General features: G+C 38.8%; 12 protein-coding genes, 1 long non-coding RNA gene and 1 other non-coding gene across 18 annotated transcripts; 11 read left to right on the top strand and 3 right to left on the bottom strand.

Moving 5' to 3' along the window:
* Positions 1-32697: 32697 nt before the first annotated feature.
* LOC134791369 (WASH complex subunit 1-like) lies at positions 32698-76276 on the top strand. Of its 2 annotated transcripts, none has more exons than XM_063762379.1 (6): positions 32698-32761; positions 37080-37482; positions 37650-37943; positions 38292-38653; positions 55774-55900; positions 76061-76276. In XM_063762379.1, exons 2-6 carry the CDS (start codon positions 37108-37110, stop codon positions 76238-76240), a joined length of 1338 nt encoding a protein of 445 aa, XP_063618449.1. In that variant the 5' UTR covers positions 32698-32761; positions 37080-37107; the 3' UTR covers positions 76241-76276. The 2 variants fall into 2 exon arrangements, with proteins under 2 accessions (XP_063618449.1, XP_063618448.1); XM_063762378.1 differs by lacking the exon at positions 32698-32761 and adding an exon at positions 36791-36931.
* On the top strand, positions 32771-36758 carry LOC134791368 (cytokine receptor). Its single transcript, XM_063762377.1, has one exon. The coding sequence runs from the start codon at positions 33069-33071 to the stop codon at positions 36756-36758; it is 3690 nt and encodes a 1229-aa protein (XP_063618447.1). The 5' UTR covers positions 32771-33068.
* Positions 76277-84125: 7849 nt separating the features above from the next.
* On the top strand, positions 84126-87085 carry LOC134791366 (uncharacterized). Its single transcript, XR_010144294.1, has 2 exons — positions 84126-84892; positions 85090-87085. It is a non-coding gene; the product is annotated as an uncharacterized LOC134791366 (long non-coding RNA).
* Positions 87086-91726: 4641 nt separating this feature from the next.
* On the top strand, positions 91727-110606 carry LOC134791365 (WD repeat-containing protein 13-like). The gene is made up of 11 exons (XM_063762374.1): positions 91727-91929; positions 92073-92128; positions 93080-93199; positions 93616-93726; positions 94828-94981; positions 97269-97435; positions 98345-98405; positions 98979-99061; positions 101120-101283; positions 103113-103312; positions 109780-110606. The coding sequence occupies exons 1-11, from the start codon at positions 91848-91850 to the stop codon at positions 109878-109880; spliced, it is 1299 nt and encodes a 432-aa protein (XP_063618444.1). The 5' UTR covers positions 91727-91847; the 3' UTR covers positions 109881-110606.
* Positions 110607-113154: 2548 nt separating this feature from the next.
* LOC134791367 (uncharacterized) lies at positions 113155-219419 on the bottom strand. Of its 4 annotated transcripts, XM_063762376.1 has the most exons (19): positions 219035-219160; positions 216333-216466; positions 145999-146022; positions 143505-143784; positions 142776-142843; positions 141988-142194; positions 141183-141313; positions 140517-140628; positions 139609-139715; positions 135526-139501; positions 135062-135221; positions 134280-134430; positions 132171-134161; positions 131073-131230; positions 129368-129418; positions 127956-128123; positions 114876-114999; positions 114339-114449; positions 113155-114128 (listed from the first exon to the last, which is right to left on the bottom strand). In XM_063762376.1, the coding sequence occupies exons 1-19, from the start codon at positions 219132-219134 to the stop codon at positions 113338-113340; spliced, it is 8844 nt and encodes a 2947-aa protein (XP_063618446.1). In that variant the 5' UTR covers positions 219135-219160; the 3' UTR covers positions 113155-113337. The 4 variants fall into 4 exon arrangements, 1 of the variants encoding a protein (XP_063618446.1); XR_010144295.1 differs by lacking the exon at positions 113155-114128 and having other exon boundaries at positions 114766-114999; positions 219035-219419; XR_010144297.1 differs by lacking the exons at positions 113155-114128; positions 129368-129418 and having other exon boundaries at positions 114766-114999; positions 219035-219419.
* Positions 219420-219707: 288 nt separating this feature from the next.
* Positions 219708-253827, top strand: LOC134791370 (ribonuclease Z, mitochondrial). Its single transcript, XM_063762381.1, has 18 exons — positions 219708-220148; positions 220940-221126; positions 221371-221492; positions 222490-222704; positions 223866-223937; positions 226128-226195; positions 227117-227282; positions 227632-227767; positions 229450-229594; positions 238569-238664; positions 244596-244750; positions 245351-245569; positions 246058-246200; positions 249231-249400; positions 250036-250213; positions 251288-251418; positions 251615-251713; positions 253379-253827. The coding sequence occupies exons 1-18, from the start codon at positions 219889-219891 to the stop codon at positions 253667-253669; spliced, it is 2853 nt and encodes a 950-aa protein (XP_063618451.1). The 5' UTR covers positions 219708-219888; the 3' UTR covers positions 253670-253827.
* Positions 253828-256064: 2237 nt separating this feature from the next.
* LOC134791607 (uncharacterized) lies at positions 256065-309476 on the top strand. The gene is made up of 18 exons (XM_063762656.1): positions 256065-256116; positions 257939-258031; positions 259118-259228; positions 260448-260513; positions 261191-261295; positions 263259-263372; positions 264971-265093; positions 265871-265990; positions 280665-280742; positions 281793-281912; positions 283481-283600; positions 296490-296600; positions 296737-296841; positions 299723-299758; positions 300580-300672; positions 300956-301072; positions 306434-306532; positions 309296-309476. The coding sequence occupies exons 1-18, from the start codon at positions 256065-256067 to the stop codon at positions 309340-309342; spliced, it is 1710 nt and encodes a 569-aa protein (XP_063618726.1). The 3' UTR covers positions 309343-309476.
* Trnas-cga (transfer RNA serine (anticodon CGA)) lies at positions 295488-295562 on the top strand. The gene has a single exon. It is a non-coding gene; the product is annotated as a tRNA-Ser (tRNA).
* LOC134791362 (26S proteasome non-ATPase regulatory subunit 4) lies at positions 309349-310641 on the bottom strand. Its single transcript, XM_063762372.1, has one exon. The coding sequence runs from the start codon at positions 310547-310549 to the stop codon at positions 309461-309463; it is 1089 nt and encodes a 362-aa protein (XP_063618442.1). The 5' UTR covers positions 310550-310641; the 3' UTR covers positions 309349-309460.
* Positions 310642-314229: 3588 nt separating this feature from the next.
* LOC134791852 (putative ATP synthase subunit f, mitochondrial) lies at positions 314230-315911 on the top strand. The gene is made up of 4 exons (XM_063762983.1): positions 314230-314390; positions 314466-314564; positions 314726-314842; positions 315744-315911. The coding sequence occupies exons 1-4, from the start codon at positions 314312-314314 to the stop codon at positions 315770-315772; spliced, it is 324 nt and encodes a 107-aa protein (XP_063619053.1). The 5' UTR covers positions 314230-314311; the 3' UTR covers positions 315773-315911.
* Positions 315912-324602: 8691 nt separating this feature from the next.
* LOC134791851 (putative ATP synthase subunit f, mitochondrial) lies at positions 324603-328464 on the top strand. Its single transcript, XM_063762982.1, has 4 exons — positions 324603-324739; positions 326254-326352; positions 327131-327247; positions 328335-328464. Exons 1-4 carry the CDS (start codon positions 324661-324663, stop codon positions 328361-328363), a joined length of 324 nt encoding a protein of 107 aa, XP_063619052.1. The 5' UTR covers positions 324603-324660; the 3' UTR covers positions 328364-328464.
* Positions 328465-329469: 1005 nt separating this feature from the next.
* On the bottom strand, positions 329470-331445 carry LOC134791361 (mesencephalic astrocyte-derived neurotrophic factor homolog). Its single transcript, XM_063762371.1, has 2 exons — positions 330821-331445; positions 329470-329628 (listed from the first exon to the last, which is right to left on the bottom strand). The coding sequence occupies exon 1, from the start codon at positions 331360-331362 to the stop codon at positions 330835-330837; it is 528 nt and encodes a 175-aa protein (XP_063618441.1). The 5' UTR covers positions 331363-331445; the 3' UTR covers positions 329470-329628; positions 330821-330834.
* A 297-nt stretch (positions 331446-331742) lies between these two features.
* LOC134791363 (dynein axonemal assembly factor 5) lies at positions 331743-344757 on the top strand. The gene is made up of 12 exons (XM_063762373.1): positions 331743-332512; positions 332830-333013; positions 333431-333648; positions 335061-335218; positions 338504-338704; positions 339385-339535; positions 339783-339947; positions 340804-340995; positions 341627-341784; positions 342703-342895; positions 343146-343337; positions 343947-344757. The coding sequence occupies exons 1-12, from the start codon at positions 331873-331875 to the stop codon at positions 344078-344080; spliced, it is 2586 nt and encodes an 861-aa protein (XP_063618443.1). The 5' UTR covers positions 331743-331872; the 3' UTR covers positions 344081-344757.
* Positions 344758-345361: 604 nt separating this feature from the next.
* Positions 345362-394277, top strand: LOC134791360 (poly(A)-specific ribonuclease PARN-like). Its single transcript, XM_063762370.1, has 14 exons — positions 345362-345513; positions 345586-345936; positions 346668-346800; positions 349562-349717; positions 350186-350318; positions 351223-351344; positions 351719-351837; positions 352291-352527; positions 353416-353502; positions 354459-354742; positions 355623-355663; positions 392150-392178; positions 393266-393408; positions 394039-394277. The coding sequence occupies exons 1-14, from the start codon at positions 345495-345497 to the stop codon at positions 394252-394254; spliced, it is 2070 nt and encodes a 689-aa protein (XP_063618440.1). The 5' UTR covers positions 345362-345494; the 3' UTR covers positions 394255-394277.
* Positions 394278-418023: the final 23746 nt, after the last annotated feature.

The following is a 418023-nucleotide window of genomic DNA, read 5'->3' as shown; positions in this document are numbered from 1 at the left end:
TATATATATATATATATATATATGATTTTTTGAATGTGGCGACATTATTATCTATTGATTTGTTTTTTGACACATACTTCCGAGCATAGAGTAACTTATATATACTGAGATAGAGTATACACTCAGCGTTGAGACACTACGCCATCTAGCGAAATATGTCAAAATAACTTGCACTAGGGTAATTTTTTAGGGAAATTTTAATTCTGTTCATGGTTGATTAGGGTAATAAAACTATTCTTTGTACGGTTAAATTAATATAATAAATAGTTTGATTACCCTAAAAACTAAAGGCATCCTGTTAATCATTAAGTAAAACAACTTTAAAAATGGTTAAATTACTTTATTTACCAAATTTTATAACATTTAACAGCAATTTTAAACAAATCCACTAACAAAGTTATAGCAACACAACAATAAGTACTATAAAAATCTTTTAACAATTTAAAATACAATAATTACTCGTCATATCTTGACGAGTAAGCAAGTTATCGTAAGCCCCCGGATGACCCGGATCTAGGACCTATGATCACCTAGGTACTACTAATGGAGGCTTTGACAATCGAACTGGAAATACAAATTCTTTATTGCAGTAACTAATAATACATTGCAGTCGATACCTAAGCATATTCCAATTATGGTACATTATAATTGTAGTTTGGCAAACCAATATGTCAGTAGGAAAAGCGTAAATTGATATTTGCCGTTTGTACTGGTCTGGTGGTGGTGTTTGTAAAGGTACCTACAAGTCGCGCGAGTGTCTAAAAATACCTACGTTAAACATTATAAGCTTAGTGGTCTGCCTGATTATAAAAAAAATATATAATTATCAGGTAGTCAGTTTATATTGCCTACTACCTATATTTTACAATATTCTACATAATTCACAGATAGTAAACGGGTACAAAAACGGGCGCTGAGGCTCTAGGATATAGTCACAAATAAATAACTAGATTATGCTATTCTGTCTAAAAAAAATGTGAGGAGTGAGATCGTCGGAGGAATCTTCTGGCTAAGGATTATACCTTTTCTGCTACCGGATACTTTCTGCTAACTTGCTACTAAGAGCTGTCTCTCACAGCAGAAATTATCCTGTTACACTTGTGAGAGGATAGATTTAGCCCTTCTATTTCTATTAAGGAGATCACCATAAAGGATGACTCACGCTATTAGACAGGGCTGAGACCGAGCCGGAGCTCCAGCGCTTCGTTTTATATGGAAAGCACCACGTGAACACCGATCAGCCGTCATAGAAAATTACGTGTCGAACGCCTCGGCTCGGATCCCGCGCGGTCTAGCGTGAGTCATCCTTAATTTTTACTTAAAATGTAACATTACGTTAGCTATGTTTGTACGGACGTCAATCCTGTTTACAGAAGTTGTTGGAAGTTACAGAACCGACCTCTAGCTGACAATATTCGTTACCATACATGTACCACACACTCTCAAAAGACACAAAGGAGACTGGCGAAGCCACGTCACAACTAGTAAAAAAAAATGGGTGGATCAACTATTCCTTGACGTTATGTACATTATAAGCGCTTATTACACTTCCACACCGTCGGGCCTTAATACGATCGTGGCCGACGGTGCGCCCGAGCAAGATCGTTTTGCATTTCACGAAATATAAGAGCATCGTCAACAATATTTGACATGTAACATATACTTTGTCTCGAATTGGCAATCATGGTTGATATTTTTGTAGTTGAACTATTTTTTACACCAAGAAATATTGTGAACGATGTGACAATATTTCATGAAACCACATGAAACGTAAAACGATCCTTGCCCGATATCGGGGCCGACGTCGCGGCTCATCGTTAGCCGTCTGAAGGCAGGATAAGTGTAATAAGCCCTATTGTGTCCAGGGACTGTCTCATATCAAACATAAAGTGTCGTTCTATGGAACTTGCTAACTATGTAAACATACAACTACGTAAACATATTGAAATTGTCTCTGAATGATGAACTTACTTCTGACTTTTGTTTACATAAGTAGTTAGCAAGTTCCATAGAATTACACTTTAGACAAATAATCTTTCAGAAAGAGTCTTTGTAGTGTTACGCTGATACTAGCACCCAAAAGAAAGGGATGAGTACCCATTGTTTTGTAGTTCAGAAAACCATAACTATGGCAATAAGTGGTAAAACAAGTTGATTCACCCACTTATACATATGTAGTGGCCACATGTATCCAAATACAGGTACAAATCTAATATCGCCTGGCAAACCAAGCATTTAGTTGCGAAATTCAAATTTCATATGGGAGATAGAATTTTCCCGCCAATTTTTTTTCAATTTGCTGCCTTTTCTTCTAACAAATTTGGTTTGCCAGACCATATACCTAACGTTACATTGTTAACTTAGGTATTTGCTAATTTTAAATAAACTAGGTAAACTACTTACCTGTACTTAATCTATAGTTTGGGAAGAGTCGTTTTTCAGTGGAGCATTTTAAGCAGAAAGAACAGAGAGGCTATTGCAAAAACCGAAATTCGCAAATTGCGGGGATCTTTCTCTTTTACTGCAATGAAAAATTATATGCCTTCATTGGAGTAAAAGAGAAAGATCCCCGCCATTTGCGAACTTTTCATTTTCGCGGTTATAGCTCAGTACTCTCTTTTTCGTAACAGTTTTTTACTGACAATTACTTGTTTACCAAACTATAAAATTACAGATTTCAATACCTTTCATGTTAATATATATTACTGTGTCAACTTTTAAAAAGGCTGCCCCGCTCTCGCTCGGCACTTTTTCACACTTTTGAGGCATATCACACGCGAACTGATTTTTTAAAATAGAAGTTTTCTTTTTCTCCGGGAATCTAATATATGGTCACTACTGTCACTAGTTAAGTAGTAGAATACAACTAACATTGGAAGGAAAAATTGATGGCAAGAGAGGAAGGGGAAGGAGGGTCACCTGGCTTGACAACGTAAAAAAGTGGACGAACATGGATAACGCAGCCACACTGGTAAGAATGGCTAAGAGCAGGAGAGAGATGGCAAAGGCGGTCGCCGACTTCCGTTAGGGCATGTCAAATGAAGAAGAAAAAGTAGTAGAATTAAGTAATACGCTTCATACCCTATTAATAAATTTAGTACCGTGACTAGGTATACATATTTTTTTTACTAATCGCTTATAGCTTATATCGCTTTTTATTACATTAAACCATTGCCGGGCAATTTCGAAAGGGCGGGTGTACAGTCAACGGTAAAAATATGGGTGTACAAATCATTTCAAGAATATGTCCCATAACTCTTATGTCAGTGAATTAAGAACTATGGGACATATTTTTGTGTAAGTTGTCTACACCCATATTTTTACCGTTGACTGTACCATGGATTTCCGATGGTCGATTGTGGCCTCGGCAGCAATTAGAGGGCGTGGTTACTTTTTGTTTAGTTTAAGACATCTATTTCAATTCATAATTTACTAGCTTTTGCCCGCGACTTCGTTTGCGTGGAATTAGTAATTTAGGTAGCTATTATTTTATCCATACTGCGTTTTGTTGATTCCCCATACAAACTTCGACGCCCCTTTTCACCCCCTTAAAGGGTGATTTATTGAATGAAACCTATCCTTTCTCCTTCCCCGGGACTCAAACTATCTCTATACCAAATTTCAACTAAATCGTACACCAGCGCCGGTGCTACACCTCGCGGGCGGTATAGTTCCTATTGACAAAGTTTGTTATGCAGTTGTTGTTAAGTCCCCATACAAAATTTCACCTCTTTCAGGGATGATTTATGGGTTAAAAACTATCCTATGTCCTTCCTCGGGACTCGGACAATCTAAATACCAAATTTCATCTAAATCGGTTCAGCGATTTAAGCGAGAAGAGGTAACAGACAGACAGATAGAGTTCCTTTTATAATATTAAATATTAAATTATATTATATTCAAAAAGTATGGATATGGTAGCTCAAACCAATTTGTCAGTAAATAAGAACAATAAAACTATATTTTGCTTTTGGATGCTATCTTTAGATACTATGATTCTCTCTGTCTATGTTTGAAATTAGACAGTCCTTTGACATACTATACTTAGGTACAAATAGGTGTGTAGTAAAATAATTAGATTTATTTCAATCTCTATTCGAAAATAAACTCGTCTAGTTTCACATAATTAATACGTATCGCCCGACGCGTAAACAATACGTAGAGTAGAAGTGAAACGCTGATATCACTATCGATAACTATAACGTATAGCTGCGCCCCTTCCGTCAGTTAAGTAGGTACACAATAAGTATAGTACATTATTGTCGAGGCTCGGAAGTAGCTACTTGCAGGCTGAGGATTCGTTTTAAACGGACGACCTTGGGAGTCCGTTTAATTGAATCCGAAGCCAGCAAGTAGCCTTCCAGCCGAGTCATATATAGTGCTTTTCTCAAAAATGGTGTAAGAAATATAAATATCATAGAAATATTTTACAAAAGCAACTTTCCTACGTATATATTTTCACAGAAAAGAGTAGAAACAATTGAAAAAATTAGCTTTGCCGCCTTTTTATTTTTTTAATAAAAAAGAAGTGTATTTTTCTGCCGAAAATACGCCAACCTATTTGAGACAGCTAAATAGTCGCGGTACTAATCATCTGTTTGACTGTTTAATGGGCCTGTGCCTTCATTTGATATGGCCATTTCAACTTTTAAAAAGTTTGGAACTCGACAAATAATGGAATTTGTATGCAACATTGCAGTCCCAAAATCGAGACTGCAATGTTTTTAACATTTAATTTTTGACTGACCATAAACTACGCGCTTCGCAACCTATTTTTTAAACGGCAAAGTCGACTTTGCCGTCCATTTTTGAGAAAAGGTATGTGAATTGCTTTAGTATGCTTTGTTATAACTGTATCCAAGAAATATTTTTCGGAAATAAACAATTTATTTTTTTATTTTATGACCGACTTATATCGGGCTTTTATTACTCGTAACAGTCGTAATGTAATTTACAGCTAGACTTTTGGCGCGCGAATGATATCTGAGGGTCTACTACAGCCAACATCACAAAATCGAAAAACGTTATTCTACCTGTCTACCGGCACCACAGCCGGTAGCAGTATTGGCTTAGGTACAAACAGCAATACTCTTAACTATCCATCGGTGGACCTTATGCTTTTTGTAATAAGGTTTAGAACATGGTTTCATAAAGTGTGCACGCATTGTGACCCCGGGTTCGAATCCCACCTAGGGTGAACTTTTTGTTTATTATTATTTTTATTTTTTTCCGTTACTTTTCCGTTTCACAAAATATCAGAAGATTGTTTACAATATTTTAAAATAAAAAAAAATATTTGCCTTGTAGACATTAATCGACTAATAATTCTGGAAAACTGCTTTTAGCATGCTTACTAACTAGGGTGGCAGAGTAAGACCAAGGTAACGCTGCAGTGTTTTTCAAAGCAAAGACTTGCAAAGTGTTATTTTAAAGTCATAATGTCATAGCTGTTTGACATTTAAAATATAACACTTGCATGTCTGGTCTGAATCTAGCAAGCAGCTTAGGTATGTTTGACTTAGCACAAAGTATTCGCTTGTGACTTGGGTTCTATTCCCGCCATCGGTCAACTTTTTCGTTTTTTTTTTTACTTTTTGCGCTGAGTTTCTCCTTTCAGAAAACCGGCTTAGGTACAAACAGCAATACTCTTAACTATCCATCGGTGGACCTTATGCTTTTTGTAATAAGGTTTAGAACATGGTTTCATAAAGTGTGCACGCATTGTGACCCCGGGTTCGAATCCCACCTAGGGTGAACTTTTTGTTTATTATTATTTTTATTTTTTTCCGTTACTTTTCCGTTTCACAAAATATCAGAAGATTGTTTACAATATTTTAAAATAAAAAAAAATATTTGCCTTGTAGACATTAATCGACTAATAATTCTGGAAAACTGCTTTTAGCATGCTTACTAACTAGGGTGGCAGAGTAAGACCAAGGTAACGCTGCAGTGTTTTTCAAAGCAAAGACTTGCAAAGTGTTATTTTAAAGTCATAATGTCATAGCTGTTTGACATTTAAAATATAACACTTGCATGTCTGGTCTGAATCTAGCTAGCAGCTTAGGTATGTTTGACTTAGCACAAAGTGTTCGCTTGTGACTTGGGTTCTATTCCCGCCATCGGTCAACTTTTTCGTTTTTTTTTTACTTTTTGCGCTGAGTTTCTCCTTTCAGAAAACCGGCTTAGGTACAAACAGCAATACTCTTAACTATCCATCGGTGGACCTTATGCTTTTTGTAATAAGGTTTAGAACATGGTTTCATAAAGTGTGCACGCATTGTGACCCCGGGTTCGAATCCCACCTAGGGTGAACTTTTTGTTTATTATTATTTTTATTTTTTTCCGTTACTTTTCCGTTTCACAAAATATCAGAAGATTGTTTACAATATTTTAAAATAAAAAAAAATATTTGCCTTGTAGACATTAATCGACTAATAATTCTGGAAAACTGCTTTTAGCATGCTTACTAACTAGGGTGGCAGAGTAAGACCAAGGTAACGCTGCAGTGTTTTTCAAAGCAAAGACATGCAAAGTGTTATTTTAAAGTCATAATGTCATAGCTGTTTGACATTTAAAATATAACACTTGCATGTCTGGTCTGAATCTAGCAAGCAGCTTAGGTATGTTTGACTTAGCACAAAGTATTCGCTTGTGACTTGGGTTCTATTCCCGCCATCGGTCAACTTTTTCGTTTTTTTTTTTACTTTTTGCGCTGAGTTTCTCCTTTCAGAAAACCGGCTTAGGTACAAACAGCAATACTCTTAACTATCCATCGGTGGACCTTATGCTTTTTGTAATAAGGTTTAGAACATGGTTTCATAAAGTGTGCACGCATTGTGACCCCGGGTTCGAATCCCACCTAGGGTGAACTTTTTGTTTATTATTATTTTTATTTTTTTCCGTTACTTTTCCGTTTCACAAAATATCAGAAGATTGTTTACAATATTTTAAAATAAAAAAAAATATTTGCCTTGTAGACATTAATCGACTAATAATTCTGGAAAACTGCTTTTAGCATGCTTACTAACTAGGGTGGCAGAGTAAGACCAAGGTAACGCTGCAGTGTTTTTCAAAGCAAAGACTTGCAAAGTGTTATTTTAAAGTCATAATGTCATAGCTGTTTGACATTTAAAATATAACACTTGCATGTCTGGTCTGAATCTAGCTAGCAGCTTAGGTATGTTTGACTTAGCACAAAGTGTTCGCTTGTGACTTGGGTTCTATTCCCGCCATCGGTCAACTTTTTCGTTTTTTTTTTACTTTTTGCGCTGAGTTTCTCCTTTCAGAAAACCGGCTTAGGTACAAACAGCAATACTCTTAACTATCCATCGGTGGACCTTATGCTTTTTGTAATAAGGTTTAGAACATGGTTTCATAAAGTGTGCACGCATTGTGACCCCGGGTTCGAATCCCACCTAGGGTGAACTTTTTGTTTATTATTATTTTTATTTTTTTCCGTTACTTTTCCGTTTCACAAAATATCAGAAGATTGTTTACAATATTTTAAAATAAAAAAAAATATTTGCCTTGTAGACATTAATCGACTAATAATTCTGGAAAACTGCTTTTAGCATGCTTACTAACTAGGGTGGCAGAGTAAGACCAAGGTAACGCTGCAGTGTTTTTCAAAGCAAAGACTTGCAAAGTGTTATTTTAAAGTCATAATGTCATAGCTGTTTGACATTTAAAATATAACACTTGCATGTCTGGTCTGAATCTAGCAAGCAGCTTAGGTATGTTTGACTTAGCACAAAGTATTCGCTTGTGACTTGGGTTCTATTCCCGCCATCGGTGAATTTTTTCCTTTTTTTTTTACTTTTTGCGCTGAATTTTTCCTTTCAGACAACCGGCTTAGGTAGAAACAGCAATACTCTTAACTATCCATCGGTGGACCTTATGCTTTTTGTAATAAGGTTTAGAACATGGTTTCATAAAGTGTGCACGCATTGTGACCCCGGGTTCGAATCCCACCTAGGGTGAACTTTTTGTTTATTATTATTTTTATTTTTTTCCGTTACTTTTCCGTTTCACAAAATATCAGAAGATTGTTTACAATATTTTAAAATAAAAAAAAAAATTGCCTTGTAGACATTAATCGACTAATAATTCTGGAAAACTGCTTTTAGCATGCTTACTAACTAGGGTGGCAGAGTAAGACCAAGGTAACGCTGCAGTGTTTTTCAAAGCAAAGACTTGCAAAGTGTTATTTTAAAGTCATAATGTCATAGCTGTTTGACATTTAAAATATAACACTTGCATGTCTGGTCTGAATCTAGCAAGCAGCTTAGGTATGTTTGACTTAGCACAAAGTATTCGCTTGTGACTTGGGTTCTATTCCCGCCATCGGTCAACTTTTTCGTTTTTTTTTTTACTTTTTGCGCTGAGTTTCTCCTTTCAGAAAACCGGCTTAGGTACAAACAGCAATACTCTTAACTATCCATCGGTGGACCTTATGCTTTTTGTAATAAGGTTTAGAACATGGTTTCATAAAGTGTGCACGCATTGTGACCCCGGGTTCGAATCCCACCTAGGGTGAACTTTTTGTTTATTATTATTTTTATTTTTTTCCGTTACTTTTCCGTTTCACAAAATATCAGAAGATTGTTTACAATATTTTAAAATAAAAAAAAATATTTGCCTTGTAGACATTAATCGACTAATAATTCTGGAAAACTGCTTTTAGCATGCTTACTAACTAGGGTGGCAGAGTAAGACCAAGGTAACGCTGCAGTGTTTTTCAAAGCAAAGACTTGCAAAGTGTTATTTTAAAGTCATAATGTCATAGCTGTTTGACATTTAAAATATAACACTTGCATGTCTGGTCTGAATCTAGCTAGCAGCTTAGGTATGTTTGACTTAGCACAAAGTGTTCGCTTGTGACTTGGGTTCTATTCCCGCCATCGGTCAACTTTTTCGTTTTTTTTTTACTTTTTGCGCTGAGTTTCTCCTTTCAGAAAACCGGCTTAGGTACAAACAGCAATACTCTTAACTATCCATCGGTGGACCTTATGCTTTTTGTAATAAGGTTTAGAACATGGTTTCATAAAGTGTGCACGCATTGTGACCCCGGGTTCGAATCCCACCTAGGGTGAACTTTTTGTTTATTATTATTTTTATTTTTTCCGTTACTTTTCCGTTTCACAAAATATCAGAAGATCGTTAACAATGTTTTAAAACTAAAAAATTGTTTTATCTTGATTTGCTAAAAACGTTAAATGAATGTAGTTCATTTTTATAGAATAAAAGTGGATGACAGGATAGATTTATCTCTGGATAGATGGACATATATTTCAATTTATAACTAACATTATTAAAGATATTTTGTTAATCGACTACTATGAAAATCTCTGCAGAGTTATCTTGGTCTTAATCTAGCAAGCAGATCTATGTATGCTTGGCCCAACGCAAAGTGTTCGCTTGTGACCTGGGTTCAATTCCCGCCACGGGAGAACTTTTTGTTTTTTTTTTTACATTTTGGGCTGTTACCCTTTCACAAAATATCAAAAGATCGTTAACAATAACTATTTGAAAAGTCGACCGGCGCAAAATCACCTTTCATAACAAATCATCTATTTCAATTTATAATTTATAATATTTTTACACAATTTGATGTCAAGTAGGTACATATCAATCACAGACATGCCGCATCGTTTTATTTTTTGAATTTATTGAGCTATAGCTTATAGGGACCGAACGCGTTGGAGGGTCTGCCACCAGTCAGCTGCAGAGAAAAATGTCATACGTAGAGGCATAGCTAAGTAATAATAGTTAATAAGAATAATAAGTATAAATTAAATTATGTAAAAATAATTTTCCATAATGTCAATATCCTGAGAGCAAAATGGGGACTACGTTTGTTTGAAGCGGCTGTCCTATTTCCTCTTAAAATTTCGTATGCCTTGTCCCGTGTACGTGGTAGTACGTACCACACAATTTGGACTGTAATTTACAATTTTCATTCATATCAGTAGGTTATTAAATCAGTAGCAAATGTTTAACAAAGGCATACGAAGGGTTACGTATTATTAGATATTAAGTATAACGGAAAACTGCTGTAAGAATGCTTACTAGGATGGTATAGCAACCGTTGACCGGCCTTCCTACAAAGAGTGCCCTGGGCCCCGGGTAGATGTAATAACCGGTATTATACAAAAAGACAGGTGCCATTTGACTATTAGGTACTGATTCAGGTAGTGTGTGATGTGCCTTAAATAGTCGTCGAGTGAAAAATTTACTCATTGACTTTCGGTCCCTCCTGCTCGCTGCTTCTTGGACTTTAGTGAGAGGCCTAACTGAGGCGATTGGTAAGAAGTTACTAACTGACCCAGTCCGTAGGCTGCCTGGATCAAGGTCATTTTTATTATGTTCACTGAGAAAAGTATAATATTTTTGAATTAGTTTTAGTCCCAAAGTTCAGTTGCCTTCTATTAGGAAACTACCGCACAAGTTCTTTACCAACCGCCTGAGATTGGAGTCACAGCCCGTTACATTGTTCTGCAGCTTTTGGAACTAAGTACCTTCTTTTCGTAACTATTTATAAATCGTCCGCTGTTTAAGTGCACTCCTGCAGCCTTGAGACTCTTCTTGTGTTCTGAAAAAAAAAAGCAACAAAGAAAATTTTATTGGGTTTTAAAACATTATGTAACTATTGTAATAACCTAAAAATTCTAAAAACAACTTGATTAATTTACAGTCATATTGCTGGCATTTTGCTTCGGAAGAAAGTGTGAACGCATATGACCTGAGTTCGATTCCCAGGAAAGGTGAACTTTTTGTGTTTATTTTAAAATATATTTATTTCAAAATTAATAAGTAAACCCGCGCTATTGTAGATGGATGGATTATCTTTCAAAATGTCAAATGTATAGAAGTTTTGGGGGTTTCAAGCTTTTAATTATCGCTTTTTTCACTCCTTATTCATTTAATTATCGCTTTTTTCACTCCTTATTCATAATTGTGATAAATCTTTGATTGTAATCATGGTAAACCATAGCTATAGCTCAATAAATATTAGTGGTACTTATAAAAAAAGTGCCAACTAAAATACTTATATGCATTTAGAAAAATAAGCATGTAAAAATTTGATATCTTCTGTTTTTCTGGACCACCATCTACAGTGGCGCCAACTGGTGAGCAAAGAAACGCTAGCCCTCATTTACAGTCATATTGCTGGCATTTTGCTTTGTCAGAAAGTGTGATCGCATAAGTGACTTGAGTTCGATTCCCAGGAAAGGTGAACTTGTTGTGTTTAATTTTTATTTGTAATTTTGATTGCAATTTGTATCCTTTTTTAGTTTTAACAAGATTAAAAAAATATGCTTCAGCTAAATAAATAATGTTCTTTACTAATTGTTATAGTTCGTTTTTTTAGCATTAGAAAGAACTTGAAAGAAGGTAAGCGATCTTGACATGTCTTTTAATTGAAAAGCGCGTTTTAAAAATCAGTAACTATTTTGCTATTACTTATGAAAGCAGAAGAATATAAATGATCGTATTAGATTCATAATTGTTACATACTTGCCGTAACTTATTTTTAAATTCTCCATCATCAGATCAGCTCGATGGTACCATAATATTGCATTGTCATCCGATTTATACATGCATGAAAAATTTCAGCTCAATCGGACACCGGGAAGTGGAGATCAAATTTAACTTGCAAGATTTGATTACAGACAACGGGACAGGTGAAACTAAATAAAAGCTTGTAAAAGATTTCAAAATTAATAACTAAACCCGTGTCGTACGTTCGATCCCCGACCGCGATGTAAATTATGTATTTACAAAAAAAATATAGAAATTAATGGGCGGTATCTTATCTTATCTTATTTTATACCTTTAAACGAGCAATTCTTGTTATTTATTTCGGAAACGGCTCTAACGATTTCGATGAAATTTGCTATATGGGGGTTTTCGGGGGCGAAAAGTCGATCTAGCTACTATTAGGTCTTATATCTGGGAAAACGCGGATTTTTGAGATTATTATATATTTTCCGAGCTAAGCTTGGTCTCCCAGATATTTTAAACATAAATTTACACACGAGTGTGTATTGAATGGCTTAAGAGCCAACAGGAGTGGTCATTTCTCCATACAAACGTACTCGACTGTTTCCTCCATGGGTTTTGATGCTAGAGCAATGATTTTTTCAACACAGATTAATATTGTCAATATCTGTGTCGGACCGTTTTGCTTTTTTTGATATTTTTGTTTTCTAAGGCGCTAGAGCCCTTCAAAAATGGCCTCATTGACTATGCCGCAATGAGAGGCCTAGTATTCAAAACTGACATCAATTAGCCAAAAAAGCAAAACGGTCCAACACAGATAATTTCATAATTATTTAGATTTCCAAATTTGGTTACGATTGGTTAAGTTTTGGAGGAGGAAACAGTAGAGTACGAAACCTCAATTTTTGAGATTTTTACGCAGGATTTTTCGCCTTGTCCTTATCGCACTAGTTTAATTAAGGAGCCGCTTCTATATTTACCTAAAATATTTAAAACTCAGCTCCTGTTTCGTCTTAATTAACACAAGTTCGCAATTCCTGTACCTATCGCTGTTATATTGCGGTGCATGAATAGATATACCTATTTTGTTGACTGTAATCAAACACTCAAGCAGATTTTACTTCACATAGCTCAAAGTGGAAAAATAAAGCTATCTAATGAAAAATATATTTCAAGACGTAGGACGACTAATGCATGGATTATAAATTATCTACTTAAAACGATATTTAAATCAGCGCTGGGGGTCTACCGCGAACACCGAAGTTTGCAAATTGCGGGCATCTTTCTCGTTTACTCCCATTACGGCGTATTTAGAGTGACAAATTCATAATTCTCTTTAATTGAATTTAGCTGACCTGCTAGATATCCAATAGTAGTACTTGTGTAGCCTGCAGTCTCTTTCGTTTGTCTTGTTGGTTGGAAACATGGGGCTCACCTGTAATTTTAAAAGTCCATCATACAAAAAGAATACAGGTACAGAGCTATGTACCTACCAGGTAGTGATCGGTAGATTTTTAGGGTATACACTCAAAGTTAAGTATTGTCGAGGCTCGCGAAGGCCGAAGGCCGAGTTCCGCGTAGGGTTGAAGGCCCGAAGCGTCACACGAGAGGGGGAAGTTGGAGCTTAAACACGACCCAATAGGAAAAGTGTCTTGACAACCTCACGTCGGGCCTACGGCCTTATGTACAATAACAAAAATAAATTACAATTGAATATAAATAGGTATCTTATATATAAATTACAATTGAAAGTTGAACAAATATCCGTACATTTAGATAAGTTTACACGTAGATGTCGGTGTTTCGTGCAGTCAAAATTCTGCTTCGCGTAATCATGGTTTTTAACTTTTTATTTACTGGGAATGGAGCTCACGGCCAGGCTGTGCTATTACAAATTGGAATTTAGACAAATTGCAATTACAAATTGGGATTCTCCTGTATTTCTTCGATTTTTCTTGGGATAATGATGACCATCAGTCCCATTATTACTTATAATGTCTACCGTGGAGTCAACATCATAATCTGCCACTTTTTCGGTTTAGCTTAGAGGTACGATCGAGCGTATGTTTTGGCTTGGCACTAATTGTTCGCAAAGTATCTGAGTTCGATCCCCGAGACTTTTAATTTTAATACGTATACTCGTATAGTACAGAGACGAATTGTTTCATTATTTTCCAAAACGTACTATTCTATTTTCTTTCCTCAGCAGCCTAGTGACGTCTGGATGATGTCTGTGTTATGTTATAATGTTGGGTGGCTGATGGTGATGGATGAGATGGCCCTACATATTTCTTAAAAAATATTTTACTATAATAGCCTATAATTATGTCGGACTACTTACCTGCCGCCCACAACTTCGTTTGCGTGGAATTAAATAAATAAATTTTCGTTGAATTGTGTGTAAAAAATCTAAAAAGTACGTACTTATAGATCTTGATAGCAAAGTTACGTACACTTATCACCAAACATCGGATTCTAGGGGGCAAATTGTATGGCGGATAGGGATCCCGTCATACAATTTGCCCCCTAGAATCCGATGTATGCTTATCACTGTGATCGTTCGATTCGCCAGCACGGCCTGAAATGACGGCCACGGTTCCTTTAAACAGTTCCAGTTCCATCGTCAGGGTTTAAAATCACATCAGTACAATGGTTTACGATCTCTTCGATAAGGAATAACTTAATAGTAAGAAAACTTAACTTATCGCAATAATGCATATTTGTTCCTGAGTTATGGATGTTTCTATGTAAGTATATAAGTATTTATATAGGTATATATTTGTGTATATTATATATATCGTGGTCTAGTACCCACAACACAAGCCTCATTGAGCTTACTGTGGAACTATGTCGATCTGTGTAATTATTGTCATATAATATTTATTATTTAATCCTTTGGATTAGGCTGATCAAACAACAGTCCACCTACCCTGCCTATGTACAGTCAGCCAAGAAAGTGGTAGATCACTTTCTTGGTTGACCGTACCTACAGATTCGATGAAGGTGTTATGGAGCTAGAAGAGCCTAGAAATTAAACCAAAGTCAAGTCTTAAAGTGTAACTAGTAGTCGCTCCCTGAGATCTTTCTAGCATTTTTGAAAGTTGGATATTGTGTATTGTGTAAAAGTTATTTTGTAATTTTCAGTTTTAGTTTCTTAATTTTATTACTTGTTTTATTATTAGGTATTAGCCAATTGATGTGACCTGGTTAAAAAGAGTGGCACGTTCTCTGCACGGCGCGGCGGCGGCGCTGTGGTGGAGTGTGCGCGTAGGTACCTGGCGGGACGTCACAGGCGCCGCGTCCCAGGACGGCCAGGATCAGCAGGGCAGTACTGTGTGCTCTCCGGAGCCACAGGTGGACTGGCGTCGGTAGTATTACTCCCTCTGGAATTTGCAGGTTTACACATTTAGTCAAATGTTGGATTTCACGTTACTACCTGCGACATTTGGCCGATCGTTGATAAAATCCAAGGCGAAAGTGCAGCCAGCCGTGTGGCCCGTGAGTTCCAAGTTGAATGTAAGAACTTTGCTTTGCTTTGCTCGGTCGATCGAAAAGGGCTATAGGCTATATATAAACGAAACTAAATAAAGGAATTGTGAACCTCTATATAACTATTATCGGATTTGACGCAGAAGAGCCACGTTACAAAATTCGACAAGTTTACTGGATTAGTAGTCTTCCTATGATTATTTTCGTAAAATTTTGTGACCATCTGGTCATGTCACGCCATGACAATATAGTTTTTGTTTATCGATCCAAATTTTGGAAATTTTTATAATGCGGAAATTGGCATAAAGGACTTAAAGCTCGACCACGTCATTGAGCGATTGGCGACGGCGGCAGCGACAACCATAGATGGAAACGAAAGGTCCGATCGCTGTGTCTCGCTTCAACCTATTTATATAAATACATACTTAATTTGAAAAAGACGGGTAGTCTTGTCTCGCGAGCGAGGCGAGATGCTGTTGTCGTATCCGTCCTGTGCTAGGCCTAGGTACTAATATATTATGATCTCAATTTGACTTAATTGCATTCTACTATAAGTATAACAAAGCTGGTTTACCTGAGTATATTTAGGTAACTAATGACCCATGTAAGGCCCATAGTGCCTTACTTAGCCCACTTTTTAAATACTAGATCCTTTTTACAAAAACTGTTACAGTTAATATAAAACACTGTTTTCTAACACGGAAGGGTACCCAACTGGTCAGCTCAAATTTGATTAATTTTTATATATGTTATAGAGTAGGTAGTCTAAAATAACGGACACGTGTTTTGTTTAGCTGCCCATACTCAACTTCCTGGGAGAAATTGGCCTCCAAAGTACTGAAAAGTGACAAAACGCTCTAACTTCTGTAGAGAGTTTTATTCAAGCAAATTTCAAGTTAATTACTGGTTTGCATATACGTTACAGAACATGAAAAAATACTGGACACGTGTTTTGTTATTTCGACTCAAACTCATATTTTACAAAAAAAAAACACACTTCAAAGTTTCATAATTCTTATCCTTTCACTCGAACTTCACGTTAGTTATCTTTTCGTTTTTTTTATCATGAAAACTAAAAACTTCCCGGTAGTGAAGAAAATGTTATCAATGTTATCATGGTTGTAAACCGGTTTGGACATTAAGTCCTAGCATATTTTGAAACATCAAAGATCCTAAAAGTGTACATTTGAAATATTTGAATATTTGTTAGGCGCGCGGCAACGTGTTGGCGGCGCCGGGCGGGCGACGTGAACACACGGTATTTGAAGTGAAGCGCGTGAAACGATGACAAGTATGACATTTTGAAGTGTGTTTTTTTTTGTAAAATATGAATTTGAGCCCAAATAGCAAAACACGTGTCCATTATACTATACTACATATACATATACATACTACAATAATAATTATGACGATGATTCGTACATGATTCGGAACTGTTCCCTGCTGATTTCGCCGTACTGCCGTACTGCGTCCCGACCGGTCGGTGTCGGCGTCCTCCTGTCCGCCCACTCGCCTTTTGAAGACTCTAGATATGCTGGACTGCGGTGCGCCACCTAAATACGAAATGGTTTGTGCTCAACCATAGACTAGGAATTCTCTAGACCGAGTTCAGAGCAATTATTTCATGCAACCGATGATGCCAAGGAAGTCGGTTAAAAATGCGGGGGTGCGCGGGACGAGGGAGCAAAGTCCCGTGCCGTGATTGGTCCGTTCAAAGACACTTTCGACTCGAACATGGAGTAAAATTACCGTATGCGTGGCAGAGGGGGTAGCGCGACTATGCTAAGTCTGGAGGATGTTTTGTCTGTGTGCTCAACTAACTAAAACTAACCCATATGAACATACCTCAGACACTGAAGTCAGAGTTTGATAGTTCATAATGTAAAATAATAATAATAAGCACTCTAGTTAATAATGTAAAACATGGAATAGGGTAGGTGTGTTAGTTTTCGTCCAGATCTAGTTTTCGACCACTTGATGAAATTTGAATATAAACCTACATTAGTGCACAAATTTGTACGTATTGCAATCCTTAATGTCAAAACAATATATCTGTCTACATAAAAATGATATTTCGCATTTAGAAAATTAAAAATCAAATACAGTGAAACCTGGATAAGTGAGACTTCAAGGGACGAGCAGATTTGTCTCACTTAAAGAGGTATTCCACTTACCCAGGCTCTCAGTTAGCCAGGTACAAATAAATTTCTGTCTCATTTACAGAGGGCCCCATTAATAGAGGTGAGAATAGAGGATATATTTCAGTTATAGAGGTGGTTAATAAGGTATTTTGTAATTATCTTTAAAAATAAATAAGGTAAAATAGGATTATTTAGTCCCTAAATATTTTTTAAGTCTGTTAATTATTTCTTTAAATTTATTTTGAATGATTTTATCTTCAAATGATAGTTTTTTTTTTCAATTAGATTTGATACGGACTTCATTGCCTCTTAGAAAATTATTAACTGAAAATGTGTTTATTCGTGTTACTTATCAAGATTTCAGCTTTCGTTTTGATAGTTTTAACTACATAAAGTACCTAACTAAATGAAACTTGAAGTCTTTTAGACACAATTAAGCAAATGCGGAATTTATGGATAGACTAAGAGTTACTTAGTAAGAATACGGAAACTGATCAATAGAGTCCAAGTTAGAGAGGTCATAGACTGACTTTATCTCAGATACACAGGCCAATATTTATAAAATTCTAAAAAAACAATTAGGAAAATGTAATCTTATAAATATAGTCTCAGTAAAAGAGGTAAAATATACTCTCTGTCTCAATTATAGAGGTAAATCTGACTATAAATCACAACGACTAATCTCAGTTATAGAGGTTCATTTTATCTCACTAACAGAGGTAATTCAGTGCTAAAGTGCCGGGACCGCACCATGAGTCCCAGCTATAGAGGTTTCTCACTTATCCAGGTCCCACTTAACCAGGTTTCACTGTACATATATATTATTATTTGCTTTTCTGTCAAGTGGACGAAAACTAGAGCACGGACGGAAACTAGCGCAATGACCCTATATTTCCATTAGTTGAAATTTCCCGCAGTTGAAATTGCCCCCCTGCACTTATCGCACTTTCTTGATTTTCTTATGTTCCCATCGTGGGCCAACATTACACCATTAAGATTAACTGGAAAGATCCCTGAAAGAGATATACGAGTATGTTCGCATTTGTACAAATGATGTGTGTTTTTTTTTGTTTTATGTTACTTTTTGTACAATAATAAAAATCACTAAATGTAAGCCTATAATATTTAAAGAGTTCCCTCATTTCCTCATCGATCCCATCATCAAAAATGGATTTTGACAAACTGTATACTTTATACTTTACCTCCGTGATCGTTAGTGCTAGAAAGCTGCAATAATGGCATGGATTTGGATATGCACGCCATCATAAATCATGCATGAACATCAGGACCGGCTGGAATGCATACAGCGGGCCTCGTACGCCCGACGCTAATATGAGCTGAGTATGAGGGCGCCGAAGGCGCCCGGCTTTGGCTCGGCTTTTGGCTTTGGCTTTGGCTTTGGTCTAGCGTGTCACGTACGTCAGGTCATCACTCAGGTCCTGGAACTTCATAGTGTTCAAGTACCTATACCTACCTACTGTTAATATAGACCGGTAGTAACGAAATATCACTGAACGATCACGTGAACCGCGGTTCCTTTAAAGATTTCCAGTTTCATTATCACATTTTGGGACAGGGATATTTACGATCTGATCATCTTCGATGAGGAAAAATATCGTAAAAAAATCTTATCACAATAAAGCCTAGATTTCTTTCTGAAGTTAAACTTCCGATGGCAGTTCCTTTCTTATAAATAGCGCCTGTACTTATACCAATACTTGTGGTGTTATAAATGTGATTGCAATAAACTTAACTATAAATAAAACTAAACCTAAGCTAACCCATAATAACTATTGAACTTTATAACCCAACTCGCATCGTTACCTACTTACCTATTAGCTGTATCTACCTAAGTTAACTTAATTAACAAAATTGTATGAATGACATAGGGCATCCGATAGCTGGCGCAGGTAGTAATGTATGTAAAGTATGAGCATGAGCGTTATGTGAGCATCTACTTAAAGGTTCCGTCACACAGGCGCGTTTTCCGGGCGGGGCGTGAGCGCGGCGTGAGCGTTTTATATTTAAAAAATTGGCAAAAAAATCACTATTGTTGTATGGGAGCCCTACATAAATATTTATTTTATTTTGTTTTTGGTATTTGTTGTTATAGCGGCGACAGAAATACATTATCTGACAATTTTAACTGTCTAGCTATCACGGTTCATGAGTTATTGCCTGTTGACAGACAGATAGACAGACAGACAGACAGACAGACAGACAGACAGACAGACAGACAGACAGACAGACAGACAGACAGACAAGCAAACAGACAGATAGCCAGACAGACAGACGGACAGAAGGACGGACAGCGGAGTCTTAGTAATAGAGTCCCGTTTTTACCCTTTGGGTACAGAACACAAATTAAAAAAATTGTGAACCTCTTACTTGAAGAATTATAATTTTTTTCTTGCTCATCAAGTCATCACACATAACAGCGAAATGCCCAGGGTGCCAAGATCACAATAGTTGATAGAAAACGCCAATCGAAACTTAAATAGTGCGTGTCTTTTCGCAGCATCTATCACCCCGATACATTTCTTTTTATCGTTTGGCGTTTGTCGATTAAAGATTTGAGTCTAATTAAATATACCTATACAAATGTCCCGTCTTTTTACGAGGAACAATCTATAAGCGCCATCGGGATCTATAGCACTTACGACCTTCTTCGGGAAAACAGTCTTACAGGGTAAGCAAAAATTTATTAATAAGTACAACTAAGTTCTAATTCAAAATACACGTTGTGTAAACAAACACAATTTGCTTTAGTAGGTAACTAGGTACCTACCTACCTACCTATCTACTATAGCAAATTCAACGCATTCACACATTGATACTACACACTGTTTTGTACAAGTAAGTACACATAGGCTATATTAGACCCAAACCAAACGGACGACTGGGATCATATATCTCTATCTCTCTCACCCCACCTTCAATCATGCGAGCGTGTATGAGAAGTTTTACGACCCCGGTCGTCCGTTTGGTTTGAGTCAACTATAGATATAGATTATTTGTTGTACCTTGACCGTTAAATTGGTTCTCATCCGGTTCCAGGTCATTGGAGTCAGGTGAGGTGTATCTGGTTGCTCTGCTGTTAGGCCTGAACCCCTGGAGCAGGGCTCCCGCTGCCGGATGCTTTGTCATTGGAACGCGTCGCGGGTTGGGGTTTGGAGAGCCCTGGATTAGAGCATAGATGATCTTAATATATTATGATGTGCTATACGCGTGCGTCCGTGAGGGACAGAACATAAGCAATGCGAATTGGTTTGTTGCCCACCATAAAGCATACCAAATTTACGCTGGGGAATAAAAATGTGATACTGCGACAAGGACAAACAATTAGCGCTTTCTCTGCTACTCCTACTGAAAGATACATAAAACTCTCCCATTCGGTCATTTCCCCCACTCCTCATGCCTGATCCAGTTATAGGTACTTTATTCTTATTCTTTATTCTTTATTCAGGTAAACACTAAGTATAAGTTTACAGCTCCAGCCAAGGCACTTATACTGTTAATATGTATATGTTGTCATATCATAAAAGTAGTAGGTACACTTATTGTATTACACACTTATCTTTAGAATTAAACATACATATTATGTATTACTAAGTTACATAGAGATAAAAAAATAATAATCTGATATTAAATAACATAGTGGTAGAAGAGCCGGCCGCAAAATTTCTAACCGACTTGATACCACGATGAAATGCACAATGGTTTCCCAGAAAAGTTATGCTAAGTCCGAATTCGATAGTCTGCCACGGCGGAACTTGCCGAAAGTACGAAAAAGAAGGCCACTTCCGGTGCGAAAAAAGGGGCTGATTTAACCCATCTGATACCGAGATAGTAGTTATGGCAGCAGTTAGAAATTTACATGTAGACACAGAAAAGCGAAGTCTGCCACTATTTTTTTTGCCGGAAGTGCTTGGCAGACGCTCTCAAAGGTGACCATCGGGACCCCTAAATTAACCCATCTGATACCACCATGAAACCAATGCCAGTCGGTAGGTATGAACTCTCATGTCAGGAATATATAAGTCTGCCAAGGCTTTTCCTGCCGAAACACCATGGCAGACGAGATTATGTAAGCAAGGTCGCCATCGGTTACCCTACACTAACCCATCTGATACCACCATGAAACCAATTCCATTCGGTAGGTATGAACCCCCATTTTAGGAATATATAAGTCTGCCAAGGTTTTTCCTGCCGAAACACCTTGGCAGACGAGATTATAAGCAAGATGACCATCGGTTACCGTACACTAACCCATCTGATACCGCCATGAAACCAATTCCAGTCGGTAGGTATGAACCCTCATTTCATGAATATATAAGTCTGCCAAGGCTTTTCCTGCCGAAACACCTTGGCAGACGAGATTATGTTAGCAAGGTGTACATCAGTTACCCTACATTAACCCATCTGATACCTCCATGAAACCAATTCCAGTCGGTAGGTATGAACCCTCATTTCGGAAATTTTTAAGTCTGCCAAGGCCTTTCCTGCCGAAACTCCTTGACAGACGAGATTATGTAAGCAACATCCGCATCCGTGGGACCGGTATACGTGATTACTGTAGGCTTATTTATTACTTTATGCTTTTACATATTTGTATATTATTATGTTATTAATGAAATATATTTATAATTTATTAAACCTATACCTAATACATTGGGAATTCATTACCTGCTTACGGCAGTAGTAGGGAGTAGTGGGTGAGTTCTGGCTCACTTAGCCAGGCCAACAGTCCCTCCCCCTTTTTTTCCCTTGTTGAGGCCCTGCAACCTTACCTTGAACCCAACCTAATGTCATTGTAGCTCGAATCTAACCTAATCTATTTTTATTGCTTTTAGAAAATATTCTAATAACAATTATCTACTTTTGCAAAGTTAAATGTTGAATTCTTTATTTCGCAAAATGGAATTTTAATGTGACTATAATGTATGTGCAATCTACTTAGAAACTGGGTTTAGAAATATAAAAACACACATTTTATATAGGATAATAAGTTTATTCAAGTAATATTCTGAACATATGAGATATAGTAACATCATTACTTATTCTGTGTACAGTGGAGAAAACATGCAAGTTGACATTTTTCGTTTTAAAATAAAGATAAACTAAACAGTATTTGCCACAAACCGATGTAAAAAAAACTTTGCAGTTGTTGATTACAATACCATATCTTAAGGCCCCAGTACACAATGGCCCATCGCCGGCCATTCCAAGGGACGCATTTATGCGTTAGAGGGAGCAAATGATATTGCTATCTCATTCTACCGCATGGCTGCGTCCCTTGGAGTGGCCGGCAATGGCCCATTGTGTACTGGGGCCTTTACAATTTCTCTCCATGAACATTTTATGATACCCAACCAACCTTCCGGTTTTCGCCCGAATGAATTAAAATATTCACCAACACCATTGACATCAATATAAATGGCTATCCGATGTCAGCCAGGTTTAAAATCCGGATCTAAATTGATAATAAGCAATTTAAACAGGTGAACAGGTAGCTGAACAAACATTGGCATTTTGTTTGCTGCAAATACATTCGATTCCACGCCTATATTTATTTTACTCATATAGTGTTACACAGAACTCATTTGCTGTCAAGAATTACCGACAATTGTCGTGTTTCTTGTGACAATTGTCATTAGCTTCGCAAAATAAGTACTTAGTATTTGGCGATATAATGGAGTTTTTATTTTATTAACATGTTGGTGGCAAACAAGCACACCGCCCGTCTGATGGTAAGCGGTTACCGTAGCCTATGGAGGCCTGTAACGTCAGTACCAACTGTGATGTCGACAAGTGTCGCACCTGCCACCGTAGTGAAATAGAGGCCAGGCCCCAATTTCACATCGGTGACAGGTGCGACGAATTGTAAAATCACTATCGCTGACGTCACAGGCATCCATGGGCTACGATTACCACTTACCATCGGGCGGGCCGTATTCCTGTTTGCCACCATCATTGTATTATTAAAAAAAAACTTTATTATATCGGAAAAAACAGATATTTCTCCTGTGAAGTTTCTGACAATTGTCAAAGATCTAGAAGAATTGTAGGTAATTCTTGACAGGTAATGAGTTATATGTCGGAATTTCGTGACAATTGCAGTGTTTCTGTGACAATTGTCATAAACTTAGCAAGAGAAATATCTGTTTTTTTTCCGATATCATAAAGTTTTTTTTAATAATACAATGATGGTGGCAAACAGGAATACGGCCTGCCCGATGGTAAGCGGTAACCGTAGTTCATGGATGCCTGTGACGTCAGCAACAGTGATTTTACAATTCGTCGCACCTGTCACGTTGGTGAAACAGGGGCCAGGAGTTAAGTCAAAAGCTAGTAAACAGTAATCTCCTCCATAGTCCTCTCTAACTTTCAGGCAGTTTTATTAACTTCTTATGGTATCAATGTGGAGTATAAATAGTCTACTATACATATATCCCAAAAACTTTAACGTTTACGTTTTTAAATACAGGGTGACCTTAGCCATTGGACAAACCCTGAAATCCCACATAGGGTTACTTCTCAGAAATGCTCTAACGGTAATTTCTTTTTAATTAGAACAAAAGATAAAACATTAAATTATCAAACAAAAGTTAATTCCAATAATCGACAACAAAAAGAAACATACTGTATTAATCATTGGCAGTGCTTTTGACAATTTGTTTGAAAATGTGCGGCAATGATGACATTTGTCAAAAGTCAGAATCTTATTAATGTCATAAATAAAAAAGATAATCAAAACGGTCGAAGAAAGTTTTAATTAATTTAATTTAATTTAATAATTAATAATTAATCTTATTTAAAGCTGCAACACGACTGATTAATTGACATGATTGTTCTCCCAGAAGGAGGTTCGTGGGGTGTTAGACTTTGGTACGGTCGTATAGAGGGCGGTCTCGTGACTTCAGAAAATTCCGACTTTTGGCCTACCGCTTCCGTTCAGTTTTTGACGCCGCCATTTTTTTTCAAAATGGCTGACTTTTTTTTTTTAATTTTTTCAAGTTTGTCCTAGCGCGCTGAAATTTTGGTCACGGAATCTCGGGGTCCTCTAGATTCGTATGGGAAAAAAAATTTCGAAAAAATCCAAGATGGCGGAAAAAATGGCCCCTTTTATTTTGTATGGCAACTTTTAAACGGTGCGAGATAGGTGGGGGGTGCTCGACCAAATGTCATAGAGGGCCCCGAGACAAAATAAACTGCATTTAAAAATTTTCAAACGGGCCGACTTTTTTTTTTTTCAAGTTGGTCCGAGCGCGCTGAGATTGGCATGGCGAGAGATAGAAGCCTCTAGATTCCTATGAAAAAAAAAATTTTGGAAAAAATCCAAGATGGCGGAAATAATGGTCATTTTAATTTTGTATGGCAACTTTTAAACGGTGCGAGGTAGGTGGGGGGTGCTCGACCAAATGTCATAGAGGGCCCCGAAACACAGCAAACTGCATTTAAAAAATTTCAAAATGGCCGACTTTTTTTTTTAATTCTTCAAGTTGGTCCGAGTGCGCTGAGATTTGGCATGCGGCGAGCTAGGGGGCCCAGCATTACCATGTAAAAAAAATTTTTGGAAAAATGCAAAATGGCGGGCGACAAGGGCAAAATGCAAATTTCCAAGTAGGTTAAGCGAGCCCGAAGGGCGAGCTTCAGGCCGTCAGGCCCGGAGCTTCACCCCGAATATCCAAGCGTGCCCCGCCCCCAGTAATTTTGGGCGAGGCCGAAGGCCGAGCTGCGGGAATGACGAACAAAGCAAAATTCTATACAAAAAGTGTGTTAAGCGAGCCCGAAGGGCGAGCTTCAGGCCGGGAGGCCGAAGGCCGACCCCGGCGGAGGGCCGAAGGCCCGGAGCCTCCACCCCGACTCCCAAAACGCGAGGCCGAAGGCCGAGCTGCGTGAATGCAGTTCCCCCAAGCGTTCTACAAAGTCAACTGTCTTGATAAGCGAAGCCGGCGGGCCGAAGGCCCGACGGCGAAGCGTCGAGGCTCGCGAAGGCCGAAGGCCGAGCTCCGCGTAGGGCCGAAGGCCCGAAGCGTCACACGAGAGGGGGAAGTTGGCCTACGGCCTTCGGCCTTCGGCCCGCCGTTTCGCTTGACTAAGACACTTTTCCTATTGGGTCGTGTTTAAGCTCCAACTTCCCGCTTAAGCCCCGAAGCAAAACCGACCCTCCCAACTGTTTTAATAAGTGAAGCGGCGGGTCGAAGGCCCGACGCTGAGCTTCGAAACCCAGCGAAGGACGAAGGCCGAGCTCCGCGTAGGGCCGAAGGCCCGGAGCGTCCCTTACGAGTTCCCAAGCACGCGAGGCCAGGCCGAGCTGCGGGAATGTAGTGCTTTCACGCGGATCTTTTCGTCCTAGCAAAAGTACAACTTTATTTATTTTTCCCTTTGGAAAACAAACTACTACTACTACTACTACAACAAAAACAACAGCACCAACAACAAACTACAAGAAGACCGCGGGGCCCTCGGGCCCCGCGCACAGGGCAAAATCTAGTCATACTATTTATTACCTCAGGAGCTACTAACACATACAGGTTGCTCCAAAGTAAAAAAATCGTAATTTGTTATGATACTTTGTATACTGGTTCTAAATACCATTGACGTGTAAAATTGTATTGATTTTATGAATAAATTATTGAATATTGAATATAAATACCCTAATGCATGGACACCCTGTATATCAACTTGAAAGAAAATGTTCAATATTTCTTTATAGTGCGACTCCTTAGCTCGATTTAGTATGGAGGTAGAGTCTGGCTAATAAAAGATGAACCTGCAAAAATGCGGTCCTGGTCTGACCCATCCTAAATCCTGTCCCATCCGGCAGAAAGCACGAAACTTGGCATGCAAACTTCAAACTTCAACATTTATTCAGCAAATAGGCTGCAACTGCTGCAAGGGCACTATTACACGCCGCTAAAGAAATTTTCACTTCAAAAAGTTTTGAGATGTAATGTGAAACCAAGTCGGTTATTTTAATCAGTGCCAGGGGGTGTTAAAACAGTATCAATAAGATATCTTTAATTTGTAATTTTTAGCGAGTTTTAGCGGTGGGCAAAGTAATCCGGTGATTTGGCATCCATTCCAACATTGCCCACTACCAAAAACGGATTAGGGTTGTCACTTTCATCTAATTTACCCAACTTCACATGTAAAATAAGGTTATGTTTGTACACTAAAGTAAGTTTATAAATATATACTGTATTAAATTTGTCTTATTATCCTTTACTTAGATGTTTTATCCCGTTAACTAATGAAAACACAGCAAAAATCATATTTTTGGCCATTAAACTATTGTAACAGATTTTCTCAAAAGTGACAACCCTAGCCTTTGTAAAATGCTTAGGCGAGCCTTATATGGAAATGAGCAAAAACGGGTAGGCAACATTGCCCAGCAAATTTATTTAAAAGTTTTTACACTTATCGCTAAGTTATTAACAGGGAATGGTAGGATTGCCCAAAACCAGTGATCCTTAGACATCATCATCATAAGAGCTGTATTTGAATACCAAATTGACGTGGGCAATGTTGGCGAAAACTCCGGATATCTTTGCCCACCCTCTAAAACGCAAAAAAAATGGGTAAAAACACGATAAAAATATTTTTTCTTCAAATAAACTGATGCGTTTGATCACAATGGACGTGCTGAGCAAAAAAAGTAATTACGATTTGTTTTTTTTTTGAGAAATTCGTGTTTTTTTTTAAATGCGGGCAAAGTTGGTGATAATGACCGGTACCTACTCTTCGAAGGCCGCAAAAATATATGACATGCTCTTATGGTTCTACAAATAAGATCGTGTCAGATATTTTTGCGGCCTTCGTTGTGTGTTGTGTAACATAAATTGCAGGTGACTGTATATTAGGAATAATTATTTTATTTAGTTTCAACGAAAGTTTCAAGTTTAGTACGAAAATACTTCAGATATACAATATGCACAAAATGTAGACCTAATCGAAATAAAACATTGCTTTTTATAGTATTTTTTTTTTAAAAACATTCGATACATAGGTATACATAACAATAACCAGGCCACAGCGGTATTGGCCTGTAAGCTTTATCTCGGTCTCCAAAGCCGCAAAAACTCGCTAGTACTTCGTGCTGGTCTAGCCGTTGTTTTTTCTTGAAGATTTTCAGAGAACAGCACGTACACGCATTATACATATAGACGGAACGAACGGCATAATCATAATCATTTATTCGTCGCAATCCATGGTATTACAGATCTAGGTACAAGACTTTCAGGTATTACTTATACGAATTACATAACGCTTCCTGTTAATAGGCAATATTTTAAGATAACAGTTCTATAATATATTACAAGATTACAATTGTCATCAAAATTTATTTATTTAAGCGTATGGCGTATTAATATTGTAGGCAATATAATCATGCTACTAGTATAACTAATTATAAGTCGACATCCAGGCTACGCAGCCAATCGATCGCATCAGGTGTCAGATTGGTGTAGAGGTCCTCCGGGCTGCCCTGAAAACGTCTCTTTGGGCACCGTTCTACAATGTGCTGGGTAGTTTGATCTTCAACGCCGCAGTCACACAACGGGCTCACTTTCCATCCCCATTTGTGTCGCATATGATTGCACCTGCCATGACCTGTGCGGATTCTGTTGAGGCGGCACCAGTATTTTCTCTGCAGTGAGAAACCCTTCGGCTTCTGAGTAGGGTTTTGGGTACTTATGTGGTGACGAGCCGCCTCCGCCCATTCTTCTTTCCACGCCTGCTCCAGCTGAAATCCGCCAGTCCTCAGTTTTCTACCTGCTTCGCTTGTAGGTCGGCGCGATTTAAGTCGCTGCGGCGGTGGGTTAGTGAACTCTTGGTAGACAGGTAGATCGGACCGGGCATATATTTTTTCAGCTTCTCTCATCAAAATTAATTGACGTACAGAAGTCAAATACGTTTTTAAAATGACGCAAAATGAAAATTAATCCCAATCAGTAAAGGATCAGTCTTTAAACTTTTTTCATTTTAAGCGAGTTTTGATTTGAAGGAACATAATACTTAAATTCGACTGTAATCGTATTGTTTTAAGATAGTTTACTGAGGTTTTCAACCATTATGACCCGTAAATAACAGCAAATCAAATTTAAAGGAGACGCGAGCTGATATTTATGTACCCTATTTTTTGAAATACAATTTATCTACTGGTATACTTTCTCGTGTGCGTATATGATTTAATGTCAAATCAAGCTGTCATTTTTATTTGAAGAATTATACGTGTGCTCCGGTGCAGCCCCAGCGGGCATCTGACTTGAAGAAGAATTTTGAGTGGTGTCGTCAATGTATGGAAATTGTTCGAAGGTTTACATTTGAGATTGAATTTCTGTGTTGTCTTTGTGAGTAAAAATATAAATCTTGAATTGTCTAGCTTTCAAAATCACACAATAATTCAATTACTGTCAAAGACAAAATTGTTTTGCTTCTTTCTCAAACGGAACTCCATATTTTGATATTTTGATACTTTTAGTGTCGATTTGTAGAGAATAACAGCAAATTAAAAATATAATGGCATGAAGAGTCGGTACACGGTTTCTTCGTGAACAAATTTACGTGTAATAATAATAATTATAATATAATATATATTATAGTGGTTTTCCGGGTCAAGGTCCGGGTCCGAGTCCGGGTCCGAGTCTGAGTCCGAGTCCGGGTCCGAATCCGTGTCCGAGTCCGTGTCCGGGGCCGAGTCCGAGTCCGGTTCCGAGTCCGGGTCCGAGTCCGAGTCCGGGTCCTAGTCCGAGTCCGTGTCCGAGTCCGAGTCCGGGTCCGAGTTCGATTCCAAGTCCGGGTCCGAGTCCGGGTCCGAACCGGATCCGGGTATGAGTCCGGTTCTGGGTCCGAGTCCGGGTCGCAGTCCAAGTCAAAATCGAAATTAGAAATCACCAAACGTGTACTATGCGTCGTTGAAGAGTTTTGTTCTGGTCATCATCAGCAGTTCCACTTCATCAAATGCGACAGTTTTTAATGTAAATGCTTGATTTTATGATGAAAATACAAAAAAAATCTATACTTATGCCTTTAATATTTGAGGAGTTCCCTCGATTCCTTATGGATCCCATCATTAGAACTCGAGCTTGACAAAAATGTGGCTTTAAAACTTGACTTGCTTAACAAACATAACGAAGAGGAAAAATCGCCAAACGTGAACTATGCGTGGTTGAAGAGTTCTGTTCTGGTCATCATCAGCAGTTCCACTTCATCAAATGCGCCAGTTTTTAATGAAAATCCTTGATTTTCTGATGAAAATACAAAAATGTCTATACGCATGCCTTTAAGATTTGAGGAGTTCCCTCGATTCCTCATGGATCCCATCATCAGAACTCGAGCTTGACAAAAATGTGGCTTAAAAACTTGACTTGCTTAACAAACATAACGAAGACGACAAATCGCCAAACGTGAACTATGCGTCGTTGAAGAGTTCCGTTCTGATCATCATCAGCAGTTGCACTTCATCAAATGTCACTTTTTTGAATGTGTATGCTTAATTTGATGATAAAAACCCAAAAATCACTATATGTATGCGTTTAAAATTTGAGGAGTTCCCTCGATTCCTCATGGCTCCCATCATCAGAACTGGGTTTTGACAAAAACGGAACCAATCTGTATGCATATACATACAATCAAAAAACTAATTTTCAAAATCGGTCCAGGAATGACGGAGATATAGAGTAACAAACATAAAAAAAATAAAAAATAAAAAAAACATACAACCGAATTGATAAGCTCCTTCTTTGAGATTTGGAAGTCGGTTAACAAACTAATATTAGCCCAAAATCTAAAATAATTGAAGTACCGATCACATAAAAAGTAAAAAATTAAAATAAGTAAATAAAAACAGGAAGGTATCATAAAATGTTAATGAAGAGAAATTGTAAGAGATGGTATTATGCCAACCAACAACTGCAAAGTTTTTTAACATCGATTTGTGGCAAATACTGTTTAGTTTATCTTTATTTTAAAACGAAAAATGTCAACTTGCATGTTTTCTCCACTGTACACAGAATAAGTAATGATGTTACTATATCTCATATGTTCAGAATATTACTTGAATAAACTTATTATCCTATATAAAATGTGTGTTTTTATATTTCTAAACCCAGTTTCTAAGTAGATTGCACATACATTATAGTCACATTAAAATTCCATTTTGCGAAATAAAGAATTCAACATTTAACTTTGCAAAAGTAGATAATTGTTATTAGAATATTTTCTAAAAGCAATAAAAATGAGAAGATTAGGTTAGATTCGAGCTACAATGACATTAGGTTGGGTTCAAGGTAAGGTTGCAGGGCCTCAACAAGGGAAAAAAGGGGGAGGGACTGTTGGCCTGGCTAAGTGAGCCAGAACTCACCCACTACTCCCTACTACTGCCGTAAGCAGTTAATGAATTCCCAATGTATTAGGTATAGGTTTAATAAATTATAAATATATTTCATTAATAACATAATAATATACAAATATGTAAAAGCATAAAGTAATAAATAAGCCTACAGTAATCACGTATACCGGTCCCACGGATGCGGATGTTGCTTACATAATCTCGTCTGTCAAGGAGTTTCGGCAGGAAAGGCCTTGGCAGACTTATATATTCATGAAATGAGGGCTCATACCTACCGATTGGAATTGGTTTCATGGCGGTATCAGATGGGTTAGTGTACGGTAACCGATGGTCATCTTGCTTATAATCTCGTCTGCCAAGGTGTTTCGGCAGGAAAAACCTTGGCAGACTTATATATTCCTAAAATGGGGGTTCATACCTACCGAATGGAATTGGTTTCATGGTGGTATCAGATGGGTTAGTGTAGGGTAACCGATGGCGACCTTGCTTACATAATCTCGTCTGCCATGGTGTTTCGGCAGGAAAAGCCTTGGCAGACTTATATATTCCTGACATGAGAGTTCATACCTACCGACTGGCATTGGTTTCATGGTGGTATCAGATGGGTTAATTTAGGGGTCCCGATGGTCACCTTTGAGAGCGTCTGCCAAGCACTTCCGGCAAAAAAAATAGTGGCAGACTTCGCTTTTCTGTGTCTACATGTAAATTTCTAACTGCTGCCATAACTACTATCTCGGTATCAGATGGGTTAAATCAGCCCCTTTTTTCGCACCGGAAGTGGCCTTCTTTTTCGTACTTTCGGCAAGTTCCGCCGTGGCAGACTATCGAATTCGGACTTAGCATAACTTTTCTGGGAAACCATTGTGCATTTCATCGTGGTATCAAGTCGGTTAAAAATTTTGCAGCCGGCTCTTCTACTATAGGTTGAATTTAAAAAAAATCTTGATACTACGTTGTAGGGACGGCTACTTGTCTGCGAATATGTCTGCGTTTTGGACTGTAGCTATGAAGTTATTTAGTAATTCTATTGCTCGGTACGTGGGTGCGTTTGAACCGTGATAGGTGCGAACATTTGGATATGCGAAAAGGTTTCTGGCTCTACGTGCGCTACGCCCTACTGCAGCTATGTAGTTGTCTGGGGTAAAAATACGCATAGGCTCCAGAACGGATGGGTTGTCAATACGATTTCTTAAAAGCAGACAATAGTGTAAGGCAAGCGTTTGCTTACTAGATTCATGGTTTAGACTTGAGTGTAAAGTTAGACCTAAGAAAAGTCTGCAACGATTTACATAGCACACGCTGTGCAAGTGTTATTTTAAACGTCAAACTTGCACTGCGAGTGCTATCAAAATCGTTGCAGACTTCTTTTGGTCTAACTCTAGTAGTGTTTTAGGCAAAACTAACCGGAAAATAGCATGAATTATAAATATTATATCATGTTATGATGACAATTCTTTGACATGTATTATAGCTTACATATTAAAAATACGCTTTAGAATCCATTTCGTATGTACTAATCAGCGTGAGCGATTATTATACATCGATAGTTTACAAATAAATACAGAAAAACACATCATGGTCGCACGTCGGGCCGGTACAGGCCGGTTAGCACTATTATTTTAAATGTTCCCGCTCGATATTTTACTTACGAGAGTTGCTGCATCCCCGAACGCAGCAAAGTTTTTCAGATGCGGCCATTATCTACGCCGCCGAGTTGGCCGTAAAACTAAAAATCAAGACACGAGTCACGATATTCAGAAATGTTTGTTTTGAAAATCAGGTTACCTAGTAAAAAGTCAAAAAGACAATTGAAAGACAGTTTAGGTATTTTTTTATTTCATTGCAGTGACATTATGCCAGTACAATATGATTTTATGTAGCAAAAATAACAAAAGTATAGCCGGTCAAACAACTGTGTCAGTAGAAAAAGACGCGAAATTCTGATTGTCTATGGGACGATAACCCATCGCGCTTATATTTTTTAAATTTTCCGCGTTTTACAGACCATAAATACTGATAGCCGTAACAGACTACCGCACCGCTTTTTTTCTGCGTATAACTAAACGCTGAGCACCGTGAAATGTTGCACCAGGAAATAAAACAAGTGGGTGAGGGGTAAAATTGTTGCCGTTACCGGCGACATCTCTAGATACATTGACAAGACATACGCCCCCATACTTCATATTGGTAGTTCTAAGTGAAACAGCCCTGCTTCCGAGACTGAAGTGAAGTTGGCGATTCCAAGAATATACTAAAGTGTTTCTTTCTATTTTATGTAAGTACTTACTAATAGGGGAACTAAAATTTCATTTAAACCTTCTTAATTCAGGGCTAATTAGTGTAGAACCATGCCCCGACAAGAAACTTTAGAACTGTGAGAGTGGCGCGCGACGGTGTTGTGTTGTAGCTTCATTCGAGTGGTCTGTGTTCAGTTCAGTCTGTGTCATCGCGCCGCGAGTGTAGGCAGTGCGCCATTTATCTTGAGATAAAAAACAAGGAATGCGTACATCGCTGGGCTCGATTTAGTCCAGACGACTCTGTGCTGTGTATCGTGATGGTCTGACTAGTACAAAACATTCGTTATGGAAAGAAGAACTAAAAACAGTGGTTTGCGCAAGGGCCCACACTTGAGCTCTTGGATATGGTGTATGTTTATCAAAGTTTTCTGCTTGCCGTGTATATTTTCGGAATGTTTCGGAAACAATATCACGTTATCTGTGCAGCCGCCTGGGGACAGGAGGATATTTTACGGGAATCCTTTGGAAATTTTCTGTGTAGCTGAAGGTGGGGATCTTGCTAAAGATCTAGAGTTGTTGGTGAATCATGTTCCACTGAATACTACTATAGTGAATGAGACTACTATCAGATGGTATGAGGAGAGACCAGAAAAACAGAGTACAACCTTTTATTGCAACAATAAAAGAACAAATAAAAAATGTTCCAGCAAGGTGGTTGTGGACGGATACCCGCAGGAGGTAGAAGAGTTCACATGTCTGTCCAAGAACCTTAATGAGCTCAATTGTTCGTGGGTACCGCCTAAAGGTAATCAGTTGGTAGTTAACTACAACTTAACCTTCTTGGTAAATGATAGAGCAGTGTTACCATGCAAAGTGCATGATGAAGTAAATGTGAGCTGGTGTGTGTGGACAACGAAAACTGGACCAGGAGTGCCCCTTTACAGGCAACAGCTAGATATGTACTATTTCAACTTGACCTCCTACAATAGTTTTGGAAGCATTTCCCAAAACTTTGCAGTTGACCACTTCTCAATAGTGAAACCTGACCCTCCTACAGCCTTAGAGGTTGTACACAATGAGTCTTGCTGCTCTCACAGTGCGACCATACAGTGGAAAATACCGAATAATATGGTGGATTTGTTAAAGGGAGGGGTAGACCACCGAATTGAATATCAGATATCTGAAATAGATAATACAACATACTTTCACAAGGTTGATGCCTCTGACTTGCCACCTAAAAATAGGACATACATATATGAATTAAGTTTGCCATTTGCACATTGGGAGTATGAAGTGAGAATCTACATTAAGCCCAAGAAAGCTAAACTGGACCAATACTGGTCTGACTATGCATTTATAATGATCAATACAACTAGTGAGAAACCACCCCGCCCACCTAAAATAGCTGCAGGCTCTTTCCACCAGCAGCCATATTTAAATCACCGCCTCCTAAAAATCTATTGGTCCCAGTTGTCAGATGTTGAAGAAGCCGGTGCAAATTTTACATATAGAGTGGTTGTCTGGCAAGGAAACAAACATCAAACTTTATCTCCTGATAACAAGAGTTTGAGCTATGTCAGCCTTAACGCATCTGATGATCCCCTGCAGGTGATGGTGTGGTCAGAGAATGATAAGGGGCTCTCTGAAGACTACAGCTCTCTTTACATTCCTTCAGAGGATAACACTCAAGATTTGCATGTAGAATCATTCACCAAACTAACACATGAAAATGGCACTAATGAGTTGTCTTGGCAAAAAATAAATCATAACAAAATTGACAACTACACTCTATTTTGGTGTGAGCTGAAGACTACACAAACTTGTACTGGACGAATGAACTTCACAACTTTATCACCATACATCAGCAAACATTCAATAAATTTGCCCTCAACATTATACCAATTTGCCATCTCTGCTAACAAAGGCTTCAAGAGTAGTGGTATGACATGGGCCTACTGTGATATCCCTAAAAAAGGAATGGAGTGGTATCAGATTCCTGTGTCATTGTCACATGATAGTACATCAGTGCATACCACACATATTAACCTGACTTGGGCGGTTCAGTGCACATTCTCTGCTGGCTTTTTAAGAGGATACATCATCTATTACTGTCCAGTTATTGAGACTAGTACATCCTGCTATGATAATAGAAATTATACTCAACATATTGATAATCCAGACCAAAAAAGTGTCTTAGTAGAAAACCTCTTGCCTTACACAACTTATCAGTTTACTATTGCCCTTGACACGGCTTCTGGTATCAGGCAACATAACAATACAGACCGTGTGACCACTTTAGAAGACACCCCATCAAGCCCTACAAATATCAGGATAAAGGACATCACACATGATTCTGTGAATATCACGTGGGATCCGCCAGAGCACAAGAATGGAAAAAGTATTTATTACAATATTACAAAAACATTGTCTGATGGGACCACAGATTATGTGATAGTGGATACCTTCACACATCGTCAGATCACTGGGCTGCAAGGACTCACTAATTATACATTTGCAGTGAAAGCCTGCAACTATGCTATAAATCGCTGCTCCAGTATTGTTCCGAAAGATGGGATTCATGTAAGAACAAGAATCGGGCCTCCAGGGAGAATAAACAGTGCACCCCTTTATAATTACTCTTTGGGAACCATTAATTGGTTTGCTCCAGGCCATGTTGATCTGTATCAAGTCATGATACTGAAAAATAAAAAAGAATATGAGATTAGTAACACAACAGATCTGTACATTGATACAGTTGCTTGTCAAGGCAATGAAATGTCTTATCAAGTAAGAGCAATAAATTATGATGCAGATGAATATCATGGAGTGATGGGTGATCCGGATTATGTAGAACTACCTGTAAGAACTGCCAAAGGTATTGATGAATATGTAGGTGAATGGAGTCAAACATACAACATGCCTTGTGGCCAATCGGGAGGACTCACATTGACACTCATAATTCTGGGAGTATTTTTAGTTGTCGGCGTTGGCTATGGATCATTGAAACTCTATAAGAAAATGAAACAAATGGAAGACATAAAACCCGTATTCCCCAACGGCTTAAATGTCCCCGAAAAAGATTTAACGAAATACGGTTTCGGCGGCTGGACCCAAACCAACAAAGACGAGAAACCATCGTCAGATGAAATGCTGCTTCTTCCTAATAGTAAAAGTAGCATATCTCCCGTATCGCCCAATGTCAAACAGAGTATCGACAACTGCGATTCAAGCGATCATACGGATAGTACCGCACTATCCAATAATTCTGAAGGCCATATCGACAGACAGTCCTCAATATCAGATACCGCCTCGGATTCTTCATTACAAGACATAGAACACGGGAGGGATGAAAACGCGAGCCAAGGGGAGGCTTCCGCGTCGGAAACTGAAAGCTCGCGCGAGAGTTCTCCGTACTTGAACGACCTGGCGTTCAAGAAGAACCCAAACAGTGGGTACGTGCAGTCTGTAATGAATCCAAATACCGATCTAAGTTCACCAATCAAGAGTCCGCAGGAGCCAGTGAAGTCGCCCGTGGCAGCGAGCTCGAGCTACGTAATGGCGGGCCTGCCGCCGCCGATCTTCACGACGGGTCTGTTGCCGTCGAGCCCGCCACCCGCGGGCTACGTGCGCGCGGACGACCCGCAGGCTAGGCTAATGAACTTGCCAAAGCTCGGCCCGTCGCCGACGAAACTCTTCGGTCCGGAGAGCTTGCCGACACTACCCTTGCCTTCACCTAAAAAAGGCGAAGATTCTAGCTATATTCAACTGCAGTGCTTAGAGTCGCTGCCGAACTTAAAGGTCCACGAGCAGCCAAAGCCGGCGGCGAGCGGATACGTGAGCCCAGAAGATGCCGTGCTCAACAAGCACCTAACCAACATGATGGCGGCGCGCGCGCCCGTGCCGGACACGCCTATTCTGCTCGATCCAGACATGAGTCCCGATGCTTACTGCCGCTTTTCCTGGAGCAAAGACCCTTCCATTGACAATTTTAATTCAATACTCGTTGATTCAAGTTTGACCACTCCCAAAAACTGAGTGCACGTAGTGACTGATTTAATAGACTGAGTGACCGAACTGTAGATATTATTGAATGTGCTATAGGATTATTGAACATTGTCCGTTTAAAAAATCTAGTTGTGTTGTTTAGTGATAATTGTCGTGCCTTATTAATTTATTTTAGAATTTTTAAAAAGGAGATTACATAGTCGGTAAGGATAAATTCAATCTTACATTTAACGCTAATTAACGCCTAATTATTATAGGTATTAACGATCGCTTGATTGCATAAATATAAACCATTTAGAAATGCGACTTTAATTAACAGAATAAATACGATATCGGTTTCCATTGTTTCAGATTAGCTTAGTGGGCTTATTCAGTTAAAATGGAGGGCTTATATAAAATTAATTTGGTACCGTGCGATCTGAGTACAGAAGAGACGGTACTGCAAATAGCAGACACCCTTGACAATCTGAACGGGATAGTCGAAGATGTGTTCGCGCGTCTGAATCTCAGAATAGAACAGAATAAAGAAAAAGCGTTGAAGCTTTCGCAGAGAGTAGAATCATCAAAAGCTAAGGTTGAGAAATTGACGGGCATTCAGACGGCGATCAAAGTGTTCTCGAGCGCCAAGTATCCCGCGTCAATCACGCATGAACACTACCAATCCATATTTGACCTGAACGGATACAAGCATAAGCCTCAAAAGGTTACTCTGAGCAGGAAATCTCAGGGGATGGCCAATGACAAACAAGCACAGGTAAGTTTTGTAACTTGCGCGTCAAAAAACTTTATTTCATTCAGTAGCTTCCTAAAGGTGTTTATTCAATAATTCAATACTAAATAATTCATTCAACAGTCAATTATACTTAATACACCCTTATATAACGATGTATTCAGATAACTACATATCATTATTTATTTCAGGAAAGGCTCCACTTCTTCCACGTCAAAGTGGGCAAGCCTAAAAACCCTGAACCGAAACCGGATTTCGATTTGAAAACCGTAGTCGATACTTTATCTACCGTGGGCGAGTTACTCGTCTTCAACACAGATGAGAGCCCCTACCTCGGCAGTAAAACCAAGGCGCCGGCATACGTGCCGAATGTTGCCACTGCCGAAAATAGGAGTTTGTTGGAAGAAGCGCCTTCCTCTATCATGAAAAGAGAGCATTTGAAGAGAGAAATCGATGAATACATGTACGCGCCCGGAATGGGGATGGTAAGTTTCAATGACTTGAATTAGTGATTCGTATAGCAAAATGATGGAGACACCGGTAAATTTACTTAAATGCGAGTTCGTAAAACATAACACACACTTTGGAGATTCAATTTCACCCAGTAATAAACGCCTACTGTTTTATTGTCGCAATATAAAATACCAGTTTTCTACAAGTTCAATTCATCCATTTTATTGACAGCTGTAAATTTTCATGACACCCGGTCATTTAATACACCTCGTTAATGGGGATTGAAATTAGGGAGACCAGCGGATTCCAAATCGGCAAATTAATAGCCTTAAGGTCTTTTGTCAATTTCCTAAAGATCTCACACAACTCTGTTCACACAGGTCCCTGAACTGGAAATGCCAACAGATCTACCGGATCTACCGGGCATAGCTGGCGATGTCCAATTCTCCATAGCCCAAGACGGGTCTATAGCACCTTCCGCCGTTACCTCCCCAGTGGCTCCCGTTAAAGAAATAATAGATCCTGATCTACCAAATCTAGATCTACCGGATGTGAAAGATCTGCCTGACATAAAGGATCTGCCGGATATAAAAGATTTGCCTGATGTGGATCTGCCGGATGTGTCAGTGCCGAATGTGCCGGCGGTGGAGTTGGGTGCGAGAGACTTGCCGCCTCCGCCTCCGCCGCCTCCTCCGCCGCCGCCGATGGAACCGCCGACACCGAAGGAGACTCCTAGCAAAAGGTTGGTACCTTTTTTTTATATAAAATAGTGGGGTCTTTAAACAATATTTCTTGATAAAGTGAATCATGTCGGAAATAATCGTTTAGAAAGAAAAAAAAGAAGGTGTTTCCTTCTAACTTTTGAACCATCTGTCCAAAAAATATGGAAAAAATCATAATAATAATGCTTAAAAAACTCAATCAAATAAAATTAAAACAAACTTGATCAGTTAAGCCGTTTATGAGTTATCGCTAAAAGTCTTCCCTTCTTATTTTAATTAAAAGCCTGGCAACCCTTATTTGTGACCGGATTTTCGCAGGCAACCCTATATCATTGTATTTGCATTTTGATGTATAATTCAAGCGTCAAGACAGATGAGTGCAATTATTGATATAAAATCACCTCTTTAAACACGGCAACCACACAATAGTGACCGGAAAAAGATAGGCAACCTAGTGTATTTATGTTGTACAAGTTGTATACTTTCCATTGAAACTTATTTCGTTCGTCAGACAAATCGGTGAAATTTGCCGAAAAAAAATAAAAATTTTTTTTATTAAAAATAGCCTTGACCATATTTCTTTAGGCAACCCTATTGATTTATGTTCAGGAACATATTTTTTTTCATATTTTCATAGTTTCATCCGTCAGACAGATTGGTGAAGGTCGACCATATGTGGGATCTCCTACTATAACAGAATAATATTTCATGTTACATTATTTCATAAAAATATAAAGCAAATTAATTCGTAAGAGCCCTAACGCGGTAATTTCATTAGATAGCACGCAAACGTGGCCACGCGTGGGTTAAACTCGTATCCAGAATTAAATAGAGCAAACTGACAGTTGCGCGCGTGTATTTCATGAGATTATGCGGATACTTACATTTATAATTTTATACATACATTTTTGTCCCAAATTGGAATTTCGCATTTATTCCACCCAGAATGAAGAGCTCTTCAAACGAGCTTTGGCTCTATATATATCCAAATCGAACGGAAAAAATCTACATCAAAATAAAAAATCGGACCATAAATAAGGCCTTATTTATAGTGGTTTATACTGAACCAATGCTTAGCTTTTACAACTGTCCGCCGACTTAAGCCGCGCTTAGTAGGATTTATACCTCGTTTATCCTGATTAATATGCCGCGCCCGCCAGCCGTAACTCTCTGGACTTCAAGGAAGCTACAGCACGACCAATTAGGATTCCGGAGTCGTCTATACGGTAGATTGTTTACTTGTTTACTAGGATGCTTTGTAGTTGAGGCAGGTTTTCAGTGTTTACTTTATAATGGGGAAATGGGAGGTTTTTATTTTTCATTAAAAATATGACGGATTGATGGTAGCCCTAAAAATAGTTTTATACTAATTTTATATTTCGTGGAACTAACTAACCAATATAACGTAGAAAATTGGGTTTAGCTTACATGCACTGACGTAGGTATGTCAGATGAATTATCGTACTATAGCGCAATAATAGATGTCGGTAGCAAAATGACTCGCAATATTCTCATAAAAAAACCTGTGGTAGCACTACTCACTATACAAAAATAATGGAGTGACTGCGGTAGGTCCTTTATTTTATTATACAAACGCATTCCTTTTCATTAGCTTAATTAAGAGAGCTGAGAGTTGCGGTGTTCTCATAGCGAGTCGGGACTTTTGTCTGTTGTGTACTAAAATATTTGATTTATTATTGATTTTGACTCATTTCTTCCTTATTTTCTCGCCTATCCCTCATAAGAAGTACTTAAAATATAAACACAGATTTTCAACACATAACTAACTTCTGCATAAAAATAAACTTATGAAGAACCCTTGTTTTACAAAATAACAGCGGACGTTTCGGCTGTGAATATAACTCCCCAGTCTAGTGGTCTTAGTGGACTATATATAGGAGTTCAAGAAAGGAGTGTATTAGACAATGTCCCTTTCTCCGTAACTAATTGTAAGTCAATCCACAAGAATGTTTGGCTTGAACAACACGCCACGAGTCAGCTGAACCAATAGATAACCGCGCGACCATAACAAAAAACTTGACGCATATGGCGACTTGTTGTTCATAAAAAATCAGGTAGGGCTCCGATAACATTTAAAGGTCAACGCGTGGAAATAAACTTTCTTTTTGTTTGCAATAGATTAAGTCACCAAGTAGTGAGTGATAGGTGCACTATATGTATAACTTATCATAATAAACGCATGATAATCCTGACCTTTATGATCATTTCTTGAAAAAGTACAAACACTTTCAGGATTCCGTACTTCAAAAAGAAAAAACGGAACCCTTATAGGATCACTTTGTTGTCCGTCTGTCTGTCAAGACCCTTTATCTCTGAAACGCGTGGAGGCATCGAGTTGTTGGCTCAGGTTTACAGTCCGTTGAAGCTGCGAAAAAATCAAACTAAAGTTACCTTAAAAAAATACGGCCGTTTATGCTGCAAAAATTATATGTTTCGACACTCAAGGGAATCGAAATTTATAGGGTACTTTGCGTTGACCTATCTTATATTACAAGTACAGGAAAGAATCTGAAAACTATAATAATTTGTAGAGTTAAATTTGTACGGAACCCTCGATGGCAATCGTGGGTATAATACCCTGTATTATTTCTTTGATTCCAGTAAAAAGGGGTACAAGTCTCGCGCAGCTCAGGTGAAAGGGTGTAAGATGATGTAACCAATATTCCTTTCTTTTCGCACAATAAAGTGTTTACTTACTTACTTATAATACTTGTACCCCTTTTCACTAGAGCCACAACATTATTTGGCCCAATCTTGATTGTAGTATGTAGGTACTTGTAACGAAAACGTTTCAAGAGGCAGTCAAGCAACACTTTGTTTTCACGCATGTTTCTAGTTAGCCGAGTACGGGGAAGCCGGGGTTTGTAAACATATACTCTACTTCGCAAACAGAGCCTCTTAGCATTCATTCTTTCGCTCTGTAGGTACGCTGAAACAAGCTAGTGATAGTGGTTGTCGGAGGATTCGCTTGAATTGTACCTCTTTTATAATGATGTTTCCAAAATAATGTCTTTAATTTGTTAAAACAGCGGTTGTATTTTTCTAATCATATGATAGCATAAGATGAAACAGTGATCAAGGCCTGTGCCCGAGCCTGATAACTGATAACATTTTCAGCATTCGCGGCTGACGCCAAGCCTTTTAGCCCTAGGCATCAAAACAATTTGATTATGTCCATAGTTGAATCATGTACACGTTTATTTCATGGTTAAATTGTTATTTCCGAAATTTGTTATTACTTTTCAAAAATAATTGTGATATTGATGTCTTCAATTACCGTGATAGTTATTCTATATTCATATAATCTGTTAAATAGTTTCATTTCATAAATATGATATTTTAGTACATTTCTACAATACTATAGTATGTTTTAATTTGTAAAGTAGTTACAAATAATAATTTAAACGTTAGCTAAAGTTGAAACTTCCCATTTTAGCATTAATCTTTCGCATTTAGGCGACACCATGCCTTGCGATCTTTGATTTGTTTTTAATTAATTACTCCATTAATATATCTAACTCATTAAAATAACACCTGCGCAATCTTTCTACTAATTCAACTAATTAGCAGTACCATTAACCATTACTAATCGTTAACCTTAACAATTTAGTAAATTACCCATTTTCTGTGTAACAGCTATTTGATTTTCATTTCTTCACGATACGTAGAACCTCTCATAGATTCTGTTCTCACTGTTCTCAGTAACGCGAGCCCACTATTATTCTAACATAACCTGTAATTATTGCCTTCGTATTTTCCTAGTGCCAAAGTGTTTTGAACCTTCTTGAAAACGTTTATCATGTCATCGGACACGGAAGTGGCTTTGTAATACGATCATTTGTGCCGATTATAATAACTTAAGTACCTGTACCAACATACAGTCGACGTCAAAGATATGTTTACACTTTTGCACCTTATTCCTTTGTAACAAGGCGAAAAATGTAAACATATCTTTGACGTCGACTGTACATCTATATGCCTTGACCACGAGCCCTAATAACATGGTGTAAGAGCTAGCTACGGAAATAGGTTTGCAATAGAAATAGCTAGCTCTCCGTCCAATATGTGACCAGGCGGCTTAGCAAGGTCGCGTTTTTATCCCTTGTCACCATGCCTGTCACGTTCTAACAAGTATGTAAGTGCGAAAGGGACGCGCATAGTGATAGTCGATAAAAATGGAACCGTGCTGAGCCCGCTGTCAAATTCTTAATCGGTTATTCCTAAGAGCTTACTTAGCAACGTAGCACATATACTATATTATACTTATTTATTTTGCTGGGTTGTACCGCAAAGATAGAGTTGTATGACTTGTATGTGAGTCGCTTAACTTCAAATTCGGGTAAATCCATCTGTCAGATTATGCGATTTTGGTATTAAGAATAGGGAAGGAATAAAAAGGTAATAGGGTAGATATTTGCTGAGAGGGTCGAATGGATTTACCCGAGTTTGGAGTTAAGCAACACATGTGTATATTCTTTACGCGTTCTAGAGTTACTACTTTAGCATCGCAAGCGACAAGCGCCACCCGTTTTTGTACAATCCATAAACTTAACCAAAACTGTAACTACAAGAAAACCTCCGATCAAAACTCAACTTTATTTTAATAACCATACGGTTGGAATTATAAAAAGGCTCGTTTTGTAAACCGTCGCTCGTGCGAAACTATTGTTTCAATTCGAAATTCGACTCTCCAAATATGGCGCCCGACATTCGTCATACAAGGTAACAACATGAGATTCGACATTCATTTGTTTTAATTGAGGTGTTTAAAATTTCGAATACTAACCTCGCTATCCTTATTCAGAGAAGAGATTATTTTTACAGAAAAACTTTTTCCTGGAATGGTCGTTAACGTTATACTTGGCGTTTATAGAGAATGGTTGATGTTATTTTTGCATGTTTGACTGAGAGAAACGTACTTACTGTGTTTTTTTCGGGTTCTTCGGCGTATTGTTGTAGACACGTACGTAGTGTATAGGAATTATGAATGAACGTTGTTTTGGGCCTGACTGTTCTACCGTGGAACACAACATAAGAAGCAGTAAGGTCTGGGCGGGTGTTTATTTTCATGCTTTATAAAGCCTATTGCTAACAAGTACTTAAACAAATGAACGACTGTTTATCGACAATTGACGATTGACGCCGGTTTCTTCGAAGGGTCGGTTCCGGCGAACGTTCGTGGTCTGTACCGCGTATCGATAGATTGAAAATAATACCGGTGACCCGCGTGTATCAGAAGTAATTTGATTGTCGTGTTTATATCATTTATCGCTAACGATAAAACACTGTTTGCATAACTATCAGAACATGTATTTAGAAACAGTACAAATCGTACGGTGGTTTGTGATCTTACCAATTATATCATTCTGAGGTAGACCGACCGTGTTCACTATTGGAGTCAAAATTAAATATTGTAATAAGGCTGTAAGTTATAAGTATACAGCGTTGTTTTTTTTAATTGGCTAGTGAGTACAGCTACCAGATCGTCTTAACTTCTTAAGAAACCTCCCCTACTCAATAGATATTGATATATCAAGTTACAAATAATACAATTGATATATATGTAGTTAGTTAATAAGATTAATAAAACAATACATCATTTACACATGCTGGCGCTTATTATATATCAAAAGACTAATGTCTAACAATACGTTACAATTAGCATATAGGTGATACATACACATATTTAATTTATGCAAATTGATGTATTGTCCTGCCGACCGGCTGAGGGCGATTCCTTTTGCGGTGTGCATGAAAATTGACCTTGCCATATAAAGGAATACATAATTCGGACTGCAACGCAAAATAAACTAAGAATAGGTACGGAGTTGAATATGAAACCTAAAAAAAACTTCAAACATGTATTTTAGGTACATGAAGTCGTTTACAGGGTTGTTAAGCAAACAAAATCTTTAATTAAATAAAGTTGAGGTTGACAATATGTAGTATGTAGGAAAATTTAAAATTCAGGTTGCTCTGGCTCCTACACTACACTAGGATCAGCCTGTATTGTGGGTAACCCAATAAATATTTAAATGTTTATCAGTAACACGTAAAATACCTATTTATTATTATAAGTTATGTACATAAGAACCAAATCAGCATATTTTGTTTTGATCATGATTTCAGTAAGGTAGACTTGTAATTGAAGAAAAAAAATGGTAATATAGCATACGTAGTTTTATATCATGGAGCCTGAGGACCTTCCGCGAAAAAATACAAAAATGATATTTCTACATCTGCCTCTCTATCGCTCTTGGCCTCTTGCATATTCGAGCGATAGACCGGCTAATGTAGAATATCAATTTTTCTCGGTAGGAGGCGGCCTCATCTGGTCTCTTATCTTTATTTATTAAACTTATTAAAATAGCACAGACTAGATTGCACTGGATTGCATTGAGTGACCCACGAGGTGGATAATTGTATGCGTAATGGGTTTTAGCTGTGAGTCAACACAATTTATAATAATAAACAGAACATGTAAAGGCTTATTTAAATGCAGAAACAGTATCAGTTATGTCCTTTTGGCAATAAAAATACAGATACAGAGTGGTTCTTGTTTAAATTAAACTTTGCATTTTAATTTGACAAACCACTGTTCTTCCAATTTTTTTTCTTATACGTATTAAATGAAAAAAATATTGTCATATAATAAACGAGTCAATCCGCGATACAGGAGAAATTCATAACAGTCATATTTGAGAAACATTTTGTTGGGAACACTTAAAAAACATGCTCTAGCTCTACAGTCTACAGTGTACAGCCGTTTGCACAGCTGGCTTCAATTTTTTCAATCTTTTATTGAATCTGTCAGTAAGTTGGGTCAAATTATGCAAGTCACCGACTGCATTAACGCAAGTAATTTGATTCCTTTTGCTTTCCACGTATCGCTTGTAGCTGCGATGATGTGCAATAAAAATACCGTTAGCAAAAAATGTCTTACTAATGTGATAAAATATAGGTCGTTAAGGTGAACCTTGCCCTCCTTGTTTAACCAAGAAGATCTAGTTGTCGTATTATCATTTCTCGTATACATTTCAAAGGTTGTTCGTCATCTAAACTTCATATATGATTTTGATTATTGTAAACCAGTACTCTAAGGTGGTTTGTTTAAATAATTAAAGCATTTAATAGAATTTAAAAGTGTTGCTAGCTGAGTTGTCCCATTCCCGAAAACGTTCTGCGTCCTCGAGAAAATTTCTCTATTGGGAAAATTTCCCATTGTAACGGAGGGCATTGAAAATCTATACTCTCCGAAAAATGTCACGTTATACCTGCTTAAATTTTAATTATTTTAATTATATTAATTACTACGGTTTACTGTAGTAATTAATATAATTAAATAATTAGCTGTCTATGTATAAAAATTATTAACATATAAGGCACCAAGTAAGTGTTCAGTTCAGAATAACCTAATTAAGTTACTTACTAAGCAAACTCCCAACTTCGCTTCACAAACATCGAGGAAACAGTTTGGTCCCGCCCTCACTTCGAGGAACACAAGCCATGCGATGCTTTGTTACTTTCTTTACAAAACGGCAATTGGATAAAAGGAATACTTGGGACTTGAAGAATATAAATGATACTTGATGAACCAGAAATTAAAGACACGGAATACTTATGGTCGAATTTATGTTGTATTTGGTAATTTAGTTTTACCTTGCAAGCCAGACAAAAACAGTTCAGGATATAACCTGATAGCTAACGGGTGGACTGTATAATGGGATGAGATGATGGAAACACTTATTAAAGGTTAATTGTTGTTTTAATATTATCAATACGAAAATACAGCACAATATTTTAACGGTGTCAAAGGCAGACGGACTGTCACATGGAATTCGAATCAAAAGTATAAAAATTAAAGATAGAAAAGAGGTCGCACGCCAGCTAGTCGCCAGACATAACCTATGAAATGAACAAATAATAGAAAATCTCTAACACAGGGTAATGATAATTATGGATGTTAATATGTATGGTTAGATGGATGGCAGAGCTACATATTGCCGCATGTATGTACTTTAGGTAGGTTTAGCACATAACTAAAGGTCTATAATAAACCCACGAGCCACGAGGCATTTATTGTTAATTTTGTGGTGTAGTGCAATTTAGCACGTACCGGCTATTAATAAACTGGTATGTTTTGTAAGTATAGAAAATATAACAATCATGCCGTGTTATGTAAAGAAACTATTTTCGATCATTTGTTTTCGTTGAGCGAAATAACATTAGGTACAATGTTATAAGTCCCATCCACAAACCTATAACTAATTCAAACTTTGTATACCTAACATCGCTAAAAAAACTTACCTGTACGGATAAATTATTTATTATACTCCTATGACGGATAATCAGACTCCTAAGTAAGCTAATATTTATTCATGTTTGTCATAGGCATAGGCATTTTACATAGTGTGTTTGGTGTGCCATAAGCATCAACTCTTGGACGATGACATTATCAGTTATTCGATTACATTCTGGTCCGAGTCAAAGAGTCCTTTTGCAGATAAATAAGCCTTAAAGCATTGCAATCCCCGCGTCCCTTTTTTGTTTGCCCTGCAACGTCATATATGGCCATGGTCGGCGGCCGCGCGTAGTGACGCATCGGATAACTGAATGGCATGACTTATGCCGGAGTAGTGACGAAGGATAGGTGCGTGTACGCATCACTTTCTTGTCAGTGGCATAAAATAGCTGATTTAATCTATGTTTTAAGGAAAATAAGCAAGAGGTAAATGAAAGTTAGAAATGGCAATCTGCAATATTTATTTAGAGCATCTTCCAGTCGCCTGGCGCAGTCTTAGGTACGTCACGCGGTATACCCAAACACATTATAGTTACCATGGTCTAATAAAACATGGTCTTCTATTCCCAGAGTGACACGGGCCTACGTCACAATAACATTGCTACTTTATTTCAACATAACATGTTACATGGGTACATTATAGCTAAGTTAAAATATTTCTTTATAATTTTATAATTTTCATTTATAATGTATTTTATCTTAAATTTTACAATAACACGTCATTTTTAATTATTCGTTAGCAATATCTTCCGATTCACGAAAGAAATTTCAGACGTTCGGGTAATTCTGTTTACATTACTGGCAACACAGGATAGCGCTGTCACATTTGACAATTCGGATCTAGATAACTTCATGCCCTGACCGTCATCCTTGTCGAACGCGTGTTAATTGTTATTTCCTTCTCGCTCAGTGTCAGCAGTCGCAGTGTTTTCCAAACTTTTCACGTCGTAAGCTTGGTAATTAATGTGTAACTGTGAATTAGTTTTTTAAACGTTTGTCTTGTATAGATAAATAAAGTTTAATTTAATACATTAGATTTGTTTTATTTTACTATGTTTCTACATGAATAACTTAAAATTAATGCCGTTAAAATAATTTTCACCGTTCTCCCACATTTTAAAGTTTGAGAACCTGTAAACAGCATGATGACGTAGGCCCGTGTCAGTTAGGTCATACGCGAATCTCGGAATAGAGTACCAGGCGGAGTATATTATTATACCATGATTGTTACCTAGAAACGCATCGTTAATATTTCAGTAGGGGTTTCCCGCGAACATCTGTCGTTTCGTTGTACAGGCGTCGGCCAATTCGTTTCTATGAGGCGAATTCGAACTTACATTGTGACATCTAAATGATATCAGTCGCCCGTGCGTCTTGCTTGCGCGAATAGGTACATAGACAAGTACAAGTACGAGCGAAATTCACGTGCGACTGATATCATTTATAGATAGTTTCGGTTTCACAAACGTAAGTTTGAATTGCCTCTTATCTTTATTTATAAATATTATCTCATTGATCGTAACATATCTAGATCTACGTCTCTTTCTGCGCTTCAGGTCAAGCCTCAAGGCCAGTTACCCTTTTAGTTAGGTCTCCGCCCAGCCAATTGATATTTAGGACACTGGCCGTAGTGGCCGTGTGTAACACTAATAAACAATGACTAATGCCATTACAGTCGACTAATGCCATTCGTTATAATTATAATGGCTACAGCTTGTAATGGTTTTGAGTATACTACATTTGTATACAAGAATGATTTCGTTCAATAATTTGTTTGATATTTTTCTTTCAAAAATTTCCCTTGTCCTGTACCTAAGTGTCGAAAAGAAAATGTACTGTATAAATTTGTTTGATTTACCATATTTTAAGTTATTTGTTGAGAGTCTCTAATGTTAGATAAGTAGACATTTGTTGCAAAATTTGATAATCCTTAACAACTTTTCAATACCCCGCGCGCGTTTCTTCATATGAAAACCTGAAAGGTAGGTAAGTCTCCCAATAATTTAAACCTTCAGTTACTTTCAGCTCCAACCTACATATAATCCAAACTTTGACATTCAATCCATAACCCATCCAGATTCAAACGCCCAATAATAATTTCTCCGTCGTACAACAGAACGAATAACCGTTACCCAGATTCATAGCTGTATCGATCGCGTCTGCAGCGCTGCACAAACTTAGCTCATGCATACTCATAGTACGTAATAACATATAAACATATGCAATATATGCATTTTATAGGAAAGTAGCCATTGGCCTATATACAGTGGGATAATTCTTACTTTTCATAGTCTACTTTATTTTAGGGGTGATCATTTTGAAATCTTGTTAAGAGAAAGAGAAAAATAATGTATGTTACAAAACTGTTTTTTTTCTACTTATCAAACCAAAACGCTTTGGATAGCCATGTGTCCTAATAATAAGTACTGGCAGAGTACATAAACTACTACTCGTTTAGTAGGTTGAAATGTTTTTCGATTTCAAAAACAACGCAAAATTAACCAAACCGGTCCCCTACCAAGTACCAACCATGAAGTTATCTGCTTCATCGACAAAAAGGAGTTTTATCCGCATCTTCTCAGAACTTATTCTAGTTACAGGCTATCCTTTGCCAGTTTAATTAAGTAGATACACTCATGTCCTTGTGCAAGGATGAACGTAACTTGCGGGGAGCGAAAGTCGACTCCACTTTTATTACGGAGAATTTTGACCGCGGCCCGTCATGCGCAGTTTCAAGGTTGGAATACTGCGTCAGCATTTATTTATTTCGTTAGACTTATTACCCAATAATTGGCAGGTAGAAATGGCACTTAAGAAAAGCTTTTTAAAAGATTCAGTGTGATTTAACTTATGTAGGTACTATATTTAGGCGAAATGTGTACTAAAACTTGTATTTTTTTAATTTAATGGTTGTGGCACCATTGAGAGCGAAGGTGGCCATAGGACCTTTGTAATAAAAGTAATAAAACAATGTATTTTTTATTGAGTTTAGGACTTGTTCAAGGTGTATTGATGAAAAGAAGACGTTCCTTAACAAAAACTTGTTTCTAAAATCCCTTAAGGCACCGCAGCGTTTATTTTGATACCTATGCTATTTTGAGTTCCTGCGCAACTATTTCCTTATTCGCGTGCCACGCGCTTTCTTGAGTAATACTGAAACGCAAAACAGTTCGGATTATTCGTCAGTGAAAGAAACGTAAACATTTCCTTAGGGAAATATTTACGTATATTGGGGCATTTGACCAAAAGGCAATATGGCAGCTACTCGTACCTTAATAAATTGCACAAATCTGTAGAGACTGATGTAGAATATACCTGCTGTTGAATTGAAAGCTAAGATATCATGCCATATAATATAAGACTGCCAGTCTTAGCTTTATATATGAAAAAAATAGAGTCATATATGTAACTCCTGTACCAGAACTATCTGACTTAATAACTGATGTAGTATGGCCATGACAAGTTGTATATAACAGCAATTGTGTACCTAGTATGCATGTAGAACTTTTTCATTTCTCATGCTCTGAAAGAGGGTCATTGTTGTTCTAAAAGGCGTGCAGAACATGATACGTTTCTGCACTAGAGCATTTTAGGTTCCAAGTACGATTTAATTAATTTGTTTACGATAAGCAATTGAAATTTTGGTATAAATGGAATATTTATACAAATTACATTCTGATATTTGACTCCCCATTCCATAAATAACGATACTTTTGCCTAATTGTTAATCGAAAGTACCCTCAAAAAATACTATAAAAATGTACACTTAGTCATGTTTTTAAAAAAACACATGCATTTTACTTTCCTCGTATTCGAAATGAAAAGTAGAGTGTTTAACTCGGGCGAAAAGCATCATTTCAGCCACGGACTATTGGCGCTCTCACTGCGTTCTGCGTTCGAGCGCCAAACTACCTCGGCAGAAGTGAGTGCCTTTCATCCCTTGGTTAACAATCTACTATTGTGTACGGGCTCTGTGGAAATGTAATATCAATTAACGAAATGAAGGACATAATAGAAGCTTTAATAAAATAAAGTAATCAAAATTGGGCATAAAGAGTAAGTAAGAAAATCTATGTTCTCTGTGTATCCCTCTGGGAAACAGGCCTGATCTGGTACCATATTTGCAACATTGTTGTTGGAACAGCCCTATCTGGCTCGCATGTCTGGCGACGGATCGATAGTAAAGGTCGACCGAAGCTAATTTAGCTTTCGCTGTACCTAGCTACAGCACGTATGCTATACAATAACAGCTGTAATTGCAAACGGGCCGCCCAGGTCGGTTACGCGGGCTTACCTTATCGCCCACACGAGTTATCGATCGAGTTGGTATTACACCTGTAACCGGTAAATGTGGACGATAATGTACTTCTTCTTCAAAAATAGCAGCGGTGGTCGTTCAGCTTACATTGATTACTAGACTTGTATATTTAGTCAAAACTAGTCTATCTATCATATTAGTGTAATAAAAAAATACTCTTCGATTAAGCACGTAGTTGAACCTTCAGAGTAACTTTATCATAAGTTTCTAGATATTTCCTGAAGCACTGAAACATAATCGACTCATTCGGAAGTAAAAATAATGATTACTTTGCATCACATTCTCACATTATAGAAGGATCTGCGGGCATATAATGGTCGCATATATTAAAGGTCTTTTTCAATTGGACGCCGTAAAAAGTATAATTTACTCTTTCACGTTGATAACCCACAAGTCCCAAAACAGGTGTTGCTTTGCCATGTCCATTTCTAGATCCACTTAAGGTACAAGGGGACAGTTTTGACTGCGTGGTAATTTGAACTAATAGAAATATCTTCCATGCTTTACATTATTAACTAGAGTGCCATATATGTCAGATAGCGAAAAAGATGTGTTGTGTGTGAGTCTAGTTAATAATGTAAAACATATTTCGATTTGTTTAAATTACCCCGCAGTCTAAATTGCTCCCCTACACCTTACATTAAAGCTTTTAAAAAATATTACTAGCTCTTAATGCATTTCCACGGTCGGGATACATAATTTACTCTACCGAATAAATGGTATTCGTTGACCGCGTGGGCGGAAACGACTCGGGTACCCAGAACTCGCAGAAGCGATCCGGCGTTGTAGGAAAAAGCTTCCTGTTTTATGTAATACCGAATAATACTCTTTGTTGTTACATAACACTAATATCTTATGCGTAATATCCTTCTTAAGTAACATTACACACTACTTAATAAAAGTGCTTATTGCGAGTAATGACCTTCTTTGAAACACCTGTTCAATTGTGGACATAATTAATTAGAAAGACAATCGATTGATACTACATTTAGTATCAACTATTGAACTTGAATTGCCTATTGAATTGAATAGGCCGGTAGCTTGAACATGTCATGCTCGCTTAAAAGTCTTTGCTTACGGTGGCGTCGTTGATCGGGTCGCCACTTTCCCGAATGAAGGTTGAGGGAGGCGATGGCTGAGATACGCGTCATACTCGTGAACGGGTGCTGTTTGTGGAGACTGGTCTGTTTAAGCTTACACGAGCTATTATACTTAGTAACTTTATTTTTATTTATTAATTACAGTGAGACGCCTCATTCTGCTCTCGTATGTTTCTTTTCTCTTAATGAATGTGTTAATTATACAGGATATTGACTCTTGGAGACCCTATACATCTCTAAGGATAATTTGATAAACTATATAATCTTATAGTTCTGACACCTAGAGACATTTACACCTCTAAATATTATAGTTTTTTTTTGTGTTTTGTATCTCTATTTTTTTTATGTAATTCGACATTAAGATACCATATACATCTCTAAGTAATTGTAATACGTTAGTTTGAATTGTTAGTTGTATTTTATAAAATTGTTAATGTCTTGTTATTATTTTTGCTTGTATGTAAATTCAATGTTGACGTGTAAAAGTGCCCTTGTGGCCTATTTGCTGAATAAATGTTGATAGTTGATATTTGAACCAGATTACTACATTAATTGTAAATAAAGGCCATGTTCCTTTTAGCCCTTCTGCGTATTGAAATGATTGGAAGATTGTGAATGATGAATATGCTTACGTTTTTGTCAGCCAGTCCTGACCTGAGGTTATATCAAAGTTAATATTTGTATAAAGCCTGATCAATAATATATGATTACTGTCAATAGAGCGCTGTTATTCTCATGTATACGGTGACAGTTCAGTATATAGTATGAAAATATTAGTTTCAGTGAAATTCCGCAACATGGCGCGTGATCATATATTCCTGGTCAGGCTTTACAAGTCGCGATATTTTAATCTTTTTTTAAACTATCTCCTTCGTCTCACCTTTAGCTCCATTTACTTAAGTAGGCGAGTCCCGACAAGAGAACCGTTTAATTTCGCAAAATAGTACATCATTTGCTGGCTCGTAAGTCCTACGTTGTATCTTAGCCTCTGAGGGCCTACCGGGAAACACGTTCGACGTGTTGCCTCCCTGTCACGCTTACTCACGAATTAACATGTGCGACAGAGAGGCAACACGTCGAACGTGGTTCGCGGTAGGCCTTCTGCACACTAAGGTATGGTAAGGTATGGTCGGACCGGATCGATACAGCGATTGCGAGCACGATGTTTGTTTTATGTATTAAATAATCTTAGTTGTAAATAGTAGTTATGTTGTAACTTCTTGCTGTGTAACTTTTATTTTTTATTTTTTTTTTTCTTATTTGACTATTTGTTTACTGTATGTTATTTCTATGTCTTTTTTCTTCTTGTCTGTTACCTCCCGTGATTCTTCTCACTTGATGGTCTCATCGGAAGATCAGCGCTGGAAGCCACCAGCAACATGCTGAGATGGGACCATTTCGTGGCACTTTAATCTTATTTTATGTTTTCTTTTATATAATGTAATGTATTGTACCGATTGTTTGTGCTTATGAATAAATTAATTCTATTCTATTCTAAGATAATAGCCCAGAACGGAATATAACTTTCTAGTAGTGATGTACCGACTATTGATTTGGCCGACTAGCCGACTAATCGGCGCTCGAATGGCCGATTAGGCTGCCGACTAGTCGGCTAGTCGGCCAGATCATTAGTTTCGTATAATTTCAGGTGAAAAACAATCGTTTTGCTACTTTGGTTGCGCTATTCATCATATTAGCTTATTAGCTAAAAGGTGTTCTCTACAGGTTCAAAGAAATATCACAAGAATCCTCGTTCAATTTCTGTCTTTCTTTTATTTTGCGGACCTGAGCAGACCGTCAGTACAACTTGTAGGAGGTATTTCCAAGGCTCTATTTCCTGTACGTATAGTCCCCAGTTAAGAACCTATCCCCTGTGGTCAGTGTCTTTACGAGCAACGTGCCCTGTTTATAAGTCTCTAAATTTTGCAATAACATTAACAGTTCCCCATGGCTCCACCATTAAACAAAAAACAAAAACTGAATAATAATAAAATCATTTAACTATAGAACTTGGCCATGAAATTACACGAGAATCAGTTGAGCTTGAGATCGTCCTGTAGAGAAAATCACCAGCCTGTTCAACATACGATAACGATCAAACGGTCAATTATATGAACAAAAGTTTTCGTCTGCACCCTGAATAGGTATTTTCGTAAAATAGACATAAAACATATGGCAAATATTGACTGTTGATTTCTTTTTTTTCTGTTTTCTTTCACTAATAAAGTGCCGACTAATCGGCCATTTTTGCCGACTAATCGCCGACTACAAATGTGGCCGGATAGTCGGCTTTCCCGACTAGTCGGCGACTAGTCGGTACATCCCTACTTTCTAGGCTATTTTAACACATACACATTAATCTCTTTCTTATGTTATGACGGTAAATACTCGTAAAAGATGGTTGCTTCTCTCTACTTATACCGGCCATCGCCTAGCGTTTTCGGCTAACTCGTTGAAGGTACCTACAATTCCTTCTATGTAACTAATTGGCATGAAGTGGCGCAGAATAGGGCAGACTGGCGTTCTTTTGTGTCAGAGGCAAGATCCTTTTTGGGTCACTGAGCCAGTGAAGTATAACTAAGTAGGAATTAGTACTCGCTCCACACTGTATATGAACGTATATGATATACTCCGACTGTTCAAAAGAATCCTCGTCTTGAACCATTCCTCGAATTTGTCGACCGCCATAAATAAACCTTTATGATGTTTCGTGTAATTAGCTTTATAACTCTTTAGAGAGGCCTGTTAATTGATTGCTAGTAATAAACCGATACCAGCCGTAAACATAACAACGCGGGAGTTGTTCTGATGCTTTGAATAAAACTTATCGGCGGATATCGGAATATGAGCTACTCGTAAAATAATATACTTGAACCTACAAAAATAGGTCAATAGTTAGTTGGTCCATATTGTTATTCTTGCGGCAAATGATATATTCTTTTTATTACAAAACAACCGGCCAAGTGAGTGTCGGGTCACGCGTAATGGAGGGTTAATAAAGCCATACACCCAAAAGAGCGTACCTTCCCGGCACTTACGTCCTTATAATAAAAAGGGAATATTTTTGACAAAAAAACGCATTAGTGGCTCAAACGATGATAACCGATCATGTTCAAAACAATATTCCAAAAAAATATTTGACATTCGTACAAATAAAACAGAATATATTTAAACGCTATATTCTGTTTTATTTGTTCAAATGTTTTGCATGTCATTATTGGCTTTGTATTTCAGCGATATACACCTATCTTTAAAGAGTTGATACTCAGCAACTGAGCTCTTTTGGTATGCAATGTAACTGACCACCGCCCAGCGCCCACTTAACACCCTGACATCTTAGCTTAGGTACGAAGTATGTAAATGAGTGTAATATAACGTGAATCTATTTTGTCCAAACAGGTCTGAAGCCAGAGAAGCCCCTGCGCCAGCTGGGGATGCCCACTCGAACCTGATGGCCGCTATACGACAGGCCGGGGGCGCAGGTCGAGCAAAGCTGCGGCCGGCTGATTCTTCCACTCCTTCCAAGGTAAGAATTCATTGCTATCTCACAAATTACTGTATAGTGTGACCTGAACTTACGACCAACCAAAAGAGAGCTGTATCTCGGAGACCGTAAATAGGTTTATAAAGTGTATTTCTATTGCTGCAGAACAAATTGTAATAAAGACCCATACAAAAACTTGACCCGGCCTATACAGAATGTATTTAGCAACTTAGAGGAAAGATACCGTAGTCACTTGTGTCTACTGTCTCGTAATTCCAGGTAACGCCGATACATACTCGCAAAAATTGTGTTGAACCGATTTGCGCACCAGTCACGTAGTCTAATAGTGACGAAGATACAAACTATGGCGCGATGTGTGCGTGATGTGACAATAGATACACCAGACTGCTTGTCTGTGGCGCTTTCGCTATAACTTAAGTTCGATAATGTAGTCATTCGATAATAATCAGGATAATGAGCTAAGCTAATGTGCGCGAAAATCGTACATTTTGCTTGAACGAATTAATGACTACGTTGTGACATAGAAATAGATTCTGTGGATATTAAAAAATTCAGATCAATACAATTTATACAATTAGGTACTACAGTTAAGGGTTTAACAGTTGCAGAATATATTTTAACTACAACTTTACTATATCTTCGTAAGGATCTTTCTACATCGAATAAGCGCCGCAACTGCTAAGAGCAGCACCCTCGTGATGGATTGCACGACCAGACGAGGGTATGTCTTAATCATCATAAGGGGGGGTGTGTGGAATCTGTTTGTTTGCGAGGGTTATGTTGTTTTTCGTTTAAGTCGGAAGATATTGATGGGTTTTTTCGAATTGGTAATTTGCGATGTGTCATTGCTGGTTGGTCGGCTTATATTACATTACAGTGGAACCTGGATAATTGCAATCTCAAGGGACCGGCCATTTTTTGTCAATTAACCAGGTTTTTCATTTAAGCAGGTCGTGTCAATTAACGAGGTTCAAAAAATCGTTGTGTCAATTATAGAGGTTTTCATTAATAGAGGTTGCGTTCTGACAAATTTCTTTTATGGAGGTGCAAATAACCATTGAAAGTAGATTTACACGCTTACGTTCTGGGTTTCTGGTCTATATATTGCTTCTGTCTATACTTGCACTTTTACACTACATTAATTACTACTTTATTTTCTTATCATTTGGGTTTAAAAAATTCCCTTGAATTGTAGAAGAAAGTTTTATTAGAATGTAAAAAGCATATACCTACTTTACTTTGTTTCTGATTTAATCAAAACTATTTCACCTACTACAGGCTGTGATAGATACCCAATAAATAAATTGAATTCTGGATGAAGATAAAAATAAAATGATCACTGCTATTAAAATATTGTTTCTGCTGTCTACAACTACATTACTTCAATTACAGAGGTAATAAGTAAGACTCATTTCAATAATAGAGGTAAAAAGAAGAGGAAAAATAACGGATTTTTTTTAGCACAGTGTCAATTATAGAGGTCTTAGTTGCGATGTGGTCAATTACGGAGGCAAAATTACGAAAAGCACTAAAATCTAAATTGCAATTATAGAGGTTCCAAAATTTCAATTATAGAGGCCTTTTGGTCTCAAGGGACCGGGACCGGACTTTTGGTTGCAATTATTGAGGTTTTTCATTTATCCAGGTGCCAATTAACCAGGTTTCACTGTATTTACATTCATACATAGTGGCTTTCTCGATGTCTGTTTTCTTTTGTGACAGTGAAACCAATGTCATTCTATTGTAAAAATGCTGATATTGTATGTTAGCTATGAAATGAACTATAATTATTTTAGCTTTGAAAATTATAGTTCCAATATTATTGGACCAATATTAAGGTGGTGTGAAATCGTAATTCCCAGAGCGAGATCTGTGAATACTTTGTTGTGCGTGATGATATCATTGTTTAGCGTCTAAAATAATTCACTCCTTGTTGGAGGTTATCATGACATTCATGAAATAGATTAAATAAGAAGTCATTACACAATTGTATAGTGATAATATTCCAGATTTAAAGAAAGCTTTCAATTATTTACATGTATTTTTAGCTATTATCGATACCAGAAATACCTACCAGTAATAGATATGAGCGCCGATAGGCATTTAGCCGGCGGCGGCGCGCCGGTCAAAATCGGTCGGCGGCGGCGGCGAATCGGCGGCGTGGCCTTGAAACTCTTGGATTAATGAAGAAATAATTTAAAGTAAAATTTTATCGAAAAAACAAGTTTTTGCTGTAAGAAAGTTATAAATTAAATAAGTGCATTTTTGAATATCATGGATAATTTATTGAATAAAGGTACGAAAATAGTTTTATATAGTATAAACGGTATCGCGCGGCATCAGAGGCGGTTTTAATCTTGGCGAGGCTCTGGCGGGAAGATCTTTGCGAGGGGCTTATCTTTTGTGCTAAGTAAAAAGTAGCGGATTGACTGTATCATCAGGGAAACAGTCATTGTTGTCAGTCCAAAGAGCCGAAATGAGGAAAATCAAGCTCCGTCATTAACCAAAATCGGTCCAACATAACCGATTTACGTCAAAAAGTGAGACCCGAGGGCAAGCTCCACCTAACACCGAAGACCTGATTCCGACGCCTTCCCATGCGAGGCCAGAGGCTGAGCTGCAAGTAATAATACAGCTTTGAATCGAACGCCAAGTGTGAGCTTGGGTGACGGCCGAATGCCTGGAGTGCCGATTGCGGCGCGCTTCTGTGCGAGGCCGAACGCCAAGCTGCAAGAAAGCAGAGCTTGGAATTGAACTAGTGGTCCAGTGTAAGCAAGGTCGATAAAGTCCGAGGCCATAGTGTTAAAGACCTGGAGCTTTCCTGCAGACGCATTCATGCGAGACCAAAGGCCGTGTTGCAGCGGAGCTAAGATCGGACAAAAACCAATAGGTTGATAGAGGCCGAAAGTTGAGCTCCAAACAGGGCCGAAAACTTGGAGGTTCAGATAGCGGTTTACTTCCATGCGAGCGATGCGAGGCCAAAGATTGAGCTGCGAGAGAGCAAAGCTTGAAATTTGAACAATGGCCAATTTTAAATGAGACCCGGTACAGTTTCCGACGCCCTTCCGTGCGAAGCCAACGGCCGGAACTTTGGACGTGAAAACGCTTAATATCTGAAACGAACCCCTTTTTGCACCTTTTAAAAACATTCAACCATGTTTGCAATGATTAATTTCGCTGTGAATGACGGATGAGCTAACCAGCTGGCAAAATTTGTAATTTCAATGCCCTAAAACTAGTAGCGCAATTAGCAGACAGAAGAATTTACCATCGATATTTTTGAATTATATGGACCTATAATATCTATGGAATGTATATAAGCTATTCGGAGTGGCGCCGTTAAAGATCTAAACTAGATAAAATATATATTATCTGATTCTGAAAGTAGTAGTATCTAACAAGGTCACGCCGATGCCACGCCGATAGCGCAGTGTCGGCGGCGGCGGCGCGAAAATTTGGTCGGCGGCGGCGGCGCGCCGGCGCGGCGCTCATATCTAACCAGTAATAAAATTAGTAGGCAAAGTATCCAGTTTTTCCACAACAGTTACGCTTCAGCTTTCAAAGGTTAAAATAAGGTTTAATGTTGAATATGCCATAATGTTAAGAATTGTCAACTATATTACGCTCCAAATATTACAACTTTGTATCTAACTAACCTTATTAAGCCTTTATAAGGCAGAGGGAATATATTCCCCACCTGATTTTGCACTTTATTCCAAAGTAATAGGGTTCAATTTTGCATAATTTCTGGCCTTATAAAGGGTTAATATAAAGACTTCAAAACCTCTAGGCTCCTACACGAAACCAGAATCGCACAAAGCGCCGTTATGTCTAGACGGGACCTAGGATATCGTAATGTGTAAAGGTGACCCGATGGAGAGGTTATGTAGAGGTTAAATCTGTGTTAATCTGTTAACTATACTTTTGTGTTAAAAGTAGCGTTACCCACGACTTTGTCCGTTCGTCCCACATTGATTCCCCATGTTATTCTCTTAGTCGGGAAATAATATTCGGTATTTATAAACAGCTATTACCTCTTATTATTTAATCCAGATTAGCTAATTCAACTTATCAGAATTTATAAAATAATATATAGGTACTTATTTGCCTAATTTCATAAAATCTAACTAAACAATAAAAACTTTATAATATTGGTAGAGTAATTATATTTGCTAGCTTTATTTAAAGTAAGTATAGCTAACAATCAAAACGTTAAGAAAAAATCTTTTTTATGTAACTTTATGCGCAAACAAAACATTGATTCCACCACGTTAAACATTCCACCGTTTCTGTCTATAGATGTTGGTACTTAAGAGCTAACTCTTATGTTAGATAGAAGGAGCGCCATTAAACATTGACAAATAAAAAGTTGCGAAAGATAAACATGCTACAGCGGATACTGGGAATCGAGGTTTTATGCCAACGGCTAATTCTGTGGTGATACGGCCGTATATTGCCACTTTAACTTGATTATCTGATGATGAGCTTAACGTGAGATACGTTAGTTTAAAAAGAATACCAAATGTGTTATATTATTATACCCAGATATGAAACCGACGGACTGTAACGGTTATTTCAATTTTTTTTAAACTAAATAGGTTTCGCCGACGTTTATCAATACGTTCCGTCGTAGGTACTTTCCTCTGCAAAGGATAATAGTAAAATATATGTAAGGTATAAGAATCCCGGGGCCCACAAAGTCAGCTAAAAATGGCATTGTACTCATAATTATATACTGTCCCATCATATATATAAAATTGAAAAACCAGAACGGGATAAAAAACGAGGGAAGAAGCGAGATGGCGCCTTACAAATTTCTAAAAAAGTTTTTGACACGTTTCTCGAATACGACGCACGTATGGTAAGAAAAACCTGTTCCAATCATTTGTCTACATATGGGAATAGAACTAGAGCATAAAAACTATCGCTTCCGATGCGTATTTAATTTACAATAAGGGAAAGAAATTTTCATAACAATCTTCATTTTACGACATCGGCCATTTCTCGGCAACTCTCGGTTGCTTTCGTTTGGCGGTGCTACAGATTAGACCAAATAATCCGTAAGTTAAAGTAAACTAAATTATGTTTGTCATGTTGGTATACAGGTATTTCTGAGTTTTTTTTACACGAAGTAAAATAAAAAGTGCTGTCAACCTCAACCTTAGTCCATACTCTATAGAGCCCATACGAGTGATTTATGTCATATATGACTTATCATTCTTATCAATCAAAGTAATTACTATATTATTATTATCAATTTGTATTTTGTTGTTTTAAATTTATTTTTGAGTTATATTATTCAGATTGACTTTCACGGCTTCGGCAAACATTGCCATTCGTCCGGGGAACGGGCTAAGAATGCTGAGATGGGCCAAAAATACAAAGTTGATAGTAAGTTATGTAGGTAGGTGCATGTTCAGATATTATTGAGCGACCTGATAAAAATAAGCAAATGTACAGTCAGCAGTCAGCCAAATATCGTAATATAATTTTGTTGCCATAGAAATAAGGATGTGGTCCGATATAGTGGCGAAATATTGAGAGACAAAAGCGGCTAAATTCAGTGGTGGCTCGGACACTTAGAGAGAATGGGAGAGGATCGTGCCGTGAAGAGAGCGCAGGTACTTGGGACAACAAAATGGGAGACGCCCGAGTGGACGTCCTAGGTACCGCTGAAACGACGTAGTTGCTCAAGACCTGCTCAACCTCGGCCATGCCGACTGGCGAGAGCTATCGCAAGACCGAGAGGACTAGACTACCTATGTTTGTATGAAAAGGCGATTCGTCGTCGGTCGTCCATATTCGTCTTAAGGAGAAAATTAATCTAATGAACGTTTTTGCAACTAGGCTTATAAGAACAAATAATAATTTTATCTTGAAACAAGTTTTAAATAAATACGTGTAGATGAAAAAATACAATCTTGCCTTTTATCAAATCACATCATTTTTTGACAAATTTGCGAATTGAGTTATCCAAATAACGGCTACAAATAAGAAATCCCTATCACAGTTTTAAACCATGGCAGGGTTGAATACATAATAATGTCGGTATTTAACTATACATAAGACGAACTCTTTATTTCATTTACGCGAGCGGAGCTGCGGGCCCGTCTAGTATTATTATGTTTTCTAATCACTGGATTGTCATACGTCAACTTTCGATACCCAAGTTACCCAATGTTACTATTCTTTGTTTGCTTTCTACGTCAGCTGTCAAATTCGAAGCCCGAATTGTCTTAGACGTACCTAAAATCAACGAATCTTTACCTCTGTGAATAAAAAACTTACGCTGTAAATAAAACCCTATAACCAATTAATTACCGCACAAAAAAGCAAATGGGTGAATCTTAATCCCTAAAGCCTGTTTCGAAGAAGGATTAACGACGCAATTAACGTTTTGCGCGCTAATGAGGCTCGACCGATGCGGCCGGTAATTGATATGTCAATTATCGACACGTGCCCGTATAGTCCGAGCGCGAATTCCGTACAATTTCGAGATGAGGAAGTGGAAGATGTGCGTTGCGCCATGTACTGAGCGCGGGATTGAAAGGGTAAACGGGAATCCCCTCTAATTCATCGGATCTCGTGCGTTACGGATATGTTTCTTGGTTTTCTGACGGTTCATAAGTAGTTACTGGCTTAGCAATCACTAGGTACAGCTATTCACAATCGGACGTCAAATCTGACCGTTAAGAGACGATTAAACCAACCTCACTGATAAATATAATAAATTAAGTAATAAAAAACCCTCCGTCTTAAATATAAGTTCAGGAAGGAAAAGTGTATAGCGCTTGAACTGTCTTACCCAGAGAAAACACTAAGTCACACGATATATTTCCATCATAAAAAGTGGCAATGAAAACAGATAGAATAAGGAGAAAACACCTTGCCTACCTATAGGTTCCGTGAAGTGCATTAGTAGAATTAAAATTAAAGCGAGAATTCGATTAAATTGTTTTTACTTCCTCAATTTCTTGGTACAGTTCTCTACGAGAACAATTGAACTTGAACTACTATTTTCTAATAATTAATTAACAATTGGAACGCAAGTTAGTGATGATTATGAACTTATGATTAATGATAATGACGAATAGGCCTGTTGCAAGTAACAAAGAATCATGGAAATAATGGTTTCAACGAAACATATATATTAATATGTTTCTAAAAAATGGCCCAATCTCAGTATAAACTGAAGGATTATTAATATATTCAATAAAATAAAAGTGCATAATTCTCCAATCGGCCATTTTTACTGAAACGCCAATCAGAAACGTTCCAAACAGTGACGTCATCAATCCATAACATATTTCTTAGAGCAACATAGACAACCTCATTGACCGAAATCTATACGTGGGCACCAAAGAGTTCGAAAGGTGCAAAAAAAATGTTATTTCGCCACTAAATCTTTATTACGTCCAAAAAATATTATTACACGATATAAAGTAGATATCTATTTGTTATTATTTAAATAAAATGCTAAATAATACGATATTTCAACAACAAACTTTTTTAATTATTTGGCGGAATGGAACTATCATTGCCATGTTGGCTGTCGTAACTAGAAAAAAATAAAAATTAAAAAGTAAAACCGGCGTTCGGTGATTTTCACTCAAAATTTACATGTATCTAAATAATTCATCTTAAACTGCAACCGTGTGAGAGTTTTTGTGTAAAATGAGTTATTGTGATAAATTTTTGTAATGTATTTATTATCCCTAATCGTAATATATGGTGCTGAATTAACAATATCATTCGGATTCAAGGGAAATTCGTAACTGTAAGTATGTAAACAATATCTACCACCCTACCACCAACTAAATGATGACGTCACAAATGGCATGCGAGGCGTTTTCGCGCGAAGTTTAAACTAGCTATAATAAAATGCAATTATCTATGTTAAATCTTATGAGTATAACTGAAATATAGTGTTTTTCGGAACTAATACAAGTGTACCGACGATATTAAAAGGGTTTTCAAAATTTGTCATCAGGCCTATTGTAAAAGTTCAAGTTTGCATGGCACGACCTTCCCTTAGATCACGCAATAGCCTGCGCCCACGAGAACTAAACTGTAACGTTGATCAATTAAGGTTCAATTCTCCTAATCTCCAATTAGTTGCATTGAATTATTCTGTACAAAAATGCAAGCGTAGTCTAATTTACGAGTAAATATTTATGGCGTTATTCATAAACGTCAGCAAATCAATAATGAGCCGTTGATAATGGTTTGTCCTTTTATCCATCATACTTCATCATTTGTGTTTATAGGAATGAAACAAAATTTGACATTGACAGAGGGGGGGTTATATTTCAAGCTACCGTGATCGTTTACTCAATTTAAGAAAGGCCTCCGGAGAGATCTAGGACCCGAGATAAGTCGCCAAGACTGATTTTATCTACTGAGCTAAATACACTCACTAGTACCCACACCAGTACCTAATGAATACGGGTCCCTTTTTCACAAAGCTGCCGTTTTCATGTAATTGCATATGAGTGTAATCTTGTAGGAACACTGAGAAAAAATAAAAAGAGGTAATTTTTCGGTAAAGGTGCCATTGAAAACAATATTGTTATCTGTGATAAGCAAATATTAATTTAAAAAAATTGAGGTATACGTAAATTATGTTATGGATGGACCATAATATGTACCTATGTATGTGCTTGCCAATTAGCACTAATTGCATTCTATTTAGCACTAAACATATAAGTACATATTCGCTGAAACAGGTGAGGTAATCGAATTAATTAAGCTAACGCTTAGCTTACTAATCAAGCTCAAAGCTAATTTTCTGTAACCCACTCGTTAAGTCGTTATTAAATCAAATACGTATGTATTTATAAAAGCCGGGCTTCTATCTTATTGTACAATGTATAAAATTGTTACCAACAATTGCTACCAACAATTTTATACATTGTACAATAAGAAAGTCGGCGACTAGTCAACTTTATGGCAACTGTGAGCTTAAGGACCCTTTAGGTAAGAAACACCACAAATTATTATTTTGTATAAATTGTCAACATTACCTACTCGTATCTGACCCGTGGAAATTAATTCAATTAAATTTCAAAAATTCAGTGTTAGAATGTGCGAGAAATCATTGTCTCAACTTTCAAATATTTTATTCATTTAGATATAAATACCGAGATATGTCCTTTCCAGCTTACAAATATTGCAGCAAGTTATAAATATGATATATTATCAAAGTTTAAATAAAAAAACTCGGCAGAACACGAACCTTAAGATGCCATCTTGGTTTTCCAGTAAATGCTAATCTAGTATGTAATTACTTAAAACTACGAAGAAGTTGGATGTTTATTTTGAAACTTGATAACGGCCTGCGTGGTACATTTTCTGATAAATTCTTAGAATGGTTAAATAAAAAGAAGCCTCGGTAAACTGGTTTGCCTTAAGTTTTTGTTTGTACTGATAATTTTATTATAGTAGTTTGAATTAATTAACGCAATATAAGTAGACACATTTTCTAAGAACGAGGTTGTACAAATATAGGTTTTACTGAAATTTTAATATCTTCCCGAAAATTTAGAAATCGCTGTGCACGCATTTTTGGTAGGCAATCGCAGTGCCGTTTAATTTGAACTATTCAAAACAAATATTATGAAATAGTTCAAACTGTGGTTATCTTTTTCAAAATCTTTATTCCTCTGAAATAGGGCTCGTAATTTCAAAGACTCTTTTATAGTTTCTAATAACCCCCACTTCCTCTTTTACATTTAATACCCTGTATAATTATGTTGCAGTGAGACCCAGTCTTAGGTTAGTGGCCTAACTATCCCTCCTCTTACACTACCTAGTTACACTTACTTCGGTATACCAACGGCGCGTTGACCATCAAGTGACATGTTAAATTTATCGTCATGATAATGCCTTCCGTATCCTCGAGCCGAGTAGTTGGAAGACAGGATGCTGTTATCCCAGCGATAAATAACTACAGTGGGATTATTCTCATTATTGATAAAACAAATGGTTTCTGACTTACAGAGATATCATCCGACTTCTCGCAAACACGCAACATACCGTATAAATGAATTTAGTTTTCTACACTTTTGAACATGTTTTCCTTTGGTACAGGTATTTTACGGGTATTAAGGCGTACTAGGGTGATGATGACGACTGATGATATCGTGTCTACGTCATGCCTTTTTTACCAAACAGTTTAGCAACCTTATTAGTCTTCTAAAAAAGTTTATTTTTGAATGTTAGTTATCTATACAGAAAATACAATACAGAATCGAATTCCATGGCTTTAAGCCCTCCTGTTGCACAATGTCGTTGTACAATAAAATGACAAATAAAGATTACGCAAGCTGAAAATGGACCAATGTCATAGTTACATGACCCCAGGTACCTGTCGGCAAAAAACTACCACAACCCCGACGACGGGTCGCTGACACACATTTAATGGATGAACCTTAATGGTCCGGAAACTATTAGTGCTAAATACCAGATTAACGTCCGAATGATAACGATTCCTTACCTGCCGTGAACCCTGCCGAAGCAGATGGCTTGAGACTTGTAAGGCAAGGAATATTTAACAAAACAGTCCGTTCAAATATCGATCTAAATGACTAAGTAAAAAGATTGAAATACTCTAAGCTTTGACTGTTTTTGGTCATTTCAAATAATTTCTACAATTTAGTTGTAGAGGCGTGTGAAATAAGAGATCTGAAAGGATGGATTTGTGAGATACATGAGATGTACTTACTTCAAATCCACAAAAACTTGCAAAAGAACATTGGACTAGTAGTGTTCCGGGTAACTATTGGATTCATTTTGTAACGGACTCTAAAAAATACTTAAAACGTAGTAGAGTTACTTATAGACATAGTTTTACGTTTGACTTGTAGTGTCAAACTCTTGTCATTTGTCGTAGGCTTTTGTCCCTTTAGCATAAGCAGAAGTTTGATTTATTAAGTTCCTTCAGTCCTGAATTTTATATCGTATTGGCTGAGAAGGTCGCCTTAACAAGTGAACTACTTTCTACTATTTATGTATCAGGTCTTAGGCGCTATAAATCATTAAAGATAGATCCCACTTCCGTCCAACGGTTCAACCCATCCGACATTGACGGGATCAGAGGCGGAGCAGCTTTAACCTAGCAATAGTTCCTACAACTATACTTATCGCGCATCTCCTACCTCAAGTGTATATAATTACATGCTCCGAGGAAATTGCGATAATTGACCGCTTCTAGGAAGGGCAATAATGGCCCTTGATAACGTAACAATGATAAATGGTATCAGCATTTCCCATTGTACAATTCGCGCCAGAAATATCTATTCATTACTCGCCCTATTACAATTGAATAAGGTGCAGGAGAGTAAACATAACTATGACGTCGTCTGTGCAAACTGCCCACGTGGACAGACGTTATTTTGCTTGTGTTTCAAAAGAGTTTATGTTAGTAAGAATATCTAGTCGCTTAGGACGTTGTGTTCAGAGGCGTTCCTTTCGTAAACAAAGTTGTTTATTAGGCATTATCCTTGTTTGTGTCTAGATATATAATTAGAAATTGCGATCGAAATTGACGTTACATTGTCGGATTATAGTTGACTCACATAGTTTTTGTAAATGGTAAGGAGGAAATTAGAAAGTTTCATAACTAACTTTCAAAAATGCCACAACACAGTCATTATTTTTTAGTTAAGATAAGTTTGCATATGCAGAGGCAGGCGTTTTTAAATGGCGCTTCATCAAGGGACAGCCTACTATGCATATTATTGTGTATGATCGTATACCATAAACAACGGAAGATAATGGTGTAGTAGACGTTGAATGTATAATTCGTGTGCGTTTTCCTTATTTGCCTGTAAGAGGCATTAAGCATTCGCTAGAAAATTATCTGAAGATAATTTTATGACTCAGTAGTGTAATCAGTTTACAACATTGTATAGAAAATCATTACTTGCTCCTGTAGAGTCCTTATAGGACTCTACAGTTCCCATTAGATTTTATGTATTTCATATACTTTGTACAATTTTTGCGATATTTTTGTTATAGTAGGTTTTGTTATCACAATTACTCGGGATGACATAAAGATTCCAACGATACCTATAACTATAAGTAACACCTAAATCGGTGCAGGCATTTAATTTATCTGTTACGGCAGAACAAAGAAACTTACACACCCACATACAAACATGAACCCTGAAAACAATACATTCCATTTTTTGGGGAGTCGTGTAAAATGGCGAACTTGGTATCTATTTTTTTTTTTCATTTGACTCTGCGAATATTAAATGTAATCATAAATATAATTTCTTGAAAGCCTGCCAAGTTAGGTTGTTAATACTTTTGTTTATGTCTAAAATACTCCGACGAGACCCATTTGTCCAGACGGCGTCTAGAGAAAGCCATTATGTTCCGAATGTATAATATGTTTGCTTCACACAGATACATTTGGAGACGATAAATTGAGAAATGTAATGTTATATTTAGGTTTTCGCTTGGCTATACAATCATACATTACAGTGCCGTCTGTTTCAAACCTCTTTGCTAGACCGAATTGTGATAGATATTACGTAAGTACCAAAAGTGTTACCAAAATTCCTACTCACTTGATATATGTAAGTATTATATTAAACTATACATATATTATATTGCCTAGGTAATAAAGGTGACGGCCGGTAACAACAGCTATTAAAAGCAATTTGTTTATAAATGGTATGATTTACATCTATTTAAATTCTGTACCTACGAGTATATATATACCTACTAATTTTCCTTTCAAATATTTACCACGATATTTCCCCGTGCTGTCGTAATAAATTTTCTTATGAATTAATTTTATTATAAGCGCCGTCTCGTTCTGCTTTTAAATAGCCCTTCAATGAAGATCATTGATTCTGGAGGTAAATAGCAGTCGTATATTATCCAAAGCCAAGAACTATCGCAATAGTATTTCGGAACACAATTTATAAAATAAACTGCCTCCACCGGCACGAATGTTAGGCCAGTCTTATTGTATCGGACAACAGTACACAATTTAGTGGGTGGGTAACAGTTAACATCCATGGAATTGTTCTTTGTTGGTTTTCTACGGAAGCTGTCCGTTCCAGGATATCGTGCCGGGGATAACAGTCAAATTGTAGTTGATCATGACTCATTACTGTTCAAATGGTGCTTTATTCAAACTGTTTACACCGTTTTGTCAGTAGCTACGGCAAATGCGCCGTACAAATAACTACATGTTAGATAGTACTTTGGGTTTTGCTTTTTTTTATGAAGATAACCCTTAAAATCACACGTGAATTTACTTCAATGAGCTCTAATGCCTTAAGACGAAACAGGAGCTGAGTTTTAAATATTTTAGGTAAATATACCCGTCTCGCTAACGGAAGCGGCACCTAAAAGTAGTGCGATAAGGACAAGGCGAAAAATCCTGCGTAAAAATCTCAAAAATCGAGGTTTCGTACTCCCCTGTTTCCTCCTCCAAAACTTAACCAATCGTAACCAAATTTGGAAATCTAAATGATTATGAAATTATCTGTGTCGGACCGTTTTGCTTTTTTGGCTAATTGATATCAGTTTTGAATGCCACGCCTCTCATTGCGGCATAGTCAATTAGGCCAATTTGGCCATTTTTGAAGGGCTCTAGCGCCTTAAAAAACAAAAATATCAAAAAAAGCAAAACGGTCCGACACAGATATTGACAATATTAATCTGTGTTGAAAAAATCATCGCTCTAGCTTCAAAAACCACGTAGGAAAACGAGGAGTACGTTTGTATGGAGAAATGACCACTCCCGTTGGCTCTTAATAAAGGTTTAAACTAAGTACTTGATTATTAAACTTAGTCGATAGTTCAAAACATCCAGTGTTTGAAGTATTTGACACGTTTTAAGTCACAAGTCATAACTCTTTTGCAAGACGAAATAGTTCGTGGAATTTTTCGATTGTGTTACACATATGATTAGGCCGGATTACTCAATTTGAGAGGAGCAAATGCCCTAGCTGCTCTGCTGATCAGTTGAAGGCCACCTCTTAATTATATTACATATTATGGTTTTCGTCCATGAACTTACAATGTGCAAGTTCATGGACGAAGACCATAATATGCAATATTTAATCTTTCCCTAGATACTTTTCCTGCGCTACGAGATGGTAAAATTCCCTGTTTTGCGTATTTGTCATTACCTGTACACATTATATAAATAACAATCAATCTTAAGTAATTCATACTTAATTACGTACACAAGCGTAACAAGCGATTTAACAGTTTTAATATTTATATATGTAGTCATTATTACTTAAATTTAAGGGTTGCAGGTGCCACAAGTGTTTATACAATTTGTAAGCTGCTTGAACTTTAAAGGCTCGGTTATTCCAATAGTCAAAATTATAGTCAGATATTTGCACCCCGCCCACACCGAGCGTAGACCTTTGATTGGCCCGCCTTTCATCTATTTTCCTCTTGTTCTTTAGGCACATTCAGCGTTGACAAAGGATGGAATTCCGTAGCCGTTCACGTCCCGCGGCGACTAAAGCTCGCCAGAACCGTGTCTAATCCCATTCTGTCACGAATCAATCCTATTCTCAAACTGACATAGAGTACTTTATTGCTATATTCAACCTTGTGGCACGCAAATAAAGAGTACATTTGTGTAAATAACAAAAGCGTGTCTAATTAAAGGTCTTTTACTGGCAATAGCCAGTGGTTTTTATCGAGTGTGTTATTGACCGATATTGTATCTTATCATTCCTTACGTACTTACACGTTTCCGCGTAAATATTTTGTAAAAAATAACTCTGACTTAACAAAGGGCAGGTTTTATATTACTATACTTCGTACAGTCGCCAACAGACATCGCGAGGCGTTAGAGTCCGTGTTCAGATCTTTTAGAGCATTTTGGCCGCTATATATCTGAAGGCGAGTGTACTTACGCAATATTTGCGATTTTTGACATTGCTTTAAAGTGACGATTATACAATATCATATGTACGTGTCAAGATTAAGTAACGCTTACGTTATTTGTTAACGTAATCACTGCATATTTTAACTTTGTGAAGTTCGGGTCAAACGCAAAATCGTCACCTTACCAACAACTTCAATAATCTTAAATGTCTTTATAATATGATGGAGAAAAGACTACTATAGTAGTAATTTCACCTAGGCTCGAGTTCACAAAGATTTGTAAGCATAGTTTTCGCCATTAACGGAGTATGTGCCTTCGGATTTAGATATTTATAGCTCAGGATTATTTCTATGGCGATTGTACTGTCCGGCATAAAAGGAATGTCTTTAGCGCTGAGTTATCTCAATGGCGATTGTGATGTCTACCATAAAAACGGCCAGGTTTCGTTTCAAATTGTCAGATAGTCGAGCAATAAGAAGTATGGCCAACTCCCAGTGTCAGTGAATAGTTAAGGCACTTTAGGAGCCATAAGCGCACTTATGAATAATTACCATTCAATAAACACTTTGGTGTACAAATATGTTTATGGTTAAACAAAGCAAGTCACTATTTTTTTTTTATTATCTCCAAGTGTATTCACAGCTATTTTAGACCAGCGGTCGGCAACCGGCGGCCCGCGGGCCGAATTGCGGCCCGCGAGCCACCCTGGATATTTTCTATGTAATATTGACAAACGACAATGTCTGATAAAGTCATAAATATTAAAGTTAAAGTGCGGCCCGGGACAACTTCGTTAACTACTATGTGGCCCTTGGCTGCTAAAAGGTTGCCGCCCGCTGCTTTAGACAATGCACGTTTATCTTAAGCACAATAAAGAGGAATCGAGGAGGAAACGTTCATTGGCAGCTAGAGGGTGCTTGAGGCGGCAAATGACTTGAAATTACTTTAACATCCGGCCCTGATTGGATAATAAGCTGACAAGAGATAATATAGACACACAAAAGCGCATTATTTGCACGGCTGTGGCTGTTCACTCGACTTTTGCACACATATTATTTGGCAACTTGTACGAATCGGAATATTTTATATCATATATAGAACAGTTCAAGCTACTGCACAGAAGATCCACGATTCCCGTGTTCCCCTGACATATAAATCTTTCTCTTTCGGTCTGCCGTTTATTACCGGTTCTTCATGCAAAAAACTAAATTTACTCTGCTTGCCCACGTGAATATTTGTAACACAGAAGTCAATTCTTTCATACTGTCTAGTCCTAATGTTGGTAATTTTTGGTACTTATAAGTACAGTTGGATAGTTGACAGGGAACGGTGTTAAACTCACGCAATATAGGTACGCTATGTGTGAGTAGAACTAGTTTCTGCAAGTGGGGAATATTAGAAACAGCGAAACGAAGCTCTAATCGTCCAAAAGCAGAGCGATCATCAAATTTGCAACTACAAATACAAATCCTCCGTAGACCGCCATAAACACAGGCACGACCTTCACAAGGGCGATCAATTTGCTTGATTAACACGTGAATAATAATTTAATGGAACACAATGCGGTACGAACGATACCTATATGCATGGCGTGATGCCTGATGCCAGTGATGCCCCAAAGTATAAGTATATATTTAATTTGCAATGTTAATGAGCCTTTAATTTTAAAATCTGACCATGGAACCATAACCAGTTACCATAAATTACAAATACATACATAGAATATTGGAGTATACTAGGTAGGTAGGTATCGACCGTACGTTTTCCTGATGGACACTTTCGCTTCCATGTTTGAAACGTACATCCTTATTTATGGCTTTAAGTTTCTGGGCTTTGTTTTTAGTTATATGTAAAAATTAGTGTCCGACCGAAGGTTCGGTTTCGGTTTCGGTTTCGGCCAGTTTCGGCCAAAAAAACATGTTTCGGCTGGAGTTTCGGTTTCGGCCAAAAACCGGCCGAACCTTTCGGCCGGGCCGAAACTTACGAAATGGTTGGGGAATAAGTATGACAATATTAATACCATACATATACTGATACTGATTCATGTATAGGTACAGAAATTAATTGGTTTATTATAAAATACAATTCCACTAATGAGGGCGCCACTGGACGGTCGGCGCAGTCTTAAGAGGCTGTCAATACCTATAACGCGCACACTGTCTAATTGTATCGGAGTGAATGAGATAGCACTGTCGCATGTTACTGGGCCCTGGGCAAGAGAATAATAAGAAAACTCATCATCTTCCTCGCGTGATACCGGAATTTTTGCCGAGCCGTGGCAATGGGAATGGGAGCCTGGGGTCCAATTGACAACTAATCCCAAGAATTGGCGTAAGCACTAGTTTTTACGAAAGCGACTGCCATCAGATTGATATTCTAACCCAGAGAGTAAACTAGGCCTTATCGGGACTAGTCCGGCTTCCTCACGACATTAGAACCGTTTAATGGTGATTTTAAGCAGGGCCGGATTAAGCATGTCGGGGCCCCCAGTATCAGGTCGGCCCGAGTGGAACGATGTCTTTTTCGCTCTTATTCATTCACTTATTCAGTTATTTTCCTACATACCTCTAATGGCAAATTTTAAGCGAGGCTAAAGGCTACGCTCAACTAGTGCCGCAAAGTTGATTTTCTCAATAGTTTATATTTTGCGAGGCTGAACAGCTGATAATTGATTAAAACGAAGAAAAAGCTCTTAAAAGTGTCCCCAGTACAGTTTATCATACGAATGCTCGACCTTAGCCTCACTTTTTACCTCAATTTACCATTGGTTTGTGTTCCAAATGTCCTCTACATCAGCTTAGCCTTTGGCCTCGCTGCGCCATGCTCGGCCTGCGGTCTCGCTTTTTAATACAATGGACATTGGTTGGAGTCTGTGCTCAACTACTTATCCTGAAGCCTGAAGCACGGCTTTAACTTCGCATGAAAGTTCACCTCACTGGGGAACTTCGGACGTTTATGCCCAGTTGAAGATCGGTACCCGGCTTTGCGATATTTGTCAACAAAAAATTTCGCGCTGCTGCGCTCGCATTTATGGTTGGTTTTTTAGTTGACCCTATATCTACATGTTAGCTTGACTGGTGAATGAATAGAGTTAGATCAAGAAAATTCTACAATGATTTTGATAGCAATGCAACTAGTGCAAATGTTATTTATACGTCATAATTTCATAAAAGTTTTGACGTTTAAAATAACACTTTCACTGCGTGTGTTATCAAAATCGATGCAAAATTATCTTGGTCTAACTCTAGTAATTTTCTTAAAAAACTGCTTAAGTAACATCAATTTCAAGGACATTGGGTGTTGACAGCCCCATAATATGTGTGTAAAAGCGGTTTTATGACATTTTTTCAACGATTTTAACAAATCTACAAAAGGTTCGGTTTCGGTTTCGGTTTCGGCCGAAACTAGAGCCACGGCCGAACATTCGGTTTCGGTTTCGGTTTCGGCAAAAAAACATGTTTCGGTCGGACACTAGTAAAAATGCCCAACCATCTCATTTATCCCTTGATATTTTATGAGTCTTTTAAGCTCTTGCTTGGCTTTTTATGCTATTCCCATAGGCATTAATTTGATTGTATTTTAAAGCTAGTTATGTTTCAGTATACATGTGTAAGTGACAGATAACCTTAGTCGTCGGATGCGTACAGACGAATCATAAACATCTTTATTAATACTTTACGACTGTGGACTTGATAAGCGGAGCGCCGTTTATCGTCCAAGGCGTCACAAATGTCTTGCACAACCATAGTAAACATATTAAATGAAGTACATATATATTTATTTTTCAGACTTTCTAAAAGATTTTCATCCTGTTAGGTACAAGTAGGAAAAAAGTTAGCTCACACAGATCTAGAAATTAAGAACTCAGCGCCGTTGAAACGTTAACTATTTATTATAGTCGATGACGAGATCTTTATTGAATATTCGCATTTTGCAGACAGGCAAAGTTTGCACGATGCATCCTCGGAGAGTTGTTAATGAATGAGCAACTTGTCTGTTCGTAATTCTACAAGACGTTTACAAGCACATATGTAGATAAGCGTTATTCTAACTTATTATAAATAGTGCCCAAGTCGGGCCTTAATTCAGGACAGTGAGCAATGGATCAACACCAACAGCCCTTCTTCGTAAATGTCCCTCCCTTCCGAGGTTTTCCCGAGGGTATACAGTATGGGGTTCTTCAAAAAGTATAGGTTTTTAAAAGGTCGGCAACGCGCATGTAACACCTCTGGAGTTGCAGGCGTCCATAGGCTATGGTGACTGCTTACCATCAGGCGGGACGTATGCCTGTTTGCCACCGATGTGGTATTAAAAAAATGTCCTTTAGCACAGCGATCCCTTCCTGTATATCTCTGGACTATGGTAAAGTAGAATATTTCGTTACTTTAATTTATTTACAGTATGTGCTGGTACGATATAAAAACTTCTTTACGTAGACGAGTTTTTCAAAGATTGTACGGTATCGTCTTGGGTCGTCCCATTAGTTTTTCGTCAAGTTCTTAAATTAGTCACTCATTCTACATTCGTCACAATCGTCGGTGGCTTTCAATGTAGAATGAGTGACGAAAGCAGAATAGGACTAATTTAAGAACTTGACGAAAAACGAATGGTACGACCCAAGACGATACCGATTGTACAAGATAGAATACTGTTTCTGTTGACTGCAGTATCTCAATGCGTCCACGCAGCGAGCAGCAACACTAATAAAATAAATCACGTCACCTCATGCCAATGATCTCTGACTGCACTATAAAGAGACGTAATTAAATGTTCCCTCTACAAGGTCCATTATCTATTAGGAGATAGCCCGTTTTCGATAATTCCAAGTAATCTGATGTTAGGATCGAGCTTTCCAAACGGGTTTTAGATTCTGAGTAAAACCAATATTTATAAGTAATGGAAAAAGTCCTCGATTCGACCGGTTGGCCCCGTCTTTGCGTTGTTTAACTACCTATAAATCGTGATGGTTTTAGTACTTATCAGAATTATTTAATTACTTGCTTCTTTTTATTGTCGTAAATTGATTATTAATTACGCTCTAACTGTAATTACTTTACTTAAACTGTTAAACTTGTTAAAATTACTAAACGCTTTGAGTTAGCTATACCTACATTCGTATTAGTACGTAACTATAAGCGTGTATTTTTACTTTCATTTACTAATAACCCAGCACTCGGGTAAAAAGATAGAGGTTTTAATGCAACCACCACTCTTTGCATTTAATCGAAGCATCGTTGTCAAACAAATAATTAATTATAGGTAGATACAAATGTTGATGTATGCCATCTAAATAGTTGATCTTGTTACAGTCTGCTGCATCCGGCGGTGACCTGATGGCCGACCTCCACGCCAAGCTCTCCATGCGCCGGCGCGGCATCTCCGGCGCCGAGCGGCACGGGGGCTCCGTGCTCCACACGTTGGCTAGCGTCATCCCTGAGCCCGGCGAGTCCACGCCGCAGGCCTCTTCCAGCGGCGACGAGTGGGAGTAAGACAACAATCGTTACAGCGTCAAGGCGACGAGTGGGAGCGAGACAACAATACTTACATCAGGGGGGCTCGCTTATGCACATGCTGGCTAGAAACTGCTGTGCAAGCGACATGACGTGACGGTTCTCTTCCGAAAACCAACGAATCAACACAGCAAGCCTCAGTCATGAGTGGAACGAGCGATACTATAGCTTTGTCACCAAATCCTTATCTCATATGCTTGGTTTATGCTATTGCTAGACTACTGGTAGTAAGGATCATTAGCGCGCGCAGTTCCATCAAAATTAATTTACCTAAGAATTTATGTGACACGCTCGAATATAGTCCTCTAATCGAACCACGTCACAGACTTCTCATCGTAGGTCGAATCTTTCAGTCTTTCTGGTTTAGTGTTTTCCAATTATCAATAACTTCAGATCGACAGCTGCCTTGAGATTTGTACTACGATGTAGAGTCTGACAATTTTGTCACAGACATTCAGCGCCTCTGGCGCCAGCTTTTATAAATGGCGTGGTACATTTAAAGTTTTTTGACACGTTCGCTCCCAAATTGCGACACCATGCGTGCGTTTTGATGCGTTGCGTATATCTAAACATTCCGGCGCCAGAATTAAATCTGTATTATCATTCTTCCAAAGATTCTGTCACGTATTTATCAAAAGTCGTAAATTTTTAATTCGTTTTCATTGAAGCGTTGGTATTCAATAAAATTGGTAGGTACCTACATACTTACCTGCACGCGTGTTCGTGCAGTAACATTAATACACGCAATTTTAAGTGAAATGATAAATTACACAAAATTACATATTTATCTATCACTACGCTTCAAGAAAAACGGTTAAATTGTTAATTATAGATCTGAAATATGACCCATCATATAAGTATAAATCAAACCGACAAAATAAGTATTTGTATTGTTAATGTAAAAAAAAAACATATAAAGTGGTCAATGGGAGCTTTGGAGAGCAAATTCTATCGTCTCTTCTTGTGCTAATAACTCAAGCAAAATTCAGTGTTTCTTTGGAATTCGCGGAAAATAGCGGTCATATGCAAATATTGTATACAATCGAATTCGAAATAATATTTGCGTAAATCTCAGATCCGAGGCCTCGCGTCAGTTCGGCAAACATTCCAATTTCCGCTGCCATCACGTAGTTGCTCGGTGGATACCCGGCTATTAGAAGCACCAACCAATTTCTCTGCTTAATTTACTTTATGGGTTTTTCCTGCGGTCATACGCTCATGGTTACGCGAGTGCGAGTAATTAAGTTTTAAGGCGCCAGTGTATCGTGACCCATCGGGGAGGATATCGATCCTTGACAACTTTTAAGTAATGAGAGATCACCGAGGAATGACACCACATGTTTTTTCTCTCGGATACCAGTATGCCTTGTTACGTATCTCGGGGACTCTCATACACTCGCTTATTCCTTCGTAGATGACGCAGAAATCAATCTTGTGACGAGTATAGATTACAATCAATCATGAGTCATGAGACTTGCATAATTTAATCAACTGATTAGTTGTTACATATTCAAAGGACAACTCTCCATCGCGTTCTTTTTAACACGAAGACTAGCTGAAACTGCAAATCTATTTCCACTGCGTTCCACGTATTCGTAGAAGCGACTATTTTATGAATTGACGCAAGATTTATTGAGTATTTACTATGATATACTGAGAAACGTGTGTAACGTAATGAGCTGGTTCATAACTTATTAGTTATTTGTTCAAGATAATAAGGTCGCTGGGATATACGTCGTGAGACAGGATTTCCAATCATAGTTAGATAAAGAAAGACGATTTTTTAGTCGAGGTAAATACCAGTTCCCATCGGATTATCGTTTTATGATGTTTTTATCGCCTTTATTGTTTATTATTTATAAATCAGAAGGTCATATTAAGACTAAGGATGTTGCCTTGCCAACACACAAAACCAATAATTGATCAATCGTATGAATGAACCATTAGGTATAATGTCAAGAAATTTGATTTCTGACCCGATTACACATTCTCAGTGACAATATGAGATCCATAATGGCTTTCATATTGATTGCCAATGTGACAGCGTTCGAAGTGCCACAAAAATCAAATTCCGTAACTGTTCGTTAATTAGGTACTATACGTTAGGGAAAGCAGATATATTTGAAGTTATCCAATAGAGCTACTACCAACAGAGCTTTGTATATCATACAAGCCCTCACGATCCAGATTTGGTACCGGTGCGGTGCAGTGGTGACGTCTGTTTACTCACGAACGCGTCACTAACCAAACATCGCGCTCGTGCGTGTGCGTTCCAACTGATAGCGTGTATTTGTTTTTGTTTAAAGCTAAATTTAAACGGGTAGAGGGTTATTCTGGCATCCATCGGGAACGTTTTTTTAGACTTTTTAGTAGAGTTCAACCCGTAAAAAACATATTAACTAGAAATAAACTCCACACGATAATGTCCGAAACTCATTATCGCGCTCAGTTGGTTGCCAGTTTTTTCACCGAACCCTATAAAACATGCGTGTAGGGATCGCGGTGCTATTATTATTACCGAATTAATTTCTTCAGGGCTCTCCACACTGCGGCCTGTGAGCCGGAACAATTTGGTCCACGAAAGGAGACAAAACAATTCAATCCGGCCCGCGAAAAACTACTACATAACTATAAAAACCGGCGTGCAAAAACGAAGTGGAGGCCTTGTTGTGGCCCTTAGGTCAAAAAGTTTGGAAACCCCTGCTTTAGGTTAACTAGACCAGAGCCAGTTCTGCCCTGTTACAGCAAAACAGCTTGTCTTATTACATATTTCCAATCCTGATACGCTGTTTTGCCTTAATAGGGCAGAGTTTAAATCTGACTTCGAGATTTGTATTTGTAACAACTGTGTTATCGGAGATCTACTTATACAGCATTATCAGAGCGATCGGGAACAACTGGTTTCCCGTATAAAAGGTGGCAACGACGCGAGTTTCACATCACCATAACCCGGGAGTAAAGAACGTATAAGAGTACAGTTTAAGACAAACGTTTTGGAGACTATTAAGTTACTAAACACCCGCGTCTGTTTGCGTGCTCTTAGTTGCTCGTTTCACGAAGCTACACGTTACAATTTTATAAATCTAAACGAGTAGCATTCTTCAAAAAAATTCCTTCATTATAGTCTGCTCCATCCCCTCAGTGTTGCCGTTTTAGGCTTGTAAAATTGTCGCTCGTGTACATGACAAACGGTCAGCGAAAAAGCATAGTCGCAAACTATTTTTTTAAATGTATAGTATAAGTGCGCGGTGATAAATAAATAACAGCATTTAAAGACGGCGTTATAATTGACTATTACCAGGCGTGGCCCACTCCGCGATTTCGTCGCTTTGCTACAGGTAGCTAAAAGTACATCCGTTCCACACAAATTTTGGTGGCTAGCCATAAGCCGCGCGTGACGCTGTCGCCACCTAACGGCCATATCTGTCCTGATCGTAACAGACGCATTTTGTTAGAGAGTGAGTCTTCTGTACCTAGTACTATTATTTATTCTGTGCTTTTACTAAGTTCTTTATACACCACGTTCGTATTAACTCGTTACTCTGTTCCGTTCGTGTACTCCCTTGCCTTTCCCCGTGTTAATGCAAGTATAATGGCGTAAGCTTCCCCGAAGTTGCGCGCGCACATAAATCCGCCCAGCTGATATCGGAAAAGGCTCCGTATTAGAATAATCACATTTCTCACTAAGGGGCTATCTCTTTTTTAATTCCGAGAAGGGACGCGAACTATCGCGGCGGACGATTAGTGATTACATACAAAAACCAAGGTTTATTTAGTTAGAGACTCGTAAACAACGTAGACTTGAGGTTGACGTCGTTTTTTTATTCGTCCGAAGCCATTTGCCTCAATACGTAAAGCGTAAAGTGCTAAGGCGGGTGGTAAACCGGTCCTTATGGCCCTTCAGAAGTTGTTCGACTCCGTCTTACTCGAAGGGAGAACGCCTAAGGCATGAAACAGAGGTGTGGTGGTGTTGTTCTTCAAAAAGGGTGACAATGCCCTACTCAAGAACTACCGACCCATCTCACTTCTGAGCCATGTCTATAAACTGTTTTCAAGAGTCATTACGAACCGTCTCGCACGCAGGCTAGATGACTTCCAGCCTCCTGATCAAGCCGGTTTCCGAAGAGGCTTTAGTACCGTAGACCACATCCATACGCTCCGTCAGGTAATACAGAAGACTGAGGAGTATAACCTGCCTCTCTGCTTAGCGTTTGTGGACTACGAGAAAGCCTTCGATTCGATCGAAACCTGGGCTGTACTACAATCTCTCCAAAGGTGCCAAGTGGATTACCGCTATATCGAAGTGCTGAAGTGTTTGTACGAGAACGCCACTATGCCAGTCCGACTCCAGGACCGGAACTCGAAACCTATTCCGCTGCAGCGGGGAGTCAGGCAAGGGGATGTTATTTCTCCTAAACTGTTTACCGCTGCATTGGAGGATGTTTTCAAGACTTTGGACTGGACAAAGGGTTGGCATCAACATAAACGGCGAGTACATCACTCACCTTCGGTTTGCGGACGATATAGTAATCTTGGCTGAGACTACGGAGGATTTGAGTATGATGCTCGATGACCTCAGTAAAGCTTCCGAGCGAGTTGGTCTGAGGATGAACATGGACAAGACGAAGATCATGTCAAATGCCCGTGTAGAACCAACTCCTGTTACAATCGGAGACTTTACACTTGAAGTTGTAGACTATTATATATACCTAGGACTGTCCAGTTAGGTAGGTCCAACTTCGAGAAAGAGGTTAATCGACGAATCCGACTCGGTTGGGCAGCGTTTGCGAAGCTACGGCACATCTTTTTGTCCAATATTCCGCAGTGTCTCAAGACGAAAGTCTTCGACCAGTGTGTGTTGCCAGTGATGACATATGGAACTGAAACGTGGCCGCTTACTGTGTGCCTCATAAGAAGGCTCAAAGTCACCCAAAGGGCAATGGAGAGGGCTATGCTTGGAGTCTCTCTGCGTGATCGCATCAGAAATGAGGCCATCCGCAGCAGAACCAAAGTAACCGATATAGCCCTCCGAATCGCTAAGTGGCAGTGGGCGGGGCACATTGCCCGTAGAACCGATGGCCGTTGGGGCGGAAAGGTTCTCGAGTGGCGACCACATACCGGAAGGCGCAACGTGGGTAGACCCCCCACAAGGTGGACTGACGACCTGGTAAAGGTCGCGGGAGTCCGCTGGATGCGGGTGGCGCAAGACCGGTCATTGTGGCACTCTTTGGGGGAGGCCTATGTCCAGCAGTGGACGTCCTCTGGCTGATATGATGATGATGATGATGATGAAAGTGCTACAAGACAAGAGTGAAAAAGCTGTTGGTTACATTTTCAGCTCGGCAATTTCCATCACTCCTATCAGGGGAAATTAGGAGTCGCAATTGTTATTCAGTTTGTAATTCAAATGGCTCCTTGATGTCTTATTACTGTTGTGGATGGCTCGTTTGCTCAGTTCTAGATCAAAATATACAATATTATGTATACTTCGCCATTTATTCTGATGAATAAATGTATCAGTTTCTAATCTAACTCATTAGTGACCTAGCAAATGGAAGTCTTCAAACTCCCACTCAAAATATTTCAGGAGGATACCCTCGCTCAGTGAGGCCCTGTGTCGACGCTACTGTGGAGAGATTGGCAGTCTATTTTATACATGTCTTTTGTTTAGAAATTTACTACACAGCGCAATACATATTTTGTCCACGATTATAGTTAATGTGAATGTTTTAAGTGCCTACGCTAATTCCGAGTAAGCTTAACGAGGGGATCTGAGAAGTTGACTTAATTATAATTTATACATGCTTATTGATTATGTCGTCATTTGCGAAAATTTACTTTGTATTCGCATTTTTTTTTTGCGCTATTTCTTACTTTATTTTACTAATTTCAATGTAAGAATATAATCGATACTTTACAAAAATTACCATTATGTAGGTATATATCAATTTCAAGAACCATTTTGTGTAGGTAAGTTTAAATAGATCTGCTAAATTAATTTTGAATATATATTTTATGAAATCGAATGGTAAGACTTTAGGAGTGAATGAATCGTTAAACACATAGGTTTGCTTGTTTACGAGTAAGCGAGTCGTAAACATGTATGTATACATATTACCATCTTGTTTCAATTCAATAACATAAATAAAGGTAGACAACGCATATATGTTAAGTTTATGACTCACAACCACTATGTTTATGTACGAGTATATATATGACGGCTCTTGCGGTGCTATAAAGCTTATAATTACCCGGCCGTGTTGCTTGCATTTTGTTATAAATAAACTATAAATTTATTTAATCAATTATTATAAAGGCCTGCGCAGTTTATTTAAAAAGTAGTTCACGGTCTTAAGTTGAAGCCTTATATCTATTTCTATTTATGTTTCTAACATAAACTTATTTACATTAGATTCATCGATAGGAATGAAGTCATAGGTACATTTGATTTAACTTTAACACAAGATTTGGCGTTACGTATATAAATACACAAACTTTTAATTACATAGGTACTTAAATATGGCCACCCACTTATGCAAATTATATTTTTAAATTTTCGCCAAAACGGACGCTGTGCCGCTTTTCGGAATCCAAGGGAAACCAGTTCAATAACAGTTACATCCTGCTGGGATTCCGAGAAATCGATGTTAGATATAATACGCAAATCGTACACATCTTTATATGCTGACATAACAGTTGTTTAAGAATTTACACCACAGAATTCGCAATGAGGTTAAAAACCTACATATTATATAAATGCTTCCAGTTGTCAGGAACCGAACATTCTGTGGTTTATATTTCTTTGTTGACATGTTTTTATATGAACGATTGCAGGGCCAGTTGTGTTATTCATGCTGCACATTTATCATCAATAATGCTCATGGAGTGAAGATCCGCTAGAAATATAATAAGTTTCGGGAAACCTATGATGGTAAACTACTTGTAGGATTACAATTGATAAAATAAACTTGAGTTTAGGTTTAAAGGTTAATTTTCCTGTAGCAAGCGGCTTAATGATCAAACAGGAAATCTTATTACAATAATAACTTGTACCTATACTAAGCATACATAACTAAATCTTATTACATGTGTTTTAAATAAATATTAGCATTACATTTGACGGAAAACAAAGTGAACAGTGAATTAGTTTTCAAATATAGCATCGGCATGTAATTAGGAGTCTCTACTCTAGTATATTGTGGTAAAATGCTATTTTGCTCTACGCTGTGATAGCCGGAATGCCGGCTATGTGATTTCCCGTTCGTATCTAATTAATTACGAACATACTATTATTTATTATTGTATAGTCTACTTACGCAAAAGAAGAAACCCGATACACTAATTAGGTATATACTTACAAATATTATAATCATGTGCTCGAGATTTACTGAGTTCGTTCATTAAAAAAAGTCTTGTTTACTTCATTTGAAATCTTAGATAATACTGATAGTACATACATCTTATTTTAATGCTTTTGGGCGTGACATTGCTTGTGCCTAACGCACATTTGCTAAATTCGTTCCAGATACGTTTAACACCAAATAAAAACTAATTTCACTATTCAAACATGTGCAAACGCTTCTCCACACGTGCTCACCAAATCACCACGCAACCCCGGCTTTGCACCCCACTAAGAAAAATATTATTTTAACTCCCCAAGCGGTCCCGAAACAGGCCCATTTCTAGTAAATCACAAAAAGCGGGAGATGCCCAATTTGTCTAATACATTTATTATTAACCTTTTAACTGTGCGGGGATCCACAGAGAATCCTCCATATTGTAAATGTAATGGATAAAGGAATAATCTATTTTTTGTTATGGATAGGGAAACTTAATTCAAACTTAAAGTTATATTGTCAAGGGGCCCACTGATTAACAGTCCGCCGGACGGTATCGGCCTGTCAGTTGTTCGGAACTGTCAACTTTTTGTTCTAACTGACAGGCCGATTCCGTCCGGCGGACTGTTAATCAGTGGGCCCCTTCAAACTTAACATTAAGCTCGCCTTCAATTGTTTTCGATTTGAATAATATACAGGGAGCTTGATTTCTATTAGAATACCAAAATCCGCCAATCTAAAAAGATCATAATGTTACCGAAAGCGGTTAATAAGGGCGTTCACAGTATTCAAACTATACGCTTGACAATGCACCGATGTAATACATGAGTACAGTAAATAGGCAACTAAACCGACATATTATAATAACTGACAGAACCTCCCTGCATTACCAATTAGTGACGGCTTAGCTTAAAGGTCCCGGCCTTAAACGTGATGGGGTTAGTCTATAGGCGTATTAGTCAAATCCCCGGCAGCGGTGCCTTTACTGCGTACTATTTTGTTTGTTTCTAAGCTTATACCTTGCATAGTTTGGCCTTAAAATTAGTTATAACAGCACGGTAATAGAGGTCAGATGTATACTACCATTAAACTGGACGGTAGTACATTTGTATTCGGGTGCGGCGCGTGCGCACAGTTACGTTCCGACGAATAGCTGTGCGCGGGTTAACAGAAACGTGGATTAGTAACGTGAGACTTTATTCCGAATTCTGAGCGCGGTTGGTGCTTGGGATACTTAAAAGTCACTTGTTTCTTATTTGAAGTTCTACTAAGCATTACCACAGAATAAATAACAGTACTAGGTACAGAAGACTCACTCTCTAACAAAACGCGTCTGTTACGATCAGGACAGATATGCGCTAGGTGGCGACAGCGCCACGCGCGGTTCATGGCTAGCCACCAAAATTGGTGTGGAACGGATGTACTTTTAGCTACCTGTAGCAAAGCGACGAAATCGCGGAGTGTCGAGTGAGCCACGCCATTACATTAAAGAAATTGCTAGGCTTTACCGTCAAAGAAGATCTTGTAATAATAATGTTTATTTCTGTGTTTTTCGGTCAACGTAAAATCTACGATTATTAAGACCTTGCACCATAAATCATAATTCACTGAAATAAGACGGATAAATCAATGCCATTTGAGCGCCCAGAGTATTAAATCACCTAAAATAAAGGCTGTAAATTATGCTTGTTACAATTTGCAGTAGTTATTTGCCAACGAGATAAAAAAAAGTACGATAATGTAGTACGCAACTCACTTGTTTACTTTACGTCAATTTTCCTTGACGCTAATTAAGGATAAACGTAAATTACTATAATGCCAGTTATGTATACAATTTAGTTCATGGTTACGTTTGTATAATCTCAAAACCGTACGTAAAAAAGTGTAAGTTTCTGATAGAAAACTTTGGCTGTTTCAAAAATTACCTTAATTGCCGCAAATTAATTCTGTTGGTGGTAATAAAGTAGATGAAATTAAACAACTCGAAGGAAACTACATAAAATATGAGCTTCATAATATTAATCTCCTTTCGCCATCGTAGTTGTTTGCCTCGGCACAGCCAACTCTTGCCCGCAGCTGTATCATAAAACTACTTTTTACTACGAATATTAAACAGTTCCAGAGAGCCCCGTTTAACGACACCAAATAACAGGTCACAGTGAAATTACATATTTTGTACTGATGCTTAAATGCCTGTCGTGGGCATACAACCGTCCTTCTAAAACCGGTCTCATGCGAAAGGGATGCAAGTTCTGCGTTAGACGCCCGGACAGGGGTTCCCAACCGTTTGAGCATCGGGCGCCTCTTGGTGACAATGACAACAATCTTTGAAGACCCACTAAAGTGGTTGGAAAAATAAAGGAAAATCTTCGTACTTTGGAGACGTAAAGTCTTTTTTTCGGTTTTAACCCTAAAACTAGTGTTTAAAGTAGGTCTTTAATCATGTCACTCGGGGTTAGAACATATTAAATTACACCTAATGCAGCTTTTTAAATTTTAACAGATTTTAAATAACATATTAATTACTCTAAATATAGTTGGACAACAGAAAACTGTGTCAAGTTTTCGTGTTTCCACCGGTCAAACATTTGATGTTAATGCCATAAGGAACAACAAATATGTCTCCCACCTTAATCACTCTTATTGGGTATCTAATTAAATGTATTAATTTGCTCTAAAGTAGGTACTTTCCCCTACTATGTACTATGTAGGATTAAAATAACATCGGTTGTTTCGAAAACAGCCCAGACATTTGTTTCTGAAGCGACCGATATAATTTGTGGTTCGCTTTTGATGGTTCTACATAAATGTAGACATAGTTTAATCTAGATCTTTCAAACTATGAATTCCAAATATTTTCCGAAGTGGTGGAGGGTTGGAATTAACATTGTGATAAAATTGCGCGTCCTGGTTTCATTCTATTTTATACGATTAGAACGGACGACGTTAGATTTTATGCGAGTTAACCCTTTAGCAGTTCAACTTTTCTGTCATTTGACAAGAAAGCTTATACTTTAAATATAATTGTGCTTTAAATGAAAAAACGTCGCGGTTGTCCATTGCAGGGGATAGATTGCGTTAAGAAATTTTATGTAAAATGGAATTGAAAGGTTAGAAACCAATATTGGCTGGTAGAGCTTATTAAGTGCAGGGTGCATAAATATTTGGAGTTTTTAGACTTGTTGATATTATATTGAATTTAATATTAAATTATGTATATAAAGTAGCAATAAGTATGATAATACGCTGTAAAATATAATCTGTACGTATTTTAAATTAAGTTTTATCAATTAGGGATACTTGCCTTTGTAGAATTTGATTAAGTTTTGACTGTTTGATTTAAATGAACTACTGTAATAGTTAATAATCAATGCATTTCCTATTTGAGTCAATGCAATATTTTGACGTAATGTATGTACAAGAATATGTAGTCAAATACGTCATATAGTAATATAATCAAGGAGGGGTAATTATACAGAAGTTTTTTTTAATACAAATATACATACAACGAAATACCTACCTACATAAGTGTACATAAAGTTTTTATTTTGGGAACAATAAACATGTGTGTAGATTTTTTTGATCTTCGTCTAAGCCTTCGCCGTACCGACGTATAGTCTGACAGAAGAGTAGAAATTAAAAAGTGGCAATACTGTATTGTCGTTCCTTCCAAATATATATATATATATAAGAAAAGGACGACACTACTGTATTGCCACTTTTTAATTTCTACTCTTTTTTGTCAGACTGTAACATTTCTTCTGGAAACTTACTCCTCCATTCATTAGAGCCAGGTTAGTTATTATTTATCAATATATCAATAGATTGCTAAACAAACTTGAGAGAGATCACTTAAGTTTCCTGTCGGCCTGGGAGCTCAATAATATCTACACAAACTCTTACTAATTACTTTAAACAGTGTAAAGATATTTTGAGCACCTCGTCTGTTTAAATACATGTTTCAGTGATAAATTGAAAACTATAAAGGTACAATGGTAACTTAACCCTTTGAACACCATGCCTATTATATATAATACGCCATCGTAAACTTATTTGGAATGCATGAAGGTCTATATATTACACTGTACCTAATTTTGCGCGTCTTTAGAAGTCTTTGGTGGTCAAAGCGTTAAGTGCGTCTTCGTGCGCGGGAAAATGGAAACCTGATTCTCTATAAGATCAAGGATGTTAATCAAAATGGTAAGCAATCTCATTACATATTTGTCAATTTGACAGGGTTCAGACTCGCTTGTTTTTAGTCACTCGCGCGACATGTTTCGGAGAGCCTAGGCCGTCGTGAACGCTGCTCGCACTGTTAGTGCTTGAGAAAGGAGACCTAGGCTCTCCGAAACATGTCGCGCGAGTGACTAAAAACAAGTGAGTCTAAACCGTAAAATTATTCAATGTTAGTATGTCTCACAACAGTTTAAATTCGATTGACAGGGTTCTTTTGCGAGTCCTAGGTTTCCATTTTGCTGTCATCCGTCTGAAGGCAGATATTTAAATGATCGCAAATGTAATAGCAAACTACTTATCTCATGTAATTCCTAACTTAAACCTCGTAAGTTAAGCTAATCCGTCTGGTAGTTTTATTTAAATTATGTAAATATTCAGGTGCCCATTTTAATGTTTTGATCATGTTAATATAGTATTGTATACCAACGTTGTATGAACGGTTTTAAATGTTATGTATGATGTATGTAATATACCTATGTCATTAATTAAAATGAGATTCTAAATACGAACGCAGTGTTTCTATCTTTATACCTACAAATTTATAAGTAATAATGTACGAAAGTTTGCCCTCATGATTAACCTTTTCGACGCCGTGTCAAACACAAAAGCTGTCACTCGGACACCACTTCACCGTAATGTCAAAACTGAAATTGAACTTTATATGCATAGGCACGTAGGTCTGTGTTGCTCTGTGGTCTGTGACCGATTAATCCGTCTTTGGCGTTGAACCTGCGGTGCGGATATATCGGTCATTGGCGTCCAAAAGGTTAAGGTAGGTATTTAGTTTGCTGGGGAGTTGAAACTTATAGGTCAATATCGAGTATAACGACAGATGTAACTGCAAAATTCTCTCACATAGTATACATCGCCCAGACGTTCGTAAACCATATTACAAAAGGCATAAAGTCCACCGATGGACAGTTAGGAGTGTTACTGTTTGTACCTAATGTCACAGTTAAAACACCCTTTTTAGGGTACCGTACCCAAAGGGTAAAACGGGACCCTATTACTAAGACTCCGCTGTCCGTCCGTCCGTCTGTCACCAGGCTGTATCTCACGAACCGTGATAGCTAGACAGTTGAAATTTTCACAGATGATGTATTTCTGTTGCCGCTATAACAACAACAGAATAAAATAAAGATTTGAGTGAAGCTCCCATACAACAAACGTGATTTTTGAACGAAGTTAAGCAACGTCGGGCGGGGTCAGTACTTGGATGGGTGACCGTTTTTTTTTTGCCGTTTTTTGCATTATGGTACGGAACCCTACGTGCGCGAGTCCGACTCGCACTTGCCCGGTTTTTTTAATAACGAACACGGTGAATAGATCGTGTTCCTAGTTCTTCGAAGATAGAAAGTACCTACCATGTTTTTAATATGTATAATTCCAAGTGATTGATCTGACAGCCAAGGAATTGGTTATTATAAGAAGCGTATAAGTTGATGCCTATAACGATCGTTTCAAATTTCAATCTACAAGTGTGTTTCCATGAAAAATATAATAGTCCCTTCAGAAACAGAAATAAGCGCTTCCCGGTAGAATAAATACGGATTGTGTCGTAATTGGGGGTCACCGACTTCTCTTTACGCATTCTGATTATTTATAACGACTCGCTAGCGCGGGTTTACGTCCCAGAATAACGCCTCGGAACTTCTCGGTATCACAGCGCCGCCGATTCCGAATCGGAAATAAGGATTCCGGGAAACTGCCGGCCTCTCGTCTCTCGCGCACGCGAGTGACAAGGACGCAGCAAGCTTTTTGTGGCCCAATGATAAATGGCTTTTGCACGGGCCGTGTAAGGTGCTTCAGTTATCTGGAAATGTTTAATGCGACCTTTGACACTGACTTTTATTGGAAACTCGTTCTTGGGATTGTCTTCGGTTTTATTACTTTTCCGTGTGGATGATATGTATTGAAAGGTGTTCCGCGGGTTTAATGGGTAGGTTGGTAATAAAACGGTTCACAGTATAAACCCACAGCAGAATCGAGTCTGGGCTCAGAATAAAAAGTTTCGTAGATAAGCACGCAGGTATTTCGTCTGTAAAAAGAAAAGTTTCAAAAACATTAGGTAGGTACATCTAACTCGATGTGACATTCAAATAAGGAGGGCCCTCGTCTTTTTGTACATACTCTGCCCCAGCAGAGCGGTCTTCTGATGAGCTACAATTAAACTTGTAGGTAGTTTAGATGTTTTGGAAAATGCTCTATGACATGACACAGGTCTGCATTTCTATATTTTCTATCAACAGAGCTCCCAAAACAAAATCGGGTGGTACTTGCAGCAAGCAGTGCAGCAAGGAAGAAATAGTTATTTGTTTACAAGGGGGCAAAGTTGTTGTTTAACCGCTCGTGCTAATACCCGAATAACCCGAAACCCGAGCATCGAAAGATTCCAAAAATTCGTAAAATGGAATCTTGAGCGTCGCGAGGGTTTTAAAGCACGAGGGTTAAACAAAATTTGCCCCCGAGTGAAACACAAAATTTTTCACCACACCAAACCGAAGCAAATATTAAATGTAAAATATCAAACCAAATCAAATCCAGATGAATGTTATTAAATATTTATCATCCAAAATCATCATTTAAAATTCAATTCTACCAGCAAACATAAGAAAACAACTCAAAATTTGCATTTGATTACTTTGCCTCACATGTGAATTACTGATAGCAAAGTGCAAGTTTGCTATCCGTTTTTGAAGTGCAAAGTAAGCCTTTCCGAGCTGGTGTGGTGAAAAATAAATTTAATGTAAGGTTTACTCGGGTAATTCCGAATGTCGAAAACTGTCGGATAATTCCGAAAAGAGACTTTTATTATGATGGAATTAAGGGTGATTTTCATCTGAATTTCGGAATTATCCGACATTCGGTAATACCCGAATACACCTTACAGTCCGACAAAAAAGAATAGAAATTAAAAAGTGGCAATACAGTAGTGTCATCCCGTTTTCTTATATATATTGATTCGAAAGGGACGACACTACAGTATTGTCACTTTTTATTTCTACTCTTTTTTGTCAGACATAAAGATCTCATATACCGGGTGATTCAGGAGACGTGAGCAGGACTAACACTGCGCATATCGTTCATTATAAGCAACTGTTTCGTATCAGTATTAGTGAGGTTCATGGTCTATTAAAACATGGTCTTCTATTCCCAGAGTGACACATCAGGCCTACGTCACAATAACATGGCCGCTATATATAGCGCTATCGCATATTATCATATAGCGCTGTCGCATGATGACGTAGGCTTGTGTCAGTTAGGTGACCTAGAAAAGACGGGAATGGAGTACCAGGCGGAGTATATTATTATACCATGGTGAGGTTAACGTTAATTTTCTAGTCGTGTTGAAAAAAAAAAGTTATTGATTTTTTTACGACATGCATGGTCACCCTGAAATTAGAATACTAAACTACCGATATTCTGTGTCAAATTGATTGTCATTACTGTCATCACGGTCTGGTTACTTTTGAAAACTCGTATCTCACTCAAGTTTGACAGTTTATTTTCTTCGTAATCAAAATGTTACGGTTAAAGAGGTTTTATGTTTATTAATTAGGTCCTACAGGACCCTACAGGGTGACCATGATTGTTGAGAATTAAATTTGCCCTCACCAAAAAGTAAAAAAAATAGGAAAAAGTGTTGTTGTTTCTCCTAAATACGACGGTGATCGATCAATTATCAGTTACTGAGTGTGCAGGATTAGTCATGCTCACGTCTCATGAATCATCCTGTATATTATACTACTCTTTGCATAAAGACCAGTGAAAAAATTCCCGTGGGTAAGCGGGTGGACTGTTTCAGATATATTTAAAATCGCTACTAATTTGACTAAAATGATGTTGTCACTGCCGTCCCAGTGACGGCGCTGTCAAAAGAACACAAATGTCATTATTTACTGTGTTGTGTCTCTGATTTCGATTTGTTTTTATTTATTTTCACAACTTATTTAGGAATTAAATCATTATATTCAGGTTTAATAATATTAACAATTTAACATTATGGATTAAACATGGCAGCAGCCTTTCAACAACAAATATTTGCTTTAGACGCTCGCTTCAATGCTTACAGGGCTCCGAATAATCCCAACTTCAGTAAGATCCATTTATTAATTATTAACACTGTACTAATAATTCCGTAATATTACATATATGTGAAGACTTACTTGCGTATGATAGATATTGGAACAGTACAACAGGTAGCTTTGTTCCATTCTTTGTTCTTGTTATGTTTACAGAAACCTTGTACATACGAAGACGCAGTCAATTGCTGAGAGAGAATGCTAAATTCAAAGTAAGTTACTTACATAAAGAGTCTGGGGCCACTTGGTAACTTCATCCCTAGTATTGGTACAGGCACAACTTTTTACAAAAAGATTGACTCTTCAAATTAAGAAGAAACTAGGCCTAATTGGTTTTAATCTGAATTTCACACAATGTATTTCTTCTTCATTATATCTATTCATATTAAATTATTATTATTTAATATGTAAGTTCTAAGAAACATTATTAGTAGCCATTTTTTAATCAAATAACCTCATATTCTCAGACTCAGATTCTCAGGACTTTCCGAGAACCGAAGGTGGCTTTTTATTTATTTATGCTGAATTAGTTAATTCACACTATAACAAAGTTATATGTACGTACAAATAAGAACTTCAAGGAAAACAGACTTGACAAAGCATTTTCCATACAAACATTCTTGGAATTTATTTGAAAACAGATAATGCACAATGCAGGCTGTTATCAAGACACAAACAACAGAACTTTTAGTTTGAAGTAATTGAAAACTAGATAAGCATTTACTGGGAAATCAAGATGGCATTTCAAGTTCATATTAATTGTTTTTGTTCAAATACTATAATAAGAATTATCTTGCTAGAGTACTTACTGAATCCCGGAATGTGCTAGCTTTATGCATAAGTATTTGGTTTTACTGTTTACTCCATTCAAAATTAAGTATATTTATTTATTTTACTTTTTTTTCGGCAAACTTTTGTACATAATCCATAAAAGACATCTAAAAACACATTTTCAAGTGCATTATAGACCTATGTTTGTGATTTTTTTTTGAGCGAAAGTCAAAAAATCAGGGTTCAAATCAATGAAGTCACAAGAGAAAATCCTTAAGATTGCTTAAATTTTTGCAACCATATTGTGATCTAAAAAAGCAGTACGATTTTGCAACAACTTCTGAACCTATGACACCTTAACTGTGTATATCTGTTTATGTGTTGTATCGTAGGACATAGAGACCATAAAGAAGTATCTCCATATCCGGAGCCAGCTGCTGCAGCGCCGCTATGGTGTCCAAGACAATATATCAATCAGCTCGGCTTCCTCGCGCCAAAGATCTAGCAGTAAGGTACAGTGTGTCATAAACCACAAAAGAAAAATAATATGTGAACAATACTCTATGAGTGGAGTAAATAATCATAATTTTAACACATTCACTGCTAAATCACGCTAGTGGAACACAAATGGTGCACTGGAAGTGTTAACCTTCAGCCACCTAATGTGCATAATAATTTACACTATTTTCCAATGAAAGTTCAACCTATCATAACTAGCAGCATTTCTATTTTTTATATTAGGGGACATCTCATTAAAATTTTATCACAAATTAAATTCAACCCAATTAATAATATAAATAGATTCAAACTTCCCTAGCAGATTTTATTTTAAACAGTAAATATATGACTTTATAAATATATTAAACTTAACTCTTCTTCTTTCTTATTAAACATATTTTTAAATATTATTCTGTGAAAAATTCTCCAGGCAAGTCTGGCGCTTGATGACTTCCCTCAGAGCTCCAACAACAAGAAGAAAAATGAAATGTCAATATCAGAGAACTATGCATTCACTGGGGTACACCATATTTTTGACCAGGTCAGAAAAGAAAAACACAGTAACTTTTTTTGATAATTATGATTCAATGCCAGGCGTGGCTCACTCCGCGATTTAGTCGCTTTGCAACAGGTAGCTACAAGTACATCTGTTCCACACCAATTTTGGTGGCTAGCCATAAGCTGCGCGTGTCGCTGTCGCCACCTAGCGGCCATATCTGTCCTGATCGTAAGGCTCTCGACTGACAGCAGATGACGGCCAACAGGCCGCCGGCCGACTATCTGATAATGTGTGTGTAAATTGGCCTGCAGGCACGGACTGTCCGGCAGATATCTGTCGACGCTGACCGGAATCGACGAGCCGTAGTCCGAATAGCCATAGTTAATGTGTGGCCTGCTGCGATTAACTGACAAGCTAATATCGTCCGGCGGACTGTCAATTTGTAGGGACCTGTCAAAATTATATCAGACTATTGCCGGCGGGCGGCCGTACGGTGGGAAACTGAAGACTCTCAATAGCTAGTCTGTAGTCTCAGAGGTGGCAGCAGACCAATGCCGGCAGGCAATAATCGCTTATGTGAGTGGACGTTATTGGTCTAGGACGGCAGGCCGCCCGATAAGGCCAGAGACTGCAGGCGGACTGGTAATCAGCAGTGGGCCCCTTAACAGACGCGTTTTGTTAGAGAGTGAGTCTTCTGTACCTAGTACTATTATTTATTCTGTGTCATTGCTTAAACAAGTTACACATAAATATGTATTTATAGCAGCCTTTATAAACTACCTGATTGTTACCTTGTTGAAATCTTTTGACTGCCATAATCACTCATGTTGAACCCTTTATAGACCACACAGAGATTTTATATAGTAAAATGACCACCCTATAACATCATCTTTTTGTATTTTTAAGCTTATGCAGTATTTTTAGGACTTGAAGGAGGCGATGCGGCTTGAATCGTGTATTTTTTTATCTTGACCGTTACCTTTAACAGTCAAGATTAATAAAAAGTGAACCTTGATGCATTTCAATAAGGTTTACAATTGCGTGCTATATAAAATAGTCGTGGCCATCACCATCCACCTTTCGGTAAAATACCTTTTGATACATGAAATCAATTTCAATAACCAATAATTATTTAAATTTCAGCACTCAGAGCAAGTGAGCGTAGTGAAGTTTGCCAACAACGACCGTTCTAAATTAGCTTGTGCGTCACACGACGGCTCGGTGTCCATCTGCGACGTGACGGCGACCCCGCCGCGCGTCAGCTTCGTGTTGGAGGGACACACGCAGCCCGTCACAGGTAGCCACGTGTGACTAGATATACCCTGACACAGCTGGCGTGTCACACGACGGCTCCGTGTCCATCTGCGACGTGACGGCGACCCCGCCGCGCGTCAGCTTCGTGCTGGAGGGACACACGCAGCCCGTCACAGGTAGCCACATGTGACTAGATATACCCTGACACAGCTGGCGTGTCACACGACGGCTCCGTGTCCATCTGCGACGTGACGGCTACCCCGCCGCGCGTCAGCTTCGTGCTGGAGGGACACACGCAGCCCGTCACAGGTAGCCACATGTGACTAGATATACCCTGACACAGCTGACGTGTCACACGACGGCTCCGTGTCCATCTGCGACGTGACGGCGACCCCGCCGCGCGTCAGCTTCGTGCTGGAGGGAGACACGCAGCCCGTCACAGGTAGCCACATGTGACTAGATATACCCTGACACAGCTGGCGTGTCACACGACGGCTCCGTGTCCACCTGCGACGTGACGGCGACCCCGCCGCGCGTCAGCTTCGTGGGAGGGACACACGCAGCCCGTCACAGGTAGCCACATGTGACTAGATATACCCTGACACAGCTGGCGTGTCACACGACGGCTCCGTGTCCATCTGCGACGTGACGGCGACCCCGCCGCGCGTCAGCTTCGTGCTGGAGGGACACACGCAGCCCGTCACAGGTAGCCACATGTGACTAGATATACCCTGACACAGCTGGCGTGCAACACGACGGCTCCGTGTCCATCTGCGACGTGACGGCTACCCCGCCGCGTGTCAGCTTCGTGCTGGAGGGACACACGCAGCCCGTCACAGGTAGCCACATGTGACTAGATATACCCTGACACAGCTGGCGTGCAACACGACGGCTCCGTGTCCATCTGCGACGTGACGGCTACCCCGCCGCGCGTCAGCTTCGTGCTGGAGGGACACACGCAGCCCGTCACAGGTAGCCACATGTGACTAGATATACCCTGACACAGCTGGCGTGTCACACGACGGCTCCGTGTCTATCTGCGACGTGACGGCTACCCCGCCGCGCGTCAGCTTCGTGCTGGAGGGACACACGCAGCCCGTCACAGGTAGCCACATGTGACTAGATATACCCTGACACAGCTGGCGTGTCAAACGACGGCTCCGTGTCCATCTGCGACGTGACGGCTACCCCGCCGCGCGTCAGCTTCGTATGAGGGACACACGCAGCCCGTCACAGGTAGCCACATGTGACTAGATATACCCTGACACAGGTGACGTGTCACACGACGGCTCCGTGTCCATCTGCGACGTGACGGCGACCCCGCCGCGCGTCAGCTTCGTGCTGGAGGGAGACACGCAGCCCGTCACAGGTAGCCACATGTGACTAGATATACCCTGACACAGCTGGCGTGTCACACGACGGCTCCGTGTCCACCTGCGACGTGACGGCGACCCCGCCGCGCGTCAGCTTCGTGGGAGGGACACACGCAGCCCGTCACAGGTAGCCACATGTGACTAGATATACCCTGACACAGCTGACGTGTCACACGACGGCTCCGTGTCCATCTGCGACGTGACGGCAACCCCGCCGCGCGTCAGCTTCGTGCTGGATAGACACACGCAGCCCGTCACAGGTAGCCACATGTGACTAGATATACCCTGACACAGCTGGCGTGCAACACGACGGCTCCGTGTCCATCTGCGACGTGACGGCTACCCCGCCGCGCGTCAGCTTCGTGCAGGAGGGACACACGCAGCCCGTCACAGGTAGCCACATGTGACTAGATATACCCTGACACAGGTGACGTGTCACACGACGGCTCCGTGTCCATCTGCGACGTGACGGCGACCCCGCCGCGCGTCAGCTTCGTGCTGGAGGGCCACACGCAGCACGTCACAGGTAGCCACATGTGACTAGATATACCCTGACACAGCTGGCGTGTCACACGACGGCTCCGTGTCCATTTGCGACGTGACGCTGGCAAAAGAAACAGTGTAAAGTGTCTCGTTTACACGCCGTATGTATACAACGCAGGAACAACTAGCCAGCTTGGAACGCCAAAACTGGAATAACTGATGTAGCTGAAACTGCCGCCAAGGTCAAATGGGACTGAGCAGGACACGTATGCCGGATGACCTGTGGGCCAAAACAGCCACCCGTCGAGTCCCACAAATTGGAGATGGCGGAACGAGCTTGACGCCTTTGACAGAGACGTGGGAGACTTCCGAGGATAGGGATGCGTGGAAGGATAAGAGGGAGGCCTTTGCCCAACAGTGGGACAATATGGCTTAATAAAAAATAATAAATAAATAAAATGTATTACTACTCAGGCTGCGACTGGTCGGCGTCGAACGAGCTGGTGGTGTCGGTGGGGCTGGACGGGCTGCTGGTGGTGTGGGACGTGGCGCGGCGCGTGCGCCTGCGCGCCGTGCAGGACCAGCTGCGCGCGCCGCTGCTCGCCGTCGCCTTCCAGCCCGCCAACAACAACATGGTCATTGTATCCTTTTGTGCACATACCCAAGTTTTCAACTTTGCATTTAATTACTTTGCTGATTAAGTATAAACGATCCTAGAGTCCCACAGCTGAGCAAAGGCCTCCCTGCTTCCTTTCTACGTATCCGATCCCAGTCATTTATATTGGGACCGTGCACGACTGTCACGCCACCTAGGGCACCTAGCATCCACAAATCTAGGGTAAAAAGCCAAATCACATCTAAGAAAACAACTCGCAAACTCAAAAACCACTGAACGGATTTTCATACGGTTTTCACCTATCAATAGAGTGATTCTTGAGGAAGGTTAAAGGTGTATAACTTGTTAAGGTTTTGTGTAAATTAGTTGAAATATGACGATGTTTGCTAATGATGTCGGAAAAAATCACGCTGTCTAGGAGCTTTAATCGAAAACACTGCCGTTAAAGTTATAACAACACATTCTATGCTAGGTTTTGTCTCTCTTTCATTGGTCTACAAAAAAGGCCACGATGGTTATGTCGATCTTTTAAAGATACCCTACTATACCCATATTTATCTTCTACTTACAAAAAGATCACATAATATGTGGTATTTGCAAATCTATTTACACGGATACAGTATTAATAATTATCAAATTAAATACGTTCGTTATAAAGCATTTCATACAGATTACAATGGTCCCTTACAGTCCTTACACCATACAATTTAAATTAATATCTCAGGAGTAATCATAAATTAAAGTTCCATTTCGAGCCATATAACTTGTATGAAATGTTAAAGAGTTTAAAGGCGTCCGTTAGTGCCAATTTTTGCCACCACATGCGCTGCGATCTCTTTACTTACCCCCACCATGCACTTCGGATGGTGCCAATAAATCGTACTTAATGTGAATGTGTGCTTACCTTTGTAATCCCTTAATCCCAAGTAACCAGGCAGGAAATGCGAAGGGGATGGTGGAAGTGTTGAACGTGTCCACAGGAATATACCCGAGAGGTGAGACTAACTGTTATAAATATCATCATTTTACAGATACATTAATTTTAATTTAATAGTTATGAACTGATTTGATGAAGCTTGAAATTATTTGGTGTGGTCGGATTATATTTTACGTAATAATGTTTTCACCACACCGGCTTGGAAAGGCTTACTTTCTTCAAAAACTGATAGCAAAGTTGCATTTTATTCACATCTGAGGCAAAGTAATCAAATGAAAATTTTGAGTTGTTTTCTTATGTTTGCTGGAATAAATGACTTTTAAATGATGATTTTGGATGATAAATATTTAATAACATTCATTTGGATTTGATTTGGCTTGATTTTGTTTGATATTTTACATTTAATATTTGCTTCGGGTTGGTGTGGTGACAAATTTTGTGATTCACTCGGGGGCAAATTTTGTTTAACCCTCGTGCTTTGAAACCCTCGCAACGCTCAAGATTCCATTTTTCGAACCACTCGCTACGCTCGTGGTTCAATTTTGGAATCTTTCGCTTGCTCGGGTATCAATATTAGCACGAGCGGTTAAACAACAACTTTGCCCCCTTGTAAAACAAATAACTATTTCAGGCGGGAGCAGCATTCTGGGCGGACGAGTTCTTTCGATAGCCTGCGAATCGAGCGGACGAATGTTTTGGGCTGCTAACGACAAGGTACGTCAAGTCACACAGATTATATTATTGTATATTGATAAGTACCTACAATAAGTACTAAGCAGTACAATTATGTAAATGGAAGAAGTGTATAATATGTAGTGTCCGACCGAAACATGTTTTTTTGCCGAAACCGAAACCGAATGTTCGGCTTTGGCTCTAGTTTCGGCCGAAACCGAAACCGAAACCGAACCTTTTGTAGACTTGTTAACACTTTCGCAACCGGGCAAAAAACGGCGCACTACCCCAGAAACCGGTCGTCTATATCTGCGTACAAAACAACCCGCTGGGCGGGTTGTCCGGCATCTGAGTAAAGTTTACGAGTGCCCGAGAGTCGGGTACGCGGTGTCGAATGTGTTAAAATCGTTTAAAAAATGTCATAAAACCGCTTTTACACACATATTATGGAGCTGTCAACACCCAGTGTCCTTGAAATTGATGTTACTTAAGCAGTTTTTTAAGAAAATTACTAGAGTTAGACCAAGGTAATTTTGCAACGATTTTGATAACACACGCAGTGCAAGTGTTATTTTAAACGTCAAAACTTCTATGAAATTATGACGTATAAATAACATTTGCACTAGTTGCACTGCGTATGCTATCAAAATCATTGCAGAATTTTCTTAGTCTAACTCTATTCATTCACCAGTCAAACTAACATGTACATACAGGGTCAACCAAAAACGCGAGCGCAGCGAGCGCGAAAATTTTTGTTAAAATATCGCAAGGCCGGGTACCGATCTTCACCTGGGCCTAAAAGTCCGAAGTGCCCCAGTGAGGCGAACTTTCATGCGAAGTCAAAGCCGTGCTTCAGGCTTCAGGATAAGTAGTTGAGCACAAACTCCAACCAATGTCCATTGTATTAAAAAGCGAGATATTTCCTTGAGCGCTGGTGGCCTAGCGGTAAGAGCGTGCGACTTTCAATCCGAAGGTCGCAGGTACAAACCCCGGCTCGAATCCAATGAGTTTTTCGGAACTTATAGGTATACGAAATATCATTTGATATTTACTATTTGCTTTTCGGTGAAGGAAAAACATCGTGAGGAAGCCGGACTAGTCCCGTTAAGTCCTAGTTTACTCTCTGGGTTCGAAGGTCAGTCTGATGGCAGTCGCTTTCGTAAAAACTAGCGCCTACGCCAATTCTTGGGATTAGTTGTCAATTGGACCCCAGGCTCCCATGAGCCGTGGCTAAAATTCCGGGATTACACGAGGAAGATGATGAGTTTTCTTATTATTCCTTTGCCCAGGCCCAGTAACATGCGACAGTGCTATCTCATTTACTCCGATACAATTAGACAGTGTGCGCGTTATAGGTATTAACAGTCTCTTAAGACTGCGTCTAGTGGCGCCCTCATTAGTGGAATTGTGTTTTGATAATAAACCAGTTAATTACTGTACCTATACATGAATCAGTATATGTAGGTACATATTAATATTGTTGTCCTACTTATTCCCCAACTTTTGGTCTTTGTCACATAGTTTAGTTTCATAGTACGAAGTACCATTTCGTAAGTTTCGGCCCGGCCGAAAGGTTCGGCCGTTTTTTGGCCGAAACCGAAACTACAGCCGAAACATGATTTTTTGGCCGAAACTGGCCGAAACCGAAACCGAAACCGAACCTTCGGTCGGACACTAATAATATGTTACGACGCTCTTATTTAGGTACTTAACAATAATGTTGTGTTTTGTTAATTTTGAAAACTTCTCTCCTGCTTAGCAACTTTTTTGTAACTAATCGACTAGCCTTACGGTTAGTTTGCATTAGAATTGCACTTGGCCGTGTTTGTCAAATGTCAGTAATGCATCTAAAAGCCTCTATACATATAAAAGCAGAATACACCGGAGAATTGGAACATAACAATCAAATCGTAAATCGATTTACTTAATTACTTAACTTAGTTGCATTAAGGCTGATTTAGACGGCGCTCGAACTCGCATGCGATTTTAGCTACATTGCGGACTGTCGGTTACGTTCAATTCAACCGACCGATCAAAACCCGCAATGTAATGAAACTCGCATGCGAGTTTTCGCATCGTCTCAATGAGCCCTTATTCCAGGGTGTGATAGTGAGCTACCGGCTGGAGGGGTGCGGGGGCGCGCTGAGCAAGCTGCGGCGCTGCTGCGTGGACGGCGCCGTGTCGTGCCTGAGCTGGAGCCCCTGGCTGGCGCGCCACCCCGCGCTGCTCGCCAGCGTCGCCACCGACACGCTCTACCTGTTCAGGTGGGTTTTAAAGGTAGTAAGGTAGGGAGCCCTGAACAAGTTGAATGGAGCGGTCTTTTGAAAGCTGGTAGCGTGGGCGTCGAACCGTTGTGCCCGGTCAGACACAGCACTCCACCGCGAGACTCTATACCCGACTCGCATTCTTCACTTCAAACTTCATTAGTTGTTTGATCAAACGATTCACTGTCACAATAAGGTTGTCGACACATGTTGAATTTTATAACTAAATCTAATTAAATAGTTAGAAAATGAGCAATTATGATAACAATAAATTTGAAACTTAAGAAATATATGGGTATAATAAAAAAATGCAAGACAGAAGTTAAAAAAAAATATTTTTTTTTCATTTTCGAAATAGGAAAAAAATAATGGTACCATTCGATTCCTTATACTTATTTTATTAAAAAAAATATTGTATGCCCACAATATACATAAACCTTCGAGCAACACCGGCTTCCGACACATCGGAAGGGAGGGGCCCAAGCGATATCTCACCGTACAAATCTTTCTGCCATTTTTCGCGGGGGGAAAGGTGCACACAGTCGCACTTCTCACACACTTACATACAAAATCCAATCTGTAATGACGACACAAATACATAGAAAATGACACACGTCAAAGACAAATCTTGCAAACCTCGATCTCTTTTTGTGTACGGACGAGTGACAAGTGTCACAACACGCACACTAACACATTTTCGTTGAAGTATGTTATTGTATTCTGAGAGATGAGAAGTCGGATTTGTCGCTCGACCGATCCGCAATTTGTACTGAGCGAGCAAAATCGATAAATCCAACAATTACATGAGACTAAAATATAATAATTGTGTTTGAATGTAATTAAACGTATGATATGTAAAAAAAAAATATTACATGTGAAATGTAACACTTTCTTTTTGTAAATTTGATGTCCCCGACCTCTTTTTATAACAAAAAACCGAGCAAACAGGCATTTTTGTGCAGCAGTGTTCACGCGCGCGTCTGGACTCGGTCTAGTGAAAAATCCAAGTGCAACTAGTTTTATTACCCGCGCTAGATTAGATTGACGCGCTAATCTTGTACCTCGGCAGAGGGGAAATAGTGCGAATGCCGCCTCCCTTCCGTGTTGCTCGAAGACATAAACGCAATATTTCACCGACAAAATCGCAATTTCCTTGTTTTCCATACATCGAAACGGCTTCTAACGTTACATGGTGACGTCACGATGTATTGCCATTTTGTTAGAAGCGTTTCGTCAGTAAAGTGCGGGTGCCAGACTTTGACCATAATTTGTGACTTTTGTATTGCTTTAAGACAATGAGTCCCATACAGACATTTCATCCTCAAAACAACCCTGATCGATTGATAACATTTATTTAAAAAAAACCGGGCAAGTGCGAGTCGGACTCGCGCACGAAGGGTTCCGTACCCTAATGCAAAAAACGGCAAACAAAAAAACGGTCACCCATCCAAGTACTGTCCCCGCCGGACGTTGCTTAACTTCGGTCAAAAATCACGTTTGTTGTATGGGAGCCCCACTTAAATCTTTATTTTATTCTGTTTTTAGTATTTGTTGTTATAGCGGCAACAGAAATACATCATCTGTGAACATTTCAACTGTCTAGCTGTCACGGTTCGTGAGATACAGCCTGGTGACAGACGGACGGACGGACGGACGGGCGGACGGACAGTGGAGTCTTAGTAATAGGGTCCCGTTTTACCCTTTGGGTACGGAACCCTAAAAATGTCAAATACCCTATACAAAACACTACGAAAATATGAACTTGTGACTCTTACCATGCGTTCATCTACATGAATTATCTATTATTATTAACAAGAAATCACTATTAGGATCGCGGACCGCGACGGCACCCTGGCCCTGAAGAAGCGGTTCTCCACCATGCACCGCGAGCACAGCGTCAAGTCCACGTTCTGCCCCATCATGTCGTTCCGGCGCGGCGTGTGCGTGGTGACGGGCAGCGAGGATGCCACCGTATACTTCCTGGACATTGAGGGCACTTCTAATCAGCCTGTAGTTAATAAGCTGCAAGGTTAGTACCAAGCCTGTATATAATGTTTACACGTACAAACGCAACACTCCTAACTTTACATCAGTGGACCTTAGGGGTCATCCATTAATTACGTCACACGAATTTCTTGGTTTTTTTACCCCTCCCCCCCTCCTTGTCACACTTGGTCACATTTGGCAAACCCCTCCCCCCTGGTGTGACGTCACATTTCTTCAAAGAAATCGGGAAATATTTATTTAATATTTTATCGAAATATTTTTGATAAAAGAAATATTAGTAATTTTATAACCCAAAACTGATTAAGAAATGAAATTAAACGAATAAAAACGATTATCGTTTCAAAAACTTTTTATTTAACTGTATAGCGAATAAAATAATTTAAATAAATTTTCGATTATTGATGAAGTTAAAGTGACGTCACAAAGTTTGTGACTCCCCCCATATAACCATTCCAGTCGCAGAATCACAAAGTGGTAACTAAATGTCAGATGTGTCGTAACAGAGTCCACACAATGTGTCTAGAATTGTTTCGAAACAAAGTGTCGTCGCCGTGTCTACACTTTTCCGTAACAAGGTGTCGACACATTTGTGTGCACTTTGCGTGCGGTTTGCGACTAAATCTGACAGCAAATTTGTGACAGCAAATGTCAATATAAAATACCTCTTGAAAACCAAGGTTTGTCAAACTACTATTAGTGTCTCGTGTGGTCGTAATTCTAGTAAGTCATCATGGGCAATGCAAATGATAATAATCGACCGAAACCATATAAACACCCAACACCCGTCAACCTTTTACAGAAAAGTTTTTAAAGAAATTCAATAAGCTACTTAGGTCAGGCAACGAATGCTCCAAAAGTTGTAGAGGGAAATGCTCGGAACACAATTTTTGACTCCGTAACTCGGTTTGACAAGTTAGGAGGTGAACATATCAAAAGTCCCCGGCCGTAGCCCTTGAGCGGGGGGGAGAGAGGGGGCTTTGAAGGTCCCATTTTCCCGTTTTTCGATTATATCTCGGAAACTATGCATCTCAGCGACATGGCCACTTATACAAAATGAAAGTTAATTTAATTTGTTACAAGTTTATTCAGTCAATTTTTTCGATATGTTGAATAGTTTTTGAGATATCCGCTCTTGAAAGTTTATTTAGGGCTCTCAATTTTATCTTGATATATCTATATCAGTGAAGGTGCTAGGCTGTGTTTGGTATAGTTTTCGTATAAATCTGGGGTGCTGAATCCATTTAAGATATCACATTGACACCATTCCACAAAATAAAAATAAATCTTTTTAGGGTTCCGTACCTCAAAAGGAAAAAACGGAACCCTTATAGGATCACTCGTGCGTCTGTATGTATGTCCGTCTGAATACACAAAATAGTTCTTTACCTATAGATGACAGGAAAACCTATTAGAAATGTGCAGTCAAGCGCGAGTCGGACTTAATGTACGGAACCCTTAATACGCGAGTCCGACTCGCACTTGGCCGGTTTTTTTGAAACTCTTCTTGACGCTTAACCGCTGAACCGATTTCGTTGAAATTTGGTATAGAAATAGTTTGCGTCCCGGAACAGGACATAGGATAGATCTTATAACCAAAATCATCTTATGAAGGTGTGAAAAGTGGCGTGGAAATTTGTACGGGAAATCAATAACCGCTGAACCGATTTATATGAAATTTGGGATGGTCTACATCTTTGATTTAGTTAAAAATGATGAAAAAACATGACTTCAAACCTAAACTTAAACAGTATTAACTTCAAGAAGTCAATTCTGAATTCCCCCCTACACCTCATTTCACACCTTTAAAGGATGATTTTTGAGATAACTTATTATATCCTGTCTCGGGACTCAAAATATATGTGTACCAAATTTAAATTAAAACTGTTCAGCAGTTTAAGCGTGAAGAGGAGTTTAAAAGAAAGTATTTTAATAAGTTTATATGTTTTTACTTCGGAATGGTGTCAATGTGATACCTTAACTAAATTTGGTACTGCGAATTTATACGAAAACGATACCAAACATGGCCTCGTAGCTTTACTGTTGTAGAAGTCAAAATAAAATTGAGAGCCCTAAATTCTTATTACTTGGCCAAACTTGTGTAGAAGGAAAAGGTAAAATAAAAGTCTTCAGCAGGAATATAAGACACAAATATATTTTTTTTTGCGTTACTATTTCATTCATCAAATATAAACATACCTTGATTATACTATTCTAGTGAGATCCTCATAGATAAACAAAAACATTTACTTAAAAAATTACAAGGTCGAAATGTCACGGAACTTGTGAGAGTAATATGTGAAAAATATAAACTTTTATGACAAAAAAAATCTGGACACAATTTAAGAATCACCCAATTGCGTCGAGGAATCATCTGTATATTTGCTTGTTTCATTACCTCCTCGCTTCTTTTTTGTCCTTTGTATTCTGTAGCAATTTGTTAGATCTGAAAATAAAGATAACTTGCGTCGTCACGGATGTCGATTTATAGGTTTTAGGGAGTGCAGAATTCGATAACGATGATCATTTTATAATCCAAGATGGCGGCTACGTATTTTGTCATAATAGTGGAATCCAAAATGGTTATCATTTTCTAAATCTGCGCCCCCCAAAACCTATAAAACGACACCCATGACGACTTTTATGACATAGTGCATGGCCGCCATTTTGGATTTCAAAATGGTCATCATTTTCGAAATCTGCGCCCCCTAAAACCTATAAAACGACATCCATGACGACTTTTATGACATAGTGCATGGCCGCCATCTTGGAATCCAAAATGGTCATCATTTTCGAAATCTGCGCCCCCTAAAACCTATAAAACGACAACCATGACGACTTTTATGGCATAGTGCATGGCCGCCATTTTGGATTTCAAAATGGTCATCATTTTCTAAATCGGGGCCCCCTAAAACCTATAAAACGACATCCATGACGACTTTTATGACATAGTGCATGGCCGCCATCTTGGAATCCAAAATGGTCATCATTTTCGAAATCTGCGCCCCCTAAAACCTACAAAACGACAGCCATGACGACTTTTATGGCATAGTGCATGGCCGCCATTTTGGATTCCAAAATAGTCATCATTTTCAAAATTGGGGCCCCCTAAAACGTATAAAACGACATCCATGACGACTTTTATGACACAGTGCATGGCCGCCATTTCGGATTCCAAAATGGTCATTATTTTCGAAATCGGCACTCCCTAAAACCTATATATCGACACCCATCTCGACTTTTATGACAAAGTGTTTTGCTACCATCTGCATGCAAGACATTTCTATTATTTTTACGTACAAAAATGGCCCCCTGTCAACTTTCAATCGAGATTTAATCGATAATTTATTCGATTAATATTCAGATTAATTCAATTTCAATCTATGTTAGGTCGACTAAACTAATCGCGATTAAAATTTGAGAATTAACTTTTTTTATTCCATTAATTAGTCGAATAAACAGTTAATCGATTAATGCCCATCTCTGACCACGGAATTTTTACACTTTGAGAATATCTAAAACAAATCAACACAAGGAGCCATTTTGCAAATCCAGTAACATACCAGTAACTTTGTTATTACTTTTGACAGCGCGTGTCATGTGTCAACACAGTGTCGACACAAAGTCGAAACATTGCAACTACTTTGTGACTGCAATATTTCTCAGCCTTAAACCATATTTATACATCATAATTAACAAGTTTCGTAGTATGTAAAGCGTTATTTCTGTTATTTAAGTATAGTATACGCATCGAAGTACTAAAAATGCTTCAAATAATATAGTTATGAACACAGGCACTGAGAAGTAAACAATTTCATTTCCGGCTAAACTAAAACAATGTGGTGGCGCGTTGATTATATTACACTTAGTTTATCAAATCACTCGAGCAGTTTAATTCCCCATAATAATTTAAGTCCTATTGTAATATAAATGCAAACAATATATAATTACGTCTTGTAATCCGTTTTAGAGATGGCGTATTAATGTCACTTATTTTTATTTAAGTATTTTTCCATCTGACAGTTTCCATTTGACAGGAACAAAATGAACGAATGAACGAATGATTTTGGCATAAAGTAGTCGCAAACCCGAAACAATGTGTGCACACGGCGACCACACTTTATGTCACTTTGTGTCATGTGTCGACCCTTCCCCATTTCTGGTAACTGTGTCGACACGGCGACGACTCTGCGACTGGAATTGTGACCGAAACAGACGGTGTCGACACAAGATGTGTCAACACCGCGTCGTAACGGCGACTGGAAATGGTTGTATGGGCCTCCTCCCCCTAGTCACAACATGTCACATTTTCTTGACCCCCTCCCTCCCCCTAAACGTGTGATGTAATTAATGGATGACCCCTTATTACAAAAGGCATAAGGTCCACCGTTATCGTTATCGGTTATCGGACAGTTAACAATGTGGGCGATGGTATGTCACGTGCAGAATTCCTACTGTATAATATTTGGAAGGTGAGTTCATGATTTCCTTTCGTCTCTCATGGTTATTCGCCTCCGTTTACGATTAGGTACCACTCCTCCACATTGTCATACCATGATACCAGTAGGTATGATTATCCTTTTCGACGCCGTGTCAAACACAAAAGGTGAGAGTCAGGATGGCGGGTGTACCCAAATAAAAATAAACAAAAAGCATACCATATTTTAGTACCTAATTTGTACTATTTGGTACCTCCTTTAAAAAAATTAGTACCTCACGGTATTTAAAGTTATTACCAAAAAACATTACACCCGCCATTCTGACAGGCAGAATGGCGGGTGTATTTTATTACGCAATGATCCCGCGATTGCGCTGTCACGCGGACGCCACGTCACCGAAGTGTCAAAACTGAAATTGAACTTTATGCATATGCACGTAGGTCTATGTTGGTCTGTGGTCTGTGACCGATTAATCCGTTTTTGGCGTTGAACCTGCGGTGCGGATATATCGGTAATTGGCGTCCAAAAGATTAAGTACATAAGCTTAGGTCTTCGAGCAACACCGGCTTCCGACACATCGGAAGGGAGGGGCCCAAGCGATATCTCACCGTACAAATCTTTCTGCCATTTTTCGCGGGGGGAAAGGTGCACACAGTCGCACTTCTCACACACTTACATACAAAATCCAATCTGTAATGACGACACAAATACATAGAAAATGACACACGTCAAAGACAAATCTTGCAAACCTCGATCTCTTTTTGTGTACGGACGAGTGACAAGTGTCACAACACGCACACTAACACATTTTCGTTGAAGTATGTTATTGTATTCTGAGAGATCAGAAGTCGGATTTGTCGCTCGACCGATCCGCAATTTGTACTGAGCGAGCAAAATCGATAAATCCAACAATTACATGAGACTAAAATATAATAATTGTGTTTGAATGTAATTAAACGTATGATATGTAAAAAAAAATATTACGTGTGAAATGTAACACTTTCTTTTTGTAAATTTGATGTCCCCGACCTCTTTTTATAACAAAAAAACCGAGCAAACAGGCATTTTTGTGCAGCAGTGTTCACGCGCGCGTCTGGACTCGGTCTAGTGAAAAATTCAAGTGCAACTAGTTTTATTACCCGCGCTAGATTAGATTGACGCGCTAATCTTGTACCTCGGCAGAGGGGAAATAGTGCGAATGCCGCCTCCCTTCCGTGTTGCTCGAAGGCTTAGGTACGAGAATCGTTATTGTAGGATTCGCAAAACAATGTGTTTTACTTAGAGCCAAGGAATTTGAACCTTCTTTACACAAGTTAGATTGCATATTCAAACGGCGACGTCAATGCACGGCGCGATGCGAGCATGGTTCAAATATTTATGACTGAATACCATACCTTTGATGTGAATCGTATACAATGGTATTGGCCGGTCGAAGTATTTAGCAGATGGCGCCGGCATAGCTTGCCCTGTCAATCCACACAATTGTGTCAATTTTTTTTTTTATTGAAATTGATGCCCTAGATGCCAGCCCTTTAAGCCAAATCTCATAGAAAAAGGGGCAAACTATGATGGCACCATCGCCATCTATGCAAATCTTTGACAGTGGCCAACCCCCTTGTTTTGGTCATACCACGATTACCACGGCAAGAGTAACGCGAGTCACCATTTTATTGATAATACTCTAATTAAGTATTTACTTATTTCTACTATTTCTAGGTTGACACTTACGGTTACCTATACCACTAATAAAAGATAGGCAATGGAATCGTGACTCACGTGGCATTTCCATGAAATAACCGTTATAGCACAGAATAAATATAGTACTAGGTACAGAAGACTCGCTCTCTAACAAAACGCGTCTGTTACGATCAGCACAGATGTGGCCGCTAGGTGGCGACAGCGCCACGCGCGGCTTATGGCTTTCCCCAAAATTGGGGCGGAACGGATGTACTTTTAGCTACCTGTAGCAAAGCGACGAAATCGCGGAGTGAGCCACGCCTGTCGTGGCATTTCCGTGAAATAACCATTATCGTAACGGGTGCTCGTGTTGCAGGGCACGCGTCGCCGGTGCTGGGCGTGAGCTTCAGCTACGACGAGAGCCTGCTGGCCACCAGCGACGCCTCCGGCCTCGTCATCATCTGGCGGCGACCCTGACTTCATACCGACACAATGCCCATGGCCACGCTGCTCCACCACGAGCAACAACTGAGTGTCTAGCCTAGATGACTATTGTTTATCGATAAGTAAAAACTGGATGACAGATGAATTTCCATACATTACTCAAGTTTGGTTTACTATTGTCACTTGGCCTCATTAATTGTTCACTTGTCTCGTGCAATAAATTTAAAACTCATACTTTTAAACATTTTTTTTTCAATGTTGGTTGTTGTGAACTAAATATCGGCCTCTCCCACAATTTACTTTGGAAATTGCTGGGTAAGAAGAAAAAGCCTTTGCTTGACTAGTCAGTAATCTCCGGCCTTAAGAGGGCCAACATTAGGCATTATATTTAATGTTCTAAAAGACCGAAATGAATAATGTATAATGTAAGTCATTGATTGGAATATTAGCTAAATATTGTCTTAACACATGATTATTTAGAAGACTATATATTTAACATTCCTGATTTATTAGAAATTGAATCTCGAAAATGTATTAATTAGGTTGACATTATTTAATGTAGTTAAGTAAGAGAAGATATGTATTGTTTTAAGTAAAAGGCATATATTGAGTTACGAGTTTTATTCATTATTTTTTTCTCCATAGAAATACTTTTAAAAGACAAGACAAAGTCACAATATGAAAACCTTCAACGTTCACATTCACGAAATACTGCGGACAGTTCATACAAATCAATAACAACTTACAAACAATAAATACCATAATTATTGGACAATTCATTCAATCAAATAATTCCTTGTTCTTCAGCGACGTAGTGTAATGGAATCTGTCTAGAGATTTCGATTGAAGCGTTCAGAACGAATTACTTTGACGCGAAACCTCCACTACATCATAACAAAATGGACTCCTACTGTATTTACAACTGTACATTAACGAAAACATTCTAAAACTGTAAAAATAATGTTCAGAACAATAAACGTGTCGTACAATACATATAAGCAATAAAATTTCATATTAAAAATTTTCCTTGGATCATTAAATTATATTTACATTGAGTAACTAAATAACTAAAACACCATGATATGGAAATGAGAAGAATTGCACATTAGGTTCACACTTGGACGTATTGCATATTATATTGATGTGTTGTGGGACCGGCGCGGGCGAGGCCTGTGCTCAGCGCGTACAGGACAGCACAAGGTAGCTACGTAGACCATGCTCGGAATACCTTATTGCTTTAACAATAGAGACCATTTTAACACTGCATAACTAAGCTACATTTGTTGCTGCTTGCACCGGTATCGTCTTGGGTCGTCCCATTCGTTTTTCGTCAAGTTCTTAAATTAGTCCTATTCTGCTTTCGTCACTCATTCTACATTGAAAGCCACAGACGATTGTGACGAATGTAGAATGAGTGACGAAAGCAGAATAGGACTAATTTAAGAACTTGACGAAAAACGAATGCTGCCCTGCTTATCGTACGTGCAGTACTTGCATGAAAAACATCGTTTAAATAAAGAACTTATTCAAAGAGAACAAGATAAACAATTGCATGACTTTTCAACTGCGATTACTGCATATGTTGTTAGCACGGCAGAATGGGACGACCCAAGACGATACCCTTGTACCAACTAAAACACACTTATCTAACCTCTCGCAAATAGGTGTCGAAAGTTGGCCATTCATTTTTAACCTCAAGAAAAACAATAGGTTCTAATACTCAGCACTAGCCGGTATCTGAGCATACGCAGGTGTTAGTGACTGGATGAATAACATGTTGTATTAGTACACTAGATACATACGGCCAGTCCGCCGGCGCCGAATACGCAATAATCACCACAACTCTTTACATCTACTCCTACCTTATCTAATATAAATTTTCACTTAACTAAGAATTGGCTTTGTAACCTCAATTTAATACCGATATATTTAATTTAGATTTCGTAATGTCGAGGTTCGATAGATGGAAGATGCGAATTCACTTGTGCGTATGTGAAATCACTGTAAATGAAATAATTTAGACATTGAATAACTTAAGTCGCGTTTGGGTCTGCGCCCTAGATTCTAATGAGATTCTAACTCCATCCAAGTGGACAGAAATCGAGTAAAATATAGGTAGTTTATATTGTTCCAACTTTATTATTTGGTTATTAAAAGAACGTCTTTAAATATACCTATATTTTACACTTCAGCAACACATTATCTACAATTCTACACGAACGAAGCGCCTTCAAAGACACCATTATATTGTCATGAGATTAAGAGCCAGATATTTTTGAAATTTCGTCCGTGTAGAAATAGTTTCTGATTTTCCTAGCGTTCTCTTTACGTACCAAACGCAACTCTACACTATGTTATAAATTAGAGTAACACTTTACGTATGAAAAATCTAGCAAGTATAAGAGTGGGCTAAAACTTTACAAAAATGGATAGGCCATCGTACTACAGTATTAAAATTAGGCTGCTTCATCATGGGACTGTAAACGTATCAAAGCACTTATATTAGATACTGTCGGTTATTTGTACCTTACATCTGTAGTCTGCCTAAAATATTGTTGGTACACATTTAGCATTCATAGGAAATGCTAGTGGACGTAGCTTTAGATTGGCTAAATTACAGATATATATCGTTAAATTCTACACAGTGGTAATATCAGATGAGTTAAATTGACATTCCAAGTTCATTGTTTCGGCGAATGTCAAGTAAAACTATTCATAATGAAGTTTTATATCTCTATATTGCATAAATTGGCATTATTTAATGGTGTTATAAAGAAAATAACAATATGCCATTTCGACTAAACGGTAATGCAAATGGCATAAAATAACGCGTTCTTCGATATGTATTCAGAGAGAAACTAAACATTTGCGGGCGTTGTGTTCGCTTTCCCGTAGAAAACATCTACTTCAATACAAACGGTTAAGGGAGAGATAATCTCATGTACCTATTATAAAAGACTGTTAAGTGACCTTACTATCTGAAACATTCAAATGAGTTGAACTCTCCTAATGTTAAATTAAATGTTTCCTCATTATGTTTGAGTTGACAATGACGAGAGGGTAATGTTTTTCTACGAAATACCGTTATATGCGTCGAGTTAACCTAGTGTTGGTAATACTATCAGCTAAAGTAACGATCGGACCATAGGCCTCGGAGCTATAACAATCTACGCCAGTGGCGCGGCGTAATCAATGTATGGAACCCGATTCTTGCTAGGATGTTACAAAATCATTTTAGGTTTCTTATTTACAAGTTCATCCGAATCCAATCTTACAAAGCTGTAAGTCTCAGCAATAGTATACAGTGGATACAAAACAATTGGCCGTATATGTTAGAGTGAGGCAGACTGCTAGGTCACCCCGCTCAGTTTTTTATTATGTCGTGCTTGCGACAAGACGAGCCACTTTCGCAGGTTTTAAAGCAAGTGAGAGAAATTTCGTCACGATCTAGGAACAATTTTGACGCCACGCCACCACTACGATATTATATCTAAGAAACGTTGGGGGTTTTTCGCTCCAGCGTGGTTTTAGCGCTGCTCTCTATGCCGGAATCCTCGTCTCCGCTGTCCAGCACTGTGCCCTCCCCGCGGACGGGCTCCTTCACGGGACTGGCCGCCTTTTCTCCATCGTCGGTCAGTATAATCTTCTGCTCCGGGTCGGCTCGAGGGACGGTCTTGCCGAAGGTGGAGAAGGTGGGTTCCGGGACGGGGACGTCCTCGCAGTCGGGCACGGGGAGGGAGCCGGTCACGAGCGGGGTCTCGTCGGTCATGACGAGGGGAGTCGTGCCGACGTCTGACCGGTCGTCGGCCGCGCGCCTCTTCGGCTTGTCGAGAACAAAGTTGAACACCCTGTTGTGCCTGGGCGAGGGTATGTGCGGGCTGGGCGGGAGGTCGAGCTTGAGCTTGTCGCGCGTGTGGCGCAGGCCGCCGAGGGCCTCGCCGCCGGGGGAGCTCGGGCTGACGGACTCGCTGGAGCTGCCACTGTCTATGCTCCGCCACGGAGTGACGTCCTCGAGCTTCTTGGTTTTGAAGTCTTCGTCCGTGGACGTGGAGCCGGGGGTGATGTCCTCGACGCCGGAGTCCGGGGTGGTGAAGTCCAGCGAGGGCGTGCGCGTCTGCGGGAGGGGCGCGAGCGGGGAGGGCGGCGGGGGAAAGTCGTCGTCGGCGGGGAGGTCGAGGGGCTTGAGCCGCATGCCGGGGAAGAACTGGCTGGTGGTGGACATCACGCCGAGGCTCTCGAACGGACGGGCCGATGACGATATGAAGAAATCCTCATCGTAATCTGAAACAATAATCATATTAAGAAATATTTCTTCCAGATACGCGCGTTGAATTCAGACTGAATCCGAAGAATCCTGCGCATTGCCAAGGATTCGATTATTATAATAGCGAAAGAGATGAAGATAGTTGTGACTAGGCTTCCCTTTTGAACAGATCAGCTTACGGAACTAGGTTTCTAAGCTATAATATTCTTAAATACTATGATAGTGACCTGCGCCAAAGGCGATGGTCCCGCGCAGCGGGTACAGGTCGAGCGGCGAGGCCGCGCCGAACAGCTGCCCGTAGCCCAGCTCCGCCTCCTCCGCGCTGCCGGGGTCCCATTCTGAAATACCAGTGATCGTTTAGATCATTTCATTGACAGTGTTTATGTCACAGTATCTTTTACCACAATCGGGAAAAAATATCCTAATCCCAAAGACTGATATTAAAACGTATTCCGGTCAATCCGGTCTAGGGTACCTAATATCGCGAATGTAGAGTCAATTCTTTTATAGATAAACGGTTGTGACGTTCTTTTATGTACGCTCTTATACCAGTTGCAGATAATAAATGATTTTTTTTCAAGAAAATTGTTCTTGCTTGTGAAGACTCAGCATTTTATCGATGTCGAATTGTCGATAACTAAGCTGTCGACTAACCTGAGTATGTGGACAGGTCGGGCAGGTAGGCGGGCGAGTCGGCGTCCACGGTGGCTAGCTCGCGCGGGTACTCGTACACGCAGTGGTACTGTCTGAACATGTTGGTGTACCTGAGTATGTGGACAGGTCGGGTAGGTAGGCGGGCGAGTCGGCGTCCACGGTGGCTAGCTCGCGCGGGTACTCGTACACGCAGTGGTACTTCTGCCGCTTGAACACAACGCGCTTCTTGTTATCCTGCGTACAAACCATATACGTGTAATTGAATTGATCCATTGTCCAGAAACTGGTAGTCTAATCTATAATTCTTTGAACACAAATATGACATGTATTTTTTGAATAATTTAAAACAAAAAAAATATTTTAATGAATAGAACTTAATTCAACAAGAATCAGGTTTCGGTAGGTATCTCTTAAATTTAGATATTATAATTTCATAGGAATTTTCATTTTAAGTTGCAGGTACGGTTGAATATCACTTTTATAAATGTCTCTGAATTTAACGACGAAACGTACCAACGCGGTTGTCGTTTCATGACACCTAAAGTTATATGCATATAAATCTTAGAGCATTTAGTAACTGGAGACGTCATGGCTGTCATTTTCTGTACGAAACAGGCTGCCGATTTTTGCGGGGGAGGGGACGTCAAATGTATTGCTTTTTTCACATGATTTGTACGTAACGTACAAATAGCCATGTCAGTCCATACAAAAGTTTGCATAATTGTGCAAGTTTTTCGGCAGAGGGGTAAGCTCTTGAAGGCGACTCCAGTTATTAAATGCTCTAAGATATAAATAAGCTCATAGTGGACTCATAATGTGCCTGTAAGTATATAAATAGTCGCAGAAGTAAACATGTTTTTAATTATTATTGTTTATTCATACTATAGGTTTTCCCAAGTTCCTGACATCGCGGTAAAATAGGAGACGTTATCAATTATGCTAGGTACAACTATAGTTATACTTAAGTCGCTAAATATACTTATAAATACATATTTACATACCTACAATTCATAATAAGGTTGCATCCATTACTTTGACCACAATACTTAAGTTACAATGAGTTCAGGCTCTTCTCTGAACGCAGTTCGCTGAGTACTGAACGGACGGCCGCACAGGATTGCGGATATCATTGTTATTCAATTGTTATTTTTAGTTATTTCTAACAAAAAAGAGTAATCGTTGAGTTCGATCAAAAAAAATATTACGGATTTTTAAAAGCATTTTTCAAACTCTTGTGCAAAAATTTACAGTTTTAATGGTGCGTTTTAGGCCTATGTCCGTGATTTGTTTGCATCGGACGAAAGTTGTTTAATCAGGTTTCGAATCGATGAAGTTTCTAGAGAAAGGCCTCAAGATTGCTTATATTTTTTGAACTGTATTATTATCTAAAAAAGCGCTACGATTTTTCAAACCCTGCATGCTGACCCACGGCACCTTAAATTAATAAGGATATATAATAATATATGTGTATGTTCTTTTAATTATGCATTGAACACAGAAAACCCGAGTATTGACTTATAATTTAAAAACCTTATTACAATGAAATTAGGTCCAACATCTGAACAGTGAACTGTGTGTAATGTGTAATAATTGTAATAAAGAACAAAGTTGCCAGTAGAGTAGGTTACTACGTATATCTATTTGTAATAATTAATAAAATAAATGCTGCAAGAATCCTACTTCAAGGAAAATACTGCACCGACGTGTTTCTACAAATTGTAACACAAGGAAGCTGGTCTGTCACTGCCAGTGTGATAAATAAGGTGTTTCTGAGAGGACGTCGAGGTAAGTCTGTCAGTGTTAAATTCTTAATACAGACACCAAACCAAGCGTTCGTTTCACAAAAGCGTGTTACTTCCAAAAGAAGCGGATGTTCTTTTCTACATATTTTTCTTTAGACGCGTAAAGTATGTTGATAGTTTGGATGAATCGACGTAGATATATTATGATTAATGACACACGATTATATAAAGGTACCTAGCTATTGCATGAGCGCTACTTCAATTGATTCACTCCTTTTTAACCTCAAATTCCATATTCGAGGAAATTCAATCAACAGTCAACGCTGCGGTTAAGTATTGGATACTAATGTTTATAATATTGCGATGGTTTTTTGAAGCAGCAAGTTTTCAGAACCTATCAGCTAACTGAATTCTCCCAGTATTATTAAGCCATATGTAATCCAAGTTACTTTGTACGGCGTTCCAAAGTAAATATATCATAGCACCTAACTAATAAATATTAAGTTGGATTTTTTTACAATAGCAAGGACTCTAGGTTTACTAACGAATGGGCCAAAAACGTTTCCCAAAGTATCACATCCCAAAGTATGTTTCCCAAATTATCATTTCCCAAAAAAATGTTTGGCAAAACAACTTATCGCAATTTTTCAGTTAGCAATAGTCTTTTTTGGCAAGTTATTGCTTAGCAAATAATTACTTGGACAAGTTTCATTTTACCAAGTATTATTTAGTCAAATGTATCATTATTATCATTAAGCATAACATATTGCATGGCATACAATTTACATACCAATGGATATTTATTTTTGCTTTTATTTGAAATACTTAATCCCGACCTTGGTTTTTTTATCATTTTGGTTATGTTTTACGCATACGGATGTGATTAGTTGAACCATAAACATTATAATTTTTAAGAAAAAAACCGATTTCTATGGGGGCCGGTGAAAGATTATTGTAGATGGTGCACTAGGTATGTAGAAAAAGAGGTAAAACCACCCACTTTTTTAGTAGCATTTCGTTTCTGTAAAGGTCGTAGTTCTAGCCTAACCTAACCCACTTCTCTGATAGCAGTTCGGTTCTGAGAGGATCGCAGTTCTAACCTAATCAAACCCACTTTTCTAGTAGCAATTCGTTTCTGTAAGGCTCGCAGTTCTAACCTAACCTAACCCACTTTTGTTCGGTTCTGTGAGGATCGCAGTTCAAACCTAACCTAACCCACTTAACGGCTTTTTTGGAATATAAATATTAGCCAATAAAAAACGTTTGCTAAATATTTTTTTGTCCTAACAACATTTGACAAAGTAAAATCATGCCAAGTGATAATTTGACCAAATAAATTATATGCGAAGTGTAACATTGCTAAAGGTTCCTTTGGGAAATGAAACTATTGCGATAAGTTTGTTGGGAAGTGAAATTTGGCGAAAGGTATTTGGCCCAAACGAAAGTACACCAGGACTCTATTGACCACGGTCACGGCCACGGTTGGAGCCACGATCCTACCTGTAACGAGTCTCAATTGTTTCCCATAATGTTTTAAGTCATAATGTTTGGTTTTTCTCAGAAACGCGTAACTTTTCAGGATTGCCATAAAACAAACCTAACCTAACCTATCTATAGGATAACCCTACGAAAATCCTGAAAAGTTAACGGTTTTAGAATTATAACTAATGATAATCTGACAATCATTACATTATGACTTTCAATAATAGGCCTGATGACAAATTTTGAAAACCCTTTTAATATCGTCGGTACACTTGTATTAGTTCCGAAAAACACTATATTTCAGTTATACTCATAAGATTTAACATAGATAATTGCATTTTATTATAGCTAGTTTAAACTTCGCGCGAAAACGCCTCGCATGCCATTTGTGACGTCATTATTTAGTTGGTGGTAGGGTGATAGATATTGTTTACATACTTACAGTTACGAATTTCCCTTGAATCCGAATGATATTGTTAATTCAGCACCATATATTACGATTAGGGATGATAAATACAGTGGAAACTGGATAAGTGGAATCGCAAGGGACCGGCTGTTTAATTCCCCTTATCCAGGTTTTCCATTTATCCAGTTTTCCACTTAACCAGGTTCAAATAAAACGTTTTCTCACTTACAGAGGCTCTCGCTAACAGAGGTTGTGGATGCTAGTAATGTCGCTTATAGAGGTCACGTATAGTATGGTCAAATATAAGATCAAGACTTAAATAATCATCTTTTATTAAATATGTATGTAGATATGTATGTATTAACAAAAAATAGGTATGTAATCCTGACTTTAAAAAAAGCAATACTGTAAATAATCCACAGTACTCGTATACAATTTTCAAAATTTCAAAAACAAGATCAATTAAACAAAATCACTCCTAATATTTATTTATGCAAGAGAAACCAGTATGGTTAAATATAAATACGTAGTTAAAACACGAACCATATTGTTAACAAAACAAACTACCCTCCTTGTGACGGTTTATTAAAACTACAAATTTTATAACGCCAAGCTATTCCACTCATAGAGGTTTCAGAGACGGCTGCTTCCAGTTACAGAGGTAAAAATAAGAAATTTTCGAAAAAATGGATTCCGCTTATAGAGGTCCCAAAATTCCACTTATAGAGGTAATTCGTTGCCAAGGGACTGGAACCAAGAACTTGGGTCCACTTAAAGAGGTTTTCCACTCACCCAGGTTCCACTTATCCAGTTTCCACTGTACATTACAAAAATTTATCACAATAACTCATTTTACACAAAAACTCTCACACGGTTGCAGTTTAAGATGAATTATTTAGATACATGTACATTTTGAGCAGTGATGCCAGGGCTCTGCAGTCATAAGTTACGTTTCGTTTCCCTAAAAGTCACGTTTTTGCTGCTCAAGTCACGTTTTTATATGATTGTATTGTATGGGTAGGTAAATCGATTTTGTTAGAAGAAATTCAGAAAATAATATGTTTCACAAAAAATCTACTTACCTTATATGATTTTTAGGGTTCCGTTCCTCAAAAGGAAAAAACGGAACCTTTATAGGATCACTCGTGCGTCTGTCTGTCTGTCTGTCCGTCTGTCACAGCCTATTTTCACGGAAACTACTGGACCAATTAAGTTGAAATTTGGTACACATATGTAAATTAGTGACCCAAAGACGGACATGTAAGCCATGTAACGTAAACAAATTAATTTTAAGCATGGGGGCTACTTTTGGGGGGTCAATAAGAAAGTTAAAAAATTAAGTTTTTCAATAACCCAAGCAAATTAGAAAAATCTGCGGAAATTATTCGTGTAGTTTTGAAAATTGGTACAGGTAGACCTTGTGGTTAGGGCATGCTCCCGGGAATTCCCGGTTCTCATATTCCCGGGAATTCCCGGGAATTTTATAGTGTCAAAAGAACCGGTACTGAAGATCCGGTACCGGTACTTCCCGGTTCTCATCATACGACTATTTATTCCCATTTCAATAGTAGTAATGTTTTAGTACTTTAGCTCGGGACATTATATAACATTTAATAGTGGTGCTATGAAACGGGGGACCCAAATAACCCGACAAACTAACCTAGTAAAGTAGGCATTCGTGCAGGCAGGCCGTGCCGTCATAGTGCTGAGTGCATCGACTACGCTACGGCCGTGTGGCTCGGCCCAGGCAGGCAAAGGGTGTCGGTTAATTTCGTAAAATAGGTTGGAACGCCAATAAGTGTTTGTTTTTAATAAAATAAGTCATTTATTAATTCTCATGCATTTATTTTTATATGAAAATAAGTCATTCATAAAGATTGTACGCTAACACAAACAATTTCTTAAAAGTAATCAAAATATGCCTTGAGAACCGGGAAGAACCGGGAATTCCGGTTCCGGCCATGCCCAGAACCGGGAAATGAAATTCTTGGTACCGGAACCGGTTCTGCATGCCCTACTTGTGGTGTCCAGATAAACATACTAAAAGTCCTCGAGGGTAGGGGGTGTGCTGAGGGTGCAGGGGGGGGGGGGGGGGGGGGGGGGGGGGTTGAGGGTACCTTTTTTCATATTTTTGCTCATATCTCGAGTATCTGTACAAATAGCATTAATTATAATTACTTCGGACAAAAGTTTTATTATAAAATTTCCTATTATTTTGCTTATTTTTATTTTTACTCTACGATCAATACTTTAGGAGCTTCAGGCTGATAATTTAAATTAGAGATAAAAAATAGACGATTTAAGAAAACGTCGTTTTTTCGTAATTCTTCATCATAAATAAAAATTTTAGTTTGGAGTAAGCAAGCTAAGTGACCTGCTGATAAAATATAAAAAAAAAACCGGCCAAGAGCATGTCGGGCCATGCTCAGTGTAGGGTTCCGTAGCTACCCGTCTGTCAAAATAGACTATTCGCAAAAACTCAAAAACAGCTATACCGATTAGGTTCGCTATATTTTTCCTTGAAAGTCTTTACTAAGCTGTTTTTATGTTTTTTTTTTCATATTTTTTAGACCCATGGTTCAAAAGTTAGGGGAACTAAAGGGGAAAACACAACTTTTTTTCTTTCAGACCGATTATTTCCGAAAATTTTAAGTTGATCAAAAAATGGTTCCTGAAGACCCGTATTCGTTTTAAAAGACCTATCTAACGACACCCCACACTAAAGGGTGGAAGCGAAAAAAAATTCATCCCCACTTTAATGTAGGGCAGCCACCATAAAAAATATTTTTTCTAGTTTCTATTATTAAATTTGGCACGAATAAATAAATTAGTTACACTGACAAAGTCGTAAAATATAAACTAGAAAAAATATTTTTTTAGGGTGGCTCCCCTACATTAAGTGGGGATGAATTTTTCACTTCAACCCTATAGTGTGGGGTGTCGTTAGATAGGTCTTTTAAAATGAATAAGGGTCTTTAAGGACCATTTTTTGATCAACTTAATATTTTCGGAAATAATCAATCTGAAAGAAAAAAAGTTGTGTTTTCCACTTTAGTTCCCCTAACATTTTAACCATGGGTCCAAATAATATTTAAAAAAAATCGTGACAGTAAAACTTACTAAAGACTTTCAAGGAAAAATATAGCGAACCTAATCGGTTTAGCAGTTTTTGAGTTTTTGCAAATAGTCTATTTTGACGGACGGGTAACTACGAAACCCTACACTGAGCATGGCCCGATATGCTCTTGGCCGGTTTTTTATAATATTATATCAGCAGGTCGCTTAGCTTGCTTATTCTAAACATTTTATTTTATTTATGATGAACAATTACGAAAAAACTACGTTTTCTTAAACCGTCTATTTTGTATTTAACTTTAACAAAGTATTGATCGCAGAGTAAAAATGAACATAACCAAATTTGTAGAAAATTTTATAAGTAATAAAACTTGTCCGAAGTAATTATATTATAATGCTATTCGTACAGATATTCGAGATATGAGGCTAAAAGAAATGAATCATTACACTAAAAAAAATAACTACTACTATCAAACTAAATGACACCGTCATGTCAAGGTAACAAGTCTCATCTTGCCACGACTATTATAATAAACATGATGGTGGATGTAACGTCAAGGTGTCAGTGCAAATGTCAACTTGGGTGCGTTCACCGCGTTCCTAAATAATACGAATTGCAGAACTAAACTTGTCCAAAATTCGACTAGCTTAAAAGTCACAAAAATTACCTCAAGATCGTAAGTCACGCACATGTCACACGAGAAGGCGAAAAGTCACGAAAAATGTGACTTTTGTGACCATCTGGCAACACTGATTTTGAGTGAAAATCACCGAACGCCGGTTTTACTTTTTAATTTTTCATTTTTTCTAGTTACGACAGCCAACATGGCAATGATAGTTCCATTCAGCCAAATAATTAAAAATGTTTGTTGTTGAAATATCGTATTATTTAGCATTTTATTTAAGTAATAACAAATAGATATCTACTTTATATCGTGTAATAATATTTTTTGGACGTAATAAATGTTTAGTGGCGAAATAACATTTTTTTTGCACCTTTCGAACTCTTTGGTGCCCACGTATAGATTTCGGTCAATGAGGTTGTCTATGTTGCTCTAAGAAATATGTTATGGATTGATGACGTCACTGTTTGGAACGTTTCTGATTGGCGTTTCAGTAAAAATGGCCGATTGGAGAATTTTGCACTTTTATTTTATTGAATATATTAATAATCCTTCAGTTTATACTGAGATTGGGCCATTTTTTAGAATCATATTAACATATATGTTTCGTTGAAACCATTATTTCCATGATTCTTTGTTACTTGCAACAGGCCTATTATGTCAAACAAAGGGACCCCACATGTAACCACAGAGAACTAAGTAACTTATTTCTCTATGCTATAATAGAAATTACGATTGTTACAGCTGTTAGGCTATGTGGGGCAATACTCTGATATTTTGTTTATATCTACAGTGAACAACAATGTATTGGCTGCCAAAGATTCTGCTGACTGCGACCCTGGCCGCCGCACTTGCTTCTCCAGTTGATGTCCGAACCCCGGAAACACACATATCTACCGGATCCCTGGTACCCAAAAGATCTTTTGACATACCACCCTCAAAAAAAGGCCCAGTCATTGCATGCATTACGTGCGGAGTTAGTCACTGCCCGGCTGGTACGACACCTGTTTGGGCTGGATTTTTAATATGCAAGAAGAAAAGAAGTGGAATCAATGCAGAGGTGTTAAGTTAAACGATATAAGATTTGGTAACGCTTTTGATTCGGGAGCGCGCCCGCCGCCCCGCTCATGCTGCGTTAGTGTCTCGCTACAACGTAGCCAAGCCTTAAGGGCTGATTTAGACGGCGCGCGAACTCGCATGCGATTTTAGTTACATTGCGGGCTGTTGGTTACGTCCAATTCAACCGACCTATCAAAAACCACAATTTAATGAAATTCGCATGCGAGTTCTCGCACCGTCTAAATGAGCCCTAAAGCTCAAATTGCCTAGTTATTCGTATGAGTTGTAGGTATATACTGATTCTAATAAAAAGTTGTATTAAAATACATTGTTTTATTTCTAATAAGGAAAAAATACTAGGATGTATTTGTTAATTTCATATCAGAGGGAATTCCGGAATTACATTAAATGCAGCAGAATAATAAAGGCGTAAACTTCTTTGTACACGATTAAAAGGTAAATCGCGTAGGTGCTTAACATTCAGTACTAATATAAAATAAATGTATATAATCGTTTGAAGTTTCCAGAAACAATACACATTTTATATGAAAAAAAAATATTTTATTTTCAATTCACCCTTAAATTTATAAGATCACATACGACTGATCCTATAAGTAACCCTAAAATTGAAATTGTTATGATCTATTGTGTATTTTTATTTATAGGCTATGAATAAAACAATGAAATAAAGAAAAATAATGACCAATGAAAATTACCGTTATGATGCGTTAAATAACCACTGTAGGAACCGCAACGTATAAATTCAGGTATTTAATACGGTTGATATGTAGTTTTATCAGTAAGGTGCTTCTAAAAGGACGTCCTATGGTGAGCTATGAAATATTTGGTATCAGTTACATGAATATGTGTACCTATTTATTTTTACAATAAACGGCGATTTAAGTTTTTGGCTAAATAACTGTCTATATGCACATTTTTTTAATTTACTTGTATCCAAATCGAAAGAGTGATCTGACATATATTTTATTTATTTTATTTTATGAGATTGAAAATACAAAAATCCTAATTTATACATTTTATCATTTACAGTTACTTTTATTTGCGTGGCAATATACGAGTAGGTGCTGAATCAGTTTACTGTTCCTTGATCTGGATATTTGTGCATCACTACTGCACACGACTGATCTGATTAAAATAAAAAAAATATTTTTAACAGGAAAACTTGGTAAAGACTGCCAGAAGACGCTGTAGTACAAAAAATAAGGGTTATGTATAGTTAAAATTCATAGACAACCTAACATTATATAATGTTTGTATTTTAATAATTTGTAGTTTGATATCCACAAATTATTTAAAAAAAGTGCTGCTTGAAAATTCACATTCATTTTAAATATTTGCATATTATGCATGACCCCTTTTTATCGTGGACAGTCTTTAATTACCTATGCTTAATTTAGACTAGCAGTTTATATAAGGCGATATGTTCGCATTCGCACTTATCGACGCCATAAAATATTTTCCTAGCACGGGTTAGCCCAGTCGATCCAATTCGTTCGCATTCATTGAGTCGGAATGAGTGCCAGTTAAGGCAAAGCCTACCTGTATGATATAGTATTTATATTTTCAGAACAATGTGTCAGTGTTCGCTGCTGGTGTGTCTGCTGGCACTGGGCTGGACGGCCGCACAGCCCGTAGACGATGAAACCCCTCTTCACCCCGCCTCACTCAATCTAAGCGCCGGTGCCCCTGCTAGACGCCACGACACTCCCGATGGCATTACCGATCCTTTACCGAAATGTCCGAACGACAAAATCACGGTGTCCGATGGACGGGGTGGATTCATGAGCAATGACAAGAAACATAATAATACCAGCGACAGCGCCGAATTAAACAATGTCAATTATATTCAACGACGTGAAATCGTCTTCCCACCTTTACATAAATGTCCTTCTGACAAGATACCGATACGTCTTCCGGACGGAGCGTTAATTTGCAAGGAAAGACATCAAAATACAATTGCTAGCGGTAACTTCGACAAATATCCATCTGGTAAGATTCTGGTACCCCTCGCGAATGGAAGATTTATATGCGAGGACAATAATAAAAAAGGCACCGGTAACTACTACGGCGAAATAAACAATATCCGTATTAGGCGACGTCGTCGTGGCGGTCTCATCTGTTCTACCTGTTTAATGTCGAAATGTCCGTCTGACAAGATTAAGAAACTCCTTCCAGGTGGAGGATTTATTTGCCAGGACAAGAGACACAAACGCGGAGCCGGTTTTTATTCCACCGACCTTGCACCCAAATGTCCGTCTGGCAAGATTCTAGAATCCATCCCGAACGGAAGTTTTATATGCAAGACCAAGACAAAAGAAGAAATTAATTCTCTACCTTTACCGGAAAATGATAGCTTTGGACCTTTACATAAATGCCCATCCGATAAGGTGCCAGTATATCTCGGCAACGGAGTTTGGACATGTAAGGACAAGAAACATAACTAATAATCGTATATGTAATGACGGAGAACAAGTCAAGAAAAAAGTTTATACGGTAATACGCTTTCACAAATAAATCATGTCATTGGGACTACGCCACTACGGTCAATGTACCTTGTTACATGGACTAAAATTTGTCGAAAAAAAGCTCACAGCAAACACTACTGCGACAAGTTTCTATCTATACAAGCGACCTGGCATGATTGTAGAGTATTAAGTTTATTCTATCCGGTATTATTAAATTTAAATTATGTGTAGCATTACATTTATTTATACTTAATTGCAAACACATTTATTCAATTAGTATTTCTTTTATCCAATCCTACAACCACAACACACATATGTCATCAATCTGCTAGTGTCGCAGCCTTATAGGTTTAGCGACGTCTAAATCAAGTTTGGTATCATTTTCAACTTGAAAATGACTTCAAAGAACAAATACAATTAATAAACCGCGATTGATGCAAGTCATATGACAGGCATTAAACCGTCCCTGTTACTCTGTACGAAATAAAGAGTCAGGTATTGTGTGAGACATCATGGATGTCTGGATCAATTCATTTGTAACCCTAATGCGTAGATTGGTGATATCATCAGACGGTTTAAGTAGCTGACTGTACACTGTGTGTGTTATATTTTCTTCCGTAAGCTGCTTTAAAGAGGACGTGCCGGTAAGTCTTTGTTTTGCTTCATATTGACTATTGTGTGAAGTGCGAGTAGGGGGAAATTAAGCCACGGCGTGGGAAAAACGTGAAATTTCAAAGGACGACTCTTCGTACGATTTGACAGCTGACAACAGATAACTAATATGCCCCATATCCTCCCCTCCTCCTCTTTTGTAAAGTTTGGTGCTGCTCAAGTAGTAGTTCGACGCCCTTTTTAAGGGGTGTGAGGGGGCTCTTCCGCATCCCTGCTGCTGAGCCTGTATCGTGTCGCGCCTGTCGTTCGCGCGTCGTTTTGGGGACGGCTGTGTGTCTCGTGTGGGCAAGCTTTTTGGTTGCATTCAATTATTTATTTAAACTTTATCGCACGAAGATATACAATCATATACAAATGGCGAACTTAATCGTCACTTTCAAACTTGTTATTCGGCAAAATGGTTAATAATCAAGTAAAAAACAGAACACCAATATGGTAGTTTAATACCCAAACACTTAGATGAGACGAAAACAGCGTCATTTTACCGTACCTACGAGTAGTTATGTGACGCAAAGAGATGACTGTTTTACCCCAAATGACTAATAAGTATAATGAATCTTTATGATTGACTCAGGGTGTATATATATTTAATTGTCATATTTGATATTCCAATATTTTACAGAGAAATGTGTCGGTGTTCGCTGTTGGTGTTACTGCTCGGACTCGGCTGGGTTGTCGCACGATCCACACATAACGATGACATCAATGCTAGCATTGAACAGTCGTACAGACCCCCAGTCTTGTCAAAAGACATTGCCTACGAGTACGGAAGCGAAGGGATGGAGTCTTTATCAAGGCAGCATCGTAGTCTATGGCCGGCTAGTCCTATATATAAATGTCCGACCGACCGACGCATGGTAGATATTGGGAATGGTCACTTCATATGTCAGCCGAGACGAAAGCATGTTAGAAGAAATTGGTAAAAAATGTAGAGATGTCAAACATATGTAATGGATACGATTAGTGCATTTTTTTAACGAAGCTGGTTCACATCCAGCCACGGGCACAAACATTGGAGGCTTTTATCACTTTATAAGTAAACGAAGTTATCGGACCTTTGTTTTGTAGTAATATAGCAGTTTGAAATTATATACATGATAAAAAATACATATGTGAATTTGAAAATATATTGTTATTCTAAATTAAAATGTTATACCTAATCTAGCCGTGTTCTTTACTTTTGGATAGAAGGCTAATTTAAATCTATCCTAAAAGTGCAGCATTGATATATAGAGAAGGGGTGAAAAATATCTCAAAAAATAAAACAAGTGACCTATGTTCTCATGGATGCTTAAACTTTTTCAAAGTTGTTTTGGAGTTATAATTACGTGTATGTTAAAAATACGTGAGTGATTCGATTTAATATATTTAATACATGTGTCTCACGGAAGTTTTGTTTTTAAAATATCCGATTTTTGGTTGGGATGACCTTCATAGGGCAAAAACTCTTGTATTTGTTTACGTACACTTTGCTCACATAGTCAGAAAGGAAGAGCTACGCTCCTTCTGCTCTACGGACCTTCTGTAAATGGAGTATGTGTACAATAAGAAGAGTTAGAAGCGACAAAAGAGCTTGTAGGCGGTCTTCCCCACATTGACTTTACCCGTAAGACTTTTGAATATCACAATAAAAGAGAAAACTAACCTGTGAAACGGGCAGGCTGCGAAGCGAGGACTTGGCGGGCTCGGCGCGGCAGTCCCACGACGACGGCACGAACTCCACCTCGTCGCCCTCCGAGCCCGAGCCCGAGCCCGAGCCCGAGGCGCTGCCCGAGCCCGGCGCCGCGCGGCCCGCGGACCCGTTCGAGCCGCGCTGTCAAAACGTCCAGACAGTTGTAATGTCGAAATGAACCCTTAACCTTTTTTGAGTTCCATGAGCCGTTTCAAAGACGACCTTGAATTTTAAATTTGGATTTAAATTTTGATTGTCAGTGCCAACCAGATATGGCGCTCGAACTCAATAGGTTAATTATAGATAAAGACTTTTAGACCGCGGGCCAGGAGCAAATATCGTCAGTCATCGCCTCCCGCTTGATACTTTGTCAAGTGATAGTTTAGATGCTATCATGAATTAAAAAACCGGACAAGTGCGAGTCGGACTCGCCCACCGAGGGTTCCGTACTTTTTAGTATTTGTTGTTATAGCGGCAACAGAAATACATCATCTGTGAAAATTTCAACTGCCTAGCTATCACGGTTCATGAGATACAGCCTGGTGACAGACGGACGGACGGACGGACAGCGGAGTCTTAGTAATAGGGTCCCGTTTTTACCCTTTGGGTACGGAACCCTAAAAAATAGTCAGCCGGTTGTATCGCGGTGGAAAGACCGTCAGTTGATCATGTCCGCAAATCCATAAGGCGTTTGTTGAAATGCCTGATGAAATCCTACATGCAAAATTTCATGATTTAGTTATTACTATAATAAAAAGGTACAGCGCTTATTTTTTCATGTTTATGCAAGTAGCTGACGGTCTTTCCACCGCTATACAACCGGCTGACGGTTGTTTTTTTATTTATAATAATATCTAAACTATCTTCTGACAAAGTATCAAACGGGAGGCGATGACAAAATTTATTTTATTTTTTTACATGTTTCGGTGGCTGCCAATACTCAACCCACCAACGGAGCGCCAGCTGACGTCCATGAGGGATCATCATACATAGCCGTTAACCAATATACGAGTTATCGCCCGGGAGGCGATTGGTCATGAAATCTGTTCGTGGCTCGCGGTCCATTTCGGGCACAACGTGTGATTTTCTTTTATAAACGACGATTTCTTCAAATCTAGACAACTAACAAATGAAAACAGTTTTGGAAATAGCACCTCGATCGGAATCTCCCCGATAGATAACTTTTGCCAAGCAGGAGCATACACTAGACTTTAAGTAAATAAATAAATACAAAAGTCACAGCTTCACAAAGTTAGTCATGTTAGTCATGTTTGATATTTTATTAAGTATCTAATTGTGGAAGGGGAATTGCATTACTAATAATATAACTGTACAAATATATTAGTATATATTATAGGGTAGTATATACTTATATAAACACTTACATGGTCGAAATGCGTGGTTGGAACGACGGACGTCTCTTGCCCGTCGCCGCCCTAGCACGCACACATACACAATATTATTCACACGCATGCAAACCACAACCAGTATATTATGGCGTTATTCGACGTGGACAGTTGTCAATATATTTAATAGATTATAAACTGAAATAAATGTCATATACTAAGAAAAAGTGTACAAGGCCTCCAGTGCCCCAGGCTGGAATCGAACCAGCGTCCTCTGCTATCGCAGCAGGTGCCTGTGCCATTCGGCCACCGGGCCACAGCGGCATAAGTCGAATTTCTCCAAGTATATGCACTGCTTACTGAAGGCGCCCCCATTATTATTTTCTAAAAATAATTTAATGTGTACTAATACTTCTAATAGTATATTTAATAGAATTGAATGAATGAATTACGAACTTACTAAATTGTAAAATAACAGGCATATCACGGGGACAAAAATCTTACAGGTTCTTGTTTTATTTTGCGCTTATGATTATAGATTCAGCAAATAGTTGTTATACATTCGATTTTAAATCTAAACACTAACAAAATAAAGTTGATATTAAAATACTCGCCGATTATGATTCATTCTTATAATATAGATTTTATCATAACATAACCGTCATAAGATAGAACATCAGATGATTTGCAGTGAAGAGTAAAATTGTGAAATCATTATATTGACTAACTGTCCACATATGTAAATATATAATCAATAAAAATGGATATAAGGTAAACCAAAACTTTGTTGTGAAAGTGAAAATGTTCCTTCTTTGAGAAATTGTGTTATAACCCCCTTATTCATAAAACTTTACGGACCTGATTTAGTAAAATTATGTTTTATCGCTTTCGTGCAAATACATAAATCAAAATGACAGATAAAGACACGATTATTAGCTAATTGAGCTTTGTAGCGCGTTTAGGAAGAAGGGGGTAAGTGATTACAAGCACATTGATAAAGTAAAGCATTTTCACTTTAACCTCCTGAGACTAAATGTACATTACAATGTACATATTCGTGCAATCTAATTTGAACCTTTCATGAACCAAATAAAGTAGCATTTCTTTTGTTTCATTGCTTTTTAAAACAAACGAAATTCGTTTTGATTTAAAAATAAAGTTCAAATAAATAAAAAAACTTTATATGGTGGGTCTTAGGAGGATAAACTAAATCTTGGTATAGTACTAGGGAGGTCATATAAAGCATGGGATTGTCAGTCGTTATTTATATAGAGACTAGCGACCCGCCCCGGCATCGCACGGGTTAACAAATTATACACCTAAACCTTCCTCAAGAATCACTCTATTGATAGGTGAAAACCGCATGAAAATCCGTTCCGTAGTTTTTGAGTTTCTCGCGAACATACAAACACACAAATAGACAGACGCGGCGGGGGACTTTGTTTTATAAAATGTAGTGATACTACATAATGTTGCTATGTAAATGTTATTAGTAATATGTAAATAGAAGAAATAATTTATCACTTAAGCACTCGAATAGAGAACGGAATCATAAAAGCTAATTAAAGTTGTATCTTTAAATTATCAATAGATGAGTATATATTACACAAATATATGTTACAATATGGCACGTAAGTAGATTTGATTAAACTTGTTTAGCAATAAAGGTATTATTTAGGGATAAAAATTAAAAAACTCACACACAAAAGACACCACACTAAAAGTCCCAAAAGCACACACTCACCTTCCAAATAAATTCGCCACTCGACGAATTGCTGGAGTGCGAGTCGGTGTCGCTGTCCCACTCCTTCACGTCGCCGGGCTTGTTGCCTTCTCCCTCTGGCGTGGGCTCCGTCGGTGAGTCTTGCGTGAAGGATGTGCTCATGATCTCGGAAGCTGGTCCTATGATTGGTTTAGAATTTAGTGTTAACAGTATCAAATTGAATTGACGACCCTCTCATAGAAAATAGACCAGCCAAAATGTATGAAACGGCCAAATTTTATTCGCGATTTCGAGGTTGGTCCCATAGTAAAAGTAAAATCGTTAAAAATCGATGACGTAATTTATGGACAGCCCCCAACGGGAATGCACTTATTTTTTAGCCAGCCTGTATAATCGAAGTATGACTCACTATATTTTAAATAAATGGTCGGGAAGGTATGTCATTACCTGAACAATTTCTGATAATTGTTCATCATGTTTTTAACAGCTTCTATATGTAAAGCATTTAAAAATGATCACCATGCATTGACAAAGGCAGTGTAAGAAGTATTATCCATCCATTAATAATCAATCAATTTACAAATTACGTTTGTATCTCTGAAACAACCCGCTGTAAATTTTTTTTGTTTAGCAGTTTTACACCAGTCATCAGATTAAAAACTAAAGCTCATTACAAAACACGCTAAGTGCACCAGGTTCAATTATAGCATAGTGGCAAGTATTTGATGTTGCATAGTCGCGCGTTGGGGTGGTATTCCACCTATCCAATTTCTTTTTCCAATGTGTATTGCGTCTCACATTTTGCTTCATGAGAGAGTGAGACGCAATGACATTGGACAGGTGGAATACCATCCTTAGACACGTAAAGACATCTATTCATCTATTGACAGCATTACAGATAAAGAAACTTTTGTGCATTAGTCCAATGGTAACTCAATACCGGAAATTTGCCACTGAAATTTGAACCTAAAGTGCAGAGAAAAGAGTTGCTTTTATTTTGTTTGAAATTTTAACGAAACAAAGCAAATTCAACTCAGCATATAACTTAAATTTCATCGAACGGAATAAGTTCTATAGGTAGGACCTCGGGCCTTAGGAGGTTATATTAAAACAACATACCTGTGAATCTAATATCACTCAGGAGCGGCAGGTAAACGTCAAGCTGGCAGAACTTCTTCTCATTCTGTAAAAAATCCTCCGTGACAGCCACCATTTTCTCTTCCACTCCATTCACTTGTTCAGGCACAAGCTTCACCGGGCTATCTTTTAAAGGGAGTGTCTTATCTACTTCAGAATCTTCTAAAATTTCATCATCGTTTTTAGTCTCTTTGCAGTCCCCATCGTCGACATTGCTTTCAACAAGTTCCTCAAAAGATTCGCTTATAAAGTTGACTGTTGCAAATTTCTCGCTATTACCATTGCACTTTATTTCATAACAATTATTGACTTTTGAAACTGTGCCGTTTGGGATGTCTTTAAGGGTGTCAACATTATTTATAGTTTCTTTATGCTTTGTTTCTTCAGTTTTTGTTTCGGGTGATTTGACTTCAGTTTGATCCATATCATGGCTGTCATCATTTGTTCCATTTATTGTTATTTCTTTGGAATTGTCACTGTTGCTCTCTTTTAGTGCGCCATCCATTTGTTTCCTGCTCATGTGAGAGTCGTAAGTATGATTCAATTCGACTATGTGAGAATCAAACGTCCTATTAGGACTGTCCTTTTCTTTGGAAATTTCAGCGATAATAATCGAATGAGGTTGCTCCGTCTCATCCTCTTCTAAGTCTGTAATTATAACTGTATTCTTACCTACGTGAGATTCTTTAAAATTCGTAATACTAGGCGGACTTAAAACTAGAGTTCTCGGTTGACTAGGCCTGGTCGAGTCTTCTGTAGGAGCTTCTTTCTCATGGGAAAGGTCCTGAGGGCGTGTTTTCAATGAGTTTTCGAATCGCTCGAAGTCGCCTGAACCGTTTTGACTAGAGTGCAAGCGCGACGTTTCCTGGGGTTTAGAAGTAGCTGCGTGCATGAACTCGATGAAAGACGGCGTCGCCTCCGATCCAAGTCGGCTCTCCTCGGACACCTCGGACTCGTAAGGGAAGGTATGTACATCTGTCTCTTGTTGCCGCAGCTCCGCTGACAGCATAAACGACTGGTAGTTGGGTACAATGTTCGGTAGATTTTCTGGCGTCCTCATGTCTACTGCCAAAGTCGAAGGTGTGCTCTCTTCCGAAGGAATCTCCGTAAGAGGCGTGCTCGTCACACCGGCCCCCATATCGTAGTGACAGTGAGGGCTGCCATGGGTTTCATCGCGTTTCGGGCTCTCGTTGTTTAATAAATTATCTTCCAGGCAAGTTATTTCAACGCTGTCCATTTTTTTGACACAAGGCTCACTTTTTAATTTCGGGCTATCGACTTCTTCGCACTCTTTGGGTGTCGGAGCGGAGATATCGACATTAAAATCTATGGGGGAGCGTCGAACTAGCTCCGGTTGGGGTAACATCCAAGCATTATCGGCAGACAAGATTTCTGTTGTGCAGTTAGAGTACGGTCCTGTCATCGTCCCGTACGCTAAGTCCTTCGTCTTCGAGCCTTCAGACTTGGTCGGCGAGGCTCTCGCTTTCGTATACGTATGGTTGTCATTATCGTTCGCTGTGATGGAGTCGGGCGAGAACCGGTCGTCGTCCGACTTGCTGTCGTGGACGATGTAGGTGGATATGTGGCTGAGCTCTTTCTCGTCGTCGAGGGTGAGTGTGTCGCTTTCGCTGTTGTCGTCCTTTTCTGGATCAAAGTCTGGAGGGAGATCTTGATCGGAGGCTATGTCATCGAAAGCCTCTTCTACGTTGTATAGCGTGTCGTTGGAACACCAGGAATCGATGCTGGTAGCTTTAGAGAGCGTTTCTGAAGGTTTGATATCAGTCGGTTGCGTGGTCTTGGACAGTGTGGAAACGCCCGTGACCGCGGTGGCGGAGGAGTCGGTGGTGGGGCTGAGCACGAAAGGGGAGACCTGGGAGATGCGCTCGCAGCGGCCCTCGTCCACGGTGAACGTTCGGTCGTCTATCCCGGTTTTCGCCGGACTGGCGTTTAGACTATCGGCACTCATTGTTATCCTGGAAGCAATATAAATAAATTAGTTTTTGTTGTTTACTTTAAATATAATCTGGTTTCAAATCTAAATATTTCAAAGTTGAATTAAAACATGGATTGGTAGTTTTTAGGGATACTCACTCCCTGCTACTAGTCTGAGGTTGGGTGCAGGATTGCCGGCCGGGCAGCGTGTAGGTGTCTTGGCCTGTCGGCGGCTCCGTCGGTTCCTCCGTAGAGTTGTTGCATGGAGACGGATAGCTTTCTGAGGATTCCGTGCGGAGAGACGCGTTCCCTGTACCATTAAAGCAGGTTCATATATGCTGTGATACTTTTAGAAAAAACCTTTTAAGATATATAATCTTTTTGAACACTATTTTAACAAGCTTCAACTCAAAGTGATCACCAGCCGTATTCGAACAATGAGATACGTCAAATACTAGATATTGAAACGATATGGATTGAATAAGTCAGTGTCAAACAAGTGTCAAAAGTGACGTTTTTGTTTGAAGAAACTAAATAATAACATAAATTACGTCATCGATTTTACAGATTTTGACCCCCCCCCCCTTAAAATCATGCTTCGAATGACCCCGTTTCCTCCTACGTCATGCGATGTCCAGACCTCCCCCCCCCCTAATTTGAAATGGCGTAGTTTAATTTGACGTATCTCATTGTTCGAATACGGCTGTCCGTTGTTTTTATAGATAGTTTGCATGGCATTATCAGCTAAGTTACTTAGGTATTATAAATTTCAGTCGTGATGGATAAGTTGTTAATAAACTATCATTAAACATCGGGAAACGCCGTATTTCATAGCTCTTGGTATTCGCTGTATTGGCACAGCCGGTAGGATGCCGGCGCATTACATAGCAAGTTCTTCTCTCGCACTTGTCGCTCTCACTAAGTATATCTCATTAGCTTACACAGCACGTCGTTCTCGTAGGCGGACAGCTGCGGGCCGGTCTCCTCGGCGATGGGGCTGAGCGCGCCCGGGTAGCTCACCACCAGCTCGGGCGGCGGCGGCAGCTCCGACCACGACGCGCTAGAGCTCTCGCTCTCGCACGAGGGCTCTATCGCTGCCACCTGCGAGAAGACAAGGATAGTTATAGTTAATTCTCTTACTCAGGTACGTTGCTAAAGATGCTCCGAATTAAGATCATGTTAACCATTTTGAATACTTGTCTAATTTTTACATGATTCAGAATCTTACTGGGGTATGTGTGAGCTCGCGGTATGAAAGAGGTGAATTCTGAATATTAATGTTAAAGAGTAAGAACACACATAAGAACAGCATAGCAACTAATTCAATTGGAGAGCCTTTAACCTTGGGTAAGTAATTTGTTAAAAAAAAATCAAAAAATAGAATCAACCAAAATTAAAATCGTACCTGTGCAAGAGGCAGCTTCAGTTCCAGCTCGTTCCTCAACGCGTTGACGCAGTCTTCATCCAGCGTGAACATCTCCCGTATATCGTCAATGTTCCCCCCGTTCCCCGCTAGAAACGTCTCCGGCGCCGATTCCTCCTCCCTCACCAGATCATTCTGCACTAAACCTTCCACAGTCAACGGCCCTGAGTATTCAATATTCAAATTATTTTCGTTCTCGGCCATAGCCAATTTCGAAGTGATTTGAAGCTCAATTTGATTCAACTCGATTTCTTTATGCAGTGAACTTAAACCCGAATCTGATTCCACGGGAGCGGGCTCCGTTGCTGGGTTCAAATCTATATCTACTAGATATTTCTGCTGAGACGTAGAGGCTAGAAAGTACCCAGGAGAGTTGGGAGGCGTCGACGGTGAAACTTTTTTCTCAGCAACAGACTGATCAGTGACGTCGCTGGCGTCGGTCTTCGAGTCTGCTTCATCGTTGGGATCACTGATTATATCCAGGAAATTATCATCGTTGACTATATCCGGCACTTCATTCAAAAAGTTACCATCGCGGAGTGGCGAGGGAGTTTCGAGATTAATTTCACTGAAATTTGAAGAGAAGAACATCTCTTCTTTCGGGATGTCGCCTAGATCTTCACCAGATTTAATGCCTTTAAAAAGTTCCATAGTGCAGTTCTCAAAAGGGCCTAGGACTACTGAGCTGTTTTCATCGTAGGTGTCAGTTGGGTGACTTTTGGTCGGAGAATCAAAAGGGCTTAGAAAATCTGGGACACATTGTTGTTCCAATTTTGTTAGCGTTACTCCGGGTCCATAGTCAGGGACTTTTGTTTCTGTTAATACGTCAGACTTTTCTTCTGTTGAGTTTGGAGTGTCATCCACTAAGCTTTTAGGTGTACTTGAACATAGAGGATCTTTCTCGTCCACTTGGCTGCTAAGTTGCCTTTCTGCGTGTAAAAACTCATCCACATCCCTCACAACAGTGGGCAGATCTAAGTACTCTGTGGATTCCAACTTGACTAGTGAACAGCTATCATTTCCAGGAGTCTCTAAGCAAGAGTTAATTACATCTTTAATGTTATCATCCATAGGGTTTTGTTCTACAATTTCAGCTTTCACACTATCAGTCAGATCCATATAAGCTGTGCTGTCATCTGATGGTACACGCCCATTTTCTACAGCAGTAGTATTAGACTTGGGAATAGCATTTTGTTCTATAATATTGTCTTTTGCAATTGTTTCTTCTGCAACCACTGCAATTACTTCCGTTTCATTCTGACTTGGTAACTTAGATGTTGGTTTCAAAGTGTCATCAGCGCATAAACTTTCTGTTACTCTTTTTTCAGAATCAAGAAATGTATTTATCACAGTTTCCATGTTAACTTCCGGTTCCACAATTTCTCGTACTGGCTCATCTAGTAAAATGTCTACAGGACTTTCGGATACAATTTTGGATTTTTCTTTCAGTGTGTCTTTAATGAGAAAAGTACTTTGTGAAGAATCTGCACTTGCTGTCGATTCAAGATCAAGAGATATCTGAGGGACCACTGACTGTGATCCAATTTGCGTATTAGTATTTTCCTTATCACGATGCACCTGTTTATCAATCGGTTGATCTATGGAGTGCGTAACATCCCGTACAACATCCGGAAGAGATTCGATTTCAGGGGCTTTCGTTTCACATTCTCGTAAATAAGCATCAGAAGTGGGTGTCACTTTTAAATTATTATCGTGAAAAAAATCCAGTGATTCTACTTTTTGCATAACTTTAGGTACTTCGTGCATTGCATCTAGCAAAATTTCTTTTGTAATATTATCTAAATTGCTGGATGAAGGTAATTTTACCTCCTCTTTAAGAAAATTATGTTGACTATCTTGTGAGGATGTTTGTTTTTGTAAAATGTCTTGGCCAGCTCCAGTATCATGAGTAATATTATATGCAGTAGAGTTATTCAAGGATTTTATTTCAGTGTTAAGAAATATTTCTACCATTTCATTTTTAGGAATATTTAATGGTTCAGGTACTAATGTTTTAGCTCGAGCTGTTTCAATACAATTCAAAGCAGCTGTCTCAGCTTCCTTTATTATTTTGTCAATAAATTCCTCAGGAAGTTTATCTATTGAGAGTTGTTTGTCTTCTTGTGCTTCCGACAAAATCAACGTAGGTGTAGTAACATTAATTGGAGCATTTGTTACCACAACTTCTTTTTCCACCAATGTCACAAGTTCTTCCTCTGTGTTTTTAGAAACATCTGTTTCAGTAATTGACTTAAGATCTACTTCAACATCGCCTTTATTATGACTTCCAGTTAAAAAGCTCTCAATAACTGGAACGGCGGATATAATTTGTACTGATTCAGGCACATCTGATTCCCCTTTTTCTTCATAAGTTGGTAAAGGCGAATCGCCTTGTTGACTTTCTTCTAATCTATGAGGAGATTCAAACGCTATTTGACTAACATTGTCTAAGTTTTCTACTTTTACAGACGAACTTTCTTCCAGGGCTATCATATGAAATGGTGTTATTTTACTATCGGTTGTACTTTCTGCAGGTGAAATGAGATCATTATTTATTTCTTTTTGACTATTTATGTTAGTCGTTTCGAGTCGTAGGTCAGTCGCATGTTTTTCTTCTAGTGGGGCATTTGGTAACAGATCTGTAGCCTTATCATTTTGAACTACCTCAGGAAATACCGGCAAGACCTCTTTATCTTCTACATTCACTGGCACGTTTTGTTCTAAACTTTGAACAGTCTTAATTATTACTTCTTCCGCGTTATTACAAACTGGGTTATTACCGCTAACTTCACTTATTGACTTAGCTTGCACTGTTTCCTTATCATGCAATATATCAGTTAACTTATTATCACTCGGGGTTTGGCAGTCTTCACTCACATACACATTCTTATCTTCATTAACACTATGCATTGGCGTTATACATATATTAGTTTTTACACTATCACTATTATCTACTTCACTTTCTTTTGGCAATACTGCTTCAACTTGTACATCCTCAGATATTTCAATTGCATGCAGTTTATTTTGTAAATCAGCATTCGTCTTTTCAAACGGTAACTCCATGTCTTTTATAGGCGTATCAGGAGTTAAATTTTCTAAGGTGTGTTGGCTGGTGGTATCGCTATGCCGCTCGAACGAGTGACTGAGCGTGCCTATTGTATCTCTATCTTCATCCTCATCCTGTTTCTTTTCGGGCGATTTGTCTTCAAGTCCGACTTCCTGTATAATATTCTGGAAGTTTGTAATGCCAGGCGATTTAACCATACTAGATTGCATCGGGTAATCTTTTTTACAGTCTAAGCTCAAATTGTCCCTCGACGGACTCGCCTGGTGGCTCGACTCCGAGCTGGACGTCTTTTCCGAATTGAGAATATTATCGAGATTCTTTATGACGTCGCTGACATCTTTGTAGTAGCTGACGTCGTCCTGGCTGCCAGCGATGATCTCCTTGAGCCACGGGTCTACCGAGGCGTCCGAGCGATCGTCGTCGCGGTCCTCGATAGTGTTGGCCTGGTGGCACTCGAGGACGGCCTGCTCGTTATGCGTGAGATAAATGTTGCGGACGTCCTCGAGCGAGCCGTGGAGGTTCGTGAGGCTCTCGGACTTGATCTGCACGGATAGCGGGTCTTTGTCCGACATGATGCTGCTGGACCTGGAAACGGCGGTGTCCATGTCGACGCTGAGACAGTGGGCGGACAACTCCTCGGAGCCGGTGAAGTGTGAGGTGACGGAGGTGGAGGGGGCGTGCACGAGGGCGCGGTGCTCGTCCAGCTTGGGGATGGTGTTGGGCTTGAGGCGCTGCCAGCGCTCCTCGAAGTCAGAGCTGCCGTAGCCGTCGTCACGGGTTTCGCTGCAGCGCATGTGCGTAGAGTGGAGGTGCTCGAGAAGCGCCTGCACCTGGGCGGCGCCGGGCCGAGAGTCAGGGTTCTCGTGCCAGCATAGCTGCATCACTTGGTGTCTGTGGGGAAATACGTGACGTTGTTTTAAATCGGATCTTCTACTGCAATATGGCTATAAAGTCTCGCTAAGCGGATTGTTGAATATTTTCGGCTAGGGGTAACTTACAGATGTTCTCGGTAGGGGCAGTCGGGCTGCGCGGGCGGCGGCGCGGCGGCCCAGGAGCAGATGTCGCGCAGCACGTAGCCCAAGGACGACACGTCGCCGGCCTGCGACTACAATCACCATTTGTTCAGTTAACTGTGCACTAAACCCCTAAACCGACGAGCGTGTATGAGGAATGTTATGAAAGTGAAGGAAGCGAAAGAGGTATGTCAGGATCGTAGCAAGTGGAAATCCGTGGTCTCTGCCTACCCCTCCGGGAAATAGGCGTGATTATATGTATGTATGTATGTATGTAACTATGCACTATAAAACTAAGCATGAATGATTATTTAATAATACCAAAACTAGTGCTTTTTTGACACGCCCTTTTATTGTCTCCTGTCACTTGCACATACATCATCTCCTCGCAACCTTCCGTATGAATACAAACTGGAGACTAAGCTGAATACTAAATAAAGCAGTCTGTACTCTGTAATGGTCGTTGATGTATCTCCTGACATGGCGCAGTTGGTAGGATCGGGTCAGTTGCACCTTGCAACTGCATCATAACACCAAGTTTATTTTAGCAGTATATTATTGCAATTTTGTCGAAATTACGGAAGTACCCGGAACCTATCAGCTCAATTAGAAACAGGAGCTAGGTTTAATTTAAATACTAATCGTCCACGACTTAGACACCTTCATTAATAACTGGCCGGAAAAAGCTCAACAACGGGAGTCGTGGAAATCAAGGGGAGCATTTGCCCAGCAGTATAACACGCTATTAAAAAAAACATCCATAGACGGAACAGATACATGCAGATATTTTACAAATATTCGAAGTGAGGCTAATTACAAGAATTTAAAAACTATAAGTCACTTAGTCTTTTGTCGTTGTGATTTAGTTGTTTTATTTACTATGTATTATTTACCATATGCTGAATATTGTCTACATTCGGCCGCGGGTCCAAGCCATAATGGCCCAGCACGGCGCGCGCCGCCTCTTCTGAACCACGAATAAGAACGTTCTGCGTGCACAGCTCACTGCAAAGCACATTTAGATGATACTGTAATAAAGCTAAAAATATGCAAGAAGTACAAGATTTTGCATTCGTCACTAAAGAAACTCAAAATCTCATAAATTTATCAGCGCTCTACTTAAACGTCTTACAACAGAATCTGCATATGTGCTCGTTTCGGAAGGTTTGTAAGCTTTTGGAAGTAGACACTACTTAAATACCTTCACAAGAAATAAAGGAAGAACCCATTTTGGAAAGAACAATTGTTAGAAGTATCCAAGATCTTTCCTTGTGAAAAATTTTGCATTCACGGAAACTTCTTCGACCCATTCCAACTACTGGGAAATCACCGAAATGTACTGATATTAGCTTTGTAATTGTTTCTCCTGCATGTCAATATCCAGACAGCGCGAATAATTGATTACAATTTCTTGAATGATTCTATTTAGCCACTTTATATTCAACAGGCATTTGGCAAACATATTTGAGCAATTTTTGCCCGATTCTAGACGATTTACCGAATGTGATGACCTGATGACTGATCCATACAAGGATAAGATATAAAAAATTACAACGTACCCATATGTATATCCCCTAGAGTGAAGGTAGGAGAGAGCGGAAGTGACGTCACACATGAGACGCAGCGGGACGCCGCTCTCGTTCAGCGCCGCCATCATTGGACGGTTCGCTGTCAGATAGTTCTGGAGATCCTGGAAAATAAGCACGGTCAAATATAATCAGAGACAACATTCCGTGTCCAGCTATACGGCCGTTTATCGAGATACTTGAACTTGTGGCGTCGGGTCGTCACACAGGCCCTTAACCATAAAATGTAAATGTTGGCTGCATTGATCCGGTCTTCAAGCGAAGATCGCATCCTCTCGTGAATGATGGATGTATTTAAACGCAAGTGCCATTCGCTCTAGCTCTCTTTTCACTGTCATCGAGACTGAATACGCACGTATAATCTACGTACTTATTCGGCATCAAGAACGAACGACAACCATGTAAGTTCATGTAACATAACCACACCATTGTCTCAATATATCGTAGACAAGAACATGCGTATTATTATGGTATCCCGCAACTCCCGATAGGATCCCGCATCCCAAAAACTAATTAGGTGTGTTCGTCGCATACAGTCATGGGGTTTGTAGGAATTTAAGTAAATCTTAAATAGTTAAAAGCTTACACTACTACGAGTATGTATATTCATGGAAAACTAAGTTAGTTTAGCGTGCTCACTCCATACATCAGTTTCCTTACTTAATAAATAATAAGTTGTATGGGAGGTATGGTGAAACGTATTATTAATAAGTTTTAAACTCGCTACTGTACTTATATTTAACTTTTACGATGACATACAAGATTGAGTATTACTTACTGTGGAGCACAGCTCAAATATAAGAATCCAGGGGTCTTCCTGCAGACAGCTGGCCACGAAGGCGAGCACGTTCTCGTGACTCGCGTCGCGGTAGAGGCGCGCTTCGTCCAGGAACCGAGCTTTGTCTTCTAGACTCGCGTTCTGGTTCAGTATTTTGACTGCTACTGTCGTTGTTGTGCCTTCGTCTTCGATTTCGCCTTCCACTACCTGCGATATGTTGGAAATCAATATATTAAATGGACAATTAATTTTATACGCTCGGTTTAATACTTAATGCCTCTATTAAATCACCGCTTATGGTCTTTATTAAATCACCGAAGTGCGAAACTATTATATACCTGATGCAAATTGTATTAGGTTCTGCGTCGAGAGCAATTGCATTTGGACGAAATGGTACGAAATCTTCTAACTGCGATTGCCATGCGTTTCCATTTCGGAGCAGAAAAAAACAAGTTTTTTTAGTGACCACGAAACAAAACGATAATTAAACCGTTTAAAAAACTAACTGGGCAAATTATATAGACAAAAATTCGTTATATTTAATTGCTATTGATTGACTTGAATAGTTGAAATAGGTGTAGTAAAATGTTGTATAAGAAAGCAATACGAACACACTGTTTAAGTAAATACTCATTGATTACAAAAAGTGAACATATTTCAACAACATGTTTTGTTGGATTGATCGGCTTTTCTTAACTGTGTCAAATTATTGGTTCACTTGTGCAAATAACTGTTACTTCCCTCGTGTAAACAGAGGAAAATCGAAACGAATCTCGTTGTAGACTCACCCTGCCGAACCACCCCCGTCCGATCTCGCGTAGATATTGCAATCTATTCCTCGGGAAATCCTCGTCGCCTGAAAAGAAAATATAAACGAGTTTTATCACCACAATAGTGAACTCCTTTGTTGTTTATATTGTGTGAAAAGTTGTCTCTATCGTTAAAGTTTATGATGAATTTTTGAAATTGACTTTGCGTATAGTCCCTGCCCTGCCGATAGTGCTGGGTTCGATAGCGGAAAATATTCGACGAATTTGAAATTATTCGACGTCGGACAGAAATACATGCCGTGACAAGTTATGTCATACTTATGACGAGGGTTCCATTAACGCGATCAGAATGGAAATGGACTGTCAATTCATAAATAAATAATACGAGTACGACGGAAATATATGGAAAATGTCGATTTCATTTCATTCCTACTCTGACTGCGACAAGATAATTTCGGGTTTATAACGGCTCTTTTTAAACGAATGTAATTTTGGCTCCCCGTTACTGGTATTAGAAATTGATTGCTCAATATGACACTATTGTTCTACCTAAAAATGTTGTGAGGTTCTAGATGTTAGGATACTTGTCGATTATATCGTTTGCGTTAGATAAGTTGCTAATTCTAGCTCATTGGTAGCGGACTCAACCGGTCTTCGTTTTTCCTAACATTGTTGTTAGCGATGCTGCCGACGTCACAGTGATATAAAGTTATCTCTAGACTAATGCTTAGATGGTAGTTAACTCACCGAACCAATCCACGCATCTCTCCAACGGATCAGCGACCCTGATGCCCGTGGGCAGCGGCTCAAACTCAACAACAGACTCGCGGCTGACTCTGTTCCGCTCCTCGTTCTCGCTAACAATGTATGCTGTCGCATTGTTGTTGGCGATGTTTTGCATCTCCCGCAGCGATATGGGGCCATTGTTGTTGTCCTCGCTGATGTTGTTGTTGGCGGGTTCTGAGAAGCCGGAGTCGGGCGGGTGCGAGCGCCGCTCGTGCAGGTGTGTGGCGCTGGCAGTGAACAGCTGGTAGAAAATAAATTATTAGTGAACGCTGTAGCATAAGGATAAAGAACTGGCAGCACCGCATGTTGTATTTCTGTATTTCAGAATAACTTTAATGCCTCAAGCATAAATACTCCATATAGCTTTAATTTAGTACATTGAAACAAATTTAAATATGTATTCTACAGTCGAGCGTCAAGGGCTCTTTCTTAACTTTAAAAAAGTTATTTGTCCAATAGACACTTGAACAGCTTTTAAATAATTTATGATTGGAGGGAAATATATCTAACCGTATAAACAAAAAAATAACAGTTAACTTTTAAGTTTAAGACTTCGAGAAACGAATGGAAAACATGACAGTTGACATGCTAATTTTTCGCACGCCTGTCTCCTAAGAGGCGAGTCACGACGAAGTGCGTTCCAGTAGTTTGTTGTATCGAAAACTTTCCGTACATACGTGTAAGTCTAAACTATGAAAGTACAAACAAAAACGAGAGAAGAAAAGGTACTCGGACATAAAGCATAGGTCGATCCACATAGTAAGTAGATTTAGTTTACATAGTACACAAAACCTCACGTGATTAGGACGAATGATTATTAAAACCACGAAACTAAAATTAACTTCAATACATAAGTAGATAACAAACAGGCAAAGTATTTAAATTAAACAATGGATCGCGTGTTGAAGTAAATAAGGTACGGGCTACTAGCAAGGTGGAGTCGGCAAAAACTAAACGGGCGCTTATGAAAGATTTACGAGTTCGTCGGCTCTAATGAATTAAGGATTTCGCTTGAAAGGAATCAATGGGATTAAGGTCAAGCGTTTCCAGGCAACGCGGCGGCCGGCTCAAAGTCACAAGTCACATTAATTCTGACGGTGTCGATAGATCCATCAATCAGGAAGGCTGAGGCTACCGCAAGTTATATTATGATAGCCTTTTGAGTGACAAGCGAGAATTATATTTTGCCATAGGTACAGTCACAGAATAAAAAATAGTACTAGGTACAGAAGATTCACTCTCTAACAAAACGCGTCTGTTACGATTAGGACAGATATGACCGTTAGGTGGCGCAAGCGCCATGCGCGGCCTATGGCAAGCCACCAAAATTGGTGTGGGACGGATGTACTTGTAGCTACTTGTTGCGACGCGACGAAATCGCGGAGTGAGCCACGCCTGATACAGTGTACTTTGACTAATTAGGAAGATGACAAACATAATACATAATTATTTGGTACAAAAATCGCAGCTATAAAGCACCCAGCATACAGTTGGACGCTTTTCGATTAACACAAAACACAACTCTCTCTACTTCATATCTTCTTAAAGCTAGGTATTTTATGAAATGAGATGCTATATTGCTAGTAACTAAGTTGCTTTTGTAATTAACAAAACAATCAATAAGAAATGAGGTTGATACAATATACATAAGTACGTTGTTTTACCGCAAGCCTTATAGGGCCGGTATGAATGACAAATAGACTAAACCACAGGCAATTTAAGAATAAAACGTATTACCCACTGATACCCAACAATACACAACAATACAGTCAGCGGCGGTATGATTATTTACACAAATCAAGAGCCCAATAGGCCAATAGTTATAATTATTTTCAAAGCAAGGCTCGAAAACCGGTTAAATTTCCAAACCGTTATCATGCACTTGGCATAAAACCTTTTAATTTCGTTTTCGCTCGAAAAACCGGAAAAGCCAACATTTCCATAAAGTTCTTGTCATAATAACCGGTTTAGAACAATATAAACCGGTTTCTTCCTACGTCGGTGTCTATGTTTAAGTGGCACTGGCATACCACCACTCACCAGGCTGGCCGGGCGTCTTGTCGAATAAACCGGTTTATTTAGGTTACAATAAAGTTCTTAAAACGTTCGCGTTCTTATGAAAGTTCCGAACTTGAGAAACCGAAATAAGCCGGTAAATACCGGTATTTTTATAAACCGGTTCCGAGCCTTGTTTCTAAGTTGTTGTTAACACCTCGTGCTAATATTGATACCTCAAGCGAATGATTCCAAAATTTTTCCACGAGCGTAGCTCAATGGTTCGAAAAGTGGAATCTGGAGCGTTTCGAGGACTTCAAGGCACGAGGGTTAAACATGCCACGACGTATATTAAATTATATAAAATGCCACTACCAACAAAACGTACATGAATCAGACAACACAATTAATGGACTAAATGAACACAAAACAACACATAAATTATCTGAAATTAATCTACCTGGTTGTCCGCTCCTTCGTTTTGCTGGAGACAAGAGAAAACAATACATTAATTATATGCAATTACCAGTGTGTACATTACTTATCATTTGCAATGAAATAATGCGCAGCATTTATACGTTTATGACATACACTAGACACCATATTATTGCATAAAAGACGATATAGAAACGCGCAAATAACCACTTGGACTTTATTAAGGTCCACTCGGGATGTATGTTTGCGATGCTACTGAACTGATTGAGATCCAAGCTTTATATACCTTATTGGACTTGAAGTAATAGCCTACATCTACAATAACGAACATTGGCCAGAGTCAGAGACTATCTGTTCTAATAGAAAATTCAAAATCTGTCCAATCGTTCATATTCTCCAATTTATTGTACCTAAATAAATACACTATAAAGAAAATAAGGCTCAGTTTGTATTTCATGTATAAAAACATTGACACAAAAACATTTTAAATTGTCAAACATTTGAATTGTTTTAACCTTCAAACAACAATTTTAAACATTTCATAAGGGCAATTTTTCAGATTCAAACGAAATTTACCCTTAGACTATGTGTGCCAATAAAGAGTAAGACGCGCCTTTTTTGATTGATACTACTATAAATACTACCACAATCAATGCAACAGTCGATGGCAAAAAAATCATTGAATATTCAAATCAATCTACCGTACTAAACGGAAGCACAGTCAGTCAGCCGCAGTGAGGATGTACCCCGTCTATTTACAAAAAAAAAACACTGCTAGCTTAGCTCCATCGTAACTTGACCCTTCTATTCTTAACAAGTTTGCGTAATTGGATATGAGAATTATACTAGTCTGTTTCTGTTGTGAATATCAACCCCGTTGATTATTCCTCGACTGTGCTTTGACCTTCATTGGAATTCAATTCACGTACAGACGTTGAATGGTGAAGGAATTCAATGGACGTGAACGGCTAATCCGACAGGCAGACATTTGAATGATCACATTTTAATGTGACTTTGAACTCTTTGAAGTAGTACATATCGTTTTGCATTACCCATTCCCATGTATGTCCAATTAGATAATTCATCATAAAGATGAGTGCCACACTAACAGTGTGCCCAGTAGCCTTAGTGTAAATTTCATTCGATAGCGTGACGTGCGTTCGCGTTATGTCTATTTTCGTATGGGATTTTGAACAGCGCACCAAGCGGGACGTTTTGTAAACTCAAAATCCCATACAAAATGACACTTAAGACAAACGCGTACGTCACGTCACGCTATCGAATGAAATTTACAGTAAGAGGTACAGAAAAGTTTAAACACCATCGTAGTAGTTAATGTTAAAAAAGTAATGTTAAGATAACGTCAAAGACAATTATAACGGTTTTCTAAGATCTATTAATTAAGGGGGTTTATTCTCTGTTTAAATCCTGTACTTCCTCTAGCGCAATCTGCTTCTATCTGCGGTGGCATGAGCTGTAACTACCAAAGTTTGCATAGGTGTCACGCGAGCTCGTTTGTGCATTGCGGCGTATATTCAGAATTCGGCGAAACTTGCGTTACACTCGCTTGTTGGTTTGTATCACTTCTTTATAGAACGAACTGAGCAGCAAACGTAAACTAATTAGTGCTGCAAGGTGTAACTACTAAAGTTTGCATGTGTTTGTCGCTCCGTCGTGTGTATTGCGCTGCAGTTACTGAGTTCGGAGAACTTTCGTTGTAGTACCCTTGTTATTTGTTTTATTACTCCTTTATGTTAGCTTATTACAGCTTCGTATCATTGATATTTATAGTAGATGATACTATTTCTAGTAATGTTATAAATACGAATACCTCTACATGGCATGTTAAGAAGATCTTAAGGTGGCCATGCACTGACGAGCCTTCCAACAGTCCAAATAGCGTGGCTGCAATCCAAAATCGGTCCGTGAATGTCAAAAACGTACAATGTTTAATATTAGGATGCCGTCCATTTGGATGAATCCATTTTAACGGCATCCATTTGGAAGGCTCGTCAGTGGCCTGCTTTAGAATACCTAAGTAAAGCCACTTAATTAAATTTGGAGGAACATCATCCCCCGAGTTGAAATAGCGGGTTAAGGGTTGTCACTGTGGGGTTTAGCTGCGACTTGTAAAAGATTTAAAAGTTTTATATTTCTACAATTACAATTCAAGTTATTTCATCTGAATAACACTAGTAAAAAATGCTACTTCGTGCACAAGACCAAGAAATTCGCTCGTAAATAGAAAATACTTTCTCTTACCATTTAGTACGCATGACATTACTAGTTCCTTTCCTAATACCACACCACACCACATACCAATTTGTAAAATTGCATACATGTTACCATTAAGACGCACGATAAGGGCACACAGTACCTTATGTTAGATACATTTGAAAATGAGCTTTATTATTTACTGCCTAAGGTAAAATTTATGGTTTCTAGCGGTTGTAGCAAGTGCGATAATTAGTGTAATTTGCAGATAGATGAAGCTAGGAAATCAGGTCAGCTAATTTTAAAGAGATAATTTGTGGAATTCACTGCACGCGAGCAAAGAGGAGCGATCCGTTGGTCGCCGGAATCACTATCCCCCTTATTCATAAACGTTTACTAAAGTTGACAAGCCGATAATAATCGTTTGTCCCTTTCCGACGTATGGGTATGATGGAAAGGGACAAACGATTATTATCGGCTTGTCAACTTTAGTAAACGTTTATGAATAAGGCAGTATTTCTTTATGCACGATAAGTATATTTTGTTTAATTTATTTCCAAAAGTTGAACGCACTCTAAAGTCCGTGACGGTCCTTGAGGCGTGTTAAGATATTTGTGAGCACCATAGGCGCTCTGATGTATCTGATGGCGACTGTACATTAGTAATGGTGCCATATAACATATAACCCACACATATTTTTATAGATACATATTATTTATTGTAATGTGTATCCTTAGGAAAGTGACGAGTGATACTCAAAATCCATATGTAATTAATGTAATTATGTATAAACCAGTTTTGTAATGTAGTATTAAAATATCACAATCAGTTGAATTCAGTTGTCTAAGGACTTCTGTGGTCACACCTAAAAACCAATCATGGTCCTCTTGTTCTTAAATTTTAAGAGCGCCTACGTATTTTTTTTTATTGTAACACCATTTTATTTATATTACGTGTTTAACTGTCAGAATCAGAAAGAACAAATAATTCTAATATATGGGTAATGTATGTACCTGCCTGTCTGTGTTTCTAACTAAAGCATGTACCCAATGGAAAAGAATAGATAATACAAAACACCTGGTAAATATAGCTGATCGAAACGTCAGTAGAATAAAATGGATTGACATTAATAATTTTTTCTCAAACATGCAATGAAATATTGATGTTATGTTCCTTATAATAGGCTGCGAAGTATGACGTTTCAGGTGCGGCTAGGACAAAAGGTCGTTAATGGAATTTCATACACATCTTGCAGGCCTAGGCCGGCAAAGTCCTCTTTTTAATTTTCATTTCACAGATATTTGTGACACAGCATCGTGGCATTCATCCATTAAAAAAAACTAGAGGCAGTATTTGCTTTATGGTTCGTAATGACACTCTGCCACTACGCCTATAAAAAAAAAACAAAAAACAATGTTTGCTATAATTTGCAGTTTTATTTGTATAAAATCAACATGAACTTAATAAATAATACATTCTATAATTTTATAATTTTAAATTATAAATTTAACTACACAAATAAAAACATTTAAAATATTTCATCTAAACGTTAGCGGTAAAAAGGTCTACTCAAACACGCGTAGTTATATTTTTTAAATTGTTATGGAGGTAAAGTTGAATAATATTCATTCTGTTTTATTGGATTTATGGTGCGTTGTTGATTTTTTGACTTTAATATGAGTTTCGACGAAATAATGAAATTAATATTAATTGTAATCGTAGGTGTTGGGATTGGCAGCGTAAGCAGAATTGATTTTAATAACTTGCTGCCTCTACCGCCAAGTCAAAGACGAAGTATGTATATGGTTGCTTATGGCAATTTTATTATTTGAGAAACTAAGAAAAATGGCTTACAGTTTATTAGAAACAGTTTTGTGCCATATTTTAAATGAATGTAACTACAAATTCGTCAACACTGTGGAAATTATACTTATTTACTCCATGCATAAAGCAACGATGTATGTGAAACATGATATCAACATGAAAGACTATGTAAACTTATGTGACGAAAACGACAGTCAGACGGATACAAGGCGAAAAAATCAAAGATACATGAAAATATACGGGTAGTAAAAATACACGACTCGTGTAAAACATACGCGTGATAATGATATAGGTACATGTTGGTTATATTTTGGGTGTAGTTTACTTTTAGTTTTTTCTATAAATAAAACTTGGGTTTCGTGGATTTTTTATTTTATTTATTTCATTGCATGTTTGAGAAAAGCACTATACATACCTCGACGGGAAATGGGATTGCCCGCGCTCAGACCTATCCGGGGCCTCGCTTCGCTCGGCCGTCTATATGTCTTCGGCCGGCAACCCCTTTCGTCCCGGCCTCTGTAGTAATGTACTAATAATTTACCGGTTTACTTGCGTACTGTAAGTGTAATCGATTACTTAAACTATTTGTTTCTTTTAATACCATGTTGTAACACAACAATACTAATGCTATGCAACTCCGTGTGAACGGGGACGAACTGAACATAATAGTAGGTAGTATAATAGTAGGTAGTATTATGTACTTGTATGGATGTAGTACTAGTACCGATAGTGTAGGTACTCGGCAAGTAACGGAAAGTCCAGGTATAACGCTCTATGAAACCCCTACTTGAAACGAGCTTGAAACGCTTTTAATGCCTTTTTCTACTCAAGAGATCACACCCATAGTTAGGTGCAGCTACGAGTGTAGTTGATTATAAGTGATGACGTAATGATATGACATACGGATGCGAATCAGCCGATTGTAAAGCCGGTGGGTGTGCGTGAGAAGCGCCATTATGTATTTAAGTATGCTAGATTAGAGTGGGTTAGATTGTAATCAATATTTAGAACGTGTATGTACATTTAGAATGGGGTATTTGTATGAATGTATTTATTGGATTATTCTAAGTAGCTCTGTAACTGTACTCTGTGTGTGTGTAACGACGTCGAGGATAGGGCGAAGTGGAAGCGAAAGACACGGAAAGCTGACCCCATCACCATGTGGGATATATAGCTCGCGGAAGAGAGAGATTCTAAGTAGCTCTGTAGACGGAACATTGCGTTCTTTAGAGACAAATGAAGTTCATACTAGGTTCGTAATTAACACATTCGGTATGAACACACACAAGTAGGAGGACAATGCGCAGCTGTAATTAATTTGCGGAGAAAACCGCCACATTACAAAAAGGTCTTTGTGAGTTCTTGCCTCGTATTCCAATTGCTTATCTTATACCAAAGCGCAACCGACCTGAACGCACAAGCAAACCAGTGATACGGTGGCACCGAAATTCTTAACCATTATATAATATATAGTAGAGAGAAAAAGTAATCAGCATGTGCTTGGTAAGCGATTGGAGTAGCAACCCTTGTTCGAATTTAGGAGAAAATGCTCGCAAATTTTACGGGAAGACTTTCTGGAGGAATAATAGCGTTCGGTAATACTTCGCTTTTCGCTGAATATAAAAAGCTCTCTTTATGTTTTTTTCCGTTTCAAGTTGTTATGGTTGTTAAAATATGGTTATGAGTGGCAAAATGATTCAGCGAAATGATACTTCAAGTTGGTTAAAAATTAACATAATATTTAAGATAACTTGAAAATACTATCTCGTTACCTATACCTCGTATGAACAGTAGAAAAGTTAATTAGTTGATTCTGGTGAACACGAGGACAAGACTAGACTTTATAGCGGAGATATAGGACAAAGACATAAAATAGAAGAGCTTTATTGGAAAGAGCTCCGCTGGAGGCATTGTCCACTTTTATATTCTTACAGAATCAACTAATGAAAAGTGCGCTATTAAAAATGTAGGGTATTATGATTATATTTAGTTCACATTGCAAATTATAGTGGAAAAGGATAGGAACTCTTCTGTTAAACCATTTTTGGCTTTTAGATAAGTAACCGTCTATCTCTCATGTGGGTATAGGTAAATGTCAGATTCCTGCAAAGTCTTCATAAAAAACAAAAGAAAACGAGATCACGATTCTGTTATCGTGAGCTTTTCATTGTATGTTCGATTCAAAGTTTAAACATGCAAGTAATTATAGATTACGTATACGAGTAGGTATCAGTGTCACGTAAAGGGTCGATAAGCGTAGCCGTGTTTGCATCTTAATTATTTGTGATACAGTTCATATAGGTAACTTATTCGTTCGTATTTGTCTCAAATGTACAATCGAAGAGGTGTATGATTATGAAAGCCGTTGGCACATGTTACATTTTAGGAATGTACAATAATACAATAGGCAACAGAAGTGACAGAACACGACAAACCGAACAATGGCGTCGTAAAACATTTTACAACTTTACCTATAAATGCGACATTGGATTGGATTATGTGATGAGCCACTGAAGAAAAGTGAACGCTGTTATGCTAGTTGTAATATAGAGCCATGTACGAGACTCAATGCAAATCCGTACCTACGGATTTGCACGACATTTTTTTTTTATTTCCACACATACAATTCGTCAACAACAATCAACTGTACAATCGGTGCCCTAACAATTAACATAAGTATCCACTACTTATGTTAGGGTACCTAGTATGACATCGTGGATCGTGGATACTTAAATTGGGGTACTTACTGTATAAGTAGAAATTCAACATTGAAAACCGGATCCGGAAATCCGGTTTAAATCTAAAGATTTTCTTTCCCGAAATGTTCGACATCTATCATAGTTGCACACTTGCACGCTATGTTTTTGTGCAACACTCTTACACAAAATAAGTACCATAAAGGCTCGCGTCTGTTCGACCTTAGGGCGATGCCGATGGATTGTTGCTGGAAAGCAAATTGGTTGCCGGAAGCGGTCGCGTACTCGAAGGGAAGAATTAGAGGAAGTGCGCGACGGACGTCGACGTTTAACGGGAAAGGGCGTCCGGCAAGTAAAGAAAAAAAAATGGCACCTTAACGTGAGACTGTTGGCCCAGAAGGATTTGTTTAGTACGGAGTACTATTATTACAAATTGATCAATTAGTTCAAGATAATCAAATACCAATCATATCAACGAGGAAGCAAGATAAATACTAAGCAAAGGCTTTGATTCCAAGTGTTGAGCTCAAGAATTCGATCAAGGACTAATTTGTAGCAGTGCTTCGATATTGAGTCCACAACTTTGTTTTATTTAATGAAGTACCATTTCTCAATTTACTTTGTAATATCTGGGAGACCGATACTTAGCTCTGAAAACATATAAAAACTCAAAAATGCGCGTTTTCCCAGAGATAAGACCTGTACGGCTACCACCAGTTTTGACATTGACATAACGCTCACGTTTACGTAACTTACTTTCTATGCATCTCGCTCGTACTCGCATATGCGAGCAATAGTGGAAGCGAGATGTACAGAAAGTAAATTACGTAGACGTGAGCGTTATGTCAATGTTAAAACTGATGGTAGAGGCTCAGGCTAGATCGATTTATCGCCCGGAAAACCCCCATATAGCAAATTTCATCGATCTCGTTAAAGCCGTTTCCGAGATCCCCGAAATATATAAATAAACAAGAATTGCTCGTTAAAAGGTATTAGATGAATAGAATTCTTAAATTATTCTCTTCTACGTTTATTAGTCTTATGGTTATTCCGGTATTTGCTAAGCTAGCTGATCCCTAATTTGACGTGAAAATTAGTTAGTTGTTTTGAAAAGGTTCCCCTTAAACTGAATGATAAATATCATAAAAATATCACATTTCGTGCCTGAGTCCGCCTACCTTTTTGGCATGTTTGATAAACGTGAACCTGAACCACTTAGCTACCAAAAAAAAAGCGTTTAATCACAAGCTTACTTACATCTAAATACATTACATTCTTCTGCCAAACCACAGAGCGGTTTGTTGGCAGACGACGCTCCTATTAGTTTATGTAAGTATTAGGTAGTTTATTTATACATATGTAGCTTAAACTTAAATGACTAAATTTAATGACCCTTACCCATTCTCTATTCGTTAATCTACGTTCAATTGTCTCTCCGCAGCGGCGTCGTGCTCGATTAAATCAGTCGTAATTTGTTGATGGTATCGGATCGTATTCTGTCTTAGAGAATATAACCAACGGAGACGCCATGTCTAAAATTTTCGGTACAAAATAGTCTGCCGTTTTTTGCGGGGGAGGGGCACATCAAATGTATAGGTACGTCATGACAGATAAACGTCAGTCCATACATATGGTTGACATGTGGTTGACCATTGGCCGCCTATTTTCGACAGAGGGGAACGCCTGTTAATGGCGGCTCCATTGTTAATTACTCCGAGTATTCTGTAGAAGACAATACATCATCGATCACAGCAAATTATCTGTGTTCATACAATGATTATCTTATTAAAGAGCTAGCCACTTATGGATAAGTACCTAGCTCAAGTCCACGTGATTAGATTAGCGCAATAATATAATGACAACCAGTATCAGAACGTCATCCATATTTTAAACCGTTAAGCTTAAAAAACGCATGTTAAGGACACCGAAATTTGGTACGGACCATTAAAGATATTCTGTATGTTTATTGCCTTACGTTTATCGTAATTTTCGTAGTCAGCGTACTGCGAATGACTTGTATTGTGCTATTTGTATTGCAACGTGTGAATTGATGATGTTATGCGAATCATCATAACGATGTTATCGTGTTGTTCACATAAGTCGTCAATTTTACAAGACAATTATACGGAAATCTACTTGAGAAGTTTATAAGTACGGTAGTTGCGGGAATTAAATACAATGTTAAATAAGTATAGGTTCAGACTAGTGATGTGCCGTTCCCGGGAAAATTCCTTTGAAGGGAAAGTAGGGGAATTTTGAAATGGCGCATAGATATACTATTTTATTATCAGAAATTCAGTCAACACTTAGCATCTTAAACATTATTTAAAAAACATTATACTAAACTGTATCTCATCCGCCTACGAAAATTCCCTATACTCCCGGAAAATTTCCCATTCTTCCCGGGAAATTTCCCATAGTTGCTGGGAATGATTTCTCGGCCAAATTTTTTTTTTACAATAATACGCCATTATTCAACAAAATCGATACAAATCATCACAGTTTAATCAGGGTCAAAATAAGTTAGGTACTAATAAGAATAGTGGAGTTCCGTAAGCTTTTTACCAAGATATTCTTCTACATACGAGTGTTAAGGACGGGTTCTTGTGAATGTTTTTGCATTATGTTATCAAAATATCTAATAATAAAAAATCTGTAGCCATAATTTTTTGGAGATTAATAATTTTTTTTTTATAATTATCTATTTGTATGGAGAAAATTTCGAAATGATCTGACTTCGCATTCAGGTACATCGGGGGCTTAAAGTGATGCCATATATTTTTTTGAAACGTCCAAAGTGTCGAATGTTGTAAGCAAATCCACTTTCCAAGTTTTTTTTGGTAAGCCGCTTTGCATTTTACGGTTTTTGGCTACTTTATTTTACTAAACGCAGTTACTTGTCGTTATAGCTAGCTTTAATTAAAATTGTAATACACTTAATCTGTTTCAATATTCCCCTGTTTGGGGAATTTTCCCGGGAACACCGGGAAATTTCCCAGGAATTTCCCATATGGGAATATTCCTTGTTCCCGGGAAATTCCCACGGCACATCACTAGTTCAAACAGATATAAAATGTTTTTTTTTTTCCGTAATTTTATTTGTTCACCATCTAGAGCAGGGGTCTCAAAACTTTTTTACCTGAGGGCCATATTGCAACTTTCGCCGAGAGGTGGTATCTAGTTGCTGCTGTTAGGGTTGAATCCCTGATCTAGAGAACACGTCGACTAGAGATAGATGTCTCTATTGCCCTTTATTAAAGAATATGTCAGTAAGGTTATCGCTTCCCTCATCTATTGTCTCCAATCGAAAACTATGCAAAACTATGAAAATTATTGAGGCACTATTTTTTCATATGTAGATAACTAGGTATAGAATAATACACCTCTTACGACTTGTGCGTGTTTGTGATTCATAGTGTTTATATTATAGTTATAGTACAGGGGATGAGGAAAACAGCCTTTATCTCTAGTCACTGTGCAAAGATAATGTTTCTTAGCAAATTTCGCGGTAAATATATTGAATCAGCAAATCATTTCCAGGGAATGTTTTTACCATGCATGCTAAGGTCATAACATAAGCCACTGAAGTGCAATAAGTAATAGGAAGGAAATGTTTCTGATGCCTACGAGATGGACATATTCGAACATCTTTAAAAATCGTGACTCTATAACACTTTAACACATTCACTGCCCCCAACGCACATGTGCGTCCACCGTCATACAAGTTTGTTCCTAGGCCACGCCCCCTGGCAGTGAATGCATTAAACTCTCGCGTTTTGTACACATACTTAATCACACAAATGGGTATACCGCGATATAATTTCATTGTTTTTACCTTAAATTCCGACGTTTCAAATTATATCGCAGTAGACCCGTTTGTGTAATTAAATATGTAATCGTGACTCTGTTTTTATTCCATCAAAACGTAATCAAGCTAAATAAACACAACTGCGAAAATGATTATGTAGTTTGTATGCTTTCATGACTCATCATTTAAATATTATGGCACGTTCTGGATTCATTTATTTCAATATCACGCAACAGACTATGGCGTCTCATAATATATACGTCATAACATAGGTAACATAACCTTATCAGTATCACAACAATACATATAGTTACTGAGTCACCAGCTCAAAATTATCAAAGCTTTAGAGCGACAAAGTGGTAGGTATTTAAACGATAACGATTGCTAATAGAAATGCGATGATTTGCAATAATTGTAATTTCACCAGACTTTCTTTCACATTTGACGTACGTTGGGAATTCCGAGCGAAAATAGATGGCAAATGTATGATGCGGTCGTGCTGCCAAATAATTGGAATATCGGTGTGGGCATTGACATTCTTTATTCAAACAAAAAACTACCAAGACGAAAGATTTACAAGCGTCCTTCAATGTCGGTCATTGTTGAATTACGTTGTATTATTAAAAAAAAGCTTTAATCATATTCATTTTCATTATCGTTGGTTGTAGGTTTTAATGGCACGGTAGCGCTATAGTTTAAACGTAATTGAAGCTTTACCCAGAAAGAAATATTGCAAGGTTTTTTTGACCGTACCGTGGTCATCACTTCCTGAAAAGTCGTTTCTACACATTAAAACGGGATACCGTAAACTTACCAAATTTCACGAATGTTCTCGAAATTTCAACTTTTGCCCTACTTCGATTGCATAATAATATAATTTCAAATTTTGTAAGATAGAATTACCAGAGGCATTCGATATTTAAATCGAAACAACACCTTAATCTCCGCAAAAACTAGATGATCTAAGCTTGCTTAAAAACTTTCCAAAAAGAGCAACTATGTATTTAATGGATAAAAGTCCGCAAGAGACAGTATGTCTATCAGTCTGTCTGATAAAATATAATGTTGTAATTTCTTGATTCAATGCTACTTCTGTTTACTGTAGCTTAAAAGATGAAGGAATATCTTTATGATGCTTTTATCTACGATTACTACGATAACGCTCGGCAGGACATAGTGTGTTTTTGTATTAGAAGGATGCGTTGATAAAGCTCTCTTCAAGGCAAACACGTGTTGTAAGTACATTGCAATTAGCGCATACGTGACTCATCAATGATTCGTGCACAATATGCTATCTGTGTTATCTTGGCAGCGGGAGTTCGCTATATAAAACGAAGATTAAATGATCATTAGTCGACTTTATGACATTGTAATAAGGTTGTACATTGTGCAAAGGGTTTGCGTAGTAGCAGGAAATCGTTCGTACGTTACGTCTTTTTGAAGCTGTTGATATGTGTCGCAGAAAAATTTAAGACTGTTTTTATTAGTCCGGCGTCTATTGGCGATCTCGAGCAGTTACTTTTAGATTCATTTTCGCTGTCTTAGACGTGTGAAGTATAAGTATGAGTAAATAGTTTTAAACGTAAATCAAATTACATATCCACATATAAGTACATATGTATGTGATCGCATTTAATCTTCAACATTGTACGCCCATTTCAGGGGAAGTCGAGCAAAGGAGAAGGATTAAATTGGTTCAAATTTAATTTAAAATTGGTTTCATTTCGACTGCGTTAAGATTAAATCGTCCGATCCCTGAAGAATCAAGCATTTACAAAGTCTGCCTAATGCATATGGATAGAAAAACTCCGGATCCAATTCAATATACGAGGCGTGAAATTGTAGCTCGGAGATAAAGTATCAGCAATCATTAGCGGGATGATGATTAACGGGATGGAGCCCCCGCAGTGAGGATAAACAAACGGAAGGTTAATTGAAGCAATTACGCAGGTACTTACGTTAAAAATAAAAACATGGCCGACAGAAAACTTGATAAGTAGCTCGGCCTTACCTTATTTTCGGCCAGTAAACTTGAATTTGAAACCAGAATGTCTTTATTTGTAATTTGTATGTTGATCTTGCCGAATGAGAATTATTTGTCTTAACTGCTATACTGCCGCAAACAGGGCCTGGGAGGCTAAATCTAGATTATGAATTTAGAACAGTACCAAAATCGTAAGCATTGGATTGTCCCATGTCCTTTGGGAACACGTGAGAGAAGTTGGCTTCTTATCTCTGAATGAGCCACGCCTCAATCACCATATCTATAGAAATTCCAAATTGCTACATAGGTACGTTATAATATTTGAGGGGTTCTATAGATTGTGCCTAAGTATACTTTGTTAGATATCAATTTTAATAAAAAGGAACCATACAAATGGGATAAAGCTCTATTGAAAAAACTGGTTCTGAAACCATCGAATAGATGAGATGACCGATGATTTAAAATATTATATTAGGTATTATGTTCAGTAACCTGCAGAGTTAAGCGACCCCCTGCAAACAAATTTCTATGCAGGGGGGTTAACTCTGCAGCTTACTGTACCTATATTAGAATTGTGAATCCTTTGGCTTTAGAAGTAAGAAGATGAAGTCGTCAACCAGCTCGACTGTCTAAATTGCTCGCGGTCCTAAAATATTACGGAGACTATAAATTATTCGGTTCACCGAAGAGGCATCCAACAATAACAAAAGGTGCGATAAAAGATATATGATAGGACGACATTCTTATTAATAGGTATTGCGGGGAAATAAACGTAGAAGTCATTAATGCACTTATTTATAGATAGTTAATTACAAAGTATCATATCATAAGAGTAAGATTTCCAACGGGTAAAGGATATCGTGGGTTGTTTAATTAGCGTTAGCGTCCTCACTGATAACTATGGATAGAGCGACACAAAGAACAAATCATGGAACATAGTGCAGCTATAAAGGACATAGGTATCTTTATTCTAAAAACTTTGTGATTTTCTCCTGACCTTGCGTCTTACTTTACATGTAGGTATGTATTCGCGTATGATTTTCGCTGACAGGTTCTCATGGGATATCAGTAAAATTAGGTAATTATTCAATCAATAATCACGATAATGGTAGCTTTCAGTCACTGTTACATTCACTGTGTACATTCTTGTTAAATCGTTTACATTATATGTAGTGTCTTTGAATGTGTGTGGGTGTTGCTGCTGTATAAAGGGCCATATAAACAATAAATGATTGCAAGACATCATTGCAGTTTATTTCTACATATCGTCGTTGCGCTTTTCAAAGCTGATATGTGTTCGATTTTTGATTGACAAATAGTTACCTAGCAACAAAATACATAAGGTGTTAATTCATTTGATTAAGATCTCGCACATATAAGATTTGGTTAGCGCAACGACGATATTCTGCATGACATGTACAACAGAAGGGGCAGGAGCTCAAACTCGGGCTTTATGCCAAGTTGAAGCGCCACTGCATCTCACGTCGACTATTCCACATTTGCCGTCGGATAATCCTTATCACGACCAGATAATGTACATTTTAAAAGTTTCTAACGGTATGAGTAACATAGTTGTCGCGTAGTGTGAATGTCTCGCGCGTAGTCTAGGGTTTTTAATGTGAAGCATCTCAAAGTCCACCTCGCAGGAATTCGCGCGAAGTTGTAGTGCCGTATCGTGGGAAATAATGTATTTTTAGTTTCCTCCTATCCTGCGGGAGTTTGCGAGAATGTGACACAGTGTTGTGTTACGAATAATGGGTGTGAGGTGAATTAATACCTCTTATGATTATGCTTTTGGCGTTCTTGGAATTGCATTTGAGAAATATAGTTGAGCATTATTTATACGATTGTGATCGCCAATGTACGAGCAAATCATTTGATCTGCTCTGCTCTAACTGTATTAGAAACTGCATGGTAATATTAGTAGTATCATGTAAAGTCGTGTTTTAATAAATAAATTAAGGCACGAGGACCACCTGTGTTAATATTGAGCAAGTAACCGCGCAAAAACATCTGACCCAAACTTATTTCAAGAGCCATAAAGAGCGTCATATGTTTTTGCGCGCTCCGTGCATCGATTGAAATTGTACTTATCAATCGTACTTCAATCAGGATTATCAATACCTAAATACCTATGTATATTAAACGTAGGTACAGTTATTGAAAAGGTTAAGCTTGTATTCAACACAAACAAACGCGAAAAATGTGATTTATTTGTTAACACATTCACTGCCCCCGACGCACATGTGCGTTCACCGCCATACAAGTTTGTTCCTAGGCCACGCCCTCTGGCAGTGAATGCCTTAAGAACATATATGTACTTTTTTGCACGTCATTGTGGATCAAGCGCAGGTGGCTGTACGTCTCATTGACAATCGCGATGTATCGTCTCGACGACGTCTAAGGGCACAGTACCATCTTAGGATCGTATTAAAACGACTGATTCATCTGTGTTGACCTGTGGACTACTGCTCTACGTCTGGTATTCACGGCTACTTTAATGATTCAGTTTAAACACTTGGACACGCTGGCGGTGCCAACAATGCAACTAGATTGTTCTCTGAGAGTGTGACGTCTTTAGGTAAGGAACTGGTGCTAATTTCCTTATTGCTGACAATTCTGACGGAATGGTTGCAAAAGGTTTCTCCTACTACTGCTGCGATCTTCAGTCCAATGGAAAGTCTGTGACTTCGGCATCTGTGGTTCTTCGGACACCTCGGACGGTATCCTTTGCGTCGTCTATCCACGTATCTGTCACCATATTGTCAATTATTATTGGTACTTTTATGTTGCCATTTACTCATGATCTGTTATTGTGTTATTTGTTATTTAACTTATTTACTACTCTGAGAGAAAAGGATAACAAAAACACACTTAGAATTACAAAAAAAAACTTAATCCGGGGACAAGGAGAGTCAACTAGTAGGAACAAATTGACTTTTGCAATTTCTATTAGTTCTTGCAATTTCTATTATCTGTTTGTTGAAATTAGATTTAGGATTACTGAGCTGTGTGTAGAAATAAATAAACTTTACAGAAATAGTTAAACTTCCATAATTATTACTAAACTTCATTTTTTCCCCCAGTACAGAACTGTTTTTTAATTCCTGGTGATGATTTTTCTCTCAGTGTATTCATACTGAATAATGGTATCGTATTTCAACGTAATCCTACTCCAGTTTCAACATAACTTTTGTCAAAGCAGTATCTGTGCTGGAGTTAGAGCGATTTTGAACTCCGTAAGTGTTGTAGTTGGTAGTGTAGACTACGATACAATATCATGACCTTCGGCGACCTTGACCTGAACTGCAATTATCGACTATAATATTAATTGGGATGGCTTTATAAACGTTGTACGTACAGGATATTGAACCCTAATTCTCGTCATAGCTCAAATTTCGAATAAAATTATCAACGTGTGTACGTTTCGCAAGTACATTTGTTTTTTATTTCTAGTAAACATAAAAAAAAAATATGTGCGTATGATATGAGTCAGTCCCGCCCACCTGCGCACGATGAGACAATGTACGCAAGCGCTAAATGCGTAGGCACGAAACTGCAAGCATATTGCAGTCCTGTCACGGTGAAAATATATAGTATTTGAAGTAATTTATATTTACCCGGCACATGTATCACTAAGACTCCTGTGTCTGTCCATCGGTCCGTCTCTTTCAAAATGGCAGCCATTTTTTACAATGTTTGACTACGAATTCGTATTAAGGTACTTTTCGGATCCTCTGCAGACATAATTTTTTATCATGATTAGAGTAAATTTTCCGTCAGAGGTACCGTTTTTGAACTACAAGCAAAAAACTGAAAAAGAGCAAATTTTTTTCCACAATGACGATTTTCAGCTTGCTGGGAATTAATTCCTGGAAAAAATCTAATTTGACTTGCACTGGGATAGTTGTTTGTCAACAAACTACAGTGATGATTGATGAATGAACATTGTCGGCGGATCGACGCGATTACGAGGGATGACTCAGTACACACTGGGCCTTTATCAATGTAAACAAGAAATTGTTATTAGCGATGTCATTACCATGTATAGTTAAAATTTTTTGAACTGATCTTGTTCACTTACCTGTACTAACAATGGCATGCTCGTGAAGTTGACCACCCCATATCGTTTGCCCGCAAATGGCATAGCTATATCGTTTGTTCATCGTTAGTTCACGTTTGTTCAGTAGGTAAAATCGTAAGGACCCGATTCTAACATCATTTTTTTTAAAAAACAAAAGGGGGTGGCTGTCTTCACGCTAGCCACCCCAAACCACTTTTTGTAATTTTTTTTGATCTAGATAGCAAGATATTCGTTAGTTCACGTTTGTTCAGGCATTAAAATCGTTAGGACCCGATTCCTTCATTTTTTTTTATTTTTTCAAAGTGGGGTGGCTGTCTTCACGCTAGCCACCCCACCCCGAAATCAGCCAAACTAACCATGTGAAGTCATCGAGCGACGTTAGTTCACGTTTGTTCAGGCATTAAAATCGTTAGGATCTCATTAGATTTGCCATAAAAAAATAAAATCGAAAAATTCATATATATGGGACAGCGGAGCCAAGTAATGTGGTCTAGCAAGCAATCGACGCGGATACTAACGATTCTTTAGCTTGAATAAACTTATATGGACGATATTTAAGCGATAAATTATAGTGCCTTGCGGGCGTTCAAAACATAATAAGAGATATCCGTCGTTTTATATTTTTTTATACTATGGGGGTGGCTGTCTTCACGCTCGCCACCCCAAATCACTTTTTGTAATTTTTATTGGTCTAGATAGCAAGACATTCGTTAGTTCACGTTTGTTCAGGCATTTAAATCGTTAGGACCCGATTCCTTCATTTTTTTTTATTTTTTCAAAGTGGGGTGGCTGTCTTCACGCTAGCCACCCCACCCCGAAATCAGCTAAACTAACCATGTGAACTCATCGAGCGACGTTAGTTCACGTTTGTTCAGGCATTAAAATCGTTAGGATCTCATTAGATTTGCCATAAAAAAATAAAATCGAAAAATTCATATATATGGGCCAGCCGAGGCATGTAATGTGCCTAAGTCGACGGCTGAAAAAAATACTCAGAATCGGGTCCTTACGATGCCACTTGCAGGACAACGTCAGCAGACTATACTGATTCAAGATAGATAGGTCATTTGCGGGCGTTCGAAACAGATTTGCTGGAAAAAATTAAAACTTGAAAATCTGAATAACTCAACTTACGCTCCTAAGTCGACGGCTGAAAAAAATAGTCAGAATCGGGTCCTTACGATGCCACTTGCAGGACAACGTCAGTAGACCAACCTGATTCAAGATAGATAGGTCATTTGCGGGCGTTCAAAACAGATTTGCCGGAAAAAATTAAAACATGAAAATCTGTTACTCAAATTATGCTCCTAGGTCGACGGCTGAAAAAAATACTTAGAATCGGGTCCTTACGATGCCACTTGCAGGACAATGTCAGCAGACCATACTGATTCAAGACAGATAGGTCATTTGCGGGCGTTCGAAACAGATTGGCCGGTAAAAAGTAAAACTTGAAAATCTGATAACTCAACTTACGATCCTAAGTCGACGGCTGAAAAAAATATTCACAATCGGGTCCTTACGATGCTACTTACAAGACAACGTCAGCAGACTATACTGATTCAAGACAGATAGGTCATTTGCGGGCGTTCGAAACAGATTTACCAGAAAAAAATAAAACTTGAAAATCTGAATTACTCGAATTATGCTACTAAGTCGACGGCTGAAAAAACTACACAGAATCGGGTCATTACGATGCCACTTGCAGGACAACGTCAGCAGACTATACTAATTCAAGATAGATAGGTCATTTGCGGGCGTTCAAAACAGATTTGCCGGAAAAAATTAATACATGAAAATCTGAATAACTCAACTTACGCTCCTAAGTCGACGGCTGACAAAAATACTCAGAATCGGGTCCTTACGATGCCACTTGCAGGACAATATCAGCAAACCATACTGATTCAAGACAGATAGGTCAATTGTGGGCGTTCGAAACAGATTTGCTGGAAAAAATTAAAACTTGAAAATCTGAATAACTCAACTTACGCTCCTAAGTCGACGGCTAAAAAAAATACTCAGAATCGGGTCCTTACGATGCCACTTGCAGGACAACGTCAGTAGACCAACCTGATTCAAGATAGATAGGTCATTTGTTGGCGATCAAAACAGATTTACCGGAAAAAAATTAAACTTGTAATTCTGAATTACCCAAATTATGCTCCTAGGTCGACGGCTGAAAAAAATACTTAGAATCGGGTCCTTACGATGCCACTTGCAGGACAATGTCAACAGACCATATTGATTCAAGACAGATAGGTCATTTGCGGGCGTTCGAAACAGATTTGCCGGAAAAAAGTAAAACTTGCAAATCTAAGTCGACAGCTGAAAAAAATATTCAGAATCGGGTCCTTACGATGCCACTTGTAACACAACGTCACCAGACTATACTGATTCAAGACATATAGGTCATTTGCGGGCGTTCGAAACAGATTTACCAGAAAAAAATAAAACTTGAAAATCTGAATTACTCTAATTATGCTACTAAGTCGACGGCTGAAAAAAATACTCAGAATCGGGTCCTTACGATGCCACTTGCAGAACAATGTCAGCAGACTTTACCAATTCAAGATAGATAGGTCATTTGCGGGCGTTCAAAACAGATTTGCCGGAAAAAATTAAAACATGAAAATCTGAATAACTCAACTTACGCTCCTAAGTCGACGGCTGAAAAAAATACTCAGAATCGGGTCCTTACGATGCCACTTGCAGGACAATCTCAGCAGACCATACTGATTCAAGATAGATAGGTCATTTGCGGGCGTTCGAAACAGATTTGCCGGAAAAAATTAAAACTTGAAAATCTGGATTACTCCACTTAAGCTCCTAAGTCGAACGCTGAAAAAAATACTCATAATCGGGTCCTTACGATGCCACTTGCAGGACAACGTCAGTAGACCGACCTGATTCAAGATAGATAGGTCATTTGTGGGCGATCAAAACAGATTTACCGGAAAAAAATAAAACTTGAAACTCTGAATTACTCAAATTATGCTCCTAGGTTGACGGCTGAAAAAAATACTCAGAATCGGGTCCTTACGATGCCACTTGCAGGACAACGTCAGCAGACTCTACTGATTCAAGATAGATAGGTCCTTTGCGGGCGTTCAAAACAGATTTGCCGGAAAAAATTAAAACTTGAAAATCTGAATAACTCAACTTACGCTCCTAAGTCGACGGCTGAAAAAAATACTCAGAATCGGGTCATTACGATGCCACTTGCAGGACAACGTCAGCAGACCATACTGATTCAAGACACATAGGTCATTTGCGGGCGTTCGAAACAGATTTGCCGGAAAAAATTAAAACTTGAAAATCTGAATAACTCAACTTACGCTCCTAAGTCGACGGCTGAAAAAAATACTCAGAATCGGGTCCTTACGATGCCACTTGCAGAACAATGTCAGCAGACTTTACCAATTCAAGATAGATAGGTCATTTGCGGGCGTTCAAAACAGATTTGCCGGAAAAAATTAAAACATGAAAATCTGAATAACTCAACTTACGCTCCTAAGTCGACGGCTGAAAAAAATACCCAGAATCGGGTCCTTACGATGCCACTTGCAGGACAATCTCAGCAGACCATACTGATTCAAGATAGTTAGGTCATTTGCGGGCGTTCGAAACAGATTTGCCGGATTAAATTAAAACTTGAAAATCTGGATAACTCCACTTAAGCTCCCAAGTCGAACGCTGAAAAAAATACTCAGAATCGGGTCCTTACGATGCCACTTGCAGGACAACGTCAGCAGACCATACTGATTCAAGACACATAGGTCATTTGCGGGCGTTCGAAACAGATTTGCCGGAAAAAATTAAAACTTGAAAATCTGAATAACTCAACTTACGCTCCTAAGTCGACGGCTGAGAAAAATACTCAGAATCGGGTCCTTACGATGCCACTTGCAGAACAATGTCAGCAGACTTTACCAATTCAAGATAGATAGGTCATTTGCGGGCGTTCAAAACAGATTTGCCGGAAAAAATTAAAACATGAAAATCTGAATAACTCAACTTACGCTCCTAAGTCGACGGCTGAAAAAAATACTCAGAATCGGGTCCTTACGATGCCACTTGCAGAACAATGTCAGCAGACTTTACCAATTCAAGATAGATAGGTCATTTGCGGGCGTTCAAAACAGATTTGCCGGAAAAAATTAAAACATGAAAATCTGAATAACTCAACTTACGCTCCTAAGTCGACGGCTGAAAAAAATACCCAGAATCGGGTCCTTACGATGCCACTTGCAGGACAATCTCAGCAGACCATACTGATTCAAGATAGTTAGGTCATTTGCGGGCGTTCGAAACAGATTTGCCGGAAAAAATTAAAACTTGAAAATCTGGATAACTCCACTTAAGCTCCTAAGTCGAACGCTGAAAAAAATACTCAGAATCGGGTCCTTACGATGCCACTTGCAGGACAACGTCAGCAGACCATACTGATTCAAGACACATAGGTCATTTGCGGGCGTTCGAAACAGATTTGCCGGAAAAAATTAAAACTTGAAAATCTGGATTACTCCACTTAAGCTCCTAAGTCGAACGCTGAAAAAAATACTCATAATCGGGTCCTTACGAAGCCACTTGCAGGACAACGTCAGTAGACCGACCTGATTCAAGATAGATAGGTCATTTGTGGGCGATCAAAACAGATTTACCGGAAAAAAATAAAACTTGAAACTCTGAATTACTCAAATTATGCTCCTAGGTTGACGGCTGAAAAAAATACTCAGAATCGGGTCCTTACGATGCTACTTGCAGGACAACGTCAGCAGACTATACTGATTCAAGATAGATAGGTCCTTTGCGGGCGTTCAAAACAGATTTGCCGGAAAAAATTAAAACTTGAAAATCTGAATAACTCAACTTACGCTCCTAAGTCGACGGCTGAAAAAAATACTCAGAATCGGGTCATTACGATGCCACTTGCAGGACAACGTCAGCAGACCATACTGATTCAAGACACATAGGTCATTTGCGGGCGTTCGAAACAGATTTGCCGGAAAAAATTAAAACTTGAAAATCTGAATAACTCAACTTACGCTCCTAAGTCGACGGCTGAAAAAAATACTCAGAATCGGGTCCTTACGATGCCACTTGCGGAACAATGTCAGCAGACTTTACCAATTCAAGATAGATAGGTCATTTGCGGGCGTTCAAAACAGATTTGCCGGAAAAAATTAAAACATGAAAATCTGAATAACTCAACTTACGCTCCTAAGTCGACGGCTGAAAAAAATACCCAGAATCGGGTCCTTACGATGCCACTTGCAGGACAATCTCAGCAGACCATACTGATTCAAGATAGTTAGGTCATTTGCGGGCGTTCGAAACAGATTTGCCGGAAAAAATTAAAACTTGAAAATCTGGATTACTCCACTTAAGCTCCTAAGTCGAACGCTGAAAAAAATACTCAGAATACGGTCCTTACGATGCCACTTGCAGGACAACGTCAGCAGACCATACTGATTCAAGACACATAGGTCATTTGCGGGCGTTCGAAACAGATTTGCCGGAAAAAATTAAAACTTGAAAATCTGAATAACTCAACTTACGCTCCTAAGTCGACGGCTGAGAAAAATACTCAGAATCGGGTCCTTACGATGCCACTTGCAGAACAATGTCAGCAGACTTTACCAATTCAAGATAGATAGGTCATTTGCGGGCGTTCAAAACAGATTTGCCGGAAAAAATTAAAACATGAAAATCTGAATAACTCAACTTACGCTCCTAAGTCGACGGCTGAAAAAAATACTCAGAATCGGGTCCTTACGATGCCACTTGCAGAACAATGTCAGCAGACTTTACCAATTCAAGATAGATAGGTCATTTGCGGGCGTTCAAAACAGATTTGCCGGAAAAAATTAAAACATGAAAATCTGAATAACTCAACTTACGCTCCTAAGTCGACGGCTGAAAAAAATACCCAGAATCGGGTCCTTACGATGCCACTTGCAGGACAATCTCAGCAGACCATACTGATTCAAGATAGTTAGGTCATTTGCGGGCGTTCGAAACAGATTTGCCGGAAAAAATTAAAACTTGAAAATCTGGATTACTCCACTTAAGCTCCTAAGTCGAACGCTGAAAAAAATACTCATAATCGGGTCCTTACGATGCCACTTGCAGGACAACGTCAGTAGACCGACCTGATTCAAGATAGATAGGTCATTTGCGGGCGATCAAAACAGATTTACCGGAAAAAAATAAAACTTGAAACTCTGAATTACTCAAATTATGCTCCTAGGTTGACGGCTGAAAAAAATACTCAGAATCGGGTCCTTACGATGCTACTTGCAGGACAACGTCAGCAGACTATACTGATTCAAGATAGATAGGTCCTTTGCGGGCGTTCAAAACAGATTTGCCGGAAAAAATTAAAACTTGAAAATCTGAATAACTCAACTTACGCTCCTAAGTCGACGGCTGAAAAAAATACTCAGAATCGGGTCCTTACGATGCCACTTGCAGGACAACGTCAGCAGACCATACTGATTCAAGACACATAGGTCATTTGCGGGCGTTCGAAACAGATTTGCCGGAAAAAATTAAAACTTGAAAATCTGAATAACTCAACTTACGCTCCTAAGTCGACGGCTGAAAAAAATACTCAGAATCGGGTCTTTACGATGCCACTTGCAGAACAATGTCAGCAGACTTTACCAATTCAAGATAGATAGGTCATTTGCGGGCGTTCAAAACAGATTTGCCGGAAAAAATTAAAACATGAAAATCTGAATAACTCAACTTACGCTCCTAAGTCGACGGCTGAAAAAAATACCCAGAATCGGGTCCTTACGATGCCACTTGCAGGACAATCTCAGCAGACCATACTGATTCAAGATAGTTAGGTCATTTGCGGGCGTTCGAAACAGATTTGCCGGAAAAAATTAAAACTTGAAAATCTGGATTACTCCACTTAAGCTCCTAAGTCGAACGCTGAAAAAAATACTCAGAATACGGTCCTTACGATGCCACTTGCAGGACAACGTCAGCAGACCATACTGATTCAAGACACATAGGTCATTTGCGGGCGTTCGAAACAGATTTGCCGGAAAAAATTAAAACTTGAAAAGCTGAATAACTCAACTTACGCTCCTAAGTCGACGGCTGAAAAAAATACTCAGAATCGGATCTGTACGATGCCACTTGCAGAACAATGTCAGCAGACTTTACCAATTCAAGATAGATAGGTCATTTGCGGGCGTTCAAAACAGATTTGCCGGAAAAACATAAAACATGAAAATCTGAATAACTCAACTTACGCTCCTAAGTCGACGGCTGAAAAAAATACCCAGAATCGGGTCCTTACGATGCCACTTGCAGGACAATCTCAGCAGACCATACTGATTCAAGATAGTTAGGTCATTTGCGGGCGTTCGAAACAGATTTGCCGGAAAAAATTAAAACTTGAAAATCTGGATTACTCCACTTAAGCTCCTAAGTCGAACGCTGAAAAAAATACTCATAATCGGGTCCTTACGATGCCACTTGCAGGACAACGTCAGTAGACCGACCTGATTCAAGATAGATAGGTCATTTGCGGGCGAGCAAAACAGATTTACCGGAAAAAAATAAAACTTGAAACTCTGAATTACTCAAATTATGCTCCTAGGTTGACGGCTGAAAAAAATACTCAGAATCGGGTCCTTACGATGCTACTTGCAGGACAACGTCAGCAGACTATACTGATTCAAGATAGATAGGTCCTTTGCGGGCGTTCAAAACAGATTTGCCGGAAAAAATTAAAACTTGAAAATCTGAATAACTCAACTTACGCTCCTAAGTCGACGGCTGAAAAAAATACTCAGAATCGGGTCCTTACGATGCCACTTGCAGGACAACGTCAGCAGACCATACTGATTCAAGACACATAGGTCATTTGCGGGCGTTCGAAACAGATTTGCCGGAAAAAATTAAAACTTGAAAATCTGAATAACTCAACTTACGCTCCTAAGTCGACGGCTGAAAAAAATACTCAGAATCGGGTCCTTACGATGCCACTTGCAGAACAATGTCAGCAGACTTTACCAATTCAAGATAGATAGGTCATTTGCGGGCGTTCAAAACAGATTTGCCGGAAAAAATTAAAACATGAAAATCTGAATAACTCAACTTACGCTCCTAAGTCGACGGCTGAAAAAAATACCCAGAATCGGGTCCTTACGATGCCACTTGCAGGACAATCTCAGCAGACCATACTGATTCAAGATAGTTAGGTCATTTGCGGGCGTTCGAAACAGATTTGCCGGAAAAAATTAAAACTTGAAAATCTGGATTACTCCACTTAAGCTCCTAAGTCGAACGCTGAAAAAAATACTCAGAATACGGTCCTTACGATGCCACTTGCAGGACAACGTCAGCAGACCATACTGATTCAAGACACATAGGTCATTTGCGGGCGTTCGAAACAGATTTGCCGGAAAAAATTAAAACTTGAAAAGCTGAATAACTCAACTTACGCTCCTAAGTCGACGGCTGAAAAAAATACTCAGAATCGGATCTGTACGATGCCACTTGCAGAACAATGTCAGCAGACTATACCAATTCAAGATAGATAGGTCATTTGCGGGCATTCAAAACAGATTTGCCGGAAAAACATAAAACATGAAAATCTGAATAACTCAACTTACGCTCCTAAGTCGACGGCTGAAAAAAATACTCAGAATCGGGTCCTTACGATGCCACTTGCAGGACAATCTCAGCAGACCATACTGATTCAAGATAGATAGGTCATTTGCGGGCGTTCGAAACAGATTTGCCGGAAAAAATTAAAACTTGAAAATCTGGATTACTCCACTTAAGCTCCTAAGTCGAACGCTGAAAAAAATACTCAGAATCGGGTCCTTACGATGCCTCTTGCAGGACAACGTCAGTAGACCGACCTGATTCAAGATAGATAGGTCATTTGCGGGCGATCAAAACAGATTTACCGGAAAAAAATAAAACTTGAAACTCTGAATTACTCAAATTATGCTCCTAGGTTGACGGCTGAAAAAAATACTCAGAATCGGGTCCTTACGATGCCACTTGCAGGACAACGTCAGCAGACTATACTGATTCAAGATAGATAGGTCCTTTGCGGGCGTTCAAAACAGATTTGCCGGAAAAAATTAAAACTTGAAAATCTGAATAACTCAACTTACGCTCCTAAGTCGACGGCTGAAAAAAATACTCAGAATCGGGTCCTTACGATGCCACTTGCAGGACAACGTCAGCAGACCATACTGATTCAAGACACAAAGGTCATTTGCGGGCGTTCGAATCAGATTTGCCGGAAAAAATTAAAACTTGAAAATCTGAATAACTCAACTTACGCTCCTCAGTCGACGGCTGAAAAAAATACTCAGAATCGGGTCCTTACGATGCCACTCGCAGGACAATCTCAGCAGACCATACAGATTCAAGATAGATAGGTCATTTGCGGGCGTTCAAAACAGATTTGCCGGAAAAAATTAAAACATGAAAATCTGAATAACTCAACTTACGCTCCTAAGTCGAACGCTGAAAAAAATACTCAGAATCGGGTCCTTACGATGCCACTTGCAGGACAACGTCAGTAGACGAACCTGATTCAAGATAGATAGGTCATTTGCGGGCGATCAAAACAGATTTACCGGAAAAAAATAAAACTTGAAATTCTGAATTACTCAAATTATGCTCCTAGGTCGACAGCTGAAAAAAATAGTAAAAATACTTAGAATCGGGTCCTTACGATGCCACTTGCAGGACAATGTCAGCAGACCATACTGATTCAAGACAGATAGGTCATTTGCGGGCGTTCGAAACAGATTTAACGGAAAAAAAATAAAACTTGAAAATCTGGATTACTCAACTTACGCTCCTAAGTCGAACGCTGAAAAAAATACTCAGAATCGGGTCCTTACGATGCCACTTGCAGGACAATGTCAGCAGACCATACCAATTCAAGATAGTTAGGTCATTTGCGGGCGTTCGAAACAGATTTACCAGAAAAAAATAAAACTTGAAAATCTGAATTACTCAAATTATGCTACTAAGTCGACGGCTGAAAAAAATACACAGAATCGGGTCCTTACGATGCCACTTGCAGGACAACGTCAGCAGACTATACTGATTCAAGATAGATAGGTCATTTGCGGGCGTTCAAAACAGATTTGCCGGAAAAAATTAAAACATGAAAATCTGAATAACTCAACTTACGCTCCTAAGTCGACGGCTGACAAAAATACTCAGAATCGGGTCCTTACGATGCCACTTGCAGGACAATATCAGCAAACCATACTGATTCAAGATAGATAGGCCATTTGCGGGCGTTCGAAACAGATTTGCTGGAAAAAATTAAAACTTGAAAATCTGAATAACTCAACTTACGCTCCTAAGTCGATGGCTGAAAAAAATAGTCAGAATCGGGTCCTTACGATGCCACTTGCAGGACAATCTCACCAGACCATACTGATTCAAGATAGATAGGTCATTTGCGGGCGATCAAAACAGATTTACCGGAAAAAAATAAAACTTGAAAATCTGAATAACTCAACTTACGCTCCTAAGTCGACGGCTGTAAAAAAATACTCAGAATCGGGTCCTTACGATGCCACTTGCAGAACAATCTCAGCAGACCATACTGATTCAAGAAAGATAGGTCATTTGCGGGCGTTCTAAACCTCGGAGTAAATATCTATGGAGTAGAGACGCGCACTAATTTCTATCTGAAAAAGTCTGTCGTTTTTGGCGCGGGGGACGAGGTAACGCACACAAATAATGTTAACACTAATGCATTTTTAGCATGCGTCGCTACACACGCACACGACAAAATTATCAAACACTAGCAAAAACTATATTCACACAAGTACAAGAACAAACACAGACAACCCTGTCCGTGAACGAGATGACGTCAGTTCTAAGTAAACCTAGATAGTGCGAGGGACGCGCCGATAATATTGTCGATAAAATTGACAATGAATTTTAATTTCTGATTTTATCAATTATAATAATAATACAATATCAAGTCTTTGTACCAGCATTTTACTAACTTATGATGATTTAGATGTTATTTCTAATAGTTTGTCAATTTGTTTAGGGCGAATCTTGCAAGCTGATATAGAATGATTTTTTATTATCAGTTCATTAGTTAATATTTTACATGTTGGTTTACTTCTGAAAGCAATGCAATATACTATCGAGCATGCAGATCTGATGACAGAGATGAAACGCGGCCATAGGATGTCATTTAAGGGATATTGAGTAGGGGATAATTAGTATATATATCGCCGGTAGATCGTAAAATCGGGCATATCGAGATATTCCTAGGCATATCATGAAACGCCGCCATTTAATAATCTGCCTTTTGCATTTTTTGCCACGGCTAGTGCTGCATTCTATGTGGCATTTGGAGCAGAATGCGTAGGTACTAGGTAGGTACTAAAATCATACGCTACCCAAACACGTACTATAAGTAGGCTGTCAAGCCATTTCAATGGTTATCATTTGCTAAAATTAGGACATCCTACTTATTCGATATGCCTAAATGTTGAGGTTTGAACGGTATGGCTGGTGGTCACTAGTCAGATCATGACATGCCGGCGTTTCACGATCTGCTTAGGAATATCACACCTTGAAGTTAGCACGATATGGCTGGTGGTCATTAGGCAGATCATCATCTGCCTAGGAATATCACTCCTTGAGGTTTGTACGATATGGCTGGTGTTCGCTAGGCATCATGACCATCTGTATATTATTCATTATGTTTATATCGATTTTACCGATATTGGTTTTTATGGTGTCCCATCACTAATATTGGTACGGTGATACCAGAGTAATAAATTAAAAGTGCCTATTTATGGAAAGTGACAGCCGTAAATACCTTAAATTAATAAAATATTTGACATGTTAAATAAAAATATATAGCTGGTCAAGTAAATCTTGTCAGTAAAAAAGGCGCGAAATTGTAATTTTCTATGGGACGATATCCCTTCCCGCCTACATTTTTCAAATTTGCCGCCTTTTTCTACTGACAAGATCTGCTTGACCAGCTATATGTAGAAACTAAAGGAAAAATTAATTAAAAAAAAGAGTCTATCGGTAATTTTACGTTATTTAGGGGTTGTGCACAAATCACGCGAGATGTTTTCGACTACTTTTTGATCCCCCGTCCCCCTTTTCTTTATTCTTATAGATCTATTTATTTGATTAAATAGATTAGGTTGATATGAAACTAAGGTGTTATATAAAAATAATGTGTTACATAAATTATATGTGACGTCCCACGGGTAAAGGTACCTTATGGGGGTTGGCGCTTACGCTTATTAACACCGCTCCAATATTATTGCGGCGCCATGCGAAATAAGCGCCGGCCGCCATTAGGTACCTTTTTCCATAGAACGTCACATATAACAAAAAGCAACGCAAATAGGGCATATTACTGCAATGTTCTGCCGCCAGAGTGTAGCACTAAGCTAGCTAGTAAATTTTCTCTTTTCTCTTTATCGCTCAAATATGCAATAGTGATAGAGAGGTTAGATAACGAAATTTAAATTTTCTTGTTCCGCGGCGGACCCCCAGATTGTGATGGATTGTGGTAGTCGCGCCCCCTACGCAGAGTTTCGCATAATATTTCCTATTTGAAATTCTACTCGTACCTAATTAATATTTAGAAAGTCTTCTTTAGAATTACCCTAAAATAGATCTAATATCATATCACTGGTATCACTGTCAGATTGACAATGTTTTTTAGTTATTTGCAAAATTAATGCACTATTTGATAATATTTAGATGTAATAGTACTTACATATGATAAGAAACGTGTTCTTTTTGTAGACTAGACGTTTCCGATCTCATTTTGCACGAGAAAACGCTGCAATTCGGCATTTTCGGCTCCTATCATTCCGCTTAGACTGACGTTTGCTGAATGGCGTATGACGTGTGGCAACTAGTTTTATATAACCTCCTTGACCGGCGGCCGCGATCTTTTTGCAGAGGGGAACGCCTGTTAATGGCCGCTCCATAGATATTTACTCCGAGTTCTAAACAGATTTGCTGGAAAAAATTAAAACTTGAAAATCTGAATAACTCAACTTACGCTCCTAAGTCGACGGCTGAAAAAAATATTCAGAATCGGGTCCTTACGATGCCACTTGCAGGACAACGTCAGTAGACGAACCTGATTCAAGATAGATAGGTCATTTGCGGGCCATCAAAACAGATTTACCGGAAAAAAATAAAACTTGAAATTCTGAATTACTCAAATTATGCTCCTAGGTCGACAGCTGAAAAAAATAGTAAAAATACTTAGAATCGGGTCCTTACGATGCCACTTGCAGGACAACGTCAGCAGACTATACTGATTCAAGATAGATAGGTCATTTGCGGGCGATCAAAACAGATTTACCGGAAAAAATAAAACTTGAAATTCTGAATTACTCAAATTATGCTCCTAGGTCGACGGCTGAAAAAAATACTTAGAATCGGGTCCTTACGATGCCACTTGCAGGACAATGTCAGCAGACCATACTGATTCAAGACAGATAGGTCATTTGCGGGCGTTCGAAACAGATTTAACGGAAAAAAAATAAAACTTGAAAATCTGGCTTACTCAACTTACGCTCCTAAGTCGAACGCTGAAAAAAATACTCAGAATCGGGTCCTTACGATGCCACTTGCAGGACAATGTCAGCAGACCATACCAATTCAAGATAGTTAGGTCATTTGCGGGCGTTCGAAACAGATTTACCAGAAAAAAATAAAACTTGAAAATCTGAATTACTCAAATTATGCTACTAAGTCGACGGCTGAAAAAAATACACAGAATCGGGTCCTTACGATGCCACTTGCAGGACAACGTCAGCAGACTATACTGATTCAAGATAGATAGGTCATTTGCGGGCGTTCAAAACAGATTTGCCGAAAAAAAATTAAAACATGAAAATCTGAATAACTCAACTTACGCTCCTAAGTCGACGGCTGACAAAAATACTCAGAATCGGGTCCTTACGATGCCACTTGCAGGACAATATCAGCAAACCATACTGATTCAAGATAGATAGGCCATTTGCGGGCGTTCGAAACAGATTTGCTGGAAAAAATTAAAACTTGAAAATCTGAATAACTCAACTTACGCTCCTAAGTCGATGGCTGAAAAAAATAGTCAGAATCGGGTCCTTACGATGCCACTTGCAGGACAATCTCACCAGACCATACTGATTCAAGATAGATAGGTCATTTGCGGGCGATCAAAACAGATTTGCCGGAAAAAATTAAAACTTGAAAATCTGAATTACTCAAATTATGCTACTAAGTCGCAGGCTGAAAAAAATACTCAGAATCGGGTCCTTACGATGCCACTTGCAGGACAACGTCAGCAGACTATACTGATTCAAGATAGATAGGTCATTTGCAGGCGATCAAAACAGATTTACCGGAAAAATAAAACTTGAAATTTTGAATTACTCAAATTATGCTCCTAGGTCGACAGCTGAAAAAAATACTTAGAATCGGGTCCTTACGATGCCACTTGCAGGACAACGTCAGCAGACTATACTGATTCAAGATAGATAGGTCATTTGCGGGCGTTCGAAACAGATTTACCAGAAAAAAATAAAACTTGAAAATCTGAATTACTCAAATTATGCTTCTAAGTCGCAGGCTGAAAAAAATACTCAGAATCGGGTCCTTACGATGCCACTTGCAGGACAACGTCAACAGACTATACTGATTTAAGATAGATAGGTCATTTGCGGGCGTGCATCCAGGCTGTATATGTGTGCGTAATAACGTGTATGTGTGCTCTTTTAGGGATGTAAAAAGTCGATTTTTTAATCATGTTATATATGTTGAAGCTTCAATATCTTCGTTAAACATAAACATAATTGAAATGCTAATGGATAATGAATATATTAGTATATAATAAAATAAGTTGATTATTCCGGAACACATATTTTAGTAGGTATTTATGTATTTTTATTAAATATCTGGGGGCCTACCGCGAACCACGTTCGACGTGTTGCCTCCTTGTCAAACTTACATACCAATTTACAAGTGCGGCAGAGAGGCAACACATCGAACGTGGTTCGTGGTAAGCCCTTTGAACTTTCCCTTCGTTTCCTGCTGGAGTGTGACGATAAAATTGTCATCTGATAACCACAATAAAGAATAAAAGCGTTTTGGTTCATTTTAGGTATCGTTAAACATTTTAAAAAAACACAAATTTAAAATTGCTAGTAATGTCGATAGTTTATCGATATGACTTTATCGACATGGCTATAGCAAGGTGGTGTAACATTGTTAATCGTACACTACACAAAAGTGGTTACAGTGACAGCTCGCTTAGACGTAATCTTTAAGTATATAATGTCTATGAAAATTACCGTATCCGTATCCAGACGGGACTGACGAAATCAGTCGATTTGTTCAGGAAAATAATTGGTCAATCTCATTTAGCGTCCACACGCACACAAATTAAATCACCAATTTGCATTTTACTATGAAAATTGGCATTTTTGTGTCCGCACCTGCTGATGTGATGGGGGAATTGAATTGGTATTTGCATCCGCACGGCCCTGTGCGATCAGAGAATTTCATCAGATTGCCGAAAAATTGTCTCATCTGGATACAAATTATGCGTGGCAGAGGTGGTAGACTACGCTCAGTCTGGAGGATGTTTTGCGTGCACGATCACAGATTAAGATAATGACTTGGAATTTTCACAACCCTAAATGGCTGAAAGGAATAGTGCCATACATTAGAAAGGGACAGAATGATTCGTCCGGTAGTGACCCTGCCTATGAAGCCGATGGTCCCGGGTTCGAATCCTGGTAAGAGCATTTATTTGTATGATTGATGATACAGATATTTGTTCCTGAGTCATGGTTGCATTTTATGTATTTAAGTATTTATACATTATATATATCGTTGTCTGAGTACTCACAACACAAGCTTTCTTGAGCTTACCGTGGGGCTTAGTCAATTTTAATTTTTTCCGGTAAATCTGTTTTGATCGCCCGCAAATGACCTATCTATCTTGAATCAGTATAGTCTGCTGACGTTGTCCTGCAAGTGGCATCGTAAGGACCCGATTCTGAGTATTTTTTTCAGCCTGCGACTTAGGAGCGTAAGTTGAGTTATTCATATTTTCAAGTTTTATTTTTTTCCGTTAAATCTGTTTTGATCGCCCGCAAATGACCTTATCTATCTTGAATCAGCATAATCATCTGACGTCGTCCTGCAAAGGGCATCGTAAGGACCCGATTCTGAGTATTTTTTTCAGCTGTCGACCTAGAAGCATAGTTTGAGTAATTCAGAATTTCAAGTTTTATTCTTTTCCGCTAAATCTGTTTTGATCGCCCGCAAATGACCTATCTATCTTGAATCAGGTTGTTCTACTGACGTTTTTCTGCAAGTGGCATCGTAAGGACCCGATTCTGACTATTTTTTTCAGCCGTCGACTTAGGAGCGCAAGTTGAGTAATTTTGATTTTCAAATTTTATTTTTTTCTGGTAAATCTGTTTCGAACGCCCGCAAATGACCTATCTATCTTGAATCAGTATGGTCTGCTGAGATTGTCCTGCAAGTGGCATCGTAAGGACCCGATTCTGAGTATTTTTCAGCCGTCGACTAAGGAGCATAATTTGAGTAATTCAGAATTTCAAGTTAAATTTTTTTCCGGTAAATCTGTTTTGATCGCCCGCAAATGACCTATATATCTTGAATCAGGTTGGTATACTGACGTTGTCCTGCAAGCGGCATCGTAAGGACCCGATTCTGAATATTTTTTTCACCCGTCGATTTAGGAGCGTAAGTTGAGTTATTCAGATTTTCAAGTTTTAATTTTTTCCAGCAAATCTGTTTTGAACGCCCGAAAATGACCTATCTACCTTGAATCAGTATGGTCTGCTGAGATTGTCCTGCAAGTGGCATCGTAAGGACCCGATTCTGACTATTTTTTTCAGCCGTCGACTTAGGAGCGTAAGTTGAGTTATTCAGGTTTTCAAGTTTTAATTTTTTCCAGCAAATCTGTTTCGAACGCCTGCAAATGACCTATCTATCTTGAATCAGTATGGTCTGCTGAGATTGTCCTACAAGTGGCATCGTAAGGACCTGATTTTGAATATTTTTTTCAGCCGTCGACTTAGGAGCGTAAGTTGAGTTATTCAGATTTTCAAGTTTTAATTTTTTCCAGCAAATCTGTTTCGAACGCCCGCAAATGACCTATCTATCTTGAATCAGTATGGTCTGCTGAGATTGTCCTGCAAGTGGCATCGTAAGGACCCGATTCTGACTATTTTTTTCAGCCGTCGACTTAGGAGCGTAAGTTGAGTTATTCAGATTTTCAAGTTTTAATTTTTTCCAGCAAATCTGTTTCGAACGCCCGCAAATGACCTATCTATCTTGAATCAGTATGGTCTGCTGAGATTGTCCTGCAAGTGGCATCGTAAGGACCCGATTCTGAATATTTTTTTCAGCCGTCGACTTAGGAGCGTAAGTTGAGTAATTTTGATTTTCAAATTTTATTTTTTTCTGGTAAATCTGTTTCGAACGCCCGCAAATGACCTATCTATCTTGAATCAGTATGGTCTGCTGAGATTGTCCTGCAAGTGGCATCGTAAGGACCCGATTCTGAGTATTTTTCAGCCGTCGACTAAGGAGCATAATTTGAGTAATTCAGAATTTCAAGTTAAATTTTTTTCCGGTAAATCTGTTTTGATCGCCCGCAAATGACCTATATATCTTGAATCAGGTTGGTATACTGACGTTGTCCTGCAAGCGGCATCGTAAGGACCCGATTCTGAATATTTTTTTCACCCGTCGATTTAGGAGCGTAAGTTGAGTTATTCAGATTTTCAAGTTTTAATTTTTTCCAGCAAATCTGTTTTGAACGCCCGAAAATGACCTATCTACCTTGAATCAGTATGGTCTGCTGAGATTGTCCTGCAAGTGGCATCGTAAGGACCCGATTCTGACTATTTTTTTCAGCCGTCGACTTAGGAGCGTAAGTTGAGTTATTCAGGTTTTCAAGTTTTAATTTTTTCCAGCAAATCTGTTTCGAACGCCTGCAAATGACCTATCTATCTTGAATCAGTATGGTCTGCTGAGATTGTCCTACAAGTGGCATCGTAAGGACCTGATTTTGAATATTTTTTTCAGCCGTCGACTTAGGAGCGTAAGTTGAGTTATTCAGATTTTCAAGTTTTAATTTTTTCCAGCAAATCTGTTTCAAACGCCCGCAAATGACCTATCTATCTTGAATCAGTATGGTCTGCTGAGATTGTCCTGCAAGTGGCATCGTAAGGACCCGATTCTGACTATTTTTTTCAGCCGTCGACTTAGGAGCGTAAGTTGAGTTATTCAGATTTTCAAGTTTTAATTTTTTCCAGCAAATCTGTTTCGAACGCCCGCAAATGACCTATCTATCTTGAATCAGTATGGTCTGCTGAGATTGTCCTGCAAGTGGCATCGTAAGGACCCGATTCTGAATATTTTTTTCAGCCGTCGACTTAGGAGCGTAAGTTGAGTAATTTTGATTTTCAAATTTTATTTTTTTCTGGTAAATCTGTTTCGAACGCCCGCAAATGACCTATCTATCTTGAATCAGTATGGTCTGCTGAGATTGTCCTGCAAGTGGCATCGTAAGGACCCGATTCTGAGTATTTTTCAGCCGTCGACTAAGGAGCGTAAGTTGAGTTATTCAGATTTTCATGTTTTAATTTTTTCCGGCAAATCTGTTTCGAACGCCCGCAAATGACCTATCTGTCTTGAATAAGTATGGTCTGCTGACATTGTCCTGCAAGTGGCATCGTAAGGACCCGATTCTGAATATTTTTTTCAGCCGTCCACTTAGGAGCGTAAGTTGAGTTATTCAGATTTTCAAGTTTTAAGTTTTTTTAGCAAATCTGTTTCGAACGCCCGCAAATGACCTATCTATCTTGAATCAGTATGGTCTGCTGACATTGTCCTGCAAGTGGCATCGTAAGGACCCGATTCTAAGTATTTTTTTCAGCTGTCGACCTAGGAGCATAATTTGAGTAATTCAGAATTTCAAGTTAAATTTTTTTCCGGTAAATCTGTTTTGATCGCCCGCAAATGACCTATATATCTTGAATCAGGTTGGTATACTGACGTTGTCCTGCAAGCGGCATCGTAAGGACCCGATTCTGAATATTTTTTTCACCCGTCGATTTAGGAGCGTAAGTTGAGTTATTCAGATTTTCAAGTTTTAATTTTTTCCAGCAAATCTATTTCGAACGCCCGCAAATGACCTATCTATCTTGAATCAGTATAGTCCGCTGAGATTGTCCTGCAAGTGGCATCGTAAGGACCCGATTCTGACTATTTTTTTCAGCCGTCGACTTAGGAGCGTAAGTTGAGTTATTCAGATTTTCAGGTTTTAATTTTTTCCGGCAAATCTGTTTCGAAAGCCCGCAAATGACCTATCTATCTTGAATCAGTATAGTCTGCTGACGTTGTCCTGCAAGTGGCATCGTAAGGACCCGATTCTGTGTAGTTTTTTCAGCCGTCGACTTAGTAGCATAATTTGAGTAATTCAGATTTTCAAGTTTTATTTTTTTCTGGTAAATCTGTTTCGAACGCCCGCAAATGACCTATCTGTCTTGAATCAGTATAGTCTGCTGACGTTGTCTTGCAAGTAGCATCGTAAGGACCCGATTGTGAATATTTTTTTCAGCCGTCGACTTAGGATCGTAAGTTGAGTTATTCAGATTTTCAAGTTTTACTTTTTTCCGGCCAATCTGTTTCGAACGCCCGAAAATGACCTATCTGTTTTGAATCAGTATGGTCTTCTGACATTGTCCTGCAAGTGGCATCGTAAGGACCCGATTCTAAGTATTTTTTTCAGCCGTAGTCCTAGGAGCATAATTTGAGTAATTCAGAATTTCAAGTTTTATTTTTTTCCGGTAAATCTGTTTTGATTGCCCGCAAATAACCTATCTATCTTGAATCAGGTTGGTCTACTGACGTTTTCCTGCAAGTGGCATCGTAAGGACCCGATTCTGACTATTTTTTTCAGCCGTCGACTTAGGAGCGTAAGTTGAGTTATTCAGATTTTCAAGTTTTAATTTTTTCCAGCAAATCTGTTTCGAACGCCCGCAAATGACCTATCTATCTTGAATCAGTATGGTCTGCTGAGATTGTCCTGCAAGTGGCATCGTAAGGACCCGATTCTGAGTATTTTTTTCAGCCGTCGACTTATGAGCGTAAGTTGAGTTATTCAGATTTTCAAGTTTTAATTTTTTCCAGCAAATCTGTTTCGAACGCCCGCAAATGACCTATCTATCTTGAATCAGTATGGTCTGCTGAGATTGTCCTGAAAGTGGCATCGTAAGGACCCGATTCTGACTATTTTTTTCAGCCGTCGACTTAGGAGCGTAAGTTGAGTAATCCAGATTTTCAAGTTTTATTTTTTCCGTTAAATCTGTTTGATCGCCCGCAAATTACCTATCTGTCTTGAATCAGTATGGTCTGCTGACATTGTCCTGCAAGTGGCATCGTAAGGACCCGATTATAAGTATTTTTTTCAGGCGTCGACCTAGGAGCATAATTTGAGTAATTCAGAATTTCAAGTTTTATTTTTTCCGGTAAATCTGTTTTGATCGCCCGCAAATGACCTATCTGTCTTGAATCAGGTTGGTCTACTGACGTTGTCCTGCAAGTGGCATCGTAAGGACCCGATTCTGACTATTTTTTTCAGCCGTCGACTTAGGAGCGTAAGTTGAGTTATTCAGATTTTCATGTTTTAATTTTTTCCGGCAAATCTGTTCTGAACGCCCGCAAATGACCTATCTATCTTGAATCAGGTTGGTCTACTGACGTTGTCCTGCAAGTGGCATCGTAAGGACCCGATTCTGAATATTTTTTTCACCCGTCGATTTAGGAGCGTAAGTTGAGTTATTCAGATTTTCAAGTTTTAATTTTTTCCAGCAAATCTATTTCGAACGCCCGCAAATGACCTATCTATCTTGAATCAGTATAGTCCGCTGAGATTGTCCTGCAAGTGGCATCGTAAGGACCCGATTCTGACTATTTTTTTCAGCCGTCGACTTAGGAGCGTAAGTTGAGTTATTCAGATTTTCAAGTTTTACTTTTTTCCGGCCAATCTGTTTCGAACGCCCGAAAATGACCTATCTGTTTTGAATCAGTATGGTCTTCTGACATTGTCCTGCAAGTGGCATCGTAAGGACCCGATTCTAAGTATTTTTTTCAGCCGTCGTCCTAGGAGCATAATTTGAGTAATTCAGAATTTCAAGTTTTATTTTTTTCCGGTAAATCTGTTTTGATTGCCCGCAAATGACCTATCTATCTTGAATCAGGTTGGTCTACTGACGTTTTCCTGCAAGTGGCATCGTAAGGACCCGATTCTGACTATTTTTTCAGCCGTCGACTTAGGAGCGTAAGTTGAGTTATTCAGATTTTCAAGTTATAATTTTTTCCGGCAAATCTGTTTTGAACGCCCGCAAATGACCTATCTATCTTGAATCAGGTTGGTCTACTGACGTTGTCCTGCAAGTGGCATCGTAAGGACCCGATTCTGAATATTTTTTTCAGCCGTCGACTTAGGAGCGTAAGTTGAGTTATTCAGATTTTCAAGTTTTAATTTTTTCCAGCAAATCTGTTTCGAACGCCCGCAAATGACCTATCTATCTTGAATCAGTATGGTCTGCTGAGATTGTCCTGCAAGTGGCATCGTAAGGACCCGATTCTGACTATTTTTTTCAGCCGTCGACTTAGGAGCGTAAGTTGAGTTATTCAGATTTTCAAGTTATAATTTTTTCCGGCAAATCTGTTTTGAACACCCGCAAATGACCTATCTATCTTGAATCAGGTTGGTCTACTGACGTTGTCCTGCAAGTGGCATCGTAAGGACCCGATTCTGACTATTTTTTTCAGCCGTCGACTTAGGAGCGTAAGTTGAGTTATTCAGATTTTCAAGTTATTAAAATCTCTTAATCGGCGTTTGAATGCTTGATCACACAGTTCATTTCTTCTTCTTTTCCCGTGGAACGGACGATTATACCCTCAACGTGAACCCGTTTAAATTCTGATATATTGTTTCTCACGTACATTATGATTTCAAAAAGATATAGTGAAAAATGCGTCATAATTTTTTCCGGCAAATCTGTTTTGAACGCCCGCAAATGACCTATCTATCTTGAATCAGGTTGGTCTACTGACGTTGTCCTGCAAGTGGCATCGTAAGGACCCGATTCTGACTATTTTTTTCAGCCGTCGACTTAGGAGCGTAAGTTGAGTTATTCAGATTTTCATGTTTTAATTTTTTCCGGCAAATCTGTTCTGAACGCCCGCAAATGACCTATCTATCTTGAATCAGGTTGGTCTACTGACGTTGTCCTGCAAGTGGCATCGTAAGGACCCGATTCTGACTATTTTTTTCAGCCGTCGACTTAGGAGCGTAAGTTGAGTTATTCAGATTTTCAAGTTTTAATTTTTTCCAGCAAATCTGTTTCGAACGCCCGCAAATGACCTATCTATCTTGAATCAGTATGGTCTGCTGAGATTGTCCTGCAAGTGGCATCGTAAGGACCCGATTCTGACTATTTTTTTCAGCCGTCGACTTAGGAGCGTAAGTTGAGTTATTCAGATTTTCAAGTTATAATTTTTTCCGGCAAATGTGTTTTGAACGCCCGCAAATGACCTATCTATCTTGAATCAGGTTGGTCTACTGACGTTGTCCTGCAAGTGGCATCGTAAGGACCCGATTCTGACTATTTTTTTCAGCCGTCGACTTAGGAGCGTAAGTTGAGTTATTCAGATTTTCATGTTTTAATTTTTTCCGGCAAATCTGTTCTGAACGCCCGCAAATGACCTATCTATCTTGAATCAGGTTGGTCTACTGACGTTGTCCTGCAAGTGGCATCGTAAGGACCCGATTCTGACTATTTTTTTCAGCCGTCGACTTAGGAGCGTAAGTTGAGTTATTCAGATTTTCAAGTTTTAATTTTTTCCAGCAAATCTGTTTCGAACGCCTGCAAATGACCTATCTATCTTGAATCAGTATGGTCTGCTGAGATTGTCCTGCAAGTGGCATCGTAAGGACCCGATTCTGAGTATTTTTTTCAGCCGTCGACCTAGGAGCATAATTTGAGTAATTCAGAATTTCAAGTTTTATTTTTTTCCGGTAAATCTGTTTTGATCGCCCGCAAATGACCTATCTATCTTGAATCAGTATGGTCTGCTGAGATTGTCCTGCAAGTGGCATCGTAAGGACCCGATTCTGAGTATTTTTTTCAGCCGTCGACTTAGGAGCGTAAGTTGAGTTATTCAGGTTTTCAAGTTTTAATTTTTTCCGGCAAATCTGTTTCGAACGCCCGCAAATGACCTATCTATCTTGAATCAGTATGGTCTGCTGACGTTGTCCTGCAAGTGGCATCGTAAGGACCCGATTCTGAGTATTTTTTTCAGCGTGCGACTTAGGAGCATATTTTGAGTAATTCAGATTTTCTAGTTTTATTTTTTTCTGGTAAATCTGTTTCGAACGCCCGCATACGACCTATCTATCTTGAATCAGTATAGTCTGCTTACGTTGTCCTGCAAAGGGCATCGTAAGGACCCGATTCTGAGTATTTTTTTCGGCCGTCAACTTAGGAGCATAATTTGAGTAATTCCGATTTACATGTTTTATTTTTTTCCGGTAAATCTGTTTTGATCGCCCGCAAATGACCTGTCTATCTTGAATCAGCATAATCATCTGACGTCGTCCTGCAAGTGGCATCGTAAGGACCCGATTCTGAGTATTTTTTTCAGCCTGCGACTTAGGAGCGTAAGTTGAGTTATTCATATTTTCAAGTTTTATTTTTTTCCGTTAAATCTGTTTCGAACGCCCGCAAATGACCTATCTGTCTTGAATCAGTATGGTCTGCTGACATTGTCCTGCAAGTGGCATCGTAAGGACCCGAATTTAAGTATTTTTTTCAGCTGTCGACCTAGGAGCATAATTTGAGTAATTCAGAATTTCAATTTTTATTTTTTTCCGGTAAATCTGTTTTGATCGCCCGCAAATGACCTATCTATCTTGAATCAGGTCGGTCTTCTGACGTTGTCCTGCAAGTGGCATCGTAAGGACCCGATTCTGAATATTTTTTTCAGCCGTCGACTTAGGAGCGTAAGTTGAGTTATTCAGATTTTCAAGTTTTAATTTTTTCCAGCAAATCTGTTTCGAACGCCCGCAAATGACCTATCTATCTTGAATCAGTATGGTCTGCTGAGATTGTCCTGCAAGTGGCATCGTAAGGACCCGATTCTGACTATTTTTTTCAGCCGTCGACTTAGGAGCGTAAGTTGAGTTATTCAGATTTTCAAGTTATAATTTTTTCCGGCAAATCTGTTTTGAACACCCGCAAATGACCTATCTATCTTGAATCAGGTTGGTCTACTGACGTTGTCCTGCAAGTGGCATCGTAAGGACCCGATTCTGACTATTTTTTTCAGCCGTCGACTTAGGAGCGTAAGTTGAGTTATTCAGATTTTCAAGTTATTAAAATCTCTTAATCGGCGTTTGAATGCTTGATCACACAGTTCATTTCTTCTTCTTTTCCCGTGGAACGGACGATTATACCCTCAACGTGAACCCGTTTAAATTCTGATATATTGTTTCTCACGTACATTATGATTTCAAAAAGATATAGTGAAAAATGCGTCATAATTTTTTCCGGCAAATCTGTTTTGAACGCCCGCAAATGACCTATCTATCTTGAATCAGGTTGGTCTACTGACGTTGTCCTGCAAGTGGCATCGTAAGGACCCGATTCTGACTATTTTTTTCAGCCGTCGACTTAGGAGCGTAAGTTGAGTTATTCAGATTTTCATGTTTTAATTTTTTCCGGCAAATCTGTTCTGAACGCCCGCAAATGACCTATCTATCTTGAATCAGGTTGGTCTACTGACGTTGTCCTGCAAGTGGCATCGTAAGGACCCGATTCTGACTATTTTTTTCAGCCGTCGACTTAGGAGCGTAAGTTGAGTTATTCAGATTTTCAAGTTTTAATTTTTTCCAGCAAATCTGTTTCGAACGCCCGCAAATGACCTATCTATCTTGAATCAGTATGGTCTGCTGAGATTGTCCTGCAAGTGGCATCGTAAGGACCCGATTCTGACTATTTTTTTCAGCCGTCGACTTAGGAGCGTAAGTTGAGTTATTCAGATTTTCAAGTTATAATTTTTTCCGGCAAATGTGTTTTGAACGCCCGCAAATGACCTATCTATCTTGAATCAGGTTGGTCTACTGACGTTGTCCTGCAAGTGGCATCGTAAGGACCCGATTCTGACTATTTTTTTCAGCCGTCGACTTAGGAGCGTAAGTTGAGTTATTCAGATTTTCATGTTTTAATTTTTTCCGGCAAATCTGTTCTGAACGCCCGCAAATGACCTATCTATCTTGAATCAGGTTGGTCTACTGACGTTGTCCTGCAAGTGGCATCGTAAGGACCCGATTCTGACTATTTTTTTCAGCCGTCGACTTAGGAGCGTAAGTTGAGTTATTCAGATTTTCAAGTTTTAATTTTTTCCAGCAAATCTGTTTCGAACGCCTGCAAATGACCTATCTATCTTGAATCAGTATGGTCTGCTGAGATTGTCCTGCAAGTGGCATCGTAAGGACCCGATTCTGAGTATTTTTTTCAGCCGTCGACCTAGGAGCATAATTTGAGTAATTCAGAATTTCAAGTTTTATTTTTTTCCGGTAAATCTGTTTTGATCGCCCGCAAATGACCTATCTATCTTGAATCAGTATGGTCTGCTGAGATTGTCCTGCAAGTGGCATCGTAAGGACCCGATTCTGAGTATTTTTTTCAGCCGTCGACTTAGGAGCGTAAGTTGAGTTATTCAGGTTTTCAAGTTTTAATTTTTTCCGGCAAATCTGTTTCGAACGCCCGCAAATGACCTATCTATCTTGAATCAGTATGGTCTGCTGACGTTGTCCTGCAAGTGGCATCGTAAGGACCCGATTCTGAGTATTTTTTTCAGCGTGCGACTTAGGAGCATATTTTGAGTAATTCAGATTTTCTAGTTTTATTTTTTTCTGGTAAATCTGTTTCGAACGCCCGCATACGACCTATCTATCTTGAATCAGTATAGTCTGCTTACGTTGTCCTGCAAAGGGCATCGTAAGGACCCGATTCTGAGTATTTTTTTCGGCCGTCAACTTAGGAGCATAATTTGAGTAATTCCGATTTACATGTTTTATTTTTTTCCGGTAAATCTGTTTTGATCGCCCGCAAATGACCTGTCTATCTTGAATCAGCATAATCATCTGACGTCGTCCTGCAAGTGGCATCGTAAGGACCCGATTCTGAGTATTTTTTTCAGCCTGCGACTTAGGAGCGTAAGTTGAGTTATTCATATTTTCAAGTTTTATTTTTTTCCGTTAAATCTGTTTCGAACGCCCGCAAATGACCTATCTGTCTTGAATCAGTATGGTCTGCTGACATTGTCCTGCAAGTGGCATCGTAAGGACCCGAATTTAAGTATTTTTTTCAGCTGTCGACCTAGGAGCATAATTTGAGTAATTCAGAATTTCAATTTTTATTTTTTTCCGGTAAATCTGTTTTGATCGCCCGCAAATGACCTATCTATCTTGAATCAGGTCGGTCTTCTGACGTTGTCCTGCAAGTGGCATCGTAAGGACCCGATTCTGAATATTTTTTTCAGCCGTCGACTTAGGAGCGTAAGTTGAGTAATTTTGATTTTCAAGTTTTATTTTTTTCTGGTAAATCTGTTTCGAACGCCCGCAAATGACCTATCTATCTTGAATCAGTATGGTCTGCTGAGATTGTCCTGCAAGTGGCATCGTAAGGACCCAATTCTGAGTATTTTTCAGCCGTCGACTAAGGAGCGTAAGTTGAGTTATTCAGATTTTCATGTTTTAATTTTTTCCGGCAAATCTGTTTCGAACGCCCGCAAATGACCTATCTGTCTTGAATCAGTATGGTCTGCTGACATTGTCCTGCAAGTGGCATCGTAAGGACCCGATTCTGAATATTTTTTTCAGCCGTCTACTTAGGAGCGTAAGTTGAGTTATTCAGATTTTCAAGTTTTAAGTTTTTTTAGCAAATCTGTTTCGAACGCCCGCAAATGACCTATCTATCTTGAATCAGTATGGTCTGCTGACATTGTCCTGCAAGTGGCATCGTAAGGACCCGATTCTAAGTATTTTTTTCAGCTGTCGACCTAGGAGCATAATTTGAGTAATTCAGAATTTCAAGTTAAATTTTTTTCCGGTAAATCTGTTTTGATCGCCCGCAAATGACCTATATATCTTGAATCAGGTTGGTATACTGACGTTGTCCTGCAAGCGGCATCGTAAGGACCCGATTCTGAATATTTTTTTCACCCGTCGATTTAGGAGCGTAAGTTGAGTTATTCAGATTTTCAAGTTTTAATTTTTTCCAGCAAATCTGTTTCGAACGCCCGCAAATGACCTATCTATCTTGAATCAGTATAGTCCGCTGAGATTGTCCTGCAAGTGGCATCGTAAGGACCCGATTCTGACTATTTTTTTCAGCCGTCGACTTAGGAGCGTAAGTTGAGTTATTCAGATTTTCAAGTTTTAATTTTTTCCGGCAAATCTGTTTCGAAAGCCCGCAAATGTCCTATCTATCTTGAATCAGTATAGTCTGCTGACGTTGTCCTGCAAGTGGCATCGTAAGGACCCGATTCTGTGTAGTTTTTTCAGCCGTCGACTTAGTAGCATAATTTGAGTAATTCAGATTTTCAAGTTTTATTTTTTTCTGGTAAATCTGTTTCGAACGCCCGCAAATGACCTATCTGTCTTGAATCAGTATAGTCTGCTGACGTTGTCTTGCAAGTAGCATCGTAAGGACCCGATTGTGAATTTTTTTTTCAGCCGTCGACTTAGGATCGTAAGTTGAGTTATTCAGATTTTCAAATTTTACTTTTTTCCGGCCAATCTGTTTCGAACGCCCGAAAATGACCTATCTATCTTGAATCAGTATGGTCTGCTGAGATTGTCCTGAAAGTGGCATCGTAAGGACCCGATTCTGACTATTTTTTTCAGCCGTCGACTTAGGAGCGTAAGTTGAGTAATCCAGATTTTCAAGTTTTATTTTTTTCCGTTAAATCTGTTTGATCGCCCGCAAATTACCTATCTATCTTGAATCGGGTTGGTCTACTGACGTTTTCCTGCAAGTGGCATCGTAAGGACCCGATTCTGACTATTTTTTTCAGCCGTCGACTTAGGAGCGTAAGTTGAGTTATTCAGATTTTCAAGTTTTAATTTTTTCCAGCAAATCTGTTTCGAACGCCCGCAAATGACCTATCTATCTTGAATCAGTATGGTCTGCTGAGATTGTCCTGCAAGTGGCATCGTAAGGACCCGATTCTGAGTATTTTTGTCAGCCGTCGACTTAGGAGCGTAAGTTGAGTTATTCAGATTTTCATGTTTTAATTTTTTCCGGCAAATCTGTTTTGAACGCCCGCAAATGACCTATCTATCTTGAATCAGGTTGGTCTACTGACGTTGTCCTGCAAGTGGCATCGTAAGGACCCGATTCTGACTATTTTTTTCAGCCGTCGACTTAGGAGCGTAAGTTGAGTTATTCAGATTTTCATGTTTTAATTTTTTCCGGCAAATCTGTTTTGAACGCCCGCAAATGACCTATCTATCTTGAATCAGGTTGGTCTACTGACGTTGTCCTGCAAGTGGCATCGTAAAGACCCGATTCTGACTATTTTTTTCAGCCGTCGACTTAGGAGCGTAAGTTGAGTTATTCAGATTTTCAAGTTTTAATTTTTTCCAGCAAATCTGTTTCGAGCGCCCGCAAATGACCTATCTATCTTGAATCAGTATAGTCTGCTGACGTTGTTCTGCAAGTGGCATCGTAAGGACCCGATTCTGAGTATTTTTTTCAGCCGTCGACTTAGGCACATTACATGCCTCGGCTGGCCCATATATATGAATTTTTCGATTTTATTTTTTTATGGCAAATCTAATGAGATCCTAACGATTTTAATGCCTGAACAAACGTGAACTAACGTCGCTCGATGAGTTCACATGGTTAGTTTGGCTGATTTCGGGGTGGGGTGGCTAGCGTGAAGACAGCCACCCCACTTTGAAAAAATAAAAAAAAATGAAGGAATCGGGTCCTAACGATTTAAATGCCTGAACAAACGTGAACTAACGAATGTCTTGCTATCTAGACCAATAAAAATTACAAAAAGTGATTTGGGGTGGCGAGCGTGAAGACAGCCACCCCCATAGTATAAAAAAATATAAAACGACGGATATCTCTTATTATGTTTTGAACGCCCGCAAGACACTATAATTTATCGCTTAAATATCGTCCATATAAGTTTATTCAAGCTAAAGAATCGTTAGTATCCGCGTCGATTGCTTGCTAGACCACATTACTTGGCTCCGCTGTCCCATATATATGAATTTTTCGATTTTATTTTTTTTATGGCAAATCTAATGAGATCCTAACGATTTTAATGCCTGAACAAACGTGAACTAACGTCGCTCGATGAGTTCACATGGTTAGTTTGGCTGATTTCGATGTGGGGTGGCTAGCGTGAAGACAGCCACCCCACTTTGAAAAAATAAAAATAAATTAAGGAATCGGGTCCTAACGATTTTAATGCCTGAACAAACGTGAACTAACGAATATCTTGCTATCTAGACCAAAAAAAATTACAAAAAGTGATTTGGGGTGGCTAGCGTGAAGACAGCCACCCCCTTTTGTTTTTTAAAAAAAATGATGTTAGAATCGGGTCCTTACGATTTTACCTACTGAACAAACGTGAACTAACGATGAACAAACGATATAGCTATGCCATTTGCGGGCAAACGATATGGGGTGGTCAACTTCACGAGCATAACAATGGCATTGTTCTATTACAATCCTATTATCTGCTTTTGTTCTTGTAGGCGCCAACCAATTTACTTACAAAATAAGTTAGAAGTACAATGCATGTATATTGAATTCTAAACCTTATTTCTTGTTGAATGGGGTTAAAATGGTCTAAAAAGATAATATCATATTCAATCTTTTGGAAAGTCACATGCACCTTAGCCACGACAGGGACGTATTCGGTGTTAAATAAAATACGTAGAAAGATAAAAATGTTTATTTATTATACATATTAGTTAACAAAAATAATCACATTTAATCAAAATCAACAAGTTCTTATACAAATATATATCAATCTTCAATCTGCAAAATATTTTACATACTACTAGAGCCAAAAAAAGATACATAAGTGTATATATAAAAAAATAATCCCATGTATCCAAAACCAACAGATTCTTATATAAAAACATGCCTATAATCTTAAAACTATAAAATATTTTACATACGTGATATACATATTAAATAAAATATGCAGAAAGATAAAAAAAGTATAATTATTATACATATTAGTTAACAAAAATAATCAAATATAAGCAAAATCAACAAATTCTTATACAAATATATGTAAATCTACAATCTGCAAAATGTTTTACATACTACTATAGCCAAAAAAAGTTACATAAGTGTATATATAAAAAATAATCTCATGTATCCAAAATCAACAGATTCTTATACAAAAATATGCCTATAATCTTAATAAGTACTACAAAATATTTAACATGCGACTAGAACCACAAAATAGTATAAATAATGAGATGTTATGTGTATGTGTACCTATAAAAAAATCACATGCAAAATCTACATATTCTTATAAAAATAATATATAATCTCTAATATATAATCTAAATATCTGTTTATCATTCGGATTCGGTTTCATCAGACTCTTCAGTCACGTTTATAATTAATGGAGGGTGACTATAATTGCGTTTCATTTTTTTTTCTAAATTGACAACATGCCTACAACAATTCCTCCAATGGGAGTTTGTCGCGTTTATCACATTTCGGATAAGATTTAATACCCCTTCACTAAATTTCGGTTCTGTATTTTTCTTTCTTATATTTGCTTTCACGTCACTCCACATCAACTCTATGGGATTTAGTGTACAGTAGTAAGGGGGTAATCTTAACACTTCGCAACCCCTTTCTTTAGCTTTTTCATCCACGTGATAACTTTTTTTGAATGTCTTGCTTTTTACAATTTTTAGCAAGATTTCTTTCGTGGCCTTAATTTTGATTAAATGTGATTATTTTTGTTAACTAATATGTATAATAAATAAACATTTTTATCTTTCTACGTATTTTATTTAACACCGAATACGTCCCTGTCGTGGCTAAGGTGCATGTGACTTTCCAAAAGATTGAATATGATATTATCTTTTTAGACCATTTTAACCCCATTCAACAAGAAATAAGGTTTAGAATTCAATATACATGCATTGTACTTCTAACTTATTTTGTAAGTAAATTGGTTGGCGCCTACAAGAACAAAAGCAGATAATAGGATTGTAATAGAACAATGCCATTGTTAGTACAGGTAAGTGAACAAGATCAGTTCAAAAAATTTTAACTATATAATTTTAACTATATATGTATATCGTATAATAAACAACAATAAGTGTTTGGCAAAAATTTCATTTACTCATCGAGACAATTCTAAAAACCCCTAACACAATTAGGTTGCGTTGTTTCATCACGGAGTTCCTATGGCCACCTCCTGTCTCCATCATCAGATCAGTTCGACAGTACCATATTATTGTATTGTCATCAGAACTACATACAGCTGCCAATTTACATGACGCTACGATCCTTGGAAGATGGTTAAATTAGTTACCTTAGATTCCATTACATAGTTAGTTACATACAGGTCGACCTAATTAAAGCTTGTTAAAAATGGGACGTGTGTGTTCATATAATTAGCAAGGGCCGCCGATGGCCTTCGGCTGAAGCTTAGGTTTTCTTATTCTTCAAATAAACAAAACGGTTTCACCAAATCAAAAGGTAGGCGGCAGGCATTAACATTATCTTATTATGTATTTAAAAGGATATACATAGTTAATTGAGTATTACATTTTTAGGGTTCCGTACCCAAAGGGTAAGAACGGGATCCTATTACTAAGACTCCGCTGTCCGTCTTCTGTCCGTCTGTATGTCTGTCACCAGGCTGTATTCCATGAACCGTGATAGCTAGGCAGTTGAAATGTTCACAGATGATGTATTTCTGTTGCCGCTATAACAACAAATACTAAAAACAGAATATAATAAATATTTAAGTGGGGCTCCCATAGACCCATACAACAAACGTGATTTTTTTTGCCGTTTTTTGCGTAATGGTACGGAACCCTCCGTGCGCGAGTCTGACTCGCACTTGGCCGGTTTTTATTAACATAAAAGTTAGCTACTCATATGGTTATTAACCTAAGTAACAGTCCATAGTTTAAACGACAGCGTGATTACTGATAAACATAAAGGTGTAGTTTCAATCACGCGATTAACGCAGTGATTGTTCCAAGAACACACGCGTTGGCGCCGCCGCGTGTCCGATTCTATACTCACTATGGACACTAATGTTGTTTGTACGGTGAACTTCAAGCCATTTACAATGAAATTATAGTTGAACGCTATCGTAAGAAACGCTGACAACTTAAACGATTTCTTTTAAGAACCAGTTATAACAAGATAGGTAATATAATTAAACACTGTTTATTACGATAATCATCAATCATTATTGTTGCGTTTTAACCGCGCAGCATACGCGATTAATGGCTGCTGATTTAGACGGCGCGCGAACTCGCATGCGATTTTAGTTACATTGCGGACTGTTGGTTACGTCCAATTCAAACGACCAATCAAAACCCGCAATGGTATGATACTCGCATCGTCTAAATCGGGCTTAACGCACAAAGGAACCGCCAGCCTATCACCTACTTAAGAACAAAGCGGCAGTTAATTACTGTAAGTGCTAAGATAATAATAGTAAGTGCCAAGCTGCCAAGATAGAGGCGCTTTGACCTCACAATATCAATAATACCGTTCTGTATCGGTCTGTGTGTTTATTTCTAGTATAATTTGAGCCCTAGATCATGTTTGAAATAGGTAACAAAAATATTAATGTTTAATGCCTACAAGCACAGGGAAATATGTTTCTCTCTTACGTGTAGCGGCTTTACTAAAGATCCCAGTCATAATATTGTTCCTACAAACGTATACATTTTGTCGCAGAATCTTTCATAGCAAACCCTTATACATGGTGGCCAAAAAATAAGTGCATTCCCTTGCCAGAGAGGTTTTGGGATTATACTGAGCAACTTTTACTAATGGGACCAAAATTAGGCTGTTTCATAATACATATTGACTTGTCCATTTTCTATGGGAGGGTAAATTTTTTTTAACGCGATTTCGGTGTTGGTCCTATAGTAAAAGTTGCTCAGTATTATCCCATAACCGTCCTGGCAACGGGAATGCACTTATTTTTTGGGCACCGTGTATACTTATTAAAATCTGTATAACAAAAACTGTCAAACATGTCTACTTAAAGTGAAGCCAGACTAATAGTGGTCGACTTAAGAGAAGTGGTCTGTAAGTCTTGCGAATTGGCTCGCCCATTCATTCGATTTATAAAGCAGAAAACAAACTAAGAGGCAGTTACCCTTTGAGTTGCGATTGTTTTGTTTAGTGACGTCACTGTAGTGGGTTGGTAACTTCGCGACGCGACGAAAACAATTGAACGTTTTATAAAGAACTAGCGACCCGGCTTCGCGCAGGTTAACAAATTATACACCTAAACCTTCCTCAAGAACTCTATTGATAGGTGAAAACCGCATGAAAATCCGTAAGTAGTTTTTGAGTTTATCGCGCACATACAAACACAAACAGACAGAAGCGGCGCGGGGCCTTTGTTTTATAAGGTGTAAAAAATGGCGACGGGATAACTGGTCGGATCTGAGCGAAAAAAGTGCTCACATAATATGGGGCATTATCTATGAAAAGGGACCTTATTGTCGATGGCGCTTACGACGCACAGCGTCGCGCGGCGTTGTATTTATATCGGAGCATCGTAAATAATGGCGTAAGCGCCATCGACAATAAGGTCCCTTTTCATAGATAACGTCACATATTTCTAAACACGACTGATTGATTTAATCGCGTTCAAAATGATTGAGTAGCGCCGGTTAAGGCTGCAAGCAATGTAAAAAACAAAACGAGATTAGCTCCGGACCGCGAAAAGTGGCGACAAGAGGCTATTATTAGCATTTTATATTCTGTACTAGTTTATATTATATAGTATTATTCCAAGCTTAACAACGCAACGGCTTAATAAAACAATATGGCTAATACAGTGTACCAACGTACGATGATTGTAATATTAGTTCTAATGACAGTGCGTAGGGCTGATATATGTTATCTGTGACTCTTAGCTTTTGCCTGTCAACTTGTGAAGTAAGGCGGCTTAATGAGAAACTTGCTTTGTAAAACGAATATTAATTATAAACCTGTCAAGAAGAACATCGTCTTTATATTTGAAAGCAGCATAATAATCCCCAGAACAAGGCTCACAGGGTGGGCTTTCAATTCAGAAGCCGGGATATGTTGGAGCAGCTTGCTTTGAAACCGACGCCCGCTAGTTGGAAAAGACGCTATTTCTATAAATTGGGAGCCAGAGGTCTGATAATTCCAATTATTTTCATCTGTTTTCACCGTGTTTTGGCAGTCAGAGAAGTGATTATTCACTAACAAATCTGGGAGTTGGAGAAAGTGATATCCGTTTAAGGAAAACTAACCTATTTGAACTTTACACTACTTACTGACGTCCACATAATAAAAGAATAAGATAACATAGCGTGTTTTGTGTCGTGAATGTACTAACAAGAGCATGTTTCATGTGTTTATCTTTTGTTCGTGTGCGTAATTTCTTTTTTTTTTGTTATTGAAATGCTTACAGTAACTCCAATAGCTGTAATAGTACCAAGCGATTAATAGTATGTGTTTGGCTTCTCGTGAGCGTATTGATTGTGAATGGAAATCAGTTTTAAGGAAATTCTGGTACATAATTGTTACTTTTGAATTTCACTCTGAATTACTGGTTGTAACTATCATGTTATGTGTATGTGGATTTGTTTTCATATTGTCAGTTTAAACAGTAAAAGTGAAAAATGGGAAGATTCCATGGTTGTAGTAGAAAGTGTGACAGAAAAAGTAAGGAAAAGTCAAGTGCAAGGCAAGGCAGTACTATATCAAATATCAGTATGCACCATAATATAGACAAGTGAGTAGTAGGTCTCTGGATATGGATTGTTGTAATAGTCATTCATCTCATTCACATAGATGGTAGCGAGGCCTGCCATCAGATATTTTCACACGGCATAGAAAATTATTATCATGATAAAATGGCATTAGGTAATAAGTGAGATAAAAATAAGAATAAGAATAAATTTTATTATCAATAAAAACACACAACAGAATATGTCAGGGGTCTCCAGGTCTCCACACAAGGCTACGCCTGTATCGAGGGGAACCAGTTACAGTTAAAATTATTGAACTAGTTACACCATAAAGTTACAATTACAAATAACAAACTTAAAGAGAAGCATGAAGCTGCTATGTGATATGCAATAAACGATTTCAATTTCACTTAAATACAAGTAAGAGAAAATATACAATCTTATTGCAAGGTATGGAAACTAAACTTAAAGTATTTTAACTACAATATCTTCTGTCTCGGCATAAGTAAGTGAATGTAAAAATTTAAATAAGAGTATTTTAGCTTCTATAATGGTAAATATTTAAGGTTGCAGTGTTTAAGCAAAGCGTTGTAAGTAGTCACTCTGACTCTTTCCCCAAAAAGTTTCCCAAAGGCGGAACGGACTTCTGGAATTGGTAAGTTAAAGATGCGTTTATTAATTAAAGAACTATAGCAAGGCAACAATTTTGAGAATTTGTGTGTGTGTAAAGAGATTTTCATTAAAAATAGCTGACATACAGTTAAGACCTTGGCTTCGGCGTAGAGATCTATGGTTGGAAATCAAAAGGGTTTTATAAGCATCAATTTTAAAACAGAGTGTTGAGCCCTTTCAATTTCCAGCATAGAGGTCTTTTGCCGCACTTCCCCAAACTGTGAACTGTGATGCAGTAGCTAATCACAGACCGACAGAGCGCGGTGTAAACTAATTTAAGCACAGAATCATCGGCAGTGTTACGAAGCTTTTTAAAAATAAATATGGATTTTCTTATTCTAGCAGAGAGTTTGTGAATGTGGTTTTTGAAATTCAGTTTTTCATCTACTAATAGACCAAGATATTTTATTACATCAGTATTCTGTATTGAATCACAGTTACAGGAGTTGGAAATAGGGTAGTCTTTGCATGAATGGAATTTTATAATGGGGTGAAAAGTAAGCACTTAAATGTCAAAACACTTTGGTCACAGAATAGTTAATAGTAGTACCATACAGAAAGGAAACTTCCTACAAAACCGAAGTTTGACAGCGTTTCAGGGTCGAATCATGCCGTCCCTTTCTAATATATGGCACTATCCCTTTCGGCTATTTAGGTTTGTCAAAAATCAAGTGATTATCTTATCTGTGGTCGTGTACGCAAAAGGAAGTCAAGTGGTGCCAACCCTAATAATTGCTCGGAGCAATGCTGAGCCGAGCGGAGCCGAGTTTGACCGAAGTCAGGAGTTTCGCACCCCTGCTTTGGTTCAGAAATCACAAGTTTCGGCAAGTTTATACCACAAATATCACGGGATTCACTATAACTAGTGGCTCTGTGAGCTGTAGACCTCGCGAGCAGAGCTTTAAATAACATGGTACTATAAGAGCTTTAAATATAGTAAATTAAAAAAAAAAACAATACGAAATGTATGTGTAAAAAAATACAAAAAGTTATAATAATATCCCAGCATACAATTACTGAGGATCGAACCCAGACCCTCTGTGCAAACAGAAAAAGCGAACGTTTACAAACTGAGCCAAATAGTTCTTAGATGGGTTGACGAAATTTAGCTACTCCTTCTCAAATTAAAATTAGTTAAAATTAAATATCTCCATACCTTCGAAACTAGGGCTTGCATTCCGGAATTCCGGAATTTCGAAATTCCGGAATCTCGGACAAATTTTCCTATATTACAATTCCGGAATTGATACCACTCAATATCGAAAATACCGGAATTGGATTTAAGTACTTTTAGTAGGATTAATACGTTTATTATTAAAAATTGTTAAGAAACTACACTGTACGGGTGTTTTTTGTCGTTATTAAGTGCTTCTTAGTCATTCAGTGAACTATAGTGTAGGTATATTTTACTTTTCCGTTTGCTAAAGCAGTGGGACAATATGGGCTCATAATAAAAAAAATAAAAATACAATAAAGCAGAGCGATTTACTTGCTTAGAATAGTCAGGATAGTCTGAATCCTACATAACCGAATTTGTAGAATTGAAATTTAAAGATATTTGGACTTTTTATCTTGTTTTCAGAGAGAAAAAGGTTTGCTCTATTAACGATTTCGAATCCTGTAGAAGCACATAATATAGAGTCAGACCAAGAATAGTCTGCAACGGATTTGTTAGCCCACGCAGTGAAAGTGTTATTTTAAACGTCAAACTTCTATGAAAATGTGACGTATAAATGACACTTGCACTGCGTGGGCTATCAAATCCGCTGCAGACTTTTTTTGGTCCGACTCTATGACATTCTGAATCATAATTATATTTTTATATAATATGTATGCTAGTTTTAAGGTATTTATGTATGGGCCATTAGTTGCCTGAAATAAAGATTTTCATTCATTCATTCATTCATAATTAGGAACTAGGAAGGAAAAAGCCAAACGCTTCAACTTCTTAAACAACACCACTACCTACTAGGTTAGGAAGAGTAGGAAGCTATTATATTTAACTATTTTATAAAATTATGCATCGAATGGTTTGCTAGCAACTATAGTTTCCCCAAATAAATACCCCGTATCATAGAAGTGAATAAAAATAACCATTTTAATAAGGTGGTAAAATGGGTGGTAAAAAAAACGTACGTACTTCCAATTAAATTTCTCTTAAACAAAGTTATTAGTAACTTGAATAAACGTAAAGTTTAAGAATTTCACATTTTTTGTTGTTTTTTACAAAAAAAAATAGAATAAAAATATGAAAATCTCTAATTCCGGAACCAGTTCCGGAATTCCGGGATTGGAATCCAATATCGAAAATCAGTTCCGGAATTGGAAACCATCCGATATTGCAAGCCCTATTCGAAACCAGCGAAATAAATTTTCTGAATTTTTGGCCATTTAATCTATAAACATATCTCAAAAAGAAAACACTCGTATGGTACCGATACCACTATTTGTTTAGGCGCGAGCTATCACAACTCCGCCATTTAAAAAAAAATCAAAAAACCGGACGGACAAAAAAATTTTATTTAGACATAGAATCCAGTCACAAAATTTCACGAGATTCGGTTAAGAATTACGACCTGTAGAGGAGAACATCCGGACATACAAAAGCAAAATGCTCCAGTCGAAACGTAGACCTTCGCTACGCTCCGGTCAATAACACTTGTGCATAAAGTTTGTTTGATAATAATTCACTGACGTTGATATTTCTTGATCGAAACATTGTAGTTTTTTTTATATCAAAGTAAAAATGCGAGACGTAATTTTGGATGATGGCGGTAGCAGAGCCACCTAGCGAAAAAAAAGATATTCAGTAAAAAGGCTGGTTCAGGTAACATATATAAAAAAAAAATAGGTAATAATTTCAAGTAAATTTATATTAGCAGGGTACAATACCAGGCATAAGTTGATTTTGAAAGCCTGAGCTACCAAGCATCCTGAGAGAAAGAGAGAGAGAACTGATGTTTGAAATTTACTCATGGACCCGGTCAGTCCATGTCACCTTAATAACTTTATTGTGGGGTTTATGCAATTTGTTAGTTAATCATGTAGGTAGGAAAGTAGTGACCATAGAAGTAGACAATGTCAGAATGATAATTTAAGTTTTATTTATTACTGTAGTATGTTATAGAATGTCGTTAAAATTATTGATGACTTACGTTTGTATGAAATTAGTAAAAATGTTTTCTTGTTCAAGTCCTGTAATGTTTATGTATAGACTGCAGTGTTGTACACGGTTACCCCTGATGGATTATGTACAATAGGGATGTTTACTGTACTTAAAATAAATTATTTCAAACCGTGCATGAAATAAAGCACCAGATTCCGGAACTGGTTCCGGAATTCCGGGATTGGAATCCAATATCGAAAATCAGTTCCGGAATTGGAAACCATCCGATATTGCAAGCCCTATTCGAAACCAGCGAAATAAATTTTCTGAATTTTTGGCCATTTAATCTATAAACATATCTCAAAAAGAAAACACTCGTATGGTACCGATACCACTATTTGTTTAGGCGCGAGCTATCACAACTCCGCCATTTAAAAAAAAATCAAAAAACCGGACGGACAAAAAAATTTTATTTAGACATAGAATCCAGTCACAAAATTTCACGAGATTCGGTTAAGAATTACGACCTGTAGAGGAGAACATCCGGACATACAAAAGCAAAATGCTCCAGTCGAAACGTAGACCTTCGCTACGCTCCGGTCAATAACACTTGTGCATAAAGTTTGTTTGATAATAATTCACTGACGTTGATATTTCTTGATCGAAACATTGTAGTTTTTTTTATATCAAAGTAAAAATGCGAGACGTAATTTTGGATGATGGCGGTAGCAGAGCCACCTAGCGAAAAAAAAGATATTCAGTAAAAAGGCTGGTTCAGGTAACATATATAAAAAAAAAATAGGTAATAATTTCAAGTAAATTTATATTAGCAGGGTACAATACCAGGCATAAGTTGATTTTGAAAGCCTGAGCTACCAAGCATCCTGAGAGAAAGAGAGAGAGAACTGATGTTTGAAATTTACTCATGGACCCGGTCAGTCCATGTCACCTTAATAACTTTATTGTGGGGTTTATGCAATTTGTTAGTTAATCATGTAGGTAGGAAAGTAGTGACCATAGAAGTAGACAATGTCAGAATGATAATTTAAGTTTTATTTATTACTGTAGTATGTTATAGAATGTCGTTAAAATTATTGATGACTTACGTTTGTATGAAATTAGTAAAAATGTTTTCTTGTTCAAGTCCTGTAATGTTTATGTATAGACTGCAGTGTTGTACACGGTTACCCCTGATGGATTATGTACAATAGGGATGTTTACTGTACTTAAAATAAATTATTTCAAACCGTGCATGAAATAAAGCACCAGATAATTATTAGAAAAACATAGATAACAGCTATTTTTAAACACAATTTGTATTTCATAAATCGGATTGAAATATAAAAAGTAGGTGAGTTTACCGTGACGTCACTATATTTGTTTTCATATAAATTCCATATTAAAAAAATCGTTTTGACAGTTCTAAAAAAAGAAGCTGATTTGACTAGTAGGAATGTAGCCTATTCATTGGGCTCACAAGCTATTGCAGACACTTTAGTGGCAGTCAGTTAGCGCCTTATGAAAGTAAATTATACTCTACAAATTATTAAAACACTGACTGTTGTGTACTCTATGTGTATGTGTCCTTTAGGATGATTTAGGAATATATAAACTTTGCTAGACCCTTAAAGTAATAAATGGTTGAATTGCCATTTGCAGCACAGTTAGTAAATATGATTTCATACCTAGAGTTGCGCAATGATATAATTTTATGTCCGGTACAAGTTGATGTAGAACTTAATAGAGAGGGTACTAAACTAATAAACAAGGTGTTAAGGCTTAAAAGAATTTTTTTGTGGGAGATAAGTATACTAGTATACATACATAGTGATTCAGAGTGAAAGCAGAGGGTAAATATGTTTACTATCACAACAATTGATATATGTTAATAATGTTAAAGATGTTATTAAATAAAAGATAATATTGATATATATGAAAAGTAAGCTTGAGTCAGTCATTAACTATAGGAACTAAAAGACCGAAATAGTTCTTTTGACCGAGAGCAGAGCACTCTCTGTAGTGAATGAGCAGGCACAAGCCTAGTGAAAAGGTGTGATCATGATCAATTTGAGGTTTATTAATCATAATTTAAAATAAAGTAGTATTCATAGCTGTTGCAAAATGGAAATGCTTAGCAAACTAATATTTGTGATAATAACTTGGAATTTGGAATACAAGAGAGTCAAGAGACTTAAAAACTTAAATTATGCATGTGACTGTTTAAAATATTACCTATTTATCTTTGTGTTGAAATTGTGATGAGATCACTACAAGAGTAACAGTAATATGAATATAATGAAATTGTGAAAGATATATTCAATTCAATACAACTGGTTATGAAGTGAAACAGAGAAACTTATATTATTAAGAGATAGTTAAGTACCTGACCAGTGAAGATGTTCCCTAATATTTATTTATTTTATATATAGGTACTTATCCATGATCATTAAAAAAAAAAGTGAGTTAGAGAATTTTATGACCTTAAAGAGAAAACGTATTGTATAATAATTTGTAACACAAGAGTAATTATTATAAGAGCGAATTTTTAAAGAATAATACATTTTGTGACCTTAATGAGAAAACGTATTGTATAATAATTTGTAACACAAGAGTAATTATAAGAGCGAATTTATAAAGAATAATACATTTTGTGACGTTAAAGAGAAAAAGGTATTGTATAATAATTTGTAACACAGGAGTTATAAGAGCGAATTTATAAAGAATAATATAGCAATTTGGTAATATGTCAAACAATAAAGAGTGATTCAGTATAAAAGACATGCAATTATTAAATTTGAGTGAGCTATATATGGTACATACATTAACAGTGAGGCATTGCAGGTGGAGAGCTGCAATGATGTAGTAAATGAATAATAGTGAATCAATGATATGTAAATCCATTTATTTTTGTATTCAATGAGTAACAGTGAGGCAATGGCATGTATTATGTACCTATTGATATAGTAAATGAGTAACAGTGAAACCAATAACATATTAGTCCATGTATTGATGTAACGAGTGACAGTGAGTTAATGATATATGTGAATCCATGTATTTTTGTATAAAATGAGTAACAGTGAGTAACTGACATGAGTCCATGTATTGATATAGTAAATGAGTAACTGAGTCAATGACATGTAAGTCCATGTATTGATCTATTAAGTGAGTATCAGTGAGACAATGACATGTTAGTCCATGTATTGATGTAACAAATAACAGTGAGTCAATGATAAATGTGAATCCATGTATTTTGTATTAAATGAGTAACAGTGAGTCTATGTAATGATGCATTAAGTGATTAACAGTGAATGACATGTGAATCCATATAATGATGTATTAAGTATCAGTAAGTCAATGACTAGTGAACCCATGTATTGATGTATTATATGAGTAACAGTGAGTCCTTGTAATGATGTATTGATTTAAAGTGAGTCAATGACATGTGAGTCCATTTATTAAGTATCAGTGAGTCAATGACAAGTGAACCCATGTATTGATGTATTCAGTGAGTAACAGTGAGTCCATGTAATGATGCATTAAGTGATTTAAAGTGAGTCAATGACATGTGAATCCATGTATTAAGTATCAGTGAGTCATTAACATGTGAACCCATGTATCGATGTATTAAATGAGTAACAGTGAGTCAATGGCATGTGCATCTGAATCCATGTATTGATGTCGTTTATAAGTAACAGTGAGTCAATAACATGTGAATGTATGTATTGATGTAACAGTGAGTCAATGACATGTAAAAGCATGCATTGATGTAGTTTGTAAGAAACAGTGAGTCTAACATGTGAAGGCATGTATTGATGTAGTTTATAAGAGTGAGTCGTTGCAGGCATTTGAGGAATGCCTGTAGTGATATAGTTCATAAGTTGAGTAATATTGATTCTATTGTTCTGTTGTGCATTAAGTATGTATAATGTGGATTACTTATGTTTAACTCTTTAAAACGCAGAGACGCGTTGTACTCCAGGATTGACCGAATATTAGCATTTTATATTCTGTACTAGTTTATATTATATAGTATTATTCCAAGCTTAACAACGCAACGGCTTAATAAAACAATATGGCTAATACAGTGTACCAACGTACGATGATTGTAATATTAGTTCTAATGACAGTGCGTAGGGCTGATATATGTTATCTGTGACTCTTAGCTTTTGCCTGTCAACTTGTGAAGTATGGCGGCTTAATGAGAAACTTGCTTTGTAAAACGAATATTAATTATAAACCTGTCAAGAAGAACATCGTCTTTATATTTGAAAGCAGCATAATAATCCCCAGAACAAGGCTCACAGGGTGGGCTTTCACTATAGTGATGATGATAGTAGCATTGTGAAATGAGCACCACAGAACTATTTTCATTACTATCAACTTTACAATAGATAAAGCAACTCAATCCCCAAAACTCTATATTAATCCGCATTTCCTCGTATTAACTAATTTATCATAGCTATTTTCGCATCGACTTGATATTTAGTTTGTCCTTGATAGTGACGTAAGCAAGGGGTCGCTACGACCCTATTCGACCTCGGTAATGGGAGGTAGCTTGTGTAAGTGGTTTGGATGGAGATAACAAATGCGTGTAATGGGCTTGAAAATGGATGTTAGGCAACATATAGTATCTATTTTGGCAAGATACAGCGTGTAACATAGTGGAAATGTTCAATTATGACATTTATGACCCTAGGGCACTGTAGGTTAGGGGCAATTCATAAATTACGTCATTTCAAATTAGGGGGGGGGGGGGGTCTGGACATCGGATGACGGTAGCATGACGTAAGAGGAAACGGGGTCATTCGAAGCATGATTTTTGGATGATTTTAGGGGGGGGGGGGGGTCAAAAATCGTCGACGTAATTTATGGACAGACCCTTATGTCGGTGAATATTTAATAATTCACGTCTTCTTCTTCTTCAACCTAGCGTTTTCCCGGCCTAGCGCCAGGGTCCACTTTCCTGCTCAGTCTTCTCCACTTTGCCCGGTCTTCGGCAACCTCAGGTGTGAGATTGTTCTCTCGCATGTCCGCTGTCACGACGTCCAGCCAGCGCTTCTTAGGCCTACCGCGGCCGCGTGATCTATTTAATAATTTACGTAATACCTAAAATATAAAAGTAAGTGATGGTTGCCATCAAAACAATATTAATTAACAATGAGCCGATTTCTAAATCAACTGCGTAAAACTAACTTTCAGAGCAATTTTCCTAACTATCCCTACTTTCAATCGTGATTAAGAAGATAGCGAAAGGCCTATTGCAACATAATGACCGTGTTAGATTAATCAGATTTAAACTTTTCTAAATCCACAACAAAACGAATTTAACCTTAGCTGCCTTCTTCCCGAAGTCTGTTAGAGAACAGCATTTCTTACAGAAACTTTCCTCTTTGCCATTAAGTATTCGTAAAAGGACTGTAACAAGTAAGCAGGTCATGTCACTTGATTCCAACACAGCCTACACGGGGGCATAGAGAAATATAGTAGGAATAGAGTGCTCACTCCATACATCAGTTTTGGTACCAAAACGACTATTATTTTCGCAGTCGACATCTAGCATCGAGTAGCGGAATTATCAGTACCGCTACTCGATACTAGAATTCTCTAGTGTCGCGACTCACGAAAATTGTATTGAGCAACAATTTACAACTAATATTAAAAGCAGAAGTCGTTGAAAATAGTGTTCCGGTTAATCTGATTATAATATTATCTGAAAATTGTTGAGCTTTTCGGTCGGTGCTACATCTATTGTCAAGTAGCAGTTCTGATAATTCCGCTACTCGATGCTTCTTTTTGGTACTAAAACTGAAGTATGGAATTGTGCACTCTATGTATTATTTTCTCTATGACGGGGCTCTCAGAGAACAGCGGCACAATGGGCCCGCGAAGCATGCTCAGTTCGACGTGTAGTGCACTCGGCCTATTTATCCGAGCAAGGAGCTTTTGTAGCACGGGTTAAATACACGTTCGTATTTTTTTCGTCCGGACAGATTCGCACTCGTAGATCTCTTTAATCTCCCTGCATCTGTGTTATGTACTGGATACATCAGTATATTACACGGATCCAGGAAGATTCTGCGTCATTGATAAAGTATGAAACTGGGCCTTCCGAGCGATATACTCCATCGGACAGCGGTACATCTTTGTATGATCACAAGAGAGGTATTTGCAAGTGCTTATTAAATATCAAGTACGATGTATCTAGACAGATACGTGTAAAACTTACGGTACAAGATAAAACAAGCGTATAACTTCATAAATAAACATCATAATTATGCGATTACGACCTCATCCACGATACAATGTACGTATTTATTAGCTTTAATACGCTTCATCAATAACAGAGTAATTTAGGAGCGGTCAGTGCCACAGTTATTAATATTCCTGAATATGCCTGATGCATACTGCCGTTCTATTCTTAAATGATTACTCCTCAAGTCTCAATGGCCAAGGAAGTATAAAATATTCCAACCGTTTTGAAGTTGTTATCAAATTATTATCTTATAGACAAAAGGTCTTATATGACATATTCCGCAGCGCAAACCGCTAGCACTTCGACGAGTAATAGGCTACACCATTCGCAGGGGTGAAGCAAATGACGTTGCTCCTATACACTAATAGAGATAGTGCGATCTATGTGCTGTTGGACTAGGCTGGAGCGAGGGTATAGTACATTGTAGGAGAGGACGGAAAACCGCTAAAAGATAGACGAGTGCGTTTGAGGGCCGACACGTTAGTGGAGGACCTCAAATAATACGAGTCCATCTTTAGCGTTTCCGGCCGAGGCATTACATAATGCTTTTCACGACTACTGCGAGGAAATAAGAAAACATTTGCGTAACTATAAGCAGGGGTGCGAAACTCCTGAGATCGGCCAAACTCGGCTACGCTCGGCTCAGCATTGCTCCGAGCAATTATTAGGGTTGGCACCACTTGGACTTCCTTTTGCGTGCACGACCACAGATAAGATAATCACTTGAATTTTGACAACCCTAAATAGCCGAAAGGGATAGTACCATATATTAGAAAGGGATAGCATGATTCGACCCTGAACCGATGTCAAACTTCGGTTTTGTAGGAAGTTTCCTTTCTGTACGGTAGTACTATTATTTATTCTGTGCTATAAGTTAGTAGCCTGCGATTTCTCTGGTAGCAAATTACTAGCCACTGCCTGCATGTGCTGTCTCTTGAATTTCGGTAGGCGTCAGCGTAAGAATATCATTTTCTTAACTGGAAAAACTCATTTTTATAGCGAGCGTAGATACGTGTTTCTTGTGTTTTTTAGTCAAACACAATTTACACTATCCAATTCAGTAAGTATTTTCAGTTCCCGCCTTTTCTACTTTTTTTATCACTTTTAAGAGGCGTTTTTCTGTTATTTGCTTCAAACCGACCGTAAACTTAGAAGCGATTTTGGTAAAAAAAAACACAAACAGCTACAAAAGTAAAAAACGCCTTAACCGTGAACTGAATGGACAATCGTTTAAAAAAAATGACCTGAATGGTTTTGCATTTCTTTTCTTTTAAACAAGAAATTGGTCTTATAAATAACCTAATTTTATTTTTGAAGGAAAAAGTTGCGCTAAAAAAGACCTTTTATTGATATTTATGTTTTAAATGATACTCATTGCTGTAGCGAGCCGTCAAATGACGTCAATGACAGATGATGATAACAATGAAACATTGTAGTAGTGGTGGTCCAGGTGCTACAGCTATTGCCTACTTTCCAGCTTGGTTTTAGACCATCTATTGCCACATTTTCGAACAGTGGCGTGAAAATAAAAGTGTTGCCTTAAGATAGAGGGTGTGGCGAGACGAGAGCTTATGAACGCACCTTGCAGTCTTGCACCTTTGGTGGCTGCATTAGGACAAATTTTATTTTTATGAATAATTCGAGTATATTCGTTTATCGCATTACAATCGATAGATTGACGTCCGGTACAATCATTGAAGTAGAATCAGTAGACTAAACGAAATTATCATTTGATCGACAATCGATGTCGTTATCGCTATTACACCTATCACATACAAACGAAATCATCACGATATCGTGAGATTCGCGTTATTAAATCATTCACTCCCTATTGGTGGGTACAATTATGGAATTTGATTTATGTACCATTTCGTACCTTACCAAAGCCATTAGAGATCTCATTATTGTCACTGTGACAAGGAACGCAATGGTACATAAATCCAATTCCTTGACCGTACTCAGTTGCAACTACATACACTACTATGTACATACGTGTTATGAGCATTATTTGGAAGATTAGTTCACACACTATTAATAATATGAGCTGTGTTGCTATTGTTACTAATAGTATTGATGCATATCATTATACAGAGTCACGGGCAAGCATTTGTATGCATTGTATATTTTCCTTGGTTACTATGAGCTGGAATGCTATCGATTTTATGTACCTACCTTAATATCAATTTATAATAGGAAAAGTTTAAATAAACCTCAAATATGTTTGTTCCATTCATATTTCTACGGTTTGTTCAAACAAAAAGTAATACTTAACATGAAAACTACCGATACCATTTACATAAAACACAAACTAAGTCATCTTGTAAAATCAGGCATTTTGCAACTCTTCTGAAATCATTTGGGTCCCATTTGATTTTGACACTGAAAGAACATTAAGATGCAGAATTGCAGATCTTCAGAGCGAACCAGTCTCATGTTACTTTTATCTAACCTCCTACCACATTGAACTACCACAATAGGATCAAGCATAGAAAAGAATAGACGATATGCGAATAGACATGTCATCAATCTCAAACAGTTATAAGTTATAACACTTATAACCGTTATATTCAACTTGCTAGAAACAATGGAAAGTGACAAAATAATCGATGTACGATTTCCCACGCCCGCCGCTTAGAGACAGGCTGTCAATATTACCCAATGGCCTTAAATAGAAGTGCGTAGGTACAACTGTAGGTATGTATAAAACAGTCCCGTTATATAGGTAGATTCTGACGACAGACAATTAGCCTAAACTGATGGATACTATATAGGACCGTGAAATTAGAATCATATACACTACAAATGTTTTAGAGTTTCCCTAAGAAAGGATTTTAAGAAAAAAAAGGATATATACGTAATTTTTTCTAGGAAGTTAGTGCCTTCACAATCTACAAAGTAAACAATTAGAGCGGGAAGACAAGGGGCAGTGTCGCGCCTTTGTATATCATTCAGGCCTTTAACATCTTGACAGATGATTTATGCAGCGTCTGTAAGCGAGGAACAACGTCTCTCGTGGCTGTATAAGCCAATGCGGGACCGGCATTTGCGACCGCATTTATGGCAGCTGAAGCAGGGAGCCATGTCGGCACCATCAGGTGGATTGTGCCTCTTTGCGCGTTTTCGGGCAAGGTCTTGGAACCATGCGTTGTCGTGAATTTCGCGACCTTTCGCGATGGTACCCCTCCATCCATCGCGATCTGACGCGAGCTCCTCCCAAGTGTCCCTATCGATATCAAAAGCGACCATGTCGCGTTTCGCGCAGTCCTTAAAACGCAGCAAGGGACGTCCAATGCGGCGCTTTTTAAATGCTATCTGGCTCAACATAATCTGCCTAGGCAAACGAGTGCTATCCATACGCTGCACATGCCCAAGCCACCGCAAGCGCCTCTGTTTCAGCAGGGCGGTGATGCTAGGAAGCTGTGCAATTTCCAGGACTCTCTCGTTAGTGACCCTGTCCTTCCAAGTGATGTTGAGGATACTCCGAAGACAGCGCATGTGAAAGGTGTTTAGTCGACGTTCCTGATTAGCGTACGACGTCCAGGTTTCGGCTCCGTACAAGAGCGTGCTCAGGACGCAAGTTTGATAAACAATCATCTTGGTCCTGATAGTAAGATGTTTGTTATTCCACACTCTTGTACGCAGCCTGCCGAACGTCGTGGCCGCCCTGCCGATGCCTGCCTATATAGCCCTACCTATACCATAAACGGACCTGTTATGAACTCTATTACAATGAGCTAGTCTACGAAACTTCCGTGTGTTCATTTGTATGTGCATGGCATGTCCCCTTAACTCCCAATGATCCACTACGCACTAATGACTCATTAACGGCAGATGGGACAGCCCGCGACGGATTACTCATCAGCATCTGATACTTGGCAGCAATTGACGTTCTATTCTTTACGGTGATCTGTCGGCCGACGTCAGCGGATGTCGATTCTAAATGATTGGCGGTTTATTTTTGAGTTGGTCCTGGTATGATGTATAAAAACTTACTTTAGAGCAATTTGTCGTAGTCGTGATGCTTTGGCAGATTAACCCTGGCATTGAGTCGAGTTTTCAATACAATGTCGTGTCAATCAAATTGCTATGCCGAGTTTTCGACTGCCAAAACATTCTCTTCATTATTATTAATAATAACCAAAAAATTATAACTCCCCAAAAACACGCGTGGTGAAAATTCATCATGAACCATTAAAAAAATGTGAGGATGTCACGTCCTACCTAACCAGACTTGAAATCGAGGACTTTGGAAGCTACACACACCGCATACACGAAAAACTTTGGGCAACAATATATGAAAAACATTTTTCTCTCTCGGATTCCGTTGTACCTACATAACACATATAAGCTGTTGTTGGACCCATAACAGTACTCTACGGACCGCGAAATGAATAGGTATACCTACTCAACCTTTCCAAGAAAAATTGAAAGTTTCATACATTTCAACAATTTAGAACTCAAAGTCTTTTGTGTTTATTTTCTAAACCTTGTTTAATCGTAATCGTAAAATTTCGAGTGACGTGAATATTCATTCATCGTCTGGTTTATTAACGTTATGCACTGAGTGACAAGCGGCGGGATAGTAAATGGGTCATACGCGTGATAAGTCAGGGCGCGCCGGTCCGTCGACCCCGTCGGTTGATTACCAGTACTTGGGGAAGAGGGAGGTCCGTTGGCCGTTTAAAGGGCATAGTAAAGATAGCTAAAAACATCCATTTCTGACCAAATAAAGTCATGAATTAAGAATAAAGGTGCCTGTAGAAGTGTGTCAGCTTATTTTATTAGAAGCATTTAGTACAAGTTACATTTCTATACTCCAATCGGTTTCTAGTTTCTATGAGGAAATTTGAATTAATTCCTGAAGACGTTAAAGTGCATTTTATGTTCCTCCCTGGCATATAACAAGTTTTCTGTCGGCTCGTAATGTTAATCGCAAATTTGTCCCGGCGAGTATTAGAACTAGGTAGTACTATTAGTTATTCTGTGCTATTATTAGAGAATAACAATCGCTAGGATGCTGCAAGTATCTTATAAGCCCAATGTTCCCATATCGTTCAAGTTTCCGCTTCATGTGTTCGCATAAAATTTATCACGTTCCTGCGGCTCTGATATCAGCGAATAGCAGCGCCGTGCACTTGACTTATTTGGCATCCAATTTTGTAAAGCTTGCTTATTGGTTGGGGGCGTTGAGGCGAAATGCCATTGATCACATTTCTTTGGCCAATATTATCCGAAATCCGATCAGCTTTTTCTCTCCAATGGTGCGGTTGCCAGCACTTTGTAATACCTATTCGTCTTATTAGAATGTCGTGCAAATATCGTCGCGAAAACTCAAATTTCGAACCTGCTATAAATCATATTCACATTTCATGATAATTGTCACAATTAAATGACAAGTGGCAACCAATAGTGATAAATTCAACCCAGACTATACTCTGTATCTTTAGGTATTTAAATAAAAGTAAACAAAATCTACCCTCAAATGGCTCCTTAAGCCAGTTGAGGGTAGATGAAAACATTACATGATCAAATTATGTAGGTTAAAATCAGGCCGTTCAGTGACAGATCCAGGCGGTTGGTTTTATATTTGGTTGGTTAACCAATAAATGTTAGAACTACCCGAAAATGTACAAATTGTTTGTTTACTTTTATTTAAATACCTAAAGATACAAACTATAAATTTAATGTTGTTTTCATCTCACCATATTTTAAAATATGTCACCTAATTGAGAAAAGTGTAACCGCAAGGTGTAATTCTGCACGATTGCAGTTCCATATCACGTCACATTAGGAAAATAACTGTATCTCGTTGCTGCAGTAATTTGATATGAAATGCAGTAGAAAGTGCTGTCATGTAACAGCATTATGAAATTAATTCACAACTCTGAGATAGACATGTTTATGTCACGTTTGTAGGTCTTAATTAAAATTTAATGAATTCGCCAGTTTTGTACGTTTAACTATCTCTGTTCTGTAATTTTAGCTCAGCACATTTCTTTGTATTTAAGCATACTCTGCTAACACAAAGTAAATTGTCATGTCGCCCTCATTTAGGGTATAGTCTGTTCGGAAAGAGAAGAGTCGTGGAATGTATTGGGCCCCATACATTCCACGACTCTTCTCTTTCCGCACAAACTCTACGCCTGAACTCGTTGAAAAGGGGAAAGCCTTTGAGATGCTGGCTGGATGTTGCGAAGAATGACATCCATGCCTGTGGTCTTATAAAAAAAGAACACCGAAAATCGCACAAAGTGGAGGAGAAAATGTAGAAAAGGCGCATAGAGTTCTTTGGCCAATATTATTGACCGACAATTCTGCAACGAGTTTGATAGCATACGCAGTGCAAGTGTTATTATTTAAAAACGTCAAACTTCTATGAAATTATAACGTATAAATAACACTTGCACTGCGTGTGCTATCAAAATCGTTGCAGACTTGTCTTGGTCTAACTCTAACGGGTTCCAAAGTAGCATCTGAGATGCAACCGCGATAAACGCTAGGATGAGCGAGAGAGAAAGAGACATTATTATTTTAAAGACCGCACCTTCGTGAATGAATCTAAGGTGCTTCTAGCACTCTAGCAGTTCTTTAGCTGCTCGATTGATTTGTCAAGGACAAACCAACACTTCGCATTTGTAATATTAGGAATGGCTTGCATACTTAGAGCATTTAGTAACTGGAGACGTCATGGTTGTCATCAACCGACGAAAAAAAAAACGGAGGAGGTTCTCAAGTCGACGCGTATATTTTTTTCTGTATAAAACAGTCTGCCAATTTTTGCTATTTCTACATGATTTGTACGTAACGTACAAGTAGCCATGTCAGTCCAGTCCATACAAAAGTTTGCACAATTGTGCAAGGTTTTCAGCAGAGGGGTAAGCTCTTAAAGGCGACTCCAGTTATTAAATGCTCTAAGCTTGCGTATGACGTACGACATGATGTAATCAAAAACATACCCACTTTTTTATCAAAATAAAGCTACTTCCGCTTGTACGCTGCAGTCATCGCGGAAATGAATACGATTTCGTTTCAAGTGTTTATTGCAGTAAACGTATTTTACTAAAGTTTATGTAAATTATCATGTACAAAACCTTTTCCTTTTTTGAAGTTGTTTTAAAGTGTAGCCTGTCTCACCCGCCACCCGCAGTTTAAAATGAGCGATTGAATTCATATCTTATTCATGAGAAACGGCTCGCTAGCATCATAAGAATACGTATGCATGTACATGCAAATGCTGTTAAAAACATAACCCTTCATTTGGGCCGTAGTTGAGTTAAAAATACGGCGCTATGACTCGGAAATGCTTGGAATTATTCATTATTCAAGCAGTCCATGCTATGTTGACTCAATGTACATCAGTTTTGGTACCAAAACGACTATTATTTTCGTAGTAGACATTCAGCATCGAGTAGCGGAATTCTCAGAAATATACTTTAAACGCACAGAAAATTGCAACAATTTACAATAAACATAATAGTAACTAAAACCTTTCCTATAAATTGCAATGAACAAACGCAAACTTTGACAGTTACAGCATCGCCGTGCACAAAACGCATAGTCCATTACTATTTACAATAGATTCAATTTATTAGTTGTATTGTGTCGGTTGTTTATAACGACCTTTGGACCAGGATATAAAGCGTAGACTATTAATTAGAATCCTGCAATACTGGAAGGTAATCCATTAGCACTGCAGCGGTTACGATAATTTTCCCGTTTAAATGCGACTGTCTAGTACCAAAACTAGAGCCAAATTTTCAGTGTGAATTTTAATAAGTACTCCAAAAGTCCAAAGTTATATAGTTTACGAGTATAGCAGTGGAGTTAAATGCATAGTTGAAAATAACAACCGTGTAGTAAACAAAGCAGACCGGTTGACAAACGGACATTCAGCAATTAGTACCTGCTAATACGCCTACATTCGACGACGTAATAAAAAACTTTCAGTAGGTAGGTACCTATACGTGATAGATAACATGTTTCCCATACGTGATTTCGATTATCTTTGGGTATTGGGTATTTAACTATTTACAACAGCTTTCTTAAACCTACTCTCGTGTAGGTGCAATAGTAATAAATTAAAAGTTTAAAAAACACTATAAAAACACGCTTTACGTGACCTTTCTCACAAGTTGTGTGCCTATCTTCCGGCTTCATCATCAGATCAGTTCGACAGTACCATATATTGTATTGTCAACAGAACTACATACAGCTGCCAATATTCATGACGCTACGATCCTTGGAAGATGGTTAAATTAGTTACCTTAGATTCCATTACATAGTTACATACAGGTCGACCTAATAAAAGCGTGTTAAAAAGATAGTTTGTGATAGCACTGATAGGTCTACCCTACCGACAAAGTTTGTAAGTACGCGACTAACACCTTGGCGACGAAACGCACACTTCGAGCGTGCACCTTCGACTCTGAGGCCGACCACCTTACATTGGTTAGAACAGATGTATGGCGCTCGACGCCATCGCCGAGCGTACAGGCTCGAAGCGTGCGTTCCGTGGCCCTCAGGTAAGACAAGATTGATCTAGCAGTCAATCCTAGAATATAGGCACAATGTATGATGAACCATATATCCATGCAACAGAGTTTAATAGGAATAAAGTGTATGCCCTTACCTTACAGTCCTTGTGCCTGTAGCACCAGGTGCACCCGAACAGGAGCCCTACGGCCGTGACTATGAGCGCCAGCGCCGGCACAGCCGCGTACAGGCTGCCCCCCTTCCATCCTGCCGGGATTGACCCGTTTGTGTCTGAAACAAATAATAAACTCTAGTGTTCCATTCCATAGCATACCAGTGGCCCAACCCTGAACCGTTTCGTTCGTTGGTCTATTTGTCTCGTCGCTCGAATATGCAAGATTGCTATTCCCTAACTCCAACAATGAAATGTTTCGATTTTCGCGGTAGACACTCAGAATTTACACTAAAAGCCAACCAATTTCACGGCAAAACAAAACGATGACGTATAAATAATGGCATCAAAAATAATAAGAAAATAAATAATCTTTATCAAATCTCCGATTAAAACTTAAAGAATTTAAAGTATCTTCCCTCATGTGTTGGTAAGCTTCCAACAAATACCACTCTCAGTATGCAGCAACTGAATGGCATGCTGTAGACATACCAAGCATAGTTTTTGTAGGAAATCTACAGACTGTGATAATAACATAATTAACATAATTTTGACGAATGTAGCAAATTTATAGTGTAATTTTCATCTTGAAATAAAGAAATCTAATTGAGAAAGAGCTTGGTGTAATCTCTTGCTTTCCAGATAGACCCGCCTGTTGCTATCTCTATTGCACGCGCATAATTATATTGCTGTCCCGCCCATGACGCTGGTTATCAATGTCACTGTGCGAGTTATCTGCAAAGCGTCTCTTCTTTAGTATTAAGTTATAGTTTAGTCTGGTCAGTGGGGAGACACTCCTGACTTCCGGCAAACTCGGCTCCGTTCGGCTCAGCATTGCTCCAAGCTATTATTAGAGTTGACACAACTTGACGTCCGTTTGCGTGTCTTTATTATCTTATATGTGGTCGTGCGACCACATATAAGATAATTACTTGAATTTTGACAACCCTAAATAGTCGAAAGGGATAGTGCCATAAGTTAGAAAGGGATATCATGAATCAACCCTGAATTGCTGTCAAACTTGGGTTTTGTAGGAAGTGTCCTTTCTGAACGGTAGTAATATTACTTATTCTGTGGTCTGGTGTCAATATATAACTTTCTGGCGTAAAAAATAAATTTGATTGAAAAATGGTTCTAATAGTATACACTAATCCGGTTGGGCAAAAACTGGCCTCCGGATTATTATCATCAAAATTTTTATTGTATAATATTTTATTTATTTCATTTCATTATTTCAAATTACAATTTGCACCTTACAGCTATAGCTATTATCAAAGCGGTTCAAATTGAAATACATTTATAAAACGTCCCCTGCTGAGTCTTTCTTAGAATGACTTTATTTTCACATTTCAAAGTTGGCACCTCCTGTAACTGGACGTAATCTGACACGCCTACCCCATAAACTATCTATTATGATAAGGTATCAAATGTATCTTCCTTCCGTCTGTCAGTAAAATGAACATGGCACAGTAAAAGATCTTCTTACTAAACCTAATAGATTGCTGATCAACAACACCAGCTAACAGGTATCTTTAACTTTCAAAATTAAATAAATTTTTAAATATTAAATACATATTTGCAACCACAATGACGAAAAGAGATGGCAAGTATAAAAATTTATAACTTTTAAGCTCAATGTACAGTCCCAGCAAGCATGAAACTTGTCATGCATGTCATGCTTTGTAAGTTATGTATATAAGAATTTTTTTTAAGTGGAAACAACTTGTTAATGTCAAGTGGGTATTTCCCCACCTTTTTCACACTTCTGTGTCCCATTTTCCAGTTTATCGTTGCTGCAGCTGGTTGGTTAAAGCACAGATAAGTAATAGTACTACTGTACAGAAAGGAAACTTCCTACAAAATCAAAGTTTGACAGCGGGTCAGTGACACTTCATGCTGTCTCTTTCTTATGTATGGTACTATGGTCCCTTTCAGCTATTTAGGGACGTCATGTTGTATCAACCCTTATAATTGCTTGGAGCAATGCTGAGCCGAATGGAGCCGAGAATGCCCGAAAAGAAGTTTCGCATCCCTAGTTAAAGTAACAAAATTTACATCTTGTCTTCCGGATGGGACTATACTTTTTCTGGACAATTTAGGATTTCCTAACACAGAGGACAAACTAGACTTTATTAACTATTTATCTCTATGTTATTGACAAGTTATTGATCTTTTCTGATTATTTTATTAGAGTAGCATTCCTAGAATTAAGTATAATGTTGTTATTTAAAATATTAACTTAGCTACTTTTACAGTTCTTTAGTTTAACAATTACAAAAGTTTCAGAAGTTAGATTTTAGTGAATTCCAATAAGGATAGGAATAGATAATTTCCCAAAATGAGGGTATTCTGTTTTCGAATAATTGTGTGAATACCTGTTAATGTAATGTTCCAAAATAGAATTTGCAAATTACTATACAATTTAATAATGTAATGTTTAACAGTGATGTAGAAATGTAGAGTACAATCAATTTAGTGGTGGTGTTATCATTTATATACTGCCTACCATCAGGAATAAATGTTGGTATTCTTGGTGTTCAATTTACAATAGATTTATCTTATATGTTAATAGTACAATAGTTTGCAATGCCTTGTCATCTATCTGCGACTGGATTTAGCATATGAATACGTAGTTTTTACTAGTAAATTAGCAAAAACATGATAATATGAAGTGTAAATTGACTTACTGTGCGGGTAGCTGTGCGGCGTCGAACGCAGCGGCAATCCCTGCCCAAAGTGTGCGCCGGTCAAGGCCACTAACAACACCACCCATAACTTATCCATCATTGTAACATTATTTGCACAGCCGCATAATTTTTCGTTTCATTATTTATTATCTTCCGAACATCACCACAACACAAAAAATACACAGTCCATCACAGCTTTGTGAAACGAAAAAACACTAATTTATCCTACAATTCACAATGTAAATTTTACAAAACATTCACTTATTGTCTCACGATTATTTGTTGCACTTCAAACTTCGAATTTATTATAAATTTCATGCACATTTACATAAAAATTGCGCAACCCACAGCTGTACCAAACGCCATTTTTCTAATTCGATGTTGCCACACTATTCATTAAATTTCAATAAATTCCAACTCCAATGACGACTAATAATTTACGTATGGCAATGTCAAAATAAAAGTGGCCTAAACATGGCCTAAATTTTCCAAAATTTTACTCTCATCAACCAATTTCACATTTTTTTTTAATTCTTTGAAAAACAATATGAAATATCAATAAATGTGTGTCTAATAAAGACCAAGTAAATTATGAATATAATTGGTACATACGTGAGTAAATGCCTTAAGTAAACAACAGCTGTCATTGTCAGTTTCGTGACTGTCTGACTGTCAAAAAAAAACAGCAAAATAAAAGAAGAATTCGGAGATTTCTCAAAATGTTCTAAAGATCTAAAAATACTCTAAAAACGAATCAAAACTTAACATGGTTATATGGCGAAACGATCATTCAACTTCAGTTAATCTCAAATGCTTGTAAACATTGCTTCACAATAAATATAACCTTAAAACACATGTACGGTTCAAGTGTATTTAGATTAGCTAGAACAAGTAGCGTTCGTTATTTCAAGAACGGTAGTAATAAAAAACTGTTGGAATTTCTAGCCAACATGCCGAAGGCTAACACTGCGCGGATAGCGGAGGCGCAGCAGCAGCGACAGACCATCTCGAAGAAGGGCGAGAAATACGGCCCTAGCACCGTTTATTTACAAGTGCTGGGCTCTGGCGCTCGTGGCGTACCTAATACGCTCTATCTCTTCACTGATCAGAAACGGTAAGTGAATAACATTCAATATGCTACAAGCAGTAACACATGTACTGCATAGCTTGTAGAATAGCGTTTCTTTTTTTGTAATGGCATATGTTTAGCTTATTTTTAAATTAATCTTTTCGATGGTCATTTCTTTAAACAACTAGTTAAAATATTTTTAATGCACAATATGCCTTAAGATTGAAGGACTTTCTTCTTATTAAGAGTGTTATTACTTTAGTATTGCATCATAAATCAGTATGGTTTTGCAATCGTTTTAGGATGTTATATTTTGATATTTTATAGCTACCAGAGAACTGGTATTATTCCTCTGTATTCCATACCTACATTTTACAAACATGTTTGTTAAAAAATTAATTAAGTGGTCTTCTTTCAACCAATGTCCCACATTTTCATTGCATAAATTTATCCATTTGTAAGTCCATCTGTTGGGAAAAAACCTTCCTTAAGGACGTTCCTGATAAGTACATACTCCTGCCAGAATTCTGTGGGCCTACCACAAACCACATGTTGACTTTGACATGTTGCCTCTCTGTCGCACATGTAAATTCGTATGTAAGTGTGACAGGGAGGCAACATGTTGAATCTGGTTTGCGGTAGGCCCTCTGTTTCAAATGCATCCAAATTAAGAACAAATCTAATTAGGAACAGACACTTTATCATTATAGGCGTGAATCACTTTATAAGGTGTGAATTTAGGGAAGTTTGTAAGATCAAAGTTATTTGTACACAAATTAATGCAATCAAATAATCAACCAGTTTTGATGATGTAAAAATCTACATGTTCAATACAGGTACCTTTTCAACTGCGGAGAGTGCACCCAAAGATTGGCACATGAGCATAAAGTAAAACTGTCAAGATTGGAGCATGTGTTCATCACAAGTAAAACTTGGAAGAATATTGGAGGTCTGCCCGGACTGTCATTGACGCTGCAGGATGTTGGGGTCCCAAAGATCACACTCCATGGACCTGAGGGTTTGGTAAGAATATTGCTTTATTATCAAATTATGCAAGACCATATAGATAGGCCTAGTTAGTCATAGTTGTTGTCATTAAATTGTTTACAAGGAGCTTTCGTATTTGTCATGCTACTTCAGTCAACCTCAGTACTTTTTGTACCAAGACTGACTGAAATAGCAAGACACGTTCGTACATTCCCGTCAAAAAACGATGGAAAATAATTATGCACTACATCTGTATATGAATATTTACATACCTTTCCAGGACGACCTTTACAATGCGACAAAAAGATTCGTCATAATGAAAGAGATGCAGGTGACCATGGCTCCATGCAGCCCTACAGAAGACTTTGAGGACAGTGTTATGACCATCAAATACGTGCACCTGTAAGTCTTGTTTGACACCCTGTAAGTTTGACAGATAGTAAACTTACTCCTGACCTGTCAAATTGCTACTTTTAGTTTCCTTGTGTATCTTCAACTTCAACATTTATTCAGCAAATAGGCCACAAGGGCACTTTTACACGTCAACATTGAATTTAAATACAAGCAAAAATAATAACAATACATTAACAATTTTATAAAATACAACTAACTGCAACTACCAATTCAAACTAACGTATTACAATTACTTTTGACGTTCATAAGCGCATTGTAATATGCCTACTTGAATAAACTATTTTTTATCTTTTATCTTAATCTTTACTTAGAGATGTATACAGTATCAATGAAGCTTAACCTGATCCATTGTCATACACAATAATCATGGTCTAAAATAATGTTCAGCGTACGTATTTGGAATTTTCTAATTGGCATTACAGCATTACTTATTGAATTTGATTTATAAAACCATAGTACATACTGTACCATGACTTTAAAATATAATAGGCAGAAAAAAATCCCGGTTCTCGATATAGACATTCGCTATACTTAGTTCGTTTTTTTTAGCATTAGAAAAAAGGTAAACAATCTTGACATGTCTTTTAATTGAAAAACACGTTTTAAAAATAAGTCACGGCAAATATGTAACAATTATAAATCTGACCCCGGCTACACACATTAACTATAAATTGTAGCGATTAATCTGTGCAGTCCGATTTGCGCAGTTTTATCTACCATGTGTATGACAAATCGTTACGATAATCGACAACGATTTGTCATACACACGGTAGATAAAACTGCGCAAATCGAACTGCACAGTTTTATCGCTACGATTTATAGTTACGTGTGTAGCCGGCATAATACGATCATATATATTCTTCTGCTTTCATAAGTAATAGTTACTGATTTTTAAAAAGCGTTTTTCAATTAAAAGACATGTCAAGATCGCTTAGGTACCTTCTTTTATTAGAAAAAACGATCTATAAACCCTATTTGTCCCTAGACTGCCGCAACTGACTCTGCTGCCAGAGATACCCCCGCAGCCGCCCAAGCGCGCCAGGCTCGACGACGTCCCCACGCTCACGTACGACCAGTTCATACACGACAAAACGGATTACTATAAACGCGGGACGGTCGGTGAGGGCGAGGGGCAATCTAAACGCGGGACGGTGGGTGAGGGCGAGGGAAAATCGACACCAAGGTCGTCGAGGAGTCCAGGTATCTCTTCTTCTTCTTTCTTTTTAGCCATTTTCAATGTAGGCCTCCTTCAATTTTTTGAAGTGAAAACTTCTTTAGCGGCGCTGTGCACTTTTTGTGATGGGGAAAAAATGTTAAACTAGTGACAGGTCACGTGACCGTAAGATTCGTAAGACGTAAGATGGACACGTGACCTGATCGAAAAACTGTTACAATGTCATTGAGTTTTCACTTCTGCCGGCACTCCCGGAGTGCAACCCGTTGATTTTTTTTGTCCAGGTATAGTACACCGATGTTCTCAAAAAATTTTATTTTACAGGCAAAATATTCCTTAGAACTATTTAACTATCGGGTTATTCCCGCTAGTTACCACCAAGTTGTTAGCAGTGGTAACGCAAATTTTATATAAACCTGCCTTATAGTCGTATGGTTTCAAAGTGTCGTAATCCACTTAAGAGATTACCTGCCGATGAATGGCATTGTTACCTTTTGTTAAACCAAACCGCTAATTACCTGTGCAAAATTAAATGCAATAACAACAAAAGATTCCATAGGGATAACAACTTTACCGCTTGAATAACAACAGCTCGTAGGTACTCGATATAGGCCCTTTTGGAATTAGGAGGCATGGTCGCCCAGGTGTTTGTTTATGTTTTTATGTTTAATTTCCAAAAGGTCCTATATCAAGCACAATAGTATACTATTGTAATTTAACTCTATTCTTCAAGCGGTAAAGTTGTTATCTGTTTAGAATCTTTTGTTGTTATTGCATTTCATTTTGCACAGGTAATTAGTGGTTTGGTCTAACAAAAGATAACAATGCCATTCATCGGCAGGTAATCTCTTATGTGGATCCCGACATTTTAAAACCATACGATATATATATTGACGACCGGTCTGGCCTAGTGGATAGTGACCCTGCCTGCGAAGCCGATGGTCCTGGGTTCGAATCCCAGTAAGGGCATTTAGTTGTGTGATGAACACTAATATTTGTTCCTGAGTCATGGCTCTTTTCTATGTATATAAGTATGTATTTATCTATATAAGTATGTATATCGTCGCTTAGCACCCATAGTACAAGCTTTGCTTAGTTTGGGGCTAGGTTGATCTGTGTAAGATGTCCCCTAATATTTATTTATTTATTTTATTTATATAAACATATTTAAAATTCGAATGTAACAGATAAACGACAACGTAAACCACGCCCGCGGCTACAAGAAAGCGAGGCGTCCCTTATTAGCTATCGGAGTCGTGGTATATTATTTATTAATTATTATCAAAACAAGTAACAATCGACTCTCGTCACTAGTACCTTAGAGAGAGATTCATTACAAAGTTAAGGGTTCATTTCAAGCTCCTAAATTATTTGTGTAAATATTACTTATTTTGTTTTGGATCATACTATTATGTAAAGGCGTAAAGGTAAAAGTATTTAGTTGTAGATTCGTCACAGGTTCAAATAATTCGTTGCATCAGTTCGTTTACAACACTACAAGTAACATTTAAATATAGAGTATAGTTTTCACCACACCAGCTCGGAAAGGCTTACTTTGCACTTCAAAAACTGATAGCAAAGTTGCATTTTATTCACATGTGAGGCAAAGTAATCAAATGCAAAGTTTGAGTTGTTTTCTTATGTTTGCTGCCTGCTGGTAGAATTGACTTTTAAATGATGATTTTCGATGAATAAATATTTAATAACATTCATTTGGATTTGATTTTTTTTTGAAATTTTACATTTAATATTTGCTTCGGGTTGGTGTGGTGAAAAATGTTGTGTTTCACTCGGGGGCAAATTTTGTTTAACCCTCTTGTTTTAAAACCTCGCAACGGTCAAGATAGTCAAGTTTCCATTTTTCGACCCACTCGCTACGCTTGTGATAATTTTGGAATCTTTCGCTTGCTCGGGTATCAATATTAGCACGAGCGGTTAAACAACAACTTTGCCCCCTTGTAAAACAAATAACTATATTATTGCTACTGAAATGGCTCGTTGTGCTACTTTGAGCCACCTTCCGGCAGCCAACGTCTACAGTATAGCAGGCGTTTGTCATTAAGTCATTATTTGGATTCATTAGTTGTAGACTATTGTCTTTCAGCAAAGATTCATTCATTTTTTTCGTCTAAGAGCTTGTGCACAAAGCACGCGAGGTTCGAGAGGGGGGGTGGGGGTCATAAAAAAATCACGACAGATCACGTTGGGGGAGGGGGGGCATAAGAAAACCTCACGTGTATTTTTCTACAGTGAACGAAACTAAGAAAAAATACCTACCACATGAGTAGATACTTTTTCTCGGTTTCGTTAAACATAAATCTTCACTCCGTACTTCAAAATAGCGAGTCTATTTTACGAAATTTTGGAGCGCGTGGCCTTACCGATCGGATAGAAAAATTTCTAAAAAATACATGTGAGGTTATGGTGGGGGACGGGAGGTAGCCAAAAATCTCACCAAATATCACCAAGGGGGAGGGGGGGTCAAAAGGTAGCCGAAAACACCTCGCGTGATTTGTGCACAACCCCTAAGACAAATTCTTGCGTCGAATACGACAGCTGCGTTAGCTCAGGAGGCCTAGGGCCTAGGCAAGATGACTATCGTTCGCAGAAAGGCGAAACGAAACGCTATCTACCTCTATCCCACTAATATGGAAGAGTGACAGAGACAATACGCCTGAAACACAGGGAATCTAGTTCAGGCACATGTAAAACCATTACTATTTTTAAGTCTTTGTTTTATATTAATGTAACCATGAAATACGTGTTTTTAAATAAATTATGTTTATGTTCATGTTTAATAGCGTGTCATTTCGCTTTCTGCATAAGTTGACAAGCCGATAATAATCGTTTGTCCCTTTCCATCATACCAATACGTCGGAAAGGGACAAACGATTATTATCGGCTTGTCAACTTTAGTAAACGTTTATGAATAAGAGGGTTAGGCCCTAGGTCCTAGATCCCCTGGTTATCAAACAAAAGTTGACGTTTGAGAATCCAGTGACCGCAATACCTATGGATGGCATAGTACCAAGTTAGCACCATTTATCAAACTGCACTCCACCATTACCACCACCACCACCACCATTATAGCACCATTTATTTCAGCTGTCAAACTAGAGGGCACGATTTTTTCTTAGACTTTACAACTATTTAGAAATTAATTACCTATACAATTAATACCTTTGAATTTCACTAACTATGAGGTTTTGGATATCGCTGGCCCAATATTACAGGGTTCTAGGTTCTATGTTACATTTCCAAGATAGTTGAAATTCGACTTAATGTCACTATGACAATGTTCAAATTTCAGTTCGATAAAAGTGAAACATAGAACCCTGTCATATTGGGCCAGCGACATGTAAAACGTCGTTTAGCTTGCTTTAAATTAAGATAGGTTAAACAGTTTTGCATAAAGGCAAAATTATAATTTTTTATTATTTCTCTTTTAGATCGCCGTGACAAGAAAAAAGACGAATTTATGAACCTTCAAGTAGTTGCGTACATTTGTACATTAAAGGTGAGTACTCACTTCATAATTAAGGCAACGAACTAGAATTCAGGCAATGGGGTATTTGACTGGTACCAGTCAAATCAGTTTCTTTTTTCGAACTGTCGAAACGATTTTGCTACTTTGGCTTTGCTACTTTTGCTACTTTGGCTATTTATATGAAATACTAACATGTGACGTCACAAGTCACAATCAAATTATCTACTCTTTATAGTTTTATACGGGTTTTAAAATAGAAATTGTGTCAAAAAATAACTGCTGTCCACGTTTCTTTATTAATCTTCTGGTGCTTTATTTCATGCATGGTGTAAAATAATTTATCAAATACCCTATTAGCGTGGAGCAACGGGCATTTTTTCTTAGAAAAAGTGATCGCCGACGGTATAAAGAACCAAGCATTTATATCTTTTTTTAACAATATCCATATCTTCATGGTTTTTGCGCGACAAACTAGTTGATAATAGGTACCAACGTACAGATGTAGTGCATAATTGTTTTCCATCGTATTTTCTCGGAAACGTTCGTATTTGTCATTCTACTTCAGTCTACCTCAGTATTTTTACAATAATTACATTAATAATAATGAAATGACCTACCCTCTTTATCGAAAAATGATACAGCCTTATCTAGATATTCTTTGATTGTACTTCCGCCTAAATAAGAAGATTCACTTCAAAAACTTTATTAACAGTAGCATTCCATGAAATTGTCTACCGTTTGTCCCGTACAAACGCCAATTTTCTGAAGATTTGCAGGTATAAGAGTGTCCTTTTCTATGACAAATTGTCACAAATATGCACAGAAAAATTATCGCCTGCTTTAAATGCCGAAAAAAAAGTCGCAACACAGGAAATTAAATGCGTTTGTACGGGACAGCCCGTGGAATGCTCCAACAACATACACAAACAAAAACGACTCTATCTTTTCCAGAAACGTCTAGGCACGCTAGACTTAGCCAAGTGCGTCGAGAAGGGAGTTCGACCAGGACCTTTGCTGGGACAGCTGAAGAGCGGGATAGATGTAGTACTAGCCGATGGTACTTTAGTGTTGTCCAAAGACGTCAAGACGCCGGATGACCCTGGGCCTGTCTTTATAGGTAAGTGCAAACGAAAAACTTATCGACTAGGTATAAAATACGTAATGAAATAATAAATAATAAATAAATATTGGTGGACATCTTACACAGATCAACCTAGCCCCAAACTAAGCAAAGCTTGTACTATGGGTGCTAGGCGACGATATACATACTTATATATATAAATACATACTTATATACATAGAAAACACCCATGACTCAGAAACAAATATTAGTGTCCATCACACAAATAAATGCCCTTACTGGGATTCGAACCCAGGACCATCGGCTTCGCAGGCAGGGTCACTACCCACTAGGCCAGACCGGTCGTCGAAATGGTCTACATATTATTAAGACTCCATTTTTTCAGTTCTGGAAGTGCCAGAAATCGGCTACCTCTGCGAAGAACAGTTCGCGGCGCACTTCGACAACGGTAAAAACTTACCAGAAAGCATACCTTCACTCATCGTCCACTTGTCGCCACCTGAAGTGTTCCACCATAAGACGTAAGTTACGAATCTTGCTTTAGAAAAAATAAATACGTGTCGGCTGTGCACGCTCGTCGAGAGCCTCTCGCCGAGAGTCTCGGTACCGCTCCGATCCGGAGAAGCGCGAGACGAGACAAGGAAGAGCGAGACAAGAAGGGAGCAGCATGTACACACTCGTTCTCGGCTTGTCTCGGGGTCTCTCGACGAGTGTGTGTACAGCCCGCATTAAAGTTTTAATTTACAAATCATTTGGGATGCGTAAACCATAACGCGACTAGCTTGCCATATTATGTTCTATCTAGGTAAGTATCTTAATGCCGGCTGTACACGCTCGGCGAGAGCCTCTCGCCGAGAGTCTCGGGCGAGAAGCTGTCGACGAGAGCACACTATGTACACACTCGTTGAATCATTTAAACCGCGGATGCCCGCCACGATGGACATAGAAACTGTTGCTGCGATTTGCCTCTGTGCTGCTAGATACTACAATGATTTAGGCGTATATCATTAAAAAAAAATACTAAGCCATGGAGAAGAAGGAGGTGGTGGATGGTTACTATGCACCGCAAAAGAACCCAAATCAATTAGCTCACTTATTCGGACCCAAGCATCCTAGATATATTGCTTATCTTTATGTTTCACATCTTTTGGGTTCCAATAGGACTGGGTTCCATTTGGTAAAATTCTAAAAACTGCAATTCAGTCTTGTTGGACCACATTTTAACGGCTGATCACCAAAACGCGTCTTTACAGAAACACACCGGGTAATTATTGATAATAATATTTAGCATACGTGTGGTGGTAATTTGCATTTGTAACGTCTACTCCCAATTTGTTCATAGATTTTTGTCGGGTAGTTTACACAAATCTCTGTTTTAACAATGACTGTGTACATGCTGCCCTCGCGGGAGCAGCGAGACCCTTTGACTCGGCCACAAAAAACCGACCGCAATCGGGGAACGGCGAGACGAGACAAGGAAGACCGAGACAAGACGAGAGCAGTCTGTACACACTCGCTCTCGGCCTGTCTCGGGGTGTCTCGCCGAGAGTGTACAGCTGGCATATGAGTGATTTTTAGGTACAAATGTAGAAAACTTAAATATGACATTGACATTTGAAGCTAAAAAACAAGTGGTCCCTACAGTTCATGCCTGCTTCATTGCGAGTTGAAAGTTACGGCTCGGCCACGACATTGAGCGACTTGCGACGGCGGCAGCGATAACCACAGGTTGGAGCGAGACACAGCGATCTGACCTTTTGTTCCCACCTATGGTTGTCGCTGCCGCCGTCGCAAGTCGCTCAATGTCGTGGCCGAGCCGTTAAACTTCGCATAAGCACTTCGCACAAATAGGGGACGTGCATGAACTATAGGGGGCAGCATAGGAGCCGTCAGATTTTTGGCGCGAGGCGTAAATGTGACGTTTATGCTTCCGATGTAGCCCACAAGATGGCAGAACCTACTATGCACAAGGAAACGTACCTCCGAGACCGTAAATGTTACCACTTGCTTTGGCAATGTACATGTGCACATATGTTTCCGATTCAGGCCACAAGATGGCAGGCCCTCCAACGCGCACGGTCCCTATAAACATGTGGCTCCTGTGTTGTTATCTATAGTTCACGCTGGTTTACTATTGCAATCGTTTTCTTGTAGTTAAAATTAAGAACGTAACAAATACTTATATTGTTTCCTTTCTCCACAGCTACCAAGCTTTCATGACGAAATTCGGCCCAACAACACGTCACCTCATCCTGAACTCGCAGAACTCGTGTCTGGGCTCTGAAGCCGTCCACCGAACTCAGCACAAACTACATCTACTGGACCCTGAGGTTTTTCCACTACTCAAGGTAAGGCTCTATAACACGAAACTTATAAGTCCTACAGAAATTGCAAAACAAAAGTTGTATTGTATTATGGATAAATTCGGCCCATCAACACGCCACCTCATCCTCAACTCGCAGAACTCGTGTCTGGGTTCCGTAGCCGTCCATCGCACTCAGCACTAACTACATCTACTGGACCCTGAGGTTTTCCCATTACTCAAGGTAAGGCTCTATAACACGAAACTTATAAGTCCTACAGAAATTGCAAAACAAAAGTTGTTTGGCTCTATGGACAAATTCGGCCCAACAACACGTCACCTCATCCTGAACTCGCAGAACTCGTGTCTTGGTTCCGAAGCGGTCCACCGAACTCAGCACAAACTACATCTACTGGACCCTGAGGTTTTTCCACTACTCAAGGTAAGGCTCTATAACACGAAACTTATAAGTCCTACAGAAATTGCAAAACAGAAGTTGTATTGTATTATGGACAAATTCGGCCCAACAACACGCCACCTCATCCTCAACTCGCAGAACTCGTGTCTGGGTTCCGTAGCCGTCCATCGCACTCAACACTAACTACATCTACTGGACCCTGGGGGTTTCCCATTACTCAAGGTAAGGCTCTATAACACGAAACTTATACGTCCTACAGAAATTGCACAACAAAAGTTGTTTGGCTCTATGGACAAATTCGGCCCAAAAACACGTCACCTCATCCTGAACTCGCAGAACTCGTGTCTTGGTTCCGAAGCGGTCCACCGAACTCAGCACAAACTACATCTACTGGACCCTGAGGTTTTTCCACTACTCAAGATCAGGCTCTATAACACGAAACTTATAAGTCCTACAGAAATTGCAAGACAAAAGTTGTTTGGCTCTATGGACAAATTCGGCCCAACAACACGTCACCTCATCCTGAACTCGCAGAACTCGTGTCTTGGTTCCGTAGCCGTCCATCGCACTCAGCACAAACTACATCTACTGGACCCTGAGCTTTTCCACTACTCAAGGTAAGGCTCTATAACACGAAACTGAAGTCATACACAAATTGCGGAATAAAAGTTGTTTTGTCCTATGGACAACTTCGGCCCCACACACGCCATGGCGCCATCGCCACCTCATTCACAACCCGCAGAACTCGTGTCTGGGCTCTGAAGCCGTCCACCGAACTCAGCACAAACTACATCTACTGGACCCTGAGGTTTTTCCACTACTCAAGGTAAGGCTCTATAACACGAAACTGATGTCATACACAAATTGCGGAATAAAAGTTGTTTTGTCCTATGGACAACTTCGGCCCCACACACGCCATGGCGCCATCGCCACCTCATTCACAACTCGCAGGACTCGTGTCTGGGCTCTGAAGCCGTCCACCGAACTCAGCACAAACTACATCTACTGGACCCTGAGGTTTTTCCACTACTCAAGGTAAGGCTCTATAACACGAAACTTATAAGTCCTACAGAAATTGCAAAACAAAAGTTGTTTGGCTCTATGGACAAATTCGGCCCAACAACACGTCACCTCATCCTGAACTCGCAGAACTCGTGTCTTGGTTCCGAAGCGGTCCACCGAACTCAGCACAAACTACATCTACTGGACCCTGAGGTTTTTCCACTACTCAAGATAAGGCTCTATAACACGAAACTTATAAGTCCTACAGAAATTGCAAGACAAAAGTTGTTTGGCTCTATGGACAAATTCGGCCCAACAACACGTCACCTCATCCTGAACTCGCAGAACTCGTGTCTTGGTTCCGTAGCCGTCCATCGCACTCAGCACAAACTACATCTACTGGACCCTGAGGTTTTCCCATTACTCAAGGTAAGCTCAATAACACGAAACTTATAAGTCCTACAGAAATTGCAAAACAAAATATTGTATTATGGACAAATTCGGCTCCAAGTCCCGCCACTTCATCCTGAACTCACCGAACTCGTATCTGGGCTCTGAAGCCGTCCACCGAACTCAGCACAAACTACATCTACTGGACCCTGAGGTTTTCCCACTACTCAAGGTAAGGGGTCTATAACACGAAACTGAAGTCATACACAAATTGCGGAATAAAAGTTGTTTTGTCCTATGGACAACTTCGGCCCCACACACGCCATGGCGCCATCGCCACCTCATTCACAACCCGCAGAACTCGTGTCTGGGCTCTGAAGCCGTCCACCGAACTCAGCACAAACTACATCTACTGGACCCTGAGGTTTTTCCACTACTCAAGGTAAGGCTCTATAACACGAAACTGATGTCATACACAAATTGCGGAATAAAAGTTGTTTTGTCCTATGGACAACTTCGGCCCCACACACGCCATGGCGCCATCGCCACCTCATTCACAACTCGCAGAACTCGTGTCTGGGCTCTGAAGCCGTCCACCGAACTCAGCACAAACTACATCTACTGGACCCTGAGGTTTTCCCATTACTCAAGGTAAGGCTCTATAACACGAAACTTATAAGTCCTACAGAAATTGCAAAACAAAAGTTGTTTGGCTCTATGGACAAATTCGGCCCAACAACACGTCACCTCATCCTGAACTCGCAGAACTCGTGTCTTGGTTCCGAAGCGGTCCATCGCACTCAGCACAAACTACATCTACTGGACCCTGAGCTTTTCCACTACTCAAGGTAAGGCTCTATAACACGAAACTGAAGTCATACACAAATTGCGGAATAAAAGTTGTTTTGTCCTATGGACAACTTCGGCCCCACACACGCCATGGCGCCATCGCCACCTCATTCACAACCCGCAGAACTCGTGTCTGGGCTCTGAAGCCGTCCACCGAACTCAGCACAAACTACATCTACTGGACCCTGAGGTTTTTCCACTACTCAAGGTAAGGCTCTATAACACGAAACTGATGTCATACACAAATTGCGGAATAAAAGTTGTTTTGTCCTATGGACAACTTCGGCCCCACACACGCCATGGCGCCATCGCCACCTCATTCACAACTCGCAGGACTCGTGTCTGGGCTCTGAAGCCGTCCACCGAACTCAGCACAAACTACATCTACTGGACCCTGAGGTTTTTCCACTACTCAAGGTAAGGCTCTATAACACGAAACTTATAAGTCCTACAGAAATTGCAAAACAAAAGTTGTTTGGCTCTATGGACAAATTCGGCCCAACAACACGTCACCTCATCCTGAACTCGCAGAACTCGTGTCTTGGTTCCGAAGCGGTCCACCGAACTCAGCACAAACTACATCTACTGGACCCTGAGGTTTTTCCACTACTCAAGATAAGGCTCTATAACACGAAACTTATAAGTCCTACAGAAATTGCAAGACAAAAGTTGTTTGGCTCTATGGACAAATTCGGCCCAACAACACGTCACCTCATCCTGAACTCGCAGAACTCGTGTCTTGGTTCCGTAGCCGTCCATCGCACTCAGCACAAACTACATCTACTGGACCCTGAGGTTTTCCCATTACTCAAGGTAAGCTCAATAACACGAAACTTATAAGTCCTACAGAAATTGCAAAACAAAATATTGTATTATGGACAAATTCGGCTCCAAGTCCCGCCACTTCATCCTGAACTCACCGAACTCGTATCTGGGCTCTGAAGCCGTCCACCGAACTCAGCACAAACTACATCTACTGGACCCTGAGGTTTTCCCACTACTCAAGGTAAGGGGTCTATAACACGAAACTGAAGTCATACACAAATTGCGGAATAAAAGTTGTTTTGTCCTATGGACAACTTCGGCCCCACACACGCCATGGCGCCATCGCCACCTCATTCACAACCCGCAGAACTCGTGTCTGGGCTCTGAAGCCGTCCACCGAACTCAGCACAAACTACATCTACTGGACCCTGAGGTTTTTCCACTACTCAAGGTAAGGCTCTATAACACGAAACTGATGTCATACACAAATTGCGGAATAAAAGTTGTTTTGTCCTATGGACAACTTCGGCCCCACACACGCCATGGCGCCATCGCCACCTCATTCACAACTCGCAGAACTCGTGTCTGGGCTCTGAAGCCGTCCACCGAACTCAGCACAAACTACATCTACTGGACCCTGAGGTTTTCCCATTACTCAAGGTAAGGCTCTATAACACGAAACTTATAAGTCCTACAGAAATTGCAAAACAAAAGTTGTTTGGCTCTATGGACAAATTCGGCCCAACAACACGTCACCTCATCCTGAACTCGCAGAACTCGTGTCTTGGTTCCGAAGCGGTCCACCGAACTCAGCACAAACTACATCTACTGGACCCTGAGGTTTTTCCACTACTCAAGGTAAGGCTCTATAACACGAAACTTATAAGTCCTACAGAAATTGCAAAACAGAAGTTGTATTGTATTATGGACAAATTCGGCCCAACAACACGCCACCTCATCCTCAACTCGCAGAACTCGTGTCTGGGTTCCGTAGCCGTCCATCGCACTCAACACTAACTACATCTACTGGACCCTGGGGGTTTCCCATTACTCAAGGTAAGGCTCTAATATTGTATTATGGAAAAATTCGGCAAAACAAAATATTGTATTATGGACAAATTCGGCTCCAAGTCCCGCCACTTCATCCTGAACTCACCGAACTCGTATCTGGGCTCTGAAGCCGTCCACCGAACTCAGCACAAACTACATCTACTGGACCCTGAGGTTTTTCCACTACTCAAGATCAGGCTCTATAACACGAAACTTATAAGTCCTACAGAAATTGCAAGACAAAAGTTGTTTGGCTCTATGGACAAATTCGGCCCAACAACACGTCACCTCATCCTGAACTCGCAGAACTCGTGTCTTGGTTCCGTAGCCGTCCATCGCACTCAGCACAAACTACATCTACTGGACCCTGAGGTTTTTCCACTACTCAAGGTAAGGCTCTATAACACGAAACTGATGTCATACACAAATTGCGGAATAAAAGTTGTTTTGTCCTATGGACAACTTCGGCCCCACACACGCCATGGCGCCATCGCCACCTCATTCACAACTCGCAGAACTCGTGTCTGGGCTCTGAAGCCGTCCACCGAACTCAGCACAAACTACATCTACTGGACCCTGAGGTTTTTCCACTACTCAAGGTAAGGCTCTATAACACGAAACTTATAAGTCCTACAGAAATTGCAAAACAAAAGTTGTTTGGCTCTATGGACAAATTCGGCCCAACAACACGTCACCTCATCCTGAACTCGCAGAACTCGTGTCTTGGTTCCGAAGCGGTCCACCGAACTCAGCACAAACTACATCTACTGGACCCTGAGGTTTTTCCACTACTCAAGATAAGGCTCTATAACACGAAACTTATAAGTCCTACAGAAATTGCAAGACAAAAGTTGTTTGGCTCTATGGACAAATTCGGTCCAACAACACGTCACCTCATCCTGAACTCGCAGAACTCGTGTCTTGGTTCCGTAGCCGTCCATCGCACTCAGCACAAACTACATCTACTGGACCCTGAGGTTTTCCCATTACTCAAGGTAAGCTCAATAACACGAAACTTATAAGTCCTACAGAAATTGCAAAACAAAATATTGTATTATGGACAAATTCGGCTCCAAGTCCCGCCACTTCATCCTGAACTCACCGAACTCGTATCTGGGCTCTGAAGCCGTCCACCGAACTCAGCACAAACTACATCTACTGGACCCTGAGGTTTTCCCACTACTCAAGGTAAGGGGTCTATAACACGAAACTGAAGTCATACACAAATTGCGGAATAAAAGTTGTTTTGTCCTATGGACAAATTCGGCCCAACAACACGCCATGGCGCCATCACCACCTCATTCACAACTCGCAGAACTCGTGTCTGGGCTCTGAAGCCGTCCACCGAACTCAGCACAAACTACATCTACTGGACCCTGAGGTTTTTCCACTACTCAAGGTAAGGCTCTATAACACGAAACTGAAGTCATACACAAATTGCGGAATAAAAGTTGTTTTGTCCTATGGACAAATTCCGCCCAACAACACGCCATGGCGCCATCGCCACCTCATTCACAACTCGCAGAACTCGTGTCTGGGCTCTGAAGCCGTCCACCGAACTCAGCACAAACTACATCTACGGGACCCTGAGGTTTTTCCACTACTCGAGGTAAGGCTCTATAACACGAAACTTATAAGTCCTACAGAAATTGCAAAACAAAAGTTGTATTGTATTATGGACAAATTCGGCCCAACAACACGCCACCTCATCCTCAACTTGCAGAACTCGTGTCTGGGTTCCGTAGCCGTCCATCGCACTCAGCACTAACTACATCTACTGGACCCTGAGGTTTTCCCATTACTCAAGGTAAGGCTCTATAATACGAAACTTATAAGTCCTACAGAAATTGCACAACAAAAGTTGTTTGGCTCTATGGACAAATTCGGCCCAAAAACACGTCACCTTATCCTGAACTCGCAGAACTCGTGTCTTGGTTCCGAAGCGGTCCACCGAACTCAGCGCAAACTACATCTACTGGACCCTGAGCTTTTCCACTACTCAAGGTAAGGCTCTATAACACGAAACTGAAGTCAGACACAAATTGCGGAATAAAAGTTGTTTTGTCCAAATTCGGCCCCACACACGCCATGGCGCCATCGCTACCTCATTCACAACTCGCAGAACTCGTGTCTGGGCTCTGAAGCCGTCCACCGAACTCAGCACAAACTACATCTACTGGACCCTGAGGTTTTTCCACTACTCAAGGTAAGGCTCTATAACACGAAACTTATAAGTCCTACAGAAATTGCAAAACAAAAGTTGTTTGGCTCTATGGACAAATTCGGCCCAACAACACGTCACCTCATCCTGAACTCGCAGAACTCGTGTCTTGGTTCCGAAGCGGTCCACCGAACTCAGCACAAACTACATCTACTGGACCCTGAGGTTTTTCCACTACTCAAGATAAGGCTCTATAACACGAAACTTATAAGTCCTACAGAAATTGCAAAACAAAAGTTGTTTGGCTCTATGGACAAATTCGGCCCAACAACACGTCACCTCATCCTGAACTCGCAGAACTCGTGTCTGGGCTCTGAAGCCGTCCACCGAACTCAGCACAAACTACATCTACTGGACCCTGAGGTTTTTCCACTACTCAAGGTAAGGCTCTATAACACGAAACTTATAAGTCCTACAGAAATTGCAAAACAAAAGTTGTTTGGCTCTATGGACAAATTCGGCCCAACAACACGTCACCTCATCCTGAACTCGCAGAACTCGTGTCTTGGTTCCGAAGCGGTCCACCGAACTCAGCACAAACTACATCTACTGGACCCTGAGGTTTTTCCACTACTCAAGATAAGGCTCTATAACACGAAACTTATAAGTCCTACAGAAATTGCAAGACAAAAGTTGTTTGGCTCTATGGACAAATTCGGCCCAAAAACACGTCACCTTATCCTGAACTCGCAGAACTCGTGTCTTGGTTCCGAAGCGGTCCACCGAACTCAGCGCAAACTACATCTACTGGACCCTGAGCTTTTCCACTACTCAAGGTAAGGCTCTATAACACGAAACTGAAGTCATACACAAATTGCGGAATAAAAGTTGTTTTGTCCAAATTCGGCCCCACACACGCCATGGCGCCATCGCTACCTCATTCACAACTCGCAGAACTCGTGTCTGGGCTCTGAAGCCGTCCACCGAACTCAGCACAAACTACATCTACTGGACCCTGAGGTTTTTCCACTACTCAAGGTAAGGCTCTATAACACGAAACTTATAAGTCCTACAGAAATTGCAAGACAAAAGTTGTTTGGCTCTATGGACAAATTCGGCCCAACAACACGTCACCTCATCCTGAACTCGCAGAACTCGTGTCTTGGTTCCGTAGCCGTCCATCGCACTCAGCACAAACTACATCTACTGGACCCTGAGGTTTTCCCATTACTCAAGGCAAGCTCAATAACACGAAACTTATAAGTCCTACAGAAATTGCAAAACAAAAGTATTGTATTATGGACAAATTCGGCCCCAAGTCCCGCCACTTCATCCTGAACTCGCCGAACTCGTATCTGGGCTCTGAAGCCGTCCACCGAACTCAGCACAAACTACATCTACTGGACCCTGAGGTTTTCCCACTACTCAAGGTAAGGGCTCTATAACACGAAACTGAAGTCATACACAAATTGCGGAATAAAAGTTGTTTTGTCCTATGGACAAATTTGGCCCAACAACACGCCATGGCGCCATCACCACCTCATTCACAACTCGCAGAACTCGTGTCTGGGCTCTGAAGCCGTCCACCGAACTCAGCACAAACTACATCTACTGGACCCTGAGGTTTTTCCACTACTCAAGGTAAGGCTCTATAACAAGAAACTTATAAGTCCTACAGAAATTACAAATTATACAATTACATTTGTTAGACCCTGAGGTTTTCCCGCTTCTCAAGGTCGGACTCGCCCACCGAGAGTTCCGTACTTTTTAGTATTTGTTGTTTTAGCGGCAACAGAAATACGTCATCTGTGAAAATTTCAACTGTCTAGCTATCATGGTCCATGAGATACAGCCTGGTGACAGACAGACGGACGGACGGACGAACAGTGGAGTCTTAGTTTTTACCTTTTGGGTACGGAACCCTAAAAATCAGAGGCATGGAAATATGAGCTTGAATGACGTCACATACCGATTGTCAAATTTCTTTCTGGAGTTATTTTAGTAGTGGCTAAATAGCTGTCCCTTTGAAAACCAAGGGCTACAAAAGACACTAACAGGTGCAGGTCATCATTCAATAATCAAGGTCGTGTTTCTGTGCCTCATATTTTATTTATGTACAGTGTTTTTATAACCTAACCTAACTTTAATGCCCCAGTCGTCCAAATTTAACGAAAAAATGTGTGTAGAGAACAGTCAAATGCTATCGTTAATACGAACTCAACGCACTTTAGTTAAGAAACATCTAACTTTAAGTGTGAGAATATAAAACATGCGAAAGACTTTGCGCCAAGCTCATAATGTTAGAGTGAGACAGCCTGTGATAAAGGGGTGTAGCCATGTTCCTTACCAGCTTTATTTTTATGCTCTTGAATTTGATTATTTAAGGACCCGAGCATACCAGCCGACTGGGGAACCCATTCTCCCACGTACAGGACCAGCAGTCCCACCAAAATGAAGGGCATCGATGATCTGAAGAATAGGGTAAGTTGATCTTGATTAGTTGCTGGGTCAATAAAGTTTTACCCATCGGCTAATTGTCGCTGCATATTTGAGTAAGAATTTAAAGCTTTTAAGGTCTAAAGTGTTCCATGAAATGAAATTTGAAACAGTCTTAAAAGCCAAAATCGTTAAAGTCAATAGCAAAATCATAAAGTTTCTTGACTCTGTAAGCTTAAGTACTACCCGGTTACAATATCTGTACACCACGCCTCGTGACGTCATATCGGCGCTCTGGGTATAGTCGTTCGATTTGTAGCTGGCTTCGAACGGCTAATCCTTTGTCTATTGTTAAGTAAAACTGCACGTACTATACTTACCTGCGGCGTTGCATTACGATACTTTGACCGGATAGTAACTTAGTAGAAGCAGACTAGATTTATCTAATGGTGTAAGCGTTTAAAATAAAATAAACAGCCAGTATCACAATAAAAAAATTGCAAAAGTTCTTTGATGTATTATGCATCTTTAATACCACTGTCCACCATACCAGGCGTAGCTCACTCCGCGATTTCGTCGCATCGCTACAAGTACATGCGGCCCACACCAATTTTGGTGTTTAGCCATATTAGTTGCCGCGCACCGCTACGGAACGGACGCCTGCTCGCGCTTGCACTTGTAACTCTCGTAATAGACGCGTTTTGTTAGAGAGAGAACCTTCTGTGCCCAGTACTATAATTTATTCTGTGACCATACTGACTATTCCTTATTGTAAAGACGGTCCACTGACGATCTATGAAGAGATTGTTGCTAACACAAAGAACGTCAAAATGTTTATTATTATTTATTTATTATTTATTATAATGTCACTTACAGTATACACCAAACATGACACATAGGAATATAAGCATTAAATTGAATTATACATAACTATAATAATTAATAAATTATTAACGAAAAAAAAAAACAGTATGTCATAACTTAAATAATATTATTATCTAATCAGTACTAATGGTGCTCGGGGCGACTATAGCCTCGAGGTAGCGCCCGGCTGTGGCTAAGAATCTCGGTTCAGGAGTCGAAAATAAGTCCAATGAATCGTCTTGGGCCAATATGGCGTTAATAAGCTTTAGAGCTCGGTAGAGAGGTGAGTGGGAATTCGACTTGGTACTGGTGTTTGGGAGGTTTCGACTTGGTACTGGTGTTTGGGAGGTTGAGTAAGGGTAGTTTACGAGGACGGAGATTGTGCCTTGAAACAGGTGGAACGTTGAGAGATACCTGCGCTAAGAGGTAGCTGTTATTTGTCTGGCCTCGTAGTAAACGAATCAAGAATCGTACCAAGGCTACATTTCTTCGAGCTTCGAGTGTCTGGTATCCCACCATACCCAATACGTACGGGGTTGGATACAAATACGGATAGTAAAAATACATTTTCTTAAACAAGTATCTCGCGAAGGATTTTTGTACTTTTTCGACTGTTAGGACATATTTGTCTTCATGAGGGTTCCATACAATGGCGTTACAATCTAGTTTGCTTCTAACATATGAATAGTACAACAGATCCAGAGTCCGTCTACTTGAAAAGTGCTTGGTCTGCCGCTTAACAAAACCCATACGTTTTTGGGCCTCTTTGCAGGTTTGAAGAACCTGGTGATGAAATGTCATCTGTGGATCAAACCAAGTGCCCAAGTCTTTTACTAAGGCAGCTCGCCTTATCTTTTCACCCGCTATGTGATAATCATTGTGGTATGGAGATTTTGACCGTGTATATGAGATTATAGAGCACTTTGGAATGTTAAGCGCGAGACTATTTTTTATGCCCCATTGGTGTACTCGATTTATATCAACCTGAAGTGTAGCCGTATCCCGCAAGTCGTCAACAGGATAAGCCAGTTTTACATCATCGGCAAAGATTAGACAAAAGGAATGAGATATTTGTGCCGGAAGATCATTTATTAATATTAAAAATAATAAAGGCCCGAGATTGCTTCCTTGACCTATGCCAGATGTTACTTGATAATGTTTAGACTTGCATCCTTGATATTGCACAAATTGCATCCGTTTTGACATGTAGTCAGCCATGAAACCAAGAAGCTTCAACGACAGACCACATTGAGCCAGTTTGTTCAATAGTATTCCGTTATCAACCCGATCAAACGCCTTTTGAAAATCAAAGTACGCTACGTCAACCTGCTTGTGAACTTCCAGATTATTCGCTATAAATGTAGTGATATTCATTAGGTTGGACGTGGTTGACCTTTGTGGTAAAAAACCGTGTTGTTCATCACAAAATTCTCCCTTTAGCTGATTGAATAGCCTTGCATATATTACCGCTTCAAATACCTTGCCAAATACACACAAGACTGCCACTGGTCTATAGTTTTTTATTTCGGATTTAGAACCACTCTTATGAATGGGTATTACTTTTGAGGTTTTCCAAAGGGAAGGGTATTGCCCTTGTTTGATTGAGAGATTAAAAATATAATGAAGGGGTGCTGCAAAGATCTCGTGGCAGTCCTTGACAATAACCTGCGGGACACGGTCTGGTCCCTGAGTGAATTTGGACGCGAGTTTCTTCAAAACCGCGCGGACTTCACTTAAATGGATATGCTCAATATGCACATGGGTTGAGCCCACGGCAGCTTTATTAGAGGACTCCATCGCTTCTTTAGCGTCTAGGGTAGGCGGCTTATCGAGGAAGACGCTCTGAAAAAACTTAGCAAATGAGTCCGCCACTTGTCGCGGGGACAAGTCGCCGAATACAGCTGGCTCCTGACCCTCGCGATTCATCTTTACGTACGACCAAAAGGAACTCGGGTCGCGTGTGATGTTTGATTGTATAATATCTCGATAATTACTCATAGCTTCCTCAGACATTGTTTTAACAAGTTTCCTATAATAATAGAAAAATGCATAATATTGTTGATTCCTAGTAATTTTGTATAACTTATGGTAACTATTTTTCAAGTTGATGTAATAAATTAAATCAGCTGAAAACCATTTGGGGTACTTTGTGGCACTTGTATCTTTTCTCTTAAGGGGAACTGCTGTCTCAATTATATCATTTATCTTATTGTATAGAAAATCTACAGCCTCATCTAACTTATCTATAAGATATAGCCTTGACCAGTCTACCTGTGAAAGAAGGCAATAAAGAAGTGGATAGTTGGCTTTACGAAAATTTCTCACTGCTTCGCTATTATTGGTTTCCGAAGTATGCTTTATTTGAGTAGCGAAGCGTGACCTTATTTGTATAGATATATCAAGGGGCTTGTGATGCAGCTCTTCGGACACTAGGCCACTCATACTCTCTGATACCGAGATTGAAGCGACTGCCGGGGTTGCAAGTACCAGATCAAGTATACGCTGATTGCCATTAACAATATAATTCTCTTGGGATAAATTACATGCAGATACAAACATTTCATAATCTTTGCGTACAGAAGTATTTGTCGAATATAAATTAAAGTCACCTAGTATAATTATTGGTAAAGAGTATGAATTAACAATTTTTTCGATGCATTGAAATATAGAGTGATACCTGGAGTCCAAAATACGTGGGGGTAGATACACTACACAGCAGATGAAGCGCGTTGAACCAGCTGTAATATGAGCACAGACTATTTCATCCTCTTTATTGGCTCCACACTGTAACTGGCGGAGCACTAGCGGCGCACGCACAGCCAATAGTACGCCGCCGCCGCCGCGTCCCCATCGATCTCCGCGCAGCACTTGCCAGTTGCTTGGAAAGAGTTCGGAATCGAAAACCGAGTTGTCAAGACGTGTCTCTGTCAGTGCAATTACGTCAGCGTTGAACGAATGAAGTTCAGTTTTTACCGAGGTCACTTTACCTTTCAACCCTCGAACATTTTGATAGAATACGCTATATTTATGAGTCCTATGCTTGGATTTGGTTATTGGTACGAAAAAACGTTTTTCCCTGGTTTCGCTTTTTAACATTTGTAAACCATTCCTGCAAAGCCGTGTTCCGCGGCCAGACTGCTGGTGACATGAAGAACTCAAATTCTCGCGCTGAGACGCTTATTATGAAACAAGTATGTCGACTGTGTACTGGGCTGGGTTTCTTAACAGTATAGTTATCGCTGGGCATTTTTTTCTTCATATACGATATAATATTATCCTCTGTAGTGTCTCCGTGAAAATTCCAAGCATGGATATATTTACGTGGTTCCGTCACCTTTAAATCGGAGTCTTCTTCGCCGGTCGCTCTTATGACAGTTCGGCGAGACCGCGGTTTACTTGTCCGTCGTGGCGAGGTGCTACGGTTATTGATTGCATTTTCCCCGATTGCCCCGTCCTCCTTTGTGCACGTAGACAACCTTGGTATTCTTGTGGGCGTGTGTGTATCAGACGCCGTCTGTCTCAATGGCATCATAGGTTGTGCGGGGAGCTCCGGTTGAATATCGTGCGGTATGGTTGACAAAAAAGAGTTAGACAAATCGGGTTGCTTATTGGTCTGGGATATCGTTTCACTTACGCAGTTTACACTGTGCGGCGGGTTTGAGTTTCCCGAGGATGTAAACCGACCAACTGCTGTTGCTAAATCTTGTTTTATTATTGATACTTCCGATTCCGCCGCTAAGATGCGCTTATTATGGTCCTCAAACTCTAGGTGTAGTGTTTGATATTCATCAGTCGTCTCCTCCACGGTACTAGTGAGGTTGTTTATTTCTATTTTGAGAGCATCATATTTTTCATTTAGTACGTTCGTTGACAAAATTGTATTATGGTCCGCGGCTTCATTTATTTTATGCTGCAAGTGTTGAATGTCTTTCTTGAGTGCTTGGTTCGCTTGTTGTAGACCTAAGAGCTCATTTTGTACTTTATTAATTTCTGCTTTTCTAAGGTTATTTTCATTGAATAGAGTTTGAGTTTCTTGTTTTATTTCTTCTTTAAAGCTCATTATTGCGTTACTTATTTCATTTTGAAGTGTATTACGGAATTCTGCAAGCATCCACGTGTTATTATTTTTTAACTGTGCAGAGACCATCTCTGCCACATTTTCTAAAGTCAGCTCAGTCTGAGATCTCGAGGGAGTATTTGTTGGGTGGTCGCTGGTAGGGGGTTGCTGGGACTTCAAATATTGAATGTTTGTTTGTTGGATGTCGTGATACGGTCCACGGTTAAGCACCTGTGTTGATGTGCTTCCCACGACAATGTCTTCAAAACTTGTGACGTTACTATCATCTAATGACATATTTGTGTCTTCAAAATGTTGCTCCTTTTGTCGCAGGACCGACGGTGACGTTGCTGGTGTATTGTCATCCCGGCGCCGACGCGTGTTGTTGTCACACCGAGGGCATTTCCAAGTTTTTCGCAGCTCATTGCCATGCTCTTTATAATACGCTGCGGTCATGTTTACACAGCCATAGTGATAAGATCCGTTGCATTGTGGGCAGTTGAGTAATTCTCCTCTCTCAATCTTCCTGTCACACCCTAAGCAGATCATTGTAATTTCGTATTATTAATATACCTGTGATGGCCGTTTACTCCTATGCATATCATGTCCGTTTTACTCGTGCGCCAGTGTCCGCGCGCTGCAGCGGTCGTACTCTGCAGCGCTGCAGCGCTGCAGCGCACGTCGGGAACAGGTTACGTGTGACGTGTGACTCACCGCTCACCGCCGCGCTCGCGTGTTAGGAATATTAACCGTTGGGTGATAATTTATAAAATGTTTTTTGTCATAACTTTTAAAGTATTGCGTATTTTGGGAAGCGGTTTTTTTCACTATATTCCTCGTTTCACTATCTTCAAAACGATATAACACACAATTATAGTCAGCTGTTTTTTCGGGGATTTATGGATTAAAAATAACAGAGGTAGCAATAACGTGACTGCTTTGCACTAGCGGTACCGGACCCGATTTTAATGTATGTGTTTTCGGACATGTACCTCTATCTCTCTCTAAACGCACGCTTATCGCTTCTTGCTATGACGTCACTAAACCGCTTCTAGATCGCCATGGCCCAGTTCCAGAATATTATCAACGCGGACATTAAGGCCAGCCCGCCGAAAGTAACGGCTGAAGAGGAAGAGGGACAAAAATTGGAAACTTACTCTGCGAGGACGCTGACCATGTTCCATCTACGGCCCAAGAGGGAGATTGACAGGTGAGTAATAGTGACGCAACTATCCTTTAGTAGGAGACAGCAACAGCAGCCTTTAGTACTTTTAGTAGTAGCAAAGAGAATAGAGTGCACTGTAAATTTACTGCCATCTTTCGACAGAAAATAAAACTGTTAGAACGCTATTTATTTGGCTTAAATATTAATATTAACGCCATCTACTCGACTATTGGCCAATGGTATGGTGCAATCTTTTCGAGGGATGGCGCTATAACCTTAAGCCTATTCTCGAGTAGATGGCGTTAATATTAATATTTAACAAGTTAACACATATCGTGAAAGAATAATGATCAAAGTCAAATGGCTTTCTAAAAGTTTTAATCGTCTGTCGAAAGATGGCAGAAAATGTACTATATCTACATAATTAACCATGACAGTAACTCTCTATTTCAAATTCTCTTTGGTAGTAGTAACTTACTCTTAAAGGACGCTCAAAGCAATGGACAAGAAGCAGATTGATATGTGAATCTGATATTGACGCAGCTATCGGTTGGAGTGAAACAGTCGTGTTATACATGATTTCTGTATTTTAGTTCTTATATTGTGATTATTAAGGTCCCCTAATTATTAAATCCCTTTATTCAGATCGGCCGAGCCAAAGCTCCACGTCCAAGACTACTACCAGGAGACCATGGACGTGGAGGGCTTCGGCGCTAGCCTCGACAAGTTCCGAGAGGAAGTCCAACACTTGCGCTACTCGAATAACCACCCCAACAACGAGTATCCAAAGATCGTCTTCCTGGGTACCGGCAGCTGTATACCGAGCAAGACTAGAAATACGAGCGCAATTATTGTTCACGTTAAGTGAGTTTGATTTGATATTAACACATTCAGGGCCAAGAACCCGACAGTCAGGTACACTGTTCGTAGCGACTACGCGCTACATACAGCGAAAACGTGGCTACGCGCTACGAGCGTAACCATTAGCACTTAGTGGCAAAAAGGTGTTAAAATCTTACAGGATTTTGAATTATATGTTATGTTAATTCAAATAACTGACCCCCCCAACAAGTTTATGTGCAGGGGTCAGTTATAAAAGGACTGTGTTGTCTGTGTTTTATTGAAAAGTGGGACAGGACTGCTTTACGAGAAAAAGGACCTTAGCAATAGTTTACGGACTTTTTATAAATGTATAACCATTCATAACATGACTAGTTCCGAACGAATTACTGACATCACCAAATGGTTATACCTAGTTACACAATTACATCAATTCCACTCGGTAAAAAATAGAGTTGAAATTACCAATTATCGACCTGAGCATATTTCACATTAGTATGTTTTATTGCCAGTGACCAAAGCACCATACTTCTGGACTGTGGGGAAGGCACCTTCGGACAGCTGGTCCGGTTCTACGGGCCGAGGAGAGTGGACGAACTGCTTAGGACACTGAAATCTATTTACATATCACATCTACACGCCGACCATCACATAGGTGAGTGTAAGAAGCTATACATCGCGGGGCCTAATAATAACGTAACAATTTATTTCTTACAATAAAAGTACCTAAATAATGTTTCATTATTAATATAAAACCGATTTACCTGTTCTAATTAACCCTTTGACCGCCAAAAACGTCAACTGACGCGCGCGGCTACAACTCAATATCAACCTTCGTGCTTTCCAACAAGGTTTACAATGATGCGCCGCACACGAGAGGCGTGGCGTTCAATTTCGTTCAGCAGGTTTTTAGGTTTCCGTACCCAAAGGGTCAAAGCGGGACCCTATTACTATGACTCCGCTGTCCGTCTGTCTGTCCGTCCGTCTGTCTGTCTGTCACCAGGCTGTATCTCATGAACCGTGATAGCTAGGCAGTTGAAATAACAACAACTATAACAACTATACTATAACAACAAATACTAAAAACAATATATTTATTAAGTGGGGCTTCCATACAACAAACGTTTATGCGGTTTTTTGCGTAATGGTACGGAACCCTTCGTGCGCGAGTCCGACTAGCACTTGGCCGGTTTTTTGTAAACAGAGCAGTAGGCAGGTGTGTCTTGCCACCTAACTAGTTCTAATTCGCACCGCCCTTCGTATTTCGGCCGTGTTCGATATCTTTATAATTTCTTTCGCTGGTAAATTTGTGACTATAAGATTTTGCTTATTTTATATTTACATTATTTACAGTATTGTTGTGGTTACTAAGGGGGGTATTCCACCTGTCCAATTTCATTGCGTCTCACTCTCTCAATAAGAAAAATGTGAGACGCAATACACATTGGACAAAGAAATTGGACAGGGGGAATACCACCCTAAGCTAACATTTAAAACTAGAGATGCACCGGATATCCGGTTACTATCCGGTATCCGGGCTATCCGGCCCTCTTTTAACTAACCGGCCGGATACCGGATAGTGACCTACTATCCGGCCGGATACCGGATAGTAATTTTCCTTGATTTTGGAGTCAACAAATTGGATTTAAGAAACAGTGACGGTCATAATCGTACTCGTTTATTATTTTAAAACATTTTAAACATTCCGCTGTTGCACGCGCACTTATTTTCGAACCTAGAAATGAGTCCACGCAAACTTTCACTACGAAACAGATCAAAGCCTGCACAATGCGCACCGGAAAAACCGAAATGTAGGTATAATTTCGCCGGCCGAATATTCGGCGGCCGGATACCGGATATCCGGCCGATGATCAGGCCGAATATCCGGTATCCGGTATCCGGCCAAACAACTATCCGTTGCATCTCTATTTAAAACTTCAAAAAACTTCAACTTCTAAACTTCAACATTTATTCAGCAAATAGGCCACAAGGGCATTTTACACGTCAACATTGAATTTACATACAAGCCAAAATAGCGATAGCGGTACAACCTGAAATTCGGGAATCAGCTGCAAATGGTGTTAAAGGTATGAAAATCGGCACGATTAATCTTTAGGCCATTTGAATCAATTTGACCCGTAGCACCAAAAAAAAAACAAACGGAAAGGAGTTATGACGTCATCTTTTTTTTGTATGAAAAAAAAACAAATTTTTGTTCAGAAACCTATCGTGTGTGGTATTAAATGAAAGGGCATTTTGAGCCGGTTCTAAAAATATATCACATTATTATATTTACGTCACTTGCATTAAATTAAAATAAAAATAATTTTCAAAACATAGCAAGTTTAGTTTTAGTATTTTTTTCTTTATTTATTTTTCGTCTTAAGTTAGGGTTTTTATAATATGAATATGAAAGTAAAATATAAAAACACTTAAAAAACAATAAAAATACATATAAACACATTATAAAAAACCTAACCTAGGGTGCCGCCAGCAGCGTGGCAGGGCCCAAGCTACCGGTGGTCAGGACCGCAGAGAGAGGAACCGGCGGACTATCCGCGCCGTGTCCAAGATCACCGCCTTCTGCATCTGACCCTTGATCCAACCACCTAGCGAGAGTCTCTCAAGATGTTGGTCGAGACTCTTCGCTATTAGACCGTTCACTGAAACGACTATCGGGACAATGATCGTCGAATCAACATCCCACATGGCGGTTATCTCGTGAGCCAAGTCTAGGTACTTACTGGACTTGTCCTTCTCGGCTTTCACGAGATTCTCATCATGGGGGATGGTGATGTCAACGAGCACGGCCCGTCGTTGCGATCGATCTATTATCACGATGTCAGGCTTATTGGCTACAATAGTCCTGTCAGTGATGATAGATCGATCCCAATAGAGCGTGGCACGACCATTCTCGAGAACAGGCGCAGGTAAACGAAGGTAAGGCGAAGGTAAGGAACTTGTAGTACGGTACTTCGCGGTCCACAAGGCCGTACAGAAGAGCAAGTTGCTGGTGAATAATCCTGGCTACGAGATTATGTCTGTGCAAGTATTGTATTGTATTTTTTTTATTATTACAAAAACTAAATATTTTCGAAATTAATTGCTTGGGGTTAGATATGAGGATATTGGGTATATTACTTAGGAGGTATATTTTACAAAAAATAATTCAACGGTTTCGTATCTAGAGGAGCCCAAACTTGGTATGTTTTGAAAATTATTTTTATTTTAAGTGAATGCAAGTGACGGAAATATAATAATGTGATATATTTTTAGAACCGGCTCAAAATGCCCTTTCATTTAATACCACACACGATAGGTTTCTGAACAAAAATTTGTTTTTTTTCATACAAAAAAAAGATGACGTCATAACTCCTTTCCGTTTGTTTTTTTTTTTTGGTGCTACGGGTCAAATTAATTCAAATGGCCTAAAGATTAATCGTGCCGATTTTCATACCTTTAACACCATTTGCAGCTGATTTTGGTCAACCGCTAGTACTAAAAATAATAACCGTACATCAAAAATTTTATAAAATACAACTAACTGCAACTACCAATTCAAACTAACGTATTACAATTACTCTCTTAATGTCACACAATTGGTCTTACAATTGGTTTCTTAATGTCGAATTACATAAAAAAAAAATTTCGTGGTATACTCATTTTAAAATGTGATATAATCCAGGTTTGATAGGAGTATTGCAAGCCCGCGCGGCCGCCTTCGCCAACGCGCCAGAGAAGAATGCACCCCTACTGCTGCTCGCGCCTGGCCAAATTGTAACCTGGCTCACCGTGTACGATAAACAGTTCGAGAAAATTGCCGCCGAGTATACGCTCATACCTAATCAGAACATGGTAAGTGTAAGGGCTCATTTAGACGACGCGAGAACTCGCATGCGAGTTTCATTACATTGCGGGTTTTGATCGGTCGGTTGAATTGGACGTAACCAGCAGTCCGCAATGTAACTAAAATCGCATGAGAGTTCGCGCGCCGTCTAAATCAGCCCTAAGGGTGGTATTTTTATAATATCTTGGTCCAATGTCATTGCGTCTCACTCTCATTAAGCAAAATGTCAGACAAAATACACAATATACACATTGGACAAAGAAATTGGAGAGGTGTATTACCACTCTATGATACACGTATTAATATATTAACTAGTGACTCTCAGTGCTGTAGACCTTGCGAACGCCCGTGGCTCCGCCAACTTAAAAAAAAAAACATAATTGTGTCGTTTCCAAGCAAAAAAGTCGCACTTTATCGCTGGCCATAAGGACGCTTTGATAGGTTATTCGTATAAAGATACAAGCAAATCTCGTCCTTATGGTAAACGACAAAGTGGGATCTTTGACTAGACTTCGACACAATTATAACGTACTCACAAAAATTTTCAGTAATCGGTTGAGATACGCAACCTGTAAAGGAGAACAGCCGGACAGACATACAAACAATATATGTTTCATTTAATAGAGTATTTTGATACTTTTAGATGGACCCAAAAGAGCCAGGCTTAACACCCGCAGCGCTCGCCAGTATCGGACTAGACTCGGTACAAACTTGCCTCGTGCCGCACTGCCCTAACGCGTTCGGAGTCGCCATCACCGCCGCCGGGCACAAGATCACGTACAGTGGCGATACGCTGCCTACTGAGCAACTGGTCAAGATTGGTGAGTACTACAGGCTAATAGAGCCAGCTCTGACGTCAGCAACTGTGTCAGTATCGGGCTAGACTCGGTACTGACTTGCCTCGTACCGCACTGCCCCAACGCGATCAAAGTTGCTATTCCGATATGCCTCCTTTATATTTCTCAATAGAAACTAAGCAACATTGGTGTCTAAAGCTAGTGTTTTTTAAAGATCCATATCTTATGTCCGCGGATATCGCTATCGTCCCATACCCCTTTACTGAGATTTCGTGATTTGTTTTTTAAAATTGAACTTTATTCACACTTAATAAAATTCAGAATTAAACGTGAAATACGCTAACCATCTTTTCAGGGCTTATTTTGAATCTTATAGGCTTGAGACGTAGACTCACGAATCTTGATGACACGATAATATTTAAGATTGTTTTAATGTTTTCTTTACAAGTAATGTGTAGTGTTGCAATAATTCGCCTTTGAGTCGTGCAATCTTGCGAGTATTTGCGCTTGAAGACTAGCTCTTAAGCTTTGGATTCCTAGGAAAGCGGTGCCGTCATATAGCGGCCGTCATGTAGCGGACGCAAAAAGACGGCCGTCTTTACGGTGACGACATGTGGAAAGTTCCACGGCGTCATAACACACCGTCAGCCACCAAGGTCAAACGAAACGTATCCAGAGGAGAAAATGGACGACCTTGATTTAGCTTTAATAATTTACTTGGAGGATGAACTATCATCAGAAGAGGAAAATAATCGTAGTGCGGAAGATCATTTATTCAAATCTCGTGGTACAGAAGGTGCATTTGAGATTTTAGTAGAAATGGCTTCACCGCTATCAAATAAAACGTTCACGAAACTATCGACACCGTCAAGACGGCCGTCATGCAAATGGCGGCACCGCTTTATGACGTTACGATGTCAATCACCGCTCTCTAGGAAACCGCGCCATTTGGTTTACATAGGCAACGTTCTAGTGACGTCATTCCCCGCCGTATTACGGCCGCTATATGACGGCACCGCTTTCCGAGGAAACCAGAGCTTTAGTCACAACACAACACTACTTGACATACTTCTGTAATAATTTCCTGTTTGACTCCAGGTCAAGACTCGACCATCCTCATACACGAGGCGACGATGGAGGACGAGCTAGCGGACGAGGCGAGGGTCAAAATGCACTCGACGACGTCGCAAGCGATAGATATTGGACACAAAATGAACGCTAAGTACACGGTATGTGCAATGTATCTTACACAATTTTACACCCTCTTTGTGTATCAGGCGTAATTGAGACGTGAGAAATATTTGTAATTTGTATAGGTTTCTGACTTGCCTTGCATACAAGGCAAGGGAAAACAATATCACCTCTGTATCTCGAAATAATTTACTAGAAAACCTCTGTAACCCAAATAAAATAATATGTTTCCAGCTGCTGACGCATTTCAGCCAGAGATACGCGCGACTGCCGCGCCTCAACGCGCAAATACTCAACGAAAACAACGTTGGCATCGCGTTTGACAATATGCAGGTTAGTGACAAAACATTTGTAAAATCAGGTTTTTTACCGCGCTTGTTTAAAATCTTGAGTATCCATTACCCTTTATGGTCGATTTAGATGGAGACTATTTTGAGACGCCTAAATTACGGCGCCAGTGTCTACCTCCAGCACATCTTCAGACCATTTAGACAATGACTATTTTCAGCCGTCGAAATCTCGCCGCCAGTGACCAGCAAACCGACACTAGTCGTTTACACGGTGCCTTTTCAGTACCAGTCATTAGCACGCCGCCACAGCCGACGGTGCCAGTTTTTGCGCATCTCCTAGATCTCCTGAGTTATCTCCTGATAATCCAGGATATCAGGAGATCTGTAGTCTATCTCAGGATCTCCATTATTTAAAATGAATTCAGGAGCTCTGAAATTGAAAAAGTAAATCAAAAGCAAGAGGCGTACTAGCGACTGGCAACGACGTGTTTACACGAGTCCGAAAAATAGGCGCGGGGGCAGCGAGAGACGCGGGCGGGGGTCACTGGCGCCAAAAAATAGACTCGTGTTCTATAGTATGTTGTTATAGGGATGTTGACATGAATCACGAATATACAGTGTGGAAAGATAAGTCGGGCCCTGGAGGGAAACTACCTTAAATCCTTAAGCTGGCTCATTTTACTTAAAGGAGACATTCCTTTATGTTTAAAAAGAAACAAACTGCATTTAAAGATTTTTCTTTTTTTCTTCAACTTGTCTAAAAAAATCTTGAGTACTATAGAGAGTTCGTCTTTTTTAGCATTGCCACATTGGCTGTCGGAAAGAAAAAAAAATTCAAAAGCTATATCTGCGCCCGCTATATTTGTACTAAAAATTTTAGTTGTATCAAAATAATTCATCTTAAATTGTAACTGTAAGTGTTTTTGTGTGAAATCAGTTATTGTGATTCATTTTTGAAATGTATTTATCATCGCTGAACGTAATATGTATACATATAGTGCGCAATTAACAATATAATTCAAGTCAAAATTCGTAACTGCAACGTAAGTATCATGTAATAAATATTTGTTTTATACTCTAGGGTCTTGATTGTTGTTCTTTTACACATAGGTACTGCATAAGACATGTAAAACTTGTTATTCATTATTTTAGCTTATATATTTACGCAATACTTATCTTTTAGAAAGAGAAATAAATTAAATACTACAGGTTTTGATCTACGCTAGGACTGACATTTTGGCAGCAGTTTGTTTATTTATGTTGTCGTGACCTCACGTGACAGCTTGGAGCGTTTAGGCTCGAACTTTAAACACTAAACTAATTAGGCTCTATTTTGTATTTAAAATTAATGAATAAAATTTTCAAATATATTTTTTTGTAGTAATTACGTGTGTATAATTTAAGGATTAAATGTTTTAGGTTATTTTATATTTTGAAATGTTAATAAATAATGATCTTTCATTATTACGTGTCTATCTATAAAATGAATAGAGTTCTAAAAAATTGTCAACATCCGTATTCCGTGCCAGCGCTGGAATGCCGCGAAAAAATGGCACCGAAAGTGTTTATACGGCGCCTTTTTTAGGCGCCGTAATTTAGGCGGCTGAAAATAGTCTTCGTCTAAACTGACCTTTATGTTTGTGTATCCCAGATTCAGAAAGACTTGTTTAGAACTATTTTACTTAAAATAAAACATATTTTTTCACAGGTATCACTGAGCGACCTTCCCCTCCTCCCGCGCATGTACGCGCCTCTCCAACATATGTTCGCCGAGCACTGCGTGGACATGGAACTAAAGGCCGCCTCCCGCGTGAAGCGGAAGGAAAAACCCTCCAGCATCAGCCTCTCGGGTACTAGACAATTTTCCACTGGCAACACTGCTCACACCACAGATAATGTAACTAACGAACAGAGTAATGTAAAAGAGACTGTAGACTCGATAGCACAGATAGAGGATAACATTGAAAATGTTGCCATAGAGTCGAAAAAGCAAACGTAAAATAGTGTTGCTAGTTGTTGAATCTGGTTGGCTGTGTAAATTGTTGAATTGTTTGAGGCACTGTTTTTATTTATAATAGTAATATTTAGCCTTTATGGAATTGTGCCTCATATCATATAATGTAAAATTTAGATTTAATGTCACTTTAACTGCTTTGTTTTAGTCATTGTATGTATCTATTAGATAACTACTAGCTTGTAATAAAAAAAGATGTTGTCTAAGTATATTGTATGTATACAATAAAGTATATTGTTGAATATTTCGTAGTTTATTTTTATACATCCAATTTTAGGATATAAAAAAAACAACATCAGTGTTCCTAAAGTATGAATTGATTGCCTCTGGTTTAGTATAGGGTGGTAATGTCCAATGTATTTGACCAATGTGCATTTGATTAAAGAAATTGGGTGATTTCATCAAATTTACTAGAAACACCCGACATTTGATCTAATATTACGAATGACTTTTATTTCAAAATCGCTACGCAATTACCTAGTATTAAAACTTGAACCAATGTTGGATAAGTGCAATGGGCTCCTTCAAAGAAAATTGTTCAAATATTGGATATAGAAATTGGACAGATAAAAAACTAAGCGAATTTCAAAATTACCTCGCTTTTGAAGTTACCCCAATGCACCTTTCTATTAATAAGTTCACTCTCCAGCTCCACGCATCCTCCTTGCGTACGCGTGGGACCTGGGGTACATTTTATTATACTTAAGGTTCCGTCACACAGGCGCGTTTTCCGGGCGTGAGCGTTTTAATATGTAAAAGCGGCGCGCCCCGCATAACGCGCCTGTGTGACGGAGCCTTTAGGCCCACTTGCACCATTCCACTAACTGGGGGTTAACCGGTTAAACCTGGAGTTGCCATGGTTACCAGTACAATTTGACACTAGGTTTACGGTTTAACCCCGGGTTAGTGGGATGGTGCTAGTGGGCCTTATTTGACGCTTGAAGTTCAAAGAGTTTAAGTGGAGTGATGATCTGATGAGATGATACATATGTATTAATTAACTCAGTTAAAAACTGAATTATACAATATTGACCCTTACAGCATTTAGTAACAGGAGACGCATTGGCTGTCATTTTCTATACAAAACAGTCTGCCGATTTTTGCGGGGGAGGGGCACGTCGAATGTAATTTTTGTACATGATTTGTACATAACCAGGCGTGGCTCACTCCGCGAGTTCGTCGCTTTGCTACAGGTAGCTAAAAGTACATCCGTTCCACACCAATTTTGGTGGCTAGCCATAGCCATAGCGGCCATATCTGTCCTGATCGTAACAGACACGTTTTGTTAGAGAGTCTTCTGTACCTAGTACTATTATTTATTCTGTGACATAACGTACAAATAGCCATGTCAGATAAACGTCACTCCATACAAAAGTTTGCACAACTGTGCAAGGCTCGGAGTAATTAACAATGGAGCCGCCATTAACAGGCGTTCCCCTCTGTCGAAAATAGGCGGCCAATGGTCAACAACTTGTCAACCATATGTATGGACTGACGTTTATCTGACATGACGTACCTATTAGTGATGTACCGACTATTGATTTGGCCGACTAGCCGACTAATCGGCGCTCGAATGGCCGATTAGTCGGCCGACTAGTCGGCTAGTCGGCCAGATCATTAGTTTTGTATAAGTTCAGGTGAAAAACAATAGTTTTGCTCCTTTGGATGCGCTATTCATCATAATTTAGCTTGGCTAACAGGTGTTCTCTACAGGTTCAAAGACCTATCACAAGAATCCTCGTTTAATTTCTGTCTTTAGTTCTTTTATTTTGCGATCCTGAGCAGACCGTCAGTACAGCTTGTAGGAGGTATTTCCAAGGCTCTATTTCCCGTACGTAGTCGCCAGTTAAGAACCTATCCCCTGTGCTCAGCATCTTTACGAGCAACGTGCCCTGACTAAAGTCTCTAAATTTTGCAATAATATTAATAGTTCCTCATGGCTCCACCATTAAAAAAAACAAAAACTGAATAATAATAAAAAAAATTAACTATAGAACTTGCACATGAAATTACACGAGAATCAGTTGAGATCGACCTGTAGAGGAAAACACCAGCCCACCAACATACGATAACGATCAAACGGTCAATTATATGAACAAAAGTTTTCGTATGCACCCTGAATAGGTATTTTAGTAAAATAAACATAAAACATTATGGTAAATATTGACTGTTGATTTCTTTTTTTTTCTGTTTTTCTTTCACTAATAAAGTGCCGACTAATCGGCCATTTTTGCCGACTAGTCGCCGACTACAAATGTGGCCCGATAGTCGGCTTTCCCGACTAGTCGGCGACTAGTCGGTACATCCCTAGTACCTATACATTTGATGTGCCCCTCCCCCGCAAAAAACGGCAGACTATTTTGTACCGAAAATTTTAGACATGGCGTCTCCGTTGGTTATATCCTCTAAGGTGCAAGGTTTTCGGCAGAGCGGTATTAAGCTCGTAAAGGCGACAACGGTTTATTAAATGCTCTAAGTTTTGACCTTATTTGTTTATTTAGAAATTTAATTCAGGCAACAAGGCCCATATTACAAATACCTTACAGACTAACATACATATGTATTTTATAAACTTAAAACTAAACACTATTTAGACGACAAAACGGCGTGGCTCCGTCCACCCGTCCGTCCGTCGTATATCTACCTAATGCCAAAAGGTATCTACTAGGGATGTACCGATTAGTCGCCGACTAGTCGGGAAAGCCGACTATCCGGCCACATTTGCAGTCGGCGACTAGTCGGCAAAAATGGCCGATTAGTCGGCACTTTATTAGTGAAAGAAAAACAGAAAAAAAACAAATGTTAATATTTACCATATGTTTTATGTTTATTTTACTAAAATACCTATTCAGGGTGCATACGAAAACTTTTGTTCAATATAATTGACCGTTTGATCGTTATCGTATGTTGGCGGGCTGGTGTTTTCCTCTACAGGTCGCTCGTCTGCAAGTTTGATAGTATTTTTTTTTATTATTATTCAGTTTTTTTTTTAATGATGTAGCCATGAGAAACTATTAATGTTATTGCAAAATTTAGAGACTTTGTCAGGGCACGTTGCTCGTAATGTCGCTGACCACTGGGGATAGGTTCTTAACTGGCGACTACGTACGGGAAATAGAGTCTTGGAAATACCGCCTACAAGCTTTACTGACGGTCTGCTCAGGATCGCAAAATAAAAGAACTAAAGACAGAAATTGAACGAGGATTCTTGTGATAGGTCTTTGAATCTGTAGAGTGTAGAGAACACCTTTTAGCCAAGCTAAATTATGATGAATAGCGCAATCAAAGGAGGAAAACTATTGTTTTTCCCTGAACTTATACGAAACTTATGACCTGGCCGACTAGCCGACTAATCGGCCAAATCAATAGTCGGTACATCACTAGTATCTACACGAAACAATACATCGTTTTATGTTGAATAATTAGTAGGGATGTACCGACTAGTCGGGAAAGCCGACTATCCGGCCACATTTGCAGTCGGCGACTAGTCGGCAAAAATGGCCAATTAGTCGGCACTTTATTAGTGAAAAAAAAAAACAGAAAAAAAAGAAATCAATAGTCAATATTTACTATATGTTTTATGTTTATTCTACTAAAATACCTATTCAGGGTGCATATGAAAACTTTTGTTCATATAATTGACCGTTTGATCGTTATCGTCTGTTGCTGGGCTGTTGTTTTCCTCTACAGGTCGATCTCAACTGTTATACCTGCCGTTAGTTATTTTTTTTATTATTCAGTTTTTGTTTTTTTTTTTAATGGTGGAGCCATGAGGAACAATGTTATTGCAAAATTTATAAGTCAGGGCACGTTGCTCGTAAAGACGCTGACCACAGGGGATAGGTTCTGTTAAGAGAGAAAACACCACCACATAAAACACGGAAAACAGGCGTAGCTTCAAGTAAATCACACTCCGACTCGACGTTCTTAACTGGCGACTACGTACGGGAAATAGAGCCTTGGAAATACCTCCTACAAGCTGTACTGACGGTCTGCTCAGGATCGCAAAATAAAAGAACTAACGACAGAAATTGAACGAGGATTCTTGTGATAGGTCTTTGAACCTGTAGAGAACACCTTTTAGCCAAGCTAAATTATGATGAATAGCGCAACCAAAGGAGCAAAACTGTTTTTCATCTGAACTTATACGAAACTAATGATCTGGCCGACTAATCGGCGCTCGAATGGCCGATTAGTCGGCTAGCCGGCCAAATCAATAGTCGGTACATCACTAATAATTAGCGATATTCGTAGGAAACGATCCAGAGAAAAGGCCACTCGGGCGACACCGTTCACGTAGCAGAAACTCTTCGCCCACACGCTCGTTGACGCGCCAAGAATCTGACCGTAAGTACTTTTTAGTATTTATGGATATGCCACCAAACAAAATATTTCAAAAGTAAGGATAGGCCCTTTCATATAACGAGCGAACACGCGCGCACCAACGAACTGCTCCACTTCGTAGTGTTCGCAAGGCCCGTCTATATAGTGAATTTAAAATAGTGTTAGTTGTATTCAATTAGACGTCTGGGATGTCTGTATGTAGTACATACACCTAGAAGGCGCTCAGGCGTTTGTCTATGTCCTGGGTGCCTAGCCAAGATGCCAATCGTTTACGCCGTAGCGAACGATACCCTGATATCTCTGTCGCACTAATATGGAAGTGATAGAGAGAGATGACCGTTTCGGTCGCTACGGCGCGAACGATTGTCATCTTCGCTAAGCCCTATGATCTAAATTCAACTTATCGCGTTTGCTGACAGTATGTCGACAAGGGAGGTACTTGTAGGCTTAGGGCTGCAGGTACCTATTATACTTACTTTACTCTTTGGCTGTAGGGCAACAATAATTTAGAGAAACGCAGCGTCACACATTATTAGAGACAAGCGAGAGGCCTGATGGTTTAATGATTTAAACATGCAATTAAGTACCTGCATTTCAGCAGTGGCGTAGCTAGGCGTGGGCGAAGTGGGCCGTCGCCCACGGCCTCGCGCCCCAAGGGGGGGCTCGCGCGAGGCCCCTTCGGGCAACAGTGAAAGAAAAGGGCCTCGCAGATTGCGACTTCGCTCACGGCTAGATTAGTTCACGCTACGCCACTGTGCATTTGTTATCACTATATTTGTATGCACAAGATTGCACCTAACTTTGGTCAATAATTTTGCACAATGCCATACCATTCATGAAATACCTATAACCGCTAGTAAAAAAAGTCAGCACAAAAGTTAGTTCACCCATAGATAGCGAATAATGCGAAATTTATAATAGCGTCTGTGCGGAAAGAGTCGTGAAATGTTGGGATCCAATACATTCTAGACTCATCTCTTTCCGCACAGACTCTATTATAAATATCGAAGCTTTTATGTTGGCAAAATATTTGGCTAAGCTACTCCTTGAGCTGAAAATACTGGACGCTGAAACGTGTTTTTACTTCAGGAGAAACCTCGAAAAATCGTGAGAGCAAATACGACAATTCCAAAAGCACCGGAAAGTTAAAACACTTCACTTCTAATGCTCAGAAGAAGAGTGACTATCCTAACTCTAACCGTAAGTCCTAAATTATTACCGTTGATCATAATCCCTAATAATATCCATACCAACATTATAAAAGTTACTGTCTATCTGTTACCTCTTCACGCTTAAACCGCTGAACCGATTCAGATGATGATATTGAGATAGGTAGCTTGGAGCCCTAGGAAGGGCATAGAATAATTTTATCGGTTATGATCATTCGTCATCATTCTACGCCGATGAAGTGGCGGGCAGAAGTATTATATTATCATACTCTATACACTAGCCTATGGCGGTTTCTCATTGTAAGTACCTATACCTAAGCGCCACTTGCATCATCCCATTAACCCGATATTAATGGTAACCATGATGGTAACTTCCCAGGATCGTGCAAATGGCCTTATAGTTCGTTTTTTTATTATTAGAAAAAAGGTAAACAATCTTGAGGTGTCTTTTAATTGAAAAACGCTTTTTTTTAATCTTTTATTTATGTTTTATCTGATGTGTTTCGTTCAATAAAGTAATTGTGTCCTTCCACGGCAAAAGGTACCTTATGGCGGCTGGCGCTTACGTCGCATTGCGCCGCAATAATATTGGAGCGGCGTTAATAATAGCGTAAGCGCCAACCGCCATAAGGTACCTTTACCCGTAGGACGTCACAATTAGGTAAGTGTTTACTTAGGTACTTAGGTACTTATTACTCACTTACTTAGGTGCCATTCATTTATTACATAAGATGATTTAGGGAGGGAGGGTTTCATTCAACCATGTCTTATTCTTTCTTACAAGGGTGGGAGGTGTTTTGATAGTCCTTACGTAAGATCACAAAAATGCGCGAAGTTAAGATTATACTTTGAAAACCCATTGTTCAAGAGATGATGTTCCAGTGGCAGATCCACTTTCTGAGTGGGTTTGCACCCCTGGACAGATCAAAATCGTATGTAAAGATGAATGATAAGAAATAGGTACTGAAAAATAGAACCAAAATTAATTATTACCAAAAAATTAAAATTACTTTAGATTCTTACGTAATAAATATTAAACAGGGGGGAGGGGGTCAGCCTAATTCTTATTTTTTCTTACATAGGGGTGGGAGGGAGTCAAAAACTGGCAAAAATCGTCTTACGTAATAAATGAATGGCGCCTAATAAAACATCTTCAAATCCTCACTATCCTCTTGTTCTAGTGCAGCGCAGGTTTATTACAATTTTAAATTAATATTAATATTAATTATTAATCTCAAATCTGCGTCTAGGAAATTTGTTAGCGAACAAGCAACTACGAGCCCCGCCTTCGCGCTACAAGGAGAACCTTACCGCCAGTAAGTTTGATTATTTAATAAATCGTAGAGGAACATATTTATGTAATTTATTTTGTACAGGACAAAAGGAACTGTCCCTTTTACTAATCAAACCAGTAGGTAGTTTATTTTTTACACATACTTAAGTGTTTTAACAAACAACTCGACTGTTACGGGTTCTCAAACATACGTCTTACAACTGACGATTGACGAAGGCTGCGGTCTGCTTGACCAGAAGCTATGTTCAAATGCTACGTTCGTAAAAAAGTATGAGCGTGGTCTGGCTCACCCACAGAAAAACAAACGGCTCTGCTCACCCTATCAATCAAACCAGGGTGCGTAGCCAACATGCCAATCATATACGCTCCGCAGCAAACGAAACGCGACTGCCACTGTCACACTAATATGGAAGAGGGATAGAGAGAGATGATTATGCTACGCTACGGAGCGTTAACGATTGGCATGTTGGCTAAACACCCAGGCACCCGCGGAGGGCGGCGTGTCAATCGACACTCGTTCATAAACACTCGTTCGCGGTTTCGCGCCGCGATTCGCGCACGAGTGTGGAGCGAGCTTAACGTGCAACCTGTCCGTCGCGGGCTTTGAGTTTAAATGCTCTAAGGTCGCGGGTAGCGTTTAAATTTTAAAGCGCAGACTTCATTGTAAATGGAAGTTTGAATCACGTTCTTTTGACACAGGGCTGCGTCGTATGTCGTCGGTGAACAACAGTGATACCAGCTTAGGCTTAATGGGCCCCCGGAAACCCTCTCCAGTCGTTAGCAGGAGGACCGCCTTGCCTTCGCGTCAGTGCTGTCCATTACCTACACCTAAAGTATAACCCAAATACAGTAGGCGCTTTGGTAGTCCGCAGCACCTCAAAATTTCCCCCTGTGCTAATTGTAGGAACTGCCGAATAATTAGATATGCATGGAAAATACAAGCTTTATATAGAAAATAAATTCTGCAAATCCAACCGCTCTGTAATTCGGCGTTCGGCTGTGTAAACTGTTGTATTATAGAGCGGTTCTATGTAAGTCGCGAATCGCCGGATTGACAAGAGCCGGAATACCGAGTGCCTCATCTTCTTTATATATATATATTATATATATATATAAATGCAAGTGTCCTGACTGACTGACTGACTGATTCATCAACGCAGAGCCGAAACTACAAAAGCCAGAAAGTTGAAATTTGCACACTAGATTGCATTTATAAAGTGTACAAGAGATAAGAAGCGATTTTGAGAAATTCAACCCCTAAGGGGGTTAAAAAGGGGACGAAAGTTTGTATGGGGTTAAAGTTTTTTTAAAGCTAGAATTTGAAACTTCGTAAAAAGATATATTATTAAAATACAAGAAAACTAATTTCAGCGTTTTTGAAAATTCGTCCCCTAAGGTGGTGAAAAAGGGGTTGAAAGTTTGTATGAATATCAAAATTTATTTCGAGTGGTGGACTTGAATCTTTGTATTTAGGGATATTATTAGAAGACAGGAAAAGTAATTTCAGCGTTTTGTAATATTCATCCCCTAACAGGGTTAAAATGGGGTTGAAAGTTTGAATCCATTACAAATGCTTTGAAACTTCTTAGAAAGACATAATAGCCGATTACAAAAAAAGTAATTGCAACGTTTTTGGAAATTCAACCCCTAAGGGGGTTAATAAGGGGATGAAAGTTCGTCTTGGGGTGTAAATTTAATTTTAAGCTAGGAACTTGAACTTTTTGCAAAAAAAAAGGTATTCAATTAAAAAACATGAAAACTAATTCAAGCATTTTTGTAAATCATCCCCTAAGGTGGTGAGAAAGGGATTGAAAATTTGTATGGAGATCAGATATTTTGTGAGTGCGGAACTTGAATCTTTGTATAAGGGCATAGGTACCTATTATGAGAATACAAGAAAAGTAATAAGTATTAAGAAAAGCAACCAACATCAAAATCCACTTGACTTAAAACTTCATACAACTTGCTAAAAAAGAAAAGTACTTAATTTCAACATTGCTTGGATATGAAAATTATAGGTACTAAAGATGTAAAATGTTGAAGATAAGATTCCACGCGGACGAAGTCGCGGGCAACAGCTAGTCTATACATAGCTACGAGTATATAGCTACTTAGCTCAATGTAACACAATCTGATTTAGATATAAATAATGTAAGGCCGTCTACGTCCTATGTACGCAAAAGTTATGCACAATATCTATGAACAGAATAGGTACCTAATATTCAGGCGGGTGCCGGGTCAGAGGGTCCACCGCGACCCACGTTCGACGTGTTGCCTCCCTGTTGCACCTGTAAATTCGTAAGTAAGTCTGACAGTAAATTCGCGGTAGACCCTCTGGGACCGAATGGTCGTTTCCGTTGGCATATTTGATAATTGTCAGCACAACGACCGACGACCGGTCTGGTCTAGTGGGTAGTGACCTGCCTATGAAGCCGATGGTCCCGGGTTCGAATCCCGGTAAGGGCATTTATTTGTGTGATGAACACAGATATTTGTTCCTGAGTCGTGGCCGTTTTCTATGTATATAAGTATGTATTTATCTATATACGTATGTATATCGTCGTCTAGCACCCATAGTACAAGCTTTGCTTAGTTTGGGGCTAGGTCGATTTGTGTAAGATTGTCCCCAAATATTTATTTATTTATTTCATTTTAACGGTTTGCTATCTAATAAAAAATATTTCGAGTGATAAAATTAATGTCCCGTCTATGCCTACTTGAGCTGAAATTACTAGAAGTAGATGCTGAAAAATGTTTTTTACTTTAGGAGAATCCTCGAGAACTCGTCAGAGCAAAGACAACTATGCTAAAATCGTCGGAAATATATGGCCAAAACGCTTGCCGTCCAATACTCACAATAAGATGGATTTTAACCATAGCGGTAAGTTCTTTGTGGTAAGTCTCAAAGAATAAGCCGAATCAGTGGGGCGATATACTGATCCTTTCGGGCATTCTCGGCTTCGTTCGGCTCAGCATTGCTAAGAACAATTATTATAGCCGTAACGTAACAGGCCGTACGGCTTTTAAGGTTGGTACAACTTGACGTCCCTTTGCGTGCAATAATGACTTGAATTTTGACAACCCTAAATAGCCGCACGGGATAGTGCCAGTATCAATGATAGTTTTATATCAATCATCATCATCATCATCCCACGCAGCCAAGTCGCGGGCAGAAACTAGTAATTCATAAATAGTAGCGTAGGGGGAAGCGGGGCAGCTTGGTACACCTTTTTTTGAAATCGATTTTAGGCCTCAAAATGAACTCTAATTATATATTTTTTGTACTTAGTAGATAACAAATTTACTAAGGTACTTATACAAAATATATCTTTTTTTGTTAAATTTATGGCCAGTAAAAGAGATATATGGATTTTAACAAAAAATGGGATTTGTTCAATTGTGCCCCACCTGCAGGGTACTTCGATACATTACATGGCACACTTTTATACATCGTTTTGGGGTACTTTGGCACGTGAATCAAAGTGCCCCGTAAGTGTTTCAAACTGCCCCGCAGAGCACACTTTACAGATCAACTCAGTTAGCTGACCAGTAGTAAACTTTTTAAACATTACAAAACGTCTATTCAGTGCGGTGCTATTATAACATACTACAGTTATTAAGCAGGTGCACTAAAACTACAAAAAAAAACTTTTAATGAAATCGGTATCACTTTTTCACAAAAAGCTACTTTAGTTGTTTTAACTTTTCTTTGTATTTTTTTTTCTCTTTGTACGTTCGCACTATTCAGTAAAAAAAAAATTCACACCAAAAAAACTGGCAGGGGCACTTAGATACACTAGAGGGGCACTTTGACATGTTCAAAACTGCCCCAATCTTTATTGTACCAAAGTACCCCAATGGTCAAATAAATGAAAAATAATTTATTAAAAATATACTATTAAGTATTACTTTAAAATAATAAGCTTACTCTATTACTGAATAAACGTACTATAAGCGCTCATTATGATGTTCATCCGGTAAAGTCTAAAATTCACACCACAACTCGATAAAAAAATCATAATTTATTTACTATGCGACCGCGGAAACTCGTTTTCACGCACTAAGCGGCAACGGCTGGCAGGAGAGATGTGCCGAAGCTGGAACCTCACTCACACATACAAAGCCACCTTTTAGTGTTGCAGAAGGTGAACATAAGTTTTTAGTTAAGGAATTAGTGTGGGTGTTCAAAACTGCCCCTTGTGCCTCTCTGCCCCGCTTCCCCCTACCTACCACGAGTTGACACTTGACGTTAGCGACTGCATAAACTCGATCATAGTCCATGTCGCTCGCACTGATGTATTGGTACGATAGAGATGGAATGAGATGGAATTGCAAAAAAAAACTAACATTATCAACCTTGTTTTGATACAGTTCATTATGGCTCTGAGTTTGTAATATTTAGAAATAGTTTAGTTTTGGTTGTAACTTGGCGATAGGTATTATATTATATAGCCAAAAATGTTTATTGATAAATTACAGCAACCGGGACCCAAATGCAGAAAAAAGGGACGAGTGAGCCGGGCCAATGTGTACAACACTTTATGTCTGATACGTCCAACTCCAGCACCCAGCCCTCTAGCATATTTCTCGTTGGCAGGCCAAGTAATAGCTCTCTCATTATAAACTATTCACAGCGAGAAAATAAGTCCTAGAACAGCTGACTCCAACTACGGCCCGCAATTAAGCCTCTGCTAATGACTCGCAAAAATTCCCAAATTCCATACACTCAGGCCCCCAAAAGAAAGCATTAGTTGAGGCTGTGGCCGGAACAATATTTTATATGTAAAATAGTAGTTTGTGCAAGGGATCAAAATGATATATTTCCGTCAAGGGCGTACATTGAATCATGAATGAAGCGATGGATTCTACAATAGAATCCCGAACGTAGTGAGGGATTTTAAAGTAGAATCTTGAGCGTAATGAGGGATTCAAGTGCTAACGCCCAAGTCGAAATAATTTTGATACCGTGTGACACATACTGCTTTTCACATCAACTATGAGGAAAATAAAAAAATCTTAGTGTTGACACAATCTGATGCTTAAACAGATTATTTAAGCTAAAAAAATAATGTACAAAAAAAATGAAAAAATAGTGTGCTTGAACAGAAAAGTGTCACTTTGATCCCTCCTAGCAGGGAAAAAAAAGGTCTTTTCCGAATAGGTGGTGTGAAAAATACTTTGTACGATTTGCCAAAAATATTCAATGTTTGATATTTTCACACTTAAACTCAACTAGAAATGTCAATTGTGGAAGTACTTACATTATGTACCTACTTACTATACATACTTACAAAATGAATGACCTACCTACTTGACCTGTAATTACTAGAATCCATGCATTGACGTATCTAGAATCTGAAAAGTGTTTTTTTACTTTAGGGGAATCCTCGAGAACTCGTGGGAGCAACTGTGCGGATACCGTCGGAAATATATGGTCAAAACACTTGCCGTCCAATACTCACAATAAGAAGTATAATTATAGTGGTAAAGTCCTTCGTGGTAAGTTCCAAAGAATAGCCGAATTCGGGCATTCTCGGTTGACGGTTCCGCCGTTTGGCTCAGCATTGCTAATAGTTCAGTGAAATTAGCTAAAATTACGGCATAATTAATAGAAGACTTTTTTTAATTGGGATATGTACGTTGTCGACCGAGGTTATTTTTCGTCAACCCTCCCCTCCCCTCCCCCCTCTGCGTCACCCCCCCACACCCCCGCAAAGGGTCCAAAACCTAGTTTTTCTCAATTTTTAAGAAAACCGTACAAGATACAGAAAAAGGGTGTAGGAACGAAGTGATCCTTATTAAATTTTCTACTTATCTCTTATACACACTATATTGCTATCACTTATAGTTTTTGCGCAATTCGTCACGGAAGATGCTATTTTTAGCATTTTCAGTGTTTTTTTCTTCTAATGACTTTTCTCAAATAACACTTACGATATCTTTCACGCTTTTAGGGTTCCGTACCTCAAAAGGAAAAACCGGAACCCTTATAAGATCACTCGTGCGTCTGTCTGTCTGTCCGACCATTCCTCCCCCCCCCCTTTATCTCTGAAACTACTGGGCCTAAAATTTTGAAAAAATACACAAAATAGTACTTTACCTATAGATAATAGGAAAACCTATTAGAAATGTGCAGTCAAGCGTGAGTCGGACTTATGTACGGAACCCTTGGAACGCGAGTTCGACTCGCACTTGACCGGTTTTTTTTATTTAAGTAAATAGTTAATATGTTATTTAAAATGGGTATTATTTATTGAAAGAGTTTGTGTATCTGGGAACCTTGTTCACTAGGGACGGTAAGCATGATAAAGACATTGAAAGGAGAGTGAATGCTGGAAATCGTGTGAATGGGGCACTTAACGCTTTAATGAGCAGCCAGAAGGTGTCGCAAAAAGCACGGTTGGCTGTTCATAGAGGGGTGTTGGTGCCTACACTTATGTATGGTAGCGAAAGTTGGGTATGGCAGAAGAGGCATCAGAGCCAAGTGAATGCAGTGGAAATGAGAGCGCTGAGAAGTGTGTGTGGTGTGAGAGTGCAAGATAGAATTAGGAACAGTGTGATAAGGGAAAAGTGTGGACTGAATGTTGATGTAGTGACTAAAATTGAGAAAGGTATTTTGAGATGATTTGGACATGTGGAAAGAATGAGTGAAAGAAGGCCAACAAAGAGAGTGTATAAGGGAGAAGTGGAAGTGGGAGTTGGAAGGGGTCGACCTCGGCGGATTTTCTCTGATCAGATCGGGGAAATCCTGAAGAAAGGCCAGGTCAAGAGCACCCTAAACCGGCGAGCGTGTATGCGTACGTGAATGTAATGAAAATGAAGGAAGCGAAAGAGGTATGTCAGGATCGTAGCAAGTGGAAAACCGTGGTCTCTGCCTACTCCTCCGGGAAATAGGCGTGATTATATGAATGTATGTGTTATTTATTATTAAACTACTTCATTTGACGATCCTATGCCATTTTTAAAATACATCGCCTTCAAATATTTTCAATGTCAGCTAATATCGTTATTAACCACTTGTCTGTATATGAAACGGATCCTGACCGAAATTTATAGGTACAGCACAACCGAGGGTGAACCCACGATTTTTGATCACCACACACATCTTCTTCCTCACGTTAGTTGTCGCTTTTCGGCGAAGGAAAACATCTTGAGGAAACATCCCAGTAATCCCAGTAAGGCCTAGTTTCCCCTCTGGGTTGGAAGGTCAGATGGCAGTCGCTTTCGTAAAAACTAGTGTCTACGTCAAATCATCAGATTAGTTGCCAGCGGACCCCAGGCTCCCATGAGCTGTGGCAAAATGCCGGGAACAACGCGAAGAAGATGATGAACTTTTCATGTGTGTGGTGGTCAAAAATCGTTAGTTCACCCTCGTTTGTGTTGTATAAAATTCGTTCAGCGGGCGCAGCACGGTTCCTTTTTTATCGCCTATCACTATGCGCGTCCCTTTCGCACTTACATACTTGTTAGAGCGTAACAGGTGAGGCAACATAGAGGTACGATAATAGAGAGGAAACGGGGGAGGGGCCAAATGACCGAACGAGATACACTTATAGAACTTTCAGTAGGAGTAGCAAGAAAGCGGTAATATTGCTTGTCCTTGTCACAGTCTCACTTTTGTTTGTTCCCCACCATAAATTTTGGTGGGCAACAAATAAAAAATTTCATTTCATTTCAATAACCCGACCGAAATACGTAGATAATTGTTTTTGGTATATTGTCAGGAATGTTAAAACGTGTTTTTAATATTGTCGCATTGCGTATACTTTGTCCCTCACGGAGGCACGCGCACACCACTTCTATAGGCTACCTTCTATGTGAGGCAAGCTATAAAAACGCGACCGTGCGATCTGTTTCACAGTCAAGTGGTTAATAGTAACGATGTTCGGTGAGCTTAAAAATGTTTGAAGACGATGTATGTTCAAAATGGCAGAGCATCGTCAAATGAAGGAGTTTAATAATAAATAATACATCATTTTAAAGAACATATTAACTATTTATTTAAATTAAACAAAATTTGGCGATATCGTAAGTATATTTTGAGAAAAGTTATCTTACAAAAGAAAAAAAACGAAAATTCTAAAAAAATTGCATACATGGTGACAGATTTCACAAAAACTATAAGCGATAGCACTATAGTGTGTATAAGAGATAAATAGCAAATTAACTAAGGATCACTTCGTTCCTACACACTTTTCTATATCTTGAACGGTTTTCTTAAAAATTTAGAAAAACCGCGTTTCGGGCACTTTGCGGGGGTGTGGGGGGATGACGCAGAGGGGGGAGGGTTAGGGAGGGTTGATGAAAAATAACTTCGGTCCATAACGTACATATCCCAATTGAAAAACGTCTTCTATTAATTATGCCAAGTTTTCCATATATTTTTTTCCAGAAGCAACGTACTATAAGAGCAATTATAATAGCCGTGACAGAGTACAGGGGGCCGATTTTTGAAATTCGACCGCTCGATTTCGTGTATTTCGGTCAATAATATCTCCACTACTAGGCATTTAAATTCTACTAATAGAATTGAAAACGAGTGGTCAATACCACTAGATTCCAAATTTCTATCGCCCATATAACCATTCCAGTCGCAGAATCATCAAAGTGGTAACTAAATGTCAGATGTGTCGTAACAGAGTCCACACAATGTGTCTAGAATTGTTTCGAAACAAAGTGTCGTCGCCGTGTCTACACTTTTCCGTAAAAGGTGTCGACACATTTGTGTGCGGTTTGCGACTAAATCTGACAGCAAATTTGTGACAGCAAATGTCAATATAAAATACCTCTTGAAAACCAAGGTTTGTCAAACTACTTTTAGTGTCTCGTGTGCTCGTAATTCTAGTAAGTCATCATGGGCAATGCAAATGATAATAATCGACCGAAACCAAATAAACACCCAACACCCGTCAACCTTTAACAGAAAAGTTTTTAACCCGTGGAGCGCCCTAAACAGACACGTGTGCTGGTAACTAGTATAAAGAAATGCAATAAGCTACTTACTTAGGTCAGGCAACGAATGCTCCAAAAGTTGTAGAGGGAAATGCTCGGAACACAATTTTTGACTCCGTAACTCGGTTTGACAAGTTAGGAGGTGAACATATCAAAAGTCCCCGGCCGTAGCCCTTGAGCGGGGGGGAGAGAGGGGGCTTTGAAGGTCCCATTTTCCGGTTTTTCGATTATATCTCGGAAACTATGCATCACAGCGACATGACCACTTATACAAAATGAAAGTTAATTTAATTTGTTACAAGTTTATTCAGTCAATTTTTTCGATATGTTGAATAGTTTTTGAGATATCCGCTCTTGAAAGTTTATTTAGGGCTCTCAATTTTATCTTGATATATCTATATCAGTGAAGGTGCTAGGCCGTGTTTGGTATCGTTTTCGTATAAATCTGGGGTGCTGAATCCATTTAAGATATCACATTGACACCATTCCACAAAATAAAAATAAAATCTTTTTAGGGTTCCGTACCTCAAAAGGAAAAAACGGAACCCTTATAGGATCACTCGTGCGTCTGTATGTATGTCCGTCTGAATACACAAAATAGTTCTTTACCTATAGATGACAGGAAAACCTATTAGAAATGTGCAGTCAAGCGCGAGTCGGACTTAATGTACGGAACCCTTAATACGCGAGTCCGACTCGCACTTGGCCGGTTTTTTTGAAACTCCTCTTGACGCTTTACCGCTGAACCGATTTCGTTGAAATTTGGTATAGAAATAGTTTGCGTCCCGGAACAGGACATAGGATAGATCTTATAACCAAAATCATCTTTTGAAGGTGTGAAAAGTGGCGTGGAAATTTGTACGGGAAATCAATAACCGCTGAACCGATTTATATGAACTTTGGGATGGTCTACATCTTTGATTTAGTTAAAAATGATAAAAAAAACATGACTTCAAACCTAAACTTAAACAGTATTAACTTCAAGAAGTCAATTAAAACCAAAATATTACTTTGCTAATTCGCGTAAAAAGATAACGTGCTAGTCAATCAGTGCTAAAACCCGTTATACTTACTCGCGTATTTTTTGCATGCAATTAATGTTCCCACCCTCCCACCGCAAAAATAAATACGCAAATAAATATAACAAACCACCACCAAAAGAATAATACTCGACACGTGTGTTTCGCCTCGCTACGAGGCATCCTCAGGAGCTGTTGACGGTCTGACGCCCGGCAACGGAAACTATTTCAAGAAGTCAATTCTGAATTCCCTCCTGCACCTCATTTCACACCTTTAAAGGATGATTTTTGAGATAACTTAATTATTATATCCTGTCTCGGGACTCAAAATATATGTGTACCAAATTTAAATTAAAACTGTTCAGCAGTTTAAGCGTGAAGAGGAGTTTAAAAGAAAGTATTTTAATAAGTTTATATGTTTTTACTTCGGAATGGTGTCAATGTGATACCTTAACTAAATTTGGTAATGCGAATTTATACGAAAACGATACCAAACATGGCCTCGTAGCTTTATTGTTGTAGAAGTCAAAATAAAATTGAGAGCCCTAAATTCTTATTACTTGGCCAAACTTGTGTAAAAGGAAAAGGTAAAATAAAAGTCTTCGGCAGGAATATAAGACACAAATATAATTTTTTTTGCGTTACTATTTCAATCATCAAATATAAACATACCTTGATTATACTATTCTAGTGAGATCCTCATAGATAAACAAAAACATTTACTTAAAAAATTACAAGGTCGAAATGTCACGGAACTTGTGAGAGTAATATGTGAAAAATAAAAACTTTTATGACAAAAAAAATCTGGACACAATTTAAGAATCACCCAATTGCGTCGAGGAATCATCTGTATTTTTGCTTGTTTCATTACCTCCTCGCTTCTTTTTTGTCCTTTGTATTCTGTAGCAATTTGTTAGATCTGAAAATAAAGATAACTTGCGTCGTCACGGATGTCGATTTATAGGTTTTAGGGAGTGCAGAATTCGAAAACGATGATCATTTTATAATCCAAGATGGCGGCTACGTATTTTGTCATAAAAGTCGTCATGAATATCGTTTTATAGGTTTTAGGAAGTGCCAATTTCGAAAATGATGACCAGTTTGGAATCCAAGATAACTGCCGTGCACTTTGTCATAAAAGTCGTCATGGATATCGTTTTATAGGTTTTAGGGAGTGCAGAATTCGAAAATGATGACCATTTTGGATTCCAAGATGTCTGCCGTGCACTTTGCCATATAAGCCGTCATGGATGTTGATTTATAGGTGTTAGGAAGAGTAGAATTCAAAAATGATGACCATGACCAACGTGCCCGGCAGACATCTTAGATTCTAAAACGGTCATAATTTTCGAATTCTCCACTCCCTAATACCTATAAATCGAGATCCATGACGACTTTTATGACAAAGTGTACGGTAGACATCTTGGTTTCCAAAATGGTCATCATTTTCGAATTCTGCACACCCAAAAACCTATATATATATATAGTAGTTCGCCCCGAACTGTGAACTCGCGGTTCGCCAAACAGATCAATTGAATGCAGTGCTACTTAGTCTGGGCATTTCGTAATTGATTCCTGATTCCACGATTACTTGAAATTACTTTGTAATCTGATTACCGATTCCTAGATTACTTTGTAATCTAACAATACCGAATTACTAAGTACAATTCCATTTGAGGAATCAGGAATCAATTTTTCGAATACTACAATTACTAGTAATAGAAATCAATGTCGATTCTTCATTAGGTACAGGAATATATATTACTTGATTCTTTTCAGATTACATTGCGTACTACTACATAAGTACTATCAAAAGTACATTTCGATAGTAGATATAGATGTTGTTGACTTACTAGGATGCATCTACCGATACCTTATTTGAAACAGGTGTGCAGATTTCGAAATTGATGACCATGACCAATAAAACGACATCCATGACGACTTTTAACATAGTGCATGGCGGCCATCTTGGATTCCAAAATAGTTATTATTTTCGAAATCTGCGCTCCCTAAAACCTATAAAACGACAGCCATGACGACTTTTATGACATACTGCATGGCCGCCATTTTGGATTCCAAAATGGTCATCATTTTCGAAATCAGGGCCCCCTAAAACCTATAAAACGACACCCATGACGACTTTTATGACATAGTGCATGGCCGCCATCTTGGAATCCAAAATGGTTATCATTTTCGAAATCTGCGCCCCCTAAAACCTATAAAACGACACCCACGACGACTTTTATGACATAATGCATGGCCGCCATTTTGGAATCCAAAATGGTCATCATTTTCTAAATCTGCGCCCCCCAAAACCTATAAAACGACACCCATGACAACTTTTATGACATAGTGCATGGCCGCCATTTTGGATTTCAAAATGGTTATCATTTTCTAAATCTGCGCCCCCTAAAACCTATAAAACGACATCCATGACGACTTTTATGACATAGTGCATGGCCGCCATCTTGGAATCCAAAATAGTCATCATTTTCGAAATCTGCGCCCCCTTAAACCTATAAAACGACATCCATGACGACTTTTAACATAGTGCATGGCGGCCATCTTGGATTCCAAAATAGTTATTATTTTCGAAATCTGCGCTCCCTAAAACCTATAAAACGACAGCCATGACGACTTTTATGACATACTGCATGGCCGCCATTTTGGATTCCAAAATGGTTATCATTTTCGAAATCAGGGCCCCCTAAAACCTATAAAACGACACCCATGACGACTTTTATGACATAGTGCATGGCCGCCATCTTGGAATCCAAAATGGTTATCATTTTCGAAATCTGCGCCCCCTAAAACCTATAAAACGACACCCACGACGACTTTTATGACATAATGCATGGCCGCCATTTTGGAATCCAAAATGGTCATCATTTTCTAAATCTGCGCCCCCCAAAACCTATAAAACGACACCCATGACAACTTTTATGACATAGTGCATGGCCGCCATTTTGGATTTCAAAATGGTTATCATTTTCTAAATCTGCGCCCCCTAAAACCTATAAAACGACATCCATGACGACTTTTATGACATAGTGCATGGCCGCCATCTTGCAATCCAAAATAGTCATCATTTTTGAAATCTGCGCCCCCTTAAACCTATAAAACGACACCCATGACGACGTTTATGACATAGTGCATGGCCGCCATTTTGGATTTCAAAATGGTCATCATTTTCTAAATCGGGGCCCCCTAAAACGTATAAAACGACACCCATGACGACTTTTATGACATAGTGCATGGCCGCCATTTTGGAATCCAAAATGGTAATTATTTTCTAAATCTGCGCCCCCCAAAACCTATAAAACGACACCCATGACGACTTTTATGACATAGTGCATGGCCGCCATTTTGGATTTCAAAATGGTCATCATTTTCTAAATCGGGGCCCCCTAAAACCTATAAAACGACATCCATGACGACTTTTATGACATAGTGCATGGCCGCCATCTTGGAATCCAAAATGGTCATCATTTTCGAAATCTGCGCCCCCTAAAACCTATAAAACGACACCCATGACGACTTTTATGGCATAGTGCATGGCCGCCATTTTGGATTCCAAAATGATCATCATTTTCAAAATTGAGGCCCCCTAAAACCTATAAAACGACATCCATGACGACTTGACATAGTGCATGGCCGCCATCTTGGAATCTAAAATGGTCATCATTTTCGAAATCGGCACTCCCTAAAACCTATAAATCGACACCCATCTCGACTTTTATGACAAAGTGTTTTGCTACCATCTGCATGCAAGACATTTCTATTATTTTAACGTACAAAAATGGCCCCCTGTCAACTTTCAGTCGAGATTTAATCGATAATTTATTCGATTAATATTCAGATTAATTCAATTTCAATCTATGTTAGGTCGACTAAACTAATCGCGATTAAAATTTGAGAATTAACTTTTTTTATTCCATTAATTAGTCGAATAAACAGTTCATCGATTAATGCCCATCTCTGACCACGGCATTTTTACACTTTGAGAATATCTGAAAACAAATCAACACAAGGAGCCATTTTGCAAATCCAGTAACATACCAGTAACTTTGTTATTACTTTTGACAGCGCGTGTCATGTGTCAACACAGAGTCGACACAAAGTCGAAACATTGCGACTACTTTGTGACTGCAATATTTCTCAGCCTTAAACCATATTTATACATCATAATTAACAAGTTTCGTAGTATGTAAAGCGTTATTTCTGTTATTTAATTATAGTATACGCATCGAAGTACTAAAAATGCTTCAAATAATATAGTTATGAACACAGGCACTGAGAAATAAACAATTTCATTTCCGGCTAAACTAAAACAATGTGGTGGCGCGTTGATTATATTACACTTTGTTTATCAAATCACTCGAGCAGTTTAATTCCCCATAATAATTTAAGTCCTATTGTAATATTAATGCAAACAATATATAATTACGTCTTGTAATCCGTTTTAGAGATGGCGTATTAATGTCACTTATTTTTATTTAACTATTTTTCCATCTGACAGTTTCCATTTGACAGGAACAAAATGAACGAATGAACGAATGATTTTGGCATAGTCGCAAACTCGTAACAATGTGTGCACACGGCGACCACACTTTATGTCACTTTGTGTCATGTGTCGACCCTTCCCCATTTCTGGTAACTGTGTCGACACGGCGACGACTCTGCGACTGGAATTGTGACCGAAACAGACGGTGTCGACACAAGATGTGTCTACACCGCGTCGTAACGGCGACTGGAAATGGTTGTATGGGCGCTCGTATTTCAAAAATTAGTATATCGTTATTTTCCACCTATTTCCGAGTGACGAAATCGAGCGATCGAATTTCAATAATCGCCCCCCTGCACCGCACCAAGGTCACGGTAGGACGCGGTGCGGTGCGGTAGTGCCTGCCATACATTAGAAAGGGATAACATAATTCGTCCCTGAATCGCTGTCTAAGTTCGGATTTGTAGGAAGTGTCATTTCTGTACGGTAGGTAAAGCCCCCCAATTCACACTCCTACACTGTAGTCCGGCTCGCAGGACTGCGGAGTAGGATATAGCTCACATGCACTCCTACATTGTAGTTCGCCTCGCAGGACTACGGAGCAAGAAATAGCTCACACACGGTACTGTTTTGCCGTCCATCATCAGTACTGCTCCGTTTCTCACTAGTGTCGGTCTACACCCTAATAGCATTTTCTTGCAGGGATTTTGTTCGGCCTTTGTTTACGTATTAGTTGGGCAACCGTTATATTTGGCCGTACGATTTGCTGGAGGGCCCTCGACAAAGGCCCTCCCGAAGATTCCCAACAGAGGGCCATAAGAGTAATTTTTTCATTGGGCCTATTTAAATAAATCATACAATTATTCAACGGTGGTGGTTTTGGTTGGGCCGTGGTTGGGCCTATACATATTTGTTTGATGGTTGGTTAATTGTTACATTTGGCCGTACGATTTGCTGGAGGGCCCTCGACAAAGGCCCTCCCGAAGATTCCCAACAGAGGGCCATTAGAGTAATTTTTTCGTTGGGCCTATTTAAATAAATCATACAATTATTCAACGGTTTTGGTTGGGCCGTGGTTGGGCCTATACACATTTGTTTGATGGTTGGTTAATTGTTACATTTGGCCGTATGGCTTGCTGTAGGGCCAACTGCAAAAAAATAAAAAACCGGGCAAGTGCGAGTCGGACTCGCGCACGAAGGGTTCCGTACCATAATCCAAAAAAAAAAAACAAAAAAAAGCAAAAAAAAACGGTCACCCATCCAAGTACTGACCACTCCCGACGTTGCTTAACTTTGGTCAAAAATCACGTTTGTTGTATGGGAGCCCCATTTAAATCTTTATTTTATTCTGTTTTTAGTATTTGTTGTTATAGCGGCAACAGAAATACATCATCTGTGAAAATTTCAACTGTCTAGCTATCACGGTTCGTGAGATACAGCCTGGTGACAGACGGACGGACGGACGGACGGACGGACGGACGGACAGCGAAGTCTTAGTAATAGGGTCCCGTTTTACCCTTTGGGTACGGAACCCTAAAAAAGGGCAATTTTTTCGTTGTGCTTCTGTTTGCAAATTCAACAATTACCCAACGGCAAGTCAGGTAGGTCGGTAGGTAGTCGTGCACCAGGTTGAAGGCCCAACACAGCTTGTCCCACAAAGGGCCAACATTGTAACTTTAACGTTGGGCCTTGTGTAGGATTCTTACAATACTACCGTAGGTAAATAGTTGTGTAATTTGTAGTGTGCCTACAGTCTAATTATGTAATGGGCTTTTGTTTACGAATCCTACAGTTACCCTACGTTAAGTAAGTGGTTGTGTAATACGACGTTGGGCCTTTGCTGATAAATATTACAATTACACTACGGTAGGCATTGGTTGTATCCACATGAAGGCCCTAGGCTAGGCAGCAGTTGTTGTTAATCTTCTCTGTATCGTTCCAAGTTTAGTATATGTACTGCCGAAGCAAGTACACTTACTATACACTCTAATTTGTATATATGTCGCAGTCGGATCGTATAATCCGCCGTATTACATTACGGCTAGCCGTTTTCAAAAACAGGGGCGTTTTGAAACGCGGCGGTTTAACGATTAGCCGGATTGAATGCGGCTGAATGAGAATCCGCCGGAATGTATTCGGCGCCATACGTTCTTCAACACGGCTAGCCGTAATGTAATACAGCGAGTCATTAGCCGCCGCTTTGACAGTTTTTAGTTCCCATTTTTAACACCCGTGGCGCTGCCTGACAAACGCTGGGGTGTCCATCAAATCTGGAGTTCGTCGGACTGTTTCTTTTCAAAAAACATTTCTTTCGCAACTTAACTAGACGGAGCCCCGCTTCGCGGGGCTCCTATTTCTGAGCGGTTTGCCCTTCGGGCACCTGAAGTTACCTAACGAACCTAACCTACCTACCTATTGATTTAGTGAGACGTCCGTGAAAACATTACACTTTGGGGAAAAAAGCGTAGGTAGGTAAGTAGGTTAGGTTCGTTAGGTAGCTTCAGATGCCCGAAGGGCAAACCGCCCAGAAATAGGAGCCCCGCTTGCGGGGCTCCGTCTATTTAAGTTGCGAAGGAAATGTTTTGGAAATTAAACACATGTAGTGCGGTGGGACCATACTAAAAATAAATTAAATTGCAAACATTGTCAAACTCCGGTTACGTAGGCGACCGAAAGAACTGGTCACTCTACAATCTAAAATAGTAGTACGATGCGGCTAAACGTTGGCCGCCTTATTGAAGAACGTATCGCAATGACAATCCGGCTAATCGTCGAACCGCCGCATTTCAAAACGCCCCTGTTTTTGATAACGGCTAGCCGTAATGTAATACGGCGGATTATACGATCTGACTACGACATATATACTAACCGCACTTCGAAACTTCGTAAGCGAGATTTATGTTTTTTGAGATTTAAATTGAGAAAATGTTGGTAATATACAATTTTTTAAATTTATGTATAAATTTTATAGTTATAGCTATTAGATTTATAAGTTACTTTAAAAAAATATTATGATTATATCCGGAATAATGGAGAAAATAACTATAACTTCGATGTTTGGAGACAGTAACGCCATCTAGTGACGCCACAAGCAAACTCAACTGGTATTGTTGGGCATCAGTACCACAGCCAATGTTGGTAAATGCGATATTTGTGCTCACTGGGCCAACGAATGTTATCGTTGTTTAGCCACCGGTACCAAAATACACAAAGGCCCATTGTTAGGCGTCAGTGCCACAGCCAATGTTGGTAAATACGATATTTGTCATCATTGGGCCATCGGATGATATCTTTGACTAGCCAACGTTACCAAAATACACAAAGGCCCATTGTTGGGCATCCGTGCCACAGCCAATGTTGGTAAATGCGGTATTCGTCACCATTGGGCCAACGAATGTTATCGTTGTTTAGCGAACGGTAGCAAAATACACAAAGGCCCATTGTTAGGCCTCAATGCTACAGCCAATGTTGGTAAATGCGATATTTGTCGTCATTGGGCCATCGTATGATATCGTTGATTAGCCAACGTTACCAAAATAAACAAAGGCCCATTGTTGGGCATCAATGCTACAGCCAATGTTGGTAAATGTGATATTTGTCGTCATTGGGCCATCGGATGATATCGTTGATTAGCCAACGTTACCAAAATAAACAAAGGCCCATTGTTGGGCATCAGTGCCACAGCCAATGTTGGTAAATGCGGTATTCGTCACCATTGGGCCAACGAATGTTATCGTTGTTTTGCGAACGGTAGCAAAATACACAAAGGCCCATTGTTAGGCCTCAATGCTACAGCCAATGTTGGTAAATGCGATATTTGTCGTCATTGGGCCATCGGATGATATCGTCGATTAGCCAACGTTACCAAAATAAACAAAGGCCCATTGTTGGGCATCACTGCCACTGCCAATGTTGGTAAATGCGATATATGTCATCATTGGGCCAACGAATATTATCGTTGTTTAGCCAACGGTACCAAAATACACAAAGGCCCATTGTTGGGCATCTGTGCCACAGCGAATGTTGGTAAATGCGATGGTGGGCCAATACAAAATTAATGTTGGCTACGGAACGAACCTCATCCCAACGTTTTCCCTACCGTTGGCACCGTGGGCCCCAACGAAAATGCTACTAGGGCATACTCTTGAAAATGTTACGTGCAATAAAAAAATAGCTCTTCTACTATGTATTTTCTTGTTATTGGATAAAAATAAAAAAGAGTGTGGGAAAAGAAACTGCTAAAAATTCGCCAGAGAGCGTCATATTTCTTAAGTACCTATTGGCAATAATTGTTGCAATGCCTATTCCTCCATTGTTTGTTGGAGTGATTGGGTGATTTTTGGTCCCACAAACAGCTATTTTCTTTATCAATTTCAAAAAAATGGCGCGCACTGTTGTAATACGTCAAGTCACGGCAGTCCGCAACGTAGGACGTCAACCCACACACAATCCTGCGCGGCGGACTGCAGCGGTGGGCGGGATTTGTAGGACCCAAGAGGCATCCTACTTGGGTGTTGTAGGACGGCACGTAGTCCGCGACTCCCATACACAATCCTACATAATGAGGCGGACTACGTCTACGATGTAGGAGTGTGAATGGGGGGCTTAATACTATTATTTATTCTGTGGCCGAATATTAGCGAGGACCGAGTGTGTTCGGTAAGAAATTCTTGTATTTCTTGTTGGTAGTGTGAATAGTCAGCAATTAACAATTAATTTAATGTATATGCTTCAGAAAGCTTCTTATCGGTCCTTCTACCCGGATGTCTAGCTTATTTATCCGAGAGTTACAAAAGCAATTATTTTGTTGTTGAATTCTGACCCTTCTTTAAATTTTAGAACATGTACCGGTCTACCATCAGCCGCAAAAGTGCATGGCGGCTTTACCAGTGAATTCATTCATCATATCTCCATGCAATTTCGCAGCTCACTGTACAGGTCGATTCACGAAGCACGAATGGAATGAACGAAACGAATTATACCTAGATAGGTATCTGTCATTGTGTGACTGTGACATGTATAGGTATACAGCCAGAGTCTCCACTTTATTGGTTTATCTGTTAAGGGCCTATTAGATCTACACTTGCCAACGGGTCCGACGTCGAGCAAGAGTCGTTTTCCGTTTCACCAAGCACAAGATAATAAATGTTCTGGTATTTCGTAAAACGGAAAACGTCCCTTGCAAGGGCCCGACGTCGGCTCCCGATGGAAAGTAGCCGGCGGCCGGGTGGATCTAATTGGCCCATAAATCTAGTACTTATATAACTGGATCTGGCATGAAAGGTGGGCGTGATCGAACAGGATAGTCTTATGTATCTTTCAGTACGAGCAGCAGCGAAAGAGCTATTATTTGTTTGTCCTTGTCACAGTCTCACATTTTATTTGTTCCCCACCGTAAATTTAGTATGGATTATGGTGGGCAACAAATAAATTCGACCAATCATAGTGTCACATTGCGTATATTTTGTCCCTCACGGAGGCACGCGTATACCACTTCTATATGATCCTAATAGATACCTTCTATGAATTGGCCCTATAGGTAGATATTTCCATTCACTCACTCATTCTTTTCGTGCCAGCTTTCGTGAATCGATCTGTACATACCTACAATATTACAATATTTTGTACATAGGGTCTCACGTGGTTAAACCGCCAAAACCACATGAAACTGATTATTCCGTCTTCGTTTGTACCTCAGCATCCTCTAAGAGTAGATGTGTAACGCCAAGGGGTCCGGAGGCAGTAGTGCATGTCATCTCTATGGATAGTCACAGATGTGAGTCGATGATACGGAACTTCGTCACGCAGACGCGTTTTTCGGGCGAGGCGTGAGCGGGGCGCGCCGCCATAACATATAAAACGCTCACGCCCCGCCCGAAAAACGCGCCTGTGTGACGTAACCTTTAAGCTAATTAACCTTAAGGCTCCGTCATACCAGGCGCGTTTTACGGGCGGCGCGTGAGCGGGGCGCGCCGATTTTACATATAAAACGCTCACGCCGCGCTCACGCTCCGCCCGGAAAACGCGCCCGTGTGACGGAATCTTTAATAAAAATTGGTGTAATGTATATACATATGGCTTTTGTTTATTAGATGATTTTATGATGAATTTTGGTCCTACGTAGGTAACATTCCCTGTCCGGGTGCCCCCAATGTCATCATGAAGCTTTTTTCAGGAGTCCGTGCTCAAAGTGCTTTACACTTTTACACTTGGACGTGTGTTTGTCATATCATTCTGTATGGGGACAGTGAACGTGTTAAGCCTTATCCGTGTTGACATTTCAAAAATATGTATTTAGAACACAATGTCTGAAGTGCCGCTGCATGTGGTCGCTAAATCACCCCTACCTCAAAAAAAACATCACGAATATCCCCAGGTGACAACCAAAACTCACTAATTGCAAAAAAACTAAAATCAACCTTGGTTTAATACTAGTACGGTTCACTATGGCACTGAATTTGTGATAAAAATATCGTCAGGTGACAAGCAAAAGTCACTAATTACTAAAAAAAGATTAAACAAAAATCGACTTTCTAGTACTACTAATATGGTTCACTATGGCTATGAACTTGTGGTGGTACTTAGTGACTTTTGCTTGTCACCCGACGATATGTAGGTAAGTAGGTAGTTAGTTTTGGTTGTAACCTGAGGGCCTACCGCGAACACCGAAGTTCGCAAATTACGGCCATCTTTCTCTTTTACTCCAATTAAGGCGTAGTGCGAGTGACAGAGAAAGATGCCCGCAATTTGCGAAATTCGATTTTCGCGGTTATCGCCCTGGCGATATTACCTATATCGGCTAAAATGTTTATTGATTAAATTACAGCAATTGGAACCAAAATGCAGAAACAAGGGACAAGCGAGCTGAACGAACGTGGAGAAGACCTTACGCTGGATGTGACCACCTCCAACCAGCCCTCTGGCATATTTCTCATGGGCAAGCCGAGTAATATCATAATCAAACTCATTATAAACTACTTATTCTCTTTACTCCTTCGTTACCTTTTTTGGACGTAGTTCGTTCGTTCAGCGAGAAAAGTCCTAGAACTGCTGTCTCCAAACTACGACCCGCAAGCCTGCTAATGACCCTAAAAAATTCCCAAATTCCATACAATCAGGCCCGCGAAAAGAAAGCAAAGTTGAGGCTACGGCCGGTTCTAAAAGTGAAGACCTCTGCCCTAGAGTGGCTGATTGATTCCTCTCATCTCGTCTCCGCCTCAGTGGACAGGCAACATAAACGAGCGAGTAAGCTAAGCGAGCATGTGGTAGACCTGAAGGGTCTACCGCGAAAACCGAAATATGCAAATTGCGGGATCTTTCTCTTTTACTCCAATGAAGGCGTAATTAGAGTGACAGAGAAAGATGCCCGCAATTTGTAAACTTCAATTTTCGCGGTTATAGCCCATGCAGTTGCTATCGGATGTGTCCAACTCTAATTGGCCCTTTGTCACGCTATAGTTTCTTATGTGATGCGGAGGGATGAAAGTCATGTGACGAGAAAGGTATTACGAATGAATGTGGAGGGAAGTACGAGAAGAGGAAAACCGAGGAAAAGGTGGATGGACTGTGTGAGAGATTATATGAAACGAACGCAAGTGAGTAATGAAATGACGGGCGACGGAGAGGTGTGGAAGAGAAAGACATGCTGCGCCGACCCCAAGTGAATGGGACAAGGGCAAGAGAATGATGATGATGATGAGTTTCTTATGTGTAATCAACTCTCTCATTTTAAAATCATGTATATGTACATAGAGCAATTTAAGCGCTTACATCTTATACGGTTGCCGGGCCAGGCCGGTGTCATGGATGTCCGATGGCCGGGCGGAGTTTTCTGTTTACGAAATTTCACGACATCGTTAACAATTTTTTAAAGGTAATAAAAATATTTTGATGATGATGATGATGATGCTGCTGATACTGACCGATTTCGGCCACAGCGACTGTGTGCTCTGGAGTAGGCAATTTTTAATTCGCGTTATTAATGTGTAGCTGATCCATGTACCGTACCCGATCTTCTTGAGCGCATTTTGGGCACGTCAGTGCACCACCGACATAAGTAGTTGACAATTGAGGTTGGCATTGGCTTTGTACGAATTGCCTAAAATATTCAATATTTTATATTTCTTAACTTAAACTCAACTAGAAATTGTTGAAGTACTTAAATTAATTTTTATTTTTAAGGGTAACGGTGTCCTGATATTACGGGGAACGGAAAACTGCTGTTAGGATTCTAATTAGGGTGGTAGCGCCCACATTGACCAGCCTTTTCGCCTTTCCGAAAGTGCCTGGAGGTCCAGAGGGCCAACTGCGAACATCGAAAAATTTAACGTCGTTTTCTATAATATGTACCTCTCTCGTTCTTGCATATTAGAGCAATTCCATTAGCTTTTGATGTTGGCGGTTACCTAAGTACCATCAGCTGTAAAAGGGCATGGCGAAGTAATCAATGAATTCATCCATAATTAATTTCTCCATGCAATTTCGCACCTTACTGTACATTGTCCATAATTACAGCACAAGAACAGAGTAATGGAGCGACCGAGTTGAGCCAGCGTGCACAGGAACTCCTATCGGATGTCTCTAACCGGTCCTCGGGCACTACAGGTTTCATGCGAGTCACGTGGAAGCCATCAAGTACCTAAATCTTTCATAATAGACTAGACATAAAAATTCAAAATCGCTCTCCTTCTTGATTCGACTGGCAAATCATATTACATTTTGGCAACCGGGTTTTTTAACCTAATTAGACCCCGCTGAATCCGAATTTGCCGGTTGCTTGATCGAATTCTTGACCGGAAGTGAGATAGGGGAAGTCCGGGCATAGTGAACACCTTAAGCTTTGACTTGACATAACAGAAAAATTTAACAAGGAAGAAATGAAAAAAGTGTCAATAATAAGTCTTTATTTAATAAACTTTTAATTTAAAACAACACTAGCCTCCAATGTTTAATAATTGCTGCAATTTTGAACAAAACGTAAAAAAAAATATTTTATCCGCTTTGCCCAGGGTGCCGGGCAAAGTGAAACAGGCCTCCGGGCAAAGCAAATATCACTCATAAAATCTTAGTGAACTTAATAACTAAGTGAAAATTAATCAACATAAGATCATTTCAATAATATTATTTAGAAAAAGCTGTCACAAGTAACTTTTGATATATTTTCACTAATTTCATAAGCATAAGTCTTCACGGCATCTCTGAAAACATTTTAACACAGCGAATCCACGTTTTGATAGCCATTTCCATGACGTCTGTTAGCCAGGAGCCATGATCGATCTTTTTTTGATATTTATATACCATCTGTAACAAAATATTATCATAAAAAAAATTACCTAATAAATTCAAAGTGAACACGCTATCCGCTTTGCCCGATCCACTTTGCCCATTCAGTCAGTTAAAGAAATAAAGAATTAAAAAAAAATAACCATTAGATTGTTTTAAAAGAAATGCGTTGTAAAAGAAAGATACTTTAATAAGCAATAGAAGCATCTTGAATTAAAATTCGAGATAATTACTATGACAAAATAACTTACAATGTACTTACCTTTCAAAATCGAATATTTTGCACTAAACACACATTTTGACTCGTCACCGACGATGCTCGCAGCGACCGCTCCCTGTGACGCTTGCCGCTTATAGAGCGAAGGATCCTGAACATCATATAGGCGCGTGGTGCGACAAAGTCGAATAGTTTAGGATTGGGAGGCCGAATTCGCTTTGCCTGGGGTGTTCGCGTTACCCGACCTTCCCCTAACTATTTGATATTAAAGGTCCCTTTGTTTAGTTTTTCGTAAATAACTCGTAAACGGTGGCGCATAGCAAAAAAAAATCTTATACATAAATAATAAACATAAAATTTCCTACAAGAAACATGTAGACTTTTCGCATCTTTTTTGTACAAAATTTTGTGTAGATTATTAACTTTTAAGAACATTTTTTGATATTGGCCACCGTTTCCGAGTTATTTACGAATAACTAAAAAAAGCGACCTTAGAAGTGATTATAATTAACTTTCCCGCGTTAATATCTCTTTAAATATTGTTCCTAGCGAAAAATTGTATGGAATCTTTCTTGTAGGCAATTTTATGCAGATAAATTATCTAGTAGAACATTTTTGGCTATGAGCCACCGTTTAAGAGTTATTTACGAAAAACTAAAAAATGGGACCTTTAATATCAAATATATCACTTCCGGTCAAGAATTCGATCAAGCAACCGGATCGGCAAGCAAAATCGGATTCAGCGGGGTCTAATTAGGTTAAAAAACCCGGTTGCCAAAAAGTAATATGATTTGCCAGTCGAAATCGAATTTTACCAAAATAAGACCAGTCTTTAAACTAAACACTTTAGTACCTAGCTCTTCGTTACTGTTAAACACCTTTAAAAACTACCCAAATATACTTTTCATCACACTCGCTCAGTAAATGTGGAATTGCACGCAGGTGACGCAGGTTTAGCGGGAGTTATAGAAAAAGCGTTTTCCCTAGGGAGTTATGAAGTTTCTAGTGCCATAATTAACAGTATTTTGTCTTTATACTTAATTTTTGTATCGCAAGTGTGATGAAAAACATTGTGTGTAACTCGGGGCGTAATAATATTGCAAACTCGAGTCTATATTGTTTATCGAACGAGCGAGCGAAGCGAACGAAGTTCTTACATTCAACTTTGAACACGCGGCTGGCTAGCGGCACGTCCCGGCATTTAGATGTTTTTAAGCTGAACTGTCAGAAAATAGTTTGATACTCAATAACTAAAGTAAATTTGTTCTAATTTAAATGAAATTGGATAATCATGTAGTCGAGGGCATTATATTTTAGTCATTAAATTATGAGCAGGCTCTATCAAGAGGTTATTGAGCTAGAAAAGCTTAGAAGGCCAAAATGCTGTTTGTGAGGGGGCTTGCTATTCTGGTCATTTTATTTGCAAGAAAGTATGGTCGAGTTTGGTATCAAATGAAAGTGCTCGGCTTACACTTTTATAATATCATTTTTAAATTTACCATTTTGAAATAATTAGCAAGATAAAAATAAACATAATATAGGTATTTGACAGGAAATATTTCGGCTTACCACAGATATATACAGTTTATTTTAATCTAGTTATATGATGACTTGCAATAAGCCACGCGATTTTTGATCCAATGCCGCCTATAGTGCGACATAAAATAGTAGAAATTAAATAAAATGGAATTCAAAAATGTCCATACAAAATTGTTGGCATGTGTAAGCATTTTACGTCAAAAATGTGACAGTTACGTAGAAAGTGGCGCCCTCATTTATTAACCGACTTCCAAATCTCAAAAGGAGGAGGTTATCAATTCGATTGTGTGTTTTTAGGGTTCCGTACCTCAAAAGGAAAAAAAACGGAACCCTTATAGGATTACTCGTGCGTTTGTCTGTCTGTCTGTCCGTCTGTCATAGCCCATTTTCTCCAAAAGTACTGGACCAATTAAGTTAAAATTTGGTACACATATGTAAATTCGTGACCCAAAGACGATTATCTTACGTAAACAACTGACCCCTACGCGGGTTTTTAAAGGCAATTCACTCGCGTTTCACATATAAAAAATACATTGTTAAAAATTGGGTCATGTACGGAATCCTTGGAACGCGAGTCCGACTCGCACTTGACCGGTTTTTTTAATGTTTGTTACTCCATATCCCCGTCATTATTGGACCGATTTTGAAAATTCTTTTTTCGATTGTATGTATATACATACAGATTGGTCCCGTTTTTGTCAAAACCCAGTTCTGATGATGGAATCCATGAGGAATCGAGGGAACTCCTCAAATCTTAAAGGCATACATATAGTGATTTATTTATTTTTATCAACAAATCAAGCATATACATTCAAAAAAGTGACATTTGATGAAGTGGAACTGCTGATGATGATCAGAACGGAACTCTTCAACGACGCATAATTAGTTCACGTTTGGCGATTTGTCTTCTTCGTTATGTTTGTTAAGTTTTTAAGCCACATTTTTGTCAAGCTCGAGTTCTGATGATGGGATCCATGAGCAATCGAGGGAACTCCTCATCTTAAAGGCATGCGTATAGAGATTTTTGTATTTTCATCAGAAAATCAAGCATTTTCATTAAAAACTGTCGCATTTGACGAAGTGGAATTGCTGATGATGATCAGAACGGAACTCTTCAACGACGCATAGTACACGTTTGGCGATTTCGAATTTGACGGAGCTGGCCCTGGACCCAGACCTGGACCTGGATCCGTGCTCTTATCTGGACCTGAACCCGGACCAGAACCTGGACTTGGACCTGGACTTGGACCTGGACCAATACCTAGACCTGGACCTGGTCCTGGACCCGGAACTGGACCCAGACCCGGACTCGGACCTTGACCCGGAAAACCACTGATACCTAAACTAAATAAACCACTATGATTACCTACCATAAAATGTAGGTACTTATAAAGTATAATGATGCCAAACTTACTAGCCCCTCCCGCTCAAACCCCCGTACACCGCCGCGCACGCGCCGTTAAGTGGGTTAGGTTAGGTTTGAACTGCGATCCTCACAGAACCGAACAAAGGTGGGTTAGGTTAGGTTAGAACTGCGAGCCTTACAGAAAGGAAATGCTACTAGAAAAGTGGGTTTGGTTCGAACTGCAATCCTCACAGAACCGAACTGCTATCACAGAAGTGGGTTCGTTAGGCTAAAACTGCGACCCTTACAGAAACGAAATGCTATACCTACTAGAAAAGTGGGTGGTTTTACCTCCTTAGAAGTCGGTTTATTTTTCTTAAAAAAAAAATTCTACTATTTTACGTCGCACTATACGAGTAAGTAGGTGCAACAAATCGCTCTATATATTTTTTGCCGCGAGTTCTCAGTTCGGGGCGAACTACTAGTATTATATTGTTTATCGAACGAGCGAGCGAAGCGAAGTGAAGTTCTTACATTCGACTTTGAACACACGGCTGGCTAGGGGCACGTCCCGGCATTTCGATGTTTTTAAACTGAACTATCAGAGGATAGTTTGATACTCAATAACTTAAGTAAATTTGTTCTTATTTAACTGAAATTGGGTGAACGTATAGTTGAGGGCATTATATTTTAGTCATTAAATTTTGAGCAGGCTCGAACAAGAGGTTATTGAGCAAGAAGAGCTTAAAATGCTAAAAAGCCATTTGTGAGGGGTCTTGCTATTCTGGTCATTTAAATTGCAAGAAACTATGGTCGAGTTTGGTAACAAATGAAAGTGCTCGGTTTGTTACACATTTATAATATTGTTTTTTTTTTTTAATTTAAGATTTTTTTCAAAAAAGATGACAATTTTGGAATCCAAGATGGCGGCCATGCACTATGTCATAAAAGTCGTCATGGATGTCGTTTTATAGGCTTTAGGGGACACAGATTTCGAAAATGATGACAATTTTGGATTCCATAATGGCGGCCATGCACTATGTTATAAAAGTCGTCATGGATGTCGTTTTATAGGTTTTAGGGAGTGCAGATTTCGAAAATGATGACCATTTTGGATTCCAAAATGGCGGCCATGCACTATGTCATAAAAGTCGTCATGGGTGTCGTTTTATAGGTTTTAGGGGGCGCAGATTTCGAAAATGATAACTATTTTGGATTCCAAAATGGCGGCCATGCACTATGTCATAAAAGTCGTCATGGATGTCGTTTTATAGGTTTTAGGGAGTGCAGATTTCGAAAATGATGACAATTTTGGAATCCAAGATGGCGGCCATGCACTATGTCATAAAAGTCGTCATGGATGTCGTTTTATAGGTTTTAGGGGGCGCAGATTTCGAAAATGTTGACCATTTTGGAATCTAAAATGGCGGCCATGCACTATGTCATGAAAGTCGTCATGGATGTCGTTTTATAGGTTTTGGGGGGCGCAGATTTCGTAAATGATGCCCATTTTGGATTCCAAAATGGCGGCCATGCACTATGTCATAAAAGTCGTCATGGATGTCGTTTTATAGGTTTTAGGGGGCGCAGATTTCGATAATGATGACCATTTTGGATACCAAAATGGCGGCCATGCACTATGTCATAAAAGTCGTCATGGATGTCGTTTTATAGGTTTTAGGGAGTGCAGATTTCGAAAATGATTACAATTTTGGAATCCAAGATGGCGGCCACGCATAATGTCATAAAAATCGTCATGGATGTCGTTTTATAGGTTTTGGGGGGCGTAGATTTCGGAAATGATGACCATTTTGGATTCCGAAATGGCGGCCATGCACTATGTCATAAAAGTCGTCATGGGTATCGTTTTATAGGTTTTAAGGGGCGCAGATTTCGAAAATGATGACCATTTTGGATTCCAAGATGGCGGCCATGCACTATGTCATAAAAGTCGTCATGGATGTCGTTTTATAGAGTTTAGGGGGCGCAGATTTCGAAAATGATGATTATTTTGGAATCCAAGATGGCGGCCATGCACTATGTCATAAAAGTCATCATGGATGTCGTTTTATAGGTTTTGGGGGGGCGCAGATTTCGAAAATGATGACCATTTTGGGATCGAAAATGGCGGCCATGCACTATGTCATAAAAGTCGTCATGGATGTCGTTTTTATAGGTTTTAGGGGACGCAGATTTCGAAAATGATGACTATTTTGCATTCCAAGATGGCGGCCATGCACTATGTCATAAAAGTCGTCATGGATGTCGTTTTATAGAGTTTAGGGGGCGCAGATTTCGAAAATGATGATTATTTTGGAATCCAAGATGGCGGCCATGCACTATGTCATAAAAGTCATCATGGATGTCGTTTTATAGGTTTTGGGGAGCGCAGATTTCGAAAATGATGACCATTTTGGGATCCAAAATGGCGGCCATGCACTATGTCATAAAAGTCGTCATGGATGTCGTTTTATAGGTTTTAGGGGGCGCAGATTTCGAAAATGATGACCATTTTGGATTCCAAGCTGGCGGCCATGCACTATGTCATAAAAGTCGTCATGGATGTCGTTTTATAGAGTTTAGGGGGCGCAGATTTCGAAAATGATGATTATTTTGGAATCCAAGATGGCGGCCATGCACTATGTCATAAAAGTCATCATGGATGTCGTTTTATAGGTTTTGGGGAGCGCAGATTTCGAAAATGATGACCATTTTGGGATCCAAAATGGCGGCCATGCACTATGTCATAAAAGTCGTCATGGATGTCGTTTTATAGGTTTTAGGGGGCGCAGATTTCGAAAATGATGACCATTTTGGATTCCAAGCTGGCGGCCATGCACTATGTCATAAAAGTCGTCATGGATGTCGTTTTATAGATTTTAGAGGGCGCAGATTTCAAAAGAGATGATTATTTTGGAATCCAAGATGGCGGCCATGCACTATGTCATAAAAGTCGTCATGAATGTCGTTTTATAGGTTTTAGGGGGCCCCGATTTCGAAAATGATGACCATTTTGGAATCCAAAATAGCGGCCATGCAGTATGTCATAAAAGTCGTCATGGATGTCGTTTTATAGGTTTTAGGGGGCGCAGATTTCGAATATGATGACCATTTTGGAATCCAAGATGGCGGCCACGCATAATGTCATAAAAGTCGTCATGGATGTCGTTTTATAGGTTTTAGGGGGCGCAGATTTCGAAAATGATGACAATTTTGGATTCCAGAATGGCGGCCATGCACTATGTCATAAAAGTCGTCATGGATATCGTTTTTATAGGTTTTAGGGGACGCAGATTTCGAAAATGATGACTATTTTGGAATCCAAATTGGCGGCCATGCACTATGTCATAAAAGTCGTCATGGATGTCGTTTGGTAGGTTTTAGGGGGCCCGAATTCGAAAATGATGACCATTTTGGAATCCAAAGTGGCGGCCATGCAGTATGTCATAAAAGTCGTCATGGATGTCGTTTTATTGGTCATGGTCATCATTTTTGAAATCTGCACACCTGTTTCAAATAAGGTATAGGTAGGTAGATGCATCCTAGTAAGTCAACAACTATATCTACTATCGAAATGTACTTTTGATAGTAGTAGTACGAAATGTAATCTGAAAGGAATCAAGTAATATATTCCTGTAATGAGGAATCGACATTGATTCCAATTACTAGTAATTGTAATATTCGAAAAATTTATTCCTGATTCCTTAAATGGAATTTTACTTTAGTAATTCGGTATTGTTAGATTACGAAGTAATCTGGGAATCGGTAATCAGATTACAAAGTAATTTCAAGTAATCGTGGAATCAGGAATCAATTACGAAATGCCCATCTCGGACTAAGTAAGAACTGCATTCAATAGATCCTTTTGGGCGAACCGCGAGTTCTCAGTTCGGGGCGAACTACTAGTTACTTAAGTTGACAATTGTACCTTAACAGCTAAAGCCACAGCGGCACAAATTGGGAGACAGTAATACTTATATACATAGGGTACACAAGTATTAACATAACAACATTATATAATACTACTTACAGGCATCTCTCGCTCTATCACTCTCTTACACTCAATCATCAGTCGTCCAATTGCACTCACAAACAAATCACACTCCGGTGTGCCTCGAGCACGTAGTTGAGCAGAGCGTGCGCGCGCGCGACCGGCGCCTGCCGTGCGCGCGCTGCCCTCCGCCCGCAGCGGGTGACGCCGCGCGCGAGTGTACTGGTTAGGCACAAATAATCGCATCGCATGAAGGCCTCGACAAGGGCTACGCTATGTCACAGCTATGTATTGTGTTTCTAATAACACCGATCGGGAATTTCGCCAAAGAGAGCAACCTCCGTAACTGGAGCGAGTCGTACCCTAGATGTCCCTGCAGAAACAGAGTAGGGTACATAATATACGGATAATAGGTGTGTATTTTTTTGTATAGTGCCCTGAGATACGACTTTTGGACTTGCTCCAGCATAAGTATATATTTGCTTTCATGCGGACTCCACACCACTGCATTCGTTTCGAGAATGCTGCGCACGAGTACCGCATACAACACGCGTGTGGCTTCCACAGTCAGGGGCGCTGAATTGCGCAGAACGAAACCTAGTCTTCTGTACGCAGTCGTAGCCACGGCCTGGACATGTTCGCGAAGCGTTATATTTGAGTCAAAGAGTTACTATGTTCGTTTTTTTTAACATTAGAAAGAACTTGAAAGAAGGTAAGCGATCTTGACATGTCTTTTAAATGAAAAACGCTTTTTAAAAATCAGTAACTATTACTTATGAAAGCAGAAGAATATAAATGATCGTATTAGATTCATAATTGTTGCATATTTGCCGTAACTTATTTTTAACTAGCTGTGCCCGCGGCTCCGCCCGCGTGGAATTCGGTCTGTGTCAGTAAGCGACTAATTACTAATCCTAATTTCTCTCCCTCTCCCCTGGAGGCGGAACTTGAAGTAAAGTTGACAGATGGATATGCTAGAGGACTGCAGTCCAGATAACATATTTTACAATTAGGTACCAGTAAATAAAACTACACTCCAAAATCAATAGTTTTTTTCGCCCTTATTCAAATTTTACACGTGATTTAAACGACAGAGTGGTAGATGTATATCGGACGATACAGTAAGGTATACCAAGACTATTAAGAATTCTAGACCAAGGTGCCCCCTCCCCCTAGTGTCATCGAGATTACAATGAATTTTTTCGGTTAGTTGAGTGACGTTCATTGCCGCATTACAGCTGAGAATGGAAATGAGTCACATCATTTTATCACGAAAATTGACAGTGCTGCAGCAGTAACGTTGCAACAGAGTAATGCTGCTGCAGTCGCCATACCTTAGAAAGTAATTGAAAACGCGAGCGATGCGAGCGCGAAAAATGTTCGATATAAAAACGCAATTTGATAGACAGTTGTACATTTTTACTTTTAGTATGGAAATCAGTCACATCATTTTATCACGAAAATTGTCAGTGCTGCAGCAGTAACGTTGCAACAGAGTAATGTTGCTACAGTAGCCATACCTTAGAAAGCTAAAGAAAACGCCAGCGACGCGAGCGCGAAATTTTTTCGATATAATAACGCAATTTGATAGACAGTTGTACATTTCTACTTTTAGTATGGAAATCAGTCACATCATTTTATCACGAAAATTGACAGTGTTGCAGCAGTAACGTTGCAACAGAGTAATGCTGCTGTAGTCGCCATATCTTAGAAAGTTATTGAAAAAGCGAGCGAAGCGAGCGCGAAAATTTTTCGATATAAAAACGCAATTTGATAGACAGTTGTACATTTCTACTTTTAGTATGGAAATCAGTCACATCATTTTATCACGAAAATTGACAGTACTGTAGCAGTAACGTTGCAACAGAGTAATGCTGCTGCAGTCGCCATATGTTAGAAAGTTATTGAAAACGCGAGCGAAGCGAGCGCGAAAATTTTTCGATATAAAAACGCAATTTAATAGACAGTTGTACATTTCTACTTTTAGTATGGAAATCAGTCACATCATTTTATCAACAAAATTGACACTACTGCAGCAGTAACGTTGCAACAGAGTAATGCTGCTGCAGTCGCCATACCTTAGAAAGTAATTGAAAACGCGAGCGAAGCGAGCGCGAATACTTTTCGATATAAAAACGCAATTTGATAGACAGTTGTACATTTTTACTTTTAGTATGGAAATCAGTCACATCATTTTATCACGAAAATTGTCAGTGCTGCAGCAGTAACGTTGCAACAGAGTAATGCTGCTGCAGTCGCCATATCTTAGAAAGTTATTGAAAAAGCGAGCGAAGCGAGCGCGAAAATTTTTCGATATAAAAACGCAATTTGATAGACAGTTGTACATTTCTACTTTTAGTATGGAAATCAGTCACATCATTTTATCACGAAAATTGACAGTACTGTAGCAGTAACGTTGCAACAGAGTAATGCTGCTGCAGTCGCCATATGTTAGAAAGTTATTGAAAACGCGAGCGAAGCGAGCGCGAAAATTTTTCGATATAAAAACGCAATTTGATAGACAGTTGTACATTTCTACTTTTAGTATGGAAATCAGTCACATCATTTTATCAACAAAATTGACAGTACTGCAGCGGTAACGTTGCAACAGAGTAAAGCTACTGCAGTCGCCACCCGAATGTCACCTTTATCATATCTTAGAATGTTACTGAAAACGCGAGCGAAGCAAGATAGAAAATTTTTCGATATAAAAAACGCAATTTGACTTAGAAAGTAATTGAAAACGCGAGATAAGCGAGCGCGAAAATTTTTCGATATATAAACGCAATTTGATAGACAGTTGTACATTTTATTTTTAGTATGGAAATCAGTCACATCAATTTATCACGAAAATTAACAGTGCTGCAGCAGTAACGTTACAACAGAGTAATTCTGGTGCAGTCGCCACCCGAATGTCACTTTTATCATATCTTATAATGTTATTGTAAATGCGAGCGAAGCGAACGCGAAAATTTTTCAATATAAAAAACGCAGTTTGATAGACAGTTGTACATTTTTACTTTTAGTCCCAACCAGGCGCGAATCCCGGATTTCATACAGAGAAGGGATGGGACGTTATTAGATGGGTACTTGTACACGTATAAAAGTTTCATGTAGGTACCTACTCCACGACGACTGCAATGCTGATGCAGCCTGCGCTTTTTTTTGCCTACGGTTTTGGTGCCCCCTAGACGTGGTGCCCTAAGCAAGTGCTTATTTTGCCTAAAAGGGTTAATCCGGCACTGCAAACGACAGAGGTCAATGTTTTTTTTTCAAAATACCCACCTTGTATGAATATGGATTTGATATGGGTGCGATATAATTACGATTAGGTATGATGGAGAAAATCAATAATTTTAAATAATTATGCAATTATACGCATGTTGATAATTATGTGTGTTTATTTTACCACTATGTAACTATGTAAACTCATTTTTAGTTTTCTTTATTAATTAATGTTTACTCAGTTCCCCAAAAGACTGTGCAATGAGGGGCAATTAATTTATTGTCGTTTAATTTTGTTGTATTATTAATTTATTAAATCAACATAATTATTCAATTATTTTTGTTGATATCCGTACCCCCTGTTCTAAACTTAGAGTTAATTTGGCAAAATCTTTCCTCGGTGGCTTATTCATGTTACAACGTATTAAATTCAGAGCCATCTGTTAGTCTACCAGGGTACTCAATAGTGGTAGCACATATTTGAAAAAAGTTTGCCCCTCCTTCCTAAGTAGCGCCATAATATTCAGGGGCAAACTTAAGTCAATCGAGTGTTGTGGCTACCCCCCATTTTAGGGGTTGAATTTTTATAGCTTATAACCTGGCCGGGGATTTTCTCGGCAGATTAGTAAAGTTTTCATCAAAATCCGTTGAGCCGTTTTCACGTGATGCGCGTTCAAATAAACAGACAAACAGATAAACAGATAAACAGACAAACAGACAAAAATTCTAAAAACTTTTGGAACGTGTTCTGTTATCGATTCTAAGAATCCCCAGCCTACTTTTTTTCAAATATCTTCCATGTACAGACTTTCGACCCTCTTCAGCTTTATTATATGTATAGAAGAAGTGTGTTTTTCAATTAAAAGACACATCAAGATTATAAACTGAAATAAATGTCATATACTAAGAAAAAGTGACCAAGGCCTCTAGGGTGGCCGAGTGGTTTAGGCATCTGCCGCGATAGCAGAGGACGCTGGTTCGATTCCAGCCTGGGGCACTAGAGGCCTTGGTCACTTTTTTTTAGTATATGACAATTATTTCAGTTTATAATTTATATAGTAGTGTTTCTACTTGATAAAAAACAAATTAAAATATTTTTCAGAAATAATCAAGATTGTTTACCTTATTTCTAATGCTAAAAAACGAACTATAAATCCCTTACCTGTTCCGAGCGTGATATGTCGGCGCCGCCAATATTGTAACTAAATATTTGAGGTGCATGGGACCGGGTGAAAGACATCATTTCGCATTTACTTGCATTGAAATGTGACGTCCAACGGGTAAAGGTACCTTATGGCGGTTGGCGCTTACGCTATTATTAACGCCGCTCCAATATTATTGCGGCGCAATGCGACGTAAGCGCCAGCCGCCATAAGGTACCTTTTGCCGTGGAAGGACACAAATAGAGTTCATTTTCAACACTCCAACGATAGACCGCCTCTATGTCCCGTTGCAGCTCCTCGCAATCCCTTTGGCTTTGGATCGGTTTAATCAATTTCACATCATCAGCGAACATTAGCACTGTGCAGTGATGCACTTCGACAGGCAGATCGTTTATCAGCAGCACAAAAAGAAATGGTCCCAAGTTAACTATAAATCGCTCCGGCAAGCCGTCGCGATTTAACTTACTCTCGTTTGCAATATTTAACTTACGCCCCATGCTGCACAATGTACTATACCTTACCTATAACTAGGCCAATTCAGACTTAATAAGTACTTACATTTTGATATGAATACCAGCGACCGGCCCCGGCTTCGCACTACTAAATCTACAACGCAGGTTTCCTCAAAATGTACCAAGATTACCTAGCTACCAATAAACACTCGTAAAATAGCAAACCTCTTTTAATAAAATCAATATGATATGACTGTAGATATACCTACCTACTTTTACGACGATTTAGGTTTTTTTTATATTTTCCAGGAAATTGCTCCAACGAAGCCAAGAAGATGGAAAAAAGATCGGAAAATTTTAAAACAAATATATCGAGTGCTAGTGTCTGTAACACTTACGTTGTGGATAATTGCAAATCAAGTATGTAACTTTTTTTTTATTGGGTATTTTGCTGTTTCGGTTCTTTAATATCGATATCGATATCGATACCGAAGACATATGAGGACATGACATGACAGAGCTCAAATGATACCTACTTTCAATTTTTACTTTACAGACAAGTCTAATGAGGGTTACGGTCAGCCATTAGTCAAAACAACAGCAAAGAAAATGATCATCAACCCGTACCCTACCCCTACACCCTCTACCCGAACCCATAGCAGTAAGTTTAGTGTTCTTTTTTAGCCCAACTTATAACTAAAATAATATTTTCTCAAACATGCAATGAAATATTGATGTTATGTTCCTTATAATAGGCTGCGAAGTATGACGTTTCAGGTGCGGCTAGGACAAAAGGTCGTTAATGGAATTTCATACACATCTTGCAGGCCTAGGCCGGCAAAGTCCTCTTTTTTAATTTTCATTTCACAGATATTTGTGACACAGCATCGTGGCACTCATCCATTAAAAAAAATTAGAGGCAGTATTTGCTTCATGGTTCGTAATGACACTCTGCCACTACGCCTATAAAAAAAAAAAAACAAAAAACAATGTTTGCTATAATTTGCAGTTTTATTTGTATAAAATCAACATGAACTTAATAAATAATACATTCTATAATTTTATCATTTTAAATTTAAATTTAACTACACAAATAAAAACATTTAAAATATTTCATCTAAACGTTAGCGGTAAAAAGGTCTACTCAAACACGCGTAGTTATATTTTTTAAATTGTTATGGAGGTAAAGTTGAAAAATATTCATTCTGTTTTATTGGATTTATGGTGCGTTGTTGATTTTTTGACTTTAATATGAGTTCCGACGAAATAATGAAATTAATATTAATTGTAATCGTAGGCGTTGGAATTGGCAGCGTAAGCAGAATTGATTTTAATAACTTGCTGCCTCTGCCGCCAAGTCAAAGACGAAGTATGTATATGGTTGCTTATGGCAATTTTATTATTTGAGAAACTAAGAAAAATGGCTTACAGTTTATTAGAAACAGTTTTGTGGCATATTTTAAATGGATGTAACTACAAATTCGTCAACACTGTGGAAATTATACTTATTTACTCCGTGCATAAAGCAACGATGTATGTGAAACATGATATCAACATGAAAGACAATGTAAACTTATGTGACGAAAACGACAGTCAGACGGATACAAGACGAAAGACGAAAAAATCAAAGATACATGAAAATATACGGGTAGTAAAAATACACGACTCGTGTAAAACATACGCGTGATAATGATATAGGTACGTGTTGGTTATATTTTGGGTGTAGTTTACTTTTAGTTTTTTCTATAAATAAAACTTGGGTTTCGTGGATTTTTTATTTTATTTATTTCATTGCATGTTTGAGAAAAGCACTATACATACCTCGGCGGGAAATGGGGTTGCCCGCGCTCAGACTATCCGGCCTCGCTTCGCTCGGCCGTCTATATGTCTTCGGCCGGCAACCCCTTTCGTCCCGGCCTCTGTAGTAATGTACTATTAATAAAATATAAAAAAAATATTAGAGAAGCCACTATATTCGGTAAGTATTCGGCCGAATATCGAATGTATATTAGACCTAAAATGAACAATTAAAGTGTACTACAAACCACAAACAACTATTAGAAATTTAATATTTATAATGTAATCTCGGGAATTTGTTATGAATGAAGATTTTTCGAGCACATGCTAGATTTTCTAGAGTATTTTAGACTTTAACTAAGTACATGCACAGTGCACTACTAATTAGCAAACATTGTCCGTATACGCGACGAGTTGTCATAACGAATGCGACTCGAAACACATGTTTTACCGAATGCTTATTCGGCGCTTCGGCCGAGATATAGCCGAATATTCGGTTTACTGTTAATACCACTATTCGTGGCATCTCTAACAATATCCAGTATTAATGACATGATTTGCTAATGCAAAAGAAAACCAAATAATGGTGCAAAATATTGTAGCCGCAAAGGGTCTAGCAGGCTAAGCGAACAAGAAGTGCCCCCAACGACGGATTTGGTCAATCTTTCAGGTGGTGTACTGGCAGGTCCGAAGAACTCTCTATGCTTAATATCAGTCCTCGATCTTCTTTTGTTTTCGAGTTATTCAGGATAATGTAAAATCATCAGTGTATCATTGAAAGTGTCATATTTTGTAAACTGTTCAAGTTAGATTAACCAAACAAAATAATATTTGACAACAATAAAATAGACTACAAATGAATATGTTTAACCTGCATCATGTCCATAAACTTCATTATAAAAAAAAAAACATTTTATTTTTCTTCTCATTATTATTTATACTATTCGCGGAGGTACACCTACAAAAAAAATATGCATGAGTAGCCACTAATACCCACTATATACACGTATAAAAATATTTGCATAAATCTTCGTGCGTCATGTCAAAAAAAAACATTATCGAACAAGGATCTCGGAAACGGATCTAACGATTTCGATGAAATTTGCTATATGAGTGTTTTCGGGGGCGATAAATTGATTTAGGGAAAACGCGCATTTTTGAGTTTTTTTATGTTTAGAGCCGTTTCCGAGATCCTTGTTCTATAATGTTTTATTTTTGACATGACGTACGAAGATTTATGCAAATATTTTTATAAGTGTATGTAGTGGGTATTAGTGGCTACTCATGCATATTTTTTTTGTAGCTGTACCTCCGCAAATAGTATAAAAAAAATGAGAAGAATTTTTTTTTTTATAATGAAGTATAAGGACATGATGCAGGTTAAACATATTGTAGTCTATTTTATTGTTGTCAAATATCAAATATAATTTTGTTTAGTTAATCTAACTTGAACAGTTTACAAAATATGACACTTTCAATGATACGCTGATTATTTTACATTATCCTGAATAACTTCGAAAACAAAAGAAGATCGAGGACTGATATTAAGCATTATAGAGTGTTCTTAGGACCTACCAGTATACCACCTGAAAGAATGACCAAATCGTCGTTGGGGGCACTTCTTGTTCGCTTAGCCTGCTAGACCCTTTGACAGCGAAATTAGATGGCGCTCTGCCGTGCATGCGTTTAATTTATATATGTATGTATTTATGAGGTAATAATTAATATAATATAATTATATGCAGTCGGAGGAGCATCATCGTGTAGCTCTACACGCTCAGGTAAAGGTATTCCGGATTCTACGTTCACCGGCCAGCCACAGATGGGAAAAGGTGCCTTCATATGAATCATTCCCATTTGTCATCGCCTTGTGTACGGCGGTGGTCGTGTGGGGCGGGGACAAACGGGGATACACCGGCCTCTTGTCCACGGCCTGGCTTGTGGACTTTTGGGCCCTTATAAACCAAACCAAGCTTCGCAGATATTTATGCGACTTCACCCGCTGCTAATGCAACGAATAAACATGAAAACTGGATTTTTCACAATATTCTGGCCCCGTAGACAACATGCCAATCGCTATAACGCTCCATAGCGAACGAAACGCACCTGTCACTGTCACACTAATATGGATGAGTGATAAGCCCCCTCCAGACTATGCGCGTGAATCGCGGGCGAAGCCGCGATTCGCGCACGAGTGTGGAGCGGGCTATAGAGAAACACAAAGCGATTCGATAGCGAAGCCAAAGACAATGAAAATTCTCTTTGGCGCAGCGCAAGCGATTGTCACCTTGGCTACTAGGCCGCCAGGTCATAGGTCAAATTAGGTTCAAATAGTAGATTTGAAATTATCTGGGTCTTCCTTAGATCAAATTTAGATGACGGGTTATACGCTATATCAGGGAACATAGCCATACTACGTGACCAATTTTTTGCCTACCCTCTTTGGCCTCAATTAAACTTGGTCAAGCAGATCTTGTCAGTAGAAAAAGGCGGCAAATTTGAAAAATGTAGGCGCGACGGGATATCGTCTCATAGAAAATTTGAATTTTACGCCTTTTTCTACTGACAAGATTTGCTTCACCATCTATATTTATTTTTTTAGGTTCACCAAAAAAAAGTTTCACGCCTTTATCGGACATCGAAAGCTCCTATTTCATATTGAAAAAAAAACTTGAGCACGAACTCCAATCTCAAGGTAATTAAATTATTATTAGGTTATTATAACATAGAGTTATTTAAGTAGGTAAAGAAAGAGTGGTAACTCCATACATCAGTTTTCTGACCAGAAAGCGAGTTATTTCGTAGTCGACACCTTAGCTTTATTATCATTTAATTTAGTTTTTAATATTTTTAAGTCTCTCTAACTGTTTATTGTCCCTACAAGTGTCCACCTTCCCCCATAGTTCCTCTTAACCCACCTGACCTTATGTCAGTGTCTCACGGAAGTTTTGTTGACAAATCCTTAATTTTTTTTGCAGACATCGACAGTATTTCTCAGAAAACTGAAAGAAGAAATAGAACAAGGGAAGCGATAAACCAAGCCCGGATCCGTTTTTTACGTCGAACTCAAGAGTTTGAAGAAGGATGTAAGATAAGTAAGTAGATGACTTCAAAACCTAGGACAGGCGTTGAGTTCCACAGAACTTGCAACCGATCGCATGCGAATTCGATTTTTTTATAAGAGTTTGCTTTTGAACGCCGCGCGTAACGTGCGCGCCGCGTCATCGTGAACCTTGCAATCAATCAATCAATCATCAAATCATCATCATCTTTATTCATGTAGGCCTAGCAACAAGCTCTTATGAATCGTAATTAATCTTAATCTAATTATCAGAGCAATTTATTGATGTTAATATTATTCCATATTAAAATTGGATTATTATACATATCAAATTTAACACTAAGAATTTCACAAAAGGATCGTCAAACATTAAAAAGATTGTATAAAAAAATACTAGTCTAGAATTTCTAGAATAAAATCTAAATGTCAAAAAAAAGCATAAGTAACAAAAGAAGTAGATAGTATTACATCAGAATATCCATTTCCTCATCAATAATCAAATGTAGGTACCTAATAAATAAATAATAATTTCGAATAACAATTAATCCCACGTTGTAATATCATTCATGTAGTCTTGTGTGGTACCTATAATAAGCTTTAGAAATAAGTTTACGCTTTACATAATTCTTAAATTTATTAATAGATAATTCAGTAATATGGTTTGGAAGTTTATTATAAAATCTTACACAATTACCCATGAATGATTTTTTAATTTTATGGAGCCGAGTGAAGGGCACTGCGAGCTATGTTTATTACCAACTCCTACTACAAAACTGCCATAACGACTACGAACGGGCGAGGCTATTAGCCGTTTCCGAAAAGGAATCAGGACATTAGCTGCACGCGCTTCCATCGCGAAACCTTGGCTCCACTCTAGATCCTTCAGCCCTACGCATCGCTGTCTGCCTCCGCCTGGGCTTAAAAATATGCGAGCCCCACACCTGTAGTCGATGCGCTCAAGCTGTTGATGCTTTAGGACGGCACGGCTTACACTGCCAAATGAGCGCAGGCCGACTATATAGACACGCCACATTGAACGACCTGATCCGCCGCGCCCTTTGCACCGCCTCTTTACCCGCAACTCTGGAGCCGTCAGGCCTCTCTGCCACAGATGGCAAGAGACCTGACGGCTGCACTCTTGTGCCCTGGAGCCTTGGCCGCCCTTTAGCGTGGGACGCTACCTGCGTCGATACGCTAGCACCGTCCCACGTTGAGGGATCGGCCCGGAAGCCCGGGACTGCCGCGGACCAGGCCCAGGGCTATAACCGCGAAAATCGAAGTTCGCAAATTGCGGGAATCTTTCTCTGTCACTCTAATTACGCCTTCATTGGAGTAAAAGAGAAAGATCCCCGCAATTTGCGAATTTCGGTTTTCGCGGTAGCCCCTCTGACACTAAAGCGCCGCAAATATGCGTTCCTAACGGACACATACGATTTTGCGGCGCTCGCCATTGAAACACTGGGCCCATGGTCGACCGATACCAAACAGTTAATAAAGGAAGTGTCGGTCAGGCTAATAGGCGTCTCGGGCGACCACAGGGCGGGCTCCTTCTTGGCTCAAAGATTAAGTCTGGCGGTTCAAAGGGGCAACGCCGCCAGCATTCTAGGGTCCATTCCAGAAGCGGGTAGCTTGGGAGAGATATTTTATATTTAGTATTTAGTTTTAGTTGTTAGTTTAAGGTTTTGTGTAAGTATTATTTCTAGTATTAATATTATGAATTTCACATTTTTTTCTAAAATTTACAATATTTTTATGTACATACAGAATATTCTCATAAATGTATTGACAGTGCACTGTCATTATACCAATTTCCTTAAATTTATCTCTAAGTGAGTCTCTATGGTTCATTTTGTATATTACCGCCCCACAGTAAAATACCATATGCCATAATGCTATGGAAGTAACTAAAATATACTAATCGAGCTGTTTTCACATCAGTTAACTGACGGATTTTGCTCACTGCAAAAACTGCAGAGCTCAGTCTATTCGAAAGAGTAGCAATATGGGGACCCCACTGGAGTTTAGAATCTAAAGTTATACCAAGAAAAACTGTACTATCAACTAATTCCAATTCCTCATCCTTCACAATGACACTTGTTTGCACATGCCTTACGTTACTACTAGTGACAAACTTAATACATTTAGTCTTTTTCTCATTTAACAATAAATAATTAACATTGAACCAATTTACTACTTTTGAAATGGCATTGTTTACATCATTGTAAGCTTGTTGCTGTCGTTTGACTTTGAAAATAAGTGAGGTGTCGTCTGCAAACAATACTATATCATGGTGGGTCTTAACAAGGAATGGCAAGTCATTTATGTAGATAAGGAACAGGAAAGGCCCCAATATTGACCCCTGTGGTACACCCATAGAGACCAATGACCCAGGTGATCGCTGTCCATTCACATCGACCCTTTGTATTCTACCATTTAAGTAGGACTTAAGTAAATTCAGTGCCGATCCTCTAACTCCGTAATAATGAAGTTTCCTGATTAATGTTTCATGACAAACACAGTCGAAGGCCTTAGATAAATCACAGAAGACACCTAAAGCATCTCGTGACTCCTCCCAGGCATCGAAAATATGCTTAATTAGCTCAACACCAGCATCGGTTGTTGAGCGACCCCGTGTAAAACCAAACTGCTTATTATGCATCAAATTATTAACGTTAAAATGTCGTACTAATTGAGAAAGAACTAATTTTTCAAAAATCTTGCTAAATGTTGGTAGCACAGATATCGGTCTAAAGTTAGTGGGGTCAGAGCTGCTACCAGATTTAAATAAAGGAATTACTTTACTATGTTTCATTAGAACAGGAAACTCGCCGCAATCAACACTGTTGTTAAATATAACTACCAAGTCAGGTGCTACAATTTCTACTAAGGATTTGACAGCATGGACAGAGACTCCCCAGAGGTCATTGGTTTTTTTGACATTAATTGATTTAAACGCCTTTATTACATCTGAGGTACAAACATGTTCAAAATGAAGGTCTCCACAACACTCTGGAGCGTTATGTTTTAATAATGTAACAGCAGATGAGGGTGATGAATTTAAATCCTTAGTTGTGGATACTGGTACCTCGGTGAAAAATTTTTCAAATTCTGTAGTTACTTCTAAATTGGAATCTATAATTTTGTTATCAATGTTTAGTTTAAGTTCTTTAATTGTGTGTTTCGAGCGACCAGTCTCCACATTTATAACTTTCCAGGTTGCTTTAACAATGTCGGAACTACTTTTTATTTTCTGACTTAGATAATTTCGCTTAGCTATATGACAATCTACTTTAAACTTCTTTAAATTCATCACTCTGATTAAACCGCCGTTCCTCATATAAGGCATACAGTTCACGTCTTCTTTGATGTAAGTCCGCAGTAGCCCACTCACTAAAAACTGATGCACCACTAACTACGACCGATTTTGAGGTGAATATCGCATTATAATGATCCATAAAAGTGTGAAAGAATGAATTATACATACTATTAGGACTCATATCGGAAGACAAAAAGGGTAGCGCCTGAACTAAACTTAGCTTCATTCTTTCCACGCGGTCCGAGGTTACTGGTACAAAAGTTATTTGTTTTCTCATGGTATTTTTCCCTAATGCCTCAAATACCATTAATTGACCTAAGTGGTCTGATTCTAAATTGCTGATAACTTTTTTAGCAATAGGAAAAATATCTGTGAAAATATTATCTATAGCAGTCACTCTAGTGGGCTCCATAAACATGTGGTTGAGATTACAAGATTTAAAAAGATTCAATAATCTACAAGACATTGTTGAATTTTCCATAATATTTACATTAAAGTTGCTGTGGGCCTACCGCGAACCACGTTCGACGTGTTGCTTCCCTGTCAAACTTACGTACGAATTTACAAGTACAGTAGAGTCCGGTTATAACGACGCCCAAGGGACCGCTGATATTACGTCGTACTAAACGAACTGCCAATTTTAATATATTTTTTTAATCAAAATATTTACACCATTTTGTATTTATTAATACTTATGCGACAATCACAGAAAAAAACCATTTCTTTTAAAATATTTATTTATACAACAGTTTGTCTTAAATAGAGAGACTTGTGTGTTTAGAAGAATCCACTTTTCAAGGTACCTACGCGTACTCACTCGTCATCCTCAAATTACGTACTCGAATCCCGTAAAATAATAAGTCGTAATTCTTGGGGATCTAATCAAGATGACGTTGGTTTATCACACAGTTCCTATGGCCACCTCCTGTGTCCATCATCAGATCAGCTCGAAGGTACCTACCAAAATATTGCATTGTCACTGAACTTACATAATTATGTATGTGAAGTCTTGAATAATGGGAATTGGGGTTTATTTAGTTTACGAAGAGTTTATTTAGATTATTAAAAAGAAAAGTCACATGACTATTTTCATCTTGCTGCGTATAAGCAAAAGGGGGAGGGGAGCTGGGTGCGAGGGACGGAGTAAGCTTCTTACCAACAATTTATTTGTAAAAACTACGTCGCTCGTCGTTATAGCCAGACTTGACGGACGGATTTTGAGTCAATTTCCGTCGTTAAAAGCGGTTATAAGCGGAGTCGTAATAAACGGTTGTACTTTCATAGTAGCTCATACTAAAACCAAACAAGTGCCTATACTTACGTCGCTATAAGCGGTTGGTTGTTATATGCGAAGTTGTACTAACCGGACTCTACTGTACAACAAAGAGGCAACACGTCGAACGTGGTTCGCGGTAGGTCCTCTGGAATGCACGAAGGTTGATATTCGGCTGTAGCCGTGCGCGTCAGTTGACGTCTTTGGCGGTCAAAAGGTTAATACCTATATCGTTTTAAGACTTCATTAAGTGTCGCCATCTACATCAATGTTGAGCAACGAAAAAATGATCTTTAATTTCAACTTGCTCGTCTTTTATAACATCTTTATACAGAGACCGTGCGTGTTGGAGTCGTCGTGACGTAAAAACGAAAACAAACTTCTAAACAGGTGCTGCTCCTACACTTCACGCTGGCTCTATTTCGCATAGTAGGGTCTGCCATCTAGAGCAGCGGTCGGCAACCTTTTAGTAGCCAAGGGCCACATAACAGTTAACGAAGTGGACGCGGGCCGCACTTTGTTAATATTTATGACTTTATCAGACATTGTCACTTGTCAATATTACATACAAAATAGCCAGGGAGGCTCGCGGGCCGCATGCGGCCCGCGGGCCGCTGGTTGCCGACCGCTGATCTAGAGGCTTAAATCTAAAAATGGAAACTTGACATAATGCTTCGCCCCAATGAATGGGGCTTCTGTGCTGCCGTCTACAGTTCATGCACGCTCCCTATAAGCAATTTAAACTTAAGTGCAACTATTATGATATTCTTAGGTTCCTTGCCAACTGATGATGTCTTCTATTTCAGACGCCCAGAAACCGGCGCCATTGCGTGAGGATTTGAGAGAAATGATGATACGTCAATCAAAAAAGAAGTTCCAGAGCAAACAGTACCAGTGCCAGTCAAGTAATCAATCAGTTTATATTGTGGACCATTTATTTTAAAGGTGCATCTAGATCTAGCGCCCCACAAAGGACCGCTTCGCGATCGCAAAGTACACACAGCTGCAAAAGTAAAAGGGCATATTTTAGGAATGAATTCCATTCAAAAAATGGATGTGCACTTTTGCAGCTGTGTTTACAATTGTACATAGCGATGATGTGCTTTGACTCAGGCAAACGCACGTACGGCCGCGATGCCTGGCACATCTTTACACAGCCAGCTGATTTGCGCGGCAATTTCCTCGCAAGGCAGCTCGTTTTTTGTGGACCTGCCTATTCATGAACCGCTGGCACACTACACATGGGCTGCACATCACACTACAGTCAGCAGCAGAAGTTGCTAATTCTCTTAACAATAAAGTCGCGTTAAGATCATTTTGAACACCTGGCCCGCTTAGTAACTTCTGCTGCTGACTGTACAAAGTGCACACAAGGAGTTAATAATAAATTTAATAAGACCTTTAAGACCAGACCTAAATTATGTCAATGAATGGAATCTTTGATAATTACTATCAGTGAATAATTTTACGGTTTAGACTCACTTGTTTTTAGTCACTCGCGCGACATGTTTCGGGCGCGCGCGCAGCGTGCGACGCGGCGAGCCGCAGTACGCGATACACGGCCGTCGTGAACGCTGCTCGCACTGTTAGTGCTTGAGAAAGGAGACCTAGGCTCTCCGAAACATGTCGCGCGAGTGACTAAAAACAAGTGAGTCTAAACCGTAAAATTATTCAATGTTTAGTATATGTCTCACAACAGTTTAAATTCGATTACTATCAGTATTATTTTGTTCCAATTTGTATTTTAAGTCAATAAAATGTCAACCAATTCATTAGTAAAGACAATAAAGTACTGTATGTGTTTCAATAGTTACTAAGCATAAAACCTCTTACAGACTAATAGGCCTGTTGCAAGTAACAAAGAATCATGGAAATAATGGTTTCAACGAAACATATATGTTAATATGGGGCTATTCATAAATTACGTCATTTCAATTTGGGGGGGGGGGGGTCTGGACATCGGATGACGGTAGCATGAAGTAGGAGGAAATGGGGTCATTTGAAGCATAATTTTTGGATGATTATAGGGGGGGGGGGTCAAAAATCGTCAAAAATCGATGACGTAATTTATGGACAGCCCCTATGATTCTAAAAAATGGCCCAATCTCAGTATAAACTGAAGGATTATTAATATATTCAATAAAATAAAAGTGCAAAATTCTCCAATCGGCCATTTTTACTGAAACGCCAATCAGAAACGTTCCAAACAGTGACGTTATCAATCCATAACATATTTCTTAGAGCAACATAGACAACCTCATTGACCGAAATCTATACGTGGGCACCAAAGAGTTCGAAAGGTGCAAAAAAAAAATGTTATTCCGCCACTAAACATTTATTACGTCCAAAAAATATTATTACACGATATAAAGTAGATATCTATTTGTTATTACTTAAATAAAATGCTAAATAATACGATATTTCAACAACAAACATTTTTAATTATTTGGCTGAATGGAACTATCATTGCCATGTTGGCTGTCGTAACTAGAAAAAATGAAAAATTAAAAAGTAAAACCGGCGTTCGGTGATTTTCACTCAAAATGTACATGTATCTAAATAATTCATCTTAAACTGCAACCGTGTGAGAGTTTTTGTGTAAAATGAGTTATTGTGATAAATTTTTGTAATGTATTTATCATCCCTAATCGTAATATATGGTGCTGAATTAACAATATCATTCGGATTCAAGGGAAATTCGTAACTGTAAGTATGTAAACAATATCTACCACCCTACCACCAACTAAATAATGACGTCACAAATGGCATGCGAGGCGTTTTCGCGCGAAGTTTAAACTAGCTATAATAAAATGCAATTATCTATGTTAAATCTTATGAGTATAACTGAAATATAGTGTTTTTCGGAACTAATACAAGTGTACCGACGATATTAAAAGGGTTTTCAAAATTTGTCATCAGGCCTATTAACTTGCTTATATGTATACTAGTTAGCAATGCAACTTACAATAGGCATAGTTGAATCTCTTTAATTGAATCAACTACCAGGACATATTTAACATGTTCACTGTCTGTGCCCCATGTATGGGTCACGGGAAGCCTCTATTACAGAGCCGAAAGGTTGACAATTCAGATTGGGACAGTGAATGTGTTAATGTATGCAGTAAAACCCTCTTTAAGATTCTGAAGGGACCACACCAAACAAGACATCCGCGCCAGGCCACAACAATTTCGTCATATAAAGCTGTAGTACCACGATCCTGACTATCGGGTCATCCAGCCTGGGAACGAAATCATAAGATAGTCAGGTTTTCGGCACTAATACACGGTGTTAATACATTCACTGCGGCAATTAGTGTAACTTGTAACTAACTTGATACAGAGTATTCTGTATCAGGTCTTTTGGCCCAGTGCTGCAGTGAGTGTGTTAACACATTCACTGCCAAGAACACATATGTGTGTTCCTGTTCATTTTGTACTGGAAACAGGGCGCCCCGGCACCAAAACTGTTAAGTGAGAAAGCATATTAACTATGAAATAAGGAAGAAAAAGTTGCAGGGACCAGTGTGAAATGCTTTATTATAAGCGTAATTGTACCAAATACAGCGCAAAATATTGTATTAAGCGGATTTTACTGTATTTTGGCTTAGTTTTTGCTTCAGTATGTTTTAGAAAAACACTTTTACATCTAAATAAACTTTTTGTTTCAGAATTTGAAAAAATTGAGGGTCTAAATTGGATCTCCTGGCCACAATAAACAATATTTTGAATAGTACTTCTGTATTCCATAAATTTATGTTGTAGTTACACAGTGGTGTCTAAGGTTAAAGTTTACAAGCATAAAGTATCATTAAAACATTGTAAATAAAAATATTTTATTTAGAACCTGAACCTGAGCCTTTTGAATCTTTATCCTTGTCATCTTTCTCATCCTTGTCTTTCTTGATGGTAGACATGGCATTCCGGATAGCCTCACTTTGTGGATCTACGCCAGGTAGGTTCTCAAGAACACTCTGGAGGAAGGCAGGGTCATTCATAACTTCAGCATATTCCTCGGAGACATCCATGCTCTCCTCAGCTGCAGGGGCATCTTGTTGCATGCTCATCTGCATGGCCAAGGCTATTTGCTCCTCTTCTGACAATTCCATAGCTTCGCGGCCCAAAGACATGGCCAGGGCCCGCTCCATGCCACTATCTTGTGTTTCCCCAGCCTTAGGAGCCTCACCTTCAGTGTTAGTCTGCTGGCGCCGGGACTCCTCCTCTTGACGCTGTCTCTGTTCCTCCATAGACACACGCAAAGCTAAAGCCAATTCTGGATCTTCATTAGGATCAACTCCAAATTCGAATGGAGACAATCCAGAACCTGATGGGCCAGCACCATCTCCACCAATCAGTGGGCTCGAGATTAGGGCTTCAGAGAGAACCACACAATTACCAGCAGGAATGGAAACAAGATGGCTGCCTCCTGTAGTGTTGTCTTTGCCATTAAGGGTGTTGACAAAAGTTGTTAGCAGTGGATTATTCTCAGCATCCTCTCCAAACGACACAACGTCACAGTTTACTTTCTCCTTCTTCAGCCTCTTTGCTAGTTTGACGAGCTCCTTCTCATCGGAGTGGACCGGCGAGCCGACGAACACGACGATGCGCATTTTGTGGTTCTTGCCCTGACGGTGCTTTAGTGCCAAGTGGGCAATTCTGATTCCAGTCAGCAGGTTGATATCACCATTCGGTTGCACACGGTGAAGCTTAGACAGGATGCGGCCAACATCGCTGGTCAGCGTGGCCAGCACTTCGACGTTAGCGAGTGTCAATAATCCTACATTATTCTCAGGATTCGATCTTGTTTTGGAATGACATACCAAATTTACGGCATCTTGTTGAGCCTGGAGGCGTGTTGGTAGGAAGTCTCCATTTCTCATGTAGTCACTGTTATCAACACATATCATCGTACTTTCGAGGACCATTTTCTCAGCTTTTTTCGGTTTATATTTACGAGAGATAGAAAAAGTCGGACACTCAACAATGAAGTCAATGAAATTTGCTGTATAATCATAGACAACGATATTATATTTTTAAATAATATAATGACACTTGAATGACATTTAAGATATACTTTAAAACGTGGAAGTATGAAATTCTAAACGTTTTTTAGGTACATGAGTAATCACCTTAATAAAGCATAGACAATCGGATGGAAAAATCCATAGATATAATTACTTAAGGATTACGTCTAAGCGAGCTGTCACTGTAACCACTTTTGTTTAGTGTACGATTAACAAGGTAACTTGCTGTCGCCATGTCGATAAAGTCATATCGATAAACTATCGACATTTCTTGCAATTTTAATTGGCTACAAATATAATGACCACCAAAAAATACTTTGGTACCCTAAATAAAAAAATCATGTTTACCAAAAAAATTACTGAACACCAAAAAAATAAGGTCTAAAAATACAAAAGTACCACCATTTTAATTACGACTGCACTTCAAATTGTAATCAAATACCAAATATATTGAATGATCACCAAAAATCATTAATGATCACCAAATCTTGAAGACCAAATTAATGCGATATTTTCACCTAAATAAACCACTATGATTACCAAAAAATTTATACATTACCAAATAAAGTAAACTGATGTCAAAATTACTAGCCCCTCCCGCTCAACCCCCCGTTTGCCCGCATCGCATATCTACCTAACCTAATCTACTTTTCTAGTAGCATTTCGTTATGCTAAGTACTAGAAAAGTAAGTTAAACTGCTATCAGTTAAGTGGGTTAGGTTAGCACTGCGACCCTTACAGAAACGAAATGGTACTAGAAAAGTAGGTTAGGTTAAGTTTCAACTGCTACCCATACAGATACGAAACGCTATTAGAAAAGTGGGTTAGGTTAGGTTTGAACTGCGACCCTTACAGAAAAGAAATGCTACTAGAAAAGTGGGTTAGGTTAGGTTTGAACTGCGACCCATACAGAAACGAAATGCTACTAGAAAAGTGGGTTAGGTTAGGTTTAAACTGCGACCCTTGCAGAAAAGAAATGCTACTAGAAAAGTGGGTTAGGTTAGGTTTGAACTGCGACCCTTACAGAAACAAAATGCTACTAGAAAAGTGGGTTAGGTTAGGTTAGAACTGCGACTGTTACAGAAATAAAATGCTACTAGAAAAAGGTGACGAAGTGGATTAATTAATTTAATTTATTTATTCGTATGGCATTTACAGAGTCGCTAATTATCAATTACAATATTTACAATACGATATCTAAATTCTTCACCCATTGGGCAGCGTGTGCATTAGGCGAATGAAGGTCTAGAGCCTCTCCGACAAATTTCCGTTTCGGGCAACTATGTATAATGTGGTGTATAGTCTGTACTGGGGCCCCGCAGTCGCATGCTGGTGAGTCTCGCCAACCACACTTAAACAGGTAGTCCGCACAGCGTCCATGTTCGGTACGGAGTCTGTTTAATTGGCACCATTCCTTCCTAGATGCTGAAAAGCCATACGGCTTTTTGGTAGGATCGTAGGCATTTAGGCTGGGATTTGGCAGGTTGGATTGCCACTCATCTTTCCAAGCGTCTTTTATATTGAAGCCACCTTGCGTCAGGTTTTGAGCGGTTTGGTAGGGCGGGTGTCGAGACTTCAGACGATGCTGTGGTGGGTTAAGGAATTCCAGGTGGATCGGCAGTTTCGGGTCGCTGTGAATTTTGTTCGCTTCTTTTACCAGTGCCAATTGTCGTCTAAGATGAGGTGGTGGGATGTGGCTTAGGGTTGGGAGCCATTGTACGGGTGTGGATTTGATTGTGCCTGATATACATCGCATAGTATTACGCAGTTGCACGTCAACTTTCTCTGTGTGTGCGCTATTGAGCCAGACTGGTGCGCAGTATTCACCAGCAGAATAGACTAAGCTCAGCCCAGTTGTACGAAGAACGTCCGCTTTTGCTCCCCAAGTCGTGCCAGTTAATTTGTGGAGTATGTTGTTTTGGGTCCCAAGTTTTTTGCTCAGCTTTTGAAGGTGGGGGCCGAAGTAAGTGAGCGGTCCAGCGTAATACCAAGATATTTAGGGTGCGGGTTGAAAGTTAATATTTCACCATCAAATGCTACCGTTGGGATATAAGCAGCTTGCTTGTTGTTGAGGTGGAACGTCGACACTTCCGTTTTGCTGGCATTTGGAACAAGCCGCCATTTCTTAAAGTACTCGTTTAGAGAACCTAGATCTTTGTTAAGCTGCTCTTCAGATACCTCGAATGTCTTGTGCTGGTGCGCAATGGTGATATCATCTGCATACACAAATTTCCTAGAGACTGTTTTAGGTAGGTCATAAGTATATAGATTAAAGAGCAGTGGGGCCAGTGTGGATCCCTGTGGAATGCCATTGTTTAAGGTTCTAAGGCGGCTTTGTTTATCTCCTAGGTGAACTACAAAATCCCTGTTCCTAAGCATATTGTCAATCAGGCAGGTAATTTTACGACACGGGACAGCCTTCATTAGCTTATAGTAGAGTCCCTGTCTCCACACCGTATTATAGGCTGCACTTAAGTCAATAAAAGCAGCTACAGTTTTCAAGTTCTTCTGGTAGCCAGATTAATTTAATAGGATAACGATATATTAAATATTTGCACATTTTTAATTAAAATGTGGTTACAATTTTTGTGATCATTTACTATTTTTGCGTTTACAATGATTATTTTGGAGTCATTTGCTTTAGTAGGATAGCAAGATTTAAAAATTTGGTTATCATTTTACATTAAAATGGAGTTCTATTTTTGGTGGTCAGTTACTATTTTTGGGTTTACAATGATTATTTTGTTGTCATTTTCTTTAATAGGATAGCAAGATGTAAAAATTTGGTTATCATTTCACATTAAAATGGGGTTTGAAATTTGGTAATCATTGACTATTTTTGGGTTAATAATGATTAGTTTGGTGTCATTTCCTTTAAAAGGATAGTAAAATGTAATAAAATTGGTAATCATTTCACATTAAAATGGTGTTATAATTTTGGTGATCATTCATGATTTTAGGGTGGTAAAATAGATTTTTTTGGTATTAAATTTTACTAAATCTGGTGATCAGTTAAATAGCAGCCATTTTAATTTTACTTCAAAGGTTTAACGATACCTAAAATGAACAAAAACGCTTTTATTCTTTATTGTGGTTATCAGATCACAATTTTATCGTCACGCCCCAGCAGGGAACGAAGGGAAAGTTCAGATATTTAATTAAAATGCATAAATACCTACTAAAATATGTGTTCCGCAATAATTGAATTATTTTATTATATTCTAATATATTCATTATCCATTAGCATTTCAATTATGTTTATGTTTAACGAAGATATTGAAGCTTCAATTAATAGCTATTTCGTTCCGCTGTGTAGCGTTTATCGATATATAACATGATTAAAATCGACTTTTCACATCCCTAAAAGAGCACAATACATGTTTTTACGCACACATACACAGCCTGGATGCACCAAAAAAGGCAACACTTTGATTTGAAGTTCATCTTGTCAACAGTATGGTTGTCCTTTTTTGACAAATGGCATTTTTAAAAGAGCGAGGAGAGAGAAGTGATACTAGTTGCTGCGCCGTCAAAGTGAACAGACAACGCTGGGGCCTTGGAAAAATCAATTAAAAAAAAAATTGTCCTATAGGTATAGTCTATGATTGTCATTTTCGTCGACCAAATTTCTTTAGGAATAATTTGGTCGATTACAAAATAATAATGGGTTTCGGCGACTATCCTAAAGAATATAACCCGGCTGTGCACGGGCCTTACGACCCTGCCCGTTTCTACGGAAAGCGTAAGTGTATTTTCACAAAATTTTCGTCCGTCAATTTACAACGCTTGATTACATAATTATTTTTCCACTTTTCAGCTGACACTCCGTTCAGCCAGCTGAAACTGAGCGAAATCGGTGCATGGCTGGGTCGCAGGAACAAGACTCCCTCGGCCTTCATGGGCGCTTGCAGCCGAGGTAGCGTATGATATAATAGTTGTAGTTTTGTATAGGTTATAGCGCAATGTCATTGAAACCTGTCTAACTACAACTCCTAAATCATCTCTGAAGGTAGAGAGATGATAAAGTTAGTTTTGTATAAGAAAATGTATACGTTAACGTGATTTATGTTGGTTTAGCCTGGTGGAGCTGGCAGCACAAGTACATGCAGCCTAAGAGGATGACCGCCGCGCCCTTCTTCCAGCTGGTGGTGGCCAACATGATCTTCTTCTACACTATCAACTACGGAAAGATGAGTAAGTTCTTTCATTAACATGTAGTAGAGATGGAGATGAAGGGATTGATGCAATTTCTGTTACTGTATAATCCAAAATAGGTCTTATTTCTTATTCTACTTATCCCTTATTTAAAAGATCTATGTGGAGGTGTATAAAGCTTAGTGTTTAGATATTGCTTGATGATAGAGCTTGGCTCGATGTGTCTCGGGCAACCGAGGAATGTCGATTGCCTACCAAGCACTGAAACTGATAAACAATCTACAACTTAAAAATGTATGTGTCAAAATTCAGTGGATTCCATCACACATAGGTATTAGGGGTAATGAAATCGTTGCACATGAATCCATTCATAAGGGAATAGACCTTGCATGTAAACCCTATGCAACAGAATTAATACCGAAAATAAGGAACTTATGTCTAGAAAAGTGGAACAAGAAATTTGTAGAAGATTCTGTTGTAAAGGGTATATGGTATAGCAGTATTCAAGGACGACCCGGGTGGGTTCCATGGTTTGACGGTGCCAGACTTACTAGGGAGACGGTAACGTGTGCACTACGTCTGCGTTTGGGACATATTCCGTGTAATAGTTGCTGCTGTTAGGGCTGAACACCTGGAGCCCGGACCACTGTTGTAGTAGACCATACATAAGTAGAAATGCCATCTTCAACAACACCGTTGAAACAAAACAATAAAATATCACTAGACACCTTCCAACCTTCAACAAAAGAGTGTACTCCCATCTTAAAAGCCGGCAACGCACTTACAACCCCTCTGGTGTTGCGGGTGTCCATGGGCGGCGGCAATCGCTTACCATCAGGAGATCCGTCTGCTTGTTTGCCTCCTACATCATAAAAAAACAAGTCTCTTATTTTTAGTTCTATTAAAGTTTTTTTTCTGATCTAATATTTATCAATTTCAGAGCACCACAGGAACTACAAGTACCACTAAAGATTGTCACTGGAACAAGCCATCAGCAGATAGTAATACTGTATTTATGTTTATGTATGGATAAAATCTGCTAAAATCATGATTGTATTGTAAGGGAAAGTGAATTCTACAGTTACTGCAATAAAGTTATTAGAGTGAATACGATTTTTATTATCACCTTATTTCCGAAAGGGTGTTTGTAGGGCTACCCTGATTTTATTGTAGAGTACATAAGGTAGCTACAATGGTAGAGTGCTATAAATATTACATTACTTACTGTCCAACTATAATTAACATAAAATTGAACCAAACTCCTCTTGAACACTGCTACATTGCAACCTTTTCAATATTTCTATCTTCGTCCTCGTGTTATCCCGGCATTTTGCCACGGCTCATGGGAGCCTGGGGTCCGCTTGACAGCTAATCCCAAGAATTGACGCAGGCACTAGTTTTTACGAAAGCGACTGCCATCAGATCTGACCTTCCAACCCAGAGGGTAAACTAGGCCTTATTGGGATTAGTCCGGTTTCCTCACGATGTTTTCCTTCACCGAAAAGCAACTGGTAAATAATGTAAATATCAAATGATATTTCGTACATAAGTTCCGAAAACTCATTGGTATTTCAATATTGCTATTAATCGCAAAAAAGCAATAAGCTGCCTTTTTGGTTCCTAAGACTTGGCTATGCGCTTGACAGTGGACAACTGTCCATGGAACACATAGTACAGTTACCACACGGGATTGTTATGCCATTTAGGCACAGATTAATAAATAGTTACTACGTAACAGATACTTCATTCCCAAACAAAAGCGAAAATACCTACGCTATAATAGCCTACAAAACCTTAATAATATACCCTGCTGCTCAGGACAAGAAGAAATGTACCTTAAGTACGCGCACAAAGAGTCGAGACTGTGTTGCCCGCCGTGCGAATCACGTGCTAACGCGTCATCGTAAGAATGCGCTAGGGTTGCAGGCATCTACCTATGATGATTATTGTAATAAAACGAATGTGGCGGGTCAACCATATTTTTTATTAGTCAATGAAATATGTTTTAGTTTTATATAATGATTTATATTTTTTTCCCTTCTCGGAATTCTCTGTTATTAAATTTTATAGTTGTAAATATCCTAAATCGCGTAAATAATTTTAATAAATACTCAGGAGCAAAGCAACGGAAAATCAACGGTTTTTAACGCTACTAATAACGCTATGGATCAATGATCTGAAATAAACGATTTTTATTTTATTATTTATTTATTAAAAGTTGTAATACGGTGCTACCAGGCCGATTAATTATTACGTCGTCAAAATTAATTAAAAATACTTTTTCTAACCCTTCAATATAATTATTAAACGTTTCAGGTGGGACCTTCAGCCCGCCATAAAAAGATGAATCTTTATTATAGGCTTTTTCCTTTTACACCCATTTACTGCACAATAATTACGTGGTTTCGGCATTTCGAAGCGTAAGCGCGGGAAACGTGCGGTGCGAGCGTTCAGGCGGGCGTTCGGCGGCCCTCTGTCGGTTGTATCGTCGACGATACGCCGAGCGGTAGGCATATAGCGCGTGGCCTTGAGCGTGTGACGGAGGCCTGATTTAGGGTTCTTGCTAAACTGGATATTCTATAGCGTAAGTATTGAACAACCAATTTAGCTAGGACCCTAAATGGCGCAACAATTGGGGAGCGTGATGGTACCTACACTCAGTTGACAATTTGAGCCAACGAAAGTTATAACATTTTTGCGCAATCGTCGTTTTTACTACCCATGAATTTTAGCCATCCCACTTCGCACATGGCTATTCTAAAGCCCCCTCCAGACTGTGCGCGTGAATCGCAAGCGAAGCCGCGAACGCGAGTGTGGAGTCGATTTTCGCAGACAGCGAAATCGACTCCACACTCGCGTTCGCGGCTTCGCCCGCGTTTCACGCGCATAGTCTGGAGGGGGCTTAATAAATATTCCTGAAATTAAATGTGACGTCCCACGGTCAAAGGTACCTTATGGCGGGTATGGAGTTATGCATACCCCAGTAATCTACAATAAATAAGCTATCGATAACACAAAAGATCAACCTTCTAGGTTGCGTAGTTACAGAGATATGATTTTTTGATAACCTTTTACAGAGTAGTCGTAATAATAATAAAATTTTTTAAAGTAAAGCGCGTTTTCACACAGTGGATGGATAACACAATTAACACTCAGAAGAACTATTATCGAGAACTATATTATTAAATTATTTATATTTACATGTCAGTAAACATCTTTCTTGTATTTTTGATCGATTGACAGACTTCTTAATTTAAAAGTAGTAGAGCGTGGTTTTTTAAACGAATGCGCCATAGAGGTCACATTAACACCTTCTCTCGTTGAATAGACCTAGCTCGCTAATCAGCTGTTGAAGTCTTGGTCTAGCAAGCGGCTTCGTGAATATGTCCGCTAGCTGTAGCTCAGTGCTTATCCTCTGCACGTTTAAGCTTCCGTTCGCTACTAGTTCTCGGACAAAGAAATGGCGTATGCGTATGTGCTTAGTTCTGCGATGAAACTCTGGGTTTTCAGCTAGGCGCACAGCTGCCTCATTATCCACGTAAAGTACTGGGAGGCCTTCAGTCTTCACTAAACCACCGATAAGGCGAGTCAGCCAAACACTCTCTCTTGCTGCCTCGCTGGCTGCGACTATTTCAGCCTCTGTAGTTGAAATTGCCACGCTTGGCTGTCTCTGGCTGAGCCACGATACTGCCCCGCCAGCATAAAGACATAGAACGCCAGATGTCGATCTTCCAGTTGTAGTGTCTCCACCATGATCGGCGTCACTATAGCATTCTATTTGGCCCTTTTTATAATTCTTTTTGTAAATAATGCCCATATCTGGAGCATACTTCAGATAGCGTAGTATACGTTTCAATCTAACGCAATCTTGTTGTGTAGGGTTTTCAAGACATCTAGATGCTACGCTTACCGCGTAAGCTATGTCAGGTCTTGTACCAACCATGAGATACGCTAGTGCTCCGACCACCTGTCTGTAATTGGTTAGGAAATAATCTTCAGCATTCTCTGCTTTTTGATTAGTCTGTGGTATAGTGACATCATCTTTTACTATTGGAGTCGTGACAGGTCTGCAGTCTTGCATTCCGAATCTCTGCAGAATCTTCCTTGCATAAGCTGTCTGATGTATCCTTACATCACCACCTTCTCTAGTTTCTACTTCTATTCCCAAGAAGTGTGAAATAGGGTTTGAAGTAATTTTGAATTTTCTTCTTAGGGGTCATCCATTAATTACGTCACACGAATTTCTAGGTTTTTTGACCCCCCCCCCCCCCCCCTTGTCACATTTGGTCACATTTGGCAAACCCCTCCCCCCTAGTGTGACGTCACATTTTTTCTACGAAATCGCCAAATCGAATTAAGTAAGTACCTAAGTATTATTAATATTTTATCAAAATATTTTTGACGATATAAATATTAGTAATTTTATAACCCAAAACTGCTTAGGAAAGAAAATTAAAAGAATAAAAACGATTATCGTTTTAAAAACTTGTTATTTAAATGTACAGCGAATAAAATAATTTAAAAAAAACTTCGGTTACTGATGAAGTTAAAGTGACGTCACAAAGTTTGTGTCTCCCCCCTCCCCCATGTCACAATATGTCACATTTTCTTGACCCCCTCCCTCCCCCTAAACGTGTGACGTAATTAATGGATGACCCCTTATTTGCTCTAGAAATTCCTTAATTACGTCCTCATTTGACCCAGCGATGAGTCCATCGTCAACGTAGAGAGCCACTATTAGCTTTCCTCTCTCATTCTCTCTTTTAAATAGGCAGGGATCAGCCTCACTGACTTCGAGACCAATTTCCATAAAGAAGTCTAGAATCGTTCGATTCCAGCACCGAGGAGCTTGCTTAAGACCGTAAAGGCTTTTCTTTAATAGGCAAACTCGGCCTGTACCGTCGTCATATCCTTCGGGCTGTTTCATGAATATCTCTTCGTCAGATAGAGAACCATAAAGAAAAGCTGTAGAGACATCGAACTGACTTAACTTCAAGCCTTCACTAGCCGCTATAGATAGCACGGCTCTCACTGTCGCCATCTTGGCTACTGGGCTGAACGTCTGGTCGTAGTCTTCTCCCTTTCTTTGTTTAAATCCTTTTACTACAAGGCGAGCTTTATATTTGTCTATGGATCCGTCTGGGTTTGTTTTGATCCGATATACCCATTTGTATGGAAGTGCCTTGCGGTTAGGCGGCAAGTCGCACAATGTCCATACATTGTTTTGTTCTAAAGAGGCCATTTCACTCCTCATGGCATCAATCCACAGCTGTCTGTCTTTTCTTGACACAGCATCCTTGTAACTTGTCGGAAAATTTTCTGATAAAACTGAGAAGATGAAGTCGTCAAATCTCTCAGGTTTTCTGATCAAGTTACGGTCCCTCAATTTATACCTTGGTTCTTCTATAATGATCGATTCATTCTCTTCTGCATCGTAAAACTCAGATTCACCTCGGTCGTATTCTGCCTGATCATGGGCTTCCTTTTCACGATCTTCCTGGCCTTGGTCTCCTGTGCACTCTCCCTCTAGATCATGGTTAGGGTTGGCTAGGATGTCAGGTACATTCTCAGTCTCGTATTCGTATTGAACTGGTTCGGCTTGAGCTTGATCCATTCGTTCCTCGGGATGGATTACAGTTTGTTCCGGTATCTGACGTTCGTTAATGATTGCTCCCTCTGTTTCTGAGCTAATCGATATCTTAAACTCCACTTCTCTCGCAAACTTGATGTCTCGAGAGCGGTTGGTTTTCGTTCCGTCCCAAATACGGTAACCGTCATTGTTTTCATAGCCGATGAGAATTCCTTTAATGGCCTTTTTGTTGAGTTTTTTTCTGCATTGCTTGGGAATATGAGCATAGCACTGACTCCCTATGACTCGTAGATGAGAAATTTTAGGCTTTTTTCCAAACCATAGCTCATACGGAACTTTATCTTTGACTTTGGTGGGTCCCGTCCTGTTCAGAACGTAGGCTGCTGTGTTTATAAGTTCAGCCCAAAGTTTTTGCGGGAGATCACCTCTGGCGTGCAGCCAGGTCCTTGCGGCTTCGACTAAGGTGCGGTTCTCGCGCTCGCTACAACCATTTTGCTCTGGTGTGTACGGCATGGTAAAACGCTGCTGGATCCCGTGTGTATTCAATATCTTTCTGACTTCTTCGTTATCGAACTCTCCTCCGTTGTCACTCAATAAACATTTGATAGAGTGGCCGATAGTCTTGGTTTCATTGAGCATCAATTTCAATTTGTCTTTGACTTCTGACTTGTGACGCATGAAGTAAACTAGGCGGTATGAAGAGAAATCATCCTTGAAGAGCACGAAGTATCTGAATTTCTGTCCACTGGGATGTTCGAATGGTCCGCATACGTCCGTATGTATTAACTCACCAGGAGTTGTTGCTCTTTCTCTTTTCCCAAATGGTAATCTATGAGCCTTCCCGAATATGCATGCCTCGCATTTACCATTATCCTCAGGTAAATTAATCCCGAACTCTCTCTTGACTAGAGCCTTGACGTGTCTCTTGTCTTGGTGAGCAAAGCGTTCATGATAAACTTGCAGCATATTGGTGCCTGTGATTGCATTCACTTCGATTGAGTTAGATATTTTTGAAGGAGTGATTGTCTTCAGTTGCAGTTTATATAAACCCCCTCCAGGTTCTCTTTTGCCTACAATCCTTGTATCTCCATCAATATCTAGCTGACAACTTGTCGCGGTAGAAGTGAATAAGCTATTCCGCGCGTTGTCTTGAGCTGCTAAAGTCGAGAATAGATTTTTCGTCAGCGTTGGTACAAGCCAGACATCTTTCAATCTTATGGTTTCCTTCTTGTTGCCTATGATTGATTCCACCAGGACAATGCCTTTCCCTACTGCAGGATTCATTGTTCCGTCTGCCGTCTTCACAGATTGGTCATCAGAATCAAATGGCTCGAACTCTTGAAATATGTCTTTTCTAATGGTTATGTGCATGGTTGCTCCATTGTCAATATACCAATTTTCTCTATCTTGGTCTGCCGCCTTTGAACAGGCGTTGACTGCCATTAGCGTCATGCTTTGTACTTGCTTAGACGATGAGGTTGGTGCCGAGCTGCTTGGCTTTGGTGGTTTTCCATCCTTTATCCATTTTTTGCAGTTCCTTACTCTATGTCCCATTTGTGAACAATAGTTGCACTTGACCTTCGCATCTTTCTTCTTTTTCAACTCTTGGGCTTGTTGGATTACTAGCGTTTCTTGACTAGTAGTCCCTTCTTTGTTCTCCAAAGCTTTCTCATAGGAACACAGTTGAGTTGTCAAGTTCTCGATAGTTCTATCGGTCTTATTCAGAAGTAACCAGCTGGATTTGAACGCAAAGAATCTTTCGTCAAGAGTCTCTAATATCTTGCATATTAGTAACAGATCTGGGAGTTGGCCTGTTCCATCTGCTTTAGTAATCTCAACATTTAAATTGTTCCATATATTCTAGTTTCGACATGTATGCAGGTGCTTCACTAAGGTGCTCAAGTTTGTTTGAGGCTGGCACCGACTCCAAAAATAACAGATTGTAAATATATAAATACGCAGATTTGTGTGATTGATTTCAGAAGTATGTATATACATAGTTCATAGGTATTCACTTGCGTTAATGAAGACAAAATAATTATTTTTTTCTTTTCAGTGTGCTATTGTTTTTGTTGGTCGACTCGTTTCGTGTTAGTGCCGGTTTTTTTTTCCTTTTAGTTTTTTTTCGGCGGTTATTTTTTTTGTTAAAAAGTTTTTATTTTATAATTTTCTGTGGCTATAATTTATACAAATTATTACATGCTTACTTTTTGATTACTTTTAAAATAGCTACCTACCTTGCTTTAGCTATTAACTGTTATATTAATAATCCTACTTTAACTATTATTTTTTCTGTAATATAAATAAATTACCCCTATTTTCCCACCCTTAGGGTAGGATTTTTTTCCAAATTTTTATTATTATTACGACTACTCTGTAAAAGGTTATGCGTGGTCATACGTTACAATCGGTGAGTGAAAAAATCAATCATCCCCTATTTTCCTACCCTTAAGGTTGGATTTTTTTTTCCAAATTTATATGGGACCAACTTCGGGGTATACCCTTTCCAATAAAGAAATAATTATCAAAATCGAACATCTCTGTAAAAAGTTATGCGTGGTCATACATAAAAAAAAAAATATATACGCGTCGACTTGAGAACCTCCTCCGTTTTTTTTTCGTCGGTTGAAAAATAATGTTGTGAAATGAGCAACTTTACGATAGAGAAGTTTTAAGTTTAGCCGCCTAAAAAACTATGTTCCTGAAGTAAGTTACATAGTTGAGTACAAATAATAATACCTTATATATCTGAGATTAAAAAAATATTGCGACTTGTTCTGTAATGGAAATAGAAACTTTTGATATCGACTGATTTATGTGTATACTAACCAATCTCTTGAAAATAAAGTTTTACTTATTTCATTTTCACGATTGATTGCAATGAGCTCTCAAGATTTAAATTGTATCTATTAGAAAACGACACTGACAGACAGTTTAAGCAAAAAACAATACCGACAAACAGAGGTGAAAATGTATTTTCTGACTTTTTCATATAAAATCACAAAATTGGATATTTTTACTTTTAATGTGACACACAATCAATTTTTCTGAGCACATATGAAAGAAATTCTGTCATTCAAATGAAATAAATCCTAAAACCCCAACTAAATACTATATTTAACCCCTTATGCCACTTTAAACTTACATAACAATAACAGTATTTGCTCCATACATTTACGAAAAGGTACCTTATGGAAATAAATCTAATAATACATCACTACAAAATATCAATCATATTACAGTTTATCTTTTATGAATAGAAAATATTAATTTACATTAAACTGCCCCAAATTTAATTAGTTCTTCGTCATAATAATCTTAAAAAGACCAATAATTTGTATGTAATGAAAAGGTACCTTGTGATTAAGTTACATGATGAGGCATGATGATGATGGAACAGTTAGGATAAACTAATAATATTTTGGGGTTAAGATGGTATAAATCGTCTATTTCTTATCAATAATATATTTCGGTTGCTATTGAAGATAAGCGGCATTGAGGTTCAATGACCTCAGATATTCCATAAGGTAATGCGTCGGGTATTGGCATTTTTCAGCAAACCAATGGCTGATTTACTGCATGCGACCAAACCAAATGAAGATTATTCTAGTTAAGAAAGACTTGATGAGAGTAACTTTGGTATAATAGCAGGCTACTTGGATTTGTGATGTCGGTCTATGTACGGTTATAATATTTGCGAGGCGCCCCAACCAGAACTGAAATTATCAAATTAGTTTTGCAGAATGCTAATACAGTTCTCTACCAAACTTCTTTTCCCGTATTGACTAGTTTTTTTGGGAATTTTCAATCTTTTTTCCATAAGGTACCTTTTCTACTAAACTCTGAGACCACATTACTAGGCTTATAACTAACTTATAACAAAAATAAAAACAGGTAAACAAACGTTACGCATTAAGGTTTCAGATCACACAATAAAAAAAAATTGAGCATTTTTTCACCTCTTTACAAAACATTTCATATCTCCGAAACTAGAAACCCTCATAAGGTACCTTTTCCCGTGGAACGTCACAAATAAATATTAAAATGGTAGCAGACACGGCGGGACTCGCTGACATCCATGATAAAAAAAAATTACGGCACTCAGCGAATTGCCGCATGTTTGGCCGCACCCTTATGTTAGTCTATTACTTTTTGGAATTTAATAAATCGAGAAAAGAAAAAATTATACGGTCTATAGATAGTCTTATTGTTTGTCATTTACGACATTTTAAGTAAAACGTAGTGATTTGGCAATATCAAAATTATAATGGGTTTAGGAGACTATCCTAAAGAGTATGATCGTAAGACGCATGGGCCTTACGACCCTGCAAAATATTATGGGAAACGTACGTATCTACCCTGTCTACCGATCTGTTTAGCCACAAGAAAGTAATTTAATGCAGTGGCGTAGCTAGCCGTGGGCGAAGTGGGCCCTTGCACACGCCTTCGTGCCCGAAGGAGGGCCTCGCGCAGGCCTTCGGGCACAGTGAAAGAAAAGGGCCTCGCAGATGCGATACATAACTCCAAATCACCCCGTAACGACAGGTGATTCCGAATCCAAACGCTTATTTTATTGATAGGTAGGTATCTATGGGTTATATTCCGAAATATCTAACCGAACGTTAGGGGGTGATACAAAGCTACCCGAATAGGTTCATCTTCGGGTACATCTTATTCATTTATCTTATCTTATTCATTTTAATAGAGTAAGGTGCGATAAATGGAATAAGTATATAGCATCTGCACATTCATCATCCTGATCCCAGTAATTAAGTAAAGGTGGGATCAGACGGTTCACTCGAATGAATGTTCACTTGAGTGAATGATTCATTTTTCATTCATTGTATGTTCACACGGTGCTGGTGCTAAGATTATTCACTTTTCATTTTCTTTCACTATGGCGTCGAATGAAGTTGTGCGTCTTGGATAAATTTTTATTTGTGATCATTTAATAAAGATCTTAACAAGCAAAAAGCAAAGAAAACGTCGACGGTGGTGGGCGCGAGCTTCGAATACATTGGGGAAACTAGCCATTGAAGATCCGGAATTGTATCGCAATCATTTGCGGATGAATTTAAGTAATTTTGAAGAACTTCTACTATTAGTTGCATCAGCGGTGGCAGCATGGTTCTACATATTTTTATCGCCTGTCACTATGCCCGTCGGTTTCGCACTTACACACTTAGAACGTGACAGGCATGGTAACAGGCGATAAAAATGCGACCGTGCTACAGCCGCAGTATATATATGTAATACCAAGCCGAATAATTCATAAAATTTTACTGCGATACCTTGCTACTCACGATTATTTTGGAATTCTGGAATAATTTTACAGGTACCAAGTACAGGTATAAATACCATATCCTGATTTTTCCAAGAAGTCTAATAGATACTACTAACCACAGGATTCGAGAACAATATGCAAAATCGGAATGAACATTCACTCTGTGTTCACACTGTTCATTTTTCGTTCATTCGGAGTGCGAGTGAAAGATGCCGAATGAAATAAACAACACTGTTGGATCATTTCACTAATGAATTCATTTTTCACTTTTGGTTCATTTTGTGTTCACGCGTGTCACTTTGAGTGAAAGATGAATAATGAAACACGAAAATGAACACAAAATGAACCGTCTGATCCCACCTTAAGTATCACATATTCCTTGAGAGCTACAAAAATCCCACTAGCCTTACGGATATATTGCCACCCGTAAACTGAGCGGGGACTGGACACCAATTTTAAAATGCATAAATTAATGAAATATTAGCAAAACGGGTAGGTACCATGGTACCAATTGTAAAATATGTGGCTTAAATTATAAAACTCTTCCATGTCGTCATGTGCATGTGTATTTTTCAGCTGATACTCCATTCGGCGACGTGAAACTGATTGAACTCCCAGCGTGGTTTGCTAGAAGGACCAAATCTCCTTCTGCCTTTATGGGCCTTTGGAGCAGGGGTACCTATTTATCCAAGTACCTATAATTTATAAGTTTCGAAAAGGGCTCGGCATCGGCAAACTTTTAGGAAGAAAGGCCAACCGCAGTGTCCGCAGTAAAATTCAACACTTTAGAATCTTCAAAGAGCCATTCATATTTCCTCACTAACACAATATGACAAAAAGATACAAATAACCTATGTAGGTACTAGGTACAAATAACACTGCTAGTACTTTTAGTAGGTATTGATAGAAATGTATTACTTCACCTGATGAGCCATGGTTTTTCCTCTACAATATCTTACGGCAGGTTCCCTAAGCTTTTTACTCTATCCTATTCTGAATACTAGCACAGAATAAATAATAGTACTAGGTACAGAAGACTCACTCTCTAATAAAACGCGTCTGTTATGATCAGGACAGATATGGCCGCTAGGTGGCGACAGCGCCACACGCGGCTTATGGCTAACCACCAAAATTGGTGTGGAATGGATGTACTTTTATGGCTCCTCTTCACGTTGGGCCAACGCCAACCCCAACGAGGGACGCATTTATGCGTTAGAGGGAGCAAGTGATATTGCTATCTCATTCTACCGCGTGGCTGCGTCCCTCGTTGGCGTTGGAGTTGGCCCAACGTGAAGAGGAGCCTTTAGCTACCTGTAGCAAAGCGACGAAATCGCGGAGTGAGCCACGCCTGATACTAGGTGTTTAGAGTTCAAACATTTCTGGTGGCCCATTTCGCGGCAGTAGCGCCTCTACCGGCAAAATATTGCAATGGTGTATCCTCACTTACCCGCAGCCTGGTGGAGATGGCAGCACAAGTACATGCAGCCTCGGAAAGTGGGCGTCGCCCCCTTCTTCCAGATACTCATCGCTAACATGGTGTTCTTCTACGCGATTAACTATGGAAGGATCAGTAAGTGCCCTTATCACAGATTAATAAATAGTTACTACGTAACAGATACTTCATTCCCAAACAAAAGCGAAAATACCTACGCTATAATAGCCTACAAAACCTTAATAATAATACCTGCTGCTCAGGACAAGAAGAAATGTACCTTAAGTACGCGCACAAAGAGTCGAGACTGTGTTGCCCGCCGTGCGAATCACGTGCTAACGCGTCATCGTAAGAATGCGCTAGGGTTGCAGGCATCTACCTAAGATGATGATTATTGTAATAAAACGAATGTGGCGGGTCAACCATATTTTTTATAAGTCAATGAAATATGTTTTAGTCTTATATAATGATTTATATTTTTTTCCCTTCTCGGAATTCTCTGTTATTAAATTTTATAGTTGTAAATATCCTAAATCGCGTAAATAATTTTAATAAATACTCAGGAGCAAAGCAACGGAAAATCAACGGTTTTTAACGCTACTAATAACGCTATGGATCAATGATCTGAAATAAACGATTTTTATTTTATTATTTATTTATTAAAAGTTGTAATACGGTGCTACCAGGCCGATTAATTATTACGTCGTCAAAATTATTTAAAAATACTTTTTCTAACCCTTCAATATAATTATTAAACGTTTCAGGTGGGACCTTCAGCCCGCCATAAAAAGATGAATCTTTATTATAGGCTTTTTCCTTTTACACCCATTTACTGCACAATAATTACGTGGTTTCGGCATTTCGAAGCGTAAGCGCGGGAAACGTGCGGTGCGAGCGTTCAGGCGGGCGTTCGGCGGCCCTCTGTCGGTTGTATCGTCGACGATACGCCGAGCGGTAGGCATATAGCGCGTGGCCTTGAGCGTGTGACGGAGGCCTGCCCTTATTTTTTCCTCCAAAACTCTCTACCGCTCTTGCATATGCGAACGATAGAGAAGAGACTATAGAGAGGCAGATACCGAAATTCCGATTTTGGATGTTCGCGATAGGCCCATCAGTCAGTCAGTCAGAAGTCCTAAGATTGCAGCCCCAGGCCATTTAACTTACCTAAAAATGTTACCGTTGCAAGTTTGAGGTTTTAAAATTTTGCATTGTTTTTCTATTTCAGGTCGCCACAGGAATTATAAGTACCACTAGATAAAACTTTAGGTATGCAATAACACCATTTCAACTTAATATATGTGTGATTCTACTAAATAATGGTGAAAACAATGTTACGATTGTTATTTCATCCAGATTTAAAAAAATGTTGTGTTATGCCTATGTAATTGTTGTGTTGTCCAATAAATCTTTATTTTTGTATTAGATAGTGTTTAGTCACTTTGCCTATTCCCTATAACGAAATTTCCTTTCCCAATCCAAGTTGCATCAAGTGCCAATAAGAAGGCAAAACTTTAAAATCTGACCTAGTTTGTAGGTCAGATTTTAAAGTTTTGCCTTATATAACAGAAAATATGGATTGCACTTTGGCCTGAAGCCAACAGCCTGGGCAGCTACTTAAAGTCCCTTTTTTAATTCGGTAGACTAAAATGACATTTCATACTATGAAATGTTATTTTATGTTCATACTAGGAAATGTCATTTTAGTCTACCGAATAAAAAAATAGACTTTAGGGGGTTATTGTGTAATCCATATGTACAGTCAGCAATATAAGCATCATTAAGAACATCACATAAGCTGAAAATTGGCAATACTGTTCATTGATGTTTTTATGCTATGCTTATAGTGTCTCTACTGAGGATGAGTATTAACACATTCAACACCAAGAACCCGACTGTCGGGTACACTGTTCGTAGCGACTACGCGCTACATACGACGAAACCGTGGCTACGCGCTACGAGCGTAACCCGTAGCACTTAGTGGTATTGAATGTGTTAAACAATACACCTGTTTGAGATTAATTACCTTACTGATTGTACAAGTCTGGGGCCAGCTTCAAATAAACTTATAGATTTATTTATATCATAAGTATATGTAATAAATACTTAAAAGACATATATTTTGCCATTAGCCATATGACTAGACCCTGTCTAGTATACTAATGTCTAGTCTGTACGCAGAGTGCTACGTCAAGTAGTATGGTGCGGCGATACATTGTCAATTTGCTGCTAAGCATGTGCAAACTTAGCTCAGCTCAGACTTTGCAGATATTAGACAAAGTTGCAGTTCCTTAAATTAAAATAAGCACCTTTTTGCCATTGAAATAGAGTTGAAAATGTTAGTCAGTAATAAAACCACAGAGTTCATAAAAATATTTACTTAATAATTACAATAATTTACTTCAATGTGTGCACAAACATTCCCACAACACTCACAGAGTCCTTAAATGCAATTGATGTTCTATTCAGGCTAGACCAAGGAGCCTAGTTGTTGATGTTGATATCACATTTCATTTATTATTCTGGAACAAAAGAAAATACATTATTAATCTTTGGCATATTATTAACCTTTCACAAGTGTCTGGAGGTCAAAAATTGTGAGTTATAACCTTGATTGTGCTGTATAGAGCAGAAAATAATAAAATAATAAATAAGTAAGAAAATAGAGCAATAATATAACTTAAAATTTGGTCAGAATCCTTATCATACTTGGACAAGAGGTTAAGATATGTAGGTATTGTATTTTGTGTGTAATCAGTGGCAGATTTGCAGTCTTTGCCGCCCTAGGCCTCAGGCACTGTTGTAAGTACTAGCCGCCCCTTTCTCAGGACCCACCATATAAAATGCTGACCCTAATATCTGGCCACCCTAGGCCCGGGCCTACTGGGCCTTAAGGGAAATCCGCCACTGTGAGTAATAGACCAGTTGTTCAGAGAGCTGATATAAGTATTAGTTCATTGATAAATCAGAAAGTCACAGTAGTGGTTAAACCACAAGTAAAAATTAAAATCACACACAATCAAAGTCATAGTGAAAACTTGTCAAATAACTGTTTGAGGCATAGTATGTATAAGTTAATTTATAGTTTACTGCACTGCACTCTGGCAGCAGAACATTGCAGTTATTGTGTTAAATACTTTTCTTTATAACATTTATTTCAATCTCATATTATTGTCTTACTTATTCCAATTCAGGCTGCCAATTTAAAAAGAAGAGACAATTATCTGAAGGGAATTTTTCAAACAATCATATATTGTAGCTAACAAATAGTCAACCCATTTTGAAATCACAGTCTTGGCACTACACATACATTTTGATCACCCATTCAATTCACAGAACAGATAGAAAGGAAAATAAAAATCGTGAAACATAATTGTTGGCTTCAATCTCTTAATCACAATAATTTTTATCACATGTTGTGGCTGGTTAGTATCCACTTCTTGCGACTAAAAGCTTGTTCCAGACTGTGATGTGTGTGTGTGTATGTGCATGAAGTAAAATTTAAAATTTGTATGTGTCCAGAGTTACCTTGCCAAGATATGTATCTTAACTATTGAGTAATTTTCAAAATGTTGTGTATCTTGAAAAGCTTAACAGGAAGATAGAATGGTTAAACTATTTAATTTGATTTTCAGTTTTGTCAGAAGAACTTCAAGTCACAATGCATGTCTAACTAGAAAGTACTTATTTAGGTTAGTGAAAGCAAATGCTTACCTATTATTGAACTATTACAAGTCAGATCGACCGCTATTCATATATTTAGGCTTGAGCTCTTCTATTCTCTTAATGAAGTCCGTCTTCTCGATGCAGCCGTCGCACACCTCGTCCCAGTCGTTCAGGATCTTCTTCAAGTCTCTCACCTTCAATTTCTTCAAATCAACATTGTTTAAGTCAATCTGCTTGTCGAATCGCAGATCGCAGATCTGGGCGTCCTTTTTCCTTAATTTTTCACAGATTTTATCAGCGGGCATTGACCAACTGAGTGGTTTCGAGAGCTCACCCAAGATACCAGTTGCAGACTCTTCTAGGCCACCTAAATAGTAGCAAAACCTGTTCTCCTTGCTCTTAGAGTTTTTGCAGAACTTCTTGAACTCAGCCTCTATCAATTTGGGGTCTTTCTTTACGCTGTCTGATAACGTGGCTGCGAATTTCTCGACTGTTTTCACGCACACCTCACATTCGCCTTCTCTTAAAGCGAACGCCCCCTGCAGCACCGCCGCAAGTAATAATAAATTAAACACACTGAATTTCAACATTGTAAATACGTTTCTGTAATATCTCGTTACTCTAATTTATACTATAACTTTTAACTTCAGCAGCTAGAGAGATCGAAATAAAATGAAGAGAAGAATGACTCAAGAATCTCGTCCATTCATGAAAATGAAGACGTTGACAGCTTTACTTGGCGAGCTGTGATTGGCGCACGTTTCACAGTCCAGTTATGAAACGTTCCGGTAAACGCATACATTTTTATTTTCAATTGATAGCAATAAATATATTTGAAACAAGTGAATTTTACACAAATTAAATGCTTTAATATTTACGTCTAGCATTTTGCATATATTTGATTCAATGAGTGCTTTAGCTGCAAAACACATTCAGTTTCTAGTTCTTTTGCTTCTTTTTAAGATAGAACCTTTAAAAAATCAAATGTCAAATTCGTGTCGTCATGGAAACCACATTTTGTTTATCAATATAAAAAAAAGTGTGGTTTAGTCGATAAAACGAGATTATTTCCAAGCATACAAAAATAGCTAGCTACAATAATGACTGAATCTCAGAAAACACAATTTGCGGCGAACCCTCGTGCGTTCCTTGAGCAGCACATCACCGCTTTGCAAAGCGAGTCGAAGATGACTCGAAAACAAGCCCTGCTAAAGATCAACGAAGAGATATTTGAGACCCCGGAGCACAAAGATTGCGACTTAACTGTCGTTTTCCCAGAGGTCTATGCTTACGTCTTGAAGAGTTTCGCCGATTCTTCTGAGGCTTGTCGAGAGACTGCAGCTGCAATAATCTCTAACTTCATTGGCCGGTTACCGTTAAACGATTATTATTTAACCTACATTTTACCAGTTCTAGTCCGTCGGATTGGCTGTCCGGAGATTGTGGAAGAATCTGAAGAGATTCGTTTAATTTTAGTAGAGCTAGTTCACCAGATACTTATAAAATACAACGTGTCGCATCTCCTTAGCCCATTCATCAATGATTTCACAAGCATTCTCACGAAGACCAGCACGGACCCGTTTCCGAAGGTGAAGCTGGAGGCCTGCGAGTGCATTATTCTGCTGTCGAGGACCCTGGCTCGGGACTTCCATTTCCAGAGTGAGAGCTATGTCAAACCAGTGCTGTCTAACTTTGCTCATCAACATTATAAGGTTCGGGTGGCGTCGATTAAGGCTATTGGTAAGTTTATACTACATTAGTAAAGTAGTAGGTTACTGAGAAGTTATAATAATGTGTACAAGTTTTATAAGCACAAAAATTTAGCTTTCTAAGGATTGGATTGGATTGGAGGATAAATGTCTTATGTGCCTGCCAATGCCTATCTGGAGTTATTAGAGCAGGAACTACTGTTAATTGTCCCATATTATTGTTATGGTCCATACCAAACTTATTCTGTAATTAATTAATTATTAAGACTGGCTATAACTGTGGCCAGTGTGGAATTGGTATACTACTCTTGTTTGATTTCGGCCACACCAATCCAATTTTTATTCTAGGAGCAATAGTAATAGCTGGAAACGCCAAGTGCTTTGAACTGTCCATCACTCCAATGGCCGAGAAGCTGTTTGACGAGAACAGCCCAGTCCGGCTGGCGGTTACGGAGGAGGTCGGCAACTGGATGCTGAATTACAGAGACCGGTACTCATTCTGGCATCGCATGATTCCTCTGCTGTTGACCAGGCAAGTTTACATTGTAATTAAGGTACAACGTTAAAAAAATGGGAATACTTATCTATTTCATTTTCTTTTTGATTAACATTAAGTAAAATTTTTACCAGATAAAGGATTAATATATTGCTATCTATTCCATTGGTGGAACATATAAAAAAACTTCAGGATATGCAAGTCTTCACAGACAAAGATGGCTCGTTATGTAGTTTTATTTTAATTGAGAATAAGTTTTAGTTAATAAATAAATACATAATTATTGGACATTCTTACACAAATTGACTAAGCCCCACAGTAAGCTTAAGAAAGCTTGTGTTGTGGGTACTCAGACAAATGCAAAGTTATTTTAGAAATATGTAAGCAAATTGCACCCTCTCACTTATTACAAGTCCCAATTAAAATTGTATGAACTTTGTAAATCGTTTTCAGCATGAGTGATGTAATAGAAAACATCAGAGAAATAGCCGCAAAACTCTGGACGGATATTGGCCTTCAGTATATGGAGGAAAATGAAGAGGACCTCAAGAAAAGAACGGATTTTCTCAAGGACGTGCCGCCACACTACCCTGACGTGACGAGACCCAATCTTGGCTGCAGGCAGCTGGTGCAAAGCAATATTGGGAAGATTGTGCCGGCTATTGGAAGAGGTGATAAGACAGAATGATACTTAAAAATATGAAAAACCCTTTATCTTATGACAGTAAGGTTTACAAAGAAAGTCAGTTAACTGTGTCCATGGTGCCAGGTACAAAATACCTTTAAAAAATATTTTTGAGGATGTTGATTCCCTTGAACTAGATTGGCCAAGATATTTCCTACAATTCTTCTTTAGCTAACCTCTCAGAATGTCATTTTTGATAATTGGAAACACAAATTTATAGCAATTGATTAAGATTCAAGTTTGATTGACTTTAAGGATCCACTGCATATCATCTGCGACGAGCTAGTATTGTAGTGAGTCAGAATTTTCCCGTTTCTGTAGCGATGCCGTTATCATTATATGTACAGTGAAACCTGGTTAAGTGGGACCTGGATAAGTGAGAAACCTCTATAGCTGGGACTCATGGTGCGGTCCCAACACTTTAGCACTGAATTACCTCTGTTAGTGAGATAAAACGAACCTCTATAACTGGGATTAGTTGTTGTAATTTTATAGTCATATTTACCTCTATAATTGAGACAGAGAGTGTATTTTACCTCTTTTACCGAGACTATATTTATAAGATTACATTTTCCTCATTGTTTTTTTAGAATTTTTTACGAATTAAGGTTTACTCGGGTAATTCCGAATGTCGAAAACTGTCGGATAATTCCGAAAGAGACTTTTATTATGATGGAATTAAGGGTGATTTTCATCTGAATTTCGGAATTATCCGACATTCGGTAATACCCGAATACACCTTACCTCTGTATCTGAGATAACGTCAATCTATGACCTCTCTAACTTGGACTTTATTGATCTATTTCCGTATTCTTACTAACTCTTAGTCTATCCACAAATTCCGCATTTGCTTAATTGTGTCTAAACATCAAACATCATCAAACATCAACATAAACAAATTTTCATTTAATAAATTTCTAAGACGCAATGAAATCCGTATCAAATTTAATTGAAAAAATCTATCCTTTGGAAAATCATTCAAAATAAATTCAAAGAAATATTTAAACAGACTTAAAAAATATTTAGGGACAAGTATTATTTTACCTAAACATTTAAAGATAATTACAAAATACCTTATTAACCACCTGTATAACTGAGATATATCCTTTATTCTCACCTCTATTAATGGGACCCTCTGTAAATGAGACAGAATTTTTTTTGTACCTGGCTAACTGAGAGCCTGGGTAAGTGGAATACCCCTTTAAGTGAGACAAATCTGCTCGTCCCTTGAAGTCTCACTTATCCAGGTTTCACTGTATTTAAGAGCATTGAAAATGGATCACTGAGTATTGATATTTCCATAAGAAGTGACCCGTATTATTGAATTGCTCATGTGTGTATGTGTACAATAAATGTAACTTGCACAGCACATCATCTGTGGCTTTACGATTGTTCTAGAAATGGAGGGCTGGCAGGCAGACGCACGTCTCCGCGTAGCCCAGTTACTGTGCTGGCTAGTGGTATGCGCGGAAGACGGTTCCACACAACACGCTAATACCATTGTGCGGACGCTACACCGCGGGGCTAGTGACGATGATGACCGAGTTATTCTAGAGGTGATCTTATTTGTTATAGAAATAGAGTTGATATTTGCATGGTGATAATATTCCACAGATCACGCTAACACCATCGTGAGGACGCTACATCGTGGGGCTAGTGACGGTGATGACAGAGTTGTTCTAGATGTGATCTTACCGCTTTAGAAATAGAATTGACATTGGCATGGTGAGAAGGTTCAACAAAGCACGTCAACACCGTTGGCAAATACGGTCACTGCACATCTGGTAGCGGAATTATACCTACACATTTTCGAACGAGCGAGCGAAGCGAACGAAGTTCTTACATTCGACTTGGGACACGCGGCTGGCTAGGGGCACGTCCCGGCATTTCGATGTTTTTAACCTGAACTATCAGAGGATAGTTTATTGATACTCAAGAACTTAAGTAAATTTGTTCTAATTTAAATTAAATTGCGTAAACGTGTAGTTGAGGGCATTATATTTTAGTCATTAAATTATGAGCAGGCTCGATCAAGGGGTTATTGAGCTAGAAGAGCTTAGAAGGCTAAAAAGCTATTTGTGAGGGGTCTTGCTATTCTGGTCATTTTTTTGCAAGAAAGTATGGTCCAGTTTGGTATTAGATGAAAGTGCTCGGCTTGCATTTTTATAATATCGTTTTTAAATTTACCATTTTGTAATAATTAACAAGATAAAAATAAACATAATATAGGTATTTGAAATTTGACAGGAAATATTTCGGCTTACCACAGATACAGTATCAGTTAAGGGCTCCACAGACCTTGTAATATATCCATGCGATTTTTGATCCAATGGAACTCTAAAATTTCCATACTATAGTCGGTCAAACAAGTTTGTCAGTAGAAAAAGGCGCGATATTGAAATTTTCTATGGGACGATAACCCTTCGCGCCTACATTTTTTAGCCGCTTTTTTCTACTGACGGAAATGGGTTGAAAGACTATAAATTGTTGCCATGTGTAAGCATTTTACGTCATAAATGTGACAGCTACGTAGAAAGTGGCGCCCTCATTTATTAACCGACTTCCAAATCTCAAAAGGAGGAGATTCGATTGTGATTTTTTTTATGTTTGTTACTCCACATCTCCGTCATTACTGGACCGATTTTGAAGATTATTTTTTTGATTGTATGTATATGCATACAGATTGGTCCCGTTTTTGTCAAAACCCAGTTCTGATGATGGGATCCATGAGGAATCGAGGGAACTCCTCAAATCTTAAAGGCATACATATAGTGATTTATGTGTTTTATCAACAAATCAAGCATATACATTCAAAAAAGTGTAATTTGATGAAGTGGAACTGCTGATGATGATCAGAACGGAACTCTTCAACGACGCATAGTTCACGTTTGGCGATTTGTCCTCTTCGTTATGTTTGTTAAGCAAGTTAAGTTTTTAAGCCACATTTTTTTCAAGCTCGAGGTCTGATGATGGTATCCATGAGGAATCGAGGGAACTCCTCAAATCTTAAAGGCATGCGTATAGAGATTTGTGTATTTTCATCAGAAAATCAAGAATTTACATTAAAAACTGTCGCATTTGATGAAGTGGAACTGCTGATGATGATCAGAACAGAACTCTTCAATGACTACACGTTTGGCGATTTCGAATTTAGATTTTGACGGAGCTGGCCCTGGAGCCAGACCTGACCCGGATCCGGGCTCTTATCTAGACCTGAACCCGGACCTGGACCCGGACTTGGACCTGGACATGGACCTGGACCAAGACCTAGACCTGGACCTGGACCTGAACCTGGACCCAGAACTGGACCCGGACCCGGACTCGGACCTTGACCCGGAAAACCACTGATACCTAAGCTAAATAAACCACTATGATTACCTACCATAAAATGTAGGTATAAAGTATAATGATGCCAAACTTACTAGCCCCTCCCGCTCAAACCCCCGTACACCGCACCGCACGCGCCGTTAAGTGGGTTAGGTTAGGTTTGAACTGCGATCCTCACAGAACCGAAAAAAAGTGGTTTAGGTTAGATTTAGAGATGGGTAACTACCCGGTAAATACCCGATATTTACCTACCCGCGGGTAAATACGCGGGTATTTTCGTTTTTCTTCTAAATTTGATGTGTTTAATGGTATGTGAGTATAAATAAGATTAATTTAAGTATTTTTTTATAATGTTACATAAAATGTATGTTCAAACTAATTACGAAAAGGTTGCTATGAGGTGAAGTTCGATTTTAACATATCAGTCCAATTAGAAAAATCGTGTAAAATCATTCCCTGGCTTCCGGAAATGTTTTAAAATGCTTTTAATATACATTAGAAAGATGAAAATAAAGAATAGTTATGAATGATAATAAAAAAAAATTGTGCAGTATCCCAACTTGGGAAGCTTATAAGTCAAACACATTTAGTTTTAGGACAAAAATGTATATAACCTTTTTTGTAGAAAATTATGTCTACTTTAGTTTGTACATACAACACTTTTCGATATTAATGACAGATTCCAAGAAATATGAAAAAATTCACTTTTGCCCCCCTCCCCCCAACCACACCCCCCGCCGACCGAAGTTGGAATGTGTATTATCAACGTATAAGTACGATAATTTACTCAAGTCTAAAAAAAATACTCTTATGACGGCGTTTTTTTAATATTTATCAAAATTGTACTAAAAATTCCTTAGTTACAACTGCAACTGCAACTAAACCATTTCATTTTAAATGACACACAATAATTACAGCCATTAACTCGGTTTATATCTCCACTTTAACACAAATCGACATGTGCAACAAGAAATGAATCTACCCGTCCATTTGGGTAGATACGGGTAAATACCGGGTAGATGGGTATTTACCGGGTATTTACCTGGGTGGGTAAATTGGGTAAATACCCGCGACCCATCTCTAGTTAGATTAGAACTTTACAGAAGCGAGCCTTACAGAAACGAAATGCTACTAGAAAAGTGGTTTTGGTTAGGATCGAACTGCAATCCTCACAGAACCGAACTGCTATCAGAGAAGTGGGTTCGTGAGGCTAAAACTGCGACCCTTACAGAAACGAAATGCTACCTACTAGAAAACTGGATGGTTTTACCTCCTTTTCTACATAGTGCACCATCTATGTACAATAATCTTTCACCGGCCCCCATAGAAGTCGGTTTTTTTCTTGAAAATTATTTTCTACAATTTTATGTCGAACTATACGAGTAAGTAGGTGCAACAAAGTCAATCGCTCTATATAATTTTTGGCAAACCGCGAGTTCTCAGTTCGGGGCGAACTACTAGTTTAAATAAAAATTGACTTTACTAGTTAAAAACCTGTCTTATTCCCTGTCCAGATAAAACGCGCAGCGGAGCTATTCGGCTACTTCATCAGTCCCGATACCTGGTGGCCTCTGCTCGAGGCCGAGATGGACTCGTGGGGGGCTCTCATCGTCCTGGCGAATATCATCAAAGGCTCCCAAGCGGACCTGGTGCTGCCCAAGTTGAAGGACATATTCAAGGAGCTGGCTGATCCGGACAGGTGTAGGGTTAGAAAGGTGAGGAATCTCCTCAAGATGTGGATTACTAATTAGCTACCTACTTTATCAGCCTGGCCACGAGGTGGCCCCTGCTGCTGGACGCTTGCGGTCGCGCTCATTGTTTTAGCGAATTTAATCATGGGTTCAAAAGGATCTAGTACTGCCGAAGTGCCGAAGTTGAAGGACATATACAGGACAGGACTTACAGGAGTTGACTCTCTCTTCTTCCTCGCGTTATCCCGGCATTTTCCCACGGCTCTTGGGAGCCTGGGGTCCGCTTGACAACTAATCCCAAGAATTGACGTAGGCACTAGCCTAATCCCAATAAGGCGTACAAACTAGGCCTTATTGGGATTAGTCCGGTTTCCTCACGATGTTTTCCTTCACCGAAAAGCGACTGGTAAAAATCAAATGATATTTCGTTCATAAGTCATTGGTACGAGCCGGGGTTTCAACCCGCGACCTCCGGATTGCAAGTCGCAAGGTCTTACCGCTAGGCCACCAGCGCAGGAGTTGACTGCTCTAGACAATTAAGTGTAGTGTCAAAAATGTTTAGTTTGACCTTCTGTATACCGACCGACTTTTAGTATAAGTAGGTAGCATAAAAATAATAAAGATGTCCTCTGAGGTTGTCACAGACCTCGGCACTTCATTTTTCTGACCAGCGCCCTTCATTAATTATAACAACAAATTTGAAGGAAAAATACCAAAGAGGCCTCCTGTACGTGTCGGAAGCGGTGCTGGATCTTTGCGGCGAGGGCTGCCAACGAGTAGCAGAAGAGCTGTTTACCATCAACTTCACCGTCTACGCCATGCCAGTGGATGATAAGGCGCAGTTTATGGCCTTATGTAAGAGACTATGATAGTATTATACTCTGTAGCTTACGACAATTTTTGGCTTTGTCACTACAGGTACACTATTCTTGCACTGTATCTTTCGTCCCTTCTCTAAATTCTGTATGACATTCCGTCTAAAATAGCTTTTTTGCAAAACGTCTCTCATAAAAAGGAGCTACATTAAATTTGATGTGCCTAATGTCCCTTTTGCAAGTTTTGCTCAATGTTAAAATGTCCTGTCGCACGTTTTTCGTTACAGCGAACCTGGACAAGATCCGTTTTGTAGAGAATTGCGGGCGTACCCTCACCACGCTGTATGAGAAGCATATTCGCCACATCCTGGCCGCTATCACCTCGGACGCCCTGACTTGGACGCTGCTGACGCCAGACCGGTGTCTCTTGGAATGCGTGCTGATGAATACTGGTACGTATTAAAGCAAACCTGGACAAGCTCCGTTTTGTAGAGAATTGCGGGCGTACACTCACCACGCTGTACGAGAAGCATATTCGCCACATCCTGGCCGCTATCACGTCGGACGCCCTGACTTGGACGCTGCTGGCGCCAGACCGGTGTCTCTTGGAATGCGTGCTGATGAATACTGGTAACGTATTAAAGCGAACCTGGAGAAGCTCCGTTCCGCATAGAATTGCGGGCGTACCCTCACCACGCTATACGAGAAACATATTCGCCACATCCTGGCCGCTATCATCTCGGACGCCCTGACTTGGACGCTGCTGACGCCAGACCGGTGTCTCTTGGAATGTGTGCTGATGAATACTGTGTACGTATTACAGCGAACCTGGACAAGCTCCGTTCCGCATAGAATTGCGGGCGTACCGTCACTACGCTGTACGAGAAGCATATTCGCCACATCCTGGCCGCTATCACCTCGGACGCCCTGACTTGGACGCTGCTGACGCCAGACCGGTGTCTCTTGGAATGCGTGCTGATGAATAGTGGTAACTATTAAAGCGAACCTGGAGAAGCTCCGTTCCGTACAGAATTGCGGGCGTACACTCACCAGCTCACCACGCTGTACGAGAAGCATACGCGCCACATCACCTCGGATGCCTTGAATTGGACGCTGCTGACGCCAGACAGGTGTTTTTTTGGGATGCCGGGAAAATATTGGATAAACATAATCTACTACTACTATTACAACCTACAATGTATAAGTCCATCCACACATTAGTGCAAATGGCGAGACTAATAGCGAACGCGTGATCCGAAAACAGTTAAAACATTCCAATTCTCATAATCTCAGCTGCTCTCCTCACAGGTTCAGCCATGTCGTCCAACCTGCACCTCATAGCCCCCCTCCTGAAGGAATGCCTCGCGACCCCCAAAGTAGACCCCGAGGTCAAGTTGAAGATGTTCACCGCTCTCTCCACCGCGCTGCTGCGGCGACAGGACAACTTCAGCAAGTGCAGCGGCGACATACTTGAGGCTTTCTTGAAAATTATCATTGAAGGTACATTGAAATATAGAATAAATATGGAATTTCATTGTGCAAAGCTTTATACATAGGTATAATTACAGTACATATGGTCCTATTTTCCCGCACTAGTGCGTAAAATAGCACTTTTTGTGCGATGTCAAAAGTTTAAAGGGCCATATGTACTGTAAAACGTTGTACGATAAACGTGCGAATAGGTAATTCGCAACTCGTGTCGATTTAAAACAATCCCTTCGGTCGTGTTTTAATTTATCGCCACTCGTTTCGAATTTCCTCTTTTACGCACTTGTATCGTAAATAACTATTCTAAAACAAATTGATCCTTAATAATAACAGAATCAACCCGTCCAACTGTTACACAAACTCTACCCGGATCAAACCAAACCCAAAACGATCAACACCTTGAAGATTAATATGAGATGCACTTGGCTTCGGCCCGTGCATTACACCAGTATTTTATGAAATGCTGAGAAAATAAAAGAAAGAACAATAATAATAATAACTCCACGGCCGATTCGGCCACGGCGACTGCTATCAACTCCGTTGCTGTCTCTGGTGTGCTCGCAAGTGGCTGACGTAGGCGATCTTGTTACTAAAAGTTCGTGAACATTGCGATTGAAATTGATCCTTATTTCATCCTTCACAGAGGTGATTTTGGTGAATTTGGTATGGGAGCCAGGCCGCACTGCAGAAGCAATTCGCACGGCCGCCATAGCATGTCTGTGTTCAGCATTACAAGAGAATCCTCGCAACGAGCTCGAGACAGAGAGCGGGGCCGACGGAGATAAGCAGGACAAGGACAAGGCAAGTTGTACTCTATTGTTACGGGAATATAACTCAATTTGATATGACTGACACTACCGGAATGGCCGCCATCGCCGGTCCATGTTCAGCATTACAAGATAACCCTCGCAACGAGTTGGAACCAGACGGAGATAAGCAGGACAAGGACAAAGTAATTTCAACTTTATTGTCTTCTTCTTCCTCGCGTTATCCCGGCATTTCGCCACGGCTCATGGGAGCCTGGGGTCCGCTTGAAAACTAATCCCGAGAATAGACGTAGGCACTAGTTTCCACGAAAGCGACTGCTATCTGACCTTCCTACCCAGAGGGGAAGCTAGGCCTTATTGGGCTAAGTCCGGTTTCCTCACGATGTTTTCCTTCACCGAAGAGCGACTGGTAAATATCAAATGATATTTCGTACATAAGTTCCGAAAAACTCATTGGTACGAGCCGGGGTTTTAATCCGCGACCTCCGGATTGCAAGTCGCACGCTTTTACCGCTAGGCCACTAGCGCTTCTCTAATATAATTTGAACTTTATTGTAATAGGAATAAATGACAACTTGGTGTAGCATCACAAAAGATCTCTCGTGATATGAATAGAAAGCCAAAAGATAATGTGCTATGCGCTAAGAACTGAAAGCATGGTTCGTGAAATCGTTTGAGACTCAGCTGTACCTACCAAAATTTGATTTGATAGGCACTGGTGCTTCTGCGCGAAGCACGACTTTTAAGTACCTACATGTTATAATTCCGTACACGGCGGGAAAAAGATGATAACTGGCGGAAAAAAATTAAGAAATTGGAACCTTATGAAATTTTATTTTAAGTTCAAATTTCTTCAATAGAATATCTCGAGTTATCAACTTCTTCCCGCCGTGTACGGAATTATAATCTAAGTCTGACAGTGACTTTAATTTAACTACTTATAACTTTCCAGGAAGTAAATCTGTTTCCAACAAAAGAGTCCCTGGAGCCATTCTTAGAGCAAATAGTCCCGTTGCTCAACAGTTTACTGGATGACAACTCGGCACTGACTAGACAACACACGCTTCGGGCCATCTGCTGTCTAGCTACGTTGGCAACTCGACGAGGTTGCTTCACTGCTGGAATATTACACAAGTTGTACTTTGGTAAGTTCAATTATGTTTTTCATCACGCTTGCGAAGAAAAACCTACATTTTATGCGAAATCATTTCTAAATACCGTGACATTTCAAACATTCGTCTGCCATATTGTAAATTTTTGACAGGTTAGGCAAAAAAGACGAAGGCACAGACCAATCCGGACTGAAAATACGAATGAAAATGACGTGAAAAAGTTTTTAACGATTCCTACGCGGGCGTCGCTAGTTTATTAAAATTTTATATTTCCTGTTCACAGGAGTGTTGAAACGTCTCGACGATAGCAACGACAAAGTTCGTTCCTTCGCCGTCCAGACCCTGACCACTTTGTTCAAAAACCGCCCCGTCCCGTACGATACCATACTCTACAACGCACACATCGATGCTACGTACAGCGCCATGCTCATACACCTTGACGACACCTCCGAGGAGTTCCGTAAGGAGATGCTAGGTAAGACTTTAATGCTTGTTTTATAAGGTTCATTTTAGGATGTACAACATAATACTTGTACAACGCAAATGTAAGTTCGCTGTGTACGCTGTACAGCGCTATACAGATGCAGGGCATCATTGTTTTCCTTTGTATTTTCTCGAAAACGTTCGTATTTGTCAGCCAACGACAGTACTTTTTGTACCGATACCTACTGACTGAAATAGCAAGACACGTTCTAACGTTTCCGTGAAAATACGAAGGAAAACAATTATGCATTAGATCTGTACTTATCTATACACTTGGACGACACCTGGGAAGAGTTCCGCAAGGAGATGCTAGGTGAAGAAATTAGGGACTTGTGATCTAGCGTTTAAGGTCCATTTTAGAACACTTTGTGGCATCTGTGACTCCCCCATCCACCACCCAAAAAGTCCATCCTTTATTGATTTCTTTTATAAGGCCAAGCATTAGAGTCAACTTAACCGCCAAAGTATGCTTTGAACTATAAGTACTAGTCATTTAAAAAATCCCGCGGTGAAATAATAAGTTAGGCAATTTAGGAGAAATAATTTAATGTTTAAGTTATTTTTTCATTGTACTTATATATTAATCTTCATTTTTTTTCAGATGCCCTGATCACGCTAAGTACCGTTGACCCGGCGCTCCTAATGAAAAAAGTGAAAGCAAATATTCAGCTGTACAGAAATAAAGCGGCCTATGAACGGCTGTCTAGCCATATTGAGAAGATACTGAAGTCTTAGCTTAATTTATATTTTAAGTTTTATCGTAAAAGTACTTAAATTTCTTGATCTTACAAGAATTTGGGACCTAAGTAAACGGTCCAATAATTCCAATATATGCAGCTTGGCAAAAAAGAGTAGAAATTAAAAAGTGGCAACACTGTAGTGTCGTCCCATTCAAACTAATTTATATAAGAAAACGGGACGACACTACAGTGTTGCCATTGCCTCTTTTAATTTATATTCTTTTCTGCCAAGCTGTAGGTCAATGGAGAGTTAGGAGGACATGTGTGGGACTGTTCAGATTCCTCAAGAATGTCGGGCAAAATGAGGAATACCAATTTTCGTCATGGGTGATCACTGATCAATGATCTTACAAATATGTAGGTACCTATTGTAATAGATAGTGGCTTTAGTTCATAGCTCAATTTAGCCTAACAACATTAAAAGGTGTGCACGTGTAGATGCAGCATGAATGACTTAAATACAGGGAGCTGCAAAAGTGCATAGCCGCTTTATGAATGGGATTTGTTCATAAAAGCGGTATGCACTTTTTAAAGTTGGGGGTACTAGAGTTTTTTTTATGCAGCTGGCTAAATTAAAACTTGTCAAAGGCAACTTAATTAATTTCATCGTAAGATCTTTTCTTGATTTTCGTTTATAATTTAGAAGTGCAATAAATTGGTTTTATCTTGAAAGCAGTTTTATTTGTACTGAGTAAGACAAGACATACAGCTTGGCAAAAAAGAGTAGAAATTAAAAAGTGGCAACACTGTATTGTCGTCCAAGGGACGAATTTTTATCCTGGATGAAATCTCCTAAGGGGCTTAAAATGAGCTTGAAATTTATCAAATAGTACAGTCAGCATCAAATAGATAGTGACGGTCAAAGTAACCAAATAAAGTTCAAACTTTTATGAAATTACGACGTTTAAAATAATACTACTATCAGAATCGCTGCAGAGTTAGCTTGGTCTGACTGTAATCACTTTGACAAAAATGAGCGCGGCGCGCTCATTCTTTCTTCCGTGCAAAAATAGATACCTACTTAGAACTAAATACTTTATTAACACAAAAAAATTTAAATTAGAATCAACGACAGAGTTAAAGTTTAAGAGATATTTATTTCTCGCTCTCACTTGTGGGAGCGGCGCACCAAGGTCGCGGTGCGGTGCGATAGTCTGTTACGGCTTCTAAGTCGGTTTCTAAAAACCGGAACGATCAAAAGGGGGGTGATACCCGAACGCTATAGACTGCAAAAAAAAAGTTATGAATGACAGCTCAGCTGCTCAGCTGTCAATCGTCGAGAGCGGCGCGTTGTATCGCGAGATCGGATATTCTTTGTTATTTTTAATCAATTATAGGCATAAATCACGACATATCTCCTATTAAATGATTCTGCAAGGAAAAAACTATTAGTTTTAATAACTTGCATCATGGAAGTCACTCGCAAAAGTACGTAAAAAAATAATAAAGTAGTATTGCTTTGTGCACAAGGTGTTTACAAGATTCGTGTTCTTTTTTCAGATTTCAAGGAGTCCTTGCCTCTTGTGAGTGAGTCTATAAAGAGAGCGGACTTTCTAGTGATAGACGCGGAGTTTACGGGGTTAATACACGGGCCGGACGTCAGTATGTTTGATTCTCCGGGGGAGTATTACTTACGGACTATGGCGGGTTGTAAGGATTTTTTGTTGATCCAGTACGGGCTGTGTGCGTTCTACTGGGACGAGGATGCGAAGCAGTACATGAACGACGCGTATAATTTCTATCTGTTCCCGCGCGGGCGGCCCGGGCCGGAGCGGATGTTTCTCTGCCAAAGCTCGAGTTTGGATTTTCTGTCAGCCCAGGGGTTTGATTTCAACAAGCTAATACGAGACGGTAAGTTGAGTTATCTACTAACGATTTTTTTTTTGTAATTTATACGTAATTTTCAAGTTAATATAAAAAAAAAACTAACCGAAAAGATAATATAACCTCTCAAATCCGCATAACTATTGATAGGTGAATTTTTGTGCAATGATACTTCTTTAATTGACCATAGTCCAACTCTTGTCATAGAGTTATGTAACATCTCACGAGTTTTTTATTATGTCGAAATGTTTTTCTTAATACCAACTCATGCTCGACTGGTTTTGTACACATAATGCCAAGTTGTATATTTTTAAACTCTCCAAGTTTGAGCTTTATTATAATTTATGTTTAACCATTGTATGGCATTGTGTTCTATTGTATGGCATATTTGTTTGGTTTGATTACTCAAACCTTATTTTAAAACCAATGAGTTTTTCAGAATTTATGTAATTATTTCATGTCTAAGAAAAGATCATGTCTCTCTCTTCAATAGGTCCCTCATTGCTGAGGATCGTAACTCCGTTTGATTCCGTCAACTAGTTGTCTCCATTGGTCCCGTTCTGTACCTTGGTGGAGTGCTGACTGGTATTTTTATTTCCTCTGCTGTTGGGTCCGACCATAGTTTGGGACTTCTACCCCTAGGCCTGAGAAGAGAAAAGAGCATTCTCCCATCTTAAAGGTTGTTAACCCGTTTACGAACTCCTTACAAGCATAACTTATGAATGATATATTTTGTAGATTGTGAGAGCTTGTTCCAGGCATCCCTTACATGACCGAGCCAACTGAGACCCGTCTAAGAGAAATGCTCACGGAGAGGCAGAAGTTGTATGCCAATGAGAATAATATCATTCCGGTGCCGGACGAGAACAAACAGCAGATTGAGGATATTTGGTAAATAACCTTACTTTTTAGTTTTGCTTCCTTAACCTGTAAACTTGAGAAGCTGACATACTTCTTTATGCAGTCATATACCCATATCACGCGAACGCAGTATGCTTTAAATCACATTTCAACGTGTTATGGTTGTGCCAATGAAATTACGAAGTGCAATGTAGGTAATGTTAAAAGAGTTGTTTGTTGTTTCTTCGCAAACACTATCTGTCTCTCTATCACTCTTCCATATTAGTGTAATAGAGAGATATGGCGTTTCCTTGTAGCGCAAACGATTGTCAACTTGACTAGGCCCCCTGTAGTGTATACTAAAAGTACTATCTCTAACCCTCGTAAAGGCAGTGGGGCGACACTCCTCCTTTCGGGCAAACTCGGCAACTTGACGTCCTTTTGCGTGCACGACTACAGATAAGATAATGACTTTAATTTTGACAACCCTAACTAGCCGAAAGGGATAGTGCCATACAGAAAGTGACATCATGATTCATCCCTGAATCACTGTCAAACTTCGGTTTTGGAGGAAGTGTCCTTTCTGTACGGTAGTATTATTATTTATTCTGTGTATCGTCTTAATAATGGACAACAGATGTCACTTCTCCAACATATTTTTTTTTATAAACTGAAATAAATGTCATATACTAAGAAAAAGTGACCAAGGCCTGTGGCCCAGGCTGTGGCCCGGTGGCCGAGTGGCTCAGGCACCTGCCGCGATAGCAGAGGACGCTGGTTCGATTCCAGCCTGGGGCACTGGAGGCCTTGGTCACTTTTTCTTAGTATATGACATTTATTTCAGTTTATAATTTATATAGTAGTGTTTCTACTTGATAAAAAACAAATTAAAATATTTTCTGAAAAATAATTTAATTTGTTCAAATACTTCATAGTATTGATTGGCAGCGCCATCTCTCTCGCTAGCTCGGTATCATCATGAGAATGATCCAGATAGAAGGTTCGAACCATACTGTTCTACCTTAGAGATGGCCAGGGGGCGCCACAAGCCTTCAGTAGGAAGTGCATATACTTGGAAAATTTGACTAATGTCGCTGTGGCCCGGTGGCCGAGTGGCTCAGGCACCTGCCGCGATAGCAGAGGACGCTGGTTCGATTCCAGCCTGGGGCACTGGAGGCCTTGGTCACTTTTTCTTAGTATATGACATTTATTTCAGTTTATAATTTATATAGTAGTGTTTCTACTTGATAAAAAACAAATTAAAATATTTTCTGAAAAATAATTTAATTTGTTCAAATACTTCATAGTATTGATTGGCAGCGCCATCTCTCTCGCTAGCTCGGTATCATCATGAGAATGATCCAGATAGAAGGTTCGAACCATACTGTTCTACCTTAGAGATGGCCAGGGGGCGCCACAAGCCTTCAGTAGGAAGTGCATATACTTGGAAAATTTGACTAATGTCGCTGTGGCCCGGTGGCCGAGTGGCTCAGGCACCTGCCGCGATAGCAGAGGACGCTGGTTCGATTCCAGCCTGGGGCACTGGAGGCCTTGGTCACTTTTTCTTAGTATATGACATTTATTTCAGTTTATAATTTATATAGTAGTGTTTCTACTTGATAAAAAACAAATTAAAATATTTTCTGAAAAATAATTTAATTTGTTCAAATACTTCATAGTATTGATTGGCAGCGCCATCTCTCTCGCTAGCTCGGTATCATCATGAGAATGATCCAGATAGAAGGTTCGAACCATACTGTTCTACCTTAGAGATGGCCAGGGGGCGCCACAAGCCTTCAGTAGGAAGTGCATATACTTGGAAAATTTGACTAATGTCGCTGTGGCCCGGTGGCCGAGTGGCTCAGGCACCTGCCGCGATAGCAGAGGACGCTGGTTCGATTCCAGCCTGGGGCACTGGAGGCCTTGGTCACTTTTTCTTAGTATATGACATTTATTTCAGTTTATAATTTATATAGTAGTGTTTCTACTTGATAAAAAACAAATTAAAATATTTTCTGAAAAATAATTTAATTTGTTCAAATACTTCATAGTATTGATTGGCAGCGCCATCTCTCTCGCTAGCTCGGTATCATCATGAGAATGATCCAGATAGAAGGTTCGAACCATACTGTTCTACCTTAGAGATGGCCAGGGGGCGCCACAAGCCTTCAGTAGGAAGTGCATATACTTGGAAAATTTGACTAATGTCGCTGTGGCCCGGTGGCCGAGTGGCTCAGGCACCTGCCGCGATAGCAGAGGACGCTGGTTCGATTCCAGCCTGGGGCACTGGAGGCCTTGGTCACTTTTTCTTAGTATATGACATTTATTTCAGTTTATAATTTATATAGTAGTGTTTCTACTTGATAAAAAACAAATTAAAATATTTTCTGAAAAATAATTTAATTTGTTCAAATACTTCATAGTATTGATTGGCAGCGCCATCTCTCTCGCTAGCTCGGTATCATCATGAGAATGATCCAGATAGAAGGTTCGAACCATACTGTTCTACCTTAGAGATGGCCAGGGGGCGCCACAAGCCTTCAGTAGGAAGTGCATATACTTGGAAAATTTGACTAATGTCGCTGTGGCCCGGTGGCCGAGTGGCTCAGGCACCTGCCGCGATAGCAGAGGACGCTGGTTCGATTCCAGCCTGGGGCACTGGAGGCCTTGGTCACTTTTTCTTAGTATATGACATTTATTTCAGTTTATAATTTATATAGTAGTGTTTCTACTTGATAAAAAACAAATTAAAATATTTTCTGAAAAATAATTTAATTTGTTCAAATACTTCATAGTATATTTTTTTTTTCAGTAAAAAAGTGCGTCAGTTCCTCGACGAGCAGAAATCCGAAGAGATGGAGATAGATCGCTGCAACGCGTTCATCAGGCGGCTGTGTTTCCAGGAACTTGGCTCGCGTTTCAAGGGGGAGGCGTACGTGGAAACCAAAGTACTGGAGAACAAAAACAGGTACCATCGCACTCTTGAATGATTCACGGTACCCCTGCCGCCCGCACCTTCCCCGCCACCCTTAGGGTCTCCCCTGATATATCGACGCGCATTCGGCAAAAGCCGATAGGAAAAAGCTTTATGTCCACGCAATAAGAGCGAAAAAGTCGTCGTTCGGCTCGGGGGTGTCATGCCAAGTGTGACAATATGTATTAACGACTTATCTTTTTCCTATGAGAAAGTGTGACAAGGGGTTCTAAAACATCGAAATTTTGGGTGATTTAATTAATGGACGACCCCCTATAGACTATGCAGTGACCTTTTAGGGAGGACTAAGTTTAATAATGTTAATGCATTTATTATTTAATAATGAAGTAGTTGTAGTGAATTTATCAATTATTGTATTTTTTGCCATTTTATGAAATACAGAACCACCGGTACCGGTACATAGTACACAAGTAAACCTAACCTATTTTGTTGTATTCCTAGAGTTCTGAAAGTGACACGGGTAACGCCAGAGAACGCGGCACAGGATCGGGAAGCCATGAAAAAGGACAAAGAATGGGAGGAGTTTGAGGAGGCAGTTGGGTTCTCGAAGGTGGCGCGGATGATCAGTCAGTCGGTGAGTAGTCCATCTTAACCCAAGGTTTTTAACGACACATATCCTCTACCCTATTGATGTTGGGGTGAAGACCGCCAGGCTAAAGTGGGACTGGGCTGGACATGTCTGCCGGATGCATGATGACAGATGGGCCAAAATAGCCACTAGCTGGCATCCCCAGGGTAGTTGTGGCAGAGGCAGACCGAGAAAGAGATGGCGGGACGACCTGGATGCATTCCAGCGGGATTGGCGGGATCTTGCTCAGCACAGGGAAGATTGGAAAGGGAGAGGGGAGGCCTTTGCCCAGCAGTAGGACACACACAGGTTAAAAAAAAAATGTCCTCTACCCGCCCAGAGGCCTATACGAAGGTCTTCCGTTCCATTGTATGTTGAATCTTTATATTGACATATATGTATAACTATCAGAATTGCTTTTCTCTGGGCAAGTTTTGAAATGCGGGCGGCTATAATAGAGGATGTAGTAACCAGAGAATGCAGTGCAAAAGGAATAGGAATGAGGTTTCCTCCTCTCACTCTTCCTTCAGAAAACAGTTAGATTGTCTAAGTGGCAACAATTAGTCACTCTTTAAGTTTCATACTTACAAAACTCACACAGCGTAGCTGGTTTCATTGCTATTTGACTGATTTCGAGCCTTCTTTTTTAGGCCTATTTTAAGCGTCGCAGGGTGCCTAGCCAACGGGCCGATCGTGTGCGCTCCGTAGCGAACGAAATACAACTATCTCTGTCGCACTAATATAGAAGAGTGACAGAGAGATCGCTACGGAGCGTAAACGTTTGGCACCTTGACTAGGCACCCAGTGCCGTATGTCATTACTTACTAGACCTTATTTACTTATTACTGTAAACTTACTAGACTTTATTTACTTATTACTGTAACATAATGTTTTTTACATTGAATTTTAGGAGAAGCTGGTGGTCGGACATAACATGTTGTTAGATGTGCTCCACACGCTCAACCATTTCTTCCAACCGCTGCCACCAGACTACGCGACCTTCAAAGAATTTGCACACTGCATGTTCCCTAGGTGAATATTACTATAATTTTGTTGTTGTTTGTGTCTAAAGGTTATGCTAAGCTACTAAGCCTTTGTATTATTGCGAGATTGCTGATTTATTGTGATCGCCACCTACTAAACTTTTGGTGAATTTCTATACTTATATATACCTAAGTGGCACCGAGCCAGGGTACAAACCACGACCCCTGTTTTGGAAGCCGCGCGTTTTATCCGAGGGTCATAGAATGCAAGCTCCGAGCGTGCACGCTCGACGCTGACGCCAACCATTGGTCAAAACAAATGTATGGCTGTCGGTCACATGGCCGGGCCATTCCAGCCACAGCCACATGTTACACACTTAGCCTTAGCTTAATGTTTTATATATAAGATATGATTGTTCACAGCCTACTAGACACGAAATACATGTCCAGTTTGCCACCCTTCAAGGACAAAGTGAATTCCAGCGTACTGCAGCATTTACTGGCCACCCTATCAGAACCGCCTTTCGGCCTGCCCACAGTCGGTGAGTTGATACATTTATGACTTCAAAATCCCATTCGGTCCTATCTGGCAGATTGTGTATGAGACCAGTTGTGTATCGCATACCTTTTCCCACTAATTTTAGTAAGTATGTAATATTAGAAAGACGATTTAGATGTTCAAAAGTAGTACGGGAGCGCGCTCACTATGTATATATGAATTAGTTTTATCGTGCAGTTTAGTTTTTCAAATCATTTACAGAATAAAAATAGTGCCCCCAACCTGCCTTCAGTAGTTCAGCAATCGAATTGTTTTCGTGTTTTGTGTAAGAAAGTACAACAAATTATTCCTTAGATTATTTTTATTTATCTACCAGTCATCGCAGGAACTTTTTGAATGATTTACTGTACCACCTACGTACAGTACGTACGTACTCGTTCCGCAAATTTTACGTTAATTTTTCAAACTAATTTCTAAAACGTCCAAATCATCCCAGGATCGTCATCAGGCCGCGGCTACACCCTCTCCGACGACAAATCACACGAAGCCGGCTACGACGCCTTCGTGACCGGCCTGTGCTTCCTCGCGATGCGGTCGCACGTGTCTCGCATGCGGGGAGAGAGCGAGAGGTCCGAGCCCAGCGCGGCGGTGCTCAGGCCGTTCCTTAATAAGCTGTTCCTTACGAAGACTGCGTACCAGGATTCACCGTATATGAATATTGATGGACCTGATCGTAAGTTGTTCCTACTTACGCTCTGGTTTCCTAGGATAGCGGTGCCGGCATATAGCGGCCGTCTCCATACAAAATACTATTCATCCTTATTTAGCCGTATTATTTTGTAAGGAGACGGCCGCTATATGACGGCACCGCTATCCTAGGAAAACCGAGCTTTAGTCTGGCAAAACATTTTGTCAGTAATAAGGCGCGAAAGTCAAAATTTTGTAGGATATCGAATCTTCCCTACTTTTAAAATGTTCCGTATTTTTCTACTGACTGAATTGATTTATGACGACACTGTGTCGTGAACGGTGCGTTATAAAAGTTCTGCTGGTCACAGTAGGTAGTAAAAATGGATGAAAAGGATGAAAAGAAGACAAAAGCGTGTCAGGCAAAAAAGCAGACTGCCGATACAATGCCATTTATGAGCACTTATAGAAAGTTAAAAACTTTGTACTGACAACACAGTGTCGTGTTGTGAACGGCGAGTGGGACGAGTTCTGATTAGGTTAGTAACAATGAGATGAATTGATTGATGGAGAAAGGTTAGACGTCATTATTTCGTTAACTGCAAAGTCACTCACTCTGTCAATACGACATGATGAGGAAAGTCGAATTTTAAGAGCCCATCAACGTGCACACTAGCGTCACTGCTAAATAATCGTGATTATTTTAATTTAACGACAGGTATTTAGAAAAGGGGGCGCTACGTCCTGTATTGTGTGTTTAAGTACCTTTTGAATACATCAAACTAGTTTTTATGTTGCTGAATTCGTCGAAAAAATCAGTACAGGCAGTGGTGCTAGTGTGCACGTTGATGGGCTCTTAAATTAAATAGATCATCAGTCCCAACAGTTTGCTTGTTTAGTCAATAACAAATTGAATGAAATATATTGTTCGCAGCTACACCGTCCAGAGACCACGTGTTCCACCTCACGTTCCCCGGGGAGTGGCAGAGGAACGACATCAATCAGCTGTTCAGTCCTTTCGGTAAGATTGATCGACCGCTTAAATGAGTCCTCGCCTGCGCGGTACGGGGGCGACGGGGTAGGACGACTAAGGGCGGCGGGGAAGGTGCGGGCGGGTGTACGCCTGCCGCCTCTGTACCGCGCAGGCGAGGACTCATTTAAGCGGTCGGTCTATAATTATCAGTGCTTTTCCGGTAGCATCGTAAAGAATCTGGTGTCGTTTGGCAAGAATAGGCGCAGGCACTGGTTTTTACGAAAGTGAATGTCAAAGGCCTGGCCTTTCAAAGGGAAAAAGTATGTCTTAATGCCTTTAGACCGAAATCTTCACGAGTTTCCCTTCACTGAAAAGCATTGACGTATAGATATAGGGCCTTACGGGCACTAAAAACCGGACAAGTGCGAGTCGGACTCGCCCACCGAGGGTTCCGTACTTTTTAGTATTTGTTGTTATAGCGGCAATAGAAATACATCATCTGTGAAAATTTGAACTGTCTAGCTATCACGGTTCATGGGATACAGCCTGGTGACAGACGGACGGACGGACAGTGGAGTCTTAGTAATAGGGTCCCGTTTTTACCCTTTGGGTACGGAACCCTAAAAATGGTACAAGTTCAGCGGTGTCACTCACGTATTCGAGCCAATCGTGCAGTCTAACGCAACTAGTTGCGACCAATCGCGCGCGTGATGCGAACTCATCAACCAATCGCGTTGTAGCGGTGTCACACCGCTGTACTGGCCCCGTTCATGCCCCATTCTTATTACCCGTAAGGCCAGTCTTGAAATATACGTCAATGCTGAAGAGCAATTCGTATATGATATTGATTGGTCACATAAGTTCAAAGAAACTTAAATAGTAAATGCCGCTAAGGCAAAAACCACACTTATTGCTATGCACCTAGCGTACCTTTCAGTAAGATTATTACATTATAATATTTTCGCTTAATGAATAATTGATTACAAACTTACACCTCTTCACAGGTTCCATAGTGGTACAGTTCATAGACGACACGTCTGCTTTCGTGGCGCTCTCGCGACGCGAGCAAGCGAGGGACGTGATGCGAACGCTCGCGAAACATTCCCGGACCACGCTCGTGCCGTACGCCAAGTTCAAACACATGGTAAATATTATAGTGGTACAGTTCATAGACGACACGTCTGCTTTCGTGGCGCTCTCGCGACGCGAGCAAGCGAGGGACGTGATGCGAACGCTCGCGAAACATTCCCGGACCACGCTCGTGCCGTACGCCAAGTTCAAACACATGGTAAATATTATAGTGGTACAGTTAATTGACGACACGTCTGCGTTCGTGGCGCTCTGTCGCGATTTTCCACTGAGGCGGAGATGAGAGGGTCTCCTCATATCTCCACTCATCTGCGACTACCAGCATTGCTCAGAGGAGCGGAGAAGACATGAGGAGTGTCTTTTCAAAAGGGCTTATTTTTGTGTTAATACAGAAATAAGCCCTTTTGAAAAGATTCTCCTCAGATAAGGATTACAACCGATGCTACTGGTTGATTCCAAGGTTCGGAACCAGTTTTATCTTCATACAAAAAATACCGGTATTATTACGTTCTTTGGTTTATTATTTCATTTTTGGCGGGTCAATGGGGTTGGCAACTGTCAAAGGTTTGCCTAGATGGCGCCATCATAGCTTGCCCTTTTTTCTATGAGATTTGGCTTAAAGAGCTGGCATCCAGAGTATTAAAAAAACAAAAATTTGACACAATTCTAGGGATTGACGGGGCAAGCTATGATGGCGCCATCTGCTAAAAACTTCCACCGGCCAACCCCATTAAATAATACGAAGTCGTTACCTAAATACATGATTAATTCCTACGGAAAGAGCATAAAATAATTAAAAATATTGGGCTATTTTGGTATTTAAAAAAACCGGTACCGAGTTCTGGTTCACGTCTCCTCTCATCTCCGCTCATTTCCATCTCAGTGGAAAGGCAACTTAACGATTTTTTTATGTAATTTTTTTTTATGGAAGATCAACCCTTCACACCTTTTTTTTTAAATTTTCCGTCTTTCTACTGACAAAGTAGCTGTGCCGGAGTATTTTTCATTAACGTAATCAATTAATCATACAATTTTTGAAACTTATTGTTTATAAGAAATAACGTTTTTTTTTCCGACAGGCTACTCAAGACAGCAGACACTGGCGCAAGGAGGAGTACACGTGCGTATATCATTTATTTATCATAGTAATAGCCGTCGGCTTTTTCTTCCTTCTCTTCTTGGTATCCAAGGTGGCAGAACCAATGATTCTTAAATAGTTAGATTAATCTTTAGACATCCAGGATATTTGGCAATTCTCCTCTAGCCACCCAGAGACCTATGAAAAGGTCTACCATACCATTCTAGTTTGAATCTTTATTTTGATAAATCAAAGTCTTGGCAAGTTTAAAATTGAATTGAACAAATAAATTTAAAATTGAAATAGGTAATTCATTAATCATGAAAAAGTAGGAAAGACTAATTTAATTTTTGTTTATGAAATTTTTGATCCTGTAAATTTTGCCTTCCTTAAAAACCTTCACGGTGTCCTTCTATTTTATGTAAGTACATGAATACATAGTGAATCTAAGTATATACGTAGGTACCTACCTATTATTTTAGGTAAAAAGCATGTATATTATATAATATACATAAACATAGAATCATAGGTTTAGGTACCTATTAAAAAAATATTGGTGTCTAGACAAAAACAGTCCATAATTAATAATTATACATATTATAGTTTTTTTTATACGTCTTGACCTAAGTTTAATTTTAAATTACATTTCATATGACGTAAATTTATAGAATCGTCATTTAGGTTGAATTTGACAAAGAAAGCTTGTTACCTCTTTGATCGCCACGCCTATTATACATAACGCATCATCGTAAACCTTATCGGAATGGACGAAAATTGATATTACACTGTAAACATGCGCGTCTGTTGACGGTTTTGGCGGTCAAGGGGTTGAGCAGAGTATTGAAAAACCTAGCATTCTCGTCCAGGTGTCACAAAATAAAAATAAAAACACTTTCCTGGTGAATAAGTAGGGATAATTTTATTAAGTGAAGAAGCATTCCGATTTATTTTTATTATTAAATAGTATTTTAAATAATTTTAGGAGTTTTTTTGTCGATATTTCGTACTTTTAGATTTTTCTTGTGCATATTGGCTATGATCTGAAAATATATAATTATGTTAGATACTGTTTACAGGTGTGTCGGGTTCATGTCGGGCCACACATTTATAAAATGTCGTATAATTACTGCTTAGTTAAGTAAGTGTTTTTCTACTGCTATATTTCGCATAAACTTGTTTTACGAGAATCGTTTACTTAATGTAAAAGTTTTAATATTTATAGGTACCATATTGTTTGCGGCTTACGAAAGATCCTCAGTAATATAACGGTTTTAGCTAAAAAACTACTTTTGTGCGAAATGCCCTCTATTATGTTACCTATTCCAGTGTTCTTACTACGTTTATGTCACGTATATGATACATTTGCCATGTCACCAACAAAATCCTAGCGATGTTGTGTACTAGTTGATTCGGAATTTGTAGGTTTTTGTCGAAATATATCGAAAATTAAATGAAACATTGCTTTTTTGAACACGACAGCACATTAACAATACTCTAAGGAACTCAGGAATGCCATACATTATTCATTTAGTAGCCATTGAAGATATTAAACACAATATAAGGAACTTATATCAAGTACCCTCTGTATTGAGACATTGATTGGCATTTTTTTCCTCTAGCCGCCCAGAGGCCTATAAGAAGGCCGTCCGTTCCATTGTGTATTGAATCTTTATATTGTCATATTAGAATTACATTTATTTGGGCACGTTTTGATATGTCGGCGGGTACAGGTTAAGCCCATTCTGTAATACGACGAACATATGTAAACGTGACAACACTCGAAATAACAATGTGACTCTAACGTTATAATTACATTTAAGACTGACACTCAGTTGCACAAAGTCCATTAGGGGCAGTCCTATCATTCAGAATATTTATTATAGTTCGTTTTTTTAGCATTAGAAAAAAGGAAAACAATCTTGACGTGTCTTTTTATTGAAAAATAAGTCACGGCAAATATGTAACAATTATGAATCACATACGATTATTTACATTCTTTTGATTTCATAAGTAATAGTTACTGATATTTAAAAAGCATTTTTCAATTAAAGGACACGTCAAGACCCCGCAGTCTTTTTCGAATGCTAAAAAAACGAACTATAGCGAGTAGAATTTGTAGATACTGTTTTTTTTTGCGTCTTCAAAGTTGTATGTCGTATCCCATATTATTGACTTATTCAGCTCACTGAATTTTGCCGGGTATAGAAAAAATCGAGTTTTTAGTACTTAAATGTAATGAAATAATAACGACTCGCTTCTTACGCATTAGAAAAGGATAATACATGCCCACATGCCACCTCTTTTTATTTCCGACTAGGCGACATTGTATTAAGCGACACTTGTGCAAGTGAGTAATAATGTAAGATCTCATAGATTTGTAAGTGTCTTTTGGAAATAAATATTACTTTTCTACAAATTTGTTTTATTTGTTAGAGTCATATTGTTATAGGGTGATTATGAAATTGACGCATTCATTCAAGGAGCTAATACTATACTCTGTATCTTTAGGTATTTAAATAAAGGGTCATTCCATAATAAACGCTACCAAGGGTTCAAAAATGAAAATTAGTTTAAGAAGTCAACACTAACCTATTTCCATAGAAAACATACCAAACCTTCATGCCAGAAAAAAAAACCGAAAAAAAAAAACAATTTTACATGTTTTTCATGTACTTGATCGCAACGTTTAAGAGCGCTATTACATTTCGGCGTTGAGCGAGTTTAGGTATTTTACGCGCTCCGGCAGGCCGTGCGAGCTCAGTACGCCGATCCCTTCTACCACACTCGCACTACAATGATGGATTAAACATTCTTGATCCTTCGCGAAGCATATTGAAATCAACCATAACAACACTAACTGTACTTAACTTTTAAAGTTCTAAAACTGTTATTTGGTAAGAACGAAAATACTAAATGCAGTGCAAATGTACATAGGGGCTGTTCATAAATTACGTCATCTATTTTTGACGATTTTTGACCCCCCCCACCCCTCAAATCATCCAAAAATCAAGCTTCGGATGAATCTGTTTCCTCCTACGTCATGTTACCATCATCCGATGTCCAGACCCCCCTACTCCTCCCATTTGAAACGACGTAATTTATGAATAGCCCCATACTTGTACTTATGAAGGTATATTACTCGAAAGAAATTATAGGTACCTACTCGCTTATTTACATGTTTCGTCATTGCATTTGGTACCTATAGGTTGTAAAGTTTGTATCAACGAGGGTTTAAAAACGAACTGGTACTGAGGATCTGATGATGATTAAAGTGGTCACGGATACCAATCAACCATGTAGTAACATGATTAGGCTCGTTTGATTCGTCTCAACAAGATCTTTGACACTGAAGATACACAGGGTCTGATGATGGAGCTTGAAGGTGGCCACGGGTACCAGTCTATCATGTAACTAAACAACTTCGTGTTTGGGCTCGTTTGATTCGTCTCAACAAGATCTTTGACACAAGACAGTACTCAGGGTCCGATGATGGAGCTGGAAGGTACCATTACCAATCAACCATGCAACTAAACCACATCGTGTTTAGGATCGTTTGATTCGTCTCAACAAGATCTTTGACACTAGGTGATACTCAGAGTCTGATGTTGGAGCCGGAAGGTGGTCACCGGTACCAATCAACCATGCAACTAAACCATTTCGTGTTTAGGCACGTTTTATTCATCTCAACAAGATCTTTGACACAAGGTAGTACTCAGGGTCTGATGATGGAGCGCGAAGGTGGCGACGGGTACCTGTCTGTCATCATCAGCTCCATCATCAGACCCTGAGTAGTATCTTGTGTCAAACATCTTATTGCGACGAATCAAACGAGCCCAAACACGAAGTGGTTCAGTTACATGGTAGACTGGTACCCGTGGCCACAGTCCAGCTCCATCATCAGACCCTGAGTACTAACTTGTGTCAAAGATCTTGTTGCGACGAATCGAACGAAGCCAAACACGAAGTGGTTTAGTTGCATGGTTGATTGGTACCGGTGACCACCTTCCGGATCCATCATCAGACCCTCAGTACTACCTTGTGTCAAAGATCTTGTTGCGACAAATCAAACGAGCCCAAACACGAAGTGGTTCAGTTACATGGTAGACTGGTACCCGTGGCCACAGTCCAGCTCCATCATCAGACCCTGAGTACTAACTTGTGTCAAAAATCTTGTTGAGATGAATAAAACGTGCCTAAACACGAAATGGTTTAGTTGCATGGTTGATTGGTACCGGTGACCACCTTCCGGATCCATCATCAGACCCTCAGTACTACCTTGTGTCAAAGATCTTGTTGCGACAAATCAAACGAGCCCAAACACGAAGTGGTTCAGTTACACGGTAGACTGGTACCCGTGGCCACCTTCCAGCTCCATCATCAGATCCTGAGTACTATCTTGTGTCCAAGGTCTTGTTGAGACGAATCAAACGAGCCTAAACACGGAGTGGTTTAGTTGCATGGTTGATTGGTACCGGTGACCACCTTCCGGCTCCAACATCAGACCCTGAGTACTATCTTGTGTCAAAGATCTTGTAGAAACGAATAAAACGAGCCTAAACACGAAGTGGTTTAGTGGCATGGTTGATTGGTACCGGTGACCACCTGCCGGCTCCAACATCAGACCCTGAGTACTATCTTGTGTCAAAGATCTTGTAGAAACGAATAAAACGAGCCTAAACACGAAGTGGTTTAGTGGCATGGTTGATTGGTACCGGTGACCACCTGCCGGCTCCATCATCAGACCCTGAGTACTATCTTGTGTCAAAGATCTTGTTGAGACGAATCAAACGAGCCTAAACACGAAGTGGTTTAGTTGCATGGTTGATTGGTACCGGTGACCACCTTCCGGATCCATCATCAGACCCTCAGTACTACCTTGTGTCAAAGATCTTGTTGCGACAAATCAAACGAGCCCAAACACGAAGTGGTTCAGTTACATGGTAGACTGGTACCCGTGGCCACAGTCCAGCTCCATCATCAGACCCTGAGTACTAACTTGTGTCAAAGATCTTGTTGCGACGAATCGAACGAAGCCAAACACGAAGTGGTTTAGTTGCATGGTTGATTGGTACCGGTGACCACCTTCCGGATCCATCATCAGACCCTCAGTACTACCTTGTGTCAAAGATCTTGTTGCGACAAATCAAACGAGCCCAAACACGAAGTGGTTCAGTTACACGGTAGACTGGTACCCGTGGCCACCTTCCAGCTCCATCATCAGATCCTGAGTACTATCTTGTGTCCAAGGTCTTGTTGAGACGAATCAAACGAGCCTAAACACGGAGTGGTTTAGTTGCATGGTTGATTGGTACCGGTGACCACCTTCCGGCTCCAACATCAGACCCTGAGTACTATCTTGTGTCAAAGATCTTGTAGAAACGAATAAAACGAGCCTAAACACGAAGTGGTTTAGTGGCATGGTTGATTGGTACCGGTGACCACCTGCCGGCTCCATCATCAGACCCTGAGTACTATCTTGTGTCAAAGATCTTGTTGAGACGAATCAAACGAGCCTAAACACGAAGTGGTTTAGTTGCATGGTTGATTGGTACCGGTGACCACCTTCCGGCTCCATCATCAGACCCTGAGTATTATCTTGTGCCAAAGATCTTGTTGAGACGAATCAAACGAGCCCAAACACGAAGTGGTCTAGTTGCATGGTTGATTGGTACCGGTGACCACCTTCCGGCTCCATCATCAGACCCTGAGTACTATCTTAAGTCAAAGATCTTGTTGAGACGAATAAAACGAGCCTAAACACGAAGTGGTTTAGTTGCATTGTTGATTGGTACTGGTGACCACTTTCCGGCTCCATCATCAGACCCTGAGTACTATCTTGTGTCAAAGATCTTGTTGAGATGAATAAAACGAGCCTTAACACGAAGTGGTTTAGGGGCTATTCATAAATTACGTCATTTCAAATTAGGGGGGGGGGTCTGGACATCGGATGACGGTAGCATGAAGTAGGAGGAAATGGGGTCATTTGAAGCATGATTTTTGGATGATTACAGGGGGGGGGGGGTCAAAAATCGTCAAAAATCGATGACGTAATTTATGGACAGCCCCTTAGTTGCATGGTTGATTGGTACCGGTGACCACCTTCCGGCTCCATCATCAGACCCTGAGTACTATCTTGAGTCAAATAAATACATATAGAATGTCAGGTCGTTTCAAATATTTTTAATCCTGTCCGGTAGTTTATTAAACTGTACCATTATAAATTATAATACTATAAAAACGGTGCTAGGATCAAAGTCTCTCGTTGCGGTTTACACGCACACAGTATAGCGTTTTACACGGCGCCCGCCGCACACAATGATAAAAAACCTCGTCGTCGCCGTTGAAAATGTGCGGAGCCGACCGACACACGTCCTGCCTCTACAAGCTCTGCCGCGGCACTGAGCTGGCGCAGCGCGCGTCATCGGTAATATAGAGTAGTTTTCAAAAAATTGCCAAAAAATTATAGTAGAATTTCATAAACACTAATGTATACCAACAGTATAAGCAAACGTTGCAGATTGCTTGAGTATGAAAATGACTTCGATATTAAGTAGATTTTCGTAGGAATTGACACTTGTTTCGGAGAGAAAATCGAGTTCGTTTTACTTTGATTTTCTCTTTCTCAAAGGTATGTAGGAAAAATATAGTTTGATATGCCTAAAGTACAGGGTATTAGTAATACAAAATAGCCAGGTTTAGCAGAGTAAAATTCTCAACATTTCCAAATAAGAGCTCGCCATTCAGTGCTTCACGGGGTTTTTCGGAAACGACCATCAGAAAAAAAATCATTACTAATTTAATAAGTCCTTTTTCTAATATTTACAACGATATTTATAAAGATAAGAAGACGCTTTTACTGGAACAAGTACTCATTGTTTCTAATAATGAGCGCAAAGTCCTGAATTTCGTCGACTAGTATCATCAATTTTGCATTATTTCGACTTTTCTTGTAAGAGCGCTCTTAAATGATAGGTGTAAAACTAATTTTATACAGCGATATTGGCAAGACTAATTAAAAAGAAAGTAACTGTAAACTGTTACAAATTTCCCGCAGTTATTTCAGGTAAAATATCGTAATTTTATAATTTGTCTTTAAAAATATTAAAAAGCATGGATTAATCGGTTTTTAGAAGAGTATTCTAGACTGTGGTCTCAAAGTAACACCCGAAACGAAAAAGAGATAAAAGTATGTGTAACTTTTCCCGTAATTAACTATAGCCAAACATGTTTTGCCAAAGAAAGGCTATGATGTGAACCTATACAAATGTGTAATAGTTGTTGTTTTAGCGTCTGCTTTAGTCGTATGTTTTAAAGTTTGAAGTTGTGTAACACCCGAAACGTGTTGATCGTCCGCCTGTCCGTCCCCGGCTTTTCTCCGTGATGGTTAGTGCTAGAAAGCTGCAATTTGTCATGGATACATACATCAATCATGGCGACAAAGTAGTAGCACAAAAATTACAAAAAAATTTTTTTTTAGGTTTGCTCCTGTACAAAATATTTTTAATTTTTTTGCGACTTTAATCCTGTGATGTGGGGTGTCGTTGGATAGATCTTTCAAAATGAATAGGTGTCACCATCAACCATTTTTTGATTAAGTGAATATTTTCGGTAATATTCGCATCGAAAGAAAAATAATTATGATATTTTCGAGAAACAGTTTTTATTGTTAAGATTAATGTATTTTATAATAATTCAGCATTTATTACTTATGTTTTTAATCGAATTTATTAAAAAGACAATAATTTCAATAAAATGAGCCATAATTTCGTATAAATCTGTCTTAATTTCGTACTCGTAACACCCGAAACGAACCATGAGTAACACCCGAAACAGGTAATTTATTTTATTAAAATTAATTGAAAAGTGATACTAAGTGTTACTTCAGTGTTTCAGTAGACTATACTAACTATTATTACTTGACATAAATAAAACTGGAGGTTCCTTGACAAAATTCGCTAAATTATGTATTTTGGTACTGATGGTCAGAAGGTGTAGGCCAATTCCCGTAACGCCCGAAACAGCTACTTTTTAGTGATTCTCTCGTTATTGCTCTTATACTTTAATTATGTGTGTACAGGAAAAGAAAATATTATCAAAGTAGTAGATGAATCAATAGTTATAACCTCCTAGTTCCTGTTACAATATCGAATAAAACCTTATTTTAAGAGTTCAAGTGTAACACCCGAAACGATGGAATGACCCTAAAAGTAAACAAATAATTTGTACATTTTCGGGTAGTTATAACATTTATTGGTTAACCAACCAAATACGAAACCGCCTGGATCTGTCACTGAACGACTTAACTGTAACCTACTTTATTTGATCGTGTAATGTTTTCACCTACCCCCAACTAGCTTAAGGAGCCATTTGCTGGTAGATTTTGTTTACTTTTATTTAAATACCTAAAGATACAGACTATAGAGTGTATTTACTATACATAAGTCCGTATCAACTGGGGGTAAAAATTAAGATATTCAATTCTTAAGAGAAAAATTAACTTGAGCTGCTAACCACAAAACATTTGGTAAGCAATACATTCCTAGAAGATTAGTAAATTTGAATGAATCTGAATCGTTTCATGAAAAATTTTCTTTGGATAATGACTCTTAGTGTCGTACATACTTATTGATAATATTCATTTTTCAACTGCGAGTCACAAAAAAACTTATTGAAACTCGGAAACCATTTTTTATTGACCCCCGTTGATAGGGACTCAATTGTTGAAAATTAATTCTGCTTTTGGCTTCTTAAAGGAACGCGTCGATTTTAAAATCCCCTTATATAGTGACATCCTCAAAATGACCCACCGCTTAATATGCCGTACTAAATGCTCATTTAGACGGCGCGAGAACTCGCATGCAATCAGGATTAAAAAATATGATTAAAGTCCAGACATCAATGTATAAATCATGTAATGTCATGATTTTAAGGGTGTCCCGCGACACGTGTCGTCGGCGACGTCGAGTGAAGCGGTGCGACGTTGCCGGACTTCGCTCGACATGTCCGGTAACATCGCGCGACACTTGTCGCCAGTGTGTCTTACGGCTCGGCCACGACATCGAGCGACTTGCGACGGCGGGAGCGATAACCATAGGTTGGAGCATGACACAGATCGGACCTTTCGCTCCAACCTATGGTTATCGCTCCCGCCGTCGCAAGTCGCTCGATGTCGTGGCTGAGCCGTTAAGGCGTGCGATATCGCTAGATATTTCAGGCAAAATCGCTCGACTTTGCTTGACATGTCGCCTACACGTGTCGCCGACATTTGTCCCTTAATGTATACCTGGCTTATATGTATACCAATAGATCTACTACTACTAATCTCAGGCGGATGGTAAAGAAGTTGCGCGGTGATTTTCTAGTAGAATGGAGCTAAGCTTCAGGAATAAAACTAGTTTATATAATCATTTTTACATATCATATTTAATACAAATCAACTTCATACAGCCAAGCCTCAAACCAGTCCATTTCTGGCCATAAAACTTCTTACCAACCTCAGTTAAACGGTAGGTATATACCTAGACCTATATCTAATTTGCGGAATACGTTTCAAAAGTAAAATAACCGTTTACACCGGTGACTAGTAAATATTTAAGACTTCCATTCAACACCGTGTTCCTCGCGTATTACCTTTTACTATTTTTCCATTTTAGCTTTATACGTGTAAAATCTGTTGTAAACGTAAAATCCAAATTTCCTGGCCGCTGTCATATGCATAAAGGCTTTTTATTTTTAGGCATATTTCTATTGAATGGCGCCATCTAGTTTAAAACATTTTAAAACTTTTTAAAGGGCTTTATTTGTGCTTTATATCTTTTTTTGTGACTTAACTGCGGTCAGTCAAGTCCACTTTTACGTTTTGAAATGATGTACAATGATAGTTTTCTTAAGTAAATTAATATCAATAATTTGTATACATTTAATTTTAAGGCTTGTTTGTGTTCCTAAATAATTTGGTTGATACTTAGCTTAAGAAAATGCTTGCAACACCCTTCTGGGGTCCATGAGAAACTTTTATACTTTGTATTTTTTGTAACAACTGCTTATGATGGTGCAATAAACGATATTATGATTATTATGATTATGATACAATATAGCAGTAGCGTGGCAGTATTCAGCCGCAAATAACTAAAATGTAAAAATTATATTTTATGTCATCTATACCTAACATTGACGATTCTCCCGGCGTTGTATGGAGGCTGGGTCATACACATTATATAGTATGCTTAACTTGTTCGTGTCTTTCCTGTAGACATATTAGTATTACTATACTAGTAGTAGTAGACCTTTTGCTAAAATGTGTTTGACCCTGCTGTCAGTCTTCTTTATTCACTAGCGACTGGTTTAAACATAGGTTCGTTAAACAAAGTCGCGTATTCTGTAACGGCACAGCGTATTTCAGTGCGCATTCTAGTTTTATAGGAGCTATTGTACGGCGCGGAATCGTGAGAGGATATCGGTAAGGTGACCAAGTTGCAAAAAAGTGTTTAAAATTCCGTATTTATTTTCGCCACATTTATTTTCTACATTTATTTTTGCAATTTGGATACATGTTTATTAGAAACAGTTGAATTTCACTGAAAGTAGAATCGATCTAAGATTGCATCTTTCAAAAAATACATACATGTTGCTACGTAATTGGCACTCTTTGGCTATAGGGTGCAGGGTGTAAGCCAAATTGACTGCTCCTATTGGGTAAAAATCTGAAACTTGAGGTAAGACATACGAAAATTCGTTTTTAGGAGTTACGAGGAATTTAGATTTTCCTTTGATACCTAGATAAAAATAACATATTTTTATCTTTTCTATGGTTCCCTAGTTGACTACGGAGCCCTTGTATATAAACATAAATATCCCAAAAACTCTTTGTTACGGAAGAATCGAACGGCGACCAGTTTATTCTATATGAGAGGTGCTGAGAAAGGGGCGGTTACTACAGGGCCTAGGGCGGCCAACACTGCAAATCCGCTATTGATTGAAAGAGCAAAACGATATTTGATTTTGTTTTTCTATAAGTACCTATATTTTAGTAAAATCATAACTGCCACAAAGCAATTTGTGTATAGGTACTAAATTAGCCTATAATAGTATTTTTTTCTACGGCCAGCCTATGGTCACCCCACGGCTGGACAATGGCGCGTGGCGATACGGCGACCCCGCGACCTGCGCGCCGCTTCCGCCATCTCGCATTCGAATGCGCGCGCATTTGCATGTCGCCGACACGTGCGCGCGCAGCCTCATTTACGTGCCGGCTTTTAATATTGTTGGCGAAGAGATCAAAACCGGACAATAAGAAGATCACGCAGACATTGGATTCTGTGGGGCAGAATTTATTGACAGCTAGGAAGTTCCTATATCGATAATCTCAATTATCGATGCTTCTCTCATGTACTAGTGATTGGTCCAAGTTTTGTTTGTAAAAATAAATTTTTATTCAAAGTATTAACATGAAACAAAGTAATAACTAAATTCCCTCTTCTTTATTTGAAAGGGATTTTTGAAAATTCACTTATCGTATTTTTTTTAACCTAGCGGGCATATAAATTAGGCTTTGTGTAAACTTTATTATCGACCCCGAAATAATACTACAAATAATATACATTTACAAATGAAACTGGAGGCGATCACTAGTATTAGGGAAAAGTCTGTGAATAAATTCTGCCCCATAGAATCCGATGTCTGAAGATCAGAACTGCATCGACAAACGTATTTTATTCAGTTTTTGCTGACTATTATCAAAAATATGTAAGTACCTAGAACAGCTGATCTATTATCTTAGTTCAAAATTAGTACAAAAGCAGGATAAAAAATAAAAACACAGTTTAGCTGAAACGGTGATGGTATGTATCTATTACGCATACCATGAGAATTTATTTAGTAACCATAGGGATTTAGGTTCTTAATTCATAATCGTGTAGGTAAGTACTACATATTAACAGCCTCCTAGTCTAGTGATCCTGCTTACGAAGTAGGAAGTCCCGGGTTCAAATTCTGGTAAGGGCATTTAATTCTGTGTTTCTCACAGATATTTGTTTTTGATTTATGAATGTTTTGTATGTATTTAATATATCTTAGTCCCTACCCACACCACAAGCGTTATTGAGCTATCTGTGAGGCTAGGTCGATTTGTATAAGATCGATCTAACCATTACCGCCATACATTTTACTTACGACTATGACGATTTATAGTAGCCGGTAGAATGTAGTTTTATGCAGATACATTACATACACATAATATTAAACAAGAAAACAAGTAATATTAGGGCCACATCACACTAGGTCTCCCGAGCGTCGGCGTCCAGTTAACTCTATGGCTGTTGCTCGACGCAACGTTGGCGCAACTGCGCAGCGACGCCATTTTTCATAGCCTTTAAAGTGTCATTCTATGGAACTTGCTAACTATGTAAACAAACCGCCACATTGAAATTGTCTCCGAATGATGAATTTACTAGTGACTTTTGTTTACATAGTTATAGGAAGTTCCATAGAATGACACTTTAGTTTAGACGCCGACGCTCAAACGACGCTGGTGAGGGACCTTAAACTAGTACCGTCCCCGAAGTGTCTCTGGCGACCCTATGTTAAGTTAAGCCCACGTGATCATTTGCATGTCAGCTGCCGTGCGCGGATGACGTGTCGACCCGACGATTCCCGCCCACCCACTACTTTACATTCGATGACGATGGTAGCTGTTCGAGCTAGGAATATGGTTTTATGAGAATAGATTTCCATTGTGGCGTTACTTCCAGTAGCGGGCTGCTTTAATATATTGAATATTGTTGAAACTAGTTGGGTTCTAAGTATGTCCTGGAAAGAAAGTAATTTTATAGTCAGTTTTGTATGTAAGACGCTAATAGAGCTCACACTAGTACGGTTATGTTTCTCAAATCTTTAAATGGGGCATTATTTATGAAAAGGGACCTTATTGTCGATGGCGCTTACGTTGCACAACGTCGCGCGGCATTGTATTTCTATCGGAGCATCGTTAATAATGGCGTAAGCGCCATCGACAATAAGGTCCCTTTTCATAGATAACGCCACAAATATACAAAACTTCTACGTTACATTGTTAAGCCTATAGGTAGGTACTTAGGACCTTCTTAGGACTTGATCATGGAGCGGCCACGAATTACGAGCGGAGCAGCTTAATTACTCCATAAATTCCTAATGAAGACACCTTATTATGAACATTAGATACCAAAATAATCAAAATGCCGTTACTATCGAAGAGAAATTAATTTTTGCTTACATAGTAGTGTTTAATGTAGGTCTAAACCTAACCTAGGAGTAATCGTAAGTACCTAGGTGATCATTTTTATTGCTCTCGAGTAGTTTTTACAGACTTTTTGTATTATAACATGCTTTAAGTAGCGCTCCCTAATGATAACTACGTCAGTTAATTTTTATATCGGCTGGTATCTAATGCAAATTACTTAGTCGATGGCATTTGAGCTTATCTTTATGTCTTGATACAAGAATGTTACATCGGCAATTTTAAAGAGTTGTTAAATTGTGCAATTTTCCAAGTAACATTGGTAATTAAGGCATGTAGATGTACATAATAGATAACGAATAATTGTCGCCGCCTTTGACAAACCTTTTAAGCTATCTAGAGATTAAATTCATTAAACTATTGTTGATTATGCCAAAGTTTTTGCTACTCAAGTACTCAATGCATTTATACTCGAGTAGGGTGACCAGCTGACTAGACAATGAAATGTGAACAAAATTCGAAATTGATTGTGCTTTTTTGTTTCTCAAAAAACTTATCTTTTTAATGAGCACGGTCTAAATAATTGCCTATGAGTTAATGCCGCCATTTGGACAACTCAAAAAGGAATTAAGGCTTCGTCACACAGGTGCGTTTTCCGGGCGGGGCGTGAGCGGGAGGCGCGCCGCTTTTACACATAAAACGCTCACACCCCGCCCGGAAAACGCGCCTGTGTGACGGAACCTTTAGGAACATTATTTAACCCTTTTGGACCTAAAGTACTGACCATAATAATGAACTCCAGCGACAACGTACTTTCCACAAGACAGAGCAAAATAAATAAAAAACCGGCCAAGTGCGAGTCGGACTCGCACACACGAAGGGTTCCGTACCATTACGCAAAAACGGCGGTTTGTTGTATGGGAGCCTCACTTAAATATTTAGTTGGGGGGTTTATAGTTAAGTTAATTATTAAGTATTTTTGTATTTAATTTTAGTTGTAATAATATATAGTTTAGATTGTTATTTGTAAGTTTTATGTTATTAATTTTTATTTTTAATTTAATTTTTTATCGATTTTAATTTTAATGTTTAGTTTATTCTGTTTTTAGTATTTTTTGTTATTGCGGCAAAAGAAATACATCATCTGTGAAAATTGCAACTGCCTAGCTATCACTGTTCGTGAGATACAGCCTGGTGACAGACAGACAGACGGACAGCGGAGTCTTAGTTATAGGGTCCCGTTTTTACCTTTGGGTACGGAACCCTAAAAAGCAATAGCGCTCACCACTTTTTTGCTTGTGCATATAAAATACTAAGTATGTAGCCAGCTGCCCTGTTTAGTTGTATGTTGTACTTATTCACTATTTGTGACGTCCCACGGTCAAAGGTACCTTATGGCGGGTATGGAGTTATGCATACCCCAGTAATCTACAATAGATAAGCTATCGATAACACAAAAGATCAACCTTCTAGGTTGCGTAGTTACAGAGATATGATTTTTTGAAAATAATGTTGTGAAATGAGCAACTTTACGATAGAGAAGTTTTAAGTTTAGCCGCCTAAAAAACTATGTTCCTGCAGTAAGTTACATAGTTGACTACAAATAATAATACCTTATATATCTGAGATTTAAAAAATATTGCGACTTGTTCTGTAATGCAAATAGAAACTTTTGATATCGACTGATTTATGTGTATACTAACCAATCTCTTGAAAATAAAGTTTTATTTCATTTTCACGATTGATTGCAATGAGCTCTCAAGATTTAAATTTTATCTATTAGAAAACGACACTGACAGACAGTTTAAGCAAAAAACAATACCGATTTATAGGTGAAAATGTATTTTCTGACTTTTTCATATAAAATCACAAAATTGAATATTTTTACTTTTAATGTGACACACAATCAATTTTTCTGAGCACATATGAAAGAAATTCTGTCATTCAAATGAAATAAATCCTAAAACCCCAACTAAATACTATATTTAACCCCTTATGCCACTTTAAACTTACATAACAATAACAGTATTTGCTCCATACATTTACGAAAAGGTACCTTATGGAAATAAATCTAATAATACATCACTACAAAATATCAATCATATTACAGTTTATCTTTTATGAATAGAAAATATTAATTTACATTAAACTGCCCCAAATTTAATTAGTTCTTCGTCATAATAATCTTAAAAAAGACCAATAATTTGTATGTAATGAAAAGGTACCTTGTGATTAAGTTACATGATGAGGCATGATGATGATGATGGAACAGTTAGGATAAACTAATAATATTTTGGGGTTAACCTGGTATAAATCGTCTATTTCTTATCAATAATATATTTCGGTTGCTATTGAAGATAAGCGGCATTGAGGTTCAATGACCTCAGATATTCCATAAGGTAATGCGTCGGGTATTGGCATTTTTCAGCAAACCAATGGCTGATTTACTGCATGCGACCAAACCAAATGAAGATTATTCTAGTTAAGAAAGACTTGACGAGAGTAACTTTGGTATAATAGCAGGCTACTTGGATTTGTGATGTCGGTCTATGTACGGTTATAATATTTGCGAGGCGCCCCAACCAGAACTGAAATTATCAAATTAGTTTTGCAGAATGCTAATACAGTTCTCTACCAAACTTCTTTTCCAGTATTGACTAGTTTTTTTGGGAATTTTCAATCTTTTTTCCATAAGGTACCTTTTCTACTAAACTCTGAGACGACATTACTAGGCTTATAACTAACTTATAACAAAAATAAAAACAGGTAAACAAACGTTACGCATTAAGGTTTCAGATCACACAATAAAAAAAAATTGAGCATTTTTTCACCTCTTTACAAAACATTTCATATCTCCGAAACTAGAAACCCTCATAAGGTACCTTTTCCCGTGGAACGTCACATTTATGTAATATTTCTAGACACGTGACTAAAGTTTATGAAGCTGAAAGGTGTAACTCACGGCGTCGTACTTTAGAACATTGGTTCCCAAAGTTCACTGGGCTCCGACCCACCCACCTCACAAAAACTGCCATGGGGCACACTTGGGCGTCTTAATTGGCGGCATAAAATATTATTTGTAACACTCAGCTTGACTCAGATTCCGTAGTAGTTTCAGGGCCCACTCAATATTCGCTCGCGACCCACCAATGGGTCGCGACCCATAGTTTGGGAAATGATGCTTTAGAAATATAATGAGTGTATCGATGCGTGTTAGGACGAAGCATTTGCTCTTTCTTTTAGGGGATGTATAACCCCAACTGTAGAATAATCGTGTCACTATCCAACGTCAATTTCACTTGACATAGTTGACATGTCACGAAGTCCACCGACTGTCGTTTCTTACCGGCATTCCAAAATGTCAAGCCTGTCATTTTGAAAGCGTTTAACTCGGATGTCATGATCGGGTGATAATCCTTTGACTTTCGCCGTGACAAAAATAAGTTGACGGGAATATTTTTTGACTTCGCTCTACAGAAGTCAGCTGTCATTTTGAATTTTAAGTATGGGTTAAGTTAACGGATATCTGCCAGACAGTAATTTTAAAGGAATGAAGTCTGTCAGATTAGCAGTCAGCACTACATTTTTTCTCTTCCTACTTCTAAAAAGAACATAGTCAGGTTTTTACTTCAGTAGGTACCTCTCATTCAAAAACGGCAATTACGCCCACGAACACACAGATCCTGCTCTGATTTGTTTGTACAAGCTTTAATCGAAAGCTCAGCTCATAACATTCGTCCCCGATGTACCGATAAGCGAACAAATGATACATACAAAACCAAAATAACATACTACAAAACTGAGTTCCCTTTCAAATGTAACTTTATTCCCTTGTAATACGGTCGGATTTTAAATGGCTGACTGCTTGCAGTTGTTGCGTTCGGTGTTGAAACGAACAAAAGTCAAAAACAATTGCAAGCGCAATCCGCGCATCGTAAAGAGTCATCGCGCGTGCGCGGGATGTGTATTCTCATTGGTTGCACGATTGAGTTCGAGTTAAGTTCTCGGGCGAACCATCGAAATGTGAGCTAGATGTCTGTACCTAGCTAGTGCAAAAAAGACTATGTGCGAGTTAAGTCTACTGTTATTTATTTAACACTTGTTTGCATCTTGCATGGCAAAAGAGATTAGTATCGTTATAGAGAAATATAGTAAGAATAGAGTGCTCACCCCAAACATCAGTTTTGGTACCAAAACGACTATTATTTTCGCAGTCGACATCTAGCATCGAGTAGAGGGATTATCAGTACCGCTACTTGAGACTAGAATTCTCTAGTGTCGCGACTCACCAAAATTGTATTGAACAACAATTTACAACTAATATTAAAAGCAGAAGACGTTGAAAATGTAGTTCCGGTTACGGTTCCAGGTCTATTGTCAAGGAGCAGTACTGACAATTCCGCAACTCGATGCTAGATGTCGACTATGAAATAGTAGTCTTTTAGGTACTAAAATTGAAGTATGGAGTGAGCACTCTATGTATTTTTTTCTCTATGGTATCGTGGACATAGTTTCGCCACGCTGCGCCACGTTGCGCGTTTCCGTACCTAACCCCATTTAATGGTCCTCCGAACCATAAATTGGCTCTTACTCGGCAAGCATCAGTAATAACACGACAGATGCTATCTCCACTGAGTTACGTGTCCATACAACAGAACAGCTGTTCCCTAGATATCTTGAGATGATTTAGGCTACTGACAGTGGTCACTAACACGTGGACATCAGTAAAAGGTATCGAGGAATCTATATCTACTGATGTAGTGCATAATTGATTTCCATCGTAATTTCTCGGAAACGTTCGTATTTGTCATGCTACTTCAGTCAACCTTACTTTGTACCGAGACTGACTGAAATAGGAAGACACGTTCGTACGTTTCCGTGAAAATATGGTGGAAAATAATTATGCACTACATCTGTACGGATATTCCAATAGTAACGTTTGCAGAAGAATTCCAATATCAAATCCCTGTTTACATAGGGTCAAACACGTTTTAGAAAAAAGTCACTTCTGTGGCGATAATACTTCACGAAAAGTCTTCTAGAAATCGATTTTCGCTCATCTCGTCTCAGATATGGGTATATTTGGTATCAGTGCATTCAGTATGATGCCCTTAACACAAATATATGAGATGACTAGCGCGAAAGTGGTGGGGGTAGTTGCTGTGACGTTCGTAAAGTCGGCATTACAAACTTTTTTTTTTCTTTTAAACTTACCATGTGGGGTACCAAATGAAAGGGCTTTTTGAGTAGATCACTGTGTAGGACTATGAGAGCTCATAGTTCTAAACGGTCAGCTTGAAACATTTCATCTATACATACTTGAGTGTCTAATACCTACCTACTGAGAAAATATGCGTCTGTAAGGGTGCAGTCCAAAAATTTTTTTTTGTTGTCTTAACTTTGAGATGTCTACAGGAAAGTACGTAATTAAAATAGAATTTGATAGGAAGATTAGTTCATTTTTGGTTAATGGTAGATGGAAACTACATACATAAATAGTGTTAAAAAATAAGCGATCGCGCCAAAACACATTAAAAGAACGTTATTTTGTTTAGTTTTTTATGTTTTATGGCTGCCTCACTTTTCGCTTGCAATATTAATTTAAAACACAACGCGCACACACACACACGCACACGCAGACGCACAGCACACGCACACGCACACGCACACGCACACGCACACGCACACGCACACGCACACGCACACGCACACGCACACGCACACGCACACGCACACGCACACGCACACGCACACACACACACACACACACACACACACACATAATATTGGGGCAATTATGGTGTGGCATTGGCAACATTACTTACTTTTTTTGTTTTTTGTAGTGATTAAATACTAACCGTTTTTAAAGACATAGGTACCTACTAGATACTTTAAATTCCTTACAACGTCTGATACTGATTTCTTTCCCGCAATCCACACATCTTTTACGGTCATTTAAGTTTCACAGGCCATAACCGGCAGTGCGAAAACACCCTAATTACACGGGCTTCATTGCCTTGTACAGGACGGCAAAAAATAGATAACACGAGATAATAGCTCTGTGACATTGGGGTGACATGAGCCGTACGAGTAATTGATCGCGTGTAAGGAGGCATCTGTACGGTTAGTAGAAATAGTGAAGCAGACGGAATCGAAACTTCTCTTCTCTTCACTATTTTTCTTATTTTTGAACACTTGATTGGAACAGCTAAATTCTTGATTCTCACACTCTCACAACCCCCTCTTTTCTGTCCCTGGGACAGTGACAACTGACCGCCATTTAAAGAGCCCACTGTTTCGATTTTGACGCCCCGCTCACTGTGTCACAAGCCCTCAAATTTTTATCGACATGGCAGCTTGTCGTGATCGAAATACATAAAGTCATAGATAATTTACGTAGATCTTAGTTTTATCGATATGACACCTAGGTCACAAAATGTTGAATTTCACTCCTTACTGGTCACAACTCCAGTTTTATTTACCGGGCACTAGCTGCCTTTAAAATGTGAACTAGAGCTCCAGCATGTGCCGACCTTTTACTCGCACTTCCATGTTAGTCCGCTACCTGAACCACACACGACTATAATTGACACACGGTCGCGTGTCAAGTGTCCAAATACGTGCGCGAAACGCCGCCGGCGCAATTTGCCCCGGACGCGTCACTCACCTGTAATTGGCTGCCATTAACTAATGAGATCCGACGATAGCATCGCCGGTACGCGCAAAGCGGGTATCACCACGATCGCTCCGTTAGTTTTTGGTCGAGGGATGCGCTGAGATTTGGAAGACGGCGAATTTCTCCGGTACGCGCGTGAAACGCTTTTTTGCCGAAACTAATTGGAGATCCTGGTGTCTGTGTCAACTCACCGTCAGTCAAATCGAGTCGAAAGTCGAAAAGTTGGTCATATAGGGGCGCAGCCGTTTCCGTCACTAGCATATCTACTAGCGTGAAGCCATCGATCGTTACTCATATCTAGAGTCCCCAGTCCGAAACTTCTCGAAGTCAGTATAACTTCACCGACACACAAAACATTTTCGACGGCATGTCAAGTCCCCGATATTGATGTGCGATGCAATGACGGCAGACATAGACCTTTCTAATTATGATTACCTTATTAACAACTCTCCTACTATCTTATTCTTAGCTACGACCAGGAATAAGATTTGCCATAAAATGCTCTTTTGCAGGTAACAATTCTCGTTACTATCCGGTGTCTATGTCATTGTCACCTCACTGACAGTCGAAGGGTAGCCAACGGCGTGTCGAGAATGTCTAACTCTCCGATACCTACTGATGTGCGAACCGATCGGATATATTTTTCGGCAATTAGTTGAGCCGGTTGTTGAACCAGCCCAACAAATTGCCGAAAAATATATCGCCGAATCCAATTCCCCTCACTACCAGTGTCCGTGTCACCTCACCGACAGCCGAAGGATACCCGACGGCGTGTCGAGATCTTCGATACCGATGTGCGAACCGATTGCAGCAGATACCTGCTTGTAGCGATGCTCTCGATCGATTTCGTCATCGGTAAAAGGGACGCCGCGCGTTGCGATAATTATAAAAGTTATTTTGTAGTGGCAAATAACGGGTTCGTTTCATTGTAACCAAATATTATTGCATTCATAACTCTGTACGGTAGCTACTTACAAGAAAATCATGTCAGTCATCTATAGAATTTGTATGTATGAAAAGTGTGATTATACTTTTTACGATTTATTTACCTGCCCCGGTGCCCCGGTGTCGGTCAATAATAAATGTATGTAATTGGATAAGTGTTTGACCGTGGACTTCCTGGTTACCCATTAACCTTTGAGTTCAGGCTCGTTACTTTATTGTCAACGACTAGTAGAAGTTAAGCCAGCAATATGTTTTATACATAAGGCTTTTAATATCGATGATAAACAACATGACAGGAACTCTTTTTCAAACGTTTCCGGGATTCATCCCCGTAAATGCATTAGTCGTGTGAAAAGTTTTATATTTTTAGTACTTAAATTTCATTGAACTCGAATTATTGTCAGCTGACAATGGCTAAGCTAAGTTGGTGAAATAGAGCCCCTCTTAGCATTATAAAGTCTTAAATCCACAAAAACTTATCTAATCCCATTATCTCCAAGGACTTTAGAAATTCGCTTCAACTTTCAAGACTTATTACATGAAATTAATCAGCTTAAATCATTTACGCTCACAAACACGGTATCTGTGATCATTTCATTACCTCCATCACAAACAAATCAAGACAACCTTCAAGAGACATTTATCACGCGTCATGTTCCTGAATAACAGTTTATAAAAAGGCGTATAAACCAAACTGTCCTTAATGCAATATGTATTTTTGTAAATTGTTACCCGTTTGGTTGTTTACGGTCTCTGTCGCGCACGAGACTCGTTAGGCAGGTGAGAAAGGGAAGCGTGCTCTTAACTCGTCAGGTTGGCAGCCGTGACAAACGGACGCTATTCTGCTAGTCGCCTTGGATTAGCACTAGAGAGCACGGTGGTTTAAGGCAGGAGCGTACTGAAATGCACAATTCTGTAGATTCTGGGGAGTCGCCGTTTTCTTCACTTCAAAATAAATGCAAGCATACAAAGATGAGACGCAGATTATACACAATTTTGTGTATAATAAACAAAGTGGACACGAGGTCACAATACGTCACTCTTACGTTTGGGTATGCCTCTTCAAATCGTTTTACCAGAAAATATAAAAAATAATAGAATGCCTTGCTGTAATGGACACTTAATGAGTAAGAATAATGGAAGTACAAAAGAGTAATAAATAACTCAAACTCCAGCTACTAGCGTGGAGTATGTTGGCAAGTCCAACAGAACGAATATCTATTAAGTTATTCCTTTTTACATTTCTCTATGCTCTAGTTCTATTCTTGAATTCTGTTACCATGTTAACGGCATAAACACTTCACATTTCCACCAAAAATATGTAAATTGTGCTTTTGATAAAATATAATTATTGTGACTACAAGACGGTTTTACTTCTTCTCCCATACGGAACCAGCCCACTCCACCTCCACCGCTGAACAGAGTATAAGCTCTTCAAGTTGACAATATAAACTTAGCAAAAAGGGAGGTACAGGTTTATAAAGAATCGGCAATCTTTATGTAAAGTCTTGAAGTTCCAAACATCCAAAGCTTATTTTAGCATTTTACCACCAAACCGTCCTTTGGTTAACTACCAACTTGGCACACGTGAATGAATAGCTGAACAGACAAGAGCAAGATCGTGTGTAACATGCATTGTGGACCAATCAGGCTCCCGTTCCGGATTCTAAATAGAATCGCACCCGCGTACACGCAGTTTGTCTTCAAGAAAGAGACAAAACATTTGAATCGAGGCAAGGGCAAGTAGGACGGCAAATCAAGATAACGTTGACGTCGGAGTAATAGCGCCACCCGTCGACTTGCGATTTATCGCACGAGAGGCTTCTGTTAACGACGGTATAAGTCCTCTTTTCAAGTGTGTGGAATGTAATTCTGGAATAACAAGAGTCGGGTTACGGACACGGAAGCTGTTTGTATAAGCTTTAGAATAAAAGACGGCAGCCTTGTTGGCTGAGACTCGGTCTCATACGAAGCCGGCGGTCTTGGGTTCGAAACTAGGGCATATATATTAGTGTGTTGAGCACAATATAGTTTTCATGCTTGAGTCACGTTTTAAATGTATTCTTAAGTATGACTGGATCGGATCGGGCTCCCAGCGCATAGATTGGCAAAGGGATCGAAATACATCCTCTGAATATCCTAAGAAACTCAATAGGGTATTATACTGTACTTAAAATAAATTATTTTACACCATGCATGAAATAAAGCACCAGATAATTATTAGAAAAACACAGACAGCAGTTATTTTTAAACACAAGTTCTATTTAATAAATCGGATAGAAATATAAAAAGTAGGCGAGTTGACCGTGACGTCACGATGTAATGTTTCATATAAATTCCATATTAGCAAATCGTTTTGACAGTTCTAAAAAAGTAACTGATTTGACTAGTAGGAAAATACCCTATTATATATTAACGGACAAGCAGACGACACCGAGGTCAAGAGGGTTCTACATTGTATGTATTAGAGAAATTATATGTGTAGACCACCAAAAAGATGGATTTTGGGTGTAGGTATTACAGCCGCAGGTACTGCTGTAAACTATATGGAAATCATAAATCATTCTTCATTTAATTAATCATATATAGTACTTACTTCGTTGAAGGATTAACGCAATAATCGCGGCCGACATCGGCGCATGCGATCTGCATAAATAAATGAGATTAATGCGTTTAAGCTCATGCCCCAGGACTGAGAGCGTGATAAGAATTATTCGTCGTGATTAACGTTGTACCTTATTATATCACCAATCGATTATACATAAAACACGTTTAAACCACAAGAGAAATTAGACTTATCAGTCCAATTGTGTTTTGACATTTTGATGGTTATAATTCATTTGTAAAAGAATAGATGAGTAAATTCTATGAAAATCCTGGTCACGGCACCAATTGTAAGTTAGTGATTATAATAACCGTTTCACAAAGAATGAAACGTCAAAAATATGAATGTAGTTTCTAAAATTAAAATAAACTGATGTTGTTCCTTCGTAATTTTGATACTGTCAGTCACACAGAGTCAAAGTGAACATATCGTATACGACCAAGACATACGACTCGTGATTCCATCAGCTGTCAAGATACAATATCGTATTGCACCTCTGTTGACTGTGCACTCGCGTACTCGTGCGGTAACCATCATTTATTTACAAATAAGACAGCGTACAAGACCTATCACCGTTAAACCCCGCGCATCTAAGCTTTGTTAACAAAAGCTCTCATGTTTTATCCTTTCTTGTCCTGTAATTATTACTAGCGCGAGCGCAAGCGAGTGAAATTCTTGGTCTAACTGGTACACACCATGAACTCGAGATACGTAAGAACTATTCGTAACCGGTGGGCTCTGTTATACTGGCATCAAAAACGACCAAATTCGGCCACACTCGGTATGCGTTTTGAACAACACCCCTGGAATCCAGCCCGTTTTGCCAAGCTAACAACCCACCTCCAAAACTACAACGACCCATGTTTGTCCACCCCGGAGTCACTTAAGCTGTTCTACCTTTATTTTTAAATCCGTTTAGAAGACTAACAACGCACGTTTAGAAGAATAATGTAGCTTTTCACTACACGCTCTAAACCCACTTTGGACACTTTAGGGACCTGATCAGTTTAAGTTTACATGGTCAAAAGAACAACATCCCAACTCTCTCTGGTCTTTAAATGCACATGGGACGTTCTTCTTTTAAATTCCTATCCGTTTAGTCGAAGCTAACAACATGGTTTTAGAAGAAGAAGAGCGTATGTCGTTGGATGTGTCGTTGTGACACGGACATTGTTGTGTCGAGGGTGGGTTGAAATATAGAGCCGTTTGGCGATCCGACCGACGCACGCGACGCGCGATTAGTGGACGACAGTTGGGTTTCCATGGGCGAGGAGGCTCATTTTACCAGCGTGACTGTGACATGAGATGTCGAGATCTGAGAGGCTGCCGTAAACGTCAGAATTTGAAGATCGACGATATCCCATCTCTGTCGATAAGTACCTACACAAAATTCGATTTTCTAAAGTTCGCGGAAGGCGCCTGAGCACCTGGACAAAGTGGACAACTGACAACAACTAAGCAGTCGGAAAATGCACTTTTGGATTACGCCTTGGATTGGCCTTAGCTTGGTTAGCTTTTATTCAATACGATACATCAAAATGAAGAAAATCAACGAAAAAGAAAAACTTCTAAGTGCCAATCAAATAAAGGCTTATTTCGAATCAGCTAGAATCTACGAGGAGTTGAGTATTATAGTTTTACTAGGTACTGATTTGAAAACATCCTCCCATGTGCCGAAGTTTTTGGTTACTGTATTTTTAACGGCCCGGTTTACTACGTTTTATCAATTTTATGGTACACTTAAATTCAAAATTCGGTACAAACACGACCGTCGCATGTAAGCCCCGCAAATGTCGTTAAAGGTGATATACCAGCGCGCGCCTTGTCGTCGCCGGTTTAACACACGATAAATACGGGTAGCGATTAGACGCGTCCTCAGACCACAGACAAAACATCCTCTAGTCTATGCCTCAGACACGGTTTATACGTACAGTGTTTTCGGACGGGTTTACATGGGGCTACAAGCGAAAGTATACATACCTTTCGTAAAGATGTACAAAAGTCTACACTGCACTACACTACACACACCTGCAATGCGTTTTATAGAGATGCAGTGGAATTTCATTATTTTATTTAAAGAATAAATAGGTAGTTCGTAGGTACAATCAGCTGCAGAGATAAGTAGTAGTAGTTTACAAAGTTTTTTTACCTCAACTAACAACTAGAACCTAGGGCTCTTTCCCACTGAACGGTTTTTTACCGAATCCCGGAAAAATCATAGTTGTGTTCACAGACATTAGTTTGCATCCTGGTTTTTGCGGTACAGCAATGAGAATGAGCAGACCGGGCACATCCTGCAAAAGACTGTATGCAGTAAGGCTAGGAGCCCACTGGTTAATTTTTTTAGAGAAATGAACGTCCAGGAAATGTCAGGATTATTAGACTTTTGTCAGGATGTACCATTTGTTCATAATGACAACCCTGGGCCAGACGGAACGTGACCGTTCTGTATGAAATACTATTACTTATTCTCTGACGCGAGCCCCGCAATCTCCGCATGCCAAAACGTGTTCCATTAGCGAGCCGCGAAAATTTGCGACACGCGACCTGTCGCATGCAACATTTCCGACGAATTGATTGATTTGCTAAACCGGGAGTAATGCGCGTTTGGTACGTGTGGAGTTTTAATTACACTCGCGTTTGCGGCTAATCAGAATTGTTGGCGCGCATTAATAATCATGCAGTATTCCATAAACATAACTTGTTCTGGTAACTTGGGTGTTGGTTTCTCTCACTTGATGATTCACAACTTAATTCTGAGCCTGAGTCTGGCTCGACCCATGTCCGTGGTGCTGACGTAAATAATGATGTTAGAATTTTTTAAATAAAATGATGAAGGTCATACTATACATTCCACAGCGTATTTTCTGAGCTATTTCGACTAAGAATGACAGAAGTCCTACGATTTTGCACGAAGTGTTCCGTTCGTGATAGCGAGAAGTCGGCAAGTCCCTTAAGATACATTGTGTTGTCGGCGAGGGTATCAATCCTTTTAATACAGTAAATCATCATAGGTGCCTATAAAGGGCGGCAATCATGTGACACCTCTGCATTTGCAAGGATCTATCTATACGATGCGCGATCCCGCTTATTAATCTTCACTATACTGTTTATCACCGTTAGATAAAAACAAGACAAGTGATCCCATAAGTGTTCCGTGAACAAAGTTTTATACGGAACACTAAAAATCATCCTTATTAACATCGATAAAGTGGTACCTTTTGCCTGAAACGTCACAAATAGCAGGTTTTCTTTAAAGGCAAGCGAAATTCATTTATCCGTAAGAAGAGCGGTGGATTTTCATAATGCCGTCAGCGAGACGCTCGCGGGTCAATCAAATACAATTACTATGTGGCTTACAACGAGAGGTAGCCCAGTCAACAGGAGTTCCTTATAAAGGCCTTAGGCCATGATAATTATTTTGTAGTTTGGATAATTTGAGGAGCAGGACTAGAATAGAAACGTAGATGGGTGTCCATAATTTTATTCATTTATTTATTAGTCGTATTGCGATACTTTAAAGACATTACTTACTATTATTTTTTCCCTGTATCTGGAAACGCATTTTGATTGAAAGTTAGTTACTTTATTTGACAGTCGATAATAGCTATCTTCTCATGACACTTGTACTCAAACCAAAAATAAATTTGTTCGTTCTTTGCATTCGGTCAATCCAATAGAAAATATGGAACAATGTGTTATGGCAGATTATCAGCATATTTCGTTTCAAATACGGGTATTAGGTCACTCAAATGTTGCTAGAGTCTGTGCGGAAAGAGAAGAGTCTTTGAATGTATTGGTTCCCATATTTTCCACGACTTCTCTTTCCGCACAGACTCTATATATATAAAGCTAGGAACATATATGAAGGCTCATCCTTCTCCAGTGAACTAAACGACTTAACACCACGTAGGTATAGGTACCGTGTGATCTAACACGTTGACTAGACTAACAACCATTTATTCAGCGTATGTCTCGCGCTGTGACGCTGACGCTAACTGCCGCCATTTTGGCGCGGATGGCCATCCAAGATGGAGGCGGCGTGTGCGCAATATTAGCATTGCTGTTAGGGAATATTGTTAGCATGATCTACCGCTCATCAGAAAACAAAAGTGCGCCGACGTAATTATTCTAACTTCTATACGAGCCGTGTTAATCTATTGACGATCGATTTAGAACTGTGTGCGTAGAACATTAAAGTCATAATTTAAGTAGGGTTCTTGGATAGTTGGAAATGCTTTGGAAGAACGTGAATATCTTGATGTACTGTAGTCGCTTTTAGATGAAAAACTTAGAAATAGCTAACCAGTTAAAGTATCTTTTTGATCGACATGATGGTTTTGGGGAGGTATTCGAATGATTTTTGTTGCTTGCATGCTAACTTACCTAACCCTTAGTACGTCACGACTATTTTATATAAGACTCCATATTATTGAATTGCAGTAAGGTTAAGCGTGCGCGTTTGTCTACGTTTTTGGCGGTCAAAGCCGTTTTTGGCCTGCACCCAAAACTACGAACTTTATAAAGTTTTATTGTATTCTATTCTATTCTGAAACGAAAAGTGCTTACGTCATAGTACAAATTATGTAGAAGAATGGCGTCGTACGCCTATATTACTGAACCTGGCTAAAAATAGCCTGTAGTCAATTTCGAAATAAATACGACAAAATGACTTTTGCTTTTCGCTTACAACTTCTAGGATCTAAACTGAAATATAAAGTTAATATATTACATATAAGACTCGTCTGTATGACTTTTTGACAAGCAGCAAAGTCTTGCCCAAATTCTGCTCTACCTACATTCGAAAACCCATCCAATTATATACCTAATACCTGAACTATAAGGTACAGAATTGAACGATACATATCCTAAGCTTAGTAGAACTGCAGTCTTAATTCGAATAAGTCGTGTCCCGTTTGACACAAGTGGAAAGTTACGACGTTTTGTCGGTTCAAGTGTTAAAGTTCAGTGTTGAGAAGATTAACAGTCATTGTGTGGCGATAACCTGCAGTTAGTGTTTAGACTTTAGAGACCAGTAGACGCTTCGGGCTATCATGCTCTCATTAACAGTGGCCTCCTGGAGTGAGTGAATACTGTAAAGAGGGCGACCTATCTGGAGGACGACGTGGGCATAGAAAACACACAGTAGACTTTCTTTCAATATATTTGAGACGTATTTATAACAAGATCAACATCTATACTAGGTAGCTGCCTCTGATCGAATGCCGAATGCGCACCGTGTTCTATTTGACAGCGGGCTGATATTCCAAATTTAAATATCATAACTAACCAGTCACAGATTAAAAAGGCTGTAAAGGTTGCAAACCTTTACAATACCTCGTAGGTACAAGTCTTAGAGGATATAACCAACGGAGACGCCATGTCTAAAATCTTCGGTACAAAATAGTCTGCCGTTTTTTGCGGGGTACGTCAAATGTATAGGTACGTCATGTCAGATAAACGTCAGTCCATACATATGGTTGACATATGGTTGACCATTGGCCGCCTTTTTTCGACAGAGGGGAACGCCTGTTAATGGCGGCTCCATTGTTAATTACTCCGAGGTACAAGTAGTAGACAACAACAGGGTGGCCCAAAAATACTTTGTCAAAATTTTAACTGCGGCATATTGTTGATAAGTTAAGGAGTAAATTGTTTTACAACACCTCTTAAATTGCGTTTTTTAACAATTCAATCGATATTGCGGGTTTACCATGCAAATCCATACAGTTATTCATACAAACATTTCTAGTAGGAAACTAGATTCCGCGACGTAGCAACCGCATTACCGATCACTGTAAAAGATCATTGTCCAGTCCCTGTAGTAATATTTTGAGTAATCGCGTTTTAAGGGTTCCGTACCTCAAAAGGAATAAACGGAATCCTTATAGAATCACTCGTGTGTCTGGCTGTCCGTCTGTCACAGCCTATTTTCTCCGAAACTACTGAACCAATTAAGTTGAAATTTAGTACTCACATGTAAGTCTGTGACCCAAAGACGGACATGTAACGTAAATAAATGAATTTTAAACATAGGGGGCACCTTTGGGGGGTAAATAAGACAATTATAATTAGGTATATATCAGATTAAATTTTTTTGAACACTAATATATGTAGAAAATAAAGAAAACTTAGATTCACATTCATATGCCTCTATATTAAATTGTAAGTACTTAGGTAAACTAATGTCATCATTCAAAAAAAAAAAAAAAACATTCCAACCTTAATTTGTAAAAAATTATGCAAGAAATAAAAGGCTTTTTTATTTTTTTATTTTATTTTATATATCAAATGAAAGAGCTCATTGTGAGAATCTCAAATATATTTCTTTTATAATTTTAAGATAAATAGTTTAGAAGTAATTTAAGAAAATAGACAATAAAATACCATCCCCCCCTTTATCTTCGAAACTACTAAGTCTAAAATTTTGAAAAAAAAATACAAAAAGTACGTCTTTATCTATAGATGATACGAAAACTTATTAGAAATGTGATGCAGTAATGCTTGAGTCGGACTTAATTACTTAGTTTTTGATCCGATCCCTACGGGTTTTTTAAAGACATTTCACCCACGTTTCACATAAAAAATACATTGTTGAAAATTGTGTAATGTACGGAACCCTTGGAACGCGAGTCCGACTCGCACTTGGCCAGTTTTAAAGTGTGGAACAATGTCAAAATGTATGTTCATAGGCTTATAGGCCGAGACTAGGCTTTTTTTAAGTAAAAAAAGTTGTGTTAAATATATTACACTGTGGTAACAAAACATATAAGCAGAGAGTAATAGTTCATTAAATGCTCTAAATTTTGAGATGAAAATCTCATTTTCCGAAAAAAGCGACTAGACTGTTCTTTCCGTGTACCTTTCAAATAACTTAACACTTCCGTTAATTACTCTTTTAATCCTAAATTCCCGTTTGTTCCAAACGCGTTGAAGCACATCCCAATAACGAGTCTTATTAGTGGCCATGGATACAAAACCTAGGATACAAGTCAATCATCGGACGGTAGCGCCAGGCGCGCCGAGCACCATATACGGCATGAGTTTGATTTGCGACGCGTCGGTTACTGTAATAACATAATACTACATTTATTTCATATGATAAGTATAGTTAGGTCGATGAAAAGAGCAAATGTAAAAAAAAAAAACCTCGAAAACATCGTACAAACAGCAACACTTAACTGTCCATCGGTGGATATATGCCTTTAGTAATAAGGTTTACGTAGGTACTATCAGTTAACAGTATGGGTGATGGTACGAAGAGTATTAGGAAATAAGTGAAATGACAGTTACAATAGTATTACTATCTATTCTTTTTGATAGTATTAAAACATTTTAAAAGAGCACAATTTCGAAGGTTTATTCAAGTTGAAATTAATGAAAATGTATCGGTGGAGGAATTAATGTTTCTGATTGATTAACTAAACGTCGTTAAATACAGTCAACTAACAGAAGTGTAAATTTGCCACACAAGCTCTGAAAATCCCGATTACATTGCAGACAGTTTGGTGCAATAGGCCTTAAAAAGAAAAAAATTAAATTGAATACGTCCTGCCTGCGTAACGGTCTCGACATTAGGCAGGAGAAGTATACTCATAAATGTAAGCCCTGGTTCTTTCCTTTCGTATTCTTAGGTTGACCCTACTTTGCTCTGCTGCTGCCAAGTTAGCGCGACCTGACTGCATGTAGTGTCTAATCTAATGGATACGGGAAGCCAGCCATTGATGCCGTGTGTCGCGACAGGCCGGCGTTTCTTTCGTCTACTCTTGTGACATCTCTTGGTGTCAGCTCGATTTCTGATGATTTTTATTTCTATTTTAAACGTTACATCGGGGCTGGTACACTTAGTCGGTAAACAGAATACAACTAATAAGAGCCTCCACAAGACGACGCTTAGATCAAAATATAGATAAATAACTTGCTAGGGTCAACAGATTTTTATTTTAAGAGCCCATCAACGTGTACACTAGCGCCACTGCTAAATAATCGGGATTATTTAAATTTAACGATAGGTATTTAAAAAAAGGGGGCCGCTACGTACTGTATTTTGTATTGAAGTACGTTTTGAATACATCAAACTAGTTTTTATGTTACTGGATACGTATATATCTCTTTAAGGGTTTACTAACGAATGGGCCAAAAACCTTTCCCAAAGTATCACATCCCAAAGCATGTTTCCCAAATTATCATTTCCCAAAAAAATGTTTGGCAAAACAACTTATGGCAATTTTTCAGTTTACTTAGCAATAGTCTTTTTTGGCAAGTTATTGTTTAGCAAATAATTACTTAGACAAGTTTCATTTTACCAAGTATTATTTAGACAAATGTATCATTATATCATTAAGCATAACTTACATGTCCCAAAATATTGCATGGCGTTAATACGAGAAAAAAAGTGTCCCCAAAATTTCATACAAATGCACCAAAAACTTGGGGATAATTTTTCTCAGTAAGAATCGAGAAAGCTACTGATTCTGAGTAGAAATATTATATAAATTCAAAATTCTAACATTTAGGTCGGCTCGCGCGCTGTAAGGTCACAGTTCTACCTAACACTCCTCCTCGCTTCGCTCGTCGTCGTACCTACACCGACCTGCCTTAAAGGAGTGTTATGTAAAACGCTCAATCTCCGCCATTTTCAAATTTAGAAAAAAGTTTTCCAAGTTAAAGTAGTCTATTTTGGCGTGTTCTATACGTTACAATCATTTAAAATATATGTCATAATGACACCACTCTCGATGAAAATTTTCCATTTCCCAGCTCCCTTTAAAAACATCAATCTTTGGAGGCGTCAAACTCGGCCATTTTTTATTTTAGAGAAAAGTTTTTTCAATAAAAGATGCTTATTTTGACGTGATCTATACATTACAATCATTTAAAATATGACACCACTTTGTCAAAAATAATTCTGTCCCAGCCCCCCCTTTGCTACAGTCCAACCAAAACGTTTGCTAAATAAGTTTTTGTCCTAATAACATTAGACAAAGTAAAATTATGCCAAATGATAATTTGATCAAATAAATTATAAGAGAAGTGTAACTTTGCTAAAGGTTCCTTTGGGAAATGAAACTATTGCGATAAGTTTATTGGGAAGTGAAATTTGGCGAAAGGTATTTGGCCCAAACGAAAGTACACCCTCTTTAAGTAAAGCTATTATTATCTTATATAATATAATATATTATCTGATATAATTTATTTGATCAAATTATCATTTAGTTGATATTTTGGCGCGTAGTCTCATCTCTCTATTGTTGCTGACTGTAAATCTGCCGGTTTTCTAATTCTACATTGAATTATGTATGAAATATTGATCAGACGATTCCAACGTCTTTACACGAGTGTATATGTCCAAGAGTGACACACGCCGAATATGGTCGGGTGGAACGTATCGTTTAAGATTATGATATATTGCCGTCGCGGCCGTCATGTTTACGTATTTATAAGTATAAATCGTATAAGTGAGATGTTACGCTATTACCATGGGTGTCAGTTTATGTGGGTCTACCCAGGGTAAATTGATCTAGAGGTTCGTAACAACTATACACGTCCGGAAGGAGCTTTTATCTGGTATGCCTGAGCCTATCCAATCGCCTGCGTTGGGTGACCATTTGGGAATCCATGGTTCCAGGTTCTAAAGCCAAATATATATATAATGTGTTGATTTTCTATTGGCATTTTCCTAAATAATTAAAACTAAGCATAGGGAAATGAGAAAATTAGAAGTATGCCAAAACTCCATGCAGAGGACCCTATTAGACATAAAATTAAAGGACAGAGAAAGACTAACGGACATTAGACAAAAAACAAAGGTGATCCCCATAACAAAAACTGTTAAAAAACTTAAGTGGAGATGGACGGGTCATATGATCAGAGGCCCTAACCCATTGGTACCCCAGAGATGCTAAAAGAGAGAGGCAGACAGATACTAAGGTGGGAAGATGATATAAAGAAGGCTGCTGGACCAGCTTGGAGTAGGGAAGTGCGGGAGAGAGAGCGCTGGAAGGTTTTAGAGGAGGCCTATGTCAGTGGACAAGCTAGAAATAATTAAAAAAAAGACGAAATAAAATAATACATGTAACTACACATAATATCTCGCAATAAAGGCTATCTTTATCATTCATAAAGATAAATTATAGGGCAATAAGTAAGCTTATAGAGTGCTCACTGTGTGTTTGATCTTTTTAACATGATCCTTATATGTAAGTATGAGTAGGTTGTAAGATTAAATTCAGTAACATAAAAAAGAGATTTACCGATAATACATGTAGTTATTGCATAACAGAGCAACAAAGCAAGCTTGATAATTAAGAACACAGTTCAACGCAAGACTAATACGACTTCGTGTAATGTCATAATTAGGGGAATGGCATTGAGTGAAATATGCTCACAATTATTCATGCCGTCAGTCTGTGGAGCAAAGTAAGTGTTAGTATTTAGTTAAGATATAAATCACAGCGCGCTTTTATCTCCTACAGTCTAGATCTAGGCTTTAACGGTATTGTCACGTGCTGAAATAGCCAATTAGCGTTTTATGTACAGGTGACTTCGTTTATATTACCTATATATCTAATATCTACTTCATAGAAACATGAGGACAAAAAGGGTTAATACATCTGCTATTTAAAGAGAAACATCTAAATTTGAAACAGAAATACCCACAAAATGTGCTAACGATAATTATTGTAATTACACAAAAATGTTGGTTAATAAGTAAAAGCACTGGCAGGTGTGTAAAATATACTTGTACCCCAACCCAACTTGTAACCCAAGTAACATTTTAGTCCTATAATTTTGGGTTTAATCGCTAAAAGCTTGTATAATAAATAGACGTCGTATTAAGGTTTGAGAGGTGACCGCCTGTCGTATAAAAGCGTTCGGTTGACATCTTTTTGCTCTACAGCTAACACATATGTTACATTAGCAATTGATGTAAAGGTTTACTTCATTTTATAGAGCCGTTATTTATAGGCGTAGGTATATTATAACAGGTCCTTAATCAAAAGAAAATTTATAGAAAGCGCCAATTGAAACTTTTTAGTGCATGGAAATTAGTTCATATCTGCCATCCCGATACATTTGTAGTTTTCGAATTGATTTTGTCGGTATACGATTGCCACCTTGGGCAATTGGGCATGCCTCAGAGCAAATATCTTTTGTAAACTTTCGTGGGCCCAAATTCTTATAGTATTCGACATAAATGTCAACTGTCACATAGATTAATGTTGTACCTATTAAGCCAGGCGCTATAGTCTCGCATTCCAATAATAAAATTCAAAGGTGCGAAATTAATTTAATATTTTCCCGTAGAGCCCTGATTAAAACTGACACTGGCTGTCAAACGCTCTCGCACACTTTATGTCGTCGTATTCAGTGCAAATTAATGGGTTACGGCCATAGCGAACTGATTTGCTTTGTGAGCTTCGTGGGCAGGATGGCCACTTGGGCAAGGTATTTCTATCGGTTACCCAGCCAGCGCGAGTCGATGGCTCGGACAATCCAGTATAGGAAATAACGTTACGCTCATGCGATTACATTAAAGTCGAATACATTAGTACCTTATCAAAAAACTATAACCAGACCTGCTAGCATGAGTTGTTTCTCGCGCGAGACTCCATACATCTAGCGCTACTTCAAGTATGGACTCGCAGAACGCAACTTATGCTAGGCCGCTAGTTCGTATATAAAAACATGGGAAAAATACTTACTTTTCTATAGAATCTATTGGACGTCAAGACGTCAGACGAATTACGTATAGAGAATAAACGGTATCGGTATATCGGTTTGCTTCCAAACTCGCCTCCTCACGATAACGGCGGGAATACACGGGCAGGTTGCGCAGGCGGTGACAATTAGCGCGGCTCGTGACCGCGGCGCCGCGCGCGCATGTCGCTGCGACAGGTGGATCCGCGGGGACTATAAGACCGGGTCCGAACTGTCGGTGATCGTACAATCACTAAAATATTGGAAGCTTCGTATTTCCCCACTGAGTAACCTCAGTCAGTCCAATGATTGAAACCTCCGGTGACAATTAGCGCGGGTCGTGACCGCGGCGCCGCGCGCGCATGTCGCCGCGACAGGTGGATCCGCGGGGACTAAGAGCAGGTCCGTGCGGACGTGTCGATCGTACGTTTAATAACATTTTAATTTATGGTTAGTTATAGTTAGTTTTCAACGTTAATCAGTTCTTTGATTGTAACCGCGCCGGTGACAATTAGCGCGGCACGTGACCGCAGCACCACGCGCGCATATCCGTATGAATTAAAACTTAACAAAATACAGATAAATATAAGTTCCATACAGTTTTTGCTAATATTTGTCCTTGAAAAAAAAAACCTTTCTTTTTACGAAAAGCAAACCCTTCACCACATAAAATGATTTCGTTATCAGTTTTCCTATGTTCAATTCAATTCAAAATGTGCCCAATGAAATTCGAAAGACCCACAGCAAGCCATCTATACCAATATTACTAATCTATAGGTATAATCAATGTCCTATTTTTGCGCGTCTACGTCACCTAGTCTATGGCCTAAGACTATTAGCTAGATCGTCCCCAATTAAAGACACCTCATGTTCAAATAAACGACCCTCCTAAGTGCTCGAGCCGCTTGAAGACTTAAAAATAGCGAGAACGACTCTGAGGTATTTTTCTGGACGAGAGTGCGCGGATTTAAATTAATTAGGATGCTGTTAACCACGGACTTGGTCACGTATTTCCACTAAGTAACAGTGCCGAAAAAAAAACGCATGTCTAAAAAACAACCTATTTAAGATAATACCAATTTATGCACCTAGGTAATAGTTATCTGCTTGTTACCTGTGACTATATACGATAAAACGTAACATCCGATACGACAATACGATACGGTACGATATTACCTACGTAAACCTTTTAATAAGGCACTTATTACTTATTGAAAATCTTTATGCATGCATGTATCACTTTTATAAGACCTCTTTTGTGTAAAATTTTATTTTATGTAATCTTTAATATTTTTTTTTATATAAGTACTTATAATTATTTTCTGGAATAGAAAGGTTATTATTAACATATAGGAACTTGCCTAATATAAAACTTTCCTTTTGTTACAGAACTCCTGACACCCCCAGACCACGGCAGGGTACAATTTTAATAGTTATTACGAGTAATAGTTACGGTTAAATAATTTAGCAAATTCTACCTATGAAGATGAAATGATGACCATCATTATCTTAAGCAGTTAAAATTAACGGTTATTTTAGGGTTATCGACAAGGATCTGAATAGGTAATGGATTGTTATTAGACAGTGATATTGAACAGATAGTATGGACATGGCCGCCTGGCCGGACATTGCAGGACGTAGTGTACCTAATTTATAAAATGAAAAAAAAAAAAATTGCATGGTAATCGCGTGGCATGTGTTGCTAATTAGATTTTTCGTGATTGGGAGAAATGTTAACGGTGGAGGTGTTTTTCCAGCATCGGAACATTGTAAGCTCAAAATAAAGATACTTATTGCATATTCTCAATCAAACATTGTCATCATCACCTTTTGGCTATGTACGGTCGAAAGTATTAATTTATTACCCATTTCGTACCTTGTCACAGTGACAATCAATATGAAAGTCCCTAGAGACCTCATACTATTGCCACTGTGACAAGGTACAAAATGGGTCATAAATTAAAACCTTCGACTATATGTTTTCTAATGGGCACGAACACAACGAACCATAGTTTCGCAAAATGTCAGTTTCTCAAGATTTGATTTCATTAATTTTGAAGTAATTTTGGCTAGTTGACTTTAAACTACAAAATGGTTACACGAGTTGATCGTGAGTTCCATGAGTTCAACAGGAAATTGAGTCTAGGCTAGGTAAACCGCCACGAAAATACCTCGCGACAGATTGTCATAGTTAATTCCTAAAACAAGATATTGAAATTTAATTCTTTGGCATGTCCATGTTCAGACGACGCACCTCAATCTCGTGAAACTTAATCCTATTCAGATCATTGGTTAGCCAGACAGTACGACTATTACTTAAGATTTACAGTGGTGTAGAATTGTGATGATTAGAGCAAACATTTATTGTGCGTTTTAGTGGTCATAAAGTTGCGTTATAAAGACGATTTTCTTGGCGTGGGAGCTCTAGCGCTTTACCACTTAACACAAACATGTGTTTTGAATTTGAAAACTTATAAAAATAACGGGTTTGTTATATTTCTTTAGCCATTAGCACAACAAGCGTCTCTCCTGCTCCTCCAAAGTCTCCCGTCAAGGAAATTAAAGAACCAATCAAAGAGCGCCCGCGCAGCAACAGCCTGACGTCACCACCGCCCAACAGGAAGAGGACCAGCTCCGGTGTGTTCCAGGTGAGTTCCACGGCAAAATGTATTTTGTGACGTTGAAATAAAGATGAAGGTTCTCTGCTCTAAGAGCCACCACCGTCAAATAGGAAAAGGAGCTCAGGTGAGTCGCACGTCAATATATCTTAAGGCGTTGATATAATGGTCAAAGTCTATCAATTAACTTAAAAGAGCCACCCACAAGAGAACCAGCTCCGGCGGTCTTTCCAGCGAGTGGCATCTTGAGACTTAAAACAGCGATTAAAGTCATCCTGTCTCCCGTCAAGGACTTCCATAGAGCGGACCGAATAGAGAGATTGCTAGCAATTAATGAGAGCGGTAATTATTAATGTGGAAGACCGGCATATAACATTTTTGGTTGGGAAGACCGTCATAGGCAAGAACTCTTGTATTTATATACGTACTTTGCTCAAACACAGTCAAAAAAGAAGAGCTTCGCTCCTTCTGCTCTACCGACCGTCTTTAAGTGGAGTATGTGTACAAGTGCAAGGGTTAGAAGCGACGAAGCTTGTCGACGGTATTACCTGATCTAGACGGTCTTCTCCACATTAATCTTACCTTGGTTCTCTTATTGAGAAACAAGATTTTTTACTAGATAAGGTCAATGAAACTTATCAGATGCATTTTTTTTCACAGGTTGACGAAACGGAGCCGCCGCCGAAGAAGCCCGAGCCCTCCCGAAAGAGGCCTGAAGTCAACGGCAAGAAGGACTCTAGTGAACCTAAGAAGGGAAAGCAAGAAAAGGACAACGAAAAGGCAAAGAAGCCAGAAAAGAAAGTGATAGAACGATTCGATGAAGAGGCTAAGACGGAATGCGTGTCTGCGTTCAAAGAGAGCGATAGTTGGGATTAAGAATAAATGTTTAAATGTCTGTATTTCTTGGATTTTATTACACTTTCCTGCCTTTACTCATTGGACTAAGACACAGTACTACCTGGTTAATTACAGTGGTCGTCTTTCATTTGACGAGAGAGAAAACATAGTTAGAATCATGATAAGAACCATGATGTATGTGAGCGAAGCTTAAGTCCATGAGTGAGAAAGTTTTAAATGTTTTTTAATGTCTAAAACATCTCATGACTGTCATTGACGATCGGCTGACCGCATTTCTTCTAGCTTCCATAAGCCTGCTTTGGGAAATACAATGTCCAGGAAATACAAGAAACATAATATACAGGAAATAATACATTCAGAAGCACAATGCGATGTTTTCCATTCCTGCAGCGAAGCTCGGCGTCGCCAGCACGTTTGGGATTTCCAAGGGCATTGCATTAAGGAGGCACATGCCACTTTGAAACCCCAGCTATGCGGCGACCCTTAACGTAGGCACCTACATAACACCATATACAAAAGTTCTTATGTCAATTCGTAACGTTTCATTTAGCATCAATACTTTACGCACTGGTTGAAGGTTTGACTGAATAAAGCTCCAACATAAGCACTTTCTACTAGAAAATCACCGTACAAATTCTTTACCAACCGCCTGAAATAAATGAAAGACCTACACTAAAATAGTATAGGTTGGTATAGGTAATCCTTTTACAATACATAATTACGTCGTGGCTTAATCTGAGATTTTGGTCATTTCGTATGCGTGTGTATGACGTGTATGTATGTTGGTTATGCCATTTTAGAATTGATCACTTCATGATACTTACCCTTATCAATGGATAAATTAGGTTTGACTTTTTCATGATGTGATCAATCGATAACTTCACGACATTATTGAAATGATCATTTCTACGCTGGCTATGATATATAAGTTTTATCAGGAAACGTATAATATAGAGATGCAACGGATAGTTGTTTGGCCGGATACCGGATATCCGGCCGCCGAATGTTCGGCCGTCGGAACTATACCTACATTTCGGTATTTAAGGTGCGCATTGTGCAGGTTTTGAAATTTAATTCATTTTTATTTTTAATTTGATCTGTTTCCTAGTGAACATTCTAGGTTCGAAATGAGTGCGCGTGCAAGTCAGTGGAATGTTTAAATTTTTATAATAATAAACGAGTACGATTATGACAGTGACTGTATCTTAAATCCAATTTTGTTTACTCCGAAATCAAGCAATGTTACTATCCGGTATCCGGCCAGATAGTAGGTCACTATCCGGTATCCAGCCGGATATTAAAATAATGGCCGGGTAGGCCGGATACCGGATAGTAACCGAATATCTGGTGCATCTCTAGTATAATATGATACCATATATGTCAACGCGTAGGAATTAGCCATATTAAATTTGCAACGATATTGAAATGGTTCTCGATACACCTGCTTATGAAATAATTTTCATTATAACCTCTATTTATTAGTAACCGTAACATAATTATTTCGAGTACAAACAGAGTTGACCTCCTACGTTGACGGAACAGTGGGGATTGTCCCATACAATGTCAAGTATCTTCATTAGTATTGATTGAGCGCTTTGAGCAGGCCGCGCATTGTGCGATCGAAGAAATACTCCAAGCCACCTACATACATGTGTATTGCTAATATTCGACAGAAATGCTTGCACGACTGGCGCAAATTCTTAAGATGACGTCAACTACAGCTGTATTAGGGCTCATTTAGACGATGCGAGAACTCGCATGCGAGTTTCATTACATTGCGGGTTTTGATCAGGGACAGGAACCGGTTACCTTAACCAGGGTTTTTCATAGGGTTATTTTAGAGGTGTTTATAAAAACCCCTACCATAACGGTAACCGCTTAATAAGGTAACACTTTGATTCGGTAACCGTATCAGATCGAGTTAACCTCTGTTACCGGTAACCGAAATAAAAACCCAGTCTATTCAGTTACCTCATTATGAGGTTTTTGACCAGTTCAAACGATTGTAATCTTTACGCACACTTAAATTCAACTTATTATTGAATAACCGAGGTTGGTATGGGCGGTCTATGAAGCCTCCAGCACAAACAAGTTTTTTTGCCTTTCCTTTGTTTATCTTTATACCTACCTGTGTGGTGTGTTCTTATTATAAATATTATTATATTATAACTAAAATAATTAAAAAAAAATTAAATAAGTTTAATAAATGAAATAAATGAAATTGAAATAAATTAAATAAATTAAATAAATTAAATAAATTAAATAAATTAAATAAATTAAATAAATTAAATAAATTAAATAAATTAAATAAATTAAATAAATTAAATAAATTAAATAAATTAAATAAATTAAATAAATTAAATAAATTAAATAAATTAAATAAATTAAATAAATTAAATAAATTAAATAAATTAAATAAATTAAATAAATTAAATAAATTTAATAAATTTAATAAATTTAATAAATTTAATAAATTTAATAAATTTAATAAATTTAATAAATTAAATAAATTAAAAATATGCTCCGCCCACACCTGTGCTTGCGGCAAGGACGTGGACCAGCTAGGTCGACATGGCCTCTCTTGCATCAAAAGCGCCGGCCGTTTATATCGCCACGGCACCATCAATGATTTGGTTCGGCGGTCGCTTGCTACCGTTTCTGTGCCTGCTACTTTAGAACCCTCAGGCATGGCGAGAGACGATGGTAAGCGACCGGACGGAGCCACACTGGTGCCGTGGAGACTGGGTAGGCCTTTGGTGTGGGACGCTACATGCGTAGACACCTTTGCGCAGTCCCACATCCAGGCTACCCGGGCACAGGCTGGCGCTGCTGCCGACCAGGCCCAACTACTCAAGCGCCGCAAATACTCATCTTTACTGCAAGATTATGAGTTTGCGGCGCTTGCAGTGGAAACAATGGGTCCTTGGTCGGCGGACATGAAAACTTTCATGGGGGACCTGTCGACACGGCTGGTCGACGCTTCGGGAGACCATAGGGCTGGCGCTTACCTCTCCCAGCGCATATCGCTGGCAATACAGAGAGGTAACGCAGCCAGCGTTATGGGCTCAATGCCGCAGGCGGAGGTTCTAGAAGGGGTATTCTCTTTATAAGTAACTTCTTTTTATTTTTATATATTTTATTAGTATAATTTAGTTTTTATATAATATTATAAGTATTAGTTAAATTTTTAAGTAGGTTTATTTTAATTTTAGTTTAGTTTTTAAATCTTTAATCCATAGTTAATTTTAATGTTGTTTTTTTTATTACTTAAGACTGAATGTAATTAAATCTATTAGACATATTTTAGACATCACCAAGATACGATAACCATATGTTTAAATAAATTAAATAAATTAAATAAATTAAATAAATTAAATAAATTAAATAAATTAAATAAATTAAATAAATTAAATAAATTTAATAAATTTAATAAATTTAATAAATTAAATAAATTAATAAAATTAAATATATTAAATAAATTAAATAAATTAAATAAATTAAATAAATGAAATAAATGAAATAAATGAAATAAATGAAATAAATGAAATAAATGAAATAAATGAAATAAATGAAATAAATGAAATAAATGAAATAAATGAAATAAATGAAATAAATGAAATAAATGAAATAAATGAAATAAATGAAATAAATGAAATAAATGAAATAAATGAAATAAATGAAATAAATGAAATAAATGAAATAAATGAAATAAATGAAATAAATGAAATAAATGAAATAAATGAAATAAATGAAATAAATGAAATAAATGAAATAAATGAAATAAATGAAATAAATGAAATAAATGAAATAAATGAAATAAATGAAATAAATGAAATAAATGAAATAAATGAAATAAATGAAATAAATGAAATAAATGAAATAAATGAAATAAATGAAATAAATGAAATAAATGAAATAAATGAAATAAATGAAATAAATGAAATAAATGAAATAAATGAAATAAATGAAATAAATGAAATAAATGAAATAAATGAAATAAATGAAATAAATGAAATAAATGAAATTAATTCAATAAATTCAATAAATTCAATAAATTCAATAAATTCAATAAATTCAATAAATTCAATAAATTCAATAAATTCAATAAATTCAATAAATTCAATAAATTCAATAAATTCAATAAATTCAATAAATTCAATAAATTCAATAAATTCAATAAATTCAATAAATTCAATAAATTCAATAAATTCAATAAATTCAATAAATTCAATAAATTCAATAAATTCAATAAATTCAATAAATTCAATAAATTCAATAAATTCAATAAATTCAATAAATTCAATAAATTCAATAAATTCAATAAATTCAATAAATTCAATAAATTCAATAAATTCAATAAATTCAATAAATTCAATAAATTCAATAAATTAAATAAATTAAATAAATTAAATAAATTAAATAAATTAAATAAATTAAATAAATTAAATAAATTAAATAAATTAAATAAATTAAATAAATTAAATAAATTAAATAAATTAAATAAATTAAATAAATTAAATAAATTAAATAAATTAAATAAATTAAATAAATTAAATAAATTAAATAAATTAAATAAATTAAATAAATTAAATAAATTAAATAAATTAAATAAATTAAATAAATTAAATAAATTAAATAAATTAAATAAATTAAATAAATTAAATAAATTAAATAAATTAAATAAATTAAATAAATTAAATAAATTAAATAAATTAAATAAATTAAATAAATTAAATAAATTAAATAAATTAAATAAATTAAATAAATTAAATAAATTAAATAAATTAAATAAATTAAATAAATTAAATAAATTAAATAAATTAAATAAATTAAATAAATTAAATAAATTAAATAAATTAAATAAATTAAATAAATTAAATAAATTAAATAAATTAAATAAATTAAATAAATTAAATAAATTAAATAAATTAAATAAATTAAATAAATTAAATAAATTAAATAAATTAAATAAATTAAATAAATTAAATAAATTAAATAAATTAAATAAATTAAATAAATTAAATAAATTAAATAAATTAAATAAATTAAATAAATTAAATAAATTAAATAAATTAAATAAATTAAATAAATTAAATAAATTAAATAAATTAAATAAATTAAATAAATTAAATAAATTAAATAAATTAAATAAATTAAATAAATTAAATAAATAAATTAAATTAAATAAATTAAATTAAATAAACTTAATAAATAAAGTCAATAAAATCAACAAAATATAAATAAAGTAAATAAAATAAACAATTTTTTTAGTATTTTTTTTTAGTTCTGATGGCACATCACTAAAACTACTTTTCTCAAAAATGGACGGCAAAGTCGACTTTGACGTTTAAAAAATTGATCGCGAAGCGCGTAGTTTATGGTCAGTCAAAAATTAAAAAGTTAAAAACATTGCAGTCTCGATTTTGGGACTGCAATGTTGCATACAAATTCCATTATTTGTCGTGTTCCAAACTTTTTAAAAGTTGAAATGGCCATATCAAATAAAGACACAGGCCCATTAAACAGCCAAAGAGATGATTAGTACTTATAATTATAATGTTGGTACCGCGACTATTTAGCTGTCTCAAATAGGTTGGCGTATTTTCGGCAGAAAAATACACTTCTATTTATTAATTAAAAAAATAAAAAGGCGGCAAAGCTAATTTTTTCAATTGTTTCTACTTTTTTCTGTGAAAATATATACGTAAGAACGTTGATTCTGTAAAATATTTCTATTATATTTATATTTCTTGCACCATTTTTGAGAAAAGCACTATATATGACTCGGCTGGAAGGCTACTTGCTGGCTTCGGATTCAATTAAACGGACTCCCAAGGTCGTCCGTTTAATACGAATCCTCAGCCTGCAAGTAGCTACTTCCGAGCCTCGACAATAATGTACTATTAATGTAGCAAACCAGTAAGCAACCGATAATAAAGGTTACCATAACTGAATGAAAACCTGTTAAAAACCCTTAACAAAAACCCTATCGCGATGGGGTTTTGAGATTAACTCGGTTAAAGGTTAGGGTTACCGTTTCAATAAGGTTACCATTACAATCAGGTAACAGTATGATAGGGTTACCGAATGATAAGGTAACCGAATCGATTGGGTTACCGAATTGATAGGATTAAGCGTAAAGAGGGGTTTTCCGGTCCTTGGTTTTGATAGGTCGGTTGAATTGGACGTAACCAGTCCGCAATATAACTAAAATCGCATGCGAGTTCGCGCGCCTTCTAAATCAGCCCTTACTGTTGCGGCGTCCTTGTTGCCACCTCTGTATCTGTCAATTTCCTTGATAAAATGAGGGACGTTTGCCACCGCATCATTAGAGTTAGACCAAGAAAATTCTGCAATGATTTTGACAGCACACGCAGTGCAAGTGTTATTTATACGTCATAATTTCATAGAAGTTTGACGTTTAAAATAACACCTGCACTGCGTGTGCTGTCGAAATCTCTGCAGACTTTTCTTGGTCTAACTCTAATAATGCGGTCTACCGCGATTATGACGTTCAATCCGTCATACATTTTATCAAGGAAATTGACAGCTGCAGCGAACAATATGCAGCTATAGTTGACAACTGAAGGTCACCTTTTGTCTTGCAAAAGTCATCTACCTGCCCTGTCTCAATGTATGGAAACGATCACGTGACTTTTCGCTCGCATCTGTCATTTCGATACATTCTTACTTATTGATTGGCGTTTGTCGATAAACTATTGTCAGTTTGGCTACGGCCCAAGAATGGAAAACTAAATAAAATAAAATGGCACCGACAGATACCTATTTCCCTACGTAAGAAATACCTTGAAATTATAATTATAAACATTATTTTTATAGGTTTATTTCTTATAAGGTCAAGCTCCCTCTCGCGTCGAATGATGGTCCCTATGATAGTTAATGTACAGGTTTGGTGAAAGTTCCTTGTCCGCAGAATAGCCAGCCTCGGCTTGGGACTTAGCAGGCCAGTACGGTTGGCACGTACCGGGCCGCTAAGACCCTGGCCGAGGCGAGCGGGTCTTTCTTCGTGTAATCCCGTACCCGTAGGTGACCCTGTGATGGATGCAAAAAAAGGATGATTATGTTAATATCGACTCCATAGCTCACCTTAGTATTAGCGTGCTATGAAAACTCCAAAGCTTGGTTATTGGGATCGGAAGTTCTTTTTTTTTTAGCCTACTTTGGTGTCCCATTGCTGGGCAAAGGCCTCCCCTTGTTTTCTCCACTCGACCCTGTCATCGGAAGTATATTTCTTAAAAAAAATATAACATTGTGACGCTTTTTACACATTTTGTATGCATCACGTCTTTGAAAAGAATACATTAGAATGCTAATCCCAAACCTTTTAAAACGGATTCATCATCATTCCTCTTGCGAGTGGATATTCGCTCCGAATTGCTGACGGTTGCATTGCCAGGGAAAATATACTTACTACTTAGAATACGTACTGACTCGCTCGTTAATTACCTGAAAAAAAAAATACATTTCGTTAATAATATCGAACATGATACACAATATTAACTTAAGTAATAATGGGTCCATTGTTGGGAATGCAATAACCGGTCAAACTTCATAACCGGTTTCGGTTACGGTTATGCCCGAAAAATAATAAAAAAATTATAAATGTACAATGAAGTAAGTAAAAAAATACGAAAATAAAGGTACAGTATCAGGGAATGTGAGTATAAGTCTTCGTTTTTTAATAAAACACACAAAATACAGTAAAAGTTCAATATGACCTCGGACGTGATACAATATGCAATAAAAATATTTCATTAATAAGGGAAGTAAATTTGGTATATTTTTTCATTATCAAAGTACACGAATGACAAAAATTATAGTCACAGGCGTCACAGCCAAAAAAGGCAGGATTTTGTAGTTATTAGATGATAAAAACATATAATTTCATAAATAAATAACCGAACATAACCGTAACCGGTAATTCGAGTTTCCAATAATCGGTTATGAAATTTTGTCATCGGTTATAATCGGTTATAACCGATTATTTTGGTTACGGTTATAGCTGATTTGCATTCCCTAGTCCATTGTCATTTGATTTTCATGAGCGCGTTGAAATCTTTACTTTGTTCCAGCCTCATACGACGTCTGATCAATAGGAGCATTCCACGGGCTGTCCCGTACAAACGCATTTTATTTCCTGTGTTGCGACTTTTTTTTTTGGGCATTTAAAGCATGCGATTATTTTTCTGTGCATATTTTTGACCATTTGTCATAGAAAAGGAAACTCTTATACGAATGCTCCAATACGAGTATTTGTAGGTAATACAACTACATACTAAATGGATTTATTTATTTTTTGTCAAACTAAAATGGGATATTTTCAGGCATCATCAGCATAATCCTGGCTTAATTCAGTACCTAACAGCAGTCTATTTTAATACCTTGTTATATGTGTAGATGCATCTATGAATAAGATTTTGAGAAAGGCGACTCAAAATTAAAAATACTTTCCGATTCCCAGCAAAATATTTTTTATGTATCTATTTCAGAAGCAGATAGAATAAATGCTTATAAATTTATTAACTAGTGGTCATTCAGAAGCTCGTCTTATTTCTTTTTATTCCTACCATAGACAAATAGCTACAGTCCACCATGTGGCCATAACTTCAACCCGAGCGCAATTAATTTAGCAGTCGCGAATCTGGCGCAGATAGCTTCGGGGGCCTTCGGGCATCCTCGGCCACACTCGGCCATTAATCTACGCGGAGCTCGGCAGGTGAGCAATGGCCCTCGTGGTGCCCTAAGGCATCTAGAACAATACGAGACGTCGTTAAAGTAGCCGATGTAATGTCGATTATAATTGCTGATGAAGGAAGCTGTAACTGGGTTATTGAGTGGACTTTTATTGGCTCGGTGCCGTAAAATTAGCCGACATGGACCGCCCCTTGTTGGGTTTGATGTGCTCCAGTCAATCAGGAGGTACATTAAACTAGATTAACCTATTTTGTGCATAGAATACATTTAATTGCTGCTTCAATTAGCTGGCGGAAATAAATTGGTCAGATGTCGGTTCAATCTTTACAGTTTCGTGGAAATAGGATAATAGGTGAAAAAGATTAATTTTATAGCATTTTCGGTGCAGCGGAGTGGTGTTAACGGAATTGGTATAAACAATTTCAACCCTAATGATTAATTAGCGTTAATTACGTTAATATTAACCTTAATTTACCATTTCAGTTGGAATTATCTATACCAAATCCGTTAACCACTCTGCTGCACCAAAATGCTATAAAATTTACGATGTGGTCATCATAGAGATCTATTTATAGTTCGTTTTTTTAGCATAAGAAATAAGGTAAACAATCTTGATGTGTCTTTATTGAAAAACACGTTTTAAAAATAAGTCACGGCAAAAATGTAACAATTATGAATTTTTAAAAAGCGTTTTTCAATGAAAAGACATGGCAAGATCGCTTACCTTATTTCTAATGCTAAAAAAAACGAACTATAGGCGCATACTCATATTACCCAATATCCATGAATCATAAGCAATAATAATAACGCCACTCGTTGACTGGACTATATTCAACGCGGAAGGGTGTCTTTGGTGTCAGTATAGTAAAAGCGGTAAAATTATTGAAATATGGCTGAATCAAATGTCACGTTAATTGTGCCCGCGTTTCCGAGCAGGATACGCACGATGTGTTTTAGCACCTCATTTACACATGGAAGCTATTTGCCTCGTCAAAGGGACATTAGGGCGTGGCTAACTCTCATAAACGTAGGAAGTATGCGCACTTGTAATCGAACGAATTGGAACCCCAACTTTCGAGTACTAATCAGTACTCGAAACTTTATGTTCTAGTACCTAGGTTCCCTGGCATGTTAGGCAGGGTCAGGGTTACACTAGTGACCGGGAGGCAATGTGGAGGTTTGAACCCCAGCTTGTAATACCTAATATAGGCATTTTTCTTACACTCGAAACTACAAGTGTAAGAAAAATGTAATTTGATATGTTGTTCTTCGATGAAGGAAAATATAGTAAGAAAACCTTCATATAGTAAGATAACCTACCTGCAAAGAAATTCAAAAGTAGTATTTGTGAAATTCTCTATAGTCAAAAACCTTTTTCATGTCAAAAACCTACACATAGCTGTGGCATGTGTATGGAACGTTATGGCATGGTGGACATAGGAATTGTACATATAGGTTTTTAGGGTTCCGTATCCAAAGGGTAAAACGGGACCCTATTACTAAGACTCCGCTGTCCGTCCGTCCGTCCGTCCGTCTGTCACCAGGCTGTATCTCACGAACCGTGATAGTTGAAATTTTCACAGATGATGTATTTCTGTTGCCGCTATAACAACAAATACTAAAAACGGAATGAAATAAAGATTTAAGTGGGGCTCCCATACAACAAACTTGATTTTTGACCGAAGTTAAGCAACGTCGGGCGGGGTCAGTACTTGGATGGGTGACCATGTTTTTTTTGCCGTTTTTTGCACGAAGGGTTCCGCCCTTCGTGCGCGGTCCGACTCGCACTTGCCCGGTTTTTATAATGTCCAATCAAATAGTCTCCTTAAAATGTGATGTACCATCGCCCACACTGTTAACTGTCCATCGGTGGACCTTATGCCTTTGGTAATAAAGCAAGCAAGGTAATAAGCATATGAAGCAACTTTTACTATCGGACCAACCCCGAAACGCGAAAAATAATTTGTCTGTTTCATACATTTTGGCTGGTCCATTTTCTATGGGAGGGCAAAATTTTTTTCGCAATATCGGGGTTGGTCCGATAGTAAAAGTTGCTCAGTTTAATCCCAAGACCTCCCTGGCAACGGGAATGTACTTATTTTTTGGATGCATCCAACAACCTGTAATCCGGCATCAATAATAAAGGAAGCTACAATAATCTACCGATTTCTGTTATTTCGCGGTACATCACTACCGTATTGGGTCCACGTCCTGTAACCAGCAGTAATGAGGGCAAGCCTGTGGTTACCACGTGTCAATGGCTATCGACTGGTGGAGCGCCCCGAGCCGTGATAATGCGGGGATAATAAGCATGTGAATAGATGCTGCGGGCGCAGAAAAATTGCGGTCGGAGAAATGGTTGCGTTTGTTTTGATTGGATCTACAGTCGGATGTGAAAAAGGTGTAGTGAGCTGCAACTATATTACAAACGACAACCTTGACGACAGCGATAAAATTATCTGACACACTAATGGGTACTTAGATTTGCGGCCGATCTGCGGCGCCCTTGGTAACCTGCCGCCCCAGCCCATGGCCCTAGATGCCCATGGAGTTATCGTCATCATCATATCAGCCTTCGCCCACTACTGAGCATAGGCCTCTCTTCGGGTACTTAGGCCACTTATCCCGGTCCTGAGCCAATCTCACCCAGAAGTGACCCGTGATCTTAGAGTTAGTCCCTGGGTAAGTGATGTTTTACGTGGGTATTACAGGATGACTCATGATAGACCGGGCCGGGCCGGGCCGGAACTTCCGGAGCTTCGTTTTCTATGGAAAAACACTTATCAGCCGTCATACAAAATGACATGTCGGCGCCTCGGCCCGGGCACGGTCGGGTCTAGCGTGAGTCATCCTTAAATCTAATTTGTATTGCATAAAGTCGGTAATAGGACGAAAGGCGAATGTCAAGTACATCGAACAATCCGCCGTATAAAAAGTACTTCCTCGAGGCAAAGATTGTAAACACACACTCACAGAAGCCAAGCATTTCATTTGGAAGGTAATCTTCTACTCGTAACTGTCTTAGATTATGCACTGTTTGCTTGTCACTCGTGCATGGCAATTGCTATTTCAGCAATTGTTGCACTGTTGATTTTGATACACACCGGCCAAACCATATGAATACAATTTAAATTCTAAAAAGTATGGTTTATATAATTTATGATTAGTAGATATTTATAATAAGACTTTATAATAAATAGATATTAATAATGAGAATTTCGTGAATATAACACTTTAAACTCTCGCGTTTCCGTGACCACAGCTGGTGCAACTCAGCTGAAACGTCGGAATTTAAGGTAAAAACAATGAAATTATATCGCGGTGGACCCATTTGTGTAATTAAATATGAATTTCGTGAATGTTTTTGAATGCCCAATTGAACGTTAGAAAAATTCCAATCACAAACGATGCTACTATATACTCGTAGCAAAGACATATGTAACTTCGTATAAGACGAATAAAGTCTAAGGAAAAAACGTGCCTCGGAATTCAAGTAAAAGTCATTCTCGAATAGATGCCGCACACACCTTTAGCCTATCCTCGGCTAGATGGCGTGACGACACCGTTTCATATTTAACAATTTTAACACATAGATATCAGTGAATGAACATGGATCAAAATGATATAAAAATAATAAAATAATTTATCCATATATATACATTTTTTGATAACTTTATACGTTTTCATTTTGAGTTTTAGTCGTGTGTCGATAGATGGCAGTAAATTTACAGTGACTACAAAATTTACAATGACAGGACCCCTCTATACTATCTATTCTTTTTGCTCGTAGGTAGTATTTTATTTTGATAGACGTCAATAAAGGTTAGTTCATTAGCGTCATACGATAAACATATTGCCTGTATGCGCAGGAGGAGGAGGTGACAAATGCGCGCTGCAGGCGCAACGGGTATTACGGAATAAACCCTTTGTCGGGACAGTGACCACGTCACTAAGATCTAACAAACGTTGGTAGCTAATTATTATGCTGCTATGTTTCGATGAGATAGATGTACCTATGTGACGAAGCCACATACATTATATCTATCTCATCCTGGGTAGGCACCGCATAACTTTGGTTATAACTGGAGGACTTATAGGGTTTGCTTTAAATGAGTTATGCCTAACTTCTTTAGGAAAGCGTGCATGAACTGTAGAGGCAGCACAGGAGTCCCCTTTTTATTAGTGCGAAGTAACAGTGTAAGTTTCTGATAGAAGAAGAAGGCAGTCCCTCTTACGCTTAAAAGAGTAAGGAAACTGTAGATTAGTGTAGGCGACGACAGCTGCTTATTGGCGTGAAGTATCAATGACAAGTTTTAGATTTAGGCCACACGAGGCGTGCTAGTGTACGGTCCCTTATTTTTAGGGTTCCGTACCCAAAGGGTAAAACGGGACCCTATTACTAAGACTTCGCTGTCCGTCCGTCCGTCCGTCCGTCCGTCCGTCTGTCACCAGGCTGTATCTCACGAACCGTGATAGCTAGACAGTTGAAATTTTCACAGATGATGTATTTCTGTTGCCGCTATAACAACAAATACTAAAAACAGAATAAAATAAAGATTTAAATGGGGCTCCCATACAACAAACGTGATTTTTGACCAAAGTTAAGCAACGTCGGGAGTGGTCAGTACTTGGATGGGTGACCGTTTTTTTTTTGCTTTTTTTTCGTTTTTTTTTTTTTGCATTATGGTACGGAACCCTTCGTGCGCGAGTCCGACTCGCACTTGCCCGGTTTTTTTTTTATTTGTCGCATTTTTAATGACATGTACACAAAAATCTGGTACAAATTCTCTCTCTAATGAACCTTTGCATCTGTAAAACTTTCTTGAATGTAGGTACATCTCTCTAAGCCTTTGATAGTTCCAGTCCAGTCTCGATAAAAGAGACCATCATAAGCCCGCAGGGGCATTATTAGTACTTGTAGTCTTGGCCACAGCAGCAATTTATATCAAACCTAGATATCCTACCCACAAATCGTAGCTATGCTTGTTTTTCAATTTATGTGAGATTTACAATGTAAGTATATGTTTGAGTTTTTTCAAAATACTGGGTAAGTACGTATACCTCAGTATTACGGAATATTTCATTTACTTGCAATAAAAGTCCTTCAATTCCTACATGCAATTTTTATAAAGATATACTTCTTTGCCTTTAATACTGCTTTGTAAAATGCCAAGCAAATCTCAGGTACATTGTTTATAAATATCATTGTTAGTCCTATCCCGAGCTTGCTCGATTTACTGGATATTTTAGATCTACTGCAAATTGATATGCAATATGTGCATATTTTTTATTCTTCAACCCTATTTAGTTGTGATTTATAGTTACCATAAATCTCTTGGGCAGGCAGTGAGCAAAAACGTCCTGTTAATATATGCAGCAATATAAGGCCAGTATCACATGCAACCATCCGTTATACCGGCACCCCGATAACGTATAGACTGTCACTCGCCCTCAGGCTCCATGTATCGAATAATAGAAATTGTCGGCAACAATTCAACGAGTTGGTTATTATACGGAGTGTTGATGGGAAATCGAGGTAGGAATCGATTATATTCGATTGTAATGTAATACAGCCGCGGGGCCAAATAAATAGAATGAGGAATGGAGAGGGATAAAAGCATTGTTGTAAATCGAGGGATATCTTTCATAGGCTCGTATCAAAGTAAATGTAATAGGAATTTGAACTTTAAAATTGTGGAATACAATTCGGTTTACAGTGGTGTGCATGGAAGATGTAATCTTGCGAAAGTTTCCCTTTCGAAATAGGTTTCGTGATAGTAAATATTGAGTATGTTTGCAGAGTTTTTGTCGGCTATATTTTACTTCGGCATCGGTAGCTGGTATTAATCGTCGATAAATTTGGTCTAATGCCTATTATTCGAATAAAAGTATATCCAGTTGTTACCGAGTCTTAATTGGAAAATAATGAAAATATATTGTTTTATCATTCAATGCGGCCATTCCACATTTTACAATAACGATACATCTCCATTCCGAGACGCGCCGATATATCAACCAGCCTGTTCTACGATAAAATCACTATTTTAGAAATTCAAAGCAAGCGCACGCCATTAGTAACAATAGGTAGTTGGTATTAAAATAGTTAACAAAGGGGCTCGTCATTAAAACGGGAGTTATACTATGTATCTGATGCATTATTTATCAATGCTAACGGTGCTAAGCTATTGTTGCGAGTTTTGCTGATATTTTATCCTGAAGTAGCTGGTAGGCGATTTCCAAACTGAAGGTCCTAGATTCAAATATTTTACACGAACATGAATTTGGACCATAGTTTTGTACGTTGTGGACTATGGGTCAGTTGAATCAACCCAACCACAATCAGCGGACTGACAACAGTAAACTATGATAGTGTATAATTAATTATAACCTAGACTCCTTAACTCAAAAAATCTTTTTAATTTAAGATTAGTAGTTACGATTGTAAATATGCATGCTTTTTTTATGAAATAAACAGATTTTTTTTTTATAAACTTCCCTATTTAACTAAAGCTTTAACAGTGACAGAAGGTTTGGTGCAACCGACCCTAAAGTTACCTGAAGCGATATCATGGTCGCATGTTTATCACCTGTCATGCCATGCGTCACTTTCACACTTACGTATTTGTTAGAACGGGACAGGCATGGTGACAAATGATAAAGAGCTGATCATCTTAGCCCTACTGAATTTACGGTTTGTCAAACTTTGGGGTGCTTATTTAACTGTTGTACCCTGTATGCCCGCATCCTCATGAGATATCGGTTCGACTTCGAATAATTCGGTAGCTGAAAGGCTTTCGACAAGGTCACCGATATCGGTGTTGGTCTATCATAATAATATATAAAAATTGTCACAAGATGGTCACAAGCTATTGTTAAACGTTTCAAACAGGGCTGAGCGCTTTGATAGGAATTATATATGTCACATTTTGAAATTCGAGACGTATTGCAGTCTCCATTGTTGTTATTGTTGAAGCGAAGCACGGGCCTGTAAAGAACCAATCTTATTAAAAAGCCAGGCTAATAATTTACCGGAGCCACCAGGTAGTAGTACTGAATCCAATCGCATTAATATATTCTCCGTAAGGTACACCCAGCTGCAAAAGTACATGGCCACTTTATGAATGAATTTCATTCATAACGTGTCTATGTAATTTTGCAGCTTGCTGTACGTAGCCAATGAAATATATCTTTAAACGAGAAGCCAAACTAAAAACCTTACTACTGGCATAAACAGAAGACTTATATACCTAATAAAAATTCACACGTAATCAGTCTAATCACATCAGAATCATCTGACACAACTACATGTGTGTAGGTATAGCAAGATTGTCATGTTTTCGGTAGTGCAACGCATGTAGGGTTACCAAATGACAGGAATTTTCCTGACATGTCAGGAAATTGGGCCTTTTGTCAGGAATGGGGACGGAACACGAAAATGTCAGGACTTTTTTATAAAGTACCTTTTTATTTACTTAAACTAACAAACCCCCCCAAACGCATGCAGTGTTTTTCTGGCCCACTGCCGATGCCGATGCCACGAATCAAGGTGTAAACACACAATTGAAAAGCCATGAAATTTTTTTTAAACGTGATGTGCAAGTCGGGTCTCGAAAAGTGCGTCATATCAATAAGCTTAGTACATATATTTATAATATTTATGATGTACACACACTTTATGAATGGATACCATTCATAGAGTGGGTATACACTTTTGCAGCTCCCTGTACCTAAATAAATTAACTCAAAATATTTTTCTATAATCATAAGTAGATATTTATTTTCCAAGTGTTTATCATCTTGTTCTAACTAGCTATTTTAATAGGTATGAGACTCTTGTAGGTGGAGACCTACAACTCTACTTTACTGTACTTTACTATACTTTACTATTGACTATACTTTATAGCTCTTCTACACGATGGGCCAACGCCGGCCACTCCAAGGGACGCAGCCATGCGGTAGAATGAGATAGCAATATCACTTGCTCCCTCTAACGCATAAATGCGTCCCTTGGCCGGCGTTGGCCCATCGTGTAGAGGAGCCATTAGACATATTCAATGGCATAGGTATTCGTCAGTCGGACGCCAGCCTACAGCATCGTGACTGGACGGCAGCGCGCGCGCCTCAATAAATCGCGCCGGCGCACGGAGCCCCACGATTGAATTAGACCACAGCCTTATTTCCTGAAGGCTTGAGCTCGGTGTACATTCGTCTTCAATTCTATTATTCATTATTGGCGTTTGTTAATGTTATAAAACAAAAAAAAAAGTTTAAATTGTTCACGTGCAGGCAAAGTTTTGAATTTAACACTATTTTGCCGTAACTCGCTCGGCTTCAATACACTAAGCGCGTTCATAATCGACTCGACATGAAATCAACAAAACCATCATATACTCGCAATGTCCGTCCGTTAGTCTGCCTGTCCGTTATGGACGTTTAACTAACTAACTAACGAAACGATGGTGATAAACTATTTATTTATTGTTGAATTTTTTTTTTGTTGTTTTATACTTGTGTATGTTTTAGTTTATCACGAATAAATGCGATGATTCTGATTCGGAAACTAGCCTACGTCAATTCTTGGAATTAGATGACAAGCGGACCCCTGGCTTCAATGAGCCGTGGCAAAATGCTGGGATAGCGCGAGAGCAGTTTACGAAGCATTACTCTGTAAAACAACGGAAAAAGTACACAACTCAAAAAATCTACACACTTATTTTTTGTATAATTAATTCAAACAGTACCGTATGTGCAAGTCTTAACGTCAGTAGGCTTTCATAAGCGAAGGCACGCGCGCCGACGTCGCGCTGTTTTGCTTAATTCCCCGTCAGTAGCGTTAGCAAAACCAAAAGCAGAATACTTATAGGTACGACGATCGAAGAACGAAAGAACGACTGGAGTAGGTATAAAAGGGAGGAATATAAATGGGAGGAATATAAAATATTCCTTCAACATCAACATAAGTAATAAGTAGGTACCTTCTGAAGGTATTATAATGAAGCTAAATTAGGTATTTACTCTTAAACCAGGGTAGGAAATGAAAGATAATTGAAACTATAAACGCGCCTACTTTATATTGTCTTGTTAATAAAATTATTCCGAAACATATCAAAGCCGAGCAAAATCTGACCTTAACTTTATAGAATTAAGGTGAACATTTAATAAATTAAAAGTATAAACAAACAAAATATATCTTTTTATTGCTAATTACATCCGTTATGAGAAGGTCTTACAAGCCGACAAGTTGCTTATTGTGACTATAATTAGGTAGGCACATATTCAACAAAATGATAATATTTCTTGCATCTTTGACTGAATGAGGCTTAGAGGATATGGTATAACCAAACGGAGTAGCCCTTAGCAGGCGTTCCCGGTTGTCAAAAATAGGCGGCCTCTGGTCATACTATGGACTGACATCTATCTGACATAGCTATTTTTACGTTACATACATTTGACTTGCCCTTCATCGGCAGACTATTTTGTACAGAAAATTACACACACTGCGTCTGAAAATTACACACACTGGCTGACATGGCGTCTCCGTTTGGTTATATCCTCTAAGGAATGAGGGCTAAAAGAGAGAATCACCAGTAACAAATCTTCTACAGGATGTCCGTAGCCATTGGACAAAGCCGAAATGTACATGCATTAGGGTATTTAGAACCAGTATACAAAGTATCATAACAATCGTTACGTTACGAAGAAATTAACAAATTACGATTTTTTTACTTTGGGGCAACCTGTATGTGTTAGTAGCTCCTGAGGTAATAAATAGTATGAAACCTTCTTCGACCGTTTTGATTATCTTTTTTATTTATGACATTAATAAGATTCTGACTTTAAACAAATGTCATCATTGTCATTGCTGCACATTTTCACACAAATTGTCAAATGATTAATACCTACTGTATGTTTCTTTTTGTTGTAGATTATTGGAAATAACTTTTGTTTGATTTTTTTTTTACCTTTTGTTCTAATTAAAAAAATATTACCATTAGAGCATTTCTTAGAAGTAACCCTACGTGGGGTTTCAGGGTTTGTCCAATGGCTAAGGTCACGCTGTATATGATTATGGATCTAAATATAGGTACTCTGATTCTATGAAATATCTATGGATTCTGTACATATTGCTGACGCTACAGCCGGGGGCACGCCTACGCGACACGTCTCTAATTAACGGACCTCATTTAACAAAGTTAATTGTGTTGCCCACCGTACAGGCGCGTATTGAATTGACTATTAATAGTAAATGTTTGCGAGATGCGTTATCAATACATACATACATAGTAAGTGATACACGTGCTTGTCATTATTAGCGTGTTATTAGATTCTTTTTCATGCGACGATTGTACTTTTTTTTTTGATATGGAGGCGTCATGTGTCAGGTTGTCGGCTTTATTTTATAGTTTTCTGTTTTTGTTACATGCAACAACGCGATGAAATAAATAATGGTATACGTCTTTTACGAGACAATCGCATACCGGGCGTTTGCCAGGCGTGCGCGAAGACGAAGCTGACACGTAGAGCTATTGAGAGTTATTTTCACATTTCGTCACGATTTTTACATTGTGTCGGTTTCGCTTTTGAGTAAGTACTCACGTAAAGTCTTCTCTTAATACATATTTAATGCTATCAGTGAATATTAAATACTATATTAATCGATAGCACTAAACTACTAGATTAACTCCCATACAAAAACTACATATACAACAACATTGCGTACCTATTTGCCAAAGGACCTATTTCTATAGAACCTAGAATTGATAGGATAATAGCTCAAAAGCCTGGTTGGGCTGACAGCTGTCGTTAGATAAAATTATCTATTTATTGAATTATGTCTATATCTTAAATGACACGACGTAATTATGTCATGGAGTTGAAAAGCTTAGATGTTTAGATAATTACGGGTTTATCAGCGTTGTAGATTTAGATCTAGATTTTCGTTTTAGTTACCCAACTAAAACGAAAATGTAGATCTAAATCTACACTGTGGTACGTACCTATTTAAATTAAGCAATAACTAGGTAACACAATTGTGGCAAGATGTCAGAAAATGGTCGATGAAGTCTAATGACAGAAAATTATCATAAAGAGTTAATTAAGTAGGTGTACTAGCCAATAGTGACTGATAGTGAATTATAATTGTATGTATATTTTTTCATTCCGACTAAAACCGTCGACATTTTGTAGGTATAAGATTCACCTTTAAATAAGTACCTTAAAAATGTTAACAAAAAATAAACGTTTTCTAGACAGTTAGTCTAGCTAATTAGTTAAGTATTCACGCTTCGTATACCTTGGATCGTTAGTGTCTAGGTTTTTAGTAGTATTTCTAGGAAGCGCCGTCTAGGCTAGACATACTGGCGACGGTTGGCAGACCACTCATAATTATTTTTGTTTCAAAAATAGCTTTTCTTTAAAAGTAAGCTTTGTTTGTACCCCCGTAAAGTCGCATTTAGAAGTTATTTTTACAGTTTAATAATAATAAGCCCTTTAAAAGCTTACAAACAGCTGAGCAAAGTTTTTTCAAAAGGGCTTATTTCTCTATGAATAAGTACTATACAAATATAAGCCCTTTTGAAAAGACACTCCTAAGTAAGTAGTTTAAAAAGTATGAAATTTCTAATTACCAAAGATTGTAGATGTTTTAATTAATGTATTTTCTAAACATTGTAGGGAAAAGGGATACGAGTATTACAATACGAATATTTTAGTAACCAGGTAGGTAAGGCAAAGTTCCCTGCAAACATAAAATAAAGAAATCACTATCATAGCGAAAATAAAACTTTTTATGTGTTCCCATTTGGTTTCATCAACATTGACGGCCATTGGAGATATTGCCTGCTGTGGTGTCCCACCCAGTCTTATATCATAACTCATACATACTGTATATATTTTTTTACATTGCATAAAATTGAAATCAAATTAGTGTAATTACGTTGAAAAATACCAAGGAAGTCAATACCTACATAAAAAATATATCAAGGGGTATCAAGCATTTAAAACACTTCGAGAATTACTTTGTAATTCAATAAGTTCAATGATTTTCAAAGAAGTTCCAAGCAAACCCACTTAAGTACTCGTTCCCGAGATGTTTTAATATCGTTTCGCATACCATTTGTTCACCTTTCATATTTACGACCGTTTAATTAAATTAGTATAATGACGTTGATATGTAGGTATTCGCATAAATGTGGTGTTAAATTTACTAATTGCACTTTATTAATTCAGACTGCCAGGAATTATATATGTATGTGTTAAGACAGGTGCCCAACCCTTCACTTTTTTCACTATATCGCGCATTTACTCGTAAGTCAGTGTCCCAGTTACTGACAGTAAAAATGCCATTTAAATGCTACTTTTACACAAATAATGTTAACCTAAATGACTTTATCATACTTAAATCTGTATTAATCATGCATACAGGCAGGCATGAGACAAACATGTGGTTTTTCTGAGCTCTGATAATACTGAATCGCAAATTAAGCTTTGTCAATAATTTACACGTCTATCAAGTTTTACTGTGACGGGCGTGTGATATTTTGTCTGGATGTTGCATGGATTGTTAATATGACATTTATATTTTTACTGAATGGCGACTGAAATGGCAGTCAGTTATAATTTATAGGTACACACAAACATACTTCTCTTGTTTGTTCATGAATAATTATACTACAGAAATATGACCAACATTTTTTAACAAAAAAATATACTTACATTTACACACATGTGTTCTTTACATTAAATAAAAAAAAGTTGGGCAATACAACTTACATAGGCCAGTCTCAGCAATTTTTAAAGGATTTTTTATAAAAGTGTACAGAAAAGGCGTTGGAATTCGTCAGTGTATCTGCTTTAATTATACTTCACCTAATAACGTTTTTAGACACATTGCTACCCATAATTAACGTAATTAATTTACTTAAAGCTCTTAGTTTTGCTCTATAATACTATGTATGGTAAATATTTAAAAAGGCCTAGTATAGCACGTATCGTAAAGGTGAATTTTTTGACGCGGCGGCTGCAATTAAAGATAATAAAATTAATGATTACGATGAATGTTTTATTTTTCGTACCATAAATAGAGAATAAATTGAGTACCTACTAATAATACTTATTCTTCGAAAAATGACATAAACTTGTAGCCGCCGTACAGCGCAGGATTTCGACGACTCAAATAAAAAGCTTCGATTTGAAGTAAACTATAATTTTCCAAAGTACTGGTTTACAATTACAAGGATTCTTGACTAAACGGTTAAATGCAGAAGTGGTGTGGTTATTGTATGGAGGCTGATGAAAGAGTGATTTGAACAGTACAAAATGGTGGTTTAGATTTAGGTGCCTCTAATTGGCCGCGATACAGGGTATGTGGAACGCTCCTATTGGTGCTTTAGAAAAAGTTTCCAAATACTAGCCGCGCCCGACGGCTGCATTTAGCTACGTTACTGCATTAGGAATATAGATTTTATACAAATAAAAGGTTCCGTTCTCAACGAACTAGTACTTAAAAGTTGGAAATTGAATATAGCGAATACAATCCCACATTCTATAAATATGAGTACTTGCAGTAGTACAATATCTCAATAATCGTTTATTTGGCGCTACAATGCATACTTGGGCGACTACTATACTTGAGAGGTATTACAGTCTACAAAATAAAAAACATTATATTCTTTAACTTATAACGCGAAATGACTGCGCGCTATTAATTTCAATACACACGATAACATACGGTAGTCAGGCACCCGACAGGCACAATCTAATCATTTTAAGTGGTGCCTGACGGTTTGGTCGGCTGGTCGTATCTGCTTAATGGCTTAGCTAAGAGCAAGATATCGGTTACAGGATTAATGTTTACTCTAGGCATCGGGATAGTGAGATTGCTGTTTTGAACTATTGGCACTGCGATAAATATTGAACGGCCTATTGGAATTTACACCTACATTGCTTAAAACAGCCACTATTGTGGCTATCACCAGTTTGGCACTGAAATAAACGCTATCGACAACGTAACATACTTTCTAGGTATCTCGCTCGTACTCGCATATTAGTGCGAGCGAGATGTAGAAAGTAAATTATGTAGGCGGGTGATTCTTAAATTGTGTCCAAAAAAATTTGTTATCATAAATGTTTTTATTTTTCACATATTATTACATATATCAAAAGTACATACAAAAAGCAATTTTTTGATTCATATGGTCAAGCTTAATACCCTCAGGAAAGGTAAATAAAATGAGAACATAAACACGGTTGTGACAAAGTGTCCCTCAGTCGTGACATTTCGGCATTTTGGTGGCCAACTCGGCTATTTTGATTTATATAGTTATTTTAACATAGCCTAAGTCACTCCTATGACTACGACAAACCTAATGACAGCTCAGACGTTGAAATCCGTCAAACTATAAAGGCTGTAGAGCGTGACAAAGAATTCGATACACATCATACATACATACAAGCGAAAAACATTTTTTTGCTTTGGCAGTCGGGCAATAATAGCAAATGATCTGTAGCTAATAAAAATGCATTTCTGAAGAGTTGCATGTGCCTCTAAATTAATCAAACGAATTAAGAATGACACGACCACGTGTCTATATGTCACGAACGTGGACTCAAAAGTCCGTGGCGGTGACAGATTTTTGAGGCCACGGTCGTGATAATTTGGAACATGTTCGATATTACATAAACATTTCCTTTGATTTTGCAAATGTTAAATAATTAGCTTAATCTGCAATGTATGAGGTATATCTTATGTTACAAACAATAACGTGAAACTGCAACTTACTTTCAAAACTCTAACACGGCGGTGACGCGTTAAGGTTGACCGTTTTTTCAAATGAACACAAATAAACAATTTTCGACAAAACTTCTCCCTTCAGCCATTTGTAAACCTGACAACAACACAGTGTTGCTGTTCTAAAAAAACTTTAATAAGGCTGCCAGTAGTAAAGATAATTTTCTACCGAGTTCCGCATGTTTACATTACCACGCGCGGTGGTGACGCGAAAACTAATCACAAAATATATGTTGTTTAAAATTATATAAAATCGTTATAAATCCATACAATTTTTAAACAGT

The sequence above is a fragment of the Cydia splendana genome, chromosome 6, assembly GCF_910591565.1.
Source record: "Cydia splendana chromosome 6, ilCydSple1.2, whole genome shotgun sequence".
NCBI lineage: Eukaryota > Metazoa > Arthropoda > Insecta > Lepidoptera > Tortricidae > Cydia > Cydia splendana.
This window is presented reverse-complemented; position numbering and strand designations above follow the sequence as displayed.

Excerpts from the sequence above, each read along its gene's own strand:
- LOC134791368 (XM_063762377.1), top strand. The coding sequence starts at position 33,069 with ATGGAAAGAAGAACTAAAAACAGTGGTTTGCGCAAGGGCCCACACTTG.
- LOC134791369 (XM_063762379.1), top strand. The coding sequence starts at position 37,108 with ATGGAGGGCTTATATAAAATTAATTTGGTACCGTGCGATCTGAGTACA. Across the intron at positions 38,654-55,773 it reads AAGGAGACTCCTAGCAAAAG|GTCTGAAGCCAGAGAAGCCC; the intron begins GTTGGTACCTTT and ends TTGTCCAAACAG. Across the intron at positions 55,901-76,060 it reads ATTCTTCCACTCCTTCCAAG|TCTGCTGCATCCGGCGGTGA; the intron begins GTAAGAATTCAT and ends ATCTTGTTACAG.
- LOC134791365 (XM_063762374.1), top strand. The coding sequence starts at position 91,848 with ATGGCAGCAGCCTTTCAACAACAAATATTTGCTTTAGACGCTCGCTTC. Across the intron at positions 92,129-93,079 it reads GAGAGAATGCTAAATTCAAA|GACATAGAGACCATAAAGAA; the intron begins GTAAGTTACTTA and ends GTTGTATCGTAG. Across the intron at positions 103,313-109,779 it reads TGTAGTTAATAAGCTGCAAG|GGCACGCGTCGCCGGTGCTG; the intron begins GTTAGTACCAAG and ends CTCGTGTTGCAG.
- LOC134791367 (XM_063762376.1), bottom strand. The coding sequence starts at position 219,134 with ATGATGGATAAGTTATGGGTGGTGTTGTTAGTGGCCTTGACCGGCGCA. Across the intron at positions 216,467-219,034 it reads GCCGCACAGCTACCCGCACA|ACACAAACGGGTCAATCCCG; the intron begins GTAAGTCAATTT and ends TATTTGTTTCAG. Across the intron at positions 139,502-139,608 it reads TGCCCCTACCGAGAACATCT|ACACCAAGTGATGCAGCTAT; the intron begins GTAAGTTACCCC and ends ATTTCCCCACAG.
- LOC134791370 (XM_063762381.1), top strand. The coding sequence starts at position 219,889 with ATGTACGGTTCAAGTGTATTTAGATTAGCTAGAACAAGTAGCGTTCGT. Across the intron at positions 227,283-227,631 it reads CCCTGGGCCTGTCTTTATAG|TTCTGGAAGTGCCAGAAATC; the intron begins GTAAGTGCAAAC and ends CCATTTTTTCAG. Across the intron at positions 238,665-244,595 it reads TCGATGATCTGAAGAATAGG|ATCGCCATGGCCCAGTTCCA; the intron begins GTAAGTTGATCT and ends AACCGCTTCTAG.
- LOC134791607 (XM_063762656.1), top strand. The coding sequence starts at position 256,065 with ATGGCGTCTCCGTTGGTTATATCCTCTAAGGTGCAAGGTTTTCGGCAG. Across the intron at positions 261,296-263,258 it reads GAGGACCGCCTTGCCTTCGC|GAGAATCCTCGAGAACTCGT; the intron begins GTCAGTGCTGTC and ends TTTTTACTTTAG. Across the intron at positions 300,673-300,955 it reads GCACGAACTCCAATCTCAAG|ACATCGACAGTATTTCTCAG; the intron begins GTAATTAAATTA and ends TTTTTTTTGCAG.
- LOC134791362 (XM_063762372.1), bottom strand. The coding sequence starts at position 310,549 with ATGGTCCTCGAAAGTACGATGATATGTGTTGATAACAGTGACTACATG.
- LOC134791852 (XM_063762983.1), top strand. The coding sequence starts at position 314,312 with ATGGGTTTCGGCGACTATCCTAAAGAATATAACCCGGCTGTGCACGGG. Across the intron at positions 314,391-314,465 it reads TGCCCGTTTCTACGGAAAGC|CTGACACTCCGTTCAGCCAG; the intron begins GTAAGTGTATTT and ends TCCACTTTTCAG. Across the intron at positions 314,565-314,725 it reads CATGGGCGCTTGCAGCCGAG|CCTGGTGGAGCTGGCAGCAC; the intron begins GTAGCGTATGAT and ends ATGTTGGTTTAG.
- LOC134791851 (XM_063762982.1), top strand. The coding sequence starts at position 324,661 with ATGGGTTTAGGAGACTATCCTAAAGAGTATGATCGTAAGACGCATGGG. Across the intron at positions 324,740-326,253 it reads TGCAAAATATTATGGGAAAC|CTGATACTCCATTCGGCGAC; the intron begins GTACGTATCTAC and ends TGTATTTTTCAG. Across the intron at positions 327,248-328,334 it reads GATTAACTATGGAAGGATCA|GTCGCCACAGGAATTATAAG; the intron begins GTAAGTGCCCTT and ends TTTCTATTTCAG.
- LOC134791361 (XM_063762371.1), bottom strand. The coding sequence starts at position 331,362 with ATGTTGAAATTCAGTGTGTTTAATTTATTATTACTTGCGGCGGTGCTG.
- LOC134791363 (XM_063762373.1), top strand. The coding sequence starts at position 331,873 with ATGACTGAATCTCAGAAAACACAATTTGCGGCGAACCCTCGTGCGTTC. Across the intron at positions 333,649-335,060 it reads TGTGCCGGCTATTGGAAGAG|AAATGGAGGGCTGGCAGGCA; the intron begins GTGATAAGACAG and ends CGATTGTTCTAG. Across the intron at positions 339,536-339,782 it reads GGCGCAGTTTATGGCCTTAT|CGAACCTGGACAAGATCCGT; the intron begins GTAAGAGACTAT and ends TTTTCGTTACAG.
- LOC134791360 (XM_063762370.1), top strand. Across the intron at positions 346,801-349,561 it reads CAGCAGATTGAGGATATTTG|TAAAAAAGTGCGTCAGTTCC; the intron begins GTAAATAACCTT and ends TTTTTTTTTCAG. Across the intron at positions 355,664-392,149 it reads TGGCGCAAGGAGGAGTACAC|AACTCCTGACACCCCCAGAC; the intron begins GTGCGTATATCA and ends CTTTTGTTACAG.